This window comes from Botryllus schlosseri, chromosome 14 (genome assembly GCF_051294905.1).
Source record: "Botryllus schlosseri isolate E-star chromosome 14, Bs_hap1, whole genome shotgun sequence".
NCBI classification, from domain to species: Eukaryota; Metazoa; Chordata; class Ascidiacea; order Stolidobranchia; family Styelidae; genus Botryllus; species Botryllus schlosseri.
The window spans coordinates 16,529,628-17,048,425 of NC_137249.1; the positions used below are offsets into that span (position 1 = coordinate 16,529,628).

Below are 518,798 nucleotides of genomic sequence, written 5' to 3' on the forward strand. Positions count from 1 at the left end.
CTAAAATATCTCAAATCCGAGGACGCCTAAATGTCCTCCTTTTTGAGATTTTGTCCTCATTTATGAGAATTTTGGTTAAACATAGGGCAAAATTCGACCTACATACCGTAAAATAGCACTGAACTACCGCTCAGGTGGGTATTTGGGGAGCTGAGCAGGAAAGTTGACCTTATTTTTAGTCAACTGACTGATAATAAGAATGAATTTTGATTGTATTTTGGGCGCTGAACAAGAAAGTCGACCTTTTTTTTAGTCAACCGACCACGCAGTGCGAAAAATTTACCATTTTTCAAGATTTTCCTCCAGTATTCTAAGTTTGAAAATTTTGAAAAAGTGTCCTCCTTTCCCGATTCCAAGATATGTTAACCCTACCATATGGTAACCCTACTGTAAAGTCGCCTTGCGTACACTCAAAAACAAAAGGTGAGGACGGATTGCGAAAATAGATCACATTTGGGAGTCCTTGGCGGACATATTAGTTATATCGAAATAGAGGTCATATGGTATCCCTATGTTACACATGTTCAATATGGATGAGTATCGAATATAAACATTTACATTCGATAAGATGAGCGACTGGTCTTGTCAAATGATGTCTTTGGTCATATGCAATCGTTACGCGTGACTAAGTTTTCGTGTTAGGCCTCAGTGCTCAGTGCTCAGGAGCAGGGTTGCCAGATTGGCCCTTTCGGGGCCAAATTCGTGAAATTTGGCCCTTTTTAGAGACAGTTGGCCCCAAAATAATAATTTGGCCCCTTGGCCCTTTATTTTCAATTTTTGGCCCTTTTGGAAACAGTTGAGACATACCGTCAAACTAACTATTAAAATAAATCTGTCTCGCAAATTGGGCTGACAATGTTTATGCCAATGTCAAAGATTCGAGTGGAAACACTGTAGAAGATTTGGATTTGTTTTTGTGGAATGTAGACTAATTGGAATTGTAAATACAGATTTGTAAACAGGTGGACGAAAAAGCAGCGAACATGGCTGGAAGCTATGTAGCGGAAAAAGTCTGAAGAAGAGCACCCTTATAGAACTTAATGATTGAAAAAAAATCGGCGCTTCTTCGATATACGCCCGAGATCAAAACAGTGTTCCCCATGACACCCGTAAATGTTTCCCCATGAACACGATATAAATTTATAAACGTCAAAATATTTTTTTTCGTCATTTGAATAGACGGATATTAGGGTTGGTGGAATGGATATATTGGTGTTGGATGTGGGTTAGGGTCAAAGTCGGGGTTAGGGTGTCCCAAGATTACGGTTGGGGGAGGGGGGTATTAGGGAAGAGAAACGAGGGAGATAAGGGTTGGATGTGGGTTAGGGTCAAAGTTGGGGTTAGGGTATCGCAAGAGTAGGGTTGGGGGAGAGGGGGAAATTAGGGTTGGGGAAACCCTAACCTCAACTTTAACCCCAACCCCAACCCACATCCAACTCTAAGACCCCCCTCCCCCAACTCTAATAACTCCCCTTCCCAAACCCTAATTTTGAGATACCCCAAACTCAACTTTGACCCTAACCCTAACCCGCATCCAACTCTTATACCCCTCCCCCAACCTTAATATCTCCCTTCCCCAACCCTAATCTTGGGATAACCTAACCCCAACTTAGACCCTAACCCACATCCAACCGTAATATCCCTCCTTCCTCTTCCCTATACCCCGTCCCCAACCGTAATCTTGGGATACCCTAACCCCAACTTCGACCCTAACCCACCTCCAACCCTAATATCTGTCTCTCCAAAGGCAAAAAAAATTATTTTGACGGTTATAAAATTGTATCGTGTTCATGGGAAGCACTTGCTGGTTTTACGTGAAACACTGTTTCGATCTCGGGCGTATATCGAAGAAGCGCCAAAAAATCAACATAACCTTATAGAGTTTTTTGGTGTAAAACCTAAAAATTCGGTAGATAAGTTGGATAAGTTTCAAATGTAAAGAAACTATTCTCTCGATGTTTAATTAAAATTTATAAAATTTAATCACTCTCATATTATAGCACAAAAAGTTTTATTTTACGATTTTATATTCAGTCGGAAAAGGCTTGAAATCATGAAGAAGTTATTGTAGTAGGATCCAGTGTAGTTGCAGGTAGTGGATTTGATGTCCTACAACAGTATCAACAATATAAAACTGGAATTGCAGGTGCCTATGGGTAATGTTGCAGCGTTATTGACGTTATTGAACAATTTTGCCCTTTTATTGGCCGATTTGGCCCCTTTTCAGGCGCTGTTTGGCCCTTTTTCGCAGAAGATGTCTGGCAACCCTGCTCAGGAGGATGTAAACAAAAAATTGCGCGCTCTGTTTGATTCCGACAAGAATTACATGCTGTGTTGCGGTAGGTTAGTTATCTATCATTGCTTGCTTGATATATGCTCATTGTTAACGCTCACACTCAGTATATAGTACTCAAGTTTACTTGAGCTGGTTTAGAGAGGTGCTAATCCATAGATTTGTCTTTCAGTTAGTTTAATCGGCACCATATTACCCCATCAATGATTTCACCATGACTGGCCGCCGTTCAGAGAGGTAAGTGCCTACCTACCAACTATGGCTACGGCCTACGGGAACTACCAATTTTATCATCATATTCGTTTATCTTGTGGGACTAATACCTATGTCATATATATATGGATCGAACAAGATCAAAAGAAAACACACATAGCGATTGATAATTCCAGAACTCAGCGAATAGAAATAAGAAATAGTACGGTATCAACTCATTTTATATGATTATTTGAAGGTCACGAGTAGGAATGGATTACTCAAAACTTAATTCGGCCGATGAAGATATCAACCAAGATGATGGTAAATATCACATGCGAATATACCTACTGTCCTACTGAAATTTGATGGTGAATTTAGATGATTTCATGAGAGCCACCCCACCAAAGAAAAAAAGGAAGCAGAGAAAAAGCGAGACGACATCAGTTATTCCAGTTGTAAATGAAAAGCAGGAAACATTGAGTGGGAGAAAAGCTCTAAACCGGTAAGAGTTACAATCCCCTTCGTGACCATAAGATCTTTGCTGGTTAGCTGGTGCAGTGATGCATGGTTTTAAGAATCAACATCCAGAATGCCATGACGGCGCGCAAGTATTATTTTACCAGTGACATATATGGCGGGCTTCACGCAAAAATAATATTACATGTTGCCATTATTATCTGGTCTGTGGAGTATGAGTCATGGAGGCGGACAGTGGGTACTCTGAGTAGTAAGACATTTAACATGGACGGAATTGATAAAAATACATATACTGTCTGTGAACGGAATCTAGCGGTGTAATCGAATTTGATTTGTGCTAATATACTAAAACACAACGATCAGAAGATGTGTTGCAGGCTCTTGATATCAAAAGCGCGTAATGTCGAGCATATATCACACATGCGAGTTCGTTAACACGAGGAATCTGATCTGATTGAGGATTGATGTATTATAGGCATTGGTGCATGTGCTCCACCCTAATAAAATCTTGCTACCTTCGTAAAATTGAAATTAAATTCAATCAACTCAGCAGGCGGCCGGCTTGATTACACTTATGCTTGGATTCTGTCACCATATACAAGCGACCGGTAATTGGTGATTTTGAACACTTGCGATGCGGCTCATTTGTTGATTCTGACGTATTATCCCGAATACCTACGGCAAATTAGAGTTCAGCGCCTATATGTTAAGAATTAATCAATAGGTTTATTCCCTTGGTTATAATTTTCTGTGTAAGAGTCGGAGTCGATGGCAAAGTGAACCGAATCCACAGCCCGGATATAATATTAATATTGAAAATGAAAGCGTAAAAAATGAATATCATTTCTAGATTTTGGTACACTAAAAAACGGTCTACGGTATGGTTCTTTTCACAGCCTTTCTGAGGAAGAAAAATACAACTTACAACTGGAGAAAGCGTTGAAATTGTCAATAGCAGAAAATGGCTCACAGCCAGATAATGATAAGGTGAATATTTTCATTGTCGCTGTGACAAAGCTTTGGATATCTTTCTGTATCTTGTATGTTTTCTCTGTGGAAATACATCTTTTATTTGATTTATATGTCACTGGTGGCATATCATTTTTCTCTGTGTAATTGAGCGATTTTCGCAATTTCAAATTCCACCGAGTTTATGAATGTTGAATTGTTCAGAATGCTCTAGATTCAATCTCCGACAAACGGATGCCTTTGACATTGACGGTACATGCCGATGTGACGAATTCTCCAAATTCGAAAGAGAATTGTAATTTCGAAGCAAAGAAGACTGGAATCGTAAATTCTACGAAATGTGTCACAAAGTAAGTGAAGTTGAATTTTCCAATATTTTTTTATTGGCATGACACACAACACTCCGATCCGTTGATGTCCACTATTTCAGGTCAGTGATGGTAATGCTTGAAGCACTCCAACTGAATGTATTTTTGATTATAATCATCCAACTCGTATAGCAGGAGTGTTCTTACTCAATTGCTTCTGCCGAAATTAATAGGTTTGGCACATGCCCTGATCTCTAGTCTGTAATCCCATATTGTTCAGTTGCTCCATGTAAAAAGTGCGTTTGAACGACCAAATCATATTGCATTCCTCTCACCGTATCGTATTAATTCAAAATTCGTCACAGTTGACAGTCTTCATGTGAATAGAGTATGTATACCGGCTTACAATTTCTTATGCGTAATATCGATCCCAATTAAGAATGCTTGTGTTAGTGTCTTAACACTATTCTCAATAATAGTGGGGCAATTTATGTCGGGGAGGATCAAATCAAAGCCGCACGAGTGGAATTGACTGATCTGCGTACTGACCATGTTAATCGTAGGAGCTCAAGGAAAGGCAGTAAAGTTAATAAGGATGAGGAAGAGTATCAAGTTGACGGAGAAAGTGAATCTGGAGATGGTAAGCAATACTGAATACGACATATATTCGTTGTGACTACTGCAGAGGGGTCAAAGCCGTCTCCGATGCTAATGCAATAAAAGTAGAAGTACGGTGGTGAAATGGTATTCGGGCAGAATAAATGGCAGCACCGCTGGTGAATTTAGTAGGCGGTGGGTGCTCTGGAATCCGGTGTACGTGTCTACTTTCCATTGAGTTGACCTTTTTTTCGCGTCATATGCAGAATAAGTCGTCTTCATGTGCATTTTTGGCCGTGTTAATAAATTATCTCTCACTGGACGTTGTAACATTTTCGCCTCCTGGCGCCCCCTTTTGGTATTTTCGTCCCCTTGTTTCTCATAATCTCCCACGTTGGGAACCATTGGTGTACCCAGTCTGCACGAAGAGGTTTGCCACAGAACATTTCCAAACCAGAAAATGGGCCATGGCCAAAAAATGGTTAAAGACCCCCTGTCTACCCTATGGAATTGTCAAGTTGTCTAATAAAACAATACACTGCATAGTACTTAGGACTTGAAAATCTTGGATTTCAAAAAATAGTATTATAGAATTTTTAATGAACAGCTCGAATAACTTCACTTTTACAGGCTGGAATTAAGTCAAATATGTTTAGCATAGTTTTCGCAGACAACTCAACAATTTCGTGGGTTGGCCAGTAAAAGTTGAAACGTATTTGAATAACCCTAATGCCCAGTGCATAGGCGCTTTCACACTGAAAAAAAAATTAACGAAATGAATCATAATATGGCAGTAATGAAAATAATGTTACAATTTTACCCGCAGCCTGCTATTTACTGTTATAGCATCGGATGACAGCGAAATTTATGAAGACGATTTCAAAAACGCTACACCAAAGAGAAAATCGAGAAAGAAAACAGCATTGAGAAAAGGTATTGTAATATCTAATTCATTGTGAATTTTTACCATTTATATTGTTAATCATCTGAAAATTAGGATTAGCATGGGCTATCTTCACGAGCCAGTTTATCTGTCAATATGCTGAAAAGGTAGGCTATTTGAAGAGGCCATTCTGTAAATCATTTAAGCCAGGCTGGTGCTATATTGCGTGCAAATGTTCAGAAAAGAGTCGAGAACCGACTACCGCGCGCGCTACTACTGATGTTGTAATCAAGCAAGAGAAACCACAGCCTCCTCTAAAGCAGCCTGTCAAGCCCGTTTCCAATTTGCCAAAGACGGTCGCAAAGCCGTTATCTGTCTCTTCGCCATGCACTCCGAGAAGTCGGCCAACTGCTTTTCTGGGCGCAAAATCACCGAACTTCGTACAACGCAGGTTTTCGCAGCCCGGGTGGACGCCGCCAGGTAGATACAGAGATAGTCAATAGCAAAGCGCATGAAATAAAATGCTTGGGCACCACGAACCAAGTTTGAAAAGGAATTTTTAAATTACTTGCGTAAATAGGGTGACTACTACTTATTTTTTCATTCTTCTGCTCATTCTTAAATGCAAGACTTAACTGAAGCTGAATTTCAAATTTGAGTATAAATTTCAAAAGTTGATTATATGATACTGATACTGTCATATTTTTGTTACCCTGCGCCTGCAAATTCTTAAAATGCAAGTCTTCGGTGTTTGGGTAAGAATTTCACAGATTATATGATATTGTCATACCGGTGGTCCTGGTATCGATAGTTTTATTTGTTGCTATTCATGGTAATTGAAATCCAGAATATTTATTGTTTGTCTTCGAATTCAATCGGATAATTTTAATATGCTTTTTCTTCCATTGACATCTAGTGGATTTAACGCAGGCAATTGTTGCAGGTCCGGCTGGGTCAAAGGCAGCAGTGTTAAAATCATCTCCTTCGCCCGGCTCCATCCGGGTAGGACTATCAAGAAATGTTCGCGTTACACCATTACACCCAAGAACGAACTTGAATCGATGACATTTTTCACTAGCCAAATTTGACATCGCCTGTTCCTTGTTTCTTTTCTATACTTTTCTACACAGTATCGGTTGATTTTGTTCAATAATAATGATATAATTTTTCTTTTGCCTGTTGTTGCCTTGTCAAACTCTGTAGTTGATGACTCTGCATCTTTTTGTCGCGGCCCAAATTGTCATCCGTGGGACCAGTGTCGACTCAAGATTGTTAAGTTAGAACAGGTTATTAACCTCTACTAACCTGGCGAACCCTTACTCCGGGAGTTCTCAACCTTTATCTTTTCGCGTACCACCTGGAGCTTATATGATTTTGTTGCTTACCAAAAACAAACAAAAAGCTGAACTTAATTCCAAATTTATATTGGATTATTCACATGAGCGGGTTAGCAAATAAGTCGACTGGAAAATTTCGAAATAAATGCGGCCCACGAGGTATTCCGCGGCTGATTATATTAATAGAGATAGTGTAGTGGTTACGATAAGCGCCCACCAAGCAGACGGACTGGGTTCGATTCCCGCCGGAGGTTTATCTGGGTTCCTCTTCCCCCACCGTTGCCGTTCCTACGGCGACAAAAAAAAAGACCCGATGAACAAACCACTCTCAAGGAATGGAAAGAACTAGTAAAAAGGTCCGCGGCTTCAAAAAAGATCAACATCTAAAAGAAATGTGACATCGGGCACTCTAGGCCGAGGTGGATGTTAGAGTAAAGCAGTGCTTTTCAACCTGTGTGACGGTTCGCACTGGTGCGAATGAAAAAAAATCCAGTGCGAATGACGAACATGGTGCGAACGGTGCGAATGAAAATCCCGGATGAGTGCGAATGAAAATAGTGAATAGTTATTGTTAATTTTTCTGACCTGGAATAATTCAAATAAACCTAATATGAAATTCGAAGGCAGTGTAACTTTTGTTGCTGCGACGCAATAGTAAAACTTGTTTAACTTACGACCCACCACTAATCGTAGCTCTCACAAGCCATAGTGAATTAATATTATCGCACTATAATTATTACGTTACCAAAAGCCTGGTTTGGAAGCTTGTGTAGTGGCGGACATACAGTATATCAGCCCGTCTGAGCCTGCGACAGACTGGAAAAATGACGTTAAATTGATATTCTGCTTACTTTCAATAAATAATCATCATACTTTCGTAATACCTGTTCGATTAGTGCGAGGCACGAGGATAGTAGTATAAATACCATCATCACAGACTCCCATTTGCAAGTTACTGTAACGCAAATTTTACGCCTTCAAGGGTTATTAAAGTATGGACCGCAAAGGGTATAATTTTGGGTCGACACGGTGCCAGAGCTATCTGTTAATATGTATGTAACAGTTGTTGAATTTATTGAACCCTGCGATAGATTTTACAAATCTAAGATCAAGGTGTTGGGTAGGCCTACTGTAGCCAATAAGCGAGATACGCAGAAAATATGGCTTCATCATGAGAATTCATGATAAGATTTGTCCGACTCTTTTTTTTCTCCTGGAAAACATGGTCGAAGACCGTTGGGGTGAAATACTGTAGGAACTAGGGATGTGCAACGAGCGAGTTCAGGTCTATGAGACTCATTCATTTCGAGGCCAACCCCTTCTGCTTCAGGTCACATGAAGACGTAAAGTTTTGGCCTACAAACGGCTGATAAAATGCGGTGCCAAAACATAAGCGTCGACAAAACCGTGGTCAAAAAATGACCGATGCTGGATGGCCAAACCATTCGATATGGATATGCTCCGTTGTCGGCACGGAATAGTCCCGTTCTTGCAAACTGAGTAGGCAGCAGTACATCTGCGACACGCAGAGGAATTTAATTCACCCTAATTTGAAATCGCGTGCGTCAGATATATTTTGTAGAGCTGTGTTGGATAGAATTGTGGTGTGCGCGTTATGTATGTCATGCATGTCCGTAAAATCATAGCATACTACTCTAATTTTAAAAACGAATTCATTTTCATGGGTGAGGCTCGGGTCATGAAAAGCCACAAAAACTCAGAATTTGGTGGTATAGTCTAAAAAGCTGGTTTAACGTTATTAAACTGTTATGAATTCTCAAGTTAGATTGAGCTAAAGAGCAGAACACACAATATCGTGAGTTTATTTGCTCTTGCCACATACTCGCCAGACAGAAAATGGGAAATCGAAAAAAAAAGTCGGAGCAACGTATCATAAGGTAGCGAGCTCTAATGTGCCTACTCTCCTTGATCGTTTGGACCTTATTTTCCAAGCCATAAGGCAAAAGCCTCAAACAAACACACAAACAAGTGGGTTTTTCACCCTTTCGACATACTGGAGCCTCATCCCAGACCTTTTTGTCAGCTCTCAAAATCGATTTCTTCCAGCAAGCATTTTTCACTCGTGAAAAATGCGTTGTATTTTGGATAGGAGTGCAGAACAGATTTTAAGACATGGCCGTCCAAGCACTAATAGACGTTCTTGTACAAAACCCAACAACTTGTTCGGCCGAGAAGGGTTTTAGTGAAATAGTCGAAATCAAAACGAGTGAAAATAGTAGGGTTTTTAATGACACACTTGATAGCTTAAGATAGATAGTAGCCAATTTGTTGCACATCTGAGCAAATAAATGTTGTATTTACATCTTTTTGTATGACAATTTTCGGTTAGTTTGTGCGAATGAAATTCATTTTACAAAAAAAGTGCGAATGAAGCTCAAAAAGGTTGAAAAGCACTGGAGTAAAGGATCGCTACTGAGGCGTGTCGTTCGACATCCTACTATCTGTTCATGATATCGCATTGTACATTGTGTGTGACTTGTTCAGATGAAAAATATAACCCTACGATGTTATGTTTGTTATGTTATGTTAAAGCACACTAACAAGGCAAAATTTATTGTGATAGTTGCAATCTTCTCCACAAGCTGATCGAGACGAGGTGCAGCTGAGTTTACTGACACGAAGTATTCAACTATGCATTCGATGAAGACATTTACATTAGAACATTGGTTCTAAACCGGCGTTCCACGGAACACCAGGGCCCAGGGGTTCCACAGGAGATCAAGACAGTAGACACACAAAACTCATACATTAGATTTGTGATGCTACGTCGTTACTGGTTTCAGGCAATTAGGCGCGATCAGTAGCCGCATAGTCACTTAAGTGGTGTGGACATAGTGTCATTCAATGGTGTGGTGATGGCACAAGCAAATTTCACGGCTCGCTGCGATTGGTGTGACGCCACACTTTACATTTGGCCAAAGGCAATTTTACGGGATTCTGACGCAACAAAGCTGTTTGGAATTCTACGGCGCAGCTCAGGAGCAAGTGCACACACGAGATTGAGTGTGAATGCACAACCGCTTGCGCAAAGATGGCCAATACGCTTGCGGTTTGCGCTGCTCACAGAGGGCATGGTGGCGTCACGATACCAAACTCCGTTACAGCAACATGCGAGGCTGATTTTTTTGGGGGGAGGGGGCTTCCAGGACCACGAGCAGAATGAAATTTATATTTTCGCGACCAGTACCGCGGTAGCTTTTGATTGATACCAACTTGATCAATTTTCGCGCTCGGCAAGCCGGTCAAAAATTACCTTAAAATTGCCTTTTTTGGCGAAGTATAAAGTGTGACGTAGACCAATCGCAGTGAGATTTACTTATGTCCATTGTCCATCCATTGTAGGACGCTAAGGGACGGACGTGTTGATCCAGATACAGTCCATCGTCAAGATTACCGGACCACGACTGACCTATCGATCTCGCTTCCCATGACATGCCGCCCTATTTCTTGTCGCTTCCTTTTTCTTTACTATCTTCTTTACTTTCATTCAGTGTGCATGCCTCCTCTTTACATCGCCTAGGCCAGAGGTCTCAAACTCAAATGTGCTCGCGCGCGGGCCATTTTCTAGTTTTTGATGACGCTGCGGGCCGCAGCATCAATAATAGGGATATTCAATGTATAATTTCCAAGTAGGCCTTATTTGACGGGACCTTGCAGACATGCATTCCACAAATATCGTGGAAATTTAATTTAGGATTGCATTATTCACGCTTGACACGAAACAAAATCACGGTTTCAAATATTTGAATAAAATTGTTTTTGTGCCGGGCATGTTTTTTTTAATTAATGAGTTTGCATCATGACATCGTAAAACTGTCGGGTTATAATATTGTAACTAGTGGACCTTTGACGTGCCACAATTTTATGTAGAATATTTTAAAATCTACTGAAGATTGATCTGATATCAGACATTTGAGCGGTGTAGCCTAATCCTGGTTTTGATAAAGTCGTCATAAGTATAGGCTATTGTTATTGTCATTGACAACTTCAAATTAAATCAGCGTTAGATTTTGTCTTCGATTATTATTGGAACACATCAATAACAACTTAAATATAATCATTATTGAGCCATAGTAATCTTTTTAGCAATCGTACCCCTTGTACTTCCAATGAGATTTCTCGTAGCCACGGTCCATTTTCAGCACAATTTCTGATGGTACCAATATAAAAATCAAAAAGCGTATGCACATAAAATCGCGCGTAGCGCGAAGACTATTTTCCAGTTGAATTAAATTGACCAAGAACATATTCCACAGCATATAGGCCTCATTCCACAATTCATCTCGCACACCCTGATGTGGTGCTTCATACCCGGATGGGGTCTACGGACCCTGGTTAAGAATCCCTGGAATAGAAATGTCCTATCGGCGAATAATTCATTGGTGTTACAGCTGTAGAGCGTATTACTACCCTGCTCGCCACCGATAATAACATCGATAAAGAGAACAAACAACACCCAGCATGTAACCAACCATACGTTACGGGGGTCATAGAATGCCACTGGTTGCCATACTGACCTGATTAGATAGCTATATACCCTACGCAACGCAAGCTACGACCTTCTGATATATTACTATTCCCATGACAGTTTCCTAGATTGTTGCGTCCGCCAGATTAACAAGTCGCCGTTCCGCGTCGGAAGTCCTTTTCTGATTTTCACCCGACTCAACTCGAGTCAATTATACCCAATCAATTCAAATCGAGTAATTTTACTAGAAGGTCGCACCAAACCAAATCACAATTTTCAGTCACGAATCATCAACGGGTCATGTTTTATCGTCATGAACTAGATATATGTGACGTAAGCTGATATTCTAACACATAGTAGCTTCAAAAAGTGATGTGATAGTGAAGTTTGTTGAGATGTCAGTGATTTTCATAGTAGTTTTAGAGTGAAATGTAAGTTCTCATACCTATAAAAAATATATCGCACTTGAATATATTGTTGAGTACTTGAAATTCCAAAATGTCGTCGCGGGCCGCACCTCTGGCCTAGGCCAAGGTGGGTGTCCGATTCCATAGACAACTCCTAGTCGCTTCGACATCTTCCTTTCTTTTCATTGTATCGCATTTTTTGTGGTGTATTGAACTGATAAAATTGCTAATAAACCAATGATGATGATGATGATGATGATGATGATTGTAGTTCACACTTGACTTACATCCATGCGAAAACGACTTTGGGCTGTGTGGCTCGTGTTTTCCAATGCTCCCCGACATTATGACTAACATTTAATTGCTCATGGTTTGAGAGTCTTTCCCGTATGATTCAATAGAAATATAGCGAAATTTATTCAGTAGTCACAACTTTGTCGCAACCCATTCGTGATTCGGGAGACATGCGGTCAAGCAAGCTAGTGCCATAATCGCGCAACCTATAAATATAGCTGCCATGAGGCTATAGTTGTTTTGACAGTCAGAACGCGAGCCGTTGAAAACATCACAAGATTGCGATGCAATGGAAAGGTAGTAAGAATTTGGACGCGGCTTGAACAGTCCTACATTCAAACACCCAACTCCGCCTGCAGATGCTACAGCAGAGGTGTTCAGTACCGACTATTTTTTCGGAGTACCAAGGTCCACTTTCGCTACTAACTGAAAGTAGTCATGTTTTCAGACTTACTTTTTGAAACTTCAGATTTTATAACGTAGAAAGTAGTTTTTGAGTAGGTTTGCAACACTTTCACGAAGGAAATTGTCATAACAATTAACCGCACGTTTGCGGTCAGTTAATTGTGACATTGCAACGAGGGCTCAGTAAAACAATTGCTTTTCAATCCAGCTATAAGTAGCCTATATACTTAGGCTTGCATTTAATGCAATCATATTTCAAAAGTGGCCCTGGTTTAAAATTTTTGTGTTTTTGTTGTTGTTGTTTTCAAGTCATCACGTCACGAATTCTTAATTGTGACGTCACAGTGGTTTGACTTTGACAATTGAAAATAGGTAAATATGGCTCCTTCTACGAAAAAGGCTTGCGACCACTGTAATAATCAGACCGGTCATCATCATCAGAACGCCCATTCCGTACCAATGATCGATATATCTACATGGTATAACTGTTGAACGGACGACGATTTCGGGGGTTTCAGCCATGCACTCGATATCGTATACGTCAACTCTATCGGGTGCAAATCGTCCATAAGTTAATGCCGCATGTTTTTTTCGAAAGTATTTACAAAATTATACAACGTTATATAACAAACAAATTTAAAGGCAGTTTTTAAACATGATTTAAAACATGTTCTAAACCAGTGGTTCTCAAACTTTTTTAGACACGCCCCCTTATGACAGTGAAAAATTTCGCACCCCTCCTTATAGTCATTTCACAAACTGCAACCAGGATGCTAAAACAATCTCAATGGATAGTTTGATGGCATGTAAGATAATAATATTAGTAATATCATTATTAGGGCAAGTTTTTGTTGCAGTTAAATCCGTGGGAAGCTGCACTTATTTTTTCACAAAAGTTACGCTAAATAGTTGCATTTATGGACAAGTTCCTTGAAATTATAAAGGTGTGAGATACTTTAATCGATCCGTATCCAAGGCACTGTAGCAAAAGTCTGTGTTGGCGAGCGACTTCAACAAAATCAATAGCCTGAAAAAATCGACCCAATGAAAATGTAATTTTCGGCGGTCTAGTCTGAATGTAAGCCTACGTCAGATCAGAAAGGACGTCAAATTTAAACGACGGTGAAATAATCAAGCGATCTATTTACGTCAAGTGCCAAATGTTTCCAGTAAAAAGTCAGTTGCATGAAAAATGGAAAAAATTGCAAAAATTTTCATGACAAAATTGAGAAAAGTTGCAAAAAATTGCAATATAAGAATACTTCAAACTGCTCAAAACACCATACTAGATAACTTCTGATTATTTAGGAAGCTGCCGGAAGCTATAAGCAAAAGTTGCAAAAACTTGCCCTAGTTATAACTTATAACTGTTGATGAGAGAATTCTCAAATATGGAATTCGAACTATACACAGCAATGATTGCTTATAATCATGAACTGCAGGTAAATCGTGGCGAGCGCGAAAACTTTTTTCAGTTAATAGCAGATTCTTGCCCCCTTCATCTGCTTTCACGCCCCCCAGTTTGATAATCACTGTTCTAAATAAAGGGTCTTAAAACACTATTTGTGTATGCAACCCAGGGTTGTAATGACTCGAGTCATGACTCGACTCGAGTCAGACTCGAGTCACGATTTTTTTGTGACTCGACTTGACTCGAGTCATTTTCTTGAAATGGGAAAATGACTCGACTCGACGCGAGTCAATATTTGGATTGACTCGACTTGTACTCGAGTCATTACGCATGACTCGACCCAAGTCATTGACTCGGCCTATTTTATATGACTTGAAGATGAAGAAATTTTCGAATCGTAAGGGCTAGATCAACGCATCTGACGAATTCTGCCGACATCGCTATTTGTCGCCACTGCTTTCGTTGCACTCGTCTGATATCAGATATGCCGCCGTAAAAACAACAGACAATGGTACATATAGTAGCAATGCATTATACATAATCATCCTGTGATGAAGAGGTAATAGATCCTCCGCAATCAAAGTACTCAAGACTCTTCAATTATACAAACAATTGAAGCAAAGGTCAATTCGAGCCAATGAAATGACCCAGATGGTCAAGTACTTGGATGAGACTGATAAGTTAATGTGTAGATTTGAAGGCGATGATTCTTTGCATTTTTGGGGCGACTAGAAAGAATGAGTATCCAATGCTCTTCAATGTGGTTCAAAAATGCTTGTCAATTCCTGTATCTAGTGCACCAGTGGAACGTGAATTCAGTAGATGTGGATTTATTTCAAGGCCATGCCGCTATAACATATATGAGGATCTCCTTTCCACTTTAGTATTTTTGAAGTGTAACTCAATAATTTGATCTGCGGTCTGTGAAAACACACAATACCCTCCGTCCATTTAACGTTTTGTTAGGTATATGTGCATTGTGCACGTGAGTAATAATGAATGGCTAATGTTGTGTGATGTTTGTACAATAGGGCTGTTCAAAAATAACTTCTTTTTTATTTTACTTGATAAAATTGTTATGTTGCATAAAAAGAACACTGAATCTGGCTCAATTTTAAAAAGTTGAATCAATAATATGAGAGGAGAAAATTTTATTTTTGAAAATAAATGGAGTGTTTTTAGTGAGAAATTCTTTAATATAATATAATACATACTATTAAGCCGACTATTTTTCATATCCAAAATATTCTACTCTAATAACAAAAGTAAGATTGACTCGTGACTCGGAAACATGTGACTTGGTTACAACCCTGATGCAACCCTACATATGCTAAACACATCGCCCGTCCATCGTCTTTAATGCTTCGAAGATCAAATAAGATATGTCATCTCAACATTGGTTTATTCACATTGTGATCGTAAAAGTATGGATATCTGAAAATGAATGGATCCATATCTATAACAGTCATACATTTACAATTAGCAAATTAGAATATTGATGCATAGGCGTTGACTGAGCTATAGTTCGTAACCGTGCGATATATATATATATATATTCATTACAACGTTCTATTGTGATTGTTATCAGCCGAGTTTCATGATATTGTATGATATCGTATCGATATACAATCTACATTGCGATGGACGGTACAGGAAACCCGAGTATGGAGGTAGCGACATTGGAATGTCTTAGTTCGGAGCGCATCATCATACATCGCACAACAGCGATGACCATCTTTGCTTGAACACGTAACTTCGTGCCGAAGAACGAGCCACTTCATTTTCTCATCTGTACTCGCGTGACTTGATGCTTCCGTCATACACTGTCATCCGAGTGGTCTGAAATATAGCAAGTTAGCTATAGCAGAAGGGGAAATGAACATGTATATGTTTCATTTCTAATGACGGGGGAACGATAGCATTCATACTATCCACACTCCACGGTCGTGGAAGCTGTGATGTGCATAGCCAGGAATCGCAACGGATATGCGCATTGTTCCTTGCTAAACCGGGTCAAGAATCAATGCTTCCCATGTCACGGCTTACCGTTGCATTGGTACATTAGCTGCGACCATATCACGCTTTCCTGACCGAAGCAGAATACACCAAGTCTACCACCCTGGACGGTGTGATCAAAAAGTGGTCCCGTGTCCGCTATCAGTTGCCGCACTTCGTAGAATTTTATTCTGTAAAGAAGAGCGATAAGATAGAATGGACGACACCTATATAGTGTGAGGTATAACGAAACACGCTTTCTTCAGATTTGTAATCAGATTTGTATCGGGACAGACTGTACTGGGAATTTAACGCCTGTGTAACAAACGTCAGTCGACTGATGATCACCATTCTTCAAATTCGATCTCAAATCCGACAATCGGTATGCGATACGATTCACAAGGACCAATTAAAAATTAAGTCCGAAATAAAAGTGAGCCTGAGATCTGAGAATTGGGGCTGAAGCTAGGTTGCTAATGAGTGGAGTTCGTGATGTTATTATCCGGAAATTGACCGCATATTTTGGGTTTCAATCCCGTGAATTCGTCGAGAATATAAAACCGTAATTAAATGTAGATTTCACATCAATTCTCGCGTCAAATCCGATGCAAAACCTACCCAACTTGCGTGTGTGAAAAGAGTCACAAATAGGCCTGTTTCGGGGGCACATGTGAACTATTGTCACATCCCGTTGGGCCGACATATACCAAATGTCATCCTAGATGCAGTAAGTTTTGAGTTTCTGGGAAGGATCATATTGATTCAATCTATTTTGAGCTTATTATTGAACTGCTATTGCACCTGGCGCGTAAACACGAATGACCAATAGCAGATGGAGCAAATGAGTTACGACAGTTAAATTTCCTACCTGATGAACCCACTTTGAGGTTTATGCTGCAGGACCCATTTGTATGCTGTTCCCGGCTTCCAACCCACGTCCGAGTCGTCAGACCAGATGGTTTTCGTGTGGCGTTTGGTGCTGTTTGGGATTCTTAGAGCATTTCGCAGGCCAGGTCCGGGTCCGGTTATTGAATTCACAGCCTTAAATATTTACTGTGCTATAAATTGCCTATGATCAGGCAAATTGAATGGGCCACTCACTAAGTGCCTAGTGGGTAAACGGTTTGGAGTATATATCGACTTAGGTTTGTATGATTTTATAGCCATATGACGCATCTACAGCTACCCTACTGCACATTGTCCAATTAGGGTACGAAATACGATAAGACTTATCGTCGTGCCACGGATTTCAATCGCTTACTCGGGAGATTGGAATTCGTTCCGAACAAAATATACACATTTTACCGAACTCATCTACGCAATAAAAGTCAGTGGTAGCCTACGGCGCGTTTAGCCCACCTTGAGATCTATTCCAGTCCTATTTTGGCGTTTTGGCCACGTACGCCTCCACGAAACAACGTAAAACTTCCTGCTGCTCTGATAACTGAACACAAATCCCGCGAAATCCTCTTCACCACTAGTCGTGTTGACGTAGAATGTGCCACTGAAATCCACCCCGTCAAAGGAATCGAGACCTATGCGACAATTTTAAAGGATATGTATCTACAATATTCTGGAGAAATCCTTGCCTTTTTAGTATACGTATTCAAGTTACCTATCAACATCCCAGGAGCGGAGTGTATACTTTGAGTGATCTCTCTTCCCTGGCTCGAGATTTTCCAAACCGGCTCCGGTATGTCATCTCGAAAATCCAAAGGAACTTGTTGCGATGACCTGAAGTCCGCCACGTTGATTTCTTTGTCCAACGGACAAATGTCAATCCAATCTAGGACCCCGTCGCCATCCTGAGAATTTGGTATCCTCAATCGCTACTCAATTACACTACAAGGTACATCGTGGCCACACCGCCGGCTATACTATATTTATTGATTGCTATGGGAATCCATTTTGCTATCGAATACTTGTCACACACATATATTGCGTGCCGGCTGTGGTGTGCAATTTGTGACAAGCAGAAGACTGCGGATCGATGATGTTGATTTCGGGTGGGTGGTGGTCCATGACTTTTAACATCAACGTTAAATTTTACAATAATGTGAATTGCTAAGGGCACGGGTTCCAAGCTATAGACCCATTCCCACTGCGAATGGTAGTTGTATTCAGAGATGGCCAATAACGAACTACTCTACTTTTTCATAGCACCCAAATAGGTTTGGCCTACTTTCCGTGCCTCCTCAAGTGGTTATGATTTTAGAGTACTTATGATTCTACTTGACAGAATTTTTTTTGACAAAACTCTATATTTTTTTCATTTTTAAAGATTTTTACAGTATAGAGCAGTTTTTTATAAGTTTTCATGACTTTCGTGAGTGAAATTGTCATAACAACCACGGGAAATGTTCCCTGTACCATGGTAAGTGAATATATGTTCGAAGTTTGTACCGATACCTATCTGTAGTGGAATTAGTGATTATGCGTTAGTCGCGAAGCTCCAGCTTTCAATGTCGAAAGTAGCCACCCTCGATGCACTGCTAAAAGTATGCGACCCCTCGACCAAACTACATTTTGAAACTACTTAGGCCTACTTGTGAAGTAATTACTTTTAAGACCTTTCAGTTTCAACTCCCACTTGAAGTAGTTTTGACATGCCTTGGAAACTGATACTTCTACTTGAAGTGATGGAATGGAAATGCACGGCGCTACTTCTAGTTCCACTTAAGCAGCTGTGTACCTACCTACACCTTGACCGCCCCTGGTTGCATTAGAATCAAATGTATTCCTTGTAGTGGTGGCATTCACCTTGAATTACTGCAGGCTTGGAATCCCTTCCATTAATGGTTACCATCAGTAGAGCACTCTTACAGCTAACATTTGTCGTTTGTTAAAGCTGCCATACATCACATAGGTTTAAACTACGCCGTACCTGATCATTTTCGCAAGCATCCCCGACGCCATTTCGATTTTCGTCAATCTGGTTGGGGTTGTGTAGAAGCCTGCAATTATCGAAGCTGAAGGCGTCGTGATCTGGTATGAGATCGTTATCGTCATCCTCGTCACAAGCATCTCCTTGGCCATCATTGTCCTGCACGTAGACGGAATGTTGCGAAATGCATGACCAGCTGACATTTGGGAATGAAAACATAGCTCAATGCAAAGTCAAGTCGAAACTGCTCGCGAGATGCACTTCAGCGCTCAAATGTGAGATAGGGAAGGGGGGAATTCATGAATGACGTGTGATGATAACCAAGGCATGATGATGTAGCGCCCTAAATGACGCAATAATCAAGGGAAATTCCGAAATAATGGTCTTCCGCACCACAGTCCTAGCCACTTGCAACGACTTGCACATTAAGTGTACAATACATATACATTATACATAGCTATAAGAGGCATTTGTTCCAAAGTCTTCATGTTTATAATTCGTTAAAATGCGCTTAATCATCAACGTTGTCTGTCCCGCTATAGGGGCGTCTATTCAAACTAATACACTGAACCTGAATAGCGAATACACACCCCAACGAACTTGGCTAACTTGCTAAGAACGTGGTTACGTAGTTAGGCGCGCGAAACTGCCCGTAAACCGAACCGCATGGTAACGAAATCCCCTTTGATTTGTGAAATCATTAGATTACATTCTCAAGTTCGTAATATAATCCTGCCGATATGGCAAGTATTCTCAAGCCTTTGATTGCCCGCGGATTTCGGACAATGTCAAACCCTACAAGATGAGCAGGCATGTGTTGCGTCGTTTTACATACGATCAAAATAAAGGACATTGTTTCCCGCTTCATATGACTTGATTAGAACGAAAACGAATGCCTAGCCCTAGAAGTTTGTTTGGTATTTAAAGACATCTTGTCGGAGGGCGAGGTTACAACACAACGACAGAAGGAATTGTGTTACCGTGTCGATTTGGGAAGGATTAATTGTTGCGTAACAATTGTCACGGTCGTCTTGTATGCCGTCACCATCAGTGTCGTGGTCTGTGTCGCAGTCGTCGCCAACGAAGTCGTTGTCACGATCCCGCTTCGTAAAGAAAGATGTAAAATTCTCAATTGGTGACCGCTTTGACGAAAATTTGAAGATAACATTCGGCGAATGCACGACTTTACAGGTGTACAGTATACAACTATACATACACTGCTATGTAACCAGAGGAGCTTAAAGTAGGCTAGCCTTCATTGGTACTTAAATGGTAGTAGAAGTAACGCTATAAATTTCTACTTGATTTGAATGACATATCAAAACAACTTTAAATGGAAGTACAAAATGAATTTGGGAAAAAGAGCTCCAGTAAGTCGCTTCATATAGTAGATTTTGGTGGCACACTTTTTAGCAATTTATCGTAGGTGGTTACGTTCTAAATTGCAAGATGCTTGCTCGGGACGAATACAAAATATCAAATGACAATACCAACAGGTGCAGTGTTTGAAAATATATTCAGGTACCGTGATACAGGGTTATTTCGCCCAGTTGTGGCAATTTCACTCATGTACGTAATGTATACCTAAACCTATCTCGGAACTACAGTGAGTACGCGGTTACTGACCAGTGGCCCGTCACCAGCTCTGAACGCAGCACGGCTCAAGTATTCATATTCAGCCATGATGCGATAAATTGAATTCTGGATAAATTTGTGAAGATTTGACGAATTGATTAATAAAATCCGCGGAAAAAACATTCAAATACTTACAAAGGGATAGCGTGACATCGCATATCAATTCTCAAATTACCTGTTCTCTGTTACTGTGCACCGGACAGTTATCACACGCATCGCCTACACCATCGCCATCCCCGTCATTTTGGGAGTAATTCGGTACATATTTGCAGTTTTCGATCTTGTCAGCGACACCTATCGCCAATCAAAGAAACGTCCTTCTTACATTTTTATCCGCTGCGATAATTTAAAAATAGAACGCGGGTCGTCATTTAATACGATGGTGAATGCTTTCGATAACAAAGAAGGGTTACTTGTAATCTAATACCATCGATAGGGTCCACGCGCGATGCAATTCGCAATGATTCTTCGACCTCAACTGATATCTGTTGCATTTAGTGTCACTCCAGATAAGTGTTCCAATATGTTGCTTGTACAGGGGGTCAGAAAAGAAGTACTGCTACTTTTTCAGAGTAATCAAAGTAAAGCACATTTCGCCTACTTGCTCAATTACTCAAGTGGTTGTGTTTTAGACTACTTCCACTTCTTTACAATTTCACTTACACAGCTTTTTACACAAAACTAATTACTTCTTACTCCTTGGATTATGTAAAGTTTAAAGAAGGTTTTGGATGTGTTTGCACATCATATTTATGACTGATATTGTGATACCAGCCGAGCAAAATAGTCTCTGCACCACGGTAACTGAATATTTTTTTCGAACATAGCATCTAAATTCGTAGCGTTCATTAATCATTAGGCCTTACTCAAAATCACCCTGAAATATATAAAATAGCCAGCGCGTATTAACACCTAAAAGCATGCGACCACTCGATCTAATCTACTTTTAGAAGCTTATTACTCCAGTAGTTCGCACTTTCTAATCTTACTTGAAGTAGTTTTGACATCACTTGGAAATAACTATTTCTGCTTGCGCTACTTGGGTAGAAATTTTCGACATTATTTCTATTTCTATACTGAGTAGCAACACAGACGACTTCGACCACCTGAATTCCTTGCAGTGTTGGACATCTGAAATTGGAAGTTGGAATTTACGTTACTTCGTTATTTATACTTCTTCTTGAGTATACGAAACCTGGCTACTTTGATCGCCTCTGGTAAATTGTGACGTCTCTTTTTTTCTAAGAGTCGAAGTTTTGAGACTCAAGTTTGAAAATTGACTGTTCGATCGTACCGATTCATTCTGCAAGCCCTAATACTGACCATCGCCATCTTTGTCATTATCGCATTCATCGCCTTCCCCATTGCTATCATGGTCGTACTGGTTAATGTTTTCCACGTTGGGGCAGTTGTCACAAGCATCACCATGCATGTCTGAATCTGAATTCTGCAAAGGCCAATACTTTGGATTCTGGAGGTACAAAACTGTAATACCACAACAAACAAATGTCCGTTACATCGCCAAATATATTCCACTCTTTCGACTGCTTCTCATCAAGAGCGAACGTCAGTAAGCAAATGGAGTAAATTCAGCAATATGAGCAATGAAAATGTTGCTTATTACAATAAAAGCTAATTTGTAGGAATACTGCCGAGTGCCGATTTCACACGAGACTTTTTATCCTTGGCAACGATAATCGCAACAATCACAATAAGTATCATTTATATGGCAAACTCTTGAGCGAGTTTTCATTACTCTGGTGCAAATAACCAGTGTTTTCATTCGAGAATATTGACAAAATACTAGATGTGCAAACTGAAAAACCCTAGATTAACTACAATAGTTGTGAAATTTACGACAAACGATATGGTGCGAATCATGAATTATGCGGGAAACACGTTCAAGACATGCTGGTGGAGGGCTGGAGGCCGTTTTTACTAAGACGTCCAAAATTCTGGATTTTCGCGTCGTATATAGTAACGCATCCTCAGTAGTGCAGTTATACCTGCTGATCCTTATTGGGAATATAAGGACAGTTGTCTTCGTCATTCCAGACGCCATCATTGTCCGCATCAGGATCACAAACATTTCCAATTCTATCCATGTCGGAATCATCTTGACTGCTGTTAGGAATTGTTGGGCAATTATCCTGCGTAAAGGTATGCACGTAATGAATTTAGGAAATATCGGCGATATATTTTTCATGGCCTAAAATAGCTTACACCTGTAAGGATTTTAACAAGGTAACATATTCGGGATATGATATGACAAGTACAATATGGAACTAGCGGCATGCGCGATAGCCACGAGACTGCGCATAGGCAATGCACATTGTAGGCCTACCCTTTATTTTGATGACAGAATGAAGCACATATCAATTCCAAAGTGAGATATATTCTTGAAGAAAACCGAACGCTTTATATGTGTAATCCTTCCATAGCTGGAAGCAAGCATGCCTGCCCAAGCTTCTTTCGAGGTTGGCTGCAGCATTCCATAAGTTTCTGTCGATCGCACTATTATTTCTCAAATGCTAATATTGCAAACAGCGCGTATTAATCATGTTTCCTTGCTAAATTGAGGGTTATTAGGTGCAAGCCTAGTGTTCGTTTAATTGTCCACCAATAATTTATCAAGAGTTTTCATATAATTTGTGTCATTCGGACTTCCACTGCGAATCGATGATGATCGTTTGGCTGGAGTTTTACGCCGGATGCCTGTCCTCTCGCAATCCCACCCATTTGCCGGACTTGGGACAGACGCTGGTGGATACGATTCTGCCCATCAGTAGCTGCGTTTTAGGGTGGCAGTCGCCAATGCGATTTGAACGAAGCCAAATAATGGGTCTCTGAGTGGAGCATGCGCAAAAATTGTATTGTTTAAAATGATTTGCAAATTGCTACGAAAATGCGTTTATGTGAAATCGTCTGACGGGCCTCATTTTGGGCATCTTTCTTCTACCTTTAGCTTACGACTGTTGTTAGCCATCCTACCTACCATAGGCGCCGAACGCTAATTTTCCTTAGGCATGCGAGTTCGATGACGTCACAAAGGAATGACGTCATGATCCGACGGAATTGATAATTAGGGATAATATAGCATCAATTCATGAGGGTTAAGTGCCTGCATAAATGCCGATTATGCAATATCTTCGTGTTAACAAACTTGCGCGTATGATAAGCTTGTCAATGAGTCCGGAAGTTCTGTCAATTAGCGAGTCCCTGATCGCCAGCGAACAATTAAATACGCCGCTTATCAACGCGTATTACGTAACCTCGGCGACGATTTGCGCAAGGCAAAATGTCAGAGTTGTTATGGAATCTGTTCTATAATGGCACCGATTTCAGGTTGTTCAAACCTTTCTCGTCTTTTACAACTCAAGCCTTGACAGTTGACACACATCTTCTGATGGTTATGTTCAGGTATTAGCGGAATTCACTTACGCATGCACGGCGCACTCACAATCGCACATGTCTGCGGGCATTCGATGTCATTCAGGTCAGCGATGTCGCTCTTTAATTACAATCGCTAACCAACAAACACCTAACGGCATTGTCACCAAGCCATCGAAAGATTGGAGCTAACGCACGCTAGGCCCGAGAGATGGGAGCCAACACATGCTCGGCTCTAGACGCGATAGTCGGCCAGCGATGATATCTTTCGTACCAGGCCTGTTGCAGATGCGATTGTGTAGGCAAGCGATAATATTGTGTGCGCCAATGCAGATGCGATAGTGCAGGCAGCGATGGCACCGGGCCTACTGCTGATGTGATTGTTCATCATGCTCAAGCCAGTGAAACTAGGCTTGTAGGAGACGCGATAAAGCAGGCAAGCGTCGCAAGCGATGATTGCCGAGCTCACGGTAATCAATGACACAATTTCGCGATCATCTCAGCGGGAGATCGCGTCGCCATTTCATTGTGCACAGACAAATCTCGTTAATTGGCAACACGCTTGTAGCTAATTGGCCGCGCGCAACGGGTTACCTCGCTCACATAAGCGGTAGCAGGTAATGTCGTAAACGGAAATACATTGCGATTCGTTCTAAATAACACAATCGGGGTTTATGCCGATTCATGCCAAACCGAATTCTAGGCATGCCGCATACCTAAAAGAATGTCTAGGTATGCCTGGCATGCCCACTTGCCCAGGTTCGGCGCCTATGCTACCTACCGTATGCTAAATGAGATATCGCTTACAATGACGTCTATACATTGGTACTAATTGTTGTGAACATTTTTGTAGACGGATTTTGACAGCTGGCGTTATGCCACTTGGTTCGATATATGCGTGTGTATAATGCACGAATATGTTTTAGGACGCGAAACCGAGAATGCGGACGTTCGAGCGGTACAAATTTTAGAATCAGCTGTTTTCAAGTCCGGTAATATGAATTATATGATTTGTAAAAAGTGTCGTCCTTTCCAGATTCCATATGTGTCGTCCTCTCCGAATTCCAAAATATGGTAACCCTAATATTGGTCTAGTGCGCCGGCATCAGACATGGGGTGATTACTTCACGAATGTAATCGATTGCGATTACGATTACTTGTGAATCCCGCGATTACGATTACGATTACGATTACAGCAAAATCAGGAAGTAGTCGACTACGATTACGATTACATTTCAAAAGTAATCACGATTACTTACGATTACATTTGTTTTGCTTCTTAGAACTAATTTCAGAAGAGATATTGGAAGACAATATAAGGCTTGCGATGAAAAGGTCTAATGAGATAACAACTTTCTTCGTAAATTATGCGTAATGTTCTTGTTACGTCATGCACCCATTGCCCAACTCTATGCAGGACTATTCGTCGCAACCAGCGATTTGCATTCTTGCCAGGTCCGTAACTGCCACACCCCAAACTCCCCAATAGGACCGGGAGCGAGCTGTAAGGGGACTTAAAAGTATTTCGTAAATCAACATAAATTATTATAGAGTATTTTCAAGAGAGTTAATGAACTTGAGAATTTTCTTCGAGCTTTGGCATTTAATGTCTCTAAATAGCTTGATTTTGAAACGCATACCTCTTCCCCTCGAGAGAAAAAGCATGCATGTACGCATTTCGTTGGCGGTCATTACCCCGCCACGACACACCAAAAGACGTATGCAATTTTGGCCAACATGCAACTCAACAAAGTGTACTACCAAAGTCTGACCTTGGCCAAAACTTTGGCTAGGCCTATGTGTCCAATGTCAATTGTCAGTAGCCGCGCTGTGTGGCTCGAGACTAGAACGGCCAAGACAGACATTCCATGTAACTTCGAAGAATAATAAAGTTACCACATTATTTGTATTTCGGCTATCAGTCCTGATACTTGAAAATAGGACCGTTAACTGTGGAAACTGATGAAAAATACTATATTATGAAGACGAGCCATTCTATATCACTCGGGCATAGAGTTGAAAAAAGTGGGTTGAACCGGATTGATCGGAAAACTGATATGTGAACATAACGACTTGGATTCGTACTCGAGTCAAACACTATGACTCGGACTCGACCCTATACTACCTGACTTGGACTCAGACTTGACTCGGAGTGAATTGAAAATGACTCGACTTGACTCGAGTGAAAACTATACATGAGAGATTGACTTGTGACTCGGAACATTGTGACTTGGTTACAACCCTACCAATACCAGCGTTTGGAGTGGGGACGAATTGCTGTTTTGGTCCTGATTGTACCTACAACCCACGCTAACATGGTGTATAAGCGGATGGCTATGACGACAGATATAAATGTCGAATGAGGAATTGGGAAATAACGATTGGCGCCCGTTTCAAGTACAGTCATATGAGATTAAGATATATAGTGAACATAAAATTCTACCTTCCACTTAATACAGATACTGCAAGCTGCCGTTACGAGAAACGGCAAAGAACGGCTCGGTTATGATATATATCAGCAGCTGTTGATTTTAACCATCGTAATGTTTTATTTGACGAGTACAAAATTTCAAATCTTTGTCTGTCCGGTGTAGGCTACGTATAATACATAGGCTACGTACTACGTATAACCAAACTGCGTTTTACTAAGCATAACCAAACATCAATACATAAGTTACTATTTGAAACTAGGCAGAGTGGTGATTATTAGGCCGGGAGATAGCGTGGTGGTAAGGATAAGCGCTCACCAATCTGGCGGGCCCGGTTCGATTGCAGTCGGCGGTTTATCTGGGCTCCTCTTCGCCCGCCGTTGCCGTTGCCCAGAAAAAGACCCGACTAAAGAAAGCACTCACAAGGAATGGAAAGAACTGGTAGAAAGGGCCGCGGCTTCAACAAGATCAAAACCGATAAGAACTGTGATATCGGGTACTCTAGGCCGAGGTGGATGTTAGAGTAAAAGGATCGCAGCTACAGGCGCGTCGCTTGACATCCTTATATCTGTTCTTTACATCGCATTGTACATTGTGTGTGACTTGTTCAGATGAAAAATATAACCCAACGATTATTATTATTATCTTGCTGCGAGGTAGTGGCGTCTGGAGTGTATTGATAACCTGATATACAGCATGGCTTACACTGTTCTAACAATTACACAACAATGTACATCGAATATATTTACTACGTGTGGATACTTCTTACGCAAGGACGAGCAAAGCTAATACTTATGACGTAATAATGAGCAGTGGCGTTTGAAAATCAACCGTTTGCGCTATCAATAGACTGGTACAATATCTCTTCCTTGTTCACGAATGCTCGGTTATGTCATATTCATTGTACAAATAAAAAAGTAATCGTTCTTTCACAAAGAAATCGATTAGATATGTGAAGTAGTGGATTACGATTACGATTACTTTGGATTTTTTTCGAATGTAATCGATTGCGATTACGATTACTTGAAAATGCTGTAATCGTCGTAATCGATTACGATTACTAATCACGATTACCCCATGTCTGGCCGGCATATCGCATCGCGAAGTTTGAACTCACTTGTCTACAATTATTCTCGCTACATTCAAGCGCATCATCAGGGTAGTCGTCCATATCAGAATCTTCTCCACATATATATCCATTCCCGGCATATCCGAAACGACACACGCATGCGTACGTCTCTGCAGTGTTGGTGACGTAACAGTCGGCATGTTTATCGCATGGGCTGTCGCCTAGATACGTTTCAACATTATCAACCGGATTTGAAAACATTACGAATCAGACTACAATCACGCGATATGCATCTATTACAACAAACAGGTTATCTTATTGTTTATTTTCGCTACGTATTTCCAGTTGAGCTGTGGGAGATAATAGTAAATTCAAGTGAGAGACCATTACGTCGGGAAATGGGCCGCAGAAGAACTGATAAAAGGACGTGATTGTACATTTACAGTTTCGCCTCGCATATTTAAATTCGGTGGTTTCGGAGTGGCGACAAATATCGGGCTGATAACAAAACTAGGTGGCACACTGTCGGTTGACTAATTTTACGGGTGCATTACGATCGTCACAGCTTGATTGTTATCAAACACTTCAACTTTGACAAATGTTAATGCTTCTAAGAATATAGTTTCCGGATGGAACTGTTGAAAGAAACTAGAAAGAGTAGTCACGTGTGGTAATAACAGTATCTATACTATATATAAATCCGATTTGCAAAATTTGTTGTCGACTGCCGTAGGTATTGTTTACCGAGAAGCAATGTCTCGCTATTGCAGATTTCACACAATGGAACATTCCAGCAACGGAATGATGATTCCCTCTATGAGTAATAACTGGTGTGGAAGGAGTGATTACTGAAGATTAAAAGACATAAGCCGGACGTGAAGTATGTCTTATGGATCGTTAGGTCGCAACGAAAGTCGTAAGCTTATTTCATTATTATAGCGACAAGAAATGAAGGTAGGCTACTTGCAAATCCTCGACAGCAAATTCAATGAATATCATTCTATACTAAATATGAATCGCAATTGTCATATATATACAAATACACGTCTAAATACCTCCATCCTGGCATAGACGCATTTCCACGCAATCGCCCGTGTTATTACGACGATATCCTTGTTGACAAGATTCGCATTTGTAGGATCCCTGGAATGTACACGAAATAATATTTATGTACAATGTACACGTTCATTGATAAAAGTGCCAATGACCATGCAATCTCCTGATCGCAGCATAAGTTATATCAGATTCACGCTAAACGTGTAACGGGAAGGCATGCTAGTTTGTTGGTTACCATTTCAAAGCATTAGAAGTGTACGATAGAATGGAGTCGAGAAGAAACTATGAATTCTATAAAAGAAAACACCGACTCAGGCTTTTCGGATTACAGTAACAATAATATGAATTTTACGTGAAAAGACGCATGTCCAGATTGTCCACAGATGAGGGTACCAAATGGAACAGCATAAGTATAGATAAAGTAAATCAGCTTGGAAATGGACAATGGGCAATGGCCTTTTCCGAGACGAAATTAGGCCAGTAATTTTCAACCAATTAATCGAATATCACTCGCTGGTATAGGTTTCTAGAATATAACAACAGATAATAAAAATTAGATTGACAAGTAAGTTCAGTAGAAGTATATCTACTTGAATGACGTGAATGCATATTTGTATTGGCAGAGTATATATAATAATCTCATTTGGACGATGTCATTTGGCTTTATAACTTCGCCGAAGCAACTATGCATTGAACCGATGGAACAGATGCCAACTTTATCTTTTATATCGATTCACAGTAACGGGCAGTTGAATTTGGCACTTACCACCGTGTTGATGCAGTGCGCATTTTCCTCGCATTCGAAAGCTCCACTGCTGCACTCGTCGATATCCGTGCACACCTGCGAAATTGATAAAATCAGACGAGCACGGAATAAGGCATATATGATGTAGCAAATCGCAGGTTATATGATTGATCACTAAATGAAGGCAGGTTTGATAAGTTTTGAGTAAAACAAAGTTCTTTCTTTTATACAACAAATTTAATATTAGATATGTATTCTCATCCAAATCAAAACTATATGACCTTGGATACTTCAATTTCAAGTTTGTTCTGACCTGGCAGAGATTCAGATAATTTAAGTGGCGATTCCAGGTTTCTTTAATTTTTAAGGCTATGAAGGCTATATCGAATGTATTTGGGATACTATTAAGTGTCAATACACTACCTACTCTTTGGGGACATTAGTCAAATCGATATATAATAAATGTTGTAAATCTATCTAAGCGAGGCGAAGCTGTTCTAGTCTTCAACTTTTTGCGGGAGCGCGGAAGAGACAAGGAAATAATCATTATACTTTACCATGAGTGCTTACTGCAGGGAACATGCCTCGAGAAATAAGTATGGTCACAAATTTTGAATCATGAACTATCAAACTATGCAGCCGAAGTATAGTAATGAATAATCATAATAATACTGATAAGCACACGCCTATGTATAGGACTGCTGTGATGTGAACAAGATACTACATTCAAACGATCAATATTCGCGACAAAACAAATGCATTCGAGTATTGCCGAGAGCGAGCACCTCTCGAGTGCCAGGGTTGAAAATTCAAATAGACAACTGGCATTGTTCGCTGTAATCTTACAGTTTGTGAGTGGCCGCAAAGCATTCGATATGGAGTTACGACAAGCTTGCAACCGGAATACGTATCCAAACCTGTAATCCAAAACTAGACCCGGCGTGTATGTCGCAGGGGAGTGGAACGGTATTTGGTTATCGATTTCGCTGGTAACAGTGCGAGACATTTGGAAACTGCTTTAGCCAATGGTCTTAAATCAATTGAGTTGTTATGAAAACTGTCGATAAAAGACAGAGTATGGTCGAAATCATTACGATAAACTGTAAAGACATACATATTACATATATTAATACGATTTCGAATTGGTCCTGTTTGAGAAGCTATGCTACGGAGTGGAGATTGACGTTGAGTTCATTAGACATTGGAATGAAAGCATAAGTTAACCTCGTGATACCAATGAGAAAACACGTAAGGATGAAGTTTTGTGAAGTCATATACTACGGGTTACTTCTATTGGAACACGTGTGCAACGTACATGAGCAATCGCGCATCACTACCTGCTTATTAGTAACCACTCCGTCGATTTGAACGGTTTCTATATCTTCCAGATATCCGGCTGGACATGACAGGCATTGATAAGATCCAATGGTGTTTATGCATCGCACTGCGTGTGAGCATGGTGACTCCGGCCAGTGCGTGCATTCATTGATGTCATCACAATGCGTTCCGTTCCCTGGTGTACAACAAATTGAAAATTAACTTCGTAATCCTGCGTTCTATCCATTGTGACCAAAACGTTCACCGATACCTTTGTATCCGTTTGAACATTTCCCACATAAAAAGCCATCTTTGGTGTCTATGCATGCCACGCCGGGAAAGCAAGGGTTGATAGTACAGTGTTTTGTGTGAGTATCCTGCACTGCTACATCATTGTGCACCGATAAATCAGGCTGTACTTCGGGAGAGTATCTCGAAAAGGATTGGACGCCTGTAACGAAAACAAGCGTCACTATGTACTTACGCACAAACCAATCGCCATCGATATTGTTACCGTGATTCAATATTCTACCATACTAACTATACTCACTTTTGGCATATTAATCTAGAAATGTAGAATTCCATTGATAATATACCTTGCAAACCATGGACATCATTTTGAAGTGAGTCACACATCTATTTGACAAATTCTGAAATCGCTGAAAAGTTTGGTTTTCTTCGTCTTATAATCCCACCGAAAAGTATTGATATTTGTCACATTTATGGTACTTCAAGATGTTTGACTGACTTCTGTCAGCATCGAGCGTCAATAAATGCGGTGAGCTACGACCCTGGCTACGACCATAAAAATGTTTCGATGTTAAAACGTTATTTTTACAAGAACAACGAACAGTTTCCCAACCACCGTAAATATGAGTATTTTCTCGAAATTCATTATCACAAGTTACACTCTTGCGGCCTCTATAAAACTAACTTCTCTAGCTGGCAGTTGCTAAAGCACCGCCCCAATAATTACTATGGGCATGGCCCCTGCGCAAGGATGACACACGCGATAATTACAATGGGCAATTTACGCAGGCCGAATTAAAGGAGCGGCGTAGTCGGTGGATTTAGCCAACGCCGAAGGCACGCAACGAACAATACGATGTCAAAACAACCAAGCACAGTTTCTCAGTCTAATGCCAGTGTTCGATCTTCGTCTTTCTTATTTAGTCTGTCTTTCTCGCTTTTTCTTTTCTCTCTAAAGACGTTGTGAGCGCAGCTATGTACGGAGTAGAATCTACGATATACCCTCGACGTTGCTACTACCAAGAATCAAACCGGGGCATTCACCGTCATTGGTGATGGTGTGCTAACTCGCCCACATATAGTAGCATTTGAGAATATGATGACGAAACCTATAAGGCCATCACGAGGGCAATTGAGTTGTGATGTTGACGTTTGGCCAGGGTGATGAACTTTTTTCTAGTCACCAACATTAGAACCGGGGGCAGAACAGTGACATGACGCATGTTGATAACCTTTTTTGTTGTAATCCTCGTGCCAAATCTTAGACGTATATGCTTGCTGAGATGCCAACTCAAAGTAGGGCCTACTTTCGGCCTATGCAGTCTTTTTGTGGGACAGCTCCTATGCAGATAGGATGACGCGGAGAAGCCTTGATAAACCTACTACACGCTACTCTTCACTCATGGTAATTGAAGTGCTATAGGGTACCGTGAACTGTTTTCCCTTTAAGAGGGTGTCGCGACGTCGAAAAGGTCGAGAACCAATGCATTAGCCCGTACTTTATTATCCGTCTAGCTGTCAGAAGCTAGGGTTACCATATTTTTGTGTCTCAAATTACGGACACTCTTTAGCGCCTACTAGCGGATTTTATAATGAGGTATCACATTGTCGGTCAATATGACGTCATACTAGCAAAGCTTCGCCTATCGACTGTATACAAACATAGATAGGGCCATCTCTAATGTAAGCTCTGGTGATTGCTTGGGTCTGCAACAGATTTCTTCACGGGCCGAAAAAAATTGTCGTGTGTTTGACAGCACTGCTATACTAATAGGTCGGTGCGGTTACCTGGTTGTGTGTTGTAACCAGGTCCAGAACGACATTTTTTCTGCCCCCTTCCACCCAAAAAAGCACTGATCTTGGGCCCTGCATAGGGTAATCAATACAACTTCTTGGGGGCTTACTATATGCATCTACGGTTGTTAAATATTGTGAATGAATTACGTCAATAATATTGGCTCTTCCGTATATTACTATAAAATGCACCAGCAGGTTGCACATCCGATGGTGTTCAACCTTTTATGGTCGCGAACTCATTCCCAATTTGAAAATGTTCCGTGGCCCAGTTCAAAAATTGATAGGCTGATGTGATTACTAAAAAAAGGACAGCGTGCCCAGCAGACTTACTCACGACCAACATCCAACATATTCGCGATCACCAGAATAAAGGCAAACGACCCCCAGGTTTAGAACAAGTCTCTTTGATTAAAGCATCCAAACGGCCTTAACCAACTGTAGGAGCATATCTTACAATTGCAATTACAATTAGACTTATCTATGTGAATGTTTTTTTTTATGCATGAATGAATTTTTAGTAAATTTTGATTGCATTTTTTGCGAGGGCGGCGCGTAGTCCTCATAATAACTACCGATATACGTTGCAGTGAATCGCGCGCAGGGCGCAGAAAAATTTAAAATAGCAAAAATCAGCTTAAAAATATTATTGTTGATGCTGATTTACGAAATAATTTTGAGCCTACTTCAAGTCTTCAAAATTCCGGACATTTTGGCATATTTTAGAATTTCCTCCCTTCCGCAGTTTTTACAGTAAAATTCCGGACACGTCCGGGGAATTTCGTATATATTGTAACCCTATCATAATCTATAGGTCTATTTGCTTCGACGGCGGTGTGTTACTAAAATCATTACGAAACGGGCATGCCCCTGCGCAAGTTATCACTTGAATTAGAGTAGGTTCAGCGCTAATTGGTCGGCAGGATTTATTGTCTGACTAAATTTAGCAACTTAGGAAAACGTGTATAATCGTGAGACAGAATTTCATTAGTAAGTAGAATTAGCAAACCTCCTATCCATCATCCAAAGCAGCACAATCTAATGTAACGAACGCGGACTCAATCCAGGGATATATAGTTCTACATATCCCTGGCTCAATCAAGCATATCATAACACCACAGCAACTATATGTATGTCAGTAGGCTATAGGTAAAGATGAATAATTATTACAAATTTACAACAATCAGTACCTTCTTGAGAACAAGCCATGCATTGCTTTATCGTTTGTTTCAACTCCTTCGACTCAGTTACCTGAATCTTCAGCGTGGAATGTAAATCGCGTATCACTTCCGTCAATTCTGGAGATGCAGTGAAATAATGGTGATGATTTTTGCATTATCATTATTGCTGGCTACAGTCGGGAATCGTAGCTGAATCTAATGCGGCGAATATCAATTAGTCCCGCAATATCTCTACCGCAACGTTACGTAACGTTCGCATCGTACGATGCGTTCATCTCGTCAGACAATATTTCATCAAGACACCGCGCGGATTTTAGGTACAGTATTCATACCTTGGGCGAATTGCCGTATAAACGCAAATCATCGCACCGGGAATTCAGTTATTGCATCCTATTCAATGACCAGTGGAACAGCTTACCTGACAACTTGGCAATCAGTTGGGATGTGTACAAGGCGTTCCTGTCTTCCGAATGGGGTTTTCGAATTGCATCGGATTGCGGGCAAAACCGCAATGACTTTTTCCTCAACACTCTCAGCTTCTCGTCCGCATAGAGCTCCAATTTTCGCAAATGCGACTGCGAAGTGATAATTAATTAGTCAGATTGGCAGCATATTATTACGCATTGAAAAGCTAACGGTGAGTATAGAATGAAGCAGACTTGTAATCGCAAGAGGAGACGTGATTGGGGACGGGAGCTAGTTTGATCACACAGATCAATCCACTATTATCTCTGAGCTTGTGACTTCGAAAGTACCGTTATACATTGCGACACAATTGTAGTGTCGTTTCGTTGGCGAAAACTACTTTGTCAGTCGTACACATCGCGACCGTAAAGTAAATCATTGCAAAAATGGGATCCAAGCAATATTAGAGCCCGAACAGTCTGGCTTGAGGAGACAAGAAGGCGAAAAGTGATCATTAGAAAATATGACTTACGTAAAATTAGGTTGCTAATATATACTTCCAAGCTTCTTACTTACCCTCTAAATCAGATATATATAATAAATCAACACTTCCAAATGCTCTACAGATCGTTGGAAGTTACGTGGGTGATCATTAAGAAGTGAGCGAACCGATTGTCCTCTCCCATTAATATAAAGCTGGACCTGCACGAAGCTCAAGCGAAATGAGAAAAGCCTGATAGCTTATCGGTTATTTTGACATGTCAAAAAATGTCAAAATTTTGTCAAAATTGTAGCGTTAGGTTAAAAAGTGTCAAAATTGTTTATAAAGTCGAAAAAAATTTGCAACCTGCATTATGTTTGTATCGTGGACTGTCGGTGAACTTATCATTTGACATTTTACAGTTTGTATAGCCTACTTCATAGACCTACCGTTGTAGACGGCCCATTGTCTGCTAATTGTGAATCATAAACATTCAAATTAAACAAATAGGTTGACGTGGTGTTATGCTCAACGAACCGCAATATCCTAACTGAAGCAAGACTGCGTGGGCATTGCATGGTCCTTATATCGAGAAGCGCATGATGAAAAATTGTGATGTAGACACCATTATCAGAATGAAGCAACACGGTGTGTCACCAGCAGTGTATATACGCACAACTTCAGTGTTGTCAGCCAACAACTGCTGCTGTTGAACGTTCTTTCTCCATTCTTGGCAACCTACGTAGTAAGGGCAGACAGGACAAGGACAAACCAGTGCTCAAAAGATTTGGTGTCCTAAACATAAAAGATATGCGGAAACTAGAAATATATTTATGTATGTATCAGTTCCATTGCGGTCACGGCCCCGAAAACTTCAATGACTTCTTTATCTCGGTATCAAAAGTGGATAAGTACGACACACGCGCATCCAGCACGTCGTCCGACAAAAAAATCATCGCTCTATCAAATATGCCGGACCTGATTTTTGGAACAGTATCTCGCCGGCTATCCGACAGTCATCGAGCATGTCCACATTCAAGTCGAAATACAAAAAATTTCCACTGGATCAATACTAGTTAGCCCTCAAGTTTACCATACGTGGTCCTGACATATCGATCTCGCCCTCCGTCACCGGACACATGCCCCTTTTTGTCACCTGTCCTTATTTTACTTTTCATTCAGTGTGCATGTCTCCCATTTTACACCTCCTGGGCCTGGTGGGTGTCTGATTTCGAAGACTACTCCAAGTCGTTTCGATACCCTTCGTATCTTTCTTTGTATCACAGTTTTGTAGTGTTTCGAAATGATGAAAATAATAATAAACTGATACTGATGTATTTATATTGTGATGTATGTATATTTATTCAATACCATCCTTGAGTGGACTTTTTTCGATTCATTTATAAAATTTATAGGGAGTCCTATGATACCATAGCCAAATCCAGCAAAACAGCACTAACTAATCATGCAACAACTGAAACATACCTACATACAGAGACTCTTCATGTAAAATTGACTGTGATGTTTTATCGCTATAACGAGCTATTTGGAAGTCAAAATGTCGATTTACGGGCAATATGTATGTACCCTCAGATTTGTAAGTTCGAGCCTAAATCGAAACGTGATTTCATAGCAGCATTTCAGCTATCATTTATTCTAATTTTTGACGGTTGCGACCAAACATTATTATTTGGCTTGTTGTAGCTTGGATTATACTACACAGCAAGAAAAGTTGGAACATTTGAGTTTTTGAGGGCATGTTTCATTAGTCCCCGGGTCATGTGCCTTTGGACCCACCGGATGGGGACCGAGGATACGTTCGAGCAACAAATATTGAACTTTTATGATTAAAATAAGTGGATATTTATGTGCGATAGGTAGAGCTTGTACCAAAGTGTTGAGCCAGCAGAAGATCTGCTGTTATCGGCTGAAGAGTTGATTTTGGGGCCCAAAGATCATTTTCCAATTTTGATCCATCGGTACCACATCGCCCGTACAAGTGCACAGCGTATATGCGTCTCTGTTGAGTGCGTGAATTGAAAATCGAGATAAGTGATAGAAACCTTTAGGTTAGGGGTTCACGTCCCGTGGAAATTGTCTTACGCCAGCATGCCGCACGGTAAAGAGCAACTGCTTTAAATGATACAATCCCACTGAAACATGTAGTGGATGCATACCTTGTGGTATACTGCACTACGATAGTCCCCGACCCGCAGAGACAGAGATTTACGCTTTCTTATTTTTGATATATCAACAATCCACTGGTGTTCTTTTGTACCCTTCTCAACACAGTCGACGAACAGTGTGACATCCGAGTCGCCGGAACTGCTGATAGAATACGAAATCGTTACGACAAGATAAATTTAGGCGTGCAATATAATCTAAGGCAGTGGTTCCCTACCTGTTGTACGCGCACCACTAGTGGTACGCAAAGGTCTTCCAGGTTGTACCCGAGTAGATTCTGTTTTTTTTCTTACCGAAGGGAGTTATTAGTTCAGGTGGGGTTGATTTTGAGTTTTATGAAGCTGTCTTCGTTGTGGTAAGGTCGTCATCGTGGGTAGGGGCGATCCCACCAATGACGGCTTACGGGGAAGAGATCTAGTAAAGCATTGGGAATCTTAACTAACCAAATTCCGATTTAATATATTTGACCACAAGAATTTCAAATAGAACCACCACAGAAATCATATACTGTGCCATAGAATTTTCAACACGGTGGAAACATTTTTGACCACCTTCGGCGTGCGTAACCCATGTAGGTAGTACGCGAGCACTGCATAAAACCTCGGAATAGTACGTGGGTGGAAAAAGGTTGGGAATCACTGATCTAAGGTCTATATGCCGAAGAAATTGCATCAGTGGTTCTTAACCTTGTCTCCAGCGCCCCCCCCCCAAGGTGCGATTTGGATTTTAAAGGGGGCGGAAACGCCACGGGGGCGAAATGGGGGGCGCTGGGCTCAGGGGGTGGTATGGGGGGCGCTGAAGAAAAATGGCGTCGCAGTAGATTGTGTATTAGGGGCATATGATTATATAGTAGAACAATAGTTCTATATATCTCTGAGTTCTCATTGCAAATTAACATTCGACAAAATCTCTCAAATCTCGAGATTTTTCGTCGCGCTGCGCGTGAAACTTACACATAAGATGTTTCCATGAATGCCGTGGTTTATTATAATTCATGTAAAATGAATTGAGCGTACTTTTGGATCGCCAATTCCCCGTTAAAACACTATCGGGTTATTTTCCACAAAATGTTTCGAACTAGGTCTTTTATCCTGCAGCGCATATCGTATCAAAATCGAAGGGGTACTGCTGTACCACTGTTGAGAGTGATGCCCTTTGTACAATAAACACGCTTTAAATCTTTTTGTTCAAACTGATTAACTAAATACATTTGTATTTGAGAGCTAAAAATAAAATCTTCAGAATATTTCTTTATTGTATCATAAAGGATGATACTGTTCAGTTTTGTGACCCACAACACAAATGAACGTTATATAATATGGTTTACTTTGCTTGGAATACATTTATCTTAAAGATAAGAGCTGTAGCAGTACTAAATTCAGCAGTACTAAATTCAACGTGAGCAAAGACCTCTGCCACATTTTCAGTTGCTAGTAACAAGAAGCAATAAAACAAAAACAATACAATTAACTTCCCCGTATTGCAAATCGCTGAGGGGAATTCGGGATGTGTACATCGGACTCGGACTAGATGGTATGAGTTGATAAGCCTACCCGACGGTTGGTATGAATAACAACCTTGATTTGATCTCGAATATAGCACATATACAATTATTATATCGTTAATTACTCGAGTGGTCCTCGGTCGCGGTTCAAGCGCGAAATATTTCCAATAGTAAAGTCCCGACCCGAAAAGACCTACCGGACTTCGAGCACTTATTCATTGTTTTTACTAGAGTTCTTAAAATAGGGGGGCGCCAGACCCAGGGAACTTTTGAAAAGGGGCACTGGAGGAAAAAGGTTTAGAAGCATTGAATTATATAATGCGAATTTCTACCTGATTGTTTTGTCTTCGTGATATAGAATTGCTTTGACAGGCATGTGAGTCAGAGTTGTATCAATTGCAATTTGTAATTGAGCTGAATGTAATTATTACATTTTTTCATGCAATTGTAATTGTAATTGAACTGAAATAATGTAATTGACCCAACTCTGATGTGTGTGCACTCTGTGCAGAGCCCGCAGTATCGTTAGTATCAGCTTATTAATATTTTCATCATTTCAAAACACCACAAAAACTGCGATACAATGAAAAGATAAGAAAGTGCCGAAACGACTTGGAGTAGTCTTTGAGATCAGACACCCACCTTGGCCTAGGCGAAGTAGAGTAGAGGCATGCACGCTGAATGAAAAGCAAAGCAGAGAATATAAAATGTAAGCGACAAAATGAGGTGGCTTGTGGCGGAAGGCGAGATCGATATGTAAGGTCGTGGTCCGGTGATCCTGAAGGCTGACTAGTATTCATTTAGAAGAGATTGATTGTATTTCGACTTGAATGTGGGCATATTCGATGACTGTCTCATAACCGGCGAGATGCTATAGTTATCAACTGTGAAAATTGCTCCTGTCCTGGGTGGCTCGGCTCTGAAGACTTTGTCATATCGAGCCTCCCGTCTACCTTGCATGTCGCATTTCACTGTTACATTTTTGAAGTGTAATGTTGATATGTAATGTATACGAATAAAGATTCTCTCTCTCTCTCTCTCTGCCCCACAATTGCCGCATTCAGGGACATGTAGTTGTAGGCTAGGCGACTGCAGCTGTAACTATCATTATTCTTACTTTTCCTTAATTTACCACGACCGCACACTAGTGCCTCGAATCACAAAGAACGTAAATTTCGCTAGAGCAGGTCTTCTGGGAGTTGAGTTGGAAAAATAACCTTTTTTAGTCAACTCGAAAGTAATTCCCGCGGAAAATTTCTAAATCAACCGTTTACTTGTCCGATATTATAAGTGTTGTGATTTGTAAAAAGTGTCCACGTTTCCGGATCTCAGACCATGGTAACCCTGTATTAAATGAACTTTGCGATAACATTTTATTTGAAACTTGCAAGCCATTTGCGAGGGAACACGATTGTGATGTTTTGCGTTGCGAACAACCAGAACTGACTGTTTTGACGGCCGTTGCTTCTCTCCTATGACTTGTCTGACATGTCTCTCGAATTTGATCTAAAATTGCGACCCCTTCTCTCGCGGGCCTCGCAGCTCGTTGCCTTGCGCTGTGATCGTATAGTGGTTAGTACCTCACGTTGTGGCCGTGATAACCCAGGTTCGAATCCTGGTCACAGCACGTTTTTGTGAAAAGATTGATTGAGATATTTTTTACATCAAGTAAGTTTGATTCGAAATGCTGAAAATCCGTATGGTCATGATTACCGAAAGAAGATTCTTATTGTGAGCAGCAGTTCGACTTCAAATCCTGGAAGCATTTTACAGTTAGCATCAGTGTCATTTCGTACCGTTTCTTAATGTTGAGCATCTTGCACTTGTGCATGCCTACAAATCAGTGGCGGCTCGTGACAATATCGGGTGGTGGGGCAAGGGCTGCAAGCGACTTTTATCAAGATGACGTCACAATGGCGTTTTCCAACGTAAACAAGTAACTTAATGATGGTACGGTAACATGAATTTCCCGGCAACAGTGATTTTAACGTATGTGCCACGAGAGGTCTGCTGGTGAGCTGTGACTTGAAGTGTGGTAACTGCGTAAACGGCGTACGGAACAAAGATTCAACACGGTTCATGTTCGCATTAGACCTGACTAATTATCTGCAGAAATGGAAATGACTATAACTCGAGAGATAGCGTAAGCCTAATGGGAAAGGTCAACGAATTCGGACAGTTACGCAATTGTTATCTCATAGATTGGGCCTGTCCTATTGAATCCAAAACATCATTCTAAAGAACTAAGAATAGCAGCCTCGGAAATTTGGTCTCGGTAGTCGGTACAGCATAAGAGATTTTGGCCTTGAAACTGGAGACTGTAACACGACACATACGTTTTTATTACTGTCTTATAGGTCTGCTGCGAAATCGCCTTTGGAAAATATATTACCGAATAAATACGTGGATGAAAGCCTTAAACTTGGTACACTGTTACATGACATTATCGAGAAGTGGCCTCATGGCCCTTTTCGGTATGGTACACTGTCAAAATTAATGCGAACAGACCAACACCGAATTTTGCGTAAAATTTACTGAGGAATAGGCTGATCAAGTGATCAACTGTTAGCCGCCATCGAAAACGAAATAACTATCGCGCTTGACAGGGGGTTGTAAGCAAATGGCTTGAAGGCCACAATTTCACGGTGAAATTGACATTGGAGAATATAATATCAAAGTAAATATTTGAATGCAAACTGAGAATGATATCATCATCTCAGTTAACGTTACCGCAGATACACCGGCTTTTGCGTGAAATCCGCAATGTGTTGTAGGCTAAAGTGTCAGATCGAAGCACATCTTTACCACACTCGACCTTGATAACGAAATTACTGCCCTAATCATTGAGTGTCAACCTTGAGACTTGGCACAGCGTTCGATACTAAAATCAAGACATACCGTGCAAAAGGTTATGACGGATCTAGGTAAGGAGCATCGTTAAAATCAATAGAGACCAATACCGGCTTTGCGTATAATCTGTTAGAGATAAATGACTAGTCAGCTCTCACTCGAATTAGGAAACCAAATTACCACTAACACAGTTCAGTGACAAACTTAAAACTTGGTACAGCGTTCGATACTAACATTAAGACTTACCGTGCCAAATGTCATAACCGATCTCGGTATTGAACATCGTCAAAACCAATGGATACCAATACCGGCTTTTGAGTAAAATCTGTTTGCGATACATGACGGATCAGCACACACTCAACTTCGGAAACGGAATTACTACCCTAAACTTTAAGTAGAAACCCTGAAACTTGGGGCAGTGTTAAATACCACCATCACGACATGACATAACAAGTTTCAAGAGTTTTCATGGTGTGAAACCCCATTAAAATCGACCTATACCAGCACAGGTCGACTAAACGCAGATGACGGTAACAGAGTTCAGCTATAGATACGATTGTTACATCACACCTTAAGGGCACAGAGCTATCGTGCCCCGGTTGCTCGGTAATTTTATGAATAGGAGAGAGTAAATCACCGTTTCTTTATTGTGCGCGGCTTTGAGAGAATAGACAGTGAAAGCTTGTTATGAGCGCTACCGGGGCAAGCCCCGGCTAGGCATTCGCAAAGCGAAAACACAGAAGAGAATTCGATTTTCGCAGAGACTTCGCTATATATGGGCATTTACAAGCGAAAGGACAAGAAGTATACGATTTTCGCTGTGATTTCGGTTTATATAGATAGGTGTGCGTCTATAAATGGTGAAGAATTGTTATTGAACAGAATTTTAGGTGGGGCAATGCCCCAGTTGCCCTATAGGACAAGCCGCCACTGCTACAAATATCTTTCGATAATATTATTAATTTTAGATCGAACTTAATATACAGCCAGAGTAATATACAATTAATATACAATCAAACAATCAACGAATGAATTCTTTTAGAGATAATTGTTAAATTCTGCTACCGTAACCTTGCTCCATATATGTCATCAGATATTCACGTTTCTTCAATAGTATTCATATAATTGTAGAATTTTAGGAAAAGCAAATATTTACTTGTTTATCTCAAAGTGTAGGAGGATAGTATGCCAACGACCATCAGCGATTCCTATTTTCCGAAAATTTGTAACGTCGGGTTCGTTTTCGTCATCGTCTTCTACTCGCGTCATCAATCGAACTGCAAACGGAATACAGATATCATATAATTATTATTCAAATATAGTGTCTGCTGCCTTCGCAATTATACAAAATCATTTTCACAGTTGGAGATTAAAGCAGCAGTGGTTCCTAAAACACGGGTCGCGATTGGCGAAGGCGATAAATTTGGGTCGCGGCCGCACCAGAGCGATCATTCATTGTACATAGCAATTGCTGAATTTCTTGCACTTCTTATCTAGATACTTTGTACTGCTTCCAAGTTCACCGTTTTGAAAACTAGGCAATATGTGCTCACGCGCACACTTGCTGTTGTTACGACCACGGCCTGATCATAAAAAGCGAGTCCACATTTGGTTTCGCTAGAAGTCTAGAAAGATCTAGCTTGCGACGGTAAATAGTGGTTCTCAACCTTTTGACTTCGTAGCTCCCTCTAAAAGGAATAAATAGTTTGCGGTACACTTCTGAGTGAGAGATATGCAGAAAAAGTCATCACCCCGAATCTGGACCGCTGAAGGTCATATTACTGTGCACAGTGTTCACTAAACATAGCCTATATTAACATGTACGGTCACCGCTGTCTGACAATTTGACAAACAGTGCTGACCTTTTTCTAATTGACACATGTAGTTTATGTGGCTTGACCTGACAGGGGTGCGTGAGTCAGAGCCACAACTTTGAAGGTTGAGCTACTCCAAAACAGGTTGATGAGCACTGGCCCAGAAAGTCGTTTTCTGGATAATGCCCATAGAACATATGACAAAACTATTCAAACAATTAAAATATGAGCCGCGCTCAAAAAGTTTGGGACCACCAGCATAAAATATATAGTATACGGTGATTTTGTAATTACAGGATATTATAGAACATTACAATCTTTAAAACTAACAATGTACAATTCTTTAAGTTCAGTGACAGACGGCGGGCATGCAGGTATCAGCCAATAACAAACAAATCTTCTTCCGATAGGCTACACGACATTATAATGACCAACTAGCGGGGAATTAACAATGTTGTAATCTTGGATGACCATTGGCCATATATTGATTGTAACCAGATTTTAACAGAACTAATGTGTAAAAATGGCTATGCGACCTTATTTGAACTTTGACCTATAGCTCTATATGGCGAGCAATTACTTTTATTGATAAATAACCCGAAGTCGATCGATAAAATATTGCGGTATGCGCCAAAGAATGCTGCTGTCATCGTTTCAAGGCCTGCACGGTAGACCGACACACTGCTCCCTGATACTACTAAAGTTTTAGGCGGCAGTTTGCAGTAGAATCCTACTCAAATACAAATGATGGTAGGCTATATGCCTAACGCACACCAAAAGTACCCCAACAACACGCAGAACATGAAAAGTAACGATACAATCATATATTTAATCCATATTTGCATATGTGAGCAACCCGTTATTATTATAGTTATTCGATTTTTTCACAGAGATGAAATTTCAAATTTGATTTCGTGTGATTTTGACGTGATATTTCTCTATCTAGGATTTACTAACGCTTGGACTGATTACTAATAATAATAATAGAGAGACTACTATAGCTACTGCACAAATGTATGTATATGCACATTGCACATGCAGCCAACAGTACTATATATTCAATACATGTGTTCAATCACTTCGATTGATTCTCATCCCGATCAAACGTTAATGAATGTGGTTAACATAAACTAATGAATAACCAACGTGTGGGTTAAATTTGACAGTATAAAAATAGATTGTTTATACGGCGATCTTCAAGTTCGGTAGGCCTATATTTATAGCCGGAGTCCATGAAATACAGTAGCTTATGTATTGTATGCATCTAGGCTTCCGTATAGCCTACTCAAATATATATGTAGATTGTAGATAATTTGAATACAGACAAACGTGAGACTCGCAACATCCGTATCAATCTAGAAAGTAAGCAAAGAGTAGCCTACTCAATTATAGTATGGATCTATATACCTTTATCTAATTTTCCGTTGACGGTGATTTCGAAAACCTTGTCTTTCGTCGTATCGCCCGTCTCGTAAATGCCGAAAACATCCATGATTTCTCCCGCCGTGATTTTGAATTCCATCAAGAATGATACTGATTGCACGTTCTCCAACATTCTCGTCACTTTACTGGTTATCCGCGCATTAGATTTGTAATTTCTCGTTGCCTTCAGGATGTCGATCTCTTGAAGATGAAGGAATACCTCAAATTTTATGCGACATCGTGGATAACTGTGATGGCCAGTTACAAGACTTTGGGTTCACAAAAGAGCATTGTGCGTTAGCAGGACCATCCGACAGTCGACGAGCATGTCCACATTCAAGTCGAAATAAAAGCAATTTCTATTAAATGAATACTAGTCCGCCCTCAAGATTACCGGACCTATCGATCTCGCCTTCCGTGACATGCCCCCCCATTTTTATCGCGTGCTTTTCTATACTATCTTCTTTTACTTTTCATTCAGTGTGCATGCCTCCTCTTTACATCGCCTTGGCCCTGGGCCAGTGGTTCCAAACCTTTTTGTCTTCATTCCTTACTACCCGAAACTAATATATACCCTCTAAAATAAGGTTATACCCTACCTTGAGATCCTAAAACGAGGACACTTTTTATAAAAGCTCCAAGAAAACTGGTGATTAAAAAACGTCATTACTTTGGCTCAGCTCCCGATTTTTTTACGAAACTCCGACGTTCGCTGTGTCGGAGTCGCATTTTGTCGTGGCATTTAAATCTGTTTTAGAGAAAAATTCCCCAAAAAAGAGGACATTCAGGCGTACTCTTTCAATTACTCTTTCAATTATTGATTTTCGATACATACTTTTCAGAGCAGTTAACTGGTAATGGTAATCACGCATGTGTCTCCGTAAATATGTAGACTATCCTGCATATAATGTTTAACAAATGCGTCTATTTCCCACCTGAAACCATTGAGTTCCCCACCAGTGGGGAATTTCTCACCGGTTGGGAACCACTCCACTGCCCAGTGGTGGCTTTTGGGGTGGGCGAGGTGGGCGGTCGCTTGGGCCCCCCTGGTCGAAGGGCCCCCCTCTTTGGTTTTAGCGCTTTTTTCAAGGGTTGTAGCGAATAGACGTGGAAATCCTTGTACCAATCAAGATGATTCCGTTCAAATGGGTCAATCATCAAATCTCCGCATTTGTTGTAAAAGTCCCATATCCGGACAATCATCAAGTCGTTCTGCATGCCTGTTAAGTCGGTAGGCGAAAGGGGGGTCTGGATGGCGGAGCCCCCCAGAAGCTGCGATTACATACTTATAGCCCCCCCGGAAGTCTTGCCCAGCCCCCCCCCCAATCATAGGGCCACCACTGCCACTGCCCTAGGCCAAGGATGGGTGTCTGATTCCAAAGTCTACTCCAAGTCGTTCCGATACCTTCATTCCTATCTTTTCATTGTATCGCAATTGTTGTGGAGTTGTGGTGTATTCAACTGATAAAAATTGCTAATAAACCGAACCGAACCGACATGTGTAAAGGACTTTTGAACAAGGATCAGGATAAATTTGTAATTAATAATTCCAGTCTCTTTTATTTCCCTTGTATATGATTCTAATTCCAATTTGATTCCTTATTGCTGGTATATTATGTATAAACGATATTTTTGTTGCCTGTCTTTTTATATTATCTTGGTTTTTTTTCATTCAGTGCACACTGCGCATGCCTCCTTTTTTCGTGGCCTAGAGGCCTGGTGGCCGGTGAGTGTCTGGTTTCGAAAACTACTCGAAGTTGTTCCGATACCTACCTATCTTTTTTGTATCACGGTCTTGTTACGTATTGAAATGATGAAATTGTTAGCAATATATTGAATTGAATTGAAATGTATGTTCGGGGCGTACGAATATCGTTGGCAATCACAAACGTGTTATAAATAGAATTAATTTTCGATATGGCGTCACGTGGGCGCGTGGCGCAATGGATAACGCGTCTGACTACGAATCAGAAGATTCCAGGTTCGTGTCCTGGCGTGCTCGCTTTAAGTCGCCACTATTTTCCTCTTTCCACGACTATTTGTCATTCGTACCTGCAGCGGAAGATGTCGCAGCCAACAATATTGTTATAAACGTGAAGCTCCTCTTCAGAGTCATCATGGTGGCTATTGATTGACGAAGACGAATATTCAATTCAGTCGCTGTTGTATATTTCTAATCGTAACGATCTAGTGTTCATGTAGCGTCACCAAAATGTAACGTAAATACATGTAACTCCCATATCATTATGTAGATTAGGATAACCTGTGTAAAAGAACGTCATTTGAAATTATACACAATCACACAAATGTAAAGCCTTCTTAATATAACAAAGAACAGCGGTTCCCACACTATTTCTACTCATCGCCCCCTTGCCAAGCTCGAAATGTATTTACCGCCCCCCCCCCCCGAAAGTCGCAGACGTCATCGTTACCGAAGTACTTATACCTTTCTACAGTAATCAAGTCGGTTTTATCTGCTTGCATTACTTATTCAAGTAGGTATGTTTGTGACTACTAGGCCTGCTACTAAAGGCTTGAACTAAATCAAAAGTTGTAGATGCTTACTTAATTCAGTAAAGTGAAGAGTCGTTTTGTGATACATTTCAATTACTTTCATGGGTGAATGAATCAGACTGTATAGCTAATGAGTCTCAAAATGGGTCAATGGCCAGTGGCCAGTCTGGTCACCTCCCAGTCGATCGCAAGAAGGCAATACCATTTCGGCGGGCCTGAAACCTCTCGCTATGAAGCCCAAATATGACGTCAAAATACTAACAATTCTGAATGGTGTGCGGAGAGCGGCCCTCGAAACTGGTTTCTCGTAAAGCTTGGTCTGAAAGCTTGAGCTAAGAGCTATGAGAATGATCAAATAACGTTAATGTCACTAAAATGTACAGTGTACACGTGCTGACTATGCATCAAATATTTTGACAAAATTTATTTGATAAACTGAAAATCTTTACGCGTGAGTTGGCTTCCAGTATTTTACAATTGTAATAGGCCTACTAGTAGTCCGATATCGCATTTGCTAAGTCTCGCGATCCCCGTTATCATGACCTCTTAATGGGACGGTGGTCCTTGTAACTTATTAGTAAGTATAGTCTATAGGCGAAATTGCATCCCTGAGTGATCGAGTCCTAAGTTTCATGTCGAGTCGAGTATCACTCATTATGACTCCATAAGGACGTGGATAATTTGAAAAACATGAAATTTTTTTGCGATCAAGAGAAAATTGTGCAAATTATTTATCGTATTACATATAATTGGTATTTCTTATGCCATACCTATTTTACTGGTAATTTTATTTCTATGGGTCGATAACTACTTCATATAAATATCGATTCCACCCCCGGCTGTAGCCTTGTGCTACATATCTTGGATGTACTGATTTGATCAATAGACGATTCAAAGCTTCTACAGTGAAAAAAATTCGAGACTATAATTGTCGTTGATTAGTAATTTTTAGTCGAAAGGGGCGAAAGGTATCGAACCATGCTAATAGAGTAAGCCTATTAGCATCCGGCCGTTTCACAATGTTATGAATATTTGATTCGCATGTCACAAAGATCGCATATCTGCACAGACCACATACACTTCCAGGACCACAGCACACCTCTGACTGACATAGTAGGCAGTCCGAAGACAAGATCATACGCACGATACCACGTGCAACCTGTAAAAGTGATCGCATTCATCGCAGCCTGGGCGAAAAATCCTCGCGTAAGAAATGTCATAGGATCGCTCAAGAACAATCTAATCAGAGCCTATGCATGTTGACATGCTCTGAGAACCATATCACCCGATGACTTGTAAGTGCAACCTACATTAAGCAGCTACTATCCCTGTGCTAAATATTACAACTGTTTACACTTGCCCCAAAATATAGAGTCGTCATGTTTTTACAACATACTATATGGCACGCGTATATGTGCGTGCCAATAAATGTTTTATCATTCATATATAATGGTGGTCTTATAACGCGTTTACAGCGACCGATGTAGCAACACCTTCGACGTTCGTATGCGTAGACTCAACGCATCAGTGTGTAATATTTTCGACTATACGGACAGGCAAAAACATCTGTTTTTCCGTCGTACATTCCAAAAACAGTCTTGAACTTGTCAGTTCATAACACTGCGGCTAGCAAGTTTTTGTGAGAAGTCATACTGCCTATAAATAGACAGATGATGTGCAGTGTACAATCTTTCTATATACATACACTGCATATCTTCGTATACGGCATGCTGACCAATGAATATTCAATTTCCATTTAAATTTATTCGAGGCCACAGTGAAGTTCTATGCTCAGTGTGATGGTCGACTTGCAACTACCGAAGCACAAAGCTGTCCTCGTATCATCAACGACTCGTATTCTTTTCCCTACATTAGTATTGATGTGAAGTTATAAAAATCCGCTTCATTAAGATAGCTCATGAACTGATTTTTTGTTAGTGAGTACGATTTTCGAGTACATGGATTACCAATACTGCTCAAAACCACCTTCGAAGTCAAATTTACCATAGGCTACAACAACAAGTGAGAAAGCAACGATGACATACTATAACATTATTCGGTTACAACTTATCCGCTGGCCACTTCAATTACACAAACATCTTAAAATATAGTAAAAATAACAATACCCGCGAAACTCGAACGAAAATTTGAACTACTACAATTGTAAGCAAGACACTCCTGGACAGTTTGGCTATTAAAATGACGCACCCAAAACGACAGTCACAACTTGAAAAATTAAGAATGTCCCTGGTAAAATGTATGATAGGCCGAAAGTCGATGGAAGGAACCCCTACAAAATCTCCCTGTTACCCCATTCGGTGTCGCGACCCGAAGGTTGGGAACCAGTGTTCTATTATAATGTTCCGTGAACGAGGCCGAACGTGGGTGTTGTAATTGAGATAACACGATGCACTTGAGCGGATAAGTTAAAAATTTTATTACGAAATCTTCTGAGGATTTATAGTAGGCAGTCTGCATCATTTCTGCAAATGCTGCTGCAATGAGCTCTCATTATCAAGAACAACATCTACTTATGCTAGGTTGCCAACTGTATTTAGCCTGCGAACGATGTTCGATGTTAGCGACACCACAAAGTCCTCGAAGTAGCATCACGTTAATTCGACATACTTGAAAAATTCCTGATGTGAAATCATATAAACTACACCCATTATGAGTTTTTCTAGAAATCACATCTCGTGCTTCGGTTATCAACGTTCATAATGTTGTCAAACAGCTTTCACGGTGAATTGCACCTTGAAAATCAAGATCGCATTCCACAACAGCCCTGAATACATTTCGTCATATAATTGAAAGCAGTCAACAATGATTCACTCGAATTTCAGGGTTCACATCAAGCGTATTCGTAAACATTTGAAGACCTCAAATTATCCCGAAAATTGTTATCCGACGACTTATGCAACCTCACGATCAAGGCTATTTGACATTTCCCACCAGCAAAAAAGCGGTCTTATTCCCATTCAGATAATCATCTTTTTGGTATGGGGAGTGACTTTAATCTTGTGAATTTGATAGCGTGAAATTCTGATATATCAGAACTGTCATGTCGATGCGTGACGCGGAATAGGACAAGCCGCAAATGCATTCAATACAATATCCTTGACCACAAGGAACACAATGATTGATAAAATATTGAAGAACATATGCATTGCAAATATGTTATGACAATTGTGCAGTTCGATCAGCCGTCGCTTACAGTCTCAGGTGTACTTTGAGACATGTTGCTTATGTAAAACGAATTTAATATCGACCACTGGTGCCAAATTACCACAAAACCGGCTCACATTTTAGTGGTCGTTCAAATGATTTGCGGTTGAAGGCTATCGCTTTATCTATTATGATCATGCGATCGTATTATCCCGGAATATGCTTCATTTTCCACCCATTCCCCTTAAACCGCTCTAATCTCCAAAGGTTATCGGAAGAGGAACTATCATAATCCTGTCAAGTTTAAGAAATTTAGGATTGGGTTATTGAACGGATTAAACGAGGAAACAAAATGATTTGAGCTATATATACTCTGAGACTTAATTAAATAATGAAGATTCGTTCTTAGCCAGCATTTGATTCTACATATGTACACTTGTGTTTATTTTGGAATAAGACCTGGGGTACAGTTGGGAATACTCAAAAGAGCTGTTATTCAAAATCTGTCAATATGTGACTAGGTAAGGGGAGACTTCACATCTGACTGGATTTGACGTCACTGCAGACAGCACGCCAACCGCAAATGCATAACTTCATCGGATTAGAAAATAGCTTCGTAGAATATGGTCTAGTGGGGATGAGCATGACTGGACAATCACAAACACTATTTTGAAAAATGATGGTCGCATGAAAATTCCCCGAACCCCGGCACAGCTCTGAACCTCCGTGCTTATTTGCAATGCTGGCAATAGCCTATTTTGGATGTGCCTCTGCAATTGCTTGGTACTCTTTTCGGCAGAAGCACTCAGAAATACGTGGTGTTGTATGGCTGCATTGTGGCACTCATGTCTGGCATAAAGATACGCAATTGGTCTAGCTCGTCTCTGGTGGACGGGTACGGATCATTTCATTGCAATATGGGTTGCCGTTGATAGTATCCTGATTCAGTGTGATGTCTTCGCATTTGCGGTCCGCAGAATAACGCACGGTATGACACAATTTCGGAACGGTGATGTTTATCATCATGTTAATGACTAAACGGGCAATATAAACACGGCGCTGGCTACAGCAGTCCTCATTTCTACAATTGACTGTCATTTAAAATCAGAAGAACGAATTGCCCGAGAAATATGCCTGATACCCTATTTGCATAACAACACCATTCGTTTGCAGTCAAATGCTTGAAATTTATCGCGCTTTTACCTGCTGGCCAAATCTCGATGATATATTTACCTTTTCGTATCTGCATTAACTAGTAGCCTAACGCATCTTACTTTGTGCGGACTAACACCGTAACGTTAGAGTCGAGAGAGGGTCGTAAGAAAGGTCAAGGGATAAGGGTCGTAAGAAGGCATATAAAACACTTCCCTATATCTTGCTACAGAAAACGAGTTGGAGACTGTAGCTTGGTTCATACATTTTTTCTGCAATGCATGTCCTAATCTGTCTGAAAATCTTTACCGACAATTGAACCTATGATGATCCGCGCGTTGGTGCAGTGAAAATAAGCTGCGTTTTCTGTGAACACGCTCGGTTTTGATTGCACCATTAAACGAGCAGTCAGCCATGAAGTAAACTTCAAGTCAACGATTACGTCACTATGATTTTACTACGCAGTACGCACATAACCGCAGTGAATACCAGCGCTGAATGCGTGCAAACTTTCAAACAATCAACCTTGAACTTTGGTCGTCGCTGGTTGATATTTTGACGGGGGCAATCGTCACGTAGAAATGTATAGCTGTAAATAACATATCGCATAGGGAAAGCATTGATGTCATAGTTTGCGGCCGAGTAAACTTCGGCACACGCATTCCGAGTCACGGCTCATTATGGACGTAAGGAAATATGTTGTAGTTGACTGAGACTACTCATCCATCACTCTAATTTACATTTGATTGACTTATTTAAACATCAACTCTTCAATCATAAGTAAAGTTGTTGAACACGGCAAACCAGCGAAGTTCTATGATCAATAGCTACATAAACCCAAACCGCAGTGAATTGCATTGCACACTACACAAATATCTACAACTTTCGTGTGTACTAAAACCAGCGACACAGCTTTCTAATGCAGTCTATCTGATATGTTACGTAAATTGTAAACGACCTATCACATGTCTTGCCGTTCGATTTTTTCTGTGGATTTCGTCTAACAAAGGCAACAAGACCCTTAGCGGGGTGGCCTATCCGATTAAAGACTTCCCGATCCTATATTGAGGAGATCTAAGTATAATCTTAGCCGCGATAGGCCACTTCAACTAGCTTCTTTCAGAATGAATATCTGTACTCGAGAAGATATAAATCACGACGGAATCCTCAAGCGAGATATGCGCAAACCCTACGGCCTACTCTAGATATAAAATGCCGCATCATGTGTATATAATTTACATAGACGTTCGGTACAGGCCTCTGTTGCGGTCTCTGCAAAGTGCAAAGTATGACAGCTAGGCCTGTATGATTGGACTGCATAAATCACTGTGGCCTAAAGATCAAGTCATCACTGATCAAACAACGCCAGATATACTTCGTGACTGATTATCTCGATTATCCGTGAGGTGTCTTTGTTCGTGTTCAGTTCACGTTCAACTAAAGTACGCATAGTGACTTGGGCTATTTTCCGTCGAAGGTTTCCCAAGATTTGGTATAGCAATCATTCCTAAGTCTGCTTACAGAGGGACTTCACTAGGGTTAAAAGCCTTCTTGAACCCATTTTATTTCAGATTTGTACATTGTGATTTCATGTTCATTCATTTAATCGTAGAAGTTGTAATATTGTTATGCTTAGTGAAGTATTTTTCCCCGTGAAATTGTGACTGCGCTTGCGTGATTAGAACCAATCGATGAGCAATACTTCAAGATAGTTGCCATCAAATTTGATCACATATTCTGTAGTATTTAGTCAGCAAACAAGATACAGCCGAGTCAGGCACTGAATGCGCCAAGCCACTCATTGTGGCAGATAGTGCAAATTGACAATGAAGCTTCAACTTCGCGTCAGATCCTTGCGTCATCACAGCGTACATTTTACTGTGCGTTAGACACACGGAATAATTTCAATAGTTACGGGTTTACCGCTGGTCCAACATTGATTGATCGCGACAAGTTCATCTGTTCGAAAACGGATCAGGTCGTCTACGTCTGTCGAAACGATTTTGACGGACATCGCATACACAACACATGCATGTAATACGACAGCAGTGCTTGCTGCGAAACTGACTCGAAATGACATATCTGATATCTCCCTGCGCCTGGACATCACCTGCAATGATGTCGATGCCTTCGTATCTGACTAAATGCTAAACCGCTCGCTTATACTCACAATATTTCAGACACTGGAGAGAGTTAACAATTTAGCAATTAACCGAACATCGCTGTTATGCATGACTCACGATACGTATGGTATTGTACGTATGTGATCCGAGCAGATTGCAGCAAAACGCAGGCAATAGGACACCGGCTGTATATTGTACAACTAATCTCTCCCTATGTCAGTACGGGAGTTGCTAGCAGCGCTCGCGAATGGGAACGACAAAAATCCCCAAATGAAAACTGCGGGGTTCAGGCGGGATCACGACAATTGACACGCCAAGTATTTCAGGTCAACTACGACGGTGGACTCAGTAAATATCCTTTGAAGACAAGAACCGCGTCACAGCAAATCTAGTTATTGCGGTAATAAACCAACGGATACAATTATCCATTTTCGCTACCTATTCGACTGTACTTGTACAACTACGACCTTCCCCGCCGAGACCGCAGCCAACAATATATGGTATATTGCCAAATCAGTGTGTTACATTAATCCACGAAGTGAAACATTCCATGTAATGTCATAGCGACAAGGGATGGCCAAAATTGAGTCATAGCAGTTTCTCATCAGATGCTGTAAATCGAATCGAGTGCGAGACGAAATAAAAAAATAATCACAGATCTTGAATGACCTAACAGGGTCAATCACATTGCTTCTAGCCGCGGAATTATAGTCTTTCCGAAAGCATAGAGATATTTCGTCACCCGATTGGAAAGTCAAGAAGACCTTCACACTACGAGGGATTGATAAACATTTGTGCTAGATTATTCACAAGCGCTGTTACACTTCACCATTCCTAACTGACACAGTCCCGCGAATTATATTTCCACAGATGGTAGAGATTTACTGGAGGAGCATCTGTGATATTATGTTCGTTGTAGAGAGCATCTCAACATCAAAATTAGTATGAATGAGGAATGAGCATGATTCTTGAATGCATCCGGCGAGGGCTGATATAATTGAGGTGCTTTTATGCAGTATATCTTCAGGTTGAAAGGATCGCTGAACGCGGCATCACCTCGTATAACTCAGTTAACAGTTGCAACTGTAATTTGTAGCTCTCAATCAAAACCACTTCGTCAACAGTGCGATTATTCCTATTGATCCGGTTCGACATGTCTGATTCGTATGATAGGGTATCAAAAATGATCCGATTGACTTCGAAGAAGTGATTCGCTTGCCCCGATCTCTAATAGTGACTCAAATATCAACGACACAAAAAATAAGGTAAGATACTTATCAGTACACTGAAAACCCAACTAAGAGGAATAGTCCTATCTCAACTTCGAAAGGTTAAACTATGACACGGGCTTAAAGGCATGCTCACTATATGCCTCCTTCAAACGAAGCACATACTGGTTTGTAAACTTTCGTCAAAATAATCTCAGATTAAGTATGTTGTCGTCAACAACAAACTTCTCATTACACGCTACAACGCACTGATATTGGGAATCTTCATACTGTACAGTGTACACATTATTCACTTTCTAAAACATATGTCAGCTTCTTCAAAACTTAAGGATTGTGTCGATGTGCCTGCGGCAAGTAAAGTATGAGCATTTCAAATCTACTATATCGCTAGGTGCTTTTGCAATGTATATATAGAAAATAAGACAACATTATGCGTGCCAGGTACAAACGCTCATAGGGCTAGACAAATGGTCATTTTTGTTTTAACCCACCATGTATCTCAGCCGACTATGATGTTTAATATTCATTTTATCTTCATATTCAAAGTATCTAAATATATTTATTAAATGAGGGTGAAAAGACGCAATCCAGCAGTTACAGGTCGATTTGCATTCCTAACCTTTCAAGATTACGACGCTTTGGAATGTTGGATGTGGTGGACGATTTTACGAATTAGCGTCAGCGGTGCTCACCAACATCGATACGTTGCCTCTCCTTTGGGAATAAATAATGGCAGCAAGTGGAATATATTGAATATTTACCTGCACTTTTAAGATATTTCGCACTCGTTCAACTCCCACAAAGCCGGTACTCGACAGGCCATAATTGAGACATGAGTCATTAAATTTGTGTCCATAATGTTAATATTAATAATGCATCAGCGTATTTATCCGTGCAATAAACAAGGGGTTAATTCACTTCTTCGTAAACGAGGAATACCGCTAACATCCGAATTCGCATCCGATCGATTTTATAGTACCGGAATCGATTTTCACACAAAAATTAAACTCGAATTCAATACAGGAACGCCCGTATAATCTGCGGCTCAAGTGGTTACGCATGCACACTAGATTTCCCGGCTACTATCCGCGTTGAGGTTAGATTCCAGCGTGTCCGATTGCACGCTGTTGATATTGCGATAATGCGGTGATCATTCCGCATAACATCTATTTATAAATAACAGTGGGATTAAGACTACACACCCCGTCAGCGGCGATCATTTAGAAAGTACTTGTATTATTTGGAGCTAACCTGTCCATCTGCAGTATTTGTATACCTTATCAAACAGGAACTAATACTTCCAGATCGGTGGTTCTCAAACTTTTTTAGACACGCCCCCTTATCATCATATCACAAAATGCTAGCAATCCCAACGGATAGTTTCATGGCTGGATAGTTATGACTGTTGATGAGAGAATTCTCAAATATGAAATTAGGACAATACACAGAGCAACAACGATGAACTGGAGGTAAATCGCGCGAAAAAACAATTTCAGTTGATCGCAGCTCAGCGCCCCCTTCAGATGCTGCCACGCCCCAGTTTAAAGGGGCACTGCGCTCTAAAAATGATGTGGTCTCAAATTGAAGGTAAAAACGAACAAAAATTTTTGGCCGCGGCCATTTCCTTCAGAACGCCACCGTAATGGAGCTGCAATTCATTGAAATTTCTACAAGACCAGCTGCCGCGGCTGCTTAACCCGTTACATGGCACGATATCTTCACCATCGCACTTGCTCGACGCGATTAGGCAGTCACGCAGAGAACGAATTTTAGATAGTTGTCAGCCACAGCTGGTCTTGTAGAAATTTCAATAAATTGCAGCTCCATTACGGTGGCGTTCTGAAGGAAATGGCTGCGGCCAAAATCTTTTGTTCGTTTTTACCTTCAATTTGAGACCACATCATTTTTAGAGCGCAGTGCCCCTTTAAGAACCACTGTTCTTGATGCGTTTTTATGAGTGAACTCGTCATAGACACCTTGAATTCAATGGTAAATTTCCTCAGGGTATTGCTATTTGCAATGCTATATGAGGGTCAAGCTGGATGGAAGAAAATTTACTTTCGTATCCCCAACAGAGCGCAAAATTTAGGTCTCGTTCTGACGGGTTCTATTGCGTGGGAGCGAGGAAACTAATGGCAAGTCCGTTTAACCGTTTTCCAAAGGTAGCAGGAACTCATTTTCGCAAAGAAATTAAATTTAAAATTGTAGGTTTTAAGGATCTACTATGCCTATGATACTTACGATATACCTTTACCGCGCTGAATAGACTGAGGACAACTAGTGTAATGAATGTAATCGAATGTATACATCATAGTATATTGTAGATGAATATCTAAGAAATGTATTAGTCAGGTGTTTTACAAAAATGACAATTCTTAATATTGCTGCAATGTACTGACCTGACTGTTGCTAATAACGGCAATTGACAATATTTACATGTTCCTGTGAATTTCTGCGTCGGCCTACACATCTAAGTCATTCTACTTTTATGTGTAATATATTTATTCAACAACCATGAGCGCCACAAGATATTCGCTAATAGTTTCCTTTTAATGGAACCGTGGATAATGGTATTATCGAAATCTCATATTTCAGTACAGTCCATTATACGGCGGGTGTAGTGATCTGACGCACTTGCCGGTTCTTCTCCTTGAATTGAGCAATAAAGGCATTAGAACGGGCTATGTTTTTTGAGCTCATGGTATAAATAGTGCGTTATCACGGTATGAAACATGATACGTAGTGATGCCGCTTACCGTTTTGCGGATACATCCATGCGTGAAAATGATTGAAATTCATACAAACTGTATTACAATTACTAATGTCCACATTGTCCAAGAATCCGCGACAGTGCAGCGTGGATCCAAAACATTTTCCCACATGCAAGTAGGCTACGTTTTGCCTCGTATCATATTAAGAAATTCCCGAGATGGAGTTCAAAACGTGAGAACTATATACGGTGCCTCGAGTTTGATGGTCGATAACATCTTCGAATACTGACTACATCCTCAAACGATATCGCTGCAGTATAAACCATCAACGTGATAAGACTGTTTACGTTTACAGTGCGTCCCGACGTGCGTTTAGATTACGGACCAAAGATAGATCCTGCCATAGGTCACAACATTCTTTGCGATGGTCGTAAAAATTCGAATAACACCAAACACAAATTAACAAGTATTACATGATGTTTCTTTATTGCGATTCAAAGACAATTGCTGTATTGTCACGCACTCGACTAGCAAGATATACAAATCGGTACCGCGCTAATATACATACATACATACATTGTTGAATCACTCTACCATCACCGCTTCCATCATTAGCGCATGAGATAACTACAATATATAATTTTAGCATGCTGGAGGAGATACGGCACGCCTATTACATCTCATGATTACAACATATACTCTGGAACTAAAGTCTACAGCGTTAATCCCCACCCATACTTCCAATCCGCCAATTATTTGCCACAGCATTGTCTCCTCAGTCGTCAATTATAATGAAAGTAACCAGATAGCAAATTCTAGGTCACGAGGCCAATGCAGCGCTACCAAACTGGCGTGCCAGTTTACACAGTCACAATTAAGTGATTGTGCAAATATATACATTCTCAGTGTTATTCAACCCTAACGCTGAAGTTCAAGTTAGCTATCACTGTAACAACCAGGTAGAAAATGCGATCGTTGGTGCCCAACGTTAGGGTTACACTATTATTTTGGAAATCTGAAAAGAGGACACTTTTTCAAAATTTTCATACTTGCAAAACCGGAGGAAAATCCTGAAAAATACAGTTTTTCTTTTACATTATCAGCTGGTTGACTAGAAAAATAAGTCAACTTTCTTTTACTTCAGTGCTGATTTATTGTATCCAGGTATATTTTGGCATATATTTAACTAAAATCCTCAGAAAAGAGGACAAAATCCCAAAAAAGAGGACATTTGGGCGTTCTCCGAGAACACTTTCAAAAAAGTAAAAAAAGAGGAAAAATCCTCTTAAAATAGGACGCATGGTAACCCTACCCAACGTACTGCGCTGAATGCTGCAAGTATCCGGATTCGTTCCATACACAGAATATGTGATTTTGCGAACTACTCAAGTATCGGCAGTTCCCCTGTATGCTCGCATTTCCCGATATCATCACTTGTCTTACGAAATCGAAGCTGCCCGCACCACGAACTATACATTCAGTTTGGATGAGTTTTGGCTCAGTGCAAAAAGGCAGACATTGGGCAATTAATGTATCGATGTAATCGATTACGATTCCAGTTACAGTAAAATTTCGTAGTAGTCGACTACGATTACGATTAGATTAGGCTTACCATACGTCCTCTTATAAGAGGATTTGTCCTCTTTTTTAACTTTTTTGAAAGTGTCCTCGGAGGACGGCCTTTTGTCCTCTTTTTTGAGATTTTGTCCTCTTTTTTGAAAATTTAGGTCAGATTTAGAGCGAATTGCGAGTGATATGCCGTAAATTGGTACAGAAGTGACGCTCCGGAAGGTATTTCGGAGCGAAAAACGCTATATTGAGCTCCGAGCGGAAAGATGACCTTTTTTTTTTAGTCATCCACCTAGCAATGCGGAGAAAAAAACGGTATTTTGAGCTCTGAGCGCGAAGTGATGACCTTTTTTTTTAGTCAACCGGTCACAAAGTGGGAAAAATTCACCGGTTTTTGGGAATTCTACTCCAGTTTTGCAAGTCTCAAATTTCTGAAAAAAGTGTCCTCTTTTTAGATTTCCAAAATATGGTAAGCCTAGATTGGATGGAAAATGTAATCACGATTCTTGACGACTAAATTCATTTTGCTTCTTTGAAATTGAATTCAAGACATACTCAAAGACAATACATTAATTTCAACTTTTGATATGTGGCTGCACCATGCTAGGATAAATTTTGAAAAGTTGTCATCTCAGTTACGGATCACGTCGCAGTTTATCCATAGTACAACATTATGGCTTACTATTTATCACATGCAATTTTCGTTTTAGCTATGACCCATACTACCATGGTATATGAGCGAGTGACAGACTGCAGATTGAAAATATTGAAAAACGAATCGCGAAATATCAATTGTTACTCGGGATGGTGTGAGCCTCTGAAAGGTTCAGGTTCGTGTGAACGCGAACCTTTTTAAAAGGTTCTGTGCAAACGCGAACCTCATGACGTCACGTGACGTCATATTGCTAATTGCAGCCCTGCATTTCAGTGAAGTGCTAGCCTATATCAATCAATGTACGCGATGCCTAGCGACGACACAGGCCACATAATACCACAATGCTGAAGTACATATTTACGTTTTAAACGTCGACAAATATATCAACTGGGGCAATTAAATGACATAATGATCCCATAAAACCAATATTGTCCGTCGATTTGTCCACAATTTCGACGATGACTTGCAAGGGAATATGAGCTTACGCCATAACGGTGTAGGCCGGGCGGACAATGTATTCTGCGTCTGAGTATTGCTAGGTTGATATTGAGCAGAGTTTAAAACGGGTTTCTATATTTGCTACCGATATCACCCCATTAACAAGTTATACAGCAGTAGCCAACACCTCAATTGCACGGATTTGGTTTTTATGATATAATAAACATATGAAATCAAGATAGAATCCGTGCGGCTGCTACAGTTTTACATCAGACAACGATATCAATTTCATTGATTGGTTGAATAAGCATCATTCGGTGACTACCTACATGTAGTGTATTTCGCTCTTGATGTTGTGTGATTACGGGTCAAGCTCACAGCAGAGAGTCAAGCTGGATATTTCGAGCAAACTTCTGTAACAAAGCAAGTAAAATGTTTGAGATGCGGGGTCTAGGTGCATGCTCGTTTAGTGTAGATTGTTTTTATGCTGCCAGCGCCATGCATAGAGTGGCCCGCAGTTGAAATGCAAAACATTTCAACCAAAGATGTTATAATGAAGTTACAATTGTAATATATGAAAAAGGTTCACAGTTCAGAGCCTATCGAGGTTCGTTTGTGAACCTGAATCTCTAAATTTTTGAGGTTCACACACAGAACGCGAACGTGAACCTCACGTTCACACCATTCCTAATTATTACCTTCTTCAAGTAGGATCATAGGAGAATAAGACCAAATGAACACGAAATTCTGTCAGAAAGACTTATTCGTAGTGGCGCCTCGCAAAATCCGTATTATATGGATTGCAAGTATACGTGTGTTACGTTGACGGTCACATAATAATGTTGCGAGGCGCCGCTACGAATAACATTATTTTCGAATTATGTGAGCAACCGCTGAGTTGTAACAAATAACGATTCGCTATTATATTTAAAGAATATACAATATTTAATCTGTCATTGGTAGGCAGAGGGCATTTGTGCGACTTGCATGCTCGTCGTCAAGCAGCAACTTTCAATCTGATAATATCCTGCAATTATAACCAAACTGCGACATCAGTTTTACTGAGATACTCCTCCGACAGCCTAGCACAGTGTTTCTCAACCCCGAGTCCGCGGACTCAAATGAGTCCGTGGAAGGACCTAGGTGAGTCTACGAGCACAGGGATTTTAGGTAACTTAATCGGCAGACACGTTGACAAATTAGGTGATTGTTTATTGATAAAATCTTAAGAAACGATCATGGATCTTGATTTGGAGTTCTACGGACAAAGCTTTAGATTGAGCAAGTCGAAAATCCACGAAAATGACAAATTTTTCAATTTTTTTCTACTTCTGGTATAATTTCGGAACATGTAATTGACGGAACAGCGGGTCTCATGCACTTTCGGACCAAACTCAACACAGCCTTACGGAGAAAAAAGCTTTTTGGTCCGAAAGTGCATGAGCCCGTGCTGGTCCGGGTTCGTCAAACTCGGATTTGAGACTTGGGCTTCGGCCTTTATGCGTGATTCGCAAAATACCACTTTGGAAATATCAGTCACCTTAATAGCTGTCATATAAAATGCAAAGATACCTCAAATATGTGACTGGCGGTACTGAACTTGAATATTGAATTCAGAACAATATCATTTCAGTAGAATTCATTAACTCGAAGACTTTTCGTGAGCCCCTTATCAAGAATTAACGGCACAAGAAGAAGGAGAAATAGTTTCTGTATAATCATTAAATATTCCATTAATATATACCGCTAATTGTCTGTGCTATGTCTTCCGTGTGCATTATATAATTTGGTTTTCTCTTGTCCCTTTATTATAACTACCGGAGTACCGGTACAGCTGACTTGTCGTTCCTTTTTAATATTGCCTTGTTACGTCATATTTTGCCAATTTGGTTTTCCATCTCCTTCTGTATGGTTCTTATTGTGCCGGTATAGAGGATGTAGAGCAGTGGTTCTTAACCTTTTTTCCTCCAGCGCCCCCTTTCAAAAATTATCGTGCTCCAGCGCCCCCCAACCTCATATTGTAAGGAATGTAATAAAGACAATGAGTAAGAGAGATGGCCATAACAGCACTTCGTCAACCCCCCTAAAAACGATTGCCTTGCGCACTAATAGCGTGATAAACCAAACTTCTAAGGGCTTCGCCCCCAAGAACCCCGTAGCGTGATTTCGATAGTCAGCAAAGTTTGTGTGGACTGGTCGCCCTAGGTACCAAAATTTTCTATAATGCATGAATGAATAGGTGGTAATTACATATATAAGTCGTTATCCGCTTACCCCACGTAATCAGATTTACCAGTAGCGCTGAGTGAGCTGTTGTATGGGAAAATAAAGGGCACGTAATTAATAATTAAACATATTCGGGCGTGCCCGTAGGTACAATTAATTCGTTACCAGGGCCGTAACAGCACTTCGTCAGCCCCCCCAAAAAAACGTTGGTCTTGGGCCCCCCATCGGGTGATAAACCAAACTTCCGGGGGGCTTCGCCCCCAGACCCCCTTCCGCGATCCGCTATTTGCTGATACTAGTCATCTACATTGGGTGTCCATTTACTGAGGCAGCTATTCTCGCCTAGACGCGCGATGCGAGAAAAATTTCACTAATTAATGACCGAATTGGTCAATATGATCGGGAATTGCATCTATATTGAGATCAATTTTTATCCTCTCTCTGCTCGCGTAAACAGATTTACCGGTAGAGCTGAGTGATGTGTGATTGAAAAGGTAAGACCCCACGATAATAATTATACATCTTCGGGCGTATATCCGTTGGCAGGAACGAAACGGCACTTCATCAGGCCCCCCGAAAAAACTTGGGTCTTGGGCTCCTATAGGGTGATAAACCGACCGCCCCTCATCACGTTGTTCGCTTTTGCCACGGAATCAGCTGTACTGTTTTGCGAGCCAGCGCGAACCGCGAAAACTTTCGATAAATCATGATAAAATCGGTCAGTAAGATCGGGAATTGCATATATATATTGCTATCAATTTCTTCTTCTCTGCTCACGTTACCAGATTTACATGTAGAGCTGAGTGAGGTGCAATGTTCCCTCTAAGCTGCGCACGTGCGCAGTGCTGACACGGTCTCTGCACACGGAAAATCTACGTTGCGCACAACAAATCCGAAGTTATGACCTTTTTTTAGTCGTTACGCACTGTTGTCCAAGGGTCAGCGCAGTGAGTTGTTGAGTGTGCGCAGACTCATCAAAACTTAGAGCATAGTGTCCTATATGGTGCCGACACAGGCAAATCTCACGCCTCAGTGAAATTGTATCACGTCACAATTTCCATTTGGCTACAGGCAATTTGACGGTCATTTTTTACCGGCTTGCCGAGCATTAAATTTGGTAAAACGGGTATCAATCGAAAGCTGACTCTGCACTGATTATGAAAATATAAATTTTATTCCGCTCGTGGCCCTGAGCTCCCACAGTCAACCTCGAATATTTCATTGTTATGGAGATTGGCATTGGCACGCAACAAACCCGTTGGTTCGTTGCATGATGTTATTTCGTGACCTCCTGTCTGCTATATCAAAAAATATAGAATCGCCCAACAGGAATATCTAGTTTTACATATCCCTGTCGCCCAATCGTACTAGACTAAAAGACGCACGCGATTTGAAATTGGTATTTCTTCACTGGGGTTCAGATTGCCAAGACAGGAACATTCGGTGCCAGTCATTTAGGCACCCATGGACAATTAAACCCATATGTCTTTTGTAGGCTATATATAACGAAGTTTACGGTGTTAATTTGCTCTGAATACTCATTAAATCGTCGTATCTGGCATTTACGCGTGGTGATTGCGTGCGCGGTAATATGCAGAGTGAAACTTTCGATGGAACCGGGTGATACATATCGTCATCAAGCGATGTCGCAGATATATTGGGACGTAAAGAATAACGTTATCATTTACCTAACAATATTCCAGGTTGAGGTGGCATTTTGCCGCTAGCTAGTCATCGGCTACCACAGAAGAGTAGTTAAGTAGATCGGTCGCATGACGCAATGGGGTTCTTATGGCGGGGTGGCGATTCGCCGTGAAAACCCGGGGTGGCGATTCGCCTCTTATCTCTTATGGCGGGGCCGCGATTCGCCATGTGTTCATATGGGTGCGGTCGTGATTCGCCTTTTCAGGTATAGGCTGCGGTCGTGATTCGCCGTGAAAACTCGGGGTCGTGACCCGCCTTTTTTGCTATAGGCGGTGGTGGTGAATCGCCTGTCGTGTATTCTTACGGGTTCTGTGGTGACTCGCCATGTGTTCTTATGGGTGCGGTCGTGATTCGCACTTTCGAGTATCTCTCGCGCGGTGTTGAATATGTACGAGTCAGCAACAATAACCGCACAAACGGAAACGTGGCTTGCAAGAGGATTAAGCAGTGCGACCTATATTTCGAATGACCTGCGCGCTGAATTATTTCTCGTCCAGCCGCTACTATCGATTATTACACTATAGACCGATTAGTGTGAAATAGTTTGATCGTAAATTATAATATATGATGTAGTTTAGTCGTGTCAAATGACCGATCGTGTTCTCTTTCCTCACTATTGATTGCCACCTGAATAATACTTTCGGCTTATTCGCTGTTTCGCGCCTACAGAATAGTCTGCTGTTCACAGTCACAACTTCATCGCGATAGCACAATTTTCACACCTCGATCAGTAGAACAACACCGCACTAACCCAGTTGTCGAATCACATAGGTCATACATTTTACGCGAAATATTGTATTGCGGTATACAAATATGCAAACTATTCTTTCAATTCAACAAGTCTAGTTAACGAATCGATTTTCAAGCTACCGACACAGTTTTTAACACGAGTGAGTTGATATTTCTTCCCGGGTACGAGCGAGGCTTTGTTCCATTGATCCAAAACCACCTCGCCAGTATCATCCTTCAATGTAAAACTGTATAATTTCAACTCCTTTCCGGCACCAGAATTGACCGTCTTCTCCTCTCGAGAAACACAAGTAGCAGCGATCGAGACGTATTCATCTTTATTTCCGTATACCGATTCACAGGTCAATAATGGGTATTCTTCAGTCGTATGTCTCGATTTTCCATGTAGAGTTACTGACGAAGTCCGTCCCAGTAATACAGCAGGTTTTCCAGTAAATTTATCAATTTGAACCCAACCGGATATGATCATGAGTTTTTTTCGTTTGGAGAATGCTTTCTCAATGACCCCGAACAATTCACGATTGAAACACGTGAAAGATATCTCTTCGTTATTGCCGTCGACGAATATACCTTTGAGATATTGACTAACGCTACCTCTTTTGGGTGATGAGACGAATTTGACGCCGACGTGAAAATTTGAAGTTGCTCCGACTTGCATAGTGTTGACGCTGTTCGATGTCATATCGTTTGATAAAGTGGGAGTCATCAGTGTAACTCACTACACAAATCAAGTTGAATCGTATTTGAATGTATTGATTCGACCCAACTCAAATCCTATTAACGCGATCTGTTGAATCGAACGTAACCTGAATATTACTGACGCCAACATTCACCCTCATCGGATCATTCACACATTCCACGCCGCTGTTTTAACACTTATAGAATCAATACCAACTATCTCTGACCCGATAATATTCAATCATTTTGGTAATTTGCCAACTTTAAATCCATTCGCGGGATGTACTAAAGGTAAATCCAAATAATCCAGAATGAAATATTTGGACTTTGACATTGTGTGAATTGAAATAGGATTGACAAACATGACTACCAACTTTGATCCAGCCACATTTCAAGATTATACTTTGAAACAAGTAATGTAACATTACAACTCTATTCACAATCCTGCTTTCCGTTTGTCAAAGAGATATTTTAACATCTTACCATACTCAAAAGAATTATTCACAACATTAACAATTGTTAAAAATCTAGTTTCACTTACTTGATTATATCATTACAACTCACAAATTTGAATTAATTCATCCTGGTTGTATTCGTATGCTCTATCTTTTTATTCAATTGTAAAGGTTGTTACTATTCTGAAGACAAAGTATTTACTAATCGGCGCATATACGATTTGACTTGGCCATATTATATTTTGAGTATACGAGATTTGAATGTCTGAACAATAACTGAGAATTAATTTATCACAAATAAATCCGTATATTACAGCGTAAAAGATATTGGGGTGTCAGCAACTCTGTACGATCGTAGTTACAACCACATTAACTAATCTACCCAGGCAACTCGTCATGATCATTCCTGAAATCAACACAAACACGACCACTGACTTGAGTTAACCGCGAAACACCATCAAGTTTTAAATCCGCTTGCAGCTGACGGATTATTCGAATGCATCGATGGGGAATATTATTGAACTCGTCGGTATTGTTACTTCAACAAATTACACCGACTGCGAAAGTTAATATCGAATGGTAAGACTTGATCACATATTTGTGACTTGTGCTTTTCTAGATTACCCGCGACAATTCGTTTCGAGTGAGTTGTAACCAAAGTCAAGATATCTTTGTGTCCACAGATATGGAAGATGAATATAGCTAACACAATCACGAATCGACGTTTCAGAGTATTTCACGGGTGTATTAAACTTGTTAGTGTCACCTATCTAAAAGTACGCACGCGTTCGATTTCCATACCGACTGTTGCGATGTTTAGGATTCACTTACAATAACCACGGGCGAGGATTTAACATCAATGTCGTTACTGTCGGAATTTGCGACAGAGAATTGAAACATATGCACTTTACAGAGTGTGAAAATATCACTTTGAGTATCGAGTACCGTTCGAAGCTAGCGAGCAATTCTTAATCATTTCAGTAACTCCCCATTGTGCGTGCTAAATGTAAAATATCGCGAGGTTATACACTCTAAGACTTTGATTATTGTAAAAGTAAATTGTGATATGTTTGTTAGATGCATCCAATTCAACTAGAAGTGTCTAGTATCCAACACTCGTAATATCAAAAAAGTACTTGCTACGCTGTAATCCACTTAACGTGTTTTGTATTGTTGTTCATTTGTAGTATTGATTGTTTTTGAACCCTCAAATAATAATTCCCGACATGAAACTAAGCCGCCGAAAGTCGTTACCATCACAAAGAAACAATTTGCGCGATGTTTACTAAATGTATCCTATAGTTAGGTGTACTGGAATTATTTGTAAAACACACACACACACACACACACACGATCAGAGAAATTGGAAATTTTTCCGTTGTCATTCGCTGAAGTAAATGTCATCACAATACTCTGTCACTAAAAGACGTTACTTGGACGTGCTTGCATTCTAGACATAGTTCTGATTTACCCAACACAAGACCCAAGGACAACCCTAGTTTCAGCCGAACACAGATATCCAAAATATCACACACTTCGCTATTTCTAAAGCACAAACACACGATACAAAATAATACTTGTTGTGTTGTTGCGGCATCATCACTCAACAATATCACCCTCAATACAAATGATGTTTATGTGTAACATGCTATTGATTTGAACCACACCCACCTGACGGAAGAGGATTTACTCAATCTTTACAAAATGGATATTGACCAACATCACATCACCGGATTGTATCTGTTTCGCTGGATACGAGTTATGTTAGTTTAACAGTAAACAAATTTCACCCTCTTGAATTATGAACTCAATGCGTTAGCAGTCATTCAATATTTTGTTTGTGTCAACTAGTTACTTTGTATGTTACCCCACAACTCTTACAAAAGTACGAAGGATATTAACATCGTACTAAGCAATTAACTTTACTCGATATTCTCGCATTACGAAACTAAAGAATGGTTGGTTAGACTCTACAAACTGTTTCGATATCACAAGACCTTTATTGTCTGAATGGGTGTTCATGTATCTTAATAATCAAATAGTTCAACACAGAACTAGTACTAACAGAAACATCAGAGTTGTTAACACAAAAGTTTGTATATGTGCACAGTATGTGAATACCATGTGTAAGTCCAGCACAATTGCGGTGTCCATCCGAGTTTAGTTAACACAAATTTATTACAACGGAGTCACGTAAACTTTCGTGAAAGAAAAGCATACTCACTTCCAGAGGGTTATGTCAACACCATAACAGTTCCCCAACAACAAAGTACATATGTTTCTAGCCACGGTCCTTACATCTTTCACATAGATCAATCTACTTTGCTAACGAAAAGTGCTGAGTCATCACATGATCGCTCTCACAACAAAACAGCTAGTAGATATTATCATTCAAAATATTCCTAACCCTTTACACACCAGTAACAAATCATACAACGAATATGTTTTGTGGGTCGAATTGTTGTTCAGTGTCAAGTCTACCTGTTGAAACATACATTAAACAGCGCAATCCAATTAAAACCACGAATCTATTTTCATTTCGTCACATACAGAAAAATAAATTTTCTTTCTCCAACACATACTTGTAACCAATCGCTTTCATTAAACACAAAACACCATAATAGTATTTACTTTCTACAACATAGACATTCCGATGTAGTCAAGAAATATTTTTATTAATCAAAATCATCGATTTCTGTTCACGGCGTTAGTGTGTGCATGTCATACCTGTGGGCCCCGTATTAAAATGGACACGACACGACTGACTGTAAGGAGATAGAAGTCTATCACATCGATTTACATGTAGTCTTCGCTACGGTTTCAAAAAAAACGAATCATCTCTTTTGCATTGATCTAGACCGAGCAAGTTAGTTAATGGCCATGATTGTGTTTGTCATATGCGAATGATAGGGTTACTGTCAAATCTACATACAACAATCTTCTGACGATCATAATAGCAATTTCATTTTCCGCCCCTTCATAATTGTACAACTCGGTAACTACGTTTAACAAGACCAATCACACTACCGGCGTTGAACACAAGATACCTACCCAAGTAAAAATATCATTCTGGTTTGGACAACTGACGTTTACCTGTGTAAAATTATCATTTTCACTTGGAGGTCCACCGTTACCTAACTAAAATACCATTGTCCTTTGGAGATTTATCGTTTACCCAGTGTAACAATCCCCTTTTCACTTGGAAATATATTTTTGGCCTGAATAACAAACCCCTTTTCACTTGGAAATCTATTTTTGCCCTGGGTAACAAACCTTTTTCACTTGGAAATATATTTTTTCTCTGGGTAACAAACCTTTTTCACTTGCAAATATATTTTTTTCCTGGGTAACACACCTTTTTCACTTGGAAATATATTTTTTCTCTTGGTAATAAACCTTTTTCACTTGGAAATATATTTTTTCTCTGAGTAACAAACCTTTTTCACTTGGAAATATATTTTTTCTCTGGTTAACAAACCTTTTTCACTTGGAAATATATTTTTTCTCTGGGTAACAAACCTTTTTCAATTGCAAATATATTTTTTCCTGGGTTACAAACCTTTTTCACTTGGTGATCCGTCGTTTACCCGAGTAAAAATATCATTTTCCTTTGGGGATCTGGCGTTTACCCAGTGTAACAATACATTTTCTCTTGGTCATCTAGCTTTTCCTAGAGTAACAAAACCATTTTCATTTTGAAATCTGACAAACACACCTGACAATTTGGTATTTGTTGTATTGACGATAGTTTGAAATAGATTACAACGAACAGCGACGGAAATATACACGGAGTTACAGAGTATACCTCCATCAGTCGTATCACATCAATATCATCGGTTAACCACATACAATATACTCTTGTACACAGAAATGTATGTTTCGGAAAATTGGACAATAGACTTCGATAGTTCTGTGATGTCCGGGTTCGTGCTTTGGATTTTCCATAGTCAAAATGTCTGAATAAAACACCTCCTTGACGATGGTTGGTATGTGGATAACGGTGTTCGAAACCCGGTTGGATTTATGTCACCCATCGCGATAACAACTCCAGGTCGAGTTTTCCTCCCGCATGTTTACTATATTGTGTCTTTATTGGTCAATGTATGTCTCGACATTCAGTTTGAAATCGGAAACCCTGATAAAGTATGTAACCGGATCCGGATATCAACTCTGAATCGATAAACCAATGAACAATATTCAAAGTAAACATGTTACATTCCACGAAAAAATACCATCCAGACATACGTCGCGCTTGTTTGCCCACAACAGTATACGCGTAAATGGAGGTGTGTGACATTGCATGCAATGTGTTGGTATACAAACATCGGGGGATAGGCCTTCGATCCACAGACATTATCATAGCCGGTAATTTTGATGCAGATCGAATGTCACCCGATAACAATACCAATAAGCCACAATGCAATGACTCTGAGTCAATCTGAAGCATGACATACAGACACACATACATGGAACCGTAACATGGGTTATTCGCACGACGGTGAAAGTGAACTATACAGCATATACAAATAGAGCGTTCACAGTCAAATATGCGAACCATGCACAATCATATACCCAGATTTTTGTTGGATACGTACGAAACCAATAAATCGATACATTTCTGTTCCTTCTACATCAATAATACAAGCGTCATTCCAATGCATCGCTCGAATGTGAGGTTCATCGGGTGTAAAATCCATGTCAAATAACACCAAAGTGTGCTTTCCGTGTTTTATTATTTCCACCGACGCTTCTTGTCTGTGTCGTAACACTACGGTGCGGGGAGTTGAAAAACGGTGGATTGTGAAACGGATTGACATGACCAACTGAATCGACGTCAATAGACTTGTGACGATGTCGTTTCAAAATGCTCCGATATGACGAGTCCAACCCCGATCTCTTGTGGTGACGACCGTTTCGAAATGTCACCGGACGAGCTAGACCCTTACGAAAGTGTGTTTTATGATTGCGTGTGAAATCACGAGGTAGTGTTCTATTGTGGTGTACGATTGCACTCTTCATTCCACAGAAACATACCTTATTGGATCACAATATCAGTCCGACATTTGCACGATATTTATCCGGAGTCGTTATGTGGGAGTAGCGACATCCATTGATCGTGACTGAAAGACTGATCGCAATCATTTCGAGCACCGTACTTCGATAGTTCACCTAGATCAAACGCTGTAGTCTCAGCAGAAAACTTCGGTGTCGACAACACGATGGATATTGACCGATGTATCCAATTGATCTGGGTGGTCCGTCTACAGATAGGGTCATGACTATCTTGTAATGTTACAACACGATAACACCATCGAATAAATCAGTGAACGGTGTCGAAATATCGATGTAATAGCGCGGACTCAGAGTCATTGCAATGTGGCTTATTGGTATTGTTATCGGGTGACATTCGATCTGCATCAAAATTACCGGCTATGATAATGTCTGTGGATCGAAGGCCTATCCCCCGATGTTTGTATACCAACACATTGCATGCAATGTCACACACCTCCATTTACGCGTATACTGTTGTGGGCAAACAAGCGCGACGTATGTCTGGATGGTATTTTTTCGTGGAATGTAACATGTTTACTTTGAATATTGTTCATTGGTTTATCGATTCAGAGTTGATATCGGGATCCGGTTACATACTTTATCAGGGTTTCCGATTTCAAACTGAATGTCGAGACATACATTGACCAATAAAGACACAATATAGTAAACATGCGGGAGGAAAACTCGACCTGGAGTTGTTATCGCGATGGGTGACATAAATCCAACCGGGTTTCGAACACCGTTATCCACATACCAACCATCGTCAAGGAGGTGTTTTATTCAGACATTTTGACTATGGAAAATCCAAAGCACGAACCCGGACATCACAGAACTATCGAAGTCTATTGTCCAATTTTCCGAAACATACATTTCTGTGTACAAGAGTATATTGTATGTGGTTAACCGATGATATTGATGTGATACGACTGATGGAGGTATACTCTGTAACTCCGTGTATATTTCCGTCGCTGTTCGTTGTAATCTATTTCAAACTATCGTCAATACAACAAATACCAAATTGTCAGGTGTGTTTGTCAGATTTCAAAATGAAAATGGTTTTGTTACTCTAGGAAAAGCTAGATGACCAAGAGAAAATGTATTGTTACACTGGGTAAACGCCAGATCCCCAAAGGAAAATGATATTTTTACTCGGGTAAACGACGGATCACCAAGTGAAAAAGGTTTGTAACCCAGGAAAAAATATATTTGCAATTGAAAAAGGTTTGTTACCCAGAGAAAAAATATATTTCCAAGTGAAAAAGGTTTGTTAACCAGAGAAAAAATATATTTCCAAGTGAAAAAGGTTTGTTACTCAGAGAAAAAATATATTTCCAAGTGAAAAAGGTTTATTACCAAGAGAAAAAATATATTTCCAAGTGAAAAAGGTGTGTTACCCAGGAAAAAAATATATTTGCAAGTGAAAAAGGTTTGTTACCCAGAGAAAAAATATATTTCCAAGTGAAAAAGGTTTGTTACCCAGGGCAAAAATAGATTTCCAAGTGAAAAGGGGTTTGTTATTCAGGCCAAAAATATATTTCCAAGTGAAAAGGGGATTGTTACACTGGGTAAACGATAAATCTCCAAAGGACAATGGTATTTTAGTTAGGTAACGGTGGACCTCCAAGTGAAAATGATAATTTTACACAGGTAAACGTCAGTTGTCCAAACCAGAATGATATTTTTACTTGGGTAGGTATCTTGTGTTCAACGCCGGTAGTGTGATTGGTCTTGTTAAACGTAGTTACCGAGTTGTACAATTATGAAGGGGCGGAAAATGAAATTGCTATTATGATCGTCAGAAGATTGTTGTATGTAGATTTGACAGTAACCCTATCATTCGCATATGACAAACACAATCATGGCCATTAACTAACTTGCTCGGTCTAGATCAATGCAAAAGAGATGATTCGTTTTTTTGAAACCGTAGCGAAGACTACATGTAAATCGATGTGATAGACTTCTATCTCCTTACAGTCAGTCGTGTCGTGTCCATTTTAATACGGGGCCCACAGGTATGACATGCACACACTAACGCCGTGAACAGAAATCGATGATTTTGATTAATAAAAATATTTCTTGACTACATCGGAATGTCTATGTTGTAGAAAGTAAATACTATTATGGTGTTTTGTGTTTAATGAAAGCGATTGGTTACAAGTATGTGTTGGAGAAAGAAAATTTATTTTTCTGTATGTGACGAAATGAAAATAGATTCGTGGTTTTAATTGGATTGCGCTGTTTAATGTATGTTTCAACAGGTAGACTTGACACTGAACAACAATTCGACCCACAAAACATATTCGTTGTATGATTTGTTACTGGTGTGTAAAGGGTTAGGAATATTTTGAATGATAATATCTACTAGCTGTTTTGTTGTGAGAGCGATCATGTGATGACTCAGCACTTTTCGTTAGCAAAGTAGATTGATCTATGTGAAAGATGTAAGGACCGTGGCTAGAAACATATGTACTTTGTTGTTGGGGAACTGTTATGGTGTTGACATAACCCTCTGGAAGTGAGTATGCTTTTCTTTCACGAAAGTTTACGTGACTCCGTTGTAATAAATTTGTGTTAACTAAACTCGGATGGACACCGCAATTGTGCTGGACTTACACATGGTATTCACATACTGTGCACATATACAAACTTTTGTGTTAACAACTCTGATGTTTCTGTTAGTACTAGTTCTGTGTTGAACTATTTGATTATTAAGATACATGAACACCCATTCAGACAATAAAGGTCTTGTGATATCGAAACAGTTTGTAGAGTCTAACCAACCATTCTTTAGTTTCGTAATGCGAGAATATCGAGTAAAGTTAATTGCTTAGTACGATGTTAATATCCTTCGTACTTTTGTAAGAGTTGTGGGGTAACATACAAAGTAACTAGTTGACACAAACAAAATATTGAATGACTGCTAACGCATTGAGTTCATAATTCAAGAGGGTGAAATTTGTTTACTGTTAAACTAACATAACTCGTATCCAGCGAAACAGATACAATCCGGTGATGTGATGTTGGTCAATATCCATTTTGTAAAGATTGAGTAAATCCTCTTCCGTCAGGTGGGTGTGGTTCAAATCAATAGCATGTTACACATAAACATCATTTGTATTGAGGGTGATATTGTTGAGTGATGATGCCGCAACAACACAACAAGTATTATTTTGTATCGTGTGTTTGTGCTTTAGAAATAGCGAAGTGTGTGATATTTTGGATATCTGTGTTCGGCTGAAACTAGGGTTGTCCTTGGGTCTTGTGTTGGGTAAATCAGAACTATGTCTAGAATGCAAGCACGTCCAAGTAACGTCTTTTAGTGACAGAGTATTGTGATGACATTTACTTCAGCGAATGACAACGGAAAAATTTCCAATTTCTCTGATCGTGTGTGTGTGTGTGTGTGTGTGTTTTACAAATAATTCCAGTACACCTAACTATAGGATACATTTAGTAAACATCGCGCAAATTGTTTCTTTGTGATGGTAACGACTTTCGGCGGCTTAGTTTCATGTCGGGAATTATTATTTGAGGGTTCAAAAACAATCAATACTACAAATGAACAACAATACAAAACACGTTAAGTGGATTACAGCGTAGCAAGTACTTTTTTGATATTACGAGTGTTGGATACTAGACACTTCTAGTTGAATTGGATGCATCTAACAAACATATCACAATTTACTTTTACAATAATCAAAGTCTTAGAGTGTATAACCTCGCGATATTTTACATTTAGCACGCACAATGGGGAGTTACTGAAATGATTAAGAATTGCTCGCTAGCTTCGAACGGTACTCGATACTCAAAGTGATATTTTCACACTCTGTAAAGTGCATATGTTTCAATTCTCTGTCGCAAATTCCGACAGTAACGACATTGATGTTAAATCCTCGCCCGTGGTTATTGTAAGTGAATCCTAAACATCGCAACAGTCGGTATGGAAATCGAACGCGTGCGTACTTTTAGATAGGTGACACTAACAAGTTTAATACACCCGTGAAATACTCTGAAACGTCGATTCGTGATTGTGTTAGCTATATTCATCTTCCATATCTGTGGACACAAAGATATCTTGACTTTGGTTACAACTCACTCGAAACGAATTGTCGCGGGTAATCTAGAAAAGCACAAGTCACAAATATGTGATCAAGTCTTACCATTCGATATTAACTTTCGCAGTCGGTGTAATTTGTTGAAGTAACAATACCGACGAGTTCAATAATATTCCCCATCGATGCATTCGAATAATCCGTCAGCTGCAAGCGGATTTAAAACTTGATGGTGTTTCGCGGTTAACTCAAGTCAGTGGTCGTGTTTGTGTTGATTTCAGGAATGATCATGACGAGTTGCCTGGGTAGATTAGTTAATGTGGTTGTAACTACGATCGTACAGAGTTGCTGACACCCCAATATCTTTTACGCTGTAATATACGGATTTATTTGTGATAAATTAATTCTCAGTTATTGTTCAGACATTCAAATCTCGTATACTCAAAATATAATATGGCCAAGTCAAATCGTATATGCGCCGATTAGTAAATACTTTGTCTTCAGAATAGTAACAACCTTTACAATTGAATAAAAAGATAGAGCATACGAATACAACCAGGATGAATTAATTCAAATTTGTGAGTTGTAATGATATAATCAAGTAAGTGAAACTAGATTTTTAACAATTGTTAATGTTGTGAATAATTCTTTTGAGTATGGTAAGATGTTAAAATATCTCTTTGACAAACGGAAAGCAGGATTGTGAATAGAGTTGTAATGTTACATTACTTGTTTCAAAGTATAATCTTGAAATGTGGCTGGATCAAAGTTGGTAGTCATGTTTGTCAATCCTATTTCAATTCACACAATGTCAAAGTCCAAATATTTCATTCTGGATTATTTGGATTTACCTTTAGTACATCCCGCGAATGGATTTAAAGTTGGCAAATTACCAAAATGATTGAATATTATCGGGTCAGAGATAGTTGGTATTGATTCTATAAGTGTTAAAACAGCGGCGTGGAATGTGTGAATGATCCGATGAGGGTGAATGTTGGCGTCAGTAATATTCAGGTTACGTTCGATTCAACAGATCGCGTTAATAGGATTTGAGTTGGGTCGAATCAATACATTCAAATACGATTCAACTTGATTTGTGTAGTGAGTTACACTGATGACTCCCACTTTATCAAACGATATGACATCGAACAGCGTCAACACTATGCAAGTCGGAGCAACTTCAAATTTTCACGTCGGCGTCAAATTCGTCTCATCACCCAAAAGAGGTAGCGTTAGTCAATATCTCAAAGGTATATTCGTCGACGGCAATAACGAAGAGATATCTTTCACGTGTTTCAATCGTGAATTGTTCGGGGTCATTGAGAAAGCATTCTCCAAACGAAAAAAACTCATGATCATATCCGGTTGGGTTCAAATTGATAAATTTACTGGAAAACCTGCTGTATTACTGGGACGGACTTCGTCAGTAACTCTACATGGAAAATCGAGACATACGACTGAAGAATACCCATTATTGACCTGTGAATCGGTATACGGAAATAAAGATGAATACGTCTCGATCGCTGCTACTTGTGTTTCTCGAGAGGAGAAGACGGTCAATTCTGGTGCCGGAAAGGAGTTGAAATTATACAGTTTTACATTGAAGGATGATACTGGCGAGGTGGTTTTGGATCAATGGAACAAAGCCTCGCTCGTACCCGGGAAGAAATATCAACTCACTCGTGTTAAAAACTGTGTCGGTAGCTTGAAAATCGATTCGTTAACTAGACTTGTTGAATTGAAAGAATAGTTTGCATATTTGTATACCGCAATACAATATTTCGCGTAAAATGTATGACCTATGTGATTCGACAACTGGGTTAGTGCGGTGTTGTTCTACTGATCGAGGTGTGAAAATTGTGCTATCGCGATGAAGTTGTGACTGTGAACAGCAGACTATTCTGTAGGCGCGAAACAGCGAATAAGCCGAAAGTATTATTCAGGTGGCAATCAATAGTGAGGAAAGAGAACACGATCGGTCATTTGACACGACTAAACTACATCATATATTATAATTTACGATCAAACTATTTCACACTAATCGGTCTATAGTGTAATAATCGATAGTAGCGGCTGGACGAGAAATAATTCAGCGCGCAGGTCATTCGAAATATAGGTCGCACTGCTTAATCCTCTTGCAAGCCACGTTTCCGTTTGTGCGGTTATTGTTGCTGACTCGTACATATTCAACACCGCGCGAGAGATACTCGAAAGTGCGAATCACGACCGCACCCATAAGAACACATGGCGAGTCACCACAGAACCCGTAAGAATACACGACAGGCGATTCACCACCACCGCCTATAGCAAAAAAGGCGGGTCACGACCCCGAGTTTTCACGGCGAATCACGACCGCAGCCTATACCTGAAAAGGCGAATCACGACCGCACCCATAAGAACACATGGCGAATCGTGGCCCCGCCATAAGAGATAAGAGGCGAATCGCCACCCCGGGTTTTCACGGCGAATCGCCACCCCGCCATAAGAACCCCATTGCGTCATGCGACCGATCTACTTAACTACTCGCGTAGTAATTCCTCAATCTTACAGAATAGTAACGACTTTTCAAGCTGAATAAAAAAAGATGTGTAGGGATATGAATACAACCAAGCTTGTTATGGATTTTAGGTTTTAGTGATTGTATGGATTCGTGTATGTTTGGCTGTTTTTCATACTGATACTGTTTGAGTTGGTTGGGTAACGGATTTACTTGACAATGTTTTCGTGGTTGACTCTTTGAGTATGGTAAGATGGTGAGATGTCGAGACGTAATACTATTTCCGTACACTCAATTACAACAAAACATAACCCGCATTCAAATAAGCCGTAAGCTACAAGCGGATTTAAAACTTGATGCTGTTTTGTGGTTGACTCAAGTCAGTAGTCATGTTTGTGTTGATTTCAGGAATGATCATGACGAGTTGGTCGGGTAAATTAGGTAATGCGGTAGTAACTATGACCTTACCGAGTTGCTCGGAAAACTCAGTCGTGAATAGAGTTGTCAGTTTCAAGGATTGTTTCAAAGTATAATCTTGAAATGTGACTGGGTGAAAGTTGGTAGTCATGTTTGTCAAACCTATTTCAATTCGCACAATGTCAAAGTCCAAATATTTCATTCTGGATTATTTGGATTTACCTTTAGTACATCCCGCGAATGGATTTAAAGTTGGCAAATTACCAAAATGATTGAATATTATCGGGTCAGAGATAGTTGGTATTGATTCTATAAGTGTTAAAACAGCGGCGTGGAATGTGTGAATGATCCGATGAGGGTGAATGTTGGCGTCAGTAATATTCAGGTTACGTTCGATTCAACAGATCGCGTTAAGGGATTTGTCAAAGGATTAAAGTTGTACCGATTTAAAACATTCAGATACGAATCGACTTGATTTGTGTAGTGAGTTTCATTTCAAGTTGATAAACTAACACATTGATTGAATATTTTCATGGATCTTATCACGCAACTAAAGTCAGCCGCTATTCTGGAGGCGTGAAACATATAGCGATCGCAGGCGAGTGACAAATTGTCGGTTTTCCAATCACCGCCTGCGACGGTTCTGTGACAAACTAATTACCGAAATATTACCTTGTGGGCGGGTATGAGGAATTGTTATGTCTGAAGTATTATCCGGTGAGTGGTCGTTGGATTTTAAAATTATATCACACCCTTTTGAATAAGCGTTCACTTCACAAAGGATTAGGGTTAGAGCGGAAATAAGTGACAATTTGTCGCTATTCAAGTTACCGCGGTCTCTTATTCGTTACTTGTTAAATCTTACCAGCGATATCAAGTTCTGTGACAAACTGATTACTAAAATTTCACCGCGTGAGCGATCGGTATGGTTATGACACCAAGTCGTGAAAGATGGTTATGACCGAGACATTATCTTGTCAGCGATCGCGGGGTTTTGCAAACTATTTCACAGCTATTTGAAGTGTTAATTCGTGAGCGTTGTTATTGTTGATATTCGAATCGCGCCGTCTACGCCGGCTCTGTGGTAAACTAAATATCAAAATATTACCTTGCCAGTGATTCCTAGACTTGGCAAACTATTTCACACCTTTTTCGCTGAAAGTACGACATGCCACCCGCAGTCTATACCGAAAGTACGAATCACGACCGCACCCATAAGAAATAAGACCCGCCGCCATAAGAAATAAGTGCCGCTAGCCACCCCGGGTTTCGTGTTAGCATCAATAGCCGCTCGCCACCCCCGCCATAAGACGCAATAGCCGCATGCGACCGCACCCATAAGAACACATGGCGAGTTACCACAGATCCCGTAAGAATACACGACAGGCGAATCACCGTCACCACCTATAGTAAAAAAGGCGAGTCACGACCGCCGCGGTTGGCCGTGAAACAATTCAGCGCGCAGGTCATTCGAAATATAGGTCGCACTGCTTAATCCTCACAACAAGCCACGTTTCCGTCTGTGCGGCTATTGTTGGTGACTCGTGCATATTCAACACCACGCGAGAGATGCCTGAAAGTGCGAATCACCGCCACGCCCGTAAGAATGCATGGTAAATCACCACAGAACCCGTAAGAATACACGACAGGCGAATCACCGCCACCGCCTATAGCAAAAAAGGCGAGTCACGACCACGAGTTTTCACGGCGAATCACGACCACACCCTATACCCAAAAGTGCGAATCACGACCGCATCCATAAGAACACATGGCGCATCACCGCCGAGAGGGGGGTCTAAAAAGGCGCATCACCACCACGAGTTTCCAGGCGCATCACCGCCGCACCCATAAGAACCCTATGGCACATCACGACCGATCTACATAACTACTCAGAAGAGCGTAAAATGCATAGCAACCTTTGGCCTACTACCTGTGAGTAGTCGTGAGATCTCAAACTAAAAGAGACTATTCTCGGTTACAGTTACCGTACGTTTTCTTTTGAGAGGGTTTGTCCACTTTTTTGACTTTTTTGAAATCGTCCCAGGAGGACGCCCAAATGTGCTCTTTTTTGAGAAATTTCGTTGAATATAGGGTAAAATTCGACTGAAATATACGAAATCAATACTCAAGTAACATTTCGGCGGGTATATCGAGAGTTAAGCCGGAGAGTTAACCTTTTATGTTTGAGTCAACCAACCACAACGTCGGGAAAGTTTTTAAATTTTTTTCCGGATTTTACTCCAGTATTGTAAGTCTGAAAATTTTGAAAAACTGTCCTCTTCTCAGATTTCCAAAATATGGTAACCATATTCTCGGTAGTATGCGGAGTGGAAATTACGACATGCCACGTGGTAACGCTGGAACGCTGGAATGCAACGGGAGCAGGCAAATATCATTCGTTTTATACTATACGGATTATAATAATTATCATTTTAATGTAACATTCCTTCTATTCTATGCGATTTGCACGACTGAGTTGTCGTCAAAAATATCTCGACCAGGTACCAGATACCAAGCAGGTACCATACTCACCCTCGAATAATTGAATTGTAATTGTGGCGATCCATCGTGCCTCACGTTTGTACCATGGTACATAATAGGCCCATATGCTATTCATGCCACGTCAAATGTATATTATCAATATTTTCTATTCTAATTAAATTGTTCAAATATTTCCAAATAATAAATTGCCTGTTAGTTCATGGTGCACTTGTATGCCCATTGTATTCGCAGACATATTGACATTGTCCAGTACATAGCTCGGTGTCAGTGTGATGAATTTCTCGTTGCGCAGTGGCTGTAAAAGAGAAGCACATTAATTTCGCGTAGCCTATTTCACTAGCGCGCCGTAAAAACAGAGTAATGGAAAGAGTACAATGGTTTGGTATTTTTGTACGTGTCATATGACATTGTGCACTGCAATGTTCATTATATATCCATTGTAAATATGGAATGTTACATTTTAGGAGGCTAATAATATGTCACAAACTAAAGAGTCTGATGGTATCTCATGCTTTTACTTTTGCGGTAAAACGGACTCATTCATGGTACCACGCTATCGCGGGATTTCGGTATGTTAAAAATTGCTATTATGAGGAGTGAATAATACTTAATCATAATCAAGTTGAGGGGAGGTTGTGTTTTCAAAAGCGGTAATATGTATATCAAAACCTATAAGCTACTGCAGATATTCTTACGAGCTAAAGGATGTGCTTGGGGAAAGTAGTATATACGAAAAAGTTTCCGATATTTTCTTTTTCCAGTAGAGATAATTCCAAGTAACAGTGCCCACTTCCCAGTGCCCATGCACGTATTCGTTTAGTCTAGAAAACATAATTGATCAAGTGACATCGAAACATTACCAAATAAATCGCTGTGCAGGTAGGAAAGAGTTAAGGGAATTAGCAAGTAGAGCAGAGGTCTCAAACTCAAATGTGCTCGCAGGCCTATTTCTTAGTTTTTGATGACACCGCCGGCCGCAGCATAAATAATAGGGATATTCAATGTAATTTCCAAGTAGGCCTTATTGGACGGGACCTTACTGACAGGCATTCCACAAACATCGTGGAAATGTAATTTACTATTGTACTATTCACGCTTAATACAGAAAAAATCACATTTTCAAATATTTGCATAAAATTGTTTCTGCGCCGTAGCATAATGTTTTTTTAATTAATGAGTTATAGACATCTTTCGAGATGATGCATCATGACATCGTGAAACTGTCGGGTTATAATATTGCAGCTATAGTGGACCTTTGACGTGCCACGATTGTATGTGGAATATTTTAAAATCTACTGCAGATTGATCTGATATCAGAGCATTTGAGCGGTGTAGCCTAATCCTGGTTTTGATATAGTCTTAATAAGTATAGGCTATATTGTTACTGTCATTGACAAAGTCAAATTAAATCAAAGTTAGATTTTGCCTTCGATTATTATTGGAACATAGCCTATCAATATTAACATATATTAATATAGTCTTTATGGAGCCTTAGTGATAGCATTGCTTCTTAACTCTTCTAGCGATCGTACTCCTTGTTCTTCCAATAAGATTTTTCGTAGCCCCTGTCCATTTTCAACACAATTTCTGATGATGCCTACTGCCTATATTAAAATCAGAAAGCCCATTCACATAAAATCGCGCGCATAGCGCGAAGACTATTTTCAGTTGAATAAATTGGCCAAGAAAATGTTCCACTACGTATAGGCCTAATTCCGCAATGCATCTCGTACACCCTGATGTGGTGCTTCGTACCCCGATGGGGTCTACGGACCCTGGTTAAGAACTCCTGGAATAGAAATGTCCAATCGGCGAAGAATTCATTGGTGTTACAGCCATACCAAAGACCCAGCTATCCTGCTAAGTGCTCAGCAACCACGGATAGCATGGAGGAGAAAAAACGGGGGGGGGGGGGGGGCAGACTAAATGACCTCACGGCTGTATCGCAAATCATCTCGATGGTGCAGGCGAAAAAGAATATCATCTCTCTCTCTCTCTCTCTCTCTCTCCCCATGACAGTTTCATGGGTTGTTGCGTCCGCAGGATTACCAAGTCACCGTTCCGAGTCGCAAGTCCTCTGATTTTAACGTTTGACCCGACTCAACTCGAGTCATTTTTATTTGAGTAATTTTACGAAAAGTCGCACCAAACCAAATCACAATTTTCAGTCACGAATCATCAACGGGTCATGTTTTATCATCATCATGAACTAGAAATGTGACGTAATAGCTGATCTTCTACCGCATGGTAGCTTTTAATAGTGATGTGATAGTGAAGTTTGTTGAGATTTCAGTGATTTTTATAGTAGTTTTAGGCGAACTTCAAGTTCTTATATCTAAAAAGATGTATGGCACTTGAATATACTGTTGAATACTTGAAATTCAAAAATGTCGTCGCGGCCAGCACAAAATGGTCTCGCGGGCCGCGTCCTGAAGTAGACTGTCGGGAAAACAGCCGATAATGGCTCCTCGCAGAACTTGTCGATCGATGCATAGCTCCTGTACCATTGGCCCCACCCTAAATAAGCGAATGGGGTTCTGAAGCAATTTTCATAGGATAATTTTGCTCTTGGTCATTTGCCAATATCCCGAGAGAAACTTTACTACTTATTACTAGGGCGATTTTTTTGACATGTCAAAAAAGCCAAAATACGGACATTAACGAAGCATCCACTCGAGATCGCGCGAAGCGTGATGAAATGTTTTGGTTGCGGGAAATTCGGGAAATAATACATGCATATTATAAGATCGCTCTTGTGCGGTCGCAACCCAAATTTATACCCTTCGTTACCCATGTTTGGTTTAAACAACCATTTGTTTTAAATGCACCCCTAAAACTGTAGGCAATAGGCATGTTCAGTGTTCATTATGGTGAAATTTTAAGTTTACTTATATCTTATTTTCATACAGCGATACGTGGGGAAGCGAGTGGCGGGTGAGTGGCGAGTGACGGGGACGCATGGGAGCGAGAGAGCATGATGATTGACAGAGAGAAAGATTGAAGAAGTCGTCCCCACGATTACCAAAGTCAAAGAAGTGTGAACATTACCAAAAATTACTGTCGTGGTGCACATAGCCTGGAAAAGGCGAGAAGCACCACTGTAAAAATGTCAATAATAATAATAATAATACAGCGATACGTGAAACGGACACCAATCGTTATTTCGCAAATCTTTACTCAATATTTGGATCGGCCGTCATAGCCTAGTCATCAGCTGTGGCGAGATAGCGTAGTGGTATAATCCACAACTGCAACACCAATGGCTTGTGGGTTCGAGTCTGTCCAGTATTCCTACGGAATTGCTGGAGGTTTATTTAGGCGTTTAGGCTCCTCCTCGCCATTCCACCCGCGTAAGCGGTGTCTTAAAAAGACTAGAATTGGGCCTTGCCACAAGTCGGCAACTACGGAATCAAGAACATGGACTATCGGACTGGGGTAGGCTATATGACCATTGTAGTCGATAAGCAGCATGAATACCGCAAATAACATAGCCATCAGCTTATGCACCATGTTATAGTGGGTGGTAGCTATAATCAGGACCGAACAGCTCTTCGTCCTCCTCCCAAACGTTGGCCTCAGTTGATCAATCAAACTTCTCAAACTCTCTCTCATACGACCCTCCATTTCACAACAGCTGGAAGGCACGTTTTTACGCGAGGCGGATACGCTCTTATGTCGTCAAGTCGCGGTAAGCGCGAAAACATTTTCAAATTCATGATTGAATTTCGTCGATAATATTGGTAATTGCATATATTATGCAATTTTTATTACTTTGTTGCATGTTGTTGATTCCTGTCTGCTATACAGCCAAAAGATATTGCAGCTGTGGTAGTAGCCTACGTCACACTCTGCAACGCAAATGTGTCGCGGGCTCGAGTTTCACTCCAGAATCCCTTGTTGGAGGTTTACCTAGGCTTCCCCTCGCCCCCCGATCTGCATAAGCGGAATCTTATGAAATGTTTGGAGTGAAAGTGTGCCGTACTATAGGTTGGTATCTCAGGATCGTGATAAGCAATATCCGTCTGGTGTGAAATGACCATAGATATCGAAGATTTGGCAAGATTTTGAGCAGTCCAATCGGCACACTCGTGTACCGCGGTACACAGGTTGAGTACCACTGGCATATACGGTAATTTGCGCCACGACAGTAACTTCAATAATCATCAGTATATCTAGGGTCTTTGCATTGTTTTTCCGGCGACTTATGCTCACAGTCTTTCATTTTATCGGTCTCTCTCACTTCTCATGCGACCTTTTAACTGGATATTGGAAGGAAGATGTCAGGCGCATTTCGGGATTCATAGAAATATCACAAAATAATGTCAAGGTTTTGTTTCTGCTGAGTATTTTCGGCCAAGAAACCAAGTCCCTTAATAAAAATATTGCGTAACTGACTGCCAGGTGAGGAAATGGTCAGTGCATTACTGCTGAATACAAGAATAACTATCCCATGGTTATACGTAAATTTGACGCGTGCTCGTGATAATTGTGATAAATGTTGGTAGCGGTGGCCTCAGAGCAATTACGCAATGTACGTTATATTAGCCGAATTTCCGCAAATAGAATGCACTTTAGAATTACATACTTTTTATAATTCAAAGTTCACTGTGTTGGGCACTAGCCAATGAGTGGGACTCGCAGACATGCAGATGGTGGATATGCTGATTATGATTAATGTAAATGCAACCTTTTGATTGCTAAGAGCGCACAGCATTTCTGTTCAATGCATGTTTTTGTAAAATCATCGGTTGATAGGAAGGAGAGATTTCAGTTGTCACCAATCACACTGAATCGATGACTACTTTTTAATAAATAATGTATTTCACGATAATCTATTTCATACCTTCACGAAAACTTCACTGAAATCCAGGGTTGTAATGACTCGAGTCATGACTCGACTCGAGTCAGACTCGAGTCACGATTTTTTTATGACTCGACTTGACTCGAGTCATTTTCTTGAAATGGGAAAATGACTCGACTCGACTCGAGTCAATATTTGGATTGACTCGACTTGTACTCGAGTCATTACGCATGACTCGACCCAAGTCATTGACTCGGCTTATTTTATATGACTTGAAGATGAAGAAATTTGCGAATCATAATGGCTAGATCAACGCATCCGACGAATTCTGCCGACATCGCTATTTGTCACCACTGCTTTCGTTGCACTTGTCTGATATCAGATATGCCGCCGTAAAAACAACCGAAAATGATACATAGTAGCAATGCATTGTACATAATCGTCCAGTGATGAAGAGGTAATAGATCCTCCGCAATTAAAGTACTCAAGACTTTTCAATTATAGGCTACAAGCAAACAATTGAATCAAAGTTCAATTAGAGCCAATGAAATGACTCAGATGGTGAAGAGACTGATAAGCTCATGTGTAGATTTGAAGGCGATGATTCTTTGCATTTTTGGGCGACTAGAAAGAATGAGTATGAGTATTCAATGCTCTTCAGTGTGGTTCAAAAATGCTTGTCAATTCCTGCATCTAGTGCACTAGTGGAACGTGTATTCAGTAGATGTGGATTCATTGTACGGCCATGAGGATCTCCTTTCCACATTAGTATTTTTGAGGTGTAGCTCATTGATTTGATCTGCTGTCTGTGAAAACACACAATGCCCCTCGTCCATTTGACGTTTTGTTAGGTATGTGTATTGTGCACGTGAGTAATAATGAATGGCTAATGTTGTGTGATGTTTGTACAATATGGCTGTTCTAAAATAACTTCTTTTTTATTTTACTGGGTGGTTACTTGATAAAATTGTTATGTTGCACAAAGGGAACACTGAATCTGGCTTAATTTGAAAAAAGTGGAATCAATAATGTGAGAGGAGAATATTTTGGATTTGAAAATAAATGGAGTATTTTAGTGAGAAATTCTTTCATATAATATAATACATAGTAGTAAGCCGACTATTGTTTCATATCCAAAACATTCTACTCTAATAACTTCACTTTTTCTAGTTGGAATTGAGTAAAATTTGCTATGAATCATATTTTTTCACAATGTAACAATATCATGAGATAGCCGGTAAAATTCGAAAATCTCTATTTGTAATTAGTCTAAAATTTTCTTTCATAGCATTGCTTTCTACTGGTTGGAATTGAGCCAAATTTGATTTTTTAGGCAATCTAGCAATTTTGAGAAGTAACCGAAAAATTTGAAAAAATGTTTTTGAACAGCCCCATTGTACAATTATTTATCCAATGCTGTAACTGCGATGTAGTCTGTAATGCAATTGGGAAAACCTTTAGTATAATCAAAAGGTATCTGTTCTGTTGTCACTGCACAATGCACATAGTTGCATGCACGCTTTTACAGCATGCTGGCCTGTTGTAAATACCTCTACATAAACATGCATCTATTGATTCTCTATCAACTAGTATCTTGACGTGAATTTGTTGGTTCTCTATCAGATAGTATGTAGACGTGAATTCGTTGGTTCTCTATCAGCTATTCGTGAGCTATCGTCGATGTGTTCATAATAAAAACTGAATGCTTGTATTGGTGATGTATCAGACTGACAATAGAGATATTTGATTTTAAGTTCTAAGATTAGTAAAGTTATCTTTAGCATCGGTAAATGAGGCCCGGACCTGTCCGTTATCTGCCTAAATAAACACGTGCCAAGACTCTGATAGGACAAAATGAGCATGTTTCGCAAACAAGGAATTCGATATTACCCAAGCAGGATTGAAAATATGAGTTGAACATGACTTCAATACTGTGACTTGGACTCGACTCGAGTCATAACACCATGACTCGGACTTGACCCTTTAAATGGTGACTTGGACTCGGACTCGAGTCTGTCATGAATTGAAAATGACTCGACTCGACTCGAGTCAAAACCACAAAAGTATGATTGACTCGTGACTCGGAACCATCTGACTTGGTTACAACCCTGCTGAAATCCCTATGAAATGATCCTGTAGTAATCCAATTGCCATGGTGACGAATCATCGCGCCTCGTACTGCATATGTTGCTGCGTGTAGATATATCCCATTATGTAAATTTTCTATTCGGAATAATTTTTAAAAATATTTCCAAGTAATAAATTGTCTGTATAAATAGTTGATGCTGCGCTTGCACATCCCATGTATTCGCAGACATGTTGACATGCGACATCATGACTTTCCCGTCGTACAGTGCAGTAATACAGGAAGCACACTCATTCATCACATGTATTTCCACAAGTACACCGTAAAACAGAGTCATGGAGAGGGTAACATAGTTTGATATTCTTGTACGTGTCATAGCTCATTGTCATTACCATACATCCATAGTAAATATATAAATATGACATTTTACGAGGTTAATAATGCGCCACAAGCCAACGAGTCAGGTGCTATCTAATGCTAGAAGTCGACAAAACGAATCCCTTCATTGTACCGTGTACATTGCAAGATTACGTTGAACTGAGCAGAAGTAGTGTTTTCAAGGACCTGGAAATGTGTATCAAAAAATGTTATTACAAATTGCAATTGCAATATGCAAATTGCTCAATGTCTCCTAGATTTCCATTTACCATTAGACATCATCTCAAGATGCCTGTGTCAATGTATTCGTCTATTCTGGAAGAAGTATCCTACCTGACCAAGCAACTTCGAAGCTTTAACAAATTATTTGCTAGGCAGGTAACAAAGAGTTTAGTTTATCGGCGACCAGGGTGTCGAAATATCGGCCAATAATGGTTCCTGACATAGCTCCTGTGGCTTCGGTCTCACCTATCCGAACAAATGCGGTTCTGAAGCGTTTTCTATATAAAATATATCGCACTCGTTTATCTGTCAATATCGTTGAAGAAACTCCATTTATTACAATTTTTTATGTGGATTCTTCTTCATATGATTTATGCAGGTTTCGTCAATTTTAATCCTATAATCACAACTACATTGATATGGCGTTGGGGCCCATTGACATCGCAGTATTCACAGGTTGCTATCAATTGTATCGATATATCCTATGCACGTGGATTTGATAAATAAATCGTTTGTATTTCAGTTATCCTGGGGATCTCCGTTTTCATCGGGGTGTACATCGCCTATAAGGATCGAAAGAATTCTTCAATGGATAACTATTTTCTTGGCGGAAGGTCAATGAATTCAGTAAGATAATGATACCGCATTGGTATACTGTTTCGCAATTGTTGCAGGCATATATACACTATTGAATCATATATATATGGTGTATGTATATGAAATTTAGTGCTTGACTTAAACCCGCAAGCATAAAATGAGATAGTATAGGATCACCAATTTGGCTCCGGAATGTTTAGACTTAAAACCAGCACGATCTTCTGCGATTTAACTAAAACTATTTAACACCAGGGCATGGTATGGTATGGTATGGTATGGAATATGGAACAATGCAAGTATGGTATGGAATGGAAGATTTTAATCTATGGTATGGAACGACATTTCCATACTTCCATACATTGGTGCTTTATACATTTTATCGTGATCTGTGCAAGCTTCATGAAGCGTACGTTGTTCGTTGTTCACGGAATACGATCGTCGATCGCTTTTGTTATGTGTGAACGTGAACTATTGAAAGCTGTGTAGGAAAGGAACAAATACACGCTTGTGCAACGGTTTTAGGAGCACTTGGAATGACATGATTTTGTGATGTAATAATGACAGCAGTAAAGTTGATCCGATATTCTCTCGAGTTGAGAGAGACACGACGTCTCCGAGTAGAGTCTGTCATGTGACGCAATAATTGGTAATGTAGGCTACTCCAACTACCTCATTCCTTGAGTGACGACAGCTTACAAGCAATCATGACACTACGAACTAAATGCTCGATCTCGCATTAGGACTATAGATCAGGGAGTGGGGTAGATGTAAGTTTGGAATTCTCGCCACGCTAACCCCGACCAAATACTGTACTAACAATCATGCAGATCGCTGCAGATTGCCTGCAGCTGGGATATTTTATGGGTGCGCCTATACTATAAATTATTTTGCGAGTTTACTTCAAACTTGTATGTGCCTCATGCCAATGTACCGGAAATGAGATGATATGCATGGAGCAGGGGCTGGCAACTTCTCCAGTCGGCGGGCAGGAAATAGGAAAATTAGGTACTTGGCGGGTCGGAATGCTGAATGGATAAATTATTCGCCCATGTATACAAGGAATAAATCGTATTTAATCAATGTATTTTATCGACAGCAATGTCACTTCAAAGCCATTTCTCGCCGATAATGACTACAAGGTTGATTTGAGAATAGCATTGTCATACAGGCACCGCCGTGTCTGCTTCTTTCTGATCAAATAACTCACGGTGCAATCCTTAATTAAGATTTCAAAGCGTTTGATAAGCCCGGTACCAAAAATTTACCAAGAATAAATTCATTATGGTTCAGCACATCGTAAATGCCGATAATGCAAGTCTTCTCGCTTCGACGAACTTACGCCTAACCTCCACTATCGCACGCAGCACAGTGCGCACACCTATATAATAACATACAGTCACTAAAATTTGACGTTTAGGCAAGTGATTATGTAAGACGGGAAACTGTCCGCGGGCCGGAAAAAATCTTGTTTCGGGCCGCATCCGGCCCGCCGGTCGTAGGTTGCCAGTCCCTTTTATGGACAGTACTAAATAACAATCTACTCACAATCTCATTTTGCTCGCGGAAGCTGTAGAGTAGAGGTACACGGCACCTCACCACCGTGAACTAAACCTCACCAAAACAGACTCTGTAAAACTATTACCAGTACTTAGATTCGCATTAGATTCGCTAGTTTAAGCAATAATGACATCTGAAATATCAATAATATAGGTGCTATAAAAGGTACTATACTTATGATATTGAAGTATTTGAAAGTATGGAATGTATGGAAAGTATGGTATGGAACAATGTTGGTATGGTATGGAAAATTGCAAGTATATGGTATGGAGAGAGTAAGGCAAGTATGGAGTATGTAAAATTCGCGTTCCATACCATACCATACCATGCCCTGTTTAACACTACGAAACAGGTAAATTCGAGCTATGTAACATCGGAAAACCTCCTAATATTAAAAAACGTGATCTTCACACCGCGGAAAAGAAATAGTGTTCACTGGATGCGTAACGTTTAGGTTTGTGTTAAAAATGATGATGAATACAAACATTGATATTTAAAAACCAGGGGCTGGTTGTAAGTGAAGGCTACCTGCGGCCAGCAGGAAAATGGGAGATCCGCGAAGAAGTGCAAATTTGAATCGCGTGCAGCCAGTAATAGGGGTTTCAAATTTAGCTGGTCTGGGTAGGGACCTTTGTGCTAAGCTCCTTTGGGCCAATAGAAAGGACATCATTACGAACAAGTCACAAGAGTGTTCACTAATCACGCAGAGTGTGCACTGCTAATTAACAAGCTTACTCATCTATGTTTGTTAATTGCTACGCCCTTGTTTTCGTCTTTCATGTTTCTTTTACAGTCAAGATCACCTACAGATGAAAATAATATCTAACATTGTAATATTTTGGTTCACTATCGAGCACGACATAGATTGCGTTAATGGTGGGCTATACTTCCCATAGTAAGGACACAGATGATGTGTTCAATAAATTCAATAAATATTTTCCCGTGGCTGAGCAGCAAACAGTAAAAATTGCTTCCTCTTTCCTGCTTTTAAAATAACATGAAGCCGACTCAATTTTGACTGCTTGAATTTCGCCCTCAATATTACCACTTGTTTTAATAGACTTTGTACAAAACAGCTTTGTAACAGGCGTGGTTTTGTTTCTTTTAAACGCATATTTTCAGTTAAGGAAAGGGCTGCAAATTTTGAAAATAGGGACATATTTCCTCTTTCACTTTTCTTAGCCCGGTATAATTTCGAAATAACCTGTCGTTTATTCCCTAGATTGTGATTGGGATATCTTTGATGGTGACTAACTCTTCGTCTGCCAACTTTATATCAGTGCCAGCGGAGGTATATATTGTTGGGACTGAATACTTCTGGGCATCGATTACGGCGTGTCTCGCTCTTGTACCAATAGCCGTATATTTTGTTCCGGCTTTCCGTCGAGTCAATACGCTATCAAAATATGAGGTAATGTCGTATGCGAGTCGGTTATAAAAGTTGTAGCTAAACGAATTTTCTTCGAGCAGTATCTGGAACTACGATTTAGTAAAAGCTTACGAAACATCTCGGCATCGTTGGGCGTTCTAACTGGGGTAAGAGTATTGGAAGATACATATTTTCCATTCCCCTCGAATAAGCTTCGAAATTATTTCAAATCTGCTGTATCCCACAGATGCATGACTAGGAGAGTTGGGTCAATGCGTTCAAGCCATTACAATGATAATCTACAACAGGGGTGGGCAAACTACGGCCCGCGGGCCGCATGCGGCCCTCGACACCGTTCTGTGCGGTCCGCGAGAGTCTAAAGAAACTTATCAAAAATATTGATAAAATGCGTACCAAAAATCGAATTAATGCAGGGATTTCATTGACCTTTTCATGGTATATTTCACCATATTAATTCTAAGACAGTGGTTGTCAAACGGAGGGGTGCACCCTCCTTGGGGGTCGTGAAAGCATCTGAAGGGGCGCGAAGCTGAGCTCGACTGGAAATCTTTTCGGGCTTCGCGCGATTTACACACGATTCTAGGGTGCATGCTTTCTATATTACTTTTATGTTCAATTTCTGGCGCGACAGCCCGATCTCAAGGCCCGCGCAGTTTAAAAGGTTTTAACTGGTAAACATCACAGAAATCCTAAACGACATTGACATAATTCGGATCACGAGTGTCAGTTCAGGGTGGCCAGTTTAGTTTTAAATATTTCAGTGGTGTGCTTATAATAACGATTCGCGCGTGTCTAAAATAGATTCGTTCTCTGTATGCGAACAATTAGGGTATTTATTTTTGTCTACACATAGTAGAAGCGTGTTTGAAGCTAACATGGTTATGATGCTGTCAGCATTGTGTGTCCTGGAACTGTACCAAAAGTGGAATTGGTAAATCTATGAACAGATCGCTGCTCACAGATTCAAATTTCAATCCTGTTCTAAGAATCAGGACAGCCGACCAATTGGTTATTGAGGTCGACCAGCCTATATGAAATCTCGCCACTGTTTCTCATGCTTGTCCGATATCATCAAAGTAATGTTTGGTTTGCATTGAATAAGCATATATATTATCTCCATGTCATCACTATATGATATAATCAAATACCAATACTGCGTTTTGGTGTATGGTCCCAATATTATATAGTGCGGCCCGCGAATGGATTCAGATGTCGAATGCGGCCCGCGAGCTCAAAAGTTTGCCCACCCCTGATCTACAAGGATGTCATCATCATCATTGGTTTATTAGCAATTTTATCAGTTCAATACACCACAAAAAATGCGATACAATGAAAAGACAGGAAGATGTCGAAGCGACAAGGAGCAGTCTATGGAATCTGACACCCACCTTGGCCTAGGCGATCTAAAGAGGAGGCATGCACACTGAATGAAAGTAAAGAAGATAGTATAGAAAAAAGAAAGCGACAATAAATAGGGCGGCATGTCATGGGAAGCGAGATCGATAGGTCAGTCGTGGTCCGGTAATCTTGAGGATGGACTGTATTTATTTAGTAGTAATTGCTTGTATTTCGACTTGAATGTGGACAGGCTCGTCGACTGTCGGATGGCCGGCGGGATACTGTTCCACACATCAGGTCCGGCATATTTGATAGAGCGATGATCTTTTCGGTCGATCATATGATATTTGGACGACGTGGACGCGCGTGTGTTGTACTTGTGTGCTTTTGATTCCGAGGTAAAGAAGTCATTGAAATATTCGGGGCAACGACCGCAGTGGAACTGATACATAAACTTGGCGATTTCTAGTTTCCGCATATCTTCTATGTTTAGGACGCCGAATCTCTTCAGCAGCGACTTGTTGGATGGGCAGCAAGGCCCCTTTGGGGCCCTAGCTATGATTCGGAGTACTTTATGTTGTAGTTTTTTCAGTGGCTTGAGTGCAGTTTTTCTGGCAGCCCCCAACAGAGGATGCCATAGTGTAACTTCGATTGGATTAAGGATTTAAAGAGTATCAGAAGAACCCATGCTGGCATGAAGCGCCTAAGGCTGTAGAACAGGCCGCACTTCGGTGATAATTTAGTTTCTAGGGACTGAATATGACTCTTCCAGGACATGTTCGAGTCCAGTAAAACTCCGAGATATTTGGCATTATCTGTGTTGGAAACGGGCTGACCAGCGATATTAACGGTTAGGTTATTTTTTGAATTCACTGTCAGCAATTGCGATTTCGAGGCGTTTATGCAGAGGTTGTTCTGGGCCGTCCACTCATGGACTTTGGGCATTTGGTCACCAGTCACGGCATCCAGCTCTGCCGTCGCAGATGCTGAAGAGAGGAGGTGAGTATCATCAGCGAACAGTGTGGTGTTCAATGAGGAGGTTTCAAAAATGTCGTTGACATATAAGGTGAAAAGGACCGGTCCAAGTACTGAGCCTTGGGGCACACCACAGGTCACCAGGTGAGGAGAGGACAAGGTGTCTGAGATCGCAACCATTTGTTGGCGTCCAGTGAGGTAATTTTTCATGAGCTCAAGTTGTGGGCCCCGAAGTCCCTAGCGCGCCAATTTCGAGATGAGAATTTTATGATCTACGCAGTCAAACGCTTTTTTTAAATCGAGAAAAATCCTACATCCCACATTTCGCTTCTCTGAGATATCATAATACTGTTCGGCCACTGTTAGGAGGGCATGTGTGGTTTGGTGTTTGTTTCGGAAGCCAAATTGTTGAGGGGAAATGACAGACATTTTGGCGAGGAATGAGGACAGGCGGGAGAGGAGCAACTTTTCGAATACAACCCCGATGCATGGGAGAACGGATATCGGACGGTAGTTGGTGACATTAGTTCTATCCATGTTGCTCATGAAATTAATGTAATGACGATGTTTACAGTTAAAGAGGCACTGTGCTCTAAATATGATGTGATATCCAATTAGAGCTGAAACTGGTAAAAATGTCGTCCGCCATTTTCGACGGTAAACCACCGTATTCGAACTGCGGTTACAATATTTTTACGAGTTGTTCCATTCCACTTCAAATCTGTGGTGTCGAGATCCCCCTTTTGTCGTCACGTCACATCCCTTTGCTAAATCACGGGCACTCATTTCTACACTGTCGCAGCACGTACTCGACGCAATCAAATGGTACTGGAATCGACCGCGAATTGGGTGAATCTGACCACCGGCGCTAGCCGTATACATATATTTAGCGTACATATTATTATATATTTTAAGGATAATATTTTTCAGATATTTTACACCGGTCTTGTTATTTACGCCACAGCAGCGACATTACGCACCGTGGTTGACATCTCTATCAATTGGTGTATTGTCATCACAGCCGCAATTTGCATATTTTACACAACCCTGGTATACAATATCCGCTACGACAGTACGCCGCGACACAGTGATTGATACCAGTTCCATACATTCAAAGGGTGGCGTGAAAGCGGTGATGTGGACTGATGCCGCGCAGTTCTTGGTCATGATCGCTGGACTGCTAGCGCTATTCATTAAAGGGATAATGGTAGTTGGGGGATTTCAGAATTTTAATTCAGCCTTGATCAGAGGGGGGAGACACACTTTAACAAAGTATGTAACATGCTCATTAGGCTGGTAAAAAATAACTTTTTTTCCCGGATTCCAGCCATTCACTGATTAAATTGTCAGGATACCCTAAAAAACGCCGCACGCCAAATTTGATTCAATTCTAACAAGTATAGGACTCTGCAGATCCAATTAAAATTTTTAATTTATTATGAAAAATTAAAAAAAAATCAAATTTTTCTGTCAACCCTACGAAATTGTTGAGCTGTCTTCGAAGACGATGCAAAGCAAATTTGACTCAATTCCGAACAGTAGAAGTGGAGTTATGCGAGTTTTTGGACGATAATCCTAGGATTATCCTTGATTGGTGGATATCCTATACTTGTTAGAATTGAACCAAATTTGGTGTGCAGCGTTTTTTAGGGTAACGTGACAATTTAATCAGTGAATGGCTGGAATCCGGGAAAAAAAGTTATTTTTGAACAGCCCTAATGCTCATTGCTCATTCACACATTAGTTGTAGTTTTTTTCTGAAAATAAAAGATATAAATATATACTCAGAAAGGCTTTTCCGAAACAAAATTTTGTGTCGTCCTAACCCTAACCCTAGATGAGACAAAGACGGTTGTCGTCGACATAAAACGAAGCAGAAATAGACATTCAGATGAGTGGCATTTGGGAAGCTGATGACTAAAATAAGATCATCATCAATGCGTAATTTTGGGGTGTTGGTATTCATAATGAAATTAAAAAAAAACTCTGCTCAAAATATTCTCGTTTATATAGTGATTTCAGAAATAATGTTGGCCTCCCTTTGAGGGTAGAGTTTGGTTGGAGAATAAGTTGACTGACATAGCTTTATATTCTATAAACTTTTGGTATTCGGAATAGCAGTAATTTATTTAGATGGTCGTGGCCCCAGAAATTGTCTCGCTGACCTCGGAAGAACCACGGACGCCAGTTTGCATTCCATTACTACAATGTCGCATTCCCGACAACACCAAAAGTAGTTCACATCAGATGTCACTTACTAATATAAATGATAGGTTATAACAATTCAAGCTTATTGAAATGGAGTATAATGTAAACAAGGTGGAATGTCATGATTGCACAAATTCATGTGGCAAAGGCTTTGTATTATCCAAGATTCGACTACGGTGTGCTTGGAAGAGTTTCACCACTGGCCAGGATGTTTGGAGGATTTTGGGGAACTATCGTTACGGACGGTACGTCTCAACAATCCATCCAGAGGTATCAGAGCTCTAGAACGACGTCTCAAGCTCGCAGGCAAGTCTGTCATCATTCGAAATCTGAAGTTACTGTCTTCTATAACCGATGAGAGTTTGACAAACTAGTAAACAATTTATTCCTGCTGAACTGTGCAAGATATGATTTTCAACGTTCCTTTCTTATCGAGAGCTGCCGTAATCGTGGCATCTCATTCACGACTTATAACCCATTGGTCCAGCCCGGGTCATTAGCCCCTGTCCCCATCTCGTAGACTCCTTTGATTTTAGATCCGTGTACAGCCGAAGATAAATTATGTTTCAAAGTAACAAATACCGGAAGGTTGTTGTTGTTGTTTATTAAACAAAAAGAAGTGGCGCTTATCGCCTGACGGCCTTTTGCACCATGGTCAAATACATTGTAAACGAAAGGAGGAGGTCGTATGAAACTCCAGAAAGTAATTACGCACCGTGGTGCACCAGACTCTTACGAGAGATAAGCGCCACTGCTACTTTTTACAATACTACTACTACTAATAATATAATAATTATAAACAATTTGCTTTCTGGATTCATTCAAGCTGATCTACTGCTTCGTTAACAATCGACTTTGAAATCTGTGGAACTGCAAATTCTGTAAACTCGAGTTTGCAATCCCTACATCTTTGCAGCAAGGCACATTAGTTTTGTATTTTCCGGGACAACAAGATGGATCTCCATATTCAAACTAACATAAAATTACTATTACATATCCTGAATCTTCAACCTGAATTTATTTTTTAACTACGACCAGGGCATCTTACGTAACTATGGTGACGGGAAGTATCGTCAGTGTAGCATTTACAGCGATTGGTCTTGTCTGCTACGCACTCTACGAGTCTTGCGACCCTATTGCGTCCGGCGAAATCGATACGATTGACCAACTTATACCATACACTGCATTGAACCTCTTCAATGGAATTCCTGGTGTAACGGGATTATACTTTGCTGCCATTGCAAGCGCAGCTTTAAGGTATTTGAAGTATCTTTCATGTCGGATGAGTACATTGCGTGTACAGTTGGCTATTTTCCCTCAGCACAGTGTCTTCATTAATTAATTCCACTGCAATCAATGTAGTTGAAGATTTTTTGTGCAGTTTCTGGAAAAGGTTGAGGAAATCTCAAAGTTTGAAGGTCACTATAGGAAAAATATCCGGTACATTGTGGTTCAGATTTTAGGCCGGCGAAAGTTAATGGCATTTATTTTACAGTCGCTATTCTGGGATTTATGTCGATGACAATCGCTATTGTGACGTCGTATTCATCGTCCAATATCTTTCAGCTTACTTACACAATCACGTCAATCACGCTAGGCCCAACCACAGGATTATTTATCATGGGATTTTTTATTCCGAAAACGAATGCCAAAGTGAGACGAGATAGTAAGATCGAGGTCATCTGGATTACGTGAGTATCCGAATTATGCAATGTAAGAAATATTGCAAATCATTATTTTATATACACAGAGCATGCACAATTGCACATTCACGAGTTACCTGTGATATGCATGATGATAATGGGTGCAATGTGCTCGTGTATTCAAAGGGTTGTGAAGTTCACTTCTCTTGTTGTCCACGAAGAGGCAGGAAGATGTTATTAATATATTCTTTATTCGCAGTAAAACTAGTAAATACAAACATAATACGGGGAGCAACCTGCCCCCTAAGAAAAATGGCGAGATTGAAGGAGACAAAATTTCAGTATATATTGGCTCTATTTTTTCCATCTCAACTCCCAAAGAGCCATACATGTCAATCAACTGTTACGTCACAATTGAAAATTCGTGACTTAATGGTAGCACTAATTCGAACTCACTATGGGATTCCTCGTGTGCGCCATATTTTCTTTGGTATTTATTGTTCGAAAATAAAGCTCGAAACGAGAGGCGAGGCATGACAGACGGGCCAAGCCACACCATTGATAACGCAATTCATCGTAAGTAACTTAAAATTTATAATAACTGATATTAACCGAATGTGACTGTCACACTGATTCCGAAAATCTAAATACTTATCGATTTCTCAATCTTCAAAGTATTCGCCGGTAACATAACGTTGCACTACACTCCTACATTTTATCGCCGCCACTACACAGCGATATACTTACCAATCAAGAACGTGGATAGCTATGACGTTGTTTGTTATTCAAGTTTGTAATTGTGAATGTCACATCCACAACAGTTCGTTTCGCGCCGTAGATCAGCAAGACAAAGCGTATTTGAAAACTGCGTTTTGAAATGGGTGTCACCATGTATGCTATGCTCTTTCATTAATCAACGTATCGCACAATTCAAGATTTCGAGTCAACCTACATAGAATTCGCGAGTGATATTAACCGCTGGCGCGACAGTAGCTAAAATTTGATGATTTTGAAAAGAGGGGGTCCGAGCCCCTAAACCTGAAGACGACATTGTCTTTACCTCTCAAAGACATTTTGATACTGCCACGAGAGTAATTGTTCTGGACGTGATGAAAATTTACCAACAAGTCGCTGCAATATTGATCAATTCAGTACAAAAATATATATTTGGCAAAGAGCCATATCTCATACTAAAAAGAGCCATATATGGCTCGCGAGCCATAGGTTCACGACCACTGCGGTGGATGAAGAATCGGCGAGTGTGGCAGAGGTAAAAATGTTTGAAAATGAAGAATCGAAATTACAGAAATTATGCTGTGATTTTCGAGTACGAGTGTAATTTATTAGTCCAGTGGTGCATTCAAGGTCTTCCGAAGAATATGCACAGTGCCCAATAAAGTGATCTTGAGGATTATGTCGAATCGAACGTTTTCCGTAAATTTTGGATATGTCCCACGAGTTTTTTCCTTACGACCCCTGTAGCGCCATTAACTACTATCGCTACAATGTTTATTTTGCATCGCCACATTTTCTCACATTCCATTCTGAAGTCTGCGTATTCTTATTGTTTTTCTGATTCCTTTCGTAGTGTGTTTTGATCAGCTAGGGCGGTCAGTTCAATGAATTAGCATTTCCTTTTCTTTTTTAGTATGAATATCATATCCGGATGGTTGCACCTGATTTTGCGGTCAGTTGTAACTTAGTACTTGGTCGTTTTTTGTCACTGGTGTTGGATTGTAATCAAGTCATACCAAATTTTTGTCGAAGTGGTGATGTTAAAGTGTTTGCATGATTCAAGATGAATGTAGTGACCGATCCTGTAGTGTCTCCATGTATATTCGGTAGCTGCAAGCATTGATATTATTTGTGGAAATAGCATGTGGCTTTTAGGCTGTAAGCCAGCCACATCATTACCTTCAAGATGAGGTCGTTGACTCGTTATATGAAATTACAGATAGTAGGTAACATTTGGGGATGATGAGTAAATTTTCAAGTATATTTGTATTTCCCACTATTTATCATGCAAAGGGAAATTGTCGCGGGAAATTCATGGAGATTACACCTTTCTATAAGAAATGGCCGGTAGATGCTTTTTGAAGCCTGGGTGCATCGAAAAACACGAGCAAGATGAACCTATAATCTCCAAGCTTATTCAATTTTAATGCTGTTAATAAAGGGAGCTACATTGGCGTTCGTCATAAGCGTTGCGTTTGGAGTATTTATGTTTGTCGGACACGAATTCTTGAAGGACACCTACCAAGATGCTATCCTGCCGACTTACACATACGGATGTTTATACGATAACATCACCAAAGTTACGAACGCAACTGCATCTATGGAGCTAATTACAACCTCGTCGCAAGGCCCTGAGTAAGCTATGTTTTTTTTAATAGTTCCTCAGACTATGTGCTGTGTCCGACATCGTTTTGCGTGATATCCACAAACTCGTTTCATTTGCATATGGCGAATATTGCCGAATTGCTGAAATATACTTTCTCAAGCCCACAGTTGCATGCTGTGTGACTTCTACGTTCACAATCTAGATTTGAAATTGCTAAATGAGCCGAAGGACCAACACCGAGTTGTATATTCATATTACTACAAATAAACTTGCGCAGGTGCTCCGGGCAGGTCACCTTCTTACCTGATGCAGCATAATAATACTACACCGGTGATGGTTCTGAACATTTTGACATTACGGAATACCTAGGGTTGTATTTAAAACAAAAATCAATTCAAAACAACATATTTCAAGCAAGGCCCCTGTTTAAAACATGTTTTAATGTTCTTTCAAGGTTAAGCCATGATGTTATGAATATTCAATTGTGACGTCATAAGGGGCTGACATTGGCCATTGGAAATATAAGGTGAATATATAGCTCCTTTGACAAAACATCTACGTATAGGAGTTGATCCGACTATTTTGAGGGTTGCAACAATCACATATCGCATTCGTCGGCTGTATCGGCTGGTAATTGTCCGTATATAGGCTCATACAGCATATGTTTTGGAAAGTATTTACAGAATTATGGCATAATTTTACAACTTAGAAAAAAACATTTGTTACCAAGGCCTATGTTTAAAACACTGTTTAAAACAGAGGTCTCAAACTCAAATGTGCTCGCGGGCCAATTTCATACTTTTTGACGGCGCCGCGGGCCGCAGCACCAACAATAGGGGAGTTCAATGTATTTTCAAGTAGGCCTTATTTGACGGGACCTTGCAGACGCACATTCCACACGCATCGTGAAAATGTGATTTACTATTGTGAATTCACGCCTGGCACGACAAAAATCACATTTTTAAATATTTGAATAAAATTGGTGCTGTACTTGGCATAGTTTGTCAAAATAATTAGTTGTAGACCCCATGCTACAGTACAAATGCATCAGGACATTGTAAAAGCTGTCGCGTTATAATTTTGCAGCTAGTGGACATTTGACGTGCCACAATTCTAAGCAGAATTTAAGAATTTTACAAAGATTGATCTAATATCAGAGCATCGGAGCAGTACAGCCTAATCCGGGTTTCGGGCATCCTACTCCTGATGGGCTATATTGATCATGATATTACCGAAGTCAAATATAATCAGCGTTAGATTTACCTTCGAAATGGAACAGATCAATAGAAACTTGACCATAATGAATACTGTGCTGTAGCAGTAGAAATGTGCAATCGCCGAATATGCTACGACTACTTAATACTCGCCACATTCAATTGGCAATAATAACATACAAAAGATACCCACAGAATGTAACCAATTATCCATCAAACTGGCAACATAATACGAATGGCGGTTGCCATACCGACTTGCGTAGATATCTAAATAAGCTACGCAACGCAAGCTACGAACTTTTGATATTTTACTGTTTCTCATACCAGTTTGATAGTTTGTTTCGTCCGTGGTTGTACCAAGTCACGGCATTCTGAGTCACAAAAGTCCTTCTCTGATTGTAACGTTTGACGCGACGAGTACGAGTACGAGTAATTCTACAGAAGGTTGCGGCCAAGTCCAAATCACAATTTACAGTCACGAATCATCAACGGGTCATGTTTTATCATCATGAACAAGTAATGTCACGTAATTGTTGATCTTCCACTGCGTGGTAACTTTTGATAGTGATGTAATAATGAAGTTTGATGAGTAGTTTCAGGTTTCTGGAGTAGTTTCAGAGCGAATTTTAAGTTCTCAAATTAAAAAAGAGATTGGTATAGTTAAATATTGTCGAATACTTCAAAATCCAAAATGCTGTCGCGGGCCGCACAAAATGGTCTCGCGGGCCGCGTGTTTGAGACCTCTTGGTTTAAAACATGCTTTAGACAAAGTGTTTTGAACACCATTTGTTTTAAATGCAACTATAGGTATATCTTATGAAAGAGATCGGTAGGCTACCACACCTTTTCAAAATCTGAGCATTTATGTTCAATACTGTCTGCTGTTATTGCTCATTTATCAGTGCAATATAGTAGATTTCTAGGGCATATACCGTACATACAAATCGATTCCGTCGAGTTCGATACGAAATTTGTTTAATTGCAAAAAAGTTGCTGTCGGGAATTCCTAGTGCCCGACACCTTGAGTTCTTGTATTGCACGATGTGTTGTTTCATTCGACAGAAAAGCAGACATTATGCCGTATGTGGGACATTGAGTTTTTAACATCCACACTGTCTTATTATAAGCAATAAGCATCAGCGAGAAATGAATGCTATAGGAAATGACAGTCCAACTACAAATTCAAATTAAAAACAACCCAATTGCATACCAGATTAGTAGCTTTCTGGCAATGCCTTTAAAATGCAGGCTTGCATAGTGTATAACGCGGAAGAATTTAAGAATTGAGTAATAAAGGCAACCAAATAATATCAGAAAACAATATTCGCCATCAGTAAAGTTGTTTTTGCGTTCGGATAAATTGATTGAACCGGCGTGACCATCGGCATAGTCAGGAGCGGAAAAGGGGCCATGCTTCCTCGTAATTTTCGTAAGGTTACGTAAACTACTACAAAGAAGAGTATTTTCGGACAAATATAGTCAACTTGAAATAGTTACTAGATTTCTTGATTCTGAATACGCTCCCCCCTCGAAAAATGAATACATATAATTTAAAGAATTGAAACTGGCTGTATTCGCAATTATCATAAAACAGTATTTTGATAGGATCGCTTGTGTAGTTTGCTAACCGTTCGCGACACTGAAGTATCGCATAGTGGCAACCGACTTGTTTCGTGCGGGTTATATAAAATCCCAAATAGTGAACTTGGATTTCGCACCACCATGACGCAACGAATCTTAAACTGTGACGTAACAAGTGATCAATGCCGCTGTATTGCTCTTTGGGAACTACGATTGAACATGTTGGGCCAAGATGGCTCTTTTGACGAAAAATGTTCCTGGCCCCTGGGCTATATAATAATAGCTTACCCTGTGCAGTGAACTTGGAAATATAAAACTATACAATGAAGATCACGCGAAACGCACAGAATTATCGTTTGTAATAAGTTCAGCAAATATCACATGCATTGTACGATCGCTCTGGTTCGGTAGCAACCAAAATTTATGCCTTTCCCATGCCCATACTTTGAGAACCATCTCATAACCAAGATCCACCACGCAGCCCTGTTTCAGATTCAAAGATTGAGATTGAAATTGAGATTGACATATCGGCGTGAACTTGTTTAATCGTGTAGCTGGACTTATCCATCTCTTTAAATAAGCTATCGAAGTTCTTTTGCTCGCGCGACTAAAGCTCCATCGCCACAAAGTACGTTTTAAGGTGTGTGGAGCATCACATCATCGCAGCCTGATTATTTCACTTGAACATAGGCTATATATGATTCGTAATAAGTAGAGCAGGTATTGCGCAAAATGGAAGGGGTGATTCAAAAATATGCTGTAAAACTATTTCTAGTATGGTTCTATTCTCTTTGATTTGCATAACAAAGAGGTATGCGATGGGTTAGCGTTAGCTGCATCTCAATGTTATCTATGACGCAACAGTCGACTTTCAAGCTAGAAGTTCAGCAGCCCCAGCCAAGCACGACAATGACCAAACTGAATTAGTGGAAGTGGAATTATGATTTGGCTTTTGGCTAAGCCCGCACAAACGGAAATTGTCTTTCAAGTTTGCAGAACTATAGGGGGTGGTATTTGACTTGTCCTGAGGGGAAGGATTGGTTATCGCTTTGCTATTTGGCTAAACATAAACACGTATGCATGATCGATTGAATAGCGAAGAAAGAAACGGACAAGCAGACACCCTGCAAATCTTATATTGTGGTGTTATACAATGAAACCTTTCGACTGTATCACACCATAATAATTTTAAAAACTTGCCATAAATGCAACTTTTGACAAAATTAAGTATAACTTTCTCGAGATTTGAGTGCAACAAAAACTTGCCCTAGTAATAAGTAGACAGTGGACTACAACAGTATATATAAGACTGCCAGCTGTAAAATGTAAAATGATAGGTGCACTTGCGGTGTAACACAATTTTGAGAACTTCTTACCGAGCGCGATAATTTTCACTTATTTAGATTAATCAAAAAAGAATCACCGTGGGCACCCCTGAGCTGTCCAGTCGGCACCCCGGCTGAGAACCACTCTATTACATTGCACTCATTGACGACAGCAACCACTATTCCTGGTGATGATGTGAACCGTCGTTACACGTGTTGCGAATATTTACCATGGATGGTGTGAACGTGTCGTTCACGTTCACGTTCTGTGTGTGAACCTCCGAAATTTAGAGGTTCACGTTCACAAACGAACCTTGGTAGGCTCCGCATTGTGAACCTTTTTCATATATTACAATTTTCCACGTCATTATAACATATTTGGTTGAAATTCTTCGCATTTCAACTTCGGACCACTCCATATACATGGCGCTGGCAGCATAAAATATCAATACTAAACGAGCATGCACCTTGCCAACCTCAAACCATTTACTTGCTTTGTAACAAAAGTTTGCTTGTGATATTCAGCTTCCTGTTGGTGAATATTTAGTCACTTCATGCTGTGAGATTGATGCGCATTCACACAAAATCAAGAACGAAATACCCTACATAGGTAGTCAAGTCAGCGAATGATGCTTATTCAACCAATCAATGAAATTGATATAAATAATGCATCGCAGTCAAACGTAAAAAATCTAGTAGGCGTACGGGATCCATCTTGATTTCATATGTTTATTGTATCATAAAAACCAAATCCGTGCGATTGGGATGTTGACTACCCTATAACTTGTTTGTGGGGGAATATCGGTATCAAGTAGGAACCCGTTTTGCACTCTGATCAATATCAATGTAGCAATAGTCAGAGGCCGAATACATTGTTCAGTCTGGCCTAGACCGATAAGGCGTAAGTTTATATAGCCTTGCGAGTCGGCATGTACTTCAGCACTTTGGCATAATGTGGCCTGAGTCGTCGCTAGGAGTCGTGTAGGTCAGCTAGGCCTACATTAATATATCACGTCACTGAAATGTAGGATCGGAATTGACATCACGTGACGTCATAGGTACACGTTCGCGTTCACACAGAACCTTTCAAAAAGGTTCGCGTTCACACGAACCTGATCCTTTCATAGATTCGCACCATCCCTAATATTTACCACCTACATTATTACACTTAATTCTTTCAGACATTCTACCATACAGAATCTGTACAACCTAAATTTCAACATGCATGGAGTGATACTCATGGCTGGAACGGTAATTCTTGGATATCCGCTGTCACTGGTTACAGGTATAGATATATAGAGGCCTATTGCTTAGGCTTCGCTAAATATGTACGTAGACAAGTGAATTTGTTACGCTATGCAGGAGCGGCTGATCCTACAATATGCGATCCGAAGTTATTCGTTCCGATTGTGGATAATAAGCGCCTTCCCGCAAGCGTGAGGAAGTTTTTTCGTTTCGGCGTACCGGAAGAAGACGAATGGGACAATAGATCGCAGAATTCTACAACTATACTAGAGGATAAAATGTGAACTGTTATATATTCATTCACATCAGAAAATCATCCAAAATCAAGCAGTTTTTGCGTATTGGTATTACGTTTATACAATGTCAAATCAGACGTATATTCGGGCATTGATATGTCGCTATTGATGAGAAGACTACCTTCAATTGGTCAACTGCGGTGTACAGAATCCCAATGTCTGAAGCAATGACAGCCGAATCGGATTCTGGCTAGATCTAGGCCGACCCCATGACATCTCGGGGTTTCTACCACAGGCTTCATTAGTAAGAAATAAAACAATACCAACTTATAAATGTAAATAATATACCTATGTTGTTGTGTTTTGTGATATCTCTCACTTTTGTTGCTGGGCATTTCTATCATATACATAGTATTATCATACTATCATATTCATAGTAATTGACCACTACGTACGTTTTTCACGGCCTACATAATAGAGGTGGTGTGAATGTGAGGTACACGTTTGCGTTCAGTGTGTAAACCTTGGGTTCGCGACCGGAAACGCACCTTGATAGGTTCTATACTGTGAACCTTTTTCACATATTACAAATTTTCACGTCAATATGATATATTTGATTGAATTTCTTCGGACCACTCTCTGCATGGCGCTGGCAGCAGGAAGCGAAACTATAAGCACTAAACGAGCATGCCCCTTGCCCTCTTGAAAAAAATTGCCTTGTTAGAAAAAAACTATCCGTTTGTGAGTATTTAGTGACACTTTGCCGTGAGTTCAGCCCGCAATAACAATTATTAGCAATGACTGACATGAACTAAATTGATATGAAGAATGTATGGCTGTCTTGATGTAAACAATGTATAGCAGGCGTACGACATTTGTCTTGATTTGATATGTTTGTGGTATCATAAAAAACGAATTCGCCTGATTGGAGTGCTGGCTACTTTGTACTAATTTTATGAAAAGATCAGTAGCAAGAATCGCAAGCTACAGCGTATATTAATATAGTACTTTACTGGAATAGAGGTTTAGAATTACATTTATGACGTCACGTGACGCCATAGGTTCTCGTTCTCGTTTGCGTTCACATAGAAGATAGAACCTTTCAAAAAGGCTGGCGTTCTCGCGAACCAGAACCTTTCAGGGGTTCACACCGCCCCTATAATATAACCGGGGCAAATTATTCCTAGCGTCGCAGTCACTTTGAGCAGTAAATTGTGAAGTAATAATGCATATATCATGTACGACGGTACTATATAATTACCCTATATTACTATCAGTGGTGGCTTTTGGGGTGGGCGAGGTGGGTGGTCGCCCGGCCCCCCCCCCCCCTGGTCGAAGGCCCCCCCCTATTTGGATTTTGCGCTTTTTTCAAGGAGAATGACGAATAAACATGGAAATCTGTGCACCAAGCAAGAATATGATTCCGTACAGATGTGTCAATCATCATCAAATCACTGCATTTGTTAGAAAAGTCCCGTATCCCGATAATCATCACGTCTCTGCATGCGGTAGAATTACTTAGTTTTGATGTAGTCTATCCTTGCACACATGCAAAATAGACATGGCCGAATCCAGCACCTAAGCAAACCTTTGCGGTGGTTAAAGATAGATAATAATAACCGATGCGGAAGGGGGTCTGGGGGGCTCCGCCCCCCAGAAGTTACGGATAGATACTTGTAGGGGTCCCCCCCGGTATGTTTCGCCCAGGGCCCCCCCGTTCGTAGCGCCACCACTGATTACTATCCAATAGATTCATGTTGACCATAATTCCTGAGCAGATTTGTGCAATTTTTTGCATCAACTTGGACATATAGGGAAAGAAAGTAATGAAAACAGGTTGGTTTCATCGTAACCGCATACCACTGATAATGAAAATTGTATTAATGCGAGAGTTGTGTAGATTATATATTCATGCAGGGAGGGGTTATGTAGAGTACAGTTCTATGACGGTACGGGCATATGAGGAGTGAAATTGATTCTCGGTGGGTCGATACTGAATAAATGACTGCCAGAGGTTCCCTTCTCGTGTTCGACCAATGGTTTTCAACGTTGGAATCGTCGGTATTTCTTCGTAATCAGCTTCCCAAATTAGCCGTGAGTAAGTCTTCATGGGCGAAAGTTCTGATTTGGGTTGCGACCATATCAAAGGTAGGGAATAATTGTAGTAGAGGGGTTCTCAAACCTGTAGTTTTTACCTGCGTATCATTTAGATCAGTGCTCTTCGACCTTTTTGTCATATGTGACCCAGTGGACAGCGAATAAAGTATTAGCGCTCTGTCTATATATATTGAAATTAAATTGCCATGTCCTAATGCAGTTCCATAAAATAATTGGTGCATGCTTCTACATCAGGGGTGCCTAACCTTTTTAGTATTCATGGCCGCATTTCGATTACTGATGATGCCTATACGTCATAGCCGTAATGAACTAACTAACTGGAAGCCATATAGCCAATGTTGAACTGTCCGTGACCATTTCCTGACTAATCTACTTTTTCATATAGGTTTACCATATGCACCGAAATAGTGCATGTTGTGAATCAGGACTGGTGTTCGGCATGATCAGGCGAAGCGCGAAAATTTTTTCAGGTTCACGAATGAATTTCGTCAGTAGTTTCACATATTACTATCAGATATTTATCCTTTATCTGCCCATGTTATCAGATTGACGGGTAGAGTTGATGAATGAAGTGTTTTCGAAAATTTAGGGCAGTTAGAAATGGTGATGCATCTTAGGTTGGGCCGATTGTTAGCAGTCACTTTGTTTCATGCTGTTGGTTCTTGACCTCCCATCAGGATTGACGGTATAGTGGAAATATATTGGAATCGCGCGCCCAAACGTACCAGAAACAAATTTCTTTCGTGAGGAGCTCGCGATTCCAAGTTGGTATTTATATATGAGGCGTATCATTTCCCACTACTGTTCGCATCTGTGCTGCATTTTGAACCGCGAGCTCCGGCGCCGCAGCTCTCTTCTATGAAACCGTTATTTTGTGAGGGTATGCAAATTCCTGTGACGTCATAATTACTCTGTGTGGACTATTAAGAACGTCAGAGTAGCATGGGAACTCACTTTACTGCACGGCATTGCTGTGTACCGCATCAAAACACTGATGAGACGTTTTAATACTGTTGACCGTAATCCTGAGAGTATGCGATTGTTCAAGTGTAACTGCAGCAAGCGCAACATAATCGCACATCGCGACGTTATCAGAAGAAATTCGCTTTCTACCAAAAACCCAGTGGTTTGAAATCCCTCAAGTTTACTAGAATATATAAAGTTTTTCTTCAAAAGAACCGAATAAATTCAGGAATAGTGTCGCTGGGAATCTGGTGTTGCATAAACATTAGACAAGATTACGCAACGCACCGTGTCAGCGACGAATTAAAATATATGCTCACAAGTGACATTGCGACGCAATTCAGGAATACGACTGTTGCAAGCAATGTTTCCGCTAATTTTTCACGAATCTGCGCCTCACTGCGCGGTCCCTTGCACAACAGTGCGTAACGACTAATAAAAATGTCATCACTTCGGTTTTTTTGTGCACAGCTTAGATTATCTGTGCGCAGAGACAGTGTCATCACTGCGCAATTCTGCCAGCGCGCAGCTTAGAGGGAACATTGGTTGCAAGCAGAAAAGAATAAATACACAAAACAGATCATTAAATACTAGAAAGCGCGCATCCAATCACTAATTCCTCTTATATCCAACACCACGGATTCGGGCATCGAATTGACTAGCTTGCATCGCGAAAATTGTTCGCGGACCATAGCTATAGATAACCAACCTACTATGACGGCGTTCTGGGCTGCTTTTATTCGTTTCTCTATTTGCGTTCGCAGATCCTTACAGCACTTCACGATCATGCGCAGGATTGAATTCCATTTCGCAGGCATATACACAATAACACACTGTTAAATTTCGCAGCACGATTAAAAAGCTATCACCAAAGATTGGGCATTTGCTTGTATAATTCAGAGAGTAGGCAGCGTATCTCTGCATGATCGCCTCCGAATCGGCATGTGAAAGTGCAGAAAGTTCATGTTTATCCTCTGAGACGCTTCGTCTATACTCATTAGTTAATTTGCTCAATTCACATTAGCACCAGTCACATTTTGTGAAATATATAGTGATCAATATTTTTCGAATAGCACAATTAACCATCAGTGTTGTGCCGATGACGAGATTGCGATTATGACGAATACCCATGTCCCACTATAGAGATTGTACAGTCTCTATAGTCCCACAATACAGTAATTAAGGAGTAGGCCTATGCACGGCATATCTCGCATACCCAGGTTTAGTGCGTTATGTATGAACAATGAACATAAACAGTTTGAACATGCTTAGTTAAAGGTGGCGCCAACGAGGCAACAATTCTTTGTCACTTCATCATAGCATCTTATGAAATACATCGGAGCCGGAGGTACTTTTCAAACAACCGGCTCCAGCTCCGGCGCCGGCTCCATTGGCATTCTATTTACAGCTCCGGCTCCATTGAAAATACACGGCTCCGGGGCTCCGGCTCCTTGCTCCGGCTCCGGATGCAAATCCCTGCTGAACTGTGGGGCTCAGATTGCAAAGAGCGCTACTAGTCCTATGTTATGATCGAAAATGAAGTCGCATTAAATCGCGCAGAGCGCGAAAAACAATTCTAATTTAATAAAATTAATTATAAATTGTTTCAAAAATTTGGGAGTCAATTCCTAAACTCAATTTTCTTGTCGACGTCACGTACTAATTGAATTACATGTCGACGACCGCAGAAGTTACCCTAGCGACGAGGCGGGTGTGTTTAAGCTCAGGCAAGCTCGAGAATTGCAACAATTCACGTCTCGCAAAATTTCGATCATACATCACAAGCTGATGACTGAACTCGTACAATGCCATTTTCACCTTGACTAGGCTGGCCAAGGCTAGGGTCGCAGTCAAAATTTTACCATTGTATGAAACATATAGAGGAAGTGCCCCCTAAAATGTATTGCACTTCGATGAGCAACAATATCTGTTCAAATCAAATTCTTCGTAATTCTGACTGCGTAAAAGTAGCCACGCATTCTGGTGATTTTCGAGGAATACATTTACAAGATTGGCTGCGCTAATCCCTCACTGTGTGAAATGTGTAATGTCCCCGACACAATATAGGCCTTGGGTCACCAACCCTTTTGCAACCAAGAGCTACTTCTTGGGTACTGTCTGAAGCGATCGGCTACCATTTACTCCACCGTTTACCCGTACCAGACTGAATTTCCGCTTAAATATTGATAGCGCTGAGCAGGAATCACATTGCGGTAAGACTTCTAAGAGAGTCTTTCAAATCAAAACATCTCATTTCAATTAGTTAGTCACTAAGATTTTTTTAAGAAATCATGAATTACTTCGGATCATGTTTGTATAAATTATACAACCTCAGTCAACTCAAATTTTAAAATAAATCATGTCATTCATTAGACCGGACATCATGTTATCTGTTTCCATATCAGTTAGTGGGAAGCCTGGCATTGCATGCGATCAACGAGTGCGCTGTACGCTGGTATGTAACTTGACACTGCAACTCTGAGTGAGTGTTCCAGATGTGCATTAGTGAGGCGTGTTCTGTGTTTGTTTTTGGTGAAGTTTATGCCCGAAAAGGCTGATTCGCAACGATAAGTTGAACGAAACCCGCGAGCAACCGTCATAGCTGCTGCGCATATACCACTGTACTTTTCCGTGTCAACTAGGCACCAAAAGTTTGCTGCAGACTGGTGAGCATTGTGGAGGTCATTATGCATTGTTACAATATCAATCTCCAACTGTTCAGCATCCACACATGACATATTTCATTATACCGGAAAGCAGCAACGATTGCAGAAAGTTAGAAACATGGTACTAAACTGCGTTGAGTGTAAGAGAAACAAGCTGTGTCAAAAGACGCAATACTTAATGGGCATACAGATATTGAAAATATGCTAGTACTTCACGGCTATCTGCTACCGAATAGTAATGTTGTTTACTATTTTGGCATTGTCCTGGACGTCGATCTACCATAAAGGAACCCCCCGCCATTTCAAGAAGACCGTGGATGGTATTCCGTCATGATGCCTGTATAGCCGCTTATAGGCAGTGCGCCGTATCCCACGTCTTCGACATCTTATGATTCTATTACATGTTGGTATATTACTAATTGCAATTAGGGCTGGGCAAAATCGAGTACCTGAGTGATTCGATTCTGAATCACTTATTATGCTTCGAGTCGATTCGAGTATTCGAGTATCACTCATTATGACGTCAAAACAGAATGTAATACGTCAAAGTTCAAAAATGTGCCTTTTGTGCCACCACAAAGACTATAATGCCGGTTATCCACCACATTAAAGATACTTTGGTATTTTTTTGACCATACCGATTTCATTCCACTTTGTGACAATGTTGTTGGATGATCATGACTGGAAATATGTTATTTCCAGTAACGTTCGTAGCATTGTAGTATATTTCTCGTGTGCTGCGATACGGCCAATCAAGGTATCAAGGCTTCAACAGGGGAAATAGTATGGTAACTATAATTCTCGTAGATAAATTAACTTTCAGTTGCGAGGAGCGTATAATTTCAGTAGTGGAAAAGATCGTCTTTCACTTCTCGACTCGAATCATTAAAATTAATACTCGATTCAGATTCGAGTACTCGATTCACTGTGCCCAGCTCTAATTGTAATTGAGGATATTTGATATCATCATTTTAAGTGTTTATATATATATATATATGTGTATTGCCATTTGTAAGCTACATGTTAGTGTGATTCAAACAAGAATAGCTAAGTCGGGGAAGGCCGACCATTTTGCTATTCACGGCCGCGTTACGATTACTCATGTAGCCCAGGGCCGCATTCCAGGGGATAGTCATAATCAACTAACTGGACGCCAAAAACTCATTTTAAACTGTCCATGTCCATTTCCGGAGAGCTCCGGATTATTCTATTTACTGATATTGGCTTACTATACGCACCGAAATAGCGTGTGGTCTTATCATGAATATAGTTTCTAGGAATTGAAATGGTCGCGCACAGCGCGAAAATTTTTTCAGTGTCACGAATCAATCTCGTCATTAATATTAGTAGTTTCATGTATCACAATCAAACAGTTATCCTTTCTCAGCCCACGTGATCAGATTCCCCGGTCGAGTCGATGGAGGGGTGCTTTCGAAAATTTAGGGCAAGCAATAAATGATGATGGATATTCGGGTTGGTCAATTGTTATTAGTTACTTTGTTGCATGCTGTTATCTGTTGACATCCCTTCAGGATTGTCGCAAAGTTGATATGGTGGAAAGATATTGGAATCGCGCAACCGCAACAGAAACAAAGTTCTTTCTTGAGTAGAACAAGATTCCAAGTTGATATTTCTATATGGGGCTCACAATTTTCCTCTGCTGTTCACATATGTACTGTGGGGCTCAGATTGCAAAGGGCGTTACTAAATTATAATCGAAAAATGAAGTCGTGCTGAATCGCGCTCAGCGAGTAGAACATTTCAAAAATTATTCAATTCTTTCAAATATTCGGGAGTCAATTTGTAAATTCGATCTGCATGTCGACGGCCGCCAACACATACTAATTGAATTACGTGTCAACGGCCGCACAAATTCCCATCTACGGCCGCAGGTTGGCCACCCCTGAGCTAAATCAACCAATCTATGTATTTAAAAGACCACTGGTAATAATCTGATAAATATTGGTAAATGCTGTTATTCGATCTATTTTTAGAACAGGCTCGCGGGCTACTAATCTGGTCCTCGCGGGCTACCCGCGGTCCGCGGGCACCACGTTGGTGACCCCTGGTATAGGCCATGTAATGTTGCATTGCAAAAAATACAAATTTCAACGGACATTCCTTGCCGACGCATATATATCACGCTCACTATACAGCTTATTTTGACTAACCTATACCGACTCTATCGTCCTGGTTTATGCTATGATCGTCAGCTGGTGGGTAAGCGCTCAGCAGTTCGGGGTAGCGTGGAGAGTACAACCGGTGGTGCATCGGCAAAGCACGTCAGCGGTGCATACACAATTGTAAACTGAATTTCCTCCTTTACTCAAGCACTTTCGAAAATTATTTTACTGCGGTGAGTGAGATTGACACTATACTCTCTTGGAAGTGTTTGGAAAGACAAGGGGATATGTTATATGCAACGGAGAGTCGGGCACGATACTTGTTCTTCATGGCATGCTTGAAAACCTTGCTCCCAAGTCATAACCATAAGTGAAGAGGAGAGCAAAAGATTCTCCACACGTTTTTGAAACTACTGACTGACTACTACATTACCCTAACATACATGCTTATTGTCGTACATAAGCAAAACACTGGAAATTCAAATAGCGTTATTCAAGTTTACGCTTATTAACAACACACAGATGACACTGGTAGAGATAGATCGATTACCATCACTAGCTAGACTGAGCTAGACAGACCCTCCATTACACTACATTACACTACATTGTGACACCGACACAAAATCAGCCTAGCTTATAAGCTACTCCAGGAGTGTCAAACTCACATTGTGTCGTGGGCCAGATTCAAGCCTTCAAATCACCCGCGGGCCGGGCCATGCGGTCAACTGATTCCAAAATGTTACCTTGTGCCCTTGCTTGTTACTTGCATGCTTTAATATGAAGCATATATAGATATCAATAATACACGCCTCATAAGTAGGGCAAGTTTTTGCAACTTTTGCAACTTTTTTTACAGTTTCTGGAAGCTTCGTAAATACTCATAATGTATGTAGTATGGTGTCTTAATCTGTTTGGAGAAGTTTTATGTTGCAACGTTTTGCAACTTTTGTCTATATTTTTCATGCAACTTTTTTCTGCAACTTTTATCAAGTATTGCGCAAAGTGTGCTATAAAACTATAATAAAGACTAAATTAATGGATTTCAAGTGACATTGCGGCCCACCATAGGCGCCGGACGCACGTATACTGGGTATGCCGTGTTTAACCTAGCAATTTTTTCGGGCATGCGGCATACCCACTATTCCGTTAGTCATGAAACTCCCTGAAATAACTGGCAAATTGTGCGAACCCTATGTAAATAAAAATGTAACCATGATCGATTAAATAGCGAAGGAAGAAACGGAACAAGCAGACACCATGCAAATTTTAAACTGCTGGAACCTTTCGAGTATCTCATACCCTCATGAGTTCAAAAAATTGTACAAATGCAACTTCTGCAACTTTTGTTAAAATTAAAAAAAAATAAATGCAACTTTCTCAGGTTTTTAGTGCAACAAAAACTTGTCCTACTCATAAGGGTTTTATTTTAGCAAGTCGCAACACCATTTCTTTATTTGCGAGCAATGGAATTGGCAAAAATACGATGATTGACCGGTTGTTTACAGTTAAGGAACGATTAAACCGTGGCGCTATAACGACGATACAAGGTGCCATAATTGTATGCTCCGTTTGCTGTAGTCGTAATCTGGCGTTAGCCCAGCGTATATACAGCTCTGCAGAATACAAGATAGTATTTAAGTCAACGAGGGCGTTCGAATTTGGACAATTATCATGAAGTCGCAAGTCGGGTTTCTCTTAAGCCCGGGGAACTATTGGGTGGGAAGGGACATAGCAGTGCCATCACAGATATTTGAATTATATATTTGTGTAACTAATGTATTTTTAACCTAAACTGCATACAATGGTTCCACATTGGCGTGTGCACTTTTGCCTTCTCGAATTAGAGAGAGAAAAACCACAACGCCAGCGTCGGGTGGTTATCATGTGGCCTATGAACAATGGAACATGCTCGACATTTGCTGTCTTGAGGGAATAGTTAATGAAAGTATTTCCTGCAAAAAATCTCTACATTTGTTACATATTTGCTGGATTATATAATAATTTTTGAATCTACTCAGGATTGCTTCACGGACCGGTTGAAATCGTCTGGCGGGCCGGCTATTTATAAATTTGATACGTGTTTCAAGATTCTTGATAATAAATTTGGGTTGCGGGGCTCAAAAGCGATTGCTTAATGTACATTAGCCATATTTCCATAAACAAATCAATTCTTTTGGAACCTCGTACATTCAAAAGTTCACTATGTTAGCGTTGGGCTCTAGCCAATGAGCGGGACACACATACATAAAGATAACTGATAGATGTGCTTATCAAAGTAAAAGAAACCTTTCGCATGCTCAGCGCGGCACATTGTTGTTTAATGCGTGACTTTTTTATTATTAATATTATTATTAATGAAGAGTTTTAAGTGGCGCGTGTCGCCGTTTCCGGCCTTGTGCGCCACGGACAAAATATGTTATCAAGGATCGAGTTTTCGTGCTCTGGGACATAGAATGCGTGACTTTGTAAAATCATTGGAGGAAGCCGAAATTCCAGTGACATCGACTACACTGAATCAATTCAATGTAAATGATGTCAATTCAGCTAAGACCGTGGTTCTTCACCAACAATACTCTCCAAATCACCCCGAATCGTGTCCACCACTCCACAACAATTGTTACGACCCAACATCGCAGACAGAATATATGTACCAGTACCTGCGAATACATAGTATTTCACTCCACTTCAACTGCCGAAAGGTGTAAAAATCTGGATTTGAATAAAATAGTATTAACGGTGAGCACAACTATAATAAATAAAAAAATAATCGGTCACCGTAAATACTATTTTATTCAAATCCAAATTTTTCGACGGCAATAACTCCGATCCGCTGGTTGGAATTGAACCAAATTTGGTGAGCATCGTTTCTATAGACAGATTAACACTTTCATGGTGTGAACAGAAAATTTTCAAATTTTTTTATTAATAATTTTTTCATAATGAAACGAAACTTTCTTCTCCTGTAGCAAAGCGGTTACTGGCTGGAATTGAACCAAAATTTGTGTGTAGGCTTAAATTAGGTACCCTAACAATTTTATCAAGTAGCCAGTACGATTTGAGAAAAAAAGTCATTTTTGAAGAGCCCTACTGTGCATGCCTCTGCTCTACTTCGCCTAGGCCAAGGTGGGTGTCTGATTTCAAAGACTGCTTCAAGTCGTTTCGACACCTTCCTATCTTTTCATTGTATCGCAGTTTTGTGGTGTTTTGACATGATGGAAATATTTATAAACTGATACTGATACTGATACTGAGATAACATTTTGCCACTGTTTGCCAAGTAGAGTAGCTATAGTCATCGGCTATCGCAGCAGTGCGTAAAGTGCATAGCAACCGTTGGCCTACTCTATACTCTTCCATGTGATTAGTCATGTGATTGCAAAATAAACAAGACCATTCTCGGTAGTCTGCGAGTGGAAATTACGATATGCGAAGTGTTACGCTGGAACGCAGCGGCGTAGTAGGCAAATATCATGCGTTTTTTTATGCTAAATGGATTATAATAATTATCTTTTTAATATAACATCCCTTCTATGCGATTTGCACGACTTTGTTGTCTTAAATCTCGATCAGGTACCAGATACCAAGCAGACCATACTCACCCTCGAATATTTGAATTGAAATTGTGGCGATCTATCGTGCCTCACGTTTGAACTTTGGTACATAATAGGCCCATAGGCTAATTACGCCGCGTTAAATGTATATTATAAATATTTTCTATTCTAATTAAATGTTCAAATACTTCCATATAATAAATTGTCTGTTAGTTGATGGTGCACTTGTATGCCCATTGTATACGCAGACATGTTGACATTGTCCGATGCATCGCTCGGCGTGATGATTTCTCGCCGCGCAGTGGCTGTAAAAGAGAAACACATCAATCTCGTGTATTCCACTAGCGCGCCGTAAAAACAGAGTAATGAAAAGAGTAGAATGGTTTGGTATTTTTGTACGTGTCATATGACATTGTACCCTGCAATGTGGAGTGATTATAAATCCATCGTAAATATGAAATATGACATTTTAGGAGGCTAATAATATGCCACAAAGTAAAGAGGCTGATGGTATCTCGTGCTTTTACTTGGAGCCGGTGAAACGGAGTCATTCATGGTACCGCGCTATCGCGGGATTTCGGTATGTTGAAAACTGCTATTATGAGGAATGCATAATATTAAATCATAATCAAATTGAGCAAAGGTTGTGTTTTCAAAAGCGTGAATAATATGTATATCAAAACCTATACGCTGCTTCAGATATATTCATTAACTAAAGGATGTGCTTATGGGGAAAGTAGTATACGAAAAACTTTCCGAGATTTTTCATTACCAGTGGAGATAAGTCCAAGTCACAGTGCCCTGTCCACGTATTCGTTTAGTCTAGAAAACTCACTTACCCAAGTATAGCATCGAAACATTACCAAATGAATCGCTGTGCAGGTACGAAAGAGTTGAGTGAATTAGCAAGTAGAGCAGGGGCGGGAAACTTCTCCAGTTGGGGGGCTGGATATAGGAAAATTGAGTACTTGGCGGGTCGGATTGCTGAATCGATACATTTTTCACCCATTTATCCACGTATACACGGAGTAAATCGTATTAAATGAATGTATTTTAACGACAGCAATGTTACTTCAAAGCTATATCTCGCCGATAATGACGATAGCAATGTGGATTTGAGAACAGCATTGCCATACAGGCGCCGCCTTAATTAAGATTTCAGGGCGTTCGATAAGCCCGTTACGTTACCCCAGATTTACCAAGATATCAATTCATTAGGGTTGAGTACATCGTAAATGGCGATAACGCCAGTCTTCTCGCTTCGACAAACTTAAGCTCCACTCTCGCATGCTGCACAGTGTGCATGCCTCTTATTTAGCCTATGCTAGGGTTACCATACGTCCTCTTTTAAGAGGATTTGTCCTCTTTTTTGACTTTTTTGAAAGTGTCCTCGGAGGACGCCCTTTTGTCCTCTTTTTTGAGATTTTGTCCTCTTTTTTGAAAATTTAGTTCAGATTTAGAGCAAATTGCGAGTGATATGCCATAAATTAGCACAGAAGTGACGCTCCGGCAGGTATTTCGGAGCGAAAAACGGTGTATTTAGCTCTGAGCGAAAAGAAGACCTTTTTTTAATCATCCACGTAGCAATGCGGAGAGAAAAGCGGTATTTTGAGCTCTGAGCGGAATGAAGACCTTTTTTTTTAGTCAACCGATCACAAAGTGGAAAAAATTCACCGGTTTTTGAGAATTCTTCTCCGGTTTTGCAAGTCTCAAATTTTTGAAAAAGTGTCCTCTTTTTAGATTTCCAAAATATGGTAAGCCTAGCCTATGCGGCATGCCGTTGGCCAAGATGGGAGACTGATAAAAAGACTGCTCGGAGTAGTTTTGGCATCATCCTATCTTTTCATTATATCGCAATCTTTGCTGTGTCTTGATTTGATAAAAAATTTAATGAAAAAAATGATGTTGCAAATTGCTTGTGTTTCGACTTGAATGTGGGCATGGGCAATTGGGCATGCTCGGCGATTGCGGATAGCCGGCGCGACAGTTCTACAAACCAGGTCCGGTGTATTTGATATAACGATGATCTTTTCTGTTGATCATATGCTGATAGTTGGAGGAATACGCGCGGGTGTTTAATTTTTTATACTTGGTCGCTTTTGATTCCGAGGTAAAGAAGTGATTGAAACTTTCGGGTCAATGACCGCATTGGAACTGATACAAAAGCTTGGCAGTTTCTAGTTTTCGCAAGCATATCTCATATGTTTAGGATACCGAACCTTTTAGGCAGTGATTTGTTGCCCGCGCAACCCGGCCCCTTTGGAGCCCTCGGGCTATGATACGAATGACCTCTGATGTTGTAGTTTCTGCAGTGGCTTGAGTGCGCTAACGCTGACAGAGGATGTGGCAAAAAGACCATAGTTCCGCGATAACTTGGTTTTTAGAGATTGGATGTGACTCTTCTAGGATATCAAATCCAGAACAGAACACCATGCCGATATTCGTTATTTTTATTCCGTAACTGTCGACTTGTAGCACGGACCACTTCTGCGCTTTTTGTAAGACACCGCTTACGCAGATGATATGGCGAGGAGGAGCCTTGATAAACCTCCAACACTTAGGTAGGAATTCTGAAGTTGACCTCGGTCGGACTTGAACCCATAACCCATTGGTGTTGTAGCCAGAGGTGGTCAGTAACGAAATACTTCTACTTTTTGGAAATACTCAAGTAGTTTTCCTCTACTTCTGGTACTTACTCAAGTAGATCTGATTTTCTCTACTTCTACTTCTACTTCGAAATATTTGTGATCAACTTACTTACTTTTCGCTATTTTCAGTTTGTCAAGTAGAAGTAGTTTTATCCCCAATACGAAAGATAGCCTGAGGAACTTCGGGGCTGCTTTCACGGAGTACCAACATTTAATATTCAAAAAAGTCAAGTAAAGCCCAGAAATCTTTTTGCGCTTAACGCACAGTAGTTATGGAGTGACAGATTTGTTTTCACGAAAGTATCAGTGAATATAATTTAGGTAGCGGATTGCTTGGTTCCGCTCACATCGCATTGGCGCCCATATCAAATATTTCATCACAGTACATATGGCCCAGCACAACGTTTGAAACTATATCGCTTCTGCTAATCTGGAAAATCCGGCTTTTTTTAACGTTACACATGTTTTAGCAGATCACCTTTGAAGCTTTATGGACAAAAGGCATGAAATATTTCACTTTCAATTCCGATTATCATAGCCTACTTTGAGTTCGAATTACTTTCATTTCTTTTGTCGGCAGAACATACATGTTAAAGCATAAAAGCAAGTGTAGTCATGCCTCTATTTTCCGAAAATAAAGCTACACTAAATATAAATTTTACGATCCACAATATTTGTTGTTAACGTATACTAATCGCGCAAAGTGTTGAAACCGTATCCGATACAACTTTTCCGTATTGCTCTTCGCCTAAACTTGGGGCCTTATAATATGGGGTAGGGCGTCATGCCATGATATTCTCTAAAATGGGGTCTTCTGGTAAACAAAGGGTTTGTATCGCATTTTCATATCAATACTATAATTTGTATCCCATGACGCGAAAGAATGCATAATCTGTCGAAAATTGATACCTCCTGGGATGCATCAATACGAATCAAGCTCTCTGCACCTTCCACATAGCTCAATTTGCAGCTTTTGACAGTCCATGCGAACGAATTAAAACTGTTTTCACAACTACTTACTTACTTGAGTAGATTTAAAGCCAGTCAATTCTACTTCTACTTCAAGTAGTTTTAGGTTATGGAAGAAGTACTTCTACTCGTACTTGAGTAGATTATTTCGTCGCTACTTCTACTTCTACTTGAGCAGCTTTCTTGACTACTTTGACCACCTCTGGTTGTAGCTGTGGATTATACCACTGCGCTGTTTCGCCACAAACCCTTGAGATATTTCGCATTTTACGCCATACATGTCAATCAACTGTTACGTCACAATTGAAATTCGTGACGTATTGGTAGCACATATATATGGGATTCGTAGTGTGCGCCATATTTGTCTGCCCACATGCGTGGGTGGAGCCAACCATGACGTTGCGTTAGGGGAGGCAAGTAAGGCAGTGCCTCACATGTCGTCAGGGATCAGTGAGGGAAAGTTGTTAAACCTTCAAAGAATATATCGATGTATATGAATGATTAGATTTTATACATTGCTATTACCAAAATCACGGAATTTTCATATTCATTGTTCGAAAATGTAGCGCGAAAGGGGAGTTAAGGCACAGACGGGCCAAGCCTAACCTGTGACAGCGCAACTCGTCATAAATACCTAGAATTTATCATTACCGATGTTATGCAATCGAAATTGTCGCGTTGGCTCCGAAAATCTAAATATGGATCGAATTCTAAAGTAGTCGGCTTAACATAACGCTACATGCCTACTTACGGCGGTTCTAGCTTAAAGCTACTTACGTTACCAATCAAGAACTTGGATAGCTATAGCGTTGTTTTTAATTTGAATTTGTGATTGTTAATGTCACTTCCAAGGAAGTTTATTTATCGGCGTAGATCAGGAAGACAATGCGTATATGAAAACTGCATTGTCGTACAGGCGTCCCATGTCAAGGTATCTATAAAGGTATCGTACCCCTCTGTCTTGACATCTCAAACGCATGTTTATGCTGCCACGAGAATAATTATTCGGGACGTCATGAAAATTTACTTACAAGTTGCTGCAATATTGATAAATTAAGTACAAAATTAAAAATGTGTCGAAGAGCCATATCTTATACCCAAAAGAGCTATATACGGCTTGCGAGCCATAGGTTCCCGACCACTGATCTATAGTCCCATTGGACAAGTGTGAGCACACATTACCAGCCTTTCCTTGACCTGTAAGGGTAGGACTTGGTCCGTGAATGCAGCAGGTAAAATGTTGATTAAAGGTTTACAGCAGGGGTGTCGAAATAAACTAGGATCGCCAGTCAAAATATTCCAAAATGTTACCACCAAATCCTTACCTTTGTTTTTCACTGGAATGCTCTATTACCAAGCCTAGGCCTATATAGCACTTGTCAGGAATATAGGAGTTTTAACCGAACAGTGACGTTCACGTTGGAATTTGGTTTCTTATTATTCAATCACCATTCGGATTTCTCCGAGTGCCAGAGACCTTTTGCGTCAGAAGCACTCTAGCTGCGCAGCCGCTCTTTTGCTATATTGATCTACTCTCAACTCTCTCGTTTCGCCAGACAGCATTGTTGCGTCCCGTTCGATTGATACCCATTACCCAATACCCATTTTGCCAAATTCAATGCTCGGCAAGCCGGTCAAAAATGACCGTCAAATTGCCTGTAGCCAAATGGAAATTTTGACGTGAATCAATTTCACTGAGCCGTGAGATTTGCTTGTGTCGACACCATATAGGACACTATGGCACCACTAACAATCTGGTGGTGCATCAATATCAACATCGTGCACTGTACAAGTCAGTACCAAATTAGACTGTAAGCTCGCAAGTGACATTGCGCCACAATTCAAAAATACGAGTGTATCAAGCGGACAAGAATGAATACACAAAATTGATGGTTAGAAATTGGAAAGTGCGCATCCAATCACTAATTGCCCTCTTATATTCGACAGGGCAGGGTTCGGACACCGCATTAACTAGCTCGCATCGCGGTAATTGTAGGCCATGCGGACTAAGCGATCTGGGCTGCTTCGATGCATTTTCCTATTTACGTTCGCAAATCGTTACCGGAGTAAACGATCGTGCGCTTGAATGAATTTCAATTCATAGGCAAAAACGATAACACACTATCCAATTTGGCGCTATGATTAAAAAGCTGTCAACGAAGAATGTGCCTTTGCTCGTCCAATTCAGAAAGGAGACAATGCTTCTCGGCGTGCGACATGCGCGCATCTTAATCAACATGTGTAGTAAGGTCGTGGTGTTATAGGGTTACATTTTGGAATCGGGAAAGGAGGAGACTTTTACCTAATCACAATTTAATAATAATAATCGTTGAGTTATATTTTTCATCTGAGCAAGTCACACGCAATGTACAATGCGATAAGACACCATGCGATGTAATGAACAGATAGGAGGATGTCGAACGACAGGCAGTTGTGATCCTTTTAATCTAACATCTACCTCGGCCTAGAGTGCCCGATGTCACAGTTCTTTTCTTGATCTTTTTTCAAAGCCGCGGGCCTTTCGACTAGTTTTTTCCATCACTTTTGAGTGCTCTCTTTCGTCGGGTCTTTTTCTGTCGCCGTAAGAACGACGACGGCGGGGGAAGAGGAGCCTAGATAAACCTCCGACGAGAAACGAACTGCATCTGCCGGGTCGCCATTATGCATAGTATACATGATATCAAGTGTCACGTTTTATTATCACAAGAATTGCAATATGCTGAAAAGCAGAGAAGGCTCAATAAACATGTTGTCTTTATTTCATCTCTTCATTGGAATCAGTCCTGTTTTGTTCGGAAGTTGTAGTCATACTAATACATAATTATGAATGAATGATTGAATGAATAAAGTTTATGCCTTGCTCGCAGTTCCATACCATACTTGGGAAATTTCCATACCATACCATACTTGCACTTTTCCATATTCCATACCGAAATTTCGTTCCATACCATGCCATGAATGATGGGTTTAACAAGACTTTAACTGGAAACTGGGCAGTAAACACAATGATTTGGACTCGGACTCGAGTCATAATACCGTGACTCGGACTCGACCCTCTTCTCGCTGACTTGGACTCGGACTTGACTCGGTGGTGAATTGAAAATGAACTTATCAGCAGAAATCCACTTTTTACATTGTTGTAGTCATACTTATACATAAATGAATGAATGCAGTGTTGCCACTCTAGGTTCCCGGAAAAACACAAGATTATGTCGTGAAAAAACACTAGATCGGCGAAAAAAACACTAGATTAGTAAATTGCAGGAAAAATTTGCCGTTGCCAAGTAATCATGATGACCAAGGTACAAATTCATAGATAAGAAAGTGTTTCACACATGAATTCAATACATAGCCTATGCATGAGATACTGCATGATTATTCAACGAAAATTAATGAGGCGAATTCAGTAGCGCAAAAAACAAATCAAATATTGTCGCTTTCGAATTGTACGGCATCATAAAAATTATCTCTCGATTGTACACCATCCATCAAACATAAGTATCTTTTGTGTGGCATATCTTGCTCACTACCATACATCTTCAACCAAACAATGGGGAGGTGTCCATATGCAGCATAGGCCTACTTCATTTCCACAAATGCAGTGGAATGTGGCAATGTCAAGAGATTCTTCATGAGCTTCCCCAGTTAATGGAATCGACGCACCTTCCTATCCTTTCGTTGTATCGCATTTTTGTGGTGTATTGAACTGATAAAATTGATAAACTGATAAAATTGATGATGATGATTCACCGAATCCATTGTGCACAGATTTCACTTTTTGCAAAAATTCTGTGGAAGGGCATTGACTGATAACCTGCAGCTCATTTTGCGATCTTGCCAAATCAGTCCATTCTTCTTCTGACAAATCATCAAGTTCATCAAATAATATCACAGAGGGAAATTGCACAGCTAGAGGAGTGATTGATTTTTCTATTCTTTGTGTTGATAAGGTTCTTAACGGACTCAATACACTCAAGTATGCTGTCCTCGGCAAATGAAAATCTTGCCCAAATCTGCAGACTGAGTTCAACAAGAAACGACAGAGCACCAGAGCGAAATCGCTCTTTATTTTTTCAGAGACTTTCGCTCATAAGTACGGATTCACAGCGCACCCTGTTACATAATAATTGCTTTTCACTGCACCTCCACATAGAATTGTTGAAAACAAACACAGCCTGAGACACCAAATCGCCTTATTAGCTATAAATTTAGCGTATAATTCAGTAGTCTAACGTTAGAATATTCATTGTTCGCACAATTGCAGAAAAACACTAGATTAGCAAAATTTTTCGAAAAAAACACTAGAACACTAGGATGACCGAAAAAACACTAGATCTAGTGTTAAAACACTAGGAATGACCCCACTGAATGAATGAAGGAATAAAGTTTATGCCTTGCCTGCAGTTTTTAATTACGTCCATAGATGTCGCTATCGAGCAGTGAACGCAATCCTCACCAGCGTAAACTTCGTTGTCGTGAGAACTGAGGACGCGCAGTTCGCTTGCAGTGTTTGCTGGTTAGGTACACATTAGGCGTTGAGATTCTGCTCGGATATTCTGATTACCTGTTAATGATTAGCATTTCGTAGGCTACTGCTGTACTATCATTGCGATGCGATATATTCGTTTCTATCATCAATTGTCGAGTTAGAGTTGTCCTGGGTTCGGGGTACGGGGTGAGTTAGCTCTGGACTCTGGTTAGGATTAGCCGATTAGAGAGAACAGCCTCACTGTCTATGCGCATTATCAAGCCAAGCCCACACCGCTAACCCAAGCTATCTTTAACCCTAACCACTGGCTACGCAATAATGTCTGAGAACATCTTAACAAGCGAGACAACCAAGGCTGACCCTGATAGTATGCAAGTGTAAGGTTGAATTATGATTTATACGATTTCATTGCTGTTTAGATAGACACTCAGACTCGGGTATATAGATAATTAGATATGTATCAGAGAAAGGCTCATGCTTGTTTATATTATTCCATGAGGCTCAGTTTGTATTGATATATCGCTCTTACTAAACATTATTATTGATATGAATGGGGAAAATATTACAAATATATGAAACTTCAGTTTTACCGCTAATCTGACATAAAAATAACCTTGATTCCTTTAGAATTGTAATGCTGACAGTGTAAATCACATTGAGATTTTGATATGAGAAATGCTAGAAGTAAGCATAAGGTTGAGGTTGTGTAACTGTATTCTGATTCAATATAGGAACATTAGCAGGAATTGTACTGCGAAGGTACAAGTCAGCATTCCATAAGCCAGACTATACAGTCAGTGGAATTTTAATGCTGAAAGGTGTGTTACTGGTGTGATATTCAATTCAATTCAAATATTGCTGATATTTTTCACTCAATCCCTTCGGTGACTGGTGTGACAATTTAGGCCTTTATTGAGTTAATCAGAACATAGCATCATTGGGCAGGAGCCAGACTGGAATCACTGGTTGTTTTCGTCAATAAGTTGCACGTGACAGAAGGGTTTCTTCCATAGAATGATTAAGGAATTGAATGGAAAGTTGCGCGTGATGTTTGCCACCAATTCCACTCTGGGGCAGGAGTTATACTAAATTGAGGAAAGGCTATGCCTTTTGAAATTACCGAGTGTTGTACCAAATTCAATTTGTGTCATTGACTCTACAATCTACTGGAATGTTGTATTCATGTGCATTTTTATTATAGTTATTACAGCTACATCATAAGTGATACAAGTAAAAGCAACCACGTCCATGTAGTCAAATGTTATTAGCTAGAATGTAATCTCTAGCCACAAACCCACTGAAATTATTTGATGTCACTTGTACACTTCTTACCCGACTGAATAACATTGTAATTGCCTTAATGCGGTTAAGTGCAAAGTTCCAATCCATAATCCAACTGATTGCATGTTGTGTTATGTTCTCAAGGGATATAGAGACTGCTGGCAATTTCCTGATGAAACTATCAGTACGTGTCAGTCTCTCAAAACAGAAAATCAGGCCGGCCTACCATATGCTCGGCTGTTGCTTCATCAGTTTACTCTACGAGTATGCTGTGTGGATGTTCAAATCATGATGATGTGCCACTACTGCGATTTTCAGCATAGGATAAGATTAGTGCTGCTATACATAAATCAGACGTTATGTAAGTTAGGGCGTCGGTATTTTTGGAATTTTGAGAAAGTATCGACGATGTCGCTTCCGGAAGGCTTGGCCCGTTTTATTCCTCCTGGAAATGATGAAATTCAGAACTTCATCAGCTCTGCGGCGCATCAGAGTGTTAGACCTTACAGTACCAACGAAGAGTACCTCTATGCCATGAAGGAAGACTTGGCGGAATGGTTTAAGGTTAGTGATTAGGCCTATCTTTTGTTGCCAAATTATTTTTTTATTTGTTTATGAACGGTGACACACATTCTAATGAAGGCCATTGGTAATCAGGATTTTGCCACCATCAACGTTATAGCAGTTGTGGGCAATGTTATTCTGGCCATGAAATATATACAAAGTAAAAAACGACAATAAAATTTTCAGCTTTTCGGTATTAAATTAGAATAAGAATTAGAGCTAGAGAATTTTTTCCAAATTAGTTTAGAATCAGAATTACCCCATTCGCAAAAATGATAATTTTATGTGATTACTACAAATTCATTGTTTTATTTCATAGCTTGCTTATAAGTGCGAGTGTGGCATAGAGAAGGTAGTGAATTATACATTGTTGGCCCTGGTTGATCTCTAAGTCACTCATTACCGGTTTCCAGCGATTTGCCAACCTTGAAACTGTATACAATCTGGCCATGATTAAAAGGTTGCATCGAATATTATTAGTTATGCTGCTGTTCTTGGCGGAAAATTGCTAGATATAGTTCTACGATGTTTATGGAGTATGTATAAAACTGTACATTGAAAGATTCAATGTGATAACTCAGACGTGTTTGTCTCTCCAGGAACTTTACGAAGTTGACATTCACGTCAACAACTTCATGGATTTTTTGGACGATGGTATATTACTATGTGAGCATGCTAATAGAGTCAACGATCAGGCCTCGGAATTCAGAGCTACTAACAAAGGCGATCCCATTCTGAAGAAGATAATCTTGCCTTCCAGAATGGTTCGGTACACACCCGTAAGTGATTCATTTTATATTTAATCCTGCTGAAGAATATTGCACGTTTTGTAACAAGCACTAAAAATACCAATGAAATTGATCCTGTGCTTATTTATGAGTAATTCGAGAGTGACATCAATTGTACACGAAGCAGTATTGTAATTTCGTTCTACAATTCACTATTCTTAGGCTAGGCATGAGTTCATACACTTTATATTTGTAGTGCAGTGTGTGAATAGGTTAAATGTTGAATCTATATATCCTTTTTGTTGTAATCATCAGGGGCGACACGCTAGTACATTCTTCGCAAGGGACAATGTGGCGAATTTTATCGACTGGTGTCGAAAAGAGCTGTTGATATCGGAGGCGGTTATGTTCGAATCGAATGATCTGATTCTGAGAAAAAATGAAAAGAACTTCATTCTATGTCTCTTGGAGGTGTGTATGATAATTGCCTATCCCGGAAAGATGATTTGAAAGAATGTTTTATTGTTGTGTGTTTTATTTGTAGATTTAGCCTGAATATCTGTCACCTTTAAATCATTAGCAACTCCATATACCTGTAGAAAACATCCATACAAAGCTTAAAATGGATAGTTGGTAATGCCATACGAAGCTATGGATTTGCTGATATGGGAGTTGGTACGGCTGCATTATTGTTGTGTGTTTAATTTGAAGATTTAGCCTGAATATCTGTCACCTTTAAGTCATTAACAACTCCGAATACCTGTAGAAGACAATATCCAAACAAAGCTTAAAATGAATAGTTGGTAATGCCATATGAAGCTATGGACTTCCTGATATGGGGGTTGGTACCGCTGCATTATTTATGATGGATCCTAATGATAAAATGCTTTTTCTTATGCCATGTCTAATCCAAGCCAATTAATCTTGAGAAACTACTGCAACACTGATTTAAATTGAGATAAGTGATGTTGCTTCTTGAAACACTCGCACTGTAAGTTAATATATAAGAGTCAGCAAATTACGCAGATGTAGATATTATTTGTTCGGCACTGTTATTTTTGATAGGGTTATGTTTTGAGTATCAATTCATAGTTAGATAAATAAAATACAAGACCAACTGATGTCAATAAGATTATAGCAGGGAATTAGTCCAATATAATAAGTAATTACATACAAATACTGGAATATGTCATGCTGCTATTAACGGCCAAAATACTCAGTACTTTGCAGTTTTGCAGCAAATCTAATTCTTGGTTGGCTAACAGACACCCATCTGGCTTGGTAAGTCATGGACTGTCGCATTGAACCAACTCACCATACTAAAGAAAGTGGGAGATTAGAGAATTTTTTACCTCAACTAACATACTTTGAAAGTGCACATTTTCAAACGCAAATTGCCATCGTACAGTATGTTATGCGTATGATAAGGGAAAGATTGTAGATACAGTATTACAGTAGTACCTTAGAAATACTATCATCAGATACATAGTTGGCTATGGACACGGCAGAATTGCACCTTCACCATGATTGTATAACCGTCGTCCATCGTATTCCCTCTTTCCACAGCTACGAACACTTTCGTACCTATGTTTAATAAAGCAAGGTAGACATGAATGTCTGTTCAGTAGTGGTATTTCGTAAAACCAAATACTCAACGTTACCTATCATTCCGTTATCACCACAGATGGCTAGGCGCGGGTCAAAGTTCGGAGTACCTGCTCCCGTCTTGATCCAAATGGAGGAAGACATCGACCAGGAGATCGAGCAGGATCTCCTCGAGGAACAGCAGCAAGAGCAGGCCTACGTAGAAGAAGAAGAAGAAGCAATCGAAGCCCCAGTTCCGGTGGAACCGATTCGGGAACCCCCGAAACAGAAGGTCGCCTGCGATTTCAAGTCTTTGGACGAGATGGTATGTTCTTTTGCATTTGTAGGTCTGTCGTAGATGTTTCATTGATAAAAAACTCCTACATTGCTGTAGATTTGCTCAGTCACTTGTGACTTTTGCTGGTGAAACTTGCACCATAATTAGGGATGTGTAACATGAAATCATAAGGCAATTCGAATCGGTCATCAAATATTGAATCGAACCTTATTGAACCCAGACTTTTTAATAACTGAAATAGTATTCTAGAACTCATTCGTGATAACGAACCTGCATGTGCTATGCAATTGTACTGTATATTAGTTGCACACATCACTTACAAGTTTCAGAGGATCTTTGCACTTGTGTGTGATCGAGTCGCGAGAGGCAGTTAACGTGGTTATTATTAGCTATGAATCAAGACCACTTATCCTAGTGAGAATGGGCTATACAGCATACCTGCAATGTTATTTTTCGTGCTGATTCGTCATCAATAAATTGTTCAAATCGATTTCGAATTGTATTGACCAACCCTAACCATGGTGGTATGGTGGGTCTTGAAAACCATGTGAGTTGTGGCCTAGTTTAGATTAGCTTGCAGTTCACTGTGGGCAAAGTGCGATTTGTACGAGCTTTTCCGAGCCGCCACGAGGCCGTCATGTCCGTTGGAAATGAGTGACTTGAGACAGCGTCCTTTTATCTATATCCTTATATCTATATCTTATATCTATCGCTTGTTCTGGACAGCAAGAAAGCTACCAGACAATGTAGTAGGTTGTTATTCCTTTTCGTGGTGTGCCCTTGACAGTATGATTGAGGTACGATGTGCATGAACTTTCCAATATTGAGTAGGTCACCAACATAATTACTTCACAATATTTGGGTATAAAGTTTTATGCTAGGTACTCTACTTGATGGAGTGCCGAAACAAGGTGTGGGGATGCACTTTCGGTATGATATCTGCATAGATACTATTTTAGGTGGGAATTATTCCTTCTCTAGTGTGCACGCGTGAAGAAACTGAAAAAACATGTTAGTTGGTATAGGTTATAATTACTCGTCAGCAGTAGCCTATGTATATTTGCTTGTATTTATTGAAGTAGGCTACAGTGGCATCCAATATATGTATATTCACACGCTCAAATCAGGTAGCTTGGCGATAGAGTTGCGGTTAGTTTGTTGCCGTTATCACGTGAATCCAGTGACCTAATTCCTCCTATACCTAAAATTATCATGATTAATATTGAACTTCGTATTCGCATGCGCATATATGATGGAAGTTTTTCTCGTTTTCATCAAGCAACATCGCTTGTATCGTATCTGTGAATCACACCGCCGTCCTAACACTGAACCTTGTTATTTTTATCATACTCTCAGGATTGTGGTTTAATACTGTGAAGTTGAACGCAGCAGTGTTCAACATGTTGTTTAACCTACTTAAAGGTATAGATTGTGAGGTAGATTGAATAAGCTTCCATTGTGCGATACATATTGCTTTCAAATGGTGTTGTTATATGCATCTCTACATCCTTTAAGGTCTCGAGTGACATTCGGAAAATGTCCAGGCCATTGTCTATGATCCCTGCTAATGTTCGCGAAATGTTATCGGTACTTTAACCCGACGCGGCTTCACAGTCGGGGACGATCCGTACAGTATCCTTTAAGCCGGGCATGCGGGGGTTACGGCGAGCCAGCATGATTTTACTATTTGTTTTGAAAATAATTCTTTTATCATGTGTGCCGTGTCTCGATTGTTGTAGTGAATGGGACGATAGTGTAGCCATGCAGACACGGTATTGTCGGGATCGGTTGAATGAGATAATCTTTTCCACGGCGTTTGAAAGTCAAAACTAATCTGTTACCTGAAAGCGTATTCTACTAATTCCGTTGGGAACAGAAACAGTCAATTAACGGTGCTTGCGATTGATTGAAAATGTTTCTGAAACCCTTGGTTTCATATGACACGGTAGATCCGGGTATATTGGCACACCGTGATTCGACAACAGCTGTTAATACTTAGGCCCCTAACGTCACGTACATTATATCTATCCCCACAATGGTATACTAAAAGAACAGTACCGGCCTCAAAACTAGATGGGTATTTTGACAATATTATTCGCTACTTTTGTGATTGCTTGTTAAGAATGAACATTGAGTAATTACGACAGTATTCAAATTCAATAAGCTTAGCTCTGTATCGTATATATGGCTAAAAATCACGAGTAGCTCCGATACGGAACCGTTACTTCGCGATTGATGTATTTCTTTGTGTATGCTAGTCTTTAAGTCTGGAATGGTGGGATTTACGTGGAAAATACGCATTTCCCACCTCCCGCGCAAATGCATTATTCAGAGATCAAAACGTAACTCGCAACTTATGGCACGTTTTTCGTACAGTTGCAGCGTTGATTAGGATTGTTTTATTTTCGTAACGCTTCGCAATGGAAATGCGCTGGAAAGCTTCCGAACATTGCAGAATCTCGATGCGGCACCGAAACCGGTTATATCTTAGTAGTATTGTGACGTCACCGATTAGTAAATTTCGTTTCGCGTCCTTGGAAGTCGGCCGTTTTTGCATGAAACATCCATAATTACTGAAGGCAGTGTCTTGAACTGATTTGTTTCTGTTGCGCGCAGTGATCAATAAATCATATACGGCACTGTACCAAACCTACAGGCTCGCATGCATGTCACGTTGTCACGTATAAGTCTTGCATTATGTATCTTGTGTTAAATTTATGTCAACGGTGATAACATGCGCTGGCTTGATTAATGCACAATTGCACTTTGCAGTTGTTCCGGTGGCGGTTTCGACGCTGTACGACCGTTATATCTGGCACTTGTAGTCTGTATGCCCTCCGGATGCGTGCCAGGAATCTGGCTGTTGTGAAGATCATATACTTATTCATAGTTTTACCTGGTACCCTACCCTGCTTGTAACGTGCAGCGCAGTAGTAATACCCATATGGGACTCGGACAGTCTGACACCAACTGTAACGTGACAGGCGGTGCTTTAATTTGGAATTTCCCCTTACCCGGCATTTCTGGATTTCAGCTCGATATATTTTATTAGCTTCGTATCATGCCCCGAATCCAAGTCCCTATTTCCTACTTGAATCGCCCGCTATCGCGTAAAAATTCGATATTATTTGAAACTCGGTGTTCAAATCCAAATCCAGCTTGGTGGAAAATCGTATATAGGAAGTATTTCTGAACCTCGTATCCATGACCTTTTCAGGGGCTCGCGCTCAATAACGGTTAAGAAACACTGGTTGAGTACATCCATTTGTAAAAAAGTGTGACACCCATACTCACCACCGGGATCTGACCGCGTTACTGACGTGGCGTCCACAGTTACGGGAGCTTTGTAAACAACGTTACCTCCGTAAATAGTGTAATCTGCGCAGCGGCATAGCTCAATGGCGGATTGATTTTATGGCGCGCAAATAAAAGTCGAGCGTTTTAGTGAGTTATTTCGTGCCTCTGCCCTTTGTTATGATCGGTACTGATGTTTACTGTGGCCGTCGTTGCTAGATAACAGGCCAACTTTGATTTGCGATTGCGGATTGTGTGCGGAAAATAGGCACTGCCCTAGTGCCCTATGCGACAGTGATTTGATCAATTGCCTTTGTTTTATTTCGATTGTGCGCCAGTTGTTACATCAAAATACTGTGATTATAAGAGGCTTCGCTAACAACTCCAGGTTTACCAATCATTAATCCATTGGTGTAAGAGGGGTGTGGAATGGTCAGGTGTGAAAAAAACTGATCTGCGAATTCTAAATACTCCGTCCGACAATGTGTCTATTGTGTCCAATAGAATAAAATTAACTCTTTTTTTGCCGTGATGCTCTTCAAATCTACAGATACCATATTGAAGCGACACGTTGCACCCGAAGACTATTCACGTCGCTAAGCTTATAGTCGACATTCTAAAACGTCTGCCCGAATATTCGACAAAATGTTGGCTGTTCTGCGCGCATTTGGGTTAGATTGCACACAAGAGATCCTTCCTACACCCATGTATAAAGCGCTTGCTGCAGAATTTATGCGGTTAGGCAATGAAATCCTCAAAAGCAAACTGGTACACAGGATGCAGCAAACGTGAGGAAAATGAGTAAGTAAATCAGTCGTGTAACGTCACAAGACTCAGCCTCAGAATACGTTTAAACTCCGATAGCCGGTTCATCAGCACTACGATTTTGAAGGCTCGAATTACCATCAATCGCCGGAAACAATCACGCAACCCGACGCATCCGAAGCAGATGATGTATTGCCGCCAAGTACTGGCCTGCATTCCGGTCAAATAAACGTAAAATATACTGCTTTCGATATCAGCGATAACGATAAAGCATACAGCCAAGATGCTGATAATAGGGTCGAGTGATGATAAATGAACACGGCCGGTTATAACCTCGATGGATGTTATCAAACGCAAGCTTACTCCAAACCTATTTCTATATTTAGTGGTATTACAACAATTAGATTGTCACTGACGTGTGCAGATGAATATTTCTGTATATTTTGACTAATGTCCCCCGAACTGCTATGCCGATGAGTGATATCACACAATGTTATTGTGGGAATTCATGGCGATCGCAAGAAATTCAACAATAACTTCATAAGACACCTTTGAAGGTTATGCTGTTGACAATACCTTTATCGACAATTGAAAGTTGAATGACGGAGTCGGTCCGTTTGTACAAAGGCTCGTAAATCCGAAAGTACACATATTCCAAGGCCGGTTCGCTTCCATACGCGACCAATCGTTATACTTTTTGATTTCTCGCGCGGTCTTTGTGACGTTGAATGGCCGGCCGAATGACGTCACAAACATCCGGGAGAATCGTGCCGGCTGCAAATATTTTGCCGTCGGTGGAAGTGCGCGCTTTGACCTGAAGGGTTGGCATCCGTGTGAGAAACAGTTCAATTTCGCGATAAAAACTATGATTTATTGTACGCGATGCTTCGAGAATACGCGACACTGCCACTGTGCAAAGTGCATACCAGATGAACCCGCTAGATGGGATAACGAAAACACCAGACTGAGTCAAAGCGGTCATCGTTTGTACTCAAGTTGAAGTAATGTCGTAAATTTCTGCTTGAGATGAAATTTGTTTGTGGATGGATTTTCTGTGGATGGATTTTCAAGAGTCATATAGAGACGTAGTATGCAGCATCACGGCGCGGAAATGGGCACTTCTCTTTTAAACACGCATAAAAAAAAAAACAGAATGTATGCCTGCCTTTACCTCTATTTTGGATGAAGCGGTTCCGGTCGGTTCCTCCATTTCATTCACATCGCACTAATATCAGGGTACCGGAATTCAAGTTTCTAGCAAGCCATTTCCTTGCTTGGATATGCAAGCAGATGAGTTTTCAATTCACTTAATGGTTTTCTTTTCGAATGCTCGGATTTATTTCCGTGCCACGGACAATGCATTGTCCATGGATAAAGATCTATCACATATTTGTCTTTTACTATTCAATACGCAAACGCATTGCTTTAGCCCACTCGCTATTGTGGTTTTCTCGCTGAATGTGTTTTTAATCAAACATCGTTTGGAGTCAACCGGCCGCGTTCTGTCAAAACAAGGCCTAATCGGTTGGTGCTACGATGAAATCCAATGGTCTATCGGTATTCGTCTTGGAATACGCGACTTACTACTTTTGTGCGACGATATTTAGGCCTACTCACTATCACGAACTTGAATATTTCAATTTGCAATGTTAGGTTTTGCGTATACCTGTATTACTTGAGTATTTATGTTTTCAGACTTTTACGTGAACAATTTATAAGAAAGACCACTTTATTTTACAATAACGCCCGTTATAAAACTTTACGTCGCACGTGGTTATAGCATCAACTCTATATTGAGGATGTTTAATGACAGTTTACCGTGCGTAATGGCGTTCACGTTAATCTGCGATCTTAACCGCGTTATGCGATCATCGTCGGATTATGTAAGCTCCTAATCGTGATTACGACGCCTGATTATTTTCAATATCCCTCGTGACACCAATTTATCATTTGCGCAGATCTTCGCAAGTAGCAAATTCCAAGATACTATGAATGCCCGATTGCCCGTATACGCTGTCGATTTTTGCATTTTATTGTTAAGATACAGTTAGGTAGAAGTGGAATGGACTGTGTGCACTGTGTTGTTCTATATTATTTATGTGTCCTAGCGCGGTCGCAACCACATACTGTAAAGCGTTGTATGCTATCGAAATAGTTTGCATGTAGCGTTGCAATGTCATAAAATTAGTAATATGTCCCGATACGACTACGATGTTCGTGGTTGTCGTACCGCCGCATGGACTTTTTGCCAGCGATTGGAAAATTTGCAATTCCTCACTTATGATGTGCGATCGTTAAATGCGTGAACGCTTTTCATGCTTGCGAACGATTATTTGATGGATTTCGATGGCTATATCGTGATCATACTTTGGTACGGTCAAATTTGGTATGTAATCAATTCCGATCGCGATATGCGGCGATGGCGAAATAGATCAACTTCGCGCCGTTCTGGGGTCCGGGTTATAAAGTTGCGAGCCCCGCGGCTCGTTGGCGACACGGTCAGTCCATGTCGATAAAACAATAATACACAAGCGACGTGGATTGATATTCATATCCAATTATGTTACCTGGTTTCTTCCGGGACTGCATTTTTGATAATGTGCATTTAATATATATTTATTTGTCAATCGCTGTCTTTATACTCGGCTTATTTATTTGGTTACTAATGCCATACATTTATATTTCATAGGTATATCCTTAAAATGGAATCTTTGCTAACCATTGTCGTACGCCCCTAACTAGCGTTAAGAATGCTTGACCTGAGGGGCTGCAGATTTACCAATCTTGTAGGTGATCTTTTGATCCAGATGCTCGCATTATACTCGTTTGTTGTCTTGTGTAATGTATACACGAATACGGTAATCCGGAATTTGATACCCTAATAGAGACGTAACTGTGTGAGTGTGTGTGTATGCTGAACCGTCCAATCGAGTGGTAACATTTAACGAAGCCTCGTATCAACTAGCGTTTAATGATGTTCCTGTTGCCTAGAATTAGGTATAGGAGAACAAATTTACGATGCACATTAGTTAATTGCTATACGTACGGCCCGATTCTTTTTGCAATATCAAGGTATCTGTGTAAAGACTGCTGATCTCATACATGAGCTGCCAACTGTGTACCAACTGTAGTGTACTGTACAGTAGATAACTGATCAGTGGTCACTGATCAGAATATCACTTATGCTGACTTTTTACTTGATTTTAAACCAGCCGACTCGACTAATATAATGTTGTGCGAAGCGCGCTCATTGTATTGAAAAATTAACGACTGCGCCACGTTGGGTGACCTTAATCGACTTCTATATACATGGGTCTGTGTGTGGAATGGCTCGAAGTTAGCTTTAAACGTCTGCATAGTAGATGCGCGGTATCTAGTCACTTTGACAAGTTTCTCGTGTATAAATAATATAGACCATCCAATGTACACAAACTACGAAATCCTAGATTCTAGATGCCGATTTGTGAAATTAAAATGTAAAAAATTAGACGCTGTGCGCATTGTCTTATTTGTGTAAACTCGCCATCAACGGGTCTATGATATTTCTACGCGTATACGACGCATCTCGTACAAAGAAGTGAGATTATGCGAAAAATTTGAGATTTACGTGCCCTGGTCCCTATAGTAACGTTGATTTAGTGATGAATATGAAGCAGTGTCGGTCTTTTATAGTCTTTGGAATACCTAATACACTTCATCGTGCCTTTGTTCTTGTTGCGGTTAACACGTGCTCCGTCGTAGGTTCGTGACACAGTCTTTGGTGAAGGACATTTATGATGTCCCTAATAGATTTGCTCTGGCTTTTGTGGAATAATATCAAAATATTGTCATTAAATACCGCGCCCTTTGAAAGAAAAATTGTGGACAGTGTCCACGGTAAGAGGTTCGCGGCACGTGACACTAAGAAACGTTTTGCGAGCGTACGGTACGCGAAGTGAAGTATAATCCTTCCACGACATCTCGGTCACGCATATTTGTTGCTGAACTTCATGCTTCATAAGACAGTGCAATCCTGATCTACCGGGAAATCTGCTTTGCGTCGTGACGTGTCTACCATTTCGAATGCATGGATTGTGCTGATAGCGTCTCGCAAGTGACACGGCAAGGCCATCATTAAATCTCGTGACAAGAAATCCGAATAACTCGAATAATCTACGGATAATTTTCACTGGTCACACCGGATGCTGATTCATGTGTCATTTCCGGCGTCGACAACGTAGGCAGGTCCCGAATCCACCTATATGCTATAACCTACATTGATATCAGTTCTCCTGAGATTGGAATGATCGAAATTGCACGACGATACCGGTACATTAGTTTTATCATCTTTTCGCGGTTACTTGTAGATTCGATTTCAAAACGTCGTGAATTACTAGAACTAACGATAGCACAGTATGTGTCCTCCTATTGAATGACCTTTTCTCGGGCCAAATTGACTACCATTTCGTCGGCATAGGGGTCGTCGTGGACAAAGGTTGGCCACAGATATCGCGACCCGTTCGGTACGTAGATTATTTCAGATTGAGAACTAGTGACCCTAGTTATTGACCTTGTTCTATTCCAGAAGTTAGGAAAGCAGGAAATTTCCCAAATAAACTACGGGGTATTACATATATCAAGCAAGATTTGTGCCAGGGAGATTGTAAATTTCTACACCCGTTGTGCGTTAGCATCGGTGTTGCATCCGGCAATCGTAATTGCTCTCCAGAGCGTTTAGTGTTCACTGTTCAATGTGTTCATATTCACATCTGCATGCAATGCCGAGTTTACGACCGTGATTTTACGATGTTGCCCACATTTTATCGTCACGAAAGGGCATGATTGTACTGTGTCTGGGTAGAGGTAATAAAATTCGGCATGCGTTTACTACGGTCGTCAGCGTCATCTGTAGGTATTGTTGCACCTTTCAAGTAGAATTCCTGTTCCGGTGATTGCGTAACACTCTCGCTATTCGGCGAGCAGGCCGTGATATATTTCCGAAATATGCGCCTACGTAATCCTTCGCATTAAGTATATCTTAACTTGCATTCTATGACGTGTGTTGTTGACAGTCACAATAGTAGCGATTCCGCTTGGTTAAAGGAACTTGCAACACTCGATAATGAGAATTTCTCACGAACTGCTCAACGCGTCCTGTCGCAACTAGTGTTGTTACGTTGTAGATTGGTTCTGCGGAAATGATTTGATTAGGAAGCGCGGCGTCGGTGTACAATAGTGAATTCCTACCCACATACTTCACTTCTCGACAAGTGCCATAAGGAGGCTTTGGGATTTCCGCGAATAAGTATTTCCACTGAATTGCGTGAGACGGTTATGCAACTGCGCATATTGCATTTGCAATACGGTAGCAGAGCGTACGTGATCCGTAGATACTCACACCATCGATAAGGTGTTCGCTGGCGCGTGTGCGTGCTGGGAAAAACGCTTTGAGTTTTAATCAACAAGTCTTCTCAATCCCGTGTTGTGAAAACGCCGATTTTTCGTCTCTCTTATGACATCTTGTGGTAACACCGTTGTCGTTTTCAAATACAAGGAATGGTTGCGTTACGAATGCTACCTTGCTTCAATATATAGGCTGATAAACTTGACTGATACGGTGCTTTTTAATTTGCACGCGCCTTCCAGTCACGCCTTGGGGTGAGTATTGTGAGTGTCTGTAACAGCTTGCAGGTTTGTGATTGTAAATGAATAAGCATCTTAGATATATGTTTCCTATCACATTTTAATTGCATCCTTTACATCTCTCTTGTAGAACCGATACTATTGTTCATTCATTGTGACGACTTTTGTATCAGTGTTGGCAATGTCTGGTCGTATTGTATCTTGTAAATAGTTATATTTATCAATGGTTTAAACGTTTGTGTTTCAGGTACAATACATACTTGGCATGTGCAATTGCCCAAGTCAATTCCCGATGGTGAAAGTCAGCGAGGGGAAGTACAAAGTTGGAAACTCACGGACTCTGATTTTTATGAGGGTGAGTACATCATGTCATATTATTGAACACGTCATAATTGCACTTGCATGCCTTGCACCTATTACGTCGATGCAGAGTGATGGAATTTTTAGCCTGGATATAGTGACTTTTTCAAAATAGGACTTGGTTAATGCGTCTCCGAGATGTACGAAGGTAATATTTTTAAGTTATAATCCTGTTGTGATTAGTCCTAGTCCTGAAATCGGTACTTTCACCTAGTTCTACTACATGAGTAGCATCAGTCCTCATCAAGATTTGAAATTTGCCTCGGGTTATTAGTAAACAAACGGCTATAGGTCATTGATCCAGGCTGCTTTTCACTAATTACTTGAGAGCTTTCAAATTGATGTTTGCTCTTGTTACTCTGAACCAGGGTTGTAATGACTCGAGTCACGATTTTATGATGACTCGACTTGACTCAAGTCATTTTCTCAAAATACGGAAATGACTCGTCTCGACTCGAGTCATTGTGCATGACTCGAACCAAGTCATATGACTCGAGACTCAGACGGCCAAAACCGCCATTTCATTGTAATTTCGAAGAATAGTAAAGTAAGCACACTATTGGGATTTCGTCTATTGGTACTAGTACTTGAAAATGCGACCAGAAACTGCTAAAATGCGGAAAATTAGTATATTATAAATGCGAATCATTCGATATCACCAAACAAAGTTATAAAAAGTGGATTTAGCAAGACTTTAACTGGAAACTGGTCAGTCAACACAATGACTTGGACTCGACTCGATTCATAATACCATGACTCGAACTCGACCCTCTGGTTGCTGACTTGGACTCGGACTTGACTCGGTCATGAATTGAAAATGACTCGACTTGACTCGAGTCGAAGCTATAAAAGTGAGATTGACCTGTGACTCGGTGCCTTGTGACTTGGTTACAACCCTGCTCTGAACTACCATGAAAATTGATACTTCTACTTCTTCTACTACTTGTACTGCTACTTAAAACATCAGTCACTACATTGACCATTGACCAAGCTTCTATATTCTTTGCTTGGGGATGCTAGCATCTGTTTATTCATTTCTCTTATTGTTTCATTTATAGTTCCTCTCAATTTTTCCTAGTAATACATTAAATTCCAAAAGCTAACAGGCTATCAAAGTTGGTTTTGGTTACCAAAACCCTCAAACCTTGTGTGCCTTTTCAGATTTTGCGTAATCATGTTATGGTACGAGTTGGTGGTGGATGGGACACTCTGGAACATTATTTAGACAAACACGACCCATGTAGGTGCAATCGACACCGAGTGGAGCAAAAGATTGCGACAAGGTTCGTTGGCTTTGTTATTTTCTCTACACATTGTGTTGTTGCTAATCTTCATTTTTTTTACCAACGCCAAATCTTTTCTTCATCTCCTAGTAATGACGAGCAAGTAAGATCTATCAAGCATTATGTGTTTGTGTGTCATGCCGGGTAGAGTGCAGCTGGTTCCATACTTTTACCGAGAATGCTAGTACCGAGATGGACATTACCGAGAATGCTATTACCGAGATGGACATTACCGAGAATGCTATTACCGAGATGGACATTACCGAGAATGCTATTACCGAGAATGGACATTACCGAGAACGGACATTACCGAGAATGGACATAACCGAGAGTGGCCAATGCCAAGAAGCTAGCTTAATGTAACGGACGTTGTCGAGAAATTTATACCTGAGAATCTATACCGAATGTGGCAACGCAGTGATGCACACACACGACCTGTTCATATGCATAACATGCCTGCATTGCATATATTACATTCTCGATAATGTCCATTCTCGGTGGTGTCCATTCTCGGTAATGCCCATTCTCGGTATTGTCCTTCTCGGTAATAGCATTCTCGGTAATAGCATTCTCGGTATTGACCGGACTCCAGTGCAGCTTTCGATATGTTTGAATTGTACAGGTCTTATCAAATATCAAATGGCGAAGTTCCTAATAAAACGAATTGGGATTTTACATTGCAAAAAATAAAGAGGTTTTGCGTTGTTTATGTTGGAGGACGATGATTAGCTGGAAATTAGACAACAACATTGAAATGACCTCGTTAAAGCGATGGTGTTATAATTCACAAATATAATACATTCCTTGCTGAAATCAGCAATGCACAGTGCCCACCCCGGGTTATGCGATTTGAAAACAGTGCATTGGAATGAATCTCCGTTGATTATACAGTTGTCGATGTACTGATAATACTGTGCAAGATCAGTATTCAGCTTAGTCATTTACCACCAAAGTTTGCCTGACTAGGGTTTGAATCTGGTATCCGGTTCTCACCGATGGCATTTAATCTGTGCTTAATTGCTCGAACAGAAACTGGACACCCCAGTTTTACAATTGTCGAACATACATTTTTCTCATCGTTCTAACCTGGTCTTTATGCAGGATAAGAGATCTTGGACTGGTTTTAACACCAGAGGAAGAGCGGCAGTTGATAAGCCGAGCCAAGCGCGACTCGAAAAATTTCAAGGCTCGAAACCGAACCCTGTAATTATGGGTGGCTTGGCTTGAGAGAGTGTACGATTAATCCGATGTGGTAGCGATTGCTTTTCGATTTCAACTCACCTGTAATTTTTCACTGGGTTAATGTTTGCAATCTTCTTAATAGCAGCATATGAGACATCATGTTAGATACGGTGTAAAGTTGATAATCATTTATATTGTCTTTTCACAATTTTGGCACATCTATCGCACAAGGTAATCTCTCAACAATCTCAACACCATAGTTAGGCAAATGCGAATCAGTTTTGGAGCTAATGCAAGTCTAATTTATTGAATCACTCATTCGTTGACAGGTTTATAGTTTTCTTTGTTTAGAGTTGGTAACCTATTTTGTGTGAGAGCTGTAGCTGTAGCCAGAAACGGATTCTTGAGATGAAAAATAAAATATTTGAGGAAATAGAATTTATCGTAACAGATGTTACCAAGATTGCTTTGTTATTCCACCGTGGTCTATATTTGTTCCAACTTACATCCCCGGCTGAGGTATTATAGTATCATCAACGGGTTTTTTTTCAGGTTTAAGTGTTCCGCGGAGCAATATTTTGAGCGACTTCTGGGAAGTTCACTGTAAATATGAGCTCGATCGTGCCCCGGTGCATTTGTCTTGCATGTGCTGAGAAAATATTCCTGCCCTATTGAGGCAGAATCACTGTCGTTTCCGCCACCTATACCTGTTTCTCTCTGTGTTGTCTGTTCTTGTCTGGTCGGAATGAGTTTTGAGTAAAATTCAGTTTACATGTCAAATGATTTCTTAAGTCCTACTGTTGAAAGTTTTAGCCTTAAATTCTGTTACTATCCTGAATTTTGTCTACACTGCTAACGACATTGCAATCAGTGTCCATGGTTTTTTAGCTCACCTTTTCCCACTTTGAATCATTTTATGAGTAGTTGATGAAATGATTAATGTTCCTGGCCGTAGCCCCTATATCACAACTGTGGAATGTAGATTCGAGGTTGTACTTCCTTACCTACATACTTGTTTTGTCATAGCGGTATATTTATCAAAGTTTGAACTTCTAGAGTTGAGACCTAGAGGTACGGACTTCTTACACGAATCAAGCTATACCACCTTGTGAAGCTAGGGCTTCTTATGTAACTGCTTTCAAATTTTCCACCTAAACTCTATGCAGAGAATTGGTTACCGGTACTATTATGGTGACGTCTGGGTGTTAAGATCTTTCCTGTTATGTGACCCTTGGTTTCTGCATGATGGCGTCCGATTCTGTCTTCGGCTAGTTCTTATCTATTCACTCGAGCTACATAGTACGTCTTCGGGTATGACTGTAGTTCCATGGGCAGCACTGAATCTGGAACTATTCGATAAATGAATTTTGCGTTGTCATAAATTTATCCACGGATGAATTTGTTGAACGGTGGAACATGGTAACTTAGCAAGCGATCCAATGTGTGCTGAACCTTGTAGAATTTCATCTTTTTGCTGTGTCTAATATTTGATATTAAATCAACTTTTAACAGGTAACTATATCACAGATGCATCATATACTGGTGCCAGGATATTCGTACCTAAAGATATTCCCACTTCGATGCACTTGCCTTCCTGCAGGCATACCCTCAATAATATCGCCCGGAATAGAACAGACTCCAGCGCAGACAACCATTAGTATAGAAAAATGTGATGATTTTTAATTGATCTTACCTAGGCTCCAAATTGAATCTGGCCAGTGGCCATCCACCTTTTGAGTTGTGGCGGTAATCCATCTATAATCCTCCATTTAAGATCATTTATGGAGGTATTGTGGGATTACGATAATAATTAAAACCTCACATGGGCCTCCAGCCTTTTATTAGTACATTGCATTAGAGTGGTTAGTAACACTTATGTGTTATAGGAGGCTAAAGGAAAAACATACCGGTATTCACATGTAGGTATCCCTAATTTAAGCAGGCAGTTATTAATCGCGTCACACGGAGTTCTAGTGACTGCTTATCAGTATCTGCATCTGATCTGTGGACATACTGGCAATCTATGAAATGATTTCAAAATTGATTTTTTAAAGACTTCATTGAAATCGCATTCACCTTCAGACCATATTAATTTTGTTCCGATGCATGAATATTCCTACCACTTGAATGATGCAATTTATCACCATCACTTGTTATTCCACGCCAAATACCTGTTTAGGTACAGAATTACTTGATTGAGTTAATTTTTAACATGAATCCATCGGTTTAGATCAAGTCAATCGGCACCGAGGCCAAGTGTTAAGCAAGCCAACGAAATGGCGGAGAAAGCTACGGCCCGAATAACCAAAGATTGGAGGTTGGTGTAGACTGACGTTGTATTTCCTTGTTCACTTTCCATTGTATATATTTATACTAAAGATGAGACAGCAACAGTACATGCTGCTTTGTACTTGCATTGAGATGAAGATCTATCTATCTTAAACTATGCGCATGAGAATACTTGGAAGGTTTGAAAATTCATAAGACAATAGGAAAAAACGGAAGGTGATTTCGGAAGAGGGCTTAGTAAAGCAGTTTGAAATGCTGAAATTGATTGAAGAAACCACAGATATTGTCGTTGTACGAAACAAGCTATTCTTCTGTACCCAACATCGCTATTCCTCACTCGCTGACACAGCTTCGACAATGGTAATAGCATTCCTTGGAGGAAGAATTTGCTGATATGAAGGGGCATATCGCCTTGAAGTGCGATGGCTCATACACTGCCATGAAACAGCTTACGCCTCCCCACAATATCAAGCTTTACGAGGAAATAGTTTTTCAGCAAATACCGTGCCTAGCTAACCCCAATATTGAGATTCTTCTTCAGTTTTAAAGTTTAGACCCCTGTTTATCTACCACCCTGCTGTAGACTAATTATTGTCCTCTTTTTAAACTTCAGCCATATGAGAACGCAGAGCCTGCCTTCGTACGAAGACAAGCCGTCAACACCGTCTACCGGACGGTCTTCGAAAGCTGCACAACCCGTGACTGAACCGGTCCATCGTTCACGAAACGTGGGCGAAAGCTTTGCGACACCCCGAGCAGACTCGACTCGAAATATCAACGCTGAGACGAGGACGCCGCGGAAATCAACACCGACACGTGACTCAAAATCCAGTACTCTGCCGAGAAGCCACAAGACACCGGAGATAAAAATCACGAAACCCATCAACGCAGGCACGTTGAATCAGACGTATCCGCTACCAAACAGACCTACGAGGACGAGTAACTTGCGCACTTCCAAATTTGATCCGAAAAGCACACCATCGGATTCCGTACGGTCAGCGTCTACGGGATCCATGACACACACCCGGGACTATCGGCGGTCCGTGACCCCCACTCCCAGTTCGACCTCGCAAAAGCGAGCGCCGCTTAGTGTGCCCAGGTCTAAGACCCCCGATCCGGAAAAAATGAGGCAGAGCTCATTTGAATACAAGAGGCCTTCGAAGGCGAGGGGTGCGCCACCTTCTTCGTACAGGTGGGGAATTCTGTAGAAAGTTTTGTCATGCTCCTTGATTTGAGAATTATTTTCGCCTCTGTTGTGTGTCTGAATTTAATTCATTAAATCGTAAATGGCATCGATTGCAGTTGGGAATTCACGCGCCAGCTGTTTTTATTGGTATATTGTTGGTGGTGTTAGTGGTGTTAGTGGAATAGTATCATGACCCTCGGCAATATCGTGCCTGCCAATGTTCTTGTTTAGGAAAATGCCTAATGTTAAATAAGGCTTTGATAACCAATAATCTTGACTCAGTGTATCAGAAAATATTGCTCTTTGATTCAAGCTCTTCATTTATCGAAGCCTTATTTAATGTATAGGGTTGCGAAAAATTGTAGCTGGATGATTCCGAGTCGAGTATTATGCATTGAGTCGAGTAGGATTCGAGTGTCGCCTATTAAGACGTCATTATTTTGATACATGTGAGTGTGCTTTGTTAGAAATTACGGGTCCTTGCCGCGGGATAGTCGAATGATGGAAAAAGCACCAAACACTAGCGTGGAGAGGCCAAACACTTCGACAGGCTCAACGTCAATGACCGATAGAAACTACAACTCGTTACCAAGACCATCATCGGCGATGGCTTACCGATCACCGTCATTGGACGAGAAAGGTAATGTCATTTCCACCTCACGAAAGCATCCATAATGTACAAGGCCCCATTCTTAGAGTTAAATTTGCATCAGACGTCGATCTCATTGATACTGCAATTTTAGGTATAGTATAATGCCACATGCAGTCTGCGCCATGACAGGGATTTTGTTTGTGTTTTTTGTTGTACGTTCATTTTTATGTTTCCTTATCACGATCAGGCGTGTTTTTGGTACTCTACCTGAAATAATCTCATGTGACGGTCGACATGGGTTTGATTTCTTTGCCGGAATGTCTGTCTGCGTTGCAGAGTCGCCAAAAAGATCCACTTTATCTGCTACAAAATACCAAGCTCACCATGGAAGCATGCCGGTAATGTACTGGCTTTTCTTTCTTGTCTTGTTTTGTTAACGGAAAGTCAGAGTTCGCCATATGGTGATGGAACGCTTTTGATATATACAGATTCTTACTAAAACAGGATCACTAAACATATTCGTTTTTGCAAGTTACGCTAGGTACATTGTTACAGTTTCGCCATACTCGTGTCAATTTCAGTTGAGTTGATGTATAATTTCATCATTCCAAAACACCACAACATATTGCAATACAATTAATAGGGAGGGTGAGCCAGCGAGCGTATTTTTACTTTCTAGATTATGTGTGCTACCTGACGGGGCAATGGTATGACTTAATATAATGGTATCAACCATGATCCATGAAATTATAAAAATAGTTGTAAAACATGAGAAAGCTGTTTTTCAAGGTAATCTACATCAAAAGATTTTGTGCGGTGCACAAATCCTCTGGCTCATAGAGGTTGCAAAATCGACCGCTATTAGATACTCATCAACTTGTAACCGATCTTTTAATCTTGTTTCCTGCACAGGCTATACCAAATTGCACTCTTGGTCTGTAATCCACAACGAATACAGACCAGGATGGATTGGTGGTGGTATACGAGTATTGTGGAGTGTGATGGACAAATGTCTACTCTTTTGATTTTTATCTGAGGCTGACGATAGTTTGTCATACTTTCAGGACGTACGTCAACCTCCACGTCCGAAATCAGCTTTGGGAAACCCCACTCTATCCACTGTGCCCAGGTCCAACACTGTTCGAAAGACTATTGCAAACCCTCCTCAAAATCCGACTATGCAAAGGTACGTGAGCGTGCGTATGTTGTTGGCGGCTGTCGGCGTATGGGTTCCTATGTTGTCAGATTGTTAAATGCAAGCAGCGGGAGTTTAATCAGAAGCCAGGTGGCCCGGTTCGAACTTCAAATACAGGGAGAAAAGACCGGACGATCTGCGTTTTAGAAAGATGCTTGTGTAACAGAATAAAGGAACGAAACTGACCAGTTTATTAGTGAAAATGAGAGATTGATTTGTCGAAAATAGTCATTTTCACACTTTGCAAGAGTCTTGAAGTCGGCAGTGTTATATTCCATTGGATTAATCATTAGATTAGTCACTGTTTTTTTTGCGCAGGAAATATTTGACAAACGGATTTGCATTGGGATGTTACCACCAACATATACTTTTTCTCTACAATGTCTCAGATACGGCAAAATCACAGTCCGTGTTGTGTTCAGCAATCCGAGTGTGTAATGTTTATCCTACTTGTATTTGGTATGTTTAACAGCTGTGAACGAGAATTTGGGATTTGGAATGTAGCAACGTACCGTGTAGTACTAATGATGTGCGGAACGGAATTGTTGTGCGTGTTTTATTGTGTCAATGTTTGGCAAACGCATGGATTATAATAAGTCAATTTCTTCTTGGCTTAAGCTTTCAGTTTTCTAAACATTCACCTGTTTATTTAATCCGAGGCGGGCACGGGCATGTCCGGCTTCAAAGTACAGAAAGGGTGATTTGTGACAATGAAAATATCTTTCCTCACAACGCCGTCGTAAAAGTGATCCAGCGTGGTTTGTTGAAGCTGAGAGCGCTGGAAATTGCTCTTCCTTACTGTACACGAAGGTTTGCAATGGGGCCAGTTACAGAGTCTTATGTTTTTGCGAATTCTAGGAAGGCTTGATGTAGGTCTTCAGTTAGAATAGTGTCAGGTGCTGTTCATGGTGAGCACTTCAAGTTCTCAAATTCCTGTTGTGTAAATGTTAGTCTATTTGAGTCGTAAGCCTTGGTATTGAATGTGTAGCATTGAAAGGAACACATTCACGACAGAACATCTACGGAGGTTACTGGTCTAAGTGCTGATTCTCAAATGTCTTGTGTGTTGTGTGCTAGCAGGACAACTGTAATGATAGTTGATATCGAAGGCAGTTAGGCAGAGAAATGAGTTGAAGATTGCATGTTGTTAGCTTGACAATTTGCAGCTCTTCAGGATCACAGATGTTGCTGTTGCCTATCATTAAATCTGATGTGCTTATGATATTTATTGCGATATGAATGATCATATTTCTTGATGTAATAGGAAAGTAAAAATGTACATTAATCGGGGTAGCATTAATTTCATCGGCGTTGAACATCAATTTCCTTTTGATGACAATTATGTATTTAATTCCTAATAAAACAGATTGACAGCACGAGCCCGATCTCAATCCATGGATAACTTGTCGATACAAAGGCATCTCAACGCAAATTCTGCGGAAAATCAAAGGAATCAGTTCTTTGACAGGTGTGGAGATATCCTATTTAATGGCTGTTATATTTGTATCCCACGTAGGTATAATGTGAGACGTTACACAGCTGTAATTGTTCAATTACATTATGTATGCTATAGCAGAAAATGGCATGACTATGCCAAATCGCCATAAATAGATTGTCCTGCTCAACCCTAGGATGGGCTTCAAGTGAAGAAATTGCAAAATAAAAGAATACATACTGACATAAATAGAATGACGTCTACAGTTTATATGATTAAAAATTCTCTCCTGAAGACCCCAGTACCCTGGGGCATTAGGGAATATTGAATTTCCTAATTTACTTTAATAAAAATAACTTTGTTTCACTGAGCATAATTTGTGATTGGTAGCCTACCTCACAAACTATACTGACTTTATATTGCTTCCAAGTCAATTGTGGGGCGGAAAACATAGAAATTTGTTTACATTCGCAAACGTATAACGCGAGATATGCGGTAGCATAATGTGTATCCATATCTGTAAGAGCATTGTTAAACTTTTGTTTGCACATCATATATAACCTGGCTTCTGCATAGAGTGACAACACTGAATATGATTTATCAATGCAGTGCAGGTATGCATCAAATAATTTACATTAGTCGTATATCAAAGTCGGTGGCGTCTGATCGTCAGTAAATGATATCTGGAATCTATCAATAGTGTTATGCTAAATTGGCAAGCGGAGATGTTGATAGTTTGAGTGATTGCTTCTTGTTTAAATTAATACTTAACCTTTACTGTTTGGAATGACGAATACTCACAAAGCAACATTGCTTTATTTGATGAAATGAGCATCTATATGCAAATGCATATAAGCATTCACTGTTGAGATGTAGATAGGTGTCTCTTTGTGCTGCTTCAAAATCATGGTTGCATGTATTTTAATGAACTAACCATGGAGGTCGACCATAAAGATAGAGTCACGAATGTATTTTCAAATAAAACGAAAACACTCTAGGTTCGTTACAATGAGCACAACAGTTTGGCCTTACTTTAAATCATTTTCAAGTTATGGTTGCTTGACCATTGACAATTTTTGTTTTGGTGTTTTGTGATGTCTTTCATCATCATCATTGGTTTATTAGCAATTTTTGTCAGTTCGATACACCACAAAAATGTGATACAATAAAAAGACAGGGAGGTGTCGAAGCGACTTGGAATCGGACACCTACACTGGCCTAGGCGATGTAAAGAGGAGGCATGCATGCTGAATGAAAAGTAAAGATAGATAGTATAGAAAAAAGAAAGCGACAAGAAATGGGGCGGCATGTCATGGAAAGCGAGATCGATAGGTCAGTCGTGGTCCGGTGATCTTGAGGATGGACTAGTAGTTATTTAGTAGTAATTGCTTGTATTTCGACTCGAATGTGGACATGCTCGTCGACTGTCGGATGGCCGGCGGGATACTGTTCCACACATCAATTCCGGCATATTTGATGGAGCGATGTTCTTTTCGGTCGATCATATGATATTTGGACGATGTGTCTTGCGATAGCTCTTGCTGTGTGTGTGTTCCGTATTTTGTATTCAATAGCAGAGTACACGTCAACATTGTCATATCATTATACAGGCTTAGTCAGCCCAAAAATTCCACAACAAGAAGATCGAGAACTAACTTGGTTGATGAAGATGTTTTACTTGTGGAGAGAAAAGGTGAAGGTAGACATTCGGTGCAGAGAAATTCGTCGGTGCAGAGGTGAGTAATTTATTGCTTATATTCAAAGCCTTGTTTTCGCACAGAAAGCTGTGATAACCTTTGGTTGAATGAAGATTTGTAGGTAAAAAGGAACTGGCGAATGCTCGGTTACTAAATTTTCTTCGGATTTGAGCATACAATTTCAACCAGCTACTATATTTATATAAGTGTTATATTACACCTCATGCTTTATTTTGGGAGTCCCTGTATGTGCTTTGTTTCATATTTTTATTTACACTGCATCCGCGTATTTACTAGGACTAAACTACAGACCACTTGCATCAACTCGTCGCGTGTTTTTCATCTAGTCTTGTGATGCTGTTCATTATTTAAACTAACAAATCGAACGGTTTCAAATTTTGTATCAAAATCGTCTTGTGGTAGTGTAGCTTCCAATATTAATGTCTGGTAATTTGATATTTGGTAATATTGCAGTGAACTAGGCATGTGTGTGATTATAGTTTGGGCGGCATTTACAAATTTAGCTAGTTAATCGACTTGTGAACTGCTCGCCAGTTTTTTGCGTGACAATTGTTACACTGCAACTCTCTCATTGATTTGTGTGACTTCACAGTGATTCCAATGTGAAAAATACTGTACTATGGCTAGAACTCAACTTGTACCGTTATTGTTTTATCAAGACCCTCGGTGCAAGCAACAAGTAAGCGCACGACTCCCGAAGCATGGAGAAACAGTAACAGCAGTGCAACAAACAGTCCTAGGTATGTATCGGAATGTGAAATATGCATAAACGCTTGGGTGCTCATTATATGATGATTATTATTTTGACATGTCGAATTGAGGCAAAATTTTGTCAAAATTGTAGTGTTAAGTAAAAAAATTGTCAAAATTGTCTACAGAGTCGAAATTCTTTTGCACACTGCATTTCGTTGGTGTCATAGATGTTCAACTTGTTATTTGACATTTTACACCTTAGCCGACTTTATGGGCCTACTGATGTAGATGGTCCATTGTCTGCTCATTGCGAATCATAAACTATTGAATGAAACGGATAAGTGGGCATGGCATGATGATCAACACACCTAAAAACGGGTGAAATGTAGATGCTTGAGAGCAAAATTTTGTCAAAATTAAGTTTTTTAATGTCCAAAAATGTCAAAATTTCGGATTTTTGGGGCAAAATCTTCTGTGTTTTAGGTCTAAAAATAATAGCCCTACTCATGATGTATGGCACATAATTTTACAATGTTAACCTCGCTTATATTGTTGTGATTGAGTAAAAATTCAGCAGCTTATCGGAGACGGCCACATTTGAAATTACAAGGTGCATTTTGATCATTAACGCAGAATATACCAACTGCAATACAAAATTACACATAGGTTGAAATTTGGAAAATATAATAAATCGCTGTGACACGTGGTATTTCGTCCACTCATAGCATTTCCACTCGTGAATTGATGCAAACACATCCCAAAACTGAGTTCCACTACACAAAATTCAAAGTGCAAAAATACGCAGTTTTTCCAAAAAAAAAAACAAGAACAGTAGTGGAATTAGTTTAAAATCATAAGCACCCGAGTAGGTAGTGAATATTGGCATAGCCTGATACTCAATTCAGAATCAAATAACTAATTTGCTCGATTTTGTCAAGCCCTATCAACTAGATTCCATTGAATGCTTATTCGGTCAAATTTTCATATTTTTTGACGTTTTTCAGGGGTTACGCTCAACGCACGAGCACACCAACCGATTACAGACAACAGATAAAGCAAGATTTAGCCGATCGCAATATCCTGAACCATCTCGAATCACCGGCGTCTTCGAGAGATCAAAACTCTTCAAACGACTTCAGGTTCGATGGATTTTGAATCGACAAAAATTACACAAGTCACAAATCCTCGGTGTTACGCAGGCTTAACATCAGTATGGAGGGGTCACAAGATTCTCCCACCTCGAGAATTTCTTATTCGTGGGGGCCCGAAGGCGATCAGGATGACCGCGATTCGACGGCTACTGGACCAGAGGCGCATACCCCGAAAATAATGAATCGCCAGCAACGCGAGTCCCATTTGAAAGCCCCGACAAAGGATAAGGTGTCGCAAGAGGAAATTCTCTACGTAAGTATCCTTGATAATATTCAGAGTATGCTACTCTACTAATCATTTTACCCAGCACTACTTTTTGATACTTTGGCAATGGCAATGTGCGAAATTTCATGTCAGCCAATCATTGACACGTGGTTTCGCTAGCCGCAGACTCGGACAAACTAATACAATCTACTTCAGGTGGTCAGAAATCCTGACGGCCGACACCAATGGGAGCATACGGACACAAGCATAGAACAAAGTCAAGAATTCGCCGATTTAAACCCGTACAAGCAGACCACAACCCCGAGATCCAGCCAATCCGAGAGGCCTAGGATGACGTCATCAGTGAGAATCGGCTCGTCGTCGTCCGAATCTTCAAGTAAGATGATGAAACCATTTTTAATTAGCACAGGTCTACATGGTGTGTAGCAAGTAACGGTGAGGGTGAGACTTACCAATTAAATTTAGTATCGGGCTACGCATCGGGATCGCGAATACATGAAGGCAAATCGCATACATTTAGTTAAAACATTATCAAGTAACCGAATTTATTTTATAGTGATTTCCGTGTTATGTTGACCCTTCTGTTAGCCTAATTGGGTATAGCTCGATCATTTTAGACCACGCTAAATTAGAAATACATTTTGCAGGACACACACTATTGAAAATTAACACTTTTGTGCGGGCTGCACTAACTTTCTCTTCGATTCAGTTAAGTTTAATCCAGCTTGCCGAATTTGTTGAAAACTTACTCTTTTCCCCATGTTCCTTCCGATACGTAGAGTTTTTCCTTACTTTATTTATCCATGTCGATAACAACCCTGAATATATGTGTTTCGTGTTACAGTGATGTCGCCGACAGCGAGATCTCATCCTTCCGTGCCCGGCACTCCGTCGTCTGTTGCTAATCGAGACGAGGTCTTCAACGAGATTCGCGGCATCAAGACACGTAATTCGGTCCAATCGACTTCTTCGAGCTCGGTTGCTTCGAGCAAATCGTCAGGGTGAGTGGAAATTGATCTTCGAGGTTGTGCTACAATGTGCTACGTTGAATCACCCGATGTCTCCTGTGTGCAGTATTTTATCGCACATAGGAACAAGTGTTATTTATATCTTTTCAAAGTCGATAGCTTCTGACTGATATAAAAGAAAGTTTTACTTATAAAAAGAACTTTTGCAATGGATTTGAAGGACATTCGACATTGTTCTGCTTGTACACAACAATGTGGCGAGGTCAAACCGGGCTGTGACGGCCACAGGCGCCAATGTCTATGGCGAAACATCGTTCAATACATCCGACTTCTATCGTAATTTCGTATTCTTATTGGCATTTGGTATTAGTAGTTACCTCTTTACATCATGAAAAACAGAATGAGCATTAGTGCATGTTCAGTAGGGCTGTTCAAAAATAACTTTTTTTTCCCCGGATTCCAGCCATTCACTGATTAGATTGTCAGGTTACCCTAAAAAACGCTGCACACCAAATTTGGTTCAATTCTAACTAGTATAGGACTCCGCAGATCCAATTAAAAGTGATCCGAGGATTATCAACGGAAAATTGAAATAACTCCGCTTCTACTGGTTGAAATTGAGTCAAATTTGTTTTGTATCGTCTTTGAAGACAGCTCAACAATTTCATGGGGTTAGCAGAAAAATTTGAAAAATTTTCCCTAATAAATTAAAATTTTTAATTGGATCTGCGGAGTCCTATACTTATTAGAATTGAACCAAATTTGGTGTGCAGCGTTTTTTAGGGTAACCTGACAATTTATTCAGTGAATGGCTGGAATCCGGGAAAAAAGTTTATCTTTGAACAGCCCTAATGTTCAGTTGACCTACAATATGTCCAAACTGACTTTCTAAACTGGAGCAGAAAATGAAGTTTAGATATGATTGACGCCGTCAGACGGTTGTTGATAGCCACAATATTATCAATGTTATTTCAACTTTCCAGCGATACACGCAGGAGAAAACCCAACATCACTGATCAAGTGCGGTCTATGTTGTTTACCGAAGACGGAAAAGTCAGACCTCCGAATAACAGGTAGTGAACTTCCTAATGTTTCGTGGTTTATGTTTCATATTTTGCTTTACGTATAAATGACATAATGTAGTGTTTCTGCACCTTTTCTTCAGCGCGAACCCCTACATTAGTTTGGGTGGTTGCTTGTAACTCCTCGTGTGACTTAATCCTAGAATATTTTTTTGTGTCGACATGGATCAAAAATTAGGACAGCCGTAAACTGTGGGAAACTGATGACCAAATAAAAGATAATCACGACCGCCCACTCCAAATCATTGCCTAATGTAGTCTAGTTGTTTCTTATAACGCCACCTGATGGCTAGAAAAAGGTCATCACTTTTGCCTTTCATGAACTCCTTAAAACTAGTCCACGGACCCCTAATGCATTCATGGTCTCCAGCTTAAGAACCCCTGAAATAATGTGTAGTTGAAATCAGTCCAAATGATTATATTTTAAATTGTGGTACAATGCAAAGGACTGATCAGGTCTACTTTTTCAAACTTCTTACTCGAGTACTCTGTAGAATTGCTACTTCTACTTGTGTGTGTAGAAATATACGTCATTACTTTTAATCGAGTGTCAGCTTTGATGACCTTGACCACCTCTGACTCTATGAGGATTGAGTGTGTTTGATGCGACGCAGTCTCCGCACTCGGAAATACTCGGATTTACTTTTAACCTTTTCGATGACTCTTCCGAAACAGCGTACGAACGACGCAACCCAGCAAGGCGTCGACGCCGAGACCATCATCGTCCGCTCGCAGCCGGCCCACGACACCCCGCAAAGAGTTCCAACCCAGTCTGACTCGCTATCAACCGCGGCCCGTGACGCCCAAAGCAAGCACGACGAGCAGACTGTCTACGGCCAAGTCGAGACCGAAAACGCCGGAGGCTAGGAGGAGCACGATGTCGCGGCAAGCGAAACTGAAATCATACGACGGGCCTAGTTTGAAGTGAGTTATGCAGGCAATATGACAGTAACTTGGTTATATAATAACCGGCCAATATTTGGAACGGTATGATGGATTTCAGATACCAGATATAATTCGAGTGCAGGATTGCCATTTTCACGGCTATGCTGTTGAAATATGTCCATATTTTCCGCGAAAACCAAGTAGATCACACAAAACTGTACTCGGGAATGCAAATGAATAGAATTTACAGCCCAAATTTCACTTCAATCAAGCAACCTAGATTGACTTGGATCAATTCTTGTTCAAAGGAAGGAGACGAAATCTTCGGAACCCGTCGACAAAGAGTCCCGGATGCTGATGGAGTTTGAGAGGGAATATTTGGAAAATCAAAAGATCTTGTCACAGTCCGGGGATGAAGCGGAAAGCGTTGGTCAAGGATCTATTGACGATTCGGCTGGCTGGGTGAGAAAGAATTTAAAATCATTCTATAGTCTACTGCAGGGGTCGGGAACCTTTTTGTTCCGAGGAGCCATATTGGCCCTATTTTTTTCCATTTTAACTCCCAAAGAGCCATACATATCAATCAACTGTTACGTCACAATTGAAAATTTGTGACGTCATGGTAGCACTAATTCGAACTCACTACATGGGATTCGTCTTGTGCGCCACATTTTCTCTGTAAAAACTCGTACAAATCATGCTGGTTGCCCTATTTAAGCAGGCGAAACTTGAGTTACGAGAACGTATTGGTTCGTCGTGATGCTCCTTTGAAATGCGAGAACCCATGAGCACGTGCGTAGGTGAAGCCAAACATGGTCGCTAAAGCAGTATATATGCCTACCTTCTCTAAGCTGTGATACATCAGTGACGTCGGATCAGGGGAGGCAAGTGAGGTAGTACCTCACCTGTCGTCAGGATGAGCGAACGAAAATTGTGAAACCTTCAATTACTATTGGTATTTTCTATCGATGTTCATGAATGACAAGATTTTCAACATTTGGCTCCAAAAATCACACAATTTGTATATTTATTGTTCGAAAATAAAGCGCGAAACGAGAGGTAAGGCATAGACGAGCCAAGCCTCACCATTGATAACGCAATTCATCGTAAATAGCTTAGAATGAATTTATGATGACTGCTATTAATCGAATGTAACTGTAACGATTCCCAAAATCTAAATACGGGGACCGACTTCTCTATTCTCAAAGTATTCGGTGGTAACATAAAACGCTGCGTTACAAGCCTACATTTTATCGCCGGCACTACAGAGCTACTTAGCAATCAAGAACATGGATAGCATCGGCGTTGTTTATAATTCAAGTTTGTGATTGTGAATGTAACGTCTGCGACAGTTCATTTCGCGCGGTAGATCTGGAAGACAATGTGTAGGTATTTGGAAACTGCGTTGTCATATGGGCGTCACCATGTCTGCTATTCTTTTTGATCAATCAATGTATCGTGCAATCCAAGATGTCGAGCCGGGTACATCGAATTCGCGAGTGATATTGGTCGCAGGCGTGACAGTAACCTAAATTTGAGGATTTTGAAAAGAGGAAGTCCGAGCCCCTAAACCTGAAGACGGTATTGTCTTCACCTCTCAAAGGCATTTTTATTCTGCCACGAGAATAATTATTATGGCAGTGATGTAACTTTACTAACAAGTTGCTGCAATATTGATCAATTCAGTACAAAAATAAATATTTCGTGAAGAGCCATATCTTATACTCAAAAGAGCCATGTATGGCTCGCGAGCCATAGGTAACCGACCACTGGTCTACTGTATAATTGGAAAAGTCAAGCTTTCGTCCGTAGTGTTATTGCTGTTGATTTGGTAGGCGGAGTTATTGTATTGTGACAATTTGCGTAACCTTTTTCTACTGGAAGTTGCTTCAACGGCCATTCAATGCGTAGCAATTTTGGTTTTGGGTCAAACATTCTTGCATTAGATCACATAAGTAAGAGAGAGGGAGAGATTGTCTCTGTTTTCATCCGATCAAAATACATAACGAACCATACACGGTATTTGGTGTCGCTTAGGTCAACTAGTCTGATCACACTCGCATTAAACGAGTAGCCTACACTGCCTCTGCCTCTGGTCGTAAAAAAATGTCAATCAAAGGAAGAAAAATAATGGTAGCAAAATCCTAAAATTGTAAGCAATGTCAGGGCTAAATAAGGCACCAGTATCGGACATTTGCACAATCATTCGGCACAACTGTTCTGTGGACCTATGATCTTGAAAATTTCCAAAGATGTGAATTGGAGTGACGTTATCATTGTACACTACAGGAAACACAAGACAGGATAAATACTCCATATCAGGGTTGTAATGACTCGAGTCACCATTTTCTGATGACTCAACTTGACTCGAGTCATTTTCTCTAAATACGGAAATGACTCGACTCAAATCAATCTGTGTATTGATTCCACTTGAACTCGAGTCATTGCGCATGACTCGAACCAAGTCATATGACTCGAGTCTCAGACGGTCAAGACCGATATTTCATTGTAGTTTCGAAGAATAGTGAAGTAACCACACTATTGGGATTTCGTCTATTGGGACTGGTACTTGAAATACGACCAAAAACTGCTAAAAGCGAGGAAAATTAGTATATTATAAATGCGAATCATTCGATATCACCGAGCAGAGTTATAAGAAGTGGGTTAACAAGACTTAAACTGGAAACCGAGCAGTCAACACAATGACTTGGACCCGGACTCGACCCTCGGCTCGCTGACTTGGACTCGGACTTGACCCGGTGGTGAATAGCAAATGACTCGACTTGACTCGAGTCAAACTATAAAAATGAGATTGACTTGTGACTCGGAGCCTTGTGACTTGGTTACAAACCTTCTCCGTATTTATTTATGTAATTGATCATCGGGGTGTAGCGTGTGTGTATATTCCGCATATGTATTCTTCGATACATCACCAATGGGCATTGCGATTTGACAAAACTAAGATGATTTTGGAACTGTGCTGAGCTCGGATGCAGGAATTATCGGCAAACAGTACTCTTCTTTATGATAACCGCGTGCAATTGCGCATGAATCTGCATTCGGGGACATTGAATGACAATCAGAGATTTATTTACCAACATGGCTTCGCCTCTAATATAATCATAAATTGAGCGTAGTGAATAACGAGGACATTCTTTTGTACCAACACAGCAATACGATTATAACGGTAGAAGAGTCCGCAAGAACCGGGTGCAAAGCAAATCCACTTCGAGCGTGAGATCGAAATCGCGTCTGGATCGAATGTCTTCGTGGGATTCGGAATTAACCGATGTAAGTGCGGATGGCCGATTTCGAGACGTTTTTGAGGTGACACAGTGCGGAAAAATCTATTGCGAGCTTGTGATCGCTAGAGAAAAGTAAACTGCTCTCGTGAATTCAAAGTTAAGTTCATGTTTGGAAGCATCTGAATTCATTGTATAGCTAGTTTCTGGATTATCAGTTGACTGATACATGTCTTGTTGGAAAAAATTCATTATGACGATCGCGGGATTCTAGATTGCTGATAGGCTGTGTTCTTTCCAATTCTCCACTAGTTGGTGACGATTACCCCTGACGAATGTCAGCCGAAAATATTCAGGTTCCTCTCAATATGAATATATGAATTGTATATTGAAGTTCTGTAGCTCCAAGAAGCTCTTTGAATATTATAGATCAGTCACGTAATTGGATATTTTTGAAGGTTCTATGTGCAGCATCACGCTAACAGGATAACAGGCTCCGTGTAGCGTTTTATTCTCCAAACGCTAACTCTGAATAGCTGAGAAATCAAACAAAATTTTGGTTTGCAGTAGCAGTACGGAAATAAAGTTGACTGATTGTGCAAAGAAATTTCTCTGAAAGCGTATAGTGTACTGTCTTGCTTTAGCTTGGTATGAATAACATTTTTATCGAGGTAGATTTGTGTATTGTCAAGTAAACGTGTTTCTTTTCACCGTTTCAGCATTCTTTCGACTGTGGGACGTCGGTAGGAAATTCTGAGGACTTTGAGGTCGCCATGGCGATGAGCAGCGGATTAAATCACTCCAATCAGACGCCTTCGTTGCGCAGCAGAAGCGCCGATAATTTTCTCGACGACCGTGCGCCGAGGCCGCGTAAAGACAAGTAAGTGTAAATGCAGGGCGGGTTTGCGATATGCAGTTTACAAGTTCTCCCAATAGCCTACTGTCTATTCATGGCTACATAATCATTCAACACGGGACTAGATTAGAACATCAGGCTGTATAATGCTTGCACTACATACGACTTCCATTTGAATAGTACTCCAACTGGTAATTCAGTAGGAATTTAAGGCTCTAGTTCTACTTCTACCTATACTTGAGTACCAACACTGACCACTTTGCTGATCACCTCTGGATTTGTAAGAACCACATCTCAAAATTGTAAGCATAGCTTGCTTGCATCTTTCTAAATGCAAGATCTTAACCAGTGCGCGTTCAGTGGTTTGTTGTTGAATTAGAATCAGCTTGGGGCGGTAAAGCAGCCTTTCACTGTTAAACCATTCTTTTTGTATCGTTCAGTTCTATCTAGGCAGCATTATTACGAGAGAGCACCTGTAAATTTGTAGCGTGAGTATAAGAGAAAATTGTGCGAAATGAAATACGTGCGTTTTGATCGTTGTGCGAAAATGAAATTGTGTGATTTCAATTTTTTGATCAAACTATACTGAACTAAATCAATTACTGATCATTTAATATGGTAATTTTGCCGTTGCTGAAATCGCGGTGTTAATGGCGGCATTTTTCAATGTGTGCGTCGATTAATTGCAACTTGAGCAAATCAAGATTCAATCACATGTTTGCTAAGTAACATTTGTTACGTTGCGACTGTTCTTACGAACAAATCGTCTTGTTAAATTGCCGTTTTGAAGCGGTAGAACGGATGCATGCGTGAATCGAAACTGACCTGTCATGGAATTTTGTCAAAATTCGGCATATCACTGCGCTTACATGGCAATTGATCTCGTGGTGGTACAAAATATTGACCCCTGTACAGAAACGGCATTATTCGAGTCAGAAATGTACAACATACACAGAGAAAAATGTTGCGTCACACGAATATGTGTCGATTTTGAATAGTGATTCGATGCATTTGAGCTAACAAATGAGGCCAAAAGCATGAGTAAAATATGCACGTATGTTGAGTTGACTTGGCCATGAATACTTTGAACAAATCATACGATAACTTGAAAAACATTTTTGCACTATATGCAATGTGTTGTGCGATATCTAATGCTATCGATAAGTTTCGACATCACTATAACCAATTTTTGACAATATGGTGGGCATTGCCACTTGCAACTAATAGAAATCCTATGTAGGTCCGCGGCCCGCAGTTTCACCGTATTATTTATGTATGGCCCGCTTGTCAAAATGATTGCAAAATTTGGAATCATATTTAATTGAAATCTCCCTGAAGGTACTACAGCCTTTCATAATGCGTATGACTGGTTCTGAGCTGACGGCGGTTTGATTGATTGTGGTCGGTTTAGGCTTTGATTCTGCTTTTAATGTATTGGACAGCATTTTAATGGACAGCATTGTTTACTCAATATTTTGTAGCGACATTTTACTGTATCGCAGTGGTTGAGAACCACTGCTGAATTGATACTGACATACTTTAACAGCACCACGTCACCTTTTCCAGGTATGAAAGTAGAAAGTCGAGAATACCGACCCCTGTTCACTTCAATTCCGGCCGCAAATCAGCCACCGGCGTGCCATACCACGATTCTACTAGCGTGTCAAAATCGGCGCTTCGCAGCAACGTAGAGGGTGTGGGCAGTCACGAAATCGATACAGCCTCGAAATCGGGCCGGGGCAAAGCGCACGGAGACTCTGCTGGCAATAGAGGACACAAGATGCAATATGACGCGAGAAGCAGACAGCAAGAGGAGAGACCGAGGTGATTGTGGTTACTGAGTACTGGTTAGAGAGTGTAGTGTTGGAATATTTTTGGGAGAGACTTCAAACGAGTATGAAATACAGTGGGACGCTCAGATTCGAGCCGAGTCCCGAATCGAAGCCTGAAATTTCCCTCCCTAATTATAATGATGCCGCGAATTCAAAAATTTAAATCCAAGTTTGGAGAATCCAACAAACCGTATGCCAAATCCGAAATTCGGTGGGACGCTTGAATTCAAACTGAATCAAAATCCGTTATTTCGCCCATCGCCGTAATTATGGGTCAAGTTTAAAAATCCTTATCAATATATTGAGATTGCACCAAATCCTAAATCCAGTGGAACCCATGAATTTTAGCCAAATCCAATCCGAAATCTCTCTTATTACTGTAACGATTGTGCGAATTCCAAATTCCAATCAAAATTTCAAGCTTTCGCCGAACCGTAAATCCAATCAGAGCTGAAATCCGAAATTTGTTTTTTGTCACTGGATAAATAGGAAACCGAATCTGCAAACATTTTGCGTAATTCTATATCGCCGACCAAAAATTTTGATTTAGGCCTGTTCTGAAGCCAAGGAATTTTCCTATCATTCCTGGCACAGCAGTACCTACTGTAGTCTCCCTCTTGAAACGCTTTCCTGTTCTCAGGAACAGTTCCGCCCTCTCTTATCAGAAGGAGAATATCAGGCCAAAAAGTTCGACCGCATACCAAAAGCCGAACGCGGAAGCACGTAGCGCGGACAACGTGGAATGTTTCACTTTTGGTCGTCACGGCAACCTGAAATCGAAGACGCCAAAAAACCACTCGGCTGGCGACGCGACCGGCCCAGCCAAATATCCGCAATTTGCTAACGCCAACAGTAACAACAATGTCACGGCCGAGCTAGAGACCACCGGGTCGGAGGAACCGGTGCCTCCGCCTCGCAGGAAAGGGGGTTATCATCGCAGCCAGCTTCATTCCTCCCCGGCGGACATGCTGAAAGCAGACCGATCGAGTCAACCGGCCCAGTCCAAAATACAGTCACACCCGGGTCGGTTTGGTCAGGGCCGGTCGGACTTGGGCTACTATCGGCATGTGCACAGCAGAAGCGATTCAGGGTTTGAGCCGGGGTCTGACCCGGCTTCGCCGTTGTCACCTCATGTGGGTCCGATTGGGGCGCACAGCGATGGTCGTCGTCAAAGGTGGGTTCAATCGCTTTTTTGTCATGTTCTTCCGTGGAGATGGACACAATCATTCAAGCACTCAAATCTGAATCGAGTACTTTTTCTAGTGAGAGCAGTCAGAGATGAGTGCGAGTACTGAAATTGTGCGCTCTTCGCTCCTAAGAGTTGATTTATCAACGACAAACGACAATATTAGGGGGGTTGATAAAGATATGCCTCGATAATAAGGGGGTGATGAGTCAAAAGTTTGGAAACCACTTCTCCAGGCAGATCCCGGTTTTTTTCTTTAAAGCTATCTAGTTATAGAGATCCATCTTAGCGGTAGGTTGTCTTAGAGATTAGGCCAGGGGTGGCCAACCTTGTACGCCATAGGGCCACATGAGGTTTACGAACCATTGCTCGGGCCACTTCATTATTGATGACCTTTTGGTAGTCGTCCAATAAGATCGAATCTGATTAAGTAACGGGGGAAATAACACATATTACTACGCATCAAAATCAATAACAATCATGTCATTAAAACCCAGTCAACATACTTGCGACATTCGCGCGAATCGCGAAATTTTTTCAAATTTGATTAATAAATATATAGCGGGTCGCCTCTGTATACCGCTGTCCTGATTTGGCAAGGGCTGGGTTATTCAGGGCCTGGACTTACCAATATCGTAGATTTCGGTGAGCATGTGTCTCATTTTATGCCAAGGTTTCATCTCCAATGATCTTTTCGCGAGTGTAGATGCGAAGTCGCATGATAGACGACACCTTCTCTCATAATTTCGAAATATATAGCTTGACTCAATTCTGTAGACTGGGCGTATTTTAAATTTTCAGGAGGGGTTGACATAATCCGCGTCATGATCTTGTATAAGCTTGCTTTTCTTAGTCTACTTTCTTTTACCCAGAGACACCGATTCATCGGCGGGTGCAAGAACTAACGCCAACCAACCTGCATTTTCTCCCGAACATCGAGTCATGAACACGCCAGCTGGAAAGTACTATTTCGTCACTCCCGGCCAGCACGATCCCAGATTACACACCGGTTCGTTGACATAACTTGAAGTTATTGCTATTTCGATTGATGCACGAAAAATAGGGTCACTGCGCTCTAAATATGATATCTCGAATAAAAGTTGAATCCGTGAAAAACATTTTTGCAGCAGTCAGTTACCTCAGAAAGGCACGGTATTTCAAATGCATCTAAAAGATATTCACGAGTGGTATCATTCTACTCTGTCAATGTCTCTGGTATCGAGGTCAGGTGTAAATCTTTCTTATGCGGTGGCTTTGCACCAAAATTTTTTTTGCACTTTTGGATTCAACTTGAGAATCGTCATATATAGAACACCATACCCGTTTAGTACATCGTACAGTGTCTATTCAATATTGTGTAATTTAGTATACTGTATCGTCATACGAAATCTTGTTTTCCTCAGGATATGATGCTCCGCGCCAAACCTCCAGCAATTATGGGTACGGGCAGCCGACATCCTCTGCGTCAACAGATGGGCCGGTCGATTCCAAACCGCATATCTCCGGGCCACTGCAAAATTCTTACAGGCAATCGAAAGCTCAGGTTTCCTCACCGTATAATCAGCCGTACGGCGCTAACAGACCCGATATGTCTCCCGGAAAGTATAGTAACGTCCAGAGGCGTACGTCTAACAGTCATGCGGACAGCTTGAATTACACTCCTCCCACCCCCTCGTCCGCATACTCGAGTCAACCCGATAGCAGGCGTGGATCGAATATCGAAGACAACAAAACCAGGTATCAAACGCAGCCCAGCCCGAAACAAACAGATTTTTCCTCGCCCAGGGCAAGCGAGGATTCGACCGCATCCAGAGTCTCAAAACGGCGACAATTCAACGAATTTTTCGATGACAACCAAAAGCTCCGCGATTCGTTGGGCCGGCTGGACCAGTTATACACCGACGACGTCCACGATTCCACGGACAGCGCGTTTCAATTTGAGCGAATTCCGCGCGACGACAGTGTCGACAGCGTAAATACTTCCGGAAACCCATTTTCTTTGCACTACGCCGAAGACACTGAGACATATCCGCAGTCCGTTAATCATTATCCGCAGCACCGATATTCAGGTTCTCCAACGTCCAGTATTGACCGAAATAACAACGCTAGTGATCGCGATTATCCCAGCGACGCTATGGCTAATCCGCCGCAGCGTAATAAAGCTTTCGAAAAGCATCGCATGGACCCAAAAACGGGACACTACACTGAGATTGAAATCGGTCGCGAAGCAATATCGGGGTTTCAACGCGGGTTCAATGAATCCAAATCTAAAGAGGAATACGTGTGATTGGATAACATAGTGCTTCGACTAGATTGCGTCTTAAAAGGCAGGGTAAATGGTAGAAACAGTGCCTGTAGGCGCTCTGGTTTGAATGCGTGCCTCTCGAAAGTATGTGGAGTGAATGGACAATTGCACACGCCAGAGCATTGCAATGGAAGATTGCGTTAACGAGATTACACAACTGCGTGTTTTAATATACGAAATCGATCGCTTTGATTTGCGAATCGATATCCGATGACACCGAATTAGATTGGTTACCAAACTCTAACCAGATCCGATTTGTAATATGGCACGGCTGTTTTTCATTATCTCTATTGCATATATCTTAAAAGTTGTGTTCGCTCTGTGATAAAAAGTAACTGGTAGTTGACTAGCAGAATCTTTAATGCTTGAATTTCTTTGTATGTCATTTCGGTATGCTTTGTATTCTTCAGTTATGTACACTCGAATGCGTTGTAGACGCACAGATTATTATATATATATGTATATAAAAATGCGAGATTTCAAAGGACCCTCGAAAATGCGGGTGATACTATTCTTCTACACCACTGTACTTTTGTTTTTCATTCTTCACTGTAATTGTTTATTTGAAATCGTTCTGTAGATTTATCGGCTGTATTACTGTGATATTCAGAGAAGCATGATTCCCATATTGAAATTATAAGTTACCTACCAATGATCAATGTAGCTTCCGACGCAATGACTTTACTCTTGATAATTGCACCGGTTTGGAAGTTTTCATTCAAACTGCTGCTGGCGGACTTTATTTGATAAGTAGCTTAAACCAACTCATTCATTTTCATGGCTTACCTCAGAAGTGTGACTAGTATTGAGAGTTTCTTTGGGCCATGAAGCACGGCCATTGCATTCGCGGCGTGTTAGGGTTGATTTGATTGAGAAACATTTCATGATAATAGGAAGCCAATGCTTTTGCTGCCAGTTAGGAAATCAAAATAACTTGATTTCAACTCCGTTACACTCTGTTGACTATGATAAAGATATGTTATAACTTTGAACCTACTGTTTTATGCTTGAGTCACCTGCCAATGAATATACTAATGAAGCAGATTGTTTTCCGCGTGACCATTCAGAAATCTACCTTCAAGTGGTGACTGTTGGATTTCAGTCAACACTAGAGCTACATGCATCAATTCAGTGTTCTTATATTTCGCACCTTCCAAATTTCCCCCTGCAGATCGTTATTTGGATGCGTTCTACATACTGTACAAGGAGCAGACAGCAACAAACTCCTGTAATGAAAGAACACGTTGATATTCTTTACTCTAGACTTGTCATTCTTTTGATGCTCCGTACGTAGACCACTGTTAAAGAACCTGAAATCTCGTGTATCAGTTAATAAATGCATCGTATTTTGAAGCTGTTTCCATATTTGCGGATGAATTTGGTAGGCAGAACTGAAATAGTGCTGGTCTTGGGCCCGCAAAGGGTAATCAACCAAACTTCTGTGGGGTGTCGTCTAATTCTAATACGGTGGTGAGCAACCGCTCGTCTGCGGCAGGGTTGTAACCAAGTGACAAGGTTACGAGTCTCAAGTCGATCTTACTTATATAGCTTTGACTGAAGTCATTTTCAATTAATCAAATCACTAAGATAACTCCGAGTCCAAGTCGTGATGCGGAGGGTCGAGTCAGACTCAGCAGTCCCAGTCATTGCTGTGTTCACTGTTCAGTTTCGAGTTCATGTAATGTTCAACCCAAATTTTTACAACCTTGCTTGGGTGATGTCGAATACCTCGCATTCATAATGTTCTAATTTTCCTCATTCTCTACAATTTCTGGCCCTAACTTTGATGTACGAGTACTGATAGAACAAATACCAATATTATAGAACTATTCTTTGAAGCTAAAGTAAAATGCCTGTCTTGGCCGTTCGACTTTCAAGCAGAAGGCTCCTCCTCGCTGCCTCATCCGCGTCAGCGGTGTCTTACAAAAGCCTAGAGATGGGCCGTGCTATAAGTCGGCAGTTACGGAAAATAAGAAGAATATCGGCCTGGTGTAAATGACCATAGTAGTTCACCAACACCATGAATACCCCAAAAACAAACAAACAAGTGGTCAGTAAGGAATTCACACTTGTTTTTGAAATACTCAAGTAGTTTTTACTACTTGCAGTACTTCCTAAGTAGATCTATTTTTCCACTACTACTTCATAATATTTTGTGACTTATTTACTGCCTCTATTTTCAGTTTGTCGAGTAGAAGTAATATATATCTTCAATTCGACCAGGGGTGTCAAACTTAACTGACGTCGCTGACCGGATTCAATCCTTCAGATCGCTCGCGGGCCGCAGGAACATTTCTCGATCCCAAGGTACCTCGCAAAATACATGCTGTTTTTTCATTTGCTTACTCCATTAACCAGCGTGTATAACCTACACAATAGTATATTACATTATATGACGGATAATAGGGCTCCTTTTATTCGCAAGCAGTGGAATTGGCAATAATACGATGATTCGTCCGGCTGAATACAGTTATAAGCCGATATACAGTGACTCTAACGATGACATAAGTTCGCATACGTCTATATGCTCCCTTCGTTGAGTGGTATATGGCATCAACCCTGCGTATGCGCTGTGAGGAATGCAAAAGATGTATCCGCAAACGCGGACGTTGGAATTTGCTTCATATTATTATATCGCGATTAGGGCTGGGCAAAATCGAGTACCTGAGTGATTCGATTCTGAATCACGTAAAATGCTTCGAGTCGAGTCGAGTAATCGAGTATCACTCATTATGACGTAATTGCAAAATATTATTTGTCAAAGTTCAAATATGTACCTTTTAAGCGACCACAAAGAATATAATGCCTGTTATTCATCATATTAAGGATACTTTGGTATTTTTTCGACCATACCGATTTCATTGCACTTGGTGACAATATTATTTGTGGGATGATCATGACTTCGGAAATGTACTATTTCCAGTAACGTTCGTAGCTTTGTACTTCATGTTTCGTATGCTACGATACGGCCAATCAAGGTTTCAAGGCTTCAACAGTGAAATTAGTATAAACTCGTTGATCGTTGATAAACTCCTCGTTGATAAATCAACCTTGAGTAGCGAGGAGCGTATAATTTCAGTACTCGAAAAAATCGTCTTTTACTACTCGACTCGAATCATTAAAATTAATACTCGATTCAGATTCGAGTACTCGAATCATTGTGCCCAGCCCTAAATTCGCGATGCGGGTTTTCCTCGAGACCCTCTAATATAGGCTATTTTCCATGTAACCTGCATATCAGAGTTCTTGGCGTTCTCGCGTCTGCACTTTCTTGCCTTCTCGGAATTGGGTGTCAATGTAAGCGACCTGCTCCTAATGGTGACTAGAAACCACACCACAGTCGGGTGGTTATAATGTGGCTTTAACCGAATATATTTTCAACGCCATTTAAATATTTCATCAATGAGGACTGAGGAGTCTTGCCAACAATACTTAATTCCATGAAGTGAAAACCCGATAAGAACATTTGTGCTACCTGGTAATCTATATGCCATTTGAAATAAAGATAAGGAGAAATAAATGGTACGATGCATATAATCTCTCGTGGCCATATAGGCGCCGACTTTTATTTTTACATGGGGTGGCCAGATGAAAAAAGGGAGGTGTTTGAATAAAAAGGGAGGTGTTTGAAATTGTTTCAAATTTACTAAGGTAGCATCAATTTATTACGGTCAAGTACATGCATCATAAATGCACATTGCCCATAATACATGGATAGGACAAGCTTCATGTGTTGACTAATTTACGCGTACGAGCGCGCGTAAGCTTGCCAGCGAGTCCAGTGGCTAATTAGCGATATTCCTTAGTCTCGCTTCAATATCAACTATTCACCAATACGCGCGCGAACAATTGAATACGCGACCTCGGTGACGACGAACTATCTTTTGGTAACTCGACCTTAACACACATCTTCTGATGTTTTAGTATTAACGCTAATCAATTGAGTCTGTTCGTGGCGTTCGCAGATTCAAAGTTATTCAATTTCACGCTGTCAGTCTCAAGCCAGTATGACATAACAATCGCTCCAGTAGGGATAGCAGGCAAATCGTGCGAGGCCTTATCGCCTGCAGTAGACACTAGAGATGAGCATGGATTAGGATTAGGTTTTGAAAAAACAGGATTTGTGAAATTTTGTCGGATTTGGATTGGATTTGGACTAGACATTTTTTCAGAACGGATTAGGATTTGGATTGGATTGACCTATTTTCTTGAAGATTGAAATGTCGTGTGGCGAATGGCGACAGACTTTATTCAGATCAGTTATTAATGTACTTATGGTTAATAAGTTATCTTGAATCAAGTGAATCGTTGTTTGTGAAAGAAAATGTTCGAATCCCTCCATTGCATAAATTAGTATTTTTTCTGAATTTCCAGTTGGATTGGAATCGGATTAGGATTGGACATGGACTTGAATATGTGAAAGTTATGGATTAGGATTTGGATTTGGATTTGAAGGTTCGGATTTGGATTGGATTAGGACATATAAATTTCAAATCCGCTCATCTCTGGTAGACACTATATAGCAGTGGTCGGGAACCTTTTTCGTCCGAAAAGCCATATTGACCCTATATTTTCCATTTGAAATCCCAAAGAGCCATACAAGTCAATCAACTATTACGTCACAATTGAAAAACCGTGACGTCGTGGTAGCGCAAATTCGAAATCACTCCATGGCTTTCGTCGTTTGCACCGTATTTTCTCTGTAAAAACTCGTACTACAGTCATGCTGGTTGCCTGTATTTGAGTAATGAGTTTGCAAACCTTGAGTTACATAGATCTTTTGCAAGTTATATATTTTTAATTGTATTGCACTGAGAGGCAGATCATATTTTTCGAAGCTTAAGACCATTACCATTTAGATTTCGAGCACACTTAGACAACTGTAAGAGTATGAATCTACTTTTTACACGGTTTTATAGTTGATACGTCTTTTGTTGTTGCATGACATTCCTGATGACTTTGTAGTCTGGTTGATAATTGTTGTTGAGGTCAAGCTTCATACAAAATTTGAGAATTTCTTCAGTCATCCGAAATCGTAGGTTCGTCTTGATGCTTATCTTAAATGCGAGGACCCCTGATTCGTAGGTGAAGCCAAACATGATCACTATGCAGCAGTTTACATACCCACTGTAATGTGTGATGTGTCAGCGACGCGGGGTCAGGGGAGGCAGGTGACGCAGTGCCTCACCTGTCTACTAGATTTTGAACATTTTACTACAAAAATGACGCGACTTGCCTATTTATTGTTCGAAAACAAAGTGTGAATGGAGAGGTGAGGCATAGGTGAGGCACGGCCGGGCGATGCCTTACCTGTGATACCGCAATTCATCGTAAATATCATAAAATGTATAATGACTATGGTATTAATCGAATGTAATTGTAGCACTGATTCCGATTCGGCTTCTCAATTCACAAAGTATTCGGCGGTAACATAACGTAGCGCCGCACGCCTACATTTTAACAGCGACTACAAAGCTACGTTGTCAATCAAGAACGTGGATAGCAATGGCGCTGTTTTGTAATTTGAATTTGTAATTGAGAGGGTTACTTCTAGGGATGGTGTGAACCTCTGAAAGGTTCAGGTTCGTGTGAACGCGAACCTTTTTTAAAGGTTCTGTGTGAACACGAACGTGAACCTCGTGACGTCACGTGACGTCATATTGCTAATTACAACCCTTTCTTTCAATGACGTGATAGCCTAATATGCCCTATATTAATGTACACGATACCTAGCGAAGATTCGGCCCATATAATGCCACAATGCTGAAGTACATATCGGCGTTTTAAACGTCGCTAAATGTATCAACCGCGGTAATCAAAGGATATAATAATTGCATAAAATCAGTACATTCCGTCGCTTTGCCAACAATTTCGACGATGACTTACCAAGGAAAATAAGCCTATGCCTTAACGGTCTTAGCCAGACCAGACAATGTGTTCGGAGTCTGAGTATTGCTACATTGATATTGAGCAGAGTGTACAACGGGTTTCTATACTCGCTACCGATACCACAAACAACAAGTTATGCAGCAGTAGCACGCACATTAATCGCTCGGATTTGGTTTTAATGATACAGTAAAGATATGAAGTCAAGATTGACCCAGTACGACCGTTCGATTTTTTACATCAGAAGACGATATCAATGTCATTGATTGGTTGACTAAGCATCATTCGCTGACTACCTATATCGATTGCGGGTCAGGCTCACAGCAGAGAGTCACTAAATATTCACGAACGGAAAGCTGGATATTCCGAGAAATTTTTTGCAACAAAGCAAGTAAAACTTTTAAGGTTGTCGAGGTGCATGGTGCATGCTCGTTTAGTGTTGATTTTTTTATGCTGCCAACACCATGCATGGAGTAGCCCGCAGTTGAAATGCAATAAATTTGAGCCAAAGATCTTATAATGGAGTGAAAATTACAATTTACCAAAAGGTTCACAGTGCAGAACCTACCAAGGTTCTGTTGTGAACGCGAACCTCTAAATTTCCGAGGTTCACACACAGAACGCGAACGTGAACCTCACGTTCACACCATCCCTACTATATAGTTTAGGCCAGCGATGTTATCACATGCGCCTGTCCTGCTTTAAACTCGATAGTTCAGGCAGGTAACGATATCAGGCCTAGCCTGGTGAACGTGATAGTTCATGCCAGCGATTATAGGGCGCAGGCCTGCATGCGGACGCGCTAAATCAAACCAGCGACGATAGTGCACATCAAATGTCAATTACCCATTTCGCATACAAATAATTCTCGCTAATTTGCAATACGCAGCATCGATAATACGAATTGGCATTTCAGAAGGACGGGAGTGTCTAGTTGTAAATGAGAAACTCCCTGGCTACGCACATAGGGTTTTATTACCGACAACGCTCTGGTGAAAATCAGCCCGGTGCCTACGGCCTGCGTAGGTCCTGATTAGCCAGTCGAATTTGATCGTGAAATGCTGCGATTTTAATAATCCAGGTGTTATTGTAGCAAGAGAAATATGAGCGCATGGCGTGACCTTATCATTAGAAATACAAATCCCGATGGTTTGAAATTCGATCCGCGATATGGTTGCGCCCGATAGAGTCAGTCCAGCCAGCCAGTCAGTCCAGCCAGACTGTTTAGAGTCAAGTGTACCTGTTTGATGCTGGTGTGATCAGACTAGATGACCTTCACGGTCTTATCGATCATTCCTATCTAATACCGAATACTGTGCATGCATATTTTCTGTACTACCACCACTGCCGTGTGCTATGTATTTTGGTTTGATGAAAATAAAGACTCTCTCTCTCTCTCTCTCTCAGTCCAGCAATGACTTTTGTTGGAATTTAGAAGGTTCCCGCTCAAACTAATCGATAAATTCAGAGAATCTCATGTTGCATCAAATATTTGACAACATAATTCGACGCCGTGCACTGCACAACGCGCAGTATTAATAACAAATTAAGCACTGACAAGTGACGTCGAGTGTATAAAGCAGACAAGAATTAGTAGCCTACAGATGATAGTATACGAGAAAGCGCTCATCTAATCAAATCAGTAATTCCTCGACTTGCGTACAGCGCAATGGGGTTCCCGAGTCTGACATCGCGACAATTGTTTGCTCATTATAACGACGTTTGAGCTGCATTGCTGCAGTTTCTGATAAAAGTTAGCAAAGCCTTATTCCAGTAATGAATATGCGCAGTGCTCACTTTGCGCCGGAATGACTTTCAATTCGCAGGCATACAGAAACACACTGCCATATTTCGCTATCCAAATAAAGAGACTATCACGAAACCAACTCAAGAATTAATTTGTAAACGAATATGCGCGCAAATACAATTTAATAAGTAGAACCTGAATTCGCTCGTCTGGTCGAGAGAGGAGATGGTGTTTCTCGGCGCACACATGTCGAAATCGACGTCGTAAACGAGGTGGCTTCGATTGTAAGATTACTAATCAGTAGGGCAATTTTTTTTTTACCTAAAAAACGGAAGATTTTGACCTAAAAAATCTAAATTTTGACCTTTTTTGACCTAAAAAAACTGAAATTTGACCAAATTTTGACCTCACGTATGCAAATTAGGTGTTTTCGCATATAATGTTAAAATTGTACCACTTATCTTCATTTCTGGTTGGAACTGTCTGTCCTTACAAAGTAGATTGGCCTGGAAAAACGTTTTTGGCTCAGAAACTTACAGATTTTTACATGAAAAACTAGTATTTTAACGAAATCTGGCCCTATGAAGAATTCCATTAGTTACATTACGTATTCTGGTGGAAATAATTAAAATTTCTTGTAGTACAACAAAAGATCCTTTCCTACATTCTCGGGTAGAAAGTGTCTGTCCTTACTACGTAGCTTGCCAAGAACGGAGAAAGAACGTTCAACAGCAGCATTTGTTGGATGACAACACTCAAGTTGTGTGCACACTGCTGGTGACAAACCGTGTTGCTTCATTCTGGCAATGTTGTCTATATCACAATTTTTCAGCTTGCGCTTCTTGATATAAGAACCATGCAATGTCCAAGCAGTCTTGCTTCAGCTAGGATATTGCGGTACGTTGACCATAAAACCATGTCACTATTTGTTTCATTTGACCATTTATGATTCACAATGAGCAGACGATGGTCCGTTTACAACGGTAGGCCTATAAAGTAGGCTACAAGCTGTAAAATATCAAATGATAAGTTTACCGACAGCGCAAAATCTACGATACAAACGAAATGCAGAGGTCAAAAAATGTTTGACTTTGTAAACAATTTTGACAAATTTTGACCTAACGCTTCAATTTTGACCTAATTTTGACTTATTTTGACATGTCAAAAAAAAATTGCCCTACTAATCAGTTATCACGGATTACAATTTATTGGGCGTTATAAGCACTAGTTCGTCGTGGTCGACGAAGCTGCGTATTAAATTATTCGCGCGCGTATCGGTAAATGGTAAATAGTTGGCATTTACGCGATATCACGGACTCGCTAATTGACAGACGGCGGGCGTTTAAGCATTTTGTGTGGGGTGGCCGCCACCCCATAAATGTGTCATGGGGTGGCTGCGCCACCCATTAACTCGGTGCCTATGTTGGCTATAATATATATACGAATGTAATACAACGTATACATTGTTAATTCAATTCAATTTGTATGATTCGGAAATACTGTTGCCGTACGTTGATTCAATAAATTTACAGGTCGTGGAAACAGAAACAAAATATTCGTCCGTGTGATCTTCGAATACACGTGTACTAGACAGGCTTGGTGGTACGTCAGCAAACGAACCCTGCGGCGTGGGACACCAGTCCGTCGAGAGAAAGATATACGCAACGAATGCTACAGTAACCTTCTGAAGTCAGATTACCCAAGTATAACAACAACAAGCATTCGCTCTGAGGTAAAGTGGGTGACCTGCGACTTTCAATCACGACCGACCGAGCAGCCACGGGCCACGAAGAAGACAATATAAAGATCCGCTCACTACAACGGCGAGAAAGACCATACAGAGATAATACAAAGAGACTATTGAACGTGACATTCGCACAACGAGGAAACGACGGGGTTGTGCTTTCGACGATCAATACTAGGGTTAGTTCGGATATCAATAATTTTCACTATCCGGATAACGGATATGTCCGTATATTTGGAATTTAACTAACCGGTTAACCGGATAGTGAATTCTAAGTGAGATAATCGATTTCAGGAGGTCTGCATGAAAAATGGATCGCAAAATCATTACACAGTGTAATTGCAGCTCCCTCCTTATAAGCACACCGCATCAATAAGTGGCATCCTGTAGCCGGGACCGAGTTTTGTAACAAAGAGTCCCGACGTATTAAATGCTCTTTCTGCTTCCACAAAATGGGATGAATTATTGTAAGCAAGGCTGAATATAGTAAGCAGTGCTTCCTTTTTGCCCACTCTTCTGTTTAGGTGTCCAGTACTGGAAGGACGAGTAGCTGATACCGGAATTGAGGCCGACATTCTAGCTCGCTCTAATTCCTCCATGGGAAATTCACATGATCAGGCCCGTAGCCAGCCGAAAAATAAGGGGGGTGTTTTAAATAATTTAGTATCAGCGGAAATCAATTACGCTTGCACGCACGAACATGTTTCCGGAATGCGAACATTCGATGTCATTCAGTTTCGCAAGTCACTCAGTAATCACAATCGCTGATCATAATAATCTCAGCGGCATATTGTCTCCAAGCCACCAAAAGATAGGAGCCAACGTATGCCAGGCCCGAGACCAGGGCTGTGGAGTCGGAGTCGGAGTCGGTGGAGTCGGAGTCGGAGTCTGGGTAATTTTCGCTTGATGGAGTCGGAGTCGGAGTCGGAGTCGTGAAAACTATAATAGCTGGAGTCGGAGTCGGAGTCGGTCGGAAAATACTGACTGGAGTCGGAGTCGGAGTTTGTGAGAATGACCCTGACTTCGACTCCGACTCCGACTCCAACTTCTCTATCATAAAAACATTTGCTTTTGAAGAATTTTCAATAGAATTTTTATGTACCACCAATCACTGTTATTAATGACCATACACATCAGGTGCGGCCAGCGCGTGGCACGCAGGCCAAATTTGGCACTCGAGAAGGTTAGGTGTGGCCTGCGAGGTAATTCTCGAAATTATTTATGACTTCAGGTACAATTGCAAGGCCAACCAAAATTTGATTAGCATGAACGCTAAATTTGATGATGACTAAAACAAGAGTTCTGACGCATTGACGTATCCAGGGGCCAGCCACACTTTCCCCAGATCTTCGTATATGACCATAAAGTAGAATATTTCATAGCAGATTTAATTGACTTGAAATTTTTCTCGGTACTTCGCATGATTCGTTGTCACTAGATTTCTTGCATTCAGTATTTGAGCCCCCTTCTGAAAATTATAAATACCTATTATTCACAAAATTGAGTCTAACTATATTCGCAATTAGGAGATAACGTGTCGTCCAACATGCGACTTCGCTTGTGCACTCGCAGCGAGATCGTCGACAAAACATTTGCACAAAATGATAGAGGCATGTTCACTGATACCGTCGATTTTGCTATGTCTAAACGTCGAATAATCCTGTCCTTGCCAAATGAGCCCAGTGGTATACAGATGCGACCCCCAATGTATGTTAGCAACATATTTGATATATTTCAGTCATTATGTTGCAAAAAAATTTCGCGCTTCGCGCGACCAGGGCATGATTCCGCACTGCACAGTTGCATGACATACTCTTATCAATTTTAGAGCGTATTAATATAAGTCTTGTTTGCAATGTGACCTAATTCGGCTCGCTCCTATCGGACGACTAAAAAAAGGTTATCAACATTCCAGTTGCCCGCGCAATGGTTCGTAAATCTCATGTGTCCCTTTGGCCGAAAAAGTTGTCCACCCCTGATATAGATCAAATTAGACATTACTTGCAAATTACAACTCAGTTGCACAGGGGAAGGAAATCGCAATATGCGTTTTCGCGATGCAGTCAAAATTGATGCAATTTTTGGAATTATACCACGATACTGTGACAGAGCAAATGCATCGGCTGGTTTTGCAAAATTGTAAAAATGACGTAAATATGACCAAACGATGCTTCCCACTGGACAAAATTAAAAATATTTGTAGTGTAGCTTAGCTGTTTGGGTTGAACAAATGATTAAGAAATACTGCAAGTCCCAATCCTTGAATACTTGATTAAGTACATGTAGACTAGACATAGGCTATGGTCTTTGACTACTTAACTAAATTCCATTTATGACCAATGTCTATTAGTAGTAAGAGTGTGTGTGCTTGTAATCAGGATAGTGTGCAATGACAAAATTAGTAAGTTCAATCTCTTTATTAGTTATTGCTGAATCATACACAAGAGCTACACTTGGATTTTTTAGCTACATTTTTATTATACAGGATTGGATATCTGCCATATTTGAATGATTCATACATTTCAGGATATTGGAGAGTCCATGTTATAAAAACATGAAAAAGGAAGGATATTTAGCAAATCTTTCTTTCATGTTAATTGCATAGTGGATAATTCGAGCTGTTCCACAATGAAACAATTTAGCATGCCACCGTTAATCATATGTTTGCATATGTTTAATGGTTGTATGATAGTCATTCAACCGACAATGTGGCATATAATTTTCGAAGTAAATTGGTAATAATGCTGGAGTCGGAGTCGGGAGTCGGAGTCGGAGTCGGTACGTTTAAAGACCCAGGAGTCGGAGTCGGAGTCGGAGTCGGTACGTTTAAAGACTCAGGAGTCGGAGTCGGAGTCGGTATATTGAAAATGTGTGGAGTCGGAGTCGGAGCCGGAGTCGGTGGTAAAATTTACCGACTCCACAGCCCTGCCCGAGACTATGGTAACGCTAGCGATGATATCGTTCGTACCATGCCTATTGCAGATGCGATTGTGCAGGCCCGCGATAATATCGTGAGCACCAAGCCAATACAGATGCGATTATGTAGGCCAGTGATGGTATACTGTCCACAGAGCCTATTGCAGATGTGATTCTGCCAGCGGAACTATAGGCTTGTTGAAGACTCGAAAAATCAGGCCAGCAACGATAGCCGAGTTCGCGGCAATCAATGACATAATTTGGCGATCTTCTCAGCGGGAGATTGCGTCGCGTTACACAGTGCATTGACGTATCCCGCTAATTGACGTATCCCGCCAATTGGCCGCGCGAAACACTTATAATACGACTTATTAAAGCTTCCAAAAAGTTTAAAACACATTATTAACGATACTATTTTATCCGGTTAACCGGCTGATTTATATCCGGATATCGGATAATAAAAAAACCTGCGGTTAACCGGTTAACCGTTATCCGGATAATCCAACCCTAATCAATACGCCAGAACAAAGACAATAATGAAGACGTCTGCAGTGTCAGAAATAGGTCGAAACTCGCAGAAGTTGTGCAGATTTGCGGACAGTGGCGATCCAAGCATGCATCACACGGATTCGAAAAATAAAAGGTAGATCGATTTTATTCTCTTGCACTACGACGTTGGTTGGTTACTGTTATTGGGATATTGACAAAGTATAGTTTAGTAAAGTAACTTGCAATCATTGGTTTCTAAAGCCAGGTAGAAGTCACATTTCCTGCGAGTCAAATCCTGCGCGGCTGGCAGCTGTAGGACGCAGGTGCTTATATAGCATGATGTTTTGATAAGAGATGTGTGCGGGTAAACCCCGACGCTACCCTATTTATTCGATGCCATGATGCATCCAATGTATATGTGATGATATATTGCAAGCCTTTTGTAGAGATATTAGGCCTCTGCCATACAACAATGCCCTTATGTTGAGTATATCATTGAGAAAAATATGCACTGCGGTAGTGCATGATATTTGCAAACATTGCTTTGTATGTAATACAATAAATAGGGCACACTCTCGTTCTGTTGGAATATATCCTACCAATGTTAAATGCTACGTGATGTGAGTTAGGAAGTTTCATATCAATTTAGAATAAAATGATTGCAAGTGAAATTTAGGCCTTTTTATACCCATAACAGTGTCTTGCTAATTAGTTTGCGTGCGAGTGCTATTATCGGTGTCCTGAATGCTGAATGTCATGTATCATTTAATGTTGCCGTAATATCGTGTGTGTATCGTTTGAAGGTCTCAAGTGACGTTTGTGTTTTTTGAGCGCCTAATGTTGTTGATTTGTATTTCAGTAGTCTGCATAAACAGAATGTTACTTCAAGTCATTTCAAGATCAGCCGAATACTATGTTATGATGGTATTTCATTTTATTGAATTACTTTGCCCCTGCATATAAAATTTTTAACTGCTGTCTCCATTCCCTATGATTAGTTAGTACCCTAGGTGTAAGGTATTGAAAAATATATTCGTTTTTTTTACACAAAGTTCTTTGGGCAAAAAGGGGAAATTTATAACCGAATATATTTTTAACGCCATTTTAATATTTGATCAATGAGGAGTCTTGCCAACAATACTTCATTCCATGAAGTGAAAATCCGACAAGAACATTTGTGCTACCTGGTAATCTATATGCCGCGTGATATAGATATAAGAAGAAATAAATGGTACGATGCATATAATTTCTCGTGGCTATAATATATATTCGAATGTAATACAACGTATACATTGTTAATTCAATTCAATTTGTATGATTCGGAAATACTGTTGCCGTACGTTGATTCAATAAATTTACAAGTCGTGGAGACAGAAACAAAATATTCGTCCGTGTGATCTTCGATTACACGTGTACTAGACAGGCTTCGTGGTACGTCATCCAACGACCATCCACTGGCGTGGACGCCGGTCCGCCGGAAGGAAAGAAACACGCAACGAATCGTAGTCAGATTACAAAAGTATAACAACACCAAACATTCGCTCTGCGTTATAGTGGCATATAAACGTAATCGACATGAGATATCTTGGAGGACTATTCAATGGAATTATTTCTTACTCAAAATCTCAACATTTGTTAGAAATGTGCTGGATATTACTTGCATTTTTCAACTACTCAAAATTGCTTTGCCGGCCGGATGAAATCACCTGGCGGGCCGGAAGTGGCCCCCGCGGGCCGTATGTTTGACACCCCTGAATTAGACAGAGAGAGCCTGCGGAATTTTAGTGCTTATTCCACGGTGTACTAACATTAACAAGAATTTAATATTCACAAAAGTTATGTAAAGCCTATAGAACTTACATCGTGCTTCGTCCAAAGTAGTCTATATATGGAGCAGAGTTGGATCAATTGTAATTTGTAATTGAGCTGAATGTAATTAAATACATTTTTTCATCTAATTGTAATTGTAATTGTAATTAAAGCATTTCTATGTTGTGTAATTGCAACTGTAATTGTAATTTGATCAAAATTTTGCTCAATTACATTCTCAATTACATATTCATGGAAACCTGACAATCACAACATAAAATAATAATTTAATCAATCATTTATTCGTCGCACCAGTGAAAATCCGGTACGAACCAGGATGACGACGAGGGGCCTTAAGACCTTAGTAAACAGTCACCACATGTAATAATTAGCCTATTTACATCGGTGTTCTATGCGTGCTGCGTTATAACTAGATAATTCAGTCAGGCTAAACTGTTTCCCATACTTCAGTAGCAACAGAAAACTTTGTGAATTACAATATAGGCTAACCCAGTGGTTCTCAAACTGGGGACGTGTGCCCCTTGGGCGGCGTGAAAGCATCTGAACGGGGCGCGACGCTCCAGTGAACTGAAATATTTTCCGCACTTGGCCCGATTCACCTCCGTTTTATGGTTATTGCTCGGTGTATAGTCTGAACTGAATTTGGTATTGGAGAATTCTCTCATCAACAGTCACAACCTTCCATACCATCAAACTATATGTAAGGATTACTAAATTTCTGGTTTCATTGTGTGCTATGACGATAAGGGGGGGGGGACGAAATATTCACTGTCATAAAGGGGGCGTGTCTAAAAAAGTTAGAGAACCAGTGGGTTAAACTAAATCTTAATATTTCAAAAATGGATGAGCACTGATCAGCAAATAAACTTTTCTGAAACCTGTGCTGAGCCATTTCCAACACCACGGTCGAAGTTTTTCTTTAAATCACTGACCAGTACCGAGGCTTGTTGGAACAATAGCAAAAAAAATTCAAGTTTCCAAACAAGGCTTCATCAAACTTGATCACGCATTTGTAGAGATGTTATCCAAATCTTACCTCCAATCTTGGCCAAATTTACTGGGGCCAGAACCTTTTCGCACCCTAATGTTCATCAAATGCAATCTAACAGTTTCCGGGCAAGTGGAAATGTAAATGCGAATCAAAATATGGTAATTCTTAGTTATCAGGAGGTTGTTTCCTTTTGCATTTATTTTAATTTTTCGCACCTTATCGGTATCATCCTTATCGCTGGCGCCTGACCAATTACATTTCATTATCCTGACTCAGCTCTGAGTAGCCTAATCGTTTGATTACATTTCATTGACTGTCCTGTAGCCTATTCGCTGTTAGTCGCTCAAACCTTTGGTTCTTAACAGTAGCTTGAAACATTTTGTGCATGCTTGTAGTTTTCAGTACTCATGATTAGGAATAGTTCGAATACGTTCGAGTTTTTTTTTAATTGAAGGGTACATATCAGAAATGAAACATGAATAGCTTGAGATTGTTGCTAATTACGTCGCTACGGTTGTCAAAGAACACCACTTTACTGAATCAATTACCTGTTTAAAAGTAATTGTAATTGTAATTATAATTGTAATAAATTACATATTTACCTGTAATTGTAATTGTAATTGTAATTTGATATTTTTAGCATTGAGTAATTGTAATTGTAATGTAATTGAAACATGCAATGAAGTAATTGTAATTGTAATTGTAATTGAATTAAAATATTGTAATTGATCCAACTCTGATATGGAGTAACAAATATATTTTCAGAAAAGTATCGGTGAATGTGATGTCGGTAGCAGGTTGTGTAGTTCTGTTCACGCTGCATTGTCCCCCATATGACATGTTTCATCACCAGAAGTGGTCAGTAACGAAGTACTTCTACTTTTTGGAAGTACTCAAGTAGTTTTCCTCTACTTCTAGTACTTACTCAAGTAGATCTGATTTTCTCCACTTCTACTTCGTATATAATCTACTTACTTCGACTTCGACTTCATAATATTTTGTGATCTACTTACTTACTTTTCGCTATTTACAGTTTGTCAAGTAGAAGTAGTTTGATCCCCCAATACGAAATATAGCCTGAGGAATGTTGGGGCTGTTTTCACGGAGTACCAACATTTAATATTCATAAAAATTAAATAGAGCCCGGAAATTTGGTTGCCCTTCGCGCACAGTAGTTATGGAGTGACAAATATGTTTTCACGAAAGTATCTGTGAATATAATTAAGGTACCGGATTGCTTGGTTCCGTTCACACCGCATTGTCGCCCATATCAAAAATTTCATCACAGTAGATATGGCCCACCATAACGTTTGAAACTACCGTTTCGCAATCTAGAAATTACCTATCACATCGTAATCTAGCAGTCCATGACGTGTCGTGCTAATCTGGAAAATCCGAATTTTTGAACGTTACACCTGTTTTAGCAGATCACATTTGAAGCTTTATGGACAAAAGACATGAAATATATTTTCCGCTTTTTAGAAGTGGTATTTGTATTTCACTTTCAATTCCGAGTATCATACATTGAGTTCTAATTGCTTTAAGTTTTTTTCTCTGCAGAACATACATGTTTAAGCATCAAAGCAAGTGTAGTAATGCCTCTATTTTCCGAAAATGAATTTTTAAGATAACCAATATTTGTTATTAACGTATACTAATCGCACAAAGTGATGAAACCGTGTGCGATACAACTTCTTCGCCTGAACTTGGGGCCTTATAATATGGGTTAAGGTGCCATGCCATGATATTCTCTAAAATGGGGTCTTCCAGTAAACAAAGGGTTAGTATCGCATTTTCATATCAATACTATAATTTGCATACCATGATGCGAAAGAATGGTTATTATGTCGAAAATTGATACCTCCTGGGATGCATCAATACGAATCAACCTCCCTGCACTTTCCGCATAGCTCCATTCGCAGCTTTTGACAGTCGATACGAACGAATTAAGACTGTTTTCAAAACTACTTACTTATTTGAGTAGATTTAAAGTCAGATAATTCTACTCCTACTTCAAGTAGTTTTAGGTGGCTTCTTGAAGAAGTACTTCTACTCGTACTTGATTAGTTTTTTCCGTCGCTACTTTTACTTCTACTTGGGTAGCTTTCTTCTTCTACTACTTTGATCACCTCTGGTGACTGTAAAGCTATACATCAGTGGTTCCCAACGTGGGCGATATCGCCCCCCAGGGGGCGACAATAGCCAAGGGGGCGACAGGGGGGCGAAAACGGACGAAGGGGGCGATAGGAGGGCGATGACCCGTTGAAATGGCTATATTGGCGTCCATGACCGTAACTGCCACACCCAAACCCCCAATTGGGATGGGGACTCGAGCTCGAAGGGGGCCCACAATTTTTTCAAGAATTCACATTAATTATAGATTATTATTTTGGAAATTTAGGCCACTTTTTCAAAAACTTTTCGCGCTGCGCGCCATTTCGTGGTCACGTATTTCTTGCTCATTGGATACACTTCCTCCAAGAAATAATACGCATGAGTTATAGAAATGGGCATCTCGCCATCAGCTATTATCACACCATGACGCACCAAGACATATGAAGTTTCAGGCCATGTATCATGCGACCCCGAGAAGTGCGCCAGAACGAGAAAACCTTGGCGGAAAAGGACTGCCTTTCTGCTGACCGACTTCGATATATATACGATATACATATATATTTAATTGTCCATAGGCGCCAAAATGGCTGGCGCCAAATGTTCCTGTCCTGGCAATCAGAACCTCACAAAAAAATGCGATATCGCAGAGAAAAATTAATTTTCATTGCAGAAATGCCAATTTGAAATCGTGTTCGTCTTCTAGTTTAGTACGTATGGGCGATTTGAATATCCTTTGACACAGACAGGCCACGAAATGTTATTACACAACGAAGTGATTATACCCACAGGTCCGCCCGAATAATAAATGTTCAATTATTATTTACGGGCCCTACATTTTCCAAGACACCTCACTCAGCTTTACCGGTAAATCTGTATACATGGGCAGAGAGAGGATAAAATATTGACAGCAATATATATGCAATTCCCGATCATATTGACCGATTCAATCATAAATGACAGAAATTTTTTCGCGCTTTGCGTGAATTAACCCAACTAACTACAGAGTCCAACAATTTGTGCTGAGAAGTAGCGGTAAAGAGGTATCGGGAGAGTTGGGTCTCAGGGGTCCAGAAGTTTGCTTTATCGCCCTATGGAGGGGGTCAACACCAACGTATTGGGTGGGGCTGACGAAGTGCTGTTACGATCCTTTGGGAATCAAGTCGGAGAAATCACATTTTTTGTTAGTTAACTCACCAAAATTTAGCTGGAAAAGTGTGATTTCGAGGTCGAGCGGAAAAGTTGACCTTTTTTTTAGTCAACTCGCCGGTGATTTCAGTCTGTATGCATCATCATCATCATCATCATTGGTTTATTAGCAATTTTATCAGTTCAATACACCACAGAAAATGCGATACAATGAATAGACAGGAAGATGTCGAAGCGACTTGGATTTGTCAATGGAATCAGACAGCCACCTTGGCCCATTTTTCGGTTCCCAATATTTGGGGGGCGATTATCGGTATGGAGTTTGAAAAGGGGGCGATGAGTCGAAAAAGGTTGGGAACCACTGCTATACATGCTACAGTTCGTAATTTTCATCCAAAATTGAGGATAGAATACGAAGCCTCGAGAAGGTGAAACAAAATGATAATGTACAATACACTACCCACCCATATACACATCCGTGATTATTAGGGCAAGATTTCGCAACTTTTGCAACTTTTTTACCGCTTCCTAAATACTCAGAAGTTATGTGGTATGGTGTTTCTAGCCGTTTGGAGAATTCTTAGATTGCAACTTTTTGCAGCTTTCCTCCATTTTTTTCATACAACTATTAGCAACTTTTTTTTTCGGTTTTTCATGCAACCAACTTTTTACTGGACATATTTGACACCATATGTAAATAGATTCATTAGTTCACTGTCGTTTAAATTTGTGGTCCTTTCTGATTTGACGTACATTCAGGCTAGACCGCCAAAAAATATATTTTTACTGTGTCAATTTTTTATGCTATTTATTTTGTTGAAGTCGCCAACACTGAGTTTGGCTACAGTGCCTTTGATACGGATCGATTCGAGTATCTCATAACCTAATAATTTCAAGGAACTTGTCCATAACTGCAACATTCTAGTGCAACTTTTTGAAAAAAATAAATACAATTTTTTACAGTAACTTTTGTGAATAATAAATGCAACTTTCCACGGATTTGACTGCAACAGAAGCTGGCCCTAGTGATTAAATAAACTTATAACTATATTCGTTCGATTTTAATCATACAAGAGGGTTGGCAAAGATGAGCGCTGCGCTATTAGATTATTAGTATTCTATCACTAACACGACAACGTAAGCTGCTCTGATCATTTAGTTTGTGGTCAATTTATTTGTGATGCACCAATGAAGGATCAGTGATACGTACAATCAGTGAATGACTGGTTGCTCTCACAAGTCACAAGTGACGCCGGCGTATCGCGAACAATCTGAAAATATACAAGAAACAGTGATTTAATCGACACTTGATTACTTGAAATTGACTGTGAATTTTGCACCGAGTCACGACTCAATCCGCATTTCTGAAGCGCCGAGTCAAGTCAAGTCAAGTCATTTTTGCAAAAGGACTCGAGTCAAGTCAAGTCATACAAAAAGTCGACTCTAGTCCGACTCAAGTCAAGTCATGACTCGATTCATTACTACACTGATATAAATACCATATCTAGTATCTCGTGAAGAAATGTAGCTACAGATTGAACTTTCTGCGTTTTCTGACTGGATAACCTCGTGGGGCGCTGGCATGAGTTCGCTACTGATAATTCAAAGGACAATGATACGATCTGTTATCAATTATGGAATGGCAGCACACTAGTAGTAGTATAGATCGCTCGCACGCGGCCATTGTGGCTTATGGGCCCGCTCGCACGGTGCCGCGAAACTCGTGTTGGCACGGTGACCCTTTTGACCCCCCCATTCCGCTCGCACGGTGCCATTGTGTCTTATGGGGTCTCTCACACGGTAACCCTTTTCGGCATAGGGATCTCTCGCACGGCGCGTCGAAACTCGTGTCGGCACAGTAACCCTTTTCGGTATAGCGATCGCTCACACGGTGCCTCGAAAACTCGTGTTGGTGGGTCGTACTTTCAGGTATAGGCATCTCTCACACGGTGACTATTCCAGGTATAGGCGTCTCTCACACGGTGTTGAATATGTATCAGGTATGGTAAATAGTCACGTGATTGGTCCTTATAGTTAATGTGTATATTCAAAATTATTAAATATGACCGATTCGAGTTAATCCTATCGTTTACGGTGAAAGCGACAATGACATATCGTTATTCTTATGGACGCGGCGACACGGTAACGTTGCTGATATAGACGCGATATGATAGCGTTACAGTATAGGGATCGCTCACACGGTTCTACATGAAGACGCCGTAGTTCAGTCGTGACAAATGACCGATCGTGTTCTAACTCAAGTCTTTCCTCGCTGGCTATTGATTCCTACGTAACCTGAATAATACCAACTTTCAGATCGGATTATTCGCACCTTCCATACCGCTGTTTCGCACCTACAGAATAGTCTGCTGTTCACAGTCGCGACAAGAATCACAAGCATACACATTTATACATTCATTGTATTTAGTACTCTGAAATCAAACTCTTCACAAAAGCACGCACAATCGTATCATTAACTTTTTTATCATCAACAAAATAATTCAAGTTTTCCTTGAACCGTTGCAGACGGTGATTCGAATACCGACAAATTCTCACTTATTTCTGATCCAGTCCTAATCCTTTGCGAAGTTAACTCTTATTCAAAAAGGTGTGACATAATTTTATAATCCTACGACCGCTCACAGGATAACGCTTCAGACATAGCGATCCCTCGTGACTTGGTGTTACAGACATACCGATCGCTCACAAGGTAATATTTCGGTAATTAGTTTGGCACAGAGCCGTCGCAGATGGTAATTCGAAAACCAACAATTGGACACTTTCTGGTGGTCGCTATATGTTTTGACACTTCGGAACAGTGGTTGACTTTAGTTGCGTGATATGAATCATGAGAATGTTCAATCAATGTGTCAATTTGTCAACTTGAAATGAAACTCACTACACAAATCAAGTTGATTCGTATTTGAATGTGTTGATTCGGCCCAACTCTAATTCTTTGAGAAATCCATTAAACGCGATCTGTTGATTCGATCCTAGCCTGAATATTACTGACTCCAACTTCAGCCGCATCGAATTATTCACACATTCCGCGCGCTGTTTTTGCACTTATAGAATAAATACCAACTATCTCTTTACCGAAAATATTCAATCATTTTGTCAATTTGTCAACTTGAAATCAAACTCTCAACAAATACACACAAACTCCAGTATCACCAAATAATCCAGGTGTCGGAATCCGTTCGTCAGATGTACTACAGGTAAACTGAGATAATCAAAAATGAAATATTTTGACTTTGGCATAGTGTGAATTGAAATAGGATTGACAAACATGACTACCAACTTTCAACCCAGCCATATTTCGAGATTATACGCATATTGATTTGAAACAAGTAATGAAACCTTACAACTCTATTCACGACTGAGTTTTCCGTTTGTCAAATATAGTTTCAGTAACTAATATCACTATGGTATAGCTATATTTTAATGTGTTATTACACACAATAGAGTCAATTAATGAAATATTGCCCGTTGTTGAAAACATTTCCAACTTGACAACCGATTGCACATAACGCGATCGAGTTGCAATGCGATGAGTTGAATCGGAATCGGAATATTTCAAGCTACTTTGCCATATCGCGATTTGAAGTAGGATTGTCTGACAGGCTGAGTAAACTTTCACTCCACTGCGTTTCAGATTAATTTATTCACACGATCACCATCTCGCTGTCTTCACACTTACACAATCGCGTACTGTTCCCACTCGCAACTTCGGTACGATATTTCAACTTGTCACAATAACTGATTATTCACATGTTGATTTGAAACAAATGAAACCTTGAACAAGTTATCTGGTTATTTTTTGTCACAATTGAGTTAACGGAAATAGTATTACGTCTCGACATTTTAACAGCTTACCATACTCAAAAGAGTCAAATGCAAAAACCTTGTCAAGTAAATCCGTTTGTAACTTACCCAACCAACTCAACAGTATCCGTATGGAAAGAAGACAAGATTACGCGAGTACATACAATGGCTACAATCTAAAATCCATAGCAAGTTCGGTTTTAGTCATATACCACCAAATCGTATTTTTTGTTCAACTGTAAAAGTCGTTACTATTCTGTAAGATAAAGTAATTACTACTCGGTATATTTTGTAAACCAAAGTAAATACTACTCGGTGTGCGGTTTGAGATTAACATATTACATTTTTAGTACGATATTTGAAAGTCTGACCGACATAGTTTGAAAATTCATTTCTTACAATCGAACGCTGGTGTTGTATCGAGAGTTATCATGCTGTAAACAAAAGGATTGACACAGTGATTTGACATATGTAATAGTTGATCATGACTTGATTATTAAAGTATGACGTAATTGAACCGGTGTTGGTTATTGTGATATCAACAAACTTTTCAGAGATATTTTTATGAACACATCAATTTGTAAAACGATACTTGCATGCGTGAAATGTTCTTGATTGGAAAATTATTCAACCTTGGTACAAACCACGCAGCGTATTGTGGATATCAGGAAATATTTTACAAATGTAATTGTCTCCAGTAACCAAGACTAAAGATGAAACAACAATTTCCTTTGTTGAACAATAACTGGTACTATACTTTATTGTCGGAATCTGCGGTGAGAATTGAAAAACATTCGCACATTACCCGGTGTCAAGATGTCACACTAGGTGAATTGACATACCGCCGCTTGATTAATGCTTAATCCGTTCGCACCATTTCACACACACTTTGATCATTACAAAAAACAAATTGGAATATGTTTGCTAGGCACCTCCTATTCAACTATACTTGAGTAATACAGAAACCTCTTAACATTAATAAAATCGAAATATGCGCTACACTGAAATCTATAAAATGTGTTTGTATTTTTGTTCATAGTAGTGATCATACATTATCATTTGAATCTTCTAAAGTAATTGTAATCATGAAAACCAAACTACTGAAGGTCATTACCACCACAAAAACAATCTGTATGATATTTGTTAAACGCATCCTAACTCAGTATGCAGAAATTATTTGTAGAGTGCATACCGACAATGAAATCAGGACCACAACCAACGTCGAAAATGATAAATGCATTTCGAGTTACTATACAAGTTCATTTCTATCTGGCGACGTAAATGCCATTGCAAAACTCAGAGCATGCAAAGACCTCGATTGATATGAATTTCGATTTGTGTCTTATGACACCAGCAAACATTTTAGAAATATTTCGATTTGTAAAACCAAAGTCGTATATGTCTGATTAATAGTTGATTGGAACTTGTCCATGTATCTCAACCATTACGAAGGGTATAACACTGTTGTCACACAATCTTTTACAAAAAAGGATCGAAACCAAGTCACCGAAAGTTGTTGCCGTCACGTAAACAATTTGTACAACGTCTGCTAAATGCGTCCTATAGTTAGGTGTACTAGAATTATTTGTAAAACACACTCGAGTAAAGAAATCGAAAAGATATTCTACACCTAAATCTGATAAATCTGTTTTGTACTTTTTGTGCATTAGTAGTATCCATTTTAATTTTTCCATTTCCTTTCGTCAAAGTAAATGTAATCATAGTCAGTAAAAACGTACTCGGATGTGTTTGAATTCTAGACATAGTTCTGGTTTACCCTACGCACGACCCAAGAACAACCCTAGTTTTTAACCGAGCACACATATACAAAATATCGCACACTCCGCTATTCCTAAAGCACAAACACCCGATGCAAAATATTACTTGTTTTGTTGCGGCGTCATCTTCATAATATCACCCTCAATACAAATGATGTTTATGTGTAACATGCTATTGATTTGAATCACACCAACCTGGAAGAGGATTCACTCAATCTTTACATAATGGATATTGAGCAACTTCACGCCATCGGTTTGTATCGTTTTTGCTGGATACGAGTGATGTTAGTGTAACAGTAAAAAAATTTCACCCTCTTGGATTATGAACTCAATGTGTTAGCGGTCATTCAATATTTTGTTTGTGTCAACTAGGTACTTTGTAGGATACGAATGATCATCCCCACAACTCTTACAAAAGTACGAAGGGTATTTACATCACACAAAGTAATCGACATTAGCCTATACTCGATATTCTCACACTACGAAACTAAAAAATGGTTGGTTAGACTCTACAAACTGTTTTGATATCGTTTTTTACACGAATGGTCACGCATCTAAATATTCAAATTTGTATGCGTAAAATATATGTTCGTCCCACACATTCATGATATCCATCCTAGTTTGACTTTTAGATAATACTATATCGACATCGCAACATCTTTCAAAAACAGAATCATAGTCACTGCTTGAGAGACCTACCAATACCATGCCAGTAATCTGGTTACTTCCACCAAAGAGCATGTATTCGACTTACGTTCCGCAAATATAACGCACAAAACAATTTACTTTACTAACGAGAAGCGCCGAGTCTCACATCAAAACAACTAGAAGGTGGAACTGTATTAAAAAACGTTGCTAACCTTTGTGCACCAGCTGTAAATCACACAAACAACAAGTTTCAAGAATCGAGTTATTGAAAAACGTGAAAGTGTTTCTCCTGTGCCAAGTCGTTATGTTGACGAAAGTGTATATTGTAATATCATGATCAATTTGCATTCGTTGGTCACAAACTGTCACTACTCTAAATAATTCTTTTTCACTCAAACACAAAAGCATACTTGTCATCATTAGTTTTTTATCAAGCACGAGTTCAAGAAACTTACTTACTACGACATGAATTGTTATTTTTATGTTGTGTAAATAGGTAATAATTAATTTTAGTAACACTATATCAATGTCATCGAGTTGTGCGAAAGATTTACATGTGGTCTTGTGGTTTTAATCGAAGCATACAACATGGTCTAACTGTACAGCAACCCGGTAATCGAAATACATGCATTCACATTTGAACAACGATCTTGTTTCGTCTTACCAAAAATATGTTCACTGTCGCGATACTCTGCACAAGACGTGCAAATCCTTTTCACACTCATAATAGTATACCAACGGCTACCGACGACAACGTTTAACAATACCAACGACACCGGAAACACTGAACCCACGACACTTACCCGAGTAACAATACATTTTCCATTGGACACACGACGCTTACCCGAGGAAAAATACATTTTCCTTTGGATACATGACGCTTACCCGAGTAAAAATATCATCATCAACTGGAGATCCACCGTTACCCGAGTAACAATACCGTTTTCCTTTGGAGATCTGGCGTTTACCCAGAGTAACAATACATTTTCCCTTTGGGTTCTATCTTTTCCTAGAGTAACAAACCCTTTTCGTTTACAAATTTATTTATTTTTCCTACAGCAACAAACCATTTTCACTTGGAAAAATACTTTTACCTAGAGTAACTAATCATTTTCTTTTTGAAATATATTTTCTCCCTGGGTAACAAACCATTTTCGTTTGGAAATCTATCGTTACCTAGAATAACAACCCATTTTCATCTGGAAATATATTTTTTCCTGAGTAATAAACCATTTTCACTTGGAAATATATTTTTACCCCGAGTAACAAGCTCTTTTCGCTTGTAGATGTGATGTTTACCTGAGTAAAAATACCATTTTCGTTTTGAAATCTGACAACCACACGCATCAATTTGGTATTTGTTGTATTGGTGACAGTTTGAAATTGATTACGACGAACAGTGACGAAAATATACACGACAACCGGTTTCAGAGTATACTCGCGTCGGTAGCAAAGCATCTACATCATCGGTTTAACCACATGAAATAACAATATACTCTTGTATATCGAAATGTATGCTTTGGAAAATGACGAATATTGTGTGTCCTGATGTATGTGTGTCCGGGTTCGTACTTTAGTTTTTGCACAGAGTCCCTACGTCTGAATGAAACACCACCTCGACTTTGGTACCTGGTTGGTACATGGATAACGGTGGTCGGAAACCGATGAATTTAAGTCCCCGTCGTGCTAACAGTTCCGGGGTACTTGTGATTTCCCTCACACATGTTTACTATATTGTGTCACTCTTTATTGGTCAATACATATCCCGCCGTTCAGTTTGAAATCGGAAACCCGAGAAAGTATTAACCGGATCTGGATATCAACTCTGAATCGAAAAACCAATGAACAATATTCAAACATGTTACACCCCGTGTTTCCATGAAAATAACAAGACATTACACATCAAGTATACTTCACGATTGTTCATAGATACCAAGTACTCGCGTAAACGAGGTGTGTGACATTACAATGATTACATACATCATGGATAACATCATGGCCGGCATTACAAGCATCAGGGATGACAAATTCATGTTCTCAAGTCTCATTCATGCACCGACTCTGTACATTCAGTGTGGGTATAGATGACTTGTTTTGATGTGAGACTCGGCGCTTCTCGTTAGTAAAGTAAATTGTTTTGTGCGTTATATTTGCGGAACGTAAGTCGAATACATGCTCTTTGGTGGAAGTAACCAGATTACTGGCATGGTATTGGTAGGTCTCTCAAGCAGTGACTATGATTCTGTTTTTGAAAGATGTCGCGATGTCGATATAGTATTATCTAAAAGTCAAACTAGGATGGATATCATGAATGTGTGGGACGAACATATATTTTACGCATACAAATTTGAATATTTAGATGCGTGACCATTCGTGTAAAAAACGATATCAAAACAGTTTGTAGAGTCTAACCAACCATTCTTTAGTTTCGTAGTGTGAGAATATCGAGTATAGGCTAATGTCGATTACTTTGTGTGATGTAAATACCCTTCGTACTTTTGTAAGAGTTGTGGGGATGATCATTCGTATCCTACAAAGTACCTAGTTGACACAAACAAAATATTGAATGACCGCTAACACATTGAGTTCATAATCCAAGAGGGTGAAATTTGTTTACTGTTACACTAACATCACTCGTATCCAGCAAAAACGATACAAACCGATGGCGTGAAGTTGCTCAATATCCATTATGTAAAGATTGAGTGAATCCTCTTCCAGGTTGGTGTGATTCAAATCAATAGCATGTTACACATAAACATCATTTGTATTGAGGGTGATATTATGAAGATGACGCCGCAACAAAACAAGTAATATTTTGCATCGGGTGTTTGTGCTTTAGGAATAGCGGAGTGTGCGATATTTTGTATATGTGTGCTCGGTTAAAAACTAGGGTTGTTCTTGGGTCGTGCGTAGGGTAAACCAGAACTATGTCTAGAATTCAAACACATCCGAGTACGTTTTTACTGACTATGATTACATTTACTTTGACGAAAGGAAATGGAAAAATTAAAATGGATACTACTAATGCACAAAAAGTACAAAACAGATTTATCAGATTTAGGTGTAGAATATATTTTCGATTTCTTTACTCGAGTGTGTTTTACAAATAATTCTAGTACACCTAACTATAGGACGCATTTAGCAGACGTTGTACAAATTGTTTACGTGACGGCAAAAACTTTCGGTGACTTGGTTTCGATCCTTTTTTGTAATAGATTGTGTGATAACGGTGTTATACCCTTCGTAATGGTGGAGATACATGGACAAGTTCCAATCAACTATCAATCAGACATATACGACTTTGGTTTTACAAATCGAAATATTTCTAAAATGTTTGCTGGTGTCATAAGACACAAATCGAAATTCATATCAATCGAGGTCTTTGCATGCTCTGAGTTTTGCAATGGCATTTACGTCGCCAGATAGAAATGAACTTGTATAGTAACTCGACATGCATTTATCATTTTCGACGTTGGTTGTGGTCCTGATTTCATTGTCGGTATGCACTCTACAAATAATTTCTGCATACTGAGTTAGGATGCGTTTAACAAATATCATACAGATTGTTTTTGTGGTGGTAATGACCTTCAGTAGTTTGGTTTTCATGATTACAATTACTTTAGAAGATTCAAATGATAATGTATGATCAGAGAGAGAGAGAGTCTTTATTTTCATCGAACCAAAATACATAACAAACGGCAGTGATGGTGGTACAGAAAATATGCGTGCACAGTATTCGGTATTAGATAGGAATGATCGATAAGACCGTGAAGGTCATCTAGTCTGATCACACCAGCATCAAACAGGTACACTTGACTCAGAACAGTCTGGCTGTAAAAAAATGTTTAGTTACGAAAGGAAAATAGAAAAAAAATTAAACAATGGTAGCAAATGATCAATGAAGCGATGTCTGGGCGAGGTAGGGCAACAGTGTAAGTGTAACGACAAGAGGTGATCAAGTATAGGGCTTTTTTGAATCTATTATAAGGCAATTCACGGATATGTGATGGTAATGCATACCAGATGATAGGTCCCGAGTAGTCGATAGATCTCTTAGTTAGGTTGCTATTGGTCACTACTATGAACAAAAATACAAACACATTTTATAGATTTCAGTGTAGCGCATATTTCGATTTTATTAATGTTAAGAGGTTTCTGTATTACTCAAGTATAGTTGAATAGGAGGTGCCTAGCAAACATATTCCAATTTGTTTTTTGTAATGATCAAAGTGTGTGTGAAATGGTGCGAACGGATTAAGCATTAATCAAGCGGCGGTATGTCAATTCACCTAGTGTGACATCTTGACACCGGGTAATGTGCGAATGTTTTTCAATTCTCACCGCAGATTCCGACAATAAAGTATAATACCAGTTATTGTTCAACAAAGGAAATTGTTGTTTCATCTTTAGTCTTGGTTACTGGAGACAATTACATTTGTAAAATATTTCCTGATATCCACAATACGCTGCGTGGTTTGTACCAAGGTTGAATAATTTTCCAATCAAGAACATTTCACGCATGCAAGTATCGTTTTACAAATTGATGTGTTAATAAAAATATCTCTGAAAAGTTTGTTGATATCACAATAACCAACACCGGTTCAATTACGTCATACTTTAATAATCAAGTCATGATCAACTATTACATATGTCAAATCACTGTGTCAATCCTTTTGTTTACAGCATGATAACTCTCGATACAACACCAGCGTTCGATTGTAAGAAATGAATTTTCAAACTATGTCGGTCAGACTTTCAAATATCGTACTAAAAATGTAATATGTTAATCTCAAACCGCACACCGAGTAGTATTTACTTTGGTTTACAAAATATACCGAGTAGTAATTACTTTATCTTACAGAATAGTAACGACTTTTACAGTTGAACAAAAAATACGATTTGGTGGTATATGACTAAAACCGAACTTGCTATGGATGTTAGATTGTAGCCATTGTATGTACTCGCGTAATCTTGTCTTCTTTCCATACGGATACTGTTGAGTTGGTTGGGTAAGTTACAAACGGATTTACTTGACAAGGTTTTTGCATTTGACTCTTTTGAGTATGGTAAGCTGTTAAAATGTCGAGACGTAATACTATTTCCGTTAACTCAATTGTGACAAAAAATAACCAGATAACTTGTTCAAGGTTTCATTTGTTTCAAATCAACATGTGGATAATCAGTTATTGTGACAAGTTGAAATATCGTACCGAAGTTGCGAGTGGGAACAGTACGCGATTGTGTAAGTGTGAAGACAGCGAGATGGTGATCGTGTGAATAAATTAATCTGAAACGCAGTGCTGGAGTGAAAGTTTACTCAGCCTGTCAGACAATCCTACTTCAAATCGCGATATGGCAAAGTAGCTTGAAATATTCCGATTCCGATTCAACTCATCGCATTGCAACTCGATCGCGTTATGTGCAATCGGTTGTCAAGTTGGAAATGTTTTCAACAACGGGCAATATTTCATTAATTGACTCTATTGTGTGTAATAACACATTAAAATATAGCGATACCATAGTGATATTAGTTACTGAAACTCTATTTGACAAACGGAAAACTCAGTCGTGAATAGAGTTGTAAGGTTTCATTACTTGTTTCAAATCAATATGCGTATAATCTCGAAATATGGCTGGGTTGAAAGTTGGTAGTCATGTTTGTCAATCCTATTTCAATTCACACTATGCCAAAGTCAAAATATTTCATTTTTGATTATCTCAGTTTACCTGTAGTACATCTGACGAACGGATTCCGACACCTGGATTATTTGGTGATGCTGGAGTTTGTGTGTATTTGTTGAGAGTTTGATTTCAAGTTGACAAATTGACAAAATGATTGAATATTTTCGGTAAAGAGATAGTTGGTATTTATTCTATAAGTGCAAAAACAGCGCGCGGAATGTGTGAATAATTCGATGCGGCTGAAGTTGGAGTCAGTAATATTCAGGCTAGGATCGAATCAACAGATCGCGTTAAATGGATTTCTCAAAGAATTAGAGTTGGGCCGAATCAACACATTCAAATACGAATCAACTTGATTTGTGTAGTGAGTTTCATTTCAAGTTGACAAATTGACACATTGATTGAATATTCTCATGATTCATATCACGCAACTAAAGTCAACCACTGTTCCGAAGTGTCAAAACATATAGCGACCACCAGAAAGTGTCCAATTGTTGGTTTTCGAATTACCATCTGCGACGGCTCTGTGCCAAACTAATTACCGAAATATTACCTTGTGAGCGATCGGTATGTCTGTAACACCAAGTCACGAGGGATCGCTATGTCTGAAGCGTTATCCTGTGAGCGGTCGTAGGATTATAAAATTATTTCACACCTTTTTGAATAAGAGTTAACTTCGCAAAGGATTAGGACTGGATCAGAAATAAGTGAGAATTTGTCGGTATTCGAATCACCGTCTGCAACGGTTCAAGGAAAACTTGAATTATTTTGTTGATGATAAAAAAGTTAATGATACGATTGTGCGTGCTTTTGTGAAGAGTTTGATTTCAGAGTACTAAATACAATGAATGTATAAATGTGTATACTTGTGATTCTTGTCGCGACTGTGAACAGCAGACTATTCTGTAGGTGCGAAACAGCGGTATGGAAGGTGCGAATAATCCGATCTGAAAGTTGGTATTATTCAGGTTACGTAGGAATCAATAGCCAGCGAGGAAAGACTTGAGTTAGAACACGATTGGTCATTTGTCACGACTGAACTACGGCGTCTTCATGTAGAACCGTGTGAGCGATCCCTATACTGTAACGCTATCATATCGCGTCTATATCAGCAACGTTACCGTGTCGCCGCGTCCATAAGAATAACGATATGTCATTGTCGCACTCACCGTAAACGATAGGATTAACTCGAATCGGTCATATTTAATAATTTTGAATATACACATTAACTAAGGACCAATCACGTGACTATTTACCATACCTGATACACATTCACCACCGTGTGAGAGACACCTATACCTGGAATAGTCACCGTGTGAGAGATGCCTATACCTGAAAGTACGACCCACCAACACGAGTTTTCGAGGCACCGTGTCAGCGATCGCTATACTCAGGGTTGCCATCGACATGGACCCAAAAATAAGGACAGTCGAAAAAATTAGATCAGCATGAAAAAGTGTTTTTGTACATACTTCGTATTTATACGAGCCGTGGCCTATCACATTCCATACTTTTCGCCAGAAACAATCTGCTCCAGCAACTCCTTGTTATTAGAAAGTGCTTCATGGATCTCACGACAGCTCAGGTTTAGGTTTACCTTTACTCAGGGCCGAAACACCCCCTTCCCCCCAAAAAACGTTGGTCTTGCCCATAGTTCTTGCCCCTCCATAAAGTGATAAACCAAACTTCTTCACCTCGTTTTGATTAGAGGCGTCAACCAAGATGGCAAAAGGCCGTTCAACAAGCTTAGACAACATCATTTTTTGAGCGTATGGAGCAAGAATTCCAGTAACGATGCTTGTAGTCTTGGTTCTGGCCGAAGAAAACTTATTTGCGATGCTGAAATCGGGGAATATTGCTTTGAACAATTGCGATGTGCAATCGTTGGCGAGCAATGATTGCTGGTGTTTGACAGTATGGCATGCCCAGGTACCCTCTGCAGCAGCTGTCTGTGGCCGTTGGTGCTGTTCGACTTGTGAAAATATTATTCATCGACTGGCTCAAATTAATCCTTTTGACAGGCTTCTTGTGTTTCGGGGTACCAATGTGAGTTGAAATAGTGGTATTTCTTATGGCCTCCAGGTTAATGTCACAATTGCAGATATTGCAATGTGCGAACCACTCGCCCTTCAAGCTTCGTTACATGCCTTTGAATACTATCTCGTAATCGTCACGAAAAACGTTTTTACGCCTGCTCGTTTTAACTAATCAGATTTAGCCTTATTAGTAGCTAAAACTACATGGGCAAAGTGCAATATAATTTAGATAAATTTATCAATGATTTATAGCTTTACTACTGTTTAACCAATGTGTCGACTGCACTGCGCCTTGTTTGACTACGCAATAAATGCTGCCTTCCTCACAGCTTGAGCTTATTCTGCTTTAGACCAAACAGCAGGAATCTGGTAATGCTGTTTCCCGCTAAAATGACGTCCGCTGCGGTAGCTTGGTTCAGACGAAACTGCTATATACCACAACTCACTGGCCTAGCTATCTCATCACTTGGAAGCAAAATCTTGTGGTGTGTACGTCACGAGAGTTCCTTGCATTTATGATGTCATAAAATCTCGACGCAAGAGCATTTTAGAATAATATGCAACACAGATACCAGAGGAAAACGATGGAAGATCTGTAGTGGTTGAAAATAAGACAAAATAAGGACACAAGTCGAAAATAAGGACAAATCTTAGAAATAAGGACGGTATGGCAACCCTGGCTATACCGAAAAGGGTTACCGTGCCAACACGAGTTTCGACGCGCCGTGCGAGAGATCCCTATGCCGAAAAGGGTTACCGTGTGAGAGACCCCATAAGACACAATGGCACCGTGCGAGCGGAATGGGGGAGGGGGATCAAAAGGGTCACCGTGCCAACACGAGTTTCGCGGCACCGTGCGAGCGGGCCCATAAGCCACAATGGCCGCGTGCGAGCGATCTATACTACTACTCACACTTCTTCGCCCCACAATCCCACCTCGCGAATGTGAAGAAAATCCGAAATAAGGTTCTTTGAACTATTTACCGAGCTATGCATTCATTCCTGCATAGTACATCGATTTGCGCACTGCAAGCATCCTGTTGCGAAATGCCTCTGCACATTCGCCTGAGCCTTAACTACCGATGTCTTCTGCATAGTCCTTCGGCGAGCAGCCACTCATCTCGGCAGATTATCCAGGACTCGTGGCATGAAATATATCGAGTTATTAACTCAAGATTCAATACTTTTGACACGCTAACGAAGTCGGTATGTTTTGAAAACATGACGCTCTAGAGCAGGGGTCACCAACCCGGTGCCCGCGGGAACCAGGTAGCCCGCGAGGATTAGATGAGTAGCCCGCGAGCCCATTCTAAAAATAGGTGGAATAGCAGCATCCACCAATATTCGTCATATTATTACCAGTGAGCTTTTAAATATATAGATTGATTGATTCAGCTGTTCTTGTTTAAAACACACTAACATGTAACTTACATATACAAACACTTGAAAATATCTTCAATTACAGTTAGTAATATATAGATGTTGGTGATAGAATCACCAGAAATTCAAGATACGGCGCATTGCCTATACAGGCGACATGACGGAATGCCGTCCACGGTCTTCTTGAAATGGTGGGGGTTCCGTTAAGATAGCTCAACGACCAGGACAATGCCAAAGTAGTAAACAATATTACTATTCGGAGTCAGATAGCCGTGACGTACTAGCGGATTTTCAATATCTGTATACCCATTACGTATTGCATCTTTTGGCGCAGCTTGTTTCAGTTACACTCAACGCAGTTTAATATACCATGTTTCTAACTTTCTGTAATCGTTGCTGCTGTCCGGTATAATGAAATCTTGTAATTTCTGGATGCTGAACAGTTGGAGATTGAAATTGTAACACTGCAAAATGACCCCCACCTCAGTCTGCAGCAAACGTTTGGTGTATTGTTGATACGGAAAAGTACAGTGGTGTAGGCGCAGCAGCTATGAAGGTTGCAAGCGTTTATGGTTCAACTTATCGTTGTGAATCAGGCTTTACAGACATGAACTTCATCAAAAACAAACACAAAACACGCTTAATTAATGCACATCTGGAACACTCACTCAGAATTGCAGTGTCAAGTTAAATACCAGAGTACAGCGCACTAGTTGATATCATACAATGCCAGGCTTCCCACTGACTGCTATAGAAACAGATAACATGATGTCCAATCCTGCCCAGTGCTATGAATATCCAAAGCGGAAATTCAGTGTGATATGGGCGGGAGTAAACAGTAGCCCGCCGCTTCAATCATTACGCAAAAGTAGCCCTCGGTTGCAAAAAGGTTGGTGACCCCTGCTCTAGAGATTCGATCGCCCTCCCCCCGTGGGAGTTACCGAGTCCATACGTCGATATCGAACTATCTAGGCCAGTCTCGAAACAAGACATACCCCAGTACATCAAATGTAGGTGTCTCGACTTCATCTTCCAAAGATACGACGGATACTCTACGTCCAGATATTTACTGATGGTTCAAAACCTAAAGTTGCGGTACTGGATTTGGGGTCTACGTCCCAAAATATTCGTATTGCTATAGTCGGGCTTGTCCGACTATCCTCATTCTCAGCCGAATTGAAAGCTATAGTCTTCCCGCTGACCTGGATATTGCAACACAGCATTTCCACGAATCGACGCTGTGTGATCGTTTCCGACTGCCTTGCAGCCCGCAAATCCGTCAGCTGCATATGGAAATCTCACTCTAATTTGATATTCTTTCACAGATAAAGTCCACGGATGGCATGGTAACATTTGCGTGGATACCAGATCACATCGGAATAGACGGCAACGAAAGGCTGACCAACTAGCTCGGGCCGCATCAAGTCAATCGCCGGAACCTGGTATCGATATCCCGACTGTAACATTATCCGAGGCGAAAGCGGTCACTCGTCAGCTCGGCCGATACCAATGGCAGGTCGAGTTTATTACTGAGGAGAGAGGGCACCACTACCGGATCTTGCGACCATCTATATGAGGGGCGGGCAACTTATTCTCCATTCGGCGGGCCGGATACAGGAAAATTAAGAACTTGGCGGGCTGGATTGCTGAATCGATACATTATTCGCCCATTTATCCACATATACAAGAAATAAATCGTATTTAATGAATGTATTTTACCGACAGCAATATAACTTCAAAGCCATTTCTCGCCAATAATGACGAAGACAACGTGGATTTGAGAACAGCATTGTCATACAGGCACCACTATGTCTGCTTCTCTCTGATCAATCAACAGACGGTGCAATTCTTAATTAAGATTTCAAGGCGTTCGATAAGCCCGGCACCCCAAATTTACCAAGATATCAATTCGTTAGGTTTTAGTAGTTGACGAGATAGCGGGGCTGTTCAACTATATGGCCCATTTTATCTCGATATTGAATTCATGCGGCTCGGCACCTCTACAAAATTTGGAAGTGGCCCCGACCCGTTTTGAGTTGGCGACCCCTGGCATAAGCGGTGTTTTACAGAAGCCTAGAACTGTGCCGTGCTACAAGTCGACGGCTACGGAATCAAAAATAAGAAATATCGTCCTGGTGTAAATGTCCATTGTAGTCGACAAATACAATGATCACCACAAATGACATAGGGTTGAGTACATCGTAAATGCCGATAATGAATAAGTTTTCTCGCTGCGACGAACTTACGCGTAAGCTCCTGATTTCTGTACCTATCTCGTCATATGATAATAAATTTGACAATAACCACGTTGGCTCATCAAGTATCCGGCACAAATTCGATGAATGCAACGACTTCCATGATCAATTTGGCACGAGTTCTTTATTCGTTTACGGCACAAACTTTTATGCAATTGGTCGCTCACACATGGCCGGAAGCGTCGAGGAACATGGATCATCCCCCAATTTGTTAAAACTGCTGAATGCTTCTTGAAACCAAATCAAGCAGTTAGCTCCTGTATTGCCATTAGGCTCAACACCCGACCACACTGTAATATCATCAGTCGTCATCACGACGGAATCCTGGAAAATCCATGTGTCTTCGACGAGGGCATCTGTCCCCCCGACGAAATAGTATGTATTGTCTGGAACCCCAACAGTACTGTCGAAACTGGAAAGTTCAAATATTTCAGTTACGCCTCTCGTTCACTCGATGCGTCGAATATAAATGACGGGATCCTTGAAAGACTCACGTACGTTCAAGCAGAGGTGGTCAGTAACGAAGTACTTCTACTTTTTGAAGTACTTGAAGTAGATTTTTCTACTCACACTACTTTTTAAGTAGTTATGATTTTAGACTACTTCTACTTCTACTTGGCAGTTTTCAGTTTTGTAGGCACAAATAAGCGTAGAATATACCTACTTACTTACTTACTTGTGAACAGCCATGTCTACTTCTACTTGAGTGGAAATTCCGGCGTTACTTCTACTTCTACTTGAGTAGCGACGGTGACTACTTTGACCACCTCTGCGTTCAAGCTATAAGCTTAAATTCATTGAACGGTCAAGTTTTTGTGGGAATATAACGCTAATTCTGCAACGTCTGACGCGAGTACCGTCAAGGTGGCGGATTATTGTTGTTGAAAACAAGATATGTTCGTATAAGGTGTGGCATATAACAATTTGGGAATTTTTAACACGAACGCGAGAAATTAACATTTAACCTAACACAGCATCTTAACTTCGATACTGTATTCTATGAGGCGCTGATTAATGTATTAAACCAGTTTCAGCAAAAGCGAAACGACATTGAATGCCCAAAAGACCTGTGATTGCAGTTAGATATTATGGGTGCATGCATGCGCAATTGCGCATTGCGCAGGTGTGGTGGATTCGCATGTCAGCCAATTAACTCAGCGAGCAATGCGATGTCGAAAAGCCAATAATTTGGACGTAAACGATTTCGACATAATGCTGTGGATCGTCAAAGAGGTTTTTAAAAAACAGTGCTTCCAAACCCTTTTTAGTTTGCGCCTCACTTTTAATGCAAGTGATGATTTGACAAGACGAATGAAAAGCGAATTAAGGAGAAATGGATCAATGGGGGCTGTTCAAAAATAACCTTTTTTCCTGAATCTTGCTGGCTACGTGATTAAATCGTTAGGTTGCCTTAAAAAACGACGCACACCAAATTTGAATTCATTGCAATCAATATTCGCGGGTTTCGTACAGTTTGAAAATTTTGAATTTGCCCAAAAATGCAAAAAAAATTTTCTAATTTTTCTGCCAACCCCATGAAATTGTTGGGCTGTCTTCAAAAACTATGCTAAACAAATTTAACTCAATTCCAAGCCGTAGAAGCGGAGTTATTCCAGTTTTTCGATGATAATTCTTGGATTATCCACCGATCAAGGATAATAATGTTTTCCAGAAAAACCAGTCGAAGAAATCTTACCATGAATTCCTGTCGTGTTGGAAATATCCGTAACATCCTGTTTTTGCTAATCATCACACATATACACACACATTTGCTAATCATCGGTCACAAGCGCCACTATCCAAATATTAATAATAATAATTATTATTATTATCATGAATCAAACCAAAGGTCGCCAGTTTTCATGATCAAACCATACTTTCTATGTGTCTCGCTTATTGGCTATAGCACCCAACACAGTGACATTGGATATGTAAAAACTATACCTGGATTTTTTGCAATGAATTCAACAAATATTACATATACATATTAACAGATGGCTCTGGCACCGTGTTGACCAAAAGTCATACCATTTGCGGCCCATACTTTATCAACCCTTGAAGGTGTAAAAGTTTGTGTTACAGTAACTTGCTAATGTGAGACTGTAGTGACAGTATTTACTAACATCCTCGGGACTCGCGCTAATCAGACTGTTATTACCAAAATATGATGATTGTTCAGCGAAGAAGAAAGCAGAAACTCAATTTGACGTCATGCAGTTTCCCAGCCTGTCGCCGGCTCAGACAGGCTGATATACTGTATTTCTGCCACTACACAGGCTTCCACACTTTTTATTCACACTGATCCACCTTCGGCATTCGCACTGGAAATTTTTTCATCCGCACAAGTGCGTATCCCTCCCGCATGTTGAAAACCACTGAATTAGACGACTGCTGGTATTTCATACGACCGCAAGCAGTCATTTATGACATATTAAATGGGAAACTCTAAAGCTCTTCGTGACTAAACTAAAATAGCTTCGCGACCCCCTGGTAGGGAAGCACTGCTATAAAAGGTTCTTTTATGAAATTTAGGCGAATCTTCAAATTGCCAAACTGAAACGTATGTGAGCCAGCCGTGGATCCACACCATCTATAAACCTATTCCTATGACCAACCCTTCGAGATCGCCACTCCTTACTGCTACCGTTGCGAGACGCGAGTTAAGATTTGAGCAAGATGATGACTGACCACCGTAATCTGTCTCAGCAGTGAGGTAAAGGTATTCATATCCATTTGTGTATCGATACCATCCGTCACTCGTGAAGCCAGCTGCAAAGAGAAACGATTTGAAGTACCGGGACAAAAAAATAACTGCATTTCAAGAACAGAGTTATGTATCGAAAATGTCGTTAATTCCAAATTTGTAGGCTAGTTTCAAAGTTTCTAAAATACAGAGGTGATACAAAGATGGTTTCACCCATAAAAGTAATGCAAGCATGGACTTGCTACTTTATAAATTGCAAAGTGTGAAAAGCATGTGGTTTTGCCGGAAAATGTATAAGTAGAAGTAGATGTATTCTGAAGACATAGTCAAACGAGTGAGTCGTGCAAGAAGACAAAACGTACGTAAATACTATGAAAACGTAGAAATACTCCGTTGCTGACCACCTCTGCTTACCGTCGATATGTTTTGTATACACGTTTGATTAGCTTTGCAGGATTGATCTTTTCTAAGGAGAATGACAAATTTTGCTACAACTATATTGTTTCAATTGCAACATTTTACTTGTCTGCATGACACAGTGATTATTGGAGTCGCACTCATCGCACTCAAAAATTAAATCATCCAATCTAGAAACCATATTTCTTCCTTGACACATCTTCAAAATTGACCAGTAACTCATTTCGCCGCGGGCCGTGGAAGTAATATAAAAAAAACTCTTTTGTGTAATCAGAAACAGTAGAAACATACTGATTAGAGGCGATGTTTTTCCCGTAAGGCTACATGTAAAATACACGAATAAGCTTTTTCATGGGGCGCGAAATATCGAGGGTTGCATTTAAAACAAATGACTGCTTAAAACACTTTATTTAAAACAGATTTTAAACTGGGGGTCACCAACACGCGGCCATGTCATAATCTGCGGCCCGCGAACTGTTATCAGATTTTGGAAGAACGATAAGTAAAACATTTTGAAATGCTGAAATAGATTTTAGTCTCAAAATATTGTCGCTGTTGTTTCAAAAAAGCTATTCGCATGTGCCGTGCCCAACATCACTATTCCTCACTAGCTGAACGGGCTTCGTTGATGGTAACATCATTCGATCGAGGGATCATCAGCCGATATGAATAGACATATTCCTTTAACGTGCAGTTGCCCAGACACTGCCAAGACCGAGAAGCTTAGAAAACGGCTTGGTGCTCCCCCATAAGGTAAAAGGTAAAAGCTTTAGAAGGAGACAGTCTTTCAGCTAGTAACGTGTATCGCTAGCCCCAATATCGATTCTTTAGTCGCTCAAAGGCAATGTTAAGTGCGCAGCTCATAGTTTGAATTTGATAATCATGATATATCTTGTTCCATTTGTTTTTACTTTAATAAAATATTACTTCTTTTGCGGCAACTATGCCCATCGCTCATGTCAGGGAGCACAGTGTTGCAATGACGTAAAGTTTCCAAAACGTGGTTGCTCACCTTTGCGGCCTATATTGTCTCTATATTGCATTCTTGCGGCCACCGGCCTCTACGAAATTTGATAAGTGACTCGCGACCCGTTTTGAGTTGGTGACCCCTGTGTTGAATAATGTTTCGAACAAAGTACTTCAAAAAATTTGTGCTATAATTGTGTAAATACTTTCAAAAAACATGTTGAATGGGCCTACGGACGATTACCTCCCGATACATAGCCGACGTATACGATATGGGATGGTTGGAACCCTCGGAATAGTCGGCTAAATATCTACAGTACGTAGATATTTCGTCAAAGGAACTACTTTTACCATATATTTTCAATTGTTAATGCCAATCCAATGGGACGTCACAATCGAATATTCGTGACGTCAATGCTTAAAAAAAACACTAAAAACGTGTTTTAAACAAGAGCCCTGTTTTAAACATGTTTGTTTTAAATTTATTTTTGTTTTAAATGTGACCCTAGAACTATCGTATTTAGCTCGCTTACGGATGCGATATTCATTATGCTTATGCTTATGCATATGTACTTCTTATACGCGCTCCGCGTAGACCACATAAAGTCTAACGACAGTATAATACGTAAAAAGGGTTTAAATTCATCTCTTGACTATCGAGGCCCGAACAGCCCTAACAACCAAGATATTACGGGTGCACACTGCACACGCAGCTCATGCAAATGAAAAACCTGATAGTAACGACATGATATGATAAATCTGAAGTTTACCTGTATTTGGATAGCAATCCTCTTGTTGGGGTTCAAAACCGGTTTCACATTGTCGTGTTCTTGATCTTTTTCCGTCTACAAAAGTTGTACTGCATGTGCTCCAAGATCCCCATGACATACATTCTGTGATAATCCATTGATTAAAAATAATTATCCAGCGGAGAAAATTATTGATTTATATAGGGTGAATCGGCCTAAAGCGCGTTTCGAGAGTTGTGTTTCGCATCGGAAAACATGTCGGGATTTGGGAATCGAGCTCGCGATGTCATGATTGAATTTGGGGTAACACATGTGCTTCAAGTTGCCCATATCATACATTCTGTGATAAACGACAAACCATCTATATAGAATATCACTCCCTCGCATGTATAAAACAGTGACTCTTCGGCATACTTCCTGTTTCGAGAACTGTTTTTCTGCGAACAAATCGTGATCCAGTCACGTATCTCAAGTCAATTAGGATTCCACCACTGGAGAAGTTCAATTCAAGAAATATTCTTACCAATAGAACATTCTCCCTCTTCCGTTTCCAATCCATTAGGACATTGTCGATTACGATATCTGACGTCTTGAAAATTACACTCCGTCCAAGTTCCCCAGCTGACTGTACAAGCGGACGCTAATGATCGAAATCACATTATTACTGATCTTGGTAATCTCAGTTCAGAGAATGATTGCGCGTATCCTACATTTATCCAAAACATATTCTTTAGAATATGATAGTGGGATGGGGAGTGAGTAAGACACTCGTGACACTGGTGCTTTATTTCGGTCAATATTTGCGTTCGGCAGGCTTCTATTAGTTCTATATATAATTCATACAGATTCCTGACATTTGAGAGTGTGGCAATTCAGCATATTGCGGTGATATCGTCGTGCGGTCGCCGTTCATCAAGAGCATGTTGACCGTTTCTGATGTTTTGGTGTTCATGGTGCTTCTACTAGGCTAAGTCACTACCTTCGAGTCACAAGTCAGTTCGGATCATTGCACATTTTGACTCGAGTCAAGTTGAGTCACTCAATTTTCAAAAGGTGACTCGACTCAAGTCAAGTCACCCGATTTTTGGAGGTGAGGACGAGACATGATTCAAAGCCATTATATTTTGCTAACTGTTTTTAATACAGATTGAGTCCCCATTTATTCTGAATCAAGGAACGAGAAAAGAGTTGATTATCCGCTCAAAAAGGCGCTGTATCGCTCACGCACATGCGTAACTTCTAAACTACGCAAGTAGCGGTATTGCGTCTGCAATTATCAGCCAAAATATAGGATACAATACGAAACCGCGGAAAGTTGAAAATGATATAGTGCAATAACCTACCCACACTCTTACTCGTGGTGTTTTTCGACTACAATGATCATTTACACCAGGCCTATTGTCTTATTTTTATTCCGTATCTGCCGACTTGTAGCAAGGTCCACTTCGAGGCTTTTTAAGACACCGCTTACGAGGATCAGATGGCATGATCTCAACTAATGTGCCGCCAAAATTGACACACATATTTTTATTTATTAAGCATTTAACGTCCATCCTAGTCATTTCTATCAAGCAGCTCGCCTTGAAGTGGTTCTGGAATAGTGGCTATATGTAGATCATAGGAAAAAATTGATTTTTGCAAACATTTGAAGACACGTTCATTAACCTTACTATTCCTACATTAAAAAAATCCACGAACCCCCAAAAAACATCTCTAAATAGCAATATGTTTCTACCAGTAGGCTATTGGCAATTTGGCAAATACAATGTGTCTGCGTGTTGTTGGATGTTTCATCTGAGACGGTCCTTCTGATGATGTGAGTCATGAAGTTGTAGCAGTAATGAAGCGAAGCTGGCACGTAATTTCTCTATTTTTGAAAATAAAATAAAAATACGATTATCAATAATTTTGTAAATTTAGAGGCTGTGCGGACCCCCTGAAATACTTCTCATACCCCTAGGGGTCCACGGACCCCCGATTGAGAACCACTGCAATAGAACAATGACCAATGACCATGCGACTATGGAAGCTATGAACTTGTTCGCACAAGAGCACCAGTTCTTAACCAGGGCTCCATTGACCACTCGGAGATACGAAGGACCAAAGTCGGGGGCACGAGATAGTGTGAAATTATACGCTATTAAGAGCCAAAATACACACAGACGTCGAAATTATGCCATCCCACTCGCCGATGTACGGTCATACTTGCGAAAGCATTGCAAAGATGAGTGGAACCGCATGTGTGAATCAACAGATACTGGGAGATCGTATAAAGAACTGCCACCCTCAGTACATGACAGACTATCTGAAGTGGACACAAGGTTCGGAAACTCGATTATTCTGCGGTTTAGAACGACGCATTGCAGACTGAAGTATCATCTCAACAAGATTGGATGCATTGATTCGCGACCGTGCCACGTATGTGGTATTGATGAAACCGTAGACCCCTATCTGATGAATTGAAGAAAATACCGCGATCAAAGAGAATGTTTCTGAAGCCATGCAGATTCGAATAATATAGCTTTCGACATGCGTGCTATACTGACTGACCCACAAGTGCTTCGATATGTGGTTGAATATGTTAGCTCGACGCGAGCAACGTTGTAAAACCTATTTAAACCTTACATGTACACATGTGTACCGATATATTACCCATGTATATTATGAACGTTCTGTAGCGTTTAACTTGTTTCTGTCCGTGTCGCAAAAAGCCTTTAGTTGTGATGAGTGCCACTCATTCCAATGTTTTTGTTAATCTATAATAAGAGCCCAAAGTCGTTTCGCAAATCAACATAAAGTCAGATAGTTTGGGAGGTATTTATGTAACTAGAAAGTTTTCTTCGCACCTCGCGCGATTTCGTGTCAGTAGATTTGTTGCTTTCAATTTGGGTAGCCTACTTTTCCCTCCCATAAAATAATAGTGACTCCATGGTAGAGATACGGTCCTCAGAGTAAAATAATCTGCGCTGTGAAGAAATGCGAATTTGAATCGAGTGCGTCTCAGAAATGAAGGTATTGTTTCAGTTTCGTCAAGTATGTGTGAGCGATACCAATATCATTTGAGTAGCAAAAATGTTTACTGGTCGTCACGAAATATCTACATCAGTGGTTCTTGACCTTTTTTTTCTCCAGCGCCCCCTTCCAAAAATTGCCTGGGTCTGGCGCCCCCTATTTTAAAGACTGTAGTAAAAATGGGTAAGTGGCTGCAGTTCGGTGTCGGGACTTCACTATTAGAACACTCGACCAATTAACGGTCTAATTGTATGTAATATTTTCATGCATCAAATCCAGGTTGTTGTTATAACAACCACCGGGTAAGGACTAGGGGCTCATAGCATTTGATTCGAGATCGATGTACCCCGAATTCTCCTCCGCTATTGGCAATACGGGGAAGTTAATTGTATTGTGCAATGTTTTATTGCTTTGTGTGTCTGCTAAATGAATTGGGAATGTGGTAGGGATTTGCTCACATTATATTTAGTACTGCAGCAAGCTTGTAACTTTAACATGAATTGGGGTAACAGCACTAAGCAGTATCCTGCTTTATATTCTGACGATTTAACTTTGTAGCTCTCAAATACAAGTATACTTAGATAATCATTTCGGTCAAAAAGCTAAGAAACATCTTTAACGTACTAAGGACATCATTATCCAAAATTGCACTGTAGCCTACAGTGCCATTTCGACTTCGATACGCAGTGCGCTGCAGAATACAATACCTAGTTTAAATCATTTACTGCAGTGCTTTTCAACCTTTTTGGCGAGCTTCATTCGCACAGACTAACCAAAAATTGTTATACGAAAAGAGATGAAAATAAAACATTTATTTGTTCGGATGTGCAACAAATTGGCTACTATATGTATCTTAAGCTATCAAGTGTCTCATTAAAAAGGCTACTATTTTCGCTCGTTTTGACTTCAACTATTTCACTAAAACCCTTCTCGGCCAAACCAATTGTTGGGTTTGGCCGAGAAGGAGACAAGGTTAAGAACCACTGATCTACATGTTTCAATATAGTAATATAGCATCACTTTTATGAGCGAAATTGTCCGGTATCACGGTAATGGAATATATTTTGAAATATTAATTTATTCGCATGTGTCAATTGTCATTTTTCGTTGGTCGTGAAGAAACCTCTTGCAATTTCGAAAGTAGGATTTAGTCCTAGTGACTAGTCCTAGTGACCCCTCGAACACTTACTCAAGTACTTTTCGGACCTGTCTTTTTCTACTTCTACTCGAAGTAGTTTTGATGTTGATCAGAAAATTTCTATTTTTACTTGACTATAATTTTCCAGCGAGTGTCATTAAAATTTGTCTGCTTTGTCCAGATTCGTCCAAAATGTCCACTTGAACTACAAATAACACTGATAAGTGATATCATCAAAGTATATCCTGACATTGCTGGCGTTACTGCAATAGTACACACCGCTGTTCTAGCCACAAATACCATAAATTTACAAACGGCGTCAGGTATTTTTCGCATCACTGCCGACGCTATAAAGTTGAACGATCTAAGGCTTCATCGTTTTACAATGGACCTCTACTTACTAGTAGCTTCGATGATCACTGTCTTTGGTTCCGGAGTGAAAATGTTGGATAATCCTGATAGAATTGATGTACCTGAAATATGGCGAGGTGCATTTGTTAAATGGAACGTTTGAATAATGAATATACAGAAGATCCTATATGCTCATCGTAACGCACCAGAGCATTTAACACTTATTGGTCTACATGTAGAAAGTAGACTTAATCATTTGCAGAGGTGGTCAGTAACGAAGTACTTCTACTTTTTTGAAGTACTCAAGCAGTTTTCCTCTCTTCTACTTACTCAAGTAGAACTAATTTTTGCTACTTCGACTTCGACTTCATAATATTTTGTGATCTACTTACTTACTTTTCGCTGTTTTCAGTTTGTCAAGTAGAAGTAGTTTAATCCTCCAATCAGGAAGATAGCCTGAGGAATTTCGGGACTGTTTTCACGGAGTATCAGCATTTAATTTTCAGAAAAGTTGAGTAATGTCCAGAATTTTCGTCGCGCTTCGCGCACAGTGGATATGGAGTAACCAAAATGATTTCACGAAAGTATCGGTGAATATAATTTGGTTGCGGGTTGCGTGGTTCCGTTCACACCGCATTGTCACCCATATGAAATATTTCTTCACGGTATATATGGCCTATCATAGCATTTGAAACTGATGTTTCGCAACCTAGGATTTACTTATCATATCGTAGTCTAGTAGTCCATGGCGTATCCTAATCTGGAACGGTGGGCTCTGTCGTTTTTCAGCTTTAGACCTGTTTTAGCATGCAACCTTTGAAACTTTCTGGACTAAAGACATGAAATACATTTTCCGCTTTTAGAAGTACTTCTTATATTTCATTTTCAATTCCCAGTATCATACTTTGAGTTCTAATTAGGATCAGTTCTTTTGTCTGGAGAACATACATGTTCATGCATAAAGGAAGTGCCTTTAATTTCCGGAAATAAAGCTACAAAATATGGGATTTTTACGATTCACCATATTTTAATTACTGTTTACTAGTCGGGAAAAGTGTTTACACCAGGGGTCACCAACACGGGGTTCGCGGGCCGCATGCGGATCCCGAGGTCATCTTTTGCGGCCTGCGACTTGATTTGAGATTTCGGAAGAATGCTAAGAAAAGCATTTTGAACTGCTGAAATTGATAACGGTTTCAACATATTGTTGTTGTTGCTAAAAAGTAAACTATTCTCATTTGTCCAACATCGCCATTCCTCACTAACTAAAACGGCCTTGGCGATGGCAACAGCATTCCGTCGAAGGAGAACAGCTGATATGAATGGGCATTGTGCATGGGCATATTGCCTTGACGTGCAATGGCCCAAACACTGCCAAGCCCGTTGGGTGCTTAGAAAGCGGCTCATGGCTTCGCCATAAAATCAAGCTTTACGTGCATGGAGATAGTCTTTTTACTCCTCTCGCTAGCCCTAATATCGAATCCTTAGTCGCTGAAAAGCATCTCTTGGTATCCTGTACTGCTCATAGTTCAGAATAGAAGGAAATTATTATTCATGATTTTTGTTGTATTTTTATTTCTTTGATAAAATATTACTGCTTTTGTGGTAACTATGCCCGTTGCCCATCGCCTACGTTAGATAGCACCGTGTTGTACTGACATGAGGTTTTAAAACGTCGTTGATCTGCTGTATGGGCTATTTCAATCGATAATGAATTCATGCTGCCCGCGGCCGCTACGAAATTTGAAAAGTGACCCGCGACCCGTTTTGAGGTAGCGAACCCTGGTTTACACCGTATCCGATAGATCTTCTCCGTATTGCTATTCGACTAAACTACGGGCCTTATAATATGGTGGATATGATATTTTCTAAAACGAGCTGTTTGAGTAAACGGAGGATTAGTATCGCATTTCCATATCAATACTGTCATTTTCATCCCCTCATGCGGACGAACGGTTATGCTGTATATATCAATATGAATCAAGCTCTGCACCTTTCGCATAGCCCAATTTGCAGCTTTTGACAATCCATGCGAACGAATTACGATCGTTTTCACAACTACTTACTTACTTGAGTAGATTTTAAATCAGTCGATTCTACTTCTACTTCAAGTAGTTTTAGGTTGCTTATGGAAGAAGTACTTCTACTCCTACTTGAGTAGATTTTTTCGTCGCTACTTCTACTTCTAGTTGATTAGCTTTCTTGACTACTTTGACCACCTCTTGTTACCAGAGTCATCCTCGTGTAATACAGTCGTTTCAGATTGAGGATAAAGTTCAGACATAGTAAACTTACTTGTATCTCTAAATAAGAGGTACAGTAATAACCCAATATTTCCAGAAGAGCCTTCTGAGCGTGATGGCGATGATCTCGGTTGACCATAAGATGAATATGGACTGGGGAGAAGAATTACCCTTCTTCTGTTAACGGTTGGGTATGGTTGTCTTTGTTGCGTGATGACACGATAGGGCATTTGCTGAAATGTTTGTCTTCCCTGAGCTATAGCCGGATATAGAATTTGCTGAAATGTATCAATCAGTTTATCACCACGAAAAAGAAGTTGCTTTTTAAGAAACCATCCGGAGAATATTATGTTTTGAAATCACCATCATATTATAAAACACGTGCCTGTACACGAGTGGTTCTTAACCTTGTCGCCAGCGCCACCCCGCCCCTCCAGGGGGCGATTTGGATTTTGAAGTGTTATTGAACAATAGATATTGAATCTTGCTGCACACAGCGTGTCTAAATCTGAGGAAGTGGCCCAATACAACTTTCGGAAGTGAGAGGCCGTTGTTTAGTAGACACACTTTGAAGTCTTGTGGCGAAAATGATCGAATGAATATCATTGTATCTGAGAGCCACATAGTGAAGTTGTCGGAACACCCCCTTTCTTACCATAAATAAATGATTCTGTGAGGTGTTGTGACTAGGGTTAAAGTTGGAACAAAAATCAATTTATGGCAAACATGTTTTAAACATGGCCCTTATTTAAAACACTTTTTTATTGTTTTTTTTTATTTAGTTTTTTTTGTCATGGCGTCACCAATATTTAATTGTCACGTGACACTGCAGTGACATTGACAATTGAAGATGTAGGGTAAATATGGCTCCTTTGACAAAATAGGCTTCTGACTCCTGTCATCATAGTGTCCTATATGGTGTGGACATAGGCGCCGACTTACGCGGTTACGAGGTGGCGCAGCCACCTCGTGAGCATATTTGCGAGGTGGCGGCCACCTCGTACAAAATGCTCAAACGCTTAAGTGATTTGTGACCAGTAATTAGTAATCAGGCGAATCGATGCGACCTCGTTAGAGACGTCTTCGATTTCGATACGCGCATGTCCCAGGCTCCGAGCCACGGGGTTTAGGGGGTCGAACCGCCCTATTTGAAACGCGAAACCCCGTCATTTTGAAATGATCATTGATCATTCTAACTCTAATACCCAGTTGCAATTATCAGTGTTCCGCGCGGCTAATTTGCGAGAAACGTGTTGTCAATAGGGAGAAAAGTCTGTGATGATCTCCCGCTGAGATGGTTGCGAAATTAGGTCATTCATTCCCGTGCGCGTGGCAATCGTCGCTAGCCTGATTTATCGCGTATCGAGCTAGCCTGGTTCCACAGGCTTGAAGAATCGCATCTGCAATAGGCCCAGTTCACACTATATCATCGCTTGCCTGCGCAATCGCATCTGCATTGGCGGCTTCGGCTTGGTGTGCACGATATCATCACTGGCCTACACAATAGCATCTGCAATAGGCCTGGTGCGAAAGCTATCATTGCTGGCCTAACTATCGCGTCTCGGGCATAACATGCTTTGGGTCCTATCTCTCGCTGGTTTTGAGACAATGCGGTCGAGTTTACGCTAATTAGTGATTGTTTTATCTCATATTAACAGACTTTAACGTGCGTAATTAATTCCCGCTAATACTTGAACGTAACGATCAGAAGATGTGTATCATGGATCGAGTTCTGAAAGGCGACAAAGGTTTGAAATCGTTGCCATCAAGTTCAGATTTCGGAAAACTGTCGCCGAGACTGCGTAATACGCGCGCGTATTTAATTGTTCACCAGATATCAGGGCTAATTGACAGCACTCCCGGACTCTTTGGCAAGCTTTTCATACGCCTAAAATCGTCAATACGAAGAGATTATATGATCGCCATTTACACATGTACTTAACCCAAATTGAATCGATGCTATATTGGTAAATTTGAAAAAAATTCAAGTCACCCTCTCCCTAATTTTTCGACTGGCTACGCGCCTAGCGTGTACTGAGAAGCACCATCCTAGATCTCCTCTCCCGACCAGGCACCCAAATAGACGTTCTCCTTTTCTGAAATCTAAATTATGTGCGCCCATATTCGTTTACAAAACCATTCATGAGCTAGCTAGCTTCGTAATAGTCTTGGTAATCGGAGCGTGAAATTGGAGGGTGTGTTGATGTGTTCCTGCAAATTGGAATTCATTTCTGCGCAGATTCGTTTCTCTAACAAGGCTTTGCCAGTGACAATAATCGAGAAATGCAGCAATACAGCCTAAACACCGATATAATGAGAAAACAATTGTCGCGACGAAAGCTACTCAATACGGTGTCAGACTCAAAACCCATTCGTGGCGATTCTGGTTAGAATACACGCTTTCTCATTTGCCATCACCCCATCATCCATATTACTTGTTATCTACTGGATACATTCGTACTCCGAAGTTGTCGCATAAAGTCATTTTTCAGTGTTCCTTTCATTATTAACGTACAGTAGGCCACGCCATGCCATTGTCAAATATTGATGCATCACAAGATTCTGGGTGGCACAAATTCTGATTTTATTCGATTCGTTTGAACAACGATAAACTTGATTGCTGGATGTAGCCTACTCTTTATCGAGAACAACAAGTCAACAATATCGAATATTAATTAAACTATTAGGCATTAGGTAGACAGCGGATTTCTATTGATAAAATTGCGGCATGCGCCCGGAAGTGGAATTAATTCTAGCCCAGGGGTGGCCAACCTGCGGCCGTAGAAGCAAATTTGTGCGGCTATCAACACGTAATTTAATTGGTATGTGTTGGCGGCCGTCGACATGCAAATTGAATTTGCGAATTGACCAATGTACTCCCGGAATGCTTCGCGAAAGTAAATCGGGAAATTCATCAATGCCGCCCAAATCGCTGTTTTAATCAGCAAACAATTGCCGCCATGCGAGTTGGTCAACGCGAATCAAGAAATCGCAATAGACAATTACTGATTGGCTGCGCGATTTCGCGCTGGTAATCATCATTATTGTCTGCTTGAAATATTCGAGAGTAGAGCCCGACCGATATTGGATTTCTGAGCCGATACCGATAAGACCGATATCCAGTACCTCCACCGATAACCCCGATATATTTAGCCGATATTCAAAAGATATGGAATCTAGCTCAAGGCCCATATTTAACACCTCAGAGCATTTCTTTCAACAACTTTACAGCCATTGATATGCTTGAACATGAAATAAATGATCAAGGAACTATAAAAATGTATCAAAAGCACCAATCCAGCAGTTGCAGATTACAGTTCACGAAGCACAATTTCTCGGCCCTTCCTCCAAGGAGTGAACTTCTGTGGTCTTCCATAGATGATGTATATAGTACTAAACACAGTGAGCAGTCTTTCACTTGGTAGCATAGTTAGTGGCACAGCAGGAAATCTTTCTTCATTTCGGTTCCACCGCTCCCTTGCTGGGGATCTTTCCTTCAATGGTTTAACCAAATATTGATATTGATATTCTTCTGACAATGCACCTGGAGCCTTCAGCACATCATTAACAAATAGCTGATGAGAATGTGCAAAACAACTCAAATTGTCCACGTTTGCAACTGCTCCACCCATCCCCCTTTGACCAGCATTTCAACAATCAATTGATCAATATTTTACACTCTTTTGTCAGAATTGACAATGTCATCATGGAATCAGAAATTTTCGTATCAATTAGGCTACTGGCTTTACTCCACGTTTGCTTGATTTTCTTGCCCTCTATGCTCGCATATTTCCTATCATGGTGGCCCCGCAGCCGCAGGCCTCAGTCAGACGACTTCATACATTACTGGTATAATTAGCTCTGTTGGTACCGAACCGGGAAATGTTTCGACGCGACGCTCTTCTCTATCATTACGAGGATCAGTCCAGCATGATTGAAGTTATCATTTCTCTTACTGATTGAAATCTTCTGCAGACAACTATCCATCCAGCTGGTCTCTGTCTTTGATGATCGATTACTGCAGGGGGATTCCCACGAAGTCAGTGGGGCATAACGGTGGTTAGTTATCTATAATATTCAGATAGACACGCCTACTGCCCTGTATGCAGTATGCACTATATGCAGCTTGGCCATTTATTTTTATAATTGACCGTCCTCACGTCTTTCATCGACTTCTTTTGACTCCCTGCCACCATGTTGTGACGTCACGAAAATGGCCGATATTTTTTTACCTTCAATGGCCGATACCGATATTTCTCTCCAAGCGTGATATCGACTCGATATTATCGGCGAGCCGATAATCGGTCGGGCTCTATTCGAGAGTTGTCGTGTGTTACTTGCAAGGCCAGTGCGTATTGTATTTCGTTACTCAACGCGACGAATTGCGCGTGAATAACATTGATGCAACTGCAGATCATCAGTGACGTGAATTCCGATTTTTGTTCGATGCATTCCGTCGGTAGCGCAGGCCGCAGTTACACTTTCGAATGATCGTACCGTTTCAAGATGCCATTTAATAATCGACTGCATGGCCGATAACAAAACGTCACGCGAATGGTTCAACTCTGCACGTACGCCAGCGGCATGTAGTAAAGTACGTTTTCGTGCGACGATGACGTCATCGATATGTAACAATTATGACGTCACAAGACTTCGCCACCTCGTAAAAAAATAAAAGTCGGCGCCTATGGGTGTGGACACAGGCAAATATCACGGCTCAGTGAAATTGGTCTATGTCACACTTTCTATTTGGCCAAGTGCAATTTTACGGTAATTTTTAACCGGCTTGCTGAGCGCGAAATTTGATAAAACGCTTATCAATCAAAAGCTACCGCGGTATTGATTGCGAAAATATAAATTTTATTCTGCTCTTGGTCCTGGAACCCCCCAAAATCATCCTCGTATGTTGCATGGAAACGGTCAAACGTAGTTTGGTATTGTGACGCAACGATGCCGTCTGGCAGCAGGTGAGGCGCAGCGCAAACCGCAGCTTATTGGCCATTGTTGTGCAACCGATTGAGCATTTACACTCTCACTCTCGCGCGCACTTTCTCATGAGCTGCTCATACGGCACGGTTGCGTTACATGTAAATTAAATAATATGGGTTGCCTTTTTTCAAGTACATGCAGAGTAAAAAACTGGGTGCAGCATTCCCGCCATTTTATTGAGCTAAATTCAATGTTAATAATGACTAATGAGCATAAAGTATAGGCCTATACCACATTTTCAGATGATTTTTTAGTCGCACAAAGCAATAAAACAGAACAAATTGCAACTTCACCATATCGTCAATCGCAGAGGTGAAATTGGCGTTTATACATTGAGCTCGAACCCGATAGGTATGTGCCCGTACCCTACAGTTGTTATAATAACCTGACGTTGATCCCTAAAATAGAACATACTATTATTGAATCGTTTGGATAGTCGAGTGGTCATTAGGCACGATTCAAGCGCGAAATACTTCAATTAGTCAATTAGGTATGGGCCTACTTACCCGGCAAAACCGGCCCAAATGTTTAGCACAACTCTTGGAATATGGGTGGCGCAGGATCATGTTAATTTTTGACAAGGGGTAGGAGGAAAAAAGGTTAAGATCCACTGGTGTACACCAACCTCTACTTCGATCATTGGTTGGTTACTTTCGCTTGTAAATGAGGAGAAATCACGGATATACTTCTACTAGAGTACAATACTGTTTTATACAGCTGTAAAGAAAGTGAAGGAAAACAATATATTTAACGTTATTTCACCCTGGTCTGAGCATGCCCTCCCATCGTCGCGCCATCTGCAAAGCGAAAGTAAACATGTTAGTAAGCCATCTTGGACCGAATCGTGTGATTGAGCATGACTGCAATTCATGTTACTGCGGCAAGTCATACGTACCCAGGAAACTGCTTAAATATACGGTGGACCCAAAGAATCTGTTTGTTAATCGTCGCTGCATGCGGAATGAAACGCTACCATGATCGTCACCATGACTTCCATTGCGACTAATACTTAGTTTGTTTACTGAATCATGCTAATCATAACCCCCTCCGATTTCGGCTATATACTACCAAAATGACAGCTCCAACCCCAATTCATGTCCATCAAACAGTTTCAATGTCATCAAGCCGAATTTGGTATGACTTGAGCCCCAATGTGTACTACCGGATATGAATTTATGCTAGTACAGGGGTTCTCAAAGGGCGGGCCACAAGAGTAATTTGTGGTGGGTCACAGAGCTGTTTGGGAAATTGTAGAATTGATAAAAGTTAAATTATTTTTGTTCTGTACATATATTCAGAAATATATTAATATTATCGAATTATGCGTAGGCTATTTAAAGCTTTTCATTCGACTTTGATAAGATATAGTGGCAAGTATGGAGTCACAATGTACAAGCCGAAAAGGGAACGGGAAACGGCGGCTTTTGTCCCCCGCTTATGACAACCTGCGGTCAGCATCAACGAAAATAATTTTGAATATATAATACCAGGAAGTTGATGCTGGAGTAACCAAGTATTCCAGCAGTGTCATATGTCATCTGCACATGAAAAGGGTGACATTAAACTCGGACTGAAGTGCATTTGATGATTCGGCAGCTCGTATTATTATAACACACAAAGAGCCACAATTGCAATTTATCATCAATTATCAACTTCCTGTGGTAGTCTACGGCACCACCGCAACGAAATGTCATGGATTGACGATTTAGGGTTGGCACATCAATCTTTGAAGTTGATCTAAAAATTTCCGTACTTGTAATAGTAGGCTATCTCATGAACTGTTGTGTCATTAGATTTAATGTTCCGACATCGCAACTTTGATAAGTACAAGACATACTATATGTACAATGTACATTGTACAGCTTGCATAATAAAAAAAAATCTCTATCCACTTCTCTGCAGTATCCCATTCACCAAAGAATTGTTTGAGGTGGGCCCAGAATGGTTATATTGTTCTCCACCAAAGTGGAACTAAACCCAATCACACAGCGGATGTGGGAATTGGATCATTGAAGTTCGCGATGCTAGTGGAACAGCGGAAGTACACAAGAGTTAAACGATACTCCAGGGCCGTATAACTGTCGCACCCTCGAAGGGACTCAAAATTATTTCGTTGGTTGTTTGTTGGAGGAGACATATTCAACTCGAAAATTTTAGTCGCGCGTCGCGCGATTTCCTGTCCTCGCAGGCCTACATTTAAATATGACTAGTAGGAGAAAATGTGCCAATTTCAGAGAAATATGCATATCGACGGCGCTGATTAGCCTACCACACATCGAACGGGACTATGACTCTGGGATAAGAGGTTGGCTACAGAACATTCCCAATCCCAAAAATGGGCCAAAGCTACAAGAAGGCTGAGAACCCCTGTGCTAGTACATGCGTTAGTATTGTTTTCACTACTGACTCGTTATCCCCCATTACACATGCATGGTATGGTTGTAGGTATACCAATCGAAAGTGCCATACCCTGACAGGTTTTGCCAATTTACCATTTAGGGTGCTATATTTAGCAATTGTATTGTGTATTTGCCACTGAAAATGCGACCTAGCGATTATGGACGGATCTGGAGACATTTAAAAATATATATTTAGCGTATTTTTACAACGATGCTCTGTCAGGATCAGCTCGGAGCAGCAAATATCATCGATAATAATGTTTGCGGTACCTATGGTGACGCAACCTTCGACGCCAATATGAATAATGTACGCGTATTTTGTTTCCTGTACTGAGCCACTGTCACAATAAATCCAATCCAACGGCTGCGAAATAAATATTAACCTGCATTTTGCTTACCTGTCAAACTTTTCCCTAAACCAGTTCCGAGTATTATAAATAAAGGTAGGAAATTCTTGTACATATTCAAATCCATCTTACAGCTTTAGTTCATTAACGACTTTACACGATGACTGTATGGTGATGCTTCAATGTCACGCATTTATAAATAAGTGCTATGCGTTACTGTTGAAGATATTTTCGCATATCATCGTACCAGCACCGGGCATGCCCTTTGGGCATACTACACGTTCTACAGAAAAATATTGGGTGGCTAATTGCAAAACATGACGTTTCCAATGTCGTTCCAACGTCCATTAATTAATTATGAGATCAAGTAAAATTAATATCTCTACTTATAATGCTAATATCGACACTACGTACCGCTTTAATTCAGCCAATCCAGAACGAAATGCATCAGACTGCAGGGATGGAAAACCTGCGGCCGCAGAAGAAAAAGAATTGCGTGGCCGTCTAAACGTAATTAATCTAACTGCGCCAATCATCCTGTGAAGGCAGTAAATACTACTTGAGATTTTGCGTCAGCTCTTGTTCTTGAAGTTCTACTTCTTGCTTGGAATAAATTGTGCAAGCTGTCGAATAGTTTAGTGTCTCTTAGCCCATCAAGTTCTTACTTTTACCTTGGCATCTACTGTGCGTCTACGTCATGTGTTCTCAAGGAGGGGGGGGCACGGGAACATTTTGAGATGGGCCACTAAGCTATTTGGAAAATTGTAGAATTATTGTAAGTATAGGTATATTTGTTATGTTATGAGCTCAAGAAATTAATCATATAATCGGCTACATAAAGCTTTTCATCCGACTATGATGAGACGTATGGGCAGGTATGGAGTCACAATGTACAAGTCGAATACAGGAGGGGAAACGGCACCACCGAAACGAATCGTATTGGATTGGGGATTAAGCGGAGCGCATTAATCTTTGGAGTCGGTTTAAAATGTCCGGCCATGAAATCATTGTACATAATGTAGGAGTCACATGAATGGATTGTATCATTATATTGGATGTTCTGTCATCGCAGCTTCAGTAGGTACAAGACATACAATGTACAATTGTACATTGTGCAGCTTGCATATAAAATAATCTTCCTCCATGTCTCTATAGTAGAATTGTTTGAAGCTGGCCCAGAATAATTAGCTCATATTATTCTCCACAATGGCGGAACTAAAACCCCATTCATACAGTGGATGTGGGGATTAGATCATTGTGTTTCGCGACGCGAGTGGGGCAGCAGACGATCACAATGTACACAAGAGTTATAGCCTACGATCTACCAGGGCCGTAACCGCCGCCCCAAACCCCAGAGAAATAAGCTCATCGTCGCCGTCTATTACCACGCATTGACCAGGACTATGACTCTAAGATAAGATGTGGGCCATAGAACATTTCCAAACCGGAAAATTAGCCATGGGTCTCCCCATCGTACAGCTTTAGTCCAATAACGACTTTACGCGATCAGCGTTTGGTGATGTTTAGGTATCACGCATTTAAAGTTAAGTGTTTAGTGTCGTGCGTTACACATATTTTCGTACATCCGACATGTCCATTGGGCATACTACGCTACTCTACCGACGAATAATGTGAGACTAAATGGAAATAATGAAGTTTACAATACCGATAAACGATCATGCATTTTGAGATCAAGAAAAATTGATATCTCTACTTATAATCTTCTATCACCGCTTCATACGAACGAACCCAGAAAAAAATCCATTAAACCAAAGCTATTAGCATCTGTTTAAATCTATGACATTTAATACTATGTTTAAACTAAGATTACCGTATTTTCGTGGCCCAAAATCATGACGCTCTTTAGTTCTCACTATAGCGGCGTTTGAAATGAGGTATGGGCCGGCCACATTGTCTGTCTATATGATGTCACACAAACAATGCTTTGCCAATCCGCTGGACGCCTCCCCCCTAAAAAAAACAATCCTGTCGAAATGTTAATCTTGAACCCCCATTGAACGACTATTACGGGCCATTTCAACAATCTCCTTTATGCATACCATTCCAAAAAACTCACACATACTGTATATCCCGGAGCGAACCAAGCCTGAGATAGACAATGCCATTCTGGAAGGTACCGGAACAGGTAACGGTGACCTCCGGACTCATCTCTATTTATTCATATTGGCTTGCAATACGTAACGAAATCGCGAGTATTATTAATGTTACGAAAGGTTATTGGGATTCGTTCTCTAGTTGCGCGAGGCGCGAAGTATTTTGCCGAGCCCTAATTACCTATACTATCAAATATTCATCATTACCAAGTCCATATCTAATATGATTTAGTGGTGGAGCTGATGGCAGGAACGTAACTGGAAAAAGATGGGGGAAATGACAACTGACAACATACAAATGCTCGGACTAAAATCCGGACATTTACGGACATTTGAGCATATTTTATCAATCTCCCGCGTAGTTCTGAAATTCTGAACATGTCAGTGAAACCAGAGATGCCACTGAGATATTTTGGAAAAACCCAGATTTGGACGTTGAAAAAACCCAGAAAAACCCAGATCCTATATTTCACTCAAATTTATATGATATAGCTGCAAAACAGTGACTGAGAGTCATCAATGACAGTTATACGGACATAGAAGAAGTTTTAGCCTTTGATATTGAAATCCCAACTGTTCATTTTCGTAATATACATTTTGCTCAGTTAAATGAGCAAATCCCTCGAAATATGATGCTTTCCTCTCGACACATTGCTACGGGCATTCGGTATGGAGGGGTGGTCAATACGTAGTTTATTATATATTCGTAATGTTTGTCACAATGCTAATTCCCATCTATGATGAGGATGATTATAGGGTAGTTCCAGTGACTGCGAGCTGACCAGATATATTAAAAATAGCTTTCGATTCAATAAACCTGGGACAAGCACTTTTATCTGGGATGTTAAGTCGAAAAAGAAACCGCCAGATCATGAAATTAAGGGTACATTTGAATTTGACAAACCCCTCTCCCTCTGAATAACTTGTCCGGGTGGCCAAACTGTCTCTTTGAGTGTCCCTGTTGAAAGTGAATATACTCTAATATCAACATGGTAAATTAGTTAGATCAACATTTGGTCTTTCCATGTGCATTAATTGCATACTTTACAGCAGTTATACATACTATTTACTGACACGCAACGAATTTGTTGCAGCGCTAGCATTCAAGTCCTAAATCGTTTTGAATTGCAAAACAAATGCTCCAGAGTTGCCTTGTGAAAATGACTTTCTGCGACCTAGTAGTCAGTATTCAATTAAGCTCTCTCATCACGCCAAGACCTCTCATTTTAATAGTAAATGGGTCTCTTTAGACTCAATCACAGTAGAATCCGTCGATATTATGAGATCTTACTAAGCTAATATTCAATTTTGCGCCGTAAAATTGACCTGACAAACATGATGTTGAAAAAACCCAGATTTCAAGCACAAAAACCCAGAAACCCAGGTGATGCTCGAAAAACCCAGATCTGGGTGGAAAAACCCAGGAGTGGCATCTCTGAGTGAAACACCGGTCATATGGCAACCCTAGTATTAACCAATGAGCTTGATCACCACTGCATGTCATTACAGAAATTAAAACGCCGGAGATCTAGAAATCGATCTTACTCATTGAAATACAATAGAAATCTCAAATCGGCTATACACCATTGTCGATTACGATTGTTCAAAATGCTCACTCACGTTGAGTCACAGACATATATACGGAGATGTCAAAAGTAGTCTTGAAAGCTGCTCTATAGTAGACTTGAGGTATCGACTTGCGTACTTCGAGAAATTAGAAGTAGTTCATTTCTGATTCCCTCTGCATACATAGCGTATCATTCGACACATGGCTAACTTCCGATACATACGACCCGCTTTACTAATATACGCTGTTGCAGGACTGTGACGGTTTACCCTGTGTTTTCATGGAATCGGAGTTAACCTCAGATCGATTCCCGATGGTATTGCAGCAGCAGATATGATCGTTAAGCCTTTGGTCCCATCTTGTCGCGCATGGGTGTAATCACATCGCATGGTGCCTTGTATATCGCATGGTAATTGCGCGTGTCTTATGAACCGGCGATTGTTATTATATATCCATTAACTCCACTATATATCGCACAAAGTCAATAGACACTTACGTGACCTTTGACACGAACCAATCAGGTTGCAGCAGGATGTAAACAAAGAACAAGGCCGGGCAATCTCACTATGAGCGCTTATGGAAAAGGGTTGAAAAATGAAGGTTTTTCGCAAAATTACATTGAATTGGGAATAGCTGGCTTTGGTGAATGTTAATAGCGTAGAGCTAGTATGTATTTGCAGTGTTCTAACCTACAATAAACATGAATGGTGGCAAGCACTCATCAGCATGGTATGTCGAAATGAATGGATTTCTGACAACTTTTCGGATGAAGCAACTATTGCTGTATTATCCTTAGTCCTTAGTCGTACACAATGGGATTGTCGTACCGAAAGCATGTATTAGATTAATCTTGAGTGAGGATATGTGGGGTATTCAGTATGTGGGCTTGGCGTTACAAGCGTTCTATTTATGAAATCGTATAGTACAGTCTACAGTCTGCATCATTATCTAGCAAATTACTGTTACACTGGACACTTGTCTGCATATTCAATGATCATATTAATATGATATATGTTAGGCAACATGATCAGTTCCCAGCTGAAATCGTCATTTTTTGTTCTAGCTCATGTATTGAATCAATCAGGACAAATGCCGGATAACCACTGCGCTACCACTGCCTGTGTAACTTAGAGATGGCTACTCAGACCATTCCTGGTGTGCGCTTGTACCTTTCCCAGAGCCAATAACATGCATGGAAGAATGTAAAATCTGGATAAAGGCATGTGGACTTCCTTGTAGTCATCTGAATTCTCATTTTATTAATAAAATGACATATCTATTATTGCACCAAATATATGGAATCGTGACATAATTTAGATGAAACAATTCTGTGTTTCAAAATGAGTACAATCTGAAATGCAGTCACACTTGATGCCACAATCGACTTGGAGTGTGTCTCGTTTTATTCCACTCCAGTTTTGTTGCTTGATGGTGTGTAATGGATTGAAACTGCTGAGAGCAATATATTCAATAATGAGATGAATAGTTGAAATTGGTAGCACTGATACGTTGCATGAGTCGGACGAGTACGCCTTGATAGGTGCCTGCACAGCAGTGATGCTCTGTAAAATAAACATATTAAATATTTTGTGCAGGCTTGATGGATATCTTATATGAAGCTGCAGAAAGAGGAATTTGATGGATAAAACGCAAGAAAATCAAATTTCTGGAAGAAGTAGAAGCACAAAACAGGAAACCCGTCCAGGAAAATTACAAATTGACGGACAATTATTGCTAGTGAAGTTTAGTTCTCGGAGGAGCATCATAATGTCAAAAGATGCGGAGAAGCTGAAATTTTATGCTAGACTACATTAAATTCTTTCTGAATTGCCCGACTTATCCTACTGACGTCAAATTTATAGTATTGCTGTAAGCATAGTATGAAACCATTGGGTCAACCGTATATAACTGCTTCATTAGATTTCGATTTGGCCATGTAGATATGTGGATCTTAAAAAGGCACCATTTGCATTCATTCATGATTTCTCAAAACTAGAATGATTATTGACTGTCAATAAATCACATACAACTTTGAAAGGATTGATGGATTGTGGTGCACTTACTTTTGTGCAGGAACTGTTCACAGGGAAATATTAGTGAAATATGTGGATTCGACAAGAAATGTGAGAAAATGATGGAGTTCAGCTATGGTGAACCAGGAAATGCTATCATGGCAGAAAAGGGATTCAACATTGAGTCTGATTACAGTGGTGGCTTTTGGGGTAGGCGAGGTAGGCGGTCGCCTAGGGCCCCCCTGGTTCATTTACGCGCTTTCGAGGACCCCCCCTCCTCGGTTTACGCGCTTTTTCCAACTATTTCTCCGGTTTACGCGCTTTTTTTCAAGTATTACCATTTTCTGAATAACCGCGGAATCCTTGTATCAATAAAGAATATGGTATTGTACAGTAAAGACAGGTCAATCATCAAATCTCATTTTTTAGTAATCATTTTACGAATAACCACAAAAATCCATGCGCCAATTTAGAATATGGTACCGTAAGCAGTAGTCGATCATTAAATTTCTGCGCTAGTTGCAAGAGCTCACTTTGATTTGATGATCTCTATCTATTTTGCCATTAGCTAAAGGGCCCCCCCTCCTACATTTACGCAAATGTTATCATTTTGCAAATAACTGTGAAGATACATGTACCCATGTAGAATGTAATACCGCACACAGAAGTCAATCATTAAATTACTGCACCTGCTAAAAGCTTACTTTGATTTTATGAGGGGGGGCCCCTTCTTCATTTACGCGATTTTTGGTTATCATTTTACGAATAACCGTGAAAATATATGTACCCATGTAGCATATGGTACCGTAAACAGTAGTCGATCATTGAATTTCTGCATCCGCTTAAAGAGCTTACTTCGATTTTATTAGCCCCCCCTCCTACATTTATGCGAATTTTAGTTATCATTTTGCGAATAACCGTGAAAATGTATGTACCGATGTAGAATATGGTACCGTAAACCGTCGATCATTAAATTTCTGCATCTGCTAAAAGAGCTTACTTTGATTTTATGAGCCCCCCCCCCTTACATTTATGCGAATTTTAGTTGTCATTTTACGAGTAACCGTGAAAATATATGTACCCATGTAGAATATGGTACCATAAACAGTAGTCGATCATTAAATTTCTGCACCTGCTAATAGAGCTTACTTTGATTTTATGAGCCCCCCTCCATTTATGCCAATTTTAGTTTATCATTTTGCGAATAACCGTGAAAATACATGTAGGCCTACCCATGTAGAATATTGTCTTGTAAACGGTGTTCGATAATTGAATTTCTGTGCTTGTTAAAAGAGCCTACTTCGATTTTATGTTAATGAGGTCATATTGTAAGTTGTAACATGGAATGAATTATTATTGAGTATATATTTCCTAGTGGCAGCAGTGTATATTTCAGTGCATCAAAATTTTCCAGTATAAGTTTGTGAGATTCTACTTGCTAGCTCTTGAGTCTTGATGCCAGCTTACATATGATACCGTATGTTAATTGATAATGAACCGTGTTCACACTGAGCCTGAATATTAAAAATATCAAAGGAAATAGTCATTTGAAAGCCAATGAAAGCATAGGCTATTATAGCCTATATATTGTTGTTTACTGAGCCATTCTCTTGACTCAACATATAAGTTGTGAATTGGGCCTTTTCTGAATGGAAATCCATTCTCAGGGTTGTCATGATGGTAAATTTATTCATTTCTTGTCTGCGGATTAGCAGCGTATTTTCAAAGCTTTACCATGCTCAATGTGCACCCGGTACAGTCAGTCAGAAAGTGTTTATGGTGCTGTCAGAAAGTGTTTTTTTATCACAGGTGGATGTCTTTTAATGGGTGGTGTACTATAGATAGATATGCAATACATCTTGCATGCAGGAATGTTTCTAGCGGCCTGATGCCTGATATTTTATGCCTCAAAAATCTATGTCGATACTTGAAAGGTTTGAATGGCTATCATTGAGAAAGGTGTACGAAAGGCTACATATATTCAATTTGTTGTGAGGTTGATAATTTAATGTGATGTCACAGAAAAAGACCAAAATGTGACCAAACAATTAGCAATGGAATCAATTTCAGCAGGCCAGAGGAAAGAATTAAATGATCACAAGGCAAGTTTTTGCAACTTTTTTTACAGCTTCTGGCAGCTTCCTAAATACTCGGAAGTTATGTAGTATGGTGTTTTAAGCTGTTTGGAGGAATCTTACATTGCGACTTTTCTTCATTTTTTCAAGCAACTTTTTGCAGCTTTTCGATTTTTCATGCAACTCACTTTTTACTGGAAATATTTGGTACTTTATGTAAATGGATCGCTTGATTATCATCACTGTCGTTTAAATTTGAGGTCATTTCTCAGTTGACATACATTCAGGCTAGACCGCCGTAAATTATATTAGCCTACTACTGGGTCAATTTTTTCAGGCTATTGATTTTGTTGAAGGCGCCAACACTGAGTTTTGCGACAGTGCCTTGGATACGCATCGATTCGAGTATCTCATACCTTAATAATGTCAAGAAACTTATCCATAAATGTACTTTTTTAGTGTAACTTAAGTGAAAAATAAATGAAAAATAAATGCAACTTTTTACTTCTACTTTTATGAAAAATATGTGCAACTTTCCACGGATTTGACTGCAACCAAAATTTGCCCTAAGATCAGGTGTTGCATAAGACAATTTTGACCATTACACTCTTGAAATGGGCTACCAGTTCAATATAAATGTGACTCGGTAAACAGCATATTTAGTAAGGCGCACTCGTCAGTTGACAACCGTACCTTTCATTAGCTACGATGAGTTTGGTATCACTCAGTTATATGTTATGTTGTAATTGGTAGCATCAGTATCTCCTAATTACTGCAGTCAAGTATCTGTTACAATGCCGCGAGTACATGCTAAATGTAAGTCAGGATCTCAGAAAAGGAAGTGGTTCAGATTTGGAAAGAAAGTGACAATGCAAATTTTGAACTGCGACACAAATATTTAACCATCTATTTCAGCTCAGGAATGTTCTGCACAAATTGAGGATGATGAAGTTTTTCCACCAACTATATTGCCTTGTAGACTTGAATGATGTAACAGTGCTTTCAAATACGTATATTGTATTTGATTGTAGTGGTCTTTTGTCTAGGCTAGTTGTGGCGTTTTAGGTTTAATCCAACCAGGCAAGTTCTTACAGACAAAAATTTTTTTTCTATAACTTACAATTTTTTCATTAGTGCGTGTTGTTTCGTGTGTGTAACTGTTTATTTACAAATTGCGCTGCTACTATAGTACCGTGTGTCCGTATACTTCAAGGTTTGTTGTTGTTGTCATTGTTACAATGCGAATATCATGGTTTGTGATTTTGATTGTTGCGTCATACTTTGCCGTTTTGATTTTGCTTTTAAATCTATTTAAATCCCTTAGGTGTGCAGTTAACTCTTGAAGAGAGGCACCCAAAAATTATCCGAGTTCAATAAATATTATATTACAATGGATGATGTATTGAAAGCTATATTCTTACTGATCATGGAACTAGCTCTTCACAGGTGATACCAGTACTGATGTGTTCCTGTGGTATTACTGGTGTTGTACCACATTGCCGCACATTTTGCTTTTATGCCTTATCATGCAACAAAATCTTCTTTGTAGCAAAAAGATAGGCCCAATCCAGCACCTGGCTGAAACCTTGACGTGGTGTGCTGGCTTATTACTGATGTCAGCCGACAGCTTTCTGGATTTATGTGGTATATTTGGCGTGCAGTTGCCTTGTTATACTATTATGTCATGCTACATCCCATAATTCTTCTACATATAGGTGGGTCTGGGCACGCGCTGTAGTTAACTTGAGTCACTTGATTTCGAATATACCAAGTCGTTTATTGCACTGTGGCATGACATTATAATTATTTTATATGCTGAAAGTTTCAACATGACGTACAGACAAAGCACTACCGGAACAGTGTATACGTGGTGTAGAACAAAAAAAGTATCGTTAAGCGCTAGTGAGGGGGGTCTGGGGGGCGTAGCCCCCCAGAAGTTGCGATAGATAAGGAGGGCCCCCCCGGAAGTTTCGCCTAGGGCCCCCCCAATCGTAAGGCCACCACTGAGTCTGAAATCAAGAAATTGAATCATTTAAATATTCCTGCACATGATTTGGCACACCGTCAAATGCCTGAGCCACAACAAGAAAGATGGCGAGACAACGTATTCATATTGAACAGCTGATCGGATGTAGCATTGTGTATCAACCAACCAAATATGGACTAATTGCTTACTCTAATTCGAGATTGAAAATTAAAAATGACCGACGCAACATATTTGGCGATTGTGGAAATTCAGTTCCATTGTGAATACCGTAATGCCTAATAGCATGCTACGGATCGTAATTGCGCGGTGCCATGGTCAATGTGTACCAACAGTGCATGTCTATTCATACTATACTCCAGTGGTGTGCATTGAAGCTCATTTAGAGGCCCAATTTGTTGAATGAACAATTCTCCAGGTGAAAATGTACTAGGATTATTTGTGTTTGGTGGAATGTTATAAAACACCAGATACACCAAAATCTACCTTGAGGCAGGAGTTGATCGGTTGTGAGTACGCTCGAAAAATTGATTGTCAATCACGATCGAGCTCACTGAGGCTGATGCAAATCACAATGTAGTCCTTGTAGCTTCAGGTCCTGGATTGTCTTAATCAATGCATATATGCATGAGAGCATATATAAGAACCTAATGTGAAAATAAATCATGGTTACAACATCTATTGCAGGAATCTCTGAAAAAATGTCTTTTGCTTTACTTACCCTGTCTTACAAGTGCAATACGAATCAATAATGGATTTTCTGAGAACGTGTATTTCCATTGAGTATATCTCACTTTTCCGCAAGTTGCGATAACATTGGCTGTTCATTAGAATATTGCTTCCACAAAGAGTGGATTGTCTCCTCAATCTTTGTCCCTAAGTCGTGTACGTAGCGCTCCATGAAATATTTCGTAGCTTTCTCCGCGGTGTTAGAAGAAGATGCTGTTCCACTCAAATCCAGAAATTCGATAGAATCTCCATAGCTGTCAAGTTTCATAATCAATACACAAAAATTGTGATGTGTGGCAGCAGCTGTAATTTATAGCATATATTTCTGAACATGAGATATGCTTGAAAATTTCACTCGAGACCGGCAGCCTATGAAATCGTCAAAATATGCATTACAACAACCCTATAGTATAGTATACAACAATCGTCGCTTAATCCGAAAAGTTGTGCATTTGGACACAGCACGCTGATGCGTACTTACCACCATTCATGTTCATCCTAGACAAAAAGCTGTAACTACATACTAGCTCTACGCTCTTACTATTTATTAAGGCCAGTCATCGCCAATTCAACGTAAATTTGCTTAAAACCTTCATTTTTCAACCATTTCCCATAAGAGCTCATAGTAAGCTTGCCCGGCCTTGTTCTTTGTTTACATTCTGCTGCAATCTGATTGGTTCGTGTCAAAGGTCACGTAAGTGTCTATTGAAGTGAAAACATGAGCATGTTCTATACGCAGTGCGATGTGTGGTTTCTGTATACGCATACTATACACACTAATCAATGATATCAGGTTACTGTAACCGAACAGGAAGCAAACTTACATCAAATAGTCTGATGATATTGCTAGAGGATATCGTGTCGGTATTGGTGTTTATACTAGGGATGGTGTGAACGTGAGGTTCGCGTTCGCGTTCTGTGTGTGAACCTTGGAAATTTCGAGGTTCACGTTCACAAACGAACCTTGGTAGGCTCTGCACTGTGAACCTTTTTCATATATTACAGTTTTCACTTCATTATAATATCTTTGGTTGAAATTTATTGCATTTTAACTGCGGGCCCCTATATGTATGGCGCTAGCAGCATCAACACTAAAATGAACATGCACCTTGGTAATCTCAAAAACTTTACTTGCTTTGTTACAAAAAATTACTCGAAATATCCGGCTTTCCGTTGGTGAATATTTAGTGACTCTATGCTGCGAGCTTGACCCGCAATCACACAACATCAAGAGCGAAATACACTGCATGTAGATAGTCAGCGAATGATGCTTATTAAACCAATCAATGAAATTGATATTGTTGTCTGATGTAAAAAATCTAGCACGCATACGGGTTCAATCTTGACTTCGTATGTTTATTGTATCATAAAACCAAATCCGTGCGATTGGGGTGTTGGCTAGGCAGGGTGGTATACGACTCGGCAATTGAGGCTGATACATCGGACGGATTTTCTTGACCTTTATTTGTTGATAACTTCTTCCATAACGGAAACACCAACAGCATTCAACCCCTTCACAAGCTGCATCGATAATACTTGCTCACTTAGCTGTCCAGGTTAGCATCGCTACATTCACTTTAGATAAGCAGATTTCAAGTTTATACCAGATATAGCTTGCTAACAGGACATATGGCTAAAGCTGTTACTCGTGAGCTGTATACAGATTACGATCGTAAGTCAATGAGATGTATACTCAGAGGTGGTCAAAGTAGTCAAGAAATCTACTCAACAACTCAACTAGAAGTAGAAGTAGCGACGAAAATATCTACTCAAGTACGAGTAGAAGTACTTCTTCCATAAGCAACCTAAAACTACTTGAAGTAGAAGTAGAATTGACTGACTTTAAAAGTACTCAAGTAAGTAAGCAGTTATGAAAACGATCCTAATTCGTTCACATGGATCGTAAAAAGGTGCAAATTGAGCTATGCGATAGGTGACGAGCTTGATTCATATTGATGCATACCAACAGGTATCCAATTTTCGATAGCATAAGTAATCGTCCACATCATGGGATGAAAATGATAGCATTGATATGGAGATGCGATGCTAATTCTCTGTTTTCTCGAACAGCACGTTTTAGAAGATAGCATGGTATGGCGCCATTCCCCATATTATAAGGTCCGTAGTTAAGTCGAAGACCAACACGGAGTGGATATGTTGTATAGGATACGGTGTAAACACTTTGTGCGATTAGTAAACGTTAATAACAAATATGGTGGACCGTAAAAATGCCATATTGTACAGCTTTATTTCCAGAGATTAAAGGCATTACTACACTTGCTTTTATATTTCAACATGTATGTTATCCAGACAAAATAACTGATAATAATTATAACTCAAAGTATATGATACTGGAAATTGAAGGTGAAATATAAATACTAGATCTAAAAGCAGAACATGTATTTCATGCTTTTAGTCCAGAAAGGTTCAAAGGTGGTATGCTAAAACAGCTCTAAAACTAAAAAAAAAGTCAGAGTCCACTTTTCCAGATTTGGACACGCCATGAACATGCTAGATTACGATATGACAACTAAATGCTAGATTGCGAAACATCAGTTTCAAACGTTATGATGAGCCATATATACTGAGACGAATTATTTGATATGGACGAAGGGCGACAATGTGGTGTGAACGGAACCACGCCAACCCTCCACCTAAATTATATTAACCGATAATTTCGTGAAATCATACTGGTCACTCCAGATCCAGCACTGCGCGCGAAGCGCGACAAAAATTCTGGGATTTACCAAACTTTTACGAAAATTTAATGTTGATGTTCCATGAAAACATTCCCGAAATTCCTCAGGCTATCTTCCTGATTGGAAGATTGAACTACTTCTACTTGACAAACTGAAAAAAACGAAAAGTAAGTAAGTAGATCACAAAATATTACGAAGTAAAAGTAGAAGTAGCGAAAATCAGATCTACTTGAGTAAGTACCAGAAGTAGAGGAAAACTACTTGAGTACTTCGAAAAAGTAGATGTACTTCGTTACTGACCACTTCTGTGTATACTTTATATTAGAAAACCAGCGAACAGGGTACAAAGCTAAAGCTATTACTATTTACCTTGCAATTTCTGGATATGACGCAATGCAACACCGTTGCCCGCCAAAGAAACTTTTGAAATCTTCAGCATGATCGCCATTATCTGCACTCGTGACCGCACGTGGCATCGCAAAAGAGCGAAGGGGAAAAGCGGAAGTCAAAGAATGACGCAAAGAAAGAACAACTTCGCTACAGCGGCTGCGCCTTTCTCTCGGCCAGACGCTGAAAGCTCGCTTTTGTGCTGCTGCTGGCGGATAATTTCGCGGTTGTGTGATCTCAAATTGACAGTGCAGAGGTTTACCCACGTTGCTGACTTTACGGAAAATATCCATTTACATGTGAAAAGAGATGAGACACACATGAGTATTTTAGTTAAGCTTTCCAGGGACAAACTTGATAGCTTTATACTCCTCTTTCATCTTGGTGGAATGACTAATTGGTACAGGTGACAATATATTTCCATTGTGCAAAAGTATAATTTTCAGGCTTGACAAGTCGCTTTTTTAACAAACAAAGTTCTTCCATCAGGTAATGTTAATATTGATGGAATAACTGAGAACGACATGGGCGTTCTTCATGGTCAATTATCTATTTATGCGCAGTATTGAAGTAGAAAAATCTAAGATTTACTTCCCACCAAGTGAAATATTCAATGGTAAGATATACAGGGGATTTTAAGCTATTTTATGGGTAGAAATATCTTATTTTCTAGGGCCAATCTGGCAAAACTAATGTGAAATTCGTAATAAGCAACCCTGCGACCCCCAGAAACGGTTCCTAGATGTTCTTTTTTATTTTTATTTCATTTTGTTGACCAGTGAATCTATAGAATGAGACATGGATACGCATCATCTTTTAGATTTTTCAAATTAATGGACAACATTACTATACTACACCAAGTTCAGACAAAATCATTCTTTGGGCGTGTGGAGAAGGATTCCATTTACAATCCTTGTAGTCTTGATCCTGGCCGAAGCAAACTTATTGTTTGAATTGGGGAATATTGCTTTGAACAATTGCGATGTGCAATCGTTGGTAAGGAATGGTTGCTGGTGTCTGACAGTATGGAATGCCCAGGTATCCGAGATGAGCATGGATTAGGATTTTGAAAAACTGGATTTGTGAAACTTTGGTGGATTAGGATTGGATTAGGATTTGAGATTTTTTTTAATGGATTAGGACAGTGGTTCTCAACCTTTTTGACCTCACGGTACCCGTTGAAAATAAAAAATAGTCCGCGGCACACTAGCACAGTGGTTCTCAACATTTTTGGCTTTGGGCACCTGAGAACTACCAGCATGCTTAGCAGCAACCACAGTGACCTTTGCGGATCACTCAAGTAGGATTTGCTCAGCTTCCAAGAAATTAACGGTATCATGGTATCATGGTATCATTTGACACGGGAATCATTTTCAATTCTTCCGCAGCTTAAGTCCCAAAGATTATTTTACAATTCTAGTGCAACTTTCTCCGCTTCCTTTTGAGAATTTGAATTTTTAGCTATTACCTCGGCGCCCACATGCTGCCATCTCATTGAAACTTTGGTCTGCGCTTGTATACCATATTTCGTAAGATTTCTTTGACAATAAACTCTGCCCACTATCGCATTGTCGATGTAATTAACCATCGCATCGAAGAGGCCAAGAACGATCGCCACAAACAAACACGGATGCTTAGAGGCGTATAAAACAGTGGCGGCTCGTCCTATAGGGCAACTGGGGCATTGCCCCACCTAAAATTCTGTTCAATAACAATTCTTCACCATTTATAGACGCACACCTATCTATATAAACCGAAATCACAGCGAAAATCGTATACTTCTTGTCCTTTCGCTTGTAAATGCCCATATATAGCGAAGTCTCTGCGAAAATCGAATTCTCTTCTGTGTTTTCGCTTTGCGAATGCCTAGCCGGGGCTTGCCCCGGTAGCGCTCATAACAAGCTTTCACTGTCTATTCTCTCAAAGCCGCGCACAATAAAGAAACGGTGATTTACTCTCTCCTATTCATAAAATTACCGAGCAACCGGGGCACGATAGCTCTGTGCCCTTAAGGTGTGATGTAACAATCGTATCTATAGCTGAACTCTGTTACCGTCATCTGCGTTTAGTCGACCTTTGCTGGTATAGGTCGATTTTAATGGGGCTTCACACCATGAAAACTCTTGAAACTTGTTATGTCATGTCGTAATGGTGGTATTTAACACTGCCCCAAGTTTCAGGGTTTCTACTTGAAGTTTAGGGTAGTAATTCCGTTTCCGAAGTTGAGTGTGTGCTGATCCGTCATGTATCGCAAACAGATTTTACTCAAAAGCCGGTATTGGTATCCATTGGTTTTGACGATGTTCAATACCGAGATCGGTTATGACATTTGGCACGGTAAATCTTAATGTTAGTATCGGACGCTGTACCAAGTTTTAAGTTTGTCACTGAACTGTGTTAGTGGTAATTTGGTTTCCTAATTCGAGTGAGAGCTGACTAGTCATTTATCGCTAACAGATTATACGCAAAGCCGGTATTGGTCTCTATTGATTTTAACGATGCTCCTTACCTAGATCCGTCATAAGCTTTTGCACGGTATGTCTTGATTTTAGTATCGAACGCTGTGCCAAGTCTCAAGGTTGACACTCATGATTAGGGCAGTAATTTCGTTATCAAGGTCGAGTGTGGTAAAGATGTGCTCCGATCTGACACTTAAGCCTACAACACATTGCGGATTTCACGCAAAAGCCGGTGTATCTGCGGTAACGTTAACTGAGATGATGATATCATTCTCAGTTTGCATTCAAATATTTACTTTGATATTATATTCTCCAATGTCAATTTCACCGTGAAATTGTGGCCTTCAAGCCATTTGCTTACAACCCCCTGTCAAGCGCCATAGTTATTTCGTTTTCGATGGCGGCTAACAGCTGATCACTTGATCAGCCTATTCCTCAGTAAATTTTACGCAAAATTCGGTGTTGGTCTGTTCGCATTAATTTTGACAGTGTACCATACCGAAAAGGGCCATGAGGCCACTTCTCGATAATGTCATGTAACAGTGTACCAAGTTTAAGGCTTTCATCCACGTATTTATTCGGTAATATATTTTCCAAAGGCGATTTCGCAGCAGACCTATAAGACAGTAATAAAAACGTATGTGTCGTGTTACAGTCTTCAGTTTCAAGACCAAAATCTCTTATGCTGTACCGACTACCGAGACCAAATTTCCGAGGCTGCTATTCTTAGTTCTTTAGAATGATGTTTTGGATTCAATGCGAACATGAACCGTGTTGAATCTTTGTTCCGTACGCCGTTTACGCAGTTACCACACTTCAAGTCACAGCTGACCAGCGGACCTCTCGTGGCACATACGTTAAAATCACTGTTGCCGGGAAATTCATGTTACCGTACCATCATTAAGTTACTTGTTTACGTTGGAAAACGCCATTGTGACGTCATCTTGATAAAAGTCGCTTGCAGCCCTTGCCCCACCACCCGATATTGTCACGAGCCGCCACTGGTATAAAAGGATGTCAAACGCATTTCCACGCAGATCATTTTGCTCGCGTACGGTAGCAATACCTCAATAGTTCTACTGACAAACACCGGCACCTAAATTATAGTTCCAACAACCGCCGGGATAATAACCGCAGCGGCCAGAAATTTGTTAACTAATGTAATTAGATCAACTTGACCTCTCTATTCTCAAATTCGTCGCCGGTAACATAATGCTGCGCTCCGAGCCTGCATTTTAACAGTAGTGCCGACACGCTGCCACACAATCGCTTGTAACTCGAATTTGTAAACGTGAACATTACTTCCAAAAGAATTCATTTCTCGGTGGTGATTAGAAAGACGATGAGCATTTGAAAACTGCATTGTCATATACAGGCGCCGCCATGTCTGCTCTTCTCTGCGTTCAATCAACGCAATGTGCGAAACTTAATGCAACCTTCATGGCAGGCTATATGTCAGGTAAAGCGAATTTGCGGGGATATTGATTGCAGACATGGCAGCAATTTTGATTTTTCAAATGTTTTTTCAAACTTCACATCGAGCCCGTTCTTGATTATTGCTCGTTTGCTATAGACTAGAATTATTTAGCGCATAATTTCAAAAATTTCGAAAAATCTCTCGCGGCACACTTGCGAGACGTAAATGGCACACTAGTGTGCCGCGGCACACCGGTTGTGAAACAGTGGATTAGGATTAGGATTGGATTGACCAATTTTCGGGATATTGATGTCCTGTGGCGAATAGTGACAAAGTTTTTCATCCCACCAAAGTTATTTTATGTACTTTGGCTGGCACTCATTAAGCGTTTTATTTCTTTTTACAGAATTATAAGCTTATAATGTAGGCCTAATGGGTGAAATCCTAATTTTCAGATGAGGATTAGGATTGGAATATACAAATTTTTTTGGATTAGGATTAGGATTTGAAGATTCGGACTCTGATTGGATCAGGACATCGAAATTTCAAATCCGCTCATCTCTGCCAGGTACTTTCAGCAACTGCTGCTTTGTAGTCTGTGGTCGTTGGTGCTGATCGACTTGTGAATAATTATTCATCGACTGACTCGAATTATTCATTATCACACGCTCCTTATGTTTTTGAGGTATCAATGTGAGTTGAAATAGCGGTCTTTCCTATGGCGGCCAGGTTAACGTCACAATTGCCCTTGAAGCATCGTTGGAAACCTTTGAATTCTCTCTCATATCGATCACGCAAAACGTTTTTACGCTTGCTCATTTTAACTAATGAGATTTAGACATATTAGTAGCTAAAACTATATGTTCAATACAATTTATATAAATCTATCAATGATTAACAGCTTTACTACTTTTTACCCAAGTGTCGACAGCACTGCGCAAATTTTTCCTATACGCAATAAATGCTACCTTCCCCACAACTTATTCTGCTGCAGACTAAACAACAGAAACCCGGTACTGCTGTTTACTGTTAAAATGACGTCTGCTGCGGTAGCGTGATACAGCCAAAACTGCTATTTCACTCACTTCCCTAGATATCTCAGCAATTGTGGTGTGTACGCCACGGGATGTTCCTTTCATTTATGATGTACCGGGAACTTCACCGCGGAGAGACTTTGTGGTGTTCTGTGCCATCACTGTATTTTTGAGATGTATCTTGCGTATATAATTTCTACTTGTAGAAGCAGAACCCCCACACAGGCTTACAATGTGTAGATGCACCCAAATAGCGAGTATAGTTGTTAGGAAACGTTACTGGAACTCGTTTTATAGTCACGCAGGGCCCGAATTTTTTTCCACCTCTTCAATGAATTTCGTCGATAATATTGGTGGTTATATTACTCGGAAAATTTTTTCTATTCTCAGCCCTCGTGATCAGATTGACCGGTAGAGCTGATAGGTAGCTGTTTTCGAAAATTTTTGTCACAAAATTAATGATGATGCATCTTCCGGTTTCGTTAATCACTTTTATGCATGTTGTTATGTCTTGATATACCATCAGGAATGTCGGTATAGCCAAAATGTATCGGAATCGCACAAACGTACTATAAAAACCGTCATTCGTGAGACGCACTCGATCCCAACTTGGTATTTCTTTCTTAAAATCTCTCAGAGAATTCGGTACCAATGCAAATTGCATAATGACGACCGCCAACACACGCCGTATAATTATGAATATGGTTTTAAGGCTGCATGCGGCCGTACGTACACAGTTTGGTCACCCCTATAGCCTAATCGAAATAAGAATCAGCATGGCTGCAACGAATAGGAAATGCTAACTACTAATAAGGGCTCGGGGTTCCTGGACCACCATATAACACAGTGATTCTTAAACTCGACCCCGAGATTCCCTGGCTATGCTTCTGTAATTATGTACACTGCGCTATTTATAATCATCCGGCAGGAAGTACCAATTCAAAATGTGTGAGCTGTCGTGGCGGATTCCCCGGAAGTCATTATAGAGTTTATCGCATGCTGAACACATGTTACCTATATCCTGTTCTATATCAGTAGTATAAGTAATGTGAGATTTGCCCGCATGCACCCTATTTACTTAAACAAACCAAGATTATCAATATAATAAATAATGAAAGAATTACCTCATTCTCAATTTTGCAGCAATACTTTTATGACCCTGTGTGCGGCAATAAAAAAAGGGGGAATAATTCCCGCTAGAGAGAAAAAGAACAAAGAATCCCGACTGACCTTTGTACTCTGGCCAGACACAAAACTTGGGATTTGATTTAATATAATACATTGTAATTTTACTGTATTTTTCCACGATCCACAGCTGACTTCGGTCGTACACGACGGGGCTTGATAATAGTTGCCTGCCTTGACCTGTTGTTCCGTGATCCAATTTCGTGACGAGGCTTGGGAGCAATAGCCCGTCAAACCACCCTGATTCACTTGTCGTTCCTCGGTTGATTCAATTTCGTGTACGGTGGGTCATAGAAATAATTGCCTGTCGTGACGTCAGTATAGTTTTCTCCTAATCCGTGAGATCCTGGTGCGTGTTTTAGATGTCAATAGGCTCGGTTGTACAAAGTGGCGCTCGTTGCCTGTCTCATACTGTCGTACTTGACCCCTTTGCTTTGTTGTCGACCCCGGCAGTAACGAGAAATGTTCTGTTATGGTGATAAATATGCGTGTCATATCGAGAACAACAAGGAATATCGTGTAGTGGAAATGTGTATTAGGCGCCCCAACATAGATTAACTTAAATAAAGTAACATTATGAGTATAAAAAGTAATTAAAGAATTAGCTGATTCTCAATTTGGCTTACATCAACGTGTTAACTTCCGATATTACGTACCTAGTAATTGGTGCAAGCAACAACTGCTGTTCCACACCTTTACCGCGTTCTAGCGTCTTCAGGACAGACTGTCCCAACCAAACAATGTATTTATGATGGGTTCTTTTACTGCTTCACGTCTGGTCAAGCGTAATCATGCCAGTGTCTGTAAATGATATACAATTTACCGCGGCATATTAATTTTGTATGCTGTACATGATGTACAACTTGAATCGATCAGTTGACGAACTGATGCTTTACCCGTCTGTACGATATATAGGCTATCGATCACGAGCTCACCACGCACTTGTCGCTCGAGAGCGACTAATTTCGCTACAGACAATCAGTTGTGTTCGCGTGTACCGTAACATAAACATATCCTCAACACTTGTTATATCAACACCTCCACGCATATTTACAATTTCATACTAAGGATATATTGCCTCGGCAGCCACGCACTGCCGTTCGAATTCGACTAATTTCGCTGCAGACAATCAGCTGAGATTGCGTGTACCGTAACATATCGTTAACACATGTTACGCCAACACCTCCAAACATATTTGCAATATCATACTAAGGATATATTGATTCGGCGGAGTGTTACCGTCAGAGAATTGCTGTGTCACCCTTTCGAGCCTCGCATTTACCGTTCGAACTCTGAAACTACGAGTACTATGTCAGATTCAGTTATATAGTGACGAATCGGGATAGCTCGCTTCATTGGGGATCAGTGGACTTACCTTATTTTGCTGAAACGCGCTCAGTTTTCGTGGTGCAATAATGGGGATGAATTGTGTCAGATCATATGTGATGCGATCTAGCCTGCTTTCGGCGAGGTGTAAAGATGAGTGAGAGATTTCGAAATCTGACTCCACCCCGACTCTGGTTGCCAAATCAAAGTCCAAAAAATCCGGCTGGCACGTAAAGTCCTGTTATTTCCACATGTTGTGAGGGCAAAATATAGCATAAATCCGACTCTCAAGGCCATTTGGCTGCATCCAGCCGGCGATAGCTCGCTTCACCGGCGATCAGCTGACTGACCTTATTTTGCTCGGTTTCGGTGGTGTAATAATGGGGGGATGAATTGTCACAGATCATACGTGATGCAATCTAGTCTACCTTCGGTGAGGTCTAAAGATGAGTGAGATATTTCGAAATCCGAATCCACCCGCCCCCCCGACTCAGGCGGCCAATTTGGGGTCAATCCCGGTCGGTACGTAAAGTCCTGTTACTTCCACATATATCGAGCGCAAATTAGAGCATAAATCTGACTCTCCAGGCCACTTGACCGTATCCAGCCTTGGCTTCGCTAAAAATCGATGAAATTCGAGGTCTGGAGACGTTTAAGTGACCACCACGCCCTTCCAGGCACGATAGTTCTACTATCTTTACACGATATGGAGATGACGTTGCATATTCATTTGCGTACAGCGAAACCTTGGATCGACCCATTGGCGGAATTATGTTCAACTATACAGGTGTTATTAGTGCAATCAGGTTTAGCACCACAAGAAGTATATTAGCAAAATCCTATCCACCACAAAACGATAATACCTTTACCCGACCAACAAACAAACAAACAAACAAACTTGTCGTTCGATTACTTTTAATTTCGATGCGGTGTGATGTACGCAAATCAGCTGTGATCAATCGAGCGTGACACAAACGATGTCAGTCATCAATCCGTCTGTATGACAAAACTCGCGTCTTCGGGTTGACAGCAACACAATGTGATCCATTTGATGACCCCATCGACCCTCCTATCTAATATGGTTACCATACGGCCTCATTTACGGGAGTATATGTTCTCCTTTTCCCAGATATGTCACCCCTTCGCCCAAATGTACTCTCTTTCTGTCAATTTGTCCTCCTTGTTAGCTTAACATATCCAAAAAACACCACGAGTAACGCAAAATGTGGGCCTAGATTACGAAAGTTGTGTATTTAGGTATAGCCAAGTCGAAAAAAATGACGCTATGATGGCATCGTGCAGGCTATTACGTGGATATGGGGGTCTGTGTAACCATGTATAAGTGAATAGTGAAAGCACACCAAACTACCGTCACATGAAAAAGATCGAGCGCAATCGACCATATCGGGGTATACCCACCTTAGTACAGCCAAATGATCCTATGTCGTACCGAGAATAGCCAGGGTGGTGGTACATCATTCTCACAAGATGTACTTTGGAATGCGTGTGAAATCGACATCGTCCGCTACTCGACTGACGCAAGTCGCCACTGCAACCCCCCCTCTCTGTGTATACACGACATATGCTAAGCACTACAGATTCAGATGAAACTACGTATTCTTGCGACGCCACCTCATCCGCGCAAGCAGTGTCGTACAAAAAGTCAAGAGGTGGGCCGTGCTATAAGTCGGCAGTTACGGAAAATAATGAAAAATATCGACCTGGTGTAAATGAGCATAGACCATGAATACTACAAAACAAAAACGTATTCTGGCGAGGTTATCGAGATAGCTGGAGCAATTTACAGCACATGCTACATTTCCTTCAAATGGAAGTACAAAATGTAGCTTTGAAGTACTCAAGTACAAGTAGTTTTATAGAAATGTTGCTATCGTGAAATTACTTCCTATCCTAATTATAAAGAGTAGGTCCCCGTAGAACTGAACTGGAGAGATTTACAACACATGCTACATTTACTTCAAACGGAATGACAAAATATAGTTTTGGAGTACTAGAGTAGTTTTAAGGGCATGTCAGTATCGTGATATCGCTTTCTATCCTAATTATAAAAGAGTAGGTCCCCATAAAACTGTCGAGCTCAAGCACGTTGGTAACTGTGATAGTAGACAAAACTGACTCGCGTACCTCAGAAATAGTGACTGTATTTCGTTGCTGACCACGCGCCTGCTTATTCACACCGACTGACTTGTGTAGTAAGCAACTGCGCCCCCGTCATCTTCTTATTGCTCAAATAATTTTACAATACACGAAATCCATTCTAATTTGTCGCTAGTGTTATCAGCACAAAAGACACAGTTACACAAGTCTCGCAAAAAGGTGTTGATACACTACAATCGTTTTATCGCCACTATTCAACTCATAGCCCGATCACACGACTGACGTTTCCGCAGATAAATTTTTGACGTTTGATCAACTCTTGCCTGGTTATGGGGTTTCTAATCACAGGGCGATTGAGATTCGGGTGTGTCTTTTCGATACGTTGCGCAAACTCGATACCTTTCGTTCGGAGTACGTATTCACACTGCGGAAACCATTTTGCATGTTCTGTCCAAACCTCGTCTTCACGGTCCCAACGAAGCCCGCCGTCACAGTAAAAGCATTTGGTTCTGTCCGAATCAATGTAGTAAAACCCCGCTTTTGCTAACTGTTCAACACTAGCCCTAATTTTATTCGGTCCCCAGCCCTTGTCGAACGTTGCGATTCTTTTTGACAACGACGACATGCGAGGGTTCACGGGTTTAAGACAAGGAAATAGTTGCTCAAGACATCGCTTTTCGTCCTCGGAGGGTTCCTCCGGTTCCTGTAGATGTAAAGTGAGACGTCGTATTTTGTCGTCAAGCAACTTATCCAAATTGTCTCGTTCGTACTCGGTTAACGCCACATTCCCCGAATCGTCGCCACGTGCGAAACAACAATCCGGGCGATACGTCAAGTGTATTTCAGATATATCGTCTGTAGGCCGCCAATTGCGTAGAACGCCGGAGCAGTTGAAGTACTGCGTTCTGTCCAGGTCACCGAGGTAGAATAAACCTTGTTTTGCCAACTCGCCGACCGCCCGTGGTATGGGATAGCTGGGCCATTTCTCAAAGGTTTCGCAACGCTTCGACTCCTTTCGCAAGTCGAGATTCCTAACCCGATACTCGTGCTCTTGATCAACGATATTCGCAAAGTTGATGTTGGCGTTTCCAATGGATTTAAACTGTCTCAATAAACTTTTGAAATTCGATTTCACAATAGGTATGTTCAACGCGTCTCGTACACAATTCGCGTCATGACGCCGCACACTCGACCCGGTCCATCTTTCGAGGTACACACTGCATCCAAAGCATTTGATTTTGTCTCCAAATCCTAGCCAGTAGTATCCCTCAGACGCTAAATCGGTGCGTGTTGCGTATGATACTTTAGAGAATTTGGCGAACGTGGCGAGTCTGTCTAATTCAGTGCGGTGTGAACCGGAAGCGATATACACTCGTTTCTGTCCGGGCGGATCAGAGTATCTCTCCATTGACGTTATGCCAAGCTCTTTCATAAACATGGAGTACTAAGACAGAGCTTTTTGTGTCTAAACCTGTACCATAGCTCACACATATATATTCCTAGTTTATCCTTGCGAGATCTATCGATTACTGGTTAGTTGTACTTTTATGTGTGATTGACAACCGTTAGCTGTCGCTATTGCACCATTTATATATGGGTTATACCAGGAGCGGTCAACTTCTGCAGTCCGCGGGGCGTGTATAGCATAATTAGGTACTCGGTGGTGCGAATTGCTGAATCGATACATTATTCGACCACCGATCAGCATATGCCAGGAATAAATCGTATTCAATCAATGTATTTTAACAACAGCAATGTCAATGCAAAGCCGTATCTCGCCGATATTAACGAGGACAAAGTAGATTTGAGAACAGTATTTTTATACAGGCACCGCCATGTCTGCTTCTCTCTCACGGTGCAATACTTAAATAAGATTTCATAGTGATCTATAAGCCCGATACCCTAAATTGACAGAGATATCAATTCATTAAAGTTGTTTTCTAACGACATTACAGAGAACAACGCGTACCAGTAAACACAAACCGAATTGTCCCACTGTTGCGTCAATTCACCGCCGACTCAGTATGAGACACTCTCGACCAGCGAATGTACATTAGGCAACCGAAACAGGTGACCTTGCGAAGGGGGTGTTTTCGATAACACCGATACGGCAACTTAATTCTTTCTACTGACAATGTGATGGAGAGCGGCTTAATTCATCAGACAAAGACTGGAGGCAACAATAACTAGCAAACACAAATCTAATGGCCACACCGACATTAACAGGTATTCGATTGACCAGAAAATACCAACGTCACCCAACTGCTGTAATGACACGGGTACGATGCGGGGTACGAAGCATTTTGAACGGTGTTGCTCAGTTGCGGTTCTTGGCCTTCCAAGACCTCTGTTAGCATCAGTCTATCTCACTGTTTGGAGTGCCAATGCCAAACGTCGTAATAGTGATCACTCGGTCATGTGTATAATATAGAAATTGACGCCTGGCCTATTTGCACGACCTCATGGCTTTGGCAAACTTACTAAAGCGGAAATTCACAAAGTCACTTGCGTACGTGCTTTCATGCCTTTGAATGTTTGTTATTATCGAGTCTGGTCATAAATAGACATGGGGACAAATTTGATGCGTTCAGCACAATATACGTTTACCACATCTCATTCCGGACCGTAACCGATCGTTTACCGCACCCTCTATATGGCAAACGTCGCTTTTGCTCATAGGTAAGCCGATGATCTGTGAAAACACATGCGCTAACGTGCCATTTCGTTATTCCTTCAACGTCACATGACCGCCTATGAAGGCTTTTTGGGTGCCCACCAATACAGTGTTGAAACGTGATCCATAGGGACCCCACTGCGTGCTATACGCCTAAATAAATATGTTTACTCGAGTATACACCTGGTGTGGACCAGTGAAGTGGATGCAGAAAGTAAATTAGACAACGCAAACCAGTTGACAACGTCGATTAATATACGGGGGTTGATAAATTTTGTCAAGTGACTTTTGAATGGATGTTATTTGTTTGTTGTTTGATGGATAAGATTGTATTCATTCATAAACTACTAATATACTTCTTGTGGTGCTAAACCTGATTATACAGATGAATCAGACAGTATTCCGCCAATTGGGACTAGTTGCCCGTCGTCGTGATTGATCTCCTAGTTCGCGGTGGTAACAAAAAAAAATGATCGCGTAAAATTACTAATAAGCTATGCCCCGAGTTTCCGGGTCGCCGCCATACCCCGTAACTATGTGTTTGGAGGGGTGGACGCGCGTTATCGGGTGTACCGAGAGGCTCTTTGCACTGCGAATTGGAGTAAATCCAGGCTGGTACGCAAAGTCCTGTTATTCCCCCATGTTGTGAGGACAAAATCTAGTATAAATCTGACTCTCAAAGATACGTCGCCGTATCCAGTCCCGACTTCACTCAAAACCGATGAAATTCGGGGGTCCGGAACCGATTCGTGACCACCTCCGTCCAGACAAAATGGTTCTGCTGTCATTACACGATATGCGGGGTTTCGTTGCATATTCATTTGCGTACAGTGAAACTTTGTATCGAACCATTGTCGGAATTCTGTTTGATTTGTCTGTACATATGTTGTTATTGCAGTAGGGTTTAGCACCACAGGAAGTATATTGGCAAAATCTTATCCATCACACAACGATAACATCTCAACTGTCGGCAAACTCAACGGTCATCACTCGTCGTTCGAATGCTTGTAATATCGGTGTGATGTACACAAACCAGCTGTGATTAATCGAGTGTGACACAAACGGTGTCAGTCGTCACTCTCCTGTTTGACTAAATTCGCATATTCGAGCGGGTTGACAGCAATGCGATACATTTGATGTTCACATCGATCCTTATATTTATAGGGCTATACCTAAGTCCTCCTCCTTTTGCCAAATATGTACAGCCTTCAGCCAAATGTCTTCCTTTTTTGTAATTTTGTCCTTATTTTCAGCTTAAAATAACAAAAAACGCCACGAATAACGCGGAATGTCGGTCTGATCGATTTCGGTGAGTGACCTTTCATTTAGCTAACTCGCACAACACAAGTAATTGACGGGTATTTCGGTAGTCAAGTCAGAAGAAATGACATTGTTTTCTAGTCAATCTAATGAAATTAGCGGTATAAATATAAAAATACGTCTTCCCCAATCGTAACTTGCAACCTGTGAAAAACGTGTACCGCAAAATATCCTCATCACCCCCAACAAAACATAGTTGCGAAAAATATCATACTATGGACGTATTGACTCGGCGGAGCGCTACCGTGAGAGAAATGCTGTTTGACCCCCTCGACCTAGCCTTGGATTTACCGTTCGAAAAACTCCACCGGAAGAAGCTGTTATCGAGTGTCGCAATCAATGTCAGCCACGCTCCATCAATCTGTTGCTTTGACAAAACTTGTACGTATACGCCAGAGATGAGCATTGATTAGGATTTAGAAAAAACGTATTTGTGAAATTTTGCTGGATTAGGATTGCATTAGATTTTGAGATTGATTTACTATATCGTACAGGCTACAACTGCCGAGCCCCGTCGTGACGAAATCGGATTAATCAGTTGTGGAACGATAAGTTAGGGCTAACCGCTTATACCCCTAGTTTATTCTTGAAAGCTCTATAGATTACTGGTTAGCTGTATTGTTGTGGACGACTGACAACAGTTAGTTGTCGCTATTGTACGATTTACACTTTGTGTTATACATTTTTTGTTACCACCGCGAACTAGGAGATCAATCACGACGACGGGCAACTAGTCCCAATTGGCGGAATACTGTCTGATTCATCTGTATAATCAGGTTTAGCACCACAAGAAGTATATTAGTAGTTTATGAATGAATACAATCTTATCCATCAAACAACAAACAAATAACATCCATTCAAAAGTCACTTGACAAAATTTATCAACCCCCGTATATTAATCGACGTTGTCAACTGGTTTGCGTTGTCTAATTTACTTTCTGCATCCACTTCACTGGTCCACACCAGGTGTATACTCGAGTAAACATATTTATTTAGGCGTATAGCACGCAGTGGGGTCCCTATGGATCACGTTTCAACACTGTATTGGTGGGCACCCAAAAAGCCTTCATAGGCGGTCATGTGACGTTGAAGGAATAACGAAATGGCACGTTAGCGCATGTGTTTTCACAGATCATCGGCTTACCTATGAGCAAAAGCGACGTTTGCCATATAGAGGGTGCGGTAAACGATCGGTTACGGTCCGGAATGAGATGTGGTAAACGTATATTGTGCTGAACGCATCAAATTTGTCCCCATGTCTATTTATGACCAGACTCGATAATAACAAACATTCAAAGGCATGAAAGCACGTACGCAAGTGACTTTGTGAATTTCCGCTTTAGTAAGTTTGCCAAAGCCATGAGGTCGTGCAAATAGGCCAGGCGTCAATTTCTATATTCTACACATGACCGAGTGATCACTATTACGACGTTTGGCATTGGCACTCCAAACAGTGAGATAGACTGATGCTAACAGAGGTCTTGGAAGGCCAAGAACCGCAACTGAGCAACACCGTTCAAAATGCTTCGTACCCCGCATCGTACCCGTGTCATTACAGCAGTTGGGTGACGTTGGTATTTTCTGGTCAATCGAATACCTGTTAATGTCGGTGTGGCCATTAGATTTGTGTTTGCTAGTTATTGTTGCCTCCAGTCTTTGTCTGATGAATTAAGCCGCTCTCCATCACATTGTCAGTAGAAAGAATTAAGTTGCCGTATCGGTGTTATCGAAAACACCCCCTTCGCAAGGTCACCTGTTTCGGTTGCCTAATGTACATTCGCTGGTCGAGAGTGTCTCATACTGAGTCGGCGGTGAATTGACGCAACAGTGGGACAATTCGGTTTGTGTTTACTGGTACGCGTTGTTCTCTGTAATGTCGTTAGAAAACAACTTTAATGAATTGATATCTCTGTCAATTTAGGGTATCGGGCTTATAGATCACTATGAAATCTTATTTAAGTATTGCACCGTGAGAGAGAAGCAGACATGGCGGTGCCTGTATAAAAATACTGTTCTCAAATCTACTTTGTCCTCGTTAATATCGGCGAGATACGGCTTTGCATTGACATTGCTGTTGTTAAAATACATTGATTGAATACGATTTATTCCTGGCATATGCTGATCGGTGGTCGAATAATGTATCGATTCAGCAATTCGCACCACCGAGTACCTAATTATGCTATACACGCCCCGCGGACTGCAGAAGTTGACCGCTCCTGGTATAACCCATATATAAATGGTGCAATAGCGACAGCTAACGGTTGTCAATCACACATAAAAGTACAACTAACCAGTAATCGATAGATCTCGCAAGGATAAACTAGGAATATATATGTGTGAGCTATGGTACAGGTTTAGACACAAAAAGCTCTGTCTTAGTACTCCATGTTTATGAAAGAGCTTGGCATAACGTCAATGGAGAGATACTCTGATCCGCCCGGACAGAAACGAGTGTATATCGCTTCCGGTTCACACCGCACTGAATTAGACAGACTCGCCACGTTCGCCAAATTCTCTAAAGTATCATACGCAACACGCACCGATTTAGCGTCTGAGGGATACTACTGGCTAGGATTTGGAGACAAAATCAAATGCTTTGGATGCAGTGTGTACCTCGAAAGATGGACCGGGTCGAGTGTGCGGCGTCATGACGCGAATTGTGTACGAGACGCGTTGAACATACCTATTGTGAAATCGAATTTCAAAAGTTTATTGAGACAGTTTAAATCCATTGGAAACGCCAACATCAACTTTGCGAATATCGTTGATCAAGAGCACGAGTATCGGGTTAGGAATCTCGACTTGCGAAAGGAGTCGAAGCGTTGCGAAACCTTTGAGAAATGGCCCAGCTATCCCATACCACGGGCGGTCGGCGAGTTGGCAAAACAAGGTTTATTCTACCTCGGTGACCTGGACAGAACGCAGTACTTCAACTGCTCCGGCGTTCTACGCAATTGGCGGCCTACAGACGATATATCTGAAATACACTTGACGTATCGCCCGGATTGTTGTTTCGCACGTGGCGACGATTCGGGGAATGTGGCGTTAACCGAGTACGAACGAGACAATTTGGATAAGTTGCTTGACGACAAAATACGACGTCTCACTTTACATCTACAGGAACCGGAGGAACCCTCCGAGGACGAAAAGCGATGTCTTGAGCAACTATTTCCTTGTCTTAAACCCGTGAACCCTCGCATGTCGTCGTTGTCAAAAAGAATCGCAACGTTCGACAAGGGCTGGGGACCGAATAAAATTAGGGCTAGTGTTGAACAGTTAGCAAAAGCGGGGTTTTACTACATTGATTCGGACAGAACCAAATGCTTTTACTGTGACGGCGGGCTTCGTTGGGACCGTGAAGACGAGGTTTGGACAGAACATGCAAAATGGTTTCCGCAGTGTGAATACGTACTCCGAACGAAAGGTATCGAGTTTGCGCAACGTATCGAAAAGACACACCCGAATCTCAATCGCCCTGTGATTAGAAACCCCATAACCAGGCAAGAGTTGATCAAACGTCAAAAATTTATCTGCGGAAACGTCAGTCGTGTGATCGGGCTATGAGTTGAATAGTGGCGATAAAACGATTGTAGTGTATCAACACCTTTTTGCGAGACTTGTGTAACTGTGTCTTTTGTGCTGATAACACTAGCGACAAATTAGAATGGATTTCGTGTATTGTAAAATTATTTGAGCAATAAGAAGATGACGGGGGCGCAGTTGCTTACTACACAAGTCAGTCGGTGTGAATAAGCAGGCGCGTGGTCAGCAACGAAATACAGTCACTATTTCTGAGGTACGCGAGTCAGTTTTGTCTACTATCACAGTTACCAACGTGCTTGAGCTCGACAGTTTTATGGGGACCTACTCTTTTATAATTAGGATAGAAAGCGATATCACGATACTGACATGCCCTTAAAACTACTCTAGTACTCCAAAACTATATTTTGTCATTCCGTTTGAAGTAAATGTAGCATGTGTTGTAAATCTCTCCAGTTCAGTTCTACGGGGACCTACTCTTTATAATTAGGATAGGAAGTAATTTCACGATAGCAACATTTCTATAAAACTACTTGTACTTGAGTACTTCAAAGCTACATTTTGTACTTCCATTTGAAGGAAATGTAGCATGTGCTGTAAATTGCTCCAGCTATCTCGATAACCTCGCCAGAATACGTTTTTGTTTTGTAGTATTCATGGTCTATGCTCATTTACACCAGGTCGATATTTTTCATTATTTTCCGTAACTGCCGACTTATAGCACGGCCCACCTCTTGACTTTTTGTACGACACTGCTTGCGCGGATGAGGTGGCGTCGCAAGAATACGTAGTTTCATCTGAATCTGTAGTGCTTAGCATATGTCGTGTATACACAGAGAGGGGGGGTTGCAGTGGCGACTTGCGTCAGTCGAGTAGCGGACGATGTCAATTTCACACGCATTCCAAAGTACATCTTGTGAGAATGATGTACCACCACCCTGGCTATTCTCGGTACGACATAGGATCATTTGGCTGTACTAAGGTGGGTATACCCCGATATGGTCGATTGCGCTCGATCTTTTTCATGTGACGGTAGTTTGGTGTGCTTTCACTATTCACTTATACATGGTTACACAGACCCCCATATCCACGTAATAGCCTGCACGATGCCATCATAGCGTCATTTTTTTCGACTTGGCTATACCTAAATACACAACTTTCGTAATCTAGGCCCACATTTTGCGTTACTCGTGGTGTTTTTTGGATATGTTAAGCTAACAAGGAGGACAAATTGACAGAAAGAGAGTACATTTGGGCGAAGGGGTGACATATCTGGGAAAAGGAGAACATATACTCCCGTAAATGAGGCCGTATGGTAACCATATTAGATAGGAGGGTCGATGGGGTCATCAAATGGATCACATTGTGTTGCTGTCAACCCGAAGACGCGAGTTTTGTCATACAGACGGATTGATGACTGACATCGTTTGTGTCACGCTCGATTGATCACAGCTGATTTGCGTACATCACACCGCATCGAAATTAAAAGTAATCGAACGACAAGTTTGTTTGTTTGTTTGTTTGTTGGTCGGGTAAAGGTATTATCGTTTTGTGGTGGATAGGATTTTGCTAATATACTTCTTGTGGTGCTAAACCTGATTGCACTAATAACACCTGTATAGTTGAACATAATTCCGCCAATGGGTCGATCCAAGGTTTCGCTGTACGCAAATGAATATGCAACGTCATCTCCATATCGTGTAAAGATAGTAGAACTATCGTGCCTGGAAGGGCGTGGTGGTCACTTAAACGTCTCCAGACCTCGAATTTCATCGATTTTTAGCGAAGCCAAGGCTGGATACGGTCAAGTGGCCTGGAGAGTCAGATTTATGCTCTAATTTGCGCTCGATATATGTGGAAGTAACAGGACTTTACGTACCGACCGGGATTGACCCCAAATTGGCCGCCTGAGTCGGGGGGGGGCGGGTGGATTCGGATTTCGAAATATCTCACTCATCTTTAGACCTCACCGAAGGTAGACTAGATTGCATCACGTATGAACTGTGACAATTCATCCCCCCATTATTACACCACCGAAACCGAGCAAAATAAGGTCAGTCAGCTGATCGCCGGTGAAGCGAGCTATCGCCGGCTGGATGCAGCCAAATGGCCTTGAGAGTCGGATTTATGCTATATTTTGCCCTCACAACATGTGGAAATAACAGGACTTTACGTGCCAGCCGGATTTTTTGGACTTTGATTTGGCAACCAGAGTCGGGGTGGAGTCAGATTTCGAAATCTCTCACTCATCTTTACACCTCGCCGAAAGCAGGCTAGATCGCATCACATATGATCTGACACAATTCATCCCCATTATTGCACCACGAAAACTGAGCGCGTTTCAGCAAAATAAGGTAAGTCCACTGATCCCCGATGAAGCGAGCTATCCCGATTCGTCACTATATAACTGAATCTGACATAGTACTCGTAGTTTCAGAGTTCGAACGGTAAATGCGAGGCTCGAAAGGGTGACACAGCAATTCTCTGACGGTAACACTCCGCCGAATCAATATATCCTTAGTATGATATTGCAAATATGTTTGGAGGTGTTGGCGTAACATGTGTTAACGATATGTTACGGTACACGCAATCTCAGCTGATTGTCTGCAGCGAAATTAGTCGAATTCGAACGGCAGTGCGTGGCTGCCGAGGCAATATATCCTTAGTATGAAATTGTAAATATGCGTGGAGGTGTTGATATAACAAGTGTTGAGGATATGTTTATGTTACGGTACACGCGAACACAACTGATTGTCTGTAGCGAAATTAGTCGCTCTCGAGCGACAAGTGCGTGGTGAGCTCGTGATCGATAGCCTATATATCGTACAGACGGGTAAAGCATCAGTTCGTCAACTGATCGATTCAAGTTGTACATCATGTACAGCATACAAAATTAATATGCCGCGGTAAATTGTATATCATTTACAGACACTGGCATGATTACGCTTGACCAGACGTGAAGCAGTAAAAGAACCCATCATAAATACATTGTTTGGTTGGGACAGTCTGTCCTGAAGACGCTAGAACGCGGTAAAGGTGTGGAACAGCAGTTGTTGCTTGCACCAATTACTAGGTACGTAATATCGGAAGTTAACACGTTGATGTAAGCCAAATTGAGAATCAGCTAATTCTTTAATTACTTTTTATACTCATAATGTTACTTTATTTAAGTTAATCTATGTTGGGGCGCCTAATACACATTTCCACTACACGATATTCCTTGTTGTTCTCGATATGACACGCATATTTATCACCATAACAGAACATTTCTCGTTACTGTCGGGGTCGACAACAAAGCAAAGGGGTCAAGTACGACAGTATGAGACAGGCAACGAGCGCCACTTTGTACAACCGAGCCTATTGACATCTAAAACACGCACCAGGATCTCACGGATTAGGAGAAAACTATACTGACGTCACGACCGGCAATTATTTCTATGACCAACCGTACACGAAATTGAATCAACCGAGGAACGACAAGTGAATCAGGGTGGTTTGACGGGCTATTGCTCCCAAGCCTCGTCACGAAATTGGATCACGGAACAACAGGTCAAGGCAGGCAACTATTATCAAGCCCCGTCGTGTACGACCGAAGTCAGCTGTGGATCGTGGAAAAATACAGTAAAATTACAATGTATTATATTAAATCAAATCCCAAGTTTTGTGTCTGGCCAGAGTACAAAGGTCAGTCGGGATTCTTTGTTCTTTTTCTCTCTAGCGGGAATTATTCCCCCTTTTTTTATTGCCGCACACAGGGTCATAAAAGTATTGCTGCAAAATTGAGAATGAGGTAATTCTTTCATTATTTATTATATTGATAATCTTGGTTTGTTTAAGTAAAAAGGGTGCATGCGGGCAAATCTCACATTACTTATACTACTTACTTCAAGAGGAATCAATAAGTCAATTACCTACGGTTAAATGATAAAGAGATGCATTTTCTGATAACATCACAGAACTAATGTAATTTTGCAATCTGGGTACTGTTGAGATGAGCATTATTGCACATGCGGTCAACCCAGGGTTCTATATATCCATAGGTCAACCTGTTCTGAAGCATAAACTTGCCTATTTATTGTGATAGCTAGTTATAGCCAGGTCCATATTGGTATGCGAATCTGGTACACTCCTGTAGACCACATCCGAGTGGCACTGCCTTTAAACATTTTGGTACACCCTAGGGCAGCGGTCGGGAACCTTTGGGTCGCGAGCCATATATCGCTCTACTGGGTATAAGATATGGCTCTTTGCCAAATTTTGATTTTTGTACTTAACTTATCAATATTGCAGTGACTTGTTAGTAGATTTTCATCACAGCCAGAATAATTATTTTCGTTGCAGTGTAAACATGTCTTTGAGAGGCAAATAGAGTGACTTATTCAGGGTTAGGAGATCGGACCCCTCTTTCAAAAGTCTCAAATTTTAGTTGCTGTCACGCCGCCGACCACTATCAGTCGCGAATTCGATGTACCCGCGCTTGATACACCGCCTGTACGATAAGGGAGTGATCAAAGAGAATAACAGTCATGATGACGCCGTATGACAATGCAGCCATGGAAGTGACATTCACAATAACAAATTCAAATTGCAAACAACACCATAGACATCCACGTTCTCGATTGGTAAGTAGTTTTGTAGTACTACCGTTAAAATGCGCGCGAGTAGCGCAACGTTGTGCTATCACCGAATACTTTGAGAATTGAGAAGTCGATCAATATTAAAATTTTCGGAATTAGTACTACATTTACGCAGACGATTAATAACGATTATAATAATTTCGAAGCTAATTACGATGAATTGTGCTATCACAGGTGAGTTTCTGCCCGTATCTACCTTACCTGCGCCTTACCTCTCCTATCACGCTTTATTTCTGAACAATAAATATGCAAATGACGTGATTTTGTAGTAAAATTGTTCAAAATCAAACCATTCATGAACATCGATATACAAAACACCAATAATATACATTTTAATAATATATTCATTGCAGAAATATATTAAAACCCGAAGCTTTTCGAGCTGACACTCTTCAAAGGCAATCGTCAGCAAATGGATAATTTCAGAAACATGCATCTAGCTACATTGCATATAACCAATTATGACGTCATAGAAACAAACAACATGAAATACAAACGTAATCAAGCCATGGCTATGAGCTCTGCCATCGGCAAGCATTTGGCTGAGAATGCAACTTGCGCTAAAAACTATCGCGATGAAAGATACTCTATATTAGGTAGAGGCCGCACTCATTTCCATCTGTCTGCATTGGAATCGACTTATATTAAAATCCACCGACGGCGCTTGCGTCAGCAGAAGGAATTTTTAGTCAATCTAAAAATTGGCCACTAGCTGCGCTCGTGGTTTGCTTGTATTTCATGTTGTTTGTTTGTATGACGTCATAATTGGTTGTATGCAATGTAGCTAGATGCATGTTTTTGAAATTCTCCATTTGCTGACGATTGCCCTTGAAGAGTGTCAGCTCGAAAAGCTGCGGGTTTTAATATATTTTGCAATGAATATATTATTAAAATGTATATTAAAGTTCTGTACCCCAAAGAGTCTCTTAAAATACCAATAATTATTGAAAATTTTACGATTTTCGTTTACTCATTCTGACGACAGGTAAGGCACTGCCTCACTTTTCTCCACTGACCCACGTCATTGACGTATTACACCTAACGGTGGGTATGTACTGTTGCAGTGACCACTGACCATGTATGGCTCCACATATGCAGGTGATCATGGATCCTCGCATTTAAAAAGAGCATCAACACCAGGGGTGGCCAACCTGCGGTCGTAGAACTATAATTGTGCGTCGTCTAGGCTTAATTAGATTAGCGCGAGTTAACGGCCGTTAACATCCAATTTGAATTTAGGAATTTTAAGTCAACTTGGAAATTTTCTTCTCGCTGCGCGCGATTTTGAGTGACTTGATTTTTCCATTCAACAAAATAGTATAATCTGAGCCCAACACTGAACAAATGTGAACCGCTGAGGAAAATGATGCGCCTGGTCAAGAAATACCACTTTGGAATCATGTACGTCTCACGAATAAACGTTTCTCTGGCACGTTTGGATGATTCCACTACATATTTTGGCTATTCCGACAATCTTGATGAGCGGTCAAGACTAAACAACATGCAGCAAAGTGAATAATAACAACCCGAAGATGCATCATCATTAATTATGTGATAAAAATTTTCAAAGACACTCCCTTCATCGGCTCCTTCGGAAATTCTGATCAGGTGGGCTGGGAAAAGATTAATATTTGCTCGAAATATGTGCAACTACCAATATCATCGACAAAATTAATTGATGAAGATGAAAAAAATTTCGCGCTCGGAATATCAGAAATCAACAATAGAATCACCTCGGCTCATGCAGCTTTCCAAACCTATAAATACCTGCTTCGAAACTTCAGAATTTGAATTGGTAGAAGAATAAAAATTTTAAATGCCTTTGTGAGAAGTCGACTCACATATGGCTGCGGCGTATGGTCTCTTTCGGAAAATCAAAGAAACGTGCTGGATGTCTGCTACGGACAATTTTTGCGAAAATGGTACATGGAGGCTACACTCGAAAGGGAACCGATAGCGCCTTTAAAATTAGTAATCAGAATCTTCATAGAATCGGTCGCACCGAAGATCTGTCATCATTCATTGATCATCAACAAGCTAAATTTCTTGCACACATAATTCGAAAACCTAATGACAGTGTCGTGAAGTCAATAACGTTTGAAGATGAAAGGAGAACGAAAAGGGGAAGACCTCCGCATCGCTGATAAACAATGAACGACACCGACATCGGGACATTCTCGAAAGCAGCACTTTCACGATAAATTTAATTGATAATTTGGAATTTTTGATGCTCTCTTTTTTCTTTGGATACTTCCATCACCTCGGTGATGGTACTCTTAGTCTGAACGCAGACAGAGCTAGATATATCCTAATACATAAGCAATATATGCATGTACCACGAATTCATTTGAATATGAAGGTGTTGTTCGTTCCATTATTAATAATATTCATCATCATTATCGACCAACAAAGGAGCAAAAACCAAATTCCGATGCTGAGTTTTCATGCTCCAGCGACGATGACAGCGGAACCATGAGATGACCTATGCCGTTTCCGCAGTTCAATAGAACTTCACCACGTTCTGGGAATCGCAGTATCCCTATATAAGCACAACGGCTTATCTTCTCGTCGTATCGCCAGGGACCTAGCGGAAAAGTCGACACAGAGGGAAACAAATTTTACAATGGAGAATTAGGTTTGACCTGCCCGAGTTCCAGCCCATGAGAATGAGAAGGTAAACTGATTTCTGTATATCATCGCGTCAATTTTATTTTTGAGTTCGTCGTTTAAACATGTTGGCTATGTCGAGCTCCGCCATGACCGACTCATATCAGTACTCTGATTTTGTTTACAAATATTTGGAATATTAATTTTTATAGCCATCGTCACACGAAACCTTTCTGATTTCTGATTTCTGAGTTACTGATTTCTACAGCTATCTCATCCTGTGATAATAAGTTGGGTGAAGAACCACTTTCCCTCAACAAGTATTTGGCACAAGGTATATATCAATGTAACGACTTCTATGCTCAATTTCGCATGAATTGTATATTCATTTATGGCGTAAACTTTATTCAACCGGCCGCTCACACATGGCTGGAAGCAGACCGTCGCATGGGGTATCTCCCAACGTGTCGCGGCCATTGAAAGCTTGAAACCAATTCAAACAATCCTCTCCTCCTGTTCCGAAATTATCCGGTTGATCAGTGCTCCACGTTGTGATGGCGGCGGACGTCAGCACTACAGAATCCTGAAAAATCCATGTGTCTTCGACGAGTGCATCTGTTCCCCCGACGAAGTAAAGTGTACCGTCTGGAACCCCCATAGTATTGTCGAAACTGGAAAGTTCAAATATTTCAGTTTGACCTCTTTTATTCATTCGATGTAATGTCGAATATAAATAGCGGGAATCAATGAAACAATCAAGCGCACCTATTATCAAGCGTCCAGTCTATATGGAAATATCTCTCTAATTCTACGACGTCTGACACCAGTTCCGTTAAGGTGGCAGATTGTTGTTGTTAAAAACACGATGTGTAGGTATAAACTGCTGCGTAAGACGATTAGGGCAAGTTTAACACGATTGAGCAATGATAACACTGGTCAACAGATATTTTTAGGCAGACAAAGTAAGAGTGATTTTGGTGGTTCTGAAGGGCGCTGATTCCGACTATGGCCTCAGTTTTTTCAATTTGGCTCTTGTTTTGGAGATAGCCCATGGGTCTATTTTGACCAAAATCTCTCATTTTCGCTGTAGTGGCTGGATAGAAAATCGGCTCAGTCGTACTATAAAGTTTAGAAAAATAAATTTACTTTTTATTTTCACACACAGAACACTCTTTTAAATCAAAATACAGCAACAGTACTATATTTAGGGGTATTAGATATATCATAGTTATAGACTTTCCTGGATATCATGTACATAAATGAACCCAAGTCGTGTATAAAAGTAGGCTATTTATCTAGATCAGTGGTTCTTAACCTTGCCACCTGCACCCCCCAAGGGGCGCTGCCGATTTTGAAGGGGGCGGAAACGCTCAGGGGACGATATGGGGGGCGCTGGGCTCAGGGGGGTGATATGGGGGGGGGGGGCTGAAGAAAAATGGCTTCGCAGTAGATGATGTAGTAGTAGGACATATCCTTAATGAGTATCCAGAGCAAATTAACATTCCACAAAACATGTCAAATTTCGCAGTTTTTGGTCGCGCCACGCGACGATGTTTGCTACATATGTTTTCATAAATGTTATGGGTTATTATAATTCGTGTAAAATGAATTGCGCATACGTTTGTATCGTCAATTTCGCGTTAAGATACTGCCGTCACGCTTCGACCTGCGTGAGTTATGGAGTCTGTGACAAACGATTTAGGGGGTGCAAAGTAAATTTGGATCGACATATACATTTTTCTATATCATCTTACAGACTAAAAAACCCTCAATCATTTTTGATATGAATTATAGGGCTTGTATCAGGGTATATAATGGCACATATTTTTTTGAATCAATACCATCCTCGAGTGGACTATTTTCAATTCAATTACCATATTTATAGGGTGGGGGACCTATGATACCATAGCCAAATCAAGCAAAATAGATGGACCAGCTAATCACTTAACAGCAGAAACTCGCCTACATATATATAGGCTGTAAATCATAGTTACCTGTGGTGTTTTATCGCTATTACGAGGTATTTGAAAGTCAGAATGTCGATTTGCGGGTAATATGTAGGTGGTATTAATTTTTTCAGTTTCGGTGGAAATCAAAACGTGATTTTATCCCAACATTTGAGTTGATATAATCTATTTTATTCCTCTAGGGGGCGACGAGACATTCTTCATTGGCATGCTGTAGCTTAGATTATAGTACACAACAAAACATTGGACCCACCGAGTGGGGACCGATGACACGTTCGAGCAATGAATTTAAAACATTTATAAATATTTTTTGAAAAGGGGATATCCATGTAAATGTCCGTAATAGTTAGAGCTTGTATCCAAGTGTTGAGAGAGCAAAAGATTCGCTATTCTCGGCTGAAGATTTGAGGGCCAGAGATCATTTTGCAATTTTTGATCCATCGGTACCACATCTCCCCTATACCTTTGCATACATGGAAACATGTTGCAAACATGGCCGGCATATATTTCGCGCCTAGCCCGAAGAAAAATTTCGAGATTTGACAGATTTTGTCGACTGTCAATCTGCAATAAGAACTCTGGGATATACAAAACTGCTGTTGTACTGCGTCCCTACTGTACCCTCTACTGCAACGGCATTTTTCTTCAGCGCCCCAATACCGCCCCGGATTTAAGCACCACATATCGCCCCCTGAGCGTTCCCGCCCCCTTAAAGATCCAAAACGCCCCTGAGGGGGGGGGGGGGGGGCGGTGATGGCGGCAAGGTTAAGAAGCACTGAATTAGACGATTGCTGGCATTCCGTAAGAACCAAAATCAGCTCTTTGTGACATATGGAACAGGAAGCTCCGAAATGCTTCGAGACCCAATTAAAATAGCTTCGCCGACTCGCTGGTTGGGAAGCACTGCTATAATTGTTTCTTTTTTAAAGCGAATCTTTAAATTGTCATGTTTCGTATACAAAAACGTATGTGAGCTAGCCGTAGATTCACGTCATCTATAAACTAATTCCTCTGACCAACCCGCTGAGCTCGCCACTTCTTACTGCTACCGTCGCGAGACGCGACCCAAGACTTGAGCAGGATGACGACTGAACTCCATAATTTTCCGCGGCAGGGAGGTATTTGTATTCGTGTCCGTTTGAGTGTCGATACCAGCCGTCACTCGTGAACCCAACTGCAAAAACAAACGCTTTGAAGTATCGAGACAAAACATAACTGCATTTCAAGAACAGAATTATGCATCGAAAATGTGAGTAGATCAAAAATATGTAAAAGTCTTCATTTACTCTAAAGCCGGGGTCATCAACATGCGACCCGCGAGGTCATATTTTGCGGCCCCCGATTTCATTTGAGATTGAGGATGAAGGCTTTGTAAAGCATATGAAACGCTGAAATTGATTTCAGTTTTAAAGTATTGCTATTGTTTGTCACAGATAGCTATTATCCTGTGCCCACCATCACCATATTCCTCACTAGCTGAAACGGCTAAGACGATGGAAACAGCATTTCATCGAGGAAAAATATCGATATAAAGTGGCATACTGCCTTAACGTGCAATGGCCCAGATACTGCCAAGACCGAGACCACTTAAACCACTTAAAAACGGTTTCGGGCTTCTCCACAAGATCAAGCGAGGGGATAGTCATCCAGCTAGCACCGTGTCTTGCTAGCCCCATATCGATTCCTAAGTCGCTGAAAGTGAGTTGTTAGGCCTATCATCCGCAGCTCTTTGTTATTGTATTTTTATTTCTCTATTGATATGTTGCGGCGATAAAAGGCCATATATATATATTTAAAAAAAACGTAAGACCTTGGTAGCTTCCTAACCCTATTTAACGTCTATTCGTAAATGCATACAATTTTATTTGTTGCGCGAGCTTTCGGAAAGGCGCTCCTTCATCAGCACCTGATGATTTGCGAATATCGTTTGCACAGGCACCTTCAGCTATTTTAGTACCAACTTCGTAAACTTTATATCTCCCGTTGTTACCTCTCTAGAATCACTTACATTCGTTAGCAATACTCAATGCTTTAATTTTAATATTTTGGTATAAAATCTGAGTGTATACTGTATGTATATGTATCAGCATGAGGAAAAGGAGGTTAGAAACGAAGTGCTTTGAATTTTTTGGTACTCTCAAGTAGATTTCGTTTATACTTATACTTACTACTTGATCAAGCTCTTATCTGTTTAGACTACTCACACTTTTAACTGAAATTTTTGTGCAAAACTGCACATTATTACACATTGAATTCGGAAAAGAATATGCTGGTATTAGTAAAATCGTCATAAATACTGGGCTAAATAAGCCCCGAATGACGCCTATGGTATCCGAATATACAATTGAGTATATTCATGTTGAAATGAACCCGAATATTTTCGGCTGACACTCGTCAGGGGTAATCGTCAGAAACTACTAGAGAATGGGAAAGAACATTGTATATAAACGATCATATCACAAAATATGACGTCACCGGCATTAAATTTTGAATAATCATACAGATTTCGCGTTGTTGGGAGATATCGGTAACATTTTCATTTGGGTGCCTTGGAGTCGACTTTTACCAAAATACACCGATCAAGTGTGTGCGTACAGAAATAGTTCGTGTAGCATATGAAAATAGTACACTGAGCTTAAGCACTCTCTTCGCCCCGATTATTTGAAATTTCATGTCGGTGACGTCATCTTTTATGATACGATTGTTGATATACATACAATGTTCTTTCCAAATCTCTCCTACACTTGCTGTCGATTACGCCTGACGAGTGTCAGCCGAAAATATTTGGGTTCATTTCAATATGAATATTCTACTCAATTGTATATTAATGTTCCGTACCTCAAAGAAGCTCTGCAAGTAGGTTATCTCAATACGTTTTCGAAAAACGAACCTCTTTGTAGTGTAGTAGTCAAGTAGAAGTAGAAGTAACGCAATAACTTTCTACCTAATTAAAAGAGGAAGCAGTGACTTCTAAGACATGTTTAAACTGCTTGAAGGTGAAACAGGGGCAGTCTAACACAGCTCTTACAGGTAATATCACACATAAAAGGGATAGAAACGTCGACTTTCTACTTGCTGCTTTACAAAATCCAAAGTGTGAAAAGCAAGTGTTGTCCCGAAAAAATGCAAGAGTAGAAGGAGATGCAATCGAAAAAAATAATCAAACAAGCAAGTCGTGCAAGAAGACAAAACGTACGTAAATACAACGAAAAAGTAGAAATACTCCGTTACTGATCACTAGGGCTGGGCCAAGTCGAGTACCTGAGTGATTCGATTCTGAATCACGTAAAATGCTTCGAGTCTAGTCGAGTAATCGAGTATCACTCATTATGACGTCATAGCAGAATATTATTTGTCAAAGTTCAAATATGTACCTTTTAAGCGACCACAAAGAATATAATGCCTGTTATCCATCATATTAAGGATACGTTGTTATTTTTTTCGACCATACCGATTTCATTGCACTTGGTGACAATATATTGTGGGATGATCATGACTACGGAAATGTGCTATTTTCAGTAACGTTCGTAGCTTTGTACTACATGTTTCGTATGCTACGATACGTCCAATCAAGGTTTCAAGGCTTCAACAGTGAAATTAGCATAAACTCGTTGATCGCTGATAAACTTCTCGTTGATAAATCAACTTTCAGAGGTGAGGAGCGTATAATTTCAGTACTCGAAAAAATCGTCTTTTAATACTCGACTCGAATCATTAAAATTAATACTCGATTCAGATTCGAGTAGTCGAATCATTGTGCCCAGCCCTACTGATCACCAATCTAGAAACCATATTTCGTCTTTGACAAAGCTTCAAAATTGACCAGAAAATAATTTCGCTTCAAAGGCAGTGGAAATAATGTAATGAAAGAAATCTTCTGCATAATCAGATAGAGTATAGATACTGATTAGTGGCGATGATCTGCTCGTAAGGCTACGTTAAACACACGAATAAGCTCTTTCATGGGGCGCGAACTATCGTATTTAGCTCGCTTACGGATGCGACATTCATTATGCTCATGCTCATGCATATATGTAGGCGTACTTCGTATACGCGCTTCGCGTACACGAAGTCAAGCGACGGTATAATACGTGAAAATGGGTTTGAATTGATCTCCTGATTATCGAGGCTCCGGCGGCCCAGACAAAGTGCTCTTACGGCCCTCTTATTACGGGTGCACACTGCACATGTAGCTCATGCCGATGAGAAACCTGATAGTAATGACAAGGTTGCAAAATCGGCCCTTTTTAAAGGCAGTTCCCCCCCCCCCCCACAAAAAATACATATTCTTCGGCACGTTGGCCCACTGTTTCCGATATTTCACTCATTTTGGAAGCAGTGGGCACATACTATCAAACTAGCTATATCTAAATCAGTGGTTCTTAACCTTTTTTCTTCCAGCGCCCCCTTTCAAAAATTATCGTGCTCCAGCGCCCCCCAACTTCATATTGTAAGGAATGTAATAATAGGCTTACCATATTTTGGAAATCAAAAAAGAGGACACTTTTTCAGAAATTTTCCACTTGCAAAACCGGAGTGACATTTTCAAAATTCGGTTAATTTTACCCACTTTGTGATCGGTTGACTAAAAAAAAAAAAAAAAAAAAAAAAAGGTCATCTTTTCCGCTCAGATCCCAAAATAACGTTTTTTACTCCACATCGTCAGGTGGATGACTAAAAAAAAAAAAAAAAAAAAAAAAAGGTCATTTTTTCGCTCAGAGCTAAAATCACCGTTTTTCACCCGCCGGAGCTTCATTTCTGTGCTATTTTGTGGCATATCACTCGCAATTTGCTCTAAAATTTGAATTTAGATTCTACTGCAATACCATTTTTCTCCAGCGCCCCCCATACCGCCCCCCTGAGCCCAGCGCCCCCCATATCGCCCCCTGAGCTTTTCCGCCCCCCTTCAAAGTCGCCAGCGCCCCCTGGGGGGCGCTGTGGGCAAGGTTAAGAACCACTGATCTAAATGAATGTCTTTCCGAAATCGAGACTTGAAGGTGATATTAGGATGTTGTAGGGCTGTAGGCAGTGTTGTCACAGAATTTCACTATAGAAATTAAACATGAAACGGCAACGACCGATTTTGCAGCTTCGTTCCGCTTCGCTGAGGCTGGAGTGGGGAATTGTTTTGCGTAAGCGACTGTAGGATTTCTGGCAATCAAAAAGCTATCTTCCCGAGCGCAGAAATTGCTGAAATTGGTCTTGATCGAAAGCTACTGTTGCACCGATTCCGAAAATAAAAATTAAAATAATGACCAGGCACTGATCCACCTAGAATCCGTCCTCCAAGTCTGAAATATCGGCATTGTTCAGAACAATCGGGTAACCGCAAGACAATCGCCACAACAATGATCCGTTGCGACTCTCCGATTGTTCGAACAATGCCGATATTTCAGACTTGGAGGACGGATTCTAGGTAGATCGGTGCCTGGTCATAATTTTAATTTATATTTTCGTAATCGGTGCAACAGTAGCTTTCGATCAAGACCAGATTCAATAATTTCTGCGCTCGGGAAGATAGCTTTTGGATTGCCAGAAATCCTACAGTCACTTATGCCACACAATTCTCCACTCCAGCCTCGGCGAAGCGGAACGAAGCTGCAAAATCGGCCATTGCCGTTCCATGTTTAATTTCTATGATGTCACAGTCGCTATGGACCAATGCTTCTCGTCATGACGCATGAATGCTTGTATTGGCGCTTCCAAGTTATTGCTGCATGTTAATATCAAAACTTGATATATGATCTCGTTCATCATCATCAGCCGGACGTTTGGTGCCTATACGACCAAACTATTCGAACTTTCACAACTTATCCGCGAATTAATTCATTTCAAACTCAAGTTGCCATCGACTCACGATATCCTCATTTGTTCGACAACGTCAATCAACATATATTCACTGTATAGCGGCACACTACATTCACACTGCTATATATGTCATTGGTATAACTATATCGCACTAGTATTAGCATTACGCATATAATATACACAATGCTATCAACAGGTGTAGTCAGTGGCGGCTCGTGACAATATCGGGTGGTGGGGCAAGGGCTGCAAGCGACTTTTATCAACATGACGTCACAATGGCGTTTTCCAACGTAAACAAGTAACTTAATGATGGTACGGTAACATGAATTTCCCGGCAACAGTGATTTTAACAGTGGCGGCTCGTGACAATATCGGGTGGTGGGGCAAGGGCTGCAAGCGACTTTTTATCAAGATGACGTCACAATGACGTTTTCCAACGTAAACAAGTAACTTAATGATGTTACGGTAACATGAATTTCCCGACAACAGTGATTTTAACGTATGTGCCACGAGAGGTCTGCCGGTGAGCTGTGACTTGAAGTGTGGTAACTGCGTAAACGGCGTACGGAACAAAGATTCAACGCGGTTCATGTTCGCACTAGACCTGACTAATTATCTGCAGAAATGGAAATGACTATAACTCGAGAGATTGCGTAAGCCTAATTGGAAAGGTCAACGAGTTCGGACACATACCCAATTGTTATCTCATACATTGGGCCTGTCATATTGAATCCAAAACATCATTCTGAAGAACCAAGAATAGCAGTCTCGGAAACTCGGTCTCGGTACAGCATAGGAGATTTTGGCCTTGAAACTGGAGACTGTAACACGACACATATGGTTTTATTACTGTCTATAGGTCTGCTGCGAAATCGCCTTTGGAAAATATATTACCGAATATATACGTGGGTGAAAGCCGTACACTGTTACATGACATCATCGAGAAGTAGCCTCATGGCCCTTTTCGGTATGGTACACTGTCAAAATAATGCAAACAGACCGAATTTTGCGTAAAATTTACTGAGGAATAGGCTGATCAAGTGATCAGCTGTTAGCCGGCATCGAAAACGAAATAGCTATCGCGCTTGACAGGGGGTTGTAAGCAAATGGCTTGAAGGCCACAATTTCACGGTGAAATTGACATTGGAGAATATAATATCAAAGTAAATATTTGAATGCAAATGAGAATGATATCATCATCTCGTCACCTATCTCAGTATGGAACACAGTTAACGTTACCACAGATACACCGGCTTCTGCGTGAAATCCGCAATGCGTTGTAGGCTAAAGTGTCAGATCTGAGCACATCTCTACCATATTCGACCTTGATAACGAAATTACTGCCCTAATCATTGAGTGTCAACCTTGAGACTTGGCACAGCGTTCGATACTAAAATCAAAACACACCGTGCAAAATCTCATGACAGATCTAGGTAAGGAGCATCGTTAAAATCAATAGAGACCAATACCGGCTTTGCGTAAAATCTGTTAGCGATAAATGACGAGTCAGCTCTCACTCGACTTAGGAAACGAAATTACCACTAACATAGTTCAGTGACAAACTTAAAACTTGGTACAGCGTTCGATACTAACATTAAGACTTACCGTGCCAAATGTCATAACCGATCTCAGTATTGAACATCGTCAAAATCAATGGATACCAATACCGGCTTTCGAGTAAAATCTGTTTGCGATACATGACGGATCAGCACACACTCAACTTCGGAAACGGATTTACTACCCTAAACTTTAAGTAGAAACCCTGAAACTTGGGGCAATGTTAAATACCACCATCACGACATGACATACCAAGTTTCAAGAGTTTTCATGGTGTGAAACACCATCAAAATCGACCTATACCAGCAAAGGTCGACTAAACGCATGTGACGGTAACCGAGTTCAGATATAGTTACGATTGTTACATCACACCTTAGGGGCACAGACCTATTGAGCCCCGGTTGCTCGGTAATATTATGAATAGGAGAGAGTAAATCACCGTTTCTTTATTGTGCGCGGCCTTGAGAGAATAGACAGTCAAAGCTTGTTATGAGCGCAACCGGGGCAAGCCCCGGCTAGGCATTCGCAAAGCGAAAACACAGAAGAGGATTCGATTTTCGCAGAGACTTCGCTATATATGGGCATTTACAAGCGAAAGGACAAGAAGAATACGATTTTCGCTGTGATTTCGGTATGTATAGATTGTTGTGCGTCTATAAATGGTAAAGAATTGTTATTGAACAGAATTTTAGGTGGGGCAATGCCCCAGTTGCCCTATAGGACGAGCCGCCACTGGGTGTAGTGGATTTGGTGTCCTACAACAGTATTAACAATATAAATCTGGAATTCCTTGTGATTGACAAGAGGTCTATGGGTAATATTGCCACGTTATTGTGTATCGCTTAACAACGAAATGAGCGTTATTGAACGATTTGGGCGTTTTTACCCAGTTAAGCCTTTTTTGGCCTTTTTTTGACACTGTTTGGCCCTTTTTGACAAAAGGTGTCTGGCAACCCTGAGTGATGACAAGTAACAATTCATGACATGATAAATCTGAAGTTAACCTGCATTTGGATAGCAATCCTCTTCTTCAGTTTGAAAACCGGTTACACATTGTCGAGTTCTTGATTGTTTTTCGTCCACAACATTTGGGGTAACGCAGGTGCTCCAAGTTGACCATGACATACATTCTGTGATAAACGACAAACCATCAATATTATATGCCACTCCCTCACATGTATAAAACTGTGACTCTTCGGACTAATTTCTGCTTCGAGAACTGTTTTTTTTAGAACGAATCGTGATTTGGTCACGTATCTGAAGCGGTTCAATTAGAATTCCACGATTGCAGAAGTTTAATTCAAGAAATATTCTTACCGATAGAACATACTCCCTCTTCCGTTTCCAGTCTATTAGGACACTGTCGATTACGAAATCTTTTGTCTTGAAAATTACACTCCGTCCAACTTCCCCAGCTGACCGTACAAGCGGACGCTAAAGATCGACGTCGCATTATTACTGATCTCGGTGATCTCAGTTCAAAGAACAATTGCTAGTATCTTATATTAACTAGGGTTGCCATGCGTCCGGAATTTCCCGGACACGTCCGGAATTTCACTGTTGAAAGTAGCGTCCGGGAGGAATTTTTAAAGTATGCCAAATGTCCGGAATTTTGAAGACTTGACGTATGCTCATAATTTTTTCGTAAATCAACATAAAAACATTATTTTAGGGAATATCTATGCTGTGCTGATGCATGATATTTTTCCACTCGCTGCGCGCGATTCACCATCACATTTATTTATTTTAATATGAGTACTACCACCCTCGCCAAAACTGCAATAAAATATAAAAAATATAAATAAATTACAAAATATAGATAAAAACAACCTTCATTTACTGGAATAAGTCTAACTGTAATCGCAATTATACGAGAACGGTATATTCCTAGATATCGTTAAGGCCTATTGAATGCTTTATTCAAAGATAGCGGTTCCAAACCCGGGGGTCGTTTGCCTTTATTCTAGGGTTCGCGAATATGTTGAACGTAATCAGCTTCCAAAATAGCCCGTAAGTAAGTCTGGGCAAAGGCGCTGACTTCTTTTAGTAATCAGCTCGTCAAATTTTAATGCGGGTCAATGAACATTTTCAAATTGAAGATGGAGTCGCGACCATAAAAGGTTGGAAACCACTGGATGTGGGGTATTTATAAAGCTCCGTGGTGCGCACCGGCATAAGGCTGACAAACAATTTTATCGGTGGGACATGAACTATTGAACATGACTTAACGATGTACGATTACGCTCCCTGTATTTTCGACCTCATCATCCTCCACAAGCTCTACCCCTAACTCTGATATTGTGGGTGGAGAGTAGTAACTATATAGTAATATATGGAACAACCAATATTATTGACAGAATTCATTCAAAAAATTTAACGACCAGATGCATACAGAACCCAGATTGATACAGCAACTAACCCTCCCAGAAGTTGCATCGATTAGCCTATGGTGGGCTCAAAGTTATTGTTTATTTGGGCGGGAAAGGGCTGAAAAAATGTGGGTTCGGTCGCGATTACGCAATACACAGCCACATATTCCTGAACCGGATCGTGACCACCCCTGGTCTATGAGCAAAGCTTTGCTAGTGTGACGTCACAGTTCACTTTGAAATACACAAGTGGGCGCTAAAGAGTGTCCGTAATTTGGGTCACAGAAATATGGTAACCCTAATATAAACCCAATTCATTTTTTGGAGCATATGATAGTGGGCTTGGAAGTAAGTCATACACTCGTGATACTGTTGCTTTATTCCAGTCAATAATTACGTTCGACAGGTTTTTATAGTTTATATCCATAATTGACACAGTTGCCTGACAATTCATAGTGTGGCAATTGAGCATATGCCGGTGATATTTTCGTACGGTCGTCGCTCATAGAGTTGCTGATACAAGAGCATTTTGACCTTTTTTATTGTATTGGTATACATTGTGCTTCAAATAGGCAACTATGGTGATTTATAGGGATGGTGTGAACCTATGAAAGTTTCAGGTTCGTGCGAACGCAAACCTTTTTGAAATGTTCGGTGTGAACGCCAACGTGAACTTCGTGACGTCACGTGACGTCATATTGCTTATTCTAACCCTACATTTCAATGAAGTGATAGATATTACGTACAAGATACCTAGCGACGACTCGGGTCACATGATGCAACAATGCTGAAGTACATACTGACTTTTTAAACGTGGCCAAATGTATCAACTGGAGCAATGAAAAGATACAATAATCCCATAAAATCAATATCTTCTGTCGCTTTGCCAACAATTTCGACGAGGACTTGCAAGACAATGTAAGCTTACGCCTTAACGGTCTAGGCCAGACCGGACAATGTATTACGCGTCAGAGTAGGCCTACGTTGATATTGTGCAGAGTGTAAAACGGGTTTTACCCCATTAACAAGTTACACAGCAGTAGTCAACACCCCAAACGCACGGATTTGGTTTTTATGATAGCCTACAATAAACATATGAAATCGAGATGGACACCGCACGCTTGCAAGATTTTTTGCATCAGACAACGAGATTAATTTCATTGGTTGGTTGAATGAGCATCATTCGCTGACTATCTACCTACTGAAAGGGTGACGAAGCCCCGACGCGAATTATGGGTTAAACTTTGCCCATAATTTTGCAGAACCAAAGCGAATAAGGCATGCTTAGAACTAAATGGTATTTGCATGGTGGATTGGGAGGGCCTGTGACCGAATTATACTGTATACTGCACTAGGCCTTTACAAGCAATAAACCTTCGAAAATAACGTATTTCACTCTAGATGCTGTGTGATTTTGGGTCAAGTTCACAGCAGAGAGTCACTGAATATTCACAAACAGAAAGCTGAATATTTCGAGCAAACTTTTGTAACGAAACAGGTAAAATTTTTGAGATTGTCAAGGTGCATGCTCGATTGCTCGTTTAGTATTGATTTGTTATGTTGCCAGGCCCATGCATATAGAGGGGCCCGCAGTGGAAACGCAATAAATGTCAACCTAAGATATAATGATGTGGAAATTTTAATAGATGAAAAAGGTTAACAGTGCAGAACCTACCAAAGTTCGTTTGTGAACGTGAACCTATAAATTTCCGAGGTTCACACCAGTGGCGGCTCGTTCTATAGGGCAACTGGGGCATTGCCCCACCTAAAATTCTGTTCAATAACAATTCTTAACCATTTATAGACGCACACCAATCTATATATACCGAAATCACAGCGAAATCGTATTCTTCTTGTCCTTTCGCTTGTAAATGCCCATATATAGCGAAGTCTCTGCGAAAATCGAATTCTCTTCTGTGTTTTCGCTTTGCGAATGCCTAGCCGGGGCATGCCCCGGTAGCGCTCATAACAAGCTTTCACTGTCTATTCTCTCAAAGCCGCGCACAATAAAGAAACGGTGATTTACTCTCTTCTATTCATAAAATTACCGAGCAACCGGGGCGCAATAGCTCTGTGCCCCTAAGGTGTGATGTAACAATCGTATCTATAGCTGAACTCGGTTACCGTCGTATACGTTTAGTCGACCTTTGCTGGTATAGGTCGATTTTGATGGTGTTTCACACCATGAAAACTCTTGAAACTTGGTATGTCATGTCGTGATGGAGGTATTTAACACTGCCCCAAGTTTCAGGGTTTCTACTTAAAGTTTAGGGTATAGTAATTCCGTTTTCGAAGTTGAGTGTGTGCTGATCCGTCATGTATCGCAAACATATTACTCAAAAGCCGGTATTGGTATCCATTGATTTTGACGATGTTCAATACTGAGATCGGTTATGACATTTGGCGCGGTAAGTCTTAATGTTAGTATCGAACGCTGTGCCAAGTTTTAAGTTTGTCACTGAACTGTGTTAGTGGTAATTTCGTTTCCTAATTCGAGTGAGAGGTGACTCGTCATTTATCGCTAACAGATTATACACAAAGCCGGCATTAGTCTCTATTGATTTTAACGATGGTCCTTACCTAGATCCGTCATAAGCTTTTGCACGGTATGTCTTGATTTTAGTATCGAACGCTGTGCCAAGTCTCAAGGTTGACACTCAATGATTAGGGCAGTAATTTCGTTATCATGGTCGAGTATGGTAAAGATGTGCTCCGATCTGACACTTTAGCCTACAACGCAAAAGCCGGTGTATCTGCGGTAACGTTAACTGAGATGATGATATCATTCTCAGTTTGCATTCAAATATTTACTTTATATTATATTCTCCAATGTCAATTTCACTGTGAAATTGTGGCCTTCAAGCCATTTGCTTACAACCCCCTGTCAAGCGCGATAGGCCGATAGCTATTTCGTTTTCGATGGCGGCTATAACAGCTGATCACTTGATCAGCCTATTCCTCAGTAAATTTTACGCAAAATTCGGTGTTGGACTGTTCGCATTAATTTTGACAGTGTACCATACCGAAAAGGGCCAAGAGGCCACTTCTCGATGATGTCATCTAACAGTGTAGGCTACTAAGTTTAAGGCTTTCATTCACGTATTTATTCGGTAATATATTTTCCAAAGGCGATTTCGCAGCAGATTTACAGTCTCCAGTTTCAAGGCCAAAATCTCCTATGCTGTACCGAGACCGAATTTCTGAGGCTGCCATGCTTAGTTCTTCAGAATGATGTTTTGATTTCAATATGACAGGCCCAATCTATGAGACAACAATTGCGTATCCGTCCGAACTCGTTGACCTTTCCAATTTGGCTTACGTTATCTCTCGAGTTATAGTCATTTCCATTTCTGCAGATAATTAGTCAGGTCTAGTGCGAACATGAACCGTGTTGAATCTTTGTTCTGTACGCCGTTTACGCAGTTACCACACTTCAAGTCACACCTCACCTCTTACCGTACCATCATCAAGTTACTTGTTTACGTTGGAAAACGCCATTGTGACGTCATCTCGATAAAAAGTCGCTTGCAGCCCTTGCCCCACCACCCGATATTTTCACGAGCCGCCACTGGTTCACACACAGAACGCGAACATGAACCTCACGTTCACACCATCCGTAGTAATTTACACCATGTCGATATTTCAAGGTTGAACACCCCTGCACTAGAGTAATGACCATGGGACCATAGAAGATATGAATTGTCCGTACTAGAGCAGCGGTTCTTAACTAGGGCTCCATGGAGCATTCGGGGATACGAAGCACCGATGCCGAGGGTGCGAGACATAGTGTGAAATTATACGCTATTTATAGCCCAAAGTCGTTTCGCAAATCAACATAAACTTGAATATTTTCGTGCGGATTTATTCAACTCGAGAGTTTTCTTCGCACCGTGTGTCAGTAGATCTGTAGCTTTCAATTTGGATACTTTTCCCTCCCTCAAAATTATAGCATCTCCACGGTACAAATTCGGTCCTCCGAGTAAAATAATCCGCACTGCGGGAAGAAATGCGAAATTGAATCGCGTGCGTCTCAGAAAAAAATATTGTTTCAGTTGAGTAGCGAGAAGTCTACTTGTCGTCAAGAAATAACAACATGCTTCAATATAGTAATAGTAATTAATACCAATGGACCCGCCCGAAGCTAACTGGCGAGGACCTCATACCCGAATGGTTGTTTTTTTAGACTCCTTCGACTTCTACTCGAACAGCTTTTCGACAAAACCATCAACTATTTATTATTTGAATATTGAAAAGTAGAAAGCAGTTTTTAGTCAGTTTGCATCAATTGTATGAGTGAAATTGTCCGGTATCACCGTAACGGAATATATCTTTGAATATTATATCTATTCGCATGCGTCATTTATCATTTTCCGTTGGTCGGGAAGATATATTTTTCAATTCCGAAAGTAGGCACCTCAGATTTATCTTCTGAGAAGTATGCGACCTGCTGACCACCTACTTGAGTACTTTTCAGACCTCTCATTTTCTACTTCGTCTCGAAGTAGTTTTTATGTCTATTTGAAAATTACTATTTCTACTTGTAGTTGATTATAAATTTACTGCGAGTGTCATTATATTTTATCCACTTCGTCCAGATTCGTCAAAAATATCCACTATAACTTCACATAACACTGTTAAGTGTTAAGCGACATCGTCAGAGTATATCCTAAATTAGCTGGCATCACTGCAATAGGTCACCCCGCTGTTCTAGCCACAAATATCATAAATATACATACGACATCAGGCATTTGTCACTTCACTGTTGGCGCCATAAAGGTGAAAGATCTATAACTTAAGCTTCATCGTTTTGACAATGGACCTATACTTACTTGTTGCTTCGATGATCACTGTTTGTGGTAGCGGAGTCAAAATGTTCGATAATCCTGATAGAATTGATGTGCCTAAAACATGGCGAGGTGCATTTGTTAAACCGAACGGTTCAATACAGGAAACTATCCGATATGCTTATCATAACGCACCAGAGTATTTAACGGCTATAGGCCAGGACCGTAACTACCGCACCCAAACCCCCTATTTAGGGGGGCGAGCTTGAAGGAGGCCCAAAATTATTTTGTAAATGAACATAAATTACCTATTTATTTTTCGAAAATTTACGCAACAATTTATTTGAACTTTGGTTTATCCCTCTATGGGGGCTCAAGACCAACTTTCTTCTTTTTTTTGGGGGGGGGGAGGGGGGGGGGGAGGGGGGTGACGAAGTGCTCTTTGGTTCCTGATATTGGCCTACATGTAGAAGTACACTTGGTCACTTGAAATTTTCGTCTTCGTGTAATACAGTCGTTTCAGATTGAGGATAAAGTTCAGACAGCGGAAACTTACTTGTATCTCGAAATAGGAGGTACAGCAATAACCCAATATTTCCAGAAGAGCTCTCTGAACGTGATGACGATGATCTCGGTTGGCTATATGGGCTTGGGACAAGAATTACTCTTCTTCTATTATCGGTTTGGTATGGCTGTCTTCTTTGAGTGACGACACGATAGGGCATTTGTTGAAATGGTTGTCTCACCTGACCAATGACCGGATATCGAAGTTGCTGAAATGTAACAATTAAAATCCGTATGTCTTCACGAAAACGATGGACTTGTTGCCGAACGATCCGGAGTACATTATGTTTTGAAATCACCATCATATTAATAAATATGTGTCTGTTGCAGGGACCTTGTACACCAGTGGTTCTTAACCTTGTCTTTGCCTTGTTTTTAGTACATGCATGAGGTAAAAACTGGGTGCAGCATTCCCGCTATTTTATTGAGCTAAATTCAATGTTTGTAATGCGAATAAATTATAGGACAATACCACATTTCCGTTCATTTTCTGGTTGCACAAAGCAATAAAACAATCAAATGCAACTTTACCGTATCGTCAATCGCAGAGGTAAAATCGGCGTGTGTACATTGGGCTCGAACCCGATAGGTATGTGGTCATCATTATGTGAGTTTTTCGTTGATAAATGGCGGATTATCCACCAATCAAGGATAATCCGAGAAATTTCAACGAAAAACTCCAATAACTCCGCTTCTACTGGTCGGAATTGACACAAATTTGTTTTGCAACGTCTATGAAGACAGCTCAACAATTTTATGGGGTTGGCAGAAAAATTTGGAAATTTTTTTTTTCAATTTTCCATAATAAATTAAAAATTTTAATTGGATCTGCGGAGGCCTTTACTGGTTGGAATCGAGTGAAATTTGGTGAGCAAGGTTTTCTACTGCAACCTGACGATTTAAGAGGTGACCGGCTTGAATCGGAAAAAAAAGTTATTTTTGAACAGCCCTAATACACACTCGGCAAAACTTGTCCATCATCTTCAGTAGCCTACAAGCTACCACCCTTAAAATATGGGTGGCGCTTCATCACGTAAATTTCTGAAAAGGGGCAGGAGGAAAAAAAGTTGGGAACCACCGGTGTACAGCAACCTCTACTTTTATCATTGGTTAGTTACTTTCGCTTGTAAATGAAAAGAAATCACGGATATACTTCTACTTCTAGTAAAGAGGTAGTCAAAGTAGTCAAGAAAGCAACACAAGTAGAAGTAGAAGTAGCGACGAAAAAATCTACTCAAGTACAAGTAGAAGGTGTAGGGAGCTTGATTCATATTGATGCACCCCAGGAGGTGTCAATTTTTGACAGAATATGCATTCGTCCCCATCACGGGATAGCATTGATATGGAAATGCGATACTAATCCTCTGTTTCCTCGAACACCCCGTTTTAGAGAATATAAGGCCCCTAGTTCAGCCGAAGAGCAGTACGGAGAAGTTGTGTCGGATACGGCTTTACCACTTTACGTGATTAGTATACGTTAATTAAAAATATGGCAGATCGTAAAAATTTCATATAGTGTGTAGCTTTATTTTCGGAAAATGTAAGGCAATAATACACTTGCTTTTATACTTCGACTTCGACATATATGTTTTCCAGACAACAGAACTGAAACTATGATTAGAACTCAACAACGTATATTACTCGAAATTGAAAGAAAAATACAAATACTACTTCTAAAAAGCGGAAAATATATTTAATGTCTTTCATCCAGAAAGTTACAACGATTGTATGCTAAAACAGGTCCAACGTTAAAATAGTCAAAGTCCGTTTTGCAGATTAGGACACGTCATGGGGGTGCTAGGTATAATAGGTTATTGGTAGATTGCCAAACGATAGTTTCAAACGTTACTTATTGTGATGAAATATGTTTGGTATAGGCGACAATGCAGTTTGAACGGAACCACGCAACCCGGTATTTAAATTATATTCAGCGATACTTTCGTTAGATCATATTTGTCACGCCATATATCTACTGTGTGCGAAGCGCAACGAAAATTCTAGGTATTACGTGACTTTTATGAAAATTACGTGAAAACAGCCCCGAAATTCCTTCGGCTATCTTTCTTATTGGGGGATTAAACTACTTCTACTTGACAAACTGAAAATAGCGAAAAGTAAGTAAGTATTTTCATGAATATTACGAAGTAGAAGTAGAAGTAGCGAAAAAAAGATCTACCTGAGTCAGTACCAGAAGAAGAGGAAAACTACTTGAGTACTTCAAAAAAGTAGAAGTACTTCGTTACTGACCACCTCTGTTCTAGTATGAGTACAGGTTTCTACAGCTGTAACGAAAGTAAAGGAAATATATATAACGTTATTTTACTCTGATCTGAGCATGCCCTCCCACCGTCGCTCCATCTGCAAAACAAAAGGAAACATCTTGGTAAGCCATTTTAGCCTGAATCCTGTAATTGAGCATGACTGCAACTCATGTAGCCCCAGCAAGTCATGCATACCCAGGAAACTGCTTGAATATGTGGTAGATCCGAGGAATTTGTTTTTTTATTCGTCGCTGCATGAGACATGAAACGCTACCGTGATCGTCACCATGAATGTCATTGGGATTAATATTTAATATGCCTCCTCAATCATGCTAATCATAAACCAGGAATTCATAAAGTAAGAGTCGCGACCCAAACATGGATCATGAAGGGTATAATTTTGGGTCGTGACAGCACCAGAGCGATCTTTTATTATTTCATAATATATGTGTGTGATATTTGCTGAATTTCTTGCCGCAAAAAACAATGCACGATTTTATGCGGTTAGTCTGTACATATCTGGGATCATTGTGTTGGGTATACTATAGCCAACAAGACGGACACGTAAAACGTCGTTACTATAATGACTTGATCATGAAAATGTGCCGACCTGAATATATATATATATATATATTGGATTGTATTCATGATATGATTTTATTCGACATTGTTTTGTCCGAGAAACACTGTCGTATACCGTTGGGATACTTGTTGGTGTACGGGTGTGCAGCGAGCAGGTTCTGGAGCAAGGTACACAGTTATTTCAAGGCCAACCACCTTCTGCGACGGGACACATTGAGACATGAAGTTTTGGCTAAATACGGCTGGGCAAAGTGCGGTGCTGAAAAGGCCGGAGGTGATAAAACCTTGGTCAAAATTGACCGTCGCAGGTTGGTCAAAACCTCAGATATTGATATGTCGGGTCGTGAATAGTCCCTTCGTTGCAGTTTGAGTGGACAGAGGGACAAATGTAGCACAACTGCGACCCAAGGAGAATAAATGCACCACAATTTGAAATCGCGTGCGTCAGATATGCTTCATAACGCTGCGTTGCGTACGACTGTTGTCTGCGCGTTCTCTATGTCATACATGCCCGTATACAAGCTCAGCATACTGGTAGTTAAATGTATTATTTTTAATGTATGAGGCCTGGGTCATGAAATATCATTCAGACTCAGATTTTGGTCGCGGTCTAAAATATTTAGGAACCACTGTCGGATTTCGGCTATACTACCAAAATCACAATTTCAACCCAAATTCATGTCCATCAAACAGTTTTAATAACGATTTCATGTCGAATTTGATCGGACTTGGGCACGCTGTGTACTAACGGATATCAATTTGTGCTGGTACATGATTAGTATTGTTTTCACTACTGACCGTTATCGCCCATTACAAATGCATAGCAGTTAACAGCAAATTTAGCATTTTGGTGCTATATTTAGCAATTTTATTGCGGATTGGCGACTGAAGAATGCAACCTAGCGATTAGGAATGAATCTCGCGACATTAAAAAATATATATTTATCGATGCTCTGTGGGGATAGGCTCTGAGCAGCAAATACCATCGGTGATAATGGTTTGGGTTCGGTGCCTACAGTGAAAAAGTCATTGGCTGCATATACGAACAGCGGATATATAAAGAACGGCCCAATATTGACAATAGTCATGACAGTAAGTTGCAACAACGACGGGGGTATGGCGACGAGGAAAATGAGAGCGACGCGACCGCCACAGCCAACATTAATAATGGGTGCGTATTTTGTCAGTATAGGACAGGGGTCTCAAACTCGAATGTGCTCGCGGGCCGATTTTCTATAGCTTTTGTTGACGCCGCGGACCGCAGCATCAAATATGAGTATACGATGTCTTTGCTAGTATAGACCTTATTTGACGGTACATTGCAGACTGGCATTCCACACACCCCGTGAGAATGCAATTTACGATAGTACCAATTTTAATGCATGACATGAAAATCACATTTATATCTGCAAAGAAAGTTGGTATTTTACTTGGTAGAGAGTAAGCTGAATTTTTCGAAATTATGAGATATATAGACTCCATGCGAGAGGAAAAATGTGCCATGCAGAGGTGGTCGAAGTAGTCAACAAAGCTATACTCAAGTAGTAGTTGAAGTAGTGACGAAAAAATCTACTCAGGTACGAGTAGAAGTACTTCTTCCATAAGCCCCCTATAACTACTTGAACTAGAAGTAGAATTGACTGACTTTAAATCTACTCAAGTAAGTAAGTAGTTTTGAAAACACTCTTAATTCGTTCTGTCAAAAGCTGCAAATTGAGCTATGCGGAAGGTGCAGAGAGTTTGATTCGTATTCATGCATTCCAGGAGGTATCAATTTTCGACACAATAAGCATTCTTTCGCATCATGGGATGCAAATTATAATATTGATATGGAAATACGATACTAACCCTTTGTTCACTAGAAGACCCCGTTTTAGAGAATATCATGACATGGCGCCCTACTGCATATTATAAGGCCCCAAGTTTAGGCGAAGAGCATTGCGGAGAAGTTGTATCAGATACGGATTCAACACTTTGCGCGATTATTATACGTTAATAACAAATGTTGTGGATCGTAAAAGTTATTTTTAGCGTAACTTTATTTTCGGAACTAGAGGCATTATTACACTACGCTTGTTTTTATGCTTCAACATGTATGTTCTGCAGACAAAAGTACTGAAAGTAAATAAAACTCAATGTATGATACTCGAAATATAAGTGAAATACAAATAGCACTTGTAAAAAGTGGAAAACATATTTCATGTCTTTTCTCCATAAAACTTCCGAGGTGATCTGCTAAAATAGGTGTAACGTTCAAAAAAGCTGGATTTTCCAGATTAGCAGGACACGTCATTGGCTGCTAGATTACGATTGGTGGGTAATTGCGAAGCGGTAATTTCAAACGATATGGTGGGACATATTTACTGCGATGAAATAGTTGATATGGGAGACAATGCGGTGTGAGCGGAACCAAGCAATCCGGTACCTAAATTATATTCACTGATACTTTCATGAAAATATATTTGTCACTCCATAACTACTGTTTCTTGTAGGTACAGAACTTCAACATACAATTGAATAGTATATTCATATTGAAATGAACCCGAATATTTTCCGCTGACACTCGTCAAGGGTAATCGTCAGCAACTAGTAGAGGATTCGAAAGAGCAGCGTATATCAACAATCGTAACACAAATTATGACGTAACCAGCACGAAATAATGTCGAATACGAGTCGACTTTTATCGAAATACACCAGCCAAGGCTGTGTCAACAAAAAGAGTTCGTGTATCATCTAAAAATAGTACATTGAACGCTCTCGTATTCGACATTTCGTGCTGGTGACGTCATGTTTTGTGTTACGATTGTTGATATACGCTGTTCTTTTGAATTCTCTACTAGTTGCTGACGATTGCCCCTGACGAGTGTCAGCCGAAAATATTCGGGTTCATTTCAATATGAATATACTATTCAATCATAACTACTGTGCGCGAAGCGCAACAAAATTTCTGGGCTTTACTGGACTTTTATGAATATTAAATGTTGGTACTCCTTGAAAACCGCCCCGAAATTCAGGCTATCTTCCGTATTGGAGAATAAAACTACTTCTAATTGACAAACTGAAAATAGCGAAAAGTAAGTTAGTAGATCACAAAATATTACGAAGTAGAAGTAGAAGTAGAGAAAATCAGATCTACTGGAGTAAGTAGCAGAAGTAGAGGAAAACTACTTGGGTACTTCCCAAAAGTAGAAGTACTTCGTTACTGATCACCCCTGGTGCCATGTCATCTTAAAAGGTATTACGTTTTAATTTTGCAGCTAGCCGACATTTGACGTGCCACAACCCACAACTGTAGGCGGAGTCTTGTAGAATGTAACAAAGATTGATGTGATATCACAGCATTTGAGCAGTGTAGCATAATCCAGATTCCGGGTATACTCCTGCTGAGTAGGGTATTAATCATGTCATTGCCCAAATCAAATCAAAATAGCGTTGGATTTACCTTTGGTTATTGGAACAGATAAATACCAGCGTAAATAAAATAATTAATGCCATAGTTATAGAATGTCCAGTCATTTGGTGTTACCGTGGTGGAGTGTAGGCCAATATCACTACGTCACATATAATTAACGATAATGACATGGACAAAGGTACCCATGATGACCCAAGATGTAACTAACTATACTTCAAGGGGCAACAGAATGCCAATGGTTACCATAATGACTTGCTTAGATAGCGAAATACGCTACACAAACCCAGAATTGCTGATCGATTACTATTTACTATACCAATACAATGCGTCCGTCAAATTGGGAATGACCTAAATTTAAGCGACAGTGAATCCATCAATCGATCTATTTACATATAAAGTTCAGGCACTGTTGTGCTTGACTTGAGGTTGCTGAACTTCTAGCTTGTTCGGCATTGCGTCATAGATTAGGCTTACCAAATTTTGGAAATCTAAAAAGAGGACACTTTTTCAGAAATTTCAGACTTGCAAAACCGGAGAAGAATTCTCAAAAACCGGTGAATTTTCCCCACTTTGTGATCGGTTGACTAAAAAAAAGGTCATCTTTTCCGCTCATATCTCAAAATACCGTTTTTCTCTCCATGTTGCCAGGTGGATGACTGGAAAAAAGGTCATCTTTTCGCTCAGAGCTAAAATCACCGTTTTTCACTCAGAAATACCCGCCGGAGCTTCACTTCTGTGCTAATTTGCGATATATTACTCGCAATTTGCTCTGAATCTGACCTAAATTTTCAAAAAAGAGGACAAAATCTCAAAAAAGAGGACAAAAGGGCGTCCTCCGAGGACACTTTCAAAAAAAGTCAAAAAAGAGGACAAATCCTCTTAAAAGAGGACGTATGGTAAGCCTATCATAGATAACATCGAGATGCGGCTAATCAATCACATAGCTCTTTGTTAAGTAAGCCAAAGAGAGAACCATACTAGAAATAGTTTTATAAAATGTTTTATAGATCACTCCTTTACGTTTTGCGCAATACTCAATAATAATAGTTACGGTACGAAGTAGCATAAAATATAAAAAGTTGCAATATAAAATTGCTTCAAAGTTCAAACAGCTTAAAACATCATAATTCATAAATTCTGAGTATTTAGGAAGCTCCCGGAAGCAGTAAAAAAGTTGCAAAAGTTGCAAAAACTTGCCCCAATCATCATGTAATCATCATGTATTAGAACATCTTCCAACGAATCGTATAGTGGTTAAAAAATGATGTTATCGGGAGTCTTGATGAACAGTTTCATATTTTTGAATCAATCTTTGAGTGAATTATCAGTTTTCATTTTAAAAGATTCATTAAAAATACGTATCACTTAACCATTACCAAATATTTGAAAAGCCCTAGTTTCGACGCGTGCCGCCCTAAATGCTCTCGCGGGCCGCGTGTTTGAGACCCTTGGTATAGGATAATAGTATCCTATAGCGACTGCCACACTATATCTAATCCAACTGCGACAAAATGAATATTCTCTTGCATTTTGCTTACCTATCAAACTTTTCCCTAAGCCAGCTCCGAGTATTATAAAAATGGGTAGGAAATTCTTGTACATCTTCAACTCAGTCGCACAGCTTTACATGATCAGTGTTTGGTGATGTTTCAGTATCACGCATTTGTAAGGAAGTTTAGTGTCGTGCGTCACACATATTTATGTGTATCTTTGTATAAGCACCCGACATGCCCATTGGGCATACTTCACGTTGCTCTGCTGACGAATAATGTGACACTAAATGCAAATAATGGAGTTTCCAATGTCGACAAACGTTCATAAATTATGAGATCAAGAGAAATTCATATCTCTACTTATAATATTTTATCGCCTCTTTAAACTCACCGCTTCATATCACTCAATCCTGAAAGGAATGCATTACACCAAAGCTATTAGAGTCCGTTTACATCAGTAGTTATATAGATCGGTAGTGATTTGCCTGGGGCTCTTATGGGCCCGCTGGTGACCTGCCGCGAAACTCGTGTTGGTGACCCCACCGTTTTGACCCCCCTTCCGCTGGTGACCTGCCATGTGTTCTTATGGGATCTCAGGTATAGGGCTCGCTCATGACCTGCCGTGAAAAATCGTGTTGGTGACTCCACCCTTTTCGAGTCTCTATCGCTGATGACCTGCCGTCTCGTCGGTGATACCACCCTTTCAGGTATACGTTGTGTCGATGTCCTGCCTGATAACGTTACGGGTATAGGGATCTCTGGTGAAGTGGTGTTGAATATCAAGTATAGTAAACAGTGACGCCATTACTTAGTATTATATTCAAAAATATTATATATGACCAATTTGAAGTAATCCCAACGTTTACGGTGAGTGCGACAATGATATATCGTTATTCTTATGGATGCGGTGACACGGTGACGTAGCTGATATAGACGCAACATGATAACGTTACAGGTATAGCGTTCGCTCACACGGTTCTACATGAAGATATCGTAGTTCAGGCGTGACAAATGACCGATCGTGTTCTAAGTCTTTCGTCGCTATTGATTCCTACGTAACCTGAATAGTACTTTCCGATCGGATTATTCGCACCTTGTATACCGCTGTTTCGCACCTACAGAATAGTCTGCTGTTCACAACCACAACAAGAATCACAAGTATACACATTTATACATTCATTTATTACTCTGAAATCAAACTCTTCACAAAAGCACGCACAATCGTATCATTCACTCTTTTTTATCATCGCCAAAATTATTCAAGTATTCCTCGGCTGAAAATCCTTGTGCTCTTTTTATCAAGAATGCAATAGCATGATCTCCACACACATCTGAAGTTTTACTCTGTAACTGTTTCCCAGTCACGGAAAATTCAGCCGGCTCCAGGAATTGGAACATCTGAGGTTTTAGTGGTCCGAAACCTAGTGAATCATGAAAATGAGTATCCTCATCTCTGTAAATAGACACCCAGTGAGACCCAGGCAAACTCGATTCGTCGTAATTAATGGTGATAGCGTATTTTCCGCTAATTGGTTTCTTTGGTGACTGGTCTACTGGATAAGACCCTAGATATAGACTTCGCGTATCAGGATGGTTATAGAGAATATCATTGATCTCGCTTATTCAAAAAGGTGTGAAATAATTTTAAAATCCTACGACCGCTCACAGGGTAATGCTCCAGACATAGCGATCGCTCATGATTTGGTGTTACAGACATACCGATCGCTCACAAGGTAATATTTCCGTAATTAGTTCGTCACAGAGACGGTGATTCGTAAACCAACAATTTGACACTTTCTTGTGGTCGTTATATGTTTTGACACTTCGGAACGTGGTTGACTTTAGTTGTATGATAAGAATCATGAAAATATTCAAGCAATGTATCAATTTGACAACTTGAAATGAAACTTACTACACAGCTCAAGTTGATTCGTATCTGAATGTGTTAATTCGGTACAATTCTAATTAATTTGAGAAATCTTTTTAACGTGATCTTTTGATTCGACCGTAACCTGAATATTACTGACACCGACTTTCAGCCACATTGAATTATTCGCACATTCCGCGCCGCTGTTTCACACCTATAGAATCAATACCAACTATAACTCTACAAGAATCAAGAACCACAAGTATGTGCATTATACAGTTATTGTCTTTGTCAACTTGAAATCAAACTCTTAACACAAACACGCATATTATCACTTGTCAACTCTATCATGAAAATCCTCGAACCTGTATTATTAAGAATGTTATAGTACGGCGTCGGAATCCACTCGCAAGATGTGGTAAATCCAGATAATCCAAAATGAAATATTTGGACTTTGACATAGTCTGAATTGAAATAGATTGACAAACATAACTACCAACTTTCCACGTACCATTTCGATATTATACGCACATTGATTTGAAACAAGTAATGAAACATTACAACTCTATTCACGATTCGGCTTTCCGTTTGTCAATGACACATTTTAACATCTTACCACACTCAAAAGAATTATTCATAACATTAACCGGTGTTAAAAATATAGTTTTCACTTACTTGATTATATCACTACAACTCGCAAACTTAATTAATTCGTCCTGGTTGTATTCATATGACCGATAATTTTTATCCAAATATAAAGGTCGGCCAGATCTACTAAAGGTAAATTGAGATCAACCAAAATGAAATAGTTTGACTTTGGTGTAGTGTGAATTGAAATAGATTGACAAACATGACTAGCAACTTTCAATCCATACATATTTAGAGATTATGCGCACATTGATTTGAAAACAAGTAATGAAACATTACAACTCTATTCGCGACCTCTCTTTACGTTTGTCAAAGAGAGTTTCAGAAATATTATCACTATGACATCTCAACATTTTAACATCTTACCATACGCAAAAGAGTAAAATACAAAAACCTTGTCAAGTCAATCCGTTTGTAACTTACCAGAACAACTCAACAGCACCCGTATGAAAAGTAAACAAGATTGCTCGAGTAATCACTACAATCAAAAATCCATAACAAGTTCGGTTGTATTCATAGTCCGCCAACTCGTATTTTTTATTAAACTGTAAAAGTCGTTACTATTCTGCAACATAAAGTAATTACTACTCGGTGCGCGCAACTTGAGATTAACATATGTTTTGAGTATACGAGATTTGAATGCCTGACCAACGTAGATGAGAATTCATTTCTTACAATCGAACACAGGTGTTGTATTGAAAATTATCATGATGTAAACATAAGGATTGACACATTGATTTGACATATGGGATTTTGTAATAGTCGATCATGACTTGATTATTAAATTACGACGTAATTAGACCAGGATTGTGTTAAAGGTTATTACTATACCAACAAACTTTTCAGTACCATTGTTATTAACATATCGATTTGTAAAACTACGCATGTCTGAAATGTTTTGATTGGGAAGAGTAAGCCGTGTTCGTAAAAAACCACGCAGCGTATTGTGGGTATCAGGAAATATTTTACAAATGTAATTATCTCCAGTGACCAAGACTAATTTTTCCGTTATCATTCGCTAAGGTAAATGTCATCACAATACTCTGTCACTAAAAGACGGTACTTGCATGTGATTGAATCCCTAGCAACTCACTAAACCGAACTCCAAATAAATTTTACTCACTCGACGGATATGAAACAGCGTCGCTTAATCGGTCTATATCGTTTTTCTAAATGCAAATCATATCCACCCAGCAGAAAACAATTTTCACTCGCTTGGTAATGAAACCGAAGTCTCCATTTGATATTTTATTTTTGGTCAAATACTTTGCAATGAACACATTTGAGTGGCTGAGCTTTACATCATCAAGCTGTCATCTGTAAATCAAGATTACATCCAACTTGTAACTGTGTCGTTTAACTACCGGGTTGCATCAGTTTGCTATTTTTGTCATTTAGTGACTGCTGAACATACCAAACGATACACATTCACTTACGAAATACTGTGTTGATCGTAATTTCCATCATCGTGACAATCGAAGTACATTTGTTTCGATTTCATAAAAACCAACTTTTCTATGACATGATAAATTTTTGAAAAGTTATGCTTAGAAGATTGGTGCATCTCGCGAAAAAATAATATACCACTCATATTGATACTGTTACTCCATTGACCGGTATTTTCAAACGAGTCGATTTTCAACCGAGCAAAATTTATTACTTGAGTTGTCCCGCTTACTATATTTAAATGTAAACTCACCAGTCTTTCAAAACCACAACAAACAATGATAAAAAGTACACAAGCAAACACAACAAGTTTTACTTTTGTAGGACACTAATTATTATTCCACGCATCTCATTTCATACTAAGTGTATATGAAAGATATTCATGGTACACGAATAGATTCGCTCATGCTACGAACATACGCAATGATTGGTGACGCTTTCACACTATTTCGATTTAGTGTAACAAAAACAACAACAACAATTTTCACTCTCTTGACTTATGAAAACAACAGACGAACCTTCATTCAATATTTTGTTTTTGTCAACTAGTTACTTTTTCATGAGACCCTCACAACTCTTACAAAAGTACGAAAGATATTTACATCACACAAAGTAATCAACTTTACTCGATATTCTCACATTACGAAACTAAAGAATGGTTGGTTTGACTCTACAAACTGTTTCTTTACCTCAAGACCTTTATTGTCTGAATGGTTATTCATGTATCTTAATAATCAAATAGTTCAACACAGAACTAGTACGAACAGAAACATCAGAGTTGTTTACACAAAAGTTTGTATGTATACAGTATGCGAATACCATGTGTAAGTCCAGCACAATTGCGGTATCCATCCGAGTTTAGTTAACACAAATTTATTACAACGGAACCACGTAAACTTTCGTGAAAGAAAAGCATACTCACTTCCAGAGGGTTATGTCAACGCCATAGCAGTAAATCAGCTACTCCAACAACAAAGTACATATGTTTTCTAGTCACGGTCCTTACATCTTTCACATAGATCAATCTACTTTGCTACCGAAAAGTGCTGAGTCATCACATGATTACCCTCACAACAAAACAGCTAGAAGATATTATCATACAAAAATATTCCTAACCCTTTGCGCACCAGCGACAAATCATACAACAAACATTTTTTGTGAGTCGAATTGTTGTTCAGTGTCAAGTCTACCTGTTGAAACGTACATTAAAACAGTCACAATTCAATTAAAACCACAAATCTATTTTCATTTCGTCACAAACTGTCACATACAGAAAAATAAATTTTCTTTCCCCAACACATACTTGTAACCAATCGCTTTCATTAAACACTCAACTCCATAAAAGTATTTACTTTCTACAACATAGACATTCCGATGTAGTCAAGAAATATTTTTATTAATCAAAATCATCGATTTCTGTTCACGGCGTTCGTTGCATGTCATACCTGTGGGCTCCGTATTAAAATGGACACGACACGACTGAATGTAACGGGGTAGAAGTCTATCGCATCGATTTACATGTGGTCTTCGCTACGGTTTCAAAAAACGAATCATCTATTTTGCATTGGTCGAGACCGAGCGAACCAGTTACATGTATTCGCGGTAATGATTTTGCTTGTCATATGCGAATGATAGGGTTGCTACTCCGACAAATCAACCTACAACAATCTTCTGACGATCATAATAGCAATTTCATTTTCCGCCCCATCGTAACTGTATACGCACGAAAAGTATATTATACAACTCGGCAACTACGTTTAACAAGACCAATCACACTACCAGCGTTGAACACAAGATACCTACCCAAGTCAAAATATCATACTGGTTTGGACAACTGACGTTTACCTGTGAAAAATTATCATTTTCACTTGGAGGTCAACCGTTACCTGACTAAAATACCGTTATCCTTTGGAGATTTATCGTTTACCCAGTGTAACAAACCCCTTCTCCTTTGGAAATCTATTTTTTCCCTGGATAACAAACCCTGTTCACGTGGAAATATATTTTTTCTCTGGGTAACAAACCTTTTTCACTTGGAAATATATTTTTTCCCTGAGCAACAAACCATTTTCACTGTGCAACAAACCATTTTCACTTGGCGGGTCGTCGTTTACCTGAGTAAAAATATCATTTTCCTTTGGAGATCTGGCGTTTACCCAGTGTAACAATACATTTTCTCTTGGTCATCTAGCTTTTCCTAGAGTAACAAAACCATTTTCATTTTGAAATCTGACAAACACACCTGACAATTTGGTATTTGTTGTATTGACGATAGTTTGAAATAGATTAAAACGAACAGTGACGGAAATATACACGGACTACCGGTTTCAGAGTATACCCCCATCAGCCGTATCACATCAATATCATCGGTTAACCACATACAATATGCTCTTGTACACCGAAATGCATGTTTTGGAAAATTGGACAATAGACCTCGATAGTTCTGTGATGTCCGGGTTCGTGCTTTGGATTTTCCAGAGTCAAAATGTCTGAATAAAACACCTCCTCGACGATGGTTGGTATGTGGATAACGGTGTTCGGAAAACGGTTGGATTTATGTCACCCATCGCGATAACAATTCCAGGTCGAGTTTTCCCCCCGCATGTTTACTATATTGTGTCTTTATTGGTCAATGTATGTCTCGACATTCAGTTTGAAATCGGAAACCATGATAAAGTATGTAACCGGATCCGGATATCAACTCTGAATCGATAAACCAATGAACAATATTCAAAGTAAACATGTTACACCCTGTGTTTCCACGAAAAAATACCATCCAGACATACGTCGCGCTTGTTTGCCCACACCAGTATACGCGTAAATGGAGGTGTGTGACATTGCATGCAATGTGTTGGTATACAAACATCGGGGAGTGAGCCTTCGATCCACAGACATTATCATAGCCGGTAATTTTGATGCAGATCGAATGTCATCAAGCACACCCGATAACAATACCAATAAGCCACATTGCAATGACTCTGAGTCAATCTGAAGCATGACATACAGACACACAAACATGGAACCGTAACATGGGTTATTCGCACGACGTAGAAAGTGAACTGTACAACATATACCAATAGAGCGTTCACAGTCGAATATACGAACCGTGCACAATCATATACCCAGATCTTCGTTGGATATGTACGAAACCAATAAATCGATACATTTCTGTTCCTTCTACGTCAATAATACAAGCGTCGTTCCAATGCATCGCTCGAATGTAAGGTTCGTCAGGTGTAAAATCCATGTCAAATAACACCAAAGTGTTCCTTCCGTGTTTTATTATTTCCACCGATGCTTCTTGTCTGTGTCGTAACACTACGGTGCGGGGAGTTGAAAAACGGTGGATTGTGAAACGGATTGACATGACCAACAGAATCGACGTCAATAGCCTTGTGACGATGCCGTTTCAAAATGTTACCGATATGACGAGACCAACTCCGATCTTTTATGGCGATGACCGTTTTCGAAATGTCGCCGGACGAACTAGACAAACCCATACGAAGGTGTGTTTTATGATTGCGCGTGAAATCACGAAAGGTAGTGTTCTATTGTGGTGTACGATTGCTGTCTTCACTCCACAGAACCACACCTTATTGGATCACAGTATCAGTCCGAGATTTGCAGAATCACTGTTCACGATATTTATCTGGAGTCGTTATGCGGGGAGTAGCGACATCCATGTATCGTGACTGAAAGACTGATCGCAATCATTTCGAGCATCCGTAATTCGATAGTTCACCAAGATAGAACGCTGCAGTCTCAGCACAGAACTTCGGTGTCGACAACACGACGGATATTGACCAATGTATCCAGTCACTAGCGATCTGGGTGATCTGTCCGGAGATAGGGTCATGACTATCTTGTAATGTTACAACGCGACAAAACCATCGAGTAAATCAGTGAACGGGGTCGAAATATCGATGTAACAGCGCGGACTCAGAGTCATTGCAATGTGGCTTATTGGTATTGTTATCGGGTGTGCTTGATGACATTCGATCTGCATCAAAATTACCGGCTATGATAATGTCTGTGGATCGAAGGCTCACTCCCCGATGTTTGTATACCAACACTAGGGTTGTCCAAAATTTGGAAAATCTTAAAAATACCCCGTGATTGTGTCTCATTCCCTAGATTATTGATAAAAAATAACAATGAGCCCAAAAGCAGCTCACGGGAAAGCCGTTAAGATTTCGGCCAAAGCGTTTTAAAGTAGCTGCCCAAGAATGGGCGTGCCACCGACCATAGAACGGCGAGAAGACTAGTAATCAAATAACCACGGCTCCTGATTGGTCAATTGGCTATGCTTCAATGATCACCACAGCAACAACTTGCTGATTATGTGCTCAAGGAGTCTGCTACCGGTGGGGATTCTGAAATCGCGTTGTTGGTAGGTTGGCAGATGATGATTTAAGATTAATTCAGGACATGTTAAGGTACGAAATACATGATGAACAATCAACAGCTGCTTCACATAAACTTCTACAGCATGACTGCTTTGCTGTGAAGGAAACGGCGGTAGCCTACATGCCGTGTTTTCATCGAGGGAAAGCAAAGACGATTATGCAAGTAGTGAACGAATTCCCCGTTTCAGAAGGGATCCATCATCAGTGAATACAAATATAAAGCTTGACCATGACACTATACTTTGTGACAGCTTATTGGACTCAAGTTGTAGTATATAGTTGATATTTTGAATGCTCTAGGGATTGACTGAATCAGCCGGTTGTGCTTGGCAGTTATACTTACAGCAAATTGAATTCACATGTAAGTGTTGTCAAAGTCCTTAATGATGCTGCAGAAAAGAGGTGTAAAGTAAGCACAATGCTGGATATCATGTCCAAACTATGCTGGATACTATGCAGTATAGTCTGTGATTATCTTTACACCTATTTTCTGCGGGATCAATAGGGACTTTGACATACCACATTGGGCATAGCCTGTGCGAGTGTGCGTTATCATTAGGGACTTTAGCAACACTTACAAGTGAATTCAATTTACTGTAAGCATCTGATGAGTGCCAAGCATAACCCGCTGATTCAGCCGATTCCAATATCATTCAAAACGTCACCTATATATTACAGCTTGAGCCTAATAAGATCACACAAATTACGGTATCGTGTCATTGATAAGCTTTATATTTGTGTTCACTGATGATGGATCCTTTCCAAACGGGGAATTCGTTTACCGCTTGCATAAGCGCCTTTGCTTTCCCTCGGTGAAAACACGGCATGTAGGCTACAGCCGTTTCCTTCCAATAAAGCAGTCATGCTGTAGAAGTTTTTGTGAAGCAGCTGTTGATTGTTCATCATGTATTTCGTACCTTAACATGTCCTAAATTATTCTTAAATCATCATCTGCCAACCTACCAACAACTCGATTTCAGAATCCCCACCGGTAGCAGACTCCTTGAGCACATAATCAGCAAGTTGTTGCTGTGGTGATCATTGAAGCATAGCCAATTAGCCAATCAGGAGCCGTGATTATTTGATTACTAGTCATCTCGCCGTTCTATGGTCGGTGGCACGCCCATTCTTGGGCAGCTACTTTAAAACGCTTTGGCCGAAATCTTAACGGCGTTCCCGTGAGCTTCTTTTGGGCTCATTGTTATTTTTTATCAATAATCTATGGAATGAGACACAATCACGGGGTATTTTTAAGATTTTCCAAATTTTGGACAACCCTAACCAACACATTGCATGCAATGTCACACACCTCCATTTACGCGTATACTGGTGTGGGCAAACAAGCGCGACGTATGTCTGGATGGTATTTTTTCGTGGAAACACAGGGTGTAACATGTTTACTTTGAATATTGTTCATTGGTTTATCGATTCAGAGTTGATATCCGGATCCGGTTACATACTTTATCATGGTTTCCGATTTCAAACTGAATGTCGAGACATACATTGACCAATAAAGACACAATATAGTAAACATGCGGGGGGAAAACTCGACCTGGAATTGTTATCGCGATGGGTGACATAAATCCAACCGTTTTCCGAACACCGTTATCCACATACCAACCATCGTCGAGGAGGTGTTTTATTCAGACATTTTGACTCTGGAAAATCCAAAGCACGAACCCGGACATCACAGAACTATCGAGGTCTATTGTCCAATTTTCCAAAACATGCATTTCGGTGTACAAGAGCATATTGTATGTGGTTAACCGATGATATTGATGTGATACGGCTGATGGGGGTATACTCTGAAACCGGTAGTCCGTGTATATTTCCGTCACTGTTCGTTTTAATCTATTTCAAACTATCGTCAATACAACAAATACCAAATTGTCAGGTGTGTTTGTCAGATTTCAAAATGAAAATGGTTTTGTTACTCTAGGAAAAGCTAGATGACCAAGAGAAAATGTATTGTTACACTGGGTAAACGCCAGATCTCCAAAGGAAAATGATATTTTTACTCAGGTAAACGACGACCCGCCAAGTGAAAATGGTTTGTTGCACAGTGAAAATGGTTTGTTGCTCAGGGAAAAAATATATTTCCAAGTGAAAAAGGTTTGTTACCCAGAGAAAAAATATATTTCCACGTGAACAGGGTTTGTTATCCAGGGAAAAAATAGATTTCCAAAGGAGAAGGGGTTTGTTACACTGGGTAAACGATAAATCTCCAAAGGATAACGGTATTTTAGTCAGGTAACGGTTGACCTCCAAGTGAAAACGATAATTTTACACAGGTAAACGTCAGTTGTCCAAACCAGTATGATATTTTGACTTGGGTAGGTATCTTGTGTTCAACGCTGGTAGTGTGATTGGTCTTGTTAAACGTAGTTGCCGAGTTGTATAATATACTTTTCGTGCGTATACAGTTACGATGGGGCGGAAAATGAAATTGCTATTATGATCGTCAGAAGATTGTTGTAGGTTGATTTGTCGGAGTAGCAACCCTATCATTCGCATATGACAAGCAAAATCCTTACCGCGAATACATGTAACTGGTTCGCTCGGTCTTGACCAATGCAAAATAGATGATTCGTTTTTTGAAACCGTAGCGAAGACCACATGTAAATCGATGCGATAGACTTCTACCCCGTTACATTCAGTCGTGTCGTGTCCATTTTAATACGGAGCCCACAGGTATGACATGCAACGAACGCCGTGAACAGAAATCGATGATTTTGATTAATAAAAATATCTCTTGACTACATCGGAATGTCTATGTTGTAGAAAGTAAATACTTTTATGGAGTTGAGTGTTTAATGAAAGCGATTGGTTACAAGTATGTGTTGGGGAAAGAAAATTTATTTTTCTGTATGTGACAGTTTGTGACGAAATGAAAATAGATTTGTGGTTTTAATTGAATTGTGACTGTTTTAATGTACGTTTCAACAGGTAGACTTGACACTGAACAACAATTCGACTCACAAAAAATGTTTGTTGTATGATTTGTCGCTGGTGCGCAAAGGGTTAGGAATATTTTTGTATGATAATATCTTCTAGCTGTTTTGTTGTGAGGGTAATCATGTGATGACTCAGCACTTTTCGGTAGCAAAGTAGATTGATCTATGTGAAAGATGTAAGGACCGTGACTAGAAAACATATGTACTTTGTTGTTGGAGTAGCTGATTTACTGCTATGGCGTTGACATAACCCTCTGGAAGTGAGTATGCTTTTCTTTCACGAAAGTTTACGTGGTTCCGTTGTAATAAATTTGTGTTAACTAAACTCGGATGGATACCGCAATTGTGCTGGACTTACACATGGTATTCGCATACTGTACACATACAAACTTTTGTGTAAACAACTCTGATGTTTCTGTTCGTACTAGTTCTGTGTTGAACTATTTGATTATTAAGATACATGAATAACCATTCAGACAATAAAGGTCTTGAGGTAAAGAAACAGTTTGTAGAGTCAAACCAACCATTCTTTAGTTTCGTAATGTGAGAATATCGAGTAAAGTTGATTACTTTGTGTGATGTAAATATCTTTCGTACTTTTGTAGAGTTGTGGGGGTCTCATGAAAAAGTAACTAGTTGACAAAAACAAAATATTGAATGAAGGTTCGTCTGTTGTTTTCATAAGTCAAGAGAGTGAAAATTGTTGTTGTTGTTTTTGTTACACTAAATCGAAATAGTGTGAAAGCGTCCCCAATCATTGCGTATGTTCGTAGCATGGAATATCGAATATTTTCGTGTACCATGAATATCTTTCATATACACTTAGTATGAAATGAGATGCGTGGAATAATAATTAGTGTCCTACAAAAGTAAAACTTGTTGTGTTTGCTTGTGTACTTTTTATCATTGTTTGTTGTGGTTTTGAAAGACGGGTGAGTTTACATTTAAATATAGTAAGCGGGACAACTCAAGTAATAAATTTTGCTCGGTTGAAAATCGACTCGTTTGAAAATACCGGTCAATGGAGTAACAGTATCAATATGAGTGGTATATTATTTTTTCGCGAGATGCACCAATCTTCTAAGCATAACTTTTCAAAAATTTATCATGTCATAGAAAAGTTGGTTTTTATGAAATCGAAACAAATGTACTTCGATTGTCACGATGATGGAAATTACGATCAACACAGTATTTCGTAAGTGAATGTGTATCGTTTGGTATGTTCAGCAGTCACTAAATGACAAAAATAGCAAACTGATGCAACCCGGTAGTTAAACGATACAGTTACAAGTTGGATGTAATCTTGATTTACAGATGACAGCTTGATGATGTAAAGCTCAGCCACTCAAATGTGTTCATTGCAAAGTATTTGACCAAAAATAAAATATCAAATGGAGACTTCGGTTTCATTACCAAGCGAGTGAAAATTGTTTTCTGCTGGGTGGATATGATTTGCATTTAGAAAAACGATATAGACCGATTAAGCGACGCTGTTTCATATCCGTCGAGTGAGTAAAATTTATTTGGAGTTCGGTTTAGTGAGTTGCTAGGGATTCAATCACATGCAAGTACCGTCTTTTAGTGACAGAGTATTGTGATGACATTTACCTTAGCGAATGATAACGGAAAAATTAGTCTTGGTCACTGGAGATAATTACATTTGTAAAATATTTCCTGATACCCACAATACGCTGCGTGGTTTTTTACGAACACGGCTTACTCTTCCCAATCAAAACATTTCAGACATGCGTAGTTTTACAAATCGATATGTTAATAACAATGGTACTGAAAAGTTTGTTGGTATAGTAATAACCTTTAACACAATCCTGGTCTAATTACGTCGTAATTTAATAATCAAGTCATGATCGACTATTACAAAATCCCATATGTCAAATCAATGTGTCAATCCTTATGTTTACATCATGATAATTTTCAATACAACACCTGTGTTCGATTGTAAGAAATGAATTCTCATCTACGTTGGTCAGGCATTCAAATCTCGTATACTCAAAACATATGTTAATCTCAAGTTGCGCGCACCGAGTAGTAATTACTTTATGTTGCAGAATAGTAACGACTTTTACAGTTTAATAAAAAATACGAGTTGGCGGACTATGAATACAACCGAACTTGTTATGGATTTTTGATTGTAGTGATTACTCGAGCAATCTTGTTTACTTTTCATACGGGTGCTGTTGAGTTGTTCTGGTAAGTTACAAACGGATTGACTTGACAAGGTTTTTGTATTTTACTCTTTTGCGTATGGTAAGATGTTAAAATGTTGAGATGTCATAGTGATAATATTTCTGAAACTCTCTTTGACAAACGTAAAGAGAGGTCGCGAATAGAGTTGTAATGTTTCATTACTTGTTTTCAAATCAATGTGCGCATAATCTCTAAATATGTATGGATTGAAAGTTGCTAGTCATGTTTGTCAATCTATTTCAATTCACACTACACCAAAGTCAAACTATTTCATTTTGGTTGATCTCAATTTACCTTTAGTAGATCTGGCCGACCTTTATATTTGGATAAAAATTATCGGTCATATGAATACAACCAGGACGAATTAATTAAGTTTGCGAGTTGTAGTGATATAATCAAGTAAGTGAAAACTATATTTTTAACACCGGTTAATGTTATGAATAATTCTTTTGAGTGTGGTAAGATGTTAAAATGTGTCATTGACAAACGGAAAGCCGAATCGTGAATAGAGTTGTAATGTTTCATTACTTGTTTCAAATCAATGTGCGTATAATATCGAAATGGTACGTGGAAAGTTGGTAGTTATGTTTGTCAATCTATTTCAATTCAGACTATGTCAAAGTCCAAATATTTCATTTTGGATTATCTGGATTTACCACATCTTGCGAGTGGATTCCGACGCCGTACTATAACATTCTTAATAATACAGGTTCGAGGATTTTCATGATAGAGTTGACAAGTGATAATATGCGTGTTTGTGTTAAGAGTTTGATTTCAAGTTGACAAAGACAATAACTGTATAATGCACATACTTGTGGTTCTTGATTCTTGTAGAGTTATAGTTGGTATTGATTCTATAGGTGTGAAACAGCGGCGCGGAATGTGCGAATAATTCAATGTGGCTGAAAGTCGGTGTCAGTAATATTCAGGTTACGGTCGAATCAAAAGATCACGTTAAAAAGATTTCTCAAATTAATTAGAATTGTACCGAATTAACACATTCAGATACGAATCAACTTGAGCTGTGTAGTAAGTTTCATTTCAAGTTGTCAAATTGATACATTGCTTGAATATTTTCATGATTCTTATCATACAACTAAAGTCAACCACGTTCCGAAGTGTCAAAACATATAACGACCACAAGAAAGTGTCAAATTGTTGGTTTACGAATCACCGTCTCTGTGACGAACTAATTACGGAAATATTACCTTGTGAGCGATCGGTATGTCTGTAACACCAAATCATGAGCGATCGCTATGTCTGGAGCATTACCCTGTGAGCGGTCGTAGGATTTTAAAATTATTTCACACCTTTTTGAATAAGCGAGATCAATGATATTCTCTATAACCATCCTGATACGCGAAGTCTATATCTAGGGTCTTATCCAGTAGACCAGTCACCAAAGAAACCAATTAGCGGAAAATACGCTATCACCATTAATTACGACGAATCGAGTTTGCCTGGGTCTCACTGGGTGTCTATTTACAGAGATGAGGATACTCATTTTCATGATTCACTAGGTTTCGGACCACTAAAACCTCAGATGTTCCAATTCCTGGAGCCGGCTGAATTTTCCGTGACTGGGAAACAGTTACAGAGTAAAACTTCAGATGTGTGTGGAGATCATGCTATTGCATTCTTGATAAAAAGAGCACAAGGATTTTCAGCCGAGGAATACTTGAATAATTTTGGCGATGATAAAAAAGAGTGAATGATACGATTGTGCGTGCTTTTGTGAAGAGTTTGATTTCAGAGTAATAAATGAATGTATAAATGTGTATACTTGTGATTCTTGTTGTGGTTGTGAACAGCAGACTATTCTGTAGGTGCGAAACAGCGGTATACAAGGTGCGAATAATCCGATCGGAAAGTACTATTCAGGTTACGTAGGAATCAATAGCGACGAAAGACTTAGAACACGATCGGTCATTTGTCACGCCTGAACTACGATATCTTCATGTAGAACCGTGTGAGCGAACGCTATACCTGTAACGTTATCATGTTGCGTCTATATCAGCTACGTCACCGTGTCACCGCATCCATAAGAATAACGATATATCATTGTCGCACTCACCGTAAACGTTGGGATTACTTCAAATTGGTCATATATAATATTTTTGAATATAATACTAAGTAATGGCGTCATTGTTTACTATACTTGATATTCAACACCACTTCACCAGAGATCCCTATACCCGTAACGTTATCAGGCAGGTCATCGACACAACGTATACCTGAAAGGGTGGTATCACCGACGAGACGGCAGGTCATCAGCGATAGAGACTCGAAAAGGGTGGAGTCACCAACACGATTTTTCACGGCAGGTCATGAGCGAGCCCTATACCTGAAAGGGTGGGGTCACCAGAGATCCCATAAGAACACATGGCAGGTCACCAGCGGAAGGGGGGGGGGTCAAAAGGGTGGGGTCACCAACACGAGTTTCGCGGCAGGTCTCACAGCGGGCCCATAAGAGCCCCAGGCAAATCACGACCGATCTATATAACTACTTACATCTATGACATTCGAAACTATGTATGAACTAGGGTTACCGTATTTCAGGGCGCAAAATCCGGACGCTCTATAGTTCTCACTAGCGGTGTTTGAAATGAGATATGGAACCATTAACTGTCATTACGTCACGCAATCAATGCTTTGCCAATCCACTGGATGCCCCCCCCCCAAAAAAAAAAAATAGAGCGTCAAAGACAGGCCATTTCAACATTCCCCTTTATGCATACCATGCCAAAAATATCACACATACTGTATTCGTAACGGACCAAGTCTGATATAGACAGCGCCATTCTCGAAGGCGCCGGAACAGGTAACGGTGAACTCCGGACTCATCTCTACTTATTTATATTGGCTTATACGCACCGAAATCGCGAGTATACTTAATGTTACGAAAAACTATTGGGAATCGTTGTCTAGTTACGCAAGACGTTTTTTTTTCAAATTCATGGATAAATTTCTTCCATAGTATTGGTATAGGTTGCGTATCACTATGAGGGCCTGGTACAATGATTCGAGTACTATTGAATCTGATTTTATAATTAATTCTAATTATTCGAGTCGACTATAAGATCAATTTTCGACGACTAAAATTAATATAGGCCGAACTCCTGGCAGTAAGATTTAATATATAAACGGGAATTCTAGTTTTGACCATAAAATCTCTGTGGAAGACACTTCGATTGGTCGTAACACAGCAGACGAAACATGTAATGACCCGAGCTACCCACGTTAATGGAATTGGCTTATCTGCGAAGTCGTGTTCAAGTAGCCTACACCGAAATATGTACGGCCGAAAAAATCCATGCAATCGTTATTGTTATATAAAACTGGCATTATACTCTTTGTGGTTCCATAAAATGTACATTTTATTATTAATATATTATTACATAGTAAATATATACATTATTAACACTATTGCGATTTTGCCCAGCCCTGCTTACTATCAAATACGTATCGTTTCTAAGTCCATATGTTATCTGATTTAGTGGTAGAGCTGAGGCAGAGAAATGACAACTGGCAACCTACAAAAGCTCGGAGTAAAATCGAAATTATGATAGTTTAGCATCCCAGTGGACGCAGTTTTAACACTGAAATTCCGGACATGTGCGGGAAAATCCGGACGTGGAACAGCCCTGGTATATACCAATGTATATACATGTATTACATCCACTACATGCATTACATAAATAAAAATGTTTGAGATCTTGAAATCGATCTTAATCATTGAAATAGGCCTACAGTAGAAATGAGGTATGTCGGCTATATACAATTGTCGATGAGAATTGCTCAAAATTCTCACTGACATTGAGTCATATGCACAGTGCACACGGATGTGGACAGAGTAGTCCGGAAAGGTACTCTCGGGTAGAAATGAACCTAGTGACTTGAGTAGTTCGAAAAAATAGAAGTAGTTCGTTTCTGATCACCTCTGCATAGATAGGGTATATTTCGCTACAATCGCTGACTTGCGGTACGTACGACCCAGTTCACTAAATACGCTGTTGCGGGACTGTGTCCGCTTACCCCGTGTCGTCATGGAAAACCGTCAAACTGTTCAGAAGATTTGGAGTCAACGTCGGACCGATTTCCGATGGTAATGCAGCAGCAGATCTGATGGTTATGCTTTTGGTCCCATCTTGTCGCCCATGAGCGTAATCATATCGCATGGTGTCTTGTATATCGCATGGTACATTGCGTGTATCTTTCGATCCGGCGATTAATATTATATATCCATTAACGCCACTTTTTATCGCACAAAGTCAGTTGAAGTGGAAACATGAGCATGTTCTCTATGCGGTACGATGTATGGTATCTATATAGTCATACTCTACACCAGCGGCTCTCAACTTCCCGTTTATAACGGGGCGCATTTTAACTAGGGCTGGGCAAAATCGATTACCTGAGTGATTCGATTCTGAATCACGTAATATGCTTCGAGTCGAGTCGAGTAATCGAGTATCACCGATTACGACGTCATAACAGAATGTATTACGTCAAAGTTCAAATTTGCACCGTTTTTGCTACCACAAAGAATATAATGCCGGTTATCCATCTCGTAAAAGACACTTTGGTATTTTATCGACCATACCGATTTCATTTCACTTTGTGAAAATGTTGTGGGATTATCATGACTTCGTAAATGCGCTACGCCCAGTAACCTTCGTAGGTTTGTACTAGATTTCGTAAGCTACAATACCGCCAATCAAGGTTTCAAGGCTTCAACAGTTAAAATTAATATCGAAACTTGAATTCTCGTTGATAAATTAACTTTCAGTGGCGAGAAGCGTATAATTTCATTACTCGAAAAAATCGTAATTTACTACTCGACTCGAATCATTAAAATTAATACTCGATTCAGATTCGAGTACTCGAATCATTGTGCCCAGCCCTAATTTTAACATCAAAAAGTGCTGAGGGCCTCACATCATTATTACCAGGTAATCGTAGGCTACTATCAATTTAACTGTATTCACCAGTCGTATACGGAGGATTAATACATGTTTATGCATTAATGGACAGCGTTGGCAAGTTTGCCGTTGCTGTTATATGTGTGAACAGAACATGTAATCTTCCAGTGTCGTAAGCAAACCAAGCCTATTTTTCTCTTAAACTATGCTTACTACTGATGTCAACTTCATTGAGCATATGAGCATGCTTTGCATGCATTGCCAGGTAGGTATATGTATCAAACCCTTCCACTACGGAACTCTCTGTTTCAATGCTGGAGAAAATTATGGTAACTGTTTTCGTCAAACAGGCTATTGTCACTTTGAGCTCTCCACCTCTCATGTAAAATACATTGATATGATAAGTCTGAGGTTGCAGGATCTCTTTTGAGCAAGGTAATCAACCATTTTTGCCCATCAATAATTGCATCCCCATCAATAATTACAGAAGTCAGTTTTGTCAAGTTGATGTCACTGGTCTACACGATTTTTGCGCCAGGACTTCTTTGGGTCAAATAAACTAAATTTGGAGGCGCTGAATACGAATCTGACGATGTTTTTGCTCCATCACGTCACGTTTTTGAGATATTGCATCAGCTGAATCTTTCTACTTTTTCGTGGTACTCAAGTAGATTTTTGCTACTTGCAGTACTCACTGAAGTGGTAATGCTTTACAACTATACTTCAACATCTAGCTGAACAGTATGCTGGATGAACTTATTACTTTTGCAATTTGGTTTTTGTAAAGTAGAAAGTACTTCAGGGATAATATTGCACCACTATCGTGACTTAAATTGTCATAAAAAACGTGTAAAATAGCCTCCGGATCACGGTAACCGAGTATATTTTTTCGAAGATTCTACCTATGGGTGGTGTTACTATAGCCATTTTGCGTTATATGCGGCGATACATCTTGCGATTTCGTATGTAGCCACCCCCGACTAACTGTTGAAGGTATGCGACTACCCCCCCCCCCCCAACCAAATATACTTACATATTTACAGACTTTTAGTAATCCTCATACCCTTCATTTCGTCTTCCACTTGAAGTAGTTTTGACATGTCTTAGAAATGACTACTTCTATTACTTGTAATTGAGTAGAAATGTAAGGCGTTACTTGTGCTACTTCAGTAGCAACGCTGATCACTTCGACCGACTCTAGTTCATGGTTAAATTGCGGCAAATCACAAGACACCCAAAATGTAAAAAAAATTGTATCTAGAACTGGCGTTTATTCATGCAAAACACTAACAAAAAGCCTCGAAAATAACCAATGCTAATCTCTGGCTCTATTCCAACATGGAACACGTGGTATTTTGTTTAGGCCACAGAATGTCCTATGTCGAGAGAGATCGACTGGACTAGAACCAATGCTTATTTATAAGTGTTATTGTGAACCTCTGAAAGGTTCAGGTTCGTGTTAACGCGAACTTTTTGAAAGGTTCTGTGTGAACAAGAACGTGAACCTCATGACGTCACGTGACGTAATGTTGCGAATTTCAACCCTACATTTCAGTGAGGTGATAGCCTATATTAATATATACGCGATACCACGTAATGCCACTATGCTGAAGTACATATTGACGTCTTAAACGTCGACAAATGTATTAACTGGGGCAATCAAATGATATAATATTCCCATAAAATCAACATCTTCCGTAGATTTGCCTACAATTTCGACAATGACTTGCAAGGTAATATAAGCTTACGTGCTAACGGTCTATGCCAGACTGGACAATGTATTCGGCGTCTAAATATTGCGACGTAGATATTGAGCAGAGTGTAAAACGTCGGGTTGCTATAGCCTACTTGTTGCCGATATTACCCCATTCCAAGTTATACAGCACTAGCCAACACCCCAATCACACGGATTTTGTTCTTATGATACCATAAACATATGAAGTCAAGATTGACTTCTTAATCTACTAGATTTTTTACATCAGACAACGATATCAGATCGATTGATTGATCGAAAAAGCTGCGTTCGCTGACCACATGTAGTGTATTTTGCTCTTGATGTTGTGTCATTTTGGGTCAAGCTCACAGCAGACACTCACTAAATATTCACAAACGGAAATCTGGATATTTCGAGCAAACTTTTGTAACAGAGCTAGTAAATCTTTTGAGATTGTTAAGGTGCATGCTCGGTTAGTGTTGATTTTTTTTATGCTGCCAGCGCCATGCATATAGTTGCCCGCAGTTGAAATGCAATAAATTTCAATCAAAAACGTTATAATAAAGTGAAAATTGTAATATATGAAAAAGGTTCACAGTGCAGAACCTTCCAAGGTTCGTTTGTGAACGTGAACCTCAAAATATCTGAGGTCCACACACAGAACGCTAACGTAAACCTCACGTTCACACCATCCCTAATATAAGCCACTGTCACACTCAATCCAATCCAACCAGCACTGCAAAATGAATATCCTCCTGCATTTTAGCTTACCTGTCAAACTTTTCCCAAAAGCAGCTCCGAGTATTATTAAAAGAGGTAGGGAATTCTTGTACATCTTCAACTCCATCGTATAGCTTTAGGTCTATAACAACTTTACGCGATCAGTGTTTGGTGATGTTTCAGTATCACTCATTTATCAGGAAGTCGTGCGTTGCACATATTTTCGTATATGCCGACATGCCCATCGGGCAGAGTTGCTCTACGGACGAATAATGTGGGATTACATCTTAATACCAGCCATTCCAGAACGAAAATCGTTGGACGAGCACTATTAGAATGTGTTTGCAGGGTCCACTAACGTGGTGCCCGCGGGCTACCGGTAACCCGCGAGAACCCAATTATTTGCCGCGGCCGCAGTACCAAATATTCTAATGAGAGATTGGAAAGTCAAAGCGGAAAAAGGATTTCATATGAAAAAGGATTTCATATGAAAAGCAGTTCAACATGGACCAGTTGAACCTAAAGGAACATACGAGCGCAGTTTTCGATCGGGACGTTGCTCGTCTTCGCCCCAGCGGAGACTTTACTTACGGGAATCTATACTTTATATTCCCCTTTTACGCCATGATTGACCGTGGTGCAAAATACCAACAGGTGATAAGCGCCATTTTACTTTTCAATAAAGAACAGATCATGTTGTGCTGCGCGGGTCGGCATTTTGGATTTTAAAGTATTCGACATTATTTACCGGCCGCACATCTTTTTTTAAATTTGAGCATTTGAAATTCGCTCTAAATCTACTCCAAAAACCTGAAACTACTAATCAAACTTCACTATACACATCACGACTCTGGAGCTTTCTTCTATTATACACTAACTCCGGCTCCAGCTCCGGAGCCGCATTATTACCACTCCTCCGGCTCCAGCTCCGGCTCCGACTCTGAAAACTATCGAAGGGTCCTCTGTGTATCTGGGTGGGCAACCCGCGGCCTGCGGGCCATATGTGGCCCGCGAGAAGGTTTTGAGTAGCCCGCGAGCTAATTTCGCATTGGCAGATCCAGGCTCGAGTCACATTTCAAGTAAATCGTCGTACATTACAATAAACTGGAAGAGTAATAAAAATTTTCTTTACGCTTAGCGTGTTTAATTGTCACACATGATTTCTTGCTTTGTAGCCTACCCCCTCCTGAAAATGTAAAAACGCCTGATTTTGCCGATTGAGTCTAACTGTATTCGTAATTACGAGAGAAAGTCTTTTCGCGTTTGCGCTCGCATAAAGATCGTCGACGATGAAATGTAGGCACAAAATGATTGTCGTATATTAGCAGAAACCTTCGCTATCGATATGTCCAGATGCCGAATAGTCCTGTCCTTGCAAACTGAGCCCAACGGGCGGTATACAGTCGACCCGCAATATACCCAAGTAATAATAATATTAACTTTGAAAATTTTACGCGCCTGGCGCGCCTAGTGGGCAGCGCACTCGTTCGTCAATTTCATGTGGCCCTTTAGCCGAAAAGGTTGGCCACCCCTGGTCTATATAGATTACTAATTTACCCGTAGGTTAGTTATCTATAGTAATACAGAGTCTGTCAGCCGTCAGTAACATCGGATGCAGTAACGAAGATATAGGTGACGTCATAATGAATACTTGTCAATTGTCGATACCATCATATAGTTGCACTAGAACGCAGTTTACTCCATGCCATTGCTGTGTACGGCAAGGGTCGGCAATCTACGTCCCGCGGACAGGATCCGGCCCGCCAGACGAAATCGTCCGGCCCGCGACATAATAATTCGTTTTCACAAGAATGCGGTCGCCGTTTCACAATGAGTTTCAATCAGCAGTGCAGCACTGCTTGGAAAGAATGCGGCATTGAAACGATATAAGTTGCCTAAATCGTATTAGTCTATTGTGACGCCACAAAACGAAGGCGGTTGAAGTAGGAGATGGAGATTGTCTAGAGCAGACTAGATTAGTGCTTATCAATCGGGTGTATCTCGCAACCGAAGGTGTACCATACTTTTTGAAGGGTGTGACAATAAAGGTGTCCTTCCTCTGCTTCAAAAACGCTTGGAACATCTCAGACGCAATGACAAAATCTTAAACTTAAACTGTTTAATTACAGATAACTTGCCTCCGTAGGCTAGTTATTCATAGTTTAATTCACCAGAAGGCATTGTGCGCCAATACTACAAACCTGAAGTGTTTTGGCCACAATGATTAAAATTGTAAATATCATTTTGTCTCACAAACTGAATCACCAACATTGTTACGACAGATAACTAGAATCAATATGGCGATGTAATGTATATCTGCCATGTTCGCGCATTAAGTCGAGCAGCTATGCTTGCACGAGTCTATGAACTGAGAGATGAAATAGCATCTTTCCCCGAAAATACAAATATCGCCGACTCATAATCTTGTAATCGAAAATGGGTATCTAATCTTGCTCTCCAGTCCTGGTAGGCTACATTTAACGTCACATCTGAACAAATTGAATTTGCAACTTGAACTGAATACATGAGATGTTGAGGCGCATTTGAAACAAATCTGCGACTCGGGGAATGTCAACAGTACAGAGTAAATTATGCTCACTTTCCTATACTGGAGGAGAGAAAACCTACTACCAACACTATATTTGTAACTGTGATACGAAATTTAATTACTGAATATTCACCCACTTTTCCGACATTCCTTCTATACAAAATAAATTCTGACTATTCAGTACTCCATTTAATGTGGACGCCAATACCATTGTCTGAAAATTTCAAATGGGCCTTTTTGAAATGCGATGCAGTTGGATTGAATGACAAATTTCATACAAAGAGAATATCGCTGCATGACTTTGACAAAGAGTACGTTCTTGAAATTGATCTTTATCCCAGCTTATCAAGCGATGCAAAAGACATCCCATCGATTTTTGGTAGCACGTACGCATGCGAGCAATAGTTTTGAACGACGAAATTCACGAATAGAAAGCCAAGATCACGTATCTCGGACGCACATTTAGAATATGGTCTGATTCTTGCTTCATCTGACTGTTACTAGAAGTTGAAACCTTTCACAAAGCAAGCAGCGTCAATTGTCATATTTATTCTGCGTTGTTGAAGTGTAAATACTTCTGTCTTATGATTGGTATGATTGAGATTGCAGCAATGTAGGATAATATACCGAAGTGAGTGGAAAATATAGTATTAAGAAAAATTCCGGGCCGCCAAGAAGTTGTACACTCGAAATTTGGCCCGTGACTAGCAAAAGGTTGCCGACCCCTGGTGTACGGTATGAAAATTCTGATGCGGCGTTTAACACTGGCACTGTACTGATGTACTCGTTAACATTAAGCCATACAGCTCAATTCAATCTTTAAATAAGCGATTGTTATTCAACTGTAACTGTAGTAAAAGCAATATGGGTGGAGATCACGAACTGATCAACAAAAATTCGATTTGTACTAAATGGCCAATGGTTTGAGGTTTGATATTGGTGCACTCGTTGCCAGTCCGGTGTCGATCCAGTTTATCGGAATATAATATTTTCCCATTGAAACGAATGGAATAATCGAATTAAACAATGTGCCATGCACATTGCGCCATGCCCATAACGAATTAAACTATGCGGTAAGCACATTGCACATTTACAAGTCACAGTGCTCGAAAATCCGGGAATATAGCCTACTATATAGTATCAAGAAGACATCAAGAATGAATTTACCAAACAGATGATTACAAATTGGAAATCGGGTTTCAAATCAGTAATTTGTCTCCAACATAAAATACCATGGGGTCCTGACATCGCATTTAGTCACTCGCACCGCGACAACTGTTCGCTGAGTGTAACGACGTTTTGGGTTACTCTTCTGCCATCCCCTATTCACGCTCAAAAATCGATCTGCGCACGATCATGCGCAGTAAGGAATTCCAATTCGCTTGCATAATTGCATACTCACTAACACTGTCCAATTTCGCGGCTCGATTAAAGAACTATCACGAAAGAACGAGTATATGCTCATCCGATTCATAGCAACAATGAGATGGAATTTCTCGGCTCGTGCTCGTCATATGTCGACATGTGCAACGAAATCACGTTTATATCCTCCCTCCCATTTCGCGTACAATACCAGGGATATCTAAAACCAGTTTTTAAGTTTAAGATATCCCTGGCGTAATACGTAGTGATCATTATTTTCGAACTGTACAATTGGCCAACAAGGTTGTGTTGATGATGAAATTGCGGGTATGCCGAATACCCATAATATTCACAGGCGTATATAGTAGGGATGGTGTGAACGTGAGGTTCACGTTCGCGTTCTGTGTGTGAACCTCAGAAATTTAGAGGTTCACGTTCACAAACGAACCATAGTAGGTTCTGCACTGTGAACCTTTTTCATATATTATAATTTTCACTTCATTATAACATATTTGGTGGAAATTTATTGCATTTCAACTGCGGGCCACTATATGCACCTTGACAATCTCAAAAAATTTAATTGCTTCATACAAACGTATGTCCGAATATTCAATGACTGTCAGCTGCGAGCTTGACCCGCAATCACACAACATCAGTACCGAAATAAACTACATGTAGGTAGGTAGTCCGCGAGTGATGCTTATTCAACCAATCAATGAAATTGATGTCATTGTGTGTAAGAAATCTAGCAAGCGTACTGCGTCAATCTTGAATTCATATGTTTATTGCATGTTTATTGTATTGTATTGACTACGGCTGTATAATTTGTTAACGGGGTAATATCGGTAGCAAGTAAAGAAGCCCGCTTTACACTCTTGCTCAGTATCAACGGGGCAATACTCAGACGCCGAAATAATTGTCCGGTCTGGCCTGGACCGTAAAGGCGGAAGCTTATATTCCCATGCAAAGCACTTTTCAAAATTGTCGGGAAAGCGACGGAGGATATTGATTTTATGGGATTGTTATATCATTTGATTGCCGCAGTTGATACATTTGACGACCTCTAAAACGTAAATATGTACTTCAGCATTGTGGCATTGTGGCATTGTGTGGCACAAGTCGTCGCTAGATATCGTGTTCAACAATATAGGCTCTCACTTCACTGAAATGTAGCGTTGGAATTAGCAATATGACGTCACGTGACGTCATGAGGTTCACGTTCGTGTTCACACAGAACCTTTCAAAAAGGTTCGCGTTCACACGAACCCGAACCTTTCAGAGGTTCACGCCATCCCTAGTATATAGCCATGGCCTACTAGCAGGCAATGATCTAGGTAACCGAGGTTCGGCATTCATGTATGAAAATTGAACATTGAACATATGACTGCTCTGCTGTTAAATCCCCAGGAACATGGTTAGTCGGATAAGGTAGCGCCAAAGAGGAAAAGAGTCTTAATTTCGCGCAGGCCTGCTGTTGAATTATGTGGGCTCAGCCGATATGGTTGTTGCATAATGGCATCACATGAAATACGTCGGAGCCGGAGCTACCCCTCAAATAACTAGCTCTAGCTCCGGCTCCGGCTCCGGCTGAATTTTATATAGAGCTGCGGCTCCGGCTCTGGTAAAAATGCATGGCTCCGGGGCTCCGGCTCCGGCTCCGGCTCCAAAGCCCTGATTCTAACATCTTTGGGTGAAATTTATTGCATTACAGCTGCGTGCCACTCTATGCGTTGCACTGGCAGCATGAATAAATCAACACTAAACGAGTATGCACCATGACAATCTCAACAATTTCACCTGCTTTGTTACAAACGTTTGCTCGAAATATCCAGCTTTCTGTTCGTGAATATTTAGTGACTCTCTGCTATGAGCTTGACCCGAAATCACACAATATCAAGATAGTCAGTGAATGATGCTTATTCAACCAATCAATGAAATTGATATCGTTGTCTGATGTAAAAAATCTAGCAAGCATACGGGGTCCATCTCTATTTTATATGTTTACTATATCATAAAAACCAAATCCGTTTATGGGATGTTGGCTACTTCTGTATAATTTGTTAATGGGGCAAAACCCGGTTTACACTCTGCTCAATATCAACGTAGCAACACTCCGACGCCGAATACATTGTCCGGTCCCGTCTAGATCGTTAAGGCGTAAGCTTATATTGCCTTGCAAGTCCTCGTCGAAATTGTTGACAAAGCGACGGAAGATATTGATTTTATGGGATTATTATATCATTTGATTGCCCCAATTGATGCATTTGGCGTCGTTCGAAAAGTCAGTGTGTTTGTGTACTTCAGCATTGTGTCATTATGTGGCCCGAGTCGTCGCTAGGTATCGTGTACATTAATATATATCACTCCATTGAAATGTAGGGTTACAATTAGCAATATGACGTCGCGTGACGTAATGAGGTTCACGTTCGCGTTCACACAGAACCTTTCAAAATCGTTCGCGTTCACACGAACCTGAACCTTTCAGAGGTTCACACCATCCCTAATAAATGGGTAATGTATTGCATCGTATCCATATACGTTTGTCTATTCCAGTGGTTCTCAACCGGGGGTCCGCGAAGCATTTTGAGGGGGTCCGCGAAGCCTCAAAATTATTGATGACCTATTTTGTATTTTTGTATATTCGGAAAATCACGAGGCTGTTTCGGTTCATTACTGGTAAAACTCCAGAGCTCACATCAACAGAATGACTGTCTGATATGAAATATTCTACTGTGCAGCAGTGTTGGGATCAAGTCACTACCTTCGAGTCACGAGTCATTTCGAGTCATTGCACATTTTGACTCGAGTCAAGTCAGGTCAATCAATTTTCAAAGGTGACTCGAGTCAAGTCAAGTCACTCGGTTTTTGCAGGTGACTCGAGTCAAGTCGAGTCAAGTCAAGTCAAGTCAAGTCACGAGTCAAGTCACATTTCAAGTCAAGTTGCCTTTTCGAAGTATGTATGTGGCATGATTACGTCATTGCAATTTGCTAGCTGTCTGAAATACAGTTTGAGTGGTCATTGATTCCGACCGATTGACGAATATAGAGTTAAATATACACGCAAGAAGGCGCTGTATCACTCACATACACGTAGAACTGTTAAACGTAATTGCCTAGCCGCAGTTTATGGTTACCAGCCAAAATAGAGAATAGAGAAACGAATTGATAATATGCAATACATTACCCATTTACAAATAGATATGATACAATTCGAACTTGCGCCAATGGTTGTTGACTATACAAACTATATTCGAATTCAATTTCAATAAAACAATAGGTTTATTGGTTAAGGTAAGAACAGAGAACGGAAATAGACATTTTGCTATTTTACCACTTTACTACCAGAGTTACGACAACGTAAGCTGTAAGCATCGATCACTTCGTTTGCGGTCAATTTATTTGTGAGAGAACAATCCAGGCTCAGTGAAACGCACGATCATTGAATGATTGGTCGCTCTCACAGGTTGCACCAACGTTTCGCGAACAATCCGAACATATGCAAGATACAGTGACTGTTATCGACACCGATTACTTGATGACTTGAAATTGACTCGTGAATTTTGCTCCGAGTCACGAGTCAATCCACATTTCTGATCCTCCGAGTCAATTCAAGTCAAATCATTTTAGCAAAGTGACTCGAGTCATGTCAAGTCATGCGAAAAAGATGACTCGAGTCTGACTCGAGTCAAGTCATGACTCGAGTCATCCCAACACTGCTGTGCAGACTCATTTTAAGTGCTAATTGCCAATAGCCTACGGATACAAACATTTTGCTGTTTAGAGATGTTTTGTTGGGGATTGTCATGGGGAAAAAGTTGGATGAGTAAGGTCAATAACGGTGAATTTGAAATGTTTACAAAAATCTGTTTTCTCCTGTGATGTACATAATCATTTTTCCATAATAACTTCAAGATAATCTGCTAGATAGAAATGACCAGGATTGACGTTGTATGTTCATTAAAAAAATTGTTTGTCAATTTTGGTGCCATATTTGTTGCGATTATAGCCAAATGTGTCGTCGGAAGCGCTACGCATTCTTATTACACTCGCCAATCACCTATATTTGTGGAAATAGATTTTCGGCACTCGTTCATATCAAATCGAAGGCACGGATTTTCAAGACACGACCACGTAGTTCAAGAAATGCAGTTGCAGAATTCGCTTTGAAATAACAGAAGTCAAACCAATTTCTACATGAATAGTATGATCATATTTTCAAGAAAAGTCAATTTGTTGCTGTTTATCACTAATCCTACAGGTATCATTTGCACAAGACACGTGACGATTGCACGATAATTACCCTAAATTTGAACTATAACTTCATGGGGGTCCGCGGGGGTCCGTGACGGTCCGAAAGTGGTCCGCGAATACAAAAAGGTTGAGAACCACTGGTCTATTCTCTATCTCGGGAGGTAACTATAAACCGAGGCTGTGCGTACGTATACGTAGTTTAACAGTTCTACGTATATGTGAGCGACATACAGCGCCTTCTTACGAGTATATTTAACTCTATATTCGTTCATAGGTTCAGAGTCAATGACCCCTCAATCTGTATTTCAGACAGATGGAAAAATACAATAACGTAATCATGCCTCGTACTAAAGGGCAACTTGACTTGGATTGCGACTTGACTCGTGACTTGACTTGACTCGACTTGACTCGAATCACCTCCAAAAATCGACTGACTTGACTTGACTCGAGTCATCTTCGAAAATCGATTGACTCGACTTGACTCGAGTCAAAATGTGCAATGACTCGAGATGACTTGTGACTCGAAGGTAGTTACTTGATTCCAACACTGGTGCTGAACCATTTCCTTCGCCACGGTCAGAATTTTTTTAAGCTCTGACAAGTACAGAGGCTTGCTGCAACAATTGCAAAAAGAAATTCAAGTTTCCAACCAAGGCTTTATCAAACTTGATCACGCATTTTTAGAGATGTTATCCCGATCTTACTTCCAATCTTGGTGAAATTTACTGGAGCCAGAAACTTTTAGCACCCTAATGTTCATCAAATGCAATCTAACAGTTTCCGAGCAAGTGAAAATGTAAACGCGAATCAAAATGTTGTAATTCGTAGTTATCAGGAGGTTCTTCCCTTTTGCATTTATTTTAATTTAACACATCGTATCGGTATCATTATAGAAATTAAACATGGAACGGCAACGACCGATTTTGCAGCTTCGTTCCGCTTCGTCAAGGCTGGAGTGGAGAATTGTTTTGAGTGAGCGACTGTAGGATTTGTGGCAATCCAAAAGCTATCTTCTCGAGTGCAGAAATTACTGAATCTGGTCTTGATCGAAAGCTACTGTTGCACCGATTCCGAAAATATAAATTAAAATATGATCAGGTACCGATCCATCTAGAATCACTGATCTATATAAACACTGGAGTGCGTTACTCGCGATATTTGCGTGATCGATTGGCCGCCATCTTTGGGTTAAGTTGATAGTTGCGCGTTAAGCTGGTAGTGAAGGCAGAAGTGGTTGGTTGATGTGACTGTTTTGATTACTCTTTGGCCTGGACATATCGATTTCGATGGTTCGGACAAGATAAGGTTATATATGTGTCACCGTATGTATTCATTTGCAAATATCTTCCTGATGTAGATTGCTTAACTCGTTGTATCCAGGTAAATAAACATATGCTTCTACTCAAAAATTCCTGCTGGCCTTGAGTGCTGTTTTCACAATTACTGGGATAAGTCAATTGTCATGGCATTGATAATTCGATATGGATATCGAATTGGATATGATACCGTTAATCCTAAGGGAGCTTGGTAATGTTGTCTTCTCTATCCCTACAGCTTCAGTTTCAGGTACTGTGTATGGAAATTTGATTTGGATATGATGCCATTAATCCGAAGGGAGCTTGCTGATGTCTTTTTACTCATTATAGCTTCAGTTTCATGTACTGCGTCCTCGAATTATTGTTGTTGCAAGCACACACTGTAATTTACTATTCTTACAAATCTTGAAAACCAGCAAACAGGCACATCTCAAGTATAAATGATTACCAAGCTATATCAAATGATTGCAATGGATAATGTCAGTTTTGTTGTTATTTCCCAGGTACTGTATCTATAGGTAGTAAAAGCATCTATGGCTATGACCACCAGCTTCAAGTTATTATCGGAGACTGCCTCAGAATCACCCTGGACTCGATTCGAAATCTTCTCACTATATACAATGGCGCTGATGTCAATGCTCTCGCTGCCAGCTAGGTGAGGGCTATGAATACCACTGGCGGAGGAAAATTCAGCATCATGTGACATGACAAAGGCACAGCTACAATCAAATTTATACCATCTAATTGTTATTCTACTTATTCATTGTGTCAAAGTAGTCGAAATAAATCGTAGAAAGTGAAAGTGAGGATATGTGAGTTATGTGTAGCAATATGGGTTAGCGATTTCTGCAGAGGTGATCCAATGAGAGAAATAATATATTTATATCATTACATGAGAGACAAGATGAATGCATGAGTCCTTATTTAGATCGGGGTAGAATTGCACAGTGCTCACTGAAATTGACGCCATGTTGGTTACAGCAATCTGCGCTCGGAGTTTATTATCGTTATTGATTTGATCAGATCAATCATCGATGAAAAGAGAGCAAGGTAACGCAACGACCTGAGGTAATCTTCACCCACCCACCTTTCCTTGTCTGCTAGATGAAGCATTCCTACCTGGTGCGTTTTCGGATGAACCATTTTTTCTGGGATCACGCAGTTGCTGCCTACCTTCCTTCCCTACTAGACGATGCATTACAACCTGGCTTTCGATCAACTATTTCTGGGATCACATGAAATACCACGCTGTACTGTCTCGTACCCAAACTTTCGTTTTCAGAAACACTAGCTTCAGTCACGAGAACCGCAAGGTTTTGAATGATTTTTCTATTAAAATAAGTAACATAAAAAAATAAAAACAGAAATTAATCAATTGTTATTGACTTGACGTCACCCTCGACGTAATTGAGGGTGATCTGAAAGTAAAATGTGGGATAAGTAAGGGCTCAATCTCTGCGAACGAGGTACAATAAACGAACCAATTCTGATCGTAATTGCAATTTAATAGACCAAATTTGCTGACCACGCCCATCCAGCAAAGTACCCATTCTGCTAGGCAGTTTCTGATGAGTTTGAGCATTTGACAAGTATCTAAAATTACTTGGATTTGATGATTGGGTAAATATGAACCGGGAAAACTAGACTCAATGTTCCTGGACGATATGTTTGCCCGCAATGAGGAAAGCATAGCGGAGTGGCAGGAAAGCCCGTCGCATGTCAATGAAGCAACAGTTGCACCGGTTTCGCTAAGCTTGTTCATGCAAATTTTAACCATATTTGCTCGTTCCGATCCTGTCAAACCATTAATGAAAAAGTATCCAAGCGGAATCTTCCAGGATGAATTGACGCAAACAGCCATAAAAACTAATACATCTTTTGCCAGTGGCAAAAAATCATCGTCCTCGCAGTCAGTACCCATGTCTACATATCCTCGATATCTTCTTCCATCCCAAAAAACCTGTTTGCGAATCGACATTTCATCCATCATTACGGAACATCCCAGCAAACACAGTACAGACCAAAGATGTAGAAAAGCCGAGCCGATATAGTAGATATTAAATCTCGGCAGGTCGTAGAAAGGGGGATTTTGTGTCGACTCAATTCAACGTCTTTTCCATGTCCTTCAATAATGTAAATATTATGCAGATGCTACAGCCTTTAAACATGGTGAGTAGAATGTAGATCCTACGTTAGAAGAAGAAGATCCTGATATAATAACCTGTTTTCTACCACTATGGGCTTAACCTGATCACGGCTGCGTACACACACCACATTATTTACTACATATTAATCACATTTGTGATAATTTAATTTCAAACGAATTGGCAATAATGCCGTTGTAAAAAATAAAACGAACAAACGAACGAATGTCATTAGAAAGAAAGTGAAAACAGTCCTTATCATCAGGTTTCATCTTCTGATGAGCCAGTTAAATAACCAGCATGCGGCCTTTTTTTTTCAACACCCTGCAGAAATAAAATGAAAATGATGATTAATAGCTAAGACATTCGTACTGCGAAAATGGCAGAGGTAGCGACTAACGAATGACTCCTACATTTTTTTCGCCCATACTTACTAAAATGGATTCGATTCTGAACTATTTCCACTCAAGTTTTCAAGTTTTATTATTATATTTTTTAATATTATATGACTAGAGAACTGACTTCAATCGTCACTTCTACTTGATTATCAAGATCAACGATGACTACTTCAGCACTCTTTGAAAACAGCCACTAACACAAAAAGAATTCTTGACTAACATTTCTTCACATTCTGTCCAAAATGATCAATTCAACAATCCAAATGAATCAGTTATTTGGCAGCTAGTTGGAGAGATATATACTCAAGTCTAGAAAGTGGAATGATACTCTGCCTGGAAAGCTGAAGACCTAACAATATTGTGTACAGAGAACAAAACATTTGAGTGGCGGCACTGGTATAGACATTAATAAATTATTAGAATTGACAGCAAGATAACCAGCAAGACATTAAAATGAGAATTAGTGCAGTTTCTTAGGCTGTAGTGATACTCAGCCAGTAATTGACCTAGCAGAGAGCAAAACGTTGTAAATAAAGCGAGCGAAACCTCCGACAAATGATACGATAAAACATTAGAATCGACAGTCTTACTAGAAGCAGAATAACAATTATGAGGGGTTAGAGAACAGAAGCCCGGGAAGTGACCATCAGAAATTACTGCATACTGGCCGAACAAATCCATGACCACTAACAAATGGTCTTTCAATAGTCAATATTGATACCAAATGACACCACCCCTATTTCATAGCAACATTTAGCAAATACAGCGCTGGAGTCAACCTTATATAAGCCCTAACCAAACGCCCATTAGTTTTCCCACCTACTACTTCGCGGATGGAAATACGCATTAAAGCGAACGGACGCGACTAGTCACACTCTTGCTATTTCTGCTCCTTTTTTCTCTTCGTTCCTCTTCTCTGTCGCTTCCGCTTGAGGAGAGAAACAGTCGGCCGCGTTTACAGATCGTGAATTCCCGGTGGGTGATTCTTCCTCGAATGGTCAGCACCTTGAAAATTGAGAACAATGTTGTTGCAAAATGCATGACAATTTGAAAGTTACATCATTCTAATTATTCCAGTTATGGCCGTGAATCGTTACAAATGCGGTAACCATAAGAATTATTACTATACTTCAACTACAAATACAATACATTGTATAAAATGATTACCAATTCTTTTACGTTGATCGAGTCCCAAATAGATGAAATATGTCAAAGAATTTGCTAAATTTTTGTATAATTTGACAGATTCCGAAATCTTCTCAAAGTGCACCTTTCAAAAATTTGATATCAAGACTCCCAACATTTTACAATTCGAAGTTGGATGGCTTTACCAATACAAGCAAACAGTTTGTATCGCAATTGACAATTATGTAGAGAACGCTGCGAGACATATGAGTAGGCCTACCCTAAAACGTTTCTCTCACATGGACAGTAGGGCTCTTAAAATATGACTTTTTTTTCTCAAATCGTTCTGGCTACTTGATAATATTGTTAGGTTACCTAATTTAAGCCTAAACACAAAATTTGGTTCAAATCCAGCCAGTATCCGCTTTGCTACAAGAGAAGAAAGTTCCTATTTATTATATAAAAATGAATAATAAAAAATTTGAAAATTTTCTGTTCACCCAATGAAAGTGTTAGGCTGTCTATAGAAACGATGCTCACCAAATTTGGTTCAATTCCAACCAGTGGAAGCGGAGATATTGCCGTCGAAAAATTTGGATTTAAATAAAATAGTATTCACGGTGACCGATTCTTTGTTTACTTATTAAAGTTGTGCTCACCGTAAGTACTATTTTATTAAAATCCAAATTTTTCGACAGCAATAACTCCGCTTCCACTGGTTGGAATTGAACCAAATTTGGTGAGCATCGTTTCTATAGACAGCCTAACACTTTCATGGGGTTAACAGAAAATCTTCAAATTTTTTATTATTCATTTTTATATAATAAATAGGAACTTTCTTCTCTTGTAGCAAAGCGGATACTGGCTGGATTTGAACCATATTTTGTTTGTAGGCTTAAATTAGGTAACCTAACAATTTTATCAAGTAGCCAGTACGATTTGAGAAAAAAAGTCATTTTTGAAGAGCCCTACTGTTCATGACCGTCCACGTTTAGAGTTGCATCTCAAAGATGCTAAAATAAGCCTAAATATAATCCAAGCAATACGATCGTCCACTTTGACTGACTGAATTTCTAAAAACACCTTGATAGCTTCCACATCTTACGTTTATATATACTGTCTGCTATCGGCACAACAAAGTAGGCCTATTTAAAAATACCAAAACAGATTCAACATACCACATCTCTTGCAAAGGCTTTTGCTTTCATTCAATTTTCCATCAAACTTCTTTAAATCCCCCTTTGTGGTGAGTTGCTTTGGAATTCTTCTAGGATCAATTCCGATACTGTTTTATCATATACAATCTATGGCGGAATAAAAGTTTCGGATAAGTTCTAAAACGAACACAATTTTCCACACAAAAGTCAATTGCCACACGAAATGCCAAATGCTACGGTCTCATTTTACAAGGTATGGCGAGGAAACGTAGTGGTACGTTCCATTATAGCTAAACACCAATGAATTGCGGGTTCGAGCGTGACACGTCGACTCCATAATTCCTACCGAAGTGTTGGCCGTTTATCTAGGCTCCTCCTCGCAATCTGATTCGCATAGCCATGTCTTAAAAAGCCTAGGAGTGGGCCGTGCTGTAAGTGGGCAGATGGTTGCCGATGCACCCGGCACTTGGTGAATTCGGCCGCACAAACTCGGCACTTGGTGAATTCGGCCCTCGGGAAATTTTGAAATGAAGTGTATTTACAGCTATTAATATGAATTATCAAACTAATAATAGTATTATCAAGTGATTCGTCAATGTTGTAAGGAGGTCAGGGCATCCGTAGATCGCGCAGTCACGGCGTGATTAGATCACGGATTGCGTAGCCACGGGAAATAACACAGCGCTCATATACCGACCACGCGCGGTCTCCTTAGAATCGATGGCGTGAGTCACGGGCCTGTGTCGTGTAAGTTTTGAGAAGATGGATCTTGGCGTTGTATGTGAGATCAAAACTGTGGAACATCAAGCGGCGCTTCTTCGTTTATCGATCACGACAAGCCAGTGTTCCTCATCAACAAATGTTTCGCATGATCACGTCAAAATAAATTATTTTTTGCCTTTGGAGAGACGATTCCACTCTGGGATTAGGGTGTCTCGATAACACGGTTGAAGGATCCCAAGATTACGAGATCTACCACGAGCCACGACACGTTTAAATTTCCTTTTTGATACTGTTCATTCATACTAAATGCATTTCTAATGCGAAGGTGTTCTAGTGCCAATTCCTCCAAGGGCCGAGTTCACCAAGTGAAGAGCGTCGCGTTATTTCCCGCAATTACGCAATCTGTGATCTAATCACGCCGTGACTGTGTGATCTACGCATGCCCTGACCGCCGTACAACATTGACAACCACTCAAAGTGCCAAGTTCACCGGCAAACATTCCAGTAACCAATCATGGTGACCGGTACCGCTACGAGATCTACCACGGCCGAATTCACCAAGTGCCGAGTTTGTGCGGCCGAATTCACTAAGTGCCGAGTTCACTGGTAATCGGGCAGATACGGAATAATAATAATAAGAACCGGCCTGGTGTAAAATGACCAGTGTAGTCGAACCACCACCATGAACACCACAAACAAACAAATAAACATCTAACAAGGAAAAGAAATTACCTTTGCAGCCTTTGACAAACACAGTTACCATTGAAACCAGCAATTAAGGTCTTATTCGAAAGCAGAATAACAACTGTTTTAGTGGACATATCAAATCAAATGTTGGAAAGTTCATGTAAAATAGGTCAAAATATGATCTTACTGTGACCATATTCCATCAATATGGTCTGGCTAGCCAAATTCTCTGGGCCAACATAATCAAGCTGCGTTTGGTTTCAACGATTAATAATCTTGTCACTGGATTCGAGGTATAATTGCACTCAAATATCAAATTTTGCTCCATTAATCAACATCAAGTTGAAAATGTCCATTCTTGCACCAACTTTTATAAAATCATGAATCAGTGTTCTACAGGAATGTATCTATATGACTTATATACCTAGAAAATTCAAGCATAAATATTATGATATACCGTAGGTATAGGTACCGGTAATTCAGATGTTTGAAGCGAATTATAGTGGTCTAATTTCACTAAATTAGAGCGAAATGCCAGCAATATAATTGTAATCTAATTCGGAAAAACGGTTTAGCTCTAATTCTAACCTGGAAAAGCTGAAACTTTTCTATAGTTGTCTACACCTGTTTTGCAGAAAGTCAAACAGCTCTAGGCGTCATATACTACAGGCAATTCGAAATACCCCATAAGCTATATGCTACTGCATATATACCTTTAACCCGCTACCTCAGTCAGTCACAATTCCTATATATTTACGGCATTTACCATACAGAAAGAGCGAACTATGCCTGGCTGCGACCTGCTGCGCTTCAAATCTTTGTATGGCGCGATGACGTAAAATTTGAATCGCCGAAATATTCTAGAAGTCACGCATCGATAATCATATTCCTAAACGTACAACATATCACTTATTTAGTTATTCTCTGAATAAAACTATTAACCATACTCGTTGAACATGCGAGATTACCGAAAGAGCGAATATATATATAATGAAGATCATATATATCAGAGGAAAACAAAACTATTCGACCTTAGAGCAACAACACGAATATACAACACCGGTGACATCCTCACGCAATAAAACGAAGGGAGAACATTGTTTTCTAATGGATAGAACGAAGCTACCGCATGAGATCGAACAAAACCGGATAGAATTCATCGTGATTGAATGTACCGACAAAGTCATCCTTTCTACGTATTTTAGTCGTACCCGCGAGAGATAGAAAATTTGCATTATTAGGTTAACTACCGGATATAACGAAGCCTAATGCATGAGATGGAACAACACCGAGTATGAATTTATTCTGATTGAATATAACCACAAGACCATCCTACTACGTATTTTAGACATTCCCTCGACACTTAGAAAATCAGAACCTAATCGAGATGATCCCGGATGATCCTTTTACGGTTTTGTGTTTGCTGGGATATATTACAGGAGCTGTTGATGCCTCTACTTTTCCTCTGATAGCAGAAAACGCAATACCAGTTAAGCCAGGCTCAGCGGGAAGTTTACCATACCCGCGCCTTATCACACTCGGATGGGGAAGAGCGAGTTGAAAATTTTGACGCACAAAATTGTATGCCTTAGCAGAATAATACTGTAGCGTCATTGCAAAAATATTGCAGTTCTTTCGAGTATTTGACTCCTCTTCCACCAACTTGTAGCTTCATGCGCTGTAACAGTTCACTTGGTAGACGTCTGAATTTTTGTGACATCACTTTTCCACACAAATCGCTGATCAAATTATTTTTTTTCAGAGATGCAATGACCTCATCCAGAGTTTTCACTTTTTTCCTCAGGCGGCATGTCCTCATTTTGGCAGCATGAAACCCCTTTTTAATTTGTACCACTCTACGGCGTTGCTGTTGAATGAGCTTTTGAGGAGAGGTACGTACACAGTCACTGTGGCCATGGAGAACTGCTTCACCGGTTTGTGCTTTACAATAACGTTCATTTTGAAGTGTTGCTGGTCTCGCTTGCCGTTTCTTGGAAGCCTGAAATTCACGAATTTCACATCAACAGAGGCCAGGGTAAGGGTATACTAATATAAACTTAACTTTGGAAGTAAATTTATAAGTGTCTACTGTACCTTTGACCTCATATATTTCGGAAAGTTCAGAAATCTCGTTGGCACAGCATTTTCTCTCAAACGTATCAACTGGCCCACATGGTAAATGGCACTTTCCGGAAAATGATCGGAGCAGATAACTGACTATTTTGATGGAACCCAGTTTTTTCTAACCATCTTCCTTTCAGCGATTCATTGGTAGGAAAGCTGCATTATACGGAGCATTGTATGAAGCAAATCACACTAAATAGTAGGGATGGTGTGAACGTGAGGTTCACGTTCGCGTTCTGTGTGTGAACCTCGTAAATTTAGAGGTTTGCGTTCACAACAGAACCTTGGTAGGTTCTGCACTGTGAACCTTTTTCATATATTAGAATTTTCACTTCATTTTAAAATCTTTGGTTCATATTTATTGCATTTCAACTCTATGCATGGCGCTGGCAGCATTAGAAATCAACACTAAACGAGCTTGCACCTTGACAATCTCAAAAGTCTTACTTGCTTGGTTACAAAAATTTGCTCGAAATATCCAGCTTTCCGTTTGTGAAAATTTAGTGACTCTCTGCTGTGAGTTTGACCCGCAATCACACAACATCCCTAGCGAAATACGTAGTCAGCGAATGATGCTTATTCAAGCAATCAATGAGATTGATATCGTTTTGATGCAAAAAATGTAGCAGGCGTACGGGGTTAATCTTGACTTCATATATTTACTGTATCCTTGTGATTGAGGTGTTGGCTACTGCTGTATAACATGTTAATGTAGTAGTATCGGCAGCCAGTGTAGAAATCCGTTTACACGCGGCTCAATATCAATGTAGCGATACTCAGACGCCGAATACACTGTCCGGTCTGGCCTAGACCCTTAAGGCGTAAGCTTATATTCCCTGGTAAGTCCTCGTCGAAATTGTAGGCAAAGCGACAGAAGATATAGATTTATAGGAGTATCATATCCTTCGATTGCCTCAGTTGATACATTTAGCGACGTTTAAAATGCCAAGTACTTCGGCATTGTAGCATGATGTGGTCCGAGTCGTCGCTAGGTACCATGTACATTGTACATTAACATACGCTATCAATTCATTGAAAGATAGGGTTGGAATTAGCAATATGACGTAACGTGACGTCATGAGGCTCACGTTCGTGTTCACACAGAACCTTTCAAAAAGGTTCGCGTTCATACGAACCTGAACCTTTCAGAGGTTCACACCATCCCTACTAAATAGTCAATTCTTTGTTATGAGCTATGATAAAAGCAGAAGGGACATAAAATAACTTGTCTGATAAAAGTATACATCTGCCACTTTTCACTCCATAGGCTATAGTATTCAAGATTGACGCAGCCTTCTAAAGCTAAAGCAGTTCAAAGGTAAACCTTGAAAAATATTTTTGAATAAATAAATTGACAGTTTCGCACAAAGCTATAAGGACTATATAGATGAACTCAACTATGGAATTTGCAAATTCCACAGTATTTGTTTAGCATCTGAAAAAGATATCCTGTTTTAACGATGCTGATGAAAACCCATAGGCCATTAATTGAATCTTTTCCTTGTATTCCTACTCTTGCCTACATAGCATAAGCAAGAATTGAATACTAAACTGATTATTGGCCGAACTGCTTGTACTCGATCATGGACAAAATACGAACAGTGAGATGGACATTATTACAGATTATTACAGATATTGATGATGAACATTACATAGAAGATATGGTGACACGGATTTCTGCTTGTAGTCTGGTCTGGTCATTTCATTCATATAGCTGCAACGAAATGTTCTGCTATCACTTTACCATGACCTGTTCATTACAACTGTGACTGATCTGGGCATGTCTGGCTGCTATGCTTATTCTGTTATTCACTTACCGGTGAAAATTTCTGGGGTATCGACGCTTTACTATCGACTCTTCATCACTACTGCCGTTACTATTACTTCTTGCATACGAGTCACTGGATATCTTCTTCCGCCTTTTACTACACCCATATAGGCACAGCAAAGGCTACCACTACCACCTGATAAACGTACTATCTTCGACATGTCGAATTACACAGAATATCAATATACTGACACGAGATATTGGGCTGAAACAAATTCTGAATGTTAGAATAATTAGTCATTCAAAGCTCTATACGCATACAATACTACAGAACCAACACGAATCAAATATATTCAAACACTGACCGCTTTTCCATAAGCCCCTGTACTAAATCGATTAACCGAGTACCCACAATGCATCTGCGCATGGGGATCACGCAAATTTGCTTAGCCGGAGATAGCAGTAGTTCGGGGCTTGTCTAGAATCCGTCCTCCAAGTCTGAAATATCGGCATTGTTCGAACAATCGGAGAGTCGCAACTGGTCATTGTTATGGCCATTGTGTCGCGTTTACCCGATTGTTCTGAACAATCCACATTTCAGATGTTGAGGGTAGTTTTTCGTCAAAGACTCGAGCGTGACCATATTTTTATTCATATTTTTGGAATCAGTGCGACAATAGCTTTCGATCATGAACAGATTCAGTAATTTCTGCGCTCTGGAAGATAACTTTTGAATAGGGTCCATCAAACCACTAGGTGTCGCCAGACTTTAGGTGGTAACCGCCTTTGTTACGTATGCGGTTGCCGTATTCAGAAACCTGTAGGTTACTTTCTTGACTGTGTAAGGGTATTTTATATGGAAAAAATGGCTACAACATATTCTACGGGGACCGTGAGCTCGATATAAAATGAACTAAAACTTCGGAAAGCTTCTACGGAAGGAAATAAGGCTGATTTGATAACTAGGTGAGAATGTGAAATTGTCAACTAAATGTCGGCTACCAGCTCAGCACCAGAAGTTTTCGAAGTTTTAGTTCATATTATATCGAGCTCACGGTCCACGCAGAATATGTTGTAGCCATTTTTTCCATATAAAATACCCTTACACAGTCAAGAAAGTAACCTACGGGTTTCTGATAACGGCAACCGCGTACGTAACAACGGTGGTTACCACCTAAAGTCTGGCGACACCTAGTGGTTTGATGGACCCTATTGCCAGAAATCCCACAGTCGCTTGCGCAAAACAATTCTCCACTCCAGCCTCAGGGAAGCGGAACGAAGCTGCAAAATCAGTCGCTGCCGTTCCATGTTTAATTTCTATAGTATCATCCTTATCGCTGACGCCTTACCAATTACATTTCATTATCCTCGCTCAGCTCTGAGTAGCCTGATCATTTGATTGCATTTCATTAGCTGTCCTGTAGCCTATTCGCTGTTAGTCGATCAAACTTTTGGTTGTTAACAGTCGCTTGAAACATTTTTCTGTGTTTGTAGTTTTCAGCACTCATGATTAGGAATAGTTCGAATACGTTTGAGTTTTTTTAAATTAAAGGGTATTCTACGTATCATGAATGAAACATGAATAGCTTGAGATTGTTGCTAATTACGTCGCTACGGTTGTCAAATAACACCTCACTACCGAGTAATTACATGTTTAACAGTAATTGTAATTGTAGTTCGGTATTTTTAGTATTGAGAAATTGTAATTGGAATGTAATTGAAACATGCAAGGGAATAATTGTAATCGTAATTGTAATTGAACTGAATTATTGTAATTGATCCAACTCTGGTAAGTATAGCAAATTGGTAGGCCTAAGCCCATCTGTATCCGAACAAAATTTAGCAAATAGTAAGTAGCCTACTTTTGAATGAAAAAAAACTCAAGTACAAGTGGAGGTAGTCTACAAATGTAAGCACTCGAGTAAATATCGCAAGTAGTCAAATCATGCTCGAGTATTCACAAAAAGTAGAAGTACTTCGTTACTGGTCACCTCTGTTGGTGACAAGGACAATATATCCTTGCTCACCGTCCCGCAAGATTTTTGGATCCGGACGTTAACATGGATCAGTATCGCTCTTTATCGTAGCGGATCGCGAAAAAATCATGATCCGTACGCAATTCATAATTGAATTATTCAGGTACTCGATCTTATCCAGCCCTACTGGTAATGTGTGATTGTCACCAGCAGTTATGAAGACTTTTAAATGACATTTGGCGAAATTCAACAGTGGAATTTAGCTACATCAAACTACATAATACACTGACGTTCAAACTTTTTACGGTCGCGATCCAATTTCTGATTTAAAACTGTTCCTGTGACCAACATTTAATTTTGGTGTGCTGATTACTGAAAAAGAGAAATGTGTCCGTACCGTAACCCAGACCTACCCGTGGCCTATTTGTTGATTACTAAAAAGGGTCAGTCCCATCGTTCATTCCTGCTAAGGGAAGGTCAGCACCGTCTTCTAGAGACCAGGGGTCTCAAACACGCAGCCCGTGAGAACATTTAAGCAGCCCAACAATTTTATTCAAATATTGAAGATGCGATTTTTTTAGTGCCAGGCTACACAGTAAATCACATTTTCACGATGGGTGTGGAATATCATTCGGAAAGGACCCGTCAAATAAGACCCACTTGCCTACTTGGAAACACATCGATTACCATTATTGATGCCGATGCGACGTTATCGAAAACTATGAAATTGGCCCGCGAGCAAATTTGAGTTTGCGACCCGTGGTCTAGATCAACTCACAGTCTATTTCGGAGATGATTGCGCGAAGAGCTGAACCTCTTTGAGACCCCCACCCCCCAAAATAAAAAGACAAACTAGCCCCGCAAATCTTGCCTATGCCTAGCTTCGCGATGACCGGCCTATATTGACACTATGATGTTTCAAAACGCTTTCCCTACACACACATCAAATACTCATTCAAGTAGTTGCAGAAATATATTACAATACAACCACACGAATCTTTCAGCTTCCAAAATGATGAAATAATTGATGTCTGCAGGTGTGATAATAGATTTGGCAAAAACAACGTTCACTTGTCAAGCATAGGCTATCAGTTCCGAAGTCTATGAATGCAGACGTCTCCGTGCTTATTGTTCAATGCGGCGTAAAGTTTACGCAATCGGTCGCTCACACATGGCTGTATATGACGTTGCGCATCCGCCGTCTGCCAGCCCGTTTAACGAAGAAACTTCTAAAAGCCAAACCAAGCAATCCTCAGCCGGCGTATTCGGCTCGCCCGTCGCCCACGTTGTGATATCAGAAGTAGTCTGTACAACGGAATCCTGGAAAATCCAGGTGTCTTCAGTGATGGAATCTGATCCCCCGACGAAGTATATGGTACCATCTGGTACCCCCATTTCGGAACCGTCGAAACTGAAACGTTCAAATGTTTCAATGAAACCGTGCGATATAATGTGGAATATCAAGTGGGGAGAGGCATGAGACACTTACAACTCAGTTCATGTGGCCACAAAGGTTATGATCGGTTCAGTTCATGTAACTATATACCGAAGTCGATAAGTTGATCATTTTGGTATTGACAATTTTTCTCAGAATGATGTTGTTTGTCGACGAAGTTCAGAGCAAAGAAGATATTATTAGTTCTTTTACAAACGTAAATTTTCGAATTACCAAGTTTCGCATATTAAATGCGAATGTGAGCCAGTCTTGTATTCACGCAATCTACAAATTCATTCCTATGACCAACCTGGACAGATCACCACTCTTCGCTGCTACCGTTGCTAGACGCGCAGTCGAGTCCATATCTGAGCAGGCGGATGTATGAGCTTCATAAGTTGCCGTGGTACTGATGTATTTGTATTCATATCCGTTCGTGAATCCATACCATCCGTCACTCGTGAATCCAGCTGCAAAAAGCAACGCTTTGAAGAAAAAAAGTATCTTCATTTCAAAAATGTAATGGCGTATCGATAAAACGACGTTACATCCAACATATATACACGTTTTCATTAACCCTATACTGCAATTGTTCTTACTCTTTACTAGGGAACACTTACGCTAATCCGCAAGCCTTTGGGAACCCCAAATTTTGACTGAGTCATAATAAAATATATACCGCAATACACACATCTGATACAGTACTATAAGAGTATAGGCTACTGTGTACAAAATAAACTGCATTAACATAGTGTTAATAGAACAAAATGATTACGATTCTACACAAAATGAAAACAGTATCATAATTATTTACTGCAAACCAGTATGGCTTATGCTGTTCGCTCCTAGATACCAGTTCAGAATTGCCAGGTGATTGTCTTGGAAATCGGAATGTGTCATCGTATTGTTCGGTCGAAACGTAACAGCGTGATAAAAATTGTTTGATTTCGACTGAGCTTAGAAATATTGGAGATTGAATTAAAATTTCAGAAGGAACGATATTCGGTTCCGAACCCAAACCTCCCCTGGTTACGCCATTGCACACGCCGTACCACCACTGCAGTCACTCACAAGTCGACTGCAGATCACGCCTGCAACATGGATGTGAATCATAAGGCCAAACGATTTCATCCGGCTCGCGAAGCAATTTGGACCTGATTGAAAAACGACCCCATATGACCCCGGACCCGGCATTTACACGTGACAATTGACGCTACCTCGCCATACTTGGAAAAATTTTAAACGCTTCCTATTCGTCTGTCTTGTTACGTATACATTTTACGGGGGCGCAACACTTCGTTTACGGTTACCAGTTCACTGCTCATTCATTATATTGCGTCCTATTCAATTCTGGGGATCTCGACTTTCACCGAGAGCATGTCTGAACAAAATAAATTCTTACCAATGTTATTGGAGGGAGCAAGTTTAAAGGGTGAATACAGAGGTTTCAGGTTGTGGGAAATGACCAAATAAGGCTAGGAACCACTCTCCAATTTGACAATATTTTTGTAATTTATTTGTAATTTTGTAGATGATGTTACTGTTATCAGTGCGTTACCACGCTAGATTTACATTTCATAAGATTCTGTCGTGATTTCCAATGTGTTTGTAGCCTACATATTTTCCGTTCCGTCTTCGATGATTAATGATTATGCAACCTATACATTGCTGACGACGTATGATATAAAGAAGCTGGGATATCATTGGTGCATCATAGCTGTTTGAATTGATAAGTTCAACCAAAACAATTAGATTATAAACGCTGGAACAATTCCACACACCGAAAATATAATATCACTTGAGAGGTTGGGCAAGTTGCGAAAGTATAGAGAAAGTATCAAATAGGAAATGGAAGATGGTTGCTATGGTATGGAAAACAGTCAAGCATGGTATATGGAACGATTGCGATGGATATGAAGTAGGCCTATCGAAATTTCGCATTCCGTTCCATACCATACCAAGCCATTTTACTCGGAGAGCAATATACCCAAAATGTAATATAAATAATATAATTCAAATATATCTGGTCACAATTCTGCGTCTCTTCTGACTCGCAAGGTTGCCGGTTACCATAGAAACCTGAATAGTGATTTAATAATTATGACCGAAATTCCAACGTCCGCGTTTACAATTAAATCTTCTGTGTGGAAACCCCTGTGCGGGTTCGAGTCCGACCGAGGTCAACTCCAGAATTCCTGCCTATGTGTTGAAGGTTTATCTAGCCCCCTTCTCGCCACGTGAACCGCATGAGCGGTGTCTTATAAAAGTTCAGAAGTGGGCCGTGCTGCAAGTCGGTAAATACGGAATCAAAAATAAAGAATATATCGGTCTGGTGTAAAATGACCAATGTAGTCGAACCACCATAAATATCAAAACAAACGAACAGTCCGAAAAAAACGCATATGCAGTGTTAAAGCCACATTACGAATAAAACAAAGGGAGCAAGAAGTATGACAACTTCTGTCGGGTTGTTAGAGCCACTGTAGTAGTAAGGGGATCCTTTTTATACGCCGTCCAATCCCAGAAGGCCACGTTGCCTTAATTGCCACGCCTACATTGCCACATCATCCGCCCATTGCCGCACCTATAGGACGCCTATTGCCACATCATCCATCCATTGCTATATCATCGCTGCATTGATTGCCGCATCTTGATACTTTTCTCAGATATTGTATTATGTGTATTTAGGACTAATATCATCCGTCCATATTTTTTAAACTTGATTTTATGTGTACAAGTTACGGTTTCTGCAGTTTCCACATTTTACGACTTATGATTGCTGCGTCAAAACTTACCTCGGCTAGAATCGACAGATTTTCTATTATGTGTATTTAGGACTATGTATTTAAATTCCTATTCAGATTATACATAAATGCGAAAACTATGATGTCTATGTAAGGTTATATTCTCCGGATAATATTATTAATATCAAAATTCTACACATCATCACTAATTACTTAATATAAAATGCGACTTTGAGCGCTGTGACTTGATAATATGAACCCCTACGCTTCTGATGCATGATTTTTTGTGATAAGGACCTAGGTAACATTCAGAGTCTGCAACGATTGTTTGGATATACATTAGAGCAATACCCCACTAAACTATAGGCGGTTATATTGCTCTATTGGTCAGAGATAACTCATCCGTCCATATTTTTAAACTTGATTTTATGTATACAAGTTACTGTCTCTGCAGCCTCCACATTTTACGACTTATTTTCATTAGACGCAGGCAAGCGATTCTCCAGTTCGGAGCTACGGAAACAAATCACTCGCATGTGCGCGTTCCGAATAGTCTTGTAGAATTTTGTAAAGTCGTGACAGCTTAGTAGCATATACGCGAATCCCAAGGTGAAAATAATCGAACAAACTATAGCCGTAGGCGTGCGATTCGCAGGGCTTTATTTATACAAACTCTATCGATGCCTGTACGCGAACCCCAGCGTTAAAACGATTAGGTCTAATTAACACGTTCTGAAGCCGAAAATTTAGTCAACATCATTGAGATAGCCATGATTTGAAGATGGTGATCGAGTGTGACAATAGCACTCGCCAAGGTTAGACAAACATAACCTTAAACTACTCTCTACTTCACAAAATATAAAGTTATAAAAGTAAGCAGATTTCTATGAAAACCCGTGAAATAGAAGTAAAAGTAGCCTAGAAACATAACTACTTAATGAAAAATCGTGATTCTTGAAGTGACCACATTTCATACGATTCAGTCCTTTTCATGTCACTAGAATAAGGTGAATAAACTGACAGTGAAACGGCGCCGGCGTCTTATAACGTAATAATGTAAGCTGCGTCGGGTGCTGCTATAATGTTAGGAGCGAATATAGTAGAAAGTTCACGTCTGGACATCTGTAAGCAGGTGCGCATACTACCGTAGTAAAACGCATAACAGAATTCACGCAAAAGTCGATATTGCTTTGTGATGCTTTTGATGTTGTTCCATACCGATTGGGAAGATAGGACTCCTAATTTCCTAACTAACTACATAATCCCTAGTAACGTAGTCAGACGCATAACGGAATTTACGCAAAATCGGTATTGCTCTGCGATAATTTTGACCACTATGTTTTGATAATAACTTGCTTCCGAGAAATAAATAACATTCATTATACGTTAGATGATACTTTTCTTTGATATTCTATTATGTGTATTTAGGGCTAATGCGACATCACTATATTGGCGACAGGCCTGATTTGAACACACTAATTTTGCGAATTAAACTTATCGCCCAACACGGACACTCAATGAAGAGCACCCCGGAGACCCGCATAAATGCTCCACAATTCTCGACATATAATATACTGAGCATATAATAAGCTAACAAAACCTATACTATTCAGAGTTGATATCCGGATCCGGTTATTTGTAAAGTGGATAGAAAACTACACTATTCCGATGCAGTAAAGACTCTTACACTCTGGATTTTGTGCAGTATATACTAATTTTACATTGCGGAGTATTCCATAAACGTTAATCCAGTGATCCTCCTTCTATTTTCAATCACGATCCGCTTATTATTCTAGGCTTCGAACCCCACACCCAGTACGTTTTATGGGGATTAATATTTTTAGATTAAATATAGCGTATCGAGACTTCGTGAAACTTACTTGGAAATAGTTATTTCTACCCTAATTTAATAGATTTCTCAGATATCGTAGCAACGGAACTGGCTTGAGCGAGCGGTTAAGGCGTTGGACTTGAGTTTCAATGAACAAGTGTTCTAAGTTACTCATGTTTTCAACACAACCTAAACGCAAAGTGCACTAATTTCCATATTGATCAAATACCACAAATTTTGCTGGCTTTCAGAGTTAGTAACTAAGCTCGTAACAGAATTTACCTAAAAAATTCAGTACTCCAAAAATTTTGTAAAGTATAGCTTTTTGGCGTTGGACTTAAGTTCCAATGAACAAGTGTTCACATAGGTTCGAATCCACACCCACTACGTTTTACGAGAATTAATATTTTTAGATTCAAATTTAGCGTATCGAGTACTTTTTCTGCCTTTTTCAGCGCATTAGAGACGTTTACACTATGGATTTCGTGAGCTTTACTTGAGTTTTATAAATTAACGTAAAAGTAGTCATTTCCGAGTCAGTAAAACGTTCGTATTGTAGGTTCATTTCTGCCTAATACTATAATTATCATGGAGTTGGAGCAGTCCAATATCAAAAACACCCGAAAGTATTTGTTGCATATAGCTAAAAACCTAATTGAGTACCCTGAAGAAGTGCAAGTAGCACAGTTTGTGGTATTTCTATGACATCGAAATTTAGCTAACCAGAACTTATACTTGAGTACTCCGAAATGTACAAGTACTTTACCTTTACACGACGTTTCTGTAAAATGAATACTGATTTTATTAAAAAATAAAAAAGCACGAAAAATTACATTTTATCCCAAACCATCAGAATACTAAAGTAGCTTATTGCGTATATGGACCTAATACTAAAGTGTTTATGATTTCAGTTCGCTTCAACTTCATGACATTTTCAGTATTAAACAGAAGTATAGGCCTAGAATGCTAACTTTCTTCGTAAATTGCTACTTCTGCCTTAATTTAACGGATTTATCCGAGATCATTGCTTTACTTAATCTCTCCGAAATGTGCATTATACTAGTACGTCACCATTGATGCGCAGATGTAGGGCATTATGGCAATGCACCATGCTAAATTTCATCACACATCTAATGATGGAACACCTTTAAAACTAACGCGGCTCTACATCGACTTTCTATCTAAAATATCTAAATGTTTTTTATGCTTGTACAACTCAACGAATACCCATCGGCCTGCTTACTAAATTTTAGAGATTCTCTCCGCAATTGTGTATACAAGAATATACTTCTCTTAGTAACCAATTTCTCGTGAATTCTGAACCACATTGACGTGTGTTAACTTCTGGTATTAGGTGATAATGTCATTTTCATGTCTGATAATGCCATGTCAAGGTAATAAAAACGTAAGCTAAGCAGCTTTTGATAATAGCACTTATCAAGGTGATACAAACGTAACCTCAAACTACTTTGAAATATAAAGTCGTAAAAGTGGGTAGTTTCTCCTGAAAAACCGGTAAGTAGAAGTGTAAATAACCTACGAACATAACCACCTATATCAATTACTTTTCAATCCCTAATTGTACTTGTATTCCAGCAAAATTACGAATCGCTGAGTGTCGAGCGATAGCCTCTATCATACTTGCGGAAAATAAAGATTTGGTACACGAGTATCAGATTAAAGTAAATTGAGTAAACTTGAGAGGTTATTAGTGATTCTGCTGGAGTTTATATGAAGGGAAGTCCTGATAAAACCTTGATTATTTCAGAAAAGAATAGAGGGCTTCTCTCGATATTTTGATAGTCTCCGTCGTACTGTAGGGTCAAGGCTGGTACTCAATGGTTCTGTTAGTAATTATATGGAATGTGTGGGAATCGAATTGGAGCGTAAAGTATGCTCCTGTGGCATAGAGCCCTACGAAATGAGTCCACATACCCCGTAAAATTCCGCTCCAAGCGCTGTGGCTTAGCTCAAGCGAACAAGTATTTCGTACTTTAGGTGTCAAATCATCTTTCTTATGATTGATAAGCTTAGGGAGAATTAATCAGAAAATTTTGTAGAGTACCGTAGGCATCGATTCATTAAGTGAAATGGGCTTCCTTATCTTAAATTGAAACGGACAGAATAAATCGAAACAATTTGCAGAGTCCCGTAGGCGTCAAGACATAGCTCAGGCAGAGATTACAGCCTAATAACGCGCGGGAATCGAGTGGGATGTTATAGGAAGCAAGACGAATCATTGTAAAAGTGTTGCAACTTAATTAGGCCTACATATGTAATTCCATCACTAAAGTTGATCGGGCATAGGTAGCCTACGTGCTACGCTCCTGCGAACAGATTCACGCTAAGTTGGTATAGAACTGCGTTAGTTTTAAAGGTGTTCCATCATGAAATGTGTGATGAAATTTGATATGTTCCATTGTCATAATGTCCTACACCTGTGAACCAATCTTCAAGTTGCGCATTCAATGTTTAGCTTGGTAATTCCGTTATTAAAGTTGAGTATGCATAGGTACGTGCAACGCTCCCGCAAAAGTCGGTATAGAACTGCGTTAGTTTATAATTTGTTCAATCATGAAATGCGTAACAAAATTTGACATGGTGCATTGTCATAATGTCTTACAACTGCGTACCGAGTTTCCAGGTGGCGAGTCGAATATTAGCATGGTAATTCCGTTATTAAAGTTTACTATGTATAGGTACGTGCTACGCTACGGAAAAACAGATTTAGCCAAAAGTCTGTATAGAACTGTATTGGTTTTAAAGGTGTTACATCAGGAAATGTCTGACGAAATTTGGTATGGTGCATTGTTATTATGTCCTACAACTGCGTACCAACGTTCAAGGTGAGAATTTAATGTTTAGCATGCTACTTCTGTTATTAAAATTGACTATGTATGGCTAGGCCTATATGCTATGTTCACGAAAAGCAGATATGCGTAAAAGTCTGTATTCGACTGCGATAGTTTCAAAGGTGTTCCATCATTAGATGTGTGATGAAATTTAGCATGGTGCATTGCCATAATGCCCTACAACTACGTATCAAGTTTAGAGTTGGGATTCAATGTTAAGCATGGTAATTCCGTTATTAAAGTTGGCTATGTATGGGTACGTGCTATACGCTCCCGCAAAACAGATGTACGCAAAAAGTCGATGTAGAGCCGCGTTAGTTTTAAAGTTGTTTCATCATGAAATGTGTGATGGGATTTGGTATCGTGCATTTTTGTAATGTCCTATAACCGCGTACCAACTTTCAAGGTGGGAATTCAATGTTTAACACGGTAATTCTGCTATTAAAATTGACTATGTATAGGTATATGCTATGTTCACGCAAAACAGATATGCGTAAAAGTCGGTATTCGACTGCGTTAGTTTTAAAGGTGTTCCATCATTAGATGTGTGATGAAATTTAGCATGGTGCATTGCCATAATGCCCTACATCTGCGTATCAATGGTGACGTACTAGTATAATGCACATTTCGGAGAGATTAAGTAAAGCAATGATCTCAGATAAATCCGTTAAATTAAGGCAGAAGTAGCAATTTACGAAGAAAGTTAGCATTCTAGGCCTATACTTCCGTTTAATACTGAAAATGTCATGAAGTTGAAGCAAACTGAAATCATAAACACTTTAGTATTAGGTCCATATACGCAATAAGCTACTTTAGTATTCTGATGGTTTGGGATAAAATGTAATTTTTCGTGCTTTTTTATTTTTTAATAAAATCAGTATTCATTTTACAGAAACGTCGTGTAAAGGTAAAGTACTTGTACATTTCGGAGTACTCAAGTATAAGTTCTGGTTAGCTAAATTTCGATGTCATAGAAATACCACAAACTGTGCTACTTGCACTTCTTCAGGGTACTCAATTAGGTTTTTAGCTATATGCAACAAATACTTTCGGGTGTTTTTGATATTGGACTGCTCCAACTCCATGATAATTATAGTATTAGGCAGAAATGAACCTACAATACGAACGTTTTACTGACTCGGAAATGACTACTTTTACGTTAATTTATAAAACTCAAGTAAAGCTCACGAAATCCATAGTGTAAACGTCTCTAATGCGCTGAAAAAGGCAGAAAAAGTACTCGATACGCTAAATTTGAATCTAAAAATATTAATTCTCGTAAAACGTAGTGGGTGTGGATTCGAACCTATGTGAACACTTGTTCATTGGAACTTAAGTCCAACGCCAAAAAGCTATACTTTACAAAATTTTTGGAGTACTGAATTTTTTAGGTAAATTCTGTTACGAGCTTAGTTACTAACTCTGAAAGCCAGCAAAATTTGTGGTATTTGATCAATATGGAAATTAGTGCACTTTGCGTTTAGGTTGTGTTGAAAACATGAGTAACTTAGAACACTTGTTCATTGAAACTCAAGTCCAACGCCTTAACCGCTCGCTCAAGCCAGTTCCGTTGCTACGATATCTGAGAAATCTATTAAATTAGGGTAGAAATAACTATTTCCAAGTAAGTTTCACGAAGTCTCGATACGCTATATTTAATCTAAAAATATTAATCCCCATAAAACGTACTGGGTGTGGGGTTCGAAGCCTAGAATAATAAGCGGATCGTGATTGAAAATAGAAGGAGGATCACTGGATTAACGTTTATGGAATACTCCGCAATGTAAAATTAGTATATACTGCACAAAATCCAGAGTGTAAGAGTCTTTACTGCATCGGAATAGTGTAGTTTTCTATCCACTTTACAAATAACCGGATCCGGATATCAACTCTGAATAGTATAGGTTTTGTTAGCTTATTATATGCTCAGTATATTATATGTCGAGAATTGTGGAGCATTTATGCGGGTCTCCGGGGTGCTCTTCATTGAGTGTCCGTGTTGGGCGATAAGTTTAATTCGCAAAATTAGTGTGTTCAAATCAGGCCTGTCGCCAATATAGTGATGTCGCATTAGCCCTAAATACACATAATAGAATATCAAAGAAAAGTATCATCTAACGTATAATGAATGTTATTTATTTCTCGGAAGCAAGTTATTATCAAAACATAGTGGTCAAAATTATCGCAGAGCAATACCGATTTTGCGTAAATTCCGTTATGCGTCTGACTACGTTACTAGGGATTATGTAGTTAGTTAGGAAATTAGGAGTCCTATCTTCCCAATCGGTATGGAACAACATCAAAAGCATCACAAAGCAATATCGACTTTTGCGTGAATTCTGTTATGCGTTTTACTACGGTAGTATGCGCACCTGCTTACAGATGTCCAGACGTGAACTTTCTACTATATTCGCTCCTAACATTATAGCAGCACCCGACGCAGCTTACATTATTACGTTATAAGACGCCGGCGCCGTTTCACTGTCAGTTTATTCACCTTATTCTAGTGACATGAAAAGGACTGAATCGTATGAAATGTGGTCACTTCAAGAATCACGATTTTTCATTAAGTAGTTATGTTTCTAGGCTACTTTTACTTCTATTTCACGGGTTTTCATAGAAATCTGCTTACTTTTATAACTTTATATTTTGTGAAGTAGAGAGTAGTTTAAGGTTATGTTTGTCTAACCTTGGCGAGTGCTATTGTCACACTCGATCACCATCTTCAAATCATGGCTATCTCAATGATGTTGACTAAATTTTCGGCTTCAGAACGTGTTAATTAGACCTAATCGTTTTAACGCTGGGGTTCGCGTACAGGCATCGATAGAGTTTGTATAAATAAAGCCCTGCGAATCGCACGCCTACGGCTATAGTTCGTTCGATTATTTTCACCTTGGGATTCGCGTATATGCTACTAAGCTGTCACGACTTTACAAAATTCTACAAGACTATTCGGAACGCGCACATGCGAGTGATTTGTTTCCGTAGCTCCGAACTGGAGAATCGCTTGCCTGCGTCTAATGAAAATAAGTCGTAAAATGTGGAGGCTGCAGAGACAGTAACTTGTATACATAAAATCAAGTTTAAAAATATGGACGGATGAGTTATCTCTGACCAATAGAGCAATATAACCGCCTATAGTTTAGTGGGGTATTGCTCTAATGTATATCCAAACAATCGTTGCAGACTCTGAATGTTACCTAGGTCCTTATCACAAAAAATCATGCATCAGAAGCGTAGGGGTTCATATTATCAAGTCACAGCGCTCAAAGTCGCATTTTATATTAAGTAATTAGTGATGATGTGTAGAATTTTGATATTAATAATATTATCCGGAGAATATAACCTTACATAGACATCATAGTTTTCGCATTTATGTATAATCTGAATAGGAATTTAAATACATAGTCCTAAATACACATAATAGAAAATCTGTCGATTCTAGCCGAGGTAAGTTTTGACGCAGCAATCATAAGTCGTAAAATGTGGAAACTGCAGAAACCGTAACTTGTACACATAAAATCAAGTTTAAAAAATATGGACGGATGATATTAGTCCTAAATACACATAATACAATATCTGAGAAAAGTATCAAGATGCGGCAATCAATGCAGCGATGATATAGCAATGGATGGATGATGTGGCAATAGGCGTCCTATAGGTGCGGCAATGGGCGGATGATGTGGCAATGTAGGCGTGGCAATTAAGGCAACGTGGCCTTCTGGGATTGGACGGCGTATAAAAAGGATCCCCTTACTACTCACTGTTGTAGCAGTTTATGACTATATTCAACAGGCCATTCATCGTATTTTTGCTGGTTTAGATGTTAACAAATAAAGGTGTCGCTGGAACATAGCCCGATCCCTAATATATAATGTTATATACTATGACATATATATAGTGTTGAAAAACAACGGTACGGGTTGGGAGGTAACATTTTGTATCCTTTGGCTGATCCGGCCCGCGAGTGATCAGAAGGTTTGAATCTGACCAGCGACCCAAGTTGAGTTTGACACCATCGCTGTAGATTGTGTAATTTGTGAAAATATACTCTGCGAACGTGATACAGAATCGCAGTACAGTGACTATTACAATCTCACTCAAATGAATTGTGGCAATCTAGAAACTTTATTTTCCCTGTGACATAGCTACAAAATCTACCAGCAACTAAGATCGCTTCAATGAGACAATAGTGATCTGCGTACTCAGACAAAGTAGAAATACATCGTTACTGATAAGTAGGGCGATTTTTGTCAAAATAAGTCAAAATTTTATCAAAATTGTAACATTACGTCAAAATTCTTTACGAAGTAAACATTTTTTTGCAAGCATTATTTCGTTTGTATCGAAGATGTTTGCACTGTGGGTGAGCTTATCATTTGACATTTTACAGCTTGTAGCCTACTTTATAGGCCTATCGTTGTAGACCAGTGGTCCCCAAACGGTGGGGAATTCCCCACTGGTGTGGAATTCAATGGTTTCTGGTGGGGAATAGACGCATTTGTTAAAAATTATATAGAGGACAGACAGTCAACATATTCAGCAGACACTTGCGCAATTACCGTTGCCAGTTAACTGTTCTGGAATGTATGTATCGAAAATTATATTGCGTGTTGTTCACAAAACCTCATTTTGAACTCTGGAAGGCCAATGATGGCGTCACAAACGCATCCAGCACGACTAGTTTGACGTGAAATAGCGCTTTCGCGAAATTTTGAGCGATACTGGTATCGGTCACCAATACGTTTTATGTTGCAGTTATAGGCGATTGTCTTGCATACTGGTGTGGTTGTGTGTTTTGTTTAGTCAAACCAGCAAATAGCTGCTCTGTCATGACAAACGTGCTGGGTAGTGGGGAACAGGGCCGTAACTGCCGCATCCCAAACCCCCCTATTAGGGGGTGGGCGAGCTTGAAGGGGCCAAAAATTATTTCGTGAATTAACATAAATTAAAGTATTTTTTCACTTTATGTCACTTTTAAAAAAAAATCGCCCCGGGTGCGCGATTTAATATTGCCGAATATCTGATTATTGGGTACCCTACCCCCACGAAAATATGTAGAATTTATAGAAATGGAGACTTCGGCGTTGACCATTAGTGCGTCACGACGCACCAAGGAATATGAAGTTATAGGCTATGTAGCATGCAACTCCGAGAAGTGTGCCACAACGATCAGCAGCGAGAAGACCTTGGCCGAGAAGGAATGCCCTTGTGGTGACCCAAAACTTCGATATATATAGCCTACAAAATGCATATATGTTTAATTGGCTAAATCTCTGGTGCCGAATGTTCCTGCCCTGGCGATCTGAACCCCACAGGACAAATGCCATCCCGCAGGGAAAAATTATTTGCCAGTAAAGCAACACCAATTTGATATCGTGTGTGCCTTTTAGTTTTGACGATTTCCTTATCTTTTGACATACCAGATATAGGACGTCACTAAATAGCATAGTCAGTCTGAGTCAGTATACCAACGGGTCCGCCCGAAGATGTTAAATTCTTATTAAGGGGTCCTACCTTTTGCAACACACCTCACTCAGCTCGACCGGTAAATCGGATTGCGTGAGCAGAGAGGGGATATAAAATTGATAGCAAAGAATATGCAACTCCCGATCATATTGGTCGATTCGAACACGAATTATATAAATTTTTCGCGCTTTGCGCGTTTAGCCGACATCATAAGGCGACGCAGGAAACAGTAGACACAATGTAGCTGATAAGTTGCAGGGATAAAGCGTACAGACCCAGCGGGCTGAGGGGGTTCTTGGGGGCTAACACCAACGTCTTTTTGGCGGGACTGACAAAGTGCTGTTACGGTCCTGGTGGGGAATGAAGGCTCGGAAAAATCTGAAGTGGGGAATGAAGGCAAAAAGGTTGGGAACCACTGTTGTAGACTGTCCACTGTGCAGTGTCCACTGTCTGCTCATTGTGAATCATAAACGGTAAAATGAAAGAGATAGGTTGACATGGTGCTGTCTCCACATGCTGCAATATCCTAACTGAAGCAAGACTCATGCGTGGGCATTGGTTATGTCAAGAAACGCACGATGAAAAATTGTGATGTAGACAGCATCGTCAGAATAAGAAGCAACATCTGCACGGTGTGTCACCAGCAGTGTACGCACAACTCCAGTGCCGTCAGTCAACAACTACTGCTTTTGAACGTTCTTTCTCCAGTCATGGCGACAGATTTTCATTATTTCCACCATAATACGTGATGTACCTACTAGAATTCTTCATTGGTCCAGATTTCGTTAAAGTAAATGTTTTTTCGTGTAAAAATTTGTCAGTTTTTAAGTCAAAAAAGTTTTTTCAGGCCAAACTACTTCGTTCCAACCAGAAATGAAGATAAGTATTACAATTCTAACATTATGTGGAAAAACACCTACTTTACATACATGAGGTCAAAATTAGGTTTTTTTCAGGTCGAAAAATGTCAAAATTTTGATTTTTTAAAATCAAAATCTTTCGTTTTTAGGTAAAACAAATCGCCCTACTGATAATTGACTATGTTTGGCTCGTCGTATTTAAGCCCTATTTAGAAAATACGAATAGACCCCTTCGCATCAATTTCACGACACCTTATTTATCGCACGTTTACGAAGGGGATGTGCATTGTGCATATGGGCGTTTCGCGTACATTACGTTTAATGATAGTATTGAACGTAGAAAAATGGGGGTTGAGCTCTACTGACATTACGCGCAGGTAAAGCTGATGCAGCTGAGAAACTTAATGATAAAGACAAGTAACAATTGATCTCATGATAAATATGAAGCTTGCCTGTATTTGGATAGCAATCCTCTTGCTGGCTTTGAAAGCCAGTATCACATTGTCGAATCCTTGATCTTTGTTCGTCCACAAACTCTGGTGTACTGCATGTGGTCATGGCCATGGTCCAAGCTCCCCATGACATACGTTCTGGGATATAAAATCAATTTTAACTAATACTCCATTAGAGAAAATTCTTGATTCTAATATGAATCCTAAGCCAAATGTGCTTTTCGATTATTTCTCGCAGTTGATATATAAATCGATAATCGTCTGATTATATATTTTCATCTGTTCAAGACACGCACACTGATTCGACGCGACACTCCGATGTTAATGTCTGCCGATTTAAAGGCGTCGAATCCTGTCTACTCAGCTGAATCTGTTCTTGGGCTCTGCAAGCCTTGCGTAACAGACATGCATTCAATCTACACAACCATGCGCTCCTATAATTGAACAAGGATTTGGTTGGTTGAAACACGAAGATGCATAAGCGAGATTAGCAATAGTATTCGCTCGTCCGTTGCTCGATGGAATGGAGGAGGATGCAACAGCAACGAGGGAGATATATAGGCAAGCGAATAGGAAAGTAAAACAGTCATCAAATAATAATCAGTATTAAAATCAGACATTAGAATGATTAGAGAAGCGAAATAGAAATATACGACAGTTGAGTTGGAAACTGATTCCTCTAAAAACGTCATCAAATAGAGAACAACAAATAGCATGCGCAATCGCAAACATACACAATGTACAATGGATAGACAAGACACACAGATGCGATTTAATGAACAGATAGGGGTCCTTTTTAGAACATATTTAGCCTATTGCGCTTATTCTGTCTTAATCGTTTTTTTCTTCTGTTTTCTTTTCGTCGCCGCGAACGCGACACGGGGTACGAGGAGCCCAGAATAACCTCATGAGTTGACATCGAGCCCGGGCCGTCTGAGTAGGTGGCACCAACTCTCAACACTACGCTATCTCCGTCGCTAACATAGCCTGTTTGTGCACAGGGCTCACTTGGTATAATAACGATGCCGTGATTGGAGCGTCATAATTCAAGAGATACTCTTACCAATGGAGCAATCTCCCTTTTCGGTTTCCAATCCATTAGGACACTGTCGATCACGATATCTTGAGTCTTCAAAATTACAATCCGTCCAACTACCCCAGCTTACGATGCAAGCTGTAACGATCGAACACAGATTATCACTAATCTTAGTAATCTCAGTTCAATGAACAATTGCGAGTCCTCAATAAACTTACGACATATTTCGGATCATGTGGGGAGTATTTCCGTCATTGATGATTGAATCGTGTCAATGAATACTTTTAAAAAGTCGCTTTGAACATTTGAATATGTTATCATTCTGCGCGCTAGAGCATGTCGACAATACTATTTGGCGACATTACGCCGTGATCGGCTTCGGGAACGCAACGCGCGACATATATTTGTCACTCCGATATGAGGATATTCCGGTGTGTGACACATGAGCATGTAAAACGGAGCTTGCGAGTCGGACAAACCTTGGAATATGGCAACATTTGCATCACGCATTCGCATATATATCCAACGAAATATGCAGTAGCGATGGTATCACCAGGACCGTAACAGCACTACGCCCCCAAACGTTGGTCATGGGCCCCCCATAGGGTGATAAATCTAACTTCTTGGAAGCCCCCCAGATCTTTTGTTAGTTTTGCCGTGACTTATCAACGATTTTTGTTGTACTGCTTAGTGAGTCAGCTTATGCTGCCTACACGAACGAAGCGCGAGAAATTTCAATTATTCATGATTGAATCGGTCAATAGGATCGGGAATTGTATATATATTGCCATCAAATTTTTATGCTCTCGACTCACGTAATCAGATTTACCGGTAGAGCTGAGTAAGTGAGTGAGTCCTGGAAACTGTAGGGCCCGTAAATAATAATTAAACATCTTCGAGCGGCGGACCCGTTGGTATTATATTGACTTCGTTACATGATGTTATTTTGTGACCTCCTGTCTGCTACATCAAAAGATAGTGAAATCGACTAAAGGTACTGAAAAATTGCTATTTCTTCACTGGCAATTAATTTGTCCCCGCGGATGGCATTCAACTTGTGAGGTTCGGATTGCCAGGACAGGAACATTCGGCAACAGCGATTTAGGCGCCAATGGACAATTAATCATATATGTATATAGTCTATATATATAAGTTTTCGGTCAGCATAAGGGCAGTCCTATTCGCGAACAATTTTTTGGAAAATATCATAAATTTACTCTATAATTTACTCTATAATTTATGCTAATTGACGAAATAATTTTGGGCCCCTTTCGAGCTCGCCTCTCTCAATTGGGGGTTTGGAGTGCGACAGTTACGGTTCCAGGTATCACATACGAACAGCTAAATATACGAACTTATAACGATACAAATATCAAATGCTTATTTTCATCTCCAACGACACAATATTCAGACGCTTATTATGATATAGACTACAAATGACTGTATACTTGTGTCACACAGTTCTGCAATGTTATGTGTGCGTAGTTCGCTTTACTATATGTTTAGGGTGCTGCCGCATCCCTTATTTCACTATTCCGGCTCTTTTCAGGTGACTTACAGATATATGATGTAGGCTGAGTAGAATAACCATACACAATAGAACAATGATATCTTCGGCACAGTCAACGAGGTCCCCATAAAATCGCATCACAGAACAATAGAATCTATTATCACAAATTCAAAAAAATAGATGCGAAGACAAAGCAGGAAGGTTCTAAGTTGAATCACAATTAGGGCTGGGCACAATGATTCGAGTACTCGAATCTGAATTGAGTATTAATTTTAATGATTCGAGTCGAGCAGTAAAAGACGATTTTTTTCGAATACTGAAATTATGCGCTCGTCGAAACTGAAAGTTTATTTACTAACGAGAATTATAGTTTTGATAATATTATCCACTGAGGAAGCCTTGAAACCTTGATTGGCCGTGTCGCAGCATACGAGACATAGTACAAAGCTACAAACGTTATTGGAAATAACACATTTTCGAAGTCATGATCATCCCACAACATCGTCAAGAAGTGCAATGAAATCGGTATCGTCGAAAAATCTTCAAAAGATCTTTAACGTGACGGATAACAGGCATTATGTTCTTTGTGGTGGCATAAAAGGTACATATTTGAACTTTGACATAGTACATTCTGTTGTGACGTCATAATGAGTGATACTCGCGTACTCGACTCGAAGCGTAATACTTGATTCAGAATCGAATCAATCAAGTACTCGATTTTGCCCAACTCTGATCACAATCACCGGAATCAGTCACTACATTGTACCCTAAATTTTATATCGAAGCAGTCGCACCGGGGAGTAGGATGGTCGGAATCAAAATCGAAGTGCCGTGCGGCGATCTGCGTAGGCTATTTCATTAGAATAGACGTTCTCAACCCTAAAATAGTTTTGGGCTTAAAACCGCACTTATGAAAAAAATGATAATCAACGCTTGAAACATAAGTGTTTTAGTGTTATTGGCAAAATTAAGAGCACGTGTGACAATTTCTGTTCGCGGTCATGTTCGTTGTTCATACGTTACATTGGTTACACGATCAAACGCCGTGTCGATAATCCCTATCCTATATCAAATACCTTGTGTGCGTTCATATTCTGTGTCATCATTGATGCTGGTTGTTTGTTATGTATTTCGGTTGCATAAAAATAAATACTAAATACCTTCTTTATCTATATCCCTCTTGTCCCGATAGGTTTGCATATAAAACCAATCGTGTTTAAAACAGTGTTTTGAAAACAATGCCTTTGAAAAAAAATTAGAAGTTGTATTATTATGCCATCGTATTGTAAATACTTTCCAGAATATAATCCGACAGACGATTTGCACCCGATATAATCGACGTATACCATATATGGCATGGCTATACGACCCTCAAAATCGTCGTCGGTTCAACGCTTAATCCATTTTCACAGTGCGGCGTATCTATACTCACTCTGTGCTTCGATGCCGATGACTGTTGCTGATGCCGGAGTGAACAAGTTGGATAATCCTAATAGAATTGACGTGCCTAAAATATTGCGAGGTGTATTTGTTACGGGTAATAGTAGCATACATAAGACGAGATCCGGTATCGTCGTCAAGGTCTAGCGTTCTAAAATAAGACTTGGTAACTTTGCATTTTGCTTTTCATATAGTTGATTTTTTGATTGGGAATAAGTTCCAGCAGAGGAAACTTACTTGCATCTCGTAGTAGTAAGTACAGTAAAATCGCAATATTTCCATTCCCTGGTCGTGATGGTGACGGTGTCTGACGACGATATGATGAATTAGGGGCTGGGAGCAGATGAACAATTCTTCTTCTACTAGTGATCGGAAATTGCAGTGTTTGTCAAGAGACGGCCTGGTACATTATTTGCTGAAATGTACAAATTGAAGTCAGTTTGTCGCCTTGACGAAAATGTGTTTGTTACAAAAAAATCAAAGGATACTGCGCTTGAAAACTACAATCATCTTATAAAATATTTTCTCTTCTGCTGGTCATTGTACAGCAGACATGGGGTCATCGTGATTTGTGAACGTAATCAATTATGACGAATACGGCATTTTAAGGTAATCGTAACCGATTACATTTCAAAACAGTCAATAAAATAGTATTAGTACCGATTGTTTTGCGTACGTATTAAGGAATGCTTTGTAGAAGGACCATTATGCCTACTAAACGTTGCAGTTTTATGACTACTATTAGGGTTACCATATTTTGGGAGTCTGAAAAATTGACACTTTTTTTCTGAAAAGAGGAAGTATGGTAACCCAACTACTATGGCATAAACTGAACAAGATATTCGATTGCGGAGCCTCATTGCTCATAATCAGTGGTTGGATTCAGCTGGTTCGAACCGGTTTTGTGGAATCGTCTATACCAGTGGTTCCCAACCGGCGGAGAATTCCCCACGAGTGGGGAATTCAATGGTTTCTGGTGGGGAATAGACCCATTTGTTTAACACTATATACAAGACAGTCTAGATATTTACAGAGACACATGCGAAATTACCGTTACCAGTGAACTGCTCTGGAAAGTATGTATCGCAAATGAGATTGCGTGTTGTTCAGGAAAACTCATTTTTAACTCCGGATAACCAGTGATGGTGTCACGAACGCATCCAGCACGACCAAAGTCGACCAGTATGACGTGAAAAAAACAAACTTTCACTAAAGTTTAAGGGTTACCGGTATCTGTTCACAAATAACAATACAGGTACTTTTGTGTTGCAGTTATAGTCGATTTTCTCGCGTACTGGTGAGGTTGTGTGTCTTGTTTACTCAAACAAGCAAATAACTGCTCCGTATTGACATGTTTTGGGTAGTGGGGAATGAAGGTTCGGAATAAATCTGAAGTGGGGAATGAAGACAAAACGGTTGAGAACCACTGGTCTATACCGAGGTTCTTAAACTTGCTTTTTCCGAGTCTTCGCGGATCCCCAATCAGGAATTTCATCATTACGAATATATAAACCATAGTATTAAAGTTAATAATCACTCGAATAACGAAGCAAGTGCAACTAAATACAATTGGGAATATTATGCTTTAGGCTCGTTTGCGAACTCTTTTGCGACCCTCACCAGTAAGAAGTTTGGGTTGCTACTGCTACAGCCCTGGTTACCGACATAAGCACATCAAAATACTACTTATCGTAAAAATTTCAAACGCTAACAATTGCTGCTCTCATATTAATCATGAGGGGCTTTAATTTAATTTTAAAAAGTTGTTCTCTTATGATGCAGCCTTATCCCAATCGGTATAATGGTTATATTGATATGTGAGAAGTTTAATTCCAATGACGCTAAATAAATGTAGTCTTTAATAATTGTTATCGTAATCCACTACTACGAGATTTTGCTGTAATAGTAATCATAATCGATCACACTGGTGCAGTCATCACCACTCATGTCTGGTGGTCCGAAACAAAGTAGGCCTACTTCTACTTTTTCGGAGTGCTCATGTGAGAGAGACGGGAGAGGGAATTCTTTTATTCGTCAATCATGAAATACAGTATAGGCAATGTTCACAAATCTTCACGTCCAATATTGAGATAATTTTTATATTTGCCCAAATATATAATACATGGTATATAGACTAGGAGACCCGATACGACCTAAGTCATCAAGGCCAGAGTTACCAAAGCATATCTGGCAGTATTAGTAATAATAATAATCAATTTCTTCTTTCTTTCTTTCTCTACTTGCTCAAGCGGTAATGTTTTAGAGTAGACTACCTCCACTCAATAGTATTTACTGAAACCAATTTACTTTTACTTATTGGATTTTGTAAGTAGACAGTGTAACGATAGCGTACCATCGTTGTTTAGAAGTACCAAGCCATGCGTGTGATCCTGATGTAAGCGATGCTCTTGGTCTGCTGTGCTTCTTGTTTAATTGGCATATTTAGTAATTGTTTATGTTTACCTTTCTACAGGCATATCTAGTAATTAAGATCAACGATGTTAGTGTAGGATTGTTGCCGGAATAAATTGGTATGATTCGCATTGTTAGATAGGACGCAGTAGGCTAGCATTGATTCTGTTTTTATGTAACTTTTAGTTCACCGTATCACTTCCGTATTTCCACAGCAAAAAGAAAATTCATGCGCCTTGACTGTAGTCAACGAATATATTGAAGGATATACAAGTGTGGATTTGGTTGTGGCACGCGTTGACTACCGGGAGCCTTGCTACGTAATTCGAGTTTGATCTTGAAGAGCCGTAATAGAAAATAGTTTAGGAACGTGTGTATATTGTAATAAATTTATCTCACTCTGGTCTCAGGATGCTCTCTCACCGCCGCCCCATCTGTAGAAAGAAAGGTAACATGCTGACATGCTAGTTTGATAGCCATGGAATTTCGACTTCAAAACGGATATTTCACACCAAGCCTATCCCCAATGCCGACTGATAGTACGGCACGCTTTCCCGATCCGGCTACAAGACAAAATCTTATCAAATTGAGCGTGATTCCAATTCTTGAAACTCAGGTAAGTCACGCGCATAAATTTAGAGTAGGTCCATGGAATTTGACTGTGTCTATCGCAGGATAAGACGTAAAATGCCAATTTCTTGAGAAATATTTGAAAGTGTGTCATCAATCATCAAGCATGAATTTCATGACACTGTTCATTAAGTTTTATCCTGTCGTCAGTCACGGTGTTGGGCTAATTAAAATTCATGCACCTACCTCGATCCGACTTCGGCTGTACTACACAAAACTACAACTCGGTTCCTGGCACGGGTAAAACTTTTAGAATCCGACTCTTACCCATTCGGCTCTGGATCTGTGTTCGCTCACACTCGTCTTTATACCTACGCTTAGAGATGGTACGAGCGTTTGCTTCCTGTTCGCGTTCACTGTGCGAACATTGCTGATAATTGAGAGGCTCGTGTTCGCAAACGAACCTTAGTAGGTTCTACATATTGAACCTGGGCAAAGTGGGCATTCAACAACATAAAACAATGATAAACCTTCTATCGCCAAAATCACGGCAATTATCGATATATTTCCTTGGAGTTATACCATTTTGCCAATTCCGATAGGACATGAATACCTAGGTCCTAGGACCTACACAGAGCGTTCTAAATTAACCACACAGGGCTGTGGAGTCGGTAAAATTTACCAGCGACTTCAACTTTGACTCGTAAGTCTTTAACTCGGGGGTGGCCAACCTGCGGATGTAGAAGAGAATTTGTGCGGCCGTCGACACGCAATTCCGACTCCAACGATACTGCAAATTTACTTCGAAACTTATATGCCACAGTGACGGTTAAATGACTTTATTGTGATCATCAAACATATGCAATATGCATACATATTATTCATATTGGCATGCAAAATTATTTCATTGTGGCACAGCTCGAAAGATTTACTGTGCAATTATCATGGAAGAAATCATTTCGAAATATCCTCCCTTTTTCATATGTTATAAGTTTTTGAAACATATAGCCTGGCCCTGGATACTTTACTAAAGTGTTTTTAACCTGGACGCCAGCGCCCCCAAAGGGGCGATTTGGATTATGAAGGGGCGAAAACGCTCAGGGGGCAAAATGGGGGTGCTGGATTCAGGGGGAATGGGGGCGTTGAAGAAATATGGCGTCGCAGTAGAGCAGGGGTGGGCAAACTACGGCCCGCAACAATATTTTGTGCGGCCCGCGAAAGCCTCGAGAAACGCAAAAATATTACTAAAATGCTTACTAAAAATATATTAATCACTATACTTGCTTGAAAATTTTCTTAATATATTTGAACATGATAATGATAAGTTATATTCTTACCACAGTATTTATTTATTTCATTGATGGCGCGATAACACGACCAATGCATTTTGAAATGTATCAATTGCTCAACATCACAGAAAGTGAAACGTAAATGTCCTAAATCGGAACCGATCCACAAGTGTGTTAGATTGATTCGTTCTTTGCAGGACCGTAATAACTGCCCCATACCCACCAATTGGAGGGACGATCTCAAAGGAGGTCCAAAATTATTTCGCGAATTACCATCAATTATAAAGTAATTTTTTGCAACTTCTTCAAAATTTTTCGCGCTGCGCGCTATTTCATGTGACCTTTTTCTTCATTGTTCGGTTCCCTTCCACCAAGAAAAAACGCGTGATTGATGGATTGGGGACTTCGACGTCGGCATTACTAAGCCACGACTCACCAAGACTTATAAAGTTTTATGCCGCGTAGTATGCGACTCCGAGAAGTTTGCCAGAACGATCGGCAGCGAGAAAACCTTGGCTAAACTTTATTTATATATTATGGAAGCGCATTTAAAGGTAACATGGTTATGATGCTGTCAGCAAAGTGTGTCTTGGAGTTAAATCAAAAATACAATCGGCAAATCTATGAACAGATCGCTGCTCACAGACTAAAATTTACATCCAGTTCCAAGAATAAGTACAAAGACTTCCGTCCCTAATTTTGTCAATGAGGACGACTAGCTTACAAATTTTCGTCAATGTTTCTGACGCGTGTACGATATCATCAAACCAGTGCTTTTTTTAAATATACAAATACATATATATTATTTCCATGTCACCAGTCGTTATATAATATATTCAAAGGACAATATTGAATTTTGGCTTGGTATTCCAGTTTTATATAGTGCGGCCCGCGAATGTATTCTAATATTCAATGCGACCCGCGAGCTAAAAAGTTTGCCCATCCCTGCAGTAGAGGGTGCAGTAGGGATATATGATTTCGAATACAGTTCTATATATCCCTGAGTTCTCATTTCAAATTAGCATTCGACAACATCTGTTAAATCTCGCAGTTTTTCATCGCGCTGTGTGCGAAATATGTGCCGGCAATATTGGCAACATGTTTCAATGAATGCAGCTGCTTATTATGATTCATGTAAAATTAATTGCGCGTACTTGTAGATCATCAATTCCTCGTTAAAATACTCCCGTCACGCTAGCTTACGTTATTTTCCACAAAATGTTTCGAAAAATTGCAACAATTTGTGACTACATCAGTAATTTTGTGTTGGTTGCGATTTAATTGCAATTTTATTTCTTTGTGTAATTGAATTGCAATTTGCAAATAATGCCTAATTTCGTCAATATCGTTACTAATAACAATGATTGCTGGTACATTCAAATTCTAATTTCTTTATTATTAGTAATTCTAGACCTTTGAAAGCACTTGTTTTCATATTAAAGAAGTTGGAACCGGAGGCGGAGTCAAAAGCATTTTCAGAAACTCCGACCCCGACTACAGCCAGTACTTTTTCTCGACTCCGACTCCAAGGCGGGCTAACAAAAAATTTGAGACTCTGACTCAAAATTAATCTCCGACTCTGAATCCACGACTCCGACTCCACTGGCCTGATTCACACGCTTCGGCTTGGTTAGCGGCGGGCCTTGCGAATTTCGAATTGGAAGTTTGAGAAATTAACCCGGAAACAAGGGGAATGCAACTGACGAAAATGTTGGATATTCTTGTAAAATTTGTCATCCTCAGAATGATTCCATATTTAGCGACATTTTTAGGGATTTATTTTGCGATTTTGCTAGCGTTTCTTCGCGCCCTTTTTCACTATTTTGGTCCATCTGTATTTGAAAAAACATGTCACAGTTCATATGAATTAGATTATTAGGCTCAGATGGCAATCAGGCTTTGCAACATTCGAACATGCATGACTATAGCTTATTATAATGCGCACATCATTTAACCTCGATTCTAAGGCATCTTCAACCGATATACTAGTTTGGCGCCGCACAACGTGCTGTCACAGCACCCATTAAAAAATTGTGTTCTATCAAGTTGTAAAATTATGCCATAATTGTGTAAATACCTTCCAAAAAACATGTTGTATGATCCTACGGACAATTACCACCCGATAGAGCCGACGTACACGATATAGGATGGTTGGAACCCTCAAAATAGTCGGTTCAACATCTTTAGTACGTAGATATTTTGTCAAAGGAGCTATATATACCTTATATTTTCAATTGTCAATCCCAATCCACTATGACGTCACAATTGAATATTTGTGACGTCATGAATTGAAAAAAATAAAAATGTTTCAAATCAGGGCCTTGTTTGGAACATGTTTGTTTTAAATTGATTTTTGTTTTAAATATAACCCTAAGTATGATCCTGGTTATATCCATATATATTTAATATCGTAATACAATCAACGAGATTTGTTGCTTAGCACTGTCAATGTGTCGGTATTAAAGGACATTTTTATCCCAGGCAAATCTTTTGTATTAGGAAAGTCCAACTGGCGACATTATCACAACCCACCTTCGACACATCCTATAGTGATCAGGGCTGTGGAGTCGGAGTCGGAGTCGGTGGAGTCGGAGTCGGAGTCGGAGTCGTGAAAACTGTAATAGCTGGAGTCGGAGTCGGAGTCGGTGGGAAAATACTGACTGGAGTCGGAGTCGGAGTTTGTGAGAATGACCATGATTTCGACTCCGACTCCGAATCCAACTTCTCTATCATGAAAATATTTGCTTTCAAAGAATTTTCAATATAATTTTTATGTACCACCAATCACTGTTATTATTAACCATACAGATCAGCTGCGGCCAGCCCGTGGCACGCAGGCCAAATTTGGCACACGAGAAGGTTAGGTGTGGCCTGCGAGGTAATTCTCGAAATTATTTATGACATCAGGTACAATTGCAAGGCCAACCAAAATTTGATTAGCATGACCGAGAAATTTGATGATGACTAAAACAACAGTTCTGAGGCATTGACGTAACCAGGGGTCAGCCACATTTATCCCAGATCTTCGTATATGACCATGAAGTAGAATATTTCATAGGAGATTTATTTGACTTGAAATTTTTCTCGGTACTTCGTATGATTCATTGTCACTAGATTTCTTGCATTCAGTATTTGAGCCCCCTTTTGAAAATTATAAATACATATTATTCACAGAATTGAGTCTAACTATATTCGCAATTAGGAGATACGGCTTCGCTTGTGCACTCGCAGCGAGATCGTCGACAAAACATTTGCACAAAATGATAGAGGCATGTTCACTGATACCGTCGATTTTGCTATGTCTAAACGTCGAATAATCCTGTCCTTGCCAAATGAGCCCAGTGGTATACAGATGCGACCCCCAATGTATGTTAGCGATATATTTATTGATATAGATAGCTATAGCCTAATTCAGTAGTTATCTTGCAAAAAAATTTCGCGCTTCGCGCGACCAGGGCCTGATTGCGCACTGCACAGTTGGAAGACATAATGTTATCAATTTTAGAGCGTAGTAATATAAGTCTTGTTTGCAATGTTTCATAATTCGGTTCGCTCCTATCGACGACCAAAAAAAGGTTATCAACATTCCGTTGCCCGCGCAATGGTTCGTAAATCTCAGGTGTCCCTTTCGCCGAAAACTTGCCCACCCCTGATATAGATAAAAGACATTACTTGCAAATTACAACTCAGTTGCAGAGGGGAAGAAAATCGCAAGACGCTTTTTCGCGATGCAGTCAAAATTGATGCAATTTTTGGAATTATACCATGATACTGTGACAGAGAAAATGCATCGGCTGGTTTTGTAAAATTGTAAAAATATGTAAATATGACCAAACGATGCTTCCCATTTGACAAAATTAAAAAATATTTGTAGTGTAGCTTAGCTGTGTGGGTCGAACAAATGATTAGGAAGGACTGCAAGTCCCAATCCTTGAGTACTTGATTAAGTACATGTAGACTAGACATAGGCTATGGTCTTTGAATACTTAACTAAATTCCATTTATGACCAATGTCTATTATTAGTAGTAAGAGTGTTTGTGCTTGAAATCAGGATAGTGTGTAATGACAAAATGAGTAAGTTCAATTTCTTTATTAGTTGCTGAGTCATACACAAGAGCTACACTTGGATTTTTTATCTACATTTTTATTATACAGGATTGGATATCTGCCATATATGAATGATTCATACATTGCAGGATATTAGAGAGTCCATGTTATAAAAACTTGAATAAGGAAGGATATTTAGCAAATCTTTATATCATGTTAATTGCATAGTGGATAATTCGAGCTGTGCCACAATGAAACAATTCAGCATGCCACAGTTAATCATATGTTTGCATATGTTTAATGGCTGTATGATAGTCATTCAACCGACAATGTGGCAGATAATTTTCGAGGTAAATTGGTAATAATGCTGGAGTCGGAGTCGGAGTCGGGAGTCGGAGTCGGTACGTTTAAAGACCCAGGAGTCGGAGTCGGAGTCGGTACGTTTAAAGACTCAGGAGTCGGAGTCGGAGTCGGTATATTGAAAATGTGTGGAGTCGGAGTCGGAGCCGGAGTCGGTGGTAAAATTTACCGACTCCACAGCCCTGAGTGATACACCATTTCTGACAATTTGGAGACTACAATGTAGTGTAAATAAACTGGGGAGCGGTTCTGGAATCTACACGAGCTCGCAACCCTTAGGTGTAGCAGCACGCTTGAATCAGAAGTAAAAGATTAAAGTCTTGTTTCCTTTGTTTCGTTAAAGCACCGTGACAGAACAGACGCAATAAGCTGCCATCCTCGCTACCTCATTTGAAAAGCGTGGGTCCGAAAAACAATCAATCGACCAATCGTCAGATTATTTTCATCTGCCCATGACACACGCAATGTACAATGCGATATACAAAACACCCAATGCGACGCAATGAACAGATATGGGGGTGCCGAACGACCAACCAGTTGGGGTCTCTTGAACTGACATCCACCCCGACCTTGCCCGTTGTCACACTCTTCTTCGATGTTATTCTCTCTTCGTCAGTCCTTTTTAGAAGCTATTTCTTGCTTTTTTTCTTTCTTTGTCGGGTCTTTTTTTCTGGGCTTTTTTGTCGCCGTAACAAAAACGTCGCCATAGACGGGAGCCCAGAATAACCCCCGACGGTGGGATTCCAACCGCCACGCTCACCTCTACGCTATCTAAAAAAGGTGGTGCGAGATACCGGTCCAATCACGAAATTACTTCAGCAATAATTATTGTATGTGAACCAGAGTTGGATCAATTACAATATTTTAATTCAATAACAATTACAATCACTTCCTTGCATGTTTCAATTACATTACAATTACTCAATGCTAAAAACATTAAATTACAATTACAATTACAAATACAAATACTGTTAAATATGTAATTAATTACAATTATAATTACAATTACAATTACTTTTTAACAGGTAATTGATTCAGTAAAGAGGTGTTCTTTGACAACCGTAGTGACGTAATTAGCAACAATCTCAAGCTATTCATGTTTCATCCTGAATACCCTGAATACCCTGTAATTAAAAAAAACTCGAACGTATTCGAACTGTTCCTAATCATGACTACTGAAAACTACAAGCATAGAAAAATGGAAAAATGTTTCAAGCGACTGTTAAGAACCAAAGGTTTGAGCTACTAACAGCGAATAGGCCACAAGACAGTCAATGAAATGTAATCAAACGATTAGGCTACTCAGAGCTGAGCCAGGATAAGGAAATGTAATTGGTAAGACGTCAGCGACAAGGATGATACCGATAAGGTGCGTAAAATTAAAATAAATGCAAAAAGAAAGAACCTCCTGATAACTAAGAATTACAATATTTTGGTTCGCATTTACATTTTCACTTGCTCGGAAACTGTTACATTGCATTTGATGAACATTAGGGTGTTTCTGTTTTGCTTTTGAAAGTTTCTGGCCCCAGTAAATTTGGCCAAGATTGGAGGTAAGATTGGGATAACATCTCTACAAATGCGTGATCAAGTTTGATGAAGCCTTGGTTGGAAACTTGAATTTCTTTTTGCAATTTTTGCAATTTTTGCACCAAGCCCAAGCCTCGGTACTGGTCAGAGATTTAAAAAAAAAACTCTGACCGTGGTGTAGGAAATGGTTTAGCACAGGTTTCAGAAGAGTTTATTTGCTGTTCATCCATTTTTGAAATATTAAGATTTAGTTTAGGCCACTGGTTCTCTAACTTTTTTAGACACGCCCCCCTTTATGACAGTGAATATTTCGTGCCCCCCGTACAGTCATAGCACACAATGAAACCAAAAAGTTAACAATCCTTACACATAGTTTGATGGTATGGAAGGTTATGACTGTTGATGAGAGAATTCTCCAGTACGAAATTCAGACTATACACCGAGCAACAGTCATAAAACGGAGGTGAATCGGGCCAAGCGCGGAAAAGATTTCAGTTCACTGGAGCGTCGCGCCCCATTCAGATGCTTTCAACGCCGCCCAAGGGGGCACGCTTCCAGTTTGAGAACCACTGGTTTAGCCTATATTGTAATTCACAAAGTTTTCTGTTGCTACTGAAGTATGGGAAACAGTTTAGCGTGACTGAATTATCTAGTTACACCGCAGCACACATAGAACACCGATGTAAATAGGCTAATTATTACATGTGGTGACTGTTTACTAAGGCCTTAAGGCCCCTCGTCGTCATCCTGGTTCGTACCGGATTTTCACTGGTGCGACGAATAAATGAGTGATTAAATGATTATTTTATGTTGTGATTGTCAGGTTTCCATGAAAATGTAATGGAGATTGTAATTGAGCAAAATTTTGATCAAATTACAATTACAATTACACAAAATAGAAATGCTTCAATTACAATTACAATTACAATTATATGAAAAAATGTAATTATTTACATTCAGCTCAATTACAAATTACAATTGATCCAACTCTGATGTGAACAGAACCTTTTCGATTATTCCAATAAAGTGTAAAATACTTGGTGGTGGTCAAACGATCCATTGTTGGTACTTAGTAGGGTTACCATACGTCCTCTTTCAAGAGGATCCGTCCTCTTTTTTGACCTCTTTGAAAGCGTCCTCGGAGGACGCCCTTTTGTCCTCTTTCTTGAGATTTTGTCCTCTTTTTTGTGAATTTTGGTCAAATTCGCTGCCAAATTCGACTGATATGCCGTAAATCAGCACCGAAGTACGCTCCGGCGGGTATTTCGGGAGCTGAGCCGGAAAGTTGACCTGTTTTTAGTCAACCACCTGATAAAGTGAAAGAAAAACTGTACTTTGGGCACTGAGCGAGAAAGTTGACCTTTTTTTTAGTCAACCGACCATGAAGTCGGAAAATTTTTTCATTTTTCAGAATTTTCCTTCCGTTGTGCAAATCTGAAAATTTTGAAAAAGTGTCCTCTTTTCCGATTTCCGAAATATGGTAACCCTAGTACTCAGTCCATTTATAAAAGTGATCCCATAAATTTCAACTCAATTACAGGTAGAAGTGGCGATTTTCCAAGCATCCCAAAACTGCTACTTGGGGTAGAAAATGACAAGGCATAGAAGTAGACAAATAACTATTTTGAGAAAACAGATTGCGACTTTTTTTTCTCTATCTCTGGTGCTAGTTTTCAAAATTGCAGTACATTATCTACCTCCATACATATCATCATTTTAATAAAATAAAATCAATATACCACACGATTGCGATATAAAAAAGATGGGAGGGAGCCGAAACGACTTGGAGCAGTCTTTTAATCAGACACCAACTTTGGCCTACAGCAGGGCGGGCAACAAACGGTCGGCAGGTCGGATACGGCGCGCGAAGGGATTTTGTCCGGCCCGCGGACAGTTTTCCGTCTGATATGATAATGAGGCCCGCGGCTACAGTCTGCCGGGATTACCCGCTACTTGCTTACTACGTCAAATTTTAGTGACTGTATGGTATTATATACAATATACATGTATGCGCACTGCGCAGCGTGCGAGAGTGGAGCTTACTCGTAAGTTCGTCGAAGCGGCAAGACTTGCATTATCGGCATTTATGATGTACTCAACCCTAATATCGTTTGTGGTAAGCTTGGTGTTTGTCGACTACAATGGTCATTTACACCACGCCGATATTTCTTATTTTTGATTCCGTAGCCGCTGACTAGTAGCACGACACACTTCTAGGCTTTTGTAAGGCATCGCTTATGCCAGGGATCGCCAACTCAAAACGGGTCGCGGGCCACTTTTCAGATGTCGTAGAAGCCGCGTTCCGCATGAATTCAATATCGAGATAAAATAGGCCACATAGTTGAACAACGACGCTATCTCGTCACCTACTTAGCCCTAATGAATTGATATCCTGGTAAATTTGGGGTAACGGACTTATCGAACGCGTTGAAATCTTAATTAGGGATTGCACCGTGTGGTGATTGATGAGAGAGAAGCAGACATGGCGGCGCCTGTATGACAATGCTGTTCTCAAATCCACATTGTTTCCGTCATTATCGGAGAGAAGCGGCTTTGAAGTGACATTGATGTCGTTAAAATACATTCATTAAATACGATTTACAGCTTGTATGTATATTGTATATGTTGATAAATGGGCGAATAATGTATCGATTCAGCAATCCGTCCCGCCAATAGGGTTCCGGTTTAAAGCATTTTGCCTCTGATTAAAATCGATTTTAATCGAATAATTAATTCAAATCATGATTTTTTTGATTTTTTGGGTTTTTTTACTCATAATGTACTCATAATGATGATAATGATGAATGACGACACTGTCAATCAAGGTGACGAAGGATGACGCTTAAACTTTCATAATGTGGGGCTGTGAATCATCACCCACATAGCTGAAAACATTTAACCTATGTGGTAATGATGGGTCGTTAGAATCATTACTAGGGCAATTTTTTTTTGACCTAAAAAACGGAAGATTTTGACCTAAAAAATCTAAATTTTGACCTTTTTTGACCTAAAAAAACTGAAATTTGACCAAATTTTGACCTCACGTATGCAAATTAGGTGTTTTCGCATATAATGTTAAAATTGTACTACTTATCTTCATTTCTGGTTGGAACTGTCTGTTCTTACAAAGTAGATTGGCCTGAAAAAACGTTTTTGGCTCAAAAACGGACAGATTTTTACATGAAAAACTAGTATTTTAAATAAATCTGGCCCTATGAAGAATTCCAGTAGTTACATTACGTATTCTGGTGGAAATAATTAAAATTTGTTGTAGTACAACGAAAGATCCTTTCCTACATTCTCGGGTAGAAAGTGTCTGTCCTTACTACGTAGCTTGCCAAAAACGGAGAAAGAACGTTCAACAGCAGCATTTGTTGGCTGACAACACTCAAGTTGTGTGCACACTGCTGGTGACAAACCGTGTTGCTTCATTCTGACAATGTTGTCTATATCACAATTTTTCAGCTTGCGCTTCTTGATATAAGAACCATGCAATGTCCAAGCCGTCTTGCTTCAGCTAGGATATTGCGGTACGTTGACCATAAAATCATGTCACTATTTGTTTCATTTGACCATTTGTGATTCACAATGAGCAGACGATGGTCCGTTTACAACGGTAGGCCTATAAAGTAGGCTACAAGCTGTAAAATATCAAATGATAAGTTCACCGATAGCGCAAAATCTACGATACAAATGAAATGCAGAGGTCCAAAAATGTTTGACTTATTAAACAATTTTGACAAATTTTGACCTAACGCTACAATTCTGACCTAATTTTGACTTTTTTTGACATGTCAAAAAAAAATTGCCCTAATCATTACTGATCTGTTCTAGTAGCGAGGAACATGTTGATTTATTTCGGGACCATCCATTTTAGTTGCATCTTCATCTTGATTGATGGATTGGTCTCTGCCAGCAAACTGTTGATCTTCCTGAACTCTCTATCTGCTTTGTTAGTACCATAGTCCATGAAGTGATCTTTCACTCGCAGAATCACTTCAAGATTTGCCTGTGGCAGGCAATCACGACTCTTGTTTGCAGTTGCGGCTGCACATGACTGATGCCCCTCACAAGATGCAGCATGTGCAACGGACGAAAGGTGAGTCTTGAAAGCTTTGGAGAACACTGGCATGATCCATCCAGAATAATGCTGGCCGATGAATTAGATATGGTACCGAGATACTCGATTCCGAATCGAAAATTCCTAAAAATCAAGGGAAGATAAGGGACATTCAGTGTGTGTGGAGTGTACACAAATATACTCACCAATTTACAATCATAATCAATCCAATTCATTGTTCGATTATAGGTTACCAGCAGACTAATCATTGCATTTTGGCTCCATCTTTGAAAATAATCATTTTGCCGGGTCTCGAACAACTCTTTTGCGATTAATGTCCATTGTCCAAGCTACATCCTCTAACTCGAGGATCTAGAATCCATGAAACTAAATGATGGTCCCCGACATGAGTTAATGCTCTTATAGCTGCATCTTTGACAACATTAGACTTTATCGTCCGCACAAAGAGCAATAGTCTTTTTAATCTCGAGCTTGAGCCACATCCAGCTTGATAAAAGAAGGGCAGCAGAGGTATTGTCCAGAGATGGCTGCAAAAATGCAAGATTTTTAATTCAGACATGCGATTAGTCAGAAAAAGTTTTGAAACCACTGGTCTAAATCTTTTCTTTCTATATGTTTTGATGTCGCTATCATGTCGCTGTCATTGCTTAAAGTTATTCTATGTAATTGGAGCTTGCTTGTTCTGAGCACAGCATGCATGTTTAAGTCAAAAACCAAGTGCCGTATTCTCTTTTTCTGCAGTAAAATTAAACGTAAATGGCAATCTTACGTGCTACCATATTTTTGGTTAACATATACAAGCGGGATTACCCAATAGATGTTTGCCAATGGCAAAAGTCATGGCCTTTGATTGCTCAGCATCGAGCTTGAGGGGATGAGTCAAGGGTGAGATTTTCACCGAACGTCATGCGCGTGTTCTGATATATCTAGGGACATGGTGTTTTACGGTATGCGTTCCTGTTTACGGTACACACAGATTCCTTTCTATTTCAATCCATAACCAGTATTCAAGCAGCTATACATAAATATGAATCAGACATAATGACATGGTATCTTACTTGTGTTCACATTCCACAGCTAGTTGGCCCATCGCTCCAGCCCAAAATACCTGCAGACTGATTTTTGCAACGCTCAGGCATCAGAGATTAGGGAATCTTTCGATAGAAACTCCGGATTGCGCTTCCTTTTCGGTATCGCACGAGTGTCTCGGAAATAGCAGCAGCATGTCGTAGACAACTAACTATCCACAGCAAAAACACTAACATATTGATTGACTACCGCTCTTTGCTTTTTTCCCGCCTGTCTGTTAAATAGCTGAACCATAATGGTGCCGGTCACGAAATACTACGTCCGATTTATATAAAACGCACATGATTGTCCGATAATAAACCACATTCACGCATCTCGTCAGAAAATTTGAAAAAATCAAAAAAATCATTAAAATCAAAATGGTGAAATTAAAATCAAAAATCAAGGAAAAAAAACCTGATTTAAATCACACTGATTTAAATCAGCCTGATTTAAACCAGAACCCTACCCGCCAAGTACTTAATTTCCCTATATCCGGCCCGCCGACTGGAGAAGTTGCACGCCCCTGGCCTATAGCATGTAAATCAGAGGCATCCACATGCACACTGTACAGCAGTGGTCGGGAACCTTTTTCGTCTGAAGAGCTATGTCAGCCCTATATATTTTCCAATTTAACTCCAAAAGAGCCATACATGTCAATCAATTGTTACGTCATCATTGAAAATTCCTGAGTACGTGATAAAGAGACCTAAAATGTGAATAACAACAGCAGCGGGTATAGAGAGCATGTTCTTTACACACGGATAGCCGTTGCAATTCCACATTCTACAATAGGCTACATAGACGAATAGTCGCTATTGTGCTAAATGGGCAAGTTTAGACCATTAGACGAATAATAATTACTATCTCTGCAAGTAACGGTATAAATTATTCGAAGCACATAAAAATAGCATCCTTATTTACAAATACTTTTTCAGTAAAAAAACACTAGATTTCCTGACTTTTGAAAGAAAATACACTACTTGACGCTGGGTCAAGTCAAAATACACTAGATCTAGTGTAACAAACACTAGTAGTGGCACCACTGACCACAAACAACGACAACGCAGGCTATGTAAGTACAGCTATCACATACCAATTTAACGTAGCTATGGATGGAAAATACATAACATCTACATAAGTAAGGGAATGTATTTGTTCTGCATTACGTATTGGCCGTCGCTACTATATAATTCCTACAAGACTGTTGGATTCCGAAATCGATAGCGCTTTTCACTGTGCTCCGATTGTCCAATTGTTAGCGAATAGTTCAGGAGGCAGATTCGTTTGTGCCTAACCTGGCTATTGTCTCTCTGCGATGGCATGGTCTATCATAAAGCGGGACGACGCGACCGTGCCTCACCGGTGCCTCACCTCTCATTTCGCGCTGTGTTTTTGAATAATAATTATGCAAATTGATGATGTTGGGTGAAAAAATGTTCAAATTTAGTTATCTATGAACATCGATGTAAAATATCAATAATCATCGACTCATCGAGGGCTGTCACAATTTTCACTTACTCACCCTGACGACAGGTGAGGCAGTGCCTCACCTGCCTCATTGGACCGCACGTCACTGCACACCACTACACGCCTACATTTTAATGGCAGTACTAGAAAGCTCCTTATCAATTTGGACGTGGATGGCGATGGCGTTGTTTGTAATTTGGATTTGTAATTGAAATGTCACTTCCAAGGCAGTTGATTTTTCGGCATAGATCAGGCAGACAATGTATATTTGACAACTAGCATAAAGGTGTCCCCAATCCCCAGGTCTGCTTTTCTCTTGATCAACCAACCAACGCATGGTGCAATCCAAGAATACGCTGCGCGCGATGCCTGGTACATCACGTTCGCAAAGGATATTGGTCGCTGGCGCTACAGCAACTTAAATCTTAGGATTTTGTAAAGGGGTCAGAGCCCTTAATCATGGATAGGTCACTGCTTTGACCCCTCAAATGCATGCTTATGCTGCCACGAGAATAATTATTCTGGCCGTTAAGAAAATTTAGTAATAATTTGTTGCAATATCGATAAAATTAAGTACAAAATTAAAAATATGTCCAAGAGCCATATCTTGTGCACAAAAGAGCCATATATGGCTCGCGAGTCATAGGTTCTCGACCACTGCTGTACAAGTGTACATGTACAGTGTACACTGTACAGGTACACTGGAAGGATAACATAAAAGTAATAGCTACAAAAATTAATGCTGCCGGCTGGCGGGGTCGATATGTCTCGATATGTGGTCCAGTAATCTTGAGGGCAGACGGCATACTAGTATTCATTCAGTAGAAATTGCTTATATTTTTATTTGAATGTAGACTGGGCATGCTCGACGTCTGTCTGATAGCCGGCGGGATGTTGTTCCACACTGCAGGTCCGGCATACTTGATGGAGCGGTGGTTTTGACTCCTTTTTATGTAAATATTGTTTCGCAATCTTTTGTAGTTTTGAATTGATGAAATTAATGGGACAAAAGACTTATACTGATACTAATACCGAGTGTAGCTCTGATGTAGCATGTTGGTACCTTTGTCGCTCAAGCGTGAAAGCACATATATTTTGCGCTCACTAAGCTCAGTGGTTTAACTTCGCGTCTTGGATTGCCGCAGTGACTTCCCGACATCCGAGATATTGCAGCAAGTCTTGCAAAATTATGGAGGCTGATCTATCAAACATCGCACTGTCGAAAGAGGTTGAGAAGGCGTCTGCTCGTATCAAGAATTATGTGTATCGAACGCCCCTTCGGCCATCAATTCAACTATCGAAAGTCACGGATGCGAATGTGTTTCTTAAAATGGGTGAGGCTTACTGGTAGCGCACGTGATAGAGACAGAGATACGATATTGCACAGTAGAACATACGATCTGCAGCCATCAGTCATATATTACTTGATATCTTGGTAAATAATGATTTCAAATGATTTTTCTTGGTAAAGTAATGCATGACCTTGAAGGCAGAATTATATACCATAAATGGTACATTTAGCCAAGTGTCTGGAACTGCAATGATACATTAGTCAGTAGTCACTCGTCGTAACACCAGGGTCTTAAAGGCCGCATCCTAAACTCCCTAATTGAAAGGACCCAAAATTATTGGCACTTCTTCGTTATTCCCCACACATCGAAAAAATGATCCCCATGACACCAATAAATGTTTCTCCATGAACATGAACAGAAAAATTTATAAACGTCAAAATGAATTGTTTTTCGCATTGGGGTGGGATAGGGGAGGGGGATATTAGGATATCCGAAAATTAGGGTCGGGAGATATTAGGGTGCATTAGGGTTAGGTTAGGATATCCTAAGATTAGGTTTTGCGGAGATATTAGGGTGGGTTAGGATATCCTAAGATTAGGGTTGGGGGTGAAGATTACAATATTCCAAACCCTAATCTTGGGATACCCTGACGCCAAATTTAACCCTAATCTCGGGATATCCCACCTCAACCTTGACCCTAACCTACCCTAGCACCCGCAACCCTAGTCTTAGGATATCGCAACCTTGACCCTAACCCACCCTAATACCCCCTTTCCCAACCCTAATATCTCCGACCCCAATATTCCCTTCCCACGACCCTAATATTCCCCTGGCGCTAATCCCAGCGCGAAAAACAATTTATTTTGACGTTTATAAATTTTCACATGTTCATGGAAATCATTTATTGGTTTCATGGTGATCACTTCTGGATGTGTGGGGAATAACGAAGAAGTGCCAAATTATTTTGTAAATCAACATAAAACATGGTATTTTGGGCCATCACTGTCACAAGATTTTTTGATTTCCATATGGCAGCACTACCCCTATAATTTTGCCTAATATGCAGGAACAGGACAAGCTGTCTTAGTCATTGAAAATTACTGGAAAGCGGAAGGTCTATTATCTGGATTCCATATCAAAATCCTAAATTTGAAGACTTAAATTTAAATATGAACCAGCCACTAGGCGCCCAATAACGATTTTGGAATGATGGGCAAAAAATTTTGTGCATGCATTGACTGTCGTTATTGTTCACTCAATTGTACCTACCATCGTCACATGTGACGCTGTTGAGTGTGCAGTCAAAAACACAGGCTTTGATGAAATTGCAGCTGAAACAAATGACTGCCGCAACTATCCTCTGTACTTTTCAACGCTTCAAAATTAACGAGTAAGGTAACTGATTTTGCCTCAGGCTGTGAAAGTCATTCATTGAAAAATAATAAGACAAAGTAGAATTACTGACTATGTATTGCCTATATGTGACACTTATTAACATACTGCATTTAGCTTGTGTATGGATCGGTTGTACAGTTGCAGGCTATGTATGTACGTAATTTTGTGGATCGTGTGCATAAACACTTGTGATGTTAATACGGGTAGAATAAAATTAGTCTGGAAGTTTGGGGAAACACCATATATGAGGGTTCCAGGAAAGCTTTTTTCGGAAGCGAGGGACTGTCAAAGTCCTGTTACTGCCTTTCTACTGACCTGGCTTTCATAAGTCCATATGGCAGTGAATTAAATCCCACTTGTTAAGTGAACCCCTCGAGTTGAATAAACTCTGCAACCCCCAGTTGCACTTTTATGGCGAGTTTGCAATAAGTCAGTCTGGTCCCTCTTACCACGAGGATTTAATATCGAATTGGATATTTATGTAGAGTCGCAGCAAATCACCGGGTCTTTCAAAGTTCGCGGAGCTTTCAACAAGGTTTTGAAGTACTCGGAACGCAATACGCAACACTTCAAAGACGCCAAGTTTTTTACGGCGTCATCAGGAAATCACGGCCTTGCGATGGTATGACGTTGGATTAAACTACATCACTAGTCGTATAAATTTCCACCAGATTCTCTTCAGACTTTGGCACTGAAGACATTAGGAAAAGGTGCTGTTGTCTACGTTACGGAAAATTGCTCCGAAGCCAAAGAAAAAAGTCTTTTATTGCGGGGAGCTGAATTGAGAAAGTTCGGCTCCGACTGCGTACTTACAGAGCTTGAATCTCAGCGTGCTGCAAAAGTGAGTGAATTCGAAATTTCAAATTTTTAGACCTAGCACATCACTCCAACCTATCGCTTAGTGCAGAGATGCTCCCACTTTATCAGCGTGCTATAATTTTCCTGATGTCGACAACTCCGATTGATGAGTCTAGCGCTCCTTGCTGGCTGTAGAAAAAAGCTCATTACTTTCTCTATGAATAATTATCGTTTCATTATTATCAAACTGAGATCTACCATTAGTGGCTTTGTTGATCGTGACGATGTAAGGAGCACCTCCGGCTAGTCTGGACTTGAATCAATCTACACAAGGGCTTTCCCAATTTGCAATGAAATCAAATGTTTCATGAATAACCCTTGACATACTCTTAAACCAGGAAGAAAATGGAGTGTACATCTCACCTTATAACGATGCTGACGTTATGGCTGGACAAGGGACTTTGGCGTGAGTTACTTGTGGATTGTCTTGGTAATGGGAATTGTGATTGAGCGATATCAATTTTCTGATAAAAATTGATTGAGCGACTGAATTTCTGAATTGAATATAAGCGATGTCACTAGTGTAACTGGTATAGGTACGAGGGCGGAGCATGGACTGGAGCCAGATTGGATATCCAGCCGGATTTTATCATTTTGGGCCGGAGCCGGATCAGTACTTTTACTAAGAATCAATAGTTAAAGTGAAACGTTCAAGGAAATAAACCACATGCTAAGTCCAACTTGGCATAAGTACTTCAGATAAGGGTTGGGTTTGATCTCCGAGTTTTTAATTTCCCGTTTGCATTGTTTCGATCAATATTCAACACCATCCTCCGAGTAGATAATTATTACCGGAGTTTTTCGGACCGGATCACGGTCATTTCTAGAATCCGGCCTAGGAGTCTGACTGGAGTAGGACCAAAGGTTTAAAAAACAGGATAGGAGTAGGACCAGAGAATTTGTCGATCCGCTCTTCACTAATAGGTATGTGTCTGAAAAAAAAACAGCTCATTCGTGCCATGCAAAACGGTTTTGTATTTTGAGGGGGCATTTGTTCATTTATTCTTAACTATCATTTCTATCTTTTGAATTTGGTTAATTGCATTTACTGTCATTCGCTCCGAATGAGAGCCAGCCGAAAAACTTGGAGTGGAATAAAGTTGATATTTAATATTAATATGAACTTACCATCACTCTGGAATCAAAGTAGCTTATGTCCATTTTCCATATTTTTGGATCCATGTTTCAAATTTTTAGAAAATCAAGTTTTTATGAAATTTTAATTTTTTTTATGTCTTGGTCATGGTCATGTTTGTCACATTGTCTCTGAGTGAACCATAGCCAAGATAGGGCCGAAAGAAAATGTAAACTTTAAGATTTTCTCAAAATGTGTGAAATGGACATAAGCTGCTATTATGAGTGAAAAATACAATCGCTTTACTCCTGTGTTTTATACAGTGTTGAAATGCTTGAAGACTGCAAAGACCTTGATGCTGTATTCGTAACGGTTGGGGGCGGTGGTCTTATAGGAGGTGTATCTGCTTATCTGAAGCATTGTAACCCAAGCATACAGGTATGTGATTCATTCAATGGAAAGTCAATCAGTTTTCGGTAGCATACTGCATTCTTTTTTACAGAATATATTATTCGAATTTAGGTGATCGGGTGCAGTCCGGTTAATTCAAATTGTATGGAGCAGTCAGTTAAAGCGGGAAAGCAATTTGATATTGTCAATGAAGACACTTTATCGGATGGCTCTGCTGGTAATATTCTGAAGTTATGGCTTAAATTCTGTCTTGAATTCAAACTCTGCAGGCAGAGGCAAATGCTTTCAGTGTGAATTGTTTTAAATCCAGTAAACTGACCGTGGGGGTGGTCCAAGTAGTCAACATTGCTACTCTAGGATCAGTAATACTGCGAAATACTACTTAATGTCAAGTAGAAATGGCGATTTTCTAAAATATGCCCTAATGTAGCAGGATTTTAAAGTTTCGAAAAGTACTCGAGTATCTAGTTACAAAGAGTAGATTTCGTTTTCGTGGTCATTCAGAAGTCGGCTAAATTTGATATTGAAAGACGTGCAAAATGACTAATAGGTGCACCAAATAAATGCACTCTATTTGAAATATCCAGTTGCTGTGATACAGGGGCTATTTAGCCGGGTTGTTGTGACAATTTCACGAGGCAAAATGATTCAAACTAATTTTATATGTGTAAAAAATAATTTAGCTTCAAAGACTAAAGCGGGAGAACAGCTGAAAACATCACTAATTTAGTAAGTAGTGCAAGTAAAGACAAATCCCACTTGGTACTCTGAATATGTACACCCCACCTACGCTCATCTATAAATCATGAGATTGTTGTGCATTTAACTATGTCTTTCTAGGTAACATTGAAATTCCTACCGTGACGTTTCCCGTTTGCCAAAGAAATATTGACCGGTGGGTGAACGTCACTGAGAAGGAGATATCAGCCGCAATGTTTTTACTGTTAGACGTTCATCATCAGGTATATTTGAGCATTAATCATATTCCCTGCCCCAACAGTCTTCGACATTTGTATTCCCATTGCAGATTGTGGAAGGCGCCGCTGGGTGTGCTTTGGCGTGTTTTCTCAAGGTTAGCAAGGAATATGCCGGGAAAAACGTAGCTGTTGTACTGTGTGGGTCTAACGTGCCTACGAATGTAATGAAACATATCGTCAATTCCCACACATGATTATTTCTAGTGAACTGTTTTGGTATTAATCTCAAGTTGCAATAAAATTTCCACAAATTTCTGTTTTCGTACTACTGTTTTCTTGATAGTAAGTAGCCACTAATTTAAGTTCACATTCATCCGAACTTTAAAACTGGAATTGAATAAACTGTTTCATGACAATATTGTATAGTAACGACTATTACCTTTTGTCTAAGAATTAGTGCTAAGTCAGTGTTGGGATGGCTCGAGTTACTTTGCTAAAATGACTTGACTCGGCGTATGAGAAATACGGATTGACTCATGACCAGGAGCAAAATTCTCGAGTCAATTTTGAGTCATCAAGTAATCGGTGTCGATAAAAATCGCTGCGTCTTGCATATGTTCGGATTGTTCGCGAAACGCTGGTGTGACCCGCGAGAGCGATCAATCATTCAATGATCATTCGTTTTACGGAGCCTCCATTGTTCTCTCACAAATAAATTGACCGCAAACGAAGTGATCGCAGCTTACAGCTTATGTTGTCGTAAACTGTATCGTAAAGTAATTTAATAGCAAAATATCCATTTCTGTTCTCTGTTCTTACCTTAACCAAACCTCTTGTTTTATTGAGATTGAATCCGAATATAGCTTATATAGTCCTCAATCATTGCCGCAGACTCGAATTTTATCATATCAACTTGTAAATGGGTGATGTATTGCATCTTATCAATTCGTTTCTCTATTTTGGCTGGTAACTATAAACTGAGGCTATGGAATTAGCTACGTAGTTAAGCAGTTCTACGTATATGTCAGCGATTCAGCGCCTTTTTAACTTGATATTCGTTCATCGGTTCAAAATCAATGACCACTCACAGCTAGCAAAATGTAGTGACGTAATCACTCCCAGAGGTGGTCAAAGTAGTCAAGAAATCTACTCAAGTAGAAGTAGCGACGAAAATATCAACTCAAGTACGAGTCGAAGTACTTCTTCCATAAGCAACCTAAAACTACTTGAAGTAGAAGTAGAATTGACTGACTTTAAAAGTACTCAAGTAAGTAAGTAGTTATGAAAACGATCCTAATTCGTTCACATGGATTGTAAAAAGGTGCAAATTGAGCTATGCGATAGGTGACGAGCTTGATTCATATTGATGCATACCAGCTGGTATCCAATTTTCGATAGCATTAGTAGCATTAGTAGCATAGCATTCGTCCACATCATGGGATGAAAATGATAGTATTGATATGGAAATGCGATGCTAATCCTCTGTTTTCTCGAACAGCACGTTTTAGAAAATAGCTTGGTATGGTGCCATTCCCCATATTATAAGGCCCGTAGTTTAGTCGAAGAGCAACACGGAGATGTTGTATAGGATACGGTGTAAACACTTTGCGCGATTAGTAAACGTTGATAAAAAATATGGTGGACCGTAAAAATGCCATATTGTGTAGCTTTATTTCCAGAAATTAAAGGCATCACTACACTTGCTCTTATACTTCAACATGTATGTTATCCAGACAAAAGAACTGATAATAATTATAACTCAAAGTGTATGATACCGGGAATTGAAAGTGAAATATAAATACTGCTTCTAAAAGCAGAACATGTATTTCATGTTTTTAGTCCAGAAAGGTTCAAAGGTGGTATGCTAAAACAGCTCTAAAACTAAAAAAAAAGTCAGAGTCCACTTTTCCAGATTTGGACACGCCATAGACATGCTAGATTACGATATGCCAAGTAAATGCTAGATTGCGAAACATCGGTTTCAAACGTTATGATGAGCCATATATACTAAGATGAATTATTTGATATGGACGAAGGGCGACAATGTGGTGTGAACGGAACCACGCCAACCCTCCACCCAAATTAGATCCACCGATAATTTCGTGAAATCATACTGGTCACTCCGTATCCAGCACTGCGCGCGACGAAAATTCTGGGATTTACTAAACTTATATGAAAATTTAATTTTGTTATTCCGTGAAAACAGTCCCGGAATTCCTCAGGCTATCTTCCTGATTGGAAGATTGAACTACTTCTACTTGACAAACTGAAAATAGCGAAAATGAAGTAGATCCCAAAATATTACGAAGTAGTAGTAGCGAAAATCAGGTCTACTTGAGTAAGTACCAGAAGTAAAGGAAAACTATTTGAGTACTTCGATAATGTAGAAGTACTTCGTTACTGACCACTCCTCAGTCCTCATACTTCGAAAAGCCAACTTGACTCACCTCTAAAACTCTTGACTCGAGTCACCTCAGAAAATGGATTCATGATTCGACTCGAGTCAAAATGTGCAATGACTCGTGACCCGGAGACAGTGACTTGATCCCAACACTGGCTTACGTCGATACGGAGAAGCACTAGTTTACGATGCAATCATGATCAATATGTCGATCAAGTATATACTCCGAATCGTACTCTTTCATGATGATTTCTAGCTGCCATGGTTTTGTAATATTGTCAAGTTTTGAAATGAAGAACAACCATGTTCATTCAAAACCCACCTGCGAAGCCCCTAACATGTGATGTCGAGACAACTCACTAAGATGACATACTTTTATTGAAGTCTTGTAGCAATACAGCTAATAGTTTACATTGCACTAGGCTCCGTATAACCAGCCAGACGAAGATAGAAATAAATTCACCAAGAGATGAGTAAAGTTGAAAACGAGCTACTATTTTACTCCCATCCAAAAGAAAAATATACAGCATACCACAGGACGATAGGGTTGTTAGCCTACATGTCAACGACGATATAATAGAAACACACAGTTTTAAACAGGAAGACATACAGAAAAAATATCAAGCCCTGTTTCTCAATGAAAGGATTACTCACTGACACAAACCACAAACATTGAAAGCTGCCATGGTGGAGGACAACGGATATTTTATGAACCTGAGTATAAGTAGTAGAATACATGCAATGAAAATCACTCTTACAGACTACAACACTTCATTGGGTATCTCGACGACAACAGTGCAAAGAGTTCAATGACATTCACAAAACTAACTACATACCGGGAAAGTCGCTTATGCAGATAACCCAAAGTCAAGTGAAAATACATGTGGCAGATAAGTGACCAAAAGGCTGTGTGCAAAAGTGTATGCTAATATTGAAGACAAATACGAGGACAAACATGCCATCACACTACCCATATAATGCAGAACATTCCAGATGATATTTTATGGGTTTATGTCCACAGGGCGGATCTAACAAGACTTATTAATGAGAAAAGACCTCGGGTGAGTCCCACTGACAAGGTCTACCTTCTTAACCAAATATTGAACACAAATGTTGACAGGAATAATTTGTAATTCTTCATCGGCTTATCCCAGTGTGACTTTTGGAGCTTGGCAGACGGCATCTCTGAAAACGGAGACAGATATGAAACGGAAAATCTACAAGAAATCAGTAGGTTTCGTATAATCGAATGCAGGTCCATAAGTGTGTGCTATTCACAGCGAGAGAGATATCTTCTTTCAAACAAGCCATGAGTGACCGCTTTGCTCGACTATTTTGATCGATACTATCAAAACAGGGCAGAGCGTTTCACCTTGAACACGTAGTCTGACCCTCTCAACAATCCAACAATATATTACTTGTTGATTTCGCATCCCATTGAGGTCGTGTTTTACAGTCTTGAAAAGTGAAGCAAAATTTTCGGAAAAACCAGATAGTTAAATAATGCTCACCCGTTGAATGCTTCACGTCTCAGTTTTTCCCGACCCTCCGCCATTACGCTGTACCAGTTCTTCTTCTTGTTCCTACGCAAAGCCTCTCTCCCCTTGACCATACCCGTGTACCAATCGGTCGTCTTTTCTCTCATTTTTCTCGCCTCACGTGCGGTCGTCATTTTCTCGTGCCAATTCATCTCCCGATCTTCGTTCCGAAATCGCAACCTGGCCCGGGCCTCGAACATTTTCAGGAACCAGTCCACTTCCCTGTCATCTGGGTCCGATTTCGGGTACTTGCCGTCCTTAGACTGGCGTAGTTTCTCGCGTTCTTCGAACATTTGCAAGAACCAATCGAATTCCTCTTCCGACAACGGGGCGTCGAGGTTCTGTTTACGAATCGTTTCTCGCTGTTGGGATCTGTGGTCAAACCATTCCGAGTCCTTCGAGTCTTTATATTCTGAACCGTCATTTATGATTACAATTATAATTACAATTACAAAAGATACAGCATCTATCTTATGGCGGTATGCTTGGGCACAAAATAAACTAGAATGGTCGCATTCGGGCCTCCTGTAAGATATAAGAAATATATCAATAGTCAGCCCCTGAACCAAATCTACTTTTTGAAACTGCTTCAGCACTTGTCAGACCTCTATCTTAATTACAAGATGAAATAAAAGAACTCTAAATCACCGGGAATATCGTCGCCACTTCGCTTTTTCACCAAACCCGGCTTTTGCTGATTCGAGTTGCTATCATCCCAGTAAGACAGCGCGCCGTTGGGAAGAATGGGTTGCAGAAATGCGGTCAAGTTTTCATCTGAAAGCAAGCCATTGTTACAGATTCCATGACATAATAAATCATTTATTGAACCTGCCATGAACGTCAAAAGCATGGCATTGACAAATAGTACTGTTTTCAGCCATTTTTACAAGGAACATAGAACTGTGTTCAACTCACAAGACTGCCAATCCCAATCGAAGATTCCTTGCTCTGGCTGTTCCATGTCTAAACATATAGAAACTTATTAAGACATTGTAGCAACTCTACATTACTATTTCTTGGATACTCGCCACCCTGCAATTATGGATAGACTTTCTTTCAAAAACATGCACATACAACTCATACCGACCGACATTACAAGTTAACCATAGAAAAGCAGCTCGCAAGTTTTGTGAGACATTCATTTCCCAATGTCAGACGTACTGCTCAATGGTTAACGTGGTAATAAAAAGGCATAGGATATTACCATGCAAGACACAGTGAAGGATCAGCGGTGTACGGTTCGAGACTATGGAATTGAGCATGGATGTCTGAATTAGTACATGACGCACCTACATCCAAGTTTTAAACATGAACGACAGGTCGAATTGACACCGTGGACAATATACCTTGCGTTGACAAGAAATAGGATATTCGCACTCGATATTTCCAAAAATATATTCAGATGTAGCATGTAGCAGTAGTTTCTTTTTTTATTGAGGTGCGTTACTGCAGCTATTGGTTCGATCGGTTATCCGAAGAAGCATTGGCGCGAAAGTGTGCATTGACTGACATAATTCATTACTCCGGATGTAATCATCACAGATGTGATCAGTAAAGGTCATCTACGTTTTCGAAAAACTCGGTAGGTTTCTCTTTTCTCTATTACTCAGGTAGATATGATATCGGACTGCTACTTCAGTTTTCAGTTTTTTGGCCAAAACTAGACCTGGAACATTTACTTTTTGAAAAGGAAATTGTAACTTCAACTTCTTTACATCAGTTACTTCTAATTATGTACCAACGATGACAACTTTGACCATCACTGGATAATTATTTACGTAGAACAAATTCCAAACCTACGCGAATAATCGCTTCATTCCAAAACCCACTCACCCTTGCCTTCCTCTTCGTCCGATTCCAGAAGAGAATCCCAAACGTCTCGCAAAGACTTCTTTGCGACTTTACTTCTCACGTCTCGGTAGACTCTCTCCCACTGGTTGTATACCGGCGCCAAATGACGAGCGACTAAGTCACGGTACCCGGACCTCTCTTTTTTTGCTGACCCTCGACCTTTTCCTGCTGAATTTTGACTTTCTTTAGCTGACCTTTGTCTTTTCTCGTGCCAGTGTCTTGATTTCTTTGTTTTTGAATTGCGACTAAACTCTCGACCAAATTTGTCATCGTCAACGTTATATTTGGTTGATTTCTTTTGCGTTTTGTGATGCTTTGGAGTGTTACGATTATTTTTGTTTCCACGAACAGCTCTGTCTTTGTAGTCTCTGACGGAAAACTTGACTGTAGTGTGCTTTCTTCTTTGTTTTTCGCCATCGTTGTGAGAATACTTTCCTATCATTCTCTGTAAATTCAGCCAGGCTCTCTTGCTCGCTTGGGTGACTTTTTTTGCCATTTTGTCTGCGACTTTGTAGAGTTTGGTGTTGTTGACACGGGCGAGTTCGCTGGCAAACGCCGACTGCATGCAATACTTCATCGACGATTTCTGAAAGTAAAGTGTGTACCGCTAAGAGACATTTGTGAATATCGTATTTGTTTGACATTATTTCCAAATGACATCACATCTTGTGACGGTTGAAATTTCATTGAAAACTCGCGCCAGAATTCAAGGACATTGCAAAATCTCAGTGCAATTCTGAATGAAATTGTGATTATACAAAATCATAGCTCGAAATCTCACTCACATTGTTCAGTAGACTTTCAGTTGTCCTAAACCACAACCAAAATCTCAATTTGCCCCTCCCATACAAGGACTTTCTACAGGTACTTGAAAGTTTCATAATGACTTGAAAAGATCCTCTGCAAGTCAAGTACAGCAAAACTTTGTACGCGATGAAGAAAACTAAAATTACATACTAAAAGGCTTGAGCTTAAAACACCTGTTAGTGTCCATTATTCTAATTTTCTAGTAATTGCTGGCGATTACTCCTGAATTGTGTCAGCTGAAAATATACGGGTTTATCTCAATATGAATATTTCATTCAATAGGATATTGTAGTTCTGTATCTCAAAGAGTCTCTTCAGATAGTGAAAGGCATTCGTATGAGTCTTGCGTGATAATTTTTAATAATAAAATCGTATCATATTAGTCGTTCAAACCTTTCTCAATTCCTCAGTGACATTCCGCAGCCTGACGTTCAGCTCAGCCTTCTCTCGACGGAGCTGTTTCAGCTCTTTCTTCGCTTCGACCAGCCTCCCTTTCACGTTTTCTTTCTGCCTCTTGGCAATCGTCAGAGACCGGTTCCCAGCAACGAAAATCGCCTTCATTTCGTCCAACTCTCTTTTCCTCGAACGAAGCTCCCTTCGAAAGGTATTCGACGCGCGGGCGACACGGACGTATGAATCTTGTGTAACCACCGCGCCTTGATCGCACGTGCTGTTGCCAGCAAAGTGAGCTCGTAACCTCTGCGGATTCTCGATTTCCACAGAAAATTTACGCGGGGCTTGATAGACTGAAGTTATCGCGATGTTTATCGACGGCCGGCTGTTTGACGCTGATTCGTTGATAGCGTAGTAACAGTGGGTGTCATTTATTATCTCCAATTCATTGTCAGCTTGCGATAGAGCTTGAGGCGATTCGGCAGATGCGCTAAAACAAAACGCTGTACATTAGTAGGGCTATGGAAAGTCGAGAGGCAGGATGATTCGATTCCTAGTAGAGTATGGAAGACTGATTGCTATATATATTGATATTTGGCATGTTCGGGGTTATGCAGGTGTTGTCCGATGGCAGAATTGCAAGCCGTTATTTGGTCATAGCTGCTGCAGTTGACCTTGCACCTGACTTGAAACCTACAATACCACATGCCACATATCGTACCATATTATGGTGATTATATATTTATCATGCAATGTATAGCCTTACGATGTTCGTTTGTATCTAGTAAATAAACCAAGGGTGGGCAATCTGTGGCAGGTACGACAGGTAATGCTATTCGTATGTGTTGGCAGCCGTGGACAGGACATGCAAATTGAATTTACGAATTGACCCCCGAAGTTTTGAGAGATTTTAATCAGTCTTGAAATTTTCTTCACGTTATGCGCGATTCAATGTGACTTCAATTTTTGATTGTAATATAGTAGCGCCCTTTGCAATCTGAGCCTGTCAGTACAGATGTGAACAGCAGAGGAAAATCATGAGTCCTTTTAAAAATGCCAACTTGGAGTCGGTTGCTCCTCAAGAATGAACTTTGTTCCTAGTACGTTTGGGCGATTCCAATATCTTTCCAGTATACTGACAATCCTGATGGGACGTCAGCATGCAACTAATTAGCCGCCCGAAGATGCATCATCATTTATAACTTTCCCTAAAGTTTTGTGAACACTCCCCCTCATCAACTATACTGGTGAATCTGATCACATGGGCTAAGAAAGGATAAATCTTTCATATAGTAATATGTGGAAGAGTGGAACTACAAATATTGATGATAAAATTCATTTGCGGATCTGAAAAAAAATTCGCGCTTCGCCATTGCGAATCTCAGTAGCTATTCATAGCATGAGCTCTCGCAATTTTGGTGCTTATACTGTAGGAGATCCCTGTTATCGTCCAACCATGAAATGTGTATATCTCGTAACCGAGATACATCCTGTTCTAGAGTAATTTGCCTCTAGTATAAAACTACTGATTCTCTCGAATCAGTAGACTCATTTGCTAAACCTACTTGTAACAACGTCTGAAATATATTCGTATGACTTGTGTAATATTGGCGTCTTAAGAAGATCTCACCAGGATACAGGATTCCAGGTGAGATCTTCTTAAGACGCCAATATTGACAAGGTTGTGTAATTGGCTTTTCCACTTAATTTAACTAATTAAGTTTCCTTTTCAATGAAGGGGTTGTGTAGGAGATCCCTGTTATCGTCCAACCATGAAATGTGTATATCTCGTAACCGAGAGACATCCTGTTCTAGAGTAATTTGCCTCTAGTATAAAACTACTGATTCTCTCGAATCAGTAGACTCATTTGCTAAACCTACTTGTAACAACGTCTGAAATATATTCGTATGTCTTGTGTAATATTGGTGTCTTAAGAAGATCTCACCAGGATACAGGATTCCAGGTTAAGTAGTCAGCCAGCTAACCCTATAATACTTTGGTTAGCTATACTTCTACCCCAGGAGCAGATACGTTGTATTGTTACAATACTAAGCCGATATGAATAAAGTAGATTAGTCCGGAGTTCACTGGAAATGACAAGGACAGTTTAACATGAATATTTGCCGTCCAGTTAGTCCATTATGCCCTCGAATGGGGCCGTAGGCTACATAAGTAATCGAAATGCAGCCGAGAATAGTAAAAAGGTTGGCCACTTCTGATATAAACGGAATACTGAAACAAGATTACTGCTGAATATCAATTATTTCCAGATAAGAAATTTAAATAATGCAATTCTGTAGGCTACTCACTCGTAAGAAGACATTACTTCCCGACAGGTGACAGTTCCCGTTTGTCTTTGTTGCGCCACAAAGCCTTCCTGCTTCGTCATAAATCCGTACATGGTTTCGACAGCCAAAGACTTCCTCGCGAGATCTCTCTCAAGCCGTTTAATCGTTTCGTTTTGAACTTTAACCTCACGCCTGAGCCGTCTCCTCTCCGACTTGACTCGGTCTCTCATCGCGCAAGTTTGACTTCGTTTCCGCAACGAACGGATTAACGGAGAAAGACGTTTTTGAGGCGCTGCTGACACAAAATGCATGTCGTCTAGAAACCGGGTATAATTGGAAGCATTCACTAGAGAATTCATCCTGCCAAACTTATGATGGAGGAATCACTTCGCACAGATGAGGATGATATGCCGGTGTGCAGAAATCAATTCATATTCTTACACTTTATAGAGAGAAATGTATCACAATTACTTGAGGAGATGAGGACCATTTCCCTTTTTTCCTAGCTGGAGTAACTATTATCATCAAAGGGATTGCCAGATTCATAGCTTACTTATCTTGACATTGCTTCCAATTTTATATGTTTCCTAATATAATTTACTTATATCTTTTTCGATTAACATCATGTAGAAACAGTGTATTGTTGGTGCGGGTGTGATCAGACTAGTTGACCCGAAAACTATGTAGTCTATATACGGTGCTACGAAGGTGTCGTATGGGGAAGAATGATGCAAATATATCAAAATCGTAGGTCCAGTCATGTAGAGATGGATTTACAAATCGATATGTAAGTAGCATAATAATTCACGGGAATATATTCTGTACCGTGCAACTTTGCCGTTTGTTGTATAACAAATTCGAGACGCTTAGCTTGTGCTCGGCAGTCGGCTATTTCGTAAAGCAGCCTTTGCCTTTCCAAACGGCGCCAACGCGAGTCGTGTTCTTTTTCCGTCATTGCATTCATTTTGGCTTTGTGCTGATCTTCATCTAACCTTAAGCATAAATTAACATTTTAACTTCTGCCTGGTATCGATAAACAGCTGATATTACCACAATGTCAACGGCTTAGAACCAATGCATCAATCTGACCATCCGAACAGGGCATTTGGGAGTCAATATGATATCATAACTACAAGAATACCAAGATGTCATGAATTATGTGCTCACAATGTGAGGAAACAAATGAAACAAAACTACAAGAGTCAAGGTCATACTTACTCTTTACGCAAGCCCAATCGCTCCAAATCAAGGTCTTTCGAACGCAGTTTCTCCGACAAAATATTCATTTGGACGGAGCAGTCATTCTTTGTCACTTCCAAATCTTTCTAAAATTTAAAACCAGTCTGATTTTCCAACCAAATTAATGCACATTTTAAACAATGCAATGCGTAATTGTCCGCAGTAGGTTCCGATGTTATGGCAGTCGCAGTAGTGCTGCGAAATATTACTACTCAAGTACAAAGAGACGCGACAATTTCAAGTATAGTTCGAAACAATGCCATTCATAAAAACACAACAAGCCCTTCATGTAGATTACCTTTCGGCCATCCACACGGCTAGATAATATAACATGTATGGTTCAGGTGACAAGGTGACGAATTAAATATAAATTGCATTCACTCCTCCCACGTATCAACGCATCTATGGCTATAATAACTCAACACTAAACAGTTCTACAGAATAGGATTAAAATTATTCATCCTCGATCACCTCTCTAACACAACTCATAATATGTACGCATCGATGACATCAGGCGCGTGTCACATAATTGAATAATGCGTGCACGATACACACAAACATTTGAACATTTCATTGTGACAAACTGTTTCCTGATGAATGTTTCTATGCTATAACAATCGTCACAGTACGTTTGGTCAATGCAATCAAGACTGCCGATTTAAAACAACATTGCTAAGTTCTGAGATCTGGGTCTTCTTTACTAGAAAGAGAAACAGTTTAAATGCAAATTTTCTAATAATGGCAACAACGTCACTTATAACAGCATTATAAAGCGATCAATGAACCATCTCCCACTTGTAATAATCTAAGTAAGTGCTTTAATCTGAAAAGCTGTTGAAATAGAAACAGAACACATTACCCGTACATTGCAAGTACAAGCACCCTTCCAGAGTAGTTCGTAGTTCGTCATTTCTAATCGCACGTAAAACGACTCCATTACCTTGAGCACTTTAATATGAGTACTCTGCCTCTCGAATTCTTTCTCCAATCGCTTCTTTAACGTCGGAAACATCAAGTCATTGCAATAGGAGTAAAGCCGGCTTTTAGGGGTTAGGGAATCACGAGAGGACGGTAAATTTGCACTTTCGCTATGTACGTTCTCAACTGAAGAAAATGGCTCCTGAAATGGAATTATGACTTTGTCAATCGTCTACATTGTGTCAAGTAAGCAAGGTACCATGGACAACGGGGACTTCAAAGAATGTGCTATCACGTTTAGATAGGCCTATCCTTGGAGGTAAAGGACTTCAGTATGCAATAGAATAATATAGTGATATTGAAATGAACACAAATACGAATGAGACTCATCAAGGGTAATCGTCAGCAACTAGTAGAGAATTAAAAAGAACTATGTATATCAACAGCCCTACCACCATTTATGAAGTCACTGCATGAAATTTCAAATAATTGAGGCTAGCAGAGTTCAATTTACTATCATTAGATGACACACCAACTCCTGTTCACTGTTCGCACAAGCTAAGTTGGCGTATTTTGATAAAAGTCTGGCTCCAAGGTACCATGTTTCTGAGTAAACACTAAACAGACCACATATACGTGAAGCAGTGGTATAGCAACTTGTCTATTCTGCATACGGATAGTATTAATGTGATGACGACACATTGCTGTTATTGATTGCAAAATCTGATACCTTGGTTTCAATCTCATCTTTGGAAGTGTAACTCATTGGCAACGTTGAAGAAATCTCAGTAGTGAAGGAGTATCGACCTGAGTATAAACGCCAATGATTAATATCAGTCGGTTACGATTTTATACATGAATACTCGTCAAACGCTGATCTTTGTACAGTTAACAGCAAGAAGATCTAGTGCTCAACTACAAGAGATACAAGGAAACCGAAGATTAGCAAGTTCCTGTATAGTTCAGTGGTGCATCAAATTTAACAGGTTTGTCTATTCAACATCGTCCACACATACTTAACAACATGTGCGAGTCCAAATATAACATGACCAGGCCGAATCACAGGAGAGCGCAAGGCTTCTCAGGTTAGCGGGACTACGATTGTTGAACGGTACCCTGCGGGCTATCAGAGAGTGCTAGAGCACGGCCATTGCTCACCTCCCAAACTTCAAGCAGGTGATGATTGATCAATGATCAATAATGGCCAGCGTTCACAATACCAGATCGTGATTGTGCCATATTGATCTCACCTATACCCAGAGGTAGTCAAGGGTACTCAAATAGAAGGAGAAGTAATTCAACAATTTCTACTCAATTATACGTAACTATAAGCAATTTCTAAGATACCGGTACATAAAATTGACATCATCAAGCCGAAGTAGAAAAGGTCTTAAAAATAACGTACGTAATTTCCAGAAGTAGATGTAGTCAAGTGGTCACATACAGTGAATGGAAAGTTCATAACTGCAAGGTGTACCTTCACGACTGAGCCATGACTACAGACACTCCAAGTAGCTACGGGTGCTTAGAAAAAGTAAAATTAGTCAAAAACAAGCAGTGCAAATAGGGAAAATCTACTTGAGTGCTCCAATAAAGTAGAACTCCTTCGTTTCAGGCCAGTGACCACCCCGACCTATATCGCTTCACGCATTACCAAACGATTACTTCCCAAGTAACGCAGATCCCACATAATACAGCTGGTTTTTAATACTAGTTGAAGGCCAAGGTGGATTTCTGTTTGGATATTATCACATAGTCATTTTCAACTCTATTTCCATTGGGTCACAAGCTTGAGGAGAGGTTGATTTGCAGAGAAGTAGATTTGTAGATATGTATAAGAAGGTTGTCACACAAACAAACACCCTATTTCAAGTTACCTAAGATAAATCCAGCGCCCAACATCATCAACGCGAAAACGTATTGTTTATGAAAGCCAGGATGCGAATTCGGGATTCTCCTCTCGAAAAAGGCGTCTTCTATTACTGAGAAGGCATCGTCAATCCCGTCAGTATCGGTGTCCAGCTCATTATCACAGGCCGCAGTGGTTTGCACGTACGTATTCACAAAAAACTCATCGTCCGCATGATATTGACAAGATGAATCCTTTGTCAAAACCTCTTGCTGACTTACCACAGTATCACCGGTCCCTGAAAAGACAAATGCAACTAACCATGTGATCCAGATCAGTGCTTTTCAACCTGTGTGACGGTTCGCACTTGTGCGAATGAAAAAAATTGCAGTGCGAATGACTAAGTTGGTGCGAATGAAAAATCCGAATGAAAATCGTGAATAATTGTTAATTTTTTTCTGACGTGGAATAATTAATAAACCTGATAGGAAATTCAAGAGCAGCGTAACTTTTGAAATGGAGACGCAATTGTAAAAACTTGTTAACTTACAACGCACCAAAACGTAACTCTCACAAGGCGTAGTGAATTAATATTTTCGCACTTTAATCATTACGTAACCAAATGCCTGGCTTGGAAGCTGGTGTAGCGGCATACATCAGTACATCAGCCCGTCTGAGTCTGCGACAGACTGGAAAAGTGACGTCAAATTGACTTTCTGCTTCCTTTCGCTAAGCAATCATCTTATTTTCGTAATAACTGTTTGATTAGCGCGAGGCAAGAGGATAGTAGTAAATACCATCGTTAGACTCACATTTGCAAGTTACTGTAACGCAAATTTTTACCCCTTCAAGGGTTATTAAAGTATGGACTGCAGAGGGTCAAATTTTGGGTCAACACGGTGTCAGAGCTATCTGTTAATATGCATGTGATATTTGTTGAATTTATTACAAAAAATCCTTTGTCCTGAATTCCCATGACAAGATTTGTCCGGCTCATTTTTCAGGAAAACATGCTCGAAGACAGGTGAGACAAACTAGTGTAGGGGTGATCAGGCCTATGAGCCCTATTCATTTCGAAGCCAACACCCAACCACTTCTGAGTCGGTGCACATGAAGACGTTGAATTTTGGCCAACAAACCGCCGATAAAATGCGGCGACTAAAACATAAGCGGTGACAAAATCTTGGCCAAAAAATGACCGATGCTGGATGGCCAAACCTTTCGATATGGATATGAGCCGTTGTCGGCATGGAATAGTCCCGTTCTTGCAATCTGAGTCGACAGTAGTTACAGTAGTACAACTGCGACACGCAGAGGAATTTACTTCACCCTAATTTGAAATCACGTGTTCTGTAGAGCTGTTTTGGGTAAAATTGTGGTGTGCGTGTTGTGCATGTCACACATGTTCGTGAAATCGTAGCATAATACTGTACTATTAAAAATAAATTCCTTTTCGAGGGTGAGGATTGGGTCGCGAGATGCCACAAAAACTCACCTCTCAAAAACCATTCCTGACAGCAAGCATTTTTCACTCGCGAAAAAAACTGTATTTTGATTAGGAGTGCAGGACAGATTTTAAAACCTGACCATCCAAACACTAGTAGACTTACTTGTACAAAATCCAACAGCTTGTATGGCCGAGATGGGCTTTAGTGAAATAGTTGAATATATAATAAGGTTGAAAAGCATTGATCTAGATAAACCATGAAAGGATGAGTTTACATTGTCACAATAACATATGCCGTAATTACGTTGATTTTGGTAGTGACATGACACGGTGTGTGGACATTTTCAGATGGGATCAAGTTTATTGAGCGCTGTTTGGTATTTGAAAGGGGCAATATTAGAGAAGGTAAACCAGGACAGTGCAAATCTTGTTGGTTAATAAGAAGTGTAGCAAGCATGCAATTACAGTTGCATCATTAAGAAAATCCCTATTTATTGAACAGATCCGTCTAGTAGTTGGGATCTAGGGCATAAAATTATAAACAAGCTGTTCTGTAGCATGATAAAACGACAGAAGTGGAACCAAACCAATATATTTGATTGTATAACGGTGTCAACGAGTTTGCTAGGATAACTGTGCTGTATCGGAAATAGGTTAAGAGGAATACTGATGATTTCCCTGCCATTACTATAATCACAGGAAGTGCATAAAAACCAGTCACATAATTTAGTTTTCCAGTTGCTAAATCAACATTAATTGGCGGTAAAGACCATAATGTATGCACATGTGTCGCCAGAATAAACTGTTAAACTTTTAACTGGAAACTTCATATTGTGTTTTTGTACATAATCACATATTTACAACACAGGTGCGACAATTGTAACAAAGACCTGCACGGTATGCAAACAGTCAAATGTTCAACCAGGATTGTTTGGTGAACAAGAAACCAATAACAGATGCTGCACCCTTGAATTTGTGGTCATCTGAAATTCAGGAAATTAAAACGGTTGATGTTTGCCGTGGCCTGTCATGGGCATTATTTAAAATCAGGGTTAGGCACACCCAGCGTTTATTCACACAGAGGTAGTCTGTATCAAACAAATTGAAGACACTGTTCAAATAACCACCACCTGTAATGAATTAGGGTTTATCCAAAGGCCTAAAACACGATTGCTGAATACATCGTGGCTCAAATTCTAAGTTGCTCTGTAAAATGATAACTCAAGACAAATTGAACTTAACTACCTGCATGTGATTCCGAAATATTTTCAGCCATACAGGATTGTTCGCTGACCGAGTTGGATTGAAAATTGGAGTAATCAACTGTTTCGAAACTGGACGGTGAAGCAGACACATCCGACAGCTCATCGTCATTTTTCTCTTCTCGGTCAACTGCAGCAAAATTACAGAATAGCTACCATTTCGTGTTAAGAAGCGACGACGCATGACCTCGCTACCAAAGACAGTGGTCAAATAACTACCACCTGTACTGAATCTGGTTTTATCCAAAGGCCTAAAAAAGGATTGCTAACTATGTCGTTGGTCAAATTCAACATTGATCTGTATTATACTTTGGTCAAAATCAAAACATATTTTTGTGTCGTTATGGTCAACGCATCAATAGTTCAGTTTTACATCAACTAGATTTGTAGATATTTGGTAAATTCTACTCAAAGACGTTTCGTAATTCCATACACCGTCTTCATAAAAACTTCAATTAGTGTGTAATATTGTGGATTACAACCAAATCTGAATTCGGTCGACAACATATCGAATTGACACTGAAAAATAGAGAAAGTTCAACACACGACAACATGTCGTTAGGGCGTAACTCGTACAACCAAACATATGCAGTACAAAATCCAACAATTTTAAAATACATTAACAGGGAACAAAAATTGAACTTAACTACCTGCAGGTGATTCTGAAATATTTTCAGTCATAGAGGATTGTTCGCTGACCGAGTTGGACTGAGCATCCGAGAAATCAACTGCTTCAAAGCTGGACGGCGGAGAAGACCCAACCGACAGTTCGTCATCATTCTTCTCTTCGCGGTCAACTGAGGCAAAATTACAGAATATCTACCTTTTCGTGTTACGAAGTGATGACGCATGACGCTGGTGACATTGATGGAGCGCAATGGGACCTATCGTGAAATATTTTAGTTGCTGTTCGAATACGGTGACTTTCCAAGGAAAATTGCTGCTTCCAAAATGTTTAATACTTTAAACCGTAATTGGAGCCCACATTATATTTAGAGTGCGGTGTCTCTTCGCATAGGTAAAAGCCCTGTAATAGTTGTCATTGTCACCCAGTAGTTTCACTCGTTCTACTGACAAAAATGGCATGAAACACAGAAATTAAGTGCTCTTTACTAAAATGTATCCCAGAAATATTTGTAAAATCAAAGCCGTAAAACAGCCCGTGGCTCGCAAGTTGGGGCAATCTTCTGGGTAGGCTACTCAGCAGAGGTGGTCAGTAACGAAGTACTTCTACTTTTTTGAAGTACTCAAGTAGTTATCTTCTACTTCTGGTACGTACTCAAGTAGATCTGATTTTCGCTACTTCTACTTAGTAATATTTTGTGATCTACTTACTTACTTTTCGCTATTTTCAGTTTGTCAAGTAGAAGTAGTTCAATCTTTCAATCATGAAGATAGCCTGAGGAATTTCGGGGCTGTTTTCACGGATTATCAACATTTAATCTTCATAAAAATTGAGTAAAGGCCAGAATTTTCGTCGCGCTCCGCACGCAGTGGAGTGGATATGGTGTTACCAGTATGATTTCTCGAAAGTACCGTTGAATATAATTTAGGTAGCGGGTTGGCGTGGTTCCGTTCACACAGGGATATCTCGAATTAGATATCTAGATATCCCTGCGTTCACACCACATTGTCCCCCTTCGCCCATATGAAATAATTCATCACAGTATATGTGGATCATCAAAACGTTTGAAACTGATGTTTCGCCATTTAGCATTTACTTGTCATATCGTAATCTAGCATGCCCATGGTGCGTCTTAACCTGGCAAAGTGGACTCTGACATATTTTGTTAGTTTTAGAGCTGTTTTAGCATACCACCTTTGAAACTTTCTGCACTAAAGGCATGAAAAATGTGTTCCACTTTTAGAAGTAGAATTTATGTTTCATTTTCAATTCCCAGAATCATATGCTTTGAATGATCATTAAGATCAGTTCTTTTGTCTGGATAACATACATGTTGAAGTATAAAAGCAAGTGTAGTAATGCCTTTAATTTCCGGAAATAAAGCTACACAATATCGCATTTTTACGGTCCACCATATTTTCTATTAACGTTTACTAATCGCGCAAAGTACACCGTATCCCATACAACTTCTCCGTATTGCTCTTCGACTAAACTACGGGCCTTATAATATGGGGGATGGCGCCATACCATGCTATTTTCTAAAACGTGCTGTTCGAGAAAACAGAGGATAAGTATCGAATTTCCATATCAATCCTATCATTTTCTTCCCATGATGTGGACGAATGCTTATGCTGTCGAAAATTGGCTACCTGCTGGTATGCATCAATATGAATCAAGCTCGTCACCTTTCGCATAGCTCAATTTGCACCTTTTTACAATCCATGTGGACGAATTAGGATCGTTTTCACAACTACTTACTTACTTGAGTACTTTTAAAGTCATTCTATTCTACTTCTACTTCACGTAGTTTTAGGGTGCTGATGGAAGAAGTACTTCTACTTGTACTTGAGTAGATTTTTCCGTCGCTACTTCTACTTCTACTTGAGTAGCTTTCTTGACTACTTTGACCACCTCTGCTACTCAGTGTCAATCAAGTGCTTCCTTACAGCTCAAATCGTAATATTTCAAAATTCCCTGTTGGAAAAAGTAAAATGTCCCCTAATCGAAACAGAAAGTACCTCGGATGAGGCATGGTGGCTTTCTATCATAATATGAAACATACAGTGCCAATGTAGTCATGACATCGCTCCTTACCATTTTCCTGTTCCTGTTGTGATGCAACGACGCCAAATTGCACAGGCTCTGACTGGGTCTAAAAGGAAGCATCCAATTATCATCATCGCTTATTCATGTTCGGAAACGACGTCGTCATGCAAAAACGCAGCACAAACACAGCAAGTGTTCATGTTTAAATCATATCTGCCGATACGCATATTCGAGAAACGGCCAAGAGATGATACAGATCTATCTATAAAGTGTAGTTAAACAGTAGGCTATGCGTGAAGTCAAGCCAATAGTTCGTAAAATTAAAAATAAGTCATTATATAACAATCGGACCATTGGTACGAATAGCTCGGATTTGATTTCATGATAATGAGCAGATAGATCGTCATATTAAAAGTTATTATTAATAAAAATAAGCACTAAAACAGTTCAAAATTTTATGATAGGCAATCACTTACGCTTATAGTTTGTGCTTTGGGGCAGAGCCAGCAATATACAAACATATTTCCAAGTACAGGTAAGAACATTAAGATTGCACTCGTTAACATGGACGAATTCTGCCCTAACAATTGTAAATCCAAATTGTTGTACCGTACTGTTTTTATATAATAGAATATCGTGTCTGACACAAACAAATAAACGCATTCAAAATTTTCTTGCCAACAACATACTCACCTGTGCCTTCTACTAAGAGTAATTACCGTAGTTGAAACACCAATACGAAATATCAAGAGTCACAACACTGGATTTGTTCACATAGCATAAACAGGGGTTTGCGCCCATGAACTAGTGCTAATTTTTCAGAGTGTGAAGCTTGCAAAATGTGTTTGTAATTTCGGTTGGTCTGGCCCGGTTTGAATTGAGTTCAAGTAGGCGGGAGAAGGGGAAATAATGGTAAAATATACATTGGTTGACTTTTCACGTAACTATTTTGACGAAAATTACTCAAAAACCAGAAAATCCGCAATTTGCCATGACGTAATCATGATTTTCATATGTAGTATGGTACCCAAGTTTTATGATTAGGCTCTCGCCATCACTACTACCAATTCTTAATGATATAGTGGGCCTAGAAAACTGTAATTACTAGAAACCCCTACCATAGAACATTAAAATACATCATTCTGAACTTAGTGTCAAAATATAACTCACGTCCATCACTTCTTCGATGTCAGCATCAGTACGTGAATCTTGGTCGACGAATGTTTGAGAATCTTTCAAAATTTCTGATTGACCGAAAACAGAGAAACTGTAAATCCTTACATCAAATATACTCAACCTAGAAAGAGTAGGCTACTAAACAGGTCAGAGACCTTGGCAAACCAATTGACGCACAAGAAGATGTGTTGATAAGCAAATATTCTAAGGCTATTAGATCTAATACAAATTACAGCAAATTAATCTTATACCGGGATCAAATTTTATGACTGTAGACAATACATCATTCAGGCAACTGAGGCAAGCATTGATGGTCAAAAAATTATCACTTTTATAGGGTCGATCAGGCTCAAGCAAAAATTGTACAGTAACCTTGGTAAGATTGTAACAATCACGGACCTTATTCTAGTCTTACATATTCAATGCAACAATATACCATAAACTGTCATACGGTAGCAAAACGAGCACAAAGAAATATGATTTGTTAAATTAAAAAATTTACCAGCATTTCTATTCAACTTACCTTGTGAAGATTCAGCTTTGATAGCATCGGTTTCATGTGGCATTTCCACTGGCAAATCAAATGAAATCTGTAATAAAAGAACTTTATTGAATACCAATTATTAATTGTGAAATCACTCATACAAAAGCTATGATGCAAGCTTGTAACAACGCTATGTTATATTAGTTATGTGTTTTGCATTAACCCAGTGGCTCTCAACCTTATTGACCTTGTGGCACACTCTGAAAAATAGTTCGCGGCACACTAACACAGTGGTTTTCAACATTTTCCGGCCTACGGCACATGCAAACTAACAGAATACTTCGCAGCACCCACAGTCGTACAGAGCTGGTCTCTGACGAAGTATTTTTACCCTTTCCAAGCACTCAAGTAGGCTTTGGTCGGCTTCAAAGAAAAAAATACTGTATCTTCCATATTTGCTGACATGTCACAAACATCGTTTTCAATTCTTACCCAGCTTTGATCCCAAACATTTTTTTACAGTGCAAGCCGGAAGAATAACTTTCTAGCTTCAGTGTGAGGGTTTGAATTTTTAGCTATTACCTCTGCTACCACATAAGTGGCCTGCTGCGATCTTATTGAAACTTTGGGCTATGTTTAGATCCTATTTCATAAATTTTCTTTGACCATAAACACTACCGCATTGTCGATGCAATTAACCATAGCATCGAAGAGGACAACCACGATCGCCACGAATACAGAGGCGTAGAGGCTTATGGATGCCAAACGCATTTCCACGCAGATAGAAATACCTGAATAGTTCTACTGGCAGCCACTCGCAGTTCAATTATGGTTCCAACAAACCGGAATAACCTCAACAGTGGGGAAATTTGTTAACCGACACAATTTGTTCAACTTTACTTCTCAATTCTCGAAATCGCCGCCTGAAACATAAGGTTGAGCTCCGAGCCTACATCGGCAGCGCCGGCAAGCTACCTACCAACCAACCAACCAAACAATCGCAATGTGGAAGGCTATTGGCTTTGTTTGTGTCAGAGATATCTAGTTCTAGATATCCCTGGTTTGTGTAATTCGAATTTGTAAACGTGAACATCACTCCCAAAAGAGTTCATTTCTCGCTGGTGATTAGTAAGATAACGGGGATTTGAAAACTCCATTTTCACACAGGCGCTGCCATGTCTGCTCTTCTCTGCGATCAATCAACGTTTTGTGCAAGACTGAATTCATACTTGAAGGCGATATGTCGGGCAAAGCGAATTCGGGTGGTTGATTGCTGGCATGGCAGCAATTTTGACCTGTCAAATGTACAGTAGGGCTGTTCAAAAATAACCTTTTTTCCTGAATCTTGCGGGTTACTTGATTAAATCGTTAGGTTGCCTTAAAAAATGACGCACACCAAATTTGAATTCATTCCAACCAATATTCGCGGATTTTGTAGAGTTTGAAGATTTTGAATTTGCCTAAAAATGCAAAAAAAAATTTTTTTCCAATTTTCCTTCCAACCTTATGAAATTGTTGCGCTGTCTTCAAAAACGATGCAAAACAAATTTGACTCAATTCCAAGCTGCAGAAGCCGAGTTATTCAAGTTTTTTGATGATAATTCTGGGATGATCCACCAATCAAGGATAATCCCAGAATTATCAAAGAAAAACTGAAATAACTTCACTTCTACGGCTTCGAATTGAGTCAAATTTGTTATGCATCGTTTTTGAAGACACCGCAACAATTTCATGGGGTTGGCAGAAAAATTTGAAAAAATTTTTTTGGGCATTTTTATGCAAATTCAAAATTTTCAAACTCTACGAAATCCACGAATATTGGTTGGAATGAATTCAAATTTGGTGTGCGTCATTTTTTAAGGCAACCTAACGATTTAATCAAGTAACCCGCAAGATTCAGGAAAAAAGGTTATTTTTGAACAGCCCTAATGTACAGACTACACATCGAGCAGAATTTATAGAATTGATCGTTTGCTATTAACTCAAGTTATTTTGCTCATAACTTCAAAATTTCGGAGAAATTCTACTATATGTGGGCGAATTAGCGCATCACCGCTATTGACGGTGGAGGCCCCGGTTGGATTCATGACAGTACGGTAGCAAGTTCCGAAGAGTCGGAGATTTATCTGAGATTCTCCGTACGTAGCTGTGGTCACGTCGTCTTTACAATAAAAAGCCAGATCAACGACCGATCCAAGGAAGAGAATAACAAGAGCGAAGAAACCGAAGAATATAAATATAAAGATAGAACAGTGCCATTAGGCTAATCGGGATTCCAGATTGAGAGACCGTAACTGGTCGTTTGGATATCCTCCAATCTATTCATTTCATTGCATCGCATTGTACATTGAGCGGGTAAAAGAATAGAACCAACAAGTATGCCACATTCAGCATTTAGACTCGCTAATTTTTGTTATATGTCAAGATTGTCGACCTTGTTCACTACATTTTCTCGCGGCACACCTGAGCAGTCCAAATGGCACACCGGTTGAGAACCACTGCAATAACCAATAGCAGATAAATTGATAAAAAGAAGATCTTGATATAAATTTTGTAAGTGGGCGTTAACTAAGGTGTTACACAGCTACCAACATATTAACTAATTATAAATCATAACAGTAAGGATGATGTAGAAAGTTAAAATATTTACTTTTTATTCAACTGCAAACAAAATATTCCCAGTTCTACAACACGTTATGGATAATTTGGTATTTTTCGACCATACCTATGTCCTAGTACGTTGTGCCTTCACAGGCTCTTCATTTTTAATAACGTGTATTGATTTCGAAGCTACCCCATTAAGATAGTATTATATAATATTATAGAAATTATAATTCTCCTAGATAAATTAACTTGATATACTTCCAGTACCGGTGCTCGAAAGAATCATCTCTGACCAATCTACTCGAATCATTACAGTTGATGCTCAATTCGAGTTCTCGAATAATTGCGACATGCCCTACACTACTGCCAAATATGAAATTTTTGATTGTCAGTGAACCTATTCATGATATTGTTCAATAAAAGATCCATCATGGTTTTTGCAATTTGTCTGTCACATATATGAATGATAAAGGGACTACAACAGCATAGGCTATTTTAACATGGCAATTGTCATGAAATTTGAGTTCATCGATTACACCGACCTGACTTGCCAACACATCTTGCTCGTCATTCAGATCTTCAGATTCCTCGGTGCAGGCTGTGGAAGAGTCAAACCATGAGAATTGATTGAGATGTAATTATATTTGAAAGACCTGAGCCAGTCAAATCCTAGATAATCCGATTTAATCAAGGTAATAATTAATAGTGAATACACAGCGATGTCTAGACAGTCCAGATATCATTCGAAATAGACTATATTGTAATGAACCAGGCTTTTGAACTATATGACATATTTATACAATCAGATACACCAATTATCGCACATATAAGTCTATTCATTGGACATTGTATCCTGAATTAGTAAACATCTTAATCACAAGCCTTCATAAAGCGATACTGGTAAATAAAATGCACAGATACGTAACAAAAAATGGGAACAGCTAGCTACAACATTCAGATATCCGTTTCAATATTTTGGCACCTACACGTTAGTTCAACGAATCCTCCCAATGATGAGTAGGAATAATAATGCAATACCATGGAATCAAATATGCACTGATAAGTGATATTGTGGGACAAAATCTCAAGAGACATTAACCTCCCTCGAAAATTACCCATCCCTCTTATTTCTGATGAAACAAAATTGAACAGCAATAAGCAGTTGATTAGGAAGTCAATAATTATCTTTATTACCAACCATCCCCGTCAATATGCCTTAAAAATTACAATCACCAACGGTCACGCTAAATAGCTTATTTGACGAACATGATAACAAGAACCATATTGCTGACAAGAAAAATAGAACAAGCCTCAAAACTGTGTTTTGCAGTACCGGTAACTTGAAAAAATGACTTGAAAACTTTAGGATTAACCTCCACATTCTACTGCTAACGGAACTGTGCTACAGCGGTGCAATACCCCAGCTGTAATATGGGGTTTAGAAATTATAGGCCTATCTGTTGCAGCAGTGACAAATAATTAATTTAAAAGTGGATATATCTATCAACCCTGTCCCTAATCTTCGCATAAAATTTGAAGCACAGAAAGCAAGTGGCCTAGTTCAGTGTCAAACACTATTGAAGTAATCTGAAAATACTACAGCAACAGCCAAATTAATTACACAGGACTACAAACTACTTCACAATCTCCATTGGTTTCGCAGGTAATTATTACCAACCATTCCCCGTACCTTCTATATCACTGTCAGTTATGAATTCATCAGGATTTCGCCATCCACTCTTTTGAAGTTCATCTATCGGGTTCTCATTTTCAGACAACGACTCTTCCCACTGCTCAGGCTCACAAACGGCGACAACGGAAGACGTTTCAGAATCGGTCTCCTGAAACAAAAACCACATAGCACATAAAACCTGCTGTATATCACATTGATCCTAAAATGCAGAAATGGCATCAGGATGATGCTCAAACTTCAGTTATAAGCTGCAGGTTTTAGTGTAAGACACATAATAGCATGACATAGAAATCTTCCACTTCAGGGTGGATTTAATATAACAAAGTTACATCAACAAGTTGCGGTCAACCTTCAAGATAGGTCAAATAATACCCTACCGGTATCCTTAGATATACTCACCCTGTTCTTGTCAACAATAATCCAATCGCTATCGGACTCGCTATGATCACTCATATTATACCCTATATCAAGTTTCAACAGGAATGAATTGAAATGAGCATGCAGCACAACAAAGAATTCAACCTTAAAAACGAATTACACTGATTGTAGCATTACTTAAAAGATTGGTACAAATATAGCATGAAAGGAAGCCTATTTCACAGCTCAAGATGTTGGTAGCGGTCTTACAATAAGGCAATCTTTCATTGACTCGTCTCGTAAATTCGGTTGATAAATGACGAACAGATGTTACTATACGCATACAAATGAGCATGACCCCATTCACAGATCGGGGACATCTGGACATATCAGGCTTATACAGATTACTGGTTTTTCGAGTTTTTGAAACGTGCTAACTAGGTCCCACCAATAACTGATAATACGAATCACTGAATTTCAAATTGGGTAAGAAGTATTAGATATAGGAATCGGCGAAACGACGACAAATAATTTTACAATGCAAATGTAGAACTAGAACTGCTGACTTTTTGTAATCCGCAACTAGAACTAGAATTTAAACTACCGGTACTGAAAACTATAATATTAGTTTGTTGACAGGGACAGCCAACAAACTTGATTGGTAGTGTCTATAAGTCTGATCTTATTGCTTCGAACATGTGGCTTGATACATCAGTACCATTGGCTTCACCAATCAATCAGCTAATCTCATTCGATCGATCTCCCGAAGAGAGGAACGGCATCGAACACGGCACAGTCGCAATGCGCAATACGAGCTAACCGCGGCGAGAGAACGTTCTTTTTCACCCAGCAATGCTAGCATGTCTTTGTTTTGGTATGCATTCATCACGTGACAACATTTTCGATCAGCAGCAATCGACACTCCTTTATCACAGCGCTCTCTATCCTAACTCAATCGAATGACACTCACCAATGCCAAAGATCCTGGTTTTCACGAGGTGGGTCTTTTTTTGAACTACCATGAGCAACAGAAACAAAGTTCTTGATGCAGGGAAATAGAGTATGATAACTCCTCATTTTTGTCGTTAGAGGGGATAGAGAGTATATATCATTGTTTCTATGCCAACAGATACCTGCATATTGGGTGTTTTCCAACGAGGCGAAGGGAGTGTTAGGACTTTATAGCGAAGGTGTGAAGTAGGTATTTTTAGGTTTACAATGACTGAAGGGAGTGAAAAGACAATCGAAGGTTCCCAGGATGGCCCATCCAAAGCGGTAAATCCGAACCCAGTCCACACAACAGCGCAACAAGCTCTTGGTGAGTACGGTACCGTACCGGTATTGTTACAATGGTAATGCAACGTTCTGTACGCTGTACGGCAGGTGTAGTTGTTTTCCTCTGCGGTAACCTGAGCTCGTACGAATCCCAAATATATGTGCTGTCGTATTTATTTCATCTGGTATATTTCATATCTGACTTTACGTGTATAAATAGTTGCTGAGTTACTGAGTAATGTATCAACGCTTGGTTGTGATCTAGATTGTTCAATTGTATGTCGTACCCGACGGGCCGTAGGAGTACCTGAAACGACCAAATGCGGTCACTTTAATCCACCATCCTACTCGGTCGGCCTATTGCCGCTCTTTGTTATGCGCCTACCTCTGATAATAGTACTTTGAAGATTGGATCATGTTCATTTTGGTATAAATTTAGAAATCTTTCTATTGCAATTTATTTATTATGAAGTACATGCTTAAAAGTAAACAACTAAAAAACCATGGTAATCAATTGAACAGTTCTGTAGATGTTGTGTACCAGACTTGATGGTTGAATACCAGTAATGCAAAGAATTCTTATTAACTCTAAATTGCCCAGCCAAAATTAGCTGTATGATAACTCCGATGACTAAAAACAAAACTACTTGAACATTCAATATAGGTGTACTTCAACAAAAGAAGTAGGACTGCTTCTTCTCCGATCATCTCTTAGACATAGTGTTGAATCACCGTGGCCTGACTCTGAGAACATGGCAAGTAAAATCTGCAGCAAAACTATATCGTTATGAACATCTCTTTACATTCTTATCAATTTTTATTTTGTTGTCATCAAATTCATTGGTGTGACAGGGTTTAAATGTGCTATTTAATACTAATTGATAGTAAAGAAACTCTTAATCCACTTGTTGGTATAATATCGATCTTGTCCGGATTTTTCTAGTTCCTGATATTCATTATTGAAAGCTGCTTCAACAGTGCGGATACAGATATCAACACTAAATTCTTCACAGCTTCTACATCGTCGGTGCCACGTTCAAACTCGGGGAATCCAGTCTTCACGTGCATGGCGAGAATAGAAGTGGAACAGAATCAAATGAACTGGGACAATAATTACAGGCCAGAACATCCCTTGTACAAAACGTCAGCGAGTCTGTACGGAATTTTCCCTGCCACCCACGAGTCTGCTCCCACTACGTTTCATGGGAAATCGCAAAAATTTTCACAGCACCTGGGACAATGCGGCATGTATAGAAATCATTCGCTGAACACTTGGACTGACAAAAGTAAAGTTCATGACTCCCCACATTTATAGACGGTTTTATCACGATGGATAGATAATATCTATATTATATATGTCTAATTGTCGAGGTAAAGCACATGTTGTTATAATATATTTGGAATTGGTTCTTGAGAGACAGTCAAGTATGAAGCCATAGTTGCTAGTTTATGATCTATCAGTACATGTTCCTTGGCTGAGGCAGAAATTCGGCAATTCGATGGTGATCTCAGTTATATTATACACCATGTAATTTCAAGTTGACAGCAGCATCGGCAATATACAATACCAAAACAGCATGCTGCTGAACTCATTATATTGTCTTGAACCGTACGTATTCTGCATGGCGTCCGTGGAAGTTATCTTCTACACGCCTATAGCACTCGTTTTGATTAATTTCATCATAGCCGATGATGAACCAACCTTACTTGCATTGAGTTTCTTGATATTTGTGTAGAACAAGCTGTTCTCTTGTTATCATCTTCAACAGATTGCATTTTCCTCAATGAACATAATTCCATATGCATAGAATCTGACTTGGCTTAATTTAAATAACCGAGGGCCAGGCACAATCTCACACAATCAGTGTAGTCATAGACTGGATTATATTTTCAAGCGGACATATGTACATACATGTGGTAGAGGAATCGCTGCACAATACGCATAAATTAATTCCATATTGAAATTACAATAAAATTTGTGATCCATAACTGTGCAGTATAGAAATTCGAAAGCCTGCATCCTTTATGTGTTAAAAACCTAATGACATATTTGCTTATAGAACTGCACAGAGTTACAACCAATCAGAAATGCCATTATAAGAGTAAGGAGTCAAACACTCTGTGCGTACTGCATACCGCAATGTGTCAGGTTTTCACTCAAACACATGTGGTCTAGGTCTTTTAGTCGGTATTGGATTGAGACCTGACTCATCATAACCCTGGTTCTGAAATAACAAGAGACCAGCAAACTACTACCGCTACCCCTTGAGCAACAAAATGAACACTGCACAAAATATCTTAACATCAATCATACATGATTACATTTATTGTCATGGAAAATTCCATAAGGAAACGTATCACTACATGATATTCGAACGCGATACGATTATTACACCATACCCACATTTATTCTCCACTTCTTGAACTACATAAAAGGATTTTAACGTAAAGACACTCCTTCATCAATCATAAGTCGTCAGGCTACCACTGAATGCATCAGATAAATTGCAGCGTACGGTAGTTGGAACAAGAAAAAGCAATAGAATATAGGCCACCACTATAGAAGTACAACACAAAGATTACGCTCGGTCTTTGAAATAGCTCTTGCTATCGCAGATATTGTATCACGATGCCGGTATCCACGTGGGGAGCAATATATTTCTAGCACAAAGTTTGCAAAGATCACTGATCGTACCAAGGACGGAATATGAAACAGATCAATAAAGTAACCTACGAGCAGGCTCGCGAAGTAAAACAGGGAAGGCACACCAAAAGTAAATGCATTAATTGCGAAGTGAATTTCGATACATCCCGAGCGCATATGCAGCAAGATAGTCGCAAACTTTATGATCATGTCATCACAAGTATGCAATGCATGGTTGCGATGACAGGGCTATTCAGCACGTACACAAATATATTTAAATCCAAATCAGTTTTGCACAGTACGCTTCATTTCAATATACTACCGTATTGGCCGAACGGCACTGAATTTCATAGAAAAGGGTTTGATGAATGCAGAATTTCATTTTTGAAGACAACTGGAACATTATAATCCAGTCAAATTGACAGCGGCAATTACATATCTCTATGTATATAAAATTGTGCATATTTCAACGGCGGCTACACAATTCCACCGAAAGATTTGGCGAAAATGCATAAGGGTCGAAAATTTCACATTTGGTGATATGTGGATATAGAATATTATATTACTGCTGTACACTGAGATTAGCAACATTAGTGTAATATTATCGTCATTGCGAAATTTACAAGTGTCAACCACGCCTTAGTACTAACAATACCAACTGATTGTATCCCATCAATTTCAATTTTCTGCTCTTACTAACTGAATTTCATATTCAAGAAGAGCAATGAGTCGGCACGGCAATTGCATCACCGAATAACACAAACATAATATACAAACGTAGCACTTTTCGTTCGATCACACAATTTCAAAGCAAATAAAGTTATCATTGCGGCAATAATATATAAATACAATAGCTACAAAGTGGTGTAATTGGAATCATAGGAGTCAACATGATTCCAGTAGGCATAGCAGTGTACCTACTGCACTGGCGAGCCAACACTGTATGAAACAATCTTGCAGTAAGTCGTCGGGTTTTTCCAGAACCACATACATTATGCGTTCGATTTTCCAACAGGTTGGCGATGTACTCATGATTGCGAGGTAATAAGGAAACGGATATTAACGAAATGCTCAAGGTAAAATTTATTTCGTGGCGTTGTGATTTGTTGCTTGACAATCGACTGCATCTTTGACGGCACCGTTCGAGTGTCCGTTGGCGATCTTTTCGTCATCCGTGGAATTCTCTTCAACGTCGCTGCGGTCGTCTTTCTCGACCTACAATTACGTCACAATTAAAATAATGAGCTTGAAATCATACACACTAGACCAGGAGCAGCCAACATTTTTCAGCAAACAGCCACATGCGGTTTACAAATGATTGCGTGGGCCAGCACTAGGCGAAACTAATCACTAAATTAAGTAATCATTTTTGTCCGGTCAACACTCGGCCTTACTTGTTGACAAAAAAGTTGGCTGATGTTGAAAATGGCCAACAGGTAGTTTTTGACAATGAGGCAGTGGGCTGGGCTGAAGTGATGAACCTCTTTTGTCTTTTCAGTCACCAGCACCCCAACTTTCACGGCCAGGGCTGTTATTGGCTGTTCTTGATCCATGAAGGTGTTATAGACAAAGCATAGACCATGTCAATTTCTAGGAATGCAAGTGCAGCTAATTCCAAAGTTACGCATGGGCTGCTCAGAACGCTCTCACAGGCCACAGGGTTGGCCACCCCTGCACTAGACATACGAGGGTGATGAACACTTCTGCATTGGTCAGAGATGTTCTCTACGTTCTCGGAGAACTTAACTTGTGTTCGTTCTGTCAACTTGCCACAGATGAGAGGATACTTTCAATTTTAGACAGTATTTCCTATTTAGTCCAAATCTGGTGATTTAATAAGTAGGATAAAAATTGACAACAATTCGAAATTCCAAGTCTGAATACTGCTTCAAACACAAATCCAATTAAAATGTGAACAAAATCAGGTGATTTACTAACAAGTCCGATCAAAATTGAAAATGATTTGGAATTCCAAGTCTCAATACTGCTTCAAACGCATCATAAATCGAATTGAAATGCGACCGCAATCAGATGATTTACTCATAAAAGTCGGATCAAAATTGAAGCTGATTCGAAATTCCAAGTCGAATTACTGCTTCAACAACACCATAAATGAAATTGAGTTGCGGTTGAAATCTTCAAATCCATTTTTCGAATAGAAGTCAAGGCTCACCAATGCTACTTGCACCGCGATCAAAAGTGATTAGTGATTATGCTTCTGGACTAGACTACTCCCACCTGTGCACTTCATTCAGTTACTATGATTTTGAACTTCGAGATAGATTTGAAACATTTTCGTCAGTGAAAAAAGATCGTTCGAACAAGGTGACAGAACGCGCAACCGAAATTATACCCATATTTGGAGCATGAAGTCCTCCAGTATAAACCACAACACTGTTTGCACCTTCACTTTTCCACTTCTGCTCAAACAGCAATAATGACTTGATGGACGCTGGACACCCTCCGGGCAGTATGTAGTACCCTACTAAGTAGCCTAGCCTACTCTATTAAGCCAATACTCCACGACTACTTCCAAAGTTACAAGATGCATCTAAATGTCTAACGTAATGGCTAATGGTGCTGACATGCCATTCAATAGCCATGTTCTGTGATCACGAATACAGGGAATATAGCCACTATACTATATACTACACTGTATTCGAAAGGTCTTGAAATGTAAGTAATTAAGCTATAATGGGACTGCAGAAAGATTAAAGAGCACTGAATTACTGTAGTCTGAAAAAACTAGGCAGTATGTAGTTCGAGTGGAAGATTCATAAGAACTTCGCTACTGGTCATGGATGTACTAGGAGCACGGCTAACCATTGTCATAAATAAGCACTACTTCAATATGCAGTTTTTCACTTTTTCACGATTTATTTAAGATGCATCAGAATCAAATTATTTTCTACCTTCACTTGAATTTGTGTATTCACAACCGAATCTACTCTTAATCGACATTAGTCAGTACTTTAACCACCTCAAAATGTTACATCTACCCTTGGTATGTTGAGTTTCCCAGCACTGGGGCGACTACCAATGTGCTAGTTCCATTAGTAGGCTATATTTGAAGACCTCTACGTGGAATGCGAAGGATTTATATTGTGACGTTTCATCAAAATGCTAATTCTTTCGGTAAGGAGTGTAGTGGCAATTTTGCATGGTAGCGAAGCTCTCTCGCATTTGGGACAAAAGACCAATGACTGAATACATCAGTATGGCCTCAATAAATGACAATTGCAGAATTGGCGTTGATACGCGTCTCATGTACTATGTGCGGCCTACGTCTATGACTCAGTGTACACATAAAGCGCTGGATTTGAATCTCAACTTGGAAAGAATCACACAATTACTTCAGAAATCAAAGGCAAGAAACGATTGACACAGATCGCGCGGCAATGAAAATGAAATTACCTGATACGACAAGACCCACACACAATTTCCGAAACGTCAATTACATGAGCTTTCATCCGTTCGAAACCGTACACTCCATCATGCCATTCATTCACGTGGTTTCCAACATAAACACATACATGCTGTACTAAGCGTCATATTGCAGGAATATCGCAGGAGAAACTAACATCATATAGCTGTCACGTTAATTTTAAAATACCTTTCACGGCGACAAGCCCACACTTCCAGCCAACGACCTACGATGCTGCGTCACGTGCTGGCTTCAAGGATGCATAACACACGGCATGACGTCGAAGCTAAAGCCAAAGTCATCACATCTACCAGCACACTAGGGTTAGTAGCTACTGAGCAACATTCTGGTTAGTCACACCGTCGACCGCGCTACATTGCTTACTCAGCCACACTAAACGCCACACAATGTCACACATGCGTCATCGATACTGACGAATGCAGACAGATATTCACGTCGCGCATTTGACCTGCACAGATCTGAACGTTGATTTTCATGTTAATATCATTAAGTTTGAGACCGAGACATATACACATTAGATATGAGCTCTTTGAATATCCCACCTGCACCCTTAAAAACGCACAATAGACAGCGCAGTTTGAAATCATGAACCAAATACAAACTTGCTTATACGGTCCAATTTTACAACTAGGCATATCTAGTGCCACGAAATGGCACGCGCACGTCGCGCAGCAGGCGACATCACACCAGATCTCATCAAAATTGTAATTATGTATATCTACTCTGGATCCTTTAATTGGCTCATCATCCTAATCAATCTAGTTGCTGCTACAATGACCAAAAGTTTGATCCCCTGTTTTTGGGGCCTGACGCTAAGAAGACGTAGGAGGCGCACAAGAGGTACCAGAAGTTTCAACCAAGGTGCTTGACAGCAAAATAAGTAACAATACGTGGAAGTGTGATTTCAGGTAGAGAGATTAAAAGTAAGACAGAACGTGCTAAGCGAGGACTGAGCAATCAACGGTCGTTGAGAAAAATGTGTGGGGGGGGGGGGCACAAGAAAATACTACTATGCATTGTCTGGTTCCAGGATTTATTTTTGTTGTTAGATTCACCCTTTGAGTGAAGCCGTACAAGGGGAGAAGTGACCACACAACGTAGTCTCTAACTACGGGTCTGCCCGGACTTAGCCTGTGACCTGCGACTTAGCCTGGTGTGAGCGTTAGATAACTTGATGCAAGATTTATAATGTTATCATCATAAATGCTTCAATGTTGTGAGATAATTTGCTTACTGCAGATCAAATGCTCCCCCTAAGGTGAAATGGTCATTTGCCAGATATGAATTTGCGAGGACACCAGCAGGCCTCGCTGAAAGCGTCAGTAAATAACAGCAATATCATGATGCATTAAAGAATATGCGATGAAGAATTTCGATTCATTACAGAAACACGTTCGGTGCTTGAATCAGAATGAATGAAAATCATGTCATTGCATGACAAATTAATCAGAAACCTACAATGATAAATGTCCATGCCTAAACCGAGGAATTGAATAATATATTCATACAGAAATAAACCTGAATATTTTCGGCTGAAACTGGTCGGAGATAATTGTCAGCAACTTAGTAGAGAATTGAAAATAACATTGTATATCAACACCAAATATGTTGTCACAGGCAATGCTTGACAGGAGTAAAAATTCTAATAATCGAGGCGAAGAGACGGCTCAACCTCAATATAGTATTTTGGATTGTACACAAACTCCTTCTGTTGGCACAAACTATGTTGACAAATTTTATGCGACCGTTGATACACAAAGTTATATTCATTTCTCTTCTAGATGCTGGTGATTACGCCTGACGAGTGTTAGTAGAAAATATTTGGGTTTATTTCTATATGAGTATATTATTCAATCGTGTATTGAGTTCCGTACCTTTAAGAATCTCTTCAAACTAAGGAACCGCTATTATTCATAATTCAATCCTCAAATGCAAGCTCAAGCGTAGAGACAAGGCGGTAGCAACAGATTTTATGATCGAAATGGACACAATTTATCACGTATTTACCGCGAAAAATTTTTCAGCAATCATAGCATTCAACGAATTATTCCTGAACGACGGCGATCTCAAAAGCATGCGTCACAGAATCATCTGTCCAAATTCCCGATGAATCTACCGAGACGATTGCACGAAACAGACACGCAGGCATCTCACCGTCCATACTCACGTAGTCAGATACACAATATCGTTACGGGTACGCCAGCGACAACAGGGGGTACACAGCACAGAACAATCGGGCACGCGCCTCCTCAAAAATTGTATTCTCACCCTTACCTTTCCGCGGACGATCATGAAAAAGGCCATACGTAATATCAGATAGGACCAGAAGATGTGTAGGCCCTGCAGGACCATCAGGAGCCCGTTGAAAAAGTAGTACGGGGGGCATGTGTTGAGGATCCACGTCGACTTGATCAGGGTGGTGTGGATGATCCTGCAAAAGAGAACAGTAGGCTACCGGTGATGTGAACACGGTTTACGAATTCGGCATTTTATATCCGTGCACCCGCAATAGCAATGATAAACGTGGAAAGTTACGTGTCTCATCTTAGGTTAGTGTAATCCGGTGCTTCTTAACCTTTTTTCTAGGACACGCCACTAAATTTCTCAGAGTGGTTGCGTGGACCCCCTAACCTCGAAATTTTGAAAGCTGGTGACTGAAAAAAATGCCATCCCAGTCCTAATAATGGCCATCTGGCTGTCTAGAAAGCTACCTGATGACTAAAAAAGGTTATCACTATTGCTTGTGGCCTATGGTGATCAAAATTATGGACGTAAGTGATCAGTATATCCTAGAGCAGGTGTGCGCAAAGTGCAATGTTCCCACAAATCAATTGAAACGAGGTTGCTGCTGAACACGTTTACCATTTTTTAGTCAGCTGATGCTTGACCATGATTCAACACGCCAAATTTGCTTTAAACCTGCCAAAACCAAAGGTATCAACCATTTTAGTCTGGACAATGATACATTGAGAGTTAAAAATTGAGGCAGAAGTGGTCAGAGCTGCCTTGTAAAAAGTGTAACCGGGCCTGCTTCCGAAAGGGTTTGGGCACCTCTGTCCTAGAGCTTTGAAGTGACACCCACCCTTTTTTAGTCAACATGGGCTTGAGATGGAAAAAGTACGTAGTTTTTCATTAATCAGGCAGTTTTATACCTTAGGAGGGGTGGAATTTTGGCTTGAATATTGGGTAGAGGTTCATGGGTTTGAAAGTATTGGGAATAAGTGACTTGCTACAGGTTTTGACCACTACCACCCATCATGATATCACTGCAACTCCCTAAATGACATAGAGTAGTCAAGGACATGACAAGGCCTTTTTGTGGCCAGCGCTGTTCGGATTGATGCAGAAATTAATCTCATTGTATCGGAAGGGGTTTTGCATGTTATATATCATCAATAATAGTGGTGTCATTGACAGCATCACCTAGTTATTCATTCAACCAATTTCGGTAAATTACAGGTTAAATCAAAGTTAAATTACGCTGAAGTGTGGCATAATGTTTATGATACTTGAGTCTCACTGCAACAACGATAGTACACGTTCCTTACAGCAATCAGTAACAGGAAACCATTAATTTTGATAGCAATCACGTCGGAAGACGATAAAAGCTTTTGCTCAAAGGTCAGATTTACAACCACCACCTGGAGGAGTGTCTTGGCTGCAAAAACGAGAAATATTCCTACACACAAAAGCAGGCATTCCAATAAATAGAGTCACCATGAAGAGTGTGTCTAATACGGTGAATATTCATACTTATTTTGATCTAATGGCAATTGCAATGTGAGGATAAGTTGAGGGGGCTGACAAAAAGACTGCTAAATTCGTGTATTCATCCATTTGCATGGTACTCGTTTGAATTTGACGAGATATTTGACATTTTGTCAACTATCCATTAATTAATTCGCAAAATAAACCAATAGGACTTGATGATAATGCAGTCAAGATTGGCGGAAACTTTGCTTTGGCTTCGGGATGGAAGGCTTGGTGATTACAGAACCACAACAGGAATTTTCATAAAACACCCCCTTCACAAAGTTCTGTATATATATAATGAAGTTTAAACAGGTGACATATTCCAATTATTCATGTTGTGGTTCTGATCACCATTCACCGACCGATCACGAAGCATAAGTACAATTACTACTAATATCAATGACAACGACAATAACATTGGGTAGTATTATTATGGGCCTGTAGCCTATATATATATGCAACAATGTTGTTATGCTTGGTATTGAGCCCTTGGACATGTCCAACATATTAATGAAGCAATATCTAATGAGCCAAGATTTGCTTTCCACACGAATGCAATGGCACCTCAACAAGACCCATTGGAAACTTGAGCAGTTATCAGTAAAATCAATTTAGACTTCTCCTCATTGAAGTATCGAAGTTTCTCGAGTTTGAACAGGCCTATATGTTTATCAGATATTGACATCAACCGAAACTATTGATATTACCGCTGTCTTAATATTTTATTAAAATCCAACTACTTAGCATGGACGAAGAAACAGTTATTATTTGAGTTGGGAGCCATGGCTTCCTTTGCATACCGACATTTACTACTAGTTTGATCATTTTGAAATTAACCACTTCTTTCATACATTCAATAGCCCGGTAACAAGGTAAACAGAACTAGCTATCTATACACCATTACCCAAATACGAAGTGTGAAACAGCTAGAGTCGTGTCGGCAAACTATTCACTTACCAAAACGGGAATATAACTAATCTTGAAACCAAAAACGTAACAGCGAAAAATACAAATACGATGTCTGCGAGCACGTTGCATTTCGTGTAGATGAAACATTTCGCCAACTCCAGAAAGACGTCAGATATATCATGTACGACCATGACCAAGGTGCCAGCCCGCACGTAATTTGCCACATAAGAAAATACGATTAGTCCCAGCGTGGCAACGTGATGGATTAGCTGTTCATTGAAATCCTAAAAAAAAATTAGGAAATGTATCAATAGTGGCGGATGAGGTATCTGTGAACAAATCACATGAAATAATGAACACAAAAGATCTTCAGATCACTTACGGGCAATAAATTTTACAAACGTAGCCGTTGCATTTACACTGGTGACTATAACCTTTTCAGTTTATTGCTTCTTGTTGAGTTAGTGGGAATATATAATGTAATAGAATTCAAGGTGGGGACAGTGTTATAGTTTAGCAGCTGAATTGCTACAAGACAAGCTACAAGAGATCAGCAGCATTGCCATAACGTGAAGCTTTTAATCATGAGTGCCAGAGAACCAGACAAGAGCATGGTGCGTTATCAGTTGACCTTTGAATGGAATAAGGCGCAAGTTCATAGGCTATAACTCGATACTTGGCAACACATTCTTAATTCTGTTGATATTCAGACATATACTTTATGGGAACTGACATTGACACATTTGTGCCTTTAAAACTGCAGCTGTTACCATTTGATATCAATTCACTGGTTAATCAATCAGGTATCATCTCACATTTGATGCGAAAAGAGAAACGACAGCTTCACTCTCTAGCAGTGTGAATTTTGTGAACTGTGTATGCTTGTGATCTACTCTCTCTTGCGATCCACTAATGGACTTGTTAAAGTTCTGTAGCTTCACTTCTGAAAAATTCATAAGTCCTCATATCAACGAAGTCACTGCTAAATCTGGACTAGTGGATATTCAGCAGATGCTTGCCGTGACACTAAGCCGACATCCTTTCAGCTAGCTGAGCTAGTGTTCCTCATCTTAAGCCACACATCATCTTTTTGAACTACATCAACACATCCTTGCCATACTTTCAAAACTCTCTTCCGGCCATGACAAAACCAGGGGTACTTCCGGAATCCGGTCTGAGATATTCGTCCACTGTACACCGCCTGCAACGTTTAAAATGTTCAGTCAAAATTACCAACAGCAAAACAGCAGTCATTTACTACCAAGTAAAGTTGAGATTTCCGCAGCGATCAGCTTTACGAATATAATTATGAATAATACATTGTTCTAAAACATAGGAACAGCTAGCAGCTATAGGCAGGAAATAGATCTAGAACTATACATCTTACAGTCAAATTTGCCCTTGTCCAATCGCATCAGGATGATGCAACTCATAGAACCGTGTGAGGTATGCCGAGACATTAATTTTCATTATGGAAAGAGCAATCTCACCAATCACAAAGTACGACGAATTGGAAGTATCTTGCCAAAACAAGTTACCCACCAAAAGTAAAAAGCACTATGCAGTACACATCAAAAGCTCAAATTTACAGTGATAAAAAAGCTTTGGATGTTGGATCTATCTTTTCCCACTCTGCTGTGACCGGAAAATGATGAACATTCTCAATGATTCCAATAACAATCGAGCTTTGAAGGCAGGTAATTGAAGCTCGTGCATGCAGTTTGGATAGTCATCGGTTTAGTTAGCTAGTTGCAAGAAGCAGTTAGTATTGACCTCTCGGATACGCACTCATATAGTTTCTGACGGGTTAGGCTTCTACTTGCAACAATACAGGATTTTATTCAGAGTCAGATAAGAAATCCATAAAACGCAATAGCCATGGTTCACTAGACATATTATTTTCACCACACGAATGATTCTCACAGGGTAATACACACACATAGACCATAGATCTATCAAATACAGAACATGACCACCTACTTCACAGACAATAGGCCTAATAATAATTCATAAAATATGAATTCCCTCTGCAGATAAAACATAACAGTCAACTTGAAATTACCTTTCTTTTAACATCTGTCATGACCGAAAAAAGCAGAGACGTGTAGAAACTCGCTTCCAGCATGTAGTAAATGTAGGTTGGTGTTTCCAGAGTCTGACGCGGATATCCCACCCAGCATTGTAGATTGTCCCAGAACCAAGGCGTCTGAGTAAAGAATTGCACATCTTCGATATCTCTCAAGGTGAAGTCAGATAGCTGACCGTACAGTACTTAATGCTTTTTGTGTGGAAATGTAAATTAAGTGTCTTGAAGTACGGTAACCGAAGTCTGTTGTTTACCTAGTCTGTTTGTGAAAGGTGGAAATTTAACTGGAACTAGGATTCTGCCCATTCTGGATTCCCTATAGGCCTAGTACTGTAACTTATCTCAATTTCTAGTGATAAAGCCTTTTATAAGATATATGAGCCATTTATAGTCAAGACCAATAAATTTGTTGTGGTAGCTTATTACCGCATTAAATTGTATAGGCTACTATAAGTGCTTAGTGCTTAGTACAACATCACATCACAAAATGTTTGTAGATCGTGCATAACAAGTATAGATCTGTCCGTGTAAACAAGAAAGCCTGACAATTTGGTCACAGTACGTCAGTAATATTTCCACATTCCTTACCTGCCACAGTGTTACCATCCCAAAAGTGAAAACACCGGTGTAAAAAACGAATCTCCAACTGAAATAGGAAATAGATGCTAGATTACATGGGACGCTTGGCACCACCTCCTATACCAGGGATCGAGAAACTGTTTGGTCAAGGGAGCCCTAATGACCCTATATTTCAATTGAATTTCCCTAAGAGCCATTCAGCCGCGCCATATAAAATTATAACAATTCCAATGAACCACGAAGTCACAAACGAAGAGCCCTCAAAAATCAATCCAACAATACTGAAGACCCTCTCACTTAAAAGAGTTGTGGGGGTGACGACATCATCGAACAGGATTACAGGATGATACATATCGACCAGTGTTGGCCATTGGCCAATACCGATTTCTATGAATGAAAATATTGCTCCAATAAAGCGGCTGATATTTTGGAATGATGATAAGAAGAAAATGTAGGATGGTAAGTCGAAGTTTAAGAACAGAACATATTGAATTTGGTGTGTGCACCGTGTATTAAGCACAACGTGACTGCTCAAAATAAAAAATTCTTCTTTCCAGACGACTGTCCATAACGCGAGGTCAATTTCACTAACCTGAAGAGCAAACACTGCACATTCCTAACTGCACCTAAACAATTAATGATGCTTTGAATTCTTGCCAGCATACAGCACAGACTATAGTATATGCTATGGTAGATGTTTTGCTACAAAAGACATGTTTCATTATGAAGTCTACTAATACATTTAGCAAATTTGTGGGCAATAGGTAAAATTCCCATCAACAAAGGCAGCAGAAAGCTGGGAGTATGATTTTAAAGAACAGTCATTGAGGTGGGCTCCTAAAAGAGGTGAAAAAGAATCACAAAATTCCAACTACCAGTGTATTGTTTGTTTAAGGAATGACTATGAATCTTTGGCACTGGTCTAACATTATTTACTGACTATGTCTCCTGTACATATAAAATTATAGAAATACATATGAAAGCAGTAGAACGAATCACAGAATACAATGGGTTCCTTCAGTTATGTGGATTTAGACATTGGAATACACCAGTGGTTCTCGACAGGTGCGCCATGGCACACTAGTGTGCCATTTACATCTAGCAAGGGTGCCGCAAGATTTCTTTGAAATTCTCAAATTACACGCGAAATAATTCTATAATAATAATAAGTCAATAAAAAAAACGATCAATAATCTAAATCGGGTTCGATGTGAAGTTTGCACATTTGACATATCAAAATTGCTGTCATGCAGGCAATTAATATCCCCCGCTAATTCGATTTACCCGATATATCGCATGCTTTGAAGTTTTGCAAAATACGTTGATTAATCATCTTGACTAATCATCACAGTGAAGACAGACATTGCAGCGCCTGCGTGACAATGAAATTTTCGAATCCTTATTGTCTTCCTAATCACAAGTGAGAAATGAACTCCTTTGGAAGTGATGTTCACGCTTTCATTACAAAAGTTTACTTACCGGCAGAGAAATATTAAAATGAAGAAGTTTATTTTGAAAGAAAAAAAGTCAGTGGTGATGATCTTGGCAGTAAAGAAATAAGTGGAGATACATATTAAGTTGGACTCGAGTCATTGCGCACGACTCGGACCAACTCATAGGACTTGAAACTCAGGCGGCCAAGACCAACATTTCATTGTAGTTTCGAAGAATAGTAAAGAAACCATACTACTGGTATTACGTCTATTGGCACTGGTACTTGAAAATGCGACAGTAAACTGTTAAAAGTGAGGAAAATTATGATATTATGAATGCGAACCATTCGATATCACCAAATAGAGTTATAAATATGGGTTTAACAAGACTTCAACTCGAAACTGAGCAGTCAACGCTATGACTCGAGTCATACCATGACTCGGATTCGACACTCTGCTCAATGACTTGGACTTGACTTGGTGGTGAATTGAAAATGACTCGACTTGACTCGAGTCAAAACTATAAAAGTGAGATTGACTTGTGACTCGAAGCCTTGTGACTTGGTTACAACCCTGGTACATATCGCGACAGTTATCTAAATATGGGCATCACTTGGTGTGATGATGAATGTACAAGATTACATTTTCTGTCATTCAAAATTGTCAACTGAAGCTATAGTGCCAAGTAAATTGAAAAGGAACTTTTTAAAAAGTATATGCACTTGTCTGACAAACCGCTGAGCTATTTCAAAACCACTTTGCTAGTGTGCCGCTAACTATTTTTCATTTTGAAAGGGTGCCGTAAGTCCAAAAAGGTTAAGAACCACTGGATTACACAAATATGTTAAAAGCTGTTGCTCTTGGTAAGTAAAGCGACTGAATACCTCAACTCACCAAGCACTGTTCATCCAGCAACATTTGAAAGTATCTCTAAAGCTGTTATTTCCTTACATCTGTATACATTTACTGTTGTTTCATTAGTAGGCTTACATACTAGGGTTGAGTCGGGACTTGCGGGGATTTACTGCTCCTTACCTTGCCTCACAAAACTTCGTCTGCAAAGATGGTCTTTGCATGTTGCGTCGCCTTCGGAACCATCGCCGTAATTTCAAAGTTGACCAATCAAGCTGCTTCGCAAGTCCATCGATTTCTTTCTATGAATATGAAAAAAAGCGGCTTGGAAGAATAACTCACAGGAGAAGCATTCAGAACAATCATAAGTACAACCAGACCGATATCTGTCTACTGTCTCCATGTAGGTATATAAGTATCGGTTTTACATCTTTCTTACAATAATTCCAAGTGTGAGCTGTTGGATTGATTGGGAATATAGGTGTTCACTTGTTGGTGAAGCCACTGGAAAATTGCGTTTTCCTAACTGCAAATATGTTTGTTGCATTGGAAGACTACTCACATCCGCAGTTTAATTGTAAATAAATCAAGTTTTTATGGGATAAATTTATCAAATCACCACCACTAATAAGATGCTATATAGTTAAAAGATGTCACATTTTTTAGATATCTGCAGACAATATTGGTTTTATCGGTCAAAAATGTGTTGCATATCAGAATTTAAGTCAATGTCTGATATTGATCGCCGAATCGGGCTCTGGTCATAAGTAATTACATGCTTCGAATTTTATTCACTGATTTTATTGCATTGGAGTTTATTCTCACCTAATTGAACTAGAAGCAGAGGCGTAGTCAAAATAATAATTTGAAGGGGGCGTCAGAATATTACATTGAACAAATGACATCGCAGTCCCAGAATCCAAAATTTGTGAGAATTCAAATCGCATTCCGACCTCATATGGCCGTGCCACTAGCTAGAAGTCAAGTCGGAAAGGAATTCGACTAGGCCTATAAAGCAGGCAAACCCAAACCATCTTCGTTTCTCTGGGTTAATTTAGCATCAGTAATACTTTCATGTTCAGCATTTGTTATTGCAAGTGCTTATTCAATGACTATTTATAAATAGAAATCGTATACTTCAATCTTTCCCTACTCAGTTCAGAACCAACATGCAAGAAGAATACACAGTACGGTATACAGTTTAATCAGAGCCCTTTAATCCGATACAGTCCATACAAGTCACATATCGCAGGATATAAATGACTTGTAAAGAAAAACAAAGAATTCATAAGCATAGACAAAACACCTATTGCTGACTCAACCGAACTCATTAATTGGCCTAGTATTTGAAATACATTAGTAGGCATTGCTTCAGTTTTCACAAATAGGCCTACCTTAAATTCACATCCAGCAATAAAGTAGAGACTCTTAACATTTTATTCTTATCCATTTCCTAGGTATGTACTGCATCATGTGTAGTATCTAGATAAATTCCATGTCAACTGCTTCAGTGACAAAATTATGTACAGAGTATGTAGGAAACGCAGACTCACAGTAGAGTTTGAATTGAAGGGTATATCTCTTATTATTATTGAAGGGGCTGATATCGACAGAGGAATCAAAATTTCAGCTGTTGCTAACAATGCAAAAAGTATGACTAAATCTGCATCAGAACAGGAAAGGAAATTGAAGTCAGATATTGAGCAGGAAATATCTGTAACAGTAAATAGGTTATCAATCAGTAGTACGGCATATAGGCAAAGCACATGAGCTGTGCAATATAATTTCAGTGCTTGTAGAACACAGATAATTAAAATATATTATGAAATGCGTTAATGCGGCGTAATGGCATTGACATTGCATATTTGCATCACTGATAAATTCTAAGGACTGATTACGCTACACCCAATACCAGCTAAACATCTATATTTTCGAAGTTGACCATCATTCTTCAAAAGTTGAGAAACCCACAACAGCAATTACATTGCTGAATAAGCTGATTATAAGGTCAAGTACCATACAGTAATTGATTGTTTACGATGGAGTAACTTGCACCTCTTTTTGAGTTTACTCAGTAATAGCACAACACTTGACATTCTTCAACATGCGATGTCGATTTTCCTAACACAAATTTCTCTAAGTAAATACTAACTTTATGTCAACAGCTGTAGTAATTAAAAATCCAGGCAACATTAGATAGCCGTATTACGCAACAATTATTCAGGGCATGGACAATATATGAAGTAAATATTCGATGCAAATAAATAACGAGTTCAATGCGATATCAGCCAAATATATAACATTGTCACTGTGAACAGGGTTGAGAGAAGTCATTCGGCGATCAAAGTAATGAATGCTACAGTTCTGCAATAAAATAGATATACTGCCAGGATCTGTATTTGTATCATTGAGATAGAGTCAATTAACATTACACATCTTATCAAGATTTGATAGCTAGCATTTGACTATATATATAACACACCCCGTAATTTAGTCTACCAAACCACTATGACACACGATCCTCAAGACGTGGATTGCAGGTCACATATTGTACATCAGTTCATATACGCAGTGTTCTCAAACGTACTAGTTCACACATATTCCACTTAAGTCTAACTAGAATGCAAAGTCTATCTGAAACACAACTAATACTAACGGTAAAACAAATATATCAAAACAGATGATAGCTCATCACATTTAACTTGGATATAGTACTTTCAGATTTCGGATTATTATACTAAATATACAAACCTGACATGGATGCTTGGATTTTGTCAAAAAATAGTTTTCTAAACGACTGTTGGGTTGGGGGTTCTTTCTTTCGGAGCCATCAGATACGTGACATCTCTTGGCAATTGGTAACGCAACAAGCCTGAAGAATAAAGTAAATCAATCATGGCTTCCATGCCCGGGTAAATCGGTACCGGGTGGGTTATGGCAGGAAATTCCTCTGCAATAATACTACTGATCTACAGACCCACGCAGTGGATAAGTCACAAGGCTCACTGCCACTGTCACACCATTATTGCTACCCCTACCCCAGTGGCTCAAATTAAGTCTGAGCAACAATGTGCTGCGGTTGAATCAATGCATGCAACAGTTGATGATATTAACGTTGTGCCACCAAAACCAATAGCAACAGTGATTCCATACTGGGGTCAATACCGTACCAATAAATGAGGGAAACATACATTCATAGGTACACATTGTAAAGGAGTCATTGAAGAATGAACAAAGACACCATTCACAGTTTTCCATATGTACAACTATTATAGTAATCATAGCCTTATTAGTCTATTACACGAAGATACTGATATAGTAAGCTAGGATATCATATACTGAATAAATGATTTCTAAACAGTGTTTGTGGTTCAGCACAATGAGTAAGTCACATCGATATTTCCCGGGTGCATGCAATAACATAATAGCAGTAATAATAATCATTACCTTTCAAATACGAGCCGTACAAGATATATCCCAATGGCAAGTATGGGTACATAAAGTAGATCTCTTGGCCTTGCATACGTGAAACCCTCCTTGTCTTCCAAGTCTTTGAATGAAACTCCTATAGGTAACCAAAAATAATCCTGCCATACCCAATCTGATATTCTTTGGAGCAAGCTTTCCGATTCTGCCATCGCCGATTCTTAATCTAGGTCTAGGTTGAACTGTACCTTACAGAACGTATAGATATCATGCGTCAGAAATTCCTGTATACAGATTATCATCCGTCGAACGGAAATGGGGATCCACCAGTACACGAACACATACCAGATTACCAGGATACCAATAAGCCAAGCCAACTATCTCCAGTGCACCGGCGAGCAAATGAATACACCGAAGAGCAAGTGCCCGCTTTATTATTGTACGGATTGGATATACGCAAAACGCAACTACCACACAGTAGCTGTAGTACATATCTGGTGACTTCACGCTTCAGTGACACGGCAACATTAAGGTGATAGCTTTGCAATCAGAGCCAACAGTACCGATTCGAACGGCAGAGGATAATGACGCGCCCCATATAGAAGTATCAACTCGGAACCGTGCGCTCATCCACTATACCGACACTCCTGATGGAGTGATGGGAGGTCAAGAATTATCAACATACAACAAAGAGACTATTAACAATTGGCCCAGCAGAAGATGCATCATCATTTATAACTTTTCCTAAATATTCTAAAACAAGCTTCCGTCAACTCAACCGGTGAATCTGATCACATGGGCTGAGAAAGGATGTTTGATAGTATTATATGTCTATATATAGGTATTTGGCGTCCAGCTAGTTCATTACGACCACGCCCTGGAATGCGGCCGCAGGCAGCATGAGTATAGTCGAAATGCGGCCGTGAATGACAGAAAGGTTGGCCACCCCTGTGGTTTTCGCTCAGTATCATAATCATTTCAAAACACCGCAAGACTGCCATACAATGAAAAGATAGGAGCAGGGTTGTAATGACTCGAGTCATGACTCGATTAGAGTCCGACTCGAGTCACGATTTTCGGATGACTCGACTTGACTCGAGTCATTTTTTGAAAATACGGAAATGACTTGACTCGACTCGACTCGAGTGAATCTGTATATTGACTCGACTTAGACTAGAGTCATTGCGCATGATTGGAACGCTTCGAGCCATCATGGGTTCTTCCGATACTCTTTAAATCCTTAATCCAATCGAAGTTACAATATGGCATCCTCTGTTGGGGGGCTGCTAGTAAAACTGCAAGCGAGCCACTGCAAAAACTACAACATAATTGGTAGGCTACTCCGTATCATAGCTAGGGCACCACAGGGGCCTGGTTGTCCATCCAACAAGTCCCTGCTAAAGAGATTCGTTGTCCTAAACATAGATGATGTGCGGAAACTAAAAATCACCAAGTTTGTGTGTCAGTTCCATTGCGGTCGTTGTCCCGAATATTTCAATGACTTTATTACCTCGGAATCAAAAGCGCACAAGTACAACACACACGCTTCCACGTCGTCCAAATATCATATGATCGACCAAAAAGATCATCGCTCCGTCAAATATGTCGGACCCTATGTGTGGAACAGTATCCCGCCGGCCATCCGACAGTCGACGAGCATGTTCAGTGTTCACATTCAAGTCGAAATACAAGCAATTACTACTAAATGAGTATTATAGTCCATCCTCAAGATTACCGGAACACGACTGACCTATCGATCTTGCCTTCCATGACATGCCATCCATTTTATTGTTGCCTGCTTTTTTCTATACTGTCTTCTTTACTTTTCATTCAGTGTGCACGCCTCCTCTTTACATCGCCTAGGCCAGGGGCGGGCAACTTTTCCAGTCGGCGGGCCAGATATAGGAAAATTAAGTACTTGGCGGGCCGGATTGCTGAATCGTTTCATCATTCACCTATTCCACATATACAAGGAATAAATCGTATTTAATGAATGTATTTTAACGACAGCAATGTCACTTCAAAGCCATTTCTCGCCGATAACGACGAAGACAATGTGGATTTGAGACAGGCGCGGCCATGTCTGCTTCTCTCTGATCAAGCAACACACGGTGCAATCCTTAAAGGGGCACTGCGCTCTAAAAATGATGTGGTCTCAAATTGAAGGTAAAAACGAACAAAAATTTTTGGCCGCGGCCATTTCCTTCAGAACGCCACCGTATTGGAGCTGCAATTTATTGAAATTTCCACAAGACCAGCTACCGCGGCTGCTTAACCCGTTACATGGCACGATATCTTCACCGTCGCACTTGCTCGACGCGATTAGGCAGTCACGCAGAGAACGAATTTTAGATAGTTGTCAGCCGATGTTATGAAGGAAATGTGTGTAAGTTTCTTTCTCTGCGTGACTGCCTTATCGCGTCGAGCAAGTGCGACGATGAAGACATCGTGCCATGTAACGGGTTAAGCAGCCGCGGCAGCTCGTCTTGTAGAAATTTCAATAAATCGCAGCTCCATTACGGTGGCGTTCTGAAGGAAATTGCCGCGGCCAAAAATTTTTGTTCGTTTTTATCTTCAATTTGAGACCACATCATTTTTAGAGCGCCGTGCCCCTTTAATTAAGATTTCAAGGCGTTCGATAAGCCCAGTACTAGGGTTGGTGAGAACGTGAGGTTCACGTTCGCGTTCTGTGTGTGAACCTCAGAAATTTAAAGGTTTACGTTCACAAACGAACCTTGGTAGGTTTTGCACTGTGAACCTTTTCCATAGATTACCATTTTTCACTTCATCATAACATATTTGGTTGGAATTCTTTGCATTTCCACTTCGCACCACTCTATGCATGGCGCTGGCAGCATAAAAAAAATCAATACCAAACGGGCATGCACGTGATGCGCCTTACCAATCTCAAAAATTTTACTTGCTTTGTTACAAAGGTTTGCTCGAAATATCCAGCTATCCTTTTTTGAATATTTAGTGACTCTCTGCTGTGAGCTAGTCCCGCAATCACACAACATCAAAAGCGAAATACGGGGTCAAGCTTGATTTCCTATGTTTATTCTATCATAAAAACCAAATCCGTGCGATTGGCGTGTTTGCTACTGCTGTATAACTTGTTAATGTGGTATTATCGGTAGCAAATATAGAAACCCGTTTTACACTCTGCTCAATATCAGCGTAGCAATACTAGGACGCCGAATGCATTGTCCGATCTGGCCTAGACCGTTACTTAAGGCGTAAGTTTACAATCCTTGCTAGTCCTCGTTGAAATTGTTGGCAGAGCGACGGAAGATATTGATTTTATGGGATTATTATATCATTTGATTGCCCCTGTTAATACACTTAGCGACGTTTAAAACGTCAATATGTACTTCAAAATTGTGGCATTATTGGCCCGAGACGTCGCTGGGTATCGTGCACAAGCACACGTACAAAGGCTCTCACTTCACTGAAATGTAGGGTTGGAATTGGCAATATGACGTCACGTGACGTCATGAGGTTTACATCATCCCTACCCGGTACCAAGATATCAATTCATTAGGGTTGAGGAGGTGACGAGATCGCGTTGTTGGTGAACTGTCTGGCCTAATTAATCTCGATATTGAATTCATGCGGCCCGCGTCCTCTGCGAAATTTTAAAAGTGGCCGCAACCCGTTTTGAGTTGACGGCCCCTGGCATAAGCGGTGCCTCACAAAAGCCTAGAAGTGTGACGTGCTGCAAGTCGGTGTTTACGGAATCAAATATAATAAATACCAGCCTGGTGTAAATGACCATTGCAGTCGACAAACACCATGATTACACCACAAACGACATCCGGGTTGAGTGCGTCGTAAATGCCGATAATGCAAGTCTTCTCGCTTCAACGAACTTACGCATAAGCTCCACTCTCGCACGCTGCGCATGCGCATACACGTATATAATAACATACGGTCGTTAGAATTTGACGTAGTAGGCAAGGAGTGAGGAATCTCGGCAGACTGGGGCCGCGGGCCACATTATCATGTAAGACGGAAAATGTCCGCGAGCCGGACAAAATCCCTTCACGGGCCGGATCCGGCCCGCGGGCCGTATGTTGCCCACCCCTGGCTTAGGCCAAGATGGGTGTCTAATTCTATAGACTACTCCAAGTCGCTTCGACGCATTCCTTTTTTTTCATTGTATCGCATTTTTGTGGTGTATTGAACTGATAAAATTGCTAATAAACCAATGATGATGACGATAATGATGAAGTGATATGACTCCAAGACCGACCATGGTAGTAGGCCATGGACCGACATTTCATTGTAATTTCGAAGAGTAAAGTATAACCGCCCGCACTATCGGGATTTCTTCTATTGGCACTTCTACTTGAAAATGCGACCAGAAACTGCTAAAAGTGAGGAAAATTAGTATATTATCAATGCAAACCATTCGATGTCACCAAACAGAGTTATAAAAAGTGGATTTAACAAGACTTTAACTGCGGCATTCAGAAACCTTACTCAGTGCTCAAACTCATTTTGCGTCAACATTGCGTAAGAATCGGTATTCAGAAAGCGAAGCGAGAGAACGAGTTTGAGTTCAACTGAAGTCGAGTTTGGCGCTCTTTCGAGTTGTACTTTAGTGGTTATGGTATTCAATGACGATCTGAGGTTGGAGTCGATCTCGAAATGCGGCGTTTGAGCAAGCGTTTTCCGAGTCAAGCCGTGGGCAGACTCAAGACTTTACTCATTTCCAGTGGCGGCTCGTGACAATATCGGGTGGTGGGGCAAGGGCTGCAAGCGACTTTTTATCGTGATGACGTCACAATGGCGTTTTCCAACGTAAACAAGTAACTCAATGATGGTACATACGGTAACATGAATTTCCCGGCAACAGTGATTTTAACGTATGTGCCACGAGAGGTCCGCTGGTGAGCTGTGACTTGAAGTGTGGTAACTGCGTAAACGGCGTACGGAACAAAGATTCAACACGGTTCAAGTTCGCATTAGACCTGACTAATTATCTGCAGAAATGGAAATGACTATAACTCGAGAGATAGCGTAAGCCTAATTGGAAAGGTCAACGAATTCGGACAGATACGCAATTGTTATCTCATAGATTGGGCCTGTCCTATTGAATCCAAAACATCATTCTAAAGAACTAAGAATAGCAGCCTCGGAAATTTGGTCTCGGTAGTCGGTACAGCATAAGAGATTTTGGCCTTGAAACTGGAAACTGCAACACGACACATACGTTTTTATTACTGTCTTATAGGTCTGCTGCGAAATCGCCTTTGGAAAATATATTACCGAATAAATACGTGGATGAAAGCCTTAAACTTGGTACACTGTTACATGACATTATCGAGAAGTGGCCTCATGGCCCTTTTCGGTAAGGTACACTGTCAAAATTAATGCGAACAGACCAACACCGAATTTTGCGTAAAATTTACTGAGGAATAGGCTGATCAAGTGATCAGCTGTTAGCCGCCATCGAAAACGAAATAACTATCGCGCTTGACAGGGGGTTGTAAGCAAAGGGCTTGAAGGCCACAATTTCACGGTGAAATTGACATTGGAGAATATAATATCAAAGTAAATATTTGAATGCAAACTCTGAGAATGATATCATCATCTCAGTTAACGTTACCGCAGATACACCGGCTTTTGCGTGAAATCCGCAATGTGTTGTAGGCTAAAGTCTCAGATCGGAGCACATCTTTACCATACTCGACCTTGATAACGAAATTACTGCCCTAATCATTGAGTGTCAACCTTGAGACTTGGCACAGCGTTCGATACTAAAATCAAGACATACCGTGCAAAAGCTTATGACGGATCTAGGTAAGGAGCATCGTTAAAATCAATAGAGACCAATACCGGCTTTGCGTATAATCTGTTAGCGATAAATGACGAGTCAGCTCTCACTCGAATTAGGAAACGAAATTACCACTAACACAGCTCAGTGACAAACTTAAAACTTGGTACAGCGTTCGATACTAACATTAAGACTTACCGTGCCAAATGTCATAACCGATCTCAGTATTGAGCATCGTCAAAACCAATGGATACCAATACCGGCTTTTGAGTAAAATCTGTTTGCGATACATGACGGATCAGCACACACTCAACTTCGGAAACGGAATTACTACCCTAAACTTTGAGTAGAAACCCTGAAACTTGGGGCAGTGTTAAATACCACCATCACGACATGACATAACAAGTTTCAAGAGTTTTCATGGTGTGAAACCCCATTAAAATCGACCTATACCAGCAAAGGTCGACTAAACGCATATGACGGTAACAGAGTTTAGCTATAGATACGATTGTTACATCACACCTCAAGGCAGGGCCGGCCAACCCGTGGCCCGCGAGAAGGTTTTGAGTGGCCCGCGAGGTTATTTCCGAAATTAATAATATTATCAAAAACGGAATCCACAGATTGTGAACTTGCAAGGCCAACCAAAAATTTTATTACCGTGATTTTCCATGTATAGTGCGCAAAATGTTACCAATTTTTTTCCCCCGAAATAGGGGGGTGCGTATTATACATGGGTACAGCAAGCCTTAAAAAAAATCTCCCTCGATCAAAAACTTGAATCACACCTTCATGTTTGTTTCCAATCGCGCATCACCTCTAGCCATCGTGCCCCGTAATTCGTATCACAGAGTGTAACGCGCTGCCAAATAGAGAAGCGTGTTGCGAATTAACGAAAAGCGTGTTGCCAATTAATGAGAGTCGTCTGCACAGCACGCGATCTCTTTCTGAGTTATTAGTTTGCCGTTTGTACGCCAGCGAAATTAGGTCGCTGATTGCTACAAGCGCGCGCAGCGATCCTTGCTGATTCATCGCGGTAACAACAGGCCTTAACAATCGCGTACACAAGTGGCCATGTGCGCAAGAACAATCGCATACACAAGAGGCCATGTGCGCAAGATCTAATCGCTTGCGTAATCAGTCGCATCTCCAACAGGACTGGTGCGCCCGACATAACCGTTGGCCTGAGCAATCGCATCTGTAATTGTAATAGGCCTCGTGCGCAAGATGTGGTGTGTCGCTAGCCTCAACTATCGCGTCGTCGGCCTCGCAGGCTTTGGCTACTATCTACTCTCGTTTAGAGACAATGCCGTTTATTGTATTATGATTAGCGGTCGTTATGTCATGATTGTTCGACAGTGAACATCACAAAACAGAACAACATCGTGTACTAAAACACAACTATTCATGTACTGTGAATGCAGGGTGCGTGCTATACACGGGTACAGGCTTTTTCCCAGAATTTACACGCCATTTTTAGGGTTCGTATTATACATGGGGGCGCACTATATTCGGAAAATTACGGTAGTCTGGCCGCCACACTTGAGATGTGATGACTAAAATATCAGTTCCGACGCATTGGCAGATCCATGAGCCAGTCACATTTTGGTAGATCTTCGTACACCACAATAAAGCAGAATAATTTGCGATAGATTTATCAAACGTAAAAAAACTTCTACACGCTTCGCGTAGCATGTTGTCACTCGATTTCTTGCTTTTAATATTGTTACCCTTGCGTTTGCGCTCGCAGAAAGACCGTCAACTATGAAACCTAGGTACAAAATGATTGACGCATGTTTGGTCGAAGCTTTCGATATCGATAAGTCCAGGCGCCGAATAGTCCATTCCTTGCAAACGGAGCCCCGCGATATAGCCTACAGCAGGCCTGCAATATAGTCAAGTGACAATACTATTGAACTTCGAAAAATTTTCGCGCTTGGCGCGGCCAGTGGCCCGCGCAATAGTTCGTCAGTCAAATGTGGCCCTTTGGCTGAAAAGGTTGGCCAGCCCTGCCTTAAGGGCACAGAGCTATCGTGCCCCGGTTGCTCGGTAATTTTATGAATAGGAGAGAGTAAATCACCGTTTCTTTATTGGGCGCGGCTTTGAGAGAATAGATCAAGGGTCGGCAACCTACGGCCCGCGGGCCGTATCCGGCCCGCCAAGCGAAATCGTCCGGCCCCCGACATGATAATTAGTTATCATAAGAATACGGCCCGCCGCTTCATAATGGGTATAAATGCGGCATTGGGGGTATAAATGCGGCATTGCTACGATATAATAGTAGCCTACATCGTATTAGTCTATTGTTACGCCATAAAACGAAGGTGGTTGAAGTAGGAGATGGAGATAGACTAGACTGGATCAGTGCTTATCAATCGGGTGTATCCCGCAGCCGAAGGTGTTCCATGCTTTTTAGAGGGCTGATCACTCTAACGGGGTGTGACAATAAAGGTGTTCTTCATTAGCTGCAAAAGCGCTTGGAGCATCTCAGACGCAATGACGGAATCTCAAACTATTCAATTATGGATAACTAGCCTCCGTATGCCAGTTAGCCTGTCCATAGTTTGATTTTCCAGAAGGCATTGTGTGCCAAGACAAAAAACCTGAATAGTGTTTTGGTCACAATGGTGAAAACTGTTAATATGATTTTTGTCTCATCAACTGTATCAGTTACGTCATATATCACTAGATGCAGAGAATCAATATGGCGATGTCATGTAGGCCTATATCTGTCATGTTCGCTCATTGAGTCGAGCAGCTATGCTTACACGAGTGTATGATCTGCGAAATGAAATAGCAACTTTCCTCGAAAATACAAATATCGCCGACTCATAATCTTGTAATCGAAAATGGGTATCTCATCTTGCTTTCCTGGTACATTTAACGTCACATCTGAACAAATTGAACTTGCAACTTCAGGGGGGAAACAACTACATGCATGAGATGTTAAGGCGCATTCAAAACAAATCTGTGACTCTGGAAATGTCAACAGTACAACGAAAATTATGCTAACTTTCCTCTGGAGGAGAGAAAACCTAGTACCAACACTACATTTGTAACTGTGATACGAAATTTAACTACTGAATATTCACCCGCTTTTCCGACATTCCTTGTCTACAAAATGAATTCTGACTATTCAGTACTCTGTTGATATGGACGCCAATACCATTGCTTGAAAATTTCAAATGGGCCTTTCTGAAATGCGAAGCAGTTGAATTGAATGACAAATTTCATACAAAGAGCATATCGCTGCATGACTTTGACAAAGAGTACGTTCTTGAAATTGGTCTTTATCCCAGTTTGACCAGCAATGCAAAAAGATTGCATCGATTTTTGAAAGCACGTACGCATGTCAACAATAGTTTTGAACAATGAAATTCACGAAGAGCAAGCTAAAATCACGTATTTCGGACGTCCATTTTGAATAGGGTCTGATTCTTGTTTCATCTGACTTGTTACCAGAAGTTGAAAACCGTTCACAAAGCAAGCTGCGTCAATTGTCACAATCATTCTGTGTCGTTGAAGTGTAAATACATGTGTCTTCGGATTGGTATGGTTGAGATTGCAGCAATGTAGGATAATATACCTAAGTGAGCGTAAAATATAGTACTAAGAAAAATCCCGGCCCGCCGAAAGGTTGTACACCCGAAATTTGGCCCGCGACTAGCAAAAGGTTGCCGACCCCTGGAATAGATAGTGAAAGCTGGTTATGAGCGCTACCGGGGCAAGCCCCGGCTAGGCATTCGCAAAGCGAAAACACAGAAGAGAATTCGATTTTCGCAGAGACTTCGCTATATGGGCGTTTACAAGCGAAAGGACAAGAAGTATACGATTTTCGCTGTGATTTCGGTTTATATAGATAGGTGTGCGTCTATAAATGGTAAAGAATTGTTATTGAACAGAATTTTAGGTGGGGCAATGCCCCAGTTGCCCTATAGGACGAGCCGCCACTGCTCATTTCCTTTTTAACGGTTTGGCCGTGAATACATTGTGGAAATTGCGCTGTGGGCATGGGCATGTTCGGTGCCTGAATTCACAATTTCACTGTTATAAGAAGTAAATCATGTTCTAGCGTCGTATGGCATCATCGTTGGCTGCGTAGGCTATTCCAAAATCGGCGGAAGATTTTCATCAGAAAGGTTTCCGGTGGATTCGCATATTCGGATAATTCCTTACAACGCTATGTTTTATCACTTACTATAAAAAATAGCATAGAGAGAGAGTCTTTATTTTCTTCCAACCATAATACATAACACACGGCAGTGGTGGTGGTACAGAAAATATGCATGCACAGTATTCGGTATTAGATAGGAATGATCGATAAGACCGTGAAGGTCATCTAGTCTGATCACACCAGCAGTCCAGCATCAAATAGGTACACTTGTGACAGCCCACCCATTAGGGGTGTATGTGATGATATCAGAGGTGGTTAAAGTAGTCAAGAAATCTACTCAAGTAGAAGTAGAAGTAGCGGTGAAAAAATCTACTCAAGTATGAGTAGAAGTACTTCTTTCATCAGCAACCTAAACTACTTGAAGTAGAAGTAGAATTTACTGACTTTAAATCTACTCAAGTAAGAAAGTAGTTTTGAAAATTATCGTAATTCGTTCGCATGGACTGTCAAAAGCTTCAAACGGCGCTATGCGGAAGGTGTACATAGCTTAATTCATATTGATGCATCCCAGGAGGTGTCATTTTAGACAGAATAAGCAGTCGTCCACATCATCGGATGTAAATGATAGTATTGATATGAAAATACGATACTAATCGTTTGCTTACTCGAACACCCGGTTTTAGAGAATATCATGGCATGGCGCCCTCCCCCATATTACAATGCCCCTAGTTCAGTCGAAGAGCAATACGGAGAAGTTGTGTTGGATACGGCTTTAACACTTTCCGCGATTAGTATACGTTGATTAAAAATACGGCAGATCGTAAAAATGCCATATAGTGTACAGATTTATATTCGGAAAATATAAGGCATTAGAAAACTTGCTTTTATACTTCAACATGTATGTTCTCCGGACAGAAGAACTGAAACTATAATTATAACTCAACGTATAATACTCGTAATTGAAAGAAAAATAGAATTACTACTTCTAAAAAGCGGAACATATATTTCATGTCTTTTGTCCAGAAAGTTTCAATGGTGGTCTGCTAAAACAGGTCTAACGTTTATAAAAAGTCCACTTTTCCAGATTAGGACACGTCACGGGCTGCTAGGTATAATAGGTAATTGCTAGATTGTGAAACGGTAGTTTCAAACGTTATGGGGGCCATACTTACTGTGATGAAATATTTGATATAGGCGACAATGCGGTGTGAACGGAACCACGCAACCCTGTATCTAAATTATATTCAGCGATACTTTCGTTAAAACGTATTTGTCACTCCATATCTACTGTGCGCGAAGCGCAACGAAAATTCTGGATATGTCGTGACTTTTACGAAAATTAAATGGTGGTACTACGTGAAAACAGCCCCGAAATTCCTTATGCTATCTTTCTTATTGAGTGCTTTAACTACTTCTACATGACAAACTGAAAATAGCGAAAAGTAAGTAAGTAGTTCACGAAACATTACGAAGTAGAAATAAAAGTAGTGAAAAAAAGATCTACTTGAGTATGTACCAGAAGTAGAGGAAAACTACTTGAGTACTTCGAAAAAGTAGAAGTACTTCGTTACTGACCACCTCTGGATGATATAGTTACTATTGTGAAGGTACTGTTATTTCTAGGGCCGCCAAGTGTCTAGCAACGACTCCGTTGAATGGACACTTGGTGGACCCCATGACCATGCATGCTCTCTCCTTGTCTGAGTTGGCTACCGTGAGGACGCAGAAATAAAGCTGTCTAAAAACTATTGTGAATCTCTCTACATCGACTATATTAGGAGGTCTTCCACACACTTGACTCTAAACAGTCTGGCTGTAAAAAATGTGGATATGTAGAAACGAATGGAGGATGAATGTTACTGTTGTTGTCTACAATAGCGATCTTCCAATCTTAACCGAATCGAACCGAATCCTCTGCGATGCGAACAAATACAATACATAGGGTTACCATACGTCCTCTTTTAAGAGGATTTGTCCTCTTTTTTGAAAATTTAGGTCATATTTAGAGCAAAATGCGAGTGATATGCCGTAAATAAAAAAGACCTTTTTTCTTTGGTCAACCGATCACAAAGTGGAAAAAGTTCACCGAATTTTGAAAATTCTTCTCCGGTTTCGCAAGTCTCAAATTTGTGAAAAAGTGTCCTCTTTTTAGATTTCCGAAAGATGGTAAGCCTACAATACACGATGGTCGATGGTAGATGACCTGGCGCTTTATGAATGCACGCACGCAATGTTAGATCATCGCAATGCAGGTGATAAATCCGTCCGTCCCCGTGTATGGCGGAAATACCAACAACGCGGTACCAACTACCAATGCCTATCATCAGTAATCCAATAAATAGCTTTTGCTTTTGCCTGAAGACTTCAGGATGAAGTCTGATGTTTCATTATTTGAAATTATTTGCTTTGGCTACTACAGTATGTCAAATAGTCATGTTATTGAGCGGTGTTATTTCGTCTACAACCAGCGTATATAATTCTAATATATTGTGTTGACGTAATTGAAGGCAATACTAGGCAACCAACATCACATCGAAACCCGCGGATTGCCAGATCGCGAGCAATTAACAAAACCGCAGACGTCTGCAAGCAGTCATCAAGCTGTCAAACCCATCGAGTAAAGACTCGAAACCGAGCAACGCCAGAAATCCTAACCGAATACCAAACGCTCTCTCGAATCGAGCTGGACTCGGCCTTTGCTCCGTTTAGCGCGACTAGAGAGTTTGAGATAGAGATGTGTCTCTGAATACGGGCCATTTGACTTGGACTCGGACTTGATTCGATTCGGTGGTGGTTTGAAAATGAGTCGACTTGAATCGAGTCAAACTATAAAAGTGAGATTGACTTGTGACTCGGAGCCTTGACTTGGTTACAACCCTGGTTAGGAAGGTGTCAATACGACATGCAGTAGTGTTTGAAATCAGACACCCGTCTGTGCTTACGCGATGTAAATCTGACGCATGCAATCAAACAATCATTCGAGCGGATATATTTTCATCTGCCCAAAACACACACAATGTACGATGCGATATACAAGACACACGATGCTTATACATACACACACATATATATAGCTTATACAGCGAGTTTCTTGCGTACATTATAGTCACCTTGTATTGCGCTAATTGCATTTTTGCTTAACGCTCTCGTTTTGTGAATTCTCTCATTGTTGTTTTTATACTATTCTTACGTTCCACTATCTATTTCATTTTAAATTTCGAATTTCGAATCTCCGTATTTACTGATGGCCTCTTCAGTTCAGTGTCAATTGAAATGCTTAGAGTGACTAAATTGCGAATATGAATGTGTTGTTCGTTGTAAGATTTTTAGATGAACATATGCGTCCAGACTAGTGATTTCTATCTAGCAGTTCATCCTGCTGAAGGTTTTCTGGAGTAGTGGTTATATGCAGATCATAGGTGAAAGTGGATTCCGTGACGAGGTTTAAATCCATTTTTGGGACAGATCAGGAAAAAAAACTTTATTCCACAAATCCCAACAAAACATCGCTGAACATCATTGTGTTTCTATCATTACGCTATTTGCAATTTGACAATTACAATTACTTAGCAGAGTAGGATGTTTCATGTCAAATGTTCATTTTGATGATGTGAGTTCTGAAGTTTTCGCAGCACTGAAACTACCTCGTGATTTCCCGAATAAAAAAGTTACAAATTGGGTTTTCAGTCATTTTGCAAATTTAGATGTTTCGCGTACCCCCTGAAAATGCCTCGCGAACCCCGGTTGAAAACCACTGCGCTACCTCAAGGGGGAATATAGTGTTACTGACATATCTATTGAATTTTAGATTACGGTAGCATATTCAGTTTTCGTATTGATGGATCTATCTTGAGCAGACCTGGGCTAAGTGCGGCCCGCGGAGCTATTATCAGAGGCCTGCGAACGGTTGCTTGGAATTCAAAACCTAAAACCTGCTTTTGAATGTTGATGCATGGACTAAAACCATAGGCTGCATCAGCTGAACAGGAAATTCATTTAATTTGAAGCCTGTTCATTAATATGCCACGACTACGCTGCCTACGTACCTTGCATGCGTAATAAATTTAATGTAGCAAAGTATGAGTAGCAATTAAAGTCATAAGAAATCACTCTCTCCCTTTAGTTTAGTCCATACCTTATTTGTTGCCATTGTCACGTTACGCCTTACACGATCTGTGTTTCAAATTGTTACGTGATACATTTCCAAATCAATAATTCGCGAAATCAGTGCTCGCGATTAGTAAACGAGTCATCATATCTATGACAAGGCCATTTCACCGAGCTGCACAATTAACTTTGTACTATCACAAATACATTTTAATGCATTGGTTCTCAAACTATACGGGGCGTGAAAACATTTGAAGGGGGCGCGAAGCCGTAGTTAAATGAAAATATTTTTTCACGCTCCGCGGGGTTCAGCTCATAGTGTTGCTCTGTGTATTGTCCGACTTTGGTATTTCGGAACTTTCTCACCGACAGCCATAATCTTATATGCCACCGAACTATCCGTTGGGATCGCTAGCATTCTGGTTGCTATTTCTAATATTTTATGCTATTACAATACCATTGTTTCGAATCATGACGGCAAATAGATATTGATATTTTTTTAATTATTATTTTTTTTAATTAGCAGTCACGTTCTGATTACCTAACATCAACACATTCACTGCGCAGAATTTAATAACAATGTAATTTAGATATAAAATTAAAAGACGCTGGCTAATATATCTAAAAAATTTCGCTCAGCCCGTCAACGTATTTTTTACATCTTATTTGGCCCGCGGAGAAAAATAATGGCCCACCCCTCACCTTGAGCACAGGCCCACGCTATGTTACTCTCGTCCAATGCAAAGTATTCAAATTTGGCCACGTTTTCGCCTTCGTCTGAGTTGAGTTCCACTGACGATTAAAAAGTCATGAATTGCGTTTAGCGAATGCGATAGGTGTCTGTTTTGTCGCTTTTCATTTTGATACCGATCCGTAGAGCAAAAACGGTTGCTGAGCCTGAGTCCTCTGTGATCCATTCCCACGATCTATAATTGAATAATAACCCTGTGACATCAATTCATGGATCCGATAGATATCGGAGCGAGCTCGCTGGCACTACAGAGTATTTATTTTAAAACGGAGCTGCAACATCACTTTCCAGTGCCTTCAAAACGACGATATTTGGCCCCTCACAGCGTGTTCATCATAACTTCTAGGCCCTCGCCCTTGTCCGGCGAATTTCTTCAATCCATTTATAGATACAATTCACACACACATACTGTTTCCGCAACGAACTATATAGGCTAAGTCTGGTACTACACGATTCGCGAATGATCCGACGAGCCCAACGTTTAGTTGTTTATATCCTCTGATGAAAATGCTGGTGCTCTCGAAAATTTTGGGCACCGCCATATTTATGAAGTTCTTGCGAGTTAACTTCGGGTGGGGCCATTATTATTAATTACTTGTTGTAGCATGTTGTTATTTCGTGACATGCAATAAAGATTTTCGTTACTCAGTGTCAGTTTTATTACCAATTTCATTATTTCAAAACACACCATAAGACCGCAATAGAATGAAAAAAGGAAGGTGTCGAAATGGAGTAGTCTTTGCAATCAGACACCCACCTTGGCCTAGGCGATGTAAAGAGTAGGCATGCACACTGAATGAAAAATAAAACAAGATAATATAACATGACAACCGCAAAAATGAAGTGGCATGTAACGGAAGCCGAGTATTCATTCAGTGGAAATTGCTTTTGACTTCAATGCGGACAGGCAGGGTCCCGGTTAAAATCATTTTGCCCCTGATTAAAATCGAATTTAATCGAATAAATAATTCAAATCATGATTTTTTGATTTTTTTGGTTTTTTTACTCATAATAACAACAACACGACCAAAAGGAAATGGGATGAATAACGAACATGTCAATCAAGGTAATGAAGGATAACGCTGTGAATCATCATCCACATAGCTGCAAACGTTTAACCTATATGTGGTTGTTGTTGTTTTGTTTGTGGTATCCAAGGTATGGTCAACTACTATGGTCATTTACAACGGGGCTCCAATGCTTGAATGTGGAGAGAAAGGGTACGACACATGATAGCAACGGAACAATCAAATATTGAAAAGAGCGACCACGTCAATTAACCTGTAGTAATGTAATAATGAATATCTATTCCGGTCTCGAAAGTCTCGATAGCAATCGCGTAGAGGTACGTTCTACATATCAATTTCGCACATGAAATATCTGTTTTCTGTCGAGCAAGGCACATCGTTCAAAAAAAGCACCGTCCCATTCGAGCTGCCTGCAATTGCGCCGCAATCCTCACCATCATCGTTATCGTTCGGCTCTCCAGGGCGCCATGTTACCGCAACAGGCATTCCATTCTCCGCATCTGACCACTTCCAATTACCTTCGGACAGTCTATCGTCCAATCCCACCCAGATTTCAGCTTCCAGATTCAGAACTTTACTTGATACAATATCGCTAAAATACATGAGGAATTGAAGGATTTTGTATACGAGCCGACTGATACCTGCAGTGCTATTGCATGCACTACAACTCCAAAACGTTGCACACGTCAACAGAACCTACTTCACGCTTCGATATATCCCAATATCGGGTGGTGCATTTGGTTCATTTTCACCAACTGAACTGGTATGAATGCGAAAGGAGAATTTTATATCATAAAGTGCCGCTGATCTTACTTGCACTATACGTTAGGGGAACTACAAGATTTTCGTTTATTGTGTAGACTCGACTCCCAGTAGGCAATAGAGTAGGGATACCATATTTTGGAAATCTGACAAGAAACACTTCTTCAAAATTCTAAAAAATCGGAGAAGAATCCTGAAAAAATGGTAAATTTTTCACACTTCGTGGTCGTAATCGAGCAGTAGAATATTTGACGCTTGAATAATAAATCGAAAGAAGTCGCTAGTCAAGGTGCGAGTCGCTGAACTCATTGACAAAGATTCAGGTGTCATATGAACGCAGGGTTACCAAGTTCCAAGGTTCCGAGTAGAGTCAATCTTACTTTTATATCGTAGCCAAGTAATCAATTCGATTCATTTTCACTTCACCACCGAGTCAAGTCCTAGTCTAAATCGGGGAGCAGGAGGGTCGACTCCGAGTCATAGTATTGACAGTTGACACTCAAGTCATTGTTTGTTTGTTTGTTTGCTTGCTTGAGGTATTCATGGTATTTGTCGACTACTATGTTCCAGAGATGAGCGGATTTGAAATTTCTATGTCCTAATCCAATCCAAATCCGAACCTTCAAATCCAAATCCAAATCCTAATCCATAACTTTTTCATATTCAAGTCCATGTCCAATCCTAATCCGATTCCAACTTGAAATTCAGAAAAAATACTAATTTATGCAATGGAGGGTTTCGAAAATTTTCTTTCACAACCAACGACTCACTTGATTCAAGATAACTGATACTCTTTAAATCCTTAATCCAATCGAAGTTACATTATGGCATCCTCTGTTGGGGGGCTGCCAGTAAAACTGCACTCAAGTCACTGCAGAAACTACAGCATAAAGTACTCCGAATCATAGCTAGGGCCCCAAAGGGGCCTGGCTGCCCATCCAATAAGTCGCTGCTGAAGAGATTCGGCGTCCTAAACATAGAAGATATGCGGAAACTAGAAATCGCCAAGTTTATGTATCAGTTTCACTGCGGTCGTTGCCCCGAATATTTCAATGACTTCTCTACCTCTGAATCAAAAGCGCACAAGTACAACACACGCGCGTCCACGTCGTCCAAATATCATATGATCGACCGAAAAGATCATCGCTCCATCAAATATGCCGGACCTGATGTGTGGAACAGTATCCCGCCGGCCATCCGACAGTCGACGAGCATGTCCACATTCAAGTCGAAATACAAGCAATTACTACTAAATAAATACAGTCAATCCTCAAGATTACCGGACCACGACTGACCTATCGATCTCGCTTCCCATGACATGCCGCCCTATTTCTTGTCGCATTCTTTTTCTATACTATCTTCTTTACTTTCATTCAGTGTGCATGCCTCCTCTTTACATCGCCTAGGCCAAGGTGGGTGTCAGATTCCATAGACTACTCCTTGTCGCTTCGACATCTTCCTGTCTTTTCATTGTATCGCATTTTTGTAGTGTATTGAACTGATAAAATTGCTAATAAACCAATGATGATAAGTACATTAATAACGGATCTGAATAAAGTTTGTCGCCATTCGCCACACGCCATTTCAATCTCCCAGAAAATAGGTAAATCCAATCCAAATCCTAATCCGTTGCGAAAAAAATGTCTAATCCAAATCCGAAAAAAATTTCACAAATCCTGTTTTTTCAAAACCTAATCCTAATCCATGCTCATCTCTGCTATGTTCATTTACACCATGCTAATTTTCTTCATTTCATTCCATAGCTGCCGACTTGTTGCACCGCCCACTTCTAGGCTTGTTATAAAAAAACGCTTGCACGGATGATGTGGCGAGGAGGAGCCTAGATAAACCTCCAACACTTTGGCGGGAATTCTGGAGTCGACCTCGACCAGTCCTCGGTCGGACTCGAACCCGCAACCCATCGATGACGCAGCTGTGGATTATACCACTACGCTATATCTCGCCACACCTGAAGTCATGGTGTTTGCTGTTCATTTTCGAGTTCATGCCATGTTCAACTCACCAGTTTGCAACTCTGCTAGGGTGATTGGAATGCCTCGTATCCACAACATATAGTAATTTCCCTCACTCAACAATTTCGAGCCTTCTTTTCAAGTTTAATTCAAATAGACGAAATACGAATAATGTGGAAGTTTTTTCTATTTTTGGAAGTTATAATGATATAGCTGTCTTGGCCGTCGCAATCTAGAGTCATGACACTCGGTCGAGTCAATCCACAAATTGACCCAAGTCTAGTAAGGTCATTTTCCGTATTAAAGAAAATCACTCGAGTCTAGTCGAGTTACCAAAACATCTCGACTCGAGTCGAGTCATGAATCCATTCATAGCTAACTTGAAGGAACGCAATTTCTTTCAATTCCTCATTGGGTAAAACATTTTCATCTACCCGCTACAACGTAGTAATTAATGCGGAGCGGAACGGCAAGCTTCTATGTCTGACTCCGATCCGACTAGCTAAAAATGAGACCCCCAATTCAGTGCCATGCCATTAAATTGAGCATGATTCCGATATGCCCATAAAATAGTAGAAAAGTAATGTAGGATACGTTTAAGTAATTTAATCGGTATTTTGGTATTTATAATTGTGAGAAAATGTCGCGAGAACTGCATAAAAATGGTCTTTGAATGGATTCCATGCGTTCAGAAAATCGAGGCTGGCGGATTCATGCTCATCAAAAACCTCATACCACCTCTGATCTGACTCCAGCCGTAATAACGCTATAACGCAGTCTCGATTGTGGCTACGGATCCATGGTCCACACTACATTGCGGTCGGAGTCGTATGATTTACCACCAGAGTCTCAATATGTTGTAGATGCTGATGACACAATCAAACATATGATACCATAAGGCAAGTTACCCCATTTTATCACTTACTCCAGTATTGTAAGTCTAAAAAATTTGAAAAAGTGTCCCCCTTTCCCGATTCCAAAATATAATAAGGGTAGGCCTAACCCTAGAATAGATAGCAGTGACTTACTGTAATCAACCTTGGGGAATGCTTCGATATTAAACACTAATCAAAGTTTCTCTATGCCTACATGTTCACGGTACGGCTCGTCGGCGTACCTGGCAATATGTTCACTCCGAAGGGATTTCGATGCAAGCCTACCGCCTCTGTCACGGCATAGCTGTTCAGCGGTCGGATACGGTACAGGATAGTCGAGGATAATTTTGTAGAACATGCCATTGGATATACGCCATCCCATTGTCGATAAGCCTATACAGTGTGTACAAATTGTACTTATGATAAATCACAATACATTAGATCTCATGTCTAAAGCCATCTTACGGTCATTCCATTGTTGCATGGTATTCGCGCTGAGCATTCGCAATTCTTCATTTTCTACATGACAAAATGGCAGTTGGACTTCGTTAATACCTTTGCATCACTAGTTTTTAGAAAAGACACAGCCTTTTGAATTTTTTAAAGGAGCGGTATGCATGCATATGGCTTACATATGCCTATATATCGCTATATAGACTACATGCGATTTATAGTCAATGGAAGACCAAACTGTCACCGTTCGTATCAATCACAGGAAAGTATAGTTTACTGTTTTGTTGGCAGTACAAGTAGGGTTGCATTTAAAACGAACGATGTTTGAAAATACTTTGTTTGAAACAATGGTTTCCAACGTAGGCGAAATCGCCCCTCAGTTGGCGATTTTGAGAAACAAGGGGGAGAAAATACCAAAGGGGGCGATCGGAGGTCGACGCGGACGAAAATGTTAGAACATCCAGTGATATATATTCAATTACCACGACCAAAAATCCACATGAATTTGGATTATTGAGCCTACGACGCGAAAGTTGACAAAAAATCAGATCAACTCACGGAAAGTAGACGTGGAAACCGGTTTTCCGAGCACCCACTTGGAAAACTGACCCTTCTTTTTGAGTCAATTTACCAGCGATCAGAGTTTGGTGAATAAACTTCCCATTGATATGCCTCCTTTTCCGGATCCGTAAATAATGGGGGGGGGGCGAAAATTTGTGTCTAACTTGATAAGGGGGGGATGAGTCGGAAAAAGTTGTGAACAACTGGTTTAAAACATGTGATTGAAAAATACCATTTAAATTTTTTTGGTACAGTTATCGTCATGTCAAAAAAAACATCATCTAATACAGAGGTAGGCAACCTTTTTGCTAATCACGGCCGCATTTCGATTAATTATGTAGCCTAAGTTCGCATTCCAGGGCATAGCCGTAATGAACTAACTGGACGCAAAATACTTATGTTAATCTGTCCATATCCATTCCCGGTGATCTCAGGACTATTCTACTTTTCACAACGGCCTATTGTACGCACCGAAATCGCGAGTGGCAATGTTATGAATAGTTGCTGTAATTGCATATTGTCGCGCGCAGGGCGTAAAAATTTTTTCGGATTCACGAATGAATTCCGTAATTTATAGTAGCAGTTTCACATATTACTTTCAAATATTTATGGGAGATGTGGTACCGATGGATCAAAAATTGCAAAATGATCTCTGGCCTTCAAATCCTCAGCCGAGAATAGCAGATCTGTTGCTGTCTTAACACTTTGATACAAGTTCTACCGCGGACATTTACATGAATATCCGAATTTTCAAAAAATATTTATAAGAGTTTAAAATTTGTTGCTCGAACGTGTCATCGGTCCCCACCCGGTGGGTCCAAAGGCACACGACCATGGGACCTATGAGGCATTACGCTCAAAGTTAACTTGTTTCGTTGTGTACTATAAGCTACAGCAAGCCAATGAAGAATGTTTCGTCGCGGCCTTCAAGAATAAAATAGAATATATCAACTCAAATGTTGGCATAAAATCATGTTTTGATTTACGCCTGAACTTACGAAATTAATGCCACATACATATTATCCGCAAATCGACATTTTGACTTTCAAATACCTCGTAATAGCGATAAAACACCACAGGTAACTATGATTTATGGCCTACATATATGTAGGCGAGTTTCTGCTGTTTAGGGATTAGTTGGTCCATCTATTTTGCTTGATTTGGCTATAGTACCATATAGGTCCCCACCCCATACATATTGAAATTGACTTGAAAATAGTACACTCGAGGATGGTATTGATTTGAAATATTTGTGCCATTATATCCCCTGATACAAGCCCTATACTTCACATCAAAAATTATGGCGGGTTTGTAAGTCTGAAAGGTGATAAAGAAAAATGAAAATGTCGATCCAAATTTACTTTACACCCCATAAAATGTAAATCATTCGTCACAGACCCCATAACTCACGCAGGTCGAATTTTTTTGCATATGAGGAAAGATTCTGCCAGCATGTAATTGTAGACAAATTCACGGAGTGTAATCATGGAATTATCATGGATAATTTTTCAAGTATTTTCGGTCCCAGTGATCCATCGGTACCACATCCACCCTATCCTTTCTCCGCCCATGTGGTCAGATTCACCGGTAGGGTTTATGGAGGGAGTGCTTTCGAAAATTTAGGGCAAGTTATAAATGATAATGCATCTTTGGGTGGGCCAATTGTTATTAGTAACTTTGTTGCATGCTGTTATTTCTTGACCCCCCATCAGGATTGTCGATTGTATCGTTAGTGGAAATAGTGGAAATATATTGAAATCGCCCAAATGTACCATCAACTAATTTCTTTCGTGAGGAGCACACGATTCCGATTCTTGCTCAGATTGAAAGGGGTAATACTATATCAAAATCGAAAAATGAAGTTATGCTGAATTGCGCGGAGCGCGAAGAAAATTTCAAGATTAATTAAAATCTCTTAAACATTTGGGAGTGAATTCGTAATTTACATTTGCATGTCGACGGCCGCCAACACATACTAATTGAATTAGGTGTCGACGACCGCACAAATTCCCTTCTACGACCGCAGGTTACCCATCCCTGGTCTAATAGTATACATATGGTATGTCCTACGCCAAGTTTAAATCCGCATTCCCGTTTTTGAGTCTTTAACATTTCTGACAAATTTCCCCAAACTTGTTTGAAAATAGCAAAAAACATTGAACAGGACATCATTTTATTTCAAGGTAGGTTGCACTGAGACTAATCCTAATGCTGGTAGTGACTACAGAGAGCGCGGCGTCGCTCTGTACTGCTGCAATGCTAAATTTGATCAGTTTTGGAATTGAATTAGATTGTGTTGATTTAGGGTAGCCTAATTGAGGGCGAAACCGGGCAACCTATATTGCATCTAAGTCTATCTTAGGCAGTGCAGTTCGCCAGCTATTAACAACAGCTATCCAGCGCACCGAGCTTTAGGCTACACTGCCAAAGCTATGAATTAATGAGTGACTTACACGTGGGAATTGCTCTAAATCTTCAAAGAATATCAAAATTCGCTCAAATGAAGTTGAAGTCAGCCTATCCTCCATTGAGCGCGACTCCTGGAGTTTGAATTTGTCGAGTTTTCTTGAATACGAAATAAGTTTCATCTTCAACAATCAAACAAAAATCCTACATAACGATGTAGTCCTGATCAAAAATATTTTGGGCCCATTTAAGACAGGGGTCGGAAGCCTGTTTCGTCTAGGAGCCATATTAACCCTATATTTTCAATTGTCAATGTCAATCTACTGTGACCTAATTAAAGATTCGTGACGTCATGCTAAAAAAACATGTTTTTAAAAAGGGCCAGGTTTGTTCAAAATTGATTTTTGTTTTAGATGCGACCCTAAATACAAGCTTTGCCAAGGATTTCATAGTCACATAAACATATCTTAAAGTGTGATAGTTCCACAGTTTCGTCCATTAACCAGGAGTAACTTGAATGCCGTGGCTGGACTTGGACACCCCACATTTTCCCTGTGAAATAGTATTTTCTGATCCGCCCTTATCTGCTACTTTGAGTTTTTACCTATTGTGTGTTTAATTTACAGATAAGCATGTGCAGAGCGTTTCCTTTTTAGCTCTAGTTAAGTGGTATTAAACTGAATTTGGGTCACGGGCCATATTCGAACCTTTTGGTCCTTTGCGGGCCTGATCCAACAAATGATGTCAAAATGCTACCTCCGGATTGTTTCTGTATTTACCAGTTTTACTGTCCATAAAGAATATAATAATAATAGTCTGTGGGTAGGGACGATATAAGTTGGCATATATCTGCGCTCCCTTTGCTTTAGTCGAGGTGCTGCGTTGGTCCTGAGTAGGCTACACCTTGGAGGGACAAAAGAGATTTGATAGTAAACTACTGTCTTCTATCCATCAAATAGCCTATGCACTTTCAAAATGTGTTAGTTGCGGTAAAAAAATTTTTTGCATCTGCCACACTTTTAGTGTAACAGTTGGTTCAGTGCGGCGGTATATCCACCTTGAGGCAGTAAGTGATATGAAGTTGCAATTCATGGGATTTTGATAGAAATGTTAAGATTAAGGTGAAATTTTGATATATCACCAAAATTTTCGCAGCGCATAGAACAGGGGTGGCCAACCCGTGGCCCACGGGCCAAATTTGGCCAGCAAGGTTTTGTGTGGCCCGCGAGGTAATTCTCGAAATTAATTATAACATCAGGTAAAATTGCAAGGCCAACCAAAATATGATTAGCCTGACCGCGAAATTTGATGATGACTAAAACATCAGTTCCGACGCATTGACGCAACCAGGGGACAGCCACATTTATCGCAGATCTTCGTATATAACCATAAAGTAGAATATTTCGTATCAGATTTATTCGACTTGAAATTTTTCTTAGCACTTCGCATGATTTATTGTCACTCGATTTCTTGCATTTAGTGTTGGAGCCCCCTCCTGAAAATTATAAATACCCGTAATTTACATAATTGGTTCGCAGTGGTTCGCAAATCTCATGTGGCCCTTTGGCCGAAAAGGTTGGCCACCCCTGAGTATAAAATTTACTGCGGCTCTTCTGTGAACGCGAACCTCTGAATTCTTAAGGCTCTCATACCGATGAATGTGAACCGAGCATTTGTAACACAAACCTTGATTCCATTTCTCCTGCGCTTGGAAATGAAATGAAAATAGTATTGCGCAGCCGGTAACGGCGGCGAGCACAAGCAGCAAGCCCAGTATAAAGGTTACTTTCATAACGAGATCGCCAGAATGAGATGGTGACGCTGACGCATTATCTGTGAAGTAGTGCATTGAACGTAATAGCATTATTTTTATTTCTCGACCGCCTGCATTTGCTCTCACCCGCAAGGTACCACCACTATCACATATACTTATAGTGGAGTTATTGTGTCTCGATATAGGAACTAGTAACTACCGGCCACAGAATATTGCGTGCATATTTTTTCTCAGTGTATACAAATACTTTTACTCGACGCCACACTTACACTGTGGAACTTCAACCCCCAAGAAACAATTTGGTTTAAAGGGGTACTGCGCTCTAAAAATTATGTGGTCTCAAATTGAAGGGCAAAACGAAAGAAAAATTTTGGCCGCAGCCGTTCTCTTCAGAACGCCACCGTAATGGAGCTGTAATGTACTGAAATTTCCAGAGTTGCAGCACGCTCCAGCAGTCACGCAGAGATCGAACTTTATATAGTTGTCAGCCGATGTTATGAAGGAAATATGTTCTACACGCCAAGGTGGTTTAGATACCGCGTTCAACGGACGATGTCCAGTCAGGAGATTTATGTCCAAATCGGGCCTAGTGTATTCTATTTCCTTCATAACATCGGCTGAGAACCATATAAAGTTCGATCTCTGCGTGACTGCCGGAGCGTGCTGCAACTATGGAAATTTCAATGCATTGCATACAGCTCCATTGCAGTGGCGTTCTGAAGAGAACGGCTGCGGCCAAAATTTTTCTTTCGTTTTGCCCTTCAATTTGAGACCACATCATTTTTAGAGCGCAGTGCCCCTTTAACTATATTAACGATTCCATTTACTGCAACTCAATCTTTATACGGGTATGGTAGTGGTAGTCTCATCAAATGAATAACAAAGACATGGTTGGATATAAATATCATTTGAAAATATGGTTGGCGGTACTAGCGTTAATTTTTTTTATTATTGTATTATTACGTCATACTTTGCCAATTTGGTTTTCGTTTGAATCTCTTTCTGTATGCTTGTTATTGTGCCGTTCACTCTCGATAAGGGGCACACGAAAAGTCTTCGAGTTAATAAATTCTTTACTGCAATGAATGAAGTTGTAGTTGTAGCAATACATAAATATGATTGCATGTTGCTGCGAAAGCATCAATTTATAATCTGGTAGTCAGCGAATTTATATATCACGCAGAGCACGGTAAATGTACATTCTACATGGGAAAAATACCTCTACGAGATGATCTCCTAGCACCTGGATTCGCGGGGTTTTCGTAGGTTTCGTTATCGTAAATATCCATTTCAATCTTCGGTATTGGTGGAGATTTGATGAAATTTATGGTAATGATATTTTGATGCTACAATATTCTACATATCTGTCAAGAAATGGATATGCCAAGAAATACAAATGAATTTACATGATCCAATCTAAAGATGACCAAAAGGTGCAATGACACAATCATTGTCTCGTACGACCTTTCTATAATGACTACATTGACTAGGGCTAGGCAAAATCGAGCACCTGACAGATTCGATTCTGAATTACGTAATATGCTTCGAGTCGAAACGAGTAATCGAGTATCACTCATTATGACGTTGTAATGGAATATGTCAAAGTTCGAATATGAACCTTTTATGCGACCACAAAGAATATAATGCCTGTTATCCATCACATTAAAGATACTTTGGTATTTTTTCTACCATACCGATTTCATTGCATTTGGTGACAATGTTGTGGGATGATCATAAATCTTCGGAAATTTCCTATTTCCAGTAAAGTTCGTTGTAGCTTTGTACTATACGATATACGTTTCGTATGCTACAATACGGCCAAGCAAGGTTTCAAGGCTTCAACAGTGAAAATTAGTATCGAAACTATAATTCTCGTCGATAAATTAACTTTCAGTGGCGAGGAGCGTATAATTTCAGTACTCAAAATAATCGTATTTTACTACTCGACTCGAATCATTAAAATTAATATTCGATTCAGATTCGAGTACTCGAATCCTTGCACCCAGCCCTAGCAATGACCAGACGACGTAAATTCATGAAAATATGAATAAACGCAAATTTATTCATTACTTACGTTTTCATTTCATGAATTACAAAAGTCTCGTAAGCATTCTTCGGATGACACGAATCACGGCTTCAATTGGAACGAGTCATTGCCCGTAAAGGACTCGTCCCCTGTCCTGAATATACTCGGGCTCAAAGTATGATAAATATGAAATGACATGTCACTCGGGGTCAAATTTTTGGAGTCAATTTTCAAGTCGTTGTGCTATTTCGCAAAGCATTCTTAACCTGTGAACCGTACTGAGAAACGACCACGTCATCAATAATAATAATCCTTTATTTACTTGATTAAATTATCATTTACGTTTTAGGTATAGTTATTATTCTATCAGTATAGTGACATCGCAGGGAAAGCTGCTTCGGCATGCCCTTAATTACAGTCATAATGGCCTTGACATTATAATTTCGTTATAGTTATACTTAAACTGACGCAATACAAGTCATGTTTGTGTGAAACTAGCTGGGTCTTCGCGCTTTGAATTCTGCCGTATACCGCATAAAACGTACAAATATATTTAGCATGAAGTTCAAGTGTCAAACCTTAAAAATACAAACTTTGGTAAGGTAACACTTTGATGAATACTTACCTCTACGCAGGGCCGTAACTGCCACACCACAACCCCGTCCCCCATTTGGGGGCGAGCTCGAATGGGCCCAATATTTTTTCGCAAATGAACATAAATTATGGAGTATTTTTTGGTATTAATATAACTTTTTTAGCGATTTATTTTTGCTAGCTCTCATATATCCCCAAAGAACAAGACGCATGACTTATAGAGATATAGGATTTTCGCAGTCGGCCATTACCGCGTCACGGCACGCGTCACGACGTTGATGCTGACGATTCCACTGACATGCGACTCTGCGAAGTTTTATGCCAAAAATCTCGGCGGTAAGGAAATCTTGACCACAAAGTACCGATAAATATATCTGTCAAATTTCCCTAATCCATAGGCGCCTAAATGGGTGGCGTATAATATTCTTTCCCTGGCAATCTGAGCCCCACATTACAAAGACCACTAATAGAAAAAAATTATGCGGCCCGCATGAAGATATGTCACTTTGAGTCGTGTGCGTCGTACGGAAGATGTTCTTTAGGTCTGGTACGTTTAAACGATTCCGAAATCTTTTGACATAATAGCAGACGGAAGGTCAAGAAATAACAACATTCAACAAAGTAATCGATAACAACGGCCTGCCCGCGGACGTATAGGCTAAGTATTAATGACACCAATGAAAAAGTTGGCAGTAATATATGCAATCCCGAAATCAACCATGAATTTGATTTTTTTGTCGCTTGGCGCGACTAGACAAGACCAGATCCCTAACCACCGATAACAAGGACATTATCGTTTTGACAACTTACGCCGCAAAGAGGGGGGGGGGTTCAAGACCAGCTTTTTTTGGGAGGGGGCTGACGAAATGCTGTTACGGCCCTGCCTCATGCGATATTCAAAGTATACTGACTTTTCACCCCGATGTCAAATATTGAAATGCTCATTTAGCCATCTTGGTTTGTGATTTTGCCTTTGCCAACCAACCTGTTATAAACATAACAAAGGAACTTGTTGCACATTCTCGCCAAATATAACTTAAACAAGTGATTTGTGGTACAGAACTTCAGAATAACGCGAAACAATGACTTCATATTGTTAATTTATTCGCTAAAAGCTTTTCGACTAACTCTCATCAGTAGCGAACGTTAGTGATGGGGTGAATCAAATTCGAAATGTAAGAACTATTTTGTCTGTATGACGTAATAATAACAAAAACAAACAACTAGTAGACGGGCTAGATACGGTAGTAACGGTACAAAACAAACGTTACGAGTACATATTCGGTTATAAATAACCGAAAACACAACACATAACATTAATGAAATATTCCAAGAGTGTAGAGGCGTTCCTTCTGGCGACAGAGAATCGGCTTTCGTAGCTTTATGATCGTAGATTCCAGTTCGATAATATAACTTAATACCGCAATAATGGTGCTTCGTCCCCGCAAGAGGTGCACACACCCACGGTCTAGGTGTTACCGTTTGGTACTGGCGCCATAATGGGACGTCTCGTCATCACTAAAATTTGGTCACACTCAGTGGTGAAGCGGATTTGATTACAAATTGTATTGTATATGTAATATGCAGAAGTGGACAGTAGCGAAGCACTTTTCATCTCCGAGATAGCATTTACAGAGCAGTCAACAATAGTGAACTCCCTGGATAAGCCATAATCCAAATCCGAAAGTGGAGTAGCCTACTTCTTGAAAAATGTGGTCACATGAATTACAAAAGAATTTTGGCCCGGGTGCATCATTTTAATTGTCAATTTTCCTATATATAAGTACCAAAAGCACACCAGTATAGTTATGCTTAGCTAGTGGGATAGTGTCAAACTACCTTGGGAAACCATTAATGTTATTCACCGTATCCAGTCACCTTCAAAACTTGCGCAAGATATGTTCCGGTGTTTTTTGTGCTGAAGATACCCAAAACAAATAGTTACGTTGACCTAAAATAAATTTGCACATCTGAAACAAGAAATTTTAGTCACAAACCCTATACAACTCGCTCAAGCCAGAAGTGATTGCACGTGAGGAAGTGTTTACCTACACTCAGTGTCATTGGAACAATATCTACATGTTATTTCGGGGATGATTAAACTCTTTCCATTCAACACCCTGCTTCAACAGCATTTAACACCATCCGTGCTCAATTATCTTTCGGTTGGCCCGGGAGTCTTCATCTAGGCACGATGATCAACCAAACGTCTGGTTGACATCCCCCCACCACTGCCCAAAAGCGTTGGATTTAATGCTACGTGAATTCGGATGTATTTGTCGGCTGGTCGTGCGAAGTCACTCTTAATATCATTTATAACTATTAATTATTGGACCTCTTTCAACCCACGTGATCAGATATACCAGTAGAGCTGTTATCAACTACTTTGCTGCATGTTGCTATTTCGTGACCTCCCGTTTGCCCGCCCAAATTTACCAGACTAAACTAAAAGAAAGACTTTCGTGAGACGCACACGATTACAAATTGACATTTCTTCTGGGACATTTTTTTCTGTGGTTGGCATTTGTACCGTCCTGCTCAAAAGTAGAGGGCTATTCGGCGCCAGCGATATTGTCGTCGAATGAAAATTTGGAAGTATACATACATACATGTAGACGGCTTCGACAACATGCTGCAGTCATTTTCGGCCGAAGCTTTCTCACCCCCAATATTTTCGGCAGCACACTTCGCGGAGTCCTATGCTGGGCGAAACTTCCTATAATATGATGTGATATGGCGCTGTAATGACGGGCGCCGAAATGCCTGTCTCGATAAATGATGCGGTTCCCATTATAAAACCAAGAGATCTCACAACATTCGCACGAAGCACCTCGAAAATTTTCAAGTTATAAAAATCACCGTAAAAAACTCTCTAATTTTCCCCCCATTTCCACGCCCCCCACCTCCCGCGCAGCTGTCAAGGCCTTCTAGGATTCAGTTTTAAATAGCTTTATTTGAATCTTAACATTGAAAAATTTCTCTACGATCAACTCGAAACTTTGCGCTACGCCGCGATCAGAGATGGGAGTATTAAAATATTATCAAATACAAATGCTGCTCCACAATTGGGATTCGATTCCCAGTCAAACTCAAAATTACCTTGGAATAATTTTAAAAATTCGTGTCCATCTCTTGAAATAACTGAAATTTTGTTCAAACGTCCCATAAAAATTGTATATTGTTAGATATTATGTCCAAATCCAACTCTCGCTTCAAAAATTGAAAATCCTAGTTCGATCCTAATCCAACCTACATTCTCAAATTCAAATGCTCATCTCATGCTGATCTGATCATCTGTGTCCGTAGCTATTGCTGCAAGGAGAGGGAGACGAGGGGCTATTTTGTCACAACTACATCAAGTGGTTGAATGCGCGACAATTTGCACGGACTTTGATTGGGGAGACATCGATTACATTCATACAAAATGTAATTATATGCTCTATTATATTTGTGTGATTTAACTGCGTAACTTATACTAATCATGCATAATAATACTTGCAAGGAACAAATTTCTTCAGGGCCACAAACGCACTACGCCCAGGAAATGCGTTATTGAACTGTAAGGCTTATCAAAAGTTTATAATTCATAGTGTTACCACCCCATCTTCGGCCCCCTCAAGACAGATACACGAACTCACTAAGCCAGACAGGTCTATCCGGGCTCGTTGTAATTTGTTTGGATCGTTGTATCCAAGCTATGATGCCTCCTGTGCGTTTCTAGCTGTGAGCATCATGCACTGTAAAAAAAAAACCTCGATTTACCGCGAAATGTTTGGAAGCACGGTAGCCAGACATTTCGTGGTAATTTAACATTACCGTCAGTCAATGTAAATTTAACCTACACTCGTCCGGTAATCTCACTTTACACGCCAGACTGTAATGTTACAGTCACCTCCGGTATATCCAATCTACATTTTATCCTGTATATTTGCCACTCAGACTGTAATTTTACCGCCTACCTACCTACATACATGCTGTCTGTGTAAATCAGGATTACATACCACCTTGTAAATTCACGTACATCCCATACCTATCGCAAAGCAACCCGATGCTAAAATATCGCAAAAGCTTCTTCACACCCCCAAAACAACATTGGAACAAACTGTATATTCATTCATGATTCACGATGAGAAGATTATCGATGGAAAAGTATTGCTGCTGGAGGTCTAATTCTTCTTTAGGAGACATGCAGTAACACAAGTGGTCTCCCACCATCGGCCAAACTTCCAATTGTTTCTTTTACTCGTCCTCATTCCTTCTGTGTATCTAGTATCTTGCAGTTCCACTAAAAAGAATTCATGCGTAAGTCGCTATATTAAGCAAAGTTCCTAACCTAGACATGACATTATAAAGACTACTAAGACAAATAGGGTAACAAAAATATAACAATCTTTAAAGTACTGGTACTGGTACATTGTGTGGTGACGGCTCCGCCTTTTACGTGATATAACAGAGATTCATGACTTACTTTATCAAATGCAGCGGGCAAGTTATAAATGATACTGCATCTTCGTGCGGGCCTATTATTATTAGTCATGCAATGCACTTTATTGCATGCTGTTATTTCTTGACCCCCCGATCAGGATTGTCCATCGTATCGGTAGTGGAAATACATTGAAATCGCCCAAATGTACCATAAAAAAATTATTTCGTGAGGAGCACACGATTCTGATTCCTGGTCAAATTAAGAAGGGCGCTACTATATTAGAATCGAAAAATTAAGTTATGTTGAATTGCGTGGAGCGCGAAGAAAATTTCAAGAATAAAATCTCTAAAAAAATTAGGAGTGAATTAGTAATTTCAATTTGCTTGTCGACGGATGCTAACACATACTAATTGAATTAGGTGTCGACGGCCGCACAAATTCCCTTCTATGGCCGCAGGTTGCCCATCCCTGGTCTATTAGTATACATATGGTATATCTTACGCCAAGTTTAAATCCGCATTCCCGTTGTTGAGTCTTCAACATTTCTGACCAATTTCCCTAAACTTGTTTAAAAATAGCAAAAAACATTGAACAGGACATCAATTTGTTTCAAGGTAGGTTGCACTGAGACTAATCCTATTGCTGGTAGTGACTACAGAGAACAAGGCGTCGTTCTGTACTGCCATGCCCAATTTGATCAGTTTTGGAATTGAATTGAATTGTGTTGATATAGGGTAGCTTAATTGAGGGCGAAACCGAGCAACCTATATTGCATCTAAGTCTGTCTTACGCAGTGCAGTTCGCCAGCTATTAACAACAGCTACCCAGCGCAACGAGCTTTAGGCTACTGCCAAAGCTATGAAGTAATGAATGACTTACACGTGGGAATTCCTCTAAATCTTCAAAGAATATCAAAAATGTGCTTGAATGAAGTTCAGCGCGACTGCTGGAGTTTGAATTCGGCGAGCTTTCTTGAATACGAAATAAGTTTCATCTTCAACAATCGTCTTCTGAAAATGGTTGTGAAACACATGTTTAGTCAGAATTCATACAGACTTAGTCGATTTCTCGCGTTCCCCAGATTGAGAACCACTGATTTTATGTATTGAAGCAAAACAGTTTCAACTACTCCGCGGCAGAGTATGTGGTGTCACAGGTCAGTATATAGGTCGACTAACATCCCACAATAGAACAGAGAATGCGGCGAATGAAATATTTCAATCATGAAATCAAAGTCATCCCGGTGGTGTGCACAGTCGTAGATATTCACGGTAACGAATACTAAGTAGTACTGTACCTTTTACGATGCGTATCCCCATCAGAATTCCTAGGAATCTTCAACGATCGTGTCCACTTTCTTCAAGTCCAACAAGGAACAAGCTTCGCTCCACCCTTTGCTCAAATCTCAATAATGGCCAGACGACGATACGAGACTCGAACAATTTCAAAATAAGTGGTATTCATCCGCTGACATGCCACCAATAATATTTACTGGCCACTGCGTTATAATGTTTGATTTAGGTCGTTTTTTTTTACAGAAACATTTATCATTACATCTAATCCCTTTCTTTCCCATCTAATTGCGTATAAATTGATATTTATTCCATGTGTTGTCACTACTTACCGTGCTTACAAAACCAGACGCTACTTGTGATGTCACAGTCGTGCGTTGGTTGTTTACTACGAATCTCAGAAAAATCAGTAACGCGTAACGGTAACCTAATGTAAGCTATTCCTGGTCGCCTTGTCCGCCATTAACAAATGGTCAACTTAGCATGCGGTGCTGATATTTCTAGTTTCCTGAACAATATTATACATCCTAAACTGATATTCTAACTCATCAGTCCTATCCGTGACAACGAATGTAACCAGCGAGACCGGCCGTATAGCCACAGCCTTATAATATAATATAGCGGCTAGGCTATCTACGATTGTCAGCTGTCTCTTTTACCCTACTATGTACTATACTGAAATTGGTACTAGGGCCAACAATTTCCGTATGACAGACCCCAGTCTCGCGAACGAGGTTGAATCAGGTCAAATCACCGCACGAAAATGGTATCAGTAACATTCAGTTCCACGTATACATTGCCTGCAGAGATTTTCAAGCTAATCAATTTTGCCAATAGCCTGGTAAACTTCAGTAACGAGTAACTGTCAGTAATTTTGCGAAGAAATTCTGGTAACTTGACTTTAGAGCTACATTGAGGTAATATTACATATCAAAATGCAAAATTGCAAGCTACGCACAGTTACTGGCAGCTACCGGTAATTCGTTGCAAAATTTACAGAGATTTCCCAGTAAATCTACCAGATTTTTTAGAGTGTGCAGACTCAAGATAAGTGAGGAACTTGAATCACGATTACGACATTAATTCGCTGTAATTGAATACCAAATTAAGAATATATCATTTACCTCACGAAAGTCTTGTACGCTATCAATATTATGATATCCAAGCAAAACATATTTGATTCCGGTCTTCGTTCAAAGTCGGCGGCGTGACACAGGGTACGGTGAGGTAAGGGAGGCACCATAGACGAAACGTTAAGAAACACTGATTAAGAAAGAAACTTATTCCATTCAGCTTATGATATCGGTTCATTCACTGTCATACCGACTCTTCAGTATTAAACAATAAACATTGACACATTAGAATGCCGTCCCGATATATAGGCCTACTCCGTCCCATAATTCAACAATGTTCCGTATTCAGCATGATCGAAAGGGGTATTTAAATAAGATTCGTTTTCGCCGCGCATCCGTGAACGAACAATGATTATAGGGAGTCGTAAATCATATCGTCTTATTCCAGTTCGTACCTTGATTATCAACGCAGCGGTTCTCAATCCTTATGACCTCGCGGTATCCTCTGAATTGGAAAATACTTCGCGGTACCCCAGTACTTCGAGTACCCTAATTGCAATATATATGGGATGTTTTCGCTGTTCAGCCTCAGGTTCTGATGGTGGTGACCAGAAATAAGGTTATCACCTTTGACCAAGCATCAACATCATAATTTTCTCCCGGAAAACGTGATCAGTTCAAGCGCCACCCCAGAGCGCCTCGGTACTCCGATTGACAACCACTGCATCAAAGCAATGCGATGGAACAGACAGAAACGAACTCCCTCCCTCCAACTTTTTCTCGGAACGACACAGCGTAATATTTAGCTACTAGTGTGGGACGGATCGACAAATACTGTGGTCCCAGTCCGACCCCGTTTCTTCAATTCTCTGGTCCGACCCCGATCTGACTTGCTAACGTCTGGATTTTTGAAATGACCGAGATCCGACCCGAAAAACTCTGATAGCAATTATCAACGAGTAGGCTACTTATTTCTAGTGAACTACGAAAACAGTTGATCGTAGGGTAGGGGTACAGGATATATATTCATTTATTGCTGTAGAAGAAACATGACAAACAAAACTCACTATATTGTATTGAACATCGGTTTGTATTAGCGTCTACTGGCGCGTGGTTGGTTTACAACAGTCATGCTCAATTGCTCATGCTCAATAATAACCTCAATGGCGACTATGACCTTATCATCAAAAATGTACGAATCAAGCCCCGATCCGACTCCGGCCATATCAGAGACAATATGAATCCGGCTCCGGCCCAAAATGAAAAAAATCCGGTCGGATATCCAGTCGGGATCCGGTCCATGTCCCTCTGACCCCACTTGTCCCACCGCAATTTTTTAATGTGATCAATATTTATTCTATCATGCTATGCTGAATTCAATTGAATAGTATATTCATATTGAAATGAACCCGAATATTTTCGGCTGACACTCGTCAGGGGTAATCGTCAGCAACTAGTAGAGAATTCGAAAGAACAGCGTATATCAACAATCGTAACACAAAATATGACGTCACCAGCACGAAAGGTCGAATACGAGAGCGTTCAATGTACTATTTTTAGATGATACACGAACTCTTTTTGTTGACATAGCCTTGGCTGGTGTATTTTGATAAAAGTCGACTCCAAGGCACACAAATGAAAGTGTGAGCGACCCTTTCCGAGTATGCGAAATCTGTCGTCTCGATAATTTTTCGCCCTTGAAATCTCTACACTCCGTGCGAGCCGGATGAAATTGTTCGTTTATCATACGCCCTACTGCCATGTACCATTATTCACGACTTCCCGAGCCGTCATGAAATACATATCACTATGCCATTATGAAACTGGAAGACTCAGTCAATGGTATAGCATAAAACATGAACCCCGATTCGGGCCCAATCAATCAACGAGCAAAAACCTACGTCTTTGTCGATACGGGAGATTTCAGAGTCAGAGAGAAAAAAAGCTGTGCAACTTCAAAATTACTGCAGTGAAGATTGTCAGTTTCTTGTGATCAGCTCTCTGTAAGTTAACCTTTCCTACTGGAAAGTGGTGCAGGCTTTCTTTCAGACCAGTTCGACGGTTGTGAACAACTCTACGACGTTCTGTATCTCGGTGCTTCATACTCGGCGGAGAATTTTGTAACTATAGGGAATAATCGAGTACCTGCGTCATTCGAACCCGAATCGAGTATTAACCGTCGAGTATAGGGCTGGGCAAAATCGAGTACCAGAGTGATTCGATTCTGAGTCTCGTAATACGAGTCGAGTATTCGAGAATCACTCATTATGACGTCACAACCGAATGTACTGTGTCAAAGTTCAAATGTGTACCTTTTGTGCCACCGCAAAATACATAATGTCAGTTAACCGTCACATTAAATATTCTTCGGTATTTTTATCGACCATACCGATTTCATTGCACTTCTTGACAATGTTGTGGGATGATCATGACTCCCGAAATGTGACATTTCCAGTAACGTTCGTAGCTTTGTACTATGTCTCAGATGCTGTGACACGGCCAATCACGGTTTCAAGGCTTCCTCAGAGGAAAATAGTATCAAAGCTATAATTCTCGTTGATAAATTAGCTTTAAGTTGCGAGGAGCGTATAATTTCGGTACTCGAACAAAATCGTCTTTTACTACTCGACTCGAATCATTGAATTTAATACTCGATTCAGATTGTGTGTGATTCATTGTGCCCAGCCCTACCGTCGAGTGGAATATTCGAGTGCTACCTATTATGTAGGGTTACGATACATCCTCTTTTAAGAGGATTTGTCCTCTTTTTGACTTTTTTGAAAGTGTCCTCGGAAGACGCCCAAATGTCCTCTTTTTTGATATTTTGTCCTCTTTTCTGAGACTTTTTGGTAAATATAGGACAAAATTCGACTGAGATACAGTAAATCAGCACTGAAGTAACGCTCTGGGGGCTATTTCGGGAGCTGAGCCGGAAAGTTGACCTTTATTTTAGTCAACCAACTGATAATGTAAAAAAAAACTGTATTTTGGGAGCTGAGCCAGAAAGTTGACCTTTTTTTCTAGTCAACCGACCACAAAGTGCAGAAAATTGACCATTTTTTCAGGATTTTTCTCCGGTATTGCAAGACTGAAAATTTTGTAAAAGTGTCCTCTTTTCAGTTTCTCAAAATAGGGTAACCCTACTAGCAATAATGACTTCAAAAGTCCAAGTAGGCATCTTTTCGGTGCCACAAGGACAGTATATGAGTATTACACGTCATCCAAAATTATTTCTTATTTCTGGGCCATGACTATTTCGTAGCGCTTCGTGGCCGTTGGGAGGCTCGATCACTACTTGTCAGAAATATATCTTTACATATGAGTATTCCTGCATCATATTTGTCGACGATATGATCATGCTAACTGAGGTCTCGAGATACCAACAGTGGAAATAAACTATCGCCACTATATCTTTTTTGTTAGAATGTTACTTTTGGTATAGGCGTAGATTTTCGTTACTCGCAATGAACCTACTATAGCTTATAAATTTACAACAAACAAGCGTTCCAATTACTTCATGTTGAACAGTCGGTTAACGGCCCACGAAGGAGCATAAATTCGTGAATGGGTCGAGCGCAGTTACGGAAGCTTATGTCTCACTAGATTGAAATTGGAGCGTAAGATGAGAATCTGCTATGACAAAGTATAACAATGGCGTTACAAGCCTCAATTTTCCAGCAACGGTGCCGAAGTCCTGATCGATGTCGTAACGTTCGACCGATTGGAAAGACGTTCCAACTAATCGTTTGTTGTTTGTGGTTTTAGAACGCGAGTGCGGCGAATGTCAGAATACTAATCGAAATGGTCGGCAATTAATTTCCCTGCAAGATTCTTACGCAAATGACCGGCTCGCCTTTTAAATTTGAACGTTCAATTGATATCGCGGGTTTCCGCATAATGGAAGTGATTGTTTTAGAATGTTCATTTCGAATATAATGAGTCTTATTCTGGCCGATAAACTATCTAACCTGATGGAATATTCCAGAGTCGTAAGCAATAAAACCACACTGGCTGGAGAAGAAGGCCGGGCAACGACTTGATAGAACGTAGATGATGAATATTCGATTAGTTTGACCTGATAGCAGCTGTATTGTTCAGCATCGTGTCGTTTGCGGCAATCAAAATCCAAGCTGATTTGATTCTGGACACACGGCAAGTTCAACATGTTTGTCATTCAGAAAAGCTATATACTGCCACGTCCTGCATAGACGAAAGCGTCAGTGCGGTTTCTGCAAGTTCAAATAGAATAGCTAGAATTTGCGGTAGCAGTTCGGAAAACAATTCAGGAGTGTATATAAGCATGTGGCCGAGGTTATAAAATTAAATTAAATAGATGCCGAGTAGACCAACCCTTCCGTACCAACATTCGCCTCGTAATAAAGCTACAAAAATGGATGTTTCAGTAATATTTTACCATCAATTTGAATACGTATCTGGATAATCAAACATTTCCCCTCCGAATTAAAATGATGTCTATATTCGACGGACAGTAGACAATATACAAAATAATATTCTCGAACCAACGATTTTGCTGACTAAAAAGTCAGTTGCACTCAGGTGATACACACAGACATGGTTTTGTTCTACCCAGATAGTTATGCGCAGTAGTTTGGGCAAGAAATTGTGACCAGTAGCATATATAATGAGGCGAAACGCGCCATTTCCCTCTATAAATTTCGACTTGAGTATTGTGTCGTTTTTTTGTTTTCACTATGAAATAATGGCTATTGATGACGTCAAGTCATTCTCCCTCAATTCGCTATCCACGGCTCCATCCATGATCATGACATTGTGAGCAATCGAATAAATAAATAATAAGTTAAACCGCCAATAATCCAACGGCGGTGGTAGCGAATAAATTTTGTCCTGGCATATTTCTTGCACTTATCTCGCTGTCTGATGTCACTGCGTCCCAGGTCTGTGTTTTCGGTGAGTGTAAGGCAGGGGCGGGCAACCTTTCGTATGCAGCGTGCCAAAATATCAAAAATTATAAAATATTATCAACTGGCGTGCCAACCAATTTTAATTTTGTCATATTTAGCGTTTCGAGCAAGGAATCACACCAAACCCCTATCTGTAGCTGGCAACGGCATCGGTTACGTCAGTGATTCTTGCAGTATTGGTCGCGAAGGGTATAAATCTTGGTCGCTACCGCACTAGACCTACCGCCTAATGCACGCAATGTGCGCACCATTTAAACTTAGTCGCATAATGATCCATCTTCTGTGGTCACCTTGATCGTTTCCAAGTATACTGTGTTCGGTACTATAGCCAATAAGTGACAGGCTCATTAAAGATTTTATGATGAGATGGCCTGATGATAAAAATGTGCCAACCCCTGCAAATCATTTTGGCTACGCACACAGCGCATGAGGTCGCGCATTTCCGAACTTTAGTCTCGTATCGTGAAAATGCCTTGTCCAAAATGCTGGTTCCTAGTATAAAATATTTGTGATCCCACAGGCTGCACAGTGCACATGCACACTTTCAGACTAAAGCACACAAACGGTTTCATAAGATGTTAGGTTGCCGTATATATTTATTTGTGGGTTTCCCAAAATCAAGAAATTAGGTCACGGTAAATCGCGCACAGCGCGAAAAAATATGTCTAGGATAACTAAAACCTGCCACAAGAGACTCTGTATTATGTTGATTTATCAAATAAATTCAGCTTTTTCCATTTTTACAACTTATGTGACATGTTTTGCAACAAATATGGTTATAACACGTTGTTTTCGTCAAATCATTTGGCGTGCCATGAAAAAATCATATCGCGTGCCACAAATGGCATGTGAGCCGCGGTTTGCCAACCCCTGGTGTAAAGTACCAGTGGTTCCCAATTTTTTGGATGTCGGAGCCGCATTTCAAATTTCAGAGTAGGCCTACGTATGGAGCCGCAAGAAAACACTGGAGTAGGCTACTTATAACGAAAATTTGAAGGTAGCTAGCCTACCTCTGGATCTCACCATCTAATTAATTGAAAAGCATACACAATTACCCATGCACAACAGGGCTCTTCAAAAATGACTTTTTTTCTCAAATCGTACTGGCTACTTGATAAAATTTTTACGTTACCTAATTTAAGCCTACACACAAAATTTGGTTCAATTCCAGCCAGTAACCGCATTGCTACAGGAGAAGAAAGTTTCTATTTATTATATAAAAATAAATAATAAAAAATTTGAAAATTTTCTCTTCACCCCATGAAAGTGTTGGGCTGTCAATTCCAACCAGTGGAAGCGGAGTTATTGCCGTCGAAAAATTTGGATTTGAACAAAATAGTATTTACGGTGACCGATTCTTTGTTTATTTGTTATAGCTGTGCTCACCGTAAATACTATTTTATTCAAATCCAAATTTTTCGACGGCAATAACCCCGCTTCCACTGGTTGGAATTGAACCAAATTTGGTGAGTATCCGTTCTATAGACAGCCTAACAGTTTCTTAAAAGTTGACAGCCTAACACTTTCATGGGGTGAAAAGAAAATTTTCAAATTTTTCATTATTTATTTTTATATAATAAAGAGAAACTTTCTTCTCCTGTAGCAAAGCGGTTACTGGCTGGAACTGAACCAAATTTTGTGTGTAGGCTTAAATTAGGTAACCTGACAATTTTATCAAGTAGCCAGTACAATTTGAGAAAAAAAGTCATTATTGAAGAGCCCTAATGCACAAAAGGCATAGACTTCTATAGATTCTATATCAGTTATTTTAGCGTTGACAGACGGAGATTTGCGAGTGCTATACATTGAAATAAACTGAAAATGCGTATCATTCCTATATGGCATAGTATTATGTCGTTATGTAGTAGCTCTTCAGTCTTCATACATTCCAGCACTTAATGCACAAGTTTTTGGGGGATTATACGCCGAGTAATGTTGCTATTATTGCAATTTATACTTGACTATGAGCCGTTATTTTGATGTTAGTAAAACTGTATCTAAATTTACTCTTCACATAGACAATGTATAAAGGTTTGATCAGCAGAACTCAATATATATTCTTGTCTGACGGCCATTCATCTATACGTTTGACGCTAGTTTGCAAGAATTCTCTTCCCCGGTTTTCAGAAGCGGCTTTGGACGGCTTTAGACTTGGCTAATATCCCTCCTTTTGCATTAATATACAGAAATTGACCATAACTATTCATTGAATCAAACAACAACTGTCGTCCATAATATTTCTGTGGCATATTTAGAGGTCGATTAGAGCCGCAAGAAGGCTACCTCGGAGCCGTATGCGGCTCGGAGAGCCTTGGTTGGGAATCACTGGTAAGGTACAAATATGATATAATCATGCTGTGGTTACCGGGTAATACCTGAAATAAACAACATGTACCAATGTACCATAGCCTCGCTAAGCGTTATCTTGAATTTAAGAACAAGCACACAACAGACAAGTACCCAGGTGACGTAAATACATCGGTCACATTTTTCCTTAATGCAATCAATTATTTCGATTGCCTCAACCAGTATTGCACAGTTAAAATGGATCATGTGACGAGCGCGTATCTCCAACATTGAATATAGGATTTTTTTATATTTATATGTCAGTTTATATTGCGGCTAAATTACTTATATATGGAATATATAGCAGTGTGGATCTTTTCAGCAGATAGCCCGTAATTTAGAATGTCTCACTCGACGTTCCAGCAAATACTGCCTGCTTCACCACACGGCCCGGCACCTTTGCACACGTTTATGCTGACACAACAGCCGCAGTGCTTTGTTATCACACACCAGGTAACACTCTCCGAACTTTATGCGACTACCGCGTCGCTAAATGCCTCGTTTTGCATTCATAGAGCCGCGACCGAATTGCTCAAGCAGTACCGGTGACATGGCAGCCACACCAAACGCCAGGCTGTTTTGCGTTGATCCACGACAGCTCCGCCGAACAAGGCTTCGTGCACTGGGCAAATCAAACCCAACATAATGGAGCTGCGACATATTCATACGGAACGTCCATGTCCGATTCCGATAGGCAATTATCTGTTACTACATATCCTGATACTTCCTTAAATCCGAATTCACCAGAATTTGAAGTCAAGAGGCGAGAGGTGAGAATGACTGATAATGGCACGTGTTGGACTAGTTTCTGATTAGCGCTGATGAAACATTGTATTTGCAGCCTCGCGGAAACACAGATAGCAAAGTTGAATCAGCGAAAACAAACTGCAAAAGTCGGACAGTTACAGCCAATGACAAACGACAAGAACTAGTTTCTGAATTATCAAAATTGAACATAAGAAGCAACAGCTCGGACAGTGGTTTCTCCGTTTCGCCACAGTGGAGTACTGACGATGAAAGGGAAGAGCTTTCGGCTCTTCCAGAAAGGGTTGACGGTGTAAGGCAGTGGGCAGTGAGTAACCTCGGTCAACACCGGAACATTGTCATTCTAATTTTTAACGGACGTGACGTTATTAAACGTGTACGGATCACTGAATTAATAATAGTTAAGAGAAGTCCGTGTATATCTGAGGTCATTCAGCTACCGTGGCATTGTACAATTCAGCGTCAGTGTCAAGAACAAAGCTCTCTCCATGATGCCAAGCTATATAATAACTTTCGCCCGGTGTTTTCGTTTGGACATTCCTATCAATATCAGTGCCACCTCGGATTTATTATTATATCATATTATTTTGTAACGATATTATAATGACCTAAGGGGCAGAGATGAGCGGATTTGGAATTTCTATGTCCTAATCCAATCCAAATCCGAACCTTCAAATCCAAATCCTAATCCATAACTTTTTCATATTCAAGTCCATGTCCAATCCTAATCCGATTCCAACTTGAAATTCAGAAAAAAATACCAATTTATGCAATGGAGGGATTCGAAAATTTTCTTTTACAACCAACGATTCACTTGATTCAATATAACTTAGTAACCATAAGTACATTAATAACTGATCTGAATAAAGTTTGTCGCCATTCGCCACACGACATTTCAATCTCCCAGAAAATAGATAAATCCAATCCAAATCCTAATCCGTTCTGAAAAAATGTCTAATCCAAATCCAATCCAAATCCGACAAAATTTCACAAATCCTGTTTTTTCAAAACCTAATCCTAATCCATGCTCATCTCTGCTAAGGGGGCAGTGAGCACCATTGATAGACTTGGCAGTTAAATATTGCTCCCGTGACTCGTTTCTCACAGATGGTTCGATGTGAGCATCGACGGTGTGATTACAATCAACGAAAATACAAATTCTCATATTGTTTGCAATATTGGGAAGCACTTACTACTGCTCCGTCTCACTATCTGACGCTATCACCACCCTCGAACAAATTCAAATATTTCCCAGTGACCCTCGGTCGAGATTGTTGTTGTTTGTGGTATTCATGGTGTTTTTCGACTACAATGGTCATTTACACTTTATCGATATTCGTTATTATGATTCCGTGGCCGCCAACTTGTAGCACGGCCCATTTCCAGGCTTTTTGAGACACCGCTTACACCAGTGGTTCCCAAACGGTGGGGAATTCCCCACTGGTGGGGAATTCAATGGTTTCTGGTGCGGAATAGACGCATTTGTTAAACATTATATACAGTACAGTCCACATATTCACGGAGACACATGCGCAATTACCGTTACCAGTTAACTGCTCTGGAATGTATGTATCGAAAATTATATTGCGTGTAGTTCACAAAACCTCATTTTTACCTGTGGATGACCAATCATGGCGTCACAAACGCATCCAGCGCGACTAGTTTGACGTGAAATAACGCTTTCGCAAAATTTTTAGGGTTACAGGTATCGGTTCACAATACGTTTTATGTTGCAGTTATAGACAATTGTCTTGCGTACTGGTGTGGTTGGGTGTCTTGTCCAGCAAATAGCTGCTCTGTGATGACAAAAATGTTGGGTAGTGGGGAACAGGACCGTTACTACCACACCGCAAACCCCCCAATTGGGGGAGGGGGGGCGAGCTCGAAGGGGCCCAAAATTATTTCTTGAATTAACGTAAATTGAAGTATTTTTTTGAATTTTCTGCAACTTTGTCAAAAAATTTTCCCGCTGGGAGCGCGATTTAATATTGCCGAATATCTCATTAGTGGGTACCGTCCCCCCACAAAAATACGTAGAATTTATAGAAATGCGCACTTCTGCGTTGGCCATTACTGCGTCACGACGCACCAAGATAATAGGCCATGTAACATGCAATTCCGAGAAGTGTGCCAGAACGAACAGCAGCGAGAAGACCTTGACCGAGAAGGAATGCCCTTGTGGTCACCAAAAACTTCGATATATATACAATATACATATATGTTTAATTGTCCATAGGCGGCTAAATGGCTGGCGCCGAATTTTCCTGTCCTGAAGTTCTTAACCCCACAGAACAAATGCCATCCCGCAGGGAAAACTTATTTGCCAGTAAAGCAATACCAATTTGAAATCGTGTGTGATTTTAGTTTTGACAATTTACATATCTTGTGACATAGCAGATATATAGGAGGTCACGAAATAGCATAATAAAACGAAGTCAATATACCAACGGGTCCGCCCGAAGATGTTTAATTCTTATTTAGGGGTCCTGCCTTTTGCAACACACATCACTCAGCTCTACCGGTAAATCTGATTACGTGAGCAGAGAGGGGATAAAAAATTGATATCAAAATATATGCAATTATTGATCATATTGACTGATTCAAACACAAATTAGGCTATATACACTTTTCGCGCTTCGCACGTTTAGTCGAAATAAGGCGACGCATTAAACAGTAGACCCAATGTAGCTGATAAGTAGCGGTGAAAAAGCGTACAGGCTCAGCCCAGAAGTTGGCTTTATCACCCTGTTAGGGCCCAAGACCAACGTTTTTGTGGGGGGGGGGGGGCTGACGAAGTGCTGTTACGGTCCTGGTGGGGAATGAAGGCTCGGAATAAACCTGAAGTGGGGAATGAAGACAAATAGGTTGGGAACCACTGCATGGCTTACACGGATCAGATAGCGCGGAGGAGCCTAGATAGACCTCCAATATTCGGGAAGGAATTCTTGATTTGACCTCAGTCGGACTCGAGCCCGCAACCCATTGGTGTTGCAGCTGTGCATTGTGCATCATACCATCATGCTAACTCACCCCTCGTTTGAGATATCTCATAAACAATATTATTGCGCATCTGCAATATAGATCCAATGGCTCCATGATGAAATCGCCCTGTAACAATTACAAATTTTGCGATACTTGGCCAGCGAACTCCGTGAGCTAATAATGCACACGATCGAAATACACGGGTGTGGTCTTGCATCAATGTCCTTGCAAAAGTGAAGATTGATTGACGAGATATATGTGTGACGCCACATATGAATTCCGTTAAATTCGTTTCTCGTTTGCAATATTTTATCTATTACCTAATTGTAAAGGTGTTTAGCGTAACGAACGACTGGAAATTAATATCCCAAATTCTGCAGGGGGTTGTATGGAACATCAACGACGACGAAAGGTACTGGAGAGTATTTCGCAGCCGCCCACCAAGCGCCTCGCTATGCAGTAGCATCGTTACGCAAATCGAGTACTACATGTCAGACGAATACCTATCGAAAGACAAATATCTCCTGCGTCAAATACGATGCAAAAAAGACGGATATGTGAGCATTAAGCTCATGACATCGTTCAAGAAAATGAAGAAGCTAGCGCGGGATTTCCCCATACTCCGGAGTGCCATCATCCGGAAATCGAAACACTTGGTCGTCAGCAAGGAAGGTTTGAGAATCCGCCGTAAAAAGGCTCTGCCCGAAGAGCTGAAGAAACCCAGGCTTATAACGACAGTTTTGGTATGTCTGTCATCCATACGAGTATCGAATTCAAGAGAAAAAATCGGTCCTAATCAGATTCAATACCAATTTAATGCTATTTCATATCGTAATATATAAAATAAAACCCCATTTACCCAACGGAAATATGAAAATGTTAAATTGAAACTCAATATAAAGTCTGGGCATATTGGCTGATATATCTTTCCTCGCCTCTTGGAAATAATTACAGCACTGCCGCAATTGTTATAAGGTTGGTTGATTTCGAGCATGTTTTGTTAAATGCATTCCCATCAGATATTGTTATTAATCGCTATCTGTAATCAATGATCGCAGCGTTGTCAATGATTTTCCTGACAAGCTCTAAGGTCAACGGAACCACTCACATATCTTGGACAGAATTTCGGTTGAATTATATTAGTGTTACTTCTCAGGCAATTCGGTTGCCCCCTGCATACAGCACCATCGAAAAAATAATGAATTTGTACGGAATGTTTGGAGAAGTGACTTCAGTGCAAAAGTTGGAATCAAACGGTACAATACCAGATAATCTGCGCAACTACGCCACCCAGGTCCCGGACATAGGTGAGGGAACATGTACATTATTTCTTGCGGTTTTTACCGCAATTAAAATTATTCTCGAACGTATCGTACAGGTAAAGCTTTGTGTGCAGTAGTTATTTACAAATCGTCGAAACACGCTTCGCAGGCTGTCCATCTACTGAAGTACGTTACCGGGCAATCCAGACACAGTCCTGCGAACGAAAAAACGGGAAAAGACGTCGAACTCTCCGACGAAGACAGACAAATTCTCAACGAAATAACGGAAAGTATGGTCGATTCCATAAATTCGGGATACACCGCTTACACGCTTGTAAGATCTGAAATGAATTTACTGACCAATCCGGCAAACACTGACTTTTATGACGAGAAAGGCTTCGTCACACTTAGTGGACGTATCCAGAATTAAGATAGATATATTATCTCACCTGCTGAAGTTTTTAGGTTACATAAAGTCGATTTCGTGCGTTTAAACGCGGAACTAGTCGGTAACGAAGTACTTCTACTCTTTCGAAGTACCCAAGTATTTTTGTTCTTCTTTAATTGTGTACTTAATTGATTACGCTCCTGAAGTACTTACACTTCGATTCCTGCGGTTTATGCATAGACTAGGTATTTCCTGACGTTTGTCAAGTAGAATGTAGTGTTGGCATAAATTTGTATTCCCTTCATGAGTGAAATTGCCGTTACAACTGAGCGATGCAGGCCTTGTATGACAGTAATAGATTTTAACCCCAATAATAGAAACTGTTGCCATTGACGGTAGTTATTCTGCGTTGGTGGCGAGGGTACACGAGTCAATTGTGAATACTGTCACCCGCGATTGACATATAAACGTTTTCGACGCTAATCGCTACTTCTACTTGTAATTTTGTACTTTTTTTTTTATTCATTTTGTACTTGTAATTTGGTGTAAATTTACGTCTCTCTATACGAACGTCTAGCGGTTTGTGCCAGACCCAGAAATACTTTTGATGCTGTTGCGAAATGATAATTTGTGTTGCACCTTGTGATCACTCGCCACATAAGAGTTGACTGGTCTGTAGAGAAGTACTGCTACTTTTATTGGAGCGCCTAGTGTGTTTTGCTTACGTCTATTACTTACTTAAGGGGTTATGTTCTTCTTCTACTTCCACCGCAAAAAATGTTGAACCCAAACCAATTCCTTCTAGGTTTGATACGGATAGCTTTGTCTGACTTACATGAGTGCAATTGTCGTGGCAACTGCAAATGCAGTCCCAACATGACAGTGACAGGCACAAAACTTGGAGAATCGGACATATTGTCATCTCCATTAGCTATTCTGCGTTAGTCGCGAAGTCTTATCAGGCAATGTTGAAAATTGGCCCCCGGTGCTTGACTAACGAAAGTATGGGACCCCTCTACTTCCGCCAATTACTTAATTGATTATATCCCAGACCTTGGGTTTTCTAGGTCTACTTGAAGTAGTTATGGCAAACCTTGAAAATATATAGTTTCGTTTCTAATTTTAATTGAAATATAATGGGTGGAAATGTAATTGTAAATGTGATTGTAATTGAGATGTATTGAGTAGAAATCTATTATTTTTATAGTTGTCCTTGAATAACAACAGTGACTATATTTTACCCCCTCTCCGCACACGTTTCAGGTATGCCGGACCTTGAAGGCATGAGGCTAGCACTTCTCGGGCCACGACTGAAGAGGACTCTTTACAAGCAAGACAGCAGAACGAGGCCCGCTCGTGATACAGACGCGGATGCATTTTTCAAGGAAAGCCAGAAACTATCAACCAAGTTAACACAAAAAGATGTCGCCGATTGAAATCGCGCTCGCTCAATCGCATCTCATTATTGAAATGACTTTCAAGGATATACATTGTACAGGCGGGATATTTGTCATATCCGACCTATTTTGCACTGCTGGCGTGTTGGACGCAAAGACAATAGCTGTAGCCGGAAATAATTTTTTTCCGCACTATTTATTCCGTTTCAGAAATTGTGAATGAAATCATATAGCCAAAGTATCACACGCTCTGACTCGACGACATATATACCTTCGCTGGCTATACGGGTTGTGATTAAAATGAAAATACATTTAAAACACGCACATGTCTAAATCAGGACCCTAGTTTAGAGCATGTTCGTTATTTACTTAATATATGATGACCATCTATATATGAAATTACAATATCAGGCTCATTTGTATGAATACACGAAATAGAATGTCAGAAATTTACTAGTCCTATATTCCACACTGAAAAAAAAATTTACCTCGATTTACCGCGAAATGTCTGGAAGCAGGGTGGCCAGCCACTTCGCAGTAATCTAACATTACCATCTCTCAATGTAAATTTAACTTACACCCGTCCGGTAACCTAACTTTACACGCCGGACTGTAATGTTACAGTCACCTCTGCTATATTCAATCTACATTCTCTTCTGTACATTACCGCCTTACCTACCTACCTACCTACCTACAACCCTACATGCTGTCCTTGTAAATCAGATTACATGCCAGCTTCTAAATTCACGTAGCCTACATCCATACCTATCCAAAGCAATGCGATGCCAAAATACCGCAAAAGTTCCCTCACGCTGTTAAGACGACATTGGGACAACTGTATATTCATTCATGATTCACGATGAAAAAGTATTGCTGCTGGAGGTCTAATTCTTGTTTAGGAGGCATGCAAATATAGCACGAGTGGTCCCAAGAAAAGGTGAATTAATTCCACCGCCGGATAAACTTCCAATTGTTTCTTTTTCTCGTCTTCATTCCTTCTGTGTGAGTAGTATCTTGCAGTTCCACTAAAAATAATTCATGCGTAAGTCGCTATACTAAGCTAAGTTGCTAACCTAGACATGACATTACAATAACTACTAAGACAAATAGGCTAACAAAATATAACAAGTTTTGAAGTACCGGTACTGGTACATTGTGAGTTGACGACTCCTCATTTGACATGATATGGCAGAGATTCATGACTTAAATGGTCAATGTATAGAAAGAAAAGGTGCCTCATTTGATGCGGCATGTGAGCCAAACATATTCGAGCAGTGTATGAAAACACATCTAAGCTATGACCCGATAAATGTCAATAACAAGATAACAGTTTCAACTACTCAGCGGCAGAGTATGTGGTGTCGCAGGTCATTACACAAGTCGACTAATATCCCAAAATAGAACAGAGAATGGGGCGACTGAAATATTTAAATCATGAAACCAAAGTCATCCAGGTGGTGTGCACAGTCGATTATTCACGGTAACTAATACTATACAGTACTGTACCTTTTACGATGCGCATCCCATTCATCAGTCCTGGGAATCTTCAACAAAAGTCTCTACTTTCTTCAATCACAGGTCACAAGCTTCGCACAGTCAGCCTTTGCATGGTCAAAGCCAATATTAATGACCGACCAGTCGGCTCGACACGCAGGCGACTTTGAAATAAGTCATATTCATCCGCTCACATATGCCACCAATAATATTTACGTCCACGTTATAATGTTCGATCTAGGTTGGTGTTTCATGCAGAAACATCTTTCAACACGTATAGTCCCGTTCTTTCGCATCTAATGTCGTATATATTGATATTTATTACTCCATGTGTGGTTCCCTACTTACTTACCTAACCGGACGCTGCCTGTGATGTCACAGTTGCACGTTGGTTGTTTCCTGCAACGCGTAACCTAAGGTAACTTATTATCGGTCGCCGTGTCCGCCATTAAGAAATAGTCAACTGAGCCTGCTGTGCTGATATTTCTAGTTTCAGGAAATGATGATATATCCTAAACTGATTTTTGTAACTCATCAGCCCTATCTGTGACAACAAATCTAACCGCCGAGACCGACCGTGTAGCCATAGCCTTATAGTATAATGTCTTATGGTGTAACCACATTGTCAGCTGTTTCTTGCACCCAACTATGCACTATACCGAAATTGGCACTAGGGTCAACCAGTTCCGTGTGACCTAACCCTGTCTCGCGAACGAGGTAGAATCAGGTCAAATCGCAACGACAATGACATCGCAGTGACATGCACTTCCACGTATACATTGGCTGCTGGGGCTTGGAAGCTAATCAATTTTGCCATTAGCTTGGTAAAATGCCGTAGCGAGTAACTGTCAGTAACCTTGCGAAGAAATTCTGGTAACTTCACTTAGCAGCTAAATGAATTTAATATTACATATCAAAATCTAAAATGACAACCTACACGCTGCTATTGGCTGCGACCGGTAATTCGTTGTAAAATTTACAGAAATTTCTTTGTAAATCTACCAGATTTTTTTGTGTGCAGATATATTTTCACGTTTAAATCGCCGAGAGGCTTCAATTCACACGGCAGTGAGTCGTAATAAGCAAGTATTTGCTGGTTTTTGCGCATTATCTTCAATATATCATCCGTAAATGTCATCTTGCATTATGAGCAAATATCCCAAATCTATCATAATTTATATTGAAAATGCTTCATAATGATAGCTTGACTGATGTCGCAAGTGCATCAGAAATACGCTGACGTTTAATTCCGTGTTCTGGTATCACAAATCGGTGCGGTTCGTTGATTTAAGTTATACCGGCCAAGTGAATATATAGTCATGTCTAATGGCAAACGCAATGGCTTCGGTAATATTAATATGGGTCTGCATTCAACCATCTGTTCAATTGCCATTCATTTTATTTTCGATTCCAATATTATTACCGACCCAAAGGATCGAGGTGAAAATCGCTTGCACTCCGTCCTCGAAAAACTGAAAATCGTGACTTGCGTGACAGAAGTGGTGTTCAACTTAGGTGGGGTCAGGGATATATAGAACTCCGGGATGGCTGACTTCTTTTTGGCCTATACATAAGTAGGGCTATATATCAAGCTACAATCTACCTCGAAATCTTCACTTTTTTCGCAAGTTAGCGATGTAGGTGTTTATACAATCAGGTTCCTTCACCTTTTGCCGCCTTCCTGGTGAGTAAGCAAGACATTCTAGAAAGCATGGGTCTTCCCATATCTCATTCTTTATGATATATAGACAAATAAGCAAACTCTTACAACGTTGAATATCAATAATTTCAATCAGTAAATAAATCAGGAATACAGTTTATCCAGAGGTAATACGTAGAAAGGTGGATAACGAAGAAAATCAGCGTTTTCTAAACGTTCAATACATTGTGTTCAAACTTTTTCAGTGCGGATGATATTTTTGAAAAGTATTTGGGAGAAGTAATATAAGTCAATCAGGGAGGAGTAAATATATGACCGAGACTTTTTGAATTGTACGAGCTCTTTCGAATACTACAACACGCCAAATATTTCTCCACTTTTGCATCAATAGCCGACATTCCTGAGCTTTATCGTCATTGGGTGTGCAGTACATCCCGAATCAAGCTTCTGAAGGGTTCGATACTGATTCACAAGTATTGGAAATTATGTGTAATGGTGATGCGTCCGGCTTCTCGATCGATAGGTCGTAGGTTCGATTCCCAGTCGGGTCATACAAAAGACTCGAAAACTGGTATCCGCGGCTATCCTGCAAGGCACTCAGCATTCCCGGATAGCATGGAGAAGAAAAAGAAACGGGTGCAGACTAGGTGACCTTACGGTCGTATAGCATCTCGATGGTGCAGGCGAAAAAGAATATCATCTCTATCTCTCTTGAAGATTTTCGGATATGATGATAGCTGATTCAATGGACTGAATAGATATTAAAAGTGTCGCTGCTGAGACACAAGACACAAATTTCCAGATGGTAACGTGAGTATAGTATAGCAGGATATCCACTGATGATGTGCTGTACAGGATGGAACATCGCATTTCGTTTCAGGAATCTGCAACAAAAATAAATAGATTTAGAGATACAAATCAACCATAAGCCCAATCATTAAGAATAGCTTGATGTGGGGATTCAACCCAGTGGTTCTCAACTGACAAATATGTTATATTTTTCCAATTATAAATGCATGAAGCTGGACACTTGTCCATTAGAGAATGGAACATCAAATTTCAGATTGAATCGGATTTTTCAGCATGGTGTTGTAATATAGAGCTCATAGTCTACTTTGGTCTTGACGTACGTCACAATGCTGCAAGTTCACGGAACGAAATATCCTACACCTCTTTTAGCAAGAGTTGTATGGGAAAGCTATGAGGCTATTACAAAAAAATATTTAAATTTGGACAGTACGATTTAGCAATCTTTAGCAGATGAATAGAGGGACTAGATAACTGATAAGCTGCTGGTATTTTTTTCAAAAGCAATCAAACAGTCAAACTGAAGTTGGTGGCAGAAACCTTGCAGAAACTTCATTAGCACCACATATAATATCAAAATACATTAAATGTTGTTTCCAATATTTGGTTTTTATTTGACCTACATTAGTCCTATATGCAATTTAAGTTGCAAGGTGTGCAAGATCAAATAGGTCGAGAAGTGCCAACCGCTGATTTAACTGCCATAATATTCCAGCTATTGAGTATAATGTCAACAAAATGCACAGTTGATAAAATGACAGGATGATCTTTACTGTAGCATAGTACCTCAAGCCATAAGCAGTTGATTCGCTCAATACACATACAACAATATATTAAGATGGATTTCAATCCTTCATCTGATATATAGCTCACCAAAATCAGACAAACTTACCCATGCATGCTGAGGAGAGGTCCTGGCTGTGTTGCAAGGATTTGACAAAACCTTTTAAACTTTGATGTAGTTTCCAGAGTTTTTCCCACAGCTTTTCCCAATTGTCACATCCTGACGATACGGTTAACTTATCCATCATAAGGGAGTGGCCGACATCAAGTCGATTGATGTGATGAATAGTCCTGTTTTGTATCTTCAAAAGTTTCAGTGGCCAGCAAATGCTATATTTTGTGTCCGTCATTCTTTACATTTCACTGCAACGGAGGTTTCTTTCCAGTATAGTGGCTAGTGGCATTTGATTGCCAGTCATGAACAAACATATTTATATGTCGCTAGTAGCCTATCGGCACCGTATCTGTAAAAACAGATTGATTTTAAATGGTGCCTGGATTGTTATACGATTATGTAAACTTCCAACTGCCATGTATTGTATTCTAACACTACCATGATCCTAGGGTTTGTATTTCACGTAAAAGTCCAAAAACCATCCTGACTGTCTGACTGAAATGCAACTTGCATACCGGTACCAAGAGGCTGCAATTTTCGGTCATTTCAAGCTATACAACTATATAACTGCTTATGGCAAAGCATGGGTAGGTATAGAATCGTTACGCTCGTTCGATACTCCTTCCTTTACTTTGTTTTGCATCATGTTAACTACAAATAGGAGCGCAGCATGGACAAACTCTAATCATCGATTAACCTATTACATAAAATCCTAACAGACGAAGTCACTCTAAACTGGCTGCAGCCACTGTACTGTACTGTACAGCCTAGGACTTCAAGGCTTATTATGCAGTTCTATAGCATCAGATCAGTCAATAATGCATAACGTAATCAATATTAGAATCATCCTGAAATGCAATTCTCAACATTCTGCTACATCCTGATATACACTAACGGTTATCAATGTAGCAAAACATACTCGATAAGCAGAGATATTCCGAATACCAGCGATATATCGTACGGTACCGACATACCGGTAGCGCCGTTCATAACCTGCAGCTAAAGCTACTTACCGACAATACTGCTAAAATTATTAACTACCTGAACATCACATGTGTCCTCTAGCTTTATAAACAATTAAAAATATTGATATCATACGCATCTACCAGCAATCACAAACCAGAAAGGTAATTCCAAGTCTTCAAGTTACGCACAGACAAAGCGCTGTCAACAATCCTATCTGAAGTGACTGCGCGAAAATGACCCTACTTGTGTATGACCGTGATGACGCAATCGACGGAGTCAGCCATCCCGGAGTTCTATATATCCCTGGGTGGGGTGTACCAGAATCCTCAATTCACAATAGTGGCTGGTATCTACTCGAAATCGGCATGAAAATTAGAAATTCTAGGAGCTTCTCTGTTCAAATAGAAATTAATGGTCAAAAACATCATAAACCCTAATCCGACAAAAATCTTCAAATATGAATGTACTTGTGCATTAGGGCTGTTCAAAAATAACGTTTTTTCCTGAATCTTGCTGGTTACGTGATTAAATCGTTAGGTTGCCTTGAAATACGACGCTCACCAAATTTGAATTCATTCCAACTAATAATCGCGGATTTCGTAGAGTTTGAAAATTTTGAGTTTACCCAAAAATGCAAAACAAAATTTTTCGAATTTTTCTGTCAACTCCATGAAATTGTTGCGCTGTCTTCAAAAACGATGCAAAACAAATCTGACTCAATTCCAACCCGTACAAGCTGAGCTATTTGAGTTTTTTTATGATAATTCTTGGATTATCCACTGATCATCGATTTTGCATTTTTGGGTAAACTCAAAATTTTCAAACTCTACAAAATCCGCGATTATTGGTTAGAATGAATTCAAATTTGGTGAGCGTCGTTTTTAAGGCAACCTAACGATTCAATCACGGAGCCAGCAAGACTCGGGAAAAAAAGTTTTTTTTGGAACAGCCCCTATTGTGCATCCATCGTCATCTCTGGTTACCATACACCGCAATAAGTACACAAATATCAGATAGGTTCATGTTTCGGGCATGGCGGAGTTGAGAATGGTCCTACGTCGCTACAGTATGAGAACACACTTAACATATTGTTGAATTTGTCAGTACAAGGAAGGGAACGGGGTGATTTTTAAGTTGCGGGATACAAGTTCACCCTTTCCCATTTCAGATGAAGTTACAGTATCGTGTAAAATTGCAAATTGCTGTAATTTTATGCATGCTGTTACGAACATTTACATATGAAGCGTTCTTGCCAGGTCTTCAGTGTTACGTCACCATTTCACATTTATATAGATACGACCGGATGGGTTGCAAATAGCAGTTTTAAACTCGTGAAAACTATATAGCAGGGGTGGACAAACTGCGGCTTTTTAATGATTGTCATTTTGCTAGAGAGGTTTAAGCTGGTTTTAAATTCATGCATTGAATCACTATTAACAATACGCGCATCGTTTTCGTCTTGTTTCATTCCGTGTGGTTCACGTAACACTTCAAAAATTTCGGGGAAGCTGGCGCTACATGGTTTGAACTTTGCAATTGAACTCTCGAATCGAGTTGTCATAAACGTTACACCCGAAACAATTGTGCATGGTCAATGGTCGACAATCAATTATTGTGCTAAAAGGTAAACAATATGAACTTGATAATTAATCATGGTAGAGCAGGCCACGATCATTTCCGGGATAACAATGGTGAATACGGCTCTTCCCAGCTGTATTGTAAAGGCTAGCAATAACTGCAGAGTTTGGCTTGTAAAATGTCGTTGAGCGATAAGCAAGAAAAGAAAGTATGAACAGGAAAATGTAACTTTCAAAGCGGAATGGTAGGAATAGTTTACATTCAGTGATAATAGATGTAAGTCACTGTTCCTCATCTGTGAAAATTAGCTCAGTTATAGAAAGCTAGTAACTTGAAACGTCATTGCGAAAACTACAAAAAAACTTTGCCACTATAGTTACCCAACGAGAAGACAGATTTACGAAGTAAAAAGATTACCTAGCTGAAATCTTGCTGAAATGCTCAGCCGCACTTGAAACAACTGCTCTCATCGTTTCACGTCACATCAGCCCGATTTCAATCAATCAATCAATCAATCAATCAATCAGGTTTATTAATATTTTCATCGTCTCAAAACATCACAAGACTGCGATACAATGAAAAGATGGTAAGGTGTCGAAACAAGTTGGAGTAGCATTTAAGATCAGACACCCACCTTAGTCTAGGTGAAGTGAAGAAGAGGCATGCACACTGAATGAAAAGTAATGCAGAGAATAGAAGACGTACGCGACAAAATGAGTTAGCACTTTGAAACCCAGGTGGATACGTACTGCTTCACGACACAATAACAAACTTAATTCGGTAGCATTCATTTCATTGTGGCGGAATAACTTCGTTTATTTTTTAATTTGTTTTTTTGCGTTGCGGCTCTTTAAAACCAAGATTCGTGATACGAGACTCGCTCACCCCTGCTATATAGATCGTGGGTATCGATACTCATTCCTGACTGTCTGAATATAGTATATACAAACAAAAAGTAAACATTTGATGACCATCCATGTTCGCATCGCATGCCCTAGATGCAATTTAGCGAGCAATAATTTTCTGCTCGTCTTAAAATAGTAAATAAAAAGAAACACAACTTGGGATCTTTATACCATCGTTAAGGGATCACTCGAAACGACCCCATATTGTTCAACTTTGCTAATGAAATGAAACGATCGTATGAATTGATTGATAAGATATTGCGACACTATAAACATGTTCAATTCCTTGACAATAGGTATGGGGGATGTGGTGAACCAGTTTTTGAGTGATTCCAACAAAGGTGGAACCCTTTACAGAAAGACTAGTATAACAGAACGTAGACGGGATATAAAGCACGCAATCGAATGTGGACTTTTATACCCGAGATAATCAGTGTGTGATCACTGATCTGTGCTCACATATTCAACAGTTGGATATCATTCCTACTTGCCCATAGGTACCTTTGATGCAATACCCACAATGTTTCGCATAGTTGGATTAACAGTCGCATGCGTGGGGATTCGACGCACAGAGATGCCACTGATATATTTTGGAAAAACCCAGATTTGGACGTTGAAAAAACCCAGAAAAACCCAGATCATATATTTCACTCAAATTTATATGATATAGCTTCAAAACAGTGACTGAGAGTCATCAATGACAGTTATACGGACATAGAAAAAGTTTTAGCCCTTGATATTGTAATCCGAACTGTTCATTTTCATACTATACATTTTGCTCAGGTAAATGAGCAAATCCATCTAAATATGATGATTTCCTCTCGACACATTGCTACGGGCATTCGGTATGGAGGTGGGGGGGGGGTCAATACGTAGTTTATTATATATTCGTAATGTTTGTCACAATGCTAATCCCCGTCTATGATGAGGATGATTTTAGGGTAGTTCCAGTGACTGTGAGCTGACCAGATAGATTAAAAATAGCTTTCGATTCATTAAACCTGGGACAAGCACTTTTATCTGGGATGTTTAGTCGAAAAAGAAACTGCCAGATCATGAAATTCAGGGTACATTTGAATTTGACAAACTCCTCTCCCTCTGAATAAATTGCCCGGGTGCCCAAACTGTCTCTTTGAGTGTCCCTGTTGAAAGTGAATATACTCTGATGTCAACATGGTAAATTAGTTAGATCAACATTTGGTCTTTCCATGTGCATTAATTGCATACTTTACAGCAGTTACATACTATTTACTGACACATAACGAATTTGTTGCAGCGCTAGCTTTCACGTCCTAAATCGGTTTGAATTGCAAAACAAATGCTCCAGAGCTGTCTTGTGAAAATGACTTTCTGCGACCTAGTAGTCAGTATTCAATTAACCTCTCTCATCACGCCAAGACCTCTCATTATATTATATTATTATTATTTACTATAGTAACCGGGTCTCTTTAGACTCAATCACAGTAGAATCCGTCGATATTATCAGATCGTACTAAGCTAATAATCAATTTTGCGCCGTAAAATTGACCTGACAAACATGATGTTGAAAAAAAAACAGATTTCAAGCACAAAAACCCAGAAACCCAGGTGATGCTCTAAAAACCCAGATCTGGGTGGAAAAACCCAGGAGTGGCATCTCTGTCGACGCATAGCGCTCAAACAGATGGATAATTATGTAAATCCAGACAATAGTCAATGCTAATAAGGAATTCATTGGTCAAGCTCCTGTTACGACACACGAGACAGATCTTCGAAATGAAGGGGCGTAATAGACTTTTTATTATTCAGTGCGGGATATATATTAAGTATAGGAATTGCACTGGCCAACGCCATATGCCTGAGCAGCGCGCAAACTCCGCGTAGTCATGTTACATCGGTTTATTGGTAATTGGGAAAATGTTCAGAATTGTTAAAATCTCCGAGATACGTTAGCGATTAAATATAGAGAGGCTGGTACCCATATTTCGATTACAATTATATTTTAACGAGGGGTAGAGTAGTCTCGAGTCTACAACCGAAACGAAAGAGGCCGTGAGAGTACATCCCCGGTGAACGATTGAAGTACGCGACCACTTGGTCATTTGATTGCAGAGACGCAATGGAGAATAGCCTACTAGAAATCAATGCATCGCAGATAATTTCGGGGTGCGTATAGAAGTGCGAGTACTTTTGCAGTAATGCGATGTAATTCTCGATTGATAGTTTGTACTAGGGTAAGGCCAACGCAGGCGGTGATTAAACAAAACGTTTTGAGCTTATCACCTAACCCATGAAATTTCAGTTAAATTCTATATCAAGATCAGGTGTCATCTTCAATTCCCCAATTCATTTCTAATTTGCAGGTGTCTAGCTTGTAGACAGGCTGAAGACTGCTTTTAATTATCACTGCGACCGATGTCTGAAGTATCTTGGAATGTTCCACTTTATGTGGTTCCATCGCAATTTATTGCAATGCGACCTTATTCGACGGTGATGGCATTTATTCAACGTCAAATCACCGCTTGCGGATACCACGAAACGGTATCATACAAGCAATTTGTTCCAGTTCCGTTTTGCCAGCACATTGTAGTTCCAGAACTTCATTGCACTGGTCGTGATCCTATTCCAGAACAGGTGTGTAGCTTAGGTGTTCGTAACGATGTCACGTATATTTACGGATGACATATATTATTATTTTCAGGGTAATCGTGCAGCGACATTTTCGCAAGACCTACATGTTGAAGACGCCCAACAGGCTACATTTCACAACTACGGAATATCGCAGCAATGCGTACAAGGACAACCGTCGCACGGGCCTCCAATGCAAAGCGTCACTATCACACCAACACATGCTCAACCTCTCGAAATTGCGATGCATAGGTTAAACCCAGAGGCACCGGAATTTAGGCCTAATTCGTCGGTGGAACAGCCCACACAGGTAGTCGATGGTTTATGTGAATTTATTCTCAATCGATTATAGGGAATTGCGAAGCTGGTGTTGGTTTGTGGGTGAATCACGCCTTACTGGATTACCGACAGAAGCCGTAGCGTGATAGCGGCGTCAGTGCCATCTTCTCGAACCTGTGTATACGATTGTTAATGACAGGCGACAAACGTACACTTGGCGAAGTGGAGTCTGCATTACTATGTTTCCCGTTCGACATTTTAATTGCCGAACACAGACGAATGTGATCAAGCAAGCATTTCTAGATTATGAACTGATATTTCATTAAAATATATTACGATTGTCACCCTGAGCGGTTGATATATTTTCCAATTTAGAGGATTGGCAAATGTGACAGTCGTTTTCTCGCGTGTCTAGGCCTCCCCAAAGCAACCGCAACTTACGTATTGAATAACAATTATAAAAGCCAACCGACGGCCGGCGGACCGGTGCCGGTCCGTGACAGGTTTCCTACCGGCTCGCCAAATATATTAAAATTTTATATCTCAATTCCAAAATACACGAAGTTAGACATTTGTCCATTAATTAGAGATATAAAACATCAAATTTCCAATTTCTTTAGTTTAGAGTTTAGATCATTGGTTCTCAACCGGGGGTCCTTGAAGCAATTTCAGGGGGTCCGCGAAACCTCCAAATTTGCAAAATGTGTGATAAACTAATTTTTATTTTTTTATTAGAGCAATCACGAAGCAGTTTGGCTTCATAACTGCTAAAATTAAGGACTCACGTAGACAGAATGGTCATCTGAGATGAAATATTCTACTGCGCGAACTCATTTTAATCGCCAAATTGCCAATAGCCTTGCTCTATCAAGTATGCCGGACCCCAATTGTGGAACAGCATCTAGCCGGCTATCCGACAGTCGTCGAGCATGTCCGCATTCAAGCCGCACCTAACATCGACCTCGCCCTCCGCCACATGCCCCCTCATTTTGTCGCTTGCGTCTTATATTCTCTGCAATACTTTTCATTCAGCGTGCATGCCTCGTCTTTACTTCGCCTAGTCTAAGGTGGGTGTCTGATCTTAAAGGCTACTCCAAGTTGTTTCGACACCTTCCTATCTTTTCATTGTATCGCAGTCTTGTTATGCTTCGAAACGATGAAAATAATAATAAACCTGATTGATTGATAGCCTACTGCAGGGGTTCTCAACTTCGCATATACAACGGGCCGCATTTTACCCGCAAAAGACGCTGCGGGCCGCAAAACATTATTACCATGCATTTGTGAGCTTTCATCAAATTTAGGCTACTGGAGCCTATTTATTAGTCGTATACGGGCGTCTAGTCCATTTTTATGCATTTCAATTCAATAATGGACAGCGTTCGTAAGTTTTCAATCGCTGTTTTTGTGAGAATATGTATCTTCCGGCGTCGCAAGTAAATCACTTCATGGAGCGTGCGTTGCATTCATTTCCAAGTCGGTATATGTAGGCCTACCTTATTATTATTATTACACACGGTATTACTGTGACGCGCATCACAACACAAGGACTTTTTTGTTACAACAGAGGCCATTATCACTTTGAGCTCTCGGAGAAATGAGCAGAAGTCTGGCGTTTCGGGGTCATTTCAGAGCAAACCAATTAACCCATGTCCTTTCCTTCCATGGCTGGTGCCCTCCACAGATAGTTACAGAAGTCAACTTTGTCAAGTTGATGTTTTTCGCCGGCGCACTCCACACGTTTGCCATGACAGCAGTTCTTCTGCAAATATGTCCACTTTGCTAAAATGCACCAAGAAAACTAGCTATGCAATGTTTGTGAAGTCGATGGATTCGTCCAATGCTAGGCTAAAGTAATATACGCAGCAACGTGTTTCAGAACATGCGATAAAATGTCGACTGGCTACTCTTCTGGTCACGGTTGAATCGGACAACTTTAGCTTCAAAGTTTGTCAGGTAATGTTGTCCTTGCTGCTAAGCAGTGTTCCCTCAAATTTCTGACGAGTCTGCGCACACTCGCCAACTTACTGCGCAGACCTTTGGACATTGACAACCGTACGGAAAGACTATACAAAAGGTCATCATTTCGCATTTTTTGTGCGCAAAGGTCATCATTTCGGATTTTTTCTGCGCAACTAACATTTTCTGTGCGCACAGATCGTGTCAGCACTCCGCATTTGAGCACGTGCCCAGTTTGGAGGAAACATTGCCGCTAAGTCCCGGAAACAGCGAGTAGCGATATTCCAAAGCGTCTGTATAACGTCGTCGGCAATTTTATTCATTCCTAGAACTATGGATTACTGGGCTTGACGCCTAGGTAGTAACGTTTTTTCTAAGATCTGGTGATATGTAGCCTAGAATAAACTTCAATGGTATCGTTTTAAGCTGCTACGCTTCGTTACGACAACTGTTTTTCGACAAATATGACAAATATAGGTTTTCCATTTATATATGAGAAAGCATATTCATCAAATTCAAGCTGAGCGCGTGCGCAGCCGCACACTGCTTACTAGGGATGGTGTGAACCCCTGAAAGGTTCAGGTTCGTGTGAACGCGAACCTTTTTGAAAGGTTCTGTGTGAACACGAACGTGAACCTCATGACGTTACGTGACATCATATTGCTTATTTCAACCGTATCCTTCAATGAAATGAGGCCTAACCCATATTAATGTACACGATACCTAGCGACGACTTGGGCAACATAATGTCACAATGCTGAAGTATTACGTTTTAAACGTCGCCAAATATATCAACTGGGGCAATCAAATGATATATTAATCCCATAAAATCAATATCTTCCGCAGCTTTGCCAACAATTTCGACGAGGACTAACCAGGGAATATAAGTAAAGGAAATGGCGTACTTTAGTTTTGTCCTAGATGTTTTTGTGGCATATACACCGAATCATGATGTACATACACGCGGTCTGCGCATATGCTTACCATGAGTACATGATGTGCATATGCCACCGGTCAAGGAAGATGCAGATATAGCCTTGAGTCATGACTTGACTCAAGTCGGACTCGAATCACCTTTTTCGTAGGACAGACCGGTAAATGTATTCGGCATCCGAGTATTTCTACATTGATGTTGAGCAGAGTGTGAAACGGGTATATCTATGCTTGCTACTGATATTACCCCATTAACAAGTTACACAGCAGTAGCCAACACCCCAATCGCACCGATTTGGTATTAATGACACAGTAAACATGACGTCAAGATTGACCCCGCACCCCTGCTAGATTTTTTACATCAGAAATCGATATCAATCTCATTGATTGGTTGAATAAGCATCATTCGCTGACTACATAGCCTATTTCGCTCGTGATGTTTTGTGATTGCTGGTCAAGCTCGCAGCAGAGAGTCACTAAATATTTACAAACGGAAAGCTGGATCTTTCGAGCAAACTTTTGCTACAAAGCAAGTGAAACTTTTTGGATTGTCAAGGTGCATGCTCGTTTAGTGTTAATTTTTTTATGCTGTTAGCGCCATGCATAGAGTGGCCTGCAGTTTAAATGCAATAAATGTAAACCAACGATGTTATAATGAAGGGAAAATTGTAATACATCAAATAGGTTCACAGTGCAGAACCTACCACGGTTCTGTTGTGAACGCGAACCTCTAAATTTCCGAGGTTCACACACATAACGCGAACGTGAACCTCACGTTCACACCATCCCTACTGCTGACAAAGTCGCCACGCACAGAAATTCCGTGCCGCGCACAAAAAAAACGAAGTGATGACCTTTCTTTCAGTCGTTACGCACTGTTGTCCAAGGGAGCGTGCGGTGAGTTGGTGAGTGCGCGCAGGCTAGTGAAAAATTAAAGGTCCATGCCAATACTGGTTCAGAACAATAACAATCTAAACTCGAGAGCATATCAAGAGAACAGAAGACGTCAAAGAATGAGTATTCAAACGAAACAGCGACGGTGCGATAAGAGAGCTAAGTAGCTAAATTAATCTGCAACAATGCTGGGTCAGTAGTAATTCCGTTCGTAATGAAAGAGGCCGCGGGCCGCAAATTGAACCTCAGCGGGCCGCATGCGGCCCGCGGGCCGCGGGTTGAGAACCCCTGGCCTACTGATACAAACTTATTAATGTTTAGAGATGTTTTGTTGCGGTGTCACAGTAAACTCGCTTGCAAAAAAATCCATTTTCTCCTGTGATGAACATAATCGCTATTCCAAAACAACTTCAACATGAGCTGCTACATCGGCGGTTCTCAACCGGGGGTCCGCGAAGCCTCAAAATATTTGATAACGTAATTTGTATTTTTTTAATTCGGAAAATCACGAGGCAGTTTCGCTTCATTACTAGTAAAACTCCAGAGCTCACATCAACAGAATGGCCGTCTGAGATGAAATATCCTACTGTGCAGACTCATTTTAATTGCTAAATTGTCCACTGATACAAACATTTTGCTGTTTAGAAGTTTTTTTTATTGAGGATTTTGGGAAAGAAAAGTTGGATGAGTAAGGTCAGTCACGGTGACTTCGAAATGTTTACAAAAATCCATTTTTTCCTGTGATACACAACCATTTTTCCATAATAACTTCAAGATAAGCTGCTAGATAAAATGACCAGGTTTGACGTTATGTTCATTAAAACACTTGTTTGTCAATTTTGGTGTCATATTGGTTGCGATCATATCCAAATGTGTCGTCGCACGCGTTCCGCGTTATTATTAAATTCGCCACAATCCATATTTGTGGAAATCGATTTTCGGCACTCGTTCATGTCAAATCGAAGGCGCGAATTTTCAAGACACAACCACTTATTTCAAAAAAGACAGTTGCAGAATTCGCTCGCTTTGAAATAATAAAAGTCAACCCAATTTATACATGAATAGTATGATCTTATTTTCAAACAACCTCACATACCCCCCACCCTGTTAGTCGTGTTTGTCGCCACCTATCATCGACATTTATTATACTGTCTGGAAAGACGCATCACTTCGCCTGACGCGCGAAGCGCGAAACATTTCAACAAATCATGATTAAATAGGTCAACGTGATCAGATATTGCATGTATATGCTGCTATCAATTTTTTATCCTCCTCGCTCACGTAATCAGATTTCTCGGTAGAGCTAAACGAGGTGTCTTGGAAACAGGCTCGGTAATGGCCGACGCCGAAATGCCCATTTGTATAAATCAGGCGTATTTTTATTTTTTTTTTTGGGGGGGGGAGTAACCAATGACGCATATATTTGGCTGCATTTAATCACGCTTAGCGCGAATTATTTTTTAAAAGTTGCATGAATTTCCAAAAAGACATAATTTATGCTAGTTTATGAAATAATTTTGGGCCCCCTTTGAGCTCGCCAACCCCAATAGGGGGATTTGGGGTGCGGCAGCTATTGTCCGGCATTCGCCACCACCTATCTTTGTGGATTTTCGGCACTCGCTCATGTCAAATAGACGGCACGGATTTTCGAGACACGGCAGTGTATTTAAAAGAATGCAGCAACAGGATTCGCTTTGAAATAATTAACGTCTTCCCGATTTGTAGATAAATAGTATTTTATTAATTTCAAGAACAGTCATTTTGTTGCTGTTTATCACTAGTATACAGTTAATATTTGCACAAGACAGATTGCGGATGTACGGTAATAGAGCTAAATTTGAACTAAAACGGGGGGGGGGGGGGGTCTGTGGGAGTGCAAAAAGGCCCGGAGGGGGTCCGCGAAGACAAAAAGGTTGTTGAATCACTGGCTTGGATGTTTGGAACGTGTCTGTTTGCATGGTGTCGTAGTATAGAGAATTCGTGGTCTACTTTGGCGTACGTCACAATGATGCAAGTTGTGTACGAAACTTTTTAAAAGTAGGCTATACAACTCGTTTCGAACAGGTTATATGTGAAATCTATGGTGAATTTCAAACGAACCTATCTAATTTCCGACAGTGCAATTAAGCATCACTGGGCAGTATAATTATCGGGCTATGGCAAACAGAGAAGTCGCATTTCTTTCAAACTGTACCGAACAATCACAATCAATAGTGGTCTTTACCAGGACCTTTCACCTTGCAGAAACTCCAATAGAACCGCGTATAAATATCTATCATTACAAATGCAGCATTAAATGAAGTTTCCAATATTACAATGAGATGCATAATTATACTGTAGTTAAATTTAGGATTAATTGTGATTTTGAAGGTTCACCAGTCCGTAACATTTGAGTTGAAGTTTTGCCGGTCCGCGGGGTCAAAAAGGTTAAGAACAACTGATATAAGCCGTGTCTATGTTCGCCATTTTACTGAGAGTTTCGTGGTAAAACGTATATCAAATAGGTGAGGATTGGGGAAGTTGTTCTGATTATACTACGCTTCAATATTTGGGAGCTTGCGACTACCGCGTACTTACTCGTGCTCGTCGTCACTACGTGCACTCTCCCATTATTTGGATCATTCTGTCAAACTAACGTCCTATCATTGATATATTGGATGAATAGTCATTCCACCGTCTCGGTATTGAAACTGCATGATGCAATGCGAAAGGTCTGATTCCAACCGTTTTCGAAACGCCGAGTCTAATTGTCCATCTGAAATTATCATCATAACCTATGGGATAGGAGTTTCTCAATAATTTGACAATACGAAAAACGTTTAAACGTGATCACTGATCATACTGAAAGACTTGGTATGCCGTTAATCAAATTTTGCGATTTATTTATTCAAGTACCAAGAATGTATCATATCATCATAGTGATGTATTTTGTCACATCTCGTCTCCCTGTCACTGCCATCTAACGCAGGGTATTCAACCTTTCAACGGCCACATTTCCATTGCGGATATAACGTATGGCCTCATTCCAGCGGACAGCCGCAATGGCCCACCTGGACGCTAAATAACCATGTCAAATTGGCTAGTAGGGGACTTTCTCAGTGCGGACAGCCCCTGTGGAAGAAGCAGAGCGCCCCGCAGGCTTACTTTACTATACGCACCGAAATCACGAGTATTATTGTGATGAAAAGTTATGAGGAGTTCTTGTCCATTGTCATGCGGAGCGCGAACATTTTTTCAACTTCATGAATGAATTTCGTCGATAACATATTGGTAATTGTATATATTAAAATCAAATACCTATTCTTTCTCAGTCCACATGATCGGATATGCAGGTAAAGCTGATTGAGGGGGCGCCTTCGAAAATTTTGGGCACAAAATTAGCGATGACGCATCTTCAGGTTGTTATTATTATTATTATTATTATTGCATGTTGTTATTTCTTGGCCTTCCACGTAGGCTACCTGTGTTAATACACAACCTATTCTATATTGAGCGGGCCTTCCTAAATGTCAACACACTTTGTAGCGAATAGATTTTTGTTTTCGAGGAGCCCATGAATAATAATGAAAAAATCGGTTAGTCAATTTTCAGACGCTCACAAATTCCGACCACTCTAAACATAATCATAACTCACTACGGCAGAGTGGCTAAAAATACTTCCCTTCCCCCAGATTTTCTGCTGCCCCACCATACTTTTTTAATCGTGGCCACGCCTAAGATTGTACCATTTATTTTTGTGTCGTCTACATTCATTCTCCCTCCCCTAAAACTGAACAAGCACGCGTTATATAGGCTATACGCATCCCGGACACCTACAAAGATGTCGCAACCGTTGAGAAACTTTTTGGGATTTTCGGAGAGCTCGAAAGTGTAACGATGCTATATCCTGACAAAGCGTTACCCTGCAATTTGCGTAATTACGCCACACAGATCGAAGACATGGGTAAGACTAACGTCATTGGCCATAGTGAGTATAGCCACGATGAAAATTTGCGCATGGTTGGCGAAGACATCCAACAGCGATGTGATGTATTTAATTCACTGTGGCGTACTGAGCCTAGATGTGGAAACAACGACGATGTCAACAATTGAGGGAGCGCCATTAGACCCCTGGTTACTCCACTGACCTTGGCGAACCACCTTCATTTGGTGCTCATGTAATATCTTTACAGGAAAATCTCTATGTGCCGTAGTTATTTTCGCGTCGCCTGAGAAAGCGAAGTATTCCAGGCAAGTTTTGCAACAAATGACCGGGCAATCAAAACCCTACCGAACGCACCGATGCTTAACCGAAGGAGATGACGAAATGAATGATCGCATGAAAATTTATGAAAGAATCTACTCAGGTATATATAGTAATATTGATTCGAACCCTATCATATCAACAGTTTAACGAAGTAAAGCCGTCAAGCATAGGCCTACGACTGGCTATGGCTATAGATCACTGAAAACTAAGCATGCTGCTAACCCCTTAAAGGTTTGTGTTGGTGTGAATTCGAACACGAACGAACATATGATGTCATATTGCTAATTTCCGATACCATAATTCCATAACTTAATGTCGGGGTCGACGCAAGACGTAACGATATAATGGTTTGCAGCAACATACCATAAATTATTATATCAAAATGACTATTTTCGTAATTTAGGGAGTGAGTATCATCTGCTCTTTTATTAGGCCATGGTAATGCTATACTTTCGGGCTCAGTGTATCAGTCATCGGCCGTGTACCGTGTAGTGCAGAGATGCGCCAGTATTGTTCCGTGTAAAGCAGTGGTTTCCAACCTTCAATCAATTAGTTTGATTAATATTTCCATCATAATTTTTGCTCAATAAAAACTCTCTCTCTCTCTCAAAACACCACAAAACTGCGATACAATGAAAAGATAGGAAGGTGTCGAAACAACTTGGAGTAGTCTTCAAGATCAGACACCCACCTTGGCCTAGGCCAGTGGTTCTTAACCTTGCCTCCAGCGTCCCCCAAGAGGCGCTGGCGATTTTGAAGGGGCGGAAACGCTCAGGGGGCGATATGGGGGGCGCTGGGCTTAGGGGGGCGATATGGGGGGGGGCGCTGGAGAAAAATGGCTTTGCAGTAGATGATGTGGTGGTAGGACATATCCCTAATGAGTATTTAGAGTAAATTAACACCGAAAACTTCGTTATATATAGCCTACAAAAGACATATAGGTTTAATTGTCCATGGGCGCCTAAATGACTGGCACCGAATGTTCCTGTCTTGGCAATCTGAACCCCAGAAGACGAATTCCATCTGGCAGGGAAAAATTATATGCAAGTGAAGAAATACCACTCTGAAATCGTGTGCGTCTTTTAGTTTAGTACGATTGGGCGACAGGGATATCTAAAACTAGATATTCCTGTTGGGCGATATCCTTGTTGGGCGATTCTATATTTTTTGATATAGCAGACAGGAGGTCACGAAATAACATCATGCAACGAAGTCATACCAGTGGGTTCGCCCGCCCGAATATGTTTAATTATCAGTTACGGGTCCTACAGTTTCCAAGACACCTCACAATGTTCGCTCTAAGTTTTGATGAGTCTGCGCACAGTCTGCGCTGACCCTTGAACAACAGTGCGTAACGACTAAAAAAAGGTTATGACTTCGGATTTGTTGTGCGCAACGTAGATTTTCTGTGCGCAGAGACCGTGCACTGCGCACGTGCGCAGCTTAGAGGGAACATTGCACCTCACTCAGCTGTACCGGTAAATCTGGTAACGTGAGCAGAGAGGAAAAGAAATTGATAGCAATATATATGCAATCCCCGATCTTACTGTCCGATTTTATTATGAATTATCGAAAGTTTTCGCGCTACGCACTGGCTCGCAAAACAGTACAGCTGATTCCTGGCAAAAGCGAACGACGTGATGGGGGGCGGTCGCTTTATCACCCTATGGGATCCCAAGACCCAAGTTTTTTCGGGGGGCCTGACGAAGTGCCGTTTCGTTCCTGCCAACGGGTATACGCCCGAAGATGTATAATTATTATTGAGGGGTCCTACCTTTTCAATCACACATCACTCAGCTTTACCGGTAAATCTGTTTACGCTAGCAGAGAGAGGTTAAAAATTGATCTCAATATACATGCAATTCCCGATCATATTGACCAATTCAATCATTAATTAGTGAAATTTTTCGCGCTTCGCGCATCTAGGCGAGATCAGCTGCATCAGTAAATGGACACCCAATGTAGATGACTAGTTTCAGCAAATAGCGGATAGCCGAAGAGAGGTCTGGGGGAAGCCCCCCGGAAGTTTGGTTTATCACCCGATGGGGGCCCCAAGACCAACGGTCTTTTTGGCGGGGCTGGCGAAGAGCTGTTACGGCCCTGGTAACGAATTAATTGTACCTTCTCGCGGGCCACGGGTTGGCCGGCCCTACACTATTGCAAAGCCCAGTTGCATGATTAAACTCTGCGAATATTCATGCCTCGTTCAACTGGAACAAATGTTAGATCCCAACGATCTTGTAGGCTTATTCGCTAGTTGAATGTTTCAAGGAAGTCTTTGCTAGTTTAGCTATGGCTAGGAGCTGGAAAAGGACTGTAACCAGCAGAGAGAATGCCGACGTTGAAAGGGAACATTCTGCTCAGTATATCTGTAACATCGTTTATTGTTAGTGGTATTGACTTGTACATTATACGTAATCAGCGCACACGCACATGATACAAGAAACGAATTCCATCAATACCAACAAGCGCATACATGTAAAAGTATATCATTTTGACGATATTACAAATGCTATAGCATCATCCAATATATTTCAGTCTGTGAGAACATCTTTCAACTCCAAATTTATCTGATTAGTTGTGCAATTAAATCGCAGAGAAGTCCAGATGGTGAAGACTATCGGGGGATACCCCGCCTCCATCATAAAATCGTCATTGCTAATCTTTTCATAAATTCTGATGTACCGCTGATGGCAGATGTGTAACTAGCACGCTGGCACGGATTTTATGGATAAGTAACGGGATTCCTTCGAGGCATCCTTGCGGCATACAGACTTCATTCGAGCATACTTGATTTGAGGGTGCCACTCAACATGCATTCACACGTAGCCTATGAAATCATATGGGTGTTGGTGCTTGTTTGGCGAATTATAACTTTGATTGATGTTCTTAAGTAATTGTACTATGAAACATTGCACCCATTCACACTGCAACCACTGCAACTGATTTAAGCATCTTTCACGGGTAAGATAGCCTAGGCCAGGGGTGGACCACCCGTGGCCCGCGGGCCAAATGCGGCCAGCGAGAAGGTTTTGTTTGGCCCGGAAGGTAATTCTCATAAGTATTTATAACATTAGGTGAAATTGCAAGGCCAACCAAAATTTGATTAGCCTGACCGCGAAATTTGATGTTGTTTCGACGCATTCGCGTAACCATGGGCCAGCCACATTTATCGAAGATCTTCGTACAATGACCATAAAGTACAATATTTCGTAGCAGATTTATTTGACTTGAATTTTTTCTAAGCACTTCACATGATTTATTGTCACTCGATTTCTTGCATTTCGTATTGGAGCCCATCCTGAAAATCATGAATCCGTGTAATCTACAGACTTGAGTGTAACTATATTCACGATTAGGAGATAACGTGTCGTCCAACCTGCGACTTCGCTTGTGCGCTCGCAGCGAGATCGTCGGCGATGAAACATTTCCACAAAATGATCGAGGCATGTTCATGATCGAATTCTTTCATCACCTTTGAAATAATTTCGCGCATTGCGCGACCAGGGCATGAATGCACAGTGCACACTGCACAGTTGCACACAGAGTTTTCGTGACATAATTGTTATCAATATTAAAGCGTGGTAATATAAGTCTTGTTTTCAACGTTACCTAATTCGTTTCGCTCCTATCTGACGACTAAAAAAAGGTCATCAACATTCAAGTGGCCCGCACAGTGGTTCGTAAATCTCATGTGGCACTTTGACTGAAAAGGTTGGCCACCCCTGCCTTAAGCGCTACTTCGGAAACTCTATTTCATGACGCCTTTTTGATACTATAGATATTTATACGTGGTTTTATTGAATTTTCTACAAGACGAAGTTATCGAGGCCCTGTAATATTCAAGTAACTTAATTGTGATTGTTCGGTGTCCTTTGAAAGAAATGTACAAACGTTTGTTCAAAAGTATCCATAGCTTTCACACAGCTCTTGTCCGTAACGAGCTGTGAACCACTGCTCTAAACTATACTGATAACAATCTGCAATTAGGCAAACATATATGCCTAGCGCAGGTAAGCCTATGTCAAACATACGGCCCGTCGGGTCGGATTTTGCCAGCGAAACAGTCCTGGGTAAATGAAAAAAAAATCCTTCAATAATGTATAATCCAACATATTTCCATCAGAAGTTGCGATTTATTACATGAAATACTTTGACATGAAAAATTTCTCAGTCTGAAGACAGTAAATGTCGGCAACGTTGATATGCCACATTATAACGGTCCGACCGCAATGTTGCGTTTGCAAATTCCGCTTTTAGAGTATGTTGTTGGGCCGCTTTCTTTGGAATGATGATTTTGTTCAGCGCGATGTAGTTTAATAACCTTTATTATGATGTGAGCCAGACTCGCAACCGTGAAAATCCGAATGGTGATTTATTAATAATGAACCAAACTAGAACACTGCGCGTTTACAGTATGAGTATAATGTCTTGTATCCTGTGTCGCACAAACGCATACATACCAACGTGGTATCACGGCTACAAAGCGCGCATATAAAATACGCCGACTTATGTCGTCGTGACCCGCAGGTTAGATCTAACTTTTTAGTGATCTATATAACTGTATCCCACCGTGCAATCATTTCATATTTGCCAATTCCATTTCTTGCGAATAGGGTGCTCCTAGAATAAAGTCACTGTGATCAGTGTAGTACTATATATATTGTGTGTGGGCTTGATAATGAATCATCCCCTTGAAAAATAAAGGTACGGATTTTTACATAAAGCGATAAAAGGTTCGAATGTGGCCCACGACCCAAATTCAGTTTACACCCTTGGGTCGAGCAAGGGTTGTTAAATTGGGGCATTACTTCTTCCAGAACAACAAAACCTGGTTTATCCTAAAGAATGACGTCGTGAGTGGGACTGTGACTATGCCTTGTTTGTGATTAGTTATTAATTATATTTGAGGCATGCGATAACCTAAATAGAGCTGAGATTGATGAGATGACCTTTGAATCATCGGCTTCTAAAATATTGGGGATACGCGCAACGCCAGCTAGCGCTCGAAGGGGTCAACGATCAAAAAAGTTTAAGAACCCTTAGCCCAGAGTGGACTAGGTCTAATAGACGCCCTGCCGTTGGTTCATTGACATCTCGCATTCCGCATGTATATATATTCGCAAACAGCATACGATATTTTACGGTATAGAATTTAGTAGAATATCGTTTGCAAACTTGTCCGCATGGATGCTCGCTTATCGTGCAATGGATTAATCGCCTTTAGCGTAGTCGTCGAATATGGTCCATCGCTACACGAAGCTTGGTGCCCAATGAAATCTCTTGAAAGGAAATATATAAGATGACAAACCAAGAATTGATGAGTGCAGGTAACTGGACCATCGATGGTAATTCTTACGGATTTGATGCGCTATATTGGAACGAGCCTCTTTTGTCAGAGTCCTTGTTCCTCTCAATTGGTTCGCGGGGTACAAAACCAGCATATCCAGGCAGTCTCCGTAATCGTGATCTGCAAAAATATTTACGTGGTGACTTTAATATGACGAGAATGTCATGCTTTTTGCCATATTCTTTCAGGGGCGAACCCTAGGGTGCTCTACAACTTTATCTAGGGTTCAAGTCACGCACTGATCAGACTCACAATTAAATTCATATGCATGATTGCAGGGTCGGAGTATTACAGTGGTACGCTCTACCGCTGCAGCACAAAAAGGTTCTGGTTCTACTCCTACCAAAATATACTTCAAAATCCTCTCCTCCTTAGTATTGGGAGGTGTAGGTAATATGTTGGAAGATTTTTTTACCTAAAAACGGAAGATTTTGACATATTTTTACCTAAAAAAATGAATTTTGACCAAATTTTGACCTCACGTATGCAAATTTAGGTGTTTTCGCACATAATGTTAAAATTGCACCACTTATCTTCATTTCTGGTTGGAACGGTCTGTCCTTACGAAGTAGTTTGGTCGAAAAAACGTTTTTGACTTGAAACTGACAAATTTTTACATGAAAAAACTTGTATTTTAACAAAATCTGGCCCTATGAAGAATTTCAGTAGTTACACCACGTATTATGGTAGAAACAATTAAAATTTGTTGTAGTACAACGAAAGATACTTTCCCACATTCTCTGGTAGAAAGTGTCCGTCCTTACTAAGTAGTTTGCCAAGAATGCAGAAAGAACGTTCAACAGCAGCAGTTGTTGGCTGACAACACTGAAGTTGTGCGTATACATTGCTGGTGACTACGGCTGGGCACGATGATTCGAGTACTCGAATCTGAATCAAGTATTAATTCTAATGACTCGAGTCGAGTATTAAAACGCGATTTTTTCAAGTACTGAAAATATACGCTCCACGCCAATGAAAGTTAATTTATCAACGAGAGATCTAGTTTCGATACTAGTTTCCACTGTGGAAGTATTGAAACCTTGATTGGCCGCATCGCAGCACACGAAACACGTAGTACAAAGCTTCTAAGTACTACCGTTACGGAAATAACATATGCCTGAACTCTTGATCAATCCACATGTCACAAAGCGCAATGAAATCGGTATGGTTGAAAAAATACCAAAGTATCTTCAATGTGATGGAGAACATGCATTATATTCATTGTGTACGCATAAAAGGTACAAATTTGAACATGGACATCTTAGGCCTACATACTGGTATTACGTCATAATGAGTCATACTCGAATACTCGACTCGACTCGAAGTATAATGCGTGATTCAGGATCGAATCACTCAAGTTTTGTCCAGCCCTACTGGTGACACACCGTGTTGCTTCATTCTCTACATCTATACATCACAATTTTTCATCATGCGCTTCTTGACATAAGAACCAACCAAGCAGTCTTGCTTCAGTTAGCGCAGTGGTTCTCAACCGGTGTGCCGCGGCACACAATTGTGCCATTTACGTCTCGCAAGTGTGCCGCGAGCGTATTCTTCGGAATTTTGAAATTATGCGCTTAATGATTTTAGTTTATAGCAAATGATCAATAATTTAAAATGAGCTTGAAGTGAAGGTTGTACATTTGACAAATCAAAATTGATATTATGCCCGCAAACAATACCCCCCTCGAATTTGCTTTACCGGGCAGATCGCGTGCCTTGAAGGCTGAATTCGGTTTTGCACAATCGTTGATTGATTGCACGCAGTGAAGATAAGAGCAGACATATCGGCGCCTGTACGACAATGCAGTTTGCTAATCCGCATTGTCTCCCCAATAACCTGCGGGAAATGAACTCCTTTGGAATTGACGTTCGCGTTTACAAATTTAAATTTCGAACACGGCAATCCACATTGTGATCGTTAGGTATCGTGCCGGCGCTTCCGGTAAAATATAGGCTTGTAGCGCAACGCTGTGTTACTGTCGACTAATATGAGTATTGAGAAGTGAGGTTGATCAAATTATATCAGGTAACAAACCTCTTCGCTTCGCCGCTTAGGTTATAATCTTGGTTTGTTGGAAGTATAGTTTAACTGCGGGTGTCTGCCAGTAGAACTATTGAGGAATGGCTATCCTCAAGCGTGCTACACGATCTGCGTGAAAAAGCATTGTATAGCCTGGTATAGCCTGCACCTCAACGCCTCCGTATTCGTTAGCGGCGATCGTGCTTTACCTCTTCGACCCAATCCGGCAGTAGGCAGATTTATTGTCAAACAAATCTATTGAAATCGAGTCCATGGCAGCCCGAAATTTCTGTAAGGTCGTAGGCCTATATCTAAATGACCACTTTTGACTTTCGTCTGAATGCGCCTTGTTTGTTGTATTCACGAAGGAACGATATTCTGGTCCGAGGAAAGCGACGATTTTCTAACACGACTTGGTAAGCTATATGATGCACGCTTTACGTACAAAAGATTACTTGTAGTTTATTTAAAAAAGAGAGCACAGAAACATTCTGGATTGACTGCAGAGGTGGTCAGTGGTCACATTAGTCGGCGTTACTACTGCGTGCTAATAAGTATTCTGGTAGTTTGCAGGTGCCGTAAGCCCAAAAAGTTCAGAACCATTGCGATGGTGTGCCGCGAACTATTTTTCATTTCCAAAGGGTGTCGCGAGGTCAAAAAGGTTGAGAACCACTGAGTTAGCGTATTGCGATACGTTGACCATATAACACCATTTCAACCTATGTGTTTCATTTGACCGTTTATGATACACAATGAGCAGAAAATGGGCGGTCTACAACGGTAGGCCTATAAACTAGGCTACAAGCTGTAAAATATCAAATGATAAGTACGCTGACAGTGGAGAATCTACGATACAAACGATGCAGGGGTCAAAAAATTTTTACTTTGTAAACAATTTTGACAATTTTTTGACCTAACGCTATAATTTTGACAAAATTTTGACATATTTTGTCTTGTCAAAAAATCGTGCTACTACTAAGCTATGCCAATCGTTCCAACAGTGGACATCAGCAACCTCGCAGGGGCATTAGAGAACTGGGAGCGGGTGCTGGCTAGGGATGGTGGGAACTTGAATTTCACGTTCACGTTCTTTGTGTGAAGCTAAGGAATTTAGAGGATTACGTTCACAAACGAACCTTGGTATGGTAGGTTCTGCACTGTGAACTTTTTTCATATATTACAAGTTTCACTTCATTATATAACATCTTTGGTTGAAATCTAGTGCATTTCAACTGCGTGCTACTCTATGCATGGCGATGGCTGCATCAAAAATCAACACAAAACGAGCATGCACCTTGATAATCTCAAAAGTTTTACTTGCTTTGTTACAAAAGTTTGCTCGAAATATCCACCTACCGTTTGTGAATATTAAGTGACTCTATGCTGTGAGCTTGATCCGCAATCACAGAACATCAAGAGCGAAATACACTACATTTAGTTAGTCCTCGGAATGAAATTGATATCGTTGTCTGATGTAAAAACATCTTTAGGCGTATGGGTCGATCTTGACTTCATATGTTTATTGTATCTTAAAAATCAAATCCGCGCGATTCGGGTGTTGGCTACTGCTGCATAATTTTTTAATGGGGTAATATCGGCGGCAAGTATAGAAACCCGTCTTACACTCTGCTCAATATAAACGTAGCAATACTCACACGCCGAATACATTGTCCGGTCTGCCTTATAGAGTGTTAATTGGTAAGCTGACATTCCCTTGCAAGCACTCGTCGAAATTGTTGGCAAAGCGACGGAAGATAGTGATTTTATGGGTTATTATATCATTTGACTGCCACAATTCATAAATTTAGCGACGTTTAAGACGTCAATAATATGTACTTCAGCATTGTGGCATTATGAGGCTCGGGTCGTCGCTAGGAATCGTGTGCACATAGATAGGGTCACTGCACTCTGAAAATGATGTGTTCTCAAATTGAAGAGCAAAACGAAAAACAATTTTGGCCGCAACCGTTTTCTTCAGAACGCCTCCTTAATGCAGTTGCAATTTATTGAAGTTTCCACAAAAACTTCACGCTCCAGCAGTCATGCAGAGAGCAAACTTTATATGGTTTTCAGCCTATGTTATGAATGAAATATGTCGTACATGGCAAGGTGGTTTGGATATCGCGTTCAACGGATGATGTCCAGTCAGGAGATTTATGTCAAAATCGAGCCTAGTGTATTTCATTTCTTTAGGACAGAAATAGATCATGTGTAACAATGTTTCATACATAAGAATAGGAAATGATATATTTTAGAAAAGCAGATTATCCTTGATTGGTGGATAATCCAAGAATTATCACCGAAAAACTGGAATAACTCCGCTTCTACGGCTTGGAATTGAGTCAAATTTGTTTTGCATAGTTTTTGAAGACAGCCCAACAATTTCATGGGGTTGGCAAAAAAATTTGAGAAAAATTTTTTTTTGCGTTTTTGGGCAAATCCAAAATTTTCAAACTCTACGTAACCCGCGAATATTTGTCGGAATGAATTCAAATTTGGTATGCGTCGTTTTTTAAGGCAACCTAACGATTTAATCAAGTAACCAGCAAGATTCAGGAAAAAAAGTTATTTTTGAACAGCCCTAATGTTCATTCATGCGGCATTGAGCTTCATAACCAACCAATTATTCAGCGCACATAATTATTAGCAGGCAAGTTCTATAACCATAAAAATGGAAAGGTATGTGTATTGAGATACGAACTAGAATTAATAACTCACTGATCAATAATACTAAAGTCGGAACTTTCGCGATATCTCACAACATTTTCATAGCTTTCGCTCCCTGGTGTGGTGTCTGGAATTTCAACTTTGCGTTGACGACTCCTGGTATCTTTCGGCCTGAATTCCTTGATAAGAACACGCGGAACAGTGAATTTATATACTGGCAGAATCCTTTACGTATCTGCTTGCGTCAATGTTTGGGTATTATGTTTCTCATAATTCCTCTTTTACTGCAACGCGCCACAAGTCTATTAGAGCGGGGCATGGACCGAAGCCGGACTGAATATCCGGCCAGATATTTTTATTTATGGCCGAAGACGGATCGGAGCCGGATCATACCCAGGCGGTACTTTTTAATATGTTCAAAATCGCTACTGGGGTTATTGATGAGCGCGGCTGTTCTGACTACCAATTACTGTAGTTATTTTCACCGTTCTCATATCGTATTGTATTGCTGATACAAGCAAGGTTTGGAGGACGATAACCATATGATACAGTTTTCAAATTTGTCGCAGGTCATTGACAAATAATATCTGGAATGCACTGTCTCGAAGTGCTCATCCATTCCACGCAGACACTGTGTGTTTTGAATTACGTTTTCGTTTGCATTTTCCATCAACAGAATTGTCTCTTGTAAATTAACAGTCGTTCGAGCGTAAAAGTGTACAGTACACTGTACAGATTTCGGCGATGCTCTCAAATTCTAGAGACTGCTCTAATCTGCTCTGGATATATCTTACGCCACTCCGATGCAATACAGGTCGCAATTGGGCCTTGTCCCATGCAGGCGCACAAGTATGACGAATGCATGAAGCCTGATGACGTCTTGGTCGATACCGCACAACGTCGGCGTTAGGTTCCCACGCCGTTCTTGGAATCTGTGGAAACGGAGATAATGCCATTTGACACTCGTCTGAAGAATACAAATCCTCTGTCATATTCACCACGCGATTTGGAATGGGCAGGCAACCCTCGTCTTGCTGTCTCTTCGTACTTGATAACCATATAAGCCTTTTTGCGATTTCGTCAAGTTCTGCCTTGTTTTGCGGTGGGAATTTTAGGGTAACCTGAACTGAAGATCAAAGAATCTGTACTGCCGAAGAATTTAGTCTGTGACTTTACATCCGCTATACATTAACTGTAGTTACACTTCTTTCAGCATGGTATAAAATAAATACAGTATATAGGCCTACTCCATATGTCATGCATCCGCACATTTTCACATTTCATATTCATGGTTACCAAAATATGTTAACTTGTGCATATCAATGAATTCGTCTATGTTTCGCATATGACCCTCACGCTCACCTTTCGATTTACTTTGATCATTTCCCCATCGGCTACGTTGAGGCCAACCGCTTGACACGATCTCCTTATATGCGCTGTGTAGAAATGTAATGACAAAGTCCGTAATTTCGTCACGAGAATCCATGTTACATTGTTGCATCTCTAATGACATTGACTTCAATACAAAGTTGTAGTTTGATATTATTTCAATGAATACAATAATCCTTAACCCTTACATTAGGAAATAAAAATGAAAAAATAATTGAGTTGTATACAATAGTTTACACGTCACTATATTATGCGTAGTCTGAACTGGGATAAACTTCGTACTCAGCAGGTATAACTTGGTGCGAATCAACCAAAGGGGGGATTCGGTTGGGCTTTTCAGGATCGAGTCGGATTTGGGCTCGACTTTGACATATATCTCAAGCATAAAAGACGATTCGTCCGATCCGTTTGAGAAATAGTACTCATTTACGGACTAAAATTCTGCCGGTTCCAATACCGACCGTCGGGTTGGGGCTCAAGCCTCTCAGATCGTACTCAATGTAGGCCAGTGGCGGCTCGTCCTATAGGGCAACTGGGGCATTGCCCCACCTAAAATTCTGTTCAATAACAATTTAACCATTTATAGACGCACAGCAATCAGTATATACCGAGATCACGGCGAAACCCGCATTATTCTTGTGCTTTCGCTAACAAATGCCCATACATAGCGAAGTCTCTGCGAAAATCGAATTCTCTTCTGTGTTTTCGCTTTGTGAATGCCTAGCCGGGGCTTGCCCCGGTAGCGCTCATAACAAGCTTTCACTATCTATTCTCTCAAAGCCGCGCACAATAAAGAAACGGTGATTTACTCTCTCCTATTCGTAAAATGGCCGAGCAAGTGGGGCAACTATGCCTGTCGCCCTTAAGGTGTGATGTAACAATCGTATCTATATCTGAACTCGGTTACCGTGATATGCGTTGACTCGACCTTTGCTGGTATATCGATTATGACGGTGTTTTGCACCATGATAATTCTTGAAACTTGGTACGATATGTCGTGAAGGTAGTATTTAGCACTGCTCCAAGTTTCAGGCTTGCTACTCAAAGATAAGGGTGGTAATTTCGTTTCCGAAGTTCAGTGTGTGCTGATCCATCATGTACATTGTACAGCAAACAGATTTTACTCAAAAGCCGGTATTGGTCTCCATTGATTTTGACGATGTTCCATACCGAGATCGGTCATGATATTTGGCACAGTAAGTCTTAATGTTAGTATCGACCGCTGTAATAAGTTTTAAGTTTGTCACTGAACTATGTGGGTGGTAATTTCGTTTCCAAAGTCGAGTGAGAGCTGACTCTTCATTTATCGCTAACAGATTTACGCAAAAGCCGTTATTGGTCTCTATTGATTTTAACGATGTTCCATACCTAGATCTGTCATGAGCTTTTGCACGGTATGTCTTGATTTTAGTATCGAACGCGGTGCCAAGTCTTAAAGTTGACGCTCAATGATTGAGGCAGTTATTTCGTTTTCGAGGTCGAGTATGGTAGAGATGCGCGCTGATCTGATACTTAGCCTACCTACATCATTGCGGATCTCACGGAAAAGCCGGTGTCTGTCTGTGCTAATCTAGTCTGCGTTCCATAACGAGATCGGTGATGATATTTCCAATGGTATATCTCGATGATCGCATGAAACAGCTAACTAAGATTCTCGGTTTGCATTCAAATATTCACATAATTTTATGTTCGCCAATGTGCATTTCACTGTGAAATTGTGGCCTTCAAACCATTTGCTTACAATCCCCTGTCAAATGCGATAGCTATTTCATTTTCGATGTCGGCTAACAGCTGATCATTCGATCAGCCTATTCCTCGATCTATTTTACTCAAAGTTCGGTGTTCGTCTGTTTGTATAGATTTTGACAGTGTACCATGCCGGAATGGGTTATGAGATTGCGAATGCTACTTCTCGATGATTTCATGTAACAGTATGCTAAGTTTACGGCTTTCATTCATGTATTTATTGATTAATATATTTTCCAACGGCGATTTGGCAGCAGACAGTAAGCCGTATGTGTTGCGTCACAATCTCCAGTTTCAAGGCCAAAATGTACTATGTTGTTCCGAGACCGAATTTCCGAGGCTGCTGTCCTTAGTTCTTCAAAGACCATTCATATTGATGTTCTGGATTCAATATGACAGGCCCAATCTATGAGATAACAATTGCGTATGTGTCCAAAGTCGTTGACCTTTGCAGTTAGGCTTACGCAATCTCTCGAGTTCTAGTCATTGGGATTAGTCTGGTCAAGTCAAGTGCGAACATGAATCGTATTGAATCTTTGCTCCGTACGTAGGCTAGTTTACGCAGTTGCCTTTAGAGCGAAAATTAAAGGTCTAGAAGACTACTCCTTGTCGCTTCGACATATTCCTGTCTTTTCATTGTATCGCATTTTTGTGGTGTATTGAACTGATAAAATTGCTAATAAAGCAATGATGATGATGATAGAAATTGTCCAGTCCATTGATCCAATCGTACGCCGGGTACCTCCGCTTTGGTTGCCTATCACCTGGTCGTAACTCGTAACCACCAGCTCAGTGGTCGTAACACACCAGGATCGTGTAAGAAAGACTTTCGGACGGCCTATCGATTTGCGTAATCTCTAACTCTACCATGAAATCATAACGCATGCTACTAAGGATCACCTGATAATTGATTCGTGGCATAGGGACGATTCTTAGTTCACGTACATTATGTAAAATAATCCTTTGATTAAAAAAAAATGAATAAAACATTTGTTACCACACTTCAAGTCACGGCTCACCGGAAAACCTCTCTCGGCACCTACGTTAAAATCACTGTTGTTGGGAAATTCATGTGACCATCATATTAAAGTTACTTTTTTACGTTGGAAAACGCCATTGTGACGTCATGTTGATAAAATTCGCTCGCAGCCCTTGCCCCACCACCCGATATTGCCACGAGCCGCCACTGATGTAGGCCTACACGTGGCCCTATTCCACATCTGTATTTAACTGTTGTAGACAGCATCATGAAGGTGGGTTATAGTCTTCTCAGACTAGTAAGTCGGGAAAGTGTTGGTGTTACAGACTCAACTCGAAAATATCATTGCATTACGCTGAAATCATGTAGGGCAGGGGTGGCCAACCTTTTTGCTAATCACGTTTCGACTGCTCGTGTAGCCGACGGCCGCATTACATGGCATATAGTCGTATTAAATTAGCTGGAGCCAAATAGCAATGTTAAAGTATCTGTGACCATTTATGATGAATTCAGGACTAATGTATTCAAGCATATAGGCTTATTATACGCCCCGAATCGCGAGTGGTCGATGCATGGTTAGGGAGGGTACTGTCGATAGTCACGCGAAGCGCGAAAAATTTTTGAAATTCACTAATGAATTTCATCATTATTATTAGTAGTTTTACATATTATTGTGAAACATTAATCCTTTCTTAACCCATGTGATCAGATTCACCGGTAAAGTTGATGGAGGGGTGTTTCAAAACTTTAGCGAAATTATTAATGATGGTGCATCTTCGGACGGACAAATTGTTATTAGTCACTTTGTGGCATACAGTTATTTCTTGATCTCCCATTAGGATTCTCGGTATAGTGAGAAGCACACGATTCCGAGTGGGTATTTTTATGAGGAGTGCATCATTTCCTCTGTTCGAATCTGTACTGTCGGGCTCTGATTGCAAAGGGTGCTATTATATTATAATCGAAAACGATGTCACATTTCATCGCTCCCAGCGCGGAAAAATTTCAAGATTCCTTAAAATCTCTCAAGAAATCGGTATAGTCAATTCGTAAATTCAAATTGAATGTCGACGGCCACCAACACATATTAATTTAACAAGGTGTCCACGGCCGCACAAATTTCCTTCTACGGTCGCAGGTTGACCACCCCTGATGTAGGGGATCGAATATACACCAATGATTTATGTTGCGTTCGACATATCAACAATCCTCGGAACACAATGAACGCGAAAAACCTTTGCATTGGAGCATCCGTAAAGCTCCCAAGCCCGAGGCATAAAGGAATATCACGATTCAAGCGAAAAGGTCTCTTGTTCAGATTGGTTTTTCCGAAAATATTTGAATCGTCATCGTCCACTGAGGACTGTTGGAACAGACGGCGCTAAAATAAAGATACATATCAGAAGTGTATATACGGGTCTATCTACAGATTACATACAGACTTTAAACCTGACGTGGTACGCCCTGAAAGTATTCTTATTACGTTACTATATAGGGATACCGCATGTCCTCTTTTTTTTCAATAAAACCGAAATGTCCTCGGAAGACGCCCAAGTATCCTTTTTTCACAAATCGTCCTCTTTGATTAGGTACCGTGAGTGTTCGGTGGTGATATAGATACAACTAAAATGGCAATATTGGCCTCGAAGACACGGGGGAACCATTATCCATACTACGTTAAAGTCGAATGTAAAAAGTGTCCTCCTTCGCGGATCGCAAAATAGGCTAACCCTAGTATTGGATCATCCAATATAATTGTTGGTAAGAAACTGACTTCCAGCCACAAAAGACGGAATTTTGAAACTCAGCGAAATCGAATCCAGCAATCGACTCAAATCGACCCGTTATGCTCAGTCCCAACCACTACCTGCACCAATAAATAAAACCATTTCCGCGGATAGAATGAAGCAATCAGATTTTCTCGAAAGTATTTTAGATCGCATCACTTACGAATTATATGTTACCTTTTGAATCCTTTCCGTAGCTCTAGGATAATCATCAGGATTCTTGGCGTACAGCGAATGGTAAGTAGATTTGTACAGATCTTCCCCGGTATACTTTATCACCATTTTGCTGCTGAATACCTAAACCGAACACTCAACCTACCCGCATGTTGTTTTGAATATCAAATTAAACGCTGTATGGTGGTAGCAATGTAATTATTACGTAACACAGGGTATTTGCATGCACTGAAATCAAAATTTCTCCGGGTGCAAACACGTTAAATTTCCAAGCTCTGATACCGTGGGAGTGGAGTTATTGTTGTTGTTGTTGCTGTTGTTGTTAATATTATAGTTTTTTGTTGCTGGATGTTTCCTGTATCGGCATATTAAAGGAGCAACCGATAATTGCAGCTGCGGCAGTTATACTTATAGTATATTCATGGTGTTTGCCATAACATTGATCACTTAACATTATGATTCCTAATTTGCCGATTTTTAACACGGCTCATTTTCGTTCTAGCTAGGGTGAGGAGGATTCCAGATAAATCTACATTATTTAAGTAGGAATTCTGGAGTCGAACTCGAACTTGAGACGCATTGGTGTTGCAGCTGTGTTCATTGGTGTGGTGATTGCGGCAGAAATCAGAACTCGCCGAATCCACCACCGCGTATGTAAGGAACGCCGCTATAACAATGCTATATTGCAATAAACGCTGTTTTACTTGTAGAAATTTGTTACTTCTACATTCATTATTTATTCCAGTTATAGTTGAAGTCAAATAGTGCCTTGGAGCTAAATAAAAGTTGATTGAAATCGTTCTGTGGCTCTTTAAGAGTCATCATTGAAGTAGGGCCTACCGCCCTATACATGGATCGTTTGACGATAAAGGTTGCCGACCCTGCATTAGTGTATGGATGATGAGAAAATTTCAGATATGCACCTTTTATGCGACCGCAAAAAAATAATGCCAGTTCGACAACACGTAATGATTAGGGCTGGGCAAAATCGAGTACCTGAGTGATTCGATTCTGAATCACGTAATATGCTTCGAGTCGATTCGAGTAATCGAGTATCACTTATTATGACGTCATAGCGGACCACCACAAAGAATATAATGCCTGTTATCCGTCATATTAAAGATACTTCGGTATTTTTCCGACCATACCGATTTTATTGGACTTGGTGACAATGTTGTTGGACGATCATGACTTCGAAAATGTGCTAGTTCCAGTAACGTTCGCAGCTTTGTACTAAATGTTTTGTATGCTACGATACGGCCAATCAAGGTTTCAAGGCTTCAACAGTGAAATTACAGTCGAAACTATTATTCGCGTGGAAAAATGAACTTTCAGTGCCGAGGAGCGTAAAATTTCAATACTCGAAAAAATCGTGTTTTACTACTCGACTCGAATCATTGCAATTAATACTCGATTCAGATTCGAGTACTCGATTCAGATTCGAGTACTCGAATCATTGTGCCCGGCCCTAGCAATGACTCTTTGGTACTTGTAGGCCAGGGGTGGCCAACCTGAGGCCGTACGACCCCATGCGGCGGTAGAAGGAAATTTGTGCGGCCGTGGACGCGAATTACATTAGTATGTGTTGGCGGCAGTCAACATAGAATTTGAATTTAGGACACTCCCGATTTCTTGAGAGATTATAATAATCTTGAAATTTCTTCGAGCTGCGCGTGATTCAGTGTGACTTCATTTTCGGATTTTAGTATAGTAGCGCCCTTTATAATCAGAACCCCACAGTACACATTCGTACAACAGAGGAAAATGATGCGCCCCCTCTAGAAATACCAACTTAGGAACCGTGTGCTCCTCACTATACCGACAATCCTGATGGAAGGTCAAAAAGTAATAGCATGAAACAAAGTGACTAATAACAAGTTGCCCACTCGAAGATTTGCATCATCATTTATAACTTTCCCTAAATTTTCGAAAACACTCCCTCCATCAACTTTACCGGTGAATCGGATCACATGGACTGAGAATCGATAAATGTTTGATAGTAATATGTAAAGCTACTACTAATAATGACGAAATTCATAAGTCAGTCTGAAAAAATTTTCGCGCTTTGCGCGACTATGAGCAATCCCACAGCGTGGCCACACTCGCGATTTCCGTGCATATAATAAACCTATACACGCACCGCAAATGGACATAGACACTTGTACATGGGTAGTTAGCGTCCAGCTAGTTCGTTACGTCCATACATTGGAATGCGGGCGTATGCTACATCAGTAGTCGAAATGCGGCAGTGAATGGCAAAAAGGTTGGCCACCCCCGTTTTAGGCAATACCTATTTCAATTGAATAGTACGTTGATATTGCAATGAACCGGAATATTTTCGGCTGACACTCGTAACGTCAGCAACTAGTAGAGAATTGGGACGAACATTGTATATCAACAATCGTAACACAAATATGACGTCACCAGCATGAAATTTCCGATAAGAGAGCGTACCTATGTCGTTGCACTTTGTGACAAATTCTATTGGTCGATCACGACTTCAAAGAAATGTCATTTTCAGTACCTTGCACAGCTTTGTACCTAGGGTTGTGTTTAACACAAAAATCAATTTAAAACAAGCATGTTTAAAACATGGCCCGCTTTTAAAACATGTTTTTCGTGTTTTTTAGCCATGGCGTCACGTGTCGTCCAGTTGTGACGTCACTGTGGAGTGACATTGTAGCAATTGAAGATATCGGGTAAAGATGACTCATTTTACGAAACAGGCTTACGACTATTGTCTTAAACGGATCAAAAATATCTTTGAACCATTCCACATCGTATACGTCGTATACTGGGTGCAAGTCGTCCATAGGATCATACTGCATGTTTTTTTGAAATTATTCACACAACTAAGGCATAATTATGCAACTTGAGAAAACACATTTTTTTAAATGGCAATTTTTGAACACTATTCGTTTTAAATGCAACCCTATATGCACTATCAATGCTTTAGTTGCTGTGAAGCGGCCAATTGAGGATTCAAAGCTTCCATGTTGGGGGAAAATCATCGAAACTGTGGTCTATACGTTGATGATGTACAATTGTACATCTTAGCAGGAAGAGGCGTATACTTTAAGTACTCAATACCAGTGTTGGGATCAAGTCACTACCTTCGAGTCACGAGTCATCTCGAGTCATTGCAGATTTTGACTCGAGTCAAAGTCAAGTCAATCGATTTTCAAAGGTGACTCGAGTCGAGTCAAGTCACTCGTTTTTTGGAGGTGACTCGAGTCAAGTCGAGTCAAGTCAAGTCAAGTCACGAGTCAAGTCACAATTCAAGTCAAATTGAATTTTCGATGTATGAGTGATGATTCAAAGTCATTACACTTTGCTGGCTGTGTGAAAGACAGATTAATTGATCAATGCTGATCATTTATCTTGAATCAAATAACGAATATCTAGTTAAATATACCTGCGAAAAGACGTTGTATCACTCACGCACATGTAGAACTGTTAATAAAATACGTGAGTAACTGTACAGTCACATGCTACAGTCAGTTATTATCAGCCAAAATATAGGACATAATCAACATCTATACATCCGTGAGTAAATAAACGCCCAAACTATAATTGTTTGATTTGAATCATAGGCTACATAAAGGTTGGTAAAGGTGAGCACTGCGCAACGTAAGCATTGATCCGTCTAAGAAACAGAGACACATTGCTATTTAGAGTAATCTTCTACTACTACTACTAACTACTACTACTACTACTACTACTACGACAACGCAAGCTGTGATACTTTAGTTTGCGGTCTATTTATTTGTGATCTAACAATCGAGGATCAGTGTATCGTACGATCAGTGAATGACTGGCTGCTCTCACAAGTGACACCGGCGTATCTCGAACGATCCGAACATATACAAGATACAGTGATTTATTCGACACCGTTTACTTGATGACTTGAAATTGACTCGTAAATTTTGCTCCGAGTCACGAGTCAATGCGCATTTTTAAAGCTTCGAGTCAATTCAAGTCAAGTCATTTTTCCAAAGTGACTCGAGTCAAGTCAAGTCATACGAAAAAGTTGACTCGAGTCATCCCAACACTGCTCAATACTAGATTCGGTTTCAAGTACTCGAATTATCGCGCCCAACCCTAATCTGCCAATGAAGATATAGGATCATCCTGCATAAATTACAGCTCCAACTGTACAAACGATAGTAAATATTAAGGTTCTATATGCGTCTACTGCCACTGTACCAATCACTTCCTATAAAATAAGTCCCAACCCCTCAAATTACACATGGAATAAACAGCAAGACCAATATTATCTGAGGTGATTGCGCGAAGACGGCCATGATGGGAACGAGTCACAAGTCATTGCAAATTTTAACTCGATTTCTGAAGTTGACTCGAGTCTAGTCAAGTCAAGTATTAGGCCTGATTCGAGTCATTGCGTTTTGCAAGTTGACAGAAGTACAGATTGAGTCACTATTTACTCTAAAAAGAGTAACGAATTTAGAGTTAATTTGAATATGCACGCGAAAAGGCGCTGCATCTCTCAGATACACGTAGAAGTGCTAAACTTGGTAACAGTATTGCCGCAGTTTATTATCTGCTAAAATATAGGAAAAAAATCGAAACCTCATAGAGTTAAAACAAGTTACCGTCATGCAATACACAATCCCCCTACATAGGGATGGTGTGAACGCGAGGTTCACGTTCGCGTTCTGTGTGTGAACCTCGGGAATTTAGAGGTTCGCGTTCACAACAGAACCTTGGTAGGTTCTACACTGTGAACCTTTTTCATATATTACAATTTTCACTTCATAATGACATCCTTGGTTCGAATTGATTTCATTTCAACTGCGGGCCACTCTATGAATGACGCCGGCAGCATAAAAAACAAACTCAAAACGAGCATGCACCTTGACAATCTTTGTTACAAAAGTTTGCTCGAAATATCCAACTTTCCGTTTGTGAATATTCAGTGACTCTCTGCTGTGAGCTTAACCCGCAATCACACAACATCACGAGCGACATACATAACATTCAACCAGTCAATGAGATTGATATCGTTTTTTGATGTAACAAATCTAGCTAGCGTACGGGGTCAATCTTCACTTCATATGTTTACTGTATCATTAAAACCAAACCCGTGCGATTAAGGTGTTGGCTACAGCTGTATAACTTGGGGTATATAGCCTAATATCCAGGCCGTGTTATTTTTGGCATTTCAGGAGCCAGATGCCAAAACTGCCAAAAATAAAAATTCGAAAATGCCAAAAATAAGCAATTTTTGGCATATGCCAAAAATAACAGGGCCTGCCAAATAGTGTATTTTGTTCATGGTGTTGTGTTAACAGGACCGCGTTACAAGCGAGAAGAGCGTTTCTGAAAGGCAGGTTTCTTAATCTGGTTCCTGCCCACCCATTAGGGGTGAAAGCATGGTGTCCTAAATGGTGTGGGCACAGCCAGATTGAACGGCTGACTGCATTTGGTTTACGTCATACTTTCTATTTGTCCAAAGGCAATCTTACGATAGATACTGCACATTTTGTGGTTTCGTTTGATATTATTAATCTATGAAATCGTTAGGTTTTTTCTTCTTCTTATTGTTTATTGGCACTGATTATACGTGGATGCTGCACATTTTTTGGTGTCTTTCGACAAATTAGCCCAAATAAAGCGTTTTTGTGACTAATTCGAGGCTGAAACTATCTATTTAGAGGACGATGCCAAAACTGCCAAAAATAAAAATCGAAAAATGCCAAAAATAAGTTATTTTTGGCAGTTTTGGCATATGCCAAAAATAACACGGCCTGCTAATATCGGTAGCAAGTGTGAAAACATGTTTTACACTCTGCCCGATATCAATGTAGCAATACTCATACACCGAATACATTGCATGCCCGGTCTGGTCAAGACCGTTTAGGTGTAAGCTTATATTCCCTGGCAACTCCTCGTCGAAATTATTGGCAAAGCGACGGATGATGTTGATTTTATGGGAGTATTATATCATTTGATTGCCTAAGTGATGATACATTTAGCGACGTTTAAAACGCCAAAATGTACTTCAGCATTGTGGCATTATGTGGCCCGAGTCGTCGCTAGGTATCGTATACATTAATATAGGCTATCACTTCATTGAAAAATAGGGTTGAAATTAGCAATATGACGTCACGTGACGTCACGAGGTTCACGTTCGCGTTCACACAGAACCTTTCAAAAAGGTTCGCGTTCACACGAACCTGAACCTTTCAGAGGTTCACACCATCCCTACCCCTACACATCCATAACATTCAATTTATGCCTACAGCAATTGTTGACGAGCTTGATGAAAGTTAATTCAGGACATGGAAATGAAGTCTCAGTAAAATCAGACGCACTGTGTACACAATCGTTGAATTACTGGTTGCTGTCTCAGATCGCACAAGCGTGTTTATACCATGTATTTCCGCGATAACGCCATTAACGAAGTCAGCCATCCCGCAGTTCTATATATCCGTAAGAAAAATCTAATAAATGAACATATTCGATTGCCACTACCTGAACTCGTCTATCAAAAGCACATATGCAGCAGAAAGAGGTGGCCGGTATGAGATGTAATTCCAACATATTAGAAGGCGACAGACAGTCAAATCGATACAAAAGTACGCATTGTATTCCTAGAACACAGTATTACATAAGTCATAGGCGAGCTGCACACGCATATTGCACGGCCAGAGGTAGTCAGTAACGAAGTGATTCTACTTTTTTGAAGTATTCAAGTAGGTTTTGCCTACTTTCACTAGACTTCTTCTACTTCTTAACAGTTTTCAAATTTTTGCAATACTAGCCCTAGAATTCTTACTTTTTTACTTACTTGGAAATCGCAACTCCCACTTTTACTTGCGTATAAATTTACTAAGATTCTCCTACTGCTATCATCGATGAATACTTTGACCAACTCTGTGCACAACGCATATCGTAAACACGCACTTTTTACCAAATCCAGTGTCACAAAGATCGGCGGTAGAAGCGATCGGTATAAATATACTAAGTGGTAAGCCAGATGACTTGGAGAAGAATCTGAAGTGAAATGTCCGAAACGCGAGGTCAAACATACACGTGGGCTTCGCTTCGTCGTCGGTTTGTTTCACTGCTCGATCCAGTTTTCAGCTACGCCCATCTCGGACGAGCGCGATTGACCCTGAAAATGAAGCGGCGCTTCGTCGAGAAATCCCGGAACGTATTGACCCTGATTTCTGGAGTAGGGATGTAACTGCCGATGATGATTCATTAATTCGTGCGTCCTATTGGAATCTGGCGACACGGTCGCTACGGGAGTGTGGGAGTAATGTCCCGCGCAGTATCCGTACTGGTCGTGACCGTTTTGATTCATGAAATGCTCAAAACTTTGAGTCGGCCTCGGCTTTTTCGCCCTGGCGCCATCTTCTCGAAATCCTTTCGCGAAGGGGTTGTGGTCGATTTTAAGCTTCGTAACCTGAAACATAAGGTGAGAAGTAAGTACAGTAAGTAAGTACAGTACTCGAGAAGAAGTAGAAGTAATGCTGTAGAATTTCGACTCAATTGCAAATAAAAGTAGCAATTTCTAAGACATGTCCAAATTACTTTAATCGAATGTAGAAAATTAAAGATTTGAAAATTACTCAAGTAAGTAATTTCAAATAATATCGGAGGTGATTACTAGGGCAATTTTTTCATGCCAAAAAAGTCAACATTTTGTCAAAATTGTAGCGTTAAGTCAAAAAATGACAAAATTGTAAACAAAGTCAAAATTTGTTTACAACCTGCATTTCGTTTGTGTCGTAGATTTGCACTGTCGGGGAACTTATCATTTGACATTTTACAGCTTGCAGCCTAGGTCCACCGATGTAGACGGACCACTGTCTGCTCATTGTGAATCATATACATTCTAATAAAACAAATAGGTTGAGATGGTGTTATTATAGAATGTAAACATGGAATGGCAACGACCGATTTTGCAGTTTCGTTCCGCTTTGCTGAGGCTGTATTCAGGATTATTTTTGCGCAAGCGACTGTAGGATTTCCGACAATCCAAAAGTTATCTTCCAGAGGGCAGAATTTACTGAATCTGGTCTTGATCGAAAGCTACTGTCGCTCGGATTTCGAAAATTTAAATTTAAATATGATCGGGCACTGATCCACCTAGAATCCGGCCTCCAAGTCTGAAATATCGGCATTGTCCGAACAATCGGAGAGCCGCAACGGGTCATTGTTTTGCGGTTATCCGATTGTTCTGAACAATGCACATTTCAGATGTTGAGGGCGATTTTTCGTCAACGTCTAGAGCCTGACCATGTTTTAATTTATATTTTTGGAATCAGTGAAACAGTAGCTATCTACCAAGACCAGATTTAGTAAATTCTGCGCTCTGGAAGATAACTTTTGGATTACCAGAAATCCTACAGTCGCTTACGCAAAAACAATTCTGAATACAGCCGCAGCGAAGCGATCGGTCGTTGCCATTCCATGTTTACATTCTATAGCAGGGGTCCCCAACACGCGGCCCTCGAGGTCCTATTCTGCGGCCCGCGACCTGATTTCGTAATTTCGCAAGAACGATTAGTAAAACATTTTGAAATGCTGAAATTGAGCTCTGTTGAAACATATTGTTGTTGTTGTTGTTCGAAATAAGCTATTCTCCCTTGGCCAATATCACTATTCCTCACTAGATAATACGGCTTTGGCTATGGTAATATCATTTCATGGAGGAAGAATTTGCCGATATGAATGGGCATGTTGCCGTGCTGACGTGCAATAGCACACCACTGCCAAGACCGAGACGCTTAGAAAACGACTTCTGGCTCCCCAAAAGACCAAGCTTTACCAGGAGATAGTTTTCCAGCAAGTGCCATGTCTGGCTAACCCCAATATCGATTCTTTACTCGAGTGGTGGCCAATCTGCGGCAGTAGAAGGAAGAATATGCGGCCGTCGACACTTATTTCGATTAGAATGTGTTGACGGCCGTCATCATGTAAATTGAATTTACGAATTGACTCCCTAATTAGTGATAGCTTTGAATTATTCTTGAAATTTTCTTCGCGCTAGGCGCGGTTCAATGCGAGTTGATTTTCGATTTTAATATAGTAGTGTCCTTTGTAATCTGAGCCCCACAGTACGGATTTGAACAGCAGAAGAAATTGATGCACCCCATAAAGAAATACCAATTTGTATCCGTGTTCTCCTCATCACGAAAGAAATTTGTTTCTGGTATAGGCCTACGTTTGGGTGAATCCAATATCTTTCCACTATACTGACAATCCTGATGGGATGTCAAGAAATAACAGCATGCAACAAAGGGGACTAATAATAACAACTGGCCTACCCAAAGATGATGCACAACATTAATAATAACTTCCCTAAATTTTCAAAGACACCCCCTGCATCAACTCTACCGGACTACCGCTGAATTTGATCACATGGGCTGACAGAGGATAAATATTTGAAAGTAATAAGTGAAACTATACTTGTATTAACGACGAAATTCACTCAAGAATATGACAAAATTTTCGCGACTAGCCACCGAATACCTGCTTGTTCATAACATGATTACACACGATTTTGGTGCGCATAGTAAGTCGATATCAGTAAATAGATTAGTCCGGAGTTCACCGGCAATGGACAATGGATATTGATAGTTTAACGTGGGTATTTGGCCTATACAGTTAGTTCATTAGGACCATGCACTAGAATGCGGCCTTAGCCAACATAAGCAATCGAAATGCGGCCGTGAATAGCAAAAAGGTTTGCCACATCTACTTTAGTTGCTGAAGAGTGTTGTCAGGTATCGTGCTCAGCTCATAGTTCAAAATGGAATGACAGCGATGATCATGATTTTTGTTGTAGGCTATTTGTATTCTACAATAAAATAATATTTCTTTTGTGGTAACTATGGCCGTCGCCCATGTTAGAGAGAACAGCGTTGTACTGACGTAGAGTTATCAAAACGTGGCTGTTAAACTATGTGTTTTCTATTTTATGACGATATTGAAGTCATGCGGTCCGCGGTCATACGGACAATTACCACTTGATATAGCCGACGTATATAGATATGGGATGGTTGTAACCCTCAAAATAGCCGGTACAGCTATAGTACAGATATTTCGTCGAAGGAGTTATATTTACCCTTTATTTTCAATTGTCAATGTCAAGACAATATAACGTTTCCATTGAATATTCGTGACGTCATGGCTTTAAAAATTATAAAAATAAAAAACAAGTTTTAAACAATTTTAAATGCAACCCTAAGTGTAACTTTCTTACGATTTTAGTGCAACAAAAGCTTGTCCTACTGATGACGCTGCAAATACGTAAAATCCTTTGACAATATATTCAGTTTCTGCAATACAGGGGATATGTCACGCGGCTCTCATCAGAACTTCGCCCGTAAAAGGGATGCCAAAATTACGTCCAATATTGGGAAGATTAAGTAGATTAGACTAAAAACTGTTTACGTAGAAGTGGAAGTATATCGTCTAAAAACATAACCGCTTGAGTAAGTGGTGCAATTAGACAAAACCTACTAACTAATCCTACGAAAAAGTAGAAAGTGCTTTTTTACTGACCACTTCTGGTAATGCTTCAAAGTATACATGAAAAGATGAACTAGAGAAAGATTTCGTACTTCTGGATTTTGGTAAGCAGTCACAGTGATGAAGACGGTTTGGGGGAATGCGAATGTGCACAGACGTTGCAGGTGTACCGTTGACGTGTCGTTTGTCCGAACAATGTGTATCCTTGGCTGATAGCGATGCATCGAGTTGAGGACAATCTAGTTAACGGAGCAATGGAGTCAGTGCGAGCTTCCTATATTCTAAAGTAACAGAATTCTGAACTCAGCTTACTTTTCCGTCAACGTCTCTTCCGATAGAATTAGTCAATTTCACTTTATGGAATGATACAACCTCGCTCATCCACTTAGCACCGATGGCGGGTGAGTCCGGATGCAGAAAGAATCGTTGCGGTAGGTGAGGCTCTCCGCGACCTGCTATTGTCCATTCGCCATGCTTTACATAAAAAACAACAGTCGTCAGTAGAAATAACGGGCCATTGGAAGAGTACCAGGTAAATTGTCTCATTCAGACTGAAATTGATCGGTCTAACTCAAACCTAATGAACTTACTGCACATGAATATGTCTAATGAATATGCAAGCTAATGATTTGATTGGAAATGAGCTCCTACATTCCGGGAAATATGCCCAATGTGCATATACCTGAAACTTGTATCTATGGTCGTCTACATTGACTATGTCCATCATCACGCAGTAGGAGGCATCCTTATCGAGTCCGGATATTTTAATTCGATAACCGGGAAACATCCGCCTGTGAACAAGGATCAATTTAGAATGTATATACATTTATACAAGTATGGTATTTAATTTCGTGTTGTTAAGTTATCTAACCAATCTAAAATAAGCTCCCTCAGTCTATTACAGCATTTTCCAGCAGACGAGCTATGCTTCTAGGCCCTACGGGAACACCGTTCGAGATTTCAATAACTAGCATGTTTCGGGAATAGTCGGAAACAATTGCAATGGCTGAAAATCTGCGATGTTGAACTTATTTGGAAGTGAAAAATCTAGAACCTTTCCCTATATCTACGATCTGCATTGTATAATATTTAATTAAATAGCTACATATTGATATCAAAATCGACTTAACATGGTATTATTTCTATCCGAACGGATTATTATCAACCCAATTATTATCAATCTCAATCATTATTTATAGTAAGACCAGTCAAAAAAGCGGAGCATATACGAAGACTCCATTCGTCACCTATATTGCTGAATCCGTTAATCAAGGTATCATTTTCCCTAACCTCGAATCTATAATGTGGGAAAATGTATGTTCATCAGGTTGAATTTGAAAATTGGATAAAGTGAATGTCAAATACAGATCACGTGTGCTTTTCGTTCGGCAACGAATATCGCGATATGTTATTGAATAAAGTATTAGCATTGTTCAAACTAGCATGTTATTATTTAATGCGTTCAGTGGATTACATAATATTTGGCGCCTATGCGTGCGGAGTGACGATACAGTCTGATATAATTACCTCCCTGTCTTTGTAACAATCATTTCCGTTCCGACATTTGAGAATTGTTCCCAAAGTTCCTTGTCACAGAGTTGAACTTGCATGTTGGGATCTTGAAGTCCGGAATTCGGTAATTGATAGCCGTTCCTATTGTCGTAAAACTGCCTGTAATTATCCGCCTGTTGGCTGTTCGCCATATTGTTTGCTGTTCCTGGAGAAAATGGCGGAAAGTGAGAAGAGAAATTTTATTGATGTGTTGTTAATATGTTTAACTGTTGTCAAATGTAGTGCTCAACTGATCGTGGGCTTGATTTAGCCTTGAAACCATAACTATTTATATTTGAATACCATATGCTATTCACCAAACCCATGCTTTTACTAGAATCTGGCGAGACGACCGAATATATATATGAAAATCTTCGATTTTCAAAGCTATCACCGGATATTAGCCCTATCGGTGTATGAATGTATCTTCCTATAGCGGCTTGGAGCAAAGTATAGTTGAGAAAACATCGTAGAAGGAGGATTATATATATCGTAAAAACTTTCATGACACCGGAGCGATGTCAAGCCAAAGTTAAAAATACAGAATACGCTGACGCATCAGGTTTTACGAATACTTCCTTCTGAAAAGATGACAAAACAATTTACTGCATTATACTGCCAAAGTAAGAATATAGTATCAAAGCAAAATAATAAATTTACGAAGACAATTCTCGATGAAACGCTAAAGTGCTCACAGTTTATCGGTAAATAATCTAGTTAGATAGCCAGTTCGCTGTATGTAGGGTTACATCAAGTTACATTATATTAGGTATAATTTATTTGAGTCGATTTTGCACACCGTAATTTAATATGATAAATGTCTATCTTGCTAATGCACAATTTGCAATGAAAAATCTTACTATGCGCCTTCTGCAACACCTCCAATGCAAAGCGACCAGCCCATAGTACATTAGCGTTTGACAAAGGGTTGCATTTAAAACAAAAATCTATTCAAAACAAAAATGTTTAAAACAAGGCCCTTGTTTAAAACATGTTTTTTTTGTTTGTATGTTTTTTTTAATTCATGACGTCACGAATATTAAATTGTGACGTCATAGTCGATTGACATTGGCAATTGAAAATGTAGGGTAACTATATCTTCTTTGACGAAATAGGCTTCCAACCTCTGTCATATACGGACCAAAAACAGTCTTAACCAGGACTACATCGTCATGCAGCATTTTTACGGTCGACGGTCATCATCATCAGAACATTCCTTCCAATACTCTATATCTACGTAATATAGCTGTTGAGCCGACTATTTCGAGGGTTCCAACCATTTCATATCGTATACGTCGCCTATATCGGGTGTAAATCGTCCGTAGGCTCATGCTACAAGTTTTTGGAAAGTATTTACACAATTACGGCATAATTATACAAGTTAAAAATCAAACACAATTTTTTAAGGACTTCGTTTTAAATACAACCCTGGTTCGACATAATGAGCCCCCGTGTATAGCGCGAGAAGTTTGGATGATTTTGTAACACAGTGGTATAAGTACAGTAATCGTACATGTCACGTTCTATACTATAGTGACGACTCCGCGTACTACGTTGTGTTTTGTAAAAAGGAAAATTATTTGTATAGCTATTTAAAAATTACATTTACGTCACGATCATATTCAAGGCGGCAGATGATGCACCTTAAACAAATTCTATGAATTTTTAAGTTAGTGTCAGATAGATTCAGTAACGCGATTCGTTTAATGAATTCATTCAACCCCTAAAAGGCTCGCTTGATCTGAAAGGATAACCCTTAAAAGTAATATATTGGTATGCTTCTGCATAGAACTATACAATTTGAACATCAGTAGAATGAAATTTATCGCTGACTGCATGTAGGGATAAATAAATATCAACTTCCTATTGCTGTAGCCTACACTAGGCAATGTGACTAGGAGAGTTTTTCTAATGATCAAACTGTAAATTATATATCACTGGATAAGACATATATTATATACAATATACATATAGTGACATACCATTCATATGCCATTGCGTTCCGGCGGCGAATTTTGACACATATGGATCCGTTTCACTAACTGCAGCGTTATTATAGGCGCCCAATAGTCCCATTGCTGTTGGATCCGGATAATGCCTCCTTGGCTGCAGAGTTGAGTTCGATTCGTTAGAGTACGAAAATCCTCTGTATTGTAACGGTATTCCATTTTCCGTCGATTCCGTGTTCATTTCAGATGTATGTAGCGAGCATGCAGCATCCCTTTGCGTTGACGCTTGAGACCAAGCGCCAGGCAAGTCACCAGGCGTGAATGACGCCATATATGATCTCCAAAGCGACACAGTATCCAGCAATGCGAAACACACCGGCCCGGACTTTTCCTTGTTCGGTGGGAAAGTTCTTTTCACCCAATATCCACGTTAATGATCGATTTCCTCTAGTAGATTGTCAGTTTTGTTACCTGCCATGCTCTTGTCTGCAACTCCGGCTGATGCATTGTCTTGTCATTTTATTTCTCTCTTTCCTCGGCTCGGCAAACTTTGAAAGTTACCGCGAGACGTAATTGGGAAACGCAGTTGCATATCAAGACGCACGCGTTCGCACTTCTGGAAAGTGCGAACAGAAAATCTTTATAGTTGTATCAATTTGCCCTAAGTATTAATATCGTCGAGACATTGCCGGTATATTAGATTATAAAGTATATTGCTTGCATTCTAGATGAATCAAGAAATATCGTAAACTTTGTAAAGATTATGCCAGCACCAGGCTTGACTCAGCAACACATGGGTATAGCTACACTATAGCTACGCGCTTAGCACTCAATATTCCCGGTAGTGGAGGAGTGACACAAGACTAAGAAAGCCTTGCATGGCCATTTCAGTACCTTCCTGGTCCAGCAGCATATGTAGGCCTACATCACGCACGCATGGTATGCAGATGTAATTATGTATACACTATACAGATCGTTTGTACTGTATAAGTATCACACGCAGCTAGCTTACATGATTCGGTGGGTATGCCGTAAAAATATCAAGGAAAATTCTAACGTTCCATTCCTATTCCTCCAACAAGCACAGTGTCGAGGTTTCTAATACCACATGACGACATTGAAATTGGCTTTGTATGGATGTAATGCTCATTAAAATGTGTCATGATTTCCACTTACCCATGACCAGAGCGATGTGATGTTACACTGTTCAGTTTCTCCATGGCTTTCGTTATTCTCTGAATATAAAATATGATATATTGTTTTGGTATTCTTAGTAGTTCGACCCCATAGCTTATTTTATACTAGGCCGATATTCTTTATTATAATTTGTAGCACAGCCCACTTTCGTTCTAGCCTTTTGTAAGACACGGCTTACTCTGATCGGAAGGCATGATCGAGCCTAAATAAACCTCGAACACGTAGGTAGGAATTCCGGAATCGACCCTGGTATCCCATGAAGTAGACGCCCGAATTCCTACCCGCGTGTTGGTGTGGTAAAGTCTTCGTAAAATGTCGATAAGGTTCAGACATACGACGCCGCTTACTTGGCCTCTGTTTTCTTGTAGCATGTGGTAGATCAATAGAATTTCACCTGGTGGAAAATACAGAGTGAGCAATGACCATACTAAATAAGGCGATGAATATCTCGCGACTTCGGGCAGCTGCACCGTAGACCCAGTAATGTCGGAACTGCAACTTCACGCGACCTTTGCCAGTTGTTGCGATTTTGTTCGCGCAATTTTTATGTCAATGCCTGTCATATAATGAGAAGCCTGGATTCGCAAATTAATTACCATTGAACGTGTCACACTTTTCGGAATTATAGCTATGGGAAGTTTAAGTAATGAATAGTCTAAGAACATGACATCCCTATCCAGGCTATATAATCCTTTTGATATATGGTGTTCTTGGTGATACATCATTCCATTTCCATCTGATACATTTGCTTGTTTTCAAACCCTATGTAACTTGTTATGCTTCCTTGTTGTGAATGACGTGGAGCAGTTTTGCTTTGTGAAATGCTTATGTTCTTACGTTGGATTTGTGTCATTATCAGTGACTTGATGTAGTAAAGACATTGGAAAGCCCTGATTTGCTCTTGCTAAAATTGAATTCGAGCTACTATTCGGGACATTATTCCGGTTTCCAAATACGACAGGCTGCATCCGTTCAATTCAGGACTTGACAACCATTTCACTCGACACCCGACATCAGAAATTAAATTCATGTCAAACATTTTAATGTCGGGTTCCCGAACTAATTACTGGTAATTGTGACATTCATAAATTGCGGAAATCAAGATTGTGTTCTTGCGTCGTATGATGTTACCGACATGAGTTGCGGGATAGCAAATATTGATAGTTGAGATTCTAATTACCACGTTTATCCGATTTAACGGATATTATCATCGTAATATGCAATCATGTAAATTGCACTAATTGGTAACACGTGAATACACGATTCGACCATGGGGTATCGGAGTTCGTGACAAAAGTCGTTGTTCTCTCTGTTTCAATCTGAAACAAGTGCAGTTAACACCATAGCCACTCAGCTATATATTAAAAATATTGTGACCCCGTAACATCATCTTGGATTTTCGCCTTCAGATGCCCATATCGATGATGTGTGATTGCTCTGCACATACCTGTTTCGCGGAAACGAATCAAATTAGTTCTTTATATTCACCGCCCTGTCGATTTTTAAATAGTCATCAATGCTTCCCGGGAATGCAAAAACCTCTTTATTAGGGAATTTGTAATTGAAATATACTACATTTTTTGTCGATGCAAATTGCCCCGGTATAGGTTTGTGCTGAGAATTTTGAGTCAGAGTCCGAATTTGTTATTCTTGTTGGCTTGGTTGGTAGGATGTTTTTCGATTTGCGGCTTGGGAGTCGCGCCTCCCGATTTGAATCATTCTTCAGTCATTATATTAGCAGTGCAAAATAACCATGCGAAGTTGTACCGTATAGCCGTAAGCTAATCCACGCGTGGGGTGATTTCTGCACCAATGTAATACTAGTAATAGATTGTGCTTACGATTACTTCTGAAACGCTCGACTCGTTTACGATCACATGGAAAATTAAAATACCGATTATTCCCGATATGATTTGCTTCCTTGAACACGTTTTCGAAGATAGTATAGGCTATAACTGTATTGTAATGATATTCCGTCACGTCAAATTATATTCATCTATATCAGGGGCGGCCAACCCGTGGGCCGTGGGCCAAATGCGGCCCGCGAGACGGTTTTGAGTGGCCCGCGAGGTAATTCTCGAAATTAGTTATATTATCAACAACAACAACAAAAAATTACCCAGGTAATTTACTGTGAACTTGCAAGACCAACCGAAAATTTAATTAGCCTGACCGCGAACTTTGAGATGTTGATGACTAAAATATTAGTTCCGACGCATTGGCGTAGCCAGGGGCCAGCCACATTTTTCTTATAGATCTTCAGTATTGCTTTCACAACTACATTCATTGCAGTAACGACTTTATTAACTCGAAGACTTTTCGTGTGCCCCTTATCGAGAGTTAACGGCACAATAATAAGCATACAGAGAGAGATTCAAACGAAAACCAAATTGGCAAAGTATGACGTAATAATAATACAACATGTTTTAAACAGTGTTTTAAACAAAGGCCTTTTAAAACAAAAAATTATATTTTTTCAAGTTGTATAATTATGCCATAATTGTGTAAATACTTTACAAAAACATGTTGTATGAGCCGTCAAAGGATCTATATTTATCCTATATTTTCAATTGTCAATGTCAATCCTCTATGACGTCACAACTAAATATTCGTGACGCAGTGGCTTTAACAAAAAAAAACAATAAAAAACATGTTTTAAACTAGGGCCTTTTTTGAACAAGCTTGTTTAAAATTGTTTTTTGTTTCAAATGCAACCCTACCTACGACCCATGTCAACATAAGGGGTTGAATGACTTCAGATTTTTATTTTGGATGGCGAAGTGACGATCGGTATCGGCTTGACGTAGAGTCGTATGCCAATGAGACAAAATGAATACAAAATTCGGACTTGGTGAATAATGCTTGTTTTATCGTAATAGCTAAGGCTTAGACTATACCTATACAGTCCACATAATTATTGCGAGTCACCGTGGCAAATAAACCATGAGAACAGCTCGAATAGGCTACATACATAATTTTTATCAGCAACCGCAGAGTTCTTATGATTTTATATATTTGGAGGGTATACAATTTTCGAATCTGTAATTGGTGGGGTATTTGTGCATTTGCATACTATTTGCCCAGTAACAATATTCAAAGTGCGTTAACCTGTCAAGCATGAAATAGGCACTGCGCCCAAACCACCCAGTTCCTTCATAATATCGGCTGACAACTGTAACTAAAATCCCTGACTGCTTGATCTCTCCTTGACTATTCATACGCGGGGCTATACATGATAATTCATTACGACGTAATTGATGAGCAATTTGAGCACAGATAATACTTGTAATGTCATAATGAACAGTGGATTTTGGATGTTTGATCGACGCTCCTACACTAAAAAGGATATTATGTACCATCAATCACTGTTATTAGTAACGATATAGATTAGGGGCGGCCAACCCGTGGCTCGCGAGCTAATTCTCGAAATTAGTTATGACATCAGGAAAAATTGCAACGCCAATCAGAATTTCATTCGCCTGACCGCGAAATTTGATGATGACTAAGATCAGTTCCGACGCATTGGCGTAGTTTGCACTGCGCTAAATCATAGATATTTACATTACTATAAAATTCTGGGATATCACCAAATGTTCACAGGGTATAAAACCTCCTAAGGATTGTTTGCGAATGCGCTCCTCTGAAATATCCTGATTCGCATTAACAAGCGCGAACATGAATGGAATTTTCGCAATGTTCCTATTATGGAGGTTCACGTTCACTTCACGTACTGTGTGTGAACCTCAGAAATTTAGAGGTTCACGTTTACAAACGAACCTTGGTAGGTTCTGCACTGTGAACCTTTTTCATATAGTACAATTTTCACTTCAATATAGCATCTTAGGATGAAATTTAATGCATTTCACCTGCGGGACACTCTATGCATGGCGCTGGCAGCATAAGAAAATCAACACTAAACGAGCAGGCACCTTGACAAAAATTTCAATTTCCGTTTGTGAATAATTAGTGTCTCTCTACTGTGAGCTTGACCCGCAATCACACAACATCACGGGCGAAATACACTACATGTAGCCAGCGAATGATGCTTATTCAACCAATCAATGAGATTGATATCGTTGTCTGATGTAAAAAAATCCAGCAGGCGCACGGGGTCAATCCTGATTCCGGACTTCATATTTTACTGTATCATAAAAATCAATTCCGTGCGATTGGGGTGCTGGCTACTGCTGTATAACTTGTTAATGGGGTAATATCGGTAACAAGTATAGAAACCCGTTTTACACTCTGCTCAATATCAACGTAGCAATACTCCGACTCCGAATATATTGTCCGGTCTGGTCTAGACCGTTAAGGCATAAGTTATATTCCCTTGCAAGTCCTCGTCAAAACTGTCGGCAAAGCGATATTTAACACGTCAATATGTAGGCCTACTTCAGCATTGCTACATTATTTGGCCGAGTCGTTGCTAGGTAGCGTGTAGGCTACACCGGTGCTCTTCAACCTTTTTCGTCGTGGTACACCCTTTTAACATTTTCTCAAAACTCATACACCCCTGACCGTATAATACACCGATAACGCCGAAAGCCGCATTTTGATTACATGTACAATAGGGCTCTTCAAAAATGACTTTTTTTCTCAAATCGTACTGGCTACTTGATAAAATTGTTAGGTTACCTAATTTAAGCCTACACACAAAATTTGGTTCAATTCCAGCCAGTAACCGCTTTGCTACAGGAGAAGAAAGTTTCTATTTATTATATAAAAATAAATAACGAAAAATTTGAATTTTTTCTGTTCACCCCATGAAAGTGTTAGGCTGTCTATAGAAACGATGCTCACCAAATTTGGTTCAATTCCAACCAGTGAAAGCGGAGTTATTGCCGTCGAAAAATTTGGATTTGAATAAAATAGTATTTACGGTGAGCACAACTATAATAAATAAACAAAGATTCGGTCACCGTAAATACTATTTTATTCAAATCCAAATTTTTCGATGGCAATAACTCCGCTTCCACTGGTTGGAATTGAACCAAATTTGGTGAGAATCGTTTCTATAGACAGCCTAACACTTTCATGGGGTGAACAGAAAATTTTCAAATTTTTCGTTATTTATTTTTATATAATAAATATAAACTTTCTTCTCCTGTAGCAAAGCGGTTACTGGCTGGAATTGATCCAAATTTTGTTTGTAGGCTTAAATTAGGTAACCTAACAATTTTATCAAGTAGCCAGTACGATTTGAGAAAAAAAGTCATTTTTGAAGAGCCCTAATGTACAATACGTCCGGATTCCAACGGGGATTCGCCATGGCGCATGGACGACAAATGCTCATATGAAATTTGATACTGGGAACTTAACACCACGGAGAGCCCTTGTGGTGTTCTGTGCCTTCACTTCTTTCTTGAGATATGCAATGCGCAAATTTTCTTACTGTAGAAGCAAAACATCCCAGCAGGCTTACAATATATAATTTATGTACCAAAATCGCGAGTATAAATGTCAAGAAAAGACACTAGGATTATGTGTGTAGTCGCGCAGAGCGCGAAAATTTTGCCCCTTGAATGGATTTCATCGAAAATGTTGGTAGTTTCACATATTATTGTCAAAATTTTATTAATTCTCAGCTCACGTGATCAGATTAACCCGTAGAGCTGATGGAGGGTGTTTTCGAAAATATTGGGTACAATATTAATGATGATGCATCTTGCGGTTCCTATTAATCACTTAGTTGCATGTTGTTACTTCTTGGCCTCCCACCAGGATTGTTTGTATTGTTATTAATAATATTTTATTACACATCAATGACAGTGGTGCTAATCGCCTGTTTCGAATTTGTGCGCCACGACAGTGCATTTCCTAAAGTTTAGTATTTTTGCTTTGGGTAATGAGGACGACTTTTGCTTGCACGCGCACTCCCATTCTTCATTCTCTCTCGCTAACGTGCGTCCACTTTCAGGACTTTGCTGCTGACTTTGAAGCTCGGTTAACTCTTCTTCTGGGCTTTTCAAGACGCTACGTTAACAGGGGGTCGGCGACGAGGAGCCTAGATAAACCTCCGACACATAGAAACATGGCAGAGCCGAGACTAGAACCAGCAACAATTGGTTACATAATGACGGCCGCCAACACACGCTAATTTAAATATGTGTAGAAGATCGCAAAATTATGGTTATGCGGCTGAATGAGGCCGTACGTCCGCAGGTTGAGCACCCCTGACGTAGCCGAAATAAGGATGAACATTTGAGCAAGGCTGCAACGTATAGTAAATGATAATACGAATAAGGGCTCGAGGTTACTGGACCACCATCTAACGCAGTGGTTCGCAAACTCGACCCCGTGGCTGCGTAAGTAGGCTATGTAATCTGCACTATTCATAAGCTGGCCGCAGGAAGTACAAATTCAAAATGTCCGAGATTTAGCGGTGGTTTCCTCGAGAATCATCAGACAGATATCGCAAGCTGAACACATGCTAACTCCACCCTGCTCTACTCGAAAAGGAAGTAATAAGTCCATTACCAAAAATTGAATGATTAGAAACATTTGCTTATGACATCACATTGTACGATATTACACATCCAGTCATTCTGTTTTGAAGCATAAACTGGCGTATTTTTGTGATAGCTATAGTCATCGTATCATCGGTTCATCATAATGTGGATCTGGTACACCCCTGTACACCCC

General features: G+C 40.1%; 15 protein-coding genes, 7 long non-coding RNA genes and 2 other non-coding genes across 37 annotated transcripts; 12 read left to right on the forward strand and 12 right to left on the reverse strand.

Moving 5' to 3' along the window:
* Positions 1-2,289: 2,289 nt before the first annotated feature.
* Positions 2,290-7,134, forward strand: LOC145456328 (uncharacterized). The gene is made up of 9 exons (XM_080334404.1): positions 2,290-2,530; positions 2,745-2,809; positions 2,867-2,990; positions 3,862-3,952; positions 4,139-4,284; positions 4,722-4,882; positions 5,686-5,772; positions 5,963-6,202; positions 6,666-7,134. Exons 1-9 carry the CDS (start codon positions 2,508-2,510, stop codon positions 6,785-6,787), a joined length of 1,059 nt encoding a protein of 352 aa, XP_080190530.1. The 5' UTR covers positions 2,290-2,507; the 3' UTR covers positions 6,788-7,134.
* Positions 7,135-15,448: 8,314 nt separating this feature from the next.
* Positions 15,449-52,389, reverse strand: LOC145456393 (cartilage oligomeric matrix protein-like). 2 transcript variants are annotated; one of them, XM_080334509.1, is made up of 21 exons: positions 46,522-52,389; positions 44,455-44,670; positions 42,390-42,510; positions 36,873-37,020; positions 34,228-34,384; positions 33,819-33,926; positions 30,857-31,036; positions 30,606-30,781; positions 29,290-29,364; positions 28,523-28,610; positions 27,516-27,688; positions 22,586-22,729; positions 21,903-22,026; positions 20,755-20,873; positions 19,925-20,047; positions 18,945-19,103; positions 17,676-17,865; positions 17,420-17,595; positions 16,929-17,101; positions 16,112-16,251; positions 15,449-15,904 (listed from the first exon to the last, which is right to left on the reverse strand). In XM_080334509.1, exons 1-21 carry the CDS (start codon positions 46,586-46,588, stop codon positions 15,882-15,884), a joined length of 2,880 nt encoding a protein of 959 aa, XP_080190635.1. In that variant the 5' UTR covers positions 46,589-52,389; the 3' UTR covers positions 15,449-15,881. The 2 variants fall into 2 exon arrangements, with proteins under 2 accessions (XP_080190635.1, XP_080190634.1); XM_080334508.1 differs by having other exon boundaries at positions 36,873-37,023; positions 46,522-52,382.
* Trnah-gug (transfer RNA histidin (anticodon GUG)) lies at positions 39,939-40,010 on the forward strand. The gene has a single exon. It is a non-coding gene; the product is annotated as a tRNA-His (tRNA).
* Trnar-acg (transfer RNA arginine (anticodon ACG)) lies at positions 46,399-46,471 on the forward strand. Its single transcript has one exon. It is a non-coding gene; the product is annotated as a tRNA-Arg (tRNA).
* A 27,363-nt stretch (positions 52,390-79,752) lies between the features above and the next one.
* On the forward strand, positions 79,753-83,507 carry LOC145456458 (uncharacterized). Its single transcript, XR_013920609.1, has 2 exons — positions 79,753-80,927; positions 83,268-83,507. It is a non-coding gene; the product is annotated as an uncharacterized LOC145456458 (long non-coding RNA).
* Positions 83,508-87,276: 3,769 nt separating this feature from the next.
* LOC145456421 (sodium-coupled monocarboxylate transporter 1-like) lies at positions 87,277-106,740 on the forward strand. 3 transcript variants are annotated; one of them, XM_080334538.1, is made up of 13 exons: positions 87,277-88,301; positions 88,369-88,472; positions 91,222-91,410; positions 91,470-91,535; positions 94,633-94,752; positions 94,820-94,974; positions 96,076-96,216; positions 96,949-97,167; positions 97,232-97,350; positions 97,406-97,563; positions 99,730-99,923; positions 105,196-105,299; positions 105,377-106,740. In XM_080334538.1, exons 1-13 carry the CDS (start codon positions 88,265-88,267, stop codon positions 105,541-105,543), a joined length of 1,773 nt encoding a protein of 590 aa, XP_080190664.1. In that variant the 5' UTR covers positions 87,277-88,264; the 3' UTR covers positions 105,544-106,740. The 3 variants fall into 3 exon arrangements, with proteins under 3 accessions (XP_080190664.1, XP_080190665.1, XP_080190666.1); XM_080334539.1 differs by lacking the exons at positions 105,196-105,299; positions 105,377-106,740 and adding an exon at positions 100,349-101,200; XM_080334540.1 differs by lacking the exons at positions 91,222-91,410; positions 91,470-91,535.
* Positions 106,741-126,522: 19,782 nt separating this feature from the next.
* On the forward strand, positions 126,523-164,806 carry LOC145456024 (uncharacterized). The gene is made up of 28 exons (XM_080334055.1): positions 126,523-126,867; positions 127,467-127,646; positions 127,911-128,066; positions 129,280-129,504; positions 139,406-139,513; positions 140,680-140,801; positions 141,903-142,004; positions 144,214-144,300; positions 144,886-145,464; positions 145,926-146,098; positions 146,387-146,448; positions 147,115-147,236; positions 148,612-148,713; positions 150,291-150,416; positions 151,058-151,138; positions 152,096-152,230; positions 152,291-152,495; positions 152,664-152,844; positions 153,313-153,469; positions 154,420-154,509; positions 155,194-155,442; positions 155,712-155,865; positions 158,575-158,694; positions 159,365-159,525; positions 161,068-161,325; positions 161,974-162,507; positions 163,392-163,528; positions 163,923-164,806. Exons 1-28 carry the CDS (start codon positions 126,592-126,594, stop codon positions 164,804-164,806), a joined length of 5,766 nt encoding a protein of 1,921 aa, XP_080190181.1. The 5' UTR covers positions 126,523-126,591.
* Positions 164,807-201,397: 36,591 nt separating this feature from the next.
* On the reverse strand, positions 201,398-234,280 carry LOC145456426 (uncharacterized). Of its 2 annotated transcripts, none has more exons than XM_080334544.1 (8): positions 234,157-234,280; positions 218,624-218,658; positions 212,925-213,150; positions 210,680-210,751; positions 206,652-206,768; positions 206,150-206,272; positions 203,908-204,061; positions 201,398-201,704 (listed from the first exon to the last, which is right to left on the reverse strand). In XM_080334544.1, the coding sequence occupies exons 1-8, from the start codon at positions 234,233-234,235 to the stop codon at positions 201,440-201,442; spliced, it is 1,071 nt and encodes a 356-aa protein (XP_080190670.1). In that variant the 5' UTR covers positions 234,236-234,280; the 3' UTR covers positions 201,398-201,439. The 2 variants fall into 2 exon arrangements, with proteins under 2 accessions (XP_080190670.1, XP_080190671.1); XM_080334545.1 differs by lacking the exon at positions 234,157-234,280 and adding an exon at positions 220,659-220,906.
* Positions 224,615-226,332, forward strand: LOC145456455 (uncharacterized). The gene is made up of 2 exons (XR_013920606.1): positions 224,615-225,507; positions 225,884-226,332. It is a non-coding gene; the product is annotated as an uncharacterized LOC145456455 (long non-coding RNA).
* LOC145456453 (uncharacterized) lies at positions 225,641-231,789 on the reverse strand. The gene is made up of 2 exons (XR_013920604.1): positions 230,846-231,789; positions 225,641-225,850 (listed from the first exon to the last, which is right to left on the reverse strand). It is a non-coding gene; the product is annotated as an uncharacterized LOC145456453 (long non-coding RNA).
* A 1,541-nt stretch (positions 234,281-235,821) lies between the features above and the next one.
* On the forward strand, positions 235,822-419,703 carry LOC145456459 (uncharacterized). The gene is made up of 2 exons (XR_013920610.1): positions 235,822-237,281; positions 418,829-419,703. It is a non-coding gene; the product is annotated as an uncharacterized LOC145456459 (long non-coding RNA).
* Positions 258,846-304,366, reverse strand: LOC145456427 (uncharacterized). Of its 2 annotated transcripts, none has more exons than XM_080334546.1 (8): positions 304,219-304,366; positions 277,864-277,898; positions 275,533-275,749; positions 275,022-275,093; positions 269,141-269,257; positions 268,828-268,953; positions 261,479-261,632; positions 258,846-259,162 (listed from the first exon to the last, which is right to left on the reverse strand). In XM_080334546.1, the coding sequence occupies exons 1-8, from the start codon at positions 304,292-304,294 to the stop codon at positions 258,895-258,897; spliced, it is 1,065 nt and encodes a 354-aa protein (XP_080190672.1). In that variant the 5' UTR covers positions 304,295-304,366; the 3' UTR covers positions 258,846-258,894. The 2 variants fall into 2 exon arrangements, with proteins under 2 accessions (XP_080190672.1, XP_080190674.1); XM_080334548.1 differs by lacking the exon at positions 304,219-304,366 and adding an exon at positions 283,334-283,418.
* LOC145456456 (uncharacterized) lies at positions 261,571-271,818 on the forward strand. The gene is made up of 3 exons (XR_013920607.1): positions 261,571-261,707; positions 261,892-262,156; positions 271,594-271,818. It is a non-coding gene; the product is annotated as an uncharacterized LOC145456456 (long non-coding RNA).
* Positions 315,938-321,311, reverse strand: LOC145456028 (uncharacterized). 2 transcript variants are annotated; one of them, XR_013920480.1, is made up of 3 exons: positions 318,490-321,311; positions 317,006-317,191; positions 315,938-316,112 (listed from the first exon to the last, which is right to left on the reverse strand). It is a non-coding gene; the product is annotated as an uncharacterized LOC145456028 (long non-coding RNA). The 2 variants fall into 2 exon arrangements; XR_013920479.1 differs by having other exon boundaries at positions 315,938-317,191.
* On the reverse strand, positions 326,702-348,923 carry LOC145456442 (uncharacterized). 2 transcript variants are annotated; one of them, XM_080334564.1, is made up of 7 exons: positions 348,190-348,923; positions 345,616-345,793; positions 345,371-345,445; positions 342,456-342,566; positions 341,393-341,530; positions 327,492-327,651; positions 326,702-327,157 (listed from the first exon to the last, which is right to left on the reverse strand). In XM_080334564.1, exons 5-7 carry the CDS (start codon positions 341,523-341,525, stop codon positions 326,896-326,898), a joined length of 555 nt encoding a protein of 184 aa, XP_080190690.1. In that variant the 5' UTR covers positions 341,526-341,530; positions 342,456-342,566; positions 345,371-345,445; positions 345,616-345,793; positions 348,190-348,923; the 3' UTR covers positions 326,702-326,895. The 2 variants fall into 2 exon arrangements, with proteins under 2 accessions (XP_080190690.1, XP_080190691.1); XM_080334565.1 differs by lacking the exon at positions 345,371-345,445.
* On the forward strand, positions 363,372-368,572 carry LOC145456429 (L-threonine ammonia-lyase-like). The gene is made up of 8 exons (XM_080334550.1): positions 363,372-363,540; positions 365,379-365,515; positions 365,576-365,734; positions 366,090-366,157; positions 367,150-367,264; positions 367,349-367,454; positions 368,078-368,199; positions 368,265-368,572. The coding sequence occupies exons 1-8, from the start codon at positions 363,396-363,398 to the stop codon at positions 368,406-368,408; spliced, it is 996 nt and encodes a 331-aa protein (XP_080190676.1). The 5' UTR covers positions 363,372-363,395; the 3' UTR covers positions 368,409-368,572.
* LOC145456415 (uncharacterized) lies at positions 370,916-393,957 on the reverse strand. 2 transcript variants are annotated; one of them, XM_080334529.1, is made up of 20 exons: positions 393,176-393,957; positions 392,774-392,924; positions 391,626-391,681; positions 388,519-388,585; positions 387,990-388,063; positions 386,868-386,925; positions 384,799-384,945; positions 384,132-384,278; positions 381,468-381,737; positions 380,321-380,397; positions 379,613-379,792; positions 378,652-378,758; positions 378,259-378,425; positions 377,455-377,725; positions 375,145-375,634; positions 373,927-374,530; positions 373,009-373,056; positions 372,742-372,867; positions 372,067-372,505; positions 370,916-371,740 (listed from the first exon to the last, which is right to left on the reverse strand). In XM_080334529.1, exons 1-20 carry the CDS (start codon positions 393,227-393,229, stop codon positions 371,701-371,703), a joined length of 3,573 nt encoding a protein of 1,190 aa, XP_080190655.1. In that variant the 5' UTR covers positions 393,230-393,957; the 3' UTR covers positions 370,916-371,700. The 2 variants fall into 2 exon arrangements, with proteins under 2 accessions (XP_080190655.1, XP_080190656.1); XM_080334530.1 differs by lacking the exons at positions 384,132-384,278; positions 384,799-384,945.
* On the forward strand, positions 394,264-395,824 carry LOC145456444 (piercer of microtubule wall 2 protein-like). Its single transcript, XM_080334568.1, has 2 exons — positions 394,264-394,451; positions 395,422-395,824. The coding sequence occupies exons 1-2, from the start codon at positions 394,352-394,354 to the stop codon at positions 395,721-395,723; spliced, it is 402 nt and encodes a 133-aa protein (XP_080190694.1). The 5' UTR covers positions 394,264-394,351; the 3' UTR covers positions 395,724-395,824.
* On the reverse strand, positions 396,705-407,365 carry LOC145456446 (ceramide synthase 4-like). 2 transcript variants are annotated; one of them, XM_080334570.1, is made up of 3 exons: positions 407,222-407,365; positions 402,766-402,928; positions 396,705-398,267 (listed from the first exon to the last, which is right to left on the reverse strand). In XM_080334570.1, exons 1-3 carry the CDS (start codon positions 407,233-407,235, stop codon positions 398,136-398,138), a joined length of 309 nt encoding a protein of 102 aa, XP_080190696.1. In that variant the 5' UTR covers positions 407,236-407,365; the 3' UTR covers positions 396,705-398,135. The 2 variants fall into 2 exon arrangements, with proteins under 2 accessions (XP_080190696.1, XP_080190697.1); XM_080334571.1 differs by lacking the exons at positions 402,766-402,928; positions 407,222-407,365 and adding an exon at positions 398,447-402,759.
* An 8,992-nt stretch (positions 419,704-428,695) lies between the features above and the next one.
* Positions 428,696-440,705, reverse strand: LOC145456013 (C-type lectin-like). The gene is made up of 5 exons (XM_080334046.1): positions 439,338-440,705; positions 438,031-438,177; positions 433,390-433,443; positions 433,167-433,317; positions 428,696-429,906 (listed from the first exon to the last, which is right to left on the reverse strand). The coding sequence occupies exons 1-5, from the start codon at positions 439,405-439,407 to the stop codon at positions 429,639-429,641; spliced, it is 690 nt and encodes a 229-aa protein (XP_080190172.1). The 5' UTR covers positions 439,408-440,705; the 3' UTR covers positions 428,696-429,638.
* A 4,122-nt stretch (positions 440,706-444,827) lies between these two features.
* LOC145456598 (uncharacterized) lies at positions 444,828-447,470 on the reverse strand. Its single transcript, XR_013920661.1, has 2 exons — positions 446,462-447,470; positions 444,828-446,174 (listed from the first exon to the last, which is right to left on the reverse strand). It is a non-coding gene; the product is annotated as an uncharacterized LOC145456598 (long non-coding RNA).
* A 7,584-nt stretch (positions 447,471-455,054) lies between these two features.
* On the forward strand, positions 455,055-462,061 carry LOC145456069 (uncharacterized). 5 transcript variants are annotated; one of them, XM_080334101.1, is made up of 7 exons: positions 455,055-455,271; positions 455,334-455,588; positions 455,660-455,890; positions 458,946-459,308; positions 459,722-459,872; positions 459,997-460,161; positions 461,479-462,061. In XM_080334101.1, exons 1-7 carry the CDS (start codon positions 455,161-455,163, stop codon positions 461,649-461,651), a joined length of 1,449 nt encoding a protein of 482 aa, XP_080190227.1. In that variant the 5' UTR covers positions 455,055-455,160; the 3' UTR covers positions 461,652-462,061. The 5 variants fall into 5 exon arrangements, with proteins under 5 accessions (XP_080190227.1, XP_080190230.1, XP_080190229.1 ...); XM_080334104.1 differs by having other exon boundaries at positions 455,078-455,271; positions 459,997-460,117; positions 461,479-461,634; XM_080334103.1 differs by having other exon boundaries at positions 455,086-455,271; positions 459,944-460,161; positions 461,479-461,648.
* A 23,879-nt stretch (positions 462,062-485,940) lies between these two features.
* On the reverse strand, positions 485,941-497,121 carry LOC145455593 (uncharacterized). The gene is made up of 8 exons (XM_080333571.1): positions 496,957-497,121; positions 496,228-496,373; positions 492,241-492,314; positions 491,877-492,004; positions 491,673-491,810; positions 490,930-491,057; positions 486,198-486,308; positions 485,941-486,120 (listed from the first exon to the last, which is right to left on the reverse strand). Exons 1-8 carry the CDS (start codon positions 497,059-497,061, stop codon positions 485,994-485,996), a joined length of 957 nt encoding a protein of 318 aa, XP_080189697.1. The 5' UTR covers positions 497,062-497,121; the 3' UTR covers positions 485,941-485,993.
* A 6,028-nt stretch (positions 497,122-503,149) lies between these two features.
* On the reverse strand, positions 503,150-511,506 carry LOC145456140 (T-box-containing protein 2-like). The gene is made up of 6 exons (XM_080334203.1): positions 510,993-511,506; positions 508,987-509,176; positions 508,142-508,250; positions 507,772-507,933; positions 507,552-507,698; positions 503,150-504,385 (listed from the first exon to the last, which is right to left on the reverse strand). The coding sequence occupies exons 1-6, from the start codon at positions 511,288-511,290 to the stop codon at positions 504,038-504,040; spliced, it is 1,254 nt and encodes a 417-aa protein (XP_080190329.1). The 5' UTR covers positions 511,291-511,506; the 3' UTR covers positions 503,150-504,037.
* Positions 511,507-518,798: the final 7,292 nt, after the last annotated feature.

Bases quoted from the DNA above. Each gene is read 5' to 3' on its own strand.
- LOC145456444 (XM_080334568.1), top strand. From the start codon at position 394,352: ATGACTGAAGGGAGTGAAAAGACAATCGAAGGTTCCCAGGATGGCCCA. The intron at 394,452-395,421 runs GTGAGTACGGTA...AATTCTTCACAG, and splicing joins AACAGCGCAACAAGCTCTTG to CTTCTACATCGTCGGTGCCA.
- LOC145456427 (XM_080334546.1), bottom strand. From the start codon at position 304,294: ATGGAGTTGAAGATGTACAAGAATTCCCTACCTCTTTTAATAATACTC. The intron at 268,954-269,140 runs GTAAGAATATTT...CGTTTATCACAG, and splicing joins AGAGGGAGTATGTTCTATCG to AATGTATGTCATGGTCAACT. The intron at 261,633-268,827 runs GTTAACTTCAGA...TTGTTTTTGCAG, and splicing joins GGATTGCTATCCAAATGCAG to TTGGGTTCACGAGTGACGGC.
- LOC145456393 (XM_080334508.1), bottom strand. From the start codon at position 46,588: ATGATGACTCTGAAGAGGAGCTTCACGTTTATAACAATATTGTTGGCT. The intron at 29,365-30,605 runs GTAGTGATGCGC...TCAATTTCGCAG, and splicing joins GAGTGGTTACTAATAAGCAG to GTGTGCACGGATATCGACGA. The intron at 20,048-20,754 runs GTAATTTGAGAA...TTCTTTACGAAG, and splicing joins TGCACAGTAACAGAGAACAG to CGGGATCGTGACAACGACTT.
- LOC145455593 (XM_080333571.1), bottom strand. From the start codon at position 497,061: ATGGTGATAAAGTATACCGGGGAAGATCTGTACAAATCTACTTACCAT. The intron at 491,058-491,672 runs GTAAGATATATC...GTTCTTATCAAG, and splicing joins CTGTATTGCATCGGAGTGGC to GAATTCAGGCCGAAAGATAC. The intron at 486,121-486,197 runs GTAAGAATTACC...TTTCCTTTCAAG, and splicing joins CAATATAGCGCATCAAATCC to AGATTTCATTGGGCACCAAG.
- LOC145456069 (XM_080334100.1), top strand. From the start codon at position 455,161: ATGTCTCACTCGACGTTCCAGCAAATACTGCCTGCTTCACCACACGGC. The intron at 455,272-455,333 runs GTAACACTCTCC...TTGCATTCATAG, and splicing joins GCTTTGTTATCACACACCAG to AGCCGCGACCGAATTGCTCA. The intron at 460,118-461,478 runs GTATGGTCGATT...CACACGTTTCAG, and splicing joins TCTCAACGAAATAACGGAAA to GTATGCCGGACCTTGAAGGC.
- LOC145456013 (XM_080334046.1), bottom strand. From the start codon at position 439,407: ATGGATATTTACGATAACGAAACCTACGAAAACCCCGCGAATCCAGGT. The intron at 433,318-433,389 runs GTAAGATGGCTT...CACACTGTATAG, and splicing joins CATGCAACAATGGAATGACC to GCTTATCGACAATGGGATGG. The intron at 429,907-433,166 runs GTACGCCGACGA...CATGTATTTTAG, and splicing joins CGGAGTGAACATATTGCCAG to CGATATTGTATCAAGTAAAG.
- LOC145456140 (XM_080334203.1), bottom strand. From the start codon at position 511,290: ATGGCGTCATTCACGCCTGGTGACTTGCCTGGCGCTTGGTCTCAAGCG. The intron at 509,177-510,992 runs GTATGTCACTAT...CATTTTCTCCAG, and splicing joins AACGCAATGGCATATGAATG to GAACAGCAAACAATATGGCG. The intron at 507,934-508,141 runs GTATATGCACAT...TTTTATGTAAAG, and splicing joins ACCATAGATACAAGTTTCAG to CATGGCGAATGGACAATAGC.
- LOC145456328 (XM_080334404.1), top strand. From the start codon at position 2,508: ATGACTGGCCGCCGTTCAGAGAG. The intron at 2,531-2,744 runs GTAAGTGCCTAC...GATTATTTGAAG, and splicing joins ACTGGCCGCCGTTCAGAGAG to GTCACGAGTAGGAATGGATT. The intron at 5,773-5,962 runs GTATTGTAATAT...GCAAATGTTCAG, and splicing joins GAAAACAGCATTGAGAAAAG to AAAAGAGTCGAGAACCGACT.
- LOC145456446 (XM_080334570.1), bottom strand. The intron at 398,268-402,765 runs GTGAGAATACAA...ACGTAATTGTAG, and splicing joins TCGTCCGCGGAAAGGTAAGG to GTCGAGAAAGACGACCGCAG.
- LOC145456415 (XM_080334529.1), bottom strand. From the start codon at position 393,229: ATGAGTGATCATAGCGAGTCCGATAGCGATTGGATTATTGTTGACAAG. The intron at 375,635-377,454 runs GTGAGTAGCCTA...GTTTTGTTTTAG, and splicing joins GAAGTAATGTCTTCTTACGA to CGCATCTGCCGAATCGCCTC. The intron at 371,741-372,066 runs GTGAGCATTATT...CTCCGTTTTCAG, and splicing joins AGACGTGAAGCATTCAACGG to AGATGCCGTCTGCCAAGCTC.
- LOC145456429 (XM_080334550.1), top strand. From the start codon at position 363,396: ATGGAGGCTGATCTATCAAACATCGCACTGTCGAAAGAGGTTGAGAAG. The intron at 363,541-365,378 runs GTGAGGCTTACT...ATATTTATGTAG, and splicing joins GAATGTGTTTCTTAAAATGG to AGTCGCAGCAAATCACCGGG. The intron at 367,455-368,077 runs GTAATATTCTGA...ATGTCTTTCTAG, and splicing joins TTTATCGGATGGCTCTGCTG to GTAACATTGAAATTCCTACC.
- LOC145456426 (XM_080334544.1), bottom strand. From the start codon at position 234,235: ATGGCGATCATGCTGAAGATTTCAAAAGTTTCTTTGGCGGGCAACGGT. The intron at 218,659-234,156 runs GTAAATAGTAAT...TTCGCTTTGCAG, and splicing joins TCATATCCAGAAATTGCAAG to ATGGCGCGACGATGGGAGGG. The intron at 204,062-206,149 runs GTAAACTTCAGA...TTCTCTTTGCAG, and splicing joins GGATTGCTATCCAAATACAG to CTGGCTTCACGAGTGACGGA.
- LOC145456421 (XM_080334538.1), top strand. From the start codon at position 88,265: ATGGCGTTGGGGCCCATTGACATCGCAGTATTCACAG. The intron at 94,975-96,075 runs GTATGTAACATG...GTATTATCCAAG, and splicing joins GGGAGACACACTTTAACAAA to ATTCGACTACGGTGTGCTTG. The intron at 96,217-96,948 runs GCAAGTCTGTCA...AACTACGACCAG, and splicing joins ACGACGTCTCAAGCTCGCAG to GGCATCTTACGTAACTATGG.
- LOC145456024 (XM_080334055.1), top strand. From the start codon at position 126,592: ATGATGATGTGCCACTACTGCGATTTTCAGCATAGGATAAGATTAGTG. The intron at 126,868-127,466 runs GTTAGTGATTAG...TTGTCTCTCCAG, and splicing joins ACTTGGCGGAATGGTTTAAG to GAACTTTACGAAGTTGACAT. The intron at 144,301-144,885 runs GTTGGTGTAGAC...TTTAAACTTCAG, and splicing joins CGAATAACCAAAGATTGGAG to CCATATGAGAACGCAGAGCC.
- LOC145456442 (XM_080334565.1), bottom strand. From the start codon at position 341,525: ATGTCATGGGGAGCTTGGACCATGGCCATGACCACATGCAGTACACCA. The intron at 327,652-341,392 runs GCAAGCTTCATA...TGCTTTTTGCAG, and splicing joins GGATTGCTATCCAAATACAG to CTGGATTCACGAGTGACGGA. The intron at 327,158-327,491 runs GTTGGTCATAGG...TGAACGTTTCAG, and splicing joins AAGAGTGGTGATCTGTCCAG to TTTCGACGGTTCCGAAATGG.